This window comes from Chlorocebus sabaeus, chromosome 3 (genome assembly GCF_047675955.1).
Source record: "Chlorocebus sabaeus isolate Y175 chromosome 3, mChlSab1.0.hap1, whole genome shotgun sequence".
NCBI lineage: Eukaryota > Metazoa > Chordata > Mammalia > Primates > Cercopithecidae > Chlorocebus > Chlorocebus sabaeus.
In genome coordinates this window covers 54,709,107-55,273,098 of record NC_132906.1, presented here as the reverse complement: position 1 = coordinate 55,273,098, position 563,992 = coordinate 54,709,107, and the positions used below count along the sequence as shown (strand labels likewise).

Below are 563,992 nucleotides of genomic sequence, written 5' to 3'. Positions count from 1 at the left end.
GCAGCATGATAAGCATGGCAACTGGTTCTAAAGTCCCAGGAAAAAAACAAAACAAAACAAAACAAAAAACCTGCGTCTAAGTGGAAGAGGCCATTTGGCTCTCTTTCTAATATATACACCACTCATCCCTGCCAAAAGTGAGAAGATCTCTTCAGATTACAGAGATCAATAGCCAGTAAGCCTTCTTTCTCTAGTCAATCAATCCACTGCACAATGCCTTGTTATCACTCCCAACTACACCTATGTGGCCAAGACTTCTGCGACAATTCCCCACTCCCACCCTCTGCAAGTATGCCCATAACATCATATGCAGAAATAGTCCCCTGGGAGAGTGATGAGCCAGAACAGGGATCAGTAATCTTCCTCCCCATTCAGAAGGTTTGTACAAGTGTGTTAAGCAGATCCATCTTGCAAACTCAGAGAAAATAAAAATAAAATTCTCATTAGTTTGCATTTCAGGATTCATACTGACAGTTTCCCATTTTCCTGTTCTGATCCACAGCGCCTCACACCTCACTGGGACATGATACTTGCATCCATTTCCTAGGGCTGCCATAACAAAGGAGCACAGAGACCTGGCGCTATGGCTCATGCCTGTAATCCCAGCATGTTGGGAGGCCAAGGTGGGCTGATGGCTTGAGCCCAGGAGTTCGAGACCAGTCTGGGTAACATAGTGAGACCCCATCTCTACAAAAAAATAAAAATAAGAAATGAGCCAGACATGGTGGCATGCACTGGTAGTCCCAGCTACTCAGGAGGCTGCAGGAGGATCAAGCCTGGGAGGTCAACAGTGCAGTGAGCCCTGATTGCACTACTGCACACCAGCCTGGGAGACAGAGTAAGACCCTGTTTCAAAAAATAATAATTATAAGCAGCACAAACTCGGTCACTTTAAACAACAGACATGTATTCTTTCATAGTTCTGGAGGCCAGACAGCCACAGGTGCGGCGTCTGCAGGTCATGCTTTCCATGAAGGCTCTAGGGGAGAACCTTTTTTGGCCTCTTCCTAATTTCTGGTGGTTACCAGCAAACCCCGGTATTCCTTGGCTTATAGTTGTAGCATCATCAGTTATCAAGTGGCTGCCTCCTGTGTGTGTGTGTGTGGGTGGGGGCGAGAGGAGCTGGGGCAGAGATGGAGGCATACACCTCATCACACGATACTCTCTTTATCTGTCTAAAGTCTCTTTTCTTCAAAAGGACACCAGTCATACTGGATTTAGGGCCGACTCTACTCCAATATGATCTCTGGGTTTTTTCTTTTTTTTTCTTTCATATTTTTCAGGGACAGGTTCTCACTATGTTGTCCAGACTAGTCTTGAACTCCTGAGCTTAAGCAATCCTCCCACCTCAGCCTCACAAAGTGCTAGGATTACAGGTGTGAGCCACTGTGCCTGGCCTCCAATATGATCTCATCTTAATTTGATTACATTTTCACAGTCTTATTTCCAAATAAGGTCACAGTCACAGGTACCAGAAGTTAAAAATTAAACATACTTTTTCCACCTGTCTGGAAACTGCCAATAAACATACCTTTTAGAGGGACACAAATTCAACCCACAGCAATACTACATTAGCACAACCATGAAATTCTTTATTGGATGCAATTCTCATATCCCCTATTTCTTGATACCATTCATAGAAGACTTCAGGAACTACACACATACATATGTGCATGCACACACACACACACACACACACACACACTTTGGCCTCCACCCAAAGACTGACCACTTAGGCCTAGAATGAGGAAGGGGCTGATTTTAGAACAATGCTAACCTTAGTTTGCCAATACTAATAGCCTTGTATCCTGAAGTGGTATAGTACCTGAAGTTTAAGAATCACACCCATGACATTTGTTGAAATTTATCATGCTTGTAGTTAGAACCCATTAAATCTACTTATCTGACTTTGATAAAACTAAGCCAAGGCCAAGCGTGGTGGCTCACGCCTGTAATCCCAGCACTTTGGGAGGCCAAGGCGGGCTGATCACAAGGTCAAGAGATCGAGACCATCCTGGCCAACTTGGTGAAACCCCATCTCTACTAAAAATACAAAAATTAGCCAGGCATGGTGCTGGATGCCTGTAATTCCAGCTACTCGGGAGACAGGCAGGAGAATTGCTTGAACCGGGAGGCAGAGGTTGCAGTGAGCCGAGATCGCACCACTGCACTCCAGCCTGGCGACAGAGCAAGACTCCGTCTCAAAAAAAAGAAAGAAAGAAAGAAAAAAGAAAAGAATTTTTTCATCACTAAAGCTGTATTTGATTTGTTTTTCCAGTAGAATGATGGATTTCCACTGATCATATTCATTTTCCTGGTTGGTCTGGCTCAGGGGTGTGGTATCAGACTGTAGAACAGAGTTGACTGGCCCGTATGTGACCTCACCTGCTCCATCCTCTTACTGACTGAGCTATTTGGTCATGAATTAAGTTGTGTTCTCCTTAAGGTTACATGCAAAACTGACTTTCATTTGAAAGCACTTTCGGTATATAACACAAGTGACATATTTCCTTTAAAGGACATCACTGTGAACATTATTAATAGGAGTTGCTCTTTTGAAGCATTCCCCAGTGGTCTGTCAGGTCACTGAGTTTTCACATGCTGGTCTAAAATTCAATCAAGCCATGACATGTTTCATTTTACGGGAGAAACTAGCCAGGATGGGTGGAGTGGTTCACGCCTGTAAACCCAGCACTTTCGAAGGTCAAGGCAGGAGAATCACTTGAGCCCAGGAGTTCGAGACCAGCCTAGGCAACAGCTACTTCTTTCTATGAAATTTACTTCAGAGAGTTTGCTCTCCTCTGTAAAAAACAACCATCACAGGTAGACATTTAAAATATATCTATCGGGCCGGGCGCGGTGGCTCAAGCCTGTAATCCCAGCACTTTGGGAGGCCGAGACGGGCGGATCACGAGGTCAGGAGATCGAGACCATCCTGGCTAACACAGTGAAACCCCGTCTCTACTAAAAAATACAAGAAAATTAGCTGGGCGTGGTGGCAGGCGCCTGTAGTCCCAGCTACTCGAGAGGCTGAGGCAGGAGAATGGCGTAAACCCGGGAGGCGGAGCTCGCAGTGAGCCGAGATCGCGCCACTGCACTCCAGCCTGGGGCACAGAGCAAGACTCCGTCTCAAAAAATAAATAAATAAATAAATAAAATAAAATAAAATATATCTATCTAGCTAGTGCGTTAAATATAAACATCACAGGTACAAGAAACCAATACAATGGAAACGATAAGGCTGAAGGCAGGAACATTAGAAAAACACGAATAATGTTAACGTACGCACATAACAAACTAAGAAAGGGGCCATTTTTTAAAAGCCTCATTTCAACCTCATTGCCATTTATCATGTGTTTATGTTCAGTATGTGTTTTAGTACCACATAATGTTAAGGACCAATGAGACAATAACAGATGATTCTGAGCTTTAGTCTTATTCACAGATTAAAAATGTAATGAATACCATGTCAGTCTGATTTCTGATACAATTTTTTTATTATTTTTTAAGGCAGAATCTCACTCTGTTGCCCAGGCTGGAGTGCAGTGGCTATTCACAGACATAATCGCTACACAGTACAGATTCTGACTCCTGGGCTCAAGCAATCCTCCTGCTTCAGCCTTCCAAGTAGCTGGGACTACAGGCATGAGCCACGTACCTGGCTGTCTTTCTGATACAATCTTGATAGGTACATTATAAAATGCAAGCAAATCCATACATGGATTTTTTTTATATGAATCTTTTGACAAACCCCTAAACACAGATACCTTATTTTATTTTATTTTGTTTTATTTTTGAGACAGAGTCTTGCTCTGTCGCCCAGGCTGGAATGCAGTGGCACAATCTCTGCTCACTGCAGCCTCTGTGGCCTCCCCAGTTCAAGCAATTCTCGTGCCTCTGCCTCCCGAGGTTGTGGGACTACAGGCACGTACCACCATGATCAACTAATATTTGTATTTTTAGTAGAACTGGAGTTTCACCATGTTAGCCAGCTGGTCTCGAACTTCTGACCTCAAGTGATCCGCCTGCCTCAGCCTCCCAAAGTGCTGGTATTAGAGGTGTGAGCCACCACACCCAGCCCATAGATACCTAATTTTAAAAAGGGAGAAACGTGGCACTTAGAAGTCAAAACTTGGCCAGGCGTGGTGGCTCATGCCTGTAATCCCAGCACTTTGGGAGGCTGAGGCAGGCAGATCACTAGGTCAGGAGATTGAGACTATCCTCGCTAACACGGTGAAACCCCCGTCTCTACTAAAAATACAAAAAATTAGCCGGGCGTTGTGGCGCACGCCTGTGATCTCAGCTACTCGGAAGACTGAGGCAGGAGAATCGCTTGAACCCAGGAGGCGAAGGTTGCAGTGAGCCAAGATCGTGCCACTGCACTCCAGCATGGGTGACAAGAGGGAAACTCCGTCTCAAAATAAGAGAAGTAAGTCAAAACTTAAACAGATTGTCAAATTAGCACATGGAAATATATTCATTCATTCAGTGGATGTGTTTATTAGCAAAGATATTTCTTTTGCCTTCTACTCTGTTCCAGCCACTGAGCTAAATACAGTGGGAGAGGGAAGGCATGTCAAATAGAACACATTCTTTATCCTTAAAGTGCCAGATGCTTTTCTAAGTTCTAAAATGTATTATCTTTTTCATTCTGATACTAATTCTCATAGTAAATCAGGGGCAGGTCAGGTTTTGTGAAGCATGAAACTCATACAATTTGAGGAATACACTTCAAGGAAAAGAACAGCATTAACCACTGCAATGCAATGCATTCTGTTTATCATTTTTCCCACGGGGCTTACAGTCTGGGCAGGAAGACAGACTGAGTAAATAGCTAATACGTGCTTGGAAAGATACATTGGTTCAACCTCAAATATTTATACACACACACTATGTACAGACATTCTTTTAGGCGCTTGGGATAAACAAAGATCCCTGCCCTTGTGAAGTTTCCATTCTAGCATGAGAGATTTTTTTAATGTAGTGAATAAATAAATGATATAGTATTAGAGGTTAACAAGCGCAATTTTTTTTAAAGTACTAAAGGATAAGAGGGAGATATGGAAAACAGATTGTAGTTTTAAGTAGCATAATCAGGGGAGATCTCATTGCGAGGTGATATTTCAGCAAAGATTTGAAAGAGCCAAATGTAACCACATGGATATCTGGGGGAAGAAGGTTCCAGGCACAGGAATAGGCATGTGCTTAAGATATAGCAAGAAGGAGGTGAGCTGCTGAAGAAGTGATGAAGAGAGTGGCAGGAGATAAGTGTGAAAGTTAATGGAGTCGGGGGTTGTTGTAAAACCATGTGAAGAATTTGTTTTTTACTATGAGATAAGGAGATATTGGAGGCAAAAGAGTAACAAGATCTGACCTACAATTTCAAAATGTCATCCTGGTTACTGTGTTGAATTTCTGGTAGCTCAGACCAGAATGGCAACAATGCAGATGGTGAGAAATGCTAAGATCCTAGATATGCTTTGAAAGTAAAGCCAAGAAGATTTGTTGGGGAGGGATAATGGGGTGTGAGACAAAGGGAGGAGTCAAGAATGACTCCCAGGGTTTTGACCTGAGCCACTGGAAGGATGGAATTGCCTTTAAACAGGCAGGTTTTGAGAAGAAGCAGGAAATCATTCATCTTGGGATATGTTGTGTTTGAGATGTCTCCAAAATATCCAAATAGAAATATCAACTAGGCGCTTGAGTACATGAGTCTGGAATACAGGAGATACTGATTTGACAGAGTATCACGGAAGAGATGAAAAGGTGTGCCTGCCCTGGCCCACTCTGGAGGAATCGGTAAAAGCTGCCTGCCTTGGAGGATACTCAATCAAAGGCCTTTGGTATAAAGGTCTTCTAAAGAGAAGTTCCCTTAAATCCTCACCCTGAAAGTTTTAAGACTAGTGGTTAGTCATGAAGAATATGGTGAATACAAAGTATTACTCAAAAACGAAAGATATGAAGGAAAAGGGAAATAAAAGAGTCCTGAGGGGAGGAAAACTGAGCTGGCTGTTTTCATCCTTTACTTTGTCATCACTTGGTCAGATAGAGGTTGGATGTTTGTGTCTTTGCCACACAAACTCACCTCCCATCCTGAACTCACCACAGTCTCCCCTTACTCCTCACTAGCCAAGTCTTTCTAAGGAAGCAAAAGTTCCGCAATTCAGGACTTAGCAATGCTGACCTGCTCCCCGGGAAGGAAGATACATAAACCCCTGGTTAAGACAAGATGCAAAGTTCAAGGGCAAGAGAGGTTGTCCAATGAATAATTTCCACAGATGAGGACTACAAATCATCTTCAGTATAAGGACGGTTCTCATCGGTATTCCTTCTATGCACTCTCTCTTCAAAACCCTACACTCTCTGGCAATAAACCTGAAAAACAGGCCTTGTGACATTTGTTGCTCTATTCTTTTCCCCGTATGTTTGCTGCATGTGATCATCCTGGTATCCTTGGTTACTTCTGCAATATTCAAGAGGCTCTCAAATAGAACACAATAAGCCAAGAAGTGGGTATAGCTACAAATAAATAGCTGTTGTCCCTATAATTTTTTTCTCTGAGCGTAGGAGACAGACTCAGGGGGCTCTAAGCAAACATCCCATTTATTCAACAAACATTTATCAACCATTTCCTACGTTTGAGGGACTGTGCTAGGCCCTAGGGAGAGGATTCAAAGATGAGCAGACATATTTCTGACCCTGAGGTCCTTTCAGGGCAGAGACACCATCCTTTTTCAAGCTCCACACCTGCTGTGGTTGCCTTTTCTCAGGTCATAAATCTTCACCCTGGCCCAGCACGTTTCCAGGCATAAAGAAACCATGCATGTTACTAGGTCATGCTATCTACTATAAAGTGGCAGGTCTCAACTGGAGATGATGTTGTCCCCCATGGGGCACTCGGCAATCAATGTCTGGAGACATTTTTGGTTTTCCCAACTCGGGGTGCTGGTAGGATTGGAGGGTGGTGTTGCTATTATCTGGTTATCTAGTGGGTACTCAGTCAGGGTGATGCTAAACATCCTACAATGCGCAGAACAGTTCCCATTCTCCACAACAAAAAATATCCAGCCTAAAATGTCAATAGTGTTGAGACTGGGGCTGCTCTATAGGGTCTTCATTTTAGCTATTTTGTCCTTATAACATGTGCCACTTTATTCAGCTACTTATTATCTTAGCAACAGCAGTGCTAAGAAAGGCTCATGCCTGGCATTAAGATGTGGAAAGCAGGAAAAAATGAAGGAAGTGTATCCTCCTCCCATATCTTGCTAGTGGCCAGCTAGAGGTCTTCCCAGGATTTATTTTGTCCTCTCTAACCAGGTCTAGAAAACTGCAGGAGGCCAGGTACAGTGTCTCATGCCTATAATCCCAGCATTTTGGGAGGCTGAGACAGGTGGATCACTTGGGGTCAGGAGTTCGAGACCAGCCTGGACAACATGGTGAAACCTGTGGTGCACACTCGTAATCTCAGCTACTCAGAAGTCTAAGGCAGGAGAATCGCTTGAACCCGGGAGGCAGAGGTTGCAGTGAGCCGAGATTGTCCCACTGTACTCCAGCCTGGGTGACCAAGTGAGATTCCGTCTAAAAAAAAAAAAAAAAAAAAGAATCCTTTTTCTTTAGGCAAGGCTGAAGGAGAAAAGAAATATTCCTGCCTCTAGGCTGGTAGGTAAAGGAGTTTGGAAAAGTTTTATTTAAAATATAGGCACTTTAACTGATTTATTTAAAAGTAGGAGTGGGTTATATGAAAAACAATAGACTTTTCTGCACAGAAAAAGAAAGGATCATCTCTAACTTTAATAAAAGTAATGACTCACCATTGCTCAGATTTAGAGAAAAACAAGCTGTTTGTATAACACATATTATTTCCTGTCTATCCAGACAAGGACAGAAGCTCTTCAGTGCAGCTGAGCCAACCAAGAACATGTCAATTCCCAGCCTTATTACCAGCCCTTCTTTATCTTATCTTTGAAAAGTCAGGCCAAATCCAAAAAGATGCATCTGTTCTTCTACCCTTGCAACAATAAAGTCATGGGAGCAGGGATGTAGGAAGCCACAGCAAAGAGGGCTCCATCCAGTAGGTGGCCCGGGATGAAGGCTGTGTTGGGGTTAAACCACACTCTGGAATGCTGTGTCAGCGAATTCTTCGCTGTGTGAGCTTGAGAAAGCCATTCACGTTTCTTAAGCCATTTTCTTGGTATTTCATACAGACTCACCAAGTATTCAACGAGAACATGTAAGTGAAACCCTTCACAAAATGCCTGGTAAATAATACATGCTTAGAAAATGGTAAAGAGAGAAAACAGCAGCCTCTTCCTTTTAATGCACTTGTTTTTGCCCTCAAATCTAGATGCCATTCCTATAATTTGATAACTTTTCCTCAGACTTCCCAGAAGTAGGATTCCTTCCAGTTTGTTAACAACATCCTCTGTCTCTTATACTAAGGACATATTTGGCTTCCTTTTGATTGCATACATATTTCTTAAAAGGCACCTTGGGAGAGATGACATGTTTAAAATGCAGTGGAGTAACCTGCTCATAAACTCTGAGGCCCTGAACAAGGTGAGAACATGACGAATGAACAGGGATTATGTGCTGCATCGCACGAGAGTTCCGAAACAGGAAAATTGACTCTAATGGGTGCGGCTCTACAGTCATATAATATGGTTTACAGTTTAAAATATCGACTATAAAACGCCAACTCAGAGCAAGTTTTGGGTTGGTCATAACCACTACAAAAAAAAAAAAAAAAAGAAAATCCCATTCACACTGAGAGCGACCTTTATACCTGTTTGGGTTTCTTAGTAACTTATTTTAACAGATTGTCTATACAAGATGGAGTTTTATGACTGGTATCAGTTCAAAGGTGGAGAAAATGTGAACCAAGTGTGTTTAGCTATATTTTCCAGTGCATTTAGTTCTCATGAAATGTAACAACAGATGGACTCCTGGAGTATGGAATTTCCTTTCTTTTCAAAAGGAATAACTACCCAACAAGCAGAAACTATAAAATGAATGTCACTGTTCTTCCAATTGTCCCAATGGGGAACACACTGTTTAAAAAGCATTCACTCCAGTTAGGGAACAGAAAATAACAACCTGTACCAAGCCGTTTTCTTTCCCCCAAGCCCGTTGTCTCTGGCTGCTCATCTTTGGCCTTCAAGCCCTTTTCATAGGTGCAGAAGCATAAAATGCAGAAATGAAGTCTAGGACCATAGACTGCCAATCAGTCAACAAGAGAGATGTAAGAAATTAGATTCTGTCATAGAAACAAATAATCACATTGGGAGACTGGAAACAATGATTATTTCTTTGCTAATCATCCTCCTTAAAAAGATATCTATAAATTAATATGCATTTGATATGGATTATTTTTGACCCGTATGCATTTCAGGAAATAAAAACTGGATTCAGAAAGGCCTGTGAGACCCAGTGCGGTGGCTCACACCTGTAATCCCAGCACTTTGAGAGGCCAAGGTGGGTAGATCACCTGAGGTCAGGAGTTTGAGACCAGCCTGGCCAACATGGTGAAACCCCGTCTGGACTAAAAATACAAAAATTAGCCGAGCGTGGTGGTGGGCACCTATAGTCCCAGATACTCGGGAGGCTGAGGCAGGAGAATCACTTGAACCTGGGAGGCGAAGGTTGCAGTGAGCCGGGATCATGCCACTGCACTCCAGGCTGCGCAACAGAGCGAGACTCTGTCTGAAAAAAAAAAAAAAACAAAAAAGAAAGAAAAGCCTGTGAGTTGAGGGGAAGGGGTAGTAAATAAGGCTATTCTCAAAAGCTGTCACAGGTCCTCTGCTACAGGCTAGTCAAAAGCAACCCAAGATTGAGAGGAGAAATACCGTAACTCCTCCAAAGAACTGCTTCTCCCCACTAGCACTTGCGTGGTGGGGAGGGAGGGTGTTAAGTCAGCTCAGCTGGTGTCTTGCTCGGTTTTGCGTTTGCATGCATCTGTATCCTCTTCTGTTTCCCCTGAAGTGGAAGTTTAAGTATCACAAGAATGCTGGGTCTCACAATGTTCCTATCTGCCCTGTTCAAGGAAGTAGGCAGAATAGTACACTCGTCCCTGTTCTTGGAAAATTTGCAGCACAAAGAAAAGAAAGAAAGAAAACAAACAAACAAACCAAAAAAACAGAAAAGATGAGATAAACCCTGATTAAGCAGACAAGCTTTATAATGTTTATCCAAATTAAATCTCTTCACACTGGTGTTTACCCATTATTAATTCTTACGTAATCACATTAGAGGAAAAACGCCTTACATTAGTGGATGCTGATATTGGCCTTATGAAAGTGAGTTACCTTTTCCTGTAGCAAATCTGTAGCAAGCCAATACAGAGGCTTAAGTCAGTTTATCAAAAGTTATCGGTCAAATGGAGCCAGAGGACAGTTCTAACAGAGAATCAAGGATGAAAGAAGAAAATCTGAAAAGAATCACTTTGAAAAGCTTGAGAGCCATTAGAATTGTGAGACCCAGAGCTAGGAAGACAGCAAAAGCTAGGAAAACCTGTGATTTATTTATCTTTGTTTTGTTTTTGTTTTTGTTTTGATGGAGGACATTTCCTTTTCCTGCCTTTTGTCGGTGAAAACGACACTTTTGGCTAACAACTCCAGAACTACAGGAAGAGTGATACATGCAAATGGTTTGCTTCTCGTCCCATCTCTCTCTCATGCTTCAGTTCGGCAAAGCAACCCAAGTTTCGGCTTGAAAATAAGACAACCTAGCCTCCCACTTTGCTTGAATGATTTCCATATCCTGTAGGACAAGTTCTCCTGGGACAGGCCTGCAATCACGGGCACATGTCTCACCCTGTTGAGACGCAACAGCAGGTAAAGCAACCTGAACTCCTCACGGTAGAATCGGGTACACAAACTCACACCCACGCGCAAAAGTGAGGGAAGGCAACGTGGACAAAACTTTCCATCATTTGCTTCCAAAGCAGATATTCCTCAGGGGGAAGGGTGCGGGGAGGGCAGCTCCACGGACAGAGACGTGCCCAGACCTTTCCACTTGCTTTGTTGTTCTACCTCTGAGCATTCGAGCAGGAATCTGAACCAGATGTGGGGTTAAAAGCATCACTTTGGAAGTTTCTGGGAATGAAAAATGACCTCCTCTCAAAAGAATTTTTTTTCTACTTTGCTCTTTGTTTAGGTTTGCCTTTTATGGTACTTTCTTTTCTCCCCTCTTTCTCTTAAACCCACTGCCCTCTTCCCATTTGGAGCTATCCATTGACACGGGTCATCCCTCAATCTCTTGTTACCCACACTGAAAGTTTCTCTTCTCCTATTAGTGAATAAAACTGGTTCATTCTAGGACATCGCCATTGTCCAGTTCTGTTTGTCACATTTTAACTCTTTACTGAGTCGTGGGGCCTGGGTAGGACAGGGGACCTTGGTTAACCACTCTGTCACTAATTCAGGCAACAAACATAGAGTGTAGTAATAAACAACACGGGCTTGGGACAAAGAACAGAAATGGTTTTAGATTCCAGGTCCAACACTTCACTAGCTGTGTGACCATGGTCATGTCCATGAATATCTTTAAGCCTCAGTTTCCTCACAACATATGGACATAATATATTTTTTGTTACTTTCCACCTGGCTATTTATGAGAATTAAATAAGGTAATGTATGCAAAGCAGTTATCATAGTGCCTGGCATACAGGAAGCTGAGTAATAGAGGCCATTATCAGCACCGTCACAACCATCATTGTTACTAAGCTACACACAGTGCCATGCCAGACAATGGGAAACATGAATAAGGTTCTGCTGCCAAGAAACTCATAGTCTACTCTTAGAAGCACACATGCTCTAATCCCAGCACTTTGGGAGGCTCAGACAGGAGGATTGCTTGAGGCCAAGAGTTCAAGACCAGCCTAAGCAACATAGTGAGACCCTGTCTCTACAGAAAAAAAAGAAAAAATGGTTTCTAAAGAAACAAACACATATGTATTACAGGTCTTTTAAAATTTGTCTAGCAGGTTTTCCAATATTTATTGGAAACCCTCCCCAACCCACCACACACACACACACACACACACACACACACACACAAAGACACAGACATGTAAACAAATAATAATATAACAAACCCAATCTGACCTTCTGCCCCAATTTTTCTGAATTCCTTATATTCAAAAAGATACAGAGCCATGCCTTTGGATCAATGAACTGAAGTTAATTTTTTTTTAACTCATCACACTCCCCAAACCTCTATGAACTGAATCTATGAGTGAAACTTCATCACTCATTTTTATTCCTAATTCCCCTAAACTATTTGTTATTATTTTATTTTTCTCATGAATAGGAACCACCCATAAAAAAAATATGCTGCAGTGGAAATCATAAGAAGTTCATTCTCTGGGTTCAAATAAAACCACTAAAAATCAGAACAGCAGATTTAGAACCTCCTACCACCACCCCAATTCAAACGAACATACCCACAGTTCCATTAAACCTAGGCAGCTTCTAAAAATCTGGTATTAGTGGCTAACATGGCTGGCTCTCAGAATTGTTAATCGTGTTCATAAATGAATCATTCACTAAAAAGATCAGGGCTGGTATTCTGACACTAATTACCAAAATGCAGAATACAAAACTGAATCATATCTGCCATTTTTAGGTGATTCTGGCCATGGGCTTAGATTACCAAGCTTTGACAAAATACTGAATTTTTTCTATGTCGTGCCTTAAGTTTTTTGTCACAATAACAAGGTATGCTTTTGTTGCAATGTAGCTGGAAAAAAAACAAAAAAAAAATCTTAAAAATTTTTCCACATCTACATGCTCCAAATTTTTGTAGAAGTCTTTATGACTGTTACTTTGATGTATATGCCAAACAGGATAAACCCATGAAAGGCAACACTGCTAATGAACACAAGGAACTTTATGTAATTGTAATAGCCAGTTTGGCTAGTTTTATGGGTGTGTGTACATTTAATTTTGAGTTGAGCAATATCCAATTTGGCAATGAGATAGAATAATATAAGACTTTCTGCTTGTTTGTTTTAATTACTAACAACCAGAGAAAAACTATTCACAGCAGCCAAAAGAATTCAAATCAGAAATGAACTTTGCTACTTGCAGACTGCCATTAATATGCCTACAATGGATGTCATTTATTTGGGAATTGCAAAAGTCATAAGGGGTAAATGTGGAGATGTGATAAATGAGGAAAACATGTATAGGTAGATAATACGTTTTTTGAATAATGAAACTGCTTTCTCTCTAAGTTGTAAAGGAAGCCCCAGTAATAATCATCATTCATTCAGGAATACCTGTCGTGTGCTATTGTCCAGGAGTGTTCTAGGTGCTGGAGATAGCACAATGAACAAGTAGGCAAAATACTCCCTTTACAGAACTTACATTTTAATGAGCAATACACAAAATAAACAAGACACCAGACTGGGCAACACAGCAAAATCCCTTCTCTACAAAAAAAAAAAAAAAAAAAAAAATTGCTAGGCATGGCAGCATGTGCCTGTAGTTCCAGCTACTCAGGAGGCTGAGGTGGGAGGATCATTGGAACCCAGGAGGTTGAGGTTACAGTGAGCCGCGATTGCACCACTGCACTCGAGCTTGGGCAATAGAGCAAGACTCCGTCTCAAAAAGAAAGCAAAAAGCAAATAAATCATTAAAGTTTAATTTCAGGTAGTCGAGTGCCATCAAGACAGCTAGTTGGAGGGTGGCTCTGGAAGAGCTGACATTTGAGTAGAGATCTAAGTGGCACTGGGTGGGGGAGGGCACAGCCATGTTGGAATCTGGGAGGAGAACATTCCAAGTAGAGGAAACAGCAAGAGTAAAGGTCCAGGGGCAGGACCCCACCGAGTGTTCACGGAACAGCCAGGAGTCAGTGAGAATGCAGCACTGTGAACCGAGGAGAGAGGTAGGAGGTAAGATCAGAGGTCTTGACAGGGATGGGAACACACAGGACATTGTGGGGGTGCAGAGACATTTGGATTTTAATCTAAGTGTAATGGAAGCCATGGAAGGGTTTTATGAAGATGAGGGATGAGATCAGATTTCTGCTGTCATGACATTGTTCTGGCTTCTGTGTATGGATAGTCTCAAGAATAAAAGCCATGAGCCCAGTTAAGAGGTTATGAAAAGCATTAGGCAACAGATAATGATGGCTCAGACCAGGGGCTTTATAAGGAGCACTATAAAGGCATCAAATCCAAAAAGTTAAACATTGAGGCAATAAGAGATGCACTAGAAGTTGAGTGCAGTGGCATGCACTTATAATCCGAGCTACTTGGGAGACTGAGAAAGGAGACTCACTGGAACCCAGGAGTTTGAAGCTGCAGTGAGCTATAATCACACCACTGCACTCCAGCCTGGGCAACAGACTGAGACCCTGTATCTAAAAATAAGGCTAGGAGCGGTGGCTCATGCCTGTAATCCCAGCACTTTGGGAGGCCAAGGCAGGTGGATCACTTGAGGTCGAGATCAGCCTGGCTAACATGGCGAAACCCCATCTCTACTAAAAATACAAAAATTAGCCGGGCCTGGTGGCACACGCCCGTAGCCCCAACTACTTAGGAGGCTGAGGCAGGAGAATCGCTTGAAACCCGGAGGCGAAGGCTGCAGTGAGCCATGATTGTGCCAATGTACTCCAGCCTGGGTGATAGAGTGAGACTCTATCTCAAAAAATAAAATAAAATAAAAGTTTTCTTCCCCTGCAGGGCTCCAATTTTTGCTTACATTTTATTTAATAGGCTCCTCATTGCCTACTGAGTAGAATTCATACTCCTGGACCTGGTATTTAAAGTCTTCCATGTTCTATATACCCACCCCTCTTACTTCCAAAACTCTCACTTCGAACTCCTTACATTCCAGTCAAATTGAATTGCTCATTGTTGATGCCCTGTTTCTTTTCTGCTTCCATATCTTCGCCAATGCTGGGGATTTCCTCCTCCACCATTTTCCACTTACCTTCACAAGATCTGGTTCAATCTTCATAACTTTTTCCTCAGCAATATCCCTTTGCTTCAAATCTTTCCATCAAGATTGAACTTCTAAAACTTGACACCCTACAAACTGGAGGGGAGATCCACCCATTTGCCAGTTACCTTGTCGTGTGTGTGCTTTTAGGACAAAGAGGAGCCTTGCACAAGTCATTGGCTAACACGTGTCAGGAAAAGCCCAGACATGGGTTCGACTTCTTTTCCTGTCTCTATCATAGAAGGAAGAGTGTGGTTCCACGCTGCATTAACCTCCACTTCTAGATGCAAAAGTTGGACTGAAACAAGCTAAAAACAACCACAGACCAATGTTTCTAACCTATCTGAACTCACAGGCCATAGCATACGTCAAGAGGCACAAGTTCAGACCTAGCCACATCTCCTTTCCAACACAACAGACATCTTTATGAATTTGTAAGTTTCTTGACCTTAGTTACCTCATCCGTAAAAATCGGGAGAATCATTCCACACCTCACAAGGCTTGTTTTGCAAATTAATTTAGTTAACATAAGTAACAGTGTCTAGCATATGTGTTTGATGTTGCCATTCACATAAGGTCTTTTCTGGAGGGACAGAAGTCATATAGCTGACTACTCACAATTGTTGATATAGATGAATACCATCTTGTTGGTAGTCAGATGTTGTTCAGCCCTAGAGGAGGGTCAAAATTACTTAAATTTTGCATCTTTACCAGACCTTAAATTCCAGCCACTGATGGACCTGAACTCATACAGGCCTGTGAACCACACTACATGCCAGTCAGTCCAAATACCCACCCTATCTAAAGCTACTGCTATATAAATGGGCACTGCAAATGGGCATCCCCAGTAACTCACAGAAAACACACAAACACAATCAAAGCAGGTCACAGAAGATCAAAGGGAGAAGCTAATGCTCTATGGCTTCTGTAGGCAATTGTTCTTTTTGACCTGTGGGACTCCTGGCAGAAGACACATGACCAGAAGAATCCCACCCCACTCCTTGGAGCCCCATTGCCAGAATTTCTCTCCTCCACCATCAATAGCCATACTGTGGTGTCCTATACTGTATGCCACCTTCTAGGAGGTAAGTTTAAGCCTTAAAGTAAGAGATATAGCCCCTGCATGTGAGTCACTCATACTCTGGTAATAGGAAGTCCTTTCAGGAAAGGCAGCTCACTCTCACTGTGGAGAATATACGTTGCCTGGTTCATTGTCTTGCTTTTCCACATAACCTATTCTCACATCTCAGGCTCTGGTATTTATTTATGCTGTACATCAATTCCTAATGCCTATACTTCAAACACCTCCTGTTTTGATGATGACCATAACAATGACGAGGATGATGATGATGATGATGATGATGGTGGTGATGGTGATGATATTGAACACTTACTATGACCCAGAGACTATGCTCAGAGACTCATAAATATAACTCCTCACAGCAACCTAATGAATAAGGTATTACTATTCTCACTTAACTCATGAAGAAACTGGGGCTTAGAGAAGTTATATAACTTGACGAAGTCAGTTAGGAAGTGACAGAGCCAGAACTTAAGTTTAGAACAATCTGGTCCACAGCCCATAACCTTAACCACTTTGGTTTCCTTTCTCCTTTTTTTTTTAAATCTATAGGTTTTTTCGGTTTTTTGTTTTTGTTGTTGTTCGTTTGTTGTTTGTTTTTTGAGACGGAGTCTTCATCTTGTTGCCCAGGCAACAAGATTGCTCAATGGCACAATCTCAGTTCACTGCAACTCCTGTCTCCCGGGTTCAAGCAAATCCTGCCTCAGCCTCTGGAGTAGCTGGGATTACAGGTGCCCACCACCACGCCCAGCTAATTTTTGTATTTTTAGTAGAGGCAGGGTTTCGCCACTTCGGCCAGGCTAGTCTCAAACTCCTGACCTCACGATCCGCCTGCCTCGGCCTCCAAAAGTGCTCAGATTACAGGTGTGAGCCACTGTACCCAGCTTTTTTCCTTTTTTTTTTTTTTTTTTTTTTTTTTTTTTTTGTTGAGACGGAGTCTTGTTTTGTTGCCAGGCTGGAGTGCAGTGGCACCATCCCCACTCACGGCAACCTCTGTCTCCCGGATTCAAATAATTCTCGTGCCTCAGCCTCCTGGGTAGCTGGGATTACAGACATGCACCACTACCGCCTGGCTAATTTTTGTATTTTTTGTACATGAGCCACCACACCCGGCTTTCTTTTTTTTTTTTTTTTCTTTGAGATGGAGTCTTGCTCTGTCACCCAGGCCAGAGTACAGTGGCACGATCTTGGCTCACTACAACCTCTGCCTCCCGGGTTCAAGCGATTCTCTTGCCTCAGCCTTCCGAGTAGTTGGAATTACCGGCATCAGCCACCACGCCTGGCTAATTTTTTTGTATTTTTTGTAGAGGCGGGGTTTCACCATGTTGGCCAAGCTGGTCTCGAACTCCTGACCTTAAGTGATCCTCCTGCCTCGCACTCCTAAAGTGCTGTGAGCCACTGTACCCAGCCCTTTCTCCATTTTAGATGACCCATTTTCACCCACACCTTGATCCCAGCCTGCCTACTGACACGTCCCTCAGTTTGGACACATTTGCCACAGGCCAGTCAATTTCTTGGGTCTAACCAGAGAGAGAAGCCTACCTGTGATTTCCCCATCAGGGAAGATGGACCGGGCAATGAAACAGAATTACATAGTTCTTGTATAGGCTTATTCCTGGGAAACCTTATATTGGAGTGTAGCTAACTTAATATTTATGGCCAGCATACTTCTCTTGCTGACATCTAATATAGAGGTAGAAAAGCTATGTAACTCTTTCCAGCCCCCTTTAAGACAAGAATACCCATGTGACACACATCTAACCAATGAGAAACAAGTGGAAGTCTAAAGGGAGGGAACAAGCTTCTAAAAAAATACTTATCGTCTTCATAAAAAAGGAACAAGGTCAGGGCGAGGCGTGGTGGCTCACTCCTGTAATCCCAGCACTTTGGGAGGCCACGGTGGGCAGACTACTTGAGGTCAGAAGTTTAAGATCAGCCTGGTCAACATGGTGAAACCTCATCTCTAAAAAAATACAAAATTAGCTGGGCGTGGTGGCATGCACCTGTAATCCCAGCTACTCAGGAGGCTGAGGCAGGAGAATCATTTGAACCTGGGAGGCAGAGATTGCAGTGAACCGAGATCATGCCACTGCACTCTAGCCTGAGCAACAGAGGGAGACTCCATCTCAAAAAAAAAAAAAAAGGGAGGGGAAGAGGGTCACTAGTTCTGACCCGTTGCCCTTGTTGTTGCCTTGAATACAGACGTGATACCCAGGAACAAAGCAACCATCTTTTTTTTTCTTTTTTCTTTGACTTTTATTTCAGGTTCAGGGGTACATGTGTAGGTTTATTATATAGGTAAATTGTGTGTTGCAAAATAATCTGTATTATCAAAATCGGTATTACTATGATTATTATCCCTGGTACACTGGTAATATTAGCATAGTACTCGATAGGTAGTTGTTTTGATCCTCTCCCTCTGCCCTCACATAGCCCCAGAGATGTTCTTCCTTTCTTTATGTCCGTATGTACTGAAAGTTAAGCTCTCACTTATAAATGAGAACATGCAGTATTTGGTTTTCTGTCTCTGTATTAGTTTGTGTAGGTTAATGGCCTCCAGTTCCATCCATGTTGCTTCAAAGGCCATGATCTTATTCTTTTTTTTGTGGCTTCATAGTATTCCATGGTGTATATGTACCACATTTTTTTATCCAGTCTACCACTAATGGGCATTTAGGTTGATCCCATGTCTTCACTATTAGGAATAATGCTGCAATGAACATATGCGTGCATGTATCTTTGTAGTAGAATGATTTATATTCCTTTGGGTATATACCCAGTAATGGGATTGCTGGGTTGAATGGTAATTCTATTTTAAGTTCTTTGAGATATAGCCAAACTTCTTTCCACAATGGCTGAACTAATTTACATTCCTACCAGCAGTGTATAAGCATTCCCTTTTCTTCACAACCTTGCCAACATTGTTATTTTTTGACGTTTTAATAATAGCCATTCTGACTGGTGTGAGATGGTATCTCATTGTGGTTTTGATTTGCATTTCTCTAATGATTAGTGATGTTGAGAATTTTTTCATATGCTTATTGGCCACATGTATGTCTTCTTTTGAAAAGTGTCTGTTTATGTCCTTTGCCCACTTTTTACTGGGGTTCTTTGGGTTTTGCTAGTAAATTTGTTTACGTTCCTTATAGATTCGGATACTAGACCATTGTCAGATGCATAGTTTGCAGATATTTTCTCCCATTCCACAGGTTGTCGATTTACTCTGTTTGTAGTTTCTTTTGCTGTGCAGAAGCTCTTTAACTTACTTAGGGTCCATTCGTCAAGTTTTGTTTTTGTTGCAATTGCTTTTGGCATCCTCAGCATGAAATCTTTGCCAGGTCCAATGTCCAGAATGGTATTTCCTAGGTTATTCTCCAGGGTTTTATAGTTTTAGGTTTTATATTCAAGTCTTTAATACTTTTTGGACTGACTTTTACATATGATATAAGGAAGGGGTCCAGTTTCAATCTTCTGCATATGACCAGCCATTCCCCTGGCACCGTTGATTGAATAGGAAGTCCATTCCCCATTGCTTGTTTTGTCAGCATTGTCAAAGATCATGGTTGTAGGTGTGCAGCCTTATTTCTGTATTAACCTACACAAAGTAACACAGGGACAGAAAACCAAATTCTACGTGTCTGTTTTTGTACTTGGTACTATGCTATTTTGTTACTATAGCCCCCTACAGTACAGTTTGAAGTTGGGTAACGTGATGTCTCCAACTTTGTTCTTTTTGGTTAGAACTTAGGCTCTTTTCTGGTTCCAAATGAATCTTAAAATAGTTTTTTCTAGTTCTGTGAAAAATGTCATTGGTAGTTTGATAGAAATAGCATTGAATCTGTAAATTGCTTTGGGCAGTATGGCCATTTTAACAATATTGAGTCTTCCTATCCATGAACATAGAATGTTTTTCCAATTTTTTGTGTCATCTCTGATTTCTTTGAGCAATATTTTGTAATTCTCATTGCAGAGATCTTTTACCTCCTCCTTTAGCTGTATTTCTAGTTATTTTATTTTTCTTGTGGCTACCGTGAATGGGATTGTGTTCTTGATTTGGCTCTCAACATGGATGTTGTTAGTGTATAGAAATGCTACGGATTTTTGTACATTGATTTTGTATCCTGAAACTTTGCTAAAGTTGTTTATCAGATCAAGGAGCTTCCGCGCAGAGGCTATGGGGTTTTCTAGGTGCAGAATCATATCATCTACAAACGGAGAGTTTGACTTCCTCTCTTCCTGTTTAGAGGCCTTTTATTTCTTTCTCTTGCCTGATTGCTCCAGCTAGGACTTCCAGTACTATGTAGAATAGGAGTGGTGAGATGCGGCATTCTTCTCTTGTTCCAGTTTTCAAGGGAAACGCTTCCAGCTTTTGCCCATTCAGTATAATGTTGGTTGTGGCAACCATCTTGAGACAATGAGTCAGCATGCCAATACACTGAGGATGGTGGAGCAGAAATTTACAAAGAATCTTGGACTTTGGCCAGACTCATGCCTGCAATCCCAACACTTTGAGGAGCTGAGGCAGGAGGATCACTTGAGCCTAAGAGTTCAAGACTAGCCTCACTAGCAAAGATAGACCTGATTTCTACCAAAAAAAAAATTTTTCTTAATTAGCCAGGCAAAGTGTGATCATGCCACTGCACTCCAGTCTCAGTGACAGAATGATATCCCGTCTCAAAAAACCAAACCCAGGCCGGGTGCGGTGGCTCAAGCCTGTAATCCCAGCACTTTGGGAGGCCAAGATGGGCGGGTCACGAGGTCAGGAGATCGAGACCATCCTGGCTAACACGGTGAAACCCCGTCTCTACTTTAAAAAAATACAAAAAACTAGCCGGGCGAGGTGGCGGGTGCCTGTAGTCCCAGCTACTCGGAAGGCTGAGGCAGGAGAATGGCATAAACCCAGGAGGCGGAGCTTGCAGTGAGCTGAGATCCAGCCACTGCACTCCAGCCTGGGCAACAGAGCGAGACTCCATCTCAAAAAAAAAAACCAAACCCAAAAAACGAAATGAAATAATCTTGGACATTGAAGACATTGTTGCACTTCTGCTCACCTATTTGTTCTTTTGTCTTGTTTTATTCAGACAGAGTCTCACTTTGTTGCCCAACTTGGAGTGCAATGGCGCAATCTCGGCTCACTATAACCTCTATCTTCCAGGTTCAAGTGATTCCTGCCTCAGCCTCCCGGGTAGCTGGAACTACAGGTATACACTACCACACCCGGCTACTTTTTGTATTTTTAGTAGAGACAGGGTTTCACCATATTGGCCAGGCTGGTCTCAAACTCCTGACCTCAAGTGATCCACCCACCTCAGCCTCCCAAAGTGCTGGGATTACAGACATGAGACACCGTGCCCAGCCCTGCTCACCTATTTGTAAGTAAGATAATTAAACGTCTTTATTACTTAAACCAGTTAGGTTCGCATACTTGCAACATAAAGCATCCCTTACTGATACGAGAGTAAAAATAAATGGTTTCTATTATACATTAACAAGTCATTCTAAGAAATCCTTTGCTAGCTTCTAAATGTACTAAGTTAAAACTTCTAGCGGAGGCCATATGGATTCTGGGCTAAAGGGAGCCTAATACCCTTACTACAATGACTCCAGTGCAATCTCAGTAAAGTTCAATTGTATCAGGCCAGGTACTGTGGCTCGCACCTGTAACCCTAGCACTTTGGGATGCCGAGGCAGGCGGATCATTTGAGGCCAGAAGTTTGAGACCAGTCTGGTCAACATGGTAAAACCTTGTCTCTACTAAAAATACAAAAATTAGCAGGGGGCTGGGCATGCAGTGGCTCACGCCTGGTATCCCAGTACTCTAGGAATCCGAGGTAGGCAGATCACTTGAGGTCAGGAGTTCTAGACTAGCCTGGGCAACATGGTGAAACCCCGTCTCCACCAAAAAATACAAAAATTAGCTGAGTATGGTGGTGTGTGCCTGTAGTCCCAGCTGCTCAGGATGCTGAGGCAGGAGAATCACTTGAACCCAGGAGGTGGAGGTTGCAGTGAGCCAAGATCTTGTCACTGCACTTCAGCCTGAGTGACAGAGCAAAACCCTGTCAAAAAAAAAAAAAAAAGCTCAATTGTATCAAATTGTATATGGTACAATGATACAATGAATGAAGGGAAATATAAGTTCAAACAAACATAGCCACCTCTATGAAGTTAAGCTGGACAATACCACAGGGGGAAAAAATAGCAAGTAATACCCAGGACTCAGAGCCAGAAACCTGGGCTCTGATCCCTGTCTTGCTGTCTTAGGCATATTGTTTAAGCCTCTAGGCCTCTGAATCCTCATTTGTGAAATGAGACGGGGAACCAGAAAACTTCTTGAGGCAGAGGCAGATCTAGAACACTTCTGTTCTTTGATTCTATGTATTTTCCCACTCTAAGATAAAAACACATGACTTTGAGGTCAGTAAACTTTCCTTTACCCTACCAAGAGCATGAAAATACAACCTTATACCTCTACTTTGTGGATACATTGAGTGCAAAGGTAAATATTCCTCAGAAAATTACATGGTAAAATTGCAGCAGAAGGATCTGCTGACAGCGTATATCATTATCCAAAGTCTGACCAAATCATAAGACAGAATCAGTGTTTACTTCTTGAAAGTTCTTGGTGACATAAGGCAGCCAGGGACCTCATCTACTCCATATCAAGAGACTCACAGAGAGGACCTGTCTGAGTGAGGGGTTGCATAACTAGAATCGAAGCTGCCCCACCGTCAACTAATAGAGCGAATTTTTCCTCTGCCACCTCTGCCATACACCTGTCATCTTCCATTCTAAATCTACCTAGCCATCCCCTGCCCCAAACAAAATTAATTTCATCTCATTTCCCCTTCTAGGTCACTGTTCTCTGCTTCCAAGTTGATATAACTAGATTATCAAATAAACTAATCCCATGCCATTACATCAAAAGGAGAATTCTGGCCCCACAGAGAATGTTAAACCAAGAAAAACAAAACCAAAAAAAAAGTGTAAGATTTATCTGAGTGATAAATGCAAGAAAATCAAAAATCGTAAAATCCTGTCACTCAATTCTTCCATATTATTTCTTTATATAAAAAACATGATTGAGTTTCGTAAGTAGTTGTTGAAGCCTTTCTATATTGAAAGTTGTTTCTAGACACTTTAGGAGCTTTGGGATAGATAGGCATCTATCTAGATGAATAACATATGTTCTCTAACATCGAGGAAATTAAACTTTATTATCAGCATAATTACACAAATAGCTCTAATATATGACAATTCAGAAAACAATATGGAAATATCAGGAGGAAGGAATTAATTTCCACTAAAGACATTTTAAAAGGCTTCAAAGAAGAATTAGAACCTATGGTGAGATAGTGCATGCTGGAAGTCCCAGCTACTCAGGACTCTGAGACAGGAGGATCACTTGAGCCCAGGAGTTCGAGGCCAGCCTGGGTGACATAACAAGACCCCCATCTTGAAAAAAAGAAGAATTAATTAACTTAAAAAAATAAAACCTAGATGAATGTAGTCAACGGTTCATGTTTATGTTGTTTTCTGAAATATGTTTTCTAGCTTCTCAAAAGTACCAAACTGCCCAGAACAAAACTTAGATCAACAAGAAACTAAATTGGTATTTTGAATGAGTTCACTAGGATCTCAGTGGCACAACAAGATTCAACTCTTAAGAAAAGGCTTTGTTGCCTACCCATCACGTATGACAAAGGTAAGCAAGGAAAGAGAATGTTGAACCGAAAGCCTTTCCCTAATCCTACCAGCAAGAAGGGCCTCCCAGAAGCTCAGGTCCCGAAGACCTCGACTCAACAGTCATTTCTTTCATTGCCAGACTTTTTCCTCCCTCAACTCACACTTCCTATCACCTCCTTCATACCCTTCCTAGAGAGTATTCTGGCCTTTGCTTTTTTTTTTTTTTTTTCTTGAGATGGAGTCTCACTCTGTCACCCAGGCTGGAGTGCAGTGGCATGATCTCGGCTCACTGCAACCTCCACCTCCCAGGTTCAAGCGATTCTCATGCCTCACCCTCCCAAGTAGCTGGGATTACAGACATGCACCACCACGCCGGCTAATTTTTGTATTTTTAGTAGAAATGGGGTTTCACCATGTTGGCCAGGCTGCTCTTAAACTCCCCACCTCAGGTGATCCACCTGCCTCAGCCTCCCAAAGTGCTGGGATTACAGACCTGAGCCACTGCACCCAGCCTGGCCTTTGCTTCTGATATGCTTCTTCCCAATGCTTCCATGTGTCATGTTGATTAAAAAAAAAAAAAAAATCATGTTATAAAGGTGCTGTCCTTTATAGGAAACAAGCATGAGAAGTCAATAATCAAAATTTAAAAAAAAAAAAAAAAAAAAGAAATGGTTCTGTCTAATGCTAAAGCAGTGAGCAGTCAAGGAGCTATAAAGATCTGTTTAAAATCATGACCACTTAGCAGGAGTAAGGCCACTAGGACTTTATGACCATTAATTAGTTTATCCTCTCTGAGTCCCTCTAAGGCATCTCTTATTATCTCCATTTGACAAATAGAGCAAAACTAAAATGCAGAGAAATTGACTAATTGACTGAGTTGCAATAAGGGGAGGAAGATAGAGGAAGACTATTAAAAAGCAAGTCCTATAATGAAACTTGAAGATTCTGAATCCATGCTGGGATTTCTGCAACATATTAGCATCTAAGCTTTTTTGAAGCTGGGAGATTCTTGGAGAGTCTCTCATTTACTTACCTCCATTTTCCAAACCAGAAAATGAAGGCCTGCAGAGACGGATTAGCTGCAAGTCACACTGTGACTTAGAAGACTCCAATCCAGGCATCGTGGCCCCAGACACAGTTCTCTTTCCTCCACAACGAGGAAAGCCAGGGCTGGAGACATGAAGTCACACAAGTTGCTGATGGCAGAGCTATACAAGAGCCCCAGAAGAGACACAACAACAGATGTACACTTTCCACACTGTACAAAGATGCCTGACTAAGGACGCCAGCTATGCCTAAAATCCAACCCACATGCTCTTGGTCAAGCTATAGTCTCTGGAATAGGAATCCACCCATCTGGGATATATCCACCTGTCTGCCCACAGGGCTGCCACCAAGAGAGAAGGTACCTTCTAATATGCACTAAGGCTCTGTAAAGACTAGCAGCAGCTCTGAGCCCAAGTCTCTTGTCTCTTTTTCTAGTGCTAAATAAGAAAATAAGTTGTCTTCAGAATGTGGAAAAAGGAAAACTAAGAATGGTAGGTAGCTTCTAACTTCTACGGCACTACCATATACCAAGAAGAAGGCAATGCTACTAAATTGCCTGGCTTAAAAACTTGCATTCTTTTTTTTTTTTTTTTTTTTTTTTTTTTTTGAGATGGAGTCTCGCTCTGTCGCCCGGGCTGGAGTGGAGTGCAGTGGCGTGATATCAGCTCACTGCAACCTCCGCCTCCCAGGTTCAAGTGATTCTCCTGCCTCAGCCTCCTGAGTAGCTGGGATTACAGGTGCCTGCCACCACGTCCAGCTAATTTTTGTATTTTTAGTACAGACAGGGTTTCACCATGTTGGTCAGGCTGGTCTCAACCTCCTGACCTCGTGATCTGCCTGCCTCGGCCTCCCAAAGTGCTAGGATTACAGGCGTGAGCCACTGAGCCCGGCCCAGGATACTTCATTCTTGTTACAATATAACATACTCTAAATGTAGTACAATTGAATCAACTCTATATAATTAAATCTGTCTGGGATGTTTTTAAACACTTTTTGGAAAGTGTGTGCAATTGGTCTCAATTTTACAGAAAGAAAGATATCAGAATAACTCTTAAAAAATTGTAAGTGGGTGCAGCCTCCTCTGCACCTACCCTGCTTGATTGCAACTGATCCTTGATCTAACTAAGACCAAAGGTGGGACGAAAGGAGAGAAACCTATACCCATTTGCTCTGGAGGCACAACTGACAGAAGAGATTTTTCCACCTTGACTACAGGCCTGGTTACTCCCTCTTTTCTAGCACAGGCTGACCGTGCCACACTCCCGTGGCTACAGCCCCTATTACGGTTGTCTTGGATCTCCTGACATCCAGGCCCAACCCACTCCGGTGCAACCAGGCCAGTAAATGAACAGTATGAGAGTTTCAACACAAGTCAAAACAAATCTGAGATTTCTAACTTGAGCAAATGGGTATGGGGCAATGCCAATAACAAAAATGGAGGAAAGAGGAAGAGGAGAGTTTTGAAATGAAAGAAAATGAATTCTGCTTTGGGAAAATTCATATCCAACTGGAAATGAAAGTCTGAAGCTCAGAAAGATGCAGGAGTTATCTTGCTCCCCGAGCACAGGGGCCATGAGGGTGCCTTCCCTCTATGTTTACATTGTCCACAGGGCCCACTATCTCAGAATATTTGTTGAAAGAGAAGGAGGGAGGGAGGGAGGGAAGTAGGAAGATCACTCTCAATTGCTTCAATTATCTGTGATTATATCACAAGCAATCCTCAAACTGAGTTAATTGAAACAACAATGTATTATTTCTCATGATTTTAAGGGCTAGAGGAGGGGTTCTGTTTCACCTTGTGATGACCAGAGCACTAGAATAGCTGGAACATCCAAAATGACCTCATTCACATGCCTGGCAAAGGGTACAGATGCCAGCTGGGGGCCCAATGGGCCTGTCAGCTGGGAGACTACAGTTCTCCCCCATGGGCCTTTCTGTGTGGCAGCTTGGGCATCTTCACATCTGGTAGCACAGTTCTAAGAAATAGTCTCCCAGCCAGGACAACATAGCAAGATCCCTGGTCTCCACAAAAAAAAATTTTTAAATTAGCAAGGCGTACTGGCACATACCTGTAGTCCAGCTATTCGGGAGGCTGAGGAAGGAGAATCACTTGGGCCCAGCAATTCGAGGCTGCAGTGAGCTATGATCACACCACTGCACCCCAACCTGGGTGACACAGTGAGACCCCGTCTCAAAATAAATAAATAAAAGTCTTCTAAGGGAATAAATCCAAAAGTGTAAGTGCTTACTGTGCTTCCTCTAGCATTGTCTGCTAATGTACTATTGTTCAAGCTAGTTAAATGGCCAGGCTGCAATCAAAGTGGGAAGGAAGTACACAAGGGCATGGATACCAGGAAGCATGGTTCACTGGCGGCCACCAGAGGAATTAGGAGCTCTCCTCTGCCCATTAATAGCACATCTAGTCTTTTTTTAGAAGGGCCTCAGGCTGGATGCAATGGCTCATGCCTGTAATCCCAGCATTTTGGGAGACCAAGGCGGGAGGATCACTTGAAGTTGGGAGTTTGAGACCAGCCTGTCCAACATGGTGAAACTCCGTCTCTACTAAAAATACAAAAATTAGTCAGACTTGGTAGTGCATGCCTGTAATCCTAGCTACTCAGGAGGCTGAAGTAGGTGAATTGCTTGAACCCAAGAGGTGGTGGTTGCAGTGAGCTGAGATCATGCCACTGCATTTCAGCCTGGGTGACAGAGCGAGACCCCATCTCATAAATAAATAAATAAATAAATAAATAAATAAATCGGGGTTCAAAGTCTGATCCAACCTCATCACTCACTTTCCCACATGAGCTGTCAGCTCTGGAAGGACTAGCCTTCTTAGAATACTGGACTCTGTGACTGGAAAGAATCCCTAAATTTTCCCTGTGCATTCACACACAGGCCAGTCTCAGCCCCACCTTTGCTACTTTTCTCAGATCTTTCCCTTTGCTACTTTTCTCAGATCCTTCTTCTTAAGCCTTTAAGACCCAGCTTTTTGTTTCTTTGTATCTTCCTCCGAGATCAAAACCTTTAACTACCTTGCTCTTTAAAGAGGCTTATCATGACTTCACATAAAATGTATTTTGTACTTAAGGAATAAATAAAAGAAAGTAAGAGTTATTGAAAGGCAAGTTGTTATGTAGTGGGCTCTGGAAACAGACAGACCTAGGATTGAGTCCTGGCTCTGCCACTTAACCAGCCACGTGACTTTGCACTAACGTTGTGTTCTTGTCATTTTCCTGAGCCTCAATTTCCTCATGTGTAAAACGAGGGTTATAAGAGTAGTTACTTTGACGCTGGGTCCAGCAGCTCAAGCCTGTAATTCCAACACTTTGGGAGGCCAAGTGGAGAGGACAGTTTGAGCTCAGAAGTTTAAGACCAGTCTGGACAATATAGTGAAACCCCATCTCTACAAAAAATATATACAAAAACTAACTAGGCGTGGGGGCACACACTTGTAGTCCTAGCTACTCAGGAGGCTGGGGTGGGAGGATGGTTTGAGCCTCAGGGGTCAAAGCTGCAGTAAGCCTTGATCACACCACATGCTCCAGCCTGGGCAACAGAGTGAGACCCTGTGTCAAAACAAAAACAAAAGAGTAGATGCTTCAAACGATTATTAACAGGACTGACTGTGATAACAAATGTCAAGTCTTTATCATGATGTCTGACATAGGCAAGCACTGAATACATATTAGCTCTTAATATCCAAAGGAAATATGCACTGTAGAGTCAATCGCCTATAAACAAAGAGTTCACAACGGGACTGTCTCACTAAGAGACCAAATTCTCAATGTAAACAAACCTAAAAATAAGAGGTGTGTATGTATGTGTGTGTGTGTATGTGTGTGTGTGTGTGTGTGTGTCTACTTGGAGGACCAGGTTAGGGTTGAATGGTTCAACAAATAGAAAGTTCAGGTGCAGAACAGGCTGAAATAGTGCTCCAATGACCTCATCAAAACTTGGGTTTTGTTGGTTTGTGTTTGTGTTTGTTGTTTTCTGTTGTTTCTGTCTTTTGGCTCTTCTCTGCTTTGCCTGTGGGTGGTCCCCCAGGAGGCTCCCCATAGCAGCAAGCCAGTCTTAGTAGTATTGTTTTTATGCCCCCTTATTTGTTTTTGTTATTTGTTTGTTTGTTTGTCTTTTGAGATGGACTCTCACTCTATTGCCCAGGCTGGAGTGCAGTGGCATGATCTCGGCTTACTGCAACTTCCACCTCCCGAGTTCAAGCAGTTCTCCTGCCTCAGCCTCCCGAGTAGCTGAGACTACAGGTGCCTGCCACCACATCCGGCTAATTTTTGTATTCTTAGTAGAGATGGGGTTTCACTATGTTGGCCAGGCTGGTCTCAAACTCCCAACCTCAGGTGATCCACCTGCCTTGGCCTCCCAAAGTGCTAGTATTATAGACGTGAGCCACCACACCCAGCCAATGCCCTTTTATTTGTAAATCCTTTGAGGAAAGAGTGTGAGTTTCTCAGAAGTCTCAGTCAGAGAATTATTGCATGCAGATGGCTATGTCTGGAACACAGACCCATCACTGAGCCAGTCACTGTGGCCAGGGAAGTTTTCTGATGAGGCCTGCGTGGAACAGCGCCTGAGCCGTGTTCCGAGCACACGAGATGAGAAGGAGAGAATGTGATGGCCTGGAAAGAATCAGGTGACTACTACCAGAAGAATAACGCTTGAGTGGAGGTGAAATAACATGCTCCCCAACACTGTCTACACTGTTTTCTAAGTAATTGCTTTTTTCTGTGAGTAATTCCTAAGTTTTCACTACTAGAAATAATACTAATTATTTCTATAATTCATTTACTCTTTTGTGTAAAATGAATTATGCATGAAAAAGTAATAATGCAAACTATTATATAAGTAACACTATTATTATTTCTAATAGTGAAAACTTCAATATTCTTCACAAAAGAGTAAAATGAATTATAGAATATGAATGTAATACAAAAAGAGTAATTCTAAATAAAAATTTGAATTATGCAGGAAAACTAACACTACGTTAAGAGAAAGAAGCCAGAATATTAATACAAACACGCACACACACACACTACAATCCTAAAATATTGACAGTGAACAGAAATTATTGTGAGAGTACCAGAAACTAGCCTGGTTGAACTAGAGAAGAGAGGAAAAGAAGAAAGCTATGAGGAAAAACATAAGAACTCTATTAATTACACCAGAAAAAACACAGAGGCTGTTTAAAGGGAAGTAAGTTTTCTTTTGCCCATTTTTTTTTTTTAATCTCCTTTTTTTAAAGAGACGGAGTCTAACTATGTTGGCCAGGCTGGTCTTGAACTCCTGACCTCAAACAATCCTCCCTTCCTGGCTCAGCCTCCTGAGTGGCTGGGATTACAGGCGGGAGTCACCATGCCCAGCTTGCCCATCTATTATACATTTTTAATGTTGTCATAGTCAAAGAAGACATGCCCTAAGCCATGTGTCTGCTTCTTTTTTCCTCATCTTCCAATAAGAAATGCATGGGAGACATCAAATTCCTGTCTCAGAAATAGCCTTCAGGTTTTTTTTTTTTTTTAATTTCTTTTAGTTTTAAATTTATGTGTACATGTGGTGAGGACACTTAAGATCTACTCTCAGCAAATTTCAAGTATATAATATATTATTATTAACTACAGTCACCATGTTGTACATTAGATCTCCAGGATTCAGGGTTTTTTTTGTAGGGTTTTTTGAGACAGAGTCTTGCTGTGTCACCCAGGCTGGGACGCAGTGGTGCCATCACAGCCCACTGCATCCTGCACCTCCTGCCTCCTGTGTTCAAGCGATCCTCCTGCCTCGGCCTCCCAAAATGCGAGATTATAGGCACAAGTCCCTACACCCAACCTGAATTCAGGAGTTACTTTAAAGAGAAAATTGTTATATCCAAACATCAAGTTGCACACCTTAACTATACCATTTTTTAAATCAGAAGTGTCTCCCTTTGAAGATTGCAAAATTATTAATTAGAAATGCTAAGAAAAGGCCGGGCGCGGTGGCTCAAGCCTGTAATCCCAGCACTTTGGGAGGCCGAGACGGGCGGATCACGAGGTCAGGAGATCGAGACCATCCTGGCTAACCCGGTGAAACCTCGTCTCCACTAAAAAAATACAAAAAACTAGCTGGGCGAGATGGCGGGCGCCTGTAGTCCCAGCTACTGGGGAGGCTGAGGCAGGAGAATGGCGTAAACCCGGGAGGCGGAGCTTGCAGTGAGCTGAGATCTGGCCACTGCACTCCAGCCTGGGCCACAGAGCCAGACTCCGTCTCAAAAAAAAAAAAAAAAGAAATGCTAAGAAAAACACACCAAAGTTCTTATATTTAATAACTGAGTTTAACAATGTTACAGGACAATGGTCGGGCGCGGTGGCTCACGCCTGTAATCCCAGCACTTTGGGAGGCCGCGGCAGGCAGATCACGAGGTCAGGAGTTTGAGACCAGCCTGGCCAATATGGTGAAACCCCATCTCTACTAAAAACACAAAAATTAGCTGGGCATGTTGGCGTGCACCTGTACTCCCAGCTACTTGGGAGGCTGAGGCAGAAGAATTGCTTGAACCCAGGAGGCAGGGTTGCAGTGAGCCAAGACTGTGCCCCTGCACTCCAGCCTGGACGACAGAGCGAGACTCCGTCTCAAAAAAAAAAAAAAAAAAAAAAAAAAAACGAAAAGCAAGGTTACAGGACAATACACCAAATATCAGTTTTAATTGCATTTACCAGCAGTAAGCAATGAAAGAAATTTTAAAATTATAATAACGTCAAAAACACGAAATACATAAGATTTTTTTTTAGTAACTTCACCTTTTGTTTTCAATTCAAGGGGTACATGTTCAGGTTTGTTACCTGGGCATATTGTGTGATGTTGAGGTTTGGGGAATGAATGATCCTGTCACCCAGGGAGTGAGCAGAGTACCCAAGTGAGTTTTTCAGCCTTTCTCCACCTCCTTCCCTTCCCCTTCTAGTAGTCCCCAGTGTCTATTTTTGCCATCTTTATGTCCATGAGTGACCAGTGTTTAGCTCCCACTTATAAATGAGTACATACAGTATTGGGTTTTCTGTTCCTGCGTTAATTTGCTTAGACAAATGGCCTCCAGCTGCATCCATGTTGCTGCGAAGGACATGATTTTGTTCTTTTTTATGATTGCATATATGAAATTTTTACTTGTCATTTGTACCTCCAAATGCTAGGAAAAGGGGAGAGTATATGCCATTTCTACAGGAAGTTCAACACTATACATTGACGTGTGAAACAATGAAGACATAAGAAGGTTAATAAAGAGTTAAGGATGCCCCCTAGACCTGTGTTCATCACGCTTGCCCTTCTGAAACATTTAAGGACTCTTCCTCACACTCACGCACTAATTATCTTTTTCCTTTTTTTGAGACTGGTTTTTGCTCTATTGCCCAGGCTGGAGCGCAGTAGTGCTGTCACAGCACAGCTCATGGCAACTTTGAAGTCCTGGGCTTAAGGAAACCTCCTGCCTCAGCCCCCTGAGTAACTGGGACTACAGGCACATGCCACCATGCTGGGCTTATTTATTTATTTATTTATTGAGACGGACTCTTGCTATTTTTATTTTTTGTAGAGACAGTTTTGAATTCCTAGCCCTCAAAGGATCTTCCTACCTCAGCCTCCCAAAGGGCTGAGATTACAGGCCTCACACATGAATTATCTACTAATGTGAAGACATATTGAGAAGAACTTGTGACTTCAGTACTGCTTTGATAGCCTGTATTTTATTAATAACATCCACAATCTTTGTTCTTTTTTTTTTTTTTTTTTTTTTTTTTGAGATGGAGCCTCACTGTGTTACCCAGGCTGGAGTGCAGCGGTGCGATCTCGGCTCACTGAAACCTCCACCTCCTGGGTTCAAGCGATTCTCCCACCTCAGCCACCGAAGTAGCTGAGATTACATGATAGTACACCATCGTGTCCGGCTAATTTTTGTGTTTCTTGTAGAGATGGGGGTTCACCATGTTGGCCAGTCTGGTCTCGAACTCCTGACCTCAGGTGATCCACCCGCCTCAGCTCCCCAAAATGCTGGGATTACAGGCATGAGCCACTGCACTCAGACAGTATTGTTAGTTTTTAACAAACTCCCCCAGGACCTACGCCTTCTTATGTTCCCCCTTCTTATCTTTTCCATCCCGACCAAGGCGAAAACCAAGCAGCCTCCAACCCCCATTGGCATTGGTGTTCATGAGCCAATGAGAAAAAATTTTCAAGAATGGGGATGGGGCTAGGTCTAGTCCTTCTCTGGCCACACTGCTTTTTTAATAGTAGCATTCTAAAGGCTAGGCTTTCCTCTTCCTGACCTCTTTTGTGTAGAAACCCAAGTGATGACTCTTATGGTAGATATTTCAAACCAAGTGAAAAAGAGATTGTGACATGGAAGATGATGTCATCTGAGACTCCTCGCAGACACTAGATCTTCCACCAGGAATTCAGCCACCAGCGAGACTCCTGTCAGCCAGCAGCCCTTCCTTTTAGAGATTTATTGAATGTGTTTGTGGTTTGGGGTTTGTTTGCTTGTTTGTTTCTCCCAGCAATTTCCTTGGATGAATTTCCTTGAGACAGCCCCAAATCCCCCCCATGTATGCTGGTTGACTCTGAATCCCATTTAAACTAATATCAAGAACAACCTTCTTTCTTGGGTTGAATTGAGATTTTTTAAATCCCCTAGGGATAGTGTGATACTTCACATATTGTCCAGATCAGAATATGCTGGGACAATAGGCATAAACCAGCCCTTTCCTGAGCAAATACGGACATATTATCACTACAGTTATGAGCCTTGCCCATAATAGATGTTCAGTAAATATGATGTCACTGATTGGCCCTATATGCATTGTGTTATTTTCCTCATGTTCAGTTAATGCCACAGTACACTTTAAAGATCCTTTGTTATTGTCGTTGTTTTGCTTCTTTCTGTTTTATAACTCCAGTTACATGCAGCCAGATAGGATAGCAGTTTCTTTCCTGACCAATCTTAAACTGCCCCCGCCAAACCTTTTTCCAAAAAGGTATCTTTCTTTAAATACATCACTATCTGTGATGTTAAACTACAAGAATGCTTTCATCCAGTCGATAATCATATAGTCAGCACTTATCATACACCAAGCCATGTGCAAAGAAAGAGAATACAACTATGAACCTGATAAATGGATGGTTTGTCCCTGTCCTCCCAGAACTTGCAGTGCAGGTCTGCTGTAGGGAACACGTAGGTAAGTAGGTGATTACAATAGGGTATAGGAAGTGCTCAGATGGTAAACTATAGTGGACAATGCGATTCCCAAAACTCTTTTTCCCAAGTTCCACACACACACACACCTACCACCTTGAGCCAGAAATGTCAGCATTATCCATTACTATCACTCTTCCTTACTCTATTCTCGTCACAGAGTCCAATATGGCACTAAGTTCATTCAATTCTACCTCCTAAATATTTCTCAAATCTCTTCACTTGACTTCTTTCTACTGTCTTTTTCCCCAGGAAAGGAATTTAGCTATTAAGTATCCCCAGACTTCTAAAATCTGATTATAGGGGAGTATTACAGTAATCCATGCCCAAGATGGTATCCAGAATACGGAAGTAACAATGAGGATGAAGAGAAGTGGATAGACTCATAGAATGTTTAGGAAGCAGAATTGATAGACCATAATTATTAATTGAAAGGGATGGTGGGAAGTAGAGACAGAGGGTGAGGATGATGCCCAGATTTCCAGCTTGAATTCCTCAGTGGGTGGTAAGGAATACAGAAGAAAAATATGATCCTGAAAAAAAACAAAATGAATGTAATGAGTTCAAGCTTTTGAACTTTTCAGTTTATTTGAATGCCTTTGGTCATTCAAGTGGAGAAGATCTACACTGATCTAGGTCTCAAGAGAAAGATATCATTTGTAACTAGATTTTATTGAAGGCATAGAAATGAATGTCCAGGGAGTGAGTTGAGTTAAAAAAAAAAAGAAAAGAAAAGAAAAGAAAGAAAAAAAAACAGCATTAGAATGAATCACAAAGAAAACCAACACTAAAGAAAAATCACAAAAAAAGACTAAGAAGCAGAGTAGATTCTCAGGAAAATCAAATGAAGTATTTCCAGAAGAAGAAAGTGGTCAACAGCGTCAACATTGCCAAGAAAGCAAATAATGTAAGAGCAGAAAAGTGAACACTAGAGTCAGCAAAGTTCATTATCTGAGACTGATTTTTCAAAATCAAAGGATGGTATGCCTACTAGGTCCAGAGCCTTTCTTTGAAGGACATTGAGATTTGCAGCTCAGAGTCCCTGCTTACCAGGGACTAATCATCTAGCTTACATGCAAAACCGCAGAAACACAGGAAATTGTGGAAATTGTCCCTCCTTCCTCCTTGACAAAAAAAAAAAAATCTATAAATTCTACAGTGTACAAGCCTAATAAATGGTACAAATATCTGAAGTTCTCTAGAATTAATACTATAGATCAGGAAAGTCATTCTTTTTCTAAATCTACATTTTAAAATTATTAACACCCTGGAGTACTTCCAGTTAACATGGTCAAGTTAGAGAACAATTTACCATGTTAATGTAAGAAGTAATTTAAGAATCTGGGTTGTATGTGAGTTAGTGAAGATAGCTATGATAGTATACATCAAATATTTGAGGAGCTTTGGTATAGAAAGATGATATTTCCTTTGTATTGTTCCTGAGGACAGACCAAAAACAAAGGGGCAGAAATTATCTAAGAGAGAGAAAATGAAGGAATGGGTTTGGGGCTAGAGAAGGAAAGAAATTCTTATCAATAAGAGCTGTCTAAAAACGCAGTGAGTGACCATGTGTGTTTTCCAACTTGGAAACCATCTGGACCACTGAGGAGACAACCCCCTGACGCCCGGTAGCCACTATGACCAGGCCCTTGTAGTCTGGGTCCTTCAGTGCTTTGGCCTTATACCCTTCCCCATAACCTTGTCCTGCCCCAATCTCATGGACAGCCTGTGCAAGGGGGCTGCGCTTCATCAGGGGATGCAACGTGGAGGAAGAGGCTTTTTGTAAAAGAAATTTCTGTACTTTGAAACTGTCCTCTAAGAGAATAAGCACTTCCTGTTCTTCCAGCTCCAGGTCCACCTCCTGTCCTGTGCCAGCGCCTGGGTACCTCCTGTCCTTACCCATCTCAACATTTCTACTATCCAGCGTTGAGTGTGTATGTATGTGTGTAACTCATAAATAAACTCATAAGGGACATCTTAAAAAAAAAAAAAAAAAAAAGGGAGAGGTCAAAGGGTAAGTGGCAGGGTGAAAATTTGGGCTTGGGATCCTGCAAGATGCCTTCTAACCCCAAGATTCTGTGATTCCAGTTTAAAATGGTCCCTTTCTTCCAATGTGGTCAAAATAAGTCTTCTTGAAGAAGGGTTGGCCAGGCGTGGTGACTCACGTCTGTAATCCCAGCACTCTGAGAGACCAAAATGGGTGGATCACTTGAGGTCAGGAGTTTGAGACCAGCCTGGCCAACATAGTGAAACCCCATCTCTAGTAAAAATACAAAAGTTAGCTGGGCATGGTGGCACGTGCCTGTAATCCCAGCTACTTGAGAGACTGAGGCACAAGAATTGCTTGAACTCAGGAGGCGGAGGTTGCAGTGAGCCGAGATCATGCCACTGCACTCCAGCCTGGGCGACAGAGCAAGACTCCGTCTGAAAAAAAAGGAAGAAGAAGAAGGGTGATGTCCAATCTAGCCTTGGAAAATGGTTGGAATTTTGATGGGTGAACAAGAGGAGGAAGGGCATTTTATGTAGAAGGATAATAGGCCTGTCTGGCCAGCCAGAGCTGACTGTTCATAAGGGGCTGGGTAGTCATCAGAACCACACTGACAAAAGCTTTCTTTTCTTTTCTTTTTTTTTTTTTTTTCCTGTTTTTGTTTGTTTGTTTGTTTGTTTGAGATGGAGTCTCACTCTGTTACCCAAGCTGGAGTGCAGTGGCGTGATCTCGGCTCACTGTAACCTCCACCTCCCAAGTTCAAGCAATTCTCCTGCCTCAGCCACCCAAGTAGCTGGAATTACAGGCATGCGCCACCACGCCTGGCTAATTTTTGTATTTTTAGTAGAGACGGGGTTTCACCATGTTGGCCAGGCTGGTCTCAAACTCCTGACCTCAAGTGATCCTCCTTCCTCAGCCTCCCAAAATGGTGGGATTACAGGCATGAGCCACCATGCCCAGCCGACAAAAGCTTTCAATGCCTGGATGAGAAATCTCAGCAAAATCTTTTAGGTGACAAGGAGTTATTGAAGATGCTTGTCGAAGAAAATGTTAATACAATTGAATTATGCAGTGTTTCAAGGAAGATTGTTCTGGCATGTACTTGGGAGGGACTAGCAATAGGTGAGACTCAAAAATAGCAGGGGATTATTAGGAGGGATAAGAAAATAAGACCGGCTGAGCGTGGTGGCTCACGCCTGTAATCCCAGCACTTTGGGAGGCCGAGATGAGTGGATCACCTGAGGTCGGGAGTTCAAGACCAGCCTGACCAACATGGAGAAACCCTGTCTCTACTAAAAATATAAAATTAGCCGGGCATAGTGGTGCATGCCTGTAATCCCAGTTACTCAGGAGGCTGAGGCAGGAGAATTGCTTGAACCCAGAAGGCGGAGGTTGCAGTGAGCAGAGATCGTGCCATTGTACTCCAGCCTGGGCAACAAGAGCAAAACTCCATCTCAAAAAAAAAGAAAACAAAAAGAAAAAGAAAAGAAAAGAAGACCTCAAACTCAAGGAATGAGGAAAAATGAATAAAGCTTAAAATGAGGAAAATTTTGGGAAAGAAGAATCCACAGCACTTGGTGACTGATTATGTTGGGAAAGAGGCAGAGGGAACCATCAGATGAGCGAATGCATGAAAAGATTGGAGTCCAAGTAAAAGGCACAGAGAGAGAAGTGCCATTAAAACAACAAGGTCGGGTGTCTAACCTGAGAGGCAAGGCATGCCTCTCGATGTGGGAAGCCAGGCTAAGGAGAACCCTGGCCAAGACACCATCTCTGAATCGCACAGTGTCTGACTAGCATACAGTGGAATATTACCAGCTGCTATCTCAGAGGAAATTGGGCTCCTTGCTTTTCTAAATGAGCCAAGCTGTTGTGTTGGCAACCAACACACATGACAAGCACTTAGCCAAGCAGAAAGCAACAGGTTTAAAACATGTGAGTGTATAGATAAACCATCTCCAGCCCTTCACTCCCTGCTAAAGGGAATTCACGGAGCCAGATGAAAAAGAAATCGCCCCAAACTCCTAATGCCATCTGATAGAAAAACATGTATACATCTATGATGAGATTTACTTTCTTGCTGAGAAATAGGGCAGAGAGGAATACTTTAAAGCACAGGCTTTTTTTTTTTTTTTTTTTTTTTTGAGGTAGTACTTGAGATAATATTAGGGGAAAAACTCTTCAACAACTTAAGCACAGGCTATGTAGAAAAAGTAAATATAGATGCAGAGCAGGTGAATCTGAACAATGAAATTTGAACAATGTGGAGAACTGGACTGGATCATTCGAGCTCCTAAAGCTGCTTTTTTCTCTACGGTGGCTGGTTTCATTTTGTTTCGATTTGTTTTTGCTTGGATTATCCGGACAATTGCCTCAACTCTCCATTTCACTCTGGTTCTATAGACATAGTCCTCTAAGTGTTCTATTTTTATCATGCTCGAATAAGGAATGAATACAATGGAGCTCATTGAAATGAGCCTCACTGAAAGGATTAAGCCAGTTGAAAGGATTTGTTTCCCGCACATCCTATATTTTCCATGATGCAGAAAAATGAGCAATTCTCTGCCCTTGGTCTGCCCTCTCCATTAACAATACTTTCCTCCTCAGAGGCAAGGGTAAAGCAGAAAGCAGCATTTGGACAGATATTCATGTCGATAAGAACAAAATGAAACAACAGCAGCCTGGGAAAGCATATCTAATTGACTAAGTCATGCAACCCCAGTCCCTGGCTCTGGAAGTTCCCTGGAAGGCTGAGCAGGGCTTCCCCTGCATGGTGGCTTTTCCTAAACAATTCTGAAAATCAATGATTCCCTTCAGTTCTCTGGGTCAGCACAGACTACAGCCAGGGGTTCTGAGCTGGAAGTGTTTGCACCGTGAGCTCTGGATACAAATGGAGGTCCGTGGCTTAGACACAGCTAGAAGCTTTGGGAGGCAGTTTACTTCCTTAGCTGTCTTTTGGCTTGGTGACCTTGGGCTTTGGTTTTCCTCTCCATACAAAACCCACTCTTCCTTTTAAATAAGCTTAAGACAACCCAGGTGCTTCTTAAATATTGTTTTGCAGAAGAGAAGCATTTTTCTATTTACAGGAAGAGAAAAGGTGTCGTGAAGGGACTGAACAGCTTCCAGCTGCTGTTGAGGAAGGGAGGCAAGGTGCAGGATGCGGACTTCCCCTCTCCAGGCTCTGATTCCTGGGACTGGACTCCTCTATGGAGCTGAAAATTCCAACTCAGAGAGCATGCTCTGTCTTGGCCTTACTGCCAGAGGGTGAACTGAGACTAAACACATATGAATCACTTTAAGATCTTGGAATCCCTGTTACTTAAAGATGGGAGAGACTGAGGCACTCTGGGTTTATGACCTCCCAGTTAAAAAAATTTCTGCCACAGATTTTATATCCAGCAGCCATTTCAGAATGGATGAAAGCAGGCAATATGGTTGGGGGGTCAGGCACATGGCTTGTCCCAAAGCTGAGTTTTCACAGCAATCACACTGTTTTTATTTAGATTGGATTTTACAATCAACAAAACTTGCAAAAATCCCTAAAGATGCCTTTACTTAAAATTCATATAAGAGAATACTGCCAGGCACAGTGGCTCATGCCTGTATTCCTAACATTTTGGGAGGCCGAGGCAGGAGGATTGCTTGAGGCCAGGGGTTCGAGACCAGCCTGTCAAGCATAGTAAGACCCCATCTCTGTTTTAAAAAAGAAAAAAAGGCCTGGTACGGTGGCTCATGCCTGTAATCCCAGCACATTGGGAGGCCAAAGCGGGTGGATCATCTGAGGTCAGGAGTTCGAAACCAGCCTGACCAATATGATGAAACTCTGTCTGCACTAAAAATACAAAAATTAGCCGGGCATAGTGTCATGTGCCTGTAATCCCAGCTACTTGGGAGGCTGAGACAGGAGAATAGCTTGAACCTGGGAGGCAGAGGTTGCAGTGAGCCAAGATTGCGCCATTGCATTCCAACCTGAGCAACAAGAGCAAAACTCCATTTCAAAAAAAAAGGCCAGGCACAATGGCTGATGCCTATAATCCCAGTACTTTGGGAGGTCAGGGCAGGAGGATTAACTGGGCCCAGGAGTTCAAGACCAGCCTGGGCAACATAGTGAGACACCATCTCATTAAAAAAAAAAAAGAAAGAAAAGAAAAGAAAAAAGAAGGAAAGAAAAGAAAAGAAAAAAGATCAAGAATACACCAATAGTCCATATTAGCAATTATGAGGATTTTGTTATTATTATGATTACTATGAGGAGGGGGGTATAGAGCTGACTGAGTACAGGTTAAAGCCTTCCCAAGCCACAGGTTATTACTCAAAAATAGAACATAAAGAAAAATCCTTATGAAATGGTGCCCAAATTCCATTTAAAGACGTGTAGGCCAGGTGTGGTGGCTAATGCCTGTAATCCTAGCACTTTGGGAGGCCAAGGCAGGTGGATCACTCGAGGTCAGGAGTCTGAGACCAGCCTGGGCAACATGGTGAAGCCCGTCTCCACTAAAAATACAAAAATTAACCAGGTTTGGTGGTGCACACCTGTAATCCCAGCTACTCAAGAGGCTGAGGTAGGAGAATCGCTTGAACCCAAGAGGCAGAGGTTGCAATAAGCCAATATCACACCACTGCTCTCCAGTCTGGATGACAGAACAAGATGCCATCTCAAAAAAAAAAAAAAGAATAAAAGAAAGATGTGTAAACCTCAGAGAAATGACTAGTCTGGGAAGGAAGCAGCCTATTTATGACAGCCACATACTTTACAAAAGCTCTCAGTAGGGGATGACAGGTCAAGCAAAGAAAGAACTTTCTTAAGTAAATATCAAATCAATTAAAGGAACAGATCCCTAGAAATAAATCATTTACAGAAACAGGTCCTACCTGTGGTTTCAAACACAAAATACACTGAATGCTCTGCACTAAATGAAAATGGATTCCAAAGTAATTCAGTCTCTACACACGGTGAGTAAGAGGCGAGCTGCTAAAGCAAAGCCCTCAAAACAAAGGTTTTCAAGATATCAAATCCATAGCCTTCCTTATCACAAAAGAGGTGAATGAATATGATGGTATTCTTACAGCATGTTTGCTATAGCATTTTTCATGGAGTTATCCTGTGCAAAGGTAAGATTTGGTATGCAGTGTCATTATTTTCCCACCTACTTTTGTCACAAGGTCTACTTAAAGGGTCGTTTCTTTCTTTAGTTCTTTAAATGCTTCCAAAAAAATATCTTAAGGTCAAGAAACTCCAGCAATGTGCAAATATCTTTTGGGAGTCGTCGATTTCCCCCAGTACCATTAGGGGAAATTTTATTGTAGGCAGTCTACAAACAAGTTAATGGAAGGCCAAGTTTCTGTTTACTTTGAGACAGTATTAGTAATCGGAACCAGGAGGAAGGAGACCTGGCAGCACAGGAGCACAGCGTTCTCGGTCAGGCTGCCTTCGTTTGCTAGTTCGGATTCCAGAGTATGTTGAAATGACATTTCACATTAAATATTTGCAGAAAAAAATACATACATATATATACAAACACACACACATATATAGAGAGTATCTATTTTGCCCTCCTCTCAAGATTTTTAGCCTTTCCACATTGGCAAAGTCTGGATTATAAGATTCGGATTCATCAGTGTTGCAACACCTTAGTGAGATTTGGTAGCTGAGGATTTTTTGTGTTCTTTGCAAATTAGTCATGACAAGATGGGGTTTGATGACATTTTTCTCCTCAAACAGCCTCTTAGTAACCAAAGTTTAATAAACAGATTAATACTTCTTATCCAAACAAATTAAGCAAATTCCCCCAAGAATATTTGGCTATATACTGGTACATTTAACAAATATTTATTTGGTGCCTATCACGTACCTGGCACTAAACAGGGCACTGAGGGGACAAAAGTGAACAAGACAGACTAGTGCTTATGAAGAGACAGCAAGAGGAGTGTCTTTGTAGAGATGGAACAGTTCTGTGTCCCGATTGTGGTGGATACATGAACCTGTACAATGGGTACAGGTTCATAGAACTACACATATGTGCACACACACACTCACACATACACACAAGTGTATATAAACTGGGGAAACATCAGAAAGGTCCTGTAAGTCTAAACAATGATATTATATCAATGTCAGTTTCTGAATTTTGATAATGTACAATAGTTACACAAAAGTGTAATTCTTTGGAGAAACTAGATAAAGGGTACATGGAAGTATTTATATTATCATTTTAATTTCTTTCTTTTTTTCTTTTTTTTTTTTTTTTTTTGAGATGGAGTTTTGCTTTTGTCATCCATGCTGGAGTGCAATGGCGTGATCTCGGCTCACTGCAACCTCTGCCTCCTGGGTTCAAGCGATTCTCCTACCTCAGCCTCCCAAGTAGCTGAGATTACAGGCACCCACCACCATGCCCAGCTAATTTTTTGTATTTTTAGTAGAGACGGGGTTTTACCATGTCAGCCAGGCTGGTCTTGAACTCCTGACCTCAGTTGATCCACCCGCCTCAGCCTCCCAAAGTGCTGGGATTACAGGTGTGAGCCACCGCACCCAGCCTATCATTTCAATTTCATATGACCGTAAAGTTATTTCAAAATAAATTATTAATTTTTGAAAAGACTAGTCTTTGCTCTCATGGAGCTTGCATTCTAGTGGGAGAAGAAACGGATAACTAACAAGTAGACAAAATAATCCCCAAATTACTTTATGTGGTGTGAAGAACATTGTTTAACAAGTGCCATGATATGAAATAATAAAAGATCCCATTCTTATAAAAGGGCGATGAGAGAAGAGCTCTGTGAGGATAAGACATTCAAGCTGAGACCTAAAAAAAAAAGAAAGAGCCAGCCAGGCTTAGAGAGATGACCAGGAAACACAGAAGAACCTGTCTGGTTTAAATCATCAGAATGACCTTGAAATTGTGATTTTATTAAGACAAAGTCTTGAAGGGTAGCCAGAGTTTGATGAGATGACCTTAGATTATTCGGAGGGTTGTGGTCCTAACAGAAAGCAAGAATATAAAAAGAGTGCAAATACCTCTTGAGTACAATTGTCTTTAGATCAAATAGAGTGCAAGACATTTAAGTGTCTTAAGAGTCAAAAAAAAATGCAAAATTCTATCAAGTGCTGAAAGCAGGTGGAGTAGATGGAAGAATTAGGAAACATAGCTCTTGAAATCAGAGTTTAGGAATCTGAAACCACTCCTACTGCAAATAGGATCACAGAGTCTCAGTCTTCAAGAGTGCATTTAGCCATACACATGCAGCTATGACTGTAGAGGAAAATATATTTTGAGATATAATCTTGTCCACAGAGCATAAGCATCTTCCAGCCCTAAAAATGTTTCCAATTATGTAGAGAAATGACCAAGCACAGTGGCTCATTCCTGTAATCACAGCAATTTGGGAGGCTGAGGTCGACCGATCACTTGAGCCCAGAAGTTCAAGACCAGCCTGGCCAACATGGCAAAGCCCATCTCTACTAAAAATACAAAAATTAACAGATGTGTTCCCATGTGCCTGTAGTCCCAGTTACTTGGGAGGCTGAAGTGGGAAGATCACCTGAGCCTAGAGAGGCTGAGGCTGCAGTGAGCCATGTTTGTGCCACTGCCCTCCAGCCTGGGCACAGAGTGAGATCCTGTCTCTAAATAAATAAATAAATAAATCATGCAACTTTTAGCATTTAATAGGAAAATCACAAATATTAAATTATTTTTTATTTTTTTGTTGTTGTTGCTGTTGTTTTGTTTTTTGAGATGGAGTCTTGATCAGCTGGACTGTGCTGGGATTACAGGTGTGAGCCACCACGCCCAGTCCAAATATTAAATTATAAATGCAGTTTTAAATGTTTAAAAGTCCTCATTTAACAAGCTTCATTTAAATTTCTATAAAAGTTATATAAGGCCGGGCGCAGTGGCTCACGCCTGTAATTCCAGCACTTTGGGAAACTGAGGTGGGCGGATCAACTGAGGTCAGGAGTTCAAGACCAGCCTGGCCAACATGATGAAACCCCATCTCTGCCAAAAATGCAGAAAGGGCGTAGTGGCAGGCACCTGTAATCCCAGCTACTCAGGAGACTGAGGCAAGAGAATCACTTGAACCAGGAGGCAGAGGTTGCAGTGAACCGAGATTGCGCCACTGCACTCCAGCCTGGGCGACAAGAGTGAGACTCCATCTCAAAAAAAAAGAAAAAAAAAAAGTGATATGCTTGTCTTTTAGTAGAATAAGATTTAGAAAGTTACATTAGCAAGGTGGCCAACCAGAAGTCATTCATGCGTATTCCCATTGCAAAGCCAAAATAAAACAGCAAATAAGTAACTATATTTTGATGAAAATAACTAAAGGAGAGTACCAGAGTATATCAAAGGAGTGGCAGAAACCCTGTAGAACACAGAAACTCAGGGTAGCCACATAAAGAATGGAAGGAAAGGCTGGGCACGGTGGCTCATGCCTGTAATCCCAGCACTTTGGGAGGCCAAGGTGGACAGATCACCTGAGGTCAGGAGTTTGAGATCAGTCTGGCCAACATGGTGAAACCCTGTCTCTACTAAAAATACAAAAATTAGCCAGGTGTAGGGCACACTGCTGCAGTCCCAGCTACTCGGGAGGTTGAGGCAGGAAAATTGCTTGAACCTGGAAGGCAGAGGTTGCAGTGAGCCGAGATTGCGCCACTGCACTCCAGCCTGGGCGACAAGAGTGAGACTACATCTCAACAAAACAAACAAACAAAAAGAGTGGAAGGAAACATCTGACCTCCACCACCTCATCCATACCACTGCATCTACTTGAAACCAGAGCCACCGCACCCTTCCTAACCAGTGCACAGTGACCCATCTGCAGATGAAACTCTTTCTCTATGAAAGCTACTCTGTAACATTTGGAAGATGTGATCATTACGCCAATGCACAGACATCAAAACAGGGACATAAGAAACATGAAAAAGTAAGGAAATATGACACCACCAAAGGAATGCGAAAACTCTCCAGTAATTGACCCCAAAGTAAAAGAAATTTATGAAGTGCTTGAAAAGAAATTCAAAATAATGACCTTAAGGAAATTCATCAAGATACAAGAGAATACAAACAGACAATTCAACAAAACCAGGAAAACAACTCATAATCTGAATGAGGAATTTAACAGAGATAGATAGTATTTAAAAAAAAAAAAAAAAAAAAAAACAGAAATCTTGGAGCTAAGGAATTCAATGAACAAATGTAGGAAAACTTCATCAGCAGACTAGATCAAGCAGAAGAAAGAATCTCTGAACTTGAAGATAAATCCCTCTCCCAGTAGGAGAGGGAAAAAAAGAAAAAAGAATGATAAACAGTGAAATCAGCCTATGGAACTTATAGGACACCATTAAGTGAGCAAATATTTACATTATGGGATTTACAGGAGGAAATGAGACAAAGATAGGAACAGAATGCTTATTTAATGAGACAATTACAGAAGTTAAACTAAGCTTAAGGAAAAAACAGGTACTTATAATTAATAATTTAAATATATAGTTTATAAATTTAATTGTAATATATTGGATATTAATTTTCATATATCTAAAATGTAAATAATCTCTTCTCTGCATAAAAACCACCCTCAAAAACAAACTCTCATATTTAAAGCTTTAGTATAAAGATAATGAAAAGATTTCCACAGAGTAGCAGAGTAGCAGGCCCTATGAGTCCTGGAAAAAAATTGTGATGTGGGTCCTTTTGGAATAATAGAACCATCCAACTTTTTTCTAAGTATCAAAGGGCGTTATTTGTCCTGAGGACATCTAAGGAGCTAAAATGCCAAATTCGAGGTGTTCTCTTTTAAAAAACAATAAAAAACTTCCATAACCAGAATTTTTCCAAAGTCATCACAATTTCTTCCAAGCAAATGTTGTATACATTTGTTTCATTATATGTCTTCTTACATCAAAGTGTAAGTTTGTTTTTTTTTTTAACCTGTTTTCCCACAAAAGCAAGAGCTCCTATTCATCTTTCTATCCCAGGGACTATGACACTATGAGCATCTTAAAGTGAATAAAAAACTGCCACAGATGTCTCTCATGGACCTGAGATTAAGTCTAAGATCTCCTTCCCACCAGCCTCTTCAAAAACACAGACGCTAACCCAGCTGGCTTCATGCCTTAGCTTCCTAGATTCATCCAATCCTATTTGGATCTCTGACCTGCTTTTATATTGTTTACACTGGCCCTGACCTGGCACTCACTGCCTTAGGACACAGTTTCTGGCATTTTCCCACTGACTCCACCCATCCCAACCACAGAACCAAATGTGTCAAGGAAAAGCATCAGACAGTCAGAGATTGAAAGAATGTCTGGAAATAATAGTGGCTTAATAAGTATTTAAAGACTAAGGTCAACCGGGTGTGGTGGCTCACACATGTAATTCCAACATTTTGGGAGGCCAAGGTGGGAGGATCGCTTGAGCCCAGGAGTTTGAGAGCAGTCCAGGCAACATAGTGAGACCCTGTCTCTATAAAAAATTAAAAATCATCTGGGTGTGGTGACAAGCACCTATAACTTGAATGTCTCTAGTTCCAAGCGGTGAACTGATTTGTCTAAAAATAATCCCATCTCCTTTGCTGGTGACTGCAAGGAGCTGGTGACCTAGTGAGAATCAAGAAAAGTTTGATGGGGATTCAGACAAATTCTTCATTACTCTCTTGGAAGAACTCTTAGCAATTATACTTTTCCTTCTTCGGATGTCATCCTAGATAAATACAAAGCCTAGACTTGCTGCAGCTTTCTCTCCCTGCCAATCAGAGAAGTAGCTATAGTCCTAGCTACTTGAGAGGCTGACGCAGGAGAATTGCTTGAGCCCAGAAGTTTGAAGTTGTAGTGAGCTATGATCCCACCACTGCACTCCAGCCTGAATGACAGGGAGAACCTCTCTCTAAAAATAATAATAATAGTGACTAAAGTCATTCAATAATCATCTAACATTTCTGGAACACCTACCATGTCCAGGGTACTCTGCTGAGAAGAGGAATTTTTTTTTTTTTTTTTTTTTTTTTTGAGACAGAGTCTCACACTGTCGCCTAGTCTGGAGTGCAGTTGCAAAATCTCAGCTCACTGCAACCTCTGCCTCCAGAGTTCAGGCAATTCTCCTGCCTCAGACTCCTGAGTAGCTGGATTACAGGTGCCCACCACCACGTCTGGCTGATTTTTGTATTTTTAGTAGAGATGGGGTTTCACCATGTTGACCAGACTGATCTCGAACTCCTGACCTCAAGTGATCCGCCCACCTCAGCCTCCCAAAGTGCTGCGATTACAGGCGTGAACCACCGCAACCAGCCAGAAAAGGAATTAAAAAAAAAAAATAGTAAGATGAAATTCCTACAGTCAAGAAAATAGTGAACAATAGTAGTGCTCTTATAGGCCCAGTGTGGTGGCTCATGCCTGTAATCCCAGCACTTTGGGAGGCAGAGGCAAGCAGATCTCTTTGAGTCCAGGAGTTTGCGAACAGCCTGAGAAACATAGCAAAACCCCATCTCTACAAAACAAATTTAAAAAAACATAAAAAAGAAGTGCTCTTATAGAGGTATATATAAAGTATCATAACATCACATAACACATCCTGAATTGGGGGGACAGCATAATATAGAAAAGATTTCTCATGGACTGTAGCCTTAAGCTAAATTTTAGTGGCTAGATCCACATGGCTTTGTGACTGCTTCCATGTCAAGGAAGGAAAGAGGTCTACAACGACCTAGGGAATCGTGTTTAATGATGCCATCCACTGAGATTGGGAATATAGAAGGATGTGCTGCTGGTCTTCAGGCCATGTTGATGGATTTAGTTTGGGACGTGATGAGTTTGAGATGCATATGGGATAATCCAGTGGAGATGTTCAATATGTGATTTGATAAACAAGTCCACTGTTTAGAAAAACCCTGTGGACTGGGGTTGTTTATTTGGGAGTCATTGGCATACACAGCTTTGAGAGTGAATGAACTGTGCCAGGGATAACATGAACAATGGGAAGAGAAGAATGCAAGAGTAGTACTTGAGGGCCCATTCACACTGAAGGGCTAAGCAGAGGAAGAGGAAGCCAGTAGGGGACCAAGAAGAGCAACCAGAGATGCAAAAAAAAAAAAAAAAAAAAAAAAAATCAGAAGAATGCTGTGGAGGACACTGTCGGTTTCCTAACAAGTGTCAATTCCCTGCACTCCTTCACATAATTCCTACCCACATGAAGTCCATGGGCCTCTAAGGAAGCTGAATGTCTCTAGGTCCAAGAGGTGACCTGATTTGTCTAAAAATAATCCCATCCCCTTTGCTGGTGACTGCAAGGAGCTGGTGACCTAGTGAGATTCAAGAAAAGTTTGATGGGGATTCAGACAAATTCTTCATTACTCTTTTGGAAGAACTCTTAGTAATTATACTTCTCCTTCTTCAGATGTCATCCTAGATAAATACAAAGCCTAGACTTGCTGCAGCTTTCTCTCCCTGCCAATCAGAGAAGAAAGCCATACCAAGGAAGAAAGCCAAAACTGGAGAATCCCAGGCACCTGGAGCTGGAGCCAAGCCTGATACTTGCTCTACCTCTAGATTTCCATTTACATGAATCTATGAAGTTCCTGATTGCTTAAACCAATTTCGGTCAAGTTTTCTGTTACTTTCGTCCAAACCAGAGCTAACTGATACAGTAGTGTCACTGAAACCAAAGGAGGTGAGAGCTCCGTCAGGAAGTGATCAAGAGTGTTGAGTGGTGCCTAGAGGCCAGGTGATGAAGGGCCTGAAATGCATCCAAAGAATGTGGTAAGCAGAAGGCCTTGAAGGAGCAGTTTCAGAAGTGGAGGCTGTGGTGGGGTGTGGCCCCCATAGCAATGGGTGGAGAACTGAATGGGAAGTGAGCACTTACCTTTTTCTCTTTAGCAAAGCTTGACTGCAACGTGAAGAAAAGGAAGAAACTACAGCTATAAAGGAATATCATGTCAGGCAAGATTTTTGTTTTCTATTTGGGAAATGAGAGCTAGTCAACAAGTGGATCTCCAAGTTTCTTGCCATTACCACGTTCTCTCCTTTCCCTCAAGTTCATGGGGAATCTCAGAGAAAAGTTTACTCCTCACCCTAGATTCAGCTGGAAAACTTTGGAAAAGTCAAAAGTAGCACCTCCACATTTCATATTTCAATCTTTGCGGTCAATACCCAAGACCCCAAATATGCAGAACAAGTCTCCTAAGTAAATTCATTAAAAGAAAAGAAAGCACTTGAAGAAACGTGTACAAGAAAGTTCATTATAACATACCTTGTAGCTGAAATCTTGGAGGAGTTTCTAAATGATTTATTAATAGAGATATGATAAAACCAAAAAAAAGTGCAGTAGATAGTATTTTATTGATTACTTAATTTGCAACATTTAAAATGAATGAGCTACAGCCTGGGCAACGAAGAAAAACCCCATGTCTACAAAAAATACATGAGTGTAGTGGCGCATGCCTGTAGTACCAGCTACTTGGGAGGCTAAGGCAGGAGGATTGCTTGAGCTTGGGAGGTTGAGGCTGCAGTGAGCCAAGGTCATGCCACTGCACTCCAGTCTGGGCAACAAATAGTGAGAGACCCTGTCTCAAAAAAACTAAATAAATAAATAAATAAAAAAGAATTAGCTGGATTTCTGTACACTGTTTTGGTAAAAAAAAAAAAAAAAAAAACAAGTGAAAGCATTAAGTTATAGAAAAATATGTGTGATATAATCCCATATATGAAATTCAAAAGATAGAATTGTTTGTACTTATGCAGAGAGAAAACAGAAAATTGATCAAGAATGTAGAACAAAGTATTATCAGTGGTTACTTCTGGTGAGGAAAGTGGCATTTAAGGTACAGGGTAGACAGTGAATTTTAGGAGGCAATTCCGTAGGTGTCATATATCTTTTGTAAGTTAAATTTTTACAAAGATAATATTTTTAGTTATTTTTTTACATGAAAAATGAAAAAATAATTGCATGAAGAAAATTGAGGCAGTTGGAAAGCAGAAACTAAAGTTGTACCAACCAGGATCACATTCTTTTTTTTTTTTTTTTTTTTTTTTTTTTTTTTTTTTTTTTTGAGGCAGAGTCTCACTCTGTTGCCCAGGCTGGAGTGCAGTGGCATGATCTCTGCTCACTTGATCATCTGTCTCCCAGGTTCAAGCAATTTGGGAGTTTTTTTTTTCTTTTCCCCAGAGTTCAAGTGATTCTCCTGCCTCAGCCTACCAAGCAGCTGGGATTACAGGCATGTGCCACCACACCCGGTTAGTATTTTATAATTTTGGTAGAGACAGGGTTTCATCAGGTTAGCCAGGCTGGTCTCAAACTCCTGACCTCAAGTGATCTGCCTGCCTCAGCCTCCCAAAGTGCTGAGATTACAGGTGTGAGCCACCATGCCCGGCCACATTCTTCTTTAAATAGGAAAAAAGGAAAGACTACAAAATTGTTAATTTTTAATGTCTTTATTTTACATTAGTAATGCCAAATAGGTACAGTTTTGTATGCTATTTTTTGGAACATTTTAAAATTAATTAGTTGCTCAATATATGTAAAACTATTGGCATCAACTTGAGTTTATCTAAATTCCATACTCATCATGTGGTTAAATTTGGCATCATTTATTTTCAAATAGTAAGGCTGCTCAAATGAAACTGGTTGCTGTTTCATAAAAAGTCTTATCTAAGGCCTGGCACGGTGGCTCACACCTGTAATCCCACCATTTTGGGAGGCTGAGGCAGGTGGGTCACAAAGTCAGGAGTTTGAGACCAGCCTGGCCAACATGGCGAAACCCCCACTCTACTAAAAATACAGAAATTAGTCAGGCGTGGTGGCGGTCGCCTGTAATCCCAACTACTCGGGAGACTGAGGCAGGAGAATCGCTTGAACCTGGGAGGCGGAGGTTGCAGTGAGCCAAGATGGTGCCACTGCACTCCAGCCTGGATGACAGAGCAAAACTCCATCTCAAAGAAAAAGGAAACAGTCTTATCTGAGCACATTGGCATTTGTGAGATGTATAATGTGAGGCTGTCTGGGGGACCAAGAGGCTCAACCTAGTCCTGAAATGAATCCATCTCATCAGTAGGTCAAATGATTCAGCTGCATTCTCCTATAACTTGGTCATTCACCCAGTAAGTAAGAGTAAGTCACAATGTGGTAGGACTTTCTGTGGGGTTTTTTTAGGGGGTGGGGTGGGGGGAACAGGGTCTCCCCGTGTTACCCAGGCTGGTCTGGAACTACCAGGCTCAAGCAATCCTCCCATCTGTGCTTCCCAAGTAGCTGGGATTACTGGTGCGCCACCATATCTGGATCTGTGATTTCTTAATCAAACCTTGTCCAAATAGGCTGCGCATTGTGGCTAAAGGCTGTAATCTCAACACTTTGGGAGGCTGAGGTAGGAGGACTGCTTGAGGCCAGGCATTCAAGATCATCCTGGGCGACAAAGAGAGGCTCCATCTCTAAGAAAAGAAAAAAATAAATAAAAATTGGCTAGGCGTAGTGGCTCATGCCTGTAATTCCATCACTTTGGGAGGCCGAGGTGGGTGGATCACCTGAGGTCAGGAGTTCCAGACGAGCCTGGCCAACATGGTGAAACCCCGTCTCTACTAAAAATACAAAATGATCTGGGTGTGGTAGTGCATGCCTGTAATCCCAGCTACTTGGGAGGCTGAGGCAGGAGAATCACTTGAACCCAGGAGGCAGAGGTTGCAGTGAGTCGAGATCGTACCATTGCACTCCAGCCTTGGTAACAAGCATGAAACTCCATCTCAAAAAAAAAAAAAAAAAAAAAAAAAAATTAAAAATAAGCCAGACGTGGTGGAAAATGTTGGTAATCCCAGTTACTCAGGAGACTGAAGTAGGAAAATTGCTTGAGCCCAGGAGTTCAAGGTTACAGTGAGCTGTGATTGCACCACTGCACTCCAGCCTGGTGACAGAGTAAGGGAGATGCCGTGTCAATCAATCAATCAATCAATCAATTTTAAAAAGGGCTCAAATAGGTGGTTTCAATCAACAGAAAACCATGAAACACCTAGAGAAGTAAGACACTGAGAACCCAATGCTCAGATAAGCATTTGTGCCCCTTTTGTATAAACATACAGCCACTTTATAAATATATTGTCAAGAAACCTTCTATTTATATGCAATGAATGTATAGTGATTACTATAAATCTAACATATCTTTAAAAAGCGTATACAGGCATACTTAGAGATACTGTGGGTTTAGTTCCAGACCACTGCAATAAAGCAAGTCACATAAACTTTTTGGTTTCCCAGTGCATATAAAAATTATGTTTACATTATACTGTGGTCTATTAAGTGTGCAATAGCATTACGTCTATAAAAAACAACATACATAACTTAATTTAAAAATACTTTATTGCCAAGAAATGCTGATGATCATCTAATCTTCAGTAAGTTACACTCTTTCCTGGTGGAGGGTCTTCCCTTAATGCTTAATGATCAGGGTGCTGGTTGCTTAAGGTTGGGGTGGCTGTGGAAATTTATTAAAATAAGACACATATGAAGCTTGCTGCACCAATTGACTCTTCCTTTTATGAAGGATTTCTCTGTAACATGCAATCCTGTTTCATAGCGTTAACCACAGAAGAACTTCTTTCCAAGTTGCAGTTTATCCTCTCAAACCCTTCTGGCTGCTTTATCAACTAAGGTTATGTAATATTCTAAATCGTTTGTTGTCATTTCAAGAATGTTAACAGCATATTCACCAGGAGTAGATTTCATCTCAAGAAACCACTTTCTTTGCTCATCCATAAGAAGAAATTCCTTATCCATTCAAGTTTTACCATGAGATTTCCACAATTCAGTCAGATTTTCAGGCGCCACTTATAATTCCAGTTCTTTTGCTATTTCCATCACATCTGCAGTTCCTTCCTCCACTGAAATCTTTAACCTCCAAAGTAATTCAGGAGGATCAGGATTGATTTCTTCTGAACTCCTGTTAATGTTGATATTTTTACCTCCTCCCAAGAGTCAAGAATATTGTGACAATAATAATAATAAATATTATTTTTATATTATTTATAAAATAATAATAGTCAAACATACACTGAGTATATACCATATACAGAGCTGATCATATAACAGTAAACAGAATCAGTAAGACCGCTATCCTCTAGGAGCTTCTAAATTTTAGAAATTGACAAATATTATCTAAGAAAAATCAAGTCTCCTGTCTCAATACCAGATAGCTTTTATTTTCAATTTTTAGAGTTACTTCTACAAAGAAATAAACAAGTTGAACTTTAGGTTTTCCTATTAGAAACTAAATTGAAAAGTTTTTTTAAATCATTTTGAACATTTCCCCCAACAATTTTTTTTTTCTTTTTTTAAGACAGAGCCTTGCGCTGTCACCCAGGCTGGAGTGCAGTGGCATGATCTCGGCTCACTGCAACCTCCGCCTCCTGGGCTCAAGCGATTCTCCCACCTTAACCTCCCGAGTGGCAGAAACTACAGGCACATGCCACCACGCCTGGCTAGTTTTTGTATTTTTTGTAGAGACAGAGTTTCGCCATGTTGCCCAAGCTGGTCTCAGACTCCTGACCTCAAGTGATCTGCCCACCTCGGCCTCCCAAAGTGCTGAGATTACCTCCAATAAATTCTTTACACCCACATACACAAGGTTCAGTAAGATATTTTAAAAATTGCTCTTTAATGTCACTACAGCATCATTTTTTGATTTTGTTTTGTTTTTTGTGTTTTTTTAGAGACACGGTCTCGCTGTCACTCAGACTGGAGTGCAGTGACACGATCATAGCTCACTGCAGCCTCAAACTCCTGGGCTCAGGTGATCCTCCCGCTTCAGCCTCTGGAGTAGTTGAATTACAGGCATGCACCACCACACCCAGCTACAGCATCATATTTAAAGGAAAATATAAAATAGACATGTTCCATAAGATCAAACAGAAGCAAACTCAATTTTTTTAAATATAAAATTCACATAATAGGCCAGGCACAGTGGCTCATGCCTGTAATTCCAGCATTTTGGGAAGCCAAGGCCGGCAGATCACCTGAGGTCAGGCGTTCGAGACCAGCCTGGCCAACATGGCAAAACCCCATCTCTACTAAAAGTAAAAAATTAGCCGGGCTTGGTGGCGGGTGCCTGTAATCTCAACTACTTGGGAGGCTGAGGCAGGGAGAATCTCTTGAACCCAGGAGATGGAGGTTGCAGCAAGCTGAGATCACGTCATTGAGTTCTAGCCTGGGTGACAGAGTGAATCTCAAAAAAAATAATAATAATAAAATAAAATTCACATAATAATACCATTCAGTCTATCCAAATTCTTAATAAAATGGTTCTGTGATTTTTTTTCCACTACTGCTATTACAAACTGGATGGTATTTATATAAATTTCTTTATTACTTCAGAAGTATATGTCTTATATTTATTCACATCATCATCATTCAAATTTAAATTCTTGTCAATTTTTAAAACTAGAGAATTTTTCTTCTGATAGCTGTTAACTGCAGTACAGAACACCATCACTGGCTATAAATTAAATCTTACCCCCTTAAAACCATATTTTGTTGAAGAACTACAGGAAGAAAGACAGTGTCACATATTCTCTCCACAAGCTCTGTATTTGGTGAATTTTGCTTTAAAATATTCTAATAATGCTGAATATTAACTATAGGTTGTAATTTGATATCCATGACTTTGTAACAATTGGCATAACAGTCAGAAGCTGTCTCCAAAGAAACCAACCAATGGTCCAAGAACAGGAACACAAAAACATGGGCTGAAATTCATGCTTAAGATACTTTCTTTGTAATACTTCCAAAGATTAGCATGAAGAAGTGACCCTGGAAGAGATAAATGGACAAGGAATTTACCCCTATTTAAGAGATGAAAAATATGTGGACTACAAAATAGTCTCCTGACCAGAAAGTCACATAAATTGTTGGATACATGACTGGGATAAGAACTCAGTTCTCCATATTCCCAGCACCTGCCACAATAACGTGCAGGGAAAGGACATTAAAAAATAGAGACGGGCTCAGCTGTCACTCTCACACACCCTCCAAGAAGCCAGTTGCAGTGGCTCATACCTGTAATCCCAGCACTTTGGGAGGTGAGGCGGGCGCATCACTTGACGTCAGGAATTTGAGACCAGCCTGGCCAACATGGTGAAACCCCGTCTCTACTAACAATATAAAAATTAACTGGGCATGGTGGCAGGCACTTGTAATTCCAACTACTTGGGAGGCTGAGGCAGGAGAGTCACTTGAACCCCGGAGGTGGAGGTTGCAGTGAGCCAGAGGTTGCAGTGAGCTGAGATGGCACTGTTGCACTCCAATCTGGGTGACAAGAGTGAAACTCTGTCTCAAAAATAAAAATAAAAATAAAAAATAAAATGAAAAGAGAAAAAGACAATCAGTCAGGCATGGTGGCACAAGCCTGTGGTCCTACCCAATAGGGAGGCTGAGATGGGAGGATTTGCTTAAGCCTGGAGGTCGAGGCTGCAGTGAGCCTTGATCATGCCACTGTACTCCAGCCTGGATGACAAAGCAAGACCCTGTCTCAAAAAAAAAAAAAAAAGACATAAAGTGAACATTTTTTATTTATTCTATTTCTAATATTTATCTATATGTTTAGCCCGAATATGTTTATCTAAATCTCTGTTTGTTTTTTTTTTAAGTATGAACCTGAGAAATGCTTTTTTCATGTAAAAGTAAAAAGCAACATTAATTCCTAAATGTAGTCAATTATTTGGGGTTTTTTGATTGATTGTACTCCATATAACATAAATTCTGTGTTTTTAAAAAAGAGTAAAACTAAGCAATACTTTGTTATAACAATAAAATAACTTTAGACAAAGCAGAGGCCACAATCATAAGAATTTTTCAACCTTCTCTGTGTATTTCTTAATATAACATTTAACTAGTTTATTATTCTCAGTATTTTTTTTCATTTGTTATAATTCAGTAATGGGCTAGGCGCTAGGAAAAACAGAAAATGAAACATGGTCCTAATAAATTTAAATTTGAAATGCTAAAATGGAATGTCCCGTGAGTGCAGTTTTTATCCCCTCAAAGCAGGGCTCCTTTTGATGTCATGGGAGAGTTCAGAGAACAGGGATACACGGGCAAGGAAGAAAAGGAGAACAGACGGACAATGACTAGAAGTTGGCATCACATTTCAAAACTTGGGTGCTGAATTGCTCTTGCAGCCCTAAAATTATATTCTGAAATGCAAGAACCTACTGATTCTGAATATACTTGAAAGGAAAAAGGCTAGGACCTCCAACCCTTGAACACTTTCATTGATAATCAGTGGAAAGGGTTTAAAGGATCAAACCGAGAGGTCTTGAGATATGGGTAATATGTCGAATCACGTGAATTGAGATTTAAAAAAATGTAAGAAGCCACTTCTACATAAACAACACTCCAGAAAAACAATAGAATTAGGCAAAGAGAACACTATAATGATACAACTTTGGAAAAAAGTGCAAAGTGGCTTTTTCTAAACAAAATTTTTAGTACATCCGAAGCAGTTGTATTTTTAGCTGCAAACATACATAATAATAAACACCAGTGTTTGCTCCTCTGTCAATCAAGATAAAAAGTAGAAATTTATATTCTTGGTCTTTTGTTTCTAATTTTACAGGAAATTATACAATTTGTCCCAGATTGTCATGGAGTGTCAACGAGTGTCATGGAGCAAATTTGACGTGGCAGGCTCATGACAAAATCACCAAATCTCAGGCCGATCATCTTTCCCACAACCATGGTTCCTCTTGGTTTGTCTAGTCCTTCTCAGGAAGACTTTGTCAGGGCAGAGGGGATTTTTACTCTTGAACTGTGCCTTCCAGGCAGATCCAAGGCTTGCTCTAAAGACTACATCATCTTCTCTGCATCTCATTCCCTGCCTGGATGATTAGATTTGCTAGAGCTCAAGGTTCACAGAACCAAAACTTAGGGTGAAATATGTCCCTTGCAAGTTGAATTTAGGCTAGACCAACTCCAACTCCTGCCGGTAGGAGGTGTGTGAAAAGAACGCAGACCATAGATTCAATCCTCAGGCAGCTGGATGCAATGCCAAGAGTTTCCCAAAACACTGGGAATTCAGAAGCATTCATTGGTGTCCCATATTGATAAGAAGCCATGATAGTGACTGCATGTTAAGCTCTTGAGAGAGAATGAGTGATTAAATCACACTAAACCATTTAAATGATAGGTTAGTAACAGGACAGGTATTTCTAGGTCCTGGCTGTACTGTGTAGTCATATAGGGAAGTTACAGCAAACTAGGCCGGCATGGTATTTCCATCTCGTCTAATTTGACCATTTAAGGTCTTCCACCTTGTCACCACCTCGGGGGACGGGGCAGGAGAGAGAGGGAGAATATAAAAGAAAAAAGAGGCTGGGTGTGATGGCTCACACCTGTAATCCCAGCACTTTGGGAGGCCGAGGCGGGCAGATCACCTGAGGTCAGGAGTTCGAGACTAGCCTAACAACACAATGAAACCCTGTCTCTACTAAAAATACAAAATTAGCCGGTGTGGTGGCACATGCCTGTAATCCCAGCTACTTGGGAGGCTGAGGCAAGCGAATCACTTGAACTTGGGAGACAGAGGTTGCAGTTAGCCTGGAAACATGAGCGAAACTCCGTCTCAAAAAAAAAGGAAAAAGAAGAAAAAGAAAAAACAGAGATTGAAAGTAGAAACAAAGCAATCTAATTACATCAATCACTTTTCTCTCTTTTGAAGAAGTAAAAAAGTCAGCTTGTATATTTGTATCTATTCCAGCACCTGTTTAATGTTTTATCATGTGGTGTTTCAATACAAGTAAATACATCAGAACACCATTTGAATACCAAAGGAGATCTGAAGAGGTACAGCATAACGCAGCACCCTTCAAAATTGGTTTGGCAGCTGGGCCCGGTGGCTCATGCCTGTAATTCCAGCACTTTGGGGGGCCAAAGCCAGTGGATCACTTGAGCACAGGAGTTCAAGACCAGCCTGGGCAACATCACAAAACCTCATCTCTACAAAAAACACAAAAACTAAGCCCGGCATGGTGGCACATGCTTGTAATCCCAGCTACTCAGGAGACTGAGGCGAGAGGATCAGTTAAGCCTGCAGGTCAAAGCTGCAGTTAGATCGTACTGCTGCACTCCAGCCTGGGTTACAGAATGATACCCTGTCTAAAAAAAAAAAAAAAAAAAAAAAAATCGTTTGGCACACTGCACTAAAATTTTTTATTTTAAAAAACCCCTACATCTAACCTTAATGGATTTAATAAAGAATAACTAGAAATTTTTTTTAACAAATTGATCTTTTTTTAAGGATTGGGAGATTCTAGGGAAAACTGTATCTTTTGGGAGACTTCTTAACATCTCTCTCATAAATTAACCTCTTATGTGCTGCCAAATATATCACTACAGGTGTGACTCAAAGATCTTCTGTTGTCTAACACAAATAACTAGGAAATAATTGAACTTCTGGAATTGCAGATGACGTTAGAAACTCTATTTTGAAAGAGGGGAAGAGAGGTATGATTAATATTCCAAAACAGGCTGAGTGCAGTGGTTCATGCCTGTAATCCCAGCACTTTGGGTGGCCGAGGAGGGTGGATCACTTGAGGTCAGGACTTTGAGACCAGCCTGGCCAACATGGTGAAATCCCATCTCTGCTAAAAATACAAAAATTAGCAGGGCATAATGGTGGGTGCCTGTAATTCCAGCTACTCTGGAGGCTGAGGCAAGAAATTGCTTGAACCCAGGAGGCGGAGGCTGCAGTGAGCCGAGATCACACCACTGCATTCCAGCCTGGGTGACAGAGCAAGGCTCCATCTTGTGAAAAAAAAAAAAATATATATATATTCCCAAAACAACCACAAACAGTAAGTGTATGTCAGGCCCAGTCACCATCCTGAGTGCTTTACATACATTATCACATTTAATCTTTACAGTAACCTTTAGGGCAGGTATTACTTTCCCCCCTCTACAGGTGAGAAAACAGGAGCTTATAAAGATTAAGTATCTTATGCAAGTCAATCCCATTAGTAAGTGGACTGAACTCAAATTTATGTGGCTGTGTTCTTAGCCACTATACTTCCTCATAAATCAGGTTCCACAAAGGAAAAGCACACTCAGAGACGTGCTCTCAGACACGCAGGTTATTCACAGAATCAAGGAATCTTGGAGTGATTGTCCCTACTATATTTCGATTACCCCAATATTCCAGACATTAATTCTACTAAATATCTAGGCTCAGCTTTCTGTTAGTAAGTTTAGTGAGTAAGAAAAAGAAAGTTGCAAAAATAAGTCTATGTTATCACAGAATATCTTTTCGTGATATTCCCTGTACCTGTACACTTTTCTGGAAGAAGGCAGGGGAGAGAATAACTAAGTCAGCATCTCATAAGTAATATAAAATGAGCTCTCTGCTTCAGCTGCAAATAAATCAGTTCTATGAGGTACCTCATAGTAATGGAATTACGCCTTTAGAATTACTCCCCATACATGGAGAAAGAATAATGGTGCTTATGAGCCCCACACCAGAGGAAATATTGGAATATGGTCAATAAAATAGTGATGTTTTTCTTGTTTGCATACAGAGACTCTAGGACCATACATCAAAATTTATGAGTCTCAATTACTTAACGCTGGAGAGGCAAGTAAGTTAACCTCAACTGGGAAGCGCAGCCCCACAAACTGTGTATTGTCAAATATACTTTCAAGGACACTAGGGACAACAGTTAGAAGCAGAAATTAAAGAACAAATTAGGGGCTGGGCACAGTGGCTCATGCCTGTAATCCCAACACTTTGGGAGGCTGAGGCAGGAGGATCACTTGAGGTCAGGAGTTCAAGACCAGCCTGACCAACATGGCAAACCCTGTCTCTACTAAAAATACAAAATTAGCCAGGCGTGGTGGCGGGCGCCTATAATCCCAGCTACTCAGGAGGCTGAGGCAGGAGAACTGCTTGAACCCAGCAGGTGGAGGTTGCAGTGAGCCGAGATCGTGCCACTGCACTCCTGCCTGGGCAGCAGAGCAAGACTCCATCGCAAAATGAATAAATAAATAAAAATAAAGAGAAAACAAATTAGGGAAAATTTGCAATTAAAGATGGTAGACCAAACATATGCATTTATCTCTCTCTCTCTAGAAACTCCCTGAAATTATAGTAAAGAGACTTTTGTGAAGAGCACCATTCCCAAGGGCAAAGAGAAGAGGAGAAGAGAAAATATCAAAACTTTTTTTTTCCATTTAAAAATAGAGCTTGGATGGCTGGGCGCAGTGGCTCAAGCCTATAATCCCAGCACTTTGGGAGGCCGAGACGGGCGGATCACGAGGTCAGGAGATCAAGACCATCCTGGCTAACACAGTGAAACCCCATCTCTACTAAAAAATACAAAAAAATTGCCAGGCGAGGTGGTGGGCACCTATAGTCCCAGCTACTCGGGAGGCTGAGGCAGGAGAATGGCGTGAACCCAGGAGGTGGAGCTTGCAGTGAGCCGAGATCTGGCCACTGCACTCCAGCCTGGGTGACAGAGCAAGACTCCGTCTCAAAAAAAAAAAATAAATTAATTAATTAATTAAAAATAAAAAAATAAAAATAGAGCTTGGAAAGTAAAAAGGACTAGCCAGTCAAGGTGGCTCATGCCTATAATTCCAGCACTTTGGGAGGCCAAGGTGGGTGGATCACCTGAGGTCAGGAGTTTGAGACCAGCCTGGCCAACATGGTGAAACCCCATCTCTACTAAAAATACAAAAATTAGCCTGGCATGGTGGTGCGCGACTGTAATCCCAGCTATTCAGGAGGCTGAGGCAGGAAAATTTCTTGAACCCAGGAGGCAGAGACTGCAGTGAGCTGAAATTGTGAGATGAGGCTGCACTCCAGCCTGGGCAACAGAGTGAGACTGTCTCAAAAAAAAAAAAAAAAAAAAAAAAGATAAAAATGAAAGTAAAAAGGACAAATGCTAATAAAGTAAGAAGTCCATAAAGAAAGCTTCAAAAGAGATGTGTCCAAGAAGTTGAAACTGATAGAACTGCCTGATGAGCTTGAATATATAATATTAAGAAGGAAGTTTAAGGATAGTTAAAGAAAAAATAAAACAGAAAAAAAGGCTAATTAAAGAATGAAGAATAGGACAATTATGTACTTCAATGAATTTTTTAAATGGTTCAAGAAAGCAAAAATAATCATAGTATACCACATAGCTCAGGTGTAAATAATATTCACACAGTCATAAAGTCATAATCTGGTAAGTGCTGAAGATTTACCTAAACCAAATTATGATACTCTGTGTAGGAGGGATGGGGGATGGTGTGTGTGTGCGTGTGTATTTGAGACTAGTCAGGGGCTGGGCATGGTGGCTCATATCTGTACTCCCAGCACTTTGGGAGGACAAGGTAGGAGGATCACTTGAGCCCAGGAGCCCAAAACCAGCCTGGGCAATATAGTGAGACCTCATCTGTACAAAAAAAAAAAAAAAAAAAAAATTATAAAAAGAGAAAAAGAGAATATTACTAAAGAGCTAAATTCTCATCTTCCATATCAGGAAGTAAGTAGACAATATCTTAACTGAAAAATCTTGATATAGCACTATAAGTAATAAGCAGTTGCTTAGTGACGTGGCTATAATTCTCAAAAGCAACAACTAAAAGTTTGAAAGAAGATGCTTCTAAAGAACCTAAAAATGGAGAAAAGAGGCAGGCAGGTGAGAACTGATTTTCATACATCTTACAGGATTATTTAACTCTTTAAACCATGAGCATTAATAACTCTAATAAAAATAAAATGTTTTAAATTAAGGTGGATTTTCATCTTTTATACAAGGAAAAGTAAATGAAAGTCTAACGGTCTAAGAGGAGAAAAAAATTATCATAAAGTGGGAGGTGTCTGAAAGTGAGCAAGTAAGGGAAAGACCATTTTAACTTGAAGAATGCATGTTTCAAAGCTGGTAGACTTATCCTTTCCTCAGATATCATCCAAAGTCAACAAGAAAAACAAGAAGCAACAAAAACTTCTTCACCAGTGAAACTGATACACATCTATAGCCCCAAACAGTAAAATGCAAAGACCCAACGCTCATGGAGAAGCAGTAATTAGCACGGCCCAGAGCAGGAAGTGAAACCTAAGAGCCTAGACTAGAAGCTAGTATGTTGGTCCTCAGGCTCAAGAGTTAGAAGAATCAGATACTGAAGATGGTGACAGAGCGGGGGTTGCTGAAAAGAGAGGGCTTCACTGAAAGTCTACACAAAGAGCATTTGGACTCCAGACCCCAACTCTCCCCTCTGAAGTCAAGGGTCAACCCTCCCCACCTTCACAAGAGGCAGGAGGTTTATTCTCTGGAGCTACTGAACCAAGCTTGAGATGCCTAATCGTTAGGCAGTAGGCACTGTGTTGGGCACAGCTCAGGTGCTGAAAGCAAAGTAGAGGCATTAAGTAAAACTCTGTGTACAGAACCACATGATACTGGGCCTGGCCCAGTGGCTCGTGCCTGTAATCCCAGCACTTTGGGAGGCCGAGGTCGGGGGATCACCTCAGGCCAGAAGTTCAAGACCAGCCTGGCCAACATGGTGAAACCCCATCTTTACTAAAAATACAAAAATTAGCCAAACATGGTGGTACGTGCCTATAATCCCAGCTACTCAGGAGGCTGAGGCAGGGGAATCACTTGAATCCAGGAGGCGGAGGTTGCAGTGAGCCAAGATCACGCCACTGCACTCTGTACAACAGAGCAAGACTCAGTCTCAAAACAAAAAAAGAACCACATGATCCCAGCCCAGCTCCAAGGATGTCTGCAAACCTCTATGAAAACCTCTACTCCCTTCAAAAAGGAGCGCCCAGGAACAGTAAGCGCTGTGAACACCCTTCCTACGGAGCCCAGGAAACAGTCAACATCTCGGTGGCAACTATGATGCCCCAAAGACCAGAGGCCCATTCCCAAATATTTTAGACCGCCTACATTAGCCCCTTGTGTCCCCACCCTAACAAATGACACATTGCATTTCCTAACAAGAGGTGGGTGGGGACCCTGGCCATTTTTCATCTTGTTTAGAAAAAAACAACACAGATGTATATTTTTCTCACATCCAAGCATTGTGGCTGTCACACTTGTCTTTGTTCAAACTATTTCTTCTGCCACAACTGCCCTCCAGCCCCTCATCTTCCTGGTAAAATCTTCATTCCAAGAACATCCAGAAGGTTGTCTTCTTTCTCTAGTTTTCCTTTTTTCTCTTCCACTTGGCAGAACTAATTACTCTTGTATGTTTATTCCCATAGCTCTTTCAGCTTACCTTCAAGACAGCATTTTGTTCTACTGTACCCTTGTCATTACCTTGGGTGTGTGTATCTGTACTGGATTATGAACTCCTTGGTGAAAAAAAAACAAAAACAAAAAGCAATGTGTCCTATCCTTCATTGAATCGCCAATATCTCCAATCTCTTGGATCGAAGTCTGATAAGAATCAGCTAGTGCCATCAAAGGACTAGCTATCATCTTCAAGAATTCCACAAAGCCTGAGGAGCTGCCTATGTATTCGGAAAAATTAGCATAGTATACTCCGTGTAAGAATGCAACATGAAATATATTTATTACTTTTATGTAATAAAAAGCATGAAAGTTTCTTTTTTTTGAGACGGAGTTTTGCTCTTGTCACCCAGGCTGGAGTGATAGGGCACGATCTCAGCTCACTGCAACCTCTGCCTCCTGGGTTCAAGCGATTCTCCTGCCTCAGCCTCCCGAGTAGCTGAGACTACAGACACAAGCCGCCATGCCCGGCTAATTTTTGTACTTTTAGTAGAGACAGGGTTTCACCATGTTGGCCAGTCTGATCTCAAACTCCTGACCTCAAGTGATCCACATGCCTTGGCCTCCCAAAGTGCTGGGACTACAGGCGTGAGCCACCGTGCCCAGCCTGAAAGTTTCTTTAAGCTAGAAATAAGACCCTAGAAATATATGTACCCATGAGCTTCACTTCCATTCTTGGGGAAAAAAATCACCGCCCAATCAATTCAGTAAACACTTTCAGAAAGCTTGGTCCTGAATAATAAACAGCATGGTTCTTAATAACTAACCCATTTGGATCATCTAGCTCCCCACATCAGAGGGACAGTTTTGGGAGAATAAGAAGAAGGGGAATTTAACAAAGCCCTTGTCAGCATCTTAGAAAGTACGGGACATGCTTGTAACCACGTGCTGGTTGTCTGACTACACGAGGAAGGCCTGGAAGAAGAGATCTCTAGGACTTTCTCTATGGCCTATGCTCTAGGCCTTATTGTTAATAGCAGCAACTACTCTTAGTGTGTTTAGCCCTGGAGGATCACAGCAGACGCCAATGAGAAACATCCCACTTGATATTGCCACAGTCCAGAGCAGTTGGACCCTTTGAAACAATTGTCTTTGACAATGAGCTCACCATCAAAAATCTTCACACCAGAGGAAACCAACGCCCTTCCTGAGAGGGATGCATTAAATACACAGAAAGGAAGAATTTACAGTACAGGAAGTAGGATTAACAGAACACTCTGAAAGGGACTTTAAAATAAGTTTGGAGCTGGGCAAGGTAGCAAGAAGCTGTAGTCCCAACTACTGGGAGGCTGAGGCAAGAGGATTGCTAGAGCCCAGAAGTGCAAATTCAGCCTGGACAACATAGCAAGACCCTGTCTCAGTTTTTAAAAGAATACAAAGGCATGCAGTGAAAAGAGTATTACATCATCCTGGACAAATCACTTTAAATGATACTAATCAACTTTGTTTGAAATGTGTATACAGCTTGAGAAAGAATAGAATCTACAAGGCAAGAACAGGACATTATCTTTTTAATTATCTCCATATTTTTAAATGGGCTAAATGAAATAGTAGAGATGAAAATATTGAGGCTGGGCACAGTGGCTCACACCTATAATCCCAACACTTTGCGAGGCCAAGGTGGGAGGATCATGAGGTCTGGAGTTTGAGACCAGCCTGGCCAACATGGGGAAACCCTGTCTCTCCTAAAAATACAAACATTAGCCAAGCGTGGTAGTGCATGCCTGTAATTCCAGCTACTTGGGAAGCTGAGACAGGAGAAGCACTTGAACTCAGGAGGCAGAGGTTACAGTGAACCAAGATTGCTCCAGGCCAGGCGACAGAGTGAGACTCTGTCTCAAAAAAAAAAAAAAAAAAAAGGAAAGAAAAAAGAAAGGAAAATATAATCACTTGGATTTTCAATAGGTAGAACACTATTCTAGGGCCTGGTAGAAAGTATAGCTTTTAGACTCCATGTATATTCAGCTTATTTTATTTTATTTTTGAGACAGGTTCTTGCCCTGTCACCCAGGCTGGAGTTCAGTGGCACAATCATGGCTCACTAGAGCTTCAACCTCTTGGGCTCAAGCAATTCTCCCATCTCAGCCTCCCATGCAGCTGGGACTACAGGCACGAGCGACCGTAGTGTCATATTCAGCTAATTTTTTTTTTCTTCTGCTGAGATGAAGTCTCACTTTGTCTTGAACTCCTGGTCTTGAACTCCTGGGCTCAAGCCAACCTCCCGCCTCAGCCTCCCAAAGTGCTGGGATTACAGGCATAAGTCACCACACCTAGACCCTGCATTTACTTTCAAAGAGTCTTTAACAGAGTTCTCCAGCCTGGATTCCTCACTAGGGTTCCTTCTCATACACCATTACCAAAAAAGTGTTGCAGGCTACCATGTGACCGGCATTAAGCTGGAGAGGAGGGGAGTGGTAAGAAAAATGAAGGCCAGTCTCTGCCCTTGAAGAATTTACTGCTTAGTAAGAAAGTGATTTCTGTGAGAGACGTACGATAATAGAATATACTCTAATGATGAAACCTGTCATTGTAACAGTTACCACATGCCCAGCTCTATAGAAAATGCCCACCCTATTGCATTTTGTAATCCTCATAACACTGTAAGATCAGTATTATCATCCCCATTTTACCATGGAGAAAACAGGTGCTCAGAAAGTTACAGTAACTTTCCCAGGTCAAACGAGTAGTAAATTTTAGAGTTAGAATTTCAACCCATGTCTTCTGACCCCAGCACCACCCACCCACCTCCTCTTTTTTTGCTATACTTGGCTGCATTTGCACAAAATGCTTTCAGGGACTCACTTCAACAGCACATCTACTCAAATTGGAACAATACAGAGATTAAGCATGACCCCTGCACAAGGATGACACGCAAATTCATGAAGCGTTCCTTAAAAAGAAAACAAAAAGTAAAGATGCTTTCAGAGCTTGCAGGAAGGAGAAATGGTTTGACCTCATAAAAGTCTCCGTCTTCCTCTTAATAGGAACCATTTTTTTCTACACCATAATAAAACAATCATCACTCCGAGCATAATGTTTTGTCTAAAAAGTCAATAAATTATACATAAGTCATGGTTCCAACTTACAAGGAGCTTCTACTTTAGATAGAAAGTGAAGGGAAAACTATATCATGTGTCAATATTATAATATGTAAATAATATATGTGTAATGTATAAAAATGAATGCTAGGAAGAACAGTAAAGATAGTCAAATAGTCAAAGAAAGCAGCATGAAGGAAAGGATAAGAGAAGAAAAGCAAAGGAGTCAAAGAAGAATAGAAAGATCGTAGTGGGCTGGGGCAGTGGCTCACGCCTGTAATCCCAGCATGTTGGGAAGCAGAGGTGGGTGGATCACCTGAGGTCGGGAGTTTGAGACCAGCCTGGCTAACATGGTGAGACCCCATCTCTACTGAAAATACAAAAATTACCCGGGCATGGTGGCAGGTGCCTGTAATCTCAGCTACTCGGGAGGCTGACACAGGAAAATCACTTGAACCTGGGAAGCAGAGGTTGCAGTGAGCAGAGACTGAGCCACTGCACTCCAGCCTGGGCAACAAGAGTGAAACTCCATCTGAAAAAAAAAAAAAAAAAAAAAAAAATCGTAGGGAAGTCGACTCAAACGTTTGGGAAATTTAATCCGTGTGTTCACATGAACATTGGCAGTTTTTCAATCCTGGCTCTTCTATTTACCAACTATTTGAAAGGTATTATTAACCTCTGAACCCCAAGTGTCAATTTCTTTATCTCTCAAATGAGGCAAAGAATTCCAACTTACAAGGAGCTTCTACTTTGTATAGAGAGAAAGTGGGGGGGGGGGGGCGGGGAATTATCTCATGTGTAATTATTATATTTATATAAAATTTATGCAATATAAACATTATGCAGGCTTTTGTCAGAACTAAATGAGATAATTTATGTGACATGCTCAGTGCCCTACACATCCTCAGAAGTCAACAAATGTCAGAAATATGCATGTATATTATTCCATCGAAAGCTGAGAAATTTGAGGGAAATGTAATTACAGCCTTCTAGAACATGAAGAGTTTTGAAAGAAAAGATGATAACTGTTTTCCATGTTCACAGAGGAGATAACCAAAAAAAAAAAGGATTCAAATTAATATGATAGGAGTATCAGAGGTTGGAATACATTTCAGAGAGTTGGAAGAGGGGCAGGTTATTAAATGAGAAGAGATTGTTGTCTCTTTGGACACATTTTAGAGAAGGCCTTCATAAGGCAGGGGGGATAGATTCCTTCTAGGACTAAGATGATAGGATTTCTGTGAATATATAAGTTGGTATTTGCCAATAAAAACTTCCTCCTGTGTGGCCCTTTTTATCCAATAATGATTTCCTGCTCTACTTTGGCTGCCAAATGTATCCAAAATGTAATCAGTGTGTAGATTCCTAAGTGAAATTGCAAGCTTTAGAAATCATGGCTAATGCTCTAATCATTTGTAGTAGAGTTTTCAAGCCAGCCAGTGTTTAAGGGGTCTTGGGTTTTAAACTCAGCTGTAGTTTTATTTTAACCTTTTCTCCTTCCAAAGCCTCAGATATCAGCAAGAATCCTCTTCTTCAAGCACTTTCTTTTCTCATTAGAATTACTCCCAATTTCATCTTGAGTCAAAGTAAAATTTCACAACCTGGGCCTCCAGGGTATCAACCAAATCAAACCACTCCTCCACAACCTAATTCTCGAACACTTTTTCTAACCAGGAAAAACTACTAACCTCTGTTAAGCGCCACATCAAGAGCATCAGCTGCTCGGCCTTAACGCTTTGAGATGCTGAAGTTGAGACAGGCTGACCTGGCAGAGTCCAACCAAGTGAGGCAAGGAGGGACCCAGCAGCAGGCGCAGAAACTGGACTTCCAGGCACTAGGTTCTCTCTGGAACTAATTTGCCTGTGACCTAAACCTTCCCGCTTTGAATGCGCAAGTCCCTGAATCTAGTTTGGCAGGCTGATAGCTGCCTCCTGTGTCTGCTTCTCTTATTTCCTGCTTTTGCTTAATCCCAGTTCTAACCTCTGGCTCTCTAGCAGTCCCTGGAATACCCTCACTTCCAGTCCTGAGGGCCCCCTGGTATTCCTGATTTTGGAGCTTAGAATGGCTAGGAAGGAAGATTTCACGCCAGCATTTTCCACATGCCTTCTACACGATGCCAGTGTAGACATGCTCCTCAGACTAAATTCTCTTGCAGATTCACTATGTGCAATAGCCCCACAGAGGTCTAGGACACCCTAGAGGACACCACAGAGGTCTAGAAATAAAGGGACAGAAAATTACCTGTTTTTAACTTTGTCTAACCCAGGGTTTTCCTAACTAGACTGAATGGCTATCCTCTGGCCAAAATGTTTACTTCTCCCATATTAATCTCCTCCATCTAAACAGTGATTTAGGATTCATACTGGGCTCAAACCTTGGCTCTAAGACATACCACCTCTGGGTCCAAGTCACAAGTTCACCTCCTCAACCACAGTTTCCGTATCAGGAGATCAATGCTAACATGAGTTTATATCAGTATTACCTTGGGTTGTTGTGAGAATAAGATGCCTTTCCAGCATGTAGTAAGCTGTCATTAAAAGCTCTACTTTTACTTATTTCTTTCCATGTCCACCACAATCCTTCTAGATAAAGTTCTACCCACTCTAGATTACAGTATCCGATTCCGGCCAGCCTCCCTGCTCTGGGTGTCTTCTCTGCTCCAATGATTCCTGCATGCTGTTGCCAAAGAAGCATTACAAAATACTGCCTTTATCAGGTCCTATGTTCTTTTATCTTTTCTTTTCTTTTTGTTTTGTTTTGTTTTGAGATGGGGTCTCGCTCTGTCACCCAGGCTGGAGTGCAGTGGCACAATCTCCGCTCACTGCAACCTCTGCCTCCCAGGTTCAAGCAATTCTTGATTCCCTGGTCCAGCTATTCGGTTCTGCCTCTCGAGTAGCTGGGATGACAGGCACCCACCACTATGTCCGGCTAATTTTTGTATTTTTAGTAGACATGGGGTTTCGCCATTTTGGTCAGGCTGGTCTCAAACTCCTGACCTCAGATGATCCTCCCAGCCTCAGCCTCCCAAAATACTGGGATTACAGGCATGAGCCACCGCACCCGGCTGGGTCCCTATGTTCTGCAGTCTTTAAAAATAAGTGAGCCAGGTGCAGTGGCTCCATGCCTGTAATCCTAGCATTTTACGAGGTCAAGGCAGCAAGATTGCTTGAGCACAGAAGTTTGAGATCAGCCTGGGCAACATAGCAAGATGCCATCTCTACAAAAAAATTTAAAAATTCACCAGGCATGGCCGGGCGCGGTGGCTCAAGCCTGTAATCCCAGCACTTTGGGAGGCCGAGACGGGCGGATCACGAGGTCAGGAGATCGAGACCATCCTGGCGAACACGGTGAAACCCCGTCTCTACTAAAAATACAAAAAAAAAAACTAGCCGGGCGAGGTGGCGGGCGCCTGTAGTCCCAGCTACTCCGGAGGCTGAGGCAGGAGAATGGCGTAAACCCGGGAGGCGGAGCTTGCAGTGAGCTGAGATCTGGCCACTGCACTCCAGCCTGGGCGACAGAGCCAGACTCCGTCTCAAAAAAAAAAAAAAAAAAAAAAAAAAAATTCACCAGGCATGATGACATATGCCTGCAGTCCCTGCTACTGGGAGACTGAGGTAGAAGGATCACTTGAGCCCCAGGAGTTTGAGGTTATAGTGAGCCATGATTGCACCACTGCCCTCCAGCCTGGGTGACAAAGTGAGACCCTGTCTCGTTAAAAAAAAAAAAACAGAAGAAGAGGAAGAAGAAGAAGGAGGAGGAGGAGGAGGAGGAAAGGAGGAGGAGGAGGAGGAGGGAAGGAGGAGGAGGAGGAGGAGGGAAGGAGAAGGAGGAAAGGAGGAGGAGGAGGAGGAGGGAAGGAGGAGGAGGAGGAGGGAAGGAGGAGGAGGAGGGAAGGAGGAGGAGGAGGGAAGGAGGAGGAGGAGGGAAGGAGGAGGAGGGAAGGAGGAGGAGGAGGGAAGGAGGAGGAGGAGGGAAGGAGGAGGAGGAGGAGGGAAGGAGGAGGAGGAGGGAAGGAGGAGGAGGGAAGGAGGAGGAGGAGGGAAGGAGGAGGAGGAGGAGGGAAGGAGGAGGAGGAGGAGGGAAGGAGGAGGAGGAGGGAAGGAGGAGGAGGAGGGAAGGAGGAGGAGGAGGAGGAGGGAAGGAGGAGGAGGAGGAGGAGGGAAGGAGGAGGAGGAGGAGGGAAGGAGGAGGAGGAGGGAAGGAGGAGGAGGAGGGAAGGAGGAGGAGGAGGAGGAGGAGGGAAGGAGGAGGAGGAGGGAAGGAGGAGGAGGGAAGGAGGAGGAGGAGGGAAGGAGGAGGAGGAGGAGGAGGGAAGGAGGAGGAGGGAAGGAGGAGGAGGAGGAGGAGGGAAGGAGGAGGAGGGAAGGAGGAGGAGGGAAGGAGGAGGAGGAGGGAAGGAGGAGGAGGAGGAGGGAAGGAGGAGGAGGAGGGAAGGAGGAGGAGGGAAGGAGGAGGAGGAGGAGGGAAGGAGGAGGAGGAGGGAAGGAGGAGGAGGAGGGAAGGAGGAGGAGGAGGGAAGGAGGAGGAGGAGGAGGGAAGGAGGAGGAGGAGGGGGAAGGAGGAGGAGGAGGGAAGGAGGAGGAGGGGGAAGGAGGAGGAGGAGGGAAGGAGGAGGAGGAGGGAAGGAGGAGGAGGAGGAGGAGGGAAGGAGGAGGAGGAGGAGGAAGAAGAAGAAGAAGAAGAAAAGAGAAAAGAAAAGAAAAGAAAAAAGAAAAGGGATTAAATTAGGTCCAAACTCCTGTGTCTGACTATGAAAGTTCTCTAAGTTCCCTGTTCTTCTTCCTCCCTGCCTGGCCACCAAAGCCCGGCATTACCAGAGTCAAGTCTCCCCCTCTACCCTATCTTCCAACACAAGCACACTGTCCCTTCATATACTGGTCCTATGGAAAACATGCTTTTTTTTTTTCCTTATTTTTTTTTTGTTTGTTTGTTTTTTTAATTCTGGGCTGGGCACAGTGGATTACGCCTTTAATCCCAGCACTTTGGGAGGCCAAGGGGGACAGATCGCTTGAACTCAGGAGTTCCAGACCAGGCTGGACAAAATGGTAAAACCCTGTCTCTACAAATAATGCAAAAATTAGACAGGCGTGGTGGCAAGTGCCTGTAGTCCCAGCTATGCAGGAGGCTGAAGTGGGAGAATGGGTTGAGCCCAGGAGGTCGAGGTTGCAGTGAGATCATGCCATTGCACTCCAGCCTGGGCTGGACCCTGTCTCAAAAAAAAAAAAAAAAATTATCTGAATTGTTGTGGGTATATAGTGGGTCTATATATGTTTGGGGTACATGGAAAACGTGCTTCTTTAATTCACCTGTTTAGTGAAGCGTTCCTGAACTACACTGGTCCATATAGACCACTTCCTTCTTTCAACGTCCTGTGGTCTGTTCCACACAATTTAGCCCTTAATTACATGCTGTCTTCCATACTCCACTAATTGTTTCCTGTATCTTAGTTTCATCTTCTCAAATACATTGTAAACAACTTGAGGGCAGGTACCACATCGCACACTTTTCTTCTTAATAACCCGAAACAAGCACACGAGTCAGGTGCTTAATTCGTCTTTGTCAATTAACTGAAAGTTAGTCTAACCAGACTGCCGAGGAGACATCACAGGGCTTGTACATAATTGGTCTACACACCCTGAAAGACCCTCAGGTAACCCACGCTTCTTACATGTATGTTTTTGTTGAACCTAATTTACCTGTTGTCTAAATATTCCCATGCTTTAGCAACCTTTCAGCAAATCGATTTGGGGGTTGAAAATATTGATATTCCAAGATCCACATCCCCTGTGACTTGTTTATAAATAGTAATGAGGGATGAGAGCCCGATTCAGCTTCTCCCAGCTCTTTTGGGAGCTGCACTTCTGTCTTGGGAAGTTTATGCAAATGATTCAATGAGTTGGTGGGAGACTTAATTACTCTCTAGTGAAAACCAGACTGCTCATTACCATCTGTTTCTTCAAGGAGAGCCAGCCACCACACAGTAATCTGCTGTAAAGCTGCAATCCCAGTGGTAAAGTACTTTGCCATCCTTGGATGAAAGGAAACCTACTGGTCGAGACACTGTTATTATTGTCATAAATAATGGTGCTTTGTATTTTATCAAAGGAGCTCAGAGTGACTTGCAAACATCAGCTAATTAATCCTTTAAAAAAAAAAAGAAAAAAACCTGTGAAGTAGGTAAAAGGGAGATATTATTATCCCCATTACATGGCTAGGGAGACTGAGACACTGATGAATTCATCGACTTACCCAAAGTCACATGTCAGAGTCAGAAATAGAACCCAGGTCTCCCGACACCCTTTGAACAGACCACACTGCTTCTTGTGATGTACTAAAAAAAACAAAGTTTGATTTATGACATATAAAAATAAATCTTGAGAAATTAAACCACATCTAACCTTTCAATAACTGTCATGTAATAAAACAGTAGACATGGGAAAAACAACATCTTGAAGGAAAGATGCGTGGGTCGAACAGTTTAATAAATACAATGCTTTAATCAAAACTTTCCAAAAGGAACTAGTGACTCTTTAAGGAATCTGATATTTAATCATTGCTGTTCTAATGGTTTAAAACAAAGAGGTATAATCCACCGAGTTTTAAACAGAAACTTGTCTAACAAGTTCTATACTTTATTTTTGAACTCTATTTCCTTATTTTCCCGTGTTCTCAAGAACATTTTTAACATTTATCCATGTGATGCAAATGTCACGTGGAAGATATAAATACTACTCTTCAGATATTTTGCATTTTTCCTGATTCAAAGTCATAGTTAATATTAATGCAATTCAAAAAACTGACGAGAAACTGTGTCTCCAAGGAAACTGGTGCAGGAGGGGGAGAGAGATATGAATCTGTGATTTGATTAATAATTAGACACTCTGCCATTTTGTCACTCTCCACATCATCCACAAATATGCCATCATGTCCACTGCAGAGCCAGCAAATCTCCAAATAGCCGGAAACCTCTAGCAGGTGACTCTAGGCGAGTTTTTGTGTTTTTTTGGTTTTGTTTGTTTGTTTGTTTGTTTTGAGACAGAGTCTAACTCTGTTACCCAGGCCGGAGTGCAGTGGCCAGATCTTGGCTCCCTGTAACCTACACCTCCCGGGTTCAAGCAATTCTCCTGCCTCAACCCCCCAGGTAGATGGGATTACAGGCACCCGCCACCACACCTGGCTAATTTTTGTATTCTTAGTAGAGACTTTTTATAGAGAATTTTTAGTGACTTTTATAGAGAATTGCTTGGATTACTGTATCATCTCGTAAAAATTCTATGAAGCAAATACTTGCTTCATAGAGTGCGATCTTGGCTCACCGCAATCTCTGCCTCCGGGTTTCAAGTGATTCTCCCACCTCAGCCTCCCAACTAGTTGGGATTACAGGCATGTACCACCATGCCCGGCTAATTCTGTATTTTTAGTAGAGACTGGGGTTTCACCATGTTGATCAGGCTGGTCTTGAACTCCTGACCTCAGGTGATCCACCCACCTCAGCCTCCAAAATTGCTGGGATTACAGGTGTGAACCACTGCACCCAGCTTCAACAGAATTTTCTAGGAATGTTATTCAGTTTCCAATCAAGAAGAAACTTTCAGTCATTTCTTTTGACTAACCCATCGTGTCCATATTTAGACCTTTCTCTAGTGCTTATCACTAAAGTACCTATGTACTCAGGAAAAGATATTATAATGAAAATCACAGCCAGTTGTTAAGAAGCACTGCTGGGCCTATACACCAATGACCAGATTAAGGATGAGGACCTATGAACTTTTATCCTGTCACTCACCTATTGGATAGCCATGGGCAATTTACCTTACCCTATTGTGCTCATGTTTCCATTTAAAAGAAGGAGGAGGAGGAGGAGGAGGAGGAGGAAGAGCAGGAGGCGGGGGGAGGGAGGAGGAGGAGGAGGAGGAGAAGGAGGAGGAGAAGGATCCAAGTGCAGTGATTCAAGCCAGCAATTTGGGAGGCCAAGGCTGGCAGATCACCTGAGGTCAGGAGTTCAAAACCAACCTGGCCAACATGGTGAAACCCCGTCTCTACTAAAAATACCAAAATTAGGCCGGGCCGGGTGGCTCACACCTGTAATTCCAGTACTTTGGTAGGCTGAGGTGGGTGGATCATGAAGTCAAGTGATCAAGACCCCGGCCAACATGGTGAAATCCCATCTCTACTGAAAATACAAAAATTAACTGGGCGTGGTGGCACATGCCTGTAATCCCAGCTATTTGGGAGGCTAAGGCAGGAGAATCGCTCGAACCCGGGAGGCGGAGGTTGCAGTGAGCCGAGATCACGCCACTGCACTCCAACCTGGCAACAGAGTGAGACTCTGTCACCAAAAAAAAAAAAAATCAAAACAGTACTTTTACTAGTGAAAAATATGTTAGGCATTTGTGGGGCTAACTTAGTTCAAGTGCCTGAAAGCCTTTACAAAATGGATGTTTTATGCAAAAACATAACAGAAAGAAGAAAGAAAAAGTCAGATTAGTGCCAACTGATACTTCATCACCTTCAGCTGCTTGACAATATTCTTTATAGGATACCTTCTCCAGTCAACAATAGAAGAGCAATACCTCCAAAATACATTTAAATCTATAAAAGGGAACTGATAGAATCTACTGCTTCAAGCAAAATCAAATATAAAGAACTGACAACATTCCACTTCGAAAATAAAATTTTTGTTACTATGGGCTTATCTGTGCTAATTCCCACTCTTTGCTGATAAAAAAGTAACCCATCAGGATTTAAACATTTCTTCAAACCAAGCAACCTGCTGAACAACTTCTTAATGTGCCTATCAATCATCTGGTGATAAGAAGAGTTTGCATTTATATTAGCTAGTTGCTAAAATAAATATGAGTTACTATAACTAATTCAATCAACAATGGGACCTCAGAGGTCAGCAGAGAAATAATCAAACAATAAGTATGAATAGGTTGTAATTTTTCTGATTAACAAATGTTCTCCTTGTCATAGGATGTTAAGAGCTGCTTAAAGCACTCAGGTAAATTTAGAATGTATGTATTTACCTTGGAGGGGTCTGTGTGCACACTCCCAGTTAGAAACCCATGAGCCTATAAGTTTTGCAAACATCAGGTTTTGCTTTCGGAAAACATTTCTCTATATGGCATTTATTTTTAACAGGCTCCAGTACTGCAACTGATAGAAACCAACAGAGATCAAATAAACTCCCAACCCCACTTTTTAAAGATATTCATACTAGACTATTCCAAAAGGATTTTAGAAACCAATTGATGTGTTAAAACTTGATAATTTTGTCTTCCCAATTAGAATTACATTCTTTACCATGGAGGGGAAGAAAGATACTTGCATCCTGAGTCAGGATTTGTCCCCCTCCAAACAACCAATGTCAACTGGAGAGCTGAAGGGTAAGGTCAAAAAGTTGATCATATCTTATTGTCATCACACATTTACAATCTGACCAAAATGTAAGATCTAAGTTTCTACTGCTCCTGATTCCGCATATCTACTCCTACTTTCCCGTTTTAAACCCAGAGAAGTACAGCAGCAGTAGCAAATAACGTTCAGATGCAAAATAGAGCAGTGAGGGTAAAGGTTTGGGGGTTAGGCAGTGGAATTAACAAAAGGAAAAAATAAAGGAAGCAAACAGAAATGGGAACTGAAAGTATCAGTGATGAATAATTTCGGCCGGGCGCGGTGGCTCACGCCCGTAATCCCAGCACTTTGGGCGGCTGAAGTGGGCAGATCACGAAGTCAGGAGATCGAGACCATCCTGGCTAACACGGTGAAGCCCCGTCTCTACTAAAAATACAAAAAAATTAGCCGGGCGAGGTGGCGGGTGCCTGTAGTCCCAGCTACTTGGGAGGCTGAGGCAGGAGAATGGCGTGAACCCGGGAGGCGGAGCTTGCAGTGAGCCGAGATCACGCCACTGCACTCCAGTTTGGGCAACGGTGAGAGACTCTGTCTCAATAAATAAATAAATTAATTAATTAATTAATAATTTCTCCCTTTAGTTTAGACACATAACTTCATTGCGATCCCAAATTCTAACGTTTTTAAACAGCTGGTTGGTTTAGCCTTCTCTTGGCCATAATAATTTACCATGGATTTTTAGGGCTAAATAAAAGAATGAATGGAATGAATGAATTGGATGAATGACAGTGGTTGACTTCATGTATTGATGCTTGAGGCATCATTGTAGATTCCTGCAGAGAAATTCAGATGGACAAAATACCCCTCCTTTTAGAAACATGGGCTCATTTCAAGCATTTAAGAGTGGTTGGGATTAAGGTCTCAGAAATACAGAAAACTGAAAAATGTGCCACGTTACATGTATAAAGGAAGCAACTGACACAAAATGACTGTTAAATGCCTAGCTATGAAAGCATAAATGTCATTAGACAGTCAGCTTCTTCTCTGGAAACTAGATTTTAATAGGTTTTTGATTGTCACTTTTCTTCTTGTTTCTTTATTACTCACTCCTTGGAGGGATTTGCTTTCAAAAGGATTTGCTTAAATTTCCCCCTCAAAATCCAATTTGCAAATACACCTGCAATTGAATTTTCAATATGCACAGTCACACAGGTGCTATCTTTTGCATGCGAAAGAGTCCAAGCTAATAAGTCTGCCCAGGGCAACCCAGCTGACCCAGCCACACATCAGAGTCCAGGGGACTGATTCCTGTAGCAGGGAAAGGAATGGAAGAACTGAGGCCACTAGTTAGCTCCCCGGGGCTGAATGTCGACTTGGAGTGAATTTGGAGTTATAGACATACCTTCCTATAATTTAAGTGTTGGGCCTGAACACTGAATAAATAGATCGAATTTAGGTTTCAGTTTTACTGGAGAAAAATCTGTCCAGAAATTTTTTTCCCGATACTTGGGAAAAAAATATGAGTTGAAATGACCATGGACTATCGAATCCACATTTTTAAACTGTTTTCTGTAGCAGTTCAAAATGATAAACTCTGATTGTGCATATCCAGTCACTGTTTTCATCAGTCAACGAATATTTTTGAATGCCTAGTATGTGCCTAGCTTGCATCAAGAGCAGAAAGAAATAAAAGGAAGCACTGATTTCAATGAAGAAGGCTGAATTATATCTATTAATAACCAAATCTGTGTAGCACAGATTTAACCTAGTTGTTAGAAATGAAAAGCTATATAAAACAACTTAGGATTCCGTTGCAGTAAGAACCTTATATAATCTTAGAGGAAAACAGGGCTATCTTTTAAATTTTATTTAAAGCTAAGCATACAGTTGGCATTTACTAACTGAATTATAGTAATTTTAAGCACTGGATTTTATTCCAACTAACTTTATTATTGACTAGGCCAGATTGACTATTAATTTTCAATTAATCTAACAATTACAAGAGTAGATTATAAAAGTATAATATTCCTACCCTTGAAACGTCCTACAACACTCCTGATTCAGAAGTCCTTTTTGTTGTTTGTTTTTTTGAGACAGCGTTTCGCTGTTGTTGCCCAGGCTGGAGTGCAATGGCACGATATCGGCTCACCGCAAACTCCGCCTCTCAGGTTCAAACTAGTCTACTGCCTCAGCCTCCCAAGTAGGTGGGTACAGGCACACACCACCACTCCTTGCTAATTTTGTATTTTTAGTAGAGATGGGGTTTCTCCATGTTGGTCAGGCTGGTCGCGAACTCCCGACCTCAGGTGATCTGCCCCACTCGGCCTCCCAAAGTGCCAGGATTACAGGCGTGAGCCACCGCGCCCTGCCTAGGAGTTCCTTATTAAAAGATGAAGATATATTCTTTTTCCTTGCTAATCAATAAGATAACACACTTTGAATGTTCACTTTCCCCTGTATAGGTCTAAACTATAATGTCTGATATTTCCTAATTACAACCATTTCCATGTTTAGAATATTTTCTTTTTTTCCTTTCTCAAACTCCAAATAATTCCTACTTCCTTTCCCTGCACTATCCCTGCCCTGATACCAATAGTCTGGGGCACCTTCAGTTTTTGGTTTTTTTCTTCTCCTATCCAGTCTATCCCCGAGAAGTCTTTTGTTTTGTTTTGCTTTAGAGACGGAGTCTTACAGTGTCGCCCAGGCTGGAGAGCAATGACATGATCTCAGCTCACTGCAACCTCCACCTCCCAGGTTCAAGCAATTATCCAGCCTCAGCCTACCAAGTAGCTGGGATTACAAGTGTGCGCCACCACGCCCAGCTAACTTTTGTATTTTTAGTAGAGATGGGGTTTCCACCATGTTAGCCAGGCTGGTCTTGAACCCCTGACCTCAAGTGATTCACCCATCTTGGCCTCCCAAAGTGCTGGGATTCAGGTGTGAGCCATGCACCCAGCTCCATCCCTGGGAAATCTTAAAATCTACGTTTCACACAAACGCCATTTTATATCACAGCAGTAAAATACCTTTGGTACCTAGCATTCAACAATAGCTTTGTGATTACAAGTGAGGGTGCAGGAGGGAGAGGAAGGCAAAGTGTATTCATTTCTCACATTATCCCAAAAAGAAGTATTTACTTTTTTTTTTTTTTTTTTTTTGAGACGGAGTCTCATTCTGTCTTCCAGGCTGGAGTGCACTGGCGCGATCTCAACTCACTGCAAGCTCCGCCCCCCAGGTTCACGCCGTTCTCCTGCCTCAGCCTCCCGAGTAGCTGGGACTACAGGCGCCCGCCACCACGCCCGGCTAATTTTTTGTATTTTTAGTACAGACAGGGTTTCACTGTGTTAGCCAGGATGGTCTCGATTTCCTGACCTCGTGATCCACCGGCCTCGGCCTTCATAGTGCTGGGATTATAGGCGTAAGCCACGGCGCCTGGCCTATTTACATTTTTAAAGAAAGTTGACTATTTTCAAAAAGAGAATAAGAAAGAGGAATTTAGCAAGTTCTCATTTTAGTTCAAGGTAATTTTTCTTTCTACAGGACATTTGTCTCATGTGAATAATTCTTACATGAGATTTATTTTAATATATTATAAAATTTCTATTTCTTCATTATATCCACGATAGCCATTTCTTTTTTGTTTTGAGATAGGATGTCACTCTGTCACACAGACTGGGGTAAAGTGGTGCGATCAAGGCTCACTGCACCCTCAGTGAGGTGAGAGTGGGATTGGGAGGCTGAGGTGGGAGGTGGTCCTGGGATTACAGGCACATGGCACCATGCTCGGCTAATTTTTGTATTTTTAGTAGAGACAGGGTTTTGCCATGTTGGCCTGGCTGGTCTCAAACTCCTGACCTCAAGTGATCCACCTGCCTTGACCTCCCAAAGTGCTGGGATTACAGGCGTGAGCTATCGCACCCCGCCAATAGCCGTTTCTTCATAGCATCTGGTTCAAGTTCAGATATTACCAAAAGGTTGACTATTTTCGTTTTTTTTTTTCTTAGTTTTACTAGCAATGCTCTATTTAACACTTAAAAAGCTAAAATGGGCCAGGTGCAGTGGCTCACACCTGTAATCTCAACATTTAGGGAGGCCAAGGTCGGAGGATCACTTGAGGTCAGGAGTTAGCGACCAGCCTGGCCAACATGATGAAACCCCTGTCTCTACTAAAAATCAAAAATTAGCCGGACGTGGTAGCAGACACTTGTAATCCCAGCTACTGGGTTGGCTGAGGCAGGAGAATCACTTGAACCTGAGAGGCGGAGGTTGTGATGAGCTGAAATCGAGCCACCATACTCCAGCCTGGGCAACAGAGTGGACTGGCTGAAACAAACAAACAAAAAAGTTTAAAACAATTCTAAAAACAACTGGATATAGTCTTTCTGTTTAGCTCACGTATTTTATTTTCTATTTATTTTATTTTTTAGAGACAGGGTCTCACTCTGTTGCACAGGCTGGAGTGCAGTGGCCCGATCATAGCTCATAACTCATTGCAGCCTCAAATTTCTGGGCCCACCTCCAGCTTCCTGAGTAGCTGGGACTCGCCACCATGCCACGCTAATTTTTTTAGTTTTTCTAGAGACAGGGTCTCACTATGTTACTTAGGCTGGTCTAAAACTTTTGGGCTCAAAGGATCCTTCTCCCTCAGCACCCCAAAGTGCTGGGATTACAGGCATGAGCCACCTGTGCCTGGCTAGCTTGTGTACTTTAATGTTGCTGTTATATCCAATACTATAAATAAATTCTAAGGGCTCCACAAACCTTTGGGGCTGGTGTGTTTGCACATATTCTTACCTTACTTCTGAAGTCGGCCTCTATTGTTAGACTTATCACTCGCTATTGTCATGGGTATCTGTCTATCCCACTAGATTGAGAGCTCTTTGAGGGCAAGACCTGTGGTTAGCATCAGATCAGGTTCTAAGGAGATAACTCACAGGTGTTTGGGGAGTGAGTAAATGAATTCCTTTGTGTTTGAGTGCACTGAAAGATTGTTCTCACCCACATTCCTCTTCCACTCCCTCTTTGATCTCCATATACCATCTGATCTCCCTTCATTTTCCTGTGCGCAGCCCCCACTTCTCTCCCAGCGTAGCCCTTACTCCTGACTTTCTGATCTCTCCGCTTGCAATGCTGGAGACTTCAGGCTGGAAGCCTCAGGGAAGGCCTACCCTGGGTGGCTCACCACAATTATGTGAGTTGCTAATCTTGATGTCATTGCATGTCCTTTGGATATCTAAGGTGTCCCACCAAATAAGGTCACTAAGTGACCTTTAAGATTCCTAACAATTCCAGGATTGTAAGATAAAAGAATTCAGGTCTATTCATTTTCATAGAAATTCCTGCTTCTGACACAAATGAAGTAGCAAGTCCTTGACCTTTAGAGTCAGTCTGCAAGTCAGCCATGAAAGGCATGGAGGAAAATGTAGGCTCTAAAGAGAAGAGTAAAAATACATAGACAACATGGATGGGTAGTCAGACTCACTCCCAATCTCTGCCAAAATTTGAACTCATCCTTCTCCCTTGTCCTTTTGATTACCCTGGAAGGAATTTACACTAAATGTTTGGACTCCCTGCCCAGGTATCAGAATTGCCTGGAACACTTGTTAAAATTCAAATTCCTGAGGCTCCTGCTGTACTCTTTGGAGGTTGGGGGCAGCACACCCCAAATTCTGAGTCACCGAGGCTGGAATGGTGCCAGGAATGCAGATGTTTAACTAGTTCCTCCAATGATGACACCTGGCCAGACTTAGAAACCAGGGACCTGGGGCAAGATTCACTAAAAAAGCCGAGACCTTACCTCCTCCAAGGCTCCACAATCTGCCAGTAAGGAGATTTTGAGTAATTGAGGAGCTTTAACACTTGGCTGCTAGATTAAAGTGGGTTTTGGTAGAGTGGTCAGAAACAAATAGGAGAAGGCAAAGAGTTGAACTCAGCTGGGAAAAATCTAATGAGCTTTTTTTGTTGTTTTAAAGAATATACAATATGGCCAGGTATGGTGGCTCACGCCTGTAATCCCAGTACTTTAGGAGGCTGAGGCGGACGGATCACCTGAGATCAGGAGTTTGAGACCAGCCTGATCAATATGGTGAAACCCTGTCTCTACTAAAAATACAAAAATTAGCCAAGCGTGGTGGCAGGCTCCTGTAGTCCCAGCTATTTGGGAGGCTGAGACAGGAGAATTGCTTGAACCCGGGAGGCAGAGGTTGCAGTGAGCTGAGATCACGCCACTGCACTCCAGCCTGGGCAACCGAGCGAGACTCCATCTCAAAAACAACAACAACAACAAAAAAAAATTAGCCAAGTGTGGTGGCACATGCCTGTAATCCCAGCTACACAGGAGGCTAAGGCAGGAGAATCACTTGAACCCAGAGGCAGAGGTTCCAGTGAGCTGAGATCATGCCACTGCATGCCAGCCTGGGTGATGAGTGAAACTCTGTCTCAAAAAATATATAAAAATTAAAAAAGAAAAATAAAAAATATATAATATGATTTGGTGACACAAAGAGGCCTCCACAGGCTGGAGAAAGGACCCCATCCAAGCATAAGCATCAGAAAACGAGGCTGTGTTTGTCTGAATGAAGAGGAGAAGAGGAGTTTAAGAACATGGGAGCAATTACAGCACAGCCATCAAATCAAACATGAAAAAATTGGAAGCCATTTTTTTCAACAAAAATCTAATGAGGGGCTGAGCACGATGGCTCAAGCCTGTAATCCCAGCACTTTGGGAGGCCGAGACAGGCGGATCACGAGGTCAGGAGATCGAGACCATCCTGGCTAACATGGTGAAGCCCCGTCTCTACTAAAAAATACAAAAAACTAGCCGGGCGAGGTGGCAGGCACCTGCAGTCCCAGCTACTCGGGAGACTGAGGCAGGAGAATGGCGTAAACCCGGGAGGCGGAGCTTGCAGTGAGCTGAGATCTGGCCACTGCACTCCAGCCTGGGCGACAGAGCAAGACTCCGTCTCAAAAAAAAAAAAAAAAAAAAAAAAAAAAATCAGCACTCATCTGACATGTTCTAAGGTGCTAAGCTTAGGTGCTCAGGGTTCAAGGCTGTCCATGCATGGTCCCTGCCTTAAAGAAGCATAACTCTGTGAAAACCTCTGATATCAACCAAAAGCAATTAAAACACATAAGGCCAACTTCATTTTACAGAAGGATATCAGGAATGGAGCATCTAGGAATTTCTCATTTAAGCTCCAGGATTCTGATGAAAAGGTTAACTAAATGAAAAGTTCAGACTGGGTGCAGTGGCTCACACTTGTAATCCCAGCACTTTGGGAGGCCCAGGTGGGAGGATCGATTGAGCCTAGGAGTTCGACACCAGCCTGGGCAACTTAGTGAAAACCTGTTTGTATTTAAAAAATAAAAAATAAAAAAGTTAATTTTAAATTTAAAAATTTTATCCACTGTCTTGTCCTTTAAAAAAAAATAAATACATACATAAAAATTTTAGCTGGACATCATGGCCATGCCGATAGTCCTAGCTGCTCAGGAGGCTGAGCTGGGAGGATCCCTTGAGCCCAGGAAGTCAAGGCTGTAGTGAACTGAGTGCACTGCTGCACTCCAACCTGGGTAACAGAATGAGACCCTGTTTCAAAAAGAAAAGTTCACTTAGTTTCTCTTGGTCAAAGAGGTAAAGGGAAATATTTTTTCCACAGTGCCTCAATTCATGTTTTTTTTTCATTTTTGAGATAGGGTCTCGCTCTGTTTCTCAGGCTGGAGTGCAGTGGTGCGATCTCGGCTCACCCACAGGACTGCAACCTCTACCTCCTGGGTTCAAGCTATTCTCCTGCCTCAGCCTCCTGAGTAGCTGGGATTACAGGTGTCTGCCACCACGCCCAGCTACATATATATATATATATATATATATATATATATATATATATATATATATATATGTATATAGCATGCGTGTTTTTAGTAGAGACGGGGTTTCACCATGTTGGTCAGGCAAGTCTCGAAATCCTGACCTCAGGATCCACCCACGTCAGCCTCCCAAAGTCCTGGGATTACAGGCGTGAGACACCGCGCCCGGCCCAATTCATGTCTTTATCACCTTTCTCCCTTTATTTTTCTTTTCCTTTTGGTAGAGACAGGGTTTCCCCTTGTTGTTCCAATTGATCTCAAGGGATCCACCAGCTTGGGCCTTCCAAAATGCCAAGGGATCAGCCAGCCAGCCTGGGCCTCTCACCACACCCGACTCTCAGATGTTTTTCAATAGGCTCCTGGTTTCCCTGACTCTGGCCCTTCCTGTAAACCTAACATAGTAATCCAAGATTAATTGTCCTTGTTCAAAAACGTTCCCTTGCTACCCAGTACAGAACAACACGAAACAAGTAAAAACAACTGAAAAAATTAAACTTGTGGCCGGATGCAGTGGCTCACGCCTGTAATCCCAGCACTTTGGGAGGCCGAGGCGGGCGGATCACTTGAGGTTGGGAGTTTGAGACCAACCTGACCAACATGGAGAAACCCTGTCCCTACTAAAAATACAAAAATTAGCTGGGTGTGGTGGTGGGCGCCTGTAATCTTAGCTACTCAGGAGGCTGAGGCAGGAGAGTCGCTTGAACCCGGGAGGCGGAGGTTGCAGTGAGCGGAGATTGCACCATTGCACTCTAGCCTGGACAACAGGAGGGAATCTCATCTCAAAAAATAATAATAAAATAAATAAAATAAAAATCAAGTTTAAAGTGTTTTAATTAATAGTGTTTTAATCAAATATCTATAACATCAATGATGTTCACTGTACACAGGAAAATCCTAAATAATTAAGTAGTATTGAATAATGAAAACAATTGAGAGAGGGTCTCTCCTTATAAGTGACAATGCCATCAGTCAGATTTCCATAATAACTAACATTTTACTGGGGGCTGTGTGCAAATGATTTGAACGTAACATTTATGTCTGAAATAAAACTCTTCAATTGCTTCTTCCACCAAGGAAAAAAAAAAAAAAGCTGGGGAAAGAAAACATCTAATTTTAATGTAACACTAAATCCAAAGGCAGTACAGCTGTTTGGTTTTGGTTGTTTAGCTCAGCTGTTTTATTCTGAGAAAAGCACAGCTGCCTTTTGATGTTGTCTGTTATTCAAGACTGTACTTTAGGAGGGTTAAATGTATGAGAGCTCACAGACCACTGGTAGGTTCAGTTTCTCCTCTTGCTCTTGCTACAGTGCTATTTATTGGTCTTCCTTCTTTAAGTTTAAGTGTTAAAACATAGCCTATGTTAAAACTTAAAGGCAAACTCTTTCCCTTGAATTTTGCCTTTCTCTCCAGAATCCTGCTCCCAAGAGCAGCACTGTGGGTGGAAAGATAAGTTAGTACTTTTTTTAAGAACAATTTTCGAGAACGTATTCAGATTTAAAATGACTTTTTTTTTTTGACGTGGGGTTTCACTCTTGTTGCCCAGGCGGGAGTACAATGGCGAGATCTCAGCTCACCGCAAACTCCGCCTCCCAGGTTCAAGTAATTCTCCAGCCTCAGCCTCCCAAGTAGCTGGGATTACAGGCACGCACACCATGCCCAGCTAATTTTTTTTGTATTTTTAGTAGAGACAGGGTCTCCCCATGTTGGCTAGGCTGGTCTCAAACTCCTGACCTCAAGTGATCCACCCTCCTCGGCTCCCAATGTGCTGGGATTACAGGCGTGAGCCACCACGCATGGCTAAAATATATCATCCATATTTGGATGATATTTAAAAATTATTAGCCGGGCATGGTGGCACATGCCTGTAGTTCTAGCTACTCAGGAGGCTGAGGCAGGAGGATCCCTTGAGCCCAGGAGTTTAAGGCTGCAGTCATCTTTAAGTGGTATATACTAAAATGTATATATTATTTTCTTTTTTTTGAGATGGCTGGAGTCTCGCTTTGTCACCCAGGTTGGAGTGCAATGGTATGATATCTGCTCACTGCAACCTCTGCCTCCCGGGTTCAAGCAATTATCCTGCCTCAGCTCCTGAGAAGCTGGGATTACAGGCGCCCACCATCACCCCTGGCTTACTTTTGTATTTTTAGTGGAGGCGGGGTTTCACCATGTTGGCCAAGCTGGTTTCAAGCTCCTGACCTCAAATGACCCGCCCTCCTCGGCCTCCCAAAGTGCTGGGATTATAGGTGTGAGCCATCGCACCCGGCCTACATACTAAAATATTTACAGATGAAATTATATGGTGTCTGAGGTTTGCTTTCAAATAATCTAGGGGAAGGAAGACAGGAGTTGGGAGTACAGGTAGATTAAGGCTGTCTGAGAGTTGATCATTGTAAAAGTTGATCATTGTAAAGAGGGTGAGTATTCATCATACTCTTCTATTTTTATATTTGTTGCAAACTTTCATAATAAAGAGGTTTGGTGGTGGTGGTGGTTGTTTTGTTTTGTTTTTTAAGACACAGTTTCATTCTGTCACCCAGGCTAGAGTGTAGTGTCGTGATCTTGACTCTCCACAACCTCTGCCTCCTGGGCTCAAGTGATCCTCCCCCCTTAGCCTTCCCAGTAGCTGGGATTTATAGGCACCAAGTCACCATACCTGGCTACTTTTTGTACTTTTGTAGAGACAAGGTTTCGCCATGTGGCCCAGGGTGGTCTCCAACTCCTGGGCTCAAGGGATCTATCTGCCTTGGCCTCTCAAAGTGCTGGGATTACAGGGTGAGCCACCACGCTCAACCCATAAAAAGGTTTTAAATATGATAAATTTAAAAACATAAATGTTTATATCCCTTGATCCCTGGTTCCTCATTCAGCGATCTATCCTACAGAAATACTCAAACACAGGCCAGGCTGCAGTGGCTCACACCTATAATCCCAGCACTTGGGGAGGCCGAGGTGGGTGGATCATTTGAGCCCAGGAGTTCAAGACCAGCCTGGGCAACATGGTAAAACCCTGTCTATACAAAAATGCAAAAATTAACCAGGCACTGTGGTGTGCAACCAGCTACTCAGGAGGCTGAGGTGGGAGGATCACTTGAGCCTAGGATTTTGAGGCTGCAGTGAACTGTGATCACACCACTGCACTCCAGCCTGAGGAACAGAATGAAAGCCCGTTTCAAAAAAAAAACATATGCACACATGGATGTATAAAGATGTTTCCTTTGACATGGTCTGTAATAGTAAATAACTGGAAACTAGATTCATGTCCAACAATGGAGGAATGGTTAAAATTAACTGTAATTCATTCAACTGCGTATTTTTATGACCTCCCACCCCCAAGTTAGAGTCGGTTAATAAAGGATAATGTTAATAAAAGTTAGAAGATACTACCTGTAAGGACACCGAATGACATTCCAAGGAGGAAATCTTGAACTGAACAGAGGTCTGACAGGACACTGAGGGAAGGTGGCATGGTGCAATACCAAGCCCCTAAAAGGGGAGTAAATAATCTACTTGGAAATCTTATGGATAACTATGCCAGCAATCCCGATGACTCAGAACAGGAGAGTGCTGACAAACGCAGGGTGATGTCACCATTTCCTGCCTCAGGAAGTTGGCTAGAAGGGGAGGAGAGGCCTGTGACAGGTAAAGATCAAAGGTCTGGAAGCATTGTTCTCTCCCTTCATTCCCGCCTCTCTGTGGGTATAATCACCAGCAATGCACTTATTCCCTTCTCACAGTCGCTTGTCTTACTTGGCTTGGATGAAGGTTTTTTGAGTCAACAAAGCACTTGCCTGAGATCCTCCCAAGCTACAGGGTTTGATCTTGGCAGCTCTGATCCTCCACTATCCCTCAAGAGACAGTCAGGATTGGCGCATCGCTCTCCAGGCAGATGAACCCACTTACCGTGGTCTTACAGGGCTCACCTACTACTCTTGGCAGGCTCAGGCTGGCTGCACCCTGGAACAGATCCTGCCCTAAAGGGAGCCTGGGGAACCCTCTAGATGAGCTGAAAGTTGCCTTCACGTCCTGTTTCCTGAATTCCCAGATTCTGATGGACTTCCCTATATAGAGCATGCCTCTTGAAACAGGTATGCTACTGTGGAAAGAGTAAATGAGGGCCAGGCGCGGTGGCTCATACCTGTTATCCCAACACCTTGGGAGTCTGAGATGGGTGGATCACTAGGTCAGGAGTTCGAGACCAGCCTGGCCAACATGGTGAAACCCTGTCTCTACTAAAAATACAAAAGTTAGCTGGTCATCGTGGTGCACACCTGTAGTCCCAGCTACTCGGGAGGCTGAGGTAGGAGAATCGCTTGAACCTAGGAGGCGGAGGCAGCAGTGAGCCGAGATCTCTCGACTACACTCCAGCCTGGGTGACAGAGTGAGACTCCAACTCAAAAAAAAAAAAAAAAAAAAGAGTCAGTGAGTTCAAATCAGAACAGCCAGCTCTGTCTCTTACTAGCTATGTTTCCATGAGGAAAACGAGTTCCTTAACCTTCCTGGGCGTTATTGTTCTCATCTATAAAATTGCTACAATAAGAAGCGAATTATAGGATTATAGTAAGGGAAGTCATGTGTGCTAGGCTCAAGGGCCTGACATGGTACCCTGGCAAATCGTATGTTAGTTATGTCAGGAAAAACTCCCTGGGTTTCAGCATACTGCGACCACCGACCTTACAAGATTACATCTAGTCACCTGACTGGTGACCCCAAATTCATTTGACTACCACTTTACCCCAAAACAGCCCCTTGCTGTTCGTTACTACAGTTCTTCTCTTGGTCACTGTTTATTGTATCATCTTTGATTCATGTTGTCTATAGTCATGCTATGATGGCTACACCTCTCAAAGTAATTATAGAGGTATAGTGGCCAGGCACCGTGACTCACGCCTTGTAATCTCAGCACTTTGGAAGGCCAAGATGGGAGGATTGCTTGAGCCAAGGAGTTTAAGACCAGCCTGGGCAACATAGTGAGACCCTCATCTCTATTATTAAAAAAGAGAAAAAGAAAAAAATGAAAACAACATATAGTTATGGAAAACAAATTGTTGATTTTTTCAAAAAGAAAGACAGTATCACTTTCCTCTTTGCTAACACTCAATCCAGGAAGACCTGAGACAAGGATGCAGGCCCCCAAGTGTTCCAGCTCTTTGTTGCTTCATCTCTTACCAGTTACTGGGCCACACACATCTACTCAGGGAATAAGCCCCTTGCCAAGGTTCAGTTGCCACTGGGCCAGAGTCAGATTATCAGTAATGGCTACATACAAACTTATCTCCAGAACAATGTGTAGATCCTTGCTTTACATCTGTGTAATTAAATGTGCCATCCAGGGAAGGTGTTTTCCCCTAAAAATAATAAACAGGCACCTCCAAAAATGAACTTAGGCCTTTAACACTTAACAGAAAAAAAAATTCTACCTTTTTTTTGAGACATGGTCTTGCTCTGTGACCCAGGCTGGCATTGAGTGGTACCATCACAGCTCACTGAAGGCTCAACTTCCAGGGCTCAAGCAATCCCCCCACCTCAGCACCCTTGGTAGCTGGGACTACAGGGGTGCGCCACAATACTGGGCTAATTATTTTTACTTTTTTGTAGAGACAGGGTCTCCCTATGCTGCCCAGGCTGGTCTTAAACCCTTGAGCTCAAGGGATCATCCTAGTGTGGCCTCCCTAACTGCCAGGATTGCAGGTGTGAGCCACCACGCCCAGCCAAAAGTCTGTTTTTTTTAGCCCATTCACGTTTAATGCAACAATTGAAACGGTAGGATTTAAGTTAACCATTTTACTATTTTTTTCTCTTTTTTCCCACTGATGTTTTGTATCTCTCTTAATTCCCTGCTTTCTAAGTATTTGAATATTTCCTTAAAATTCTATTTTATCTACTTTTTAGCTGTGTCTCGTATTTTTTTACTGTTTTCTTGGAGATTACTATATATATCATATATAATTTATATTATATATAATGTAATATATATTATATAGCATATATATCATATAATATATAACGTATATTATATAACATATAATATTATATGTAATATATTATATGTTATATGATATATGTACATATTATATATACATATATGTACATATTATATAATATGTAATATTATATGTATTATATGTAATATTTTGTATTATTATATATTAATGTATTGTATGTAATATTATATATTATTATATAATACATTATAGATTATATAATTTATATATATATATTTTTTTTTTTTAACACAAAGTCACTCTGTCACCCAAGTTAGAGTGTAGTGGTGTGGTCACGTCTCACTGCAGCCTCCACCTCTGGGCTCGACGGATCCTGCCACCCCAACATCTTGAGTAGCTGGGACTACAGGCTTATGCCACCATGCCCAGCTAATTTTCTTGTTTTTTGTAGAAATGAGGTCTATGTTGCCTAGGCTGGTCTCAGACTCCTGGACTGAAGCAATCCTCCTGCCTTGGCCTCCCAAAGTGCTGGGATTACAGGTGTAAGCCACTGCATCCAGCCTATAACTTTACAGAAAGTTTACCTTTTATTTAACTTTTCACAGTGTAGAGTTAATACTGAACTACTTCATGTAAAATCTGGAAACCTTGGAACCATACAAGTCCATTCACCATCTCTCTGCTTTTTTACTATGGTTGTCAAATGTATTGTATCTATTAGAACCCGCACAGACAATGTTATCATTTTTTTCTTTAAACACTCATAAAAAGTTTAAATAAATTAGCTCAAAAAAGTAACATTTGTGAAATATCTCTAATTTTCTTAAAGGAAAATATTCTTAGTAAAATGCCTGGAAGATCTAAGTACTCACAATATTTAGTTCCTTCTTACTACCCCCGAGTAACTGGCTCTGCTTTTATTATTTTTAATTTTCAGTCTTTTAGACCTTGTTTATCTGATGCCATTCCAGGATTACACGTAGTTGAAAAAAGAAAAACAAAACAAAACATAAAATCTCTTCATTTGTTTCGCTTTTGGTCAAAACATTAGCATTGCCAGTAATGTCCTAACAATCACATTGTCAAGGCAGGAAACTAAACACGTCTTTCAACAAAGAAATACCTCACATTCTGATAGGTAAGCCTTAAGGGGAGGATCTTTAATGGTCTATTGGCCTTTTCAATTTTTATAACAATCTACTCATTCGGTGGACATTTTTATGACAACCAAGACAGCATTCAAGACATCTGGAGTACGGAATGCTACAATTGTAAAACTACTCAATTAAAATTCTTATTTATGTTTGTGTAAAATGTATGAAATATTCTGGAGAAACAGGTTGGGAAGATAACTATCTTCCCAAGCTCCTATTACAGTGATGACAAGTGTAATTTGGTACTGCAGTTCTACAAAAGCTTTGCTTCTCCACCACCTCTTACAAGTCCTGCATAAGGTGAGACAGAAAAAGGAGTCTCGTCACTCACTCTGGCTCTATCACCTGGGTTTTTACAGCTCCACAATTCACTTGAAGTCATGTAAGTTCAGGTGAATCCGGAACCCAAGAAAAATTAATAGCCAAAGAGGAATCAGTGACATTTTCAACAAAGTGTACACTCACAAAGCCTTTTGTGTTTGGGGGGAAATTATTGAGCTTGTTTTCGTTATTTGTTTCTGGTTTTGTGTCATTTTTAAGAGAGGGGGAAGGAAAACCCCATTCTCTGGAGAAATAAAGAAATTCTGGCCAGATGGGGTGGCTCATGCCTGTAATCCTAGCACTTTGGGAGGCCAAGGCAGGCAGATCACCTGAGGTTAGGAGTTTGAGACCAGCCTGGCCAATACGGTGAAACCCCGTCTCTACTAAAAACACAAAAATTAGCCAGGCGTGGTGGCGTCCACCTGTAATCCCAGCTACTCGGAAGCCTGAGGCAGGAGAATCACTTGAACCCTGGAGGCGGAGGTTGCAGTGAGCCAAGATCACGCTATTGCAGTCCAGCAAGAGTGAGACTGTGTCTCAAAAAAAACAAACAAACAAACAAGTAAAGCTCTATATCCTTGACCACACAGAAACTGGCCGGGTGCAGCGGCTCACACCTGTAATCCCAACACTTTGGGAAGCAGAGGCAGGCTGATTACAAGGTCAAGAGATCGAGACCATCCTGGCCAACATGGTGAAGCCCCATCTCTACTAAAAATACAAAAATTTAGCTGGGCGTGGTGGTGTGCGCCTGTAGTCCCAGCTACTTGGGAGGCTGAGGCAGGAGAATCACTTGAACCCAGGAGGCAGAGGTTGCAGTGAGCCGAGATTGTGCCACTGCACTCCGGTTTGGTGACAGAGTAAGACTCTGTCTCAAAAAAGAAAAAGAAAATTTGCAGTACTTACCATCTTTTTTCATTTAGTGCTTTCATGTAGATGTCTCCTCAGGTAGACACAGGGATAAGATACTAATCTAATACACAATGATATGGGGGCCAGTTAATCATTGCATTTTGTTTCAAAGAGTTGTGACTTCTTAGATAAAATATTCTATGTAAACACACAAAGTATATGATTAACTTTGCTCGTTTTAGGGTCAAAGAGGAAAAAAATCACTTTATTTCTTTTTTAAGTCTTTGTTCCTTTCAAGCATATAAGAGATTGATGTACTTAGCAAGGTATGTTCATTTAAGTCCAGAAGATCTCAGAGGTGGCCCTGAATCCTATTATACAGATCCCAGTGCAACCATTATTCAGCAAAGCAGTATTGTCAAAAACATTTTCCAATTTATTATATCTAAACTTCAAAATGCTCTCATATTGATTTTAAGGCATTTCCTCCTGCAACACAGAACAATAGATGTTCAATAGCTTCTGGTGAGAATTCATGACCAGTGTTTACATTTGTTCACTCAGACTTAGATCACCCTAATTTGCTTAGTCTAAGGTACCTAACATTATGAGATATTTTTACAGATCCCTTTATTTAGTCAACATATACTTACTGAATATTTACTGTGTGCCAAGTCCAACGTGGAAAATACAGAAACACAGAGGCAAATGATTCTTTCCTGTGCTTTTATTTCTTTTTTCTTTCTTTCTTTCTTTTTTTTTTTTTTTTTTTTTTTTTGAGACAGAGTCTCACTCTGTCACCCAGGCTGGAGTACAGTGGTGAGATCTTGGCTCACCTCCGCCCCCAAGTTGAAGTGATTCTTCTGCCTCAGACCCCTGAGTAGCTGGGATTACAGGCGCCCACCACCACAGCTGGCTAATTTTTGTATTTTTACTAGAGACGAGGTTTCACCATGTTGGTCAGGCTGGTCTCAAACTCCTGATCTTGTGATCTGCCTGCCTCTGCCTCCCAAAGTGCTGGCATTACAGGCGTGAGCCACTGCACCCGGCCCTCTGTTTTATCTCTATCTTTCATGTTAAATGGCTTATTCAGATATCTGTTATTTCTTAGTTGTCCATTAATATTTATTCATTTTTATTTTTATTTTTTTATTTTTATTTTTATTTTTATTTTATTTTTGAGACAGAATTTCGCTCTGTCGCCCAGGCTGGAGTGCAGTGGCCGGATCTCAGCTCACTGCAAGCTCCGCCTCCCGGGTTTATGTCATTCTCCTGCCTCAGCCTCCCGAGCAGCTGGGACTACAGGCGCCCGCCACCTCGCCCGGCTAGTTTTTGTATTTTTTTAGTAGAGACGGGGTTTCACTGTGTTAGCCAGGATAGTCTCAATCCCCTGACCTCGTGATCCGCCCGTCTCGGCCTCCCAAAGTGCTGGGATTACAGGCTTGAGCCACCGCACCCGGCCTTATTTTTATTTTTTAAAATTTATTTTCGAGATGGAGTTTCACTCTTGTTGCCCAGGCTGGAGTGCAATGGCACAATCTCGGCTCACTGCAACCTTGGCCTCCTAGGTTTAAGTGATTCTCCTGCCTCAGCCTCCAGAGTAGCTGGGATTACATGCGCCCACCACCACGCCCGGCTAATTTTTGTATTTTTAGTAGAGACAAGGTTTCACCATGTTGGCCAGGCTGGTCTCAAACTCCTGACCTCAGGTGATCCACCCACCTCAGCCTCCCTAAGTTCTGGGATTACAGGCGTGAGCCACTGTGGCCTGTCATCTGTTAAAATTTAACAGCGAGGAACCAAAGAGTTGATTGAAAGCTCTGGGCACATGTGTGGGTCTAGTCATCTGTAGGTTTCTCTGTGAATGATCTGGCTGGGCCATTTTATTGGAGAACTTGGGATTTTCCATATATTTAGTTATTTCTCTTGGACTGGTCCATTCCAAAGACTCTTCCAGCCTCTTGCCTTGATAAAAGAGTTGGTCTCCAGCATTCTGGGAACCAAGGGAAGAAGAGAAAAAAATCTCAGCCTCCTAAACAATTTAAAGAGCCTTACCAGTTATCTTACATTGAGTTAATGCTATAGTTTCTTTTTTGAGGTCTAACAAATACACTATATTTTACATTATCCGAATGTAATTTACATTAATTACTATGTTAATGAGTACATAAAACATTCGTTTGCATAAAAAAGCTTAGCCTCCAATATGCATACATTCATTTAATCCTTCTAATTTTCTGTTTGGCATTCCTGCCCTCAACTGGGGCTGGTTTTTTTTTTTTTTTTTTTTTGGAAGCAGAGTCTCACTCTGTTGCCCAGGCTGGAGCGGAGTGCAGTGGCGCAATTTCGGCTGGCTGCAACCTCCACACCTCCCAGGTTCAAGCGATTTCTCCTACCTCAGCCTCCTGAGTAGCTGGGACTACAGGCGCCTGATACCATGCCTGGCCAATTTTTGTATTTTTAGTAGAGACAGGGTTTCATCATGTTGGCCAGGCTGGTCTTGAACACCTGGCCTCTTATGATCTTCCTGACTTGGCCTCCCAAAGTGCTGGAATTACAGGCATGAGCCACCGTGCTAGAAACTGGGGCTTGTTTATTCAGTTTAGAAATGCTGTATCTTTCCCCTCTCCAGAAAATAAGCCTTTAAATCCTCACTCTTCCACTGGGTGGGGACTAACTGAGTATTCCCTGTTCAAAATGTATTTTTGTTGGGGTTTGAAGAGAAGTGGGGAACTAAAGAATTAATAACCTAAACTGTTAACAGTCTTTATTTTTTTTGGTTTAAGTTTATTTATTGCAGAACACCTCAGAGACTTTATTATTCCAGCATGTGTTGTGAATCTTCTAGATTTGGCAGGCCGTTGTTTAACCATAGGGCCCTTTTCCTACAAGTGTGTGAGGAATTCATTTGAAAGAAATCCTGCGTTAGATGCTTACAACGGGTGAAGGTCTCTTGAAACTTTAGATAGGAAGAGGTGCCACCATTTGACTCCATGGCATGTCTTTGGAGGTTCCTGGGACAGTACTCAGGAGTTTGGACACTGTCATCTTTATTCATCCAATTTTGTCCTGGGCAAGATCTTGCTGGTTGAAACAAAGTGATTTGGGGGTTGTTTCCTTCATGAAAGTAGCTGTTGAATAGTTCTGAAGGCTAGATCTTTACCTAGAAGTCTATACGAGTTTCTATTCAATATCTATATATTCCTACTGTTTCTTTGTAAACAAACTATAGCAATTAGACAAAAATTGGGCAGTACGCCAAGTTCCAATTGGCGAGATTCTGTGAGTGGATATATGCATATATATGTATATGCATATATATATATATATATATATATATATAGTCATTCAAATGTCTTTGGGTACCAAATAGCGTTAAGCTTTAACCTTCATATCTAAGAACATTACCATTTATATAATACCAAATGCCTTCATGGGACGACATGCACTGAAAGGGACAGATGGAATAAAGATTGCTGATTTACAAACAAAAATGAAACTTCTGAGTTTTCACGTAACAAAACTCTTCCAATCATATATAAATTTAATGGGATTTATTGTGCTTTTCTTTCTTTCTTTCTTTCTTTTAAGCTGAGGTCTTATTCTGTTGCTCAGGCTGGAGTACAGTGGTGTGAACACAGCTCACTGCAATCTCAACCTCCTGGGCTCAAGAGATCCTCCCACTCAAGTAGATCCTCCCACTCCAAGTAGCTGAGTCTACAAGCACACAGCACATGCCAGGCTCATTTTTTAGTTTTTATAGAGACAGGGTCTCCTAGGCCCAAGCAGTCCTCCTGCCTTGACTTCCCAAAGTGCTGGGATTACAGGCATGAGCCACCGTATTTTTTGTCTTAATATTCACTGTTAAAACAGTTATAAATTTCCAGGTTTTGTCACCTATCACTTCAGTGTGAGTAATTTTAAAAAAATCTCCCATTGATTAGTTTCACACTGTAGTCAAGAATCTAACCAAAGATAGAATTTGGTTAACTTCAAAGTAGGGACCAGATCTAGTAATAGAGAATAAAGCCCTTCTTTGTTACGTTACAGCCCACGAGTTAATCCAAAAAGGTCTGGTGGGCTTAGTTACAGATAGGAAAAGGAATTTAGCTAGATTTTAAAAAATATTTTTATGTAGGCAGGCCAGGTCATGTTTATCTAAGGATTCTCTAATTGGATGCCATGAAGTGACGCACTTAATGTGAGCTGCAATGTAAGAATGAAATGACAAAATGAAGCAGAACAAGATAACTTAGTAGTGGGGAGAATAAAAATTAACTGAAGATAGTTAACCCCAAAACATTACTTATTTGAAATCAAGTCACATAATTGCACTTGGAACCTGGTATATTGCTCAATTTTTGTGTAATTGCTGTAGCTTGTTTACAGATAAACAGTCAGAATATGTTTGAACCCAGATAGTCATTTAATGAGTATAACAATGATAAGCAATTAAATTATTTGCAACTTTGAAAAGTTGGTTAGGCATAGTTGCCTTTTGAAAATCATTTTCCATTGAAAACTCAATAATACTGTTTAAAAATACACAAGGCATTACATGTTTGCTTGCATTATAATCACAGTTTCATGTTCACACACCTTATCAAAAATCCAACACCAACACTGTATCAACAGTGCAATATGAGAGGAAATTTGGCAAACATTAGATGTATTCAATTGCTGCAGTGGCTTAAGTCAATTCACACAGAAATAGGAAGTAATTTTTTTGACATCTCCTTATCAATCAATTAGAGCTGAAACACAAAAAGAATCTAAGAAGTTTCAGGGCAGGGGTGGGCACTGTAGCTCACACCTGTAATCACAAGCTGGGAAGCCAAGATGGAAGGATTCCTTGATCCCAGGAGTTCAAGACCAGCCTGGGCAACATAGGGAGGCTCCCGTCTCCACACACACACAAAATTACCCAGGCATGATGGCTCACACCTGTAGTTCTAGGTACTTGGGAGGCTTAGATGGGAGGACTGCTTGAACCTGGGAGGTCAAGGCTGGAGTGAGCCATGGTCATGCCATGCACTCCAGCCTGGGTAACAGAGCAAGACTCTATCTCAAAAAGAAAAAGAAATAAAAGGGAAGAAAAGAAAAGAAAGAAAAGAGGAAGGAAGGAAGGAAGGAAGGAAGGAAGGAAGGAAGGAAGGAAGGAAGGAAGGAAGGAAGGAAGGAAGGAAGGAAAGAAGGGAGGGAGGGAGGGAGGGAGGGAAAAAGTTGTGGCAAAGTAATAAAGTGTGTAATATTCTTGAGCTAGATATTACTCCAATGATTGGGAAGATTAAGTAGTCAAATAATGAGACTGAATAAACATTTTGCCAAAATACATAACTGCAGTTTTTACTGCAGATCTGAGAACACTGGGGATCCCTCCCCCATAACATTTGTTGTGAGAATATGTAATAGTGATACTACTGATTTTTCTTCACTTTTTTTTTTTTTTTTTTTTTTTTGAGAGGAAGTCTTGCTCTTGTCCCCCAGGCTGGAGGGCAGTGGCGCGATCTCGGTTCACTGCAACCTCTGCCTCCTGCGTTCAAGTGATTCTCCTGCCTCAGCCTCCTGAGTAGCTGGGATTACAGGTGCCTGCCACCACGCCCGGCTACTTTTTGTATTTTTAGTAGAGATGGGGTTTCACCATGTTGGCCAGGCTGGTCTTGAACTCCTGACCTCAGGTGATCTGCCCACCTTGGCCTCCCAAACTGCTGGAAATACAGGCGTGAGCCACCATGCCTGGCCTTTCTTCACTTTTTTTAACTAATTTTATTTTAGTAGTTGTAGATTTACTGAAGTATTGCAGATAATAGAATTCTTCTAACCTCATCCCCAGTTTCCCCTATTAAAGCTTACATTAGTATGATACGTTTGTCACAATTAATGAATCAATCTGGGCAAACATTACAGCCAAAAAGGGTGTGGTGGCTCACACCTATAATCCCAGGATTTTAGGAGGCGAAGGTGGGCAGATCACTTGAGGGCAGGAGTTCAAGACCAGCCTGGCCAACATGGTAAAACCCTGTCTCTACGAAAAATACAAAAACTAGCCGAGTGACGCACACTTGTAGTCCCAGCTACTTGGGCGGGTGGGCAGGGAGGTGCTGAGGTGAAAGGATCACTTGAACCCACGAGGCAGAGGTTGCAGTGAGCCAAGGTCATGCCACTGCATTCCAGCCTGGGCTACAGAGCAAGACTCCATCTCAAAAAAAAAAAAAAAGGAAAGCATACATTAGTGAAATTCTATACTTTATTCAAATTTCCTCCATTCTCGCCCAGTGCCCTTTTTCTGTTCTAGAATCCCATCCACATGCCACATGACATTGTATCATCATGTCTCTTGACTTTGACAATCTGTCAGACTTTGTGTTTGATGGCCTGATCGTTTGAGGAATACTGATCAGGTATTTTGTAGAATATCCCTCAATTGTGGTTTGTCTGATGTGTTTCTCATGATCATGCTGGGGTACAGGTTTTCAGAAGGAGAAGCAAAGTTCCATTTTCATCACATCCTATCAAGGGTACACACTATCAGCGTGACTTATCACTGCTGAGGTGGACCTTGATCAACTGGTTGAGGTGGGTGTGGGCAGACTTCTCCACTGTAAAGCTGCTCTTCCTCCTCTCCTCCTTTCCACAAGGTAATCTTTGGAAGGAAGTACTATATGTAGCCCACACTGAAGAGTAGACAGTTTTCTTCCCCTCTTTGAGGATGAAGTATCTTAAAAACGTACTTGGAATCATTCTGCAAAGATCTGTCTCTTCCGTTTATGCAACCATTTATATCAGTATAGACAAAGGGATAGTTTTATACTATGTTATAATGCAATCCTGCTTTACTTCGTTGCTGACATACCCCCATTATTGTAGGGTTTTGTTTTTCTTTTTCTTTTTCTTTCTTTTTTTTTTTTTTTTTTGAGAGGAAGTCTTGCTGTTGTACCCTAGGCTGGAGTGCAGTGGCGCAATCTCGGCTCACTGCAACCTCTGCCTCCTGGGTTCAAGTGCTTCTCCTGCCTCAGCCTCCCAAGTAGCTGGGATTACAGGCGCCTGCCACCACACCCGGCTACTTTTTGTATTTTTAGTAGAGACGGGGTTTCACCATGTTGGCCAGGCTGGTCTTGAACTCCTGACCTCAGGTTATCTGCCCGCCTTGGCCTCCCAAAGTGCTAGGATTACAGGTGTGAGCCACTGTATCCAGCCGGGTTTTCTTTTTCATCGCTTCCTATATTCCTTCTGATGTATCACTCTCTTACACTACAGGATGCTCTGGACTTGCATGTTTCCCACTCCAGTCTTAGAATCAGCTGTTTCTCTAAGGAGCTCATTTTTTTTTAAATTGGACAATGGTATTAGAAACCAAGATCTAGGAAACCATCGTTCTCAGCAAACTAACACAAGAACAGAAAACCAAACACTGCATGTTCTCACTCATAAGTGGGAATTGAACAATGAGAACACATGGAGACAGGAAGGGGAACATCACACACTGGGGCCTGTCATGGGGTGGAGGTCTGGGGGAGGGAGAGCATTAGGAGAAATACCTAATGTAGATGATGGGTTGATGGGTGCAGCAAACCACCATGGCATGTGTTTATCTATGTAACAAACCTGCACATTCTGCACATGTACCCCAGAACTTAAAATATAATTGAAAGTAATAATAAAAACAAGACGTAGGCCAGGTGTAGTGGCTGAAGCCTGTAATCCCAGTGCTTTGGGAGGCCAAGGAGGGTGGATCACTTGAGGTCAGGAGTTTGGGACCAGCCTGGCCAACATGGTGAAATCCCACCTCTACAAAAAATACAAAAATTAGCTGGGCATGGTGGTACGTGCCTGTAACCCAAGCTACTCAGAACGCTGAAGCAGGACAATCCCTTGAACCCGACGTGGAGGTTGCTGTGAGCCAAGATTACGCCACTGCACTCCAGCCTGTGTGATAGTCGGGGGAAAAAAAAAAAAAAAAGAAACCAAGATGTAGGTTCTAGGTGTACTTGTTGCTGTGGAATAAAAGCAAATTATAATTTTTTTTTTTTTAAGTGTTACACCAATTCTTGCTTTGCTTTCCTCTGACGACAAAATCTCCAGACTAGGACATGCAAGTTAACTGCATGCTGTTTTCAACTAAGGATGCTGACGGTGGTCTCATGCATTATGTGGCCAGATTCGTGAATTGTGACTCCCTTTATGCCAATTATATTTAAAAAATAAATCCCCCAGCTGGGCGCAGTGGCTCATGCCTGTAATCCTAGCACTTTTTGGAGGCTGAGGCGAGTGGATCACGAGGTCAGGAGTTCACAAGACCAGACTGGCCAATATGGGGAAACCCTGTCTCTACTAAAAATACAAAAATTAGCCAGCCGTGGTGGCGTACGCCTGTAATCTCAGCTACTCGGGAGGCTGAGGCAGGAGAATCACTTGAACCTGGGAGGTGGAGGTTGCAGTGAGCGCCACCGCACTCAAGCCTGGGTGACAGAGCGAGACTCCGTCTCAAAAAATAAATCCCTGTCTTAAGTACATATGGGTTCACTGTGGCTCTTCTACAAATCTGTGGAATTGATTTCTCACTAACTGCCCTGATCAGACCCTTTATTGCAGGTAAAGAAGAAGAGCACAACATACATCTTTTAGGCACTTTTTATTTTCCAAAAAAAAATGTCGTTAATATATAAACATCTCATTCTCTCAAAAAATTCTACAACTATACAGCTGTTTGCTCCATTATTTGCATAGGAAATGACCACAATACAAAAATAAGAGGGAAAAAGAAGCAAAACAGCAACCAATTTATGCTTTTCATGTAGGTGTGTTTCCACGTATAAACATTTTGAAGCCTCTTACAAAATTATTTACATCGTTTGTCATCTATTTACATATTTTAAGAGCAACTTTTCTAACAAACAAAACTATAATTTATCAAGTTATGAAAATTGTCTTCTAAAAAAACTTACTATATTACCACAAAATAAATAAAGATAAACAATATTTTAAAAACAAAATTAAATTTTCATTTCAATTAAGACCCCTTTTGGCATTTTGCTTATTTATTCTGCCCTTTGGTTAACAGCATCAGCATCACATTACTATTTTATATTGCATATATGTAGCACTTGCTTCCTTAAGTTTTCAACATATCATTTATATTTAAAGGCAGACACTGAGTCAGTATTAAGAGATTAAACTGCACTGTAATTTAGATAAAATTACTGTGTCTCACTGTATATTACATGCAAAATCCACATAAATTGTCATTTAACCAACAGTACTGCAGGAGCAAACATCTTGATATATGAAAACTGCATCATCAATTCAACGTTTCGGTACATGAAACTGCATCGTAAATGCAACATTGTCGTATGTGAAAACGATATCGTAAGTCCTTCTTTTTAAAAATGACATTGCGTTTAGCTTATTGTAAGAGGTTGAACTTTTGTATTTTGTAACTATCTTTAAGCTCTTCAGTTTATAATTCATATAAAACACCTTTTGTATTTAAAATAATCCTATTTTAATCAGTGCATGAAATTTGCTTTTTTAAAGTTCATTTGAATGATTATTTCTTCCCTCTAAAGAAATGATTTTGGTAATGTTGAGAGGTATCTTACCACAAATTCTAACTGTAAGTGTATTTATGGTTATTTTCAAAAGAATTATGACTTTTCCCCAAAAGAATCCTAAAAAACTTGTAATAAACCTATAAAGCTGATTTGCATATTTACAAAATTTTGAATAGCAAATATAGGCAACTCATATATGTATATATTTTTTAAAAACCCACACATTTGTTCAATGGCTATTTGTGAATTGCCAGGTACACTGTATACCTCTAAGGAATTATCTACTATTGAAAAAAACTACTCAATGCCAAGTAAAATCTTGACATACAATCCATTCTTCTTCTGGTGCCTGCCAACTGATTGGTTTACTGAACACTGTCACATTAAATGACAGTGCCTAGGTAAAAATGCTGCACACACTCCCCTCCACCCCCACCCCTTACCCATGTTGAGATGTGGCTGCCTGTCATGAGATGAGATCTGCTTGAGTAAAGCCATATACATTACAGCAAGCATTCCAGATTCTTAAAATGACCAAACACTTTGGTATTAATACAATGTATTCCCTGCTTTCTCAAATATACAAAATATACATTTCCAGTTTTTGTTGTTTTCTTTTTCTTTTTTTTTTTTATATATATATATATAGGAACAGTTAGGTTTGTTGTTTGAAAGGGAGCCCGGGGACCTGGAACGGGTCGGGTGGCATGGGCGGCGCTCAGTTCTGGTGCCTCTTCATGTGCAGGGCCAGGTGGTCGGAGCGCGAGAAACTGCGGTTGCACACCCCGCACTGGAAGGGCTTGGCGCCTGTGTGCTTCCGGTAGTGGCGGGTCAGCTCATCCGATCGCGCGAACCTCCAGTCGCAGCCTTCCCAGGTGCACTTGTATGGCTTTTCACCTGCGACAACGAACAAAGGAGGTGAGGCGGCCTGCTTGTAATGCAAACATCCTAGATAACACTGGAGAAGGAATTTCAAAGAAAAAAAATCTTGGCCAAGTGAAGGAAGGAAAGCTCATGAATTCCATTATGAGTAAATACATATCAAAGCCACTCAGAGTAAGCTAGTTAAGAGTTATTTCTTATAACCTCCAAGTATTTTTTACTTTATAAAGAAAAAAGCATTTTGTGTACCTTTGAACAACTGAAGAAAAGCAATTTTAGGCAAATGCGAAATGAATCAGTGCCCTTATTTTTATGTACTCCTACACACATAAATCCAGGAAATGACTAGATGAGCCTGAGTGGCTTTATCATTATTGTGCAAATACAGTTTCTATACCAACAAACCCAAATTAAATTATTATAGGACTAATGGCTGTAAGGTGGATGAGGGAGGAAAAAATTCAGAAGCTGTTGCACGAATCACCTATACAATGAATTTCATGTACCACAATTGCTTAACCAGAAACTGGTACTAGATGTTTCTAAATTAGCCAGGTTGAAGCGTGCAGCTCATAAATCAGTTCACTTGAACACATGGCCTCCAAAATGGACTATTAGGGCATTCACTCTTTGAGATTCACACACATCTTCACACCCTCTTTTTGCAGATTGAAGCAAAACACTCTGGTACTGATAACTTCACATTGGTAAAAAGGTCAGACCATGAAACAACTGTAACAACTGTGACATTTGTTGACTTGTATTTAGTTTTCCTTTGTCAAGTGTTGCGCCCAAAATTCATTCTATAAACAATTCGCCAAGCATCTATTATAGGCCAGGAACTGTCCCAAATACTTGCGATACAACGGTTAACAAAATAAAAATGGCTGGCCTCATGGAGCTTACATGTGTAATATACCTCTAAAAGTCTGAAATTGTTCAACCTACCCATTCCATTCGTTCACAGTTCTCTTCCCTTGAGTAGTGAGTTGGTATGTTCCTCCCTCCCATCCTGTAATGTATATTATTCCTAATGCTCTCCAAAGTTTGCCAGCTGTTTAACTTTCAAAACTACTAAATATTCATAATATAGTCTTAATTCACTGTTGGTGAATGAATCCTACTGGAGATCATGTATTCCAGTAGGAATAAATACTAAAACATTCTTTCAGTGAGCATTAACTAGCAGTTCCTACATTTATGATTTTATGATTTTCTATGAATTTTATTTTTTTGATAAGAATTTGTGAGATAAATTTGTATATTAAAGTATTATTGGCTTACTGCTGAGTTTTATACAGATACCTGTTTACCTCTTAAACTCCCTTACAAAAATGTTTTCTTCTGAGAGGGAGCAACCTCAGAGTTGCTTTGAACACTTGTTTAGTTCTGATGAAACAGAAACTGCACAACCTTTCTGCCTAATTTAGCAGTATCATGTTCAGGAAGTTGTAGGATTAACCAAGTCTTTGGTTAAATTAAACTTTAAAAGACCCTGTCCTCATCAACTGAGATTTCTACAATTTGTGGTTAATATTTTCGTTGTCCTGATAACCACTCTGACTCTCAGACAAAATCCCATAGGGACAAAGAAGAAAGTGCCAAAACAGACCACATGAAAGTGGTCCCAATTTCCTTCCCTTCAGATTTCACCTGCATTTCCCATGGTATGGAACTGCTGTGCCATACTTCCTCCTCTCTTCTCTCCTCTGCCTCTGACTCAGACAGTTTTGGTTTTAATTCCCTTTCTGATTCCTATCAATCCACTTTAAAAACGCACATCTCAATTCTAGAATTTTTCCTCCCCTCATAGGAAATTCGAACCAGAAATTTAACCTAAGACATTCAAGCCTTTTATGAAACAAAGTATAAATCACGTTCTTGCACTTACAATCACATAAAATATTTGATATATAAAAATATTTTAACACCAGTAGTAAATATAGATATCACATTTATAGATGTAAATCATCACAAAAAATAATTTTGCACAGTACTATTAGTTTTTGTTCCCTGTGAAAAATAAACCACAGAAACAAACATATTGGTTAAACACTGTCATTTAATGGAAAGAAAAAGCTATTTCTGATGTCTGAGACAAGGAAAAAAATTCCTATAGTGCTCCCAATTTTAAAAGAAATCATTCTAGTCTTTTGAATTTAATAATTAAATAGCAGAACTGAATTTTCAGAGTTTATATAAGAAACAAGGGACACTAGACTCTTTTTGTTCACTATTTTTATTGGCTATGAAGCAATAAACTGCACCAGTATTTTTTAAAGTTTACTTTACTGATTGCTTGAAATACGGTAGCCATTAAAGTTTCTAAAACATTTGGGGTTTTGCTCTCAATTTATGCACATCTATAGATTATTCAGCCAAGAATACTACCAGTGTCTGGAATGTTAGTTACTGGGGCCAAATCTTACCATAAAAGTAAGGACAACTATCCCCCACTTGGGGCAGTTTCTATGGGATTTGTTCAAGTGTCAACACTGTTCAAGTAAAACATCGTAGAGGAAACTGGTACCCAATTTCTGGCCAAACAGCAGACTTGGGCCTTTCTTCCTCAGCCAGAAACACTATGCACAGTACTTCTGGGAAACCAAACTGACTTCCTTTAAGTTATATTTCAACAGGATAGAGCTTTCAAAAGTTTAATTGGATTTTTACAGAATCTCTTTCCAATACCACCAATTTAAAATATTTAGTTAAGCTCTTTCAACATCAACTGTATTTTTAAGTTCTCATGCTGTTAACGTGAAACTTTCCAAAGGCAAAAAGAAAAAGTGACAAGTTTGTACAGCACAGAAAACAAGCTCCAACTTTATCTCAAAGTATGTGTTTTCTCATTCTGTTTTTAAATTACAGGAGTATTTTGCTAGAATCTCTAATCTTTGAAAACTATGTTCAAGTTAAACATACATACTATCCATGCTGATAAAGTCATTAACATACTTTACAAAAATGTTAAGCAGAAACATTACCAGTAAAAAGAAAAGGGAGCAGGCACCAGCAGCCATGGAGCACATACTCCAGAGCGAGGCACTTCTCATTCTCTCGCTTCCTCACAATAACCCCGTGAGTTAGAAGCAAAACGATGAGCTCCACATTAAGAATCCCGGTCTGCCACTTTTCCTTAATGTCCCACTTAAATCTTCCATTAGCAAACACTAATACACTCTCTTTGAATGATTTAAGGAACACATACATATTGTTCAAATTTATTTCCATATTCTAAAGCCACTTGTGAAGGTCAGCCAAGGAATGGCTTAATGGAATCACAGCAGGCCTTGCACCCCAGATGATCTGAAACACAGGGCACAACTTGGCAGAGCCAGCCTCTGTGGGATCTGCGGGGTCCTGAGCACCGTTCAGTCAGGTATTGGCAATTCCCAGGTATCACCTAACACCTAACAATTGCTCCTTTCCCCCAGGGTAACTGAATTTCAGTGGGTTAGTGGAATATGTTTGTAAGCCATTTTAAAAATCCTCAGCAACAAACTGAAAATTGTCTTTTTTCCCCCCCTCTGAACAGATTTTAAAATGACTTCTGAACCTATCACAATGGAATGGGAAGTTTCTCTGCTCTGCTGAACACATTCAATAGACTCATACCAAGGCCTTACCCTAAAATGTTCTACATAGATTCTTCTAACGAAAGAACAAAAATCACTGATGGAAATATTTATCTTAAAAGTTATTTTAGATAATTTTTTTTTAAGTTTATTGTAGCAAATTTGCACATCGGTTTCCTTTCTGGTGACTAAAAGACAACTCAATCAATAAAAACTAAAATACCATGAGAATTAAAGTCACTGTTTATTAGTGAAGGTGTAACTTGTACTAAATGCCTTGCAAAACACAAATAAGACTTAGTTTCTGGCCTCAAAGAACTTAAAAATCTGTATCTTGTTCTGGGAACCTAAACAATGTAAACTTTTAAAGTAGAATAAATTATTTAAACCTAATCTAAACTCTTAGAACTTAAGAGTCCTTGACGCTCAAAATGAGCTCTTATTTCAAGAGAAAAATATTTTCATGCAATTCAATAATAATTAGATTTTTCCCATCATTTGAGCCTTACGAAATTTAGTCTCTGAAACAGGCTATTAGATTTGCTTCTGAAAACCAAAAGGGAAAAAAATAGGAAACACTTATTAAAGAAATTCATAGGAAAATGATTTAGATATCTAAGAAAAGAGATAAAGTAGGATGATTTTAGCTCACTAATTCATATTTTTATATGCCGGTAATTTTCCATCCAAACACCTTCTATTAAAACTCATTGTCACAGATTTCCTATACTTGGAACAGAAGGTCCATATCAAAGATTAGTATGATTAGCATTTGTAAATGCATCTAATTATTTACCAGATAACACCATCAATATTGTGCCCATTCAACCTAGGGAAGCTGACTGCCAAAAACGAAAAACAAAAAAAAAACAATGAAAGAGAAATTCCTTTTCTTTTCTCCTCAATTCATGTTTATCACTTTCTTTAAAGTCCGATATCTCACCCCTTCTAGAAAGCCTCTGAACAGGCCTGGAGAGATCATTTCACTTTTCTGTATCCCCATCACTTAAATTTCTGTTGAGCTATTGATTTGCACCTGCACATATACTGCTTTAGGAAGGCTTCGAATAGTTGTATTTTGCCTCCTTAACTAGCTTTTAAAGTTCTTCAAGGGCAGAGACTATCTTCTATTCCTGCTGTAATGCCACACTTTCCCTAATGCATCTTGAAAACAACTCAGTTATTCTGATTAATGAAAAGGAGGGAAGGCATAAAAGGTTCTTGTGAGGCTGTCAGCTTTTTCTTCTTCTGTGGACCCTCCTGCAGCAGGGCTTTGCCTGGCTTTGCCCTGCCTAGGACCACTGAGGGTAATCAGATAATATGCTTTTAGGTGAGAACCATGTTTTGAGCTTCTTCCGGAGAAAATAATCAGAATCAGTTATTGTCCATTCTGAATTTATACAGGGAAAAATAAACTCTGTATAAACAAAGTTTCCTACGTAGAACTGGACTGGACTTCAGGAAAGCCAAGACATACTAGAGCCCTAGTGCTGGTCAAAGGCAGTGAGGGGACTTCTCCCAGGGTGAGAAAGCACTGATCTGCCAAACCCAAAGAGGGAACAGGTGGGAACACGATGTCAGGGGTTACACTCACAGTCTACATCCTAGCAGATGTTTGGAATCTCTGGACTCCTGAACTACTGCTACTTCTCCTCAGGGTTCCCAATAAACATTCTGAAGACTATCCCCTGTCGTTAATAGAGTTAATGAAATGAAATACCAATTCTTCAAGTCTCCTGACAACGAGACAACACTCGGATTCACTTTCTTATTATGGGAGTTCACACTGACATTAAAAAGGGTCGAAGAATTTCACCTTTTTTTGGGAAGCAAAACAGAAAAATCCTCTATTTTCATGTTTTCCCAGTATGGAATGAGTACTAGATAACCTTCCCTTTAATTTGCACTTCACATGGTGACCCTGACTAGTAGGTCTCCTCCCAACTCGTAAAGGTTTACCTTTTCATAAAGTAGCCAAAAATAAATTTATTCTTCTGTATAGATATTTTTTGGTAAAAGTTACCTACTGTGTCCTTCTAAAACTGTAACTTATCCTTAGTAAGAGCTGTTGTTTGAGATCTTTGAATATAAATAATACTGGCTAACAGACTAGGAATGCTGCTACGGAGATACTTTTACTAAAGTAGGACATTATTTCTAATCTTTCACCAGAAACGATGTAGGTCATCAAGTAAACAGCTACTACATTCTATAGGACCAAAAATATCTGCCAAATTCTTGGGTGACTGTATTATTATTTTTTAAAAACATTACTCTCTACTTTCAAGACTAATTACTTCTATCTCCACTCCAGCAATTCTATTTAGTCTATTTATGAACGATCTTCTCCCACTAGGTTAAGAATAAAAGGGCAAGAAGAGATTATTCGTATTTGGATTCTCCACAAAACCAGTAAAAAATATTTGCTGAATCAAATTATACTTCTTAACCTTTGATAAGCTTTATCATCTCTAAACAATGTTTAATCAATTTCCTATGTAAATGTTTTTCAGATGAAAGAACAAGTCCTAAAAGCAAAGTTTAATCTTCCCAGTGAGTCATTAAAAAGAAATTGCTTCTAAGAGCTTTCATGCTCATAAATACCTTTCCTGGGGTCTGAACCAGCAAGTCTCTTAAGCTACTACTTAAAAAAAAAAAAAAAAAAAAAAAAAAATTCTCTTTGAAATTATCAATACAGAAAATAAATTTCAAAGCTGCAAATGAAAAAATTGAAAAGAATGAAAAGAATGTTTAACAAAATCTAATCTAACACAAATGTGATACTTCCCCTGAAACAGGTTTCAAATAGAGACTCAAAAAACCATTGAGTCCTAAATCTCTTCCTGAAAAAAGTTTTTGCCTGGGTTACCTCTACCAATAAAACAGGTTACACATGTAACCACTATTGATATATTTCTCGATTCACATTGTAAGATCTCCATCCATTAAGGCCCAAAGTGAAACCCTTTGTATACAGTTTTCCTAAAAAGCCTTTTACCCTGTTCCCACAGTTCCACAAAAAAAAAAAAAAAAAGAGTAACTAATGTTCAGAACATTGAATGTTCCTTTTAGTAAGTACCTACAATGAAAATATCTTTATTGTCAATATTATCGATTATTATTATTTTATTGTTTTGAGACAGAGACTCGCTCTGTTGTCCAGGCTGGAGTGTAGTGACATGATCTCAGCTCATCGCAACCTCCACCTCCTGGGTTCGAACGAGTCTACTGCATCAGCCTCCCAAGTAGCTGGGACTATAGGCATGAGACACCATGCCCAGCTAATTTTTGTATTTTTAGTCGAGACAGGGTTTCACTATGTTAGTCAGGCTGGTCTCGGAACCCCTGAACTCAGGTGATCCACCTGCCTCTGCCTCCCAAAGAGCTAGGATTACAGGTGTGAGCCACCAGGCCCAGCCAAATATTATTGAGATTTTAAAATCAAAAGCTATACTTAATATATTCCATGAAAAATGACTTTGGAGCAAAGACCTAGAAGGGAATTTTTTTTTTTTTGAAATGGAGTCTCACTCTGTAGCCCAGGCTGGAGTGCAGTGGCATGATCTCAGCTCACCGCAACCTCTACCTCCTGGGTTCAAGCGAGTATCTTGCCTCAGCCTTCTGAGTAACTGGGACTACAGGCATGTGCCACCACACCTGGCTAATTTTTGTATTTTTAGTGGAGATGGGGTTTCACCATGTTGGCCAGGCTGGTCTCGAACCCCCCCTGAACTCAGGTGATCCACCTGCCTCGGCCTCCCAAGTACTAGAATTACAGGTGTGAGCCACTGTGCCAGGCCCTAGAAAAGAAATTCATACCTAAGGATTTTTTAGTATCCAAACTGAAACTCAATATATTCAGCAGCAAACCTCAAGTAGAGATTTATATAAAGCATACCTAATAACATCTTACTACCCACGTCAGTAGGCAATAAAGTCTTCTGCAAAAGACAGTAAGGCAGAAAATGGGAATGTAACCCCTTTACAAACTGGGCTTCCACTAAAAAGTCTTTCCAGGACTTAATGTGGAACTCTTTCCTAATCAGGGAATCTTGAACACAGTGCTTTAAGAGTCCATTTTGTGAGCCAGGCAGTGGCTCACGCCTGTAATCCCAGCACTTTGGGAGGCTGAGGCGGGTGGATCACCTAGCTCAGGAGTTCAAGACCAGCCTGGCCAACATGGTGAAACCCCGTCTGTACTAAAAATACAAAAATTAGCCAGGCGTGGTGGCAGGCACCTGTAATCCCAGCTACTCAGGAGGCTGAGGCAGGAGAATCGCTTGAACCCAGGAGGTGGAGGTTGCAGTGAGCCGAGATCACACCATTGCACTCCAGCCTGGGGACAAGAGTGAGACTTCATCTCACAAAAAAAAAAAGAGTCCATTTTGTGTTCCTATGTTATTTGTACAATGTTTCCATTTTCTCTTATGGGCATGTTTCAAATTGTCCTTTTCCACTGTCAATCTCTAGTAAACCACTCTGGGATCACTTAGTATACACAGAATAGGCAGCACATGGAGTCTGGGTCTGAGGAATACTTGAGCCAAGTGTGTGCGTTGTTCAAAGACTTTCTTTGTACAAATGCTAATTTCCTGCCCTGTTCCAGATAGCTGAAACAGGGGGAAAAAAAAAATCTAGAAACGTTACCGTACCCTGATTTCCCAACAGCTTTAGCATATTCTCTAAGGTTAAGTGCATATCCACGCACATGAAGAGAACCGCTAGGACTTCAAACATTCTGTGTTGAGTTTGTGGCTTACTTTTTCAGAATGTTTTCTCCAGAAAGAACTTTTTAAATTTCTACAAATTTTTGTTTGAAGATACAGTCAATATTTTTTCCTACTGATTTTAACTTCTTTTGGCCTCAAACCTTTGCAAACTTGACATTATTTTAAATATTCATTATGATATTAAAGAAAAAGGTAAGGTATGTCACCATGTAATACTGGTTGCAATAGACAGTGCATCAGTCATGTTGATTTATAAAGACAAAACAGTATGTGACTCTTAGGTACTTGGGAGCAACTTTAGAGTGATGGCAATGTGTTCCGCCCCTTGTAGACATCATGAGGCATATAAATTTCAGTAGAAAGTTCATTTAAATGCTGTTAAAAGTACAAGTATTTTGAATTGGAAATATACCACTCATTGACATTGTTGCCTAGAAGCAGTCATAATTATTTCTCACCAAAGGCATAAATGTATACACACACATATTACAAATAACACATGCAAACATCCACATCTATAAGGGGTGCTTCTACAGGCCTTATGCTATACTATGTGTGTAGAGATGTAAATAAATATAATTATTCTCTAGAATAGAAGCAAATTATGTTCCCAGTATTGTCTAATCACACAAAGAAGACAGAACGTTGTATTATTTATATGCGATGTCCTGATAAAGAAATCAAAGTATATGAACTTAGAAGACTTGAATGCTATACTTCTGGTTTAAGAAACTGATATATCATCTACTCTGTCATCTCAGATTACTTAAAAAGTTCTGTTTTGTTAAGACTATTATTTGCTTAGGTTCAACTTGCAACCCAAGTTAAAGAAGCATTTACAATCTAAAAATCCAGAAGAAGTAATTAAACTCAGATGTAGGCTGTTTTCATTGCTTAAATTATTTTTAAAACATAAGGTAACTTGACATTTTAAAGCAATTACAATTATTTTCCAAAGAAATGCTAGGGTGCTTCACATTCTGCCTGTAAAACGGCAATCATTTAAAGAGTATTTTATGTCATCAAATACAACTGTTGTGTGGTTTTTAAAGTCCTCTGATAAATGGTCCAAGAGGGAGGAGGGGGACAGAAAGAAAACCCAAAAAAGCTATTATATAAGAGAAGTAATTTAGAAAAACTGTTCTAACTGTTCCACCTGGGCCTTAAAGGGAAGAAACAAAAAGAAAAAACACCTTTGCTGGCTTCAGATACATTAATTTAAAAACAACAGGCGGGCATGGGTGGGGAGGATGCAATGAGAGAACAGGTAATTTTAAAAGGCATTGTCTAGAAACTAGAAATGAGGAGAAAACAACCTCAATGCTCTATGATTACCCAAGAACAGGTTTAGCCAGATGAACAAGTCTGCTACAAACCCTCCCCAAGGCATTTGAAAGACTATCAAACAAAACTTTATTAAACTGGATTACATGTTCTCATTCATTAGATGTTGAAGGCCACAATGTTTATGGTCAGGTGAAAAAGCTGATGCAAGGGACCCAAACCAGGCCTTCTTTTTGGTCTGTTTTTATTAGTACAAGCACTGTTAAGACAACCCACGATTAAATGTATCTGCCAGCAGGTCAAGTTCCTGAATCGCAGGTATAAGCATTCAGGGCACTAAACCCTGACAGGGGGTGAAAGGCTATTCAGATATGGGTTTGACTACATCCCTGCAATAAGTAGTTGATTACATCGTTATATGCAATTGTGCTCTTTTATGAGGAGACTTTAACCCCATGAAAATGTGTTCCCTCCTATCTCTCGTTTCAAGGACTTCCAAGAGAAAAAAACAACAGCTCAAATGTCTTTATATTTCCATTTATATTCTGTAAAAGGACATTTTGGTATTACTATATGGAATATTTTACTGGCACTTGTCATTTGTATCTTGAAAACTTTAAGTTGGAGTTTTTATAACATGCTTAATTCATTTGTGTTTAACTATAAAAATTTCTACCTTGGGCTGCTTATGAAGGATCCTTCCTCTTATGTAATCAGTTTGTCTCTATGCAAAAACCTCAGGCCAAAACAGCCTGCTCATTTCATAGATAAATACAAAAGATGTCTTTTCCTTAAAAGCAGTTTCTCAGAAAGCCCTGGAATCTACTACACTGTCATCAGATTTTAATAAGTAGTGTTTATCACTGGGATATCAAGCAATGCTTCCTAACATGCATACAAAATGTCTGCAACCATATTCCTCTTAGGGCTCTATCTCAGCACTGACCTTTGTTCAAAGGCTTTTACTTTTTAATGCAGCAGTTAGAGATAACTACTTCATTTATCAAAACTCAATTTCCATAGTAACATCTAGCCTAGGGAGATTCAAGTCCTCACACTAATCCAACAACCCATTCAAAGGAACTGTTGAATACTTTGGTTTCCATAGCAATGATGGAATAATACATTTTGCTAGGTCATTGCTTTTATTAGCAAACTTATTCTTTGAACTTTAGGTAAGGCTCTATTTATTGAGGGAAAAAAACAATCACTTTATGTAAGTTCTTCCCTTTAGGGCTGCTCTTTCAAGAAAATCGCAATTAGTAACCATCTATATATTTGAAAATATTTGAAGTATTTGGGGGCCTTTAAAGTATGCCACCTGGTTTCATCTTAAAATGGCTTCTGATATAATTTTAAAATTTAAAAGTTCTTAAAAGTGCTGATTGGGCGCAGTGGCTCCCGCCTGTAATTCCAGCACTTTGGGAGGCCAAGGCAGAGAGGTCAGGAGTTTGAGACCAGCCTGGCCAACATGGTGAAACCCCATCTCTACTAGAAATACAAAAATCAGCTGGGCGTGGTGGTGGGGGCCTGTAATCCCAGCTACTCAGGAGGCTGAGGCAGGAGAATCGCTTGAACGTGGGAGGCAGGGGTTGCAGTGAGCTGAGATCACAACACTGCACTACAGCCTGGCGACAGAGCAACACTCAGTCTCAAAAAGTGACTGCAAATACAAAAGTAGAGCGGCTAAATTTAAAAGCACAAGTAAACAACAATGAAATGTAAGCTAGAATAAAGATGAAGTCTCTCATACATACCAAGTTTGGGCTGGGGCTTCTAACCCATTTCTGACCACCTGATTTTAACACTGCAATTTCAGCCCTACCTTTCATCAAGCACAGAAAACATACTAAACACAGATATTTTAACCTATAGGTAAAACTAAAGATAATGTTTTCACCAATTATGCTGTACACGCTCAATGGGAAAGTTTTTAAGAGTTTAAAATGGCTTTCTCAGAGCAAAATTATGTGCTATGGAAGAAAATGAGTTTTTTTTTTTCTTCAAAACACTGCCATTCCAAGTTTTAAAATCCATTAGTAAACATCGTTGTTTACGTTTTTGGGTAATCAATTCTATGAGCGGTGACAGGGCAAGAAGGCCTTAGTGAGGGAACATCACCCGCCTTCCTGGAACCAGATTTCTCATGGAACTGAATTCTGAGCCAAGCCCGTGCTGAAAAGGTAGGCTATTTATTTAAAAAAAAAAAAAAAAAAAAAAAAAAAAGTTGACAGTAGAAGAGATCAAACACGTGTTAGCTTTTAAAAGGATGAATACCACTTACACTATTTACACAACTCACAGAATTAACAAGAAAATTACATACCAGTGTGAGTCCTCAGGTGAGCTTTTAAATGAGAAGACTTTGTATAAACTTTTGTGCAACCTAAAATAAAGGAGAACAGCATGTCATTTTGGAGATCCTTTTGAAATCTTTACATTTGATGATTCAGTGTTTAAAATCTGGCTTTAAAGAAGAAATCTCTCATGCTAGATGAGATTATTTGAAGCTTCAGATTTAAAAGTTTTTTAAAGAGTCCTCCCCCATTACCCTGTTAAAGGCATAAAGTGATATGTTTTATGTATCACTTTAACAGGAAAGAATGCAGATAATCAAGCCAAACTACAAATGGAAAATTTGTGTTTATATTCCAGTAGGTGCTGTACTTCCGTAATTTAAGAGTTACTATATGTTTTTTGGAAAATTTTAATGGCTCTAGAGCTGACAATGCTAAGCCATTATCCAAGATGACTGTAATTTTCTGTACTCCCACATTTGTTTTTTCATTTAGCACGTCATGCCATATCATGTATCAAAGTCAATAAATTCTGTCATGTATTAATCATAAACTAGCTTTCCCAGTAACTTGTAGATATATTCCATGTATTGTCTTCAATTTATACTTTGGGCCACGTATCTCATTCAAAACTGAGCATATGCTCACATGCCATCAAAACCATTCTTAAATCTATCCTGTAGACAGTCTTGTACCTACCATCACGCTAGCTGCCTACAACCTCCACTTCACTACCAAACCTTATTTTCCCCTACCCTACTTTAATCTCTTTCTGGGGCACTTAATTTAGAATTAAAAACTGCAGTTTATTCAATTGCCATTTTAAAGTCACACACACACACACACACACACACACACACACACACACACACACAACCTATTGATGCTTCAACCAGGTAAGAGCACATACCAGGGTAATCACAGTAGTGGATGCGTCGTTTCTCCAAATCGGGATTACTCCTTCTATTGTATCTGACAGGTTGGATGTTTTGTGAGTTAACTGGCAGGGTGGTGGGTAAATTTGGATTGTGAATTGCCAGTTTAGAAGCAATTGTAGCAGCATAGGATGGAGGTGGGGTTAAATTCTGGAGCATCTCTGCTTGTCTATCTGGACTTCCAGGTTCTGAGCTTGGTGGTGACGGGGGAAAATAAGTGGCCTGTTGTGGAAGAAACTGACTTGGCATTGTGTATGTGCAGGGGGGCATGCCCTGGAATTGTTTCACTGCAGTCTGCGGAACAGCAGAGGTGTGTGTGTTAAGGCCTGCCATGGCAGCTGACATAGAAACATTAAGAGTGTCCATTGCTGCTGTCTGGTTTGTAGAACTGGGCATATCTAGATCCGGTGTATTCAGTAGCTGGTACAGGTGGCCCTGCTGGGGAGGGACAGAAAGATGAAGATCTGGTGTAGGAAGTTCTTGTTTGATGAAAATATTGTTCACCTCTGGAGCTGCGGTCTGGTGTGAGCTGAATATACTGGTGAACTCAGGGAGGGCCTGGGTCGGGGCCGGAGGAGGGGCAGTCGTTTCACTCTGGTGGCTGAAAATGGCAACAGGTTCTGTCTTGATGTGTGTTACGCACGGTCTCTGGGATTTGTAGAGGCCAGTTCTCAGGTGAGTGATGTCAGGGAGGAAGACGTTCATGTTGATACTGTAAGGTAACCCTTCAGTGTCAGTGAAGAACTGGTCTACGACTGAGGCACTGTCTCGTCTATACTTTTTATGCTCTGGAATTATAGGAACTGGAGGAAGCTGAGGTGTCAGATACTTCTCCATTTCACATCTCGTCTAAAAAAGAAGAGATACAAACATGCATAATCCACCTGATTCACCATCTTGGGAAGGACAAACAATCGGCGCCTACTAAAAATTCCCCCAATCCCTGTATAAGGTACTAGGGCAAACTCCTCAGTGTTGCTTATAAACATATCAGGCTTATTTTGTCAATTGTGTAATAATTGGTTGACCAAAACCTTATGAAACTGTGTAACTGGTAAAACTGCTCCCCCAATCACCCCCAAAAGTGAAAGAAGCAAATCAAGAAAAAAAAAGAAAGCAAACTGAAAACATTCCTTTCTGATGCAATAACAAGGTATCACCCCTGTACAAGCAGGATTCCCTGCCCCATTACACAGTTAAATTTGCAATTAGAGTACACTATTGAAATGTTGCCAAACTACTTCAATTCTGTTTCAGTCATAAACATTAAAAAGCGTGTTTTTTGTTTTGTTTTGTTTTGTTTTTACAGAAAAAACTATGCAAACCTTTAAAATATTGCAAAGGTTTCTTTGGCTAGACACTTCAAAAGTAATATAAAAATTATTCTTTGGCTACTTCTGTGTCTTTTCTTGTTTACAGTTCAATGAGAAATACAATGTTCTAAGCAAAACCTTGTATCCACTGAAACAAAACAATTTCACATTCAATATTTGACCTAAATGTTGATTTTAATCAGCAGATCCTGTAATTGGTTAATATGATAATGAAATGTGCCTATTCATACCCCTATCTAAAACAGATCTTTAATTACCTAGGGGAAAATCACTCCCTTGCTAGAGTGCTGCTAAGGAGCCCGTGGGTGGGGAGGCTGCTGTATCCCTAGCACAGTCATCAGCAAAACATTTATCATGTCCTCCTCAGTGGGCCAATGCTACATTCCCCCCTACTCTGTAAAAAGCTCAGTCATCCCTTATCTTCTTGTGCCTCCAGAGCAGAAAACTGACAAACTGAAATAACCAAATACTTTTCAAACGATGATCTCTTTTCTAGGCTTTTAAATCAGCTTGTAACAAGTCGCCTCAAGCCTTTTCCAGCTATCTTCTCTCCTAGTATAACTTAAGCCTACATTTTTTAACACTGAAAAAGGAAATTTCGAAAGATAAGAAAGCCAACTAGATGGAATGGCGCATAGAACTATTAGCTTGGCACCTTAATCGGTAAATAAGACAGTCATTTTCTGCTACTACTTCATTTCAAATGCGTTTCATCTCGGACCTTGGTGTGGATCCGGACGGGGTTTCCCGGATAGACACGATTTAAAAATAAAAATTAACGCTCTCGTCATGTGAGTCACATCTCTGACAAATGCCACTGCCCTCTCACAGCAGGACCCTGACAGACCCCACGGAGTAGGCGCTGGGTAGCAAATATGCGATACGCCAAAGGGCTACTAAATGAAGTGTCTTGAAATAAACTGAACTAAACCCTTTCGTGCACTGCGCTCCCGCGGCGGTTAGTGGTTTCTGATTTTAGCTCTTCCAGCTGTTTGCATGTGGGTATGTTTCCAATTTTTTTTTCCTTGGGACAGGCTAAAAGTCCCGGGAAGTTTTTTTCTGGGCTATATGACTCCCTGCGTGGGCGAAAGAAACAGGCGGTTGCTCTAATTCGGCTGCTGGGCAAGTGTAAAAGCCAACTGCCAGCTTTCAACGCGGCTCCGGGAGGAAATTTACGCGCACACGAAGAAAACAACACCCCCAGTCTTTTTTTTTTTTTTAAGGAAAAATAAGCGCTCCAACACAACCTTAGCTTTCCTAACTCTCATTTTCCAAACGCGGCCCGCGATCGCTTCTAAAGCAGGTTGAGCCACCGGCTATGAAATCTTGAGCAACCTCTCCCCAGCACCCCAATTTGCGTTTCTACTTAACCCGAGACGATGGGGATGGGGGAAGCTCCAATGCCTTGGCACTGGGGAGCGGTAAAGGTGAAGACGTAATTTAAGTAAAACTGAGGGTAAGGTACAAGGTTTCGTCCCTCAAGTGTAAGAAAAACAACTAAGGTGCGCGTGAGCACCCAATTCCCTCCCTCTGATCTCTCCCAGGCCAAGCTGCCGGGGCAGATTCCGCTCCATCCTTCCCCCCCGCGACCCCTCATTTACTCTCAGCGAAACGCGGGGCCCCGGCCAGGCGTGCAGGGCGGGGCTGCCCACCCAGCACCGGCTCCGGTGCGCCCCGACGCACGCCCCAGCCAGGAGCGGCCCCTGTCGCCCGCGCGTCGCAGCGACGGGACACGCCCGGGCCCGGGAGTGCAGCGGTGGGAGGGGAGCGGCTTTTCCTACCTGGACTAGCTCCTCTGGAGGCAGCCGCGGGCCGGCAGCGGGCGGCTGGGCCGGCTGCGGGGCCTGCGCGGGCGCGGGCTGCGCCTGCGAGCGGTGGTGCGCGTGCTTCAGCTCCTCGCCAGGGAAGAGCGCCGCGTCGCGGGCCGGATTTGCGGCACCCAGCACGGGCTTGAGCTGCGCGAACACGGGCTCGTCCTGCGGTGCCGGCGGCTGGGGCACGGGTCCCAGGCGGGCGCTCATGCTCAGCACCCGCGTAGCCATGGGCACTCGGGAGCGCGGCTCCGGGGGCGGGTCGGGCGCACTTCCCACCTCGCCCACCCTGGCTTGGGGCGGCGAGCTCGGTGCGGGGCTGCGGTCGGAGGAGGGGAGAGGTTTCGGGTGGACCCCTCAGACAGCGGCAGGCAGTTTTCGAAGGCGCACACGAAAAGCAAAACTCTTCCGCTCTTCCACACGTAAACGCCAACGTCCTACGGGCGGCCACTTTCTCCCGCCCCGCCCCACTGCGCTCTCAGGCTCTCCAGAGCCCGCTCCCGCCACCGCCGACCTCAGCGAGAGAACTGCGAGCGCGCGTACCTGCCCCACGACTACTGACACTTGACGCCCGCCTCTATTTCACCCAACTCCGGGGGGGCGGGGCCCGCTCGCCTGATTGGCAGCGCCGCCGCGAATCCCGAGGCCTCGAGGCCGGCCGGGCCTGAGAGGCCAGCCTATGAGCAGGGAGAGAGGCAACCAGGGCCCCGCCTCCGCCGGCCCGACCGCACCCCTCTCGGGCCACGAGCTTCGCGCGCAGGGCGGCCGCGCAGTTTGTACACAACTTCTCTGACAGATTGGGCTGGCGGAGCTGGGGGCGGAGGGAAGTAGCGGAGCGGGTGGAATCTGGGAAGAGGGGGAATTAGGGTGGAGACGCGGAGGGAGAGCTCTTCGCACTGTTCTCTGCCAGGATTAGGAAGAAAAAGAGTATTGCACGTCTTAGGTGTTGTGCAAGGACCTGAAACTCAAAAGCTGAAACCCAGAAGGCAGCTAGGTGGGGGCGCTGAGGCTTTTAGGGATTTGTCTAATGAGTATGTACTTTTAAATATCCGAAATATACTTCTCTTTAGCAGAAAACTAGGGGCGGTGTGATAAACAAATTTAAAACAGCTCTTGTCTCATGTATCTTTAGCAGTGACTGTATCCATTTAACAAGGCAAATTCAGAATGCCTGAATAAAAGATTTGATGGCAAGCGTTATTTTCAAATCCTCGCATAAAAGCCTGAGTTTTTCCCACTTCTTCAGGATTTTAATTGCTAAACGTTTTCCCACACATTTGTACCTCCTATCCGTGTGTGGGGAGGAGGGCTTGGGCCATATGAATTTTGAAGTTTCTAATATTTAAGCCATGTTGATTCTAGCCGAAGCATGGAATCTAATTTAAGCACGACTGGCTCAAATGTGTACTTAAATAGACATTACATCTTTGACTTATTTTTGCTAGCAACTGTATGTTCAAAAAATGGACTTTAATATTTACAAAACAGAAACCTAGCACATTTACCTCACATTGTGGCACCTTTTCCTACGAAGAGACAACCAGAAAGCCACAAACATAGACACATAGACACTGAAAACTGGGAATCCAAATTTGTTGGAAGGTAATAGCCAAATATATTACCGTCCGTTTACTATGTTGTTATAATGGGAGGGTGAATTTTTGCCAGGAATCACCTAAGGAAACCACTTCCCTTAATCCTTAATGTTCTTGTACATGATTTTATCTGGCTTATTGGGAGGACGGAACAATAAACTGCAATAAAAATGCTTGTGATATTACTACAAATGTACATATGTTGACAGCACAGTATACCATTAGACAGTTTTACATATGCGAGAGCCTACTCATCGCTTCAGAGTAAAACAGCTTTAAAAAAAAAGTCTTTGAAAAAAACGTTCACTTCAAAGAGCATATCTATCAAAGGTATGGATCTCATTTTCAATGGGTAGAAAATAAGCACATAAAGAAATGTATTTATTATTAGAACATATAAAATTATGCTGTAAACTAGGTTTTTCTCCTTTTCCTTCTCTTCCTGTTGATACATGATTCATTTCTATAACTGTGACCACTGCCTTCAGAGAATGACTGATGACTACTTTCATGTTACCAAAGTATTATTTAATAAGTGCTTTTGCAAGTTTTTCTCTAACCAAACAGCCCCACGCTGTCCACCTTCATCTTTAAAAAGCTGTCTTGCTTTTCTCTAATATCAAACCGATCATGTAATTAATTAGCTTAGAAACAGATTATAGAATTAGGATGGGATTTAATGTAACTCTTTTAAAAAATTGAGCTCTGAAAGATTTTTAGTTACTTAATTCTGATAACATCAAACCTAAATATGACGTAGATAATTCTTAATAGAACTTTTGTGCTCTTGTAACTTTAAGCTAAATCTAACTTAGATTTAATACGTTTGGTAGCTGTATCTTAATGTGCTTTTAAACCTATCTAGACCTTTCCTTTTGTCTTTCTTTTTATGAGAGCCTCAGTGGCCTGGTATTTCAATCTAAGTTTTCACTGCAATAAAATCCCTGTATTTTACTGGAAATGCTTCCATAATTTCACACCACTTTTTAACATGCTTTCATTTACAAAAGCTTTTTCATTGCAAAAAAAGAAAAAAACACACACAACTAATATTGTTTTTAATATTTTTAGTCTTGTTAATTGTTTCATATTTCCACTTTTCATAATGAATATAGATACGAAGCTAGCGTTGGGGTTCTTATAGTAACTGAATATATTCCTTTTTGCTCCAATACAGTAGCACCTTTTAAAATTTCATTTCAGGCATAAAGATTCATGAAATAGGGCTGCCACTTTTAAGTAATAGTTCCTCTGAAATGCCCTGCTCTGCAATCTCACAGAAAATAACTAGCTTAGCACTGTACAATAGTACGGAAATTGGAAAGTAATCCTTTTCGGAGACATTTGCCATGTGATTCTGAGCATATAAAGAACATGTTCAACCAAGCTTCCCTGCTGTTACTTTTAACATAAATGCTACAGCTGCAAACCTGTTTCATCGACTTAGTAAAAAGGGTTAAAACTTGATAAATATTTTTCAAATGTTCCAGGTTCTACATTGGCATGAAGCCAGACAGAGTGAATGGACAGATCCTCAATTACTTTGAACTTTCTAGTTCTTTGCATTCCTTCCCGCTTAGTAGTGCAGTACCATTAGGGAAGATGGGAGAAAACAAAAAACAAATGTCAGGTTTCAGAAATCAATTAGTGGCCTGGCAGTGGTGTGTTAAGTGAACTGTGCCAAAACAGGGGATTCTGAGGGAATGAAATAAAAATGTTGAGTACTCAAGTTAGGTAGGAGGGTAAGCATAGAAGCAGTGTGCATGCTTAAGTCCTTAGTCACTGGGCAACACAGATTTAGTCTTAGAATAAACCATAAGTGTCACTATCTTTACGGGAATAAATACGGATGAATATGCGGGGGCTGAACAGGCATTCAGTGATGGGGGAGGGGGTTTGAAGGAGGCAGTGGAAAAAAATAGATAAATAGCTTCTGAATGATGAGATGAGGGAAATATGAAGCTATCACTAGGGCAATGTTCACACAACGACACGGCAAAAGGAATATCTAAATTCAGTTGTTTGGCAAATGTAAATTCAGTTGTTTAGCAAACAACTGAAATGTCAGAGAGAGCTCGAAATTAAGAGGCATAGAGTATCACAGCTAACAAAACTGTATTCACTTCGAGTAGAACAATATTCATAGAATATTTATTTCTGCTAAATCAGTATCAAATTGCCAAGTGATCTTGGGCCACAGAAAAAAGAACAAGAATAAACATGAAAAATAAAGTTTTATACGGGAGCACACTCTTCTCTAGGGTAAGATTATTTAATTAAAGTGACTGTTTGGTAGTCATTGATTGTCCACCCCTGTTAGAATCTGTATCAGTGAAAACTTAAAACTATTGTAATTATTGTCCTCTCAAACATTTCACATCTGTAGTCTTTGTATTTTTTCATTAATGGCAACCACTTAAAGCCACATATCAGAAAAAACGTCATTAAGGAAATAGCCTGATAAATACAAGCTTCAACTGAGATTAGTTGGAATTTAAAGCATTTTGACTCAAAAGATTACGAGACGAGAAAGAAGATGCTCTGTTCATTGCTTTTGTGATGAAAAAATATGCAATTTAAATAAGACTAAATATATCTATTTATATTAATTAAAATTATGTCTTAAGACAACAACTTAATATTTTATTTTTGTAATGTCTCTTGCCTCCAGTTCTTAAGAAATTACATTTTATATTTCAGTTTGGATTTTTAAACATGTTCTTCTTAAAATATTTCATAAAACTCCCTTTATGCACTTATTCCTAAGGATACTATAATTTATCTAGCCTAATTTTAAAACTCTACTAATATCCAAAAAACAGGAGAGTTTTACCTTTTGGAGAGACTGGGATTGCTTTTTCCACCTTGTTGGTATAATAAGTAGACAAAAGTGACATAAATATAAATGCCTGGAACCAAGTTACAGGCCAAGCATATTGTAGCTTAAACTGTACAGTATTTAAATTTTGACTCGAAACATGATAGGCAAGGTTAAGAGAAAGGGCTGAGCTAAAGTGGTTACACCAAACAATCTTTTAGAACGTTAGGGAGGTCTCGTCATCAGCATCACAATGGGCAGTGTTTTGAGCCAATTGCTGTTCATGTGATGACAAAAGCTGTAATGGTACCAGGCTGTGGGGAACACCCTGTGAATGCTCAAATGAACTGTGTGTGCATGGGTCACACGGAAATACTCTTTTAGATGTTGATTTATAGATGAAGTGTGTAAAAGTTGTGCCTAAGAGCAATGCGAGTTCTTCTTGTGTAAACTTTACAACTTTGGGGAAGGGCGATTTGACAATAAGTATGAAAAAGGCTAAAATGTAAATAACTTTGAAAATGATAGATAATTTCTCTTTTAGGAAAGATGTATATGTGTGTGTGTGTATATATATCTGTATTGTGTGTATATATATACATGCCTGGCCCACCATACACACGTACAGGTATATATACACACACACACATATATCTTTATATATAATTTTGGGCCAGGCATGGTGGCTGGCCCAATTTTATATATAAAGATATATGTGTGTGTATATATATACCTGCATGTGTGTGTGTGTATATATATCTGTATTGTGTGTATATATATACATGCCTGGCCCACCATACACACATACAGGTATATATATACACACACACACAACTTTATATATAAAATTGGGCCAGGCATGGTGGCTCACACCTATAATCCCAGCCCTTTGGGAGGCTAAGGTGGGAGGATTCCTTGAGGCCAGGAGCTGGAGACCAGCTTGAGCAACATAGTGAGACCCCTATCTCCACAAAAATGTTTAAAATGAATCAGGCATGGTGATGTATGCAGGTAGTCCCAGCTACTTGGAAGGCTGAGGTAGGAGGATTACTTGAGCCCAGGAGTTCAAGGTTACTGTGAGCTATGATCACACCACTGCACTCCAGCCTGGGTGACAGAGCAAGACCCTGTCTCAAATAATAATAATTAATTTAAATAAAAATAAAATTGGAAATAACCTAGGTTAGGTGTCCAACAATAGGGGAGTAGTTAAGCAATACCTCCATACCATGGCTACTGTTATGCTACCAAAAAGTTGAGTAGTTGGAAAAAAAGGGGGAAAATTCATATTAAGGAATGTTTAGTGACACAGGAAAACATTCATGCTATGTGTAGTGAAAGAAAGGAGTTTTATCAATATGTACCCACAAAGATGAAAAGAAAATACCAAACATGGATGTATTTTTGTGGCCTTCATTGGATGGTTAAATTATAGGTCACTGCTGGGCACGGTGGCTCACGCCTGTAATCCCAAAGGGAGGCCAACGTGGGTGGATCACCTGAGGTCAAGAGTTCAAGACCAGCCTGGCCAACATGGGGAAACGCCGTCCCTACTGAAAATACAAAAATTAGCCAGGCATGGTGATGTGTGCCTGTAATCCCAGCTACTCAGGAGACTGAGACAGGAGAATCACTTGAACCCGGGAGGCAGAGGTTGCAGTGAGCCGAGATTGCGCCACTGTACTCCATCCTGGGTGACAGAGCAAGACTCCATCTAAAAAAAAAAAAAAAAAAAAAAATTATGGGTCGTTATTCTCTTCTGGATACTTTTCAGTATTTTCTAGATTTTCTACAATTGCTATGTATTCCATTTGTAATCAGAATAAATATTTTAAACGAAAACATAAATATTACTTTCCTACAGTTAAGGGTTAATTGGAACTGTAGTAGGTGATGATCAAATGATTTTCCATTTGAAGCCAGTAAAGTGTAGCTACAACTTGCCAATACTCTGTACTGGGAAAACATGTAAACTTTCTTAACCAAGCTGCTAGATTTTCAGAAATTTCACTGCAGAATGAAGAAGCTGAAGAGAGATTACAAAGGGGAGTCTGAAGTTCAAAAGGGATAATATAGGGAATGTCTGAAATGTAAATATGCTTTAATTCATTTCCTAAGTGATCAGCAAGACTTCCTCTACAATTATTTTTACTCTGTTATTTTGGGTTCTCATTTTACTTTGTTGCTCTGTTTTCTCATAATAAATAAAATAGGCTGTTTACACTATTTTGACAAAATGCATAGACTCTTAAAACCAGGTAAAGTTTATATGCATCTTTAAAGAGGTGTTTGTGTTTGGTTTTTTAAATTCTAAAATACTCACATAGAATATTTGGCATGAAATAGTTTCAAATGGGATGTTACCTTTCTCTCTCTCTCTCTTTTTTTTTTTTTTTTTTTTTTTTTTTTGAGACAGGGTCTTGCTCTGTTGCTTAGGCTGGAGTGCAGTGATGCAAACATGGCTTACTGCAGCTCCAACCTCCTGGGTTCAAATGATCCTCCCACCTCAGCTTCTCCAGTAGGTGGGGCCACAGGCCCCACCATGTCAAGCTAAATTTTTTAATTTTTTGTAGAAATGGGGTTTCTCCATGTGGCCCAGGATGGTCTCGAACTTCTGCACTCAAGCAATCCTCCTGCCTCAGCCTCTCAAAGTTCTGAGATTACAGGCTTGAGCCACCATGCCCAGCTCATACTATTGCTTCTCTAAGAGCCTTGTTCTCTTTTCTGGAACATAAAGTTGTTCAAAAGTTATTCCCAAATTTGGTTACTGAGATTTCAGAAATTAAAGTAGAGGGATGGTGGGGGTGTTTGTCTACGAACATGATATTTAAAACATATTCTAGAGGCGCAGCAAGACGGCTCACACCTGTTATCCCAATGCTTTGAAAGGCTGAAGTGGGAGGATTGCTTAAAGCCAGGAGTTCAAGACCAGCCTGGGCAACATAGCAAGACCCCAGTCTCTGCAACGAGTAAAAAGAAGAAACTAGCCAGGTGTGGCGGCACACGCCTGTAGTCCCAGCTACTTGGGAAGCTGAGGCAAGAGGATTGTTTGAACTCAGGAGTTTGAGGTTACAGTGAGCCATGATTATGCCACTGCATTCCAGCCTAGGCAACAGAGTAAGACCCTGTTTCAAAAACAAAACATTTTCTATTAAAAATTCAGTAGACAGCTGAATTTCTAAGGACACACCCCCTAGCTCCCCACTGTCGTGACTACAACTCACACATAAAACATACGTATACGCCAGTTTTATTCTAAATTATTCGGCAGATTGGTACCTGCAAATATTTTTTGAACACTCTGTGTTCAGCAGTGCTCTGTGCAGAGCACTGTTGCAGGTCTTAGAAATACAAAGATGAATAAGATATAGTCCCTGCCCTAAGAACTGTAAGCATCACCTGATAGGTAACCTCACTTCTCAGATACGTTTCACTGCTTTCCTCAGTGAGGAAGGAAGTTCAAACTCCTCAGCCTGGGACCTTGTGCTGACCCCAGCCTATCTTCCCAACTTTGTATCTCACTATCTCTCCCCTGCTCTTCTCCCATGAACCTTAGGCTCTAACCATATGGATTATTTGTAATTTCCCAAAAGCCCCTCGGGTTCCCTCCAACTCTAATGCCTTTCTTTGAGTACATATGTCATTGATATGATTTGGCTGTGTCTCCACCTTAATCTCATCTTGAATTGTAGCTCCCATAATTCCCACATGTCGCGGGAGAAACCTGGTAGGAGGTAATTGAATCATGGGAACGGGTCTTTCCCATGCTGTTTGTGTAATAGTGAATAAGTCTCGTGAGGTCCGATGGTTTTATAAAGGGGAGTTCCCTCTCACGAGTTCTCTCTTGCCCGCCACCATGTAATAAGTCCCTTTGCTCCTCCTTAATCTTCTGCCATGACTGTGAGGCCTCCCCAGCCATGTGGAATTTTGAGTCCATTAAACCTTTTTCCTTTATCAATTACCCAGTCTCAGGCTGGGCATGGTGACTCACGCCCATAATTCCAGCACTTTGGGAGGCTGAGGCGGGTGGATCACTTGAGGTCAGGGGTTTAAGACCAACCTGGCAAACTTGGCAAAACCCCATCTCTACTGAAAGTACAAAAAATAGCTTGGTGTGGTGGCATGCACCTTTGGTCCCAGCTACTCGGGAGGCTGAAGGAGGAGAATTGCTTGAGCCTGGGAGGCAGAGGCTGCAGTGAACCGAAGTCATACCACTGCATTCCAACCTGGGAGACAGAGTGAGACCATATATACCACAAGGCCTGGCTCCATCCTTTCTCCCAGGGTCACACCAGCTCCCCCAGAAAGAATTACCCTCTCTGTTGGTTTCTTCTCTTTCCCTTTGTATCCCCAGTAAAGCACTTCTCACCATCTGCCTTATGCCTGTCGCCCCCAACAAGTCAAGTGGCCCTGTAGGGAACAAATGATCTTACCTTTGTGTTCTTCCTGGTGCTTCCTAGGGTCCCATACAAAATAGGCAATCAATACTTGGTGAACCCCATCTTATTCATAATAGACATAAGAGGTAAAATTAAAAATAAAAGTTTGAGGTTAGGCACAATGGCTCATGCCTCTGATTCCAGCATTTTGGGAGGCCCAGGTGGGAGGATCGCTTGAACCCAAAAGTTCAAGACCAGCCTGGGCAATATAGTGAGACCCCCTTCTCTCCAAAATAAAAATAAATACATAAATTAGCTGGATTGGTGGCATTTGCCTATTGTCCCAGCTACTCAGGAGGCTAATGTTGGGAGGATTGCTTGAGTTCGGGAGGTCAGGGCTTCAGTGAGCTATGATGATCACACCCCTGCACTCCAGCCTGGGTGACAGAAAAAGACCCTTTTCAAAGTAAATAAATTAAAAATAAAAGTTTGATAGAATGTCAACTAGCAATGTAGAAGAAATAGTAGAGTTAGAAAAATGGCTCACGCCTGTAATCCAGCACTTTGGGAGGCTGAGGCGGGCAGATCACAAGGTCAGGCGATCGAGACCATCCTGGCCAACATGGTGACACCCTGTCTCTACTAAAAATACAAAAATTAGCTGGTCGTGGTGGCATGTGCCTGTAATCCCAGCTCATCGGGAGGCTGAGGCAGGAGAATCATTTGAACCAGGGAATCGGAGGTTGTAGTGAACCGAGATAGCACCACTGCACTCCAGCCTGGCGACAGAGCAAGACCCTGTCTCCAAAAAAAAGAAAAAAAGAAAAGAAAAGTAAAGAAAAGAAAAGAAAAGAAAAAGAAAAATCACCATTTTGCAACCATCATAGTATTAATTCAGGCAAGAATCAATGGATACCAAAATGACTGGATGAAATTCAGAAGAGGAATAGGCTATATTTACATAGTCTTAAGGTATTTCCCCCATAGATGAGGTATTAATTTCAATGGAAACAAATAGTAACAATGGAAGAGCCTGGCCTACATTACCTTAAACAAATGATCAAAATCAATATCACCATCAATAGGACAATCTGGCTGGGTGCAGTAGTTCATGCCTGTAATCTTAATGCTTTGAGAGGCTGAGGCAGGAGGATTACTTGAGCCTAGGAGTTCAAGACCAGCCTGGGCAACATGCTGAGACCTCATCTTTACAAAAAATAAACCAAAAAAAGAAATTGCCAGGCATGGTAGTGCGCACCTGTAGTCCGAGCTACTTGGGAGGCTAAGGCAGGAGGTTCGCTTAAGCCCAGAAGTTCAAGGCTGCAGTGAGCTTAGATCATACCACTGCACTCTAGCCTAAGCAACAGAGTGAAATACTATCTCTCTAATGAAAGGTTTTTTTAAACAGGACAAACTGAGTTTGTCCTTGTCACATTATGAGTTTGCCACATTATGAGTTTCCCAATGTGAACTGAGAAGGATGCAAAATCAATATCCTGATGTGAACTGAGAAATAATGAGGAATTTATGTACATAAATTTCTAAAAAAAAAATGAATCTAATCATGAGGAGAGATAAGAGAAACCCCAATTGAGGAACATTCTATGAAAGAGCGGCCTCGACCCTTCGAAAAAAATGTAGATGTTGGCCAGACACGGTGGCTCATGCCTGTAATCCCAGCACTTTGGGAGGCCAAGGCGGGTGGATCACGAGGTCAGGAGATCGAGACCACCCTGGCTAACATGGTGAAACCCCGTGTCTACTAAAAATACAAAAAATTAGCCAGGCATGGTGGCAGGCGCCTGTAGTCCCAGCTACTTGGGAGACTGAGGCAGGAGAATGGCGTGAACCCGGGAGGAGGAGCAGCTTGCAGTGAGCTGAGATTGCGCCACTGCACTCCAGCCTGGGCGACAGAGCGAGACTCCATCTCCAAAAAAAAAAAAATGAAAAAGAAAAAATGCAGATGATGTAAGAGAAAAAGAAAAGTTCAGGGACTGTTTTGTTTTGTTTTGTTTTGTTTGTTTGTTTGTTTGAGACGGAGTCTCCCTCTGTCACCCAGCCTGGAGTGCAGTGGAGCAATCTCAGTTCACTGCAACCTCTGCCTCCCACGTTCAAGTGATTCTCCTGCCTCAGCCTCCCAAGTAGTTGGGATTACAGGCATGCACCACCACACCTGGCTAATTTTTATATTTTTAGTAGAGACAGAGTTTCGCCATGTTAGTCAGGCTGGTCTTGAACTCCTGACCTCAGGTGATCCACCTGCTTTGGCCTTCCAAAGTGCTAGGATTACAGGCGTGAGCCACTGCACCCGGCCAGGCACTGTTCCTTTTTAAAGAAATAGGTGATCCCGGGTTTGGTTCTAGATGAGGGACACAATAAATATTTTGGGGTAATTAGCAAAATTTGAGTATGAACTGTATATTTGATAATAAACCAATACTACATGACTGAACTTGATAATATAACTAGTTATGTAAGAGGGTGTCTCATGCCTGTAATTCAGGCACTTTGGGAGTCTGAGATGGGTGGATCACTTGACGTCAGGAGTTGGAGATCAGCCTGGTCAACATGGTGAAACCCCATCTCTACTAAAAAATACAAAAATTGGCTGAGAGTCGGGGTGGGTGCCTGTAATCCCAGCTGCTCTAGAGGCTGATACAGGAGAATTGCTTGAACTTGGGAGGCGGAGCTTGCAGAGAGCCGAGATGGTGCCACTGTGCTCCAGCCTGGGTGACAGTGAGACTCTGTCTCAAAAAAAAAAAAAAAAAAAAAAAAATTCAACCAACCAAATAAAATAAAAATAACTAGTTCTATAAGAGAATATCCTTTCTTTTTAAGTATACACACGCTGATTATTCAAAGGAGGTAAAGGCTATAATATGAACAATTAACTGTAAATCAGGAGAAAAAAGTCTGTGTGTGTGAGTGTCTGTGAGAGTGTATTGTATACATACTGAGAGATATAAACACACACAGAAACAGAGATGCAGATGTAGCAAAATATTAATGATTGGCAAATCAGGATGAAAGTATATGGGAATTCTCAACAACAACAACAACAAAAGTTTAGCCAGATATGGTGGTGTGTGCCTGTAATCCCAGCTACTCTGGAGGCTGAGGTAGGAGAATCGCTTGAACCCGGGAGGCAGAGGTTGTAGTGAGCCGAGATCGCGCCACTGCACTCCAGCCTAGATGAAAGAGCAAGACTCCGTCTCAAAAAAAAAAAAAAAAAAAAAAAAGAATGGGAACTTTTTGTATTATTCTTGCAACTTTTCCTGTAGGTTTGAAATCATTTTGAAATAAAACTAAAAACAATAAAAGGAATAAATGTTTGGGGACTTTATTTTAACAGATGAAATTCTGCTGTCTGGGACTGGTCTTCGAGGATTTATATTTGTAGAAGGTTGAAAGTTCACTTGAAGAAAACCTAGCATTAATCCACAGAAGCAATTCCATCTCAGTTCAAACACCTCACTTTCCTCTGTCTCGTCATTTCTCTGTCATGGACTCGTCATTTCTCTGTCATGATGGCCTTGATGTCTTGGGTACCACCACAGTTACCACACTTACCAAGCTGGTTTTGTTTTTTTTGTTTTTTTTTTTTGTTTTTTTTTTGAGATGGAGTCTCGTTCTGTCGCCCAGGCTGGAGGGCAGTGGCCAGATCTCAGCCCACTGCAAGCTCCGCCTCCCGGGTTTACGCCATTCTCCTGCCTCAGCCTCCGGAGTAGCGGGGACTACAGGCGCCCGCCACCTCGCCCGGCTAGTTTTTTGTATTTTTTAGTAGAGACGGGGTTTCACTGTGTTAGCCAGGATGGTCTCGATCTCCTGACCTCGTGATCCACCCGTCTCGGCCTCTCAAAGTGCTGGGATTACAGGCTTGAGCCACCGCGCCCGGCCCCCAAACTTGTTTTTATTCTACTCCCATGGTGTGCAGTTTCTGCCATGCAGCACACTAAATGCTTTGAATGTATGTCAATGAAGACTACACACACACACACACACACACACACACACACACACACACACACACACACGAGGCTCCAGAGCTTTAAACTAAAATGTCAGAAAGAACATTACTGCCTTAATGTCTTTAAAAAATATCAGGATAGACCGGGCACAGTGACTCACGCCTGTAATCCCAGCACTTTGGGAGGCCAAGGCAGGTGGCTCACTTGAGGTCAGGAGTTCGAGACCAGCCCGGCCAACATGGTGAAACCCCATCTCTACTAAAACTACAAAAAAATTAGCTGGATGTGGTAGTGGGCACTTGTAATCCCAGCTACTAAGGAGGATGAGGCAGGGGAATCACTTGAACCCAGGAGGCGGAGGTTGCAATGAGCTGAGATCGTGCCACTGCACTCCAGCCTGGGCAACAAGAGAGATACTCTGTCTCAAAAAAAAAAAAAAAAAAAAATAGTAGAGGCAGTGGTAATAATATGCACAACTCACACAATAAAATATCAATTTTATTTTAATGTAGTTTTGATTAGTTTTTCTTATTTTTTTATTTTTTGACGAAGTCTCACTCTGTTGCCCAAGCTATAGTGCAGTGGCGTGATCTCAGCTTGCTGCAATCTCCACCTCCCGGGTTCAAGTGATTCTCCTGCCTCAGCCTCCCAAGTAGCTGGGACTACAGGCGTGTGCCACCATGCCCGGGTACTTTTTGTATCTTTAGTAGAGATGAGGTTTCACTATGTTGGCCAGGCTGGTCTTGAACTCCTGACGTCGTAATCTGCCCACCTTGGCCTCCCAAAGTGCTGGGATTACAGGTCTGAGCCACCGCCCCAGACCTGGTGTTATCTTTAATTTTGAAAAGCCAAAAAACCTGCTGTCAAGGATCATGGGATCTGATCTTAGGGGGGCCACCGTTAAATCCCGACATCGCGCACTGCAGTTGTGTTTGAGAAAGCAGATCTGAGGTAGCATGAAATATAGACCCATGCCAGGCGCCAGTTGGATTTTAAAGATACATCTTTCAAATGTGAAAAATACTAGATTCTTCTTTTTATGCCACCAGAACGTTTTGAGGAAATGGGATCCTTAACATAGTTCACAACATTATTGTTGAGGTTTGGAACCCCAGAGGTAAGGAGCAGGGTGGCCTAATGACACACCTCAACAGAAGACAGAGCACACACAAAGGATGATTGAAGAGATGCCGATGCACATTGCCCACAGCGTGTATGTATGAGGCAGAAAGGAGTCATTGAAGATTTTCCTATGACAAAGTATTTTTAAAACAACCAACAGATACGTACTGGACTCCTATGAGTAAAAACACAGAGTCCAGACAAAAGCGAAGCTGCTTCACTTGAATAGAATCCCGTCTAGTTTAAGTTACAATATATACACATGCAAAATACAAAACTTTATCATGTCCCAAACGCATGGTGAACCAGGAAGAGAGAGATCCCTGTGGACTTTGATACTTGGATTAACCCTTAAAGAAAGCACAAGACTTTGCAAGCTGCGAAATGGTAGACAGGACGAAAGCAGAGGGAATTCCGGCCAAAAACTGGCACGGTGCTTAGTGTTCAACACAGATTACATAGATTGATCAGAACAATTAGCCCATAAATGGATCAAATCAGATTTCTCCATGCTGTGTAAATAATTGATGTAATAAAGACCAGGAGAATTTCTAACATAATGAAAAGTCTTGTGAATCAGTGTGATCATAAAGTTAAAAGACATAGTGCAGTGACTCATGCCTGTAGTCCTAGCTACTTGGGAGGCTGAGGCAGGAGGATTGCTTGAGCCTAGCAGGTTGAGGCTACAGTGAACTGTGATCTCACCACTCTCTCCAGCCTGGGTGACAGAGTGAGACTCTGTTCCCTGCCAAAAAAAAAAGTTAAAAGACAAGTGACCCCTCTCCCTCAAGTTCCTAAAATAGTAAGTGACTAGGAGAAATTATTTGCAGCAAAAGATTAATATTCACAATCACAAAAGACATTCTTTAAAAAGCTATTTAAAGAAAAAGATAATCTGGCCGGGTGTGGTGGCTCAGGCCTGTAATCACAGCACTTTGGGAGGCTGAGGCAGGAGGATCACCTGAGGTCAGGAGTTGGAGACCAGCCTGCCCAACATGGAGAACCCCTATCTCTACTGAAAATACAAAAACTAGCCAGGCGCAGTGGCTCTCATCTGTAATCCCAGAACTTTGGGAAGCTGAGGCGGGCAGATCACAAGGTCAAGAGATCAAGACCATCCTGGCCAACATGGTGAAACACCATCTCTACTAAAAATACAAAAAAATTAGCTGGGCATGGTGGCACATGCCTGTAATCCCATCTTCTTGGGAGGCTGAGGCAGGAGAATGACCTAAACCCAGGAGGTGGAGGTTGCAGTGAGCTGAGATCGTGCCACTGCACTCCAGCCTGATTGATGACAGAGCGAGACTCCATCTCAAAAAAAAAATTAACCTGGTGTGGTGGTGGGTGCCTATAATCCCAGCTACTAGGCAGGCTGAGGCAGGAGAATTGCTTAAACCCGGGAGGTGGAGGTTGTGGTCAGCCAAGATCACGCCACTGCACTCCAGCCTGGGCAACAAGAGCAAAACTCCATCTCAAAAAAAAAAAAAAAAAAGATAATCCAACAAACAAAAAATTAGGCAATAGGAGTAAATAGGCAATTCACCAAAAAGACATACAAGTGGCCAATAAACATATGAAAAGATTGCCAGCCCCCTGAGTACAGGAAAATGTAAATTAAAACAGTAATGGAATAGCATTTTGTTCAACTGATGTACAAAAATGAGAAAGATTCCAGAAGGCTGTAAAGGAAACTGAAAGTCTCATAATGTTAGTAAAAATATAACTTCTTGTGGACTTTGTAAAATATGTATCTGTACAGAGGGCAATTTCATGGATCTATTAAATATAAAATTTCGGCTGGTTGTGGTGACTCACACCTGTGGTCCTAGCACTTTGGGAGGCTGAGGTGGGTGAATCACTTGAGCGTTTATATATATATATAAAATATATATATTTATGTAATATATATTTATATAGTATATATTGTATATACTATATATACTATATATTGTATATATAAATATATATTGTATTTATAAATATATAGTATATAAATATATTGTATGTATACATAAATATATATTGTATGTATATATAAATATATAGTATGTATATATAAATATATATGTATATATAAAAATATATAGTATGTATATACACACACACACATAAAAGTGTCATACACTTTGGCATTCCACTTTTAAGAATTTATTCCTTAAAATTATTCAAATGTGCACAAAGACAGGCATAGCAGAATTATTGGATCACTGTTTGTAATAATGACAAATCAGCAGCCATCTAAATATCCAACAGTAAGTATGTAAAGATGAAGTAAATGACTAAGTGAACTCTAGTACATCCACACCATCTACTACTATTCAGCAATTTTTGTTTTTGGAGATGGAGTCTTGCTCTGTCACCAGGCTGGAGTGCAGTGGCATGGTCTCGGCTCACTGCAACCTCCATCTCCTGGGTTCAAGCCATTCTCCTGCCTCAGCCTCCCAAGTAGCTGGGATTACAGGCACGTGCCACCATGCCCAGCTAATTTTTGTATTTTTAGTAGAGATAGGGTTTCACCATATTGGCCAGGCTGGTCTTGAACTCCTGATCTCGTGATCCGCCCGCCTCAGCCTCCCAAAGTGCTGGGATTACAGGCGGGAGCGAACACACCCGTCCTATTCAGCAATTTTAACATTGTAAAGTGGCTATATCTGTACTGACACAAGAAGATCTCTAGGCTGGGAACGGTGCCTCATGCCTGTAATCCCAGCACTTTGGTAGGCTGAGGCAGGCGGATCACTTGAGGTCGGGAGGCAGAGGTTGCAGTGAACCGAGATCATGCCATTGCACTTCAGCCTGGGTGACAAGATGAAGACTCCATCTTAAAAAAAAAAAAAAAAGTTTTTACATTAGACGGTGTTTGTAATAATGAGAAATCCATGTAGTCACAACTACTTATGAGGCTGAGGCAGGAGGAACTCTTGAACCCAGGAGGTTGAGGCTGCAGTAAACTCTGATCTCACCACTGCACTTGGGCTGGGTGAGAAAGCAAGATCCTGTCTGTAAAAAAGAAATCAATAAATGGGCCAGACATAGTGACTCACACTTGTAATCCCAGCAGTTTCGGTGGCTGAGGCAAGAGGGTTACTTGAGGCCACGAGTTTGAGACCAGCCAGGCCAACATAGCAAGACCTTGTCTCTATTTTAAAAAATGAATAATAAATTAAAAAACAATAATGCAAATAAAATAAAATAAAGACACAAACAGAAAGAAAGGCCTTGTGTTTACTTGTTTAAAAAATGTTAGACTCTCACAATAATTGAGTTTAGTTTCTTAATCTAGTCCACAGATGCTGCAAGATATAAAGCTACTGGCAGCAGCGCCTGAAAATAAACCAGCAGAATGATCAATGTGATGCTTGCTATGTAGCATTTTACAAAGTCAGTTTAGGAAAGGAAATCTGATCCTTTCAATTTTCCTGCCCAATTATTTTCAGTTGATATATCTCTGGAAAATCTCTATCCCTTCCACCATGAATATTTGATTAGGTATATTCATTTTTTTCCTCCATAAAGCATCCTATTTTACACTTCGCCTTGTTTGTTTGGTGAGGTGGTTAAATGTATGTGTTTGTATGACCCTGGTAATATGTCATCATTGGAATTATAATGTGCTAATTTTTCAGACATTTAGAAAAACTAAAGAGAGAATACTTAATACCAGTGCCACCTCAATTCAGTGATACCAGTATACAAACACACTGGCCATTGTGACATGTGGCAACAAAGTCCAGTATGTTTAATGTTTAAGAAGCCAAGTCAGCCGGACGCGGTGGCTCACACCTGTAATCCCAGCACTTTGGGAGGCTGAGGCAGGTAGATTACAAGGTCATGAGTTCGAGACCAGCCTGGCCAATATGGTAAAACCCTGTTTCTACTAAAACTACAAAAATTAGCCAGACGTGGTGGCGGTCTCCTGTGGTCCTGGCTACTCCAGAGGTTGAGGCAGGAGAAACGCTTGAACCTGGGAGACGGAGGTTGCAGTGAGCCAAGACTGTGCCAGTGCATTCCAGCTTGGATGACAGAGCAAGACTCTGTCAAAAAAAAAAAAAAGAAGCCAAGTCACATTTTTTTTAAGATGGGGTCTTTCTTTGGTACCTAAGCTGCCGTGCAGTGGCGCAATCATAGCTCACTGCAGCGTGGAACTCCTGGGCTCAAGCAGTCCTCTTGCCTCAGCCTCCTGAGTGTAGCAAGGACTACAGGCGCATGCCACCGCGTCTGTCTGGCTAATTTTTAAAGGTTTTTGTACAGACAAGGTCTCTCTTTGTTACCCAGGCTGGCAAGTCAATTCATAGGAACTCATGTTTTGCAAAGATACAGGCAATAACACATTTTTTATGATAGCTTGGTAAATCCCTTAAAAGGGAGAGGTTTATGGAAGAAATGATAACGCTCTAACTACATGTGTGTGGTTAACTCCGTTTCAGCCATTCAAGGTAACTTTTACCTATATTTATGGGCTTGATTGCATAATGTATGGAGTTTGCAGGAAGTACCTGGAAGATAAGGTTACACAGACAAGTTATTTAAGTGTGAATATAAACCACAGCTCATGCTGGGAAACTAGTTTGTAGACAATTTTGTAACACAAGTGAATACGTCATTCATTTTCTTTTAATATTTTTCTTATCGCATAGTTAACATTAGGAGATTAATCATTGTTTGAATGTGCAACATAGTAAGTTAACAGAAAAATGTCGCATCAGGGATTGATTAGCTGAAAAGTCAGTGAGTTACATTACAGAGGTGAAGATAAAGACTTGATATTTAAACCATCCTAAACAAATGGATGATTTGCATATATGATGATGTCCCACTAGACAATGGTTTTCTTCATGAGCGTCATTCAGTAATAAGACTCAGGTCTACTGACAAATATTGCTTCATCAACATATCATTTGCTGCAAGAAATGACCTTTTATGGTTAATGTGTAACTGATTACTGTTCTTCCTCTATAGTAGCCTACATTTTACAGTAGAGAAATACACTGTGTACACTTAGTGCCCTACAACACTAAAACATGTCAAATTGTGGTGGTATACCTTCACATATTATATTTGGCATTATGCAATGGTTATGGCACATTTGCAGTGGGTTCACCCTGTGTTTCAGCTCTTGTTGTATGCAATAAAACTTTTGCCATAATAGTTAGATACTTAGAAAAATCAAGACTATTTTTCTTGCAAATTAAGAAAAAAGGAACTAAAACCTCTCATGGAGGCAACAGAGGTTTGAAAGATAATGTACATAGAGGAGAAACTACTCCATTCTAATGAAAGCAAATTACCCTAAAATCTTTGGTGTGGAAAATTAAAACTAATGATATGTTCACATTGTAATGCAAAATTGCCTGTAACCTATTTTCCTAGTGTGAGATGCAGCTGTTTTTTAAACATAAATAACATGTCCATTTAATAATTTACTTTTCTCCATTACTGCAAAGAAAAAAAAAATACATTTACAATCGCCACCTTTCTATTCCATTAATTGTCAAGAACAATCCAAGGGAGTTCTGTTATTTTCCCTGTGATAATTTTAACAGATCGAACGATTTCTTTTTAACAAGTTTTCGTATATCTGAGGGCTCTGTCTTTTAAATGAATGTAAGTAAAATGTGCCACCTTATTAAGTTGGAAATGACCTGCTATCTGTTATTTCCTGACCTTGCAGAGGTTTACAATGACAAGTGAATTAACCAGGTGAGGGAGAGTGTTTGCTAGTGACTCGGTCACACTCTATTGTGTGGGATGGCACCTAGCAAAGCATTTAGATTAGGCTGGGGAGGGAACGAAGCTAGGTACACTCTCTCCAGCTTCAGGTAAACAAGATTATTGTTTTCCATCCCTGCTGTTTGGAGTGAATGCAATGCTGCAAAGCTAATTGCTGCCATAATTAGGAAAAAAAAAAACAAAAACAAAAAGCAAAAAACAAAACAAAACAAAACAAAAAAAAAAAAGAAGAAGAAGAAGAAGAAATGACTTGGAATGTGTTAATTCAGTATGCTTTAAACCTCAGAGATATCATTTTTCCTCATACATAGGCAAGGCTGGCTCTATTCATAGCTCTTTAAATGATAAGTTTAAGTGTTAACATAATATTGAAAAAAATGCTTGGAAGGTAGCAGTTGGTAAGTACTTGGTGTATAAAATGCTGACTGGTGGTCATTATTAGCACTGTAACCAGGTGAGTAGAAAAATCCCATTCTGGGACTTAATACCATGTACAGTAACAAATGCAATCAATTGAAAGCTTCCTCTTAGAACAGGCCTTGCTGTGTGCCCAGGCTTTGCCACATACTATTTCATAAAATATGCAACTTTCAAACCACCTCCACATAAGATTTCACTCTGCTGTTGAGAAATTCTTCCTCATATCTAACTAAATCACCCTATCTGCAGTTTAGCAATTCTGTTTCCTCACATCTTCAGCAACATCTAACATTCTGTATTAACATATATCTTTGGGCCGGGTACCGTGGCTCACACCTGTAATCCCAGCACTCTGGGGGGCTGAGGCAGGTGGATCATGAGGTCAAGAGATCGAGACTATCCTGGCCAACATGGTGAAACCCCGTCTCTACTAAAAATACAAAAATTAGCCAGGCATGGTGGCTTGTATCTGTAGTCTCAGCTACTCGGGAGGCTGAGGCAGGAGAATCACTTGAACCCAGGAGGTGGAGGTTGCAGTGAGCCGAGATCGCGCCACTACACTCCAGTCTGGTGACAGAGCAAGACTCCTTCTCAAAACAGAACAAACAAACAAAAACCACACACACAAACAAACAGACAAAATAAATACATATATCTTCTTACAACAAAAAACTCAGCCTAATACCACAAAATCACAAAATGCACATAGAAGAACTGAAAAAAAATTTTATCTCTCCATATGGTACTCATGTACTCTAACTGGACTGTTGGTTGCAAATTTAAAAATAAAATGTGGGAATTAGAGATTGTTTGAGTTGTGGATTCCCATGTGCCATTTCTAAATGTGAAGTCTTCGTAAAACAGCCTCCTGAGCTGCCAGCATAATTACGGTGAACAGATCAGCAAGGACATCTCAGTTAAGGCTCTGCATGTTGTTCTTTGCTTTATAGGGAAAAATTAAGCATTTTTAAGATTTAAATCTTATTCTTCAATAAGATAACTTTTTTGACCTACATGAACGTTAATGGAAGCACTAATAATTATAGCTTTTTGCTGCTTGGCCTAAAACAATCTTTCTACTATAATTAGATTTGAAGGGGAACTAGGAAAGACTTTCCATAAAATGCTGTCACAAATTCCCTCCAAAACTGCTTGCCTGTAATTAAGGTGCATTTACAGATCTGATATTCCTTAAAAGAAACATTAACATCACAAAGACCAATTATTCATGGTCAAACAAAGGGGATTCAGATTCTCTGATCAAAGCAGTAATCTCTTTTACAATTGTTACTTTTGAAGTATCTTCAAACAGAACAAACACACATTAACTAGGTAAACAGGTATAGCTGTGGGCTAATTTGTTGTTTCCAGGATCAGATTGTTTTCCCCCAAGACTCAAACATAGTAAGGTATAGACTGTTTTCCATTCCAAACCCTAAACTGCTGATGCTAAGGAGTAACGTTAAAAGGGAAAAATCTCAAATACGGTTTTTACTATTAAAACTGTTGTAAAGATCATCATATATATCATTTATTTATTTATTTATTTATTTATTTATTTATTTATTTATTTATTTTTATTTTTTGAGATGGAATTTTGCTCTTATTGCCCAGGCTGGAGTGCAATGGCATGATCTTGGCTCACTGTAACCTCTGCCTCCCAGCTTCAAGCGATTCTCCTGCCTCAGCCTCCCAAGTAGCTGGGATTACAGGCATAGGCCACCACACCTGGCTAATTTTGTATTTTTACTAGAGGTGGGGTTTCACTATAGTGGTCAGGCTGTCTCAAACTCCTGACCTCAGGTGAGATCCACCCACCTTGGCCTCCCAAAGTGCTGGGATTACAGGCATGAGCCACTGCGCCCAGCTGGTCACCTTATATTTTTAATATAACCTTTACTTTTTCTCAAAATTGCTTGTTTTAAAAAATGTCAGCAAGCTTTTAAAGTGATCAACGGCAGAAAATTAGACATTACAGGTGGTTAAGTGAAAGAGTACTGAATTTGGTTTGCAAAAATTTGAATTTGAGTTTCAGTTTCACCTTTCTCCAGCTGTAAGGTGTTGAGTACATTCCTTAACAACTCACACCTTTCCCTACAAATGTAAAATCGGGCTAATAGCACATCTCTAGCTAGGCTGTGGTGAAGGTCATATAATGGACACACCAGGACAGGAGTAGGCCTATTTTAAAAATTAAAGCATTATCCAAATAGTCAGTATGGAGATTTAAATAAGAATAAATGGTTTTTTTTGTTTTGTTTTTGTTGGTTGGTTGGTTGTTGCTGTTGCTGTTTTTGAGACAGGTTCTTACTCCATCCCCCAGCCTGGAGCACAGGGGTCTGGTGTGATCATGGCTCACTGCAGTCTCGACCTCCTGGGCTCAAGTGATTCTCCTGCCTCAGCCTCCCAAGTAGCTGTAACTATAGGCATGTGCCACCATGCCCAGCTATTTTTGTTTGTTTTTGGGTTTGTTTGTGTGTGTGTGTGTTTTTTCTTGTTTACCAGTTTATTATAAAGGATACTATAAAGGTATAGATGAATGGGCAGCTGAAGAGGTACATAGGGTGAGGTCCAGCAGGGTCCCGAGCATAGGAGCTTCTGTTCCCATGGAGTTGGGGTGCACCACTCTTCTAGCATGTGGATGTGTCCCCAACCTAGATGCTCACCAAATGCCTTGGCTGCTGCCCAGTGCAATGCTGTAGCCTCATAATGGTCCTTAGCATGAGGATTAGCCCTGCCTTCTAGTAACATGACAGCAATCTCATGCCTATTTTTGAAAGGTGCATAATGTAGGGGAGTGCAGCCATTTTGACTGACAGCATTCACTTGAGCACCTTTTTCCAGAAGGGTTTTTACAATCTCCTCCCGGCCAGCAGAAGCCGCAATATGAGAGGAGATCAACCTGCATCACCTTTATCATTCACTGGCACTCCAAGGTGCAACAAAAATTCAACAATTCCTGTATGTACAGCTGAGCATGCCCAGTGCATGCCGTTCCGCTGTCCTGGTCAGTGCTAGTAGTTAGGGATTTATCAGCCAGAATACTCTCCTTGAACTCTTCCAGCTTCCCACAGTAGGCCAGGTTGCAGACAATTAGGTTAGACACACACCCCTACATTTTGCTTTCCCAGGAACTCGTGTGTGTGTGTGTGTGTGTGTGTGTTTTGAGACAGGTTCTCACTCTGTCACCTAGGCTGGAGTGCAATGGCACCATCACGGCTCACCACAGCCTTGACCTCCCGGGCTCAGGTGATCCTTCCATCTCAGCTTCCTGAGTAGCTGGAACTACAGGTGTGTGCCACCACGCCTGGCTATTTTTTTTATTTTTGGTAGAGACAGGGTTTTGCCATGATGGTCTCAAACTCCTGGGCTCAAGCGATTCACCCACCTCAGTCTCCCAAAGTGCTGGGATTACAGGCATGAGCCACTGGGCCCAGCTAAGAATACACATTTTTAAATCTCATTGTTTCTCTGGATAGACATTCTTGAAGTCCCAATGAGTAAAAAGAAAAAAAAACAAAAAACAAAAAAACTTTACCATCTTGTAACAACTTATGTTAAACGTGCTTTAGGAAACTCGAGCTCTGTGACTCAAGAATATTAAACAAGTTTCTTTTCTAAAGCGCTGTACAGAGCCCTTTAAATCTCCAAAAGAATCACAATAGTATGAAACGTATGTCAAACATTTGACAGTACAGCTGTTTTATCCTGAGGCTATTGGCGGAACTAGTGTTCCTTCAAAAACACTTTGGGAATTGCTGTCTTTTAGTTGAGTAGGGAGCACTTAGATCCTCAAGCAAATCTATTTTGTTTTTTTTAATTCTAAAAAAGCAAGTCTATTTTTTAAGGCTGTACCATTTGGTATAAGATTACAGTTAATGGCCGTAGAGTGTCCTAAAGTCAATTGCAGCATAAGGAGTTTGCAAAACTTTACCGCTGTGAGTCTATATATCTAGCAGCTCCACCACTTATAATGAGTGATTTTAGGTAAGGTTTTAAATGTATCTCAGCCTCAGTATTCTCATCTGTAAAACAGGGAGAATATTTACTGCACAGATTGTGGCAAAAATAAATAAAGGTAGTTGGCACAGTGAGCTTAATAAGTGGTAGATCAAATTTTCTCATTGTTTTAAAGGAAACATCTAGGTTAAAAGAGTGACCTGGCCGGGCGCGGTGGCTCAAGCCTGTAATCCCAGCACTTTGGGAGGCCGAGACGGGCGGATCACGAGGTCAGGAGATCGAGACCATCCTGGCTAACACGGTGAAACTCCGTCTCTATTAAAAAACACAAAAAACTAGCCGGGCGAGGTGGCGGGCGCCTGTAGTCCCAGCTACTCGGGAGGCTGAGGCAGGAGAATGGTGTAAACCCGGGAGGCGGAGCTTGCAGTGAGCCGAGAGCCGGCCACTGCACTCCAGCCCTGGCGGCAGAGCCAGACACCGTCTCAAAAAAAAAAAAAAAAAAAAAAAAAAAAAAAAAAAGAGTGACCTTCCCTAGGTCACATAGCAACTCAGTGACATTGTTAGAAAGATACCAGAATTTTGGAAGCTTCTCACTATTGCTTGAATCCACCTCCATTAAGATACTAGAATAGATCATTAAACAAGTGATTTGTAAGAAGAAAAGTAATAACCACTAGAGACCAATGTTATTTCAATACGAATGAGTTGTGATAAACTAAGACAAGCACTTAGAAAGAAACAGCGCTATTAAATTGGTAGCCTGGGGGGATGCCAGAGGCATGAGAAAAAAAATCTTTGGTTATTCTTTTTCTCCTCCCATCCCCTCCAGGGGTGGGGGAGGGGATGGAGATTGCAAAAGGAAAGGGGTTTCATCTTTAGTTATGTGGAATAAGATGGTGAAAGTGAACTAGCCCACAAGCCTGTACAATTTATTTATTTTTTGTTGTTTATTATTATTATTTTTTATGGTGGTGTGGTGGGCACGAGGGATCCAAGCACCACTTTTTAAAATCTAGCTGAATGTTCCTAACAATTTATTTATAGCTCTTTGAAATAACCGACCCAGAGAGTGATTGATTTCAACTTATAAAGAAATGTTTCACTTTTGTCACAAGGCTTCCTATTGAGTTCTCCCTCGACAATTTTTTTTTTTTTTTTTTTTTTTTTTTTTTTTTTGAGATGGAGTTTCACTCTTTTTGCCCAGGCTGGAGTGCAGTGGCATGATCTCAGCTCACTGCAGCCTCTACATTCCATCTCAGCCTCCCAAATAGCTGGTGACTACATAGGGCAAACTAGAATACATCTATGTAAGGGTGGCCAAGTAGTGAGGAGTTGAGAAGCCAAAGCACACAAAAAGCAAATGATTTTGTGACATGCATTAGATAAATTCCTATTTATTTATTTTTCAGGCAGAGTTTCACTCTTGTTGCCGAGGCTGGAGAGTGCAGTGGCGCGATCTTGGCTCACCGCAACCTCTGCCTCCCAGGTTCAAGTGTTTCTCCTGCCTTAGCCTCCTGGGTAGCTGGGATTACAGGCATTCGTCACCACGCCCGGCTAATTTTGTATTTTTTGTAGAGACGGGGGTTTCTCCCTCTTGGTCAGGCCGGTCTGGAACTCCCGACCTCAGGTGATCCACCTGCCTCGGCCTCTCACAGTGCTGGGATTACAGGCATGAGCCATCATGTGCCTGGCCTTGTTTTTTCTTAATTTTTATTTATTTATTTATTTTGAGACAGAGTCTTGCTCTGTCACCTAGGCTGGAGTGCAATGGCGCCATCTCAGCTCACTGCAACCTCCACTTCCTGGCTCAAGCGATTCTCCTGCCTCAGTCTCCCGAGTAGCTGGTACTACAGGCAGGTGCCACCATGCCCAGTTAATTTTTTGTATTTTTTAGTAGAGACAGATTTAGCCAGGATGGTCTTGATCTCCTGACCTCATGATCCGCCCAGCTTGGCCTCCCAAAGTGCTGGGATTACAGGTGTGAGCCACCAAGCCAGGCTGGATAACTTCTTTTTCATGTCACTGCCTTTAATGCTCTCTATAACCTATTAGGCAGGTACAATTATTACAATTTCCACACCCCCCCACCCAAGACAGAATGGATTCTGTCACCCTGCCTGGAGTGCAGTGACTCGATCACAGCTCACACCACAGCCTCCAACCCCTAGGCTCAAGTCATTCTCTGACCTCAGCCTTCCGTGTAGCTGGGATTATAGGAGTGCACCACCACAGTGGGCTAATTTTTATTTTTTATAGAAACAGGGTCTTACTATGTTGCTCAGGCTGGTCTTCAAATCCTGGGCTCAAGGGATCCTCCTGTCTCAGCTCCGCAAGGTGTTGGAATTATAGGCATGACTCGCAAAGCCCAGCCTAATTTTTTGAATTTTAAAGATGAGCAACTACGGCTTAGTGGTCACACATGTAGTAAGAGGTGGTGCTGGAATACAACACTGGAAATATGAAGACACAGAAAAGGGATTACTTTTAATCACCATAGCTTCCAGAGACACATTAATGCCAATGGATATAGGATCAAGGAAATACTTAGCTGATGGATAGTCCACAAAATAACTGACATGTACTCCAAAAATACCAATGTTAGAAAAGACAGATTGAAGAATTATTCTAGATTAAAGAAGGTGTAAGAGACATGACCGCTGAATGCAATGAGTAATCTGAGATTGACTTCTCAACAGAGGCCATATTAGGGCAGCTGGGGAAATCTCAATAGCATCTTTAGATTAGATAATCGTATTGTATCAATGTTAATTTCCTGATTTTGATCATTGTACTATGTTTACGTAAAAGAATGTTCTTATTCTTAGGAAATGCTCATTGAAACATTATCAGTAAAGCAAAATCGTATCTGCAAAGTACTCTTAAAAGGCTCAGGGGAATAAACAAGAGACAAGGAAAAGGATAAAATGATAAAATGCAAACATTTGGAGAATCTCAGCAAAGAGCAAATGCGAATTATTTGCATGATTCTTGCAACTTTTTTGTAACTCTGATATTAAGTCAAAATAAGAAGTTTCTAGGCTGGGCTCTGTGGCTCATGCCTGTAATCCCAACACTTTGGGAGGCCAAGGTGGGAGGATTGCTTGAGCCGAGGAGTTTATTACCAGCCTGGGTGACATAGTAAGACCTCATCTCTACAAAAATCTTAAAAAATTAGCTGGCATGGTGGCATGCACCTGTGGTTTCAGCTACTCAGGAGACTGAGGTGGGAGGACTGTTTGAGCTCAGGACTTAGACCAGGCTGGGCAACTTGGTGAGACCCTGTTTTCACTAAAAAAAAAAAAAAAAAAAAAAAAAAAATTGCCAGATGTGGTGGCACACGCTTGTAGTCCCAGCTTGTTGGGAGCCTGAGGTGAGAAGATCACTTGAGCCCAGGAGGTTGAGGCTGCAGTGAGCCATGATCATGCCGCTGTACTCCAGTCTCGGCAACAGAGTAAGATCCTGTCTCAAAATAAAAAAAAGTTTTTATGAGGTCCACCTAAAGTCCAGATACTTGGAGGCTGAGGCAGGAGGATCTCTTGATCCCAGGAGTTCAAGTCCACCCTGGGAAGAATAGTGAGACTACCATCACTATTTAAAAAAAAAAAGTTGGCTGGGCATGGTGGCTCACACCTGTAATCCCAGCACTTTGGGAGGCTGAGGTGGGCAGATCACCTGAGGTCGGGAGTTCAAGACTAGCCTGGCCAACATGGTGAAACACTGTTTCTACTAAAAATACAAAAATCAGCTGGATGTGGTGGCAGGTGCTGTAATCCCAGCTACTCCGGAGGCTCAGGCAGGAGAATTGCTTCAACCCGGGAGGCGGAGCTTGCAGTGAGCCAAGATGGCGCCTCTGCACTCCAGCCTGGGTGACAGAGTGAGACTCCGTCTCAAAAAAAATAAAAATAAAAATAAAAATAAAAAATAAAAAATGTTGGCCGGGCGTGGTGACTCAAGCCTGTAATCCCAGCACTTTGGGAGGCCGAGACGGGTGGATCACGAGGTCAGGAGATCGAGAGCATCCTGGCTAATACGGTGAAACCCCGTTTCTATTAAAAAATACAAAAAACTAGCCGGGCGAGTTGGCAGGCGCCTGTAGTCCCAGCTACTCGGGAGGCTGAGGCAGGAAAATGGCGTGAATCTGGGAGGCGGAGCTTGCAGTGAGCTGAGATCTGGCCACTGCACTCCAGCCTGGGGGACAGAGCCAGACTCCGTCTCAAAAAAAAAAAAAAAAAAAAAAAAAAAGTTAAAAAGCATTTAAAAAATATGTAGGGCAGTAGAGCAATGAAAAAAAATTTAAGAGGAAATATTCTGTAAATAATTAGTAACAGGAATTGAGGTAGAAAAGACTTCAGGGATTGTAAAGGCTACAGAGGAAGATTTGGGAATCATTCATGAAAATGCATGACAGCTGGGCGCAGTGGTTCATGTCTGTAATCCCAGCACTTTGGGAGGCCAAGGTGGGTGAATCACCTGAGGTCAGGAGTTCAAGACCAGCCTGGCCAATATGGTGAAACCCCATCTCTACTAAAAATACAAAAAATTAGCTGGGTGTGGTGGCGGGCGCCTGTGATCCCAGCTACTCGGGAGGCTGAGGCAGGAGAATCGCTAGAACCTGGGAGGCGGAGGTTGTGGTGAGCCGAGATTGTGCCACTGCACTCCAGCCTGGGCAACAAGAGCAAAACGCCGCCTCAAAAGAAAAAAGAAAAGAAAATGCATGACAGTAATTGATGGATTAATCTCTAATTCATTCAGAAAAATACTTTTCAGCACTTAAATCTTAAAAAAAAAAATACAATTTAGCTTGGGCAACATGGCGAGATGCTGCCTCTACTAAAAAAAAATAGCAAAAAAATTAGCTGGGTGTGGTGGTTCATGCTTATGGGCTCAGCTCCTTGGGAGGCTGAGGCAGGAGGATCACTTGAACCCAGGAGGTGGAGGCTGTAGTGAGCCGAGATCATGTCAGTGCACTCCAGCCTGGGCAACAGAGTGAGACTCTGTCTCAAAAAAAAAAAAAAAAAAGAAAAGAAAATTAAAAAATACAGTTGTACAACAATTAGAATTTATTGATACCTGTTTTTCCAAACTGGTGGAGACTTTTTGGTTAAATAAATTAGTCTTCACTGACTCTTGGGAGGAACACTATGTTTGAACAGAGACTAGAAAGGTATCTTGAGAAGAGGAAGGGTGAAAATAACATATTACAATAAATCAAGATATGAGGCCAGGCGAGGAGGCTCATGTCTACAATCTCAGCACTTTGGGAGGCTGAGGCGGGAAGATTGCTTAAGCCTAGGAGTTCAAGACCAGCCTAGGCAACACAGTGAGACCCCAGTCCCGCAAAAAAAAAAAAAAAAAAAAAAAAAAAAAAAAATTAGCCAGGCGTGGTGGCTCATGCCTGTAGTCCCATCTACTCGGGACCCCAAAGCAGGAGAATGGCTTGAGCTGAGGAGCTGGAGGCCACAGTGAGCCATGATCACACCACTGTACTCCAGCCTGGGGGACAGAGACCCAGTATACAGATTTCATTTTTTTCAAATTATGTTTACTGTTGTGGAGATGTCAAGAGTTCAACAAATAGCACCTCTCTTTTCAGGCAGTGGAAGACAAAAGAGAGGTTTAAAACATTACTTTTAAATTTAAAATGTTGGAGGTCATAGTTTAGTGTGGAGGCCAAATGGGCTTGAAGCACCCCCACTCGCAACCCCAATGTGTCTTTGACTTACCCACTAGTCCCAGGGGATGATGAAGACCTGCAACACAGGGAGCAAAGACCTGTCCCAGGAATAGACTAGGCTGGTGGCTGGTTCCTTTTTAGAGAAAAAATGTACAGGAAAAAGAACTACAGAAGTCAGTCCTTTAAAGGATAGGTATACACGTGCATAGGTATACACCTGCCACGGTGGCTTGCTGCACCTTTTCCTTTCTTTCTTTTCTCTTTCCCCTTTCTCCTTCCCCTTCCCCTTCCCTTCCCTTCTCCTCTTATTTTCTCTTTTCTTTTCCTTTTTAGAGACAAGGTTTCCCTCTGTTGCCCAGGCTGAAGTGTTGTCACAGGATCATAGCTCGCTGCATCCTCTACCACCCAGGCTCAAGCAATCCTCTCCCCTCAGCCTCCCAAGTACCTGAGACTACATGCACACACCATCATACCTGGCTAATTTTTAAAAATTTTTGTAGAGGTAGGGTCTTGCTACATTGCCCAGGCTGGCCTCAAACTCCTGGCCTCAAAAGATCCTCCCACCTAGGCTTCCCTAAGCACTGGGATTACAGGCATGAGCCACCGTGCCTGGCTTTCCCTCTAATACTTTCTATCTCCAAGAAGGGTAGAGAAAAACAAGGCAAAACATGGGACTCACAGCTGAACATTGAAGACTGACTTGACGGGAAGGGCTGAGGGAAAAGAGTATTTACACTGGAAGAAGAGAGAGACAAAGGCTTGGCAGCTCAGTAGTGGCAGGCAGAGCCAGCGAGCTTTGGGAGAATAGTTTTGGTTCAGTAGTTGAGGAAGGAACCAGGTTGTAACAGGTAAATGAGAGTGAAGGAGGGTCTCCTTTCCCTGTTTTCCCTTGTGTCCTTTCTGTGTTTCCTCAGCTGTTGGTATCTGTTGGGATTTTGTCTTGGCCCTCCTGCTTTTCTCAATCCACACTCTTCAGGGATCATCTCATCGCTGCCCGTGCATCTCAATATAAAGAGTGCAACAAGCACAGAGGGGCTAATCTTGGAAGGAAGAAACTTGTCTTTTTCTGAGATCAGAGAAAAAAATATGTTAAGATACAGAGCTGTTTCAATATCTAGCAATAAGGAACTAGAAAATGACCTTCCTTGCTTTTCTGGGGAATGTGGGAGGAGAAAGGATTATCTAATTAGTTATTAAAATTTGTTTCCAACAAAAATTCAATACGAAAAAAATGAAAAGTAAATGTTGCTTCCCTTCTTTTCTTTCTTTCTTCCTACCATTGAACAAAATTTGACAGGGGAGTCCATTGTTCTGTGTGCTGGGGATACAGCAGCGACAGAGATAAGACTGTTGGCTTTCATGGAATGTATTATATTCTTTTTAGATAGGATAGGCAATAAGCAAATAAAAAAGAAAGAAGAAAATTACAGATATTGCTCTAAAGAAAATAAAGCAGAGAAATGGACTGCAGAGTGATGTGGGGGTATAGGGGGAGAGGCTGAACACTAAGCCTCAGAATATTAATTTAAGAAATTATATATCTACATATTGAATACATTATACAATCGAGGTATTTAAAAAGCAAATCTAGGGCCGGGCATGGTGGCTGATGCCTGTAATCTCAGCACTTTGGGAGGCCAACGCAGGCAGATCACTTGAGGTCAAGAGCTCGAGACAAGCCTGGCCAACATGGTGAAACCCCATCTCTACTAAAAATACAAAAATTGGCCAGGTCTGGTGGTATGCGCCTGTAATCCCAGCTACTCGGGAGGCTGAGGCAGGAGAATCGCTTGAACCCGGAAGGCAGAGGTTGCAGTAAGCCAAGATCGCGCCACTGCACTCCAGCCTGGGTGACAGAGCAAGACTCTGTCTCAAAAAACAAACAAACAAACAAACAAAACAACAGCAACAACAACAACAACAAAAAACCCCCAACAAATTTAAGATTATTTAGATGACAAAAAAAAATCATACCAACATTCTATAATTCTGTATATTTCTGCCTATGGCCATTTACCCCCGATTGTATAAAACCGAAATAAATAAGAATCAATTTTTTTGGCCGGGTGCTGTGGCTCACACCTGTCATCTCAGCACTTTGGGAGGCCAAGGTAGGCGGATCACGAGGTCAGGAGATTGAGACTAGCCTGGGCAACATGGTGAAACCCCGTCTCTACTAAAAATACAAAAATTAGCTGGGCGTGGTGGCATGTGCCTATAGTCCTAGCTACTTGGGAGGCTGAGGCAGGAGAATCACTTGAACCAGGGAGTCAGAGGTTGCAGTGAGCTGAGATCACAACACTGCACTCCAGCCTGGTAACAGAGTGAGATTCCATTTCAAAACAAAAAACAAAAAACAAAAAACAAAAAACAAAAAAATCAAAAAAATTTTTAAGCTCAATTCACCTATCTGTATGACTGTTTGCTAGAACACTCACATGCTAAATTTTATTACACCTTTTTCGAAAGAACAGGTCTATAAAGAATCTGTGACTAAAGACCCCACATGGGACCAGGTGTGGTGGCTCACTCCTATAATCCCAGCATTTTAGGAGGCCAAGGCAGGAGGATCCCTTGAACCCAGGAGTTCAAGAGCAGCCTGGGCAACATAGGGAGATCCTGTTTCTATTAAAAAAAAAAATCAAAAATAAAATGAAAAAAGTAAAAAAGATTCCACATGGACTGGGTGGAGTGGCTTATGCCTGTAATCCCAGCTCTTTGGGGGGGCCAAGGCAGGAGGATCCCATGAAGCCAGGAATTTGAGACCAGCCTGGGCAACACAGTGAGAGACCCATCTCTACAAAAAATGAAAAATCAGCTGGGTGTGGTGGCATGGGCCTGTAGTCCTAGCTACTTGGGAGGCCAAGGCAGGAGAGTTGCTTCAGCCCAGGAGTTCAAGGCTGCAGTGAGCCATGATCGCACTACTGCACTCCAGCCTGGGTGATGGAGTGAGACCCTGTCTCTATTTAAAAAAATAAAAATCGGCAGGGCCTGGTGGCTCACGCCTGTAATCCCAGCACTTTGGGAAGCTGAGGCAGGTGGATCATGAAGTCAGGAGATCGAGACCATTCTGGCTAACACAGTGAAACCCTGTCTCTACAAAAAAAAAAAAAAAAAAAAAAAAAAAAAAAAAAAAAAAAAATTAGCCGGGCGTGGTGTTGGGTGCCTGTAGTCCCAGCTACTCGGGAGGCTGAGGCAGGAGAATGGCATGACCCAGAAAGCGAAGCTTGCAGTGAGCCGAGATCGTGCCACTGCACTACAGCCTGGGCAACAGAGTGAGACTCCGTCTCAAAATAAATAAAGAAAAATTTTAAAAAGATCCTACATGGACAAACATTTTCTGGTGTATTTGGCCATATAATTAATTTTGGTTACCTGGATGGACACAGCAATTAATTCTATGATTAACACAAATTCATAGCTGTGGGCATCAGTGCTGCACAAGTAAAGACATGGCTGCAGTTCCTGCTTGCCCACTGATTCATTGATTTGGCCGTCTTGTAGTGTGTATTTGTTGTTCTAAGCTCTGAGGATACCAGCAGTCAATATCACAGACATGTTCTTTGCTCTCCTAGAGTTTGATCTAATGGACACAGCATTTATCTTTCTTTTAGTCACTAAAGGTAATAAGAATTAGATAAATGTTTTCATTATTTGTTCGAGGTCCCTAGCATCATAGCTTTGTTGTAGCTCCTGGTATTAATAAAAGCCTTTTTTTTTTTTTTTTTTATGATGGAGTCTCGCTCTGTCTCCTAGGCTGGATTGCAGTGGTGTGATTTTGACTCACTGCAACCTCTGCATCCAGGTTCAAGCAATTCTCCTGCCTCAGCCTCCCAAGTAGCTAGGACCATAGGTGCGTGCCACCATGCCCAGCTAATTTTTGTATTTTTAGTAGAGATGGGGTTTCACTGTGTTGGCCAGGTTGGTCTTGAACTCCTGACCTCAGGTGATCCGCCTGCCTCGGCCTCCCAAAGTGCTGGGATTACAGATGTGAGCCACTGTGCCTGGCTGAGCCTTTAGAATATATCTTTATATATAAGCATTTGAATATATATGTAAATATACTATATATATAAAATGCCAAAAGAAAGAAGTTAACATTTTATAGAATGGATAGTACATTCCTGGAAATGTGCTAGTAACAGGTAATGATAATGACCCAATCATGCTAATAATAGTAAATCAAGATGATCATACCAGAAATAAATGGCAGGAACTGAAAGTAAAAGAGACACATTACGACTCTGATTGCAGTATTACAAATAAGTGAGGACAGTAATGAGAGAGAAGTCATCACTAGTTTATAATGCCTATACATATTTTAGAGCACAATTTTAAATGTTGGTGACATTTCTGCTACATGTTTGCTACATAACATTCACAACTTGCTTAATAAAGCACTAACAGATGGCATTCAGAAAATTACATATGCTGTGAACTTTGAAAGTTTAGGGGATAGAGATTTAATTTTAGATTATCTAATTGTTCTACAGTTGTTAAAGAGAAGATAAAGCATGATTAGATATAGAAAAGATATTCAGTATTCAATAATTACATGACATAAAGTAACAAAGTTAAAGAAGAAACAAAAACAGATCCGTTTTTCTGATTCAGGTACAAATTTGTTAAAGAAATTTTAAAAAGCTTTTTCAAAAACAGAAAGCGAGAGGGAGAGAAAAGGAGAGATAGGAGAAAGAGAGAGAGAGAGAAATAGCTATCTGAAAAGTACATGGCCTTGGAGAATTTTATAGTGCTTTCTTGAAAATGATGTCAATGGAAATAAATACCAACGATATAAATAAACCCTGTTATTTAAAGACAATGTTTGTAAGGTGATTAGAATGACTTTAATGACGTTTTAAAATGGCATTTCAATTGTATTTCAATGACTTGGTTGAGATATGAGGTACATTCTTTTTAAAAATTTCTTTCATTTTTCTTTTCTTTTTCTTTTTTTTTTTTTTCTGACTAATGGATTCATGTCCTAAGTACATTCTTTTTTCAGAGGGATGTTAAAATATTTGAAGTCTGAATGATTACTGAATGATTACTGCAGATCACATTACAATAGCAACATTGGAAACAAATGAAATATAATTTGTGTTGCTGGTATGAGGCTTGAAGGTATTACATGTAACATGGAAGAACTGGGGAAAAACAATCGTCTGTGAGTGAAACTATGAAGTCATCATTTTTTGGTTTAGAGCAGAGGTATGCAGTCATGTGGAAAGCAGGTTCACCGGCTTCCAGGTCTAGAAGAAATTAGCACATGTGGGACAATGTGGTAATGACAGAGGTGGATGGGGGTTGCCAGTCTGAAATCTATAAAATGGAAGTCTGGAGGAGAATGCACATCTTGGCAGTGTCTAGGGCGGTGATCTTTAAAAACTTGTTTTTGGCCATGAACTATAATAAGACATGCTTTTATTTTATTTAATTATTTTTATAGAGATGAGGTCTTGCATGTTGTGCAGGCTGGAACTCCTGGGCTCAAGTAATTCTCCTGCCTCAGCCTCCCAAGTAGCTGGGACTACAGGTGTGCCATTGTACCTGGTTAAGAAATACATTTTAGATGGGGCTTGGTGGCTCACACCTGTTAGCCCAACACTTTGGGAGGCTGAGGTGGGAGGATCACTTGAGTCTAGGAATTCAAGACCAGCCTGGGTATCATAATGAGGCCGTGTTTCTAAAAAAACAAACAAAAACTTAGCTGGGCACGATGGCATGCACCTGTGATCCCGCTACTTGAGAGGCTGAAGTGGGAGGATCGCTTGAGACCCAGAGATTAAGATTGCAGTGTGCCATAAATGTACCATTGCACTCCAGCCTGGGCAACAGAGTGAGACCCTGTCTGAAAAACAAAACAAAACAAAACAAAAAACCCCCCAAAACCCCCAACATTTTATATCGCGATCCGATTTCTCGCTTTGTGTGTGTGTATATCAGAAACCTGAGATCTAGAGGATGAGGAAGACTTAGGCAAGGTTAGTATTCTAGGTAGGCAGTATTCTAAGTAGAGGAGGCAGAATGTGGTAAAGATCCTGAGAAAAGAAACAGTTGGAAGAGTTTAAGGAATTCAGAAAAGGCCACTGAATACCATGGAGGAGTTCAAAAGAAGTTTGGGTTTGGATTAGGCAGGGGCCGTACCCTGTGGCCTGGGCAGTGTTTGCTGGAATGGTGTAGCCCAGAGAGCTGAGTGTGAGCACCTCTTCCTAGCCCCATTTTGGTAGCTCTACGCTGGCCATAGTGGGAGTATTCATTCATTCCATCCTGCCATGAAAATCTAGGCCACACTATGAAAATCAGGATCTTTTTTTCCTGGGAGCTGATTGTTAAACATTCGTGAACACACCTTTGGGGTTATTCTACTGCTTTTTAGATTTGTTGCATTTTTCTCCAGGGTTCAGGGTTCAGGAGACAGGAACTATCCCTGCAAACTAAACAGCCCAAAGTTAATATTATGTCCCTTTGTCTTTTCGTTTTTTTCTCGCTGTATTACCCAGGCTAGAGTGCAGTGGCACCATCTTGGCTTACTGCAGCCTCCACCTTCCGGGTTCACGTGATTCTCCTGCCTCAGCCTCCCAGGTAGCTGAAACTATTTATATTTTTAGTAGAGATGGGGTTTTGCCATGTTGGCCAAGCTGGTCTCGAACTCCTGACCTCAAGTCTGTCCACTCAGACTCCCAAAGTGCTGGGATTACAGGCATGAGGCACTGCTCCCAGCTAGGTTTTTTTGGTTTTGTTTTTTGTTTTTTGTTTTTTTAATCAGCTAACATTCCTCTTCATTTATTGGAATTAAGTTTTGATTTTTTCGAATGAAAAAATGGTAATTAAAAATTTTGTTTCTCTGTTCTTGATCTCTGTATTTTATATGACTGGGCATTTTAGAAAATTAAGATAAAATTGTGCTTTTACTATATATTTGTGCTTGAAACTACTTATTAGTTTTTATGATGCTATCAATAAGGAACATAACTGCTGTATTATAAGCCATGGAACTGAATAATTTAAATGTTTAGAGCTTAAGACTTTTTTTTTTTTTTCCTTATTAAGGGATACGTATGCATTTCCATTATTAGAAGAAAAGTGCTTGGATATTTTCTATTGCTTCTGGGTTAAGAAGACAGTTATTTTTATTCTGTTCTATTCATTGCATTTCATTCAATTTGTGACATTAAAAAAATCTGGCGAACTTCTCAGCTATAGATGCCCTCCTTAAATATAAAGGAAGTGCCAGATGTGGTGACTCGCGTCCGTAATCCCAGCACTTTGGGAGGCTGAGGCGGGTGGATCACCTGAGGTCAGGAGTTTGAGACCAGCCTGGCCAATGTGGTGAAACCCCGTCTCTACTAAAAATTAGCTGCGTGTGGTGGTGGGCGCTTGTAATCCCAGCTACTCGGGAGGCTGAGGCAGGAGAATTACTTGAACCGGGGAAACGGAGGTTGCAGTGAGTGGAGATCGTGCCACTGCACTCCAGCCTGGGGGACAGAGCGAGACTCCATCTCAATAAAAAAATAAAAATAAAAATAAAAGTAAAAAAAAGGAAGCGTAGCATATATAAAATGCAAGAGCTAAAAGGATTGGCTAAATTTAAGATACCCTTTGGGAGCTATGGGCTGTGGGCAATAAAACATATGTTTTTATCCATCTATTTAGAAATATTTGTTTATCTTGATGATGTTATGCCAATACAGTAGCTTTTAAGTTATTTCTGAACTTAATAGTCTGTGAAGGCAGTAAGTGAAATATCATTCTGCAACTATTGCAAACATTCATTATGATCAAAATAGTTAATACTTTAAAAATTTGTTGGTGATATACAATGTTATGATAAAAAATTTGTGGTGATTGCATTAAGGAATAGTTTTTCTCTACCTCCCATGCAAGAAACAAATATTTTACATGGGTTTAGTAAAAAGCAAGGCTCATCTATCTGATCATTTACAATTTTTGAATTATACATATTGAAACATGACATACTGTGCTCTTATACCTCAATTGCATTTTGTTCTGTTTTCCAAAGTTCATGTCTTATAAATCTCTTGTATAAACTGTAGATTAAATTCTAATCAAAAATCACAGTGTAAAAAAAAAAAAATCCATTCTTTGCTGTAGAGAAAGGCATGAGTAGATTTAGGAAGACCAGTTAGGAGACTACCGGAGAATCCTAGGGAGGACATGATGGCTTGAGCTAAGGTGGTGACAACAATTCACACACAGGAAGTGAAACACACATATAAAATCAGAGAATTGAAATCTTTAAATTTTTAATTAGAATTGGACATATCAGTAGGAACTCATGAGTTTTTCCCTCTCTTTAAAAACATATTATTTCATAGCTCTGTCTATTAAAAATGCCTCAAAATAAGGAAGGCCTAAAAACAATTGTCCTTCCCAGTGTCCAGAATGTTCCATGTTCTGGATTTAGTCAATTGCTTCCTCCTGGTGTCTTTTACTTTGATTTTCTCTTTCTTGTTTTGCCTGTAGATTGGAAGCTGGATCTGAAGACTTGATTTGATTCAGCTACAATCTTTAAAAATTTTTTGACAAGAATACTATACAGGTATTGCTTTATACTTCACATTACATCACATCACATCAGGAGGCACACAATGTCTGGTTGTCTCATTTTAATGATGCTAAGGTTGACTAGTGATTATAGGTGGTTATGGCCTGATATAATATTCCCTATTACCCTTTTATCTAATTGTTTTAGCATTCATTGATGTTTAAGTCATTTGTTTCATCAGGGCTTTCTAGATGGTGCCTGCCTGCCCGCCCGCCCGCTCTCTTTCCTTCTTTCAAAAAACATCTTTTTTTTTTTTTTTTTTTTTTTTTTTTTTGAGACGGAGTCTCGCTCTGTCTCCCAGGCTGGAGTGGTGCAGTCTCGGCTCACTGCAAGCTCTGCCTCCCAGGTTTACACCATTCTCCTGCCCCAGCCTCCTGAGTAGCTAGGACTACAGGTGCCCGCCACCACGCCTGGCTAACTTTTTTTTCTTTTTGTAAAATTTTTAGTAGAGACAGGGTTTCACCGTGTTAGCCAGAATGGTCTCGATCTCCTGACCTCGTGATCCACCCGCCTTGGCCTCCCAAAGTGGTGGGATTACAGGAGTGGGCCACCATGCCCAGCCTCAAAAAACATCTTTACTGAGGTGCAACTGACATATAATAAACTGCACATTTTGGCTGGGTGCGGTGGCTCACACCTGTAATCTTAGCACTTTGGGAGGCTGAAGTGGATAGATCATTTAAGGCCAGGAGTTCAAGACCAGCCAGGCCAACATGGTGAAACCCTGTCTCTACCAAAAATACAAAAATTAGCCAGGTGTGGTGGCGGGTGCCCGTAATCCCAGCTACTCAGGAGGCTGAGGCAGGAGAATTGCTTGAACCTGGAAGGCGGAGTTGCAGTTAATTGAGATCATGCTATTGCACTCCAGCCTGGGTGACAGAGTGAGACTTCACCTCAAAAAAAACAAAACAAAACAGAACTGCACATTTTAAAATGTACAATTTGATAAACATTGACATAGGTATGTATCCATTAAACCATTACCTCAAGACAGTGAATATATCCTGCCTTGACTTTGTCTTTGCCGTTTTGTATATTTGAAAATTTTCTCTTATCTTTTCTTTGTTTTTGAGACAGAGTCTCACTCTGTCACCCAGTCTGGAGTCCAGTGGCACAATCTGGGCTCACAGCAGCCTCCACTTCCCGGTTTCAAGCGATTCTCCTGCCTCAGCCTCACGAGTAGCTGGGATCACAGGCATGTGCCACCACACCCGGCTAATTTTTGTTTAGCCGGGTGTATTTTGTAGGCATTTTGTATTTTGTAATGAGTAGGCATTTTCAGTAGTCTCTACATTTTCAGTAGTAGAGAAAATGAGTAGGCATTTTCAGTAGGCATTTTCAGTAGTCTCTTCATTTCAGTAGTCTCTTCATTTCAGTAGTCTCTACATTTTCAGTAGTCTCTACTGAAAATACAAAAAATGCCTACTGAAAATGCCTACTCATTTTCTAAAATGACTGGGCATTTTAGAAAATTAAGATCATTAATTTTTGTGTTAGCCGGGTGTATTTTGTATTAGTAGCTCTACTGAAAATACAAAGTGGTTTTGCCACGTGGTTTTGCCACGTTGGCCAGGCTGGTCTCAAACTCCTGACGTCAGGCTGGTCTCGAACTCCTCCCACCTTGGCCTCCTGCCTTGGCCTCCCAAAGTGCTGGGATTACAATCCTCCCGCCTTGGCCTCCCAAAGTGCTGGGATCACAGGCATGAGCCGCCACACCCAGCCAGAAATTTTCATAATCAAAAGTAAAAAAAAATTTATGAGGCAGATGAACAGGGCTTAGTAATTGAATGCTGGTAGTTAACAAGGGAAGGGTCTTGGATGACCCCTGGTTTTGTAGTATAAGTCACTGAGTAAATAAATGGTGGTACCATTTATTGAAATTGGAAACATTGGAGGAGAAAGTTGGTGAGTTCAGTTTTACACATGTTAAGTTTGAGGTCACAATAGGACATCCAAGTAGAAATGTCAAGTAGGCAGGTGGTTAAAAGGAACAATCTGAACTGCAGATGTACATTTGCAAATATTGACATTTAGTAGCTGAAACCAGGGTGTAGAAATTACCTGAGAGTAAGTACAGAATGAAATGAATAGGTTTAGGGGAAAAAAGCTCTGAAAAATTCAGTGTTTTATGACTGGGTAGAAGAAGATGAAGGAGAAAAAAATATGAGTGTATAGTACGGCAGAAGCCAGGGGGAGATACGGAGAGAAGATGCCAGGTGTGCTGATTCCAGTAAGTCATATTCTGTATATGTTTTACTTTTCTCTCAGAAGTAATACATAAACATTATGATCTATGCACCAGTAAATATGGGCACACTCCTGAAAGATGTGTCATCTTTAGTGCACTAATAAAATTAAATTTCTGAGCCTGTAAAGCTGAGGACTGGACTATGTGCTCTGTAAATCAACCAAAGTAAATGATATCATGGGATACTTTTGGTACTAGTTGGCTAGCTTTGTTTGTGACCTCTAAACCTTAGGAAGTCTTTCTTTGGAGCATTTATAGTATTTATTAATTTTTAAAATTTTTATAAAAATAAAATGTATTTCCCACTGATATTGGATAGGCTAATATCCACTGCTAGCCTATCCAATATTAGTGGGAAAGTTGCAATAACCTAAATTTTTATCCTGTAAGATTACACAAGGGAAAAGAAATTCCTGACATCAGTTTCACTTGAGGACATTTTAGATATGAGCAGCAGCTTTTTCCCCCAAGTTTTCATCCTAAGATAGGTAGATCTTATATAAATATATATATGTCTGTATAAGTATGACCTATAAATATATAGTACATTCTTCATTGGGTAGTACCTACCATGCCAGGCCACCAATACTGAATGCCACTGGAGAAGCATCTTTTTCAAACAGCAGTATTTTTAATAAAAGTGAAATGTTTTTTCAAATAATTCTTACCTTTGTTAAATCTAAGAGGCCCACAGAAGCCTACCATAAAGCTATATAATATAATAGCCTTTCTGGCCAGGCAGGTGGCTCACGTCTGTAATCCCAGCACTTTGGGAGGCTGAGGTGGATGGATCACTTGAGGTCAGGAGTTCGAGACCAGCCTGGCCAATGTGAAATCCTGTCTCTACTAAAAATACACAAAAATTAGCCAGCCATGGTGGCACACGCTGTAGTCCCAGCAACCCAGGAGGCTGAGGCAGGAGAATCACTTGAACCCAGCAGGCAGAGGTTGCAGTGAGCCGAGATCATGCCACTGCACTCCAGCCTGGGTGGCAGAGCGAGACTCCAACTCAAAAAACAAAACAAAACAACCATATATATATATATACACACATATATATACATAGAGAGAGAGAGAGAGAAATCTGGCTCATTAACAACTTCAACCTCCCCCAAGTGTGGGAATCTTCCTTAACATTCCTGATGGATGATTATCCAAATATGACTTATTGAAATCAGCACAAGTGGCATCTTCTTTATATATATATTGCATTTAGAATACTTGGGTCACTAGCTGATACTTCTTTTTAGAAATTTCTATACTGAGGATGAGAGTAAACTCCTTCCTTTGGTGTTTGTGGTATCACAGAATTCTTTTTCATTTGAGATGAAGACAAACAATCATAGTTTGAATGCCTTACACATTTTAGATTTTTCTTGTTTGTTCAGTGAAAGAATGTATGAATCAATAAAGTGAATACAAGCCATTTAGTTGGTTCTGAAAAGCTGAGTATATCCTGTTAACCTGGTAAGAACTATTATAAGAGTCATGGAGTTCTTTAGGAGTAGAGTCATCTGTCACATGGTCTTAGGATTCCTGGTTTTTCACCCAGGTGGTCTGGGTTCAACTACCAGTATGGGAATGCTAAGCTTCTGCAAAAAAAAAAAAAAAAAAAAAAAAGGTTTCAGAACCATGAACTTGTCTTGAGCAAAAACAATGCAACTATGCTAAGTCCCATAGCCCCCCTACCCACAAAGAAAAGGTGATAGAACAAACTTTTGCTGGGAGGGTGGCTCGTGCCTGCAATCCCAGCTACTCACTCTGGAGACTGAAGCGGGAGGATTGCTTGAGGACAGTAGTTTGATACCAGCCTGGGCAACAAAGTGAGACTGTCTCTAAAAAAATTAAAATAGGCCGGGCACAGTGGCTCATGCCTGTAATCCCAGCACTTTGGGAGGCCAAGGCGGGCGGATCACGAAGTCAGGCAATCAAGACCATCCTGGCTAACACGGTGAAATCCCATCTCTACTAAAAATACAAAAAATTAGCCAGGCGTGGTGGTGGGCACCTGTAGTCCCAGCTACTCGGGAAGCCGAGGCAGGAGAATGGCGTAAACCCGGGTGGTAGAGCTTGCAGTGAGCCGAGATCACACCACTGTACTCCAGCCTGGGCGACAGAGCGAGACTCTGTCTCAAAAAAATAAAATAAAATAAAATAAAGATTTCCCCCGCGCTTCTTGCTATCGAAGTGAGCGTGGGAGCCCGGCATAAGCAGCAAGCAATGAGAAGCAGCGTCGTGTACTGCAAAGGGCGTAGCCATTGTAATCAGATGGACTTGGTTCAAATCCACTTCTATTTATCATGTGTCTGATCTTGGGCCATTTAGTTACCCTTACTGAGTCTTGGTTTTTCTCATTTTAAAAATGAAGATAATGCTTACTTGGCAGAGTTACTGTGAAGATCAAATAAAGAGTAGAAAGCATGTAACAAAGCAACTGACTGATAGAATGAGCTTGATAATGGTAGCTATTATGCTTGCATTTGGGCAACATTTCATAAAACATTTATCAAGAAAAAAATAAGAATGTTATGCTTAATTTTTTTATTAAGTAAGAGCTAGGTGTGGTGACTCACACCTGTAATCTCAGCTACTGGGGTAGCTGAGGTAGTAAAATCACTTGAGGCCAGCCTGAGCAACACACTGAGACCCCTGTCTCTAAAATAAAGTTTTAAAAAAACTAGCCAGGTGTGGTGGTATGCACCTGTAGTTCCAGCTGTTTGGGAGGCTAAGGTGGGAGGATCCCTTTTGCCCAGGAGTTTGAGGCTATATTGAGCTATGATCATGCCACTGCACTCCAGCCTGGGTGACAGTGTAATCCCCTGTTTCTAGATGGATAGATAGATAAACAGATAAATAGAAAATCCATGACCAGGAGAAGATGAGGTAAGGGTTAAAAAGTAAGACAATTCACAATGGCCAAGAGATGGAAGGAACCCTAGTTTCCATCCAGGACATTTTTGGTTTGTCAAAACTGGGGGTGGGACCAGGTGAGGTGGCTCACGCCTGTCATCCCAGCGCTTTGAGAGGCCGAGGAGGGAGGACTGCTTGAGCCCATGAGTTCAAGATCAGCCTGGGCAACATAGGGAGACCCTGTCTCTAAAAGAAAAACAAAAAAAAAAGCAAAAAAATAGGGTTGTGGTGGGGATGTTACTGGCAGCTAGTGCTGAAGGTCAGGGATGCTGGTATATATTATAACATGCATAGGATTTACCCTATGTGCACCCTTAAGAAAGAATTATCTAGCCCAAAATGTCAATAGTGGACAGGGTGTGGTGGCTCATGCCTATAATCCCAGCACTTTGGGAGGCTGAGGCAGGTGAATCACCAGAGGTCAGGAGTTCCAGACCAGCCTGGCCAACATGGTGAAACCCTGTCTCTACTAAAAATACAAAAATCAGCTGAGCGTGGTAGCGGGTGCCTGTAATCCCAGCTACTCAGGAGGCTGAGACAGGAGAATTGCTTGAACCTGGAAGGTAGAGGCTGCAGTGAGCTGAGATTACGCCACTGCACTCCAGCCTGGCGACAGAGCGAGACTTCATCTCAAAAAACAAAAAAATGTCAATTGTGGTTGAAAAACCTGGACATGCATATATATGTATGTGTGTATATACATATTTCTTTCCTTTTTTTCTCTCTTGCTTCCTTCCTTTCTTTTAAAGTATACAGCTTCAATGAAAAATGGAGCATATTTTATGACAAAAGAAAATCCTATTGATTTTTTTTTTTCTCACTGACTGGAAATCTGATCCATACTGCATCTGTTACAACTGATGTAGCAACAGACTTTCCACCAAACTTACACTTTACCAATGGAATAACAGACTTTCTGCCAGATTTTATTGGTTAATGGTAGTATAAAATATAGGAAAAAAACAGAACTTCAAAAAAGAGTCAACAATCTGTATCTGACCACCATTACCGGGCATTTGAAGTGCCTTGTAGTATACTTCACAAATGATTCTTAATTTTTAAAAATGCAAAGTGCCTTGGTATTTGTGTATGACATTTAAACTCAGAATTTGTGTAGTATAGAAAAATACTCACCAAAATATTTATAAGCCACACACTTAAAATGCATTGAACATTTAAAAAAGCTCCAAAATTTAAACCATAGCATATATATTTATTTTATAAAATAGAAAAAAACAAATATAAAGTATATTATTTGTTCTTTACACATTTTGATTATACTAAATTTGTTAATTTAACACTAGTTCAAATAAACATTGTTATTTAAAAAATGCTGAGTACATGATTAAGATGAATTTTGTTTTCCATCAGAAAAAGAACTTCAGGAGTAAGTAACGGTCTACAGGCGCTTCCCATCCACAACACTAGGTCTTCATCTTTTGTTTCTTAGACCACTCAGGTGCTTCTTTTTTAGTCTGTTTTAAAAAAAGAAAATCCAATAAAATGCTTACAAGGAGGACAAGAGAGGCAATTCAGAGAACTAGATATATTGAGGTTTTTTATATGTAAACTCTACTAAAAATTGCTTTTCTTAATTCAGAAAGGATACTTAAGGGCAAAGACTTTGTCTTTTGGTGTAAATAATCTCCCACCTGGTAGGTATGTGGTAGAAAAAACATACATCTGTGTTTTCTTGCTCAAAGCCTATACTTAAAATTTTCTGGGTATGTAATTATTTTACAAATTGATTTTATTTTCAAAGAGAATTAAAAGAATCAATGACATGACTTCTTTTTAGTTGTCTCATTTATAGATAATATTCATTCACTCAATAGATATTTATTAAATAATTACTATATCCAAATTATTGTGTTTTGGATCTTATGAATTTCTAAGTATTTACCAGATTATTTCTTGCGTTTATTGCTCAATCATTTCAGCCTAAAAGGAGACAGGCTATACAGAATAGAAAGAAAAAAGTAGGGGAGGTGAATTACAGAATAAAACATTCAGAACTTCACTGTATTTTGGCTGGGCACGGTAGCTCATGCTTATAATCCCAAGACTTTGGGAGGCTGAGGTGAGAGGACTGCTTAGGCCCAGGAGTTCGAGACTAGCCTGGGCAACATAGTGGGACCCCATCTCCATGAAAAGAAAAAACAAATGAGCCAGGCATGGTGGCATGCACCTGTAGTCTCAGTTAACATGGGAAGTGGAGATGAGATCACTTGACGATGGGTACGGTGGCTCATGCCTGTAATACCAGCACTTTGGGAGGCCAAGGAAGGTGGATCACTTGAGGTCAGGAGTTTGAGACCAGCCTGGCCGACATGGTGAAACCCTATCTCTACTAAAAATACAAAAAATTAGCCAGGCATGGTAATGCACACCTATAATCCCAGCTACTCAGGAGCCTGAGACAGGATAACTGAAGCTGGGAGGTGGAGGTTGCAGTGAGCTGAGATTGTGCCACTGCACTCCAGTCTAGGTGACAGAGCAAGACATTATGTCGGGGGGGAAATAAAAAAAAAAAGGAGATCACTTGAGCCCAGGAGGTCAAGGCTGAAGTGAGCTGTGATCATGCCACTACACTCAAGCCTGGGCAACAGAGCAAGACTGTCTCAAAAAACAATTGAGAGGAAGGTACAGAGATATCCCATATACCCTCTGGCTCCACACATGGACAGCCTCCTCCATTATTAATATCCCTTAGCCCAATGGTACATTTGTTACAACTGATGAGCCTATACTGACATGTCATTATCACCCAAGGTCCACAGTTTGCATTTGGGTTCACTCTTGGTACTATGCATTTTATGGGTTTGGACAAATGTCTATAGACAGGCATCCACCATTATAGTATCATAATATATAGTATCACATAATATTTTCACTGCCCTTGAAATCCTCATAGATTTTTGTATCTACATTCATGAGAGATATTGGTCTGTAGTTTTGTTTTCCTCTAATATCTTTGTTTGATTTTGCAATTAGGGCAATGCTGGCCTTGCAAAATGAGCTGGGAGGTATTCTCTCTGCTTCTATCCAGTGAAAGAGATTGTAGAGAATAGGTACAATTTTAGCTGGGCATGGTGGCATGTGCCTGTAGTCCCAGCTACTAGGGAGGAAAAAGGGGGAGGGGAGGGGAGGGAAGGGATTCAACAGTGAACCCATCTGGGCCTAATGCTTTCCGTTTTGAAAAGTTATGGATTAAATTCTTCCAATTTTTGTTTCCCTGGGAAAGTCACTTTTCTTTCACTTCTGAAAAGAATAATTTTGCAGGGTACAGAATTTTAGGTTGGTGGTTTTGTTCTTTCATAACTTTAAATGTTTCACTCCACTCTTTTCTTGCTTGCATTGTTTCTGAGAAGTCAGATGTAATCCTTATCTTTGCTTCTCTATAGGTAAGGTATTATTTTCCTCCGGATTCTTTCAGGAATTTTTTTTTTTTTTTTTGAGGCGGAGTCTTCACTCTGTCGCCCAGGCTGGAGTGCAGTGGCGCGATCTCGGCTCACTGCAAGCTCCGCCTCCCGGGTTCGCGCCATTCTCCTGCCTCAGCCTCCCGAGTAGCTGGGACTACAGGCACCCGCCACCGCGCCCGACTAATTTTTTGTATTTTAGTAGAGACAGGGTTTCACCGTGTTAGCCAGGATGGTCTCGATCTCCTGACCTCGTGATCCGCCCGCCTCGGCCTCCCAAAGTGCTGGGATTACAGGCGTGAGCCACCGCGCACGGCCAGGATTTTTTTTCTTTTTGAGATAGGCTCTCGCTCTGTCACCCAGGCTGGTGTGGTGTGATCATGGCTAACTACAGCCTCAACCTCCCGGGCTCAAGTGATTGTCCCACCTCACCCTCCTGAGTACCTGGGAATATGGGTGCATACCATCACTCTCAGCTAATATATATATACACACACACACACACATATATACACACACACAAATATATACACACACACATATATATATATATGTATTTTTATTATTATTATTTTTTTTGGTGAGACAGAGTTTCACTCTTGTTGTCCAGGCTGGAGTGCAATGGTGTGGTCTTGGCTTACTGCAACCTCTGCTTCCCGGGTCCCAGGACAAGCAGTTCTCCTGCCTCAGCCTCCGGATTAGCTGGGATTACAGGTATGCGCTACCACACACAGCTAATTTTTGTATTTTTAGTAGAGATGGGGTTTCACCATGTTGGCCATGCTGGTCTCGAACTCCTGACCTTGTGATCCGGTGGCCTCCCAAAGTGCTAGGATTATAGGCGTGAGCCACCGCACCCGGCAATTTTTATATTTTTTATAGAGATGAGGTTTCGCCATGTTGCCCAGGCTAGGATTTTGTCTTTATCTCAATTTTCTGTAGTTTGAAAATGATATGCAAATGATATGTCTAAGTGTAGTTTTTTTTTTTTTTTTTTTTTTTTCCTTTTTGCATTTATCTCTCTTGATGTTCTCAGAGTTCTCTGGGTCTGTGGTTTGGTGTCTGACATTAGCTTGGGGGGAATTCTGTCATTATTGTTTCAAATATCTCTTCCTTTCTTTCTTCCTTCTCCTAATATTCTCATTAAATATATGCTATAGCTTTTGTAGTCATCCTTCAGTCCTTGGATATTCTCTTTTTTAGAGGTTTCTGTTACCTTTATTATTATTATTATTTTTTTGGTGGAGACAGGGTCCTGCTCTGTTGCCCAATCTAGAGTGCAGTGGCATGATCATGGCTCACTGCAGCCTTGACCTTCTGTGCTCAAGCGATCCTACTTCAGCTCTTTGAGTAGCTAGGACCACAGGTGTGCACCACAGCGCCTGGCTTTGTGTGTGTGTGTGTGTGTGTGTGTGTGTGTGTGGAGACAGGGTCTCTTATGTTGCGAAGGTTAGTCTGGAACTCGAACTCCTGGGTTCAGGTGATTCTCTCACCCTCCCAAACTGCTGGGATTACAGGCATGAGCCATTGTGCCTGGCCTGAAATAGTCTCAAGGTTAGAGATTCCTTCCTCAGCTATGTCCACTGTACTAATCAGATTATCAAAGGCATTTGTCATTTATTTGTTTTTTTGAGATGAAGTCTCACTCTGTTGTCCAGGCTGGAATGCAGTGGTGTGATCTCGACTCACTGAAACCTCAGCCTCCCAGGTTCAAGCAATTTTCCTGCCTCAGCCTCCCGATTAGCTAGAATTACAGGTGCCCTCCATCACACCTGGCTAATTTTTGTATTTTTAGTAGAGATGGAGTTTCACTATGTTGGTCAGGCTAGTCTCGACCTCCTGATCTCAGATGATCTGCCCGCCTTGGCCTCCCAAAGTACTGGGATTACAGGTGTAAGCCACCATGCCCGGCCAGCATTTGTCATTTCTGTTATAGCGGTTTTGATCTCTAGTATTTCTCCTTTTTCGGGGTTCTTTCTTAGGATTTTCATCTTTCTGCTCACAGTGCCCATCTGTTCTTGCATGTTGTCTACTTTATCTATTGCAGCCCTTGGCATTCTAATCATAGTTGTTTTAGGTTCTCTGTCTGGTAATTCCAACATTTATGGCACAATTGACTCTGGTTCTGATGCTTGCACTGTCTCTTCAAACTGTTTTTTTTGGCTTTTAGTCTACCTGGTTAAGTTTTTCCTGATAACTGGACATACTGTACTGGGTAAAACAAACTGCTATAAATGGGCCTTTGGTAATGTGGTGGTAAGGCGTGGGGGTAGGGAAGTCATCCTGTGGTCCTATGATTAGGTCTCAGTCTTTCAGTGACAGTGTGCCTCTGGAATGTGAACTTCACACATGCTTCTCAGTTTTTTCCCTTCTTAGGTGGGCCATGGTGGCTTGGTGGGCTGGATTGGGTATTGTGTTTTTCTCAGGTCAGTTAGGCTTTGATAAATCCCCAGCAGGGTAGTTTCTAGTTAAATAGTTTCTCCTGAGGGGAGACCTTGTTAAGAATTGAGAACTGAGTTCTCTAACATATTTCAAAATGTCCTCTTTTCCCTCCCACTGCTGGAAATGGAAGGGGATTTTCTCCCAATATTTACTGTAAGAACTAGGTCAAGCTTCTAAAGTTAAAACTCACAAGAGTGTGGGGATTACGTCTATGACTGGAGTTTTTAACTTTCACACTTGTCCATACCTAACTTCCAGCAGTTACATTCAGGTTTTCCTACCCCAGCACTGGTTCCCATCATGGAAGTTTTTGCTCTGATACATCATCATTCTCTGTATTGGCCTACCTGTCCACTTTTGGGGGCAGCGGTTTGCCCTGTGACCTCACTTCTATTAAGTATTTAAGAAAAGTTGGATGGGTGCGGTGACTCACGCCTGTAATCCCAGCACTCTGGGAGGCCAAGACAGGGGGATCACCTGAGGTCAGGAGTTTGAGAACAGCTTGGCCAACATGGCAAAACCCCTTCTCTACTAAAAATACAAAAATTAGCCGGGTGTGGTGGCAGGCACCTGTAATCCCAGCTACTTGGGAGGCTGAGGCAGGAGAACTGCTTGAACCCGGGAGGTGGAAGTTGCAGTGAGCCGAGATCATGCCACTGCACTCCAGCCTGGGCAACAAGAGTGAAAAACTCTTGTCTCAAAAAAAAAAAAAAAAAAAAAAAGAAAAGAAAAGGTGATTTCCTGGCTCAGCTTTTTATTTGTTGTTAAGATAAGGAAAAGTCAGAGTAAAACTAGGGAACTGTATGATTCTTAAACGATCAGATAGATTTGGGTGACTGGGAAAGGTGAGCCAGCTAAAAGTCTAGGGCTCTCACTATTCTTGGTCATAGGACATGTATGCCATTGTTCTTTATTTTGTTTATTTATTTTCAGATGACGTCTCACTCTGTTGCCCAGGCTGGAGTGCAGTTAATCTTGGCTCACTGCAACCTCTGTCTCCTGGGTTCAAGCAATTCTGCCTCAGCCTCCTGAGTAGCTGGGACTACAGGCATGCACCACCATACCCAGCTAATTTTTGTATTTTTAGTAGAGACAGGGTTTCACCATGTTGGCCAGGCTGGTCTGGAACTCCTGACCTCAGGTGATTCGCCTGCCTCGGTCTTCCAAAGTGCTGGGATTACAGGCGTAAGCCACTGCACCCGGCTGCCATTGTTCTTTAAATTGCAGGTCCCAACCCACGGGTAATGAACTCTAGTAGGTAAAAGACCAGAATTGAGAAAACAAACAAACAAACAAAACCAGCACAGAAAATACCTGAGTATTGGCCATAGTGGGGGTAAGTTCTGTTTTGAGAAACTGTGTGATCATCACTAGGTCATAATGTAAATGGTTTTCTTAACTGTGACTCCTGGACAAAAAAAGTGAAAGCAACTGCTATAGACTAAGCTACAGATCCTCAGGATTATACCAAAGCGTGCAGAATTGGTTTGTACATTTGCATTTCCTCAATCAGCTGATACTAAAATTTTTACTACTACTCTGTGTTTACAGGGAGAAGGTAAATAAAAACTTTGGCATTAAAAAAGAATCTTAATACTCAGAAAGGGCAGTATAAGAATTTCAGTGGCAGATGGTTCTTCCTTACTCTCCTTTTATGTGTGTCTGTTACATTGGAGACCATTACTCCCACCCCTAATATGTTTTCTCCCTAGATGTGTTAATGAGACAGATTTGCCACAGTCAAGTGTACCTTGTGTCGTGGGGATTAACTGCCTTGCTACTTGATAGGGTAACTTTTCAGATGTTTTATCACAACCATTTTAATTTCAAAGTCTGTTCCCCTAGGACTAAGATATGTTCCTTATTCCCAGGTTATTTTGGGTGAACTTTACCATCACTGTCATGCTCTAAGCACATTTCACTTAGAAGACCGGCCCCTTTAGGATCTGGCCCATACTTACATATCTAATCCTGTTTCTTGACACTCTCCAACATGAACTAAATTGTTTGTACTTGAGATTAGTTTAATAGCATTTATTTGACTAACTACTCTGTGCTAGTCCTTGACTTAGGTTCTGGGAATATAAAAATGAATCAAATCCTGTTACAGAGGCTGCTGGGATCACGTCTCGGCCTTTTGGCTGAGATCAAGTGCAGAGGTTGCTGGCTGTCTAGCCTGTAACTATTTCCCCCTTCTTAATAACAGAACTCTGATTTTATCAGTAAAGCAATAGATTCATCCTGTATAAAACATTTATCAGCCTTCCTTGCTGCTAGGTGTGGCCACATGACTAAGTTTTAGCCAAAGGGACATAAGTTGAAGACGTCTGGTAGGACTTACGGAAAAACTCCTTTGGAAAGAGAGACTATTTTCCTCCCGTTTTCTCATTTCCTGCTTAAAATGCAGACGTGATGGCTGCGGCCAGAGCAACCATACTGTGATTCTAAGAACAGATGCCACACTCTAAGGATGGTTGAAGAGAAAGGAAGAGGGAACCTAGGTTCCTGATGACTTCATAGGGCCACATGCTTGTCCTGAAATAGTTATCTCCAGGCCTGTATGTGAGAGACTGAACAATTTGCTAAAGCTGCTGAACTAGCAGTGGGACACAATTCCTAAAGATGCTGACTCTTATACTCTTAGTTTATACTATTTATCTTATCTCATGTTGTATCTTCAGCATGCAGGAGTGTCTCGCCAGCAGGAGGTGTTCGATGTCATGCCTCCTTTGATTTTTGTGGTTTGAGCACCATATAGTACAGTGGTTAAAGCACAGGTTCTAGCCATTTATTAACTTTGCCAAGTGGGCAAATCGAGGACTTCTTAGTTACCTCATATATTTTTCTCCATAGCATTTGTCATGTTTTCACATCCTACTCAATTTATTTATTTTTTTGTTTGTTGGTTTATAGTCTATCTCTATCCACAAATGTAAGGTCCACAGAGGCAGGAATTGTTTATATCTCTACTTTTTGGAATAGTACTTGGCACAAAGTAAGTGCTAAATAAACATTTTTCAATGAATGAATGAATGTTTGGTTCTGCTATGACAAAAGCCTTTCGGATCTATTTAAGTCTGGACATAAGGTTTCATGTGAGTCAATTCAAGCCTTTCTAGTATGCAAGACAAAAGAAAATTCTACTACAGTAATGCAATAATATGTTTCCAACTAATCAGGCAACATCACCCTTGACAAGCATCAGGGGTAGTACTTATGATTCTAAGCAACAGCCTGATTTTTGAGTGGAAATGGTAATTAACCAGTAAGGCACAGAAACAGCATATTTTGCTGTATGAACTCAAATTTACTTATATCATTCAAAGATATTTTCAATCCTTCGATTGGTGAACTTTTTCCTTCAGTTATATTATTGTCTGAAATTCAGGTTCTCTGTTAATTACATTAGCATAGAATATGTCACAGTGATTTCTCAACTACATTAGTATGTAAGTCTCACTACCAAAATTTGAACAGATTCCAAGTAGATAATACTGCTTCTGAAAAGTTTATTTCTGATTTTCATAAAATGTATAATCTTAATTTCCAGATATTTTAGTCAGTAATGTGCTAGCCATTAGTGATAGCCCTAAGTTCCAGACAATGGAAGTTTCTAAGCTTTTTATCAACTCCTGAGATACATCATGGACCAGTAAACTATGGTCCATGGTCTGTTTTTGTACGGGCTGCATGCTAAGAATGGTTTTGACATTTTTTTTTTTTTTTTCTTTGAGATGTGGTTTTACTCTTGTCACCCAGGCTGGAGCGTAATTGTGTAATCTTGGCTCACTGCAACCTCCGCCTCCTGGGTTCAAGTGATTCTCCTGCCTCAGCCTCCCGAGTAGATGGGATTACAGGCATGCGCCACCACATCTGGCTAATTTTGTATTTTTAGTAGAGACGGGATTTCTCCATGTTGGTCAGGCTGGTCTTGAACTCCTGACCTCAGGTGATCTGCTCGCCTTGGCCTCCCAAAGTGCTGGGGTTACAGGTGTGAGCCACTGCGCCTGGCCTAGTTTTGACATTTTTTAAAAAAGGTAAACAAAAAAAACAAGCAAACAAAGAATATACAATAGAGTTTGCTGGTTCGTGGTAACTGATTGTTAAAATGGGCACAGCAAAATAATTCAGATGTATAGTTAATTGATTTTTGGAGAACTGCTTGAACCCAGGAGGTGGAGGTTGCAGTGAGCCAAGATTGTGCCACTGCACTCTAGCCTGGGTGACAGAGTGAGACTCCATCTCAAAAAAAAAAAAAAAAATTAACTGCTTTTTATTTTGATAATTCCATTGTTTTAGCTGTTTGATCAGTAGTGGTTCTTTTTTCTATTTTATTAAAGATACTTCCCTTTATATCCATAAGATGGTGCTTTACATGACAAAATTTGACATTCTGCTTCAGGTATTAATGGGATTAACCATTTAACTGAGAAGGGTCCTTATTTTAAATATAAGGCTTATAGGCTTCAGAATATGAAGTGCTTTATAGATATGTATATAAATATATATGCATATATATTTTACATACACATAAAATATATATATACACACATATATATGCATACACATTAATAAAAACCTTAAATTGTTAGTAGAGTATTAACAGGCCCTAAAGTAGACTATATTCCAGATTTAGGAAAGAGAGCACAAAGTCATTGTAGAAACAAATGACAAGACTAACTGGAAATTTACCAGAAGTAATTTACTATGTTACAAGGTGATTTTGGAAACAAATAACTGATAAGATAGATACTGCTGTGTCATCCAGAATTAGCCAGTTAAAACGTTAATATATAACATGGGTATTATAACCCATTGAGAAAGTTTGTTAAAATTAGAAACAATGATGACTGACAAATGCAGACATAACAAGCCTGGTGGGTAACTCCTGTAGTCTAAAAAAAGAGCTAGGAATTAACAATCAATCTATTAGTGTTTAACCAGTACCACTTCTCTAAGGAAAAAAAGTCTATGTCTGGTTGATATAATTACTTTGTTTTCCAAAAAAGTTCTAAACTGGAAATCAAATAAATAAATATTGAGAAGTCCTCACAGGCAGGGCCCAACTTAAGTGAGTTTAAGACAGTTGATGTGGCCGGGCGCGGTGGCTCAAGCCTGTAATCCCAGCACTTTGGGAGGCCGAGGCGGGCGGATCACGAGGTCAGAAGATCGAGACCATCCTGGCTAACACGGTGAAACCCTGTCTCTACTAAAACTACAAAAAAACTAGCTGGGCGAGGTGGCGGGCGTCTGTAGTCCCAGCTACTCAGGAGGCTGAGGCAGGAGAATGGCATGAACCCGGGAGGCGGAGCTTGCAGTGAGCTGAGATCCGGCCACTGCACTCCAGCCTGGGCGACAGAGCGAGACTCCGTCTCAAAAAAAAAAAAAAAAAAAAAAAAGACAGTTGATGTGGCTTTACCACTAACAAGATGTGAAGCTGTCTGAGATCAGTCAGCTTCATTCCATGTTCACCAAAAAATTCCTGATTTTTAGTTTAGCTTACCAGCTAAATTAAATAACATCAGGAAGAGGTTACAATTAGTGTTCCTGACACTAGAAATTAAAAAATGAATATTTAAAAATGTACATGTAAACAGCTAGATATTTTGAGGTCTGGTCATACTTTGGTGAGATGAGTCTACATTCAACATAAAAGAGTGAGACCAGGCCAGGTCCAATGGCTCTTTCCTGTAATTCCAGCACTTTGGGAGGCCTAGGTGGGCAGATCACTTGAGGTCAGGAGTTCGAGACCAGCATGGCCAATATGGTGAAACCCTGCCTTCATTAAATATACAAAAATTAGCTGGGCATGGTGGTGTGTCCCTGTAATCCCAGCTACTCAGGAGGCCAAGGTGGGAGAATAGCTTGAACCCAGGAGGTGGAGGTTTTAGTGAGCTGAGTTTGTACCACTGCATTCCAGCCTGGGTGACAGAGCAAGACTCCATCTCAAAAAAAAAAAAAAAAAAAAAAAAAAGAAAAGAAAAAGAAAAAGAAAAGAAAAAAACAGTGAGACCAAAGCTTCCAAACACAACTATGACACAGAAGTGTTACAGGTATGTGGCGCTTCTGATCTTCTCAGCCCTCAGTGTCTGGGGTGGCTGGAGTCCCTTCAGTCTACCAGCAAAGTTCAGCTATCCTGTTGTGTCATATAAATATTCTAATTTTCCACACGTGTTATAAGAAATGTTGGGAGGCACAGTGTTAGGACATGACTCTGTGATGACACTACCCTAGTGTGGCATCCTTGTCACTTGTCTAAATACAACCAATTATACTCATTATATTACTATATTATAAATAACTGCTACATTCCATTTTTGATAAAATTATAAACTTTGCCTTATGAACAAATGAGAAAAACTATTTTTATAACCTATCTACTTACAACTTTTAAATTAAGTTAAAATTTTAAGTTTATTTTTTATTTTATACTATATTTCATCATTTTATATATTTTATTTTGAGACAGGGTCTTGCTCTGTCACCCAGGCTTGAGGGCAGTGGCGTGAACATGGCTCACTGGGCTCATGTGATCCTCCTGCCTCAGACTCCCAAGTAGCTTAGCACCACAGGCACATACCACCATGCCTGGCTAATTTAAAAAACATTTTTTTTTTTTTTTTTGTAGAGGCAGGGTCTCACAAAAGTTTTTGCCCAGGCTTTAAAACGTTTTTAAAAAGAAGATTCTGGTAAAATACATACAACATAACATTTATTACTTTAACTATTTTTATTTTTATTTTTCTTTGAGATGGAGTTTCACTCTTGTTGCCCAGGTTGGAGTGCAATGGTGCGGTATCGGCTCATTGCAACCTCCCACTCCTGGGTTCAAGCGATTCTCCTGCCTCAGCCTCCCGAGTAGCTGGGATTACAGGCATGCGCCACCATGCCTGGCTAATTTTTGTACTTTTAGTAGAGACGGGGCTTCTCCATGTTGGTAAGGCTGGTCTCGAACTCCTGATCTCAGGTGATCCACCTGCCTTGGCCTCCCAAAGTGCTGGGATTACAGGTGTGAGCCACCATGCCCAGCCAACGATTTTTAAATGTATAGATCAGTGGTATTACATACATTCACATTATGATGCAACTATTACTACTATCCATCCATAGAACTCTTTTCATCTTGCTTGACTGAAACTCTCTACTTGTTAAACAATAAATTCCCATAACCCCTAGCTCCTGGCAACCACCATTCTACTTTCTGTCTCTATTAATGTGACAAAGTATAAGCTATCTACTTTTATTTCCCTTTGTACTAAGGGAAAGGATGAATAGAGAGTGAATTGGCTAAAGTCAAATGTAAGAATATAGTCAGAAAGGAATAAAGTCTAGATATAGAAAAGACATATTAGACATCCTATTCTTCAACAACTAAAAAGGAGCACAAGTTAGAAAATATTTTGTGAATACCATATTTTCTTTTCTTTTTCTTCTCTTTTTTTTTTGAGACAGAATCTCATTCTGTCACCCAGGCTGGAGTGCAGTGGCACAATCTCAGCTCACTGCAACCTCCACCTCCTGGGTTCAAGCGATTCACCTGTGTCAGCCTCCTGAGTAGCTGGGATTACAGGTGCCTGCCACCACACCTGGCTAATTTTTATATTTTTAGTAGAGATGGGGTTTCACCATGTTGGCCAGGATGGTCTTGAACTCCTGACCTCAGGTGATCCGCCTGCCTCGGCCTCCCAAAGTGTTGGGATTACAGGCGTAAGCCACCATGCCTGGCCAATAAAATATTTTCTTTGCTCTTGGAATTTCTAAATAACGCTGATCTTCACTTGTCAAAATCCATGCATTCTTTAAAGCCAAGCTCAAATACTTCCTTTCTGACAGGGCAACCTAGAGTCCTCCAAAACCACAGTGTCTATTCTTTCTTTGAATTTTCATAGCAATTTGTATTTCCTTTAAAGTAGGATACCCAGGTCAGGTGCAGTGGCTCATGGCTATAATCCCAGCACTTTGAGATTATAGCCATGATGGGAGGATTGCTTGAGCCCAGGAGTTCAAGACCAGCCTGAGCAATGCAGTGAGATCGTCTCTACAAAAAATAAAAAAATTTAGCTCGGTGTGGTGGTGCGCACATGTGGTCTCAGCTATTTGGGAGGCTGAGTTGGGAGGATCACTTGAGCCTGGGAGGTTGAGGCTGCAGTTAGCCGTGTTCATGCCACTGCACTCCAGCCTGGGTGACACAGCAAGACCCTGTCCCAAAAACAAAACAAAAAAAGTAGGCTAACTGATTTTGCCTTATGTTACTGTTTAATAAGTTTGATCCTACAGGAGCAGCAGTTTTAATGCTGATGCTATCTTAATCATCATCACAGGCTCTTGCATATAGTCAGTAAACACTTCTTGAATAGACTACACTAATTTTCCTTCCAGGCAGGGTGTGGTGGCTCACATCTGTAATCCAGCAGTTTGGGAGGCTGAGGTGGGTGGATCATCTGAGGTCAGGAGTTTGGAGACCAGCTTGGCCAACATGGTAAAACCCCGTCTCTACAAAAAAAAAAAAAAAAAAAAAATACAAAAAATTAGCGGGGCATGGTGGCATGTTCCTGTAATCCCAACTACTCAGGAGGCTGAGGCAGGAGAACTACTTGAACCCAGGAGGCAGAGGTTGCAGTGAGCCAAGACTGTGCCACTGCCCTCTAGCTTGGGTGACAGCGTGAGAGTCTGTCTCAAAAAAAAAAAAAAAAAAAAATTTTCTTTCCAGATGACATGTAGCTTTCCAAAGCACTTCTATGGAATCATGTCATTCATATAACCACTTATATATCAATTATATAAACTTAATCTGCCTATCCAACATATGCTAGCCAATGAGATAAATACAAATCAAGGCCTGAACTACATCATAAACTCACCAGAAATCAGACACTTCACACACTATACACTGGAGATGCACAGTCGTACTGTTTGCTACCCTACTTAGAGTCTAAGGCTTTTTGTGTTTGTTTGTTTGAGATAGAGTCTTGCTCTGTCATCCAGGCTGGAGTGTGGAGGCATGATCTTGGCTCACTGCAACCTCCACCTCCCAGGTCCAAGCGATTCTCCTGTCTCAGCTTCCCAGGTAGCTGGGACTACAGGCATGCACCACCACACCTGGATAATTTTAGTATTTTTAGTAGAGACGGGGTTTCAGTATGTTGGCCAGGCTGGTCTCGAACTCCTGACGTCAGGTGATCTGTCTGCCTCAGCCTCTCAAAGTGCTGGGATTACAGGTGTGAGCCAATGCTCTCAAGCTATTTTTCTGTTTTAATGCTTACAATCTACTTGGTGAAAAGACTAAAAGCAGAGTTGCTAGTATCTGCATTTTAAATAAGGTTTTGAGAAAATAATGACCATGATGTGAATCCTGAGTACAAATTCTATTTTCCGAATAGGATGGCAGCAGAAAAGCAGCAAAAGAGACCCATACTGCTCAGGAAGGAAGGAGGAAAGTTGTTCTAAATCAGATTAGAATAGCTCTAGGTTTTTCTAAGAAAGAGATAAGTGAGGCTGGGAAAAAAGGGATAGCACAGCAAAAAGCTACCTTAAGAGAGAAAGTAGGTGATGAGTGGGAATGAACTGGGTGTTTCTGAATAAAGACTGAAGCTGCCTGTGGCAGAAGTAGCACTAACTAGAGTCACTGGAGGCGAAGCTTTCATTCTCCCTGTAGTTCACTTTAACATTAAAGTTCCACACCCAGTTTAGAGTTTTAACAGCTAAGAACATAACTAAACTGGGGAGACAAATAACTGCTTTTTATTCTCCTCAGCAAATATTTATTGAGTATCTGCTCTGTTCAGCTGCTATGCAAAACAAAAGGAATACAGTTTCTGTCCTTAAGGTACTTACATTCTGTGGTTCAATTAGTTTTTGTTGGTACACTAAGTGCCTGAACAACAACTCTGACACATGTGTAATTTCAAAGGCCAGAGTTCTTCTAAAAAAGGAACTTTTGAGGTTGCCTTCATATATAAATATCACATGTACACTGTAAAACATTTGTATACATACAAAAAAGCACATTAAAAAAATACCTTGTCAGGTGTGGTGGCTCACACCTGTAATCCCAACACTTTGGGAGGCCGATGTCGGCAGATCACGAGGTCAGGAGTTCGAGACCAGCCTGACCAACATGGTGAAACCTCGCCTCTACTAAAAACACAAAAATCAGCCTGGTGTGGTGGCACACGCCTGTAACCTGCAGGAGGCTGAGGCAGGAGAATCGCTTGAACCTGGGAGGTGGAGGTTGCAGTAAGCTGAGATTGTGCCACTGCACTTCAGCCTGGGCAACAGAGTGACAGACTCCATCTCAAAAAAAAAAAGTCTTCAGAGGAAGACCTAAGTGTCAAAAAAAAAAAAAAAAAAAGTCATGCTCTTATTTCTCCTCCTCTACATAATAGCACTGCTCCCACTCCATTGCCCAGTTAACAGTAGTTTTGTGTGGCTCGCCTCATACTGTCAATGCATATGGAAATGCTCATCCATCCACCCATCCATCACTGAATTTAATATCAGGTGGAAATACCTACAGTAAATACTTTCAGCCAAAGGATGTGGATTTAGAAATGTTTTCATTTTAGGTATAAAACCATGAGATTATAAAATGATTAGCTCTTACTTCAAATATTGGCATGGTAAATTCCTTATCAACAAGTTCAGAGAAAATATAAAAAAGTATTCTTAAGGAAAATTGAAAATATTCAAAAGAATAACTACAAATGATGCCTGAAGAGAATCATAGCATGCTAGAATAAAAGGAGTCCAGAACTCTTTTCATTATAACCTCCCACTTAATTTTATAGATAAGAACACACTCGGAACATGTAATGATTTGCCCCAGGTTACCTAGTCGGTTCACATTACTAAGTCTGCATTAGCTTATAGTCTTGATTTGACTTGTTTATAGTATTACCTCTTAGTTTTCATTAGGACATAGCTGAGCTTGTACCTCTTTTGAAAAAAATTTCCCTTATTATTGTTTAAAAAGAATTTTATTGTAGAATAAAATAAAAAATCCAGATAAGCAAAAATAAGGAAGGAAGAACTACCCAACTAATATTGAATCTTCTTAATTTTATCACCACTCTATAACCTTATCTGGAGGTACTGGGGAAATCTTATTGTTACTCATGTACTGATTATAGCTGGTATTCCAGGAAATCACAATCAGGTTACCAAGCTAAAGCCAGAAATGTAGAAGGTCAGGGTCAGAAGGAATAGTGCCACTGCCTGGAGCAGAGCAGGATCAGAAAGGCAGATCAGAGAGTGCTGACAGGCTTTAAGTATTCAGCTGTATCTTGTGGTTTTCATCTGACCCTATTTCCTATTAATGTCTATGTATTCAATCTACTTTCTTCCTATAGATTATAATAGATACAGCATAGTGTCTGCCATAATCTCTGCCAACTTTCTGAGCAAAACTTGCCTAGCCATAGCCCTTAATAAACAGTCCTCAGCAGCTGTATTTGGAACTGTGTGACTCCTGCTCACCATTAAGGGCAGCCATTCTGTAGGCTGGGTAATAACTTTAGGAAGTCTTGCCAAAAAGGGGTATCACCCAACAAGAATGAGCTATGGCAATTAGATTTTTAGCCTTGGAAAATACAGGGAGAACTGCATTATAAGAGAGTAGATGCAGAAAGGATGTACAGAAACCTATTTCAAGACAAAGGGCTGTGAGCAAGTTAATGAGGAAGTGGAAAATATGAGTAAGCAGAAACTAGGGGAGAAACAAAGAGAAGCTGATGTACTCCAGAGGAAAAGATGCATGGACTCAGCTGCCTTGTGTCCAGGCTAGTTAACTGAACCATCCTGTTTTCTCCCGCCTGTCAGCTTAGTCTTCATTACTGCTACACGTATCCTTAAATAATTGTCCCTATTTTATTTTATTTTTTGAGGTGGAGTTTCACTCTGTCGCCCAGGCGGGGAGTGCAGTGGTGCCACCGCACCTACGATTCTTCTGCCTCAGTCTTCCAAGTAGCTGGGACTACAGGTATGTGCTACTACACCCAGGTACTTTTTGTATTTTTAGTAGAGACAGGGTTTCACTATGTTGGCCGGCCTGGTCTTGAATTCCTGACCTCAGGTGATCCTCCCACTTCGACTTCCCAAAGTGCTGGGATTAGAGGTGTGAGCCACCATGCCTGCCCAATTGTCCCTTATTTGATCTAAACTGTAACTTTCATTTTTTAAAAAGGGGAGGTTGAATTATATAATCACTAAAAAACTCTTTCATCCTATTAATCTTGAGTAGCATTATCTGCACGTATAATAAAATGACTGAGATCAGAAGTTATCATATTTGACTGATTATTATACTCATCTCGGGAGTTAAAAAAAATGAAGATTCTGGGGACTCACTGAATCAAAATATCACAGAGAAAATCTTTCTGGTTTTGAGTCTCCATGTGTAGCAGATATAAATCATGTTTCTCCTGAGAAATGAAAGCATGATTGAGAAATCATTTGAAGTAACACGGAATATTTAATAACGTTACTCCTATTTTAATTCTCTTGCCTTTTAATCTTGATTCTTATTATTTGTTAAAATATATAGTTTTCAATATTTCCTAATTTATTTTCCCTATTTTTAAAAATTGGCACATAACTGTACATATTTATGGTATTTTACCTGCTTTTAATCCAAATTTTTCTTATTTCTTTTTCTTTAATTTCTGTGCACATACATTTTTAGCTAACAATGCATTTCAGTTAACTGATTTTACACTTTATGAGGAATTAGAGCAAAATATACTATCATCTATAAGATAGGTAATATACACATTCAGAAAATGGATTAATGCAAATCCTTCAAGGCCTTTTCATAAAACATATTTGTGGAATCTATTCACTTCATAAATTTGAAAGGAAAAAATTAAGTAAAATACATTTAGTAAGAATCGGGAATATTAAAATTATGAGTTTAAAAATTGTACTTACAAAGAGTGTTGGTTTAGGTGTAAATATATTGTCTTCATGCTCTTTAGGCACATTCAAAGTCTTTGATTTCTGATTTTCTGTCACATTTTTTGATACTGTTTTAGTGAGAAGTAAGCTGTTCTCAGAATGTTTACTATGCATCGCAACGAGAATCTGTTTCATTGCTGCCAATTCCTGTTGATATATGAAAACAGAAGAAAGTAGCAAGTGTGATTTTTAGCAAGCAGACTAATAATAATATTAAACTACTTTTAAGTAGAAGAAATAATTATACTACACACATAAATTGTGAAAATAAAATAGTAATTACAGTCATGCACATGAATCTTATAATAATTAATACTCATTTAATATGATAACTGACAATTACAACATTCTATAGTCTAGTGGTTTCCATGTTTTTCTGCACACTGGAATCACCTTTGGAGCTTCAAATATTGCCAGTGATGACTGTGTCCCAGCCCCAGAGATTGCGAGATAACTGCTGTGGAGTGTGGCCTCGGCTTTGGAATTTTTTTTTTTTTTTTTAAGATAGGATCTCACTGTCACCTAGGCTGGACTGCAGTGGCATGGTCTCAGCTCACTGCAGCCTCTACCTCCCGGGGTCAAGCCATCCTCCTGCCTCAGTGCCTGAGTAGCTGGGACTACAGGCGCACGCCACCACGCCCGGCTAATTTTTTTGTATTTTGGAATTTTTGAAGATCTCAAGTGATTCTAATAGACAAATTTGGGAACCACTGCCATAGTTACCTTCCACTGTAGATGTTCTATATATATTTACTGAGTAGATCATTTAAGCATTTAACTTGTTCTCTTCTTTCTTTTAAACTGTCCCATTTCCTTTGAAGTCTTATATAAAGATGGTAGAGAAAAAGAATCCAATCTTAGCTACTAGTCAGCAGTTGAACACTAAGTTTAATACAGATTCAGGATTTCTTTAGTTGTATTATCCCTTATCCTTTTACAAATGATAAGTGGGGTTGGTTGCAGCTGCCCTTTGAACTCAGCATTAATTGTGATGAACTTTCTGAAGATATCAAAATTTTCACCCATTCTTTCTCCCAAGTGTATCTGTCTTTCATATCCATAGACAAATCTTTAGTACATAACACTAGTTAGTGGGTATTTATGATTAATTACTAAATTGATACATCATATACAAGTAAATGGAGAGATGGCAGGCTAAACTCTCCTTTATCTTTATTTATCAGAACAGAACAGTGGTAGGCTATGTAACAGGTAATTTTTCCCTCTTATCTTATTGTATCTTCATGTCAAAACACAAAAGTTATGGTGATAGAACCATGTTCTGCTCTCTTCAACTAATCTGTTTATAGACACCAGCTCTGTGTTGGAGCAAGTTCCTACAGGCTTTTCTCCTCTGGCTGTCATTAGTTCTATTTAGAACCATCTAACTTGAGTGGGTATTTTAAAGCAGTGTTGCTGAGTTTAAGCCATATAACCTTAATAGATTTTAGGGGCATGACAGGTGTCAGAAGAAACGGTGCCAGAATCCTTTCTCCCTTCTGTAGTAGTGGGCCTGGCTTGGCCAAGGTACATGAGAATGCCTATACCTGCAGACATTGCCAATCTGATATACGATTATTTGGGCCATTTGGGGGCTCTTTTTGCTTTCTAGATTATGTTGTTTCATTTATATGCTCCTCTACGGTGAAGTATATAATTATTGATTTGATGTCAGATGGGTATGGTGTTATGGTAGATTTCAGCTCCTATTCTACTTATCAAGATAAGTAGAAGGGAAAGCCTACGAAAAGAAAAACTTTCTATCTGAAAGAACATCTCTTTATTAGCCATAACTTTTGTATCTTTGGCATGAAGATAAAATAACAGCAAAAATCCCCTCCAAAACAATCTAGCAGTATTCTACAGATAAATAAGGTAAAGGGGAGTTTAGTCTCTCATACTTGTTGGGGGAGGCAGGGAGGAAGGGCCAGGTGAGGAGGGAGAAAAGGAAGGAATCCAGAGTGTGGTAAGCAGAGGGTTTTGGCCCCCAAGTGTCCTAGAGGAGGCTATAATTCTGTTTCTCTTTGGCTTCCCTCTGTTGTTGGTATAGAAGCAGTTACAGTAAACATACCATCCCTGATGTTGGTTAGGAGATTAGAAGGGAAATTCACATCTTTGCTTTACCTAAGATCACCCCGGTTTGGGGTGCTGTCACAGTATCACTTTTGTTAAAGTGACTATACAAAAAATATTAGCAGTTTCTGAAATCCAGGTAAAGAACACTTTAAAAGCAGCAAAATTCTGTAAAATTCTTATTAGGATAACACAGCTACAGTGGGTACCAAAATAACATTTAGAACACATTTTCAATTTTATTACGTTTGGCTTACATAATGATCCAATTTATATCTATGGTAAATTTGAACAAAGAAAATCCCACTTTAATTTCTTTTTTTTAGAGACAGGGTCTTGCTCTGATATCCATGCTAGAGTGCTATGGTGTGATTACAGGTCATTCAAGCTATCCTACTGCTTCAGCCTCCTGAGTAGCTAGGACTACAGGCGCATGCCACCACACCCAGCTAATTTTTAAATTTTTGGTAGAGATGAGGTCTTACTATGTTGTTCAGGCTGGTCTGTCACTCCTGGCCTCAAGTGATTCTCCAGCCTTGGCCTCCCAAAGTGCTGGGATTATAGACATGAGCCACTGCACCTGGCCAACCACATGTAGTGGTACTATTTTAGTACAAAGCTATTAGCAAATGACACATCTATTCTTGACACTATTATTGGTTAAACTTAGGCTGCCTAATTTAATTCAATGAGCTTTAGTTTTATAATTGATAAAATGTAAGCTTCTGTTACCTTTTAGGATTTTTGCCAGTCTGGTAAGTGTTTGGGTATGTTTATTTTGCATTCCTTCTACAGCGAAGTTAAGCAGTTTTTTTTTTCCAGTTGATCACTTTGGCCCATTTTTCTACTGAGTGGTCACTTTCTTATACCTTTCAAGGAGCTCTTTATATGTTAGGGAAATTAGCCCTTTGTCTTTAATATGAGTGTCAATTTTTCCAGTTTATCTCTTACTTGACTTTGTTTATGACTCCCTTCCCCTTTTTTTGCTATGAAGAACATTTAATTGTGATGTAGCAGAATATGTCAATCTTTTCTTCTATTGTCTTCTACACGTTTTCTTCCTATATTTTCTTAAGTTACTTTTATGGTTTTTCTTTTCTTTTCTTTTTTTTGAGATGGAGTCTCAATCTGTTGCCCAGGCTGGAGTGCAGTGGCAAGATCTCAGCTCACTGCAACCTCCGCTTCCCAGGTTCAAGCAACTCTCTGCCTCAGCCTCCAGAGTAGCTGGGATTACAAGTGCCTACCACCCTGCCCGGCTAATTTTTGTCTTTTTAATAGAGACGGGGTTTCACCATCTTGGCCAGGCTGGTCTTGAACGCCTGACGTCATGATCCACCCGCCTCAGCCTCCCAAAGTGCTGGGATTACAGGCATGAGTCACCGTACCCGACCTCTTTTCTTTCTCAAACATATAGATCTTTGATCTGTTTAAAGTTTATCCTGGCTTATGGTGAAACATATGAATCCAACAACTGTCCCCTCAAGATGGCTCTCCTATAACAACATCAGGTACTGAATGCCAAATAAGGTACTAAACTGCCATAAGTATATTATTTATTCATGGACTTTAAAACTCTGTTTCCACGGTCTGTCTATTTATGCACCCAAGCCACACTATTTTAGTGTTTTACTCTTTAATGACTGAGGCATTTTTCTGGCTATATTACTGGAGATAGGCGTGGGATCATGCTAAAGGGAAAAATTAGAAACAACTTTTTTTTTTTTTTTTGAGATGGAGTCTCGTTCTGCCTCCCAGGTTGGAGTGCATTGGTGTGATCTCGGCTCACTGCAACCTCTGCCTCCCGGGTTTAGGCAATTCTCTGCTTCAGTCTCCCGAGTAGCTGGGATTACAGGTGCCCACTACCACGCCCGGCTATTTTTTTGTATTTTTAGTAGAGATGGGGTTTCACCATCTTGGCCAGGCTGGTCTTGAACTCCTGACCTCATGATCCACCCGCCTTGGCCTCCCAAAATGCTGGGATTATAGGTGTGGGCCACCGCACCTGGCCGCAAGAACTTCTTTATTATATTAAGTGTTCATAGCCATGAAAATATTCGAATATGTCTTACACTGACCTTTTTTGACGTAAATTGTCCTATCCTAATTGATGTTACTATTAACAATGAAATGATCATTATTCATGAGATCCCAATTCACAAACTGACAAAGCAAACAGGAAATAAACCAACATAACGAGCAATAATTAGAAAACATTTTTGTTACTATGAAGAGAAATCCTTTGGTAAGATGAAATCAGTTTGAAGCTCTCTGCTTTGCTTCTAACTTGGTTTGGTTCTTATCCTGTGTCTGGCTTCTGGGCATTGGCTTCATCTCCTATTTCAGATTCCGCTCTCACTGTTTGCATTTGAGTTTGGCGTCTTATTCCCTTACCTTTTGATTCTACTTTACTCTTCTATAATGATCATTTTTCTGATTGGTCTGTGGGTTTATTTGTAGCATCGTCTCATTATTTGTAAATATTGCTTACTGCAGAGAATGTGACTACAGAAAAGGAAATTGTGATGCTCAAAGCAGAATGTTTTAAGTACTAAGTTCGACTGGATTCTTTTTCTTATACTTTACTGCTCAAAAGTCATGCCATTGATTTAAGTTCCTATTTGTACTTCAACTTTCTAACAAATATTTTTTTTCTCCTCTTTTCAGAGTTTCTGCCCTTTTGTTTTCTCATTGATAGAAACAATGTATGCCTTTTTCCTTATTACCTAATATTATCCAGCCTCTTAATCGTGTTGTTTGCTGAGATCAATTCTGTACTGACTGCTTTTAAGACTGAAATTTCTTTTTATTGTACACTTTGGCAAGTTCCATTACTTCTTGCACTTCCCTCTCTTTCTCTCCCTTCTCCGCCTCCGGCTTCTACCTCCCTTTCTTCCTTTTTGTTGAGACAGGTTCTTGCTCTGTTGCTCAGGCTGTAGTGCGGTGGCGCAAATATGGCTCACTGCAGTGCCTTCCCTCCAGGGCTCAAGGGATCCTACTGCTTCAGCCTTCTGAGCCGCTGGCACCACAGGCACCTGCCACTGTCCCCAGCTAACTTTTTAACTTTCTGTAGAGACTTTGTTACCCAGGCTAGTCTTGAACTCCTTCCTCCCTCATTCTGTTTGTTATTTGATGGCATACAATTTATTAATGTTCTGAGAGGGCGCTGGTGCTGTAAAAGAAGTGTTGTACTTTCATGGTATTACTGCTCTGTCTTCTAAAATCAAATTTCTGAAAACTCTGATGCCATACTGATTCTTTATTTCCTTGTAGGTAATTTCTTTCTTGCGAGAATCTTCTATGTCCTTTGGCTTTCCATCTTTTTACCTTTTTCTAAGTTTTCGGAGGGTTTCTTAACTTTTCCTATATCCCTCTATTGGCATTTTTACTTATACTTTATTTCATGATTTTGATTTTCACGATTTTTCAAAATATCACCAACTTTTTTTATTTTTATTTTTTGGAGACAGGTTTTGCTCTGTTGCCCAGGTTGGAGTGCAGTGGCACAATCTCGGCTCACAGCTATCTCTGCCGCCTGGGCTCAAGTGATCCTCCCACTTTAGCCTCCTGAGTAGCTGGGACTACAGGCATGCACCAACCATGACCGGCTAATTATTTTTGTATTTTTTTTTTTTTTTGTAGAAACAGGGTTTTGCCATGTTGCCCAGGCTGAACTCAAGCAATCCACTTGCCTTGGCCTCTCAAAATGTGGGGATTACAGGTGTGAGCCACTGTATCTGGCCCACTGATTTTTATATTACGGAAATACTACTTTTCCAAATATTTCTGAATAAATTAATTATAATAATTTGGAAGTTCTTTTCTGATCCAGAATTTGTTTTTCCCTCTGGGAAAGGGGGTCAGTTTATCTGTTTATTGCTATTTTTTTCCTTCTATGCTTTTTCTCCAGTTTCTGATAGTTTTTGGTTGTGTGATCCCATTTACGAATAAAGGACATGTTTTCTCTCTGCTGTATGGTTTTTTTTTTTTCCTGAGACAAGTCTGGCTCTATCACCCAGGCTGCAGTGCGATGGTGCGATTTTGGCTTACTGCAACCTCTGCCTCCCAGTCTCAAGCAATCCTCCCATCTCAGCCTCCTTAGCAGCTGGAACTACAGGCATGCGCCACCATGCCTGGCTAATTTATTTTTTATTTTTGTGGAGATGGGGTTTCACCATGTTGCGTAGGCTGGTCTCAAACTTGTGATTTCAAGTCACCTGCCTGCCTCGGCCTCCCAAAGTGGGGCTATTCATCTTAATGACACTGTTGAGTACAATCTCTGTGTACATGGATGCGATCATTTGTGTAGCAGGATTTACTCAAAGGTTCTCAGGCAGAAAGTAAGCTCCCTTCTCAAAACGACAAAATGCAGTGTTCTAATCTAGAGCCTTGTTTCATTCTGGCAATTCTAGCCTATGCCTGGCAGGTGCTTCATTAATTTAGAAAGTTATCTTCAAAATATTTTTAAAATTGTTTTAAATTTATAGAAATATTACTTGTTCATTATAAAATTCAAAAACTGTAAAAGTGCCTTGCCTCAATCCTCTTTTCCTTTTACCACTTGTTTAAGACATTGATTGATTGATTGAGAGAGGGTCTCACTCTGGTGCCCAGGCTGGACTGCAGTGGTGCGACTGTAGCTCACTGCAGCCTCGAACTCCCGAGCTTAAGCTATTTTCCCATCTAGGCCTTACGAAAGCTCTGGGATTAAAAGTGTGAGCCATTGTGCCCAGCTGAGACAGTTTAAAAAAAATTGGGATATGGGGCTGGACACGGTGGCTGATGCCTGTAATCCCAGCACTTTGGGAGGCTGAGGCGGGTGGATCATGAGGTCAGGAAATCGAGACCATCCTGGCTAACATGGTGAAACCCCCTCCCTACTAAAAATACAAAAAATCAGCCTAGCGAGGTTGCGGGCACCTGTAGTCCCAGCTACTCGGGAGGCTGAGGCAGCAGAATGGCGTGAACCCGGGAGGCAGAGGTTGCAGTGAGCCGAGATCGTGCCACTGCACTCCATCCTGGGTGACAGAGTGAGACTCCGTCTCAAAGAAAAGAAAAAAAAATTGAGATGGGGGTCGTCGCCCAGGCTGGTCTTGAATTCCTGGACTCAAGTAATCCACTTGCCTCAGCCTCCCAAAGTGCTGGGATTACAGGCGTGAGCTACCAAATCTGGCCAGCTGAAACATTTCAATACTACTCTATAATGTAGTCTGATAAAATCTGATATGCTTTTATACTAACTTTCAGAAAATTAACAGTACATGTTGTAATTCCAGTATATCAAATACATAATAAAATTACCATTACCATATGAATGAACGAACTATTCATTAACATTAACAAATGAAGAACTGCATCTGTTTATACAATTGAAACTTGAAATAAAACTAAAACAAAACTAAATATCAAAAACTATGTTGCAGTGTAATAATTACTTTTCAAACTGAAGAGTTAAGGGCAAGAACGTTCTTGTGAAATTTCCAGATGATGATGATGATGATGATTGCATAAACAATCTCTATGAGAGAGATACACTGTTCTTTTGAATCCAAAAGCATGTATCTTGGATATTTAACTATTTGCATAAGCGGTAGCATATTAAAACAGCTTAGCTGTACAGCAGCTGCTTAACAGTACTGCACAGTTGATGCCAATAAATTGCTGAAAGTTGTAAACTCTGCAAAGATGTAGGCAAGGGGACACATAGATAGCATTTCTGGATGAAAATAACTTTGACAAGCATAATGCAAACTATGTGCTCCACTGGAGGTTAAATGGAAATGCTTTTATATAGGAATAAAAATGCATCGTGACTAGTAAGTCATATAACTCTGTGCATCTCTCTTGAAGTAACACAAGGTAAAACCAGCCTTCTTTTAAACCAAATACATATATATTTTGGATGTTATATATTTATTTATTTATTTGAGACGGAGTCTTGTTCTGTTGCTCAGGCTGGAGTGCAGTGGCATGATCTTGGCTCACTGCAACCTCCACCTCCCAGGTTCAAACGATTCTCCTGCCTCAGTCTCCTGAGTCGCTGGGATTACAGGCATGTGCCACCACACCCAGCTAATTTTTGTGTTTTCAGTACAGACGGGGTTTTACCATGTTGGCCAGGCTGGTCTCAAACTCTTGACCTTGGGTGATCCACCCACCCTGGCCTTCCAAAGTGCTGGTATTACAGGTGTGAGCCACTGTGCCCGGCTTTAAACTTCATTTAAAAGAGTTTTTTTCTTTTCTTTTCTTTTGAGGTGGAGTCTCGCTCTGTCACTCAGGCTGGAGTGTAGTGGCACGATCTTGGCTCACTGCAACCTCTGCCTCCCAGGTTCAAGCGATTCTCCTGCCTCAGCCTCCCAAGTAGCTGGGACTACAGGTGCACGCCAAGACGCCTGGCTAATTTTCGTATTTTTTTTTTTTTTTTTGAGACGGAGTCTCGCTCTGTCGCCCAGGCTGGAGTGCAGTGGCGCAATCTCGGCTCACTGCAAGCTCCGCCTCCCGGGTTCACGCCATTCTCCTGCCTCAGCCTCCCGAGTAGCTGGGACTACAGGCGCCCGCCACTGCGCCCGGCTAATTTTTTCTATTTTTAGTAGAGACGGGGTTTCACCGTGTTAGCCAGGATGGTCTCGATCTCCTGACCTTGTGATCCGCCCGCCTCGGCCTCCCAAAGTGCTGGGATTACAGGCGTGAGCCACCGCGCCCGGCCTAATTTTCGTATTTTTAGTAGAGACAGGGTTTCACCATGTTGGCCAGACTGGTTCGAACTCCTGGTCTCAGGTGATCCACCTGCCTCGGCCTCCCAAAGTGCTGTGATTACAGGTGTAAGCTACTGCGCCTGGCCTTTTTTTTTTTTTTGAGATGGAGTCTTGCTTGGTTGCCCAGGCTGGAATGCAGTGGTGCAATCTCTGCTCACTGCAACCTCTGTCTCCTGGGTTCAAATGATTCTCCTGCCTCAGCCTCCAGAATAGCTGGGACTACAGGTGTGTGCCACCACGCCCAGTTAATTTTTATATTTTTAGTGTACACAAGGTTTCACCATGTTGGCCAGGCTGATTTTGAACTCCTGACCCCAAGTAATACACCTGTATCAGCCTCCCAAAGTGCTGGGATTACAGGCATAAGCCACTGTGCTTGGCTGCGTATTTTTTTAATAAAGCATTTTATGATGGAAATTTTCAATGACACAAAAATGGAGGGGACAGAATACTGAGTCCCCAGTTTCCACTGCCCAACTTCAATGATCAACATTTTGTCAATATTTTCTTTTCTAAAATAGTGTTTCTGAGATATAATTCACATACCACACGGTTAATCCATTTGAAGTGTATAATTCAATAGTTTTTAGTATACTCACGGACACATGCAACAACTACCACAATTTTAAAACATTTCCATCATCTCAAAAACAAAACAAAACAAAACAAAACAAAAACAAAGCAAAACCCAAGAAACTCTGAATGCTTTAACTACACGCTTCTATCATGCCATGCCCCCACCACTCTAGCCCTAAGCTGTCACTAATCAATCTACTTTTTGTCCTTGTAGAATTTCCAGTCTAGACAGTTCACATGAATGGAATCATATACTGTCTGTTTTTTTTTTTTTTTTGTGACTGGCTTCTTTCACTTAGTATAATGCTTTTAAAGTTCATCCATGTTGTAACATCTATCCTTCCTTCCTTCTATGGCAAAATCATATTCCACTGCATGGATATACCAAATTTTGTTTACTTATCAGCTGAAGGACATTTGGGTTATTTCCACTTTTTGGTTACTATGAATAATGTTGCACTCATAAATACTGACACATTTTGAAGCAGTGAAAAGTTTTGTGTGTAAATTTTTGTGTGGATACGTTTTAATTTCATTTGTGTACATACCTGGGTGTAGAGCTGCTGGGTTATATGTAACTCTATGTTTAATCGTTTGAGAAACTACCAGGGTTGTTTTGTCAACACCGTTTTATCTATTTCCTTACCAGACTTTCCCCCTGATATATATGTACACATATTCCAGATCTCAGATAATTTTTCTTTTTCTTTTCTTTTCTTTCTTTCTTTTTTTTTTTTTTGAGATGGAGACTCACTCTGTCACCCAGGCTGGAGTGCAGGGGCATGATCTCCGCTCAGTGCAACCTTCCCTTCCTGGGTTCAAGCAATTCTCCTGCCTCAGCCTCCCAAGTAGCTGGGATTACAAGGGTGTGCCACCACTTCTGGTTAATTTTTTGTATTTTTAGTAGAGACAGGGTTTCACCATGTTGGCCAGGTTGGTCTTGAACTCCTGACCTCAAGCAATCTGCCCGCCTCAGCCTCCCAAAATGCTGGGATCGGAGGTGTGAACCACCGTGCCTGGCCTCAGATAATTTCACTTGTAAATACTTCAGTGGGAATTTTTAACAGATAAATATTTTTTAAAATAGCAAAATATCATTATCCTATTTAACACAATTAAAAATAGTTTAAAAGAAAATATAACTTTAATTCAAAGTCATCCATTCTATACTCTAAGTGCTCAACAAAAATTTTAAACTACTATTAAAGCAAATTTAATGTATTTTTTTTAAAGTTACTTTGAATGCAATACCACTGTACTCCAAATAAAGGACAAAACAGATTTTGTATGGCAAATTGTAGAAGAGTATTAATATTTGCAACTGCAAACTGCTGTTATGTACAGCCTCTCCATCTCCCTAACTACATGCTTCCACTTACAGGGTAACATCACCCTGGGATTGTCTCTTTGCCTCAAAAGAAGTATATACAAATTTTAGGTCTGGAGGGAGGAAGAGAGGGGACAGAAGTGAATGTTCATTGAGTATCTACAATGTACCAGACTTTGTGCTGAGTATCTTACATTATAATAATTTAACTCGCCCTCAAATACCAAGAGGTAGATATTACTTTAATTTTGATATTACTTTAATTTTGAAGAGAAGAAACTGAGGCTTCAAAGACTCAAGAAGGGCTGGGCACGGTGGCTTACGCCTGTAATCCCAGTACTTCGGGAGGCAGAGGCGGGCAGATCACGAGGTCAAGAGATTGAGACCATCCTGGCCAACATGGTGAAACCCCGTCTCTACTAAAAATAAAAAAATTAGCCAGGTGTGGTGGTGGGCGCCTGTAGTCCCAGCTACTTGGGAGGCTGAGGCAGGAGAATCACATGAACCCGGGAGGCGGAGGATGCAGTGAGCCGAGATCGCACCACTGTGCTCCAGCCTGGCGATAGAGCGAGACTCTGCCTCAACAAACAAACAAACAAACAAACAAACAAACAAACTCAAGAAGGCCGGGTGTGGTGGCTCAGGTCTATAATCCTCGCACTTTGGGAGGCCAAGGCAGGTGGATTGCTTGAGTCCATGAGTTTGAGACCAGCCTGGGCAACACAGCAAGACCCCTTCTCAAAAAAAAAAAAAAAAGGAAAAAAAATTCTAAATAAAAATAAACAATAAAAAGAAGGCTCAAGAAAATTAACCATGTTCATTTAGCTACTAAGAAGTGAAACAGCATTCAAATTACATAAGGTCTTTCTGGGGTCAAAGCTATCATTATATATGCAGATGCCTTCTATCAAGGTCTGTGACACACAAAATTTCAGATTTGGAAGAGATCTTCAAGTTATTTAACCCAGTCTCTCTATACAATTAAGAAATCCCCTCTATGGCCACCTAGCCCAGGCTTTAAAAATGAAGACAAATTAGTTATTAATCTAGGTTTTCCTTATTCAACTATAAAACCAAAACACTCCCATTTCAAAAAAAAAAAAAAAAGAGTAGAACAACAAAACAGGATGTGTCTCCTCATAGCATCTAGCCTGCGGTTTAATTCTGGGCTTTGGAGACATGTATAACAAGTCTCTTACTGCCTGTTTTACATGCCTACTTTGAATTTCTTATCTGTCACTAAGTCTTATCTTCTCTAAACATCCCCAGTTTCATTCATCTCTCTTATGACTGAAAAGAATTCTTTCATCATCCTGTTTTCCTTACATTGAAAATTTTTGGGCCTAAAACGGAAGAAAGAAAGAAGTACTGACTAGAGCAGAGCAGGTTTATCTACTTCTTATTCTAATACATTTAAGATGACAGAAACATTTTTGGAGCTATACCCTGTCTATGACTGAAGGCTTAGTGAGAGCTCATGCTTTTACACGAATGATAGCAAATGAGAGACAAGTGGGCTGTTACAGTTTCCGGGACATAACTAATTACCTGAAACATTCTTTCACAATCATGGATATGATCTTAGGGTAATTCTCAACAGTGATCCAGAGAGAAGCTATTATTAACATACTGAAGTAGGTTCCTGAATTAAAATCTACTGCTATTGTTGACTTAAAACAGGAGTGTGGGAACCTTGATTCTGTTCTGATTGGTTTGCTCAGACCCTTTTGCGCATCTCATTACTGATTACCCTGGACTTCTCACTACTTGGCCTGCTCTGCTTTCTGACATTCATGTTCTCTTGATGCCTGGCTTTGTGACCAAGTGCAATTGCTTTCCCTTCTATTAACAGTAGTCATCTGGTTGCTGTCTAGTTTCTGGCCTTAACTTTTTTATTAAAATTTTTTTTTTCTTTTCTGTTTTGGAGATAGGGTCTCACTCTTGCCCAGGCTGGAGTGTAGTGGTACAAGCACAGCTCACTATACCCTTGAACTCCCGGGCTCAAGTCATCCTTCCACCTCAGCCTCCCATGAAGCTGGGACTATAGGCATGAGCTACCACATTTGGCTAATTATTTATTTAAAAAAAATTTTTTTTATAGAGACGGAGTCTCATTATGTTGACCAGGCTATTATACAACTCCTGGGCTCCAAGCAATCCTCCTGCCTCGGCCTCCCAAAGTGCTGGGATTATAGGTGTGAGCCACTGTGCTGGACCCTGGCCTTTACTATTTCAGTATTATCTGATGGGTTTTGATTCATATTCTCGTTGATTTTCAGCATCAACTTCAGACTTTAAACCCTATCCTCCACTTAGAGCACTCATTTTCAGAGTATGACTCACTCCAGTGCCTGTACCTTCTCCATGCTGTATTCCAGCCTTCTCTTTAGTGTCAGCTCCTTGATATGGCATCAGTGACTAAGTTTACAGCAAGATATTGCCAATATGGTGTTTAACAGAATTATGACTATAATTATCTCATATAATTGTTAATATTGTCTCCTGGCCACCAAATATTTTCAGAGATTTATTTTACAGTTTTGTAGTTTTCTTTGTGTGTGTGTGTCTCCTTACATCTCGGAATTGTTTGGTTTGTTATAAGCTGCTACTATTCTAAGACAGTCATACAAGCACAGGGTTAGAAATGATAGCAAGAGAAGTCATTTATTTGTTCCTTACTGATAAAAAGAGGTCAGAGAAATGTACTTATAATTTAACAGAAAACATATCACAAGCTTCTAAAATGCAGTGGGAAAATACACATTTCATTCTTAAAAAAAAAAAACCTAAAAAATGCTAGGTCTATATGTTACATAATAGATGTGAAAATGTGATATAAAATGTTAAAAGGGTATATATGCACAGATAAAATATTTTTATGATGAGATACTAATATATTGGGTCACACAAGACTGAACTTTACTTGTAGTATACAACAAATATATTTATAATTTAAAAGAAGATAATGAAAAGATTAAAGAAGAAATCAAAATACTTACAAAAACCAAAACAATTAGGTTCTATACAAGTCTATATAAACATAGTGGTCCAGAGAGCACAGTCTAAAAGAAATTCAAATGTCTTTTACACAACTCAAAACTGAGGAGAATTAACATTTTACAGAATGAACAACTGTGGTTCAGCTGCTGCCTCTGTGAAATGGGTGTAAGACTGAGTTGTTGTGAGGCTTAAATAAAATAAATGAATATAAAAAAACTAGAAGGTAATATATCAATATTAAACAAACTTATTATTTCCTGAAAATTATGTATTTTGGGTAAAAAGCCTAATTCCCTCTTGAATACTAGAAAACAAAAGGCCAATTTTCAACAGAGAAGACTAATTTAAAACTTTTCCTTTCTCTGATTCCTTAATCCCAGATACACTTATTTGAAAGCAATTTGTAACTGGTTCCTAAGTAGGGCAGTATAACATAATTCATCTGAAAGCATTTTAGAGTTTGATAGAAAAATATTATAAAAATTCAAGATATATTCTTAGTGTCAGTACAATAGCTTTAGCTTTATCATACATAAAGTATGTGTGTAAATTCAACATTTGCAGTATTTTTTGCAACATTTTATTACCTAAATTTCCTCAGACCTGAATTCACACATCCTCACATGGAAAAAAAGCTTTCTAAAACTTTATAGGGAAAATATGACTTGTATCATACATGTGTGTTTTTGGTTTTCACTATAATAATTATCTTTCTTTAAAATACTTACTTATATCCAACAAATCAAAAACAATTTAACTTGAAGAGCACCACTATGATAAGAAATGTATGTATGAATCTGAGAAACAAGTATATTTTCAATTAAAGAAAAATTAATTTACCCACTCAGTAGTTTTTTTTTTCTTTTTTTTAGCATGCTGACTGTAAAATTTAACTACATAGGTACGTAAGAAAAACATGTAAAAAGATACTCTTAAGAAAATTTCAAAGCAGTTAAGTATGAACCAAAAGAGTGACACACATAAAGAAAAATGCAATTTGTTGGAACTTCTTATGAAGTGGATTGCCTAAGGGGCACTTGGGATGCTGAAATGTCCCTGAAATCTTCCGAGAAATCGCAAAGAACATATGAGTTAGAATCCGGGAACATAAATATGCCATAAGAGAATGATAATTATACTGTCATTTCACTTTCAAGAAACCTGGCTAACTGCAGGGTTTGTTTTCTTTTCATTATGTGACATATACTGCTGTAAGAAGAAAGTTATCCAGGATAATAAGAATTAGTCTAACCTTCAGGTAAGTATGGGGCCTTGCACATTCTAAGTACTTAGTAAGGAGTGGTTGATTAATTCTGGTTAAATACTAACTGAAATGACTGTGGGCCCTGAGAGATGTTATTGGCAAAACCACTGCAATGAGAGGGTAGAAGACATCCCAGGTCTCAGAAACAAATTTTTCTTTTTTCTTTGATACAGTCTCACTCTGTTGTCCAGGCTAGAGTGCAGTGGTGCAATAATGACTCACTGCAGCCTTGACTTCCTGGGCTTAAAGGATCCTCCCACAACAGCCAACCAAGTAGCTGGGTCTATAGGTTTGTGCCACCATGCTAGGGGTCTTGCTATGTTGCCCAGGCTGGTCTCAAATTCCTAGACTCAAGTAATCCTCCTACCTTGGCCTCCCAAAGTGATGGGATCAGAGGCCTGAGCTACCCTGCCCAGCCAAAACAGATGTTTTATATTCTACAAATATATATGATTCTATATAAGTGTGATAACCATAGAGGTTGCTGTGCCTATAACTACCATCTCCAAGGTTTTAGGAAGTAGCTGTACTGTAGACAAACCTTTCGGATATGACTTCCTATGGCCTACTTTCAGATAGATCTCTAAAACTGTTCTTGGATACAGGAGAGCTTCTGTGCTTTCTTCAGCTAAAATAGTATCAGTATCAGAGTGACACTTATTTTTTGATGACAGTTTCTAAAGCTTTCTATTTGACAGCTTTATATTATTGAAGATTGAGAAGAACCATTAGTTTAACAAACATTTGAATGAGTACTTATTATCTGCTAAATATTGTGCTAAAGGCTAAGACACAAAAAGGAATTTGTTAATCTAATGGGTAAGACAGATGCATAATCACAGTAATATGAACATTAAACAGAAATATTTAAAAAGTTATAGGAAAGAGGTAGAAAAGGGTATATTTTTCTTTCCTGAGTCAGGGAGGGCTTCAAAGGACAGATAATTTTTTTTATTCTTAGTGTTTTTTTTAGATAGGGTCTAGCTCTGTTACCCAGCCTGGACTGTAGTGGTGCGATCACCACTCACTGAAGCCTCAACCTCTCAAGTCCAAGCAATCCTCTCACCTCAGCTTCCTAAGTAGCTGGGATGTGTACCACTATGCCTGGCTAATTTTCATATTTTTTTGTAGAGACAGTTTCACCATGTTGCCCAGGCTGGTCTTGAACTCTTGAGCTTAAGCGATCTGCCTGTCTTGGCCTTCCTAAGTGCTGGGTACAGGTAGGAGCCACCGTGCCCAGTCTCAAATGATAGATAAATAAATAGCACTAAACCTATAAACTTATTTCTGTTTTCACATAATTCTTTTTTCTACTCTTCAAAATGGAAAAGGTAACACTGGTGGTCTAAAGCTGATTCCCATGACTTTGCTATGAATCTCCTCCTTTCCTATCACTTTTGTTCAACTGGATTATCCCTTTCTTTTTTGTACTTTTAATGTCTCTATTTTGCTTCTTCCTGTCACTATTTAAATTAGGTAATCTCTAGCTTTGAGAGGCAAAAGCTCTTTTTTTTTTTTTTTTTGAGACAGTCTTGCTCTGTCACCCAGGATGGAGTATAGTGGCATGATCACAGTTCACTGCAACCTCCACCTCCTGGGTTCAAGTGATTCTCCTGGCACAGGCTCCCGAGTAGCGGGGACTACAGGCGTCTGCCACTACGCCCGGTGAATTTTTTTGTTTTTAGTAGAGATGGGGTTTTACCATGTTGGCCAGGTTGGTCTCGAACTCCTGGCCTCAAGGGATCCACCCACCTCTGTCTCCCAAAGTGCTGGGATTACAGGCGTGAGCCACCGTGCCTGGCCTAGTAAAAGCTCTTGATCTCATGCCCCTTCCTCAATTGTCCTATCTTTTCTTCTTCAAATATTCTAAGGATTGCCTATTTTTCATGGCAATCTGCTTTTTAGCTCCAGCTCCATTGAAACTGCTTTAGCATCTTCTTTTTTTTTTTTTTTTTTTTTTTTTTGACAGGGCTCTGACTCTGCCACCCAGGCTGGAGTGCAGTGGTACAATCTTGGCTCACTGCAACCTCCACCACCTGGGCTCAAGCAATTCTCCCAGATCTTCCCACCTCAGCCTCCCAAATAGCTGAGACTACAGGTGCATGCCCTCAAGCCTGGCTAATTTATGTATCTTTTGTAGAGATGGGGTATTGCCATGTTGGCCAGGCTGGTCTTGAACTCCTGAGCTCAAGTGATCTGCCTGCCTCAGCCTCCCCAAGTGCTGGGATTATAGGCATGAGCCACCATGCCCGGCCCTTTAGCATCCTATTAAATCCAAATCACTCTTTTTAAAAAATCTTTTATGTCCTGACCTCTTGAGAGCACATGTCACTGCGGACAATGGCTCTGTTATGAATGCTTCTCCCTGGACTTTAGGGACTCTACTCTCTTCCTGATGCTCCTCATTGATGCTGGTCACTCTTCACTCTTCTTTGTGTAAGCACTTTTTCCTATGCCCTTCCCTTAAATGCTGGTAGTTATCACGATTCTGTCACAAGCCTTCTTCTGTTCTCACTCTATATAAGTCTCATTGGTTCATTTTCTCTATTTCCATGTAAAGTAACATCTTTATGTTGTGACTTTCAAATTTCTATCACCAGATGAATTCTCTTTCTTGGGCACAAGAACCTACATTTCCAACTCTCTAGTGTATATATCCACTTAGATATTTTCTTGAACTTTTCTTCCCCAAATTCATTCTTCTAGGTTCTCTGTAGCACCACTAAAGACACAAGCCAAAAACCTAGGCATCAATTCTCATTCGTCCTCTCTTAATCAGTCCCTAATGTACTCAATCACCAAGCCCTGTGATTATGCTTCTTAAAAAGCTTTCAAATCGGTCCATTTTTGTTTTACCTTGTCATCACCAATCTAGTTCAAGACACCACCATCACTCACTGAAATACTGGAATAGCTTCCTAAATGGTGTTCTTCCCACGGCCCTTATACAGCTCCAAGAGCCATGAGAAAAGGGCTTCTTACAACTGAACTCAGTATTCTATTAGGCATTTGGCTGATGAAGGATACTTTTGTTACTCTCAAAAGCTTATATTCTAAGGACACATGGATAAAACATATACAAAGAAAAGCAGAATTAGAATTTCCAAAGGTAATCAGTAAATCTTGTTTCATTAAGGCAAAGATGAATGGATAAAAACAGATGAAAACTAAATGCAATTAATGAAGACTACCGAGTGATAAGCTCAAGCTAGAAACCATTTTAAGGAGTCACATTTTTTTTTTTTTTTTTTTTTAAAGACAATCTTGCTGTCACTAAAGCTGGAGGGCCATGATGTGATTATGATTCACTGCAGCCTTAACCTCCTGGGCTCAAGCTATCTCTCTGCTTCCTTCCCTAGTAGCTGGGAACACAGACGTGCACCACCATGCCCAGCTAAATTCTGATTTTTTTGTGAAGATGGGGTCTTGCTAGGTTGTCCAGGCTGGTCTTGAACACCTAGCCTCAAGCGTTCCTCCCACCTTGGCCTTTTTGAGTGCTGGGATTACAAGTGTGAACCACTGCACTGGGCCTGAAATCACATTTCTTATACTCGAAATCTTTTCAAAATGAATGTTTTATTTGAAGTCCTGCTACTGTTATCTAAAAGTGAGATCCTATCAGTTTATCTTTTCCATTTACCTCTTTTTAATATCTAATTATTTAAGGTTTATATTTTATTTACACCTAAGAGGTCTTAATCTGAGTACAAGTAAAGATGTTTTAGAGTAAGATAGATTACAACCCACCTGAAGGAAACAGATAAAGTTATTCTGAGGTTTCAAAAGGGAAAGAGGAAAAAAAAAGATTATAACACCTGGTACAAGATATTCAGCTCTGAGTTTTCTGGCAATGAAGACAAAAAGGAAACATTAAATTACAAAGTTTTCATTTTATGAAAACAAGAAAGAGGAATATAACTTCACGCCCAGAGGAAAAAATTTTCCTGGAATATAAGCAATAATTCATCATGAGTTTTTTTTCTGTCTAAATGAGACTAAGGAAAAAGAACATTAGTTTTGTTTCGGGGAAAAAATGAATTACTTTTAGTTTTGACTATGTAATCACAGTCGAGTTATTTAACTCTTATCAGCATCAGTTTCATCTCTAACAATGAGGATAATGAAATTTATCAGTGGACTGTAGTAAAGATTAGATTATGCCATTTATGTGGATGTACTTAGTAGACTGCCTTAAATAGTTTTACAAAACCACAAGAGATCACACTTTGTTGATCTTCTACAAAAGCAGAAGACATGACATTAAATTGTTCTTTAATAAAAGAAATTCTGTGAGGAGAGATATTTTGCCCTTTTCCCCTCTGCTTTATGAACATTTTACTGAATATAGGGACAAAACCTGGAGAATTTAGAATGGAGAAGTCTGGGCAGGTATAAGCTCTCAATTCAATTTATGCACATTTTAAAGTTAGTATTTGTTGTGTAAATCCTTTAACCATTTACCCAACCCAGTTGAGCTTTGTAGTATGAAAAGTCAACCTAAAATATCCTATTTCTCTCTATACCCACCTGCTCTTCACATTGTATCATTCTGAAATTAGTAGTCTAATATATTTTCTCTCAAAGAAAGTTAAGACTAAAAACCACCAAATATACCACTCATAGTTCAAGAAATACACAATTGTAAGATATCAATACACATTTCTGGAAATTGTCACACAACATCCTAACTCTTAATATGAGAGAAGATACTTTTAAGCTAATATATTTGAGCTAACACTAATATAGAAAATAACAACTCTCTGTGGTCATGCCCCAAATGTTTTTGAATTGTCAACCTAGAATTGTTCTACTTGTTTCTTCTGTTTAATAAATATTTTGGAATTATGTAAATGAACTGGTGATCTTACTTCATATTACATGAACACATACAGCCTACTCAGAACTAAGTGACACTGCTAAAAAAAGTTAGAGCTAGGCTGGGTGCAGTGGCTCATGCCTGTAATCCCAGCACTTTGGGAGGCTGAGGCAGATAGATTGCCTGAGGTCAGGAGTTCGAGACCAGTCTAGCCAACATGGTGAAAACCCATCTCTACTAAAAATACAAAAAAATTAGCCAGGCGTGGTGGCGTGTGCCTGTTAATCCCAGCTACCTGGGGGGCTGAGGCAGGGGAATTGCTTGAACCAGGGATGTGGAGGTTGCGGTGAGCTGAGACAGTGCCACTGCACTACAGCCTGGGTGACAGAGCACGACTCCATCTCAAAACAAAACAAAACGAAACGTTAGAGCAAGAGCTGTTCCATGCAAAAAAGAAAATAAGAAATTTGAAAAGGTTCATTTGGTCTCTTTTTGAATCACTCATTTACACTGCCCAAATTTAACTGATTAAAACCATGACTGGTATCAGATAATTTTCCCAGGGTCTTGACCAGGGTGAGGCAAGCTAGTGGCCTTAGGTAGAGGCAGTGGCTCCCAGGGGCCATCCATGCTCTTTGCCCACTCTGAGAGTAGGCACCTCCTTACATCATATGTCCTAGATGCCTTGCTTGCCTCACCCTAGTCCCAGCCCTGATTTTCATTTTCAAAAAAATATCAGAATTATTTTTATCCAACTGTTTTCTATTGACTATTACGAGGACATGATCCTCCGAACAAGCAAGTGAATAAATCAATCCTATGGACCCTTTGTTTCATCAGGTTAATGTTCAAGTGAATGGCTAAGCATCTCTAGGGGGTCACACCAGCTGTTTTATTTCCATATAAGCAATTTGCAGAGGCCTTTGCATGTGCATATATGATGTAAGTTGGTAGTAAATGGTTTCTTAGAAAATGATTAATAACATCAGATTTGTTTTTACTAAGCTTTAATTTTTACTTTGCTTTAAAACAAAAAAAGTTGCTTTTAGATGTTTGGTATCATCAAAAGATATACAATGTTAAATTATTAAAATATCATTGCCAAAATAAAGATATACTGTCAAATACATAAAAACTGACAATTGTCTAAATATGCACCCAGACAAATATCAGTAATGACACGTAGTAGTAGGCAATTAATGAGTAGTTTCATCTTGCTAGTGTTTAAATTTCTCCCTCCTTCCCTCGCTTCCTTTCTTCCTCCTCCTTCTTCCTCTCCTTCTGTCTCACCCTCCCTCCCTGTTTCTCTTTCTTTGTTTTTTAAAAGATAGGGTTGCACTACGTTGTTCAGGCTGGAATGCAGTGGTTATTCACAGGTGAGATAAGAGTGCACTATAGTCTCAAACTCCTGTGCTCAAGTGATTCTCCTGCCTTAGCCTCCAGACTAACTGGGACAACAGGTGTGTGATACTGTGCCCAGCTCTGCTAGAATTTAATTTGCATGCTGACACGTATTTTCTTCTCAATCCACCAAGCAAACTTTTTTGGTCCTTATTTGGACTCATGAGTAATGTGATTCCAAGTGTTGGAACTGCTCATATATTTTTCAGTGTAGCACATCCCCTTAAAATCAAATGAGAACTGCCATTCTGAAAAAAAAAAATTAATATCTAGCTTTAAAAAAATGTAGTTGATATGGCTGGTCATCTGTAGTTACTACTCTTAAGTATTTAATTTCAAAAACACTTGTGAAAATTCCACACAGTGAAAGAATCAGGTTTCCACAGTGAAGAGACAATTACTTGAAAGCAGAATCCTAGGACATAAGTGATAGTAGCAGTGATGGATAAGGTCTAGAATGTCAGAACTCAGAAGAAAGAATAAATATCTTCAGAGAAGCTTTTCCTAGCTCTGTAACCTGTTGTTACATTGACTTATCTACCTAAATGTTATAATTACACTGTAGTCCAGGGACACTTATCCTTTTCACCCATCACATAGAAGACACCTTTAAGAAAACTCACTCCAATGCCATTTCTCAGATACAGACAATCCTGCAATTCTTCTGACACTATCTCTAGGATACATACCTTGGAACTGCTTCCAGTAATAGTTTCCAATTCCCCTCTCTTAACAATATTCTTCCAATAATTTCTTCCCAACATGTGGTATACCTCTCCCAGACTAGTATGAGGATACTCGTAAACCAATGATACGTTTTAAATGTTTCATTTTCTGGTCAGGCGTGGTGGCTCACACCTGTAATCTCAGCACTTTGGGAGGCTGAGGCGGGTGGATCACTTGAGGTCAGGAGTTTAAGATCAGCCTGGCCAACCATGTCGAAACCTAGTCTCTATTAAAAACACAAAAATTAGACGGCATGGTGGAATGCAGCTGTAATCCTGGGTACTCAGGAGGCTAAGCCAAGAGATTCGCTTGAACTCCGGAAGGCAGAGGTTCCCGTGAGCTGAGATCACACCACTGCACTCCAGCCTGGGTGACAGAGTGAGACACTGCCTCAGAAAAAAAAAAAAAAAAGTTTCTTTTTCTATTAGAATAACAAAGTGGTAAAAAGATGGCTAAGATGAGGTAGTCATAGTTCAGTTCAGTAGAAAATAGGATTAGTATTAAAAAAACCAATGGTTCGTGAGGATGCAGAGAAAATGGAACTCTCATTCATCGTAGAGGGGGAATGCAAAAATATAGTAACTTTGGAAAATTTTGACAGTTTCTTATAAACTTAAACATACACCTGCCATACAACCCAGTAATCACGTTCCTGGGTGTTTACCCAAGAGAGATGGAAACTTACGTTTATATAAACATGTATACATAATTGTTTACAGCGATGTTATTTGCAGATGTCCTCAAATGGAAACAACTCAAATGTCTATCAACTGTGAATGAATTAACAAACTGGGTTACATCCATATAATGGCTTATTACTCAGCAATAAAAAGGAAACATATGACCAATATAGATGTATATACGGCTCACACCTGTAATCCCAGCACTTTGGGAGGCTGAGGCAGGTGGTCAATATATTATACATCTATATTGCAACAATATAGATGAATTGCAAATGTATTATTATAACTGAGAAAAGCCAGACTCAAAACGCTATATACTGAAAATTTCACTTTTATAGCATTTTGTAAAAGGTAAACAATAGGTACGGAAAATAGACCAGTGGTTGATAGGGCTGGGGGTTGAGGAAAAGGGTCAGCTAAAAAGGGGTAATGAGAGAATTTTTTGGAGTAATGGAACTATTCTATATATTGATTGTGGTGGTGCTGATGCAACTGTGTGCATTTATCAAAAATCACAGACATGTCTGCTAAAAAAGGTGAATTTTATTCTTTGTAGATTATACCTCAATAAACCTTACTTAAAGGAAAAAAACAAAACAAAACAGGACTTATCTCTTAGTTACTAAAACTGCCATGGGCAAGCCACTTAAAACTCATTTCTCCATCTATAAAATAGGAATTATATTTACTCTAAAAGAATTTTGGTGGGGAACAAATGAAGAAAAGAAAATAATTTTATGAACTTTAAAGCTCCACACAAATACTCTATCTACACTATAGGCACTGGGCAACAATGATAAAGAAGACAAGAGGCACATAAGGAAATTTACTGTCTAGTTTCAGAATAAGATAAAACAGATTATTATTAAATAATATGGGGAAATTCAGTGACAGATATCAACAAAACAAGAAGGGGCATTCTAGGAATAAGAATTAACTCTAAGAAGTATATCAAAAGTTGAATAAAAAAGGACAAAATTACAGTGAGACATAAATAAGTCATTAATGAACATGCACAACTGGGATCCAATAATTTTAACCTGATAGCAGTTTTTAAAAAAGCCTAAAATGATTAAAATTATGACAAAATAGGAAAAATACCTCACGATGATTTAGAAGTTGCTCTAAATCTAATGCCATTTGATTCTTCGTCTGTAGTAAAGCTGACTTTTCTTTATTTAAGTTGCTGAAAAAAAAAACCCCAAGTTTTAAAAAGTCATTATGTTAGTGTAGAGTTAATAAATGGAAAATATTAAAAGAATAAACATGAATCTGATGGTTTGAATTAAAGATAAATTTATAGTCCATAAATATTGCAGACTAATGTTTGCATATAAAACTAATAAAATGTTTGGCCTAATGAATGGCCTATTTTGTCAGAAGATTCTTTTTCTTTTCTTTTCCTTTCTTTTCTCTTTTCTTCCTTCCCTCTCCTCTTTTCTTTCTGTCTTTCTTTCTCTCTCTCTCTCTCTTTTTTTTTTTTTTTAAAACAGACGGACTCTTGCTGTGTTGCCCAGGCTGGAGTGCAGTGGCTATTCACAGACATGGTAACAATGAACTACAGCCTCAAACTCCTGAACTCAAGCAATCTTCCTGCTTCAGCCTCCTAGTATCTGGGACTACAGGCATACATCACTGCACCCAGCTTTTCTTCTCTTAAGAATCCATTTGACAATGTAACTGACATGCTCTCTGAGAATACTTTCCTGCCTAGTATAGGCATAAAATTAATGTTGCAAAGATGACTACTTACTACTAAAATGTACAAAGATAAAGTGAAACTCACATAAAAGGTAAGGAGTAGTATATGTCAGCAAACTATTACAACACAAGATACTAGAAGTCAAATTAAAACATTTATCCTTAAAACTGAGAGTAATATTTTATAATTTACCACAAACTAAATTATCAGGTATATAATAGAGTTAAGTAAGTGAATCAGGTATTTAGTCTGTGATAAATTTGAAAAAAGAACGTTTGTTTCCAAATTACTAGTTCAATTTTCAATTTCTGGCTGGGCACGGTGGCAATTATCTAATGAATGATTACAATAAAAAAAAAAGAAAAAATTTGTGAGGGCAAAACTAACAAGAATTATTTTAATTAGGTAAAAAACTTTTTTTTTTTTTTTTTTTTTGAGTCGGAGTCTCGCTCTGTCGCCCAGGCTGGAGTGCACTGGCGTGATCTCGGCTCACTGCAACCTCTGCCTCCTGGGTTCAACTGATTTTCCTGCCTCAGCCTCCTGAGTGGCTGGGACTACAGGTGTGTGCCACCATGCCTGGCTAATTTTTGTATTTTTAGTAGAGATGGGGTTTCACCATGCTGGCCAGGCTGATCTCGAATTCCTGACCTCACATGATCCACCCACCTCGGCGTCTCAAAGTGCTGGGATTATAGGCGTGAGCCACTGCACCTGGCAGGTAAAAATATTTTTAAAGTTCTACTTAAGTTCTACTTTAAGAAAATGGAGGCAGGGAACACTGGCTCATGCCTGTAATCCTAGCGCTTTGGGAGGTCCAGGTTGGAGAACTGTATGAGTCCAGGAGTTCGAGACTAGTCTGGGCAACACAGAGAGACTCTATCTCTTAAAAAAAAAAAAGTTAGCCAGGTGTGGAGACATGCACCTTTAGTCCCAGCTACATCAAAGGATGAGGTAGGAGGATCGCTTGAGCCCAGGAGTTCGAGGCTGCAGCGAGCTATGATTCTCCACTGTATTCCAGCCTGGGAGACAGAGTGAGGCCCTCTCTAAAAAAAAAATAAATAAATAAAAGAAAGTCACTAATTTTTAGAATAATATTGGGCAGACTTTTTTTTTTTTTTAATTCAAGAAAAAATAGTAGGCATTCTGGAGCAACTGCTAATTCGAAGGATTTAAGAGGGAAAGCCCATATTCTTCTGCTTCCAAGTAATCGAGAAGGAAGCATCATAGTTTGTCCTCTGAGGAGACGGACTAGATGCAATTCTGACTTCTGTTTCCAACTGTGCCACTGACTCAGACTCAAATGTATGGTGCAAAGCATAACACATACCACCCCACTGAACCTCAGTTTTTATATCTGTAAAGTGGAACATAATACTCATGTATGTCAAAGGGCTATGTGAATGATTATATAAAGTGTTGAACTCATAAAACTCTATATAAATGTTATACAGCATTACTAATTTAGATAAAAAAATAGGCATCAGAGTAAAATAGTAATTAAATGTCAATAAAGGTAAGCAGCTCAGCTGAAAAACAAACTGACTTTTAGAGTTAGGCGCCAGAGATCCTACAAGAGCTGAGGAGTTGAAAAAGAACAAAACAGTATAAAGGAAACTGAGTGTTCTGCTAGAATCTCCAAAGCATGGTAAGGATCACATGTTTCTCTAACTCTAGAATTCTAACCTATCTTTAGCTGGAATCACTTTGAAGGTAAAATATTTTTTCAAATTTAAATATCCAGTAAATAGGACTAGGAATTTTTAAGGAACACATATGTGTCTATGTTCATATACATGTATACTTATACACTAACAACCATGGTATTTAAGCATATACTCACATTCACTGCACACACACACACACACACACACACTCACTCTCTGTCTCAAATACCAACAGGCTCTTCTAAAGAAAATGTAGTGTAATCGGAATGGAATGTCGAGGTAATTAAAGGATTTTGACTGGATAATTCTTTACAAATGCTTTTATATTGTCATGTTTAACTTTTCAAAAATAAAGTATTCTATAATTAAATAGCAAAACAACCGTATATACATGGAATAAATGGTGGGGGGATAAGTTGGCTTACAGAATAATCATGTTGTACCTTAAGACATGAGTTTATTACAAACAATGTGGACTTCCCAGACAATATTGCTGTGATTACAATATCTGGATATATATTTTGTCTTCTTTATAATATACTCAACCACAGGGAGACAACCTTCAACATGTGGGTCTCTAAAACTCAGTATGATGATTATCATATTCACTCTTCTTCTAGTACATATTTACTGAATAGAATTTTAGTCTTCATAAGACATATTTCATAACAGTGGAAACTTACCTTTGAAAGTACAAAGCTTCTACGAATGACTCATAAAACAACTACAAAACAAATCTCCTTATAAGCACATCTATCTTGAATGGTATATTACACCCATAATTGTTCAATTCACTGTTAATTATTACTTAGAAATTCATGTTTATGGCTCTGTTTCACCTGCAATATGAAAACATTCCTGATATATTGTTCCTTAACTTCCTGGATCAATATACTCTCGGGTAGCTATGTAAGAGAAGTTGACAATGTAGTCTTTTCTTTACCAGTTAAGAATAAACTAAGAACTGACAACAGGCAAAGAAAATTATGCTAATTATTCTCTTTCCAAGCTTCCTTCCTTTCTGAAGTAGAGATCAAACTGTATTACGCAGACTGTCTCTTGTGACTTGGTGGAAGAAAGTTATCAGTACTACTTTTAGAATAAAGCATTACTTTAACAATAGGGGAATTTAAAGCAGTTAATAGTGACATCTCAAATGTTAGCTTTTAATGTGTTTATAATGATTTCATTTTAGTGCATATTTACTCTAGCCTTTCTAGAAATTGAATATATTGTATACATAGTTCATTTTCAAGGGATAAGTATGGTATAGTGGTATTGTTTAATTTTCTAAGAAAAGCATACAATTATTCAGTTATTCAAAGAGTTTTTATTGAATTAGAAAACATTTAAAAGTCATAAATTGATGTAAATATTTTTTACAACTAACATCAACACTTAGCAAAGAGGAATAGGAATTTTCCTGTTTATGTCTTCTAAGGAACATAATAACTTGATAATGCTTTTGAATGGGCCATCATTAATGTTTAAATTTCAAATAAAAGACAAGGGGACGGAAGTAACATTTACTGAGATTCTCCTATGTGCCAAAGCTTTATATATGTTCCTAAATTTTCACAACTACCCCTTCAGGTTCATATTAATCTAATTTTACAGACACATTTACCATAAGGACAGAAACCAGCCTGATGTGTATTTAAAGCCCAGGATAATTCTACTCCAGGATTTGAAATGCCATCTGCTTAGAGTAGGGATGAAGGAATGTGGGTATACAGAACTGTGATCTATCCTACCATATCTGAATGACTGGCCGAGCTGACTTTTTAATGGCATTGTTACATCACAGCATTTCATTCATGCAACCAGGGTACCCCTATAGCAGCATCTCAAATGTCATAACTAAACTACTGAAAGTATTAATAACCTTTCACTTTAGAAGGTAGTTGCTTCAATTAAGAATAAGATTTCATATCCTGTGAATTATCAGTTCAGAATGTACTAAAATATTACACAATGAATTTATGCAACACAAGACGACATTAAAGGACTCATGTTTAGTACAAAATTTTTCTTGGTAATTAATTCCATAAATGACATGGCCTTTATGAAAACTGTTGCTGTTATTGGGGGAGTCTTAATTTTTGTTCAAATTCAACATATTTTGAGAAATGTTATTTCTCATTTTTAATATAATTTTCTTTTTTTTTCTTTTTTTTCTTTTTTTTTTTTTTAGACGGAGTCTCGATCTGTCGCCCAGGCTGGAGTGTAGTGGCCGGATCTCACTGCAAGCTCCGCCTCCCGGGTTTACGCCATTCTCCCGCCTCAGCCTCCCCAGTAGCTGGGACTACAGGTGCCCGCCACCTTGCCCGGCTAGTTTTTTGTATTTTTTAGTAGAGACGGGGTTTCACCGTGTTAGCCAGGATGGTCTCCTGACCTCATGATCCGCCCATCTCCGCCTCCCAAAGTGCTGGGATTACAGGCTTGAGCCACCGCGCCCGGCTTTTAATATAATTTTCAACCAAAAATTTGTTACATGTATGGTAAGTACTAAGAATGACAAACATTTATTGAACACTGTTGAATATAATGTTTAGGCACTATTTTATCTATATATATTATGAAGATTATATCATTTATTCCTCAGAACAACCCTATCAATCAGGTGCTGTTAGCACCACTCTCTTTTTTTTTTTTTTTTTTTTTTTTTTTTTTTTGAGACAGAGTTCTGCTTTGTCACCCAGGCTGGAGTGCAGTTGCTCATTGCAACCTCCACCTCCCAGGTTTAAGTCATCATCCCACCTCAGACTCCCAAGTAGCCAGGACTGCAGGAGTGTGCCATCACACCAGCTAATTTTTCCGTATTTTTTGTAGAGACAAAACCAAACGTGGTTTTGCCATATTGTCCAGGCTGATCTCGAACTCTTGGGCTCAGGCAAACTGCCTGCCTCGGCACCACTTTCATTTCACATATGAGGAAACTGGATGTACTGTGGAATACTACAGCCATTAGCCACTAGAGCAATTAAAATTATCTTCAATTTTAATAAAATAAAATTAACATTAATTTAAATTTAATCTTAATAAAATTAAGATAATATAATTTTAACAATTCAATTTTAATAGAATTAAAAATTTAGTTCCTCAGTAACAGTAGCCACATTTCAAATGCTCAGGTTGGGTGCGGTGGCTCACGCCTGTAATCCCAGAACTTTGGGAGGCCAAGGCCTGCAGATCATTTGAGGTCAGGAGTTCAAGAACACCCTGGCCAACATGGTAGAACCCCATCTTTACTAAAAATACAAAAATTAGCTGGGTGTGGTGGTGGGTGCTTGTAATCTCAGGTAAACAGGAGGCTGAGACAGGAGAATCGCTTGAACCTGGGAGGTGGAGCTTGCAGTGAGCCGAGATCGCGCCATTGCACTCTAGTCGGGTGACAGAGTGAGACTCTGTCTCAAAAAAAGGAAACAACAACAACAACAACAACAACAACACCCCAAAACAAATGGTCAACATCTACATGTGGCTAGCTAGTGGCTACCATACTGGACAGCACAGATATGGAATATTTTTATCATTATAGAAAGTTCTATTGGACAACAGAGGTACAGAGAATTTAAATTGTACTTGCCCTAACTCAAAACTAAGTACTGAGTTGAATTTGAAAACTTTCTTTTAAAATCTGTTTTTAAAAAAACTTTATAATAGAATATTTCAGAAGAGAAAATATGTAATAGCAAACCCTGATATATCTATCACCCTGCTTCAACAACGATCAACTCATTAAAGTGCTACTTTTAATCACTATGATACACTATTTTTTTGTTCTCTTCCTTAATTATTTTAGTTACAGAAATAATATCCCTTATTCAAAATAGAACATAGAGGGGCAGTATAACCTAATGGTTATGAGAATAGAATTAGCAAGCAGACAGATATAAATTTGAATTCTGACTCTATCACAATGCTGTATGTTCTGAGAGGACAAGTTGCTTAATTTATCTATGGCTGAATTTGTTCATCTTTATAATTTTCTCCTTCAGCTAGCTATTATTTTCTCTATATTAAGCATTTTAAACTACCTTAATTCTTAGTAAAATAAATCCTCAAATTTATTTGGAGATAACTGTGAAAGAAATAATTTTTTTCCTCAGGAGTTTTATATACCTCCCCATCACAAGAATATAACAGTAAAATACGACATATAAAATATTCAAATTTCAAGGCCGGGCATGGCATCTCATGCCTTTAATCCTAGAACTTTGGGAGGTCGAGGCGGGAGGATCACGAGTTCAGGAGTTAGAGACCAGCCTGACCAACATGGTGAAACCCCGTCTCTACTAAAAATACAAAAATTAGCTAGGTGTGGTGGCGTGTGCCTGTAATCCCAGCTACTCAGGAGGCTGAGGCAGGAGAATCACTTGAACACAGGAGGCGGAGGTTATAGTGAGCAGAGATCATGTCATTGCACTCCAGCCTGGGTGATGGAGTGAGACTCCGTTTCAAAAAAAAAAAAAAAAGATTCATAATTTAATTTTAATTTTAATTTTTTTGAGACAGAGTCTCACTCTGTTGCTCAAGCTGAAGTGCAGTGAAATGATCTCAGCTCACTGTAACCTCCGTCTCCCCGGTTCAAGCGATTCTCCCGTCTCAGCCTCCAGAGTGGCTGGGAGTACAGGCATGCACCACCATGCTCATTTAACTTTTGTATTTGTAGTTGAGACAGGGTTTCACTATGTTGGCTAGGATGGTCTAGAACTCCTGACCTCAGGTGATCCACCTGCCTCGGCCTCCCAAAGTGCTGGGATTGCAGGTGTGAATCACTGCTCCTGGCCATAAAAGATTCAAATTTAACAGAAATATGTAACATAGGAAGAAAAAATTCTATTTGGGGTTCTTTCTTCAGTTTCCCTAAGATAACCAGGTGCCCACTGAATTGTGAAAGACATAATTTCTATTGTCCCCAAAAACTATTTATAGAACAATTAATTTATTATTGTAGGTTGTATACAGAATTTTAACTTTAAAATTAATCTAGAAACAAACTTATTTATTTTGACATGTAAGTATAAAGGTGCTCCTAAATTATTTAAACAAATCATAAAAAAATTAAGAACAGGAATAAAGTTCTAGATCAATTATTTTGGTGAGGCAGAAATGAAAGAAGGTAATTATTATGATTCATTAAAAATAACATTTATACTTTACAATTAGTTACCATTAGTTTTATATTTTTGTTTGCATACCTTAGGAAACCTGGATTTAACAACCATCTTCTCCTTATTGTTTTCCAATTCCTTGATTTAACCATTTCTATTCCCACCTAATTCTCTGCTTTTACATTTATAATCAGTTAATAATTTACCCATAAAAATCTAAATTATTCTTATAATCTTAGAAATCTAATAACTAAGCAAACTAACCATCTATCCACAAGTAAAACTGTTTCATTTACACATATCTTCATTCTTTTATTTCAGTTTAAAAAACCAAAATGGTCATAGCAAATTTTCTTTGGATAAGATCTCATACAAAAACAATTACAAATTAAGGAAGTGAAAGAAATTTATTTATTTACACTTAAAAGTTACTTTCATGTAAAAGGTCAGAAGAAAAGCCTAAAAATTCCTTGGAAAAATCAACATAAATCTAAGTAAACGTAAATTTTATTTCTGTTTAAAAAGCCATTTTAATGACACAAATGGATCTGGTTTTATTCCTCCTCTCCCTTTGGTCAATCTATATCACACTAAAGAATTCCAGGGAAACAAGGACTAATAGTGGTTGTGTCCTCTAGGACAGATGGAATGTAATGCTCCTAAGTATAACATTGTTATTTCCATGCTAAGACATCTGATCACAGGTGGAATGTGAACACCTGATGTGATGTGACCTTAGTTTTTCTAAGAAAAGTTTAATATTCATTACATTTAAGATCACCTTCATTATTCAAATTTTCTGTTCACGATTTACAACCCAAATTCATCTACAGCAGCAGTATAGTAACAATGTCTTTATTATTCAAATGAAAGATTTGTAGATGATTTACCTGACATCTTTCTCAAGTTGTGCAATAGATTCCGTCAGTGAATCAATCTTAGAATCTCTCTGACGCACTGATTCAATGAGATACCTGTAAGGCTGTTGAGTCTGGTTTAATAGCGAATTGGCTCTGTCAAGCTAAAGAAACACAGGTTTTATTAAAATCTAGAAAATGTGACAACAAAATAAAATCATTCAAAATGCTCTAGCACAAATATAGTACAGAAATTCCTTTGACATGAATTATTCTGAAGTTTTTCCTATGTAAATTTGAAGGTTTTAAGAGTGGATCAATAAAGCTCTTCTTAATAGCAACTACAAATGAGAATTGTTTTTGTTTCTTTTTGTTTTTTTTTTAAGACAGAGTCTCGCTCTGTCACTCAGGCTAAAGTGCAGTGGTGCGATCTCGGCTCACTGCAACCTTCGCCTTCCAGGTTCAAGTGATTCTCCTATCTCAGCTTTCCGAGTAGCTGGGATTACAAGCACCTGCCACCATGCCCCACTAATTTTTATAATTTTAGTAGAGATGGGGTTTCACCATGTTGGCCAGGCTGGTCTTGAACTCCTGGCCTCAGGTGATCCGCCTGCCTCAGCTTCCCAAAGTGCTGGGATTATGGGTGTGAGCAACCTCACCTGGCTGAAAAAATTTTAAATTAAATATTAATAGCAATTTTGAGAATGCATAAACTTAAATTTTCTTAGTATTTGTCTTCGTCTGAAAAGCTATACGACAAAATATATCTTAATAAATATTTGAGCTTTATTTCTACTAAAAATATTCACACCATAATTCAGTAATTTTTTCATTTCTTCATATTCCCTTCTTTGTTTTACAAATACATAATTTAGATATCCAAACCATTAGGTATAAATTTTTGACAAATGTGGTTTAAAATATAATGTAAAATTTACCATTTTAATCCTGTGAAAAGTGTACAATTCAGTGGTATTAAGTACATTCATAATGTTGAATAGCTACCACTTCTATTTCCAGAACACTTTCATCAGCCCATACGGAAACTCTGTACCCGTTAAACAAAAACTCCCCATTTTCTCCTCCCTCCTGGCCCTAGAAACCTGTATCTTACTTTCTGTCTGTGAATCTGCCTATTCCAGATACTTCATAGAAGTGGAATAATACAATATTTGTCCTTTGCTGTCTGCTTATTTCACTTAGTGTGACATTTTCAAAGTTCATCTATGTTGTATCATGTATCAGAACTTCACTTCTCTTACTGGTAAATAATAGTCCACTGTATGTTTATAGTACATTTTATTTATCCATTGATCTCTTGATGAACACTTGTGTTGTTTCCACTTTTTGGCTATTGTGAGTAAAGCTGCTATGAACATTGGTGCACAAATACTGTATATGTTGAGTTCTTGTTTCACTTCTGTTGGGTAGCTACCTAGAAGTGGAGTAGAACTGTTAGGTCATGTGGTAATTCCACATTTAACTTTTTGAGGAACTGCAACGGCTCCACAGTGGTGATATGATTTTACATTCCTACCAGCAAGAAATTTGATTTCAATTTCTCCACATCCTGGCCAATGCACGTTATTTCATGTGCATACTGGGCATTTGTATATCTTCTTTGGAGAGAAGTCTTCCCAAGTCTTTTGCTTATATTTTAATTGTGGTTTTCCTTGTTGTTGCTGAGCTGTAGGAGTTCTTTATATATTCTTAATAATACAGTCTTATTAGATATATAATTTGAAAATATTTTCTTCCATTTTGTGGGTTGTCTTTTCACTTTCTTGATAATCTTATTTACTTCTTTACTTACTTGTTTTGAGACGGAGTCTTGCTCTGTCACCCAGGCTGGAGTGCAGTGGTGTGATCTCGGCTCACTGCAACCTCTGCCTCCTGGATTCAAGAAATCCCCTTGCCTCAGAGTCCTGAGTAGCTGGGACTACAGGCATAAGCCATTGGGCCTGGCTGATAATCTCCTTTAATAAACAAGTTTTTATAATTATGAAGTTCAATTTATCTACTTTATGTTTTTGTGCCTGTCCTTTTGGAGAAATTGCCAAATCCAAGGTCATGATTTTCTCCTATATTTTATTCTATGAATTTTATATCTTTAAGGCTTAAATTTAGGTCTTTGATCCAGTTTGAGTTAGTTTTTGAATATGGTGTAAGGTAAAGGTCCAACTTCATTCTTTTGCATGTAGATACTCAGTTTTACCAGTCCCATTTGTTGAAAAGACCGGCCTTTCTTCACTAAATAGTCCTGACACTCTTGTTGAAAACCATTGGCCATATAGGCAAGTGTTTATTTCTGGGCTCTATTCTATTAATATTCAATGGGTTTTTATGTCCATCCTTATTCTAACTGTACACTGTTTTGCTGAATGTAGCTTTACAGTAAGTTCAGAAATCTGGAAATATGAGTGCTACAACTTTGTTTTTCCTTTTAAAGATTGTTTTGGCCATTTGGGGGTTCCTTGAAATTTCACATAAATTTTAGGATGAGTTTTTCTATTTCTGTAAAAAATGTCATTGGGATTTTGATAGGGACTGCATCTAATTTGTAGAATGTTTTGGGTAGTATTATCATCCTAACAACATTAAATCTTCTAATCCATGAATATGGATGTCTTGTGTCCATTCAGTTAATTTACTCCAAAACATTTTCTTCTTCCTTTTTTTTTTTTTTTTTTTTTTTTTTTTTGAGATGGGGTCTCACTCTGTCACCTAGTCTGGAGTGCAGTGGCAAATCATGACTCACTGCAGCCTACCTCCCGGGCGCAAGTAATCCTCCCACCTCAGCCTCCCGAGTAGCTGGGACTACAAGCATGAGCCACCACGCCTGGCTAACCCGGCTAACTTTATTTTTTATTGAGACGAAGTCTCCCTGTGTTGCCCAGGATGGGCTCAAACTCCTGCGCTAAAGCAATTCTCCTGACCTTGGCCTTTCAAAGTTCAGAGTCATCATGCCTGTTTGTATTTTTTTCTTTTTGATGCTATTGTACATGGAATTGTTTTCTTAATTTCCTTTGTCAGACTGTTCATTGCTAGTGTACTATATACAATTTTATGTTGTGCCTTTTCACATAAACTATACCAGAATCATTTTTCCAGATTGTTAAGAGTATGGTATTTATATTATTAGTGTTTACAAAACTGCCTGCCAAAGCCAATGTATCATAATTTACACTATGTATAGTAACAGACATTTAGAATGTTATAAGTCAATATAAACAATATATTAAAAAATTACATAATTTATGTCAGTATAAACAATATTACAACAAACATTTTCAGTACTGTAGTTTTTTTTCTTAAGTTAGTATTTGCTTTGTTAATTTTTTTTTTCAGGATAGAAGACACACTAGGCTAAGGGGTATAACTATTTAATGCTCTTAACACACAAGACAAAAGTTTTCTCCCAAAGGATTTTTATCAATGTATATACACTCAACCACAGTTTTAAAAAATTTACTTTTCTTTTTTTTTTTTTTCCTAAGCAAATGGTAATTGCATGTCACAACAAAACTAAATAAAGCATTATCAGTGTCAGCAAGCTTCTACTTTGGTATATAACGAGTTCTTGAAAAAGGTATTCTATAGTTGGGTAATCACAACCACATGGTGGATATCTATTATTAGGGTGAAGGGGTAAGGAGGGGAGTATTTATTACACAAAACAAAATGACAGAATTCCTAACTATTCTATGACCTCTAGATACTCTTTGGCGAGAAACTTCTAGCCTTTTATATATGTTTAAACATTTTTCCATTCTTTTTGTCATAATTGCTAAAAACTTCCATTAAAGATTTACTATTTTCCTGGGACAAGAAATGATTTGTATTTTTTTCCTCAAATGAATTATGTTCATGAGAGCTGTATACTTTTAAAGTATTAAGACCTAAGAGTATACTTTAGCATTTCAATTTTTGGTTTTCCACTCATTTTAATAAAATAATGAGTGATCAGAAGTCCAGGAGCTGAAGGAGCAGGGAACAGTGTGATGGATATCGTGGAAAGTATGGTGGGAGGCAGAAAGAATCAAGGATAGTGATGAGAACATTGTTAAAATTATCGGCCATGAGGTTGGCTGGGTAAGGAGGACACTGAAGCCAAGAGGGGGCTGACCAACTGTTAGAGGATGTCTGCTTGCACATAGAGAACTATTCTGTAAAAGCATTTATTCATCTAAACTGTACAGGAAATTTTCTGATAGCTATATTAACTACAGCCCAGGAAAAAAAAAATCCTGAGAAAAAAAAAAAAAAAAAAAAAAAGAAGAAGGAAATGAATAGTGAAAGAAAAGAAGACTACTTTTTTGGGGGAACACATTTCATTATAGTGAAAGTGGAGCCATAAAGAAAAAAATACCATGAATAGTTTCTATAGTTTGGTTTTAGCACGATTTTTTTCTTTGCTTTGGTAATCATTCTTTAAAATCTATTACAATGTCACTGGAATCTTATTATTCTACCAAGTTACTTTATGAACATTCAAATATGCAGCTGGACAAAAATAAAACTAAGTGCTACTAACCTGTATAACCAGTTTCTCTAGTCAATTAAATCAAACAATTGCCTTGGCTTTGTTTTCACAGAACTGACCCTAACTGAATAAACTGAACTGACAAGTTGCTTTGTGTTTCAAAGTGCAGAATAGTCCAAGTGTGTGTGTGGGGAAAGGGTGGCAGGGAATAACTAAGAACATTTATGAATTGTAGTTAACTTCTGTCTAGAATGAGCTGTTTAAAACATACCAAATCTAATTTCAATTGTACAAAACATATAGCAGCAGTCTCAATTATTTTAGTTCAATTTTTTCACGAAAGTAGTTACATATATTAGGTTTTAATATATACATATATTTTTTGAGACAGGATCTCACTCTGTTGCCTAGGCTAGAGTGCAGTGGCGTGACCACAGCTCACTGCAGCCTCGACCTCCCAGGCTCAAGTGATCCTCCTACTTCAGCCTCTTGAGTCGCCAGGACCACAGGCATGTACCACCATGCCCGGCTAAAGGTTTTAATACAAACAAAGTTAAGGACCAGACCAGAAACCTTGCTTTCAGAAGGTATCTTTAACATAAAACCTATAACCTCCTTACTCTGGACAATAAATACTATGATACTGCTGTTAGTGTTACGGATATATTTCTTTATAAACCTGTTTGTAGGCTTCTAAATCCCCAAAGTTGATTTTCATTCGTCACGAAAAAAGCACATGTCTCTGAATAAAAAGTGATGCTAATTTCCATGTTTGAAATAAATGTAATTAGAATTTAATTCCTTCAATAGAGTTTTCAAAAATCTTTCTGTAACTATTATAATTACTATTCAAAAAGTTTTGCAATTGCTCACATTGCCTATTGTTAGTAATCTTTTCCTTATAGGAAAGCCTTAGTAATTAGTGACTCAGGAATCATATACGTAATAAGTGACTCTGGATTAAACCCATGACACAACATTTTACAGAAGTGTTATTCTTCCTTTGTTTCAATAACCTGTACAAATGATTCAGAGAAAAGTTAACACCTGATCAAAACATCACTATATCTTTTGATTCAAATACTAATTTAACTTAGATGATAATCTGAAATTACAAATTTTCTCTTAAAATTCAAATAAATAATATAAAGGTGACTACATTTTGCTGCATGTTTTTCCTACATGTGGAGTTTTTTTCCTTGGGGAGTTTACTTTCACAGAAACTAGAAATGAAGTTCTTCATTGCCAGGAATAAAATGAATACTGCTGAATGGAATTTAACATTGAGTTGCTTTCTGTCTATAAAATATATGCAAGTGATACTTTCTAGCAGTGGTGGTAGTTTGTATAGAACCAGTCACATATCCTTGCTTAATCTTTTTAATCATGCTATGAATGAAAAAATGCCTACTTGAGGTCCAATAGAGGGGCAACACTTTGGTACAACTTCTCTATGTTCTCAACTGCTGGGGAAAATGTAAAAAAAAAAAAAAAAAAACACAGCGATTTCTGGCTGGGCACAGTGGTTCTCATGCCTGTAATCCCAGCACTTTGGGAAGCCAAGGTGGGTGGATTGCTTGAGGTCAGGAATTCGAGGCCTGGCTAACATGGCAAAACCCTGTCTCTACTAAAAATACAAAAATTAGCCTGGTGTGGTGGCTCATGCCTGTAATCCCAGCTTCTTGGGAGGATGAGGGCACAATAATTGCTTGAATCCAGGAGGTGGTTGCAGTGAGCTGAGATCATGCCACTGTACTCCAGCCTGGGTGACAGAGAAAGACTGTCTCAAAAGACCCAGAAAAACAAACAAACAAACAACAACAACAAAAAAGTGATTTTTGGGTCCTACTAGTGATTCTGGTGGGCCCCACTCCTATTGAATCAAAATTTCTCAAGGTTGGGTCTCAGATTCTGATAATCAGCCAGATTTGAAGAATACAGTCCTAGTGATCTTGGACTTGATGTAGGCCAGTCCATCCAAACTAATATGTAGATCATTTTATGTCTTGAACGTATAATCCTCCTCACTAAAACCAGTTCCTTCTCTCATGTTCCAACGTGATTATATTATCATCTTTAAAAGAGGTAATATTTAACTGATACATTTCAACCAATTAGCATACTGGTGAAACTGTGTGTGTCAGGTATGACCTCCTTGTCGCTGGATTACAGGCAGCTCTCAGGACAGGGGCCAGGACAGATGAGACTGTGGTGGAATTGACAGTGGGATCTTAGTGTAGAGCTATTTACCAGTGTTTTTGCTAGTATTTTATTATTTCAATAACTAAAAGCAAGGACATGCTAGTTGATTATCGGCTCCGCTTTTGGTCTTAAGATCCACAAAATGTGGTCCAAGTAAGGAGAAATCCATGAATGGGATGTTAAAATACTTAAGAGTAACCAGCATGGAAGTGATGACTGAAGCCATTGAAGTAGATAGAACTGTAGAACATTATTACTTCAAATTGCAGCCTTGCATTACTGTTTTTTTTTTTCTTGAGCTAGGGTCTTGCTTTGTCATCCAGGTTGGAGTGCAGTGGTAGAATCATAGTTCACTGCAGAGCTTGTTAAAAATCCAGATTTCTGGGCTTCATTCTAGACTTACTTAATCACAATCTCTGAGGGCAGAATCTAGAAGCCTATGCTTTACATTTTAAATAAGAATCTCAGGTGATTTATTTATTTATTTATTTTTTTAAGAGGCAAGGTCTTACTCTGTTGCCCAGGCTGAAGTGTGGTAGCATTTCAGCCTCAAACTCCTTGGCTCAAGGGATTTTCCCACTTCAGACTCTCAGGTAGCTGAAACTATAGTGCATGCCACAACAACTGGCTAATTGTTTTTTTCTTTCTTTCTTTTTTCCCCCCACCGAGATAGGATCTCACTCTGTTGCTCAGGCTGGAGTGCTGTGGCACAATCATGGCTCACTGCAACCTCTGCCTCCCAGGTTCAAACAATCCTCCTCCCACTTTTGCCTCCCAAGTAGTTGGGACTATAGGTGTGCGCCACTGCATTCAGCTAAGTTTTGTAATGTTTTTTTTTTTTTTTTTCTTTTTTTAGAGATAGGGTCTTGCTATACTGCCCAGGCTGGCCTTGAACTCCTGGCCTCCAGTGATCCTTCCATTTTGGCCTCCCAAGTAGCTGGGCTTAGAATTTTATTATTATTTTTTAAATTTCGATAGTTTTTGGGGAACAGATGGCGTTTGGTTAGATGACTAAGTTCTTTAGTCAGGATTTCTGAGATTCTGGTGTACCCATCACCTGAGCAGTATACACTGTACCCAGTGTGTAGCCTTGTATCCCCCACCCTGCTCCCATCCTTCCCCATGAATCCCCAAAGTCCACTGTATCATTCTTACACCTTTGCATTCTCATAGCTTAGCTGCAACATGTAAGTGAGAGCATATGATGTTTGGTTTTCCATTCTTGAATTACTTCACTTAGAATAATGGTCTATCCAGGTTGTTGTGAATGCTTTTTTTTCATTCCTTTTTATGACTGAGTAATATTCCATGGTATATATACATACCACATTTTCTTTATCCACTCATTGATTGATGGGCATTTGAGCTGGTTCCATATTTTTGCAATTGCGAATTGTGCTGCTATGAACATAAGTGTGCAAGTATCTTTTTTGTATAATGACTTCTTTTTTTCTGGGCAGATACCTAGTAGTGGGATTGCTGGATCAAATGGTAGATCTACTTTTAGTTCTTCAAGGAAGCTACACACTGTTTTTCATATTGGTTGTACTAGTTTATATTCTCACCAGCAGTGAAAAAGTTTTCCCTTTTCACCACATCCATGCCAATATCTATTATTTTTTGATTTTTTCATTATGCCATTCTTGCAGGAGTGAGGTGGTATCTCATTTTGGTTTTGATTTGCATCTCCCTGATCATTAGTGATATTGAGCATTTTTTTCATGTTTACTGGCCATTTGTATATCTTCTTTTGAGAATTGCCTATTCATGTCCTTAGCCTACTTTTTGATGGGGTTATGGTTTTTTTCTTCCAGCTAGAATTTTTGATGATTCTTAAACTCACTGGGCTTGATTCTAGACTTCTTCTCATGTTTTAGAATCTCTCCTGAGGTGTAAGAACACAGAACAGGGCAGACACCCGAGGGACACCTACATTTAAGGGCTAGAAGATGAAGACATCAGCTAAATAGACTAAAGAGCCATCAGAGTTAGAGGACGAGAGGCAGGGAGAATTGTGTTGTAATGCCAAAACAGGACAGAATTTCTAGAATATCTATAATATCATGCTATAGATAGATCAAATTGTATAGGCTCTGAGAAGAAAATGCTGGCTGTTCAGAGGTCATTAATGACCACTGAGGAGAGTGTAGCTGACGTGGGAGGAGAGAAGAATATATTAAGTACAAAGATAGGGTATTAACTTTTGAAAGTAGCCTATGCCAATACCACTTCCCCCATGTATGTATGTGTGTCAGTGGTGGTTGGCATTTGGTCACACATACACACACACTTTGAAAGGGGTACTAAAAAGGAGAAAAAGGGTAAGGAGAGATACTGAAAAATCCTCAGGTGAAAATAAGTTTAGATGACCCAATTGTAGAGGAAAAGGAGACAAGTAATAGAACTGATAGCTTTGGGATTGGAAATGATCTGCGATGGAGACAGAAAAATAAAAACACTGGGCAACAGTAGTTAAGGGCCTAGTTGATAATTCAATAACATGAATTTATAATGCTTCCAAGCAGGAAGAGTCACACAGATTTCCACAAGAGGTTTTCAGTATTGTTACTGCAAAACCTAAGAATTTTCTCTTTCTGTCTCCTTTCTTCCATTAACTATTTATAGGTTAACTACCAGACCGTAAGATAATATGCTAAAGGTAGAAATTGTCAAGGAAAAGCCTGATGTATAAATTTGACCACAAAGCAATCTAGAGAGATGATGAATTCTAGTACTCAGATGGTTGATAAAGTCTAAGGATAGGTAGGAAGAAAAGTAAAACCAGGAGGGGTTTAACAGATTGGAAAAATATGGCAGGGTTTTATGAGACAGGGACTTGTAATGAGTCCAAATAAAGCACAAATTTAGTGGGAATGAAACAACTAGGAGAGCTGGAAGGACCAGAAATTAGAGTTAGAGAACAGAATTTGAGTTCAAGTGTTTGCAACTTCTTTCTCCTTCAAAGCTACCTTTGAGAAATTAATTTAATGTGGTTCAATTGTATAACATTGCTGATTGGGATGTGTGTATGTGTGTGTGTGTCTTTGTGTGTATAAAGAATTTGCATTGTGATTTTCAAATAGCTCTTAAATGAAACAATGTATAGTCACTCATGAGTTTTTAAGGAACAACTGGTAGGTAAAAAATTTAAGCAATTACCTTATTTATTTGATGTATAAACAGAATTTAATTTATTATAAGTCATTGTTTTTCCCACTTCAGCGGTGGCTGGCATTTGGTAATGTGTACACACACACACACACACACACACACACACACACACAAACACACACATTTATATGACCTGGTATTTGCACCTATACAAGCATGATTTAAACAACAAATACTAGCATACTGTCTGGATCCATGTTAACTGATTTTTTTTTCCAGAATGAACCATAACCAAGACTTCCTGGATTAAGCACTTGGCAAGGTTAGACACACAGCTATAACTACAATGAAAGTGAAATGTTTTGTCCATGTAACGAATCAGCCATTCATATGGAAGATAAATGTTATGTCCAACATAATTAAAATAAAATGTTACTTTATATGTAATTTCATATCAGAACAACCTCAAAAATAAGTAACAGAGTGATAACAATTAATAATAATTTCTGAGCATCTGCCCTCCCAACTTCAGGTCCTGTCTCCATTGCTCTGTTTCCTTCAATCCTAGAGGATCCGGGTAGCTCTGCCACAGCCTCTGTGGCTCTGTGACCTGCAGATACTGGGAGTACTGTAGGCAGGATACCCAGACATGATGGTGGACTACAGACAGTGTTAGCATACCTCTCCTACTTAGAAAAACAAAGTATGTGTAGAGATTCACACTGTGAACTTTTTTGTACAAGAAGCATCACAAGAATTTAACAGAAGAACTGAAAAACCCCCACAGATCCTTTGAAAGAAGTGGTGGCAACAGCCTATACTGTGAACCAGATGGAAAACAATCTCCAGAGCATAAGACGGGGAGACTCAGCCACCGGAACACACACTCCCACAGCGGAGTTGGGTAGCCCAGGCCACAGGGGAAGGCCTTAATCCTACTCAGTGTGGGAGCCGATTTAGCGAGCGTGGGGAATACATGAGGAGTCGCATCAGGATGTGCTTTGCATGCACTACCAGACTCCAGCGGGGATGGAGGAAAGCCATTCCTGATCCTGCCTCACAGGGGAACTCACAGAAGTCTGCCCGCTCACTCAGGCTGTAGTCACAGTTGAAAAGAACTCCTGAGATCTGCAATATGATTTTAAGTGGAGACTGACCCTGTTGGCCAGAACCAGCGGGACGGCATGAAGTGTGCTATAGTGCAGAAGCTGGAAGTCCCTGCTTCACAAGTAGATAGGCATGGCCTGAAAGCCTGGTTTTTATCACCGGCAGGAAGGCTTATTGTTTGGGGCAGTTTTGTGTTCTAAGTGTAGACTGCCTGGAACACAGCTAGTTGCTGTTAGCAGAATACTGCGGGTATGGGACTTGCTGTGCCAAGTGCATGGGAGCTGAGTGGGCCTTACTGTCTCCTGCTACTCCCCGCTGCCCCCACTCCCTGTATGGATTCTTCTGTGCACCAGAGGCAGCTCTGCTCCTCCCTGGAACATTACCCCAGTGGCCAAAAAGCTGCTCTCTGATCCCCACGGGGGACACTGCTTGTGCTTGTACCTGGGGAGCCTGAGTGAGGACTTGCCTGGTCCAGCCCTCACCGGGCTTTGCCACTGTATGAGTCCTGGTAGGATAACACAACGGACAGAGATATTTGGAGGCTCCACAGTCCCACCCATTGCCTGAGACCCCAGAGTGCCTGCCCTGGGTAATATAAGGCAAGCACAAATTCTACTACTACCATTGCACCTGGTACTCTTTTGCAAGCACCACCTCCTGGCTGGTAGCCAGGCACAGCCCATTATGACACCTGAAGGCAGCGCTCAGGAAGGAGAAAACTTCTGTGTGCCCTCAGCTGTTGCCATTGCCTGCATCACCTTGGCTAACCAGGAGGTCTTGAGTCTGTCCATGTGCCCAGTACATTACTGCTACTGTGGCATCTGAGAAAGCCAACACTAAGGAAATCTCAGAGTCTACGTCACTCTTCTCCTACCCCCATCAGAACTGGTGCTGGTACCCGCTGCTGAGAGACTAGAGGACAGGTCACATCACTGGATCCTTGGCAGATATTCTCCAGTACCATCCTGGAGTGTGGGAGCCCCACTAGGCAGCTAAACCCAGAAGAGTAGCAAGATTCACAGTAGTCTGGCCCTCTAGGTAAAGGGGAAGTGCCGCACATTACGGAGGCACCGTGTGGGACAAAAGAAACCAGTCTGCAGGCCTTGAGTCCCTGAACTTTGCACTTGTGGGAAGTTTTTTTTCAGCAGAGACACAGGTACAGTGCTGGGCTCATAGGGGAAAGTCTACATGGAACATCAGTTTTCCTGCAGATGAAAAGAGATGCTTTTCTGATTTGAACAGCTGGAACAGCGGGTCAGGAGTGTGCCTGGGAGGTGGACTACTTTCCTGTTGGCCTGGAAGGAGAGCTGTGGTGGCTCCCTCTCGTCTCCCTGAAAAGACCTCAGTGCATTTCATAGATCTTCCCCAGCTACTTCTGTCAAGGTTGGGAGCTCTGCTCACTATTAAGTGTGGCATTTTCCCACCTGCTTTAGTGGAAGCTGGTTTTTACCTATGGGCACCTCCTATTGGCCTGAAGCTTGCACTGTTCAACCATGTGAATAAAATACTGGGGATTTTTTTTTTTTTTTTCTTAAGGGCACATCACTTGGGAATGAGAGAAGCTTCATGAGACCTCTGCCATTCCAGCCCCACAGGAGACAGCAAACCTGCTCACAAATCCAGCACATCAGTACTATCACAGCATCTGAGAAAGCTATCGCACAAAGATTCTCTATAACTAAGGAACTCATACAGAGTTTTCACACTGAAAGCACTGAGTCAAAGCTAGGTAACAAACTATAAAGTCACATCCCCGATGGGTAAAAAACCAGTTGAATTAGAAATAAATAAGTTCCTTCTCATCTGGGTAGACAAAATAGTCTATGCGAATGAGAAGAAACCAGAAAAATAATTCTGGCAATATGAAAAAACAGGATTCTGTAACAACCCCAAAAGGTCACACCAACTCTCCAGCAGTGGATCCAAACCAAGATAATACTAGATAAATAATTTGAAATACTAAATAAATAATTTAAAAGGTTGACTAGTAAGTTACTCAAGGAGATATGAGAGAAAGGTGAAAACTAACATAAAGAAATTAAAGGTGGGCTGGGCATGGTGGCTCATGCTTGTAATCCCAGCACTTTGGGAGGCCAAGGCAGGTGGGTCACCTGAGGTCAGGAGTTTGAGACCAGGCTGGCCAACATGGCAAAACCCTGTCTCTACTAAAAATACAAAAATTAGCTGGGCATGGTGGTGTGTGCCTGTAATCCCAGCTAGTTGGGAGGCTGAGGTGGGATAATCGCTTGAACCTGGGAGAACTGCTTGAACCGAGGAGACAGAGGTTGCAGTGAGCCGAGATTGTGCCACTGCACTCCAGACGATGCAACAGAGCATGACTCCATCTCAAAAAAAAAAAAAAAAAAAAAAAAAAAAAAAAAAAAAAAAAAGAAAGAAAGAAAGAAAGAAATTTAAATAAATTAAAGCTGGGTGCAGTGGCTCATGCACCTGGGGAGGCCAAGGCAAGCGGCTCACTTGTGGCCTGGCCAACATGGCCAATAAGACCAGCCTGGCCAACATGGTGAAACCCCTCTCTAGTAAGAATACAAAAATTAGCCAGGTGTGGTGGTGCACGCCTGTAGTCCCAGCTACTCGGAGGGCTGATGCATGAGAATTGCTTGAGCCTGGGAGGCAGAACACAGGATTTTTAGGGCAGTGAAACTGCTCTGTGTGATAACATAATGGCAGACACATGTCATGTATCTGTCTAAACCCCATAGAAGGCACGACACCAGCCAGGCATGGTGGAGTCTTCCTAACTTTTGGCAACTGCTGTTTTACTGACTCCATAGTTTTGTCTTTTCCAGCATGTCATACAGTTGGAATCATACAGTACATAGCCCTTTCAGATTGTCTTTGCCTATTTTTAAATGTTACCTTTTCTCTTCTGTCTTGTTTTTCCACCCCTTAGATGTTACAAAACACAATCTGTTTTTAAAAAAATAAACCCCTGGATTTTCTGAGGAAATATTTCAATGAAAGTCGCTTTACTTGGAACTTAACATTTTACAAATGAGGACACCGAAACCAAAAGAAGTTAAAAAACTTTTCCAAGTTTACACAGCTAGTAATCGCCAGAGCTGAGATTTGAATCCAGTGAGTCTGCTTCCAGAATCATGTTCAGGCGATACTTTTTACTGCTTCCCAATAACAGAAAATAAAGCAATATTAAAAATAACCCAGAATGTGAACAGAAAAGAAACCCTCTCCCCTAAGACCCAAAGACAAAGAAGGTGTATTAAAGGCATGCGTGTGTGCACTGACGTCTCTGTACACATGCACACACACAAATGATAAATAAATGTGACTAATTATCCACAAAGAAATATGCTTTACAACGATTCTTCCATACTAGAGATACCCGATTACATTTTGCCTGAATGCCTACATTCATGTAGCATCTATAGGTCTAATGCCTTTTTCCTTGCTGATTTGGCCACTTTCAGAAGAAACTTAAAAACCATGGCACTCACTTTGAGTCTCCCACATCCCCACTGGGCTGGGAACTACAGGCAGTATGAACTGTTCACAATCTTCTTCATTGCTTGTTTTTCTTCATATAACCCATCAGGTTCTAAATGAGTATATATTTCACTTGACAAAAAAATCTCTGTTTCTCCCCAACTCCAGTATGAGTACCAAAGGGCAGGAATTTTTGTGTCTTATTCACTAATCATTCCCAGAACCTAGAACAAATGCCTGGCCCATAATAGGTACTCAATAAATATTTGTTGAAAGAATGAACTTGATATTAGTATTGCCTAACACTTAACAAACATTATTACTAAATATACTTTATTTCTTATGATGAGCTAAATGGCATGATGGGCTAGAACAGTATACAGTAACACTACTTTTATAAATTATTCTAAGGCAAGTGCTCTGCGTATAAAAAGCCATAAATAAACAAATTTATTTGAGAAAAAGTAACACGGTTTCTGCAATGGGAATTCTTGCTATTTACTGCAGTTCCTCGAGAACTATGTAACTGAGCGATTAAAATGTTAACACATAAATAGGAGACCTTCAAAAAAGTCAATGAAGTTCAAAATAAGATTTATTTTTCAAAGCAAATCACTATTGAATTGGAGGGGTACCTTTTTGTGAAGACGTAGTCTAAACAACTCTCTAGATAAAGAATGAAAGTATTGGGGTTCTCTGAGTCTTAGCCATATAGGTGTACTATAAATAATTTGGAGGAATACAGTACAGACTATTATTCAAATTTGTAAATGATACTAATTCCAACCAACTGAGAAAACCACAGTCAATTTGTTCAAAGAGTGCTCAAAGGGGCAGAAAAGGGACAGGCCAAAAATATGGGGATATATAACAGTTATTTCAGCAGTACACAGTATTAATTCAAAATGATATAGAGGTTGGATTAGCTTGCTCCTATACATAGTAGACAAACACATCTGGGAAGCATTCTAGATATTTATACAACAGTCACATCGGATGACTCCATATTTCTCTAGCATCCTTTATAATCATTCTTACTTTTTCACCTTTCTTTTTCAATTCCAAAACCCGTTTTTCATCAAGGTTTCCACAAGAAGAAAATATTACACATTTGTCCAAATGAATGTTTTCACACATAGGTTGCTGACAGTGTTAAAACAAAAGAGGAAATAAAAAAAAAGAAACAGAACAGAATAGCAACTAATAGAATGTATTCCACATGTTAAGGATATTGTTTCAGATACACACAAATACACAACACATATTTGGGCACTGGCTTGCTATGTAAGGTACACTTCATACTATAGGTCATGGTCAAAAAAGTATAAAAGCTATTTGTCGGCTGGGTGTGGTGGCTCACGCCTGTAATTCCAGCACTTTGGGAGGCCGAGGCGGGCGGATCACCTGAGGTCAGGAGTTTGAGACCAGCCTGGCCAACATGGTGAAACCCTGTCTCTACTAAAAATACAAAAAATTAGCCGGGCACGGTGGCACACACCTGTAATCCCAGCTACTGGGGAAGCTGAAGCAGGAGAATTGCTTGAACCCAGGAAGCGGAGGTTGCAGTGAGCTGAGATCGTGCCAATGCACTCTAGTCTGGCTGACAAAGCGAGACTCTGTCTCAAAAAAAAAAAAAAAAATTGCTATTTGTCTAGGTACTAGTTACATTTTTAATGATAAAGGATTATATTTACATTCAAATCAGGCCCAATCTTCCAAATCAGTCTTAGGTCAACTTTGTGGCCAGTTTTCCAAAAGCTTAATCACTTAGTGAAAATGTGATTTCAAGAGTGATCATACTATATATTACAGTATTCAGTATGTTCTCTGTTTTTCTTCAATATGTTAAATATAGCTAATAACACACCTATCAGGAACCTAAGAGTAGACTGATTGTATTTGAATCATTTTTGCAAATTATTTGATTCTTCTTTGATGTAATTGTTGATATGGTTAGGCTTTGTGTTCCCATCCAAAGTTCATCCTGAACTGTAGTTCCCATCAGAAGAACCCGGTGGGAGGTAATTAATCATGGGCATGGTCACAGTCATGCTGTTCTCGTGACAGTAAGTTCTCACAGGATCTGATGGTTTTTATAAGGGGCTTTTCCCCCTTTGCTCTGCACTTCTCCTTGCTGCCACCATGTGAAGAAAGACATATTTGCTTACCCTTCCACCATGACTGTAAGTTTCCTGAGGTTTCCCCAGCCCCGTGGAACTGTGAATCAATTAAACCTTTCTTTTATAGATTACGCAGTCTCAGGTATGTCTTTATTAGCAGCATGAGAACAGCTTAATACAGTAAATCAGTACTGGATAGTGGGGCGCTGATGTAAAGATACCTGAAAATGTGGAAGTGACTTTGGAACTGAATAACTGGCAGAGGTTAGAACAGTTTGGAGGGCTCAGAAGAAGATAGGAAAATGTGGGAAAGTTTGGAGCTTCCTAGAGACTGGTTGAACTTCCTAGAGCTTTGACCAAAATGCTGATGGTGATATGGACAAAAAGGTCCAGGCTGACTGAGGTAGTTTCAGATGGAGATGAGGAACTTCTTGGGAACTAGAGTAAAGGTCACTCTTGCTATGCAAAGAGACTGGTGGCATTTTGCCGCTGCCTTAGAGATCTGTAGAAATTTGAACTTGAGAGAAATGATTTAGGGTATCTGCGGTAAGAAATTTCTTTTTTTTTTTTTTTTAAATTATAAGTTTTGGGATACAGGTACAGAATGTGCAGGTATACATGTGCCATGGTGCTTTGCTGCACCCATCAACCCGTCATCTACATTAGGTATTTATCCTAATGCTGTCCCTCCCCTAGCTCCCCATCCCCAGACAGGCCCCAGTGTGTGATGTTCCCCTCCCTGTGTCCATGTATTCTCACTGTTCAATTTCCACTTATGAGTGAGAACACGTGGTGTTTGGTTTTCTGTTCCTATGTTAGTTTGCTGACAATGATGGTTTCCAGTTTTATCCATGTTCCTGCAAAGGACATGAACTTTTTTATGGCTACATAGTAGTCCATGGTGTATATGTGCCTCATTTTCTTTAACCAGCCTATTTGGGTTGGTTCCAAGTCTTTGCTATTGTGAACAGTGCCGCAATAAACATATGTGTGCACGTGTCTTTATATCAGAATGATTTATAATCCTTTGGGTATATACCCAATAATGGGATTGCTGGGTCAAATGGTATTTCTGGTTCTAGATCCTTGAGGAATCGCCACACTGTCTTCCACATGGTTGAACTAATTTACACTCTAGGGGAAGAAATTTCTAAGCGGCAAGGCATTCAAGAGGAAGTAGAGCACAAAAGTTTGGAAAATTTGCAGCCTGACAATACGATAGAAAAGAAAACCTCATTTTCTGGAGAGAAATTTGAGCCTCCTGTAGAAATTTGCCTATGTAACAAGGAGCCAAATGTTAATTGCCAAGACAATGGTGAAAATGTCTCCAGGACATGTCAGAGACCTTCACAGCAGCCCCTCCAATCACAGGCCTGGAGCCCTAGGAGATAAAAATGGTTTCCTGGGGCCAGGCCCAGGGACACCCCCCACCCCCTCTATGCAGCTTCAGGACATGGTGTCCTGCATCCCAGCTGCTTCAGCTCCAGCCATGGCTAAAAGGGCCCAATGTGCAGCTCTGGCCATTGCTTCAGATGGCGCAAACCCCAAGCTTTGGTAGCTTCCACATGGTGTTGGGCCTGTGGGTGGGTGCACAGAAGTTAAGAACTGAGGTTTGGGAACCTCTGCCTAGATTTCAGAGGATGTATGAAATCTCCTGGATGTTCAGGCAGAAGTTTGCTGCAAGGGCAGAGCCCTCACGGAGAACCTCTGCTAGGGCAGTGCGGAAGGGAAATGTGGGGTTGGAGCACCCACAAAAAGTCCACACTAGGACACTGCCTAGTGGAGCTGTGAGAAGAGGGGGCCACCGCTTTCAGACCCCATAATGGTAGCTCTACTAACAGCTTGCACTGTCTGCCTGAAAAAGTTGTAGACACTGCCAGCCCATGAAAACAGCCAGGAGGGGGGCTGAACCATGCAAAGCCACAAGGGCAGAGCTGCCCAAGACTGCGGGAGCCCACCTCTTGCATTGATGTGACCTGGATGTGAGACCTGGAGTCAAAGGAGGCCATTTTGGAGCTTTAAGATTTGACTGTCCTGTTGGATTTTGGACTTAAAATGGGGCCTGTAGCCCCTTTGTTTTGGTCAGCTTCTACCATTTGAAATGGGTGTATTTACCCAATGCCTGTACCCCCACTGTATCTAGGAAGTAACTAATTTGCTTTTAATTTTGCAGGCTCATAGGCGGAAAGGACTTGCCTTGTCTCAGATGAGACTTTGGCCTTGGACTTTTGGGTTAATGTTGGAATGAGTTAAGACTTTGGGGGACTGTTGGAAAGGCAACAGGCATGATTGTGTTTTGAAATATGAGGACATGAGATTTGGGAGGGTCCAGGTACAGAATGATATGGTTAGGCATTGTGTCCCCGTCCAGATCTCACCCTGAATTGTAGTTTCCAAAATCCCCACATGTTGTGGGAAGGACCCGGTGGGAGGTAATTAATCATGGCGGCAGTTACCCTCATGCTGTTCTCATGATAGTGAGTGAGTTCTCACAAGGTGTGATGGTTTTTGTAAGGGGCTTTTCCCCCTTTGCTTGGCACTTCTTGCTGCCACCCAGTGAAGAAGGACATGTTTGCTTCCCCTTTCACCACAACTGTAAGTTTCCTGAGGCCTCCTCAGCCCTACAGAAGTATGAGTCAATGAAACCTCTTTCCTTTATTGATTACCCAGTCTCAGGTATGTCTTTATTAGCAGTGTGAGAATTGACTAATACACTTGCCAACCTAATGGAAGCTCACTCAACTGGAGAGCTCCTTTCAGGCCTCAAGAAGTCTGGACACACTGGCCAACTCAGGGGTTTCATGTTCTGGAAAGTACAGTTAACCCAAGCAGAACTTCTGTGGTTTCATAAAGTGCTATGACTGGCATTAAGGAGGCTCTCAAAATTACTAGCTATTTTTATTTATACATATATATTCATATAATCATTTTTGTTATAATATTTACTGAAAATTGATAATAGTCTATGATATCAATACTCTTAAATGTTTATGTTCATTTTTGTCTTATGTATTATTATTGCTTAACTTTGGCTTTTTGATTCAACAAACTCATTTTGTCAGTAATTCATGTTCTCTAATTTGAATATAACAATTTTGGTTAATTTGAAGCTTTTCTTTGTTTTAAAAATACAGTTTTTCAAAAAATGCTCATCATCACTAATCATCAGAAAAATGCATATCAAAACCACAATGAGGTACCATCTCATACCAGTCAGAATAGCTTTTATTAAAAAGTCAAAACTGGTGAGGCTGAGGAGAAAAGGGAATGCCTGTATATTGCTGGTAAGAACATAAGTTAGTTCAGCCATTGTGGAAAGAAGTTTGGAGATTTCTCAAAGAACTTAAAACAGAGCTACCATTCAACCTAGCAATCACATTACTGGATATAAACCCAAAGGAACATAAATCATTCTACCAAACATATGTACTGGCATGCTCATCACAGCACTATTTACAATAATGAAGACATGCAATCATCCTTGGTGCCCATAAACAATGGATTGGATAAAGAAATTGTCATACATATACACCATGGGACACTATGCAGCAATAAAAAAGAATGAAATTGTCCTTTGCAGCAACATGGATGCAGCTGGAGGCCATTACCCTCCAGCTGATTTAATGCAGAAACAGAAAACCAAATACTCCATATTTTTACTTATTAAGTGGGAACTAAACATTGCATATATATATGGACATAAAGATGGGAACGAAGGGAACAACAGACACTGGGAACTAGCAATGGGATGAGGGACAGGGGGCCAAGGGTTGAAAAACTAACTATTAGGTACTATGCTCACTACCTGGGTGACAGTATCAATTAAACTCCAAACTTTACCATCACATAATATACCCAGAGAAATACAAAAATTAGCCAGGCACTGTAGCAGGAGTCTGTAATCCCAGCTACTTGAGAGGCTGAGGCAGGAGAATCACTTGAACCAGGGAGGCAGAGGTTGCAGTGAGCCGAGATTGTGCTACTGCGCTCCAGCCTGGGCGACAGAGTGAGACTCCGTTTCCAAAAAACCAACCAACAAAAAACCCAGATAATAAACCTGCCCATGTATCCCTGAATCTAAAATAAAAGTTGAAATAAAAAAAAAGAACATTCACTGTTTATGTTATGATTATATAAACACTATTCACCAATGAATACTTGTCTTAATTAAAAAATAAATAAAATAAAAATGCAGTTTTTCACATTTCTCCTAAAATGCTTAGTTTGTATGCAATTAAATACACTTCTATATTTGATAAGAGCAGTTGATTATTCTTCAAAATTGCAGTTTTAGTACCACATACCTCGTCACAGAAATTATTTAAATTATCATTAAAAATTTTGGTATTGTGTTAAAATTCATTTTATTGTTTATTTTGAATTTTTTTTTTTTTTTTTTTGAGACAGAGTCTTGCTGTGCCACCTAGGCTGGAGTGCTGCAGTGGTGCAATCTCGCTCACTACAACCTCCGTCTCCTGGGTTCAACCGATTCTCATGCCTCAGTCTCCCAAGTAGCTAGAATTACAGATGCCCACCACCACGCCTGGCTAATTTTTGTATTTTCAGTAGAGACAGGGTTTCACCATGTTGGCCAGGCTGGTCTTCAACTCCTGACCTCAGGTGATACCCCTGCCTCAGTCTCCCAAAGTGTTGGGATTATAGACGTGAGCCACCACGCCAGGCTTATTCTGAATACTCCTATGTAGGCAAAATCATTATTTACTCCAACTCTGGAACTGTTATTTCCTTTAAAAATGGCCAGATTTACAAGAAAAATACTTATTTTATTAATACTATGGCCAGCAAGAGAAAAATGAATGTAACTCTAGAACAGAAATAAGATCCTACATTTACCAAGTGATTAACATATGCCAGTTAGTGTGCTAAGTGCTTATCTTAGATTGAACCCTCTCTCATTTTGGGGCAAACATGCAATATTATATTATTATTGCCACTCATACTTTGGAAAATTGAGGCTTACAAAAGATAACTTGCCTAAAGTCATATAACCAGTCTGCCTAACTTCAAAGTTCTTGGTTTTTTCCCCTTGTCCCCTAAACAAACAAGACAGAACCCTGGGGCACATCAACACTTAAGACATAATCAGAGAAAAAGGAGTCAACAAATGAGACTGAGAAGTACAAAGGTAACAAAGTGGTGGGAGGAGACAGCACGTGAAGATTTGGGAAGAGGGGAGATGACAGAAGATGAGGATGAGAAGTAGATTAGAATCAAATTGGCCATCTATGCCACGCTAAAGAATCTGGACATTGTCTTGTAGGCAACAGGCATTTAAAAATAAGTCACAATTGACAGCACAGAGGACAGTTTTGGAGAGGGGAAAGACTTTTTAAAAATTATTAGTTTTTAAATTGATACATAATAATTACACATATAGGGTATATGTGATATTTTTATACATTCATATAATATATAACAATCAAATCGGGATATTTAGGACATCAATAACCTTAAACATTTGTCATTTCTTTGTATTAGGAACATTTAGAATCTTCTAGCTATTTTGAAATATACAATAAATTATTGTAAAAAAAGTCATCCTATTGTACAATTAAACACTACAACTTATTCCTTCTATCTAACTTTATATTTGTACATTAACCACCCTCTCTTCATTCCCCATCTTCACCTTCCCAGGTTCTGGTGACTGTTATTCTACTATTATTCTAGTAAGAGAAAGACTTTTGATGGGCTGATGAATCAAAGTTCACTTGCTAAATTAAAAAAATTCAGGTAATGTAGTATCTCATCTAAGTGCTATTTTTTAAGCCTGTGTTTCTAGTAATGAAATACATGCCACTGTTCTTTACTAAATGATATTTTTCTTTGAGACAGAGTCTTGCTCTATCACCTGGGCTGGAGTGCAGTGACACAATCTTGGCTCACTGCAACCTCTGCCTCCCAGGCTCAAGCGATTCTCTTGCCTCCGCCTCCCAAGTAGGTGGGACTATATGTGCATGCCACCACACCCAGATGATTTTTGTATTTTTAGTAGAGACAGGGTTTCAACATGCTGGCCAGGCAGGTCTCGAACTCCTGGCCTCAAGTTATCTACCCGCCTTGGTCTCTCAAAATGATGGGATTACAGATGTGACCCACTGCGCCCAGCCTACTAAAGGATTTTTAATAACAGACAAACATTTTGAAAGGCAAAGGAACCCTACAAATCATACTGTTTTTAATGTCTTCTAAGAAAATAAGATACATCTTATAGTTGCTGTTGATAAAGCCCATGCATGAAAAAATTGGTCTTGGCTGTTCATATTATTATTTCAATTGAGTTTGGAGTATGGTTAGTCCTTCATAGGCTGAGTACAATTGTCATTTAAGTATCTAAAAAGATTACAATGGATTCGGCATTGAAACAAGAAAAACACAGCAACAGAGTTGTGCAATATAGGATAAAAAATCACTGCCTGAAGTCTAAAAGAAAGTATGTCTAAAATGAAAAAATTAAAGTAACAACAAAGCATTGTATCATAGTTTAATTAGCAGCATCTTCCACTCTTCTTAGTGGTACAAAAAATAGTGGAGTTTTTTTTTTTTTTTTTTTTTTTTTAACGTCATTGAAGTCTTAGAAGTATGGCTGACCTTGAAATTTAATCAGATCTAGTTTGTTTAGGGCCACATGGTAGGTATGTAAGTCTCCTCCTTTAAAATGTTGAGGTGGGGTCCTATGAGTTGCATGTGCCAAAGACTCTTTCCAAGACACTGGGCTCACTGGGGATGCCGGAAGAACACTCCTAGCAGTTGTTAGAGGCAGAAGAATGGGTCAGGCAACTCAAACGGCAGAGATAAATGTTTTATTCCTTCAAGTACTTACTTTACAGCAATAAAGCTTATTTTATATTGCTAATGCATGATTAGTGGTATTTGTGTCCCCTTTGCATGACATATTTTCAGATTTTTTTCATTTTCTATGTTTAAACAGAAACACAATCCCATCCTCTCTGTATATGCTGTGTACATGCACACACATAAATATATTAAAACTCCAACAGAGAATCAGAAATTATTCTGCAATTTGTTTTTTGAAAAATCATCAATACATTATAAATTTCTTTCAAAGTTAGTACCTATAGGTCTACTTTATTTTACCTATGCATCTTGAAACCTCTTTCAAATCTAGCAATGCCTTCTAGGTACCAAATTCTGCCATGTGGTCACTGATGACTGTGCATGTCCCATTTTCTAGACAAGCTTCCTGAAATTAAGTTAGTTGTAAAAGATAAATCTCTGAGTGCTTACAGTAGAAAATAAGTCCTTTGTTAATAAGGTTGGTTATGTTAGAAGTGAAAAACCATGTCTATTTTGTCATCAGTTGTTGAATATAGCAGGAAATTGATAAATATTTACTGAATAACTAGAAGGACAGCACGTGTTTAAGGCAGTTAAGAAAGACCAATTCTTGTTGGCAATAATGTGGCACGCTTTATGATTCTGGATTTTCTACTGTTTAACAAACTCCACACCGACACCTGATTCTTAACTAACCTTGGTGGTTACTTGAGAATCAGGGGGTATGTACAAGTACACAAAAAGGAATAACTTTTTTCTCTTTTATACTGGACCAACTAATAAAACAATGGTCGAAAGACATTGGCCATCAAGCAATGAAGGACAATGATTCCTGACACATAGGAAACAAACAAGGTAAACTCTATGACTGTCTGAGTTTATTGCCTAGAGACAGCTTTCAAGCTGCGGTGCTGGGAAGGAGAATTAAGGCAGAGCCTGTCAAACTCTCTGAGTTAAGGAGCTGTTGATAGAAGTAAAAACCAAGGTGGTTACAGTTCATATGAGAGACTACTGAAGAAAAGGGAGCTCCAAAGAGACAGATCTCTGACTATTTACAGATAGTGCCCCTTAAGTATTCACCTGGCACAGAACACTGCATATGTATAAAGACAAGAGACAAAACTACAGACAAGATTGGTGGGAACAATCTCTGAAGTGAACACGGGCAAGGCATAGTGCTTATTTCCATCAGCCAAAGTAGAAAACCTTATAATTTACAGGACATGGAATACTGAAAGAGTTTTGTTACAGTAATGGGGGAGAAATTGGCCTTACGATAAACCCTTTTCTGCCTAAAAAAGCTTAAAAGCAAGATTTGGAAGAATCAAACTGTTTCCAAGAAATCTAATTATGTTCCAGAACAAAGTTAACAAAAGCATATAGGAATACAAAATATCTAGCACCAAGGTTAAATTTACAAGGTCTAGCATCCAGTACATAATTACTACGTATGCAAAGAAGCTGAACAATGTGATATATAATGAGATAAATCAACTTTATTGAAGCCAGCCATGAAATGACAAAATAATAGAATTAGTAGACAAGAATACAAAAAAAAGTTACTGAAATTATATTTCACATGTTCCAGAAAATAAAGTTTGAGAATGTTAAGGAGAGACCTAAAAGACACAAAGAAGATACAATTCGAACTCCTGGAAATGAAAACTACAACATATGAGATAAAAACTGGATTAAACTGAAAGCAGATTATATAGTGGTAAAGAAAAGACTAGTGAACTGGAAGACATAGTAAAAGAAGCTATCCAAAAGAAAAGCAGAAAAAAGACTGAAAAAAAAAAACTGAAGAGAACATCATTTGTTCTGTTGTAGAATAACTTTAAGCAGCCTAATATATGTCTAATTGAAGTCCCCAAAGGAAAATGAGAGGATAGAAGTATTTAAAAATTTAAGAAATTTATAAATTTGATAAACTCACATATGTAAGATGTTCAACAAAACCCACGCATAGAAAAAATGAAGAAAACTGCAGCAAGTCAAATGATAATCAAATTGCTTAAAGTCAGTGACTAAAAATCTCTTAAAAGCAGCTAAATAAATACACATTACCTAGAGAGGAACAAAGATAAGGATGAAAGCAATATCTTGGCAGAAACGATGCAAACTAGAAGAGAGTGAAGCAACATCTTTCAACTACTGAAAAAGAGAGAGAGGGAGAGAAAAGTCAACCTCAAATTCCTTACCCAGTGAAAATATCTTTCTAAAAAACAAAGGTGAGCCCAGCAAATCCATTCCCAGGTACACGCTTAAAAGAAATGAAAACAGGTACTCATACATTTGCTTGTATTTGTGTGTTCATAGCAGCACTTTTTATAATAGTCAAAAAGTTGGAAATAACCTAAATGTTCATCAAAGGATGAATGAATAAACAAATTAAGGTAAATATACACAACAGAATATTATTCTGCCATAATAAGGGATAAAGTACTGGCTACATGCTACAATATGGATGAACATCAAAAACAGTATGCTCAGTGAAAGAAACCAGACACAAAAGGTCACATATTGAAATAAACACAACCATACCAACAAATATATTAAATGTTAAGGGTTCTAAAAAAATCTCCAATTGAAAATCATACTTTGTCAGATGGGTAAAAAGAAGGATGGAAAAACATACACCTTGCTAATACTACTATTTTAGTACTTTTCACTGTAAAAATTTGACAATAAAAGACATCCAACAGTTGACAGTTTTTAGTTACATAGTGAAAACTAAAAAATAATAGTATTAAGATAAATTAAAGAAGATCTAAATAAGGGTAAAGATGCAGTGTGTTCATGGGTCAGAATATTCAATATTAAGATGTCAATTTTCTCTGCTTCATCTATATTTTCAACTTACATAATGTTAACCAAAATCACAGCTAGTTTTTGAAAAACATTAACAAACGGATGATAGAATTCATATAGAAATGCAAAGAAAAAACCAGCTAAACAACTTTGAAATGAACAGCATTGGAGGACCAATACTATCTGATTTCCAGATACTATAAAGCTACAGCAATCAAGACAGTGTGGTACTGACATAAAGACAGATAGATAACTGGAACAGAGTCGAGAACAGTCTCACACATAAATGATCAATTGTTTTTCAATAAATGATGCCAGAACAGTTGGGTTGCAATTATGCAAACATCAATTTCAATCTATATCTTCCACTCGATATAAAAATTAAACAAAAAATGAATCACAGACCTAAAACTATGAAACAGCTGGAAGAAAACATATACAAAACCCCTTATGACCCTAGGTTAGGCAAAGATGTTTAAAATACAACACTGAAACACAATACATAAAAGAACAAAGTGATGAACTGTACTTGATAAAAGCATCTCTTCAAAAGACACTGTTGGCTGAGTGGGATGGCTCACACCTGTAATCCCAGCAAGGTGGGAAGATTACTTGAGCCCAGGAGTTTGAGACAACCTGAGCAACATAGCAAGACTCCATCTCTACAAAACATAAAAAAAATTAGCCAGGGGTGGTTGTAGGTAACTGTAGTCCTAGTATTTGGAATGCTAAGGTTCCCAATAGTTTGAGGCTATTGAGGCCAAGAGTTAAGGCTGCAATGAGCTATGATTATACCACTGCACTCCAGCCTGGGTGACAAAGTGAGACTCTGTCTCTAAAAATAAATAAAAAAATAAAAAGACATCATTAAGAGGTGAAAAGATAAGCCACAGGGTGGGAGAAAATATTTGTAAATCATGTATCTGATAAATGACTTGTATTTAGAACACATAAATAATACTCAAAACTCAAGAATAAGAGGACAAACAATCTGATAAAACAGACAAAAAATGTGAGGAGACACTTCTCCCAAGAAGACAAACAGAGGGCAAGGAGAAACTCAAATGAGAAGATCCTCAAAATTGTTCGTCATTAGGGAAATGCAAATTAAAACCACACTAATATGCCACCACACACCCATTATAGAGAAAAAAAAACTAATCATATCAAGGCAAGGATGTAGAAAAATTGGAACTTTCATACATTATTGGTGGAAATGTAAAATGGTACAAACATCTGGGAAAACAGATTAGCAGTTTCTTAAGATGTCAAATAGACACCTACCATATGATCCAGCTAGTCTACTCCTAGATATTTACCCAAGAGAAATGAAAGCATACATCCATACAAAGACTTATATGTGAATGTTCATATGAGCTTTATTTAAAAAACTGGAAATGACCCCAATGTCCATCAACAAGTGAATGGATAAACAAACGGTGGTACAACCACACAATGAAATGTTACTCAGTAATGAAAAAAGTGAAGTACGAATAAATCTTGAAATAATTATGCAGAATGAAAGAAGACAGATTAACAAAAGTATATGCATACTGTATGATTCCTCTTATATAAAAGTCTAGGAAACACAAACTAGGCTGGGTGTGGTGGCTCACGCCTGTAATCCCAGCACTTGGAGAGGCCAAGGTAGGTGGATCACGAGGTCAGGAGTTCGAGACCAGCCTGGCCAACAGAGTGAAACCCCATCTCTACTAAAAATACAAAGCTGGGAATGGTGGCACACGCCTATAGTCCCAGCTACTTGGGAGGCTGAGGCAGGAGAATTGCTTGAACCCAGGAGGCTGAGGTTGTGGTGAGCCAAGATCGCACCACTGTACTCCATTCTGGGCAATAGAGTGAGGCTCTGTCTCAATAAAAAACAAACAAACTAATCTACAGTAACTGAAAGTAAATCAGTAGTTGCCTAGGGACTGAGATGGGGAAGACTGAGAGGGAAGAATTCCAAAGGGGCATATGGAAACTTTTGGGGAGATGTATGTGTTCATTACCTTCATTTTGGTGATAGTTTCATGGGTATATTCATGTGCCAAATGTTAAACTGCACTATACCTTAAATGTGCAATTTACTGTATATCAATTATACCTCAATAAAGCTGCGAAAAAGGGGAGTATCTGTTTTTATTTTGGGTATTACTTAGCATTGTCATTTTGTCCATTCACTTACGTATAACCTCAGGCATTTCTGAATAGCATTTAACTCAATGGTAATTCTAACATTAGTTATTTGTATTTCATCTGTGTATTATCAAAAAGGCCAAACTGATTTAAATATTTAAACTGATCCAAAGAATAGAGATCCTGAACCGGCCTAGCCAATATGGTGAAACCCTGTCTCTACTAAAAATACAAAAAATTAGGCCGGCATGGTGTTGTGCACCTGCTATACCAGCTACTCGGGAAGCTGATGCAGGAGAATCACTTGAAACTGGAAGGCAGAGTTGCAGTGAGCCAAGAATGCACCACTGCACTCTAGCCTGGGCAAGAGAGCGAGACTCTGTCTCAAAAATAAATAAACGAATAACATAAAATAAAGAATAAAGATCCTGAGATACTTCCTTCTGTATTATTTCACCATCTATTATGAATAGTCTATTGTTATAACAGCAATCTAATACTAATCATTCAGCTAGTTTATATATTTTCAGAGTAAACGATATAATTTTCATGAAGCAGAAAAAAGTAAAATCCATGGAATACTTTAAATATTTTATTTTCAATCTTAAGGGAAAAGTTATATACTGAAGTTGGTATAGATCCTTTAATACAGGATTACTGATTCTTTCTCCAAATGTCTTATGAAATATTTTCAAACATACACAAAAGTCCAGAACTGAGTACTAAACCTATACGTACATGTCATCCAACTTCAAACATTATTAACATTTTGTGATTCTTGTTTTATTTATTGAGCCCTTCCTCCTTTTCTCATGAAATATTTTAAAGCAAATTCCAGGCACCATACCATCTCATATCATAAATATTTCAGCATTTAAGTATTTTTCTCAATATAAGAAATAGATTATTTAAAAATGGTTTCATGCAAATTATACTTAATTATAGGAGCATTTAACATTTAATTTCTTACATTTTCTCCGAACAATGTATAGACGTGTGTTCACACTTAGAAATTCTTTCTTTTTATGTTTGAGACAGAGTTTCCCTCTGTTGCCCAGGCTGGAGTACAATGGCACAATCTCAGCTCATTGCAACCTCCACCTCCCAAGCTCAAGTGATTCTCGGGCCTCAGCCTCCTAGGTAGCAGGAATTACAGGCATGTGCCATCATGCCCAGCTAATTTTTGTATTTTTAGTAGAGACAGGGTTCCGCCATGTTGGCCAGGCTGGTCTTGAACTCTTGACCTCAAGTGATCCGCCTGCCTTGGCCTCCCAAAGGGCTGGAATTAAAGGCATGAGCCAGTGCACCTGGCTTCTTTACTTTTAGAGATGGCGGATCTTACTTTGTAGCCAAGGCTCTAACTCGTCAGCTCATGTGACCCTCCTGCCTTGGCCTCCGAAAGTGCTGGGATAATAGGCATGAGCCACTGCATCCAGCCCACATTTAGAAATTCTTATTTCAATTAACTGAAATGCTCAGGAAGGCATGTAATTTAATATTTTACTTTTAAAAAATATTTTTGAGAATTATTGTGAAATTAAAGCCAACATGAGGGATCTACAATATATTAGCAAACAGAGGTTCATTTGTTTCTTTAAGTTATTCATTTATTTATCTTTTCTGCTTCCAGCCAGCAGTGTGCTGGAGTTGGCTTGCAGCAGCTTGTAGGACTTCTCTATTATTTCATACAAAGACTTGTACATGGATGTTCATATGAGCTTTATTCCAAAAACTGGAAATGACCCCAATGTCCATCAACAAGCGATGGATAAACAAACTGTGGTACATCCACACAATGAAATTACTCAGCTCAGACCACAGGGCTTCCGTAGCTGATGAGGATGGGATTCGAACTGCATGGGCAAGGACTTCATGTCTAAAACACCAAAAGCAACGGCAACAAAAGCCAAAATTGACAAATCGGATCTAATTAAACTAAAGAGCTTCTGCACAGCAAAAGAAACTACCATCAGAGTGAACAGGCAACCTACAGAATGGGAGAAAATTTTTGCAATCTACTCATCCGACAAAGGGCTAATATCCAGAACCTATAAAGAACTCAAACAAATTTACAAGAAAAAAAAAACCCATCAAAAAGTGGGCAAAGGATATGAACAGACACTTCTCAAAAGAAGACATTCATACAGCCAACAGACACATGAAAAAATGCTCATCATCACTCGCCATCAGAGAAATGCAAATCAAAACCACAATGAGATACCATTTCACACCAGTTAGAATGGCAATCATTAAAAAATCAGGAAACAACAGGTGCTGGAGAGGATGTGGAGAAATAGGAACACTTCTACACTGTTGGTGGGACTGTAAACTAGTTCAACCATTGTGGAAAACAGTGTGGTGATTCCTCAGAGATCTAGAACTAGAAATACCATTTGACCCAGCCATCCCATTACTGGGGATATACCCGAAGGATTATAAGTCATGCTGCTATAAAGACACATGCACTCGTATGTTTATTGCAGCACTATTCACAATAGCAAAGACTTGGAATCAACCCAAATGTCCATCAGTGACAGGCTGGATTAAGAAAATGTGGTACATATATACACCATGGAATACTATGCAGCCATAAAAAAGGATGAGTTCAGGTCCTTTGTAGGGACATGGATGCAGCTGGAAACCATCATTCTCAGCAAACTATCGCAAGAACAGAAAACCAAATACCGCATGTTCTCACTCATAGGTGGGGATTGAACAATGAGATCACTTGGACACAGGAAGGGGAGCATCATACACTGGGTCCTACTGTGGGGAGGGGGGAGGGGGGAGGGATGGCATTAGGAGATACACCTAACGTTAATGATGCGTTAATGGGTGCAGCACACCAATATGGCACATGTATATATACGTAACAAACCTGCACGTTGTGCATATGTACCCTAGAACTTAAAGTATAAAAAAAAAAAAAAAAAAAAAAGAAATTACTCAGCAATGAAAAGAATGAAGTACAAATGAATCTTGAAAATTTTTAGGGATTTTGTGTGCTGGCTATCAAACACAACTAGCATTAAAAACTAAATTATTTAAATTTATAGTAAAATACACTTTATTAAAAACAAAGGTAAAAATAATCAAACTTGTCAATTTAAAATTATTTTACTATTATCTGTGCTCTTGAGTCTGTTGTGCTCTTGAGTCTTGAGTCTATGTCTGTTGTATCTGTATGCTGTGAACATTAAGTACTGGTATGCTGCTGACAACCTTTACTCCATCTTTAGTAACCTTAGGTTGGTAGTCTGAAGTTAGTCATGGTGGGAATATTTATACAACAGATACAAGCCAATGTTACAAATCAAGCTCTCCCTCATATCCCTCTTGGAAAGCTGGTTGTTAACATTTACCAACACACCACTGTGTCTACCCCGAGCATTAACTATGTGTCAGGCACTGCAATAAAATGAAGTATTTCTGGTCTTTTGAAATTTGACGGCCGGGCGCGGTGGCTCAAGCCTGTAATCCCAGCACTTTGGGAGGCCGAGACGGGTGGATCACGAGGTCAGGAGATCGAGACTATCCTGGCTAACACGGTGAAACCCCATCTCTACTAAAAAATACAAAAAACTAGCTGGGCGAGGTGGCGGCGCCTGTAGTCCCAGCTACTCGGGAGGCTGAGGCAGGAGAATGGCGTGAACCCGGGAGGCGGAGCTTGCAGTGAGCTGAGATCCGGCCACTGCACTCCATGCTGGGCGACAGAGCGAGACTCCGTCTCAAAAAAAAAAAAAAAAAAAAAAAGAAATTTGAGGATAAAGATCCTCCAATGTTATAGTATTAAAAGACACTGTAAAGATTATAAACAGATCCTTAAGAAAACAAGTAATACATGACATATATTAATGTTATTTGATGTATGACTTTAAAAAACCCTTTATTATAAGAGAAATAGTTTTTAAAACTTTTAAAATATTAACTTTTTGGCTGGGTGCAGTGGCACATCTCTAATCCCAGTACTTTCAGAGGCCCTACGCAGGTGGATCGCTTGAGCCCAGAAATTCAAGACTAGCCTGGGCAACATGGTGAAACCCTGACTGCACTAAAAAAATATAAAAATTAGCCAGGCATGGTAGTGCATAGCTATAGTCCCAGCTACTGGGGAGGCTGGGGTGGGAGGAGCACTTGACCCTGGGAGGCGGAGGTTGCAATGAACTGTGATCATGCCACTGAACTCCAGTCTGGGTGATAAAGCCAGACCCTGTCTCAACAACAACAACAACAACAAAAAAAAAAAAAAAAAAAAAGAAAGAAAAAAGAAAAACTTCTTATGTTGACACTCAGGAATATTAAATAAATAAAAGGAACATTAGCGAAGCAGTACCTTCGGTTTAAATTGTTTTACGACTCGAATTTCAAAAGTACGGAAAAATATAATTAGATCTTGACATCAGAAGATGATTAAAAATGCTATGTAAAATGCATACATATATATTTACATAGTTTAAATGACATAAGGCCAAGAAAAAGAAGCAATATGAACCTGATTTTCTAAGTGTAAACAAAGTTAAATTTAACACAGGAGTGATTTTTCATTAAACACAGAGGTAAAAACCTCTATTTTAAAATCCTATTTTAAAAATGATTTATTAGTAAAAAACTGAAAATGTCACCAAAGTTTGCCAAACTTGTTTTACCAGTTGATATTCTCAGAAATCAAAGCTTTGTCTGTCTAGTCTGCATTTATACTTAGTCTGGGCATTTAATCTTCCTTTTGTTTTCAGTTTTGCCATACACTGTAAGTTGTTTTACATGGCCTTAACATTCAGTTAGTTTCATAAATTGTGAAATCATTTTGTACTAGCAAACAGCTTATTTTAAAACTGCTCAGAAAAAATAAACAAAAGAGTCAAAGAATTAAAATGAATACTGTGATTCTTCATATGGGTTTCTTTTGTTTAAGTTATTTACCTCTTGTGAAAGCTGTGTTACTTGGTCCTTTCGATGTTCCAGGTCTTTTAAAATCAGCGAGTTTTGTTTTTCCAGTTGAAGCACTCTTCTTGCCAAATGAACACTAGGCAAATGAAATGAGAAAATTAATGCTTAAAAGTGAAATACTGCCCAAAATATTCAAAATGTGTTTGTGTACTTGAAAATAGACATCATTTCCTAATTATACTTAAATATTAACAGAAAGAATACAGAGTCAAATAATATTTTCAGGCACCAGTAGTGGAAGACCAATACCCCATAACTCAGAATTATGAGAGTAACAACATTAAAATCTCCATGACATAACCGTGATATACTGATTACTGCAGTAACGGTTTTTAGCCCTTGCTATAAAAGCGGAGAGTTAACATTATAATACTTGCTTGAAAAGACCACAATACAGCAATTTACAGCTTGTCACCCCTTTTATAAATATTTTCCAATTACAAATCAGAAAATTAGTTGAAATATGATAAACAATAATTAGCTTATCACTTTGAGAAGTATCAGAGTTTACTTCAAACAACATAATGCACGTTATAATATAAAACAAAAATGAGGTTTTTAATTGAAAGTAGAGATGATAAAGATATACAAAACTTAGAGAATGTCTATAGTAAAGTCTAAGCTTCTGTACTAAAAAAAAAATCACTCCCTCTGATACTCTACAGTACCATAAGTTATTGCACTGACCTTTAGTATTTAAAATTACATGTGAAACATCTCAATTCTACCTTTAAGAAACAATTATAAGAATAAAATCTATTCCTTCTAACTATGGTGGGAGGAAGTGGCATCTTTCTTTAAAGAACTGCTAATAATTTTGAGAAGACATGTTGCTCCAAAGACCCTCTCTGCATTTCCAGTAACTTAACATTTTCATATTTATTGTATTTTCATGTTTTATACTAGGTTAACCTACTAATTTGTGAATTGTGGAATTCATGGAATCCTAGATGGAATGTTTTATAATGACAAAAAGTAAAATAATGGTGGTTTAAATAAAATCATAGGGCAGAAATAATTCTATTGTATTTTAATATTTCCCAATATCAGATAAAGAAATGCAGACAACACTCTAAAAAATGTTAAGACCAGGTGCAGTGGCTCATGCCTGTAATCCCAGCACTCTGGGAGGCTGAGGCAGGAGGATCACTTGAGGCCAGGAGTTCAAGACCAGTATGGGCAACATGGTGAGACCTTGTCTCTACAAAAAATATAAAAATTAGCTGGGCATGGTGGTGCATGCCTGTGGTCCCAGCTACTTGGGAGGCTGAGATGGGGGACCACTTGAGCCCAGGAGTTTGAGGTTACAGTGAGCTAGGATTGTGCCACTGCAATCCAGCCTGGGGTGACACAGTGAGATCCTGTCTCTAAAAATAATGATAATAATAATAATAATAATAATAAAATAGTGTTAGGTATCATCCTAAACATCTATTTCTAAGAACGCATACCAAATAAAAAAGATAAGTCCTGGCAAAAGTTTATATAGTGATTTGAGTTGCTTGTTTAGATCTAAAATTCTATCCTTTCAATCGGCATTAGAGACAGAAAAAGCATACAGTCCTCATTTTTTGATAACCACTATTTTTTTTTAAATAAAAACTTTACTGACATATAATTTTACTGATATGCAACTTAAATATCATAAAGTTCACCCACTTAAAGTATACAATTCAATGTTTTTTAGTATATTTAAAGTTGTGCCACTATCACTATAATTTTAGAGTATTTTCATTATCTCAAGAAGAAATTCTGTGTCCATTACCAGTCACTCTCCATCCTCCCCACATTCCAACATCCTCCTTTGCTCCTCAAATTCAACCTTAGGGAACCACTAATCTACTTTCTCTGTTTATAAATTTTTAAGGAGTTTACAGTTTATGACAATACCGTTCTTCATTTCCCAATATAAATATACCAAGTTCTCTCTAATTTGACCCTAAAATAACAAAATTTCTACAAATAAAATAAGCCTTAATGTGAATTTTGTATTTTGAATCTGTTGATTCTATTACATGTTTGCAAGCATCGGTTTATCATTAGCTCTATTTTTATTAGGTTAATTAAAAAATCTTAAGCACTATCTTTATTCATATTTTTATTCTTTCTTACCCTTCATATATGTCAGATGTAACTTTTTTCATCTTTCTATCTCCCATAGAACTTCACACTAGGGTCACTTAAACATGGTAATTTTTCAATAAATACATGTTAAAGGTATAGAACATGTATGTGTATACTCAATATAGAACAATAAACACAATCAAATGCAATTACACAGAAATAGAGTTACAAATGAATGAAATGGAAGACAAAAAGATGTAAGAAAATAATGAGATGCAGAGGTCACATATTACCAACAATCTGAAGAAGATAATGATTTGAAGACATCAAGTTTAATAATATTAAATTGTTCATTTGGTTTGAGCGTTTTTATTTTGTTTGGGGATTGCATAATGTTCTTATACAGATATGGTGGTACCACTTACCAATAAAAATATAAGTCATAAAACACTGACTCAAGAAATTCTTGCTGGGTGAGGTGGCTTACGCCTGTAATCCCAGCACTTTGGGAGGTTGAGGTGAGGGGATCACCTGAGGTCAGGAGTTTGAGACCAGCCTGGCCAACATGGAGAAACCCCATCTCTGCTAAATACACAAAAATTAGCTGGGCATGATGGCAGGCACCTGTAATCCCAGCGACTCAGGAGACTGCGGCAGCAGAATCACTTGAACCTGGGAGGCGGAGGTTGCAATAAGCCGAGATGGCGCCATCGCACTCCAGCCTGGGGGACAAGAGTGAGACTTCGTCTCAAAAAAAAGAAATTCTTGGTATGCTAGTGCTTAAGCCTTAATACCAGGACTACTTTCTTCAAACAAGAATTTCCCCTGATTTTGACTGGGGGATTCCAAGTAAGGAAAATCAACTCTAAACAGAAGGAAAGTATCTATGGTATCTTCAGATTGCTCACAAATATGCTCTACAGTGCTTTGATTACTAGTTTATAGTACAATTTTGCTGAGAAAAATTTTCTGAGAATTCATGGTGACGGGAAGGACCATGAGTATTAGTATGACTGTTGATGTCATTTATGATGCATAATGATAATAATGTAGAAGACAACATGGTACAATTGGTCTCCAGTATATATGGGGTTTACATTTTAAAAACCACCTCTAAGTCAGTTGTAAGGACAGTAAAACACATTTCCTCATATATATATTAGAAATGGTATTAAAGTTCTCAGTTGCCCTAAAAGACCCATTTAGCCCACTAATGTAGTACAAACACACACACACAGAAAAGAATAAAAGATAATGTAAAATCTTTCATTAAAAGATTATACTCAGATTTATTAAGATTATATTAAGGATATCAGAGATTACATTAAGATTTAATGAAAAGAAATATAAACAAGATACATTTAAGCAAAAGAACACAGCAGAAACAAGAAATATAATTGTTTTCATCATTATAATACTTATAGTAAAACAAAAACGGTAAAAAAAAATTAGGCCAAGGCAGGCAGATCACTTGAGGCCAGAAGTTTGAGACCAGCCTGGCCAACATGGCAAAACCCCATCTCTACTAACAACACAAAAATTATCTGGGTGTGGTGGCACATGTCTTTAATCCCAGCTACTTGGAACGCTGAGGCACAAGAATCTATTGAACCCAGAAGGCAGTGGTTGCAGTAAGCAGTGAGCCAAGATCGTGCCACTGCACTCCAGTCTAGCAACCGAGTGAGACTCTGTTTAAAATAAATAAATAAATAAATAAATAAATAAATAAATAAAGGAAATTACTATTTTTTTTCTTGGTGATGAACATCAATGACTACAGAAAAGCAGGGTGATAATCAGAAGAAACATATTAATTCATTTGAAAAATACTCATGAACACTTCCTTTTAAGAAACATGTATTAAAAACCTATAATCTGCATAGGCACTGAGAATACCTAATATCTACTGGGAACATCTAGGCAAATTTAAAAATTACTGTAGTATGTTAAATGCTAAGAAAAGGCATACCACTAAGGAATAAAAACTAACACTAATCTGGTGAAGAAGCAGAGAAACAGAATTTTAGGTAGAGGGAAATGCATATGTAGAGGATGAAGTGCTAGGGAAAATTCTAAGTAGTATAGTATAAATCAGTAATATATGGTGCATGGTGAGGGTTGAAGCTGGAGAGATACAGGCAGAGATATGTTATGAAAAGCCTCATATGTTTGCATTTTATCCTGAAGTTGGTTAGGCATAGCATGATCTGGTCCGCACTTGAGAATGAGTACTCTATCAGCAGTGTGCAGGACGGCCTGCAGAAGGAATTAGACTACAGTCATTTAGGAGGTCATGATCATAATCTAGATCAGTGGTCTTTAAAAGTAGTTATGTGCAAAATTATTTGTTGAACTGTGGGAACTTTTACTTACATTTATTTTAATGTTAAATTATCTTAAGTTTTCATTTTCTGTGTAGGTTTTATATCATTATGTACATGCTATTCATATGATAGCACATGCATACATAATCTGTAAATATGAATACATATAGACATATTGCTGAGTGTGTACTAAAGTTTTTTCCCAATAAAGATTTGTATCAAAAAGTTTGGAGACCACTGGTCTAGGTCAGCTTTGTCCAATGGAAATATAATGCAAGCCACACATGTAATTTAAAATTTTCTAGTAGCCACATTAAAAAACAGTGCAAAGCCCTTACCTCATATGATACCAAAAAATTAACTAAAATGGATCAAAGACCTAAATACAGATGATAAAACTATAAACTTTTAGAAGAAAACATATGAGCAAATCTTCGCAAACTTAGATTTAGCAAAGGTTTCTCAGGGCAGCAAAAGCATAACTAATAAAAAAAATTGGATAAACTGGACTGCATCAAAATTTAAAAATTCTGGGCTTCAAAATGCACCATTAAGGAAGTAAAAATATCTTAACAATTTTAGTTTTGTCACGAAAAAGAAAAATAGGGCTGGGTACGGTGACTCACGCCTATAATCTATTCCAGCACTTTGGGAGGCCGAGGTGGGCAGATCACTTGAGGTCAGGAGTTTGAGACCAGCCTGGCCAACATGGTGAAACCCCGTCTCTACTAAAAATACAAAAATTAGCTGGGCGTGGTGGCAGGTGCCTGTAATCCCAGCTACTCGGGAGGCTGAGGCAGGAGAATCAATTGAACCCGGGAGGCGGAGCTTGCAGTGAGCTGAAATCGCACCACTGCACTCCAGCCTGGGTAACAGAGTGAGACTCTGTCGCAAAAAACCAAAACAAAACAAAACAAAAAAACAAAAGAGAGAAAGAAAAAAGGAAAAAAGACAGTGAAAAGACAATCTGCAGAATGGAAGAAAAAATTTCTTATCACATATCAGTTAAGAAACTTGAATCCAGAAAATATAAAAAACTGTTACAGTTCAACAATAAATACTTGGTATAAAGGAGGTATTTAGAAATTATCTATTGAATGAATGAACGTTCACTCCTACCTCCTGTTTCTTCATAATCCAACCAATATGGAGCATTGTCAATCTTTGGAAGTTTTGCTAACTTTATCAACATAAAATCCTGCTTTAAATTAAATTTCTTTATTTGTGAGGTGAAGCATTGTCTCATATGTTTGTCAGACATCTGTATTTTTTACATAGTGAACTGATGTCTATATCCTTTTCCCATCCGCTTTCAAATCTGACCTTCATGGTTAGTTTTACTCTATCTCTAAATTATTTAAAAATATCAAGGCTCTCTATAATCTCACTGGAACCAACCTTATTTGCCATTGATGTCTACTCTACTTAATGTCTCAGAAATATGGTTTCTGTGTTCCTTTCACTGCCTTTTGTTGGTCCTCCAGTCTGAAGATTTTCTTTAAAGGCTCCCTTTGAGTTCCACTTCCTCCATTTCTGACTGTGCCAGCCTTTACTGATCTCTATTCCTCTGACTGACACAGCCTAGCCCAACATACGATATGGTACTAAAGTTTATATATTCTTTCATGTATGTTAATCATTTCTCCCTAAACAGATGCAACTCATAAAATGACAGGAGTCTTATCCCCTGTGGTATCTAACTATAGAGCTGATCAGAGGGGATACTTAATAAATCATCTTCTCCTTTTTTTTTTTTTTTTGGCAGGGTCTCACTCTATTGCCCAGGCTAGAGTGCAGTGGTGCAAACAAGGCTACCGCAGCCTTGACCTCCTGGGCTCAAGTGACCCAGCTCAGCCTCCCACATAGCTGGGACCACAGGGCCATTAGGATGATTGGCTCATTTTTAAAATTTCTATAGAGGCTGTGTCTCACATTGTTACCCAGGCTAGTCTCCAACTCCTGGGTTCAGGTGATCCTCCCACCTCAGCCTCCTACCGTGCTGGGATTATAGGCATAAGACATGTGCACAGCCATAAGTACCTCTTGACTGATTTTGTTGTAAGTGCATTTTGTTCAAATGAACACATTGTTAGAAATCATATTCTGAGGTTGCAGCACCTCAACATTAAGGTACACCTATTGCTAATAATGGGCGATTAAAGAAAAACAATAAAATACAACTAATGCTCAGTATTAAGCATTGAACTAGCAATTAAAAAGTGCATAAAGTTAATAAGAAGGCAAATGTCTTAGATACCAATTCACCACTTCTATATTCAACCTCCTAAAACTTTAAGTGGGCATATTGCTTTGGTAAGTGATTTGGTGCTATAGGTGGATCCTCTTTAGAAGTCTGGGATCTTACAAGTGGGAAGAAACAAGAGTGTTTAAATGAAATTCAAAACGAGACAGATGAAGAACTGCTTAACTACAGCCGAGTTTATGCCTCCTCAACACAATGAACATACAATGAAAACAAGTCCTAAGATCTTTATCTTTTAAAATTTTTTGAGTCAGAGTTTTGCTCTTGTCACCCAGGCTGGAGTGCAATGGCATGACCTGGGCTCACTGCAACCTCTGCCTCCTGGGTTCAAGCAATTCTCCTACCTCAGCCTCCAGAGTAGCTGGGATCACAGGTACCCATCACCATGCCAGCTAATTTTTGTCTTTTTAGCAGAGATGGGGTTTCGCCATGTTGGCCAGGCTGGTCTTGAACTCCTGACCTCAGGTGATTCACCTGCCTCAGTATCCCTAAGTGCTGGGATTATAGGCGTGAGCCACCATGCCTAGCCCCACTAAGATCTTTAAGAAGAATAACTATGAATAAGTCAGGAAAAATGACTCTTGCTAAAGGCTATTTTTTTGGTGTAGAATGTACTGAATTTCTCAAGAAAGCAATGCTTTTATAAACTATCTATTGGGACACTTAAGTAGGTACCATACTTCTTTGTAATTATTAATACATTAATTGCCATATGATTTTCACTTATACCAAGATTAAGTTTGATATCATCTAGAAACTAACATCATCAGTATATTGGTTGTATACCTAAATATTAAACAAAAATTTCACCCGTTTCTTGGTCAAATTAGTATTCCCTAAGGGTTACCTTTTAGCTCTCTTAGCACTTCTTGATGCCAAATATAGGTTATTGGTCTTGGCTCTGTCCATGGTAGTCTGTATTTCTGATTACTACATACAATTTCCTAACATTTTTAGCTTGGCCAATGTGGACATGCAGAGTTTTGTTTATATCTGAGATATCGAAGCACAATGGAGGACTGATGCTCTGTTCTGGGTTCTTCATATTGGTATGGTGTCTTACTATCACCAAATCTCCAAATGAACAAGAATATGTGAGGCATGATTATTAGTTATTTGATCTTTCTCAGTTTCAGTAGATCAGAGTTCTATCTCTACTAACATGGCATGGAAGATGGTTGTAAAGAAGGGGACATGTGCCAGAAGGATCCCACTTTCAAAAAGCTTAAGGTTGGTCCTTATACTACCTGCTCAGCTGGAAATGACTGAGGACTAAATAGTGATCTCATGCTGATTATCTGTAGTTATATGAGACTTTCTCTAGTTTCTTCTATAGGCTTACACTTCCAAATTTGTCAGGAATAGAATAGCAGCAACTTTTTAAAGAACTATTCCTAAAGCCATCCCAAATGAAATGAGTACAACTTTTCCCAAGGACAAAAATGAGAACTCATATATATGAGAATAAAGGAAAGGAAAACATGTTTATCATACATAAAATTTTGTTAGTTTCCTCTGCTTTATTTTTTTTATTATGAAGCTCAGTAAACTGTGAAAGTTTTAACTTAAAGCTTTTTATAAAACTAGAGAAACTATAGTATGCAGTAAATCTTACAATTTGAAAGGTTTAAGAACGTTAGAACAGTCTCCACATTCAGATTAGCCAAAACACAGAGGCATATACAAAGACCACGTTAGTGCCTGGGTGTTACCATTTAGTGTGGCAGGTTAAAGGGCATAACCAAAACATGTAACCAGAAAATCTTGTTCGCTATTTTCAAAACAATCCCAACAGAAAGGAAAACATTACTTCAGATTTTCAAGTTTAGTCAAGGAGAGCCCATTTTATTTTAATGTACTTTAATTGTATAAGCCCTTGTAACTTTCTATAATTGTGTCCCAGAAAGTTTTAAAAAAATTGGCTGGGTATAGTGACTCAAGCCTGTAATTCCATGACTTTTGGAGGCTGAGGTGGGATGATTGCTTGAGGCCAGGAGTTCAAGAACAGCCTGGGCAACACAGCAAGACCCTGTCTCTACAAAAAATAAAAAATAAAAAAATTAGCTAGGTACAGGGTGCCTAGCTACTCAGGAGGGCAGAAAAAAGAATCGCTCCAACCCAGGAGTTTGAGATAAGAGTGAGCTATGATGGCACCACTGCATTCCAACCTGGGTAACAGAGTGAGACTCTTAAAAACGGACTAATATTAAAGAAAGTTTCATGTTTGAGGGGTATCCCTACTAATTATTTCAAGAGGCTTCTGTACAATTTTTAAAACAATATTGCCTTACATGAAAACTCAAATTGTGCCTAGTAAAAGATTTCAGAACCCTGGCTTTTCCTCTAAAATTAACTATGTAATTTACTTTAAGAACACATCAAGGTGTAACAACCTAGCACTTACTGAAGATCTACTCTGTCAGGCACTTCAAATCCATTTTCTCATTTTTAATTTTGTGGTACTGCCTGGGTTGCAGTCGACAACTAATGATAATTTTCTGTAACTATACAATTTATTAATGAAAATATAGCACTCAAAAACAGAAGTCCTAAAAATTAATGTTTTGGATAACCATTAAAAATGACCTTTCTGAAGAATACACAATGACATAAGAAAATGTTTAGAGTGGAATTCTATGATAATAAATTAAACTATTAAATTACAAGCAATAATATTCTAAATAAGTAAGAAAGTATATAAATCTGTGTGCATTTCCGAGTGGTTATTTTGGATGGTAAGATTACCAGTAACTTTCCAATTTTATAAAATAAACATGGGTGGGCATGGTGGCTCATGCCTGTAATCCTTGTACTTTGGGAGGCTGAGGTGGGCCAATTGCCTGAGTTTAGGAGTTTGAGATCACTTTAGACCAGCCTGGGCAACACGGTGAAACCCTGTCTCTACTAAAATACAAACAATTAGCCAGGCGTGGTGGTGTGCGCCTGTAGTCCCAGCTACTTGGGAGGCTGAGGCAGGAGAATTGCTTGAACCTGGGAGGCGGAGGTTGTAGTGAACCAAGATCATGTCACTGTACTCCAGCCTGGGTGACAGAGTGAGCGAGACTCCAACTTCAAAAAAATAAAAATAAAATAAAATAAAATAAACATTACTGTTATAACAAATCAGAAACCTCCTTTCAATTAAATGTTACCCTAAAATATCTAATTCTGGTTGTTCAATATATAAGATTTTAAACCAAATTTAATATGAATGGAATCTATTGTGTAGTACTTGGAAAATAAATTCTTTTGAAACTTTAATACATTTTGGTGTAGGCTGATGTACAATGAAAACTTTATTTTGCATATATTTCATTTACTATTCTGACTGAGTTGTTTTATCATTCACCTTAAGTTTCCATTGATTTTTTTCTTTTCTTTTTTTGAGAGATGGGAGTCTCTCTATGTTGCCCAGACTGGAGTGCAGTGGCTAGTCACAGGTGCAATTACAGTGTACTACAGCTTCAAACTGCTAGTCTCGAGTGATCCTTCTGCCTCAGGCTTCCCAGAGCTGGGATTACAGGTGCATGCCAGCATGTCTGGCTCCAATTCTTTAATTTCAAATGTGAAGGATTAAATATAATTCTCTCAAAGGTTATAATGTTTTTATCTTAAATAAACATAAAAAGCACAAAGCCACTGCCTTCTTCACAAATATCCATTATGATCTCAAATGTGGACTTTGCAAACTTCAGAAATGTGTCAGACCCTAACCTGGGATATTTAGTGCCACTGATCGATTTTGTGCATACAGTAAGCACTCAATAAAAGTTGTTGAATGCATGAAGGAATGCATAAATGTTCTCTTTGGATATCTAGCCTTACTTTCCCGTCATTCAGCTTAGATGACCTGAGAAGCACTTCCTCAAAATAACCCTCTGGCTCACCATGAGAAGAATGCCTGGCACCAGCTGGCAGGAGATATTAATAGCATGCCCATTAGGCACATGTTCAAGGCACATAGATAGCTCAGTGATAGAATCTTTAGGATATTTGGACAGTTAACATTATTTCGAGTATGAATCAGTTGTGGTTCCTTAAATCCTCACTTTAAATATTAAAAACCAACCTCTATTTTAAAAAATTCTTAAAAAAATAGTAAGGTGCAACAGCAATAATAGCTTGCAATTTCGAAAAAACTCAGTATTTGAGGCTAAGAAAAGTGAACTTCTAACAGTAGAATTCTTTCTTTTCTTTTATTCTTTTTGGAGACAAGGTCTCACTCTGCTATCTAAGCTGAAGTGTAGGGGGACAATCACGGTTCACTGCTGCCTCGACCTCCTGGGCTCAGGTAATCCTCTCACCTCAGCCTCCTGAGTAGGATAGCTGGGACTACAGGCACGTGTCCCCAGGCCCGGCTAAGTTTTGTATTTTTTGTAGAGATGGGGTTTCGCCATGTTGCCCAGGCTGTTTTCAAACTCCTGGACTTAAGCAATCTGCCTGTATTGGCCTCCCAAAGTGTTGGGAATACAGGTGTGAGTCACTGTACCCAGCCCCATTTATTCTTGTAATGAAGATTCTTTTGAGGGATTCAGAAGCCAAAATAGAGAAGAGAATGTGACCTTTCCCTTTAAATTTCAAGCTTTAGTATTTTACCTATCATTTACCACGGATAAGTTTCTAACCCACAAAACTATGTTCTATTCTTTCTTAGGCAACATTGGACTAAGAAACAGATATGCTGAAAATTACAAAATACCCTAGGTTACCTGTTGTGACTTTTGGAGGAAATGGGAATGGGATTGATTTTTTAAAAAATAATACATAATTCTGAAATATCTGAATCCTCACCAGACAGAATTAAACATTCCAGCTACAAATTGATACTTTCTATTCGTCTAGCCTTGATCAAAATTTGGCATATATTTAGTTTAACTGGTAAGAGCCATAAGTTCTAAGCATGGCTTAGAACTTACTTTCTTTTCTTGCTTTCTATAAAGTGGTCTTTATATCCTACATCACTTTATTTTTTTTCATTCATCACTATATTAATGAGGATACATCATTTTAGATAGCCACACAGACCTTCTATTTTCTGAGTCATTTTCTTAGTGTATAATTGTCATTTTCTTAGTGTCTCTAAATGTCTAAATCAGTTCACACAAAAAAAGCAACGTTGAATTCTCAAATGCTCTGATGAAGAAACAATTTTACTAGGTATCCTGCACTGAGCTAGATAGAGAAAGTGATAAATAAACAAGAGTAAGATGTAGCTGGCAGGGTGTGGTAGCTCATGCCTGTAATCCCAGCACTTTGGGAGGCCAAGGCGGGTGGATCACTTGAGGTCAGGAGTTTGAGACCAGCCTGGCTAATATGGTGAAACCCTGTCTTTACTAAAAATACAAAAATTAGCCACGCATGGCGACACACGCCTATAATCCCAGCTACTCGGGAGTCTAAGACAGGAGAATTGCTTGAACCCGGTAGGTGGAAGTTGCAGCGAGCTGAGATCGTGCCACTACACTCTAGCCTGGGAGACACAGTGAGACTCTGTCTCAAAACAAACAAACAAACAAACAAAAAAAAAAAACCCAACCAAAAAAAGATGTAGTTGCTAGACCAGGCGTGGTGAATCACTCCTGTGTTTCCAGCACTTTGGAAGGCTGAGGCAGTTGGATCACTTGAGGCCAAGGCCAGGAGTTCAAGACCAGCCTGGCCAACATGGTGAAACTCCGTTTCTACTAAAAATACAAAAATTAGCAGGGTGTGGTGGTGCATGCCTGTAGTCCCAGCTACTTGGGAGACTGAGGCAGGAGAATTGCTTGAACCCGGGAGGTGGAGGTTGCAGTGAGCTGAGACTGTGTTACTATAATCCAGGCCTGGGTGACAGAGTGAGACTCTGTCTCAAAAAAAAAAAAAAAATAAAATAAATAAAATAAAATAAAATAAAATAAAATAAAATAAAAAAAGTAGCTGCTGACCTTGAGGAACTTTCCATCTAGATGGGTAAATTATACAGGAAATGATAGCTAATGAGATAAGAGAAATGCTCTACTGTGTGGTACAGAGAAAACAGATGTTTTATAGGCAGAGAGATAGGTATATCCACTGCATTTTGGGTAGAGAGGCAAATAAGGCTGGAGAGGTAGAGCTACATTATGGAGGAGCTTGGAAGTCTGAAAGAAATATTTAGATTTGATGGATTTGATGTGGTAGTGAATGGGGCAGTGAGATGTTTTTGCAAAGTAGTATAAATTTTGGTGCAAGAGAGGAGTTAAGAATAAAAATCAGGCAGGTCAACTGGAAACCCGATTAATGTAGGTACAATTTTCTGTTAGTGTACAGTTGTCTGTTGCTATCCACGGGATTACTGGTTCCAGTGTACACTCCCTACCTCCTGTGGATACCAAAATCCATGAGTGCTCAAGTCCCTTACATACAATTGGTATAATATTTGCATATAACCTATGTATATCCTCTCATGTACTTTAAATTATCTCTAGATTACTTATCATACCTAACAAAATGTAAATGTTATGTGAATAACTGTATTGTGTTACAGAATAATGACAAGAAAAAAAGTCTGCACATGTTCAGCATAGATGCAATCATCCATTCTTTTCTCAAATATTTTTGATCAGCGGTTGGTTGAATTCACACATGTGAAACCCATGGATATAGAGGGCTGACTGTACTTTTAAGCAGTATCTCACAAGATAACTAGTGGATCTTCCAAATATTCTCCTGGTTTTCATAAAGCCTTTTATAGTTTCAATCACAATATATGCATTAACTCCCCTTATCACTCTCCCTAACGTGTATGTCAAGGAATGTAGGCAGGTGAATAAAAATGAGAGAAAGCAAAAAGAAGCATAATTAATTTTAATCTGAATATTGTTGATACAAAGCATTTGTAGCTGATCTGAAATTAATGTGAAAATAAAAATGAGGTCCTCATCATCAAATCTAATTCTACAGAAATTCTTATGTACACTTCTATTCTACAAACCATTAAATTTATTTAAATACATATGAAATACATGATTATTACTGTTTTATTTTGTGAGAAATTTAATATTTATGCAGAATAAGAATACAGGACTTTGTTACTGAACTCAGCACATTATCAGAAAGCACAAATGTAATTACATTCAGCTTGAGTAGAAAAATGAAATAAATATGTATCGATTTTACCTTTGCTTTAGTCGTCTTTTGGCTGTTGTGGGAACATTAGCACCATAGCCATAGGAAAAAAGAACCCTTTCAGCCTCATCTTCATTTTCAACTGGAAAATATTAAAGTATATAATGTGAGATAACTTAATTTTTCCTTTAAAAACATGGCAGAAATGAAAATAAAAGAGGTTATAATAAATTAGGGAGCATAAAAAATTAGAAAGGGCTAATATGTAATCTTAAACAGCCCATTTGTAAGTAGAAGCATATTTCTTAAAGTATATCCTTGCTTGAATTTGCTCCAATTATTTTTGCAATGTATAAGGGATTGCATCATATCATATTAGGTTTTCTTGTTAAATAGTATAATAATACATATATTATTCTGAAGGACTCAAAGGCTTTTTGCATGAAATATGCTATATAATATAACAAATAATGATAACATATCAAAGTCATCAATTCTGTTCTTGATAAAATAAATGATTTTTAAATTAGGACAAATATTATTTTATCAGAACAACTTTATTTTAATTTGCAACAATAAAATTATGTACTTATGTAGGTTACTCTATTAAAAACTGTGCAGCTCTAAGCATGTATTGATGGCCTTACTCTTTTTTAAATGTAAAAAATTCTGTGAAAATAATTTACTTTTAAATTCTGCTATTGTCGTGCAGGTTAACATCTTCTGGCTAAAAAACTTGAAATGCAATGACATTTTACTGTAAGTTGGGATTAAAAAATATATATATATACACACATATTTTTTTTTGAGATGGAGTTTCGCTCTTGTTGCCCAGGCTGGAGTGTAATGGTGTTATTTCTGCTCACGGCGACCTCCGCCTCCCAGGTTCAAGTGATTCTCCTGCCTCAGCCTCCCTAGTAGCTGGGATTACAGGTGCCCACCACCAAGCCCGGCTAATTTTTTTTTGTATTTTTAGTAGAGACAGGGTTTCGTCATGTTGGCCAGGCTGGTCTCAAACTCCCGCCCTCAGGTGATCTGCCCGCCTCAGCCTCCCAAAGTGCTGGGATTACAGGTGCAAGCCACCACACTCGATCAAAAAATATTTCATCGTAAAAAAAAAACCCCAAAACACCAAAAAAAAAATTTCATCAAAGGCTATAGTTTTAACAGCTCAAGTAAAAGCAGTCAATGACATACAAAAACTTTTATAATATTATTTATCAGCAACCATTATTTTAATGTTAAAAAGATAAACCACTTTCAGGAATATTTCAGAATTAAAACAAAGCCACATATTTTACAACCATAATGATGTTTCATCATCTGCATGCCTATCAATGTAATATGCATACATTTGTTGATTGGCCCTTCTGTAGTAAAGATTTTAGAAACATTCATTAACTGTTTTCTTTTAATTTTGTACCTATCTTTCATGGTGAATCAGGATTAGCTTTCTGAGGAAGGATTACTAGTTGGGACACATGGAAGAGATGATACACGCCATTACCAATACTATGATCAGCTATCAGATAAGTCCAGATCCAAGATGAGTTCTCCAAATCAGCTCTACTAGAACTAGAGCTAATATTTAGATATGTAACTGACTTTTGTCTCTCCTTAATAGTTCTAAATTCAGAGGACAGAAGGGTAAATTCAGTTTACATCTCAAAAACCCGTAAGTTAGATATTAATGGACATGCTAAATGTGAGTTTAATACTTAAAGGATTAATAAATCATCGGAAAACTATTCTAGCAGGGATTAATTACAAAAACAATGTATTACACAACTTGGTCAATGCTACTAAAGAGATCTGAACAACGCTATTAAAGAGATCTGAACAACATGTCTTAGAAGCAGAGCACAGAGCAACTGCATCTGAGTGCCACTATTTCCCATGCTACAAGGTATAGGGTAGATATGGGGAGACTGAGATTCAGTGAAGGAATAGGAGAGAGGTCCATGTGCAGAAGCACAGACTTGTAAGATATGTGAAGTATTAGTAATTGTGAGCAAAGTGGTTGGATTTGGTCTGGAGAACGGTGGTAGTAGAAAGGCAGACTTAGCTCCAACAGTGAACGGAACTAAAGTCTTGTTTGTTAGGCTGAGTAGTCTGGATTTTATTCTAACACCAACAAGAAACTATAATACGAGAAGGTGGCATGACCAATTGATTTTTGTTGTTGATGCAGATATCATTTTAAAAATTCCAATAATGGGGAAGAGGATGGCTTAGAATACTGGCACAGAGAATTCCTAACAAATTATAATACCAGTTGAGATCTAGTCCATAATAGCAGTGGAGAAAAGAACTTGGATTCTAGACAACTGAGCAGGTGTGAGTGAGATGAGGCACTCTAGTTAGAATGAAGGAGGAATAAAGGTTGATAAAAGCTAGTAGGATTATTAGATAAACGTTTACTAACAGATCAAAAATACAGTTGGTCATCCTTTAGTATCCCTGGGGGATTGGTTCCAGGAACTCTGAGGATACCAAAATTCACAGATGATTAAGTCCCTTATATAAAATGGCATATATCTGCATATAACATATCTACACCTTCACATACACTTTAAACCTTGTCTGCATCACTTATAATACCTACCACATTGTACATGCTATATATATAGTTATACTGTATTTTTAAAAATGTATTATTTTTTATTACTTTTTCCCCAATATTTTCAATCCACAGGTGATAAAATCTGAGATGCGGAAGCTGCTAATACAGAGAGCAACTGCACAGAAAAATTAGGAAGTTTCAGGGAAGAAAGAGGAAACGCAAATAATGTTAAATTTTCAGCTGTGCATGGTGGCTCACACCTATAAACCCAGCGTTTTGGGAGGCCAAGGCAGGAGGATCGCTTGAGGCCAGGAGTTTGAGATCACTTTGGGCAACATAGTGAGACCGTGTCTCTACAAAAAATAATTAGCTGGGCACGATGGCATGTGTCTGTCGTCCCAGCTACTTGGAAGGATGAGGCAGGGGGATCACTTGAACCCAGGAGTTTGCCACTGCAGTGAGCTACGATTGTACCACTGCACTCCAGACTGGGCAACACAGTGAGCCCCTGTCTCTAACTATAGAAATTACTAGCCTATTGATAGTAACTGAATTTGTGGAAAGGGATAAGATTATCCAGAAAGTAGCTAAGTGATGGAAAATAATCAAAGGCAGGTGATTCAAGAAGCAAAGAGAAGGGAGTTCTGAGAAATCTGACAAATGCCTAGTGGAGGTTATAAGTATGATGCGGATGCGTAGCAGGTAACTGAATTTAACAACTAGAAATCTAGGGTTTTTTTTTTTTCTTTTCTAATTTGAGTTTATTTAGCTTTTAGGCAATACTTGTACTTTTAACAACTTGATGAAATCTTTGAAAACTAAACTCAAATATCCAAATAATACTTATTTGATTACAGAAAGCAATACAGGTATAAATAAGATACTTTAATTTGCTATGGTTACACCTTAATAAATGAAGCCTAATCACCTTCATGTCAGCTGAAATTACCTGAATTAAATGGCAAGCCTTTGAAAATTGTATACAATGTAGTACTAAAACAAGTCTGTGCTCACTTGTTTGAAATTTTAGTTAATTGATAAGTATTCATTAAAAGGATAAGGTGTATTTTAATTTCCAATGTGAACTGATAGAGAACCTAGTCATTGATCTTCTAGTAAATCTATTTTATTTGAAATTGGTTTAGACACTACCATAACAAAAATTAATTTCTATATTCTGAAGATTTTAAGAAAATATTTATACACATGGACACACTGAAAAAACTGTACAGTATACATCCATATACTCAACATCTGCAATTTTTTTTTTTTCTTTTTTTGAGACAGGGTCTCACTCTGTCATCCAGACTGGAACACAGTGGCACGAACACAGTTACTACAGCCTTGACGTTCGGGGCTCAGGTGATCATTCCACCTCACCTTCCCATGTAGCTGGCACCACCATGCCTGGTTCATTTTTTATTTTTTTGTATAGATGGGGTCTTGCCATGTTGCCCAGGCTGGCCCTGAACTTCTGGGCTCAAGCAATCGTCCTGCCTTGGTCTCCTAAAGTGCTGGGATTAAGGGCGTGAGCCACTGTGCCTAGCTCCAACATCTGCATTCTAAATCAAACACACTATGTGTTTATTACACATATATCCATCCCTGTTTCCATGAATCTGTTTTTTTGATGCATTTCAAAGAAAGCTACGGACATTTGCACACTTCACTCCTCAACAGTTTAACATGCAAATCATCAATTATTGTTCAATATGTATTTAGTTATTTTCCAAAAAATAAGATTTGTAACTTTCACCATGTATAAATTTTATTTTTAAAGTCTACCATTCAACGAGTTTTGAAATGTAAAAGTTTTGAAATGTATACACACGTGTAACACAAACCCTATCAAGATATAGAACATTTGAATACCCTGGAAAGTTCCATGTCACTTTTCTCAGTTAATTCTTGGTGACAATCATCTTTAGAGACAACTACAGTTCTGATTTTTGTCTTTTTAAAAATTAAAAAAATTTTTTTTACCCCCTACCCCTTGATTTTTTTCATCATACTTTTGCCTCTTTTAGAACTTTATATAAACATACGGTATAAGCATACTATATACTATAATCATAGTATTATCATCCTATATGATTATATAAAGTATACTTTATGTTTTTCAGATTCATCCATGTTGTTAAGTCAATTGTTTCTTTTCAGCGAGGAGAAGTATTCTACTACATGAATGTATAATGGTTTGATTAACCATTTTCCTTTGAGATAAACACCTGGGTTGTTGCCAGCTTTTGACTACTATGAATAAATTTCCTATGAACATTCTAGCGGAAATATTTTAATGTGTACATGGCTTCTTCTCTCTTGGGTAAGCAGTGGAAATGCTGGATCACTGATTAGGTTGTTTGATCATTTTGTAAGAAACTGCCAGTTGCTCCACTTCTCACCAACATTTGGTATAGTCAGTCTTTCTAATTTCAGCCATCATTGTGTGTATACAGTGGTATCTCACTGGGATTTTAATCTGCTTTTCCCTCATGACTAGTAATGTTGAATACTTTTATTATGCTTACTTGTCATTCACATGTCTTCCTTTGTGAAGTGTTTAAACATTTTGCCCATGTTTTAAATAGGACTTTTTTTTTTTTATCACTGAGTTATATAAATTTTTAAATATATATCCTGGTATATTAATTTCCTACTGGTAGCGTAACAGATTGCCAGACTTTATGGTTTAAACAATACAAATTTATTATTTTATAGCTCTAGAGGTCATAAGTCCAAAAATCAGCCTCATTGACCTGAAGTCAATGCTTTGTAGGGCTGGTTCTGTCTGGAGGTTCTATGGTAAAATCTGTTTCCTTGCCTTTTCCAGCTTTCAGAGGTTCCAAAGACTAGGACATGGAGATTTTTCTTTTCTTTCCTTCCTTTCTTTTCTTTCTTTTTCTTTCCCTGTGTTTCTTTCCTTACTTTCTTCCTTATTCCTTTCTTCCCTCCCTCCCTCCCTCCCTCCCTCCCTCCCTCCCTTCCTTCCTTCCTTCCTTCCTTCCTTCCTTCCTTCCTTCCTTCCCTCCCTCCCTCCCTCCTTCCCTCCCTCCCCTTCTCGCTCTCTCTCTCTCTCTCTCTCTCCTCTCTCTCTCTCTCTCTTTCTCTCTTTCTTTTTAGAGATGGGGTCTCACCATGTCAGGCTAGTCTTGAACTCCTGAGCTCAAGACATCCACATGCCTCGGCCTCCCAAAGTGCTGGAATTACAGGCACGAGTCACTATGCCCAACAGGACATGGACATCTCTAGAAGGATGTTTTTCAGCCCACCACACTTGGATATCGTTTTTTTTTTTTGTCTAATCTATGTTTCGTGAATATTTTCTCCTCAATATTTTCTTATTTTGGATATCATTTCTTTGTCAGACATAAAATTGTGGTTATTTTCTTTGAGTCTGTGCTTGGCTATTCATTTCTTAATGGTGTCTTTTGAATAAAAGTTTTAAATTTTGATGATATCTAGTTTATCAATTTTTCTGTTATGATAATTACTTTTAAGGGCCATGTCAAAAAAGGTCTTAATGTACCCCAAGTTGTAAAGATACTCACCTATGTTTTCTGTTACATATTTATAGTTTTAGCTATTCCATTTAGGTATCGTCTCAGATTAATATTGGTGTACGGAAGTTTATTTCCATAAAGATGTCCAATTTTTTTTAGTACCATTTACTGAACAAACTTTCCTTTCTCCATTTATTTGCTTTGCTGCCTTGTTAAAAATGAAATTATTATTTAAGTATGGATCTGTTTCTGGGTTTTCTAGTCTGTTTCATTGCTGTATTTGTCTTTCCTTAAGCCAGTACTATATTAGCCTGATATTGAAGCTTTATAGTAAATCTTGAAAACAGGTAGTGCAATTCTTCCAATTTGTCCTTTTTTTTTTGTAGGGGAGAGAAGGTCGCGCTATGTTGCCCAGGCTGGAGTTCAGTGGGTATTCACAGGCACGATCATCGCACTCTACAGGCTTTAACCTCTAAGCTCAAGCAATCCTCCTGCCTCAGCCTCCCAGGTAGCTGGAACTATAGGAGTGTACCACCACACAGGGCTTCAACTTTTTTCAAGATTGCTTTGGATATGCCGGTCCTTTGCATTCGATATGAATGAAATACAAAACAGCCTGCTGCCACTGTGACTAGAACAACACTAAATTGATAGAATTCACAATATATTTCGTGATTTTGGGGGGAGTGGTTCTTTTCTCTTAGCAATGATCTGTAGGGTTTTTTGGCTTAAATTTATTCCTAAGTATTTTGTGTTTTTTGCTGCTACTTCTCCAATTGTTTACTTCTAGTATATTTTTGGGTAATGACTGTATATCCTGCTATATTCACTTACCTGTTTTAGTAGTTGTTTGGTAATCTGAAAACACATTCTTATTATTCCTTTCTGATTTTTATATATTTTATATCTTCTCTTATCCTTATCTCACAGGTTAGGAATTCAAATACAGTGCTTAATATAAATCATATAAATCATGAAAATAGGAATCCCTGTCTTACTCTCCCTCTTAATGTGGAAAGCATTTAATATTTCACCATTAAGTACAATTTTAGCTATTGGTTTTTATAAATGCCCTTTTTCAGACTGAGGAAGTTTCCTTCTATTCCTAATTTGTTTAGACAAAGGGACATATGCAAAGTAATGGAGATAAGAAAGAAAATGAAACTTTCAAGACAATAATATGACATGGAGGGGAATGGCAAGATATGAAAAGTAGAAAGGTAAACATGAGGCTAATCACAAAGTCATGTAAAGAAATTTGACTTTATTGTCTTAATGAAGACAATAAAAGTCATTAAAGCAGGCATATGATATGAAAATTTGAATGTTACAAAGACTACTTGAACTCCCGTGAAGAAACTGAAGATAAATTTAAAATCTATTGCAGTTATCAGACACTGACCTTGGAAATGGGAAATAGGACAATGATAGGAAAGAAATAAAAGTTTTTCTTACATTGGCCTACAAGTAAATACAGTCCTTATGTGAAAATGTGCCTAAAATAATTAGAACCCTACCTAGATTCAAATTCAACTTCAAGTGAAGTTTAAACCCATTTTTATAAGAATGCCACAGTTATCTGACTTTTGAACACAAATAATGTACTGTAGCAAACATCACTGCCAACGGTGAAATGTTAATTTAAAATATTAATGTTAGGGATAAGACAGGAAGATAATGTAACAAGAGGGGAAAACAAGAAAAACGGAAAATAGAAATTAAAGATTAAAGATTATAACACAATACCATCAAATGAATTTCTATTTGTAGTTCAAGACTCATACCAAGACTGGGCACGGTGGCCGTCTATAATCCCAGCATTTGGGAGGCCGAGGCGGGCGGATCACCTGAGGTCGGGAGTTTGAGACTAGCCTAACCAACATGGAGAAACCCTGTCTCTACTAAAAATACAAAATTAGGTGGGTGTGGTGGTGCATGCCTGTAATCCCAGTGACTCGGAGGCTGAGGCAGGAGAATCACTTGAAACCGGGAGGCAGAGGTTGAGGTGAGCTGAGATCGCATCATTGCACTCCAGCCTCCAGTCTGGGCAACAAGAGCGAAACTCCATCTCCAAAAAAAAAAAAGGCCTAATTCCAGTGTCATCTCCCCTCTTAGATATTCCTCGCCTCCTTTAAAGGTGGGATTAATTAATGATCTCTTTTGTATTTCCACTGAGAACTGCATATTTCTTGCTTATGGCATTTATCTTGCTACTCTAATTATTTGTTATTATGCTCATCTCTCCCAGTAGATTAGAAACCCCTTGAGATGGGAATTATTTCCATGAATTCCTAATCCCCAGTTCCTGACAGATGTAAATACTTAACAATTCCAGAATAAGTGAATTAGATAAAAAATAAAAAAGATAAAAGCTATAATATTTAACTTGTTTCTTTTTTGACTGCAATTTCTGAGATGAAGATGAACAAATATTTGAAATACAGAATTTTATTTAGAAATAGTCACCAATTATATTTTAAGAAAATATAGCAAAGTAGTTTTATTCTTTTTTTTTTTTTGAGACAGTTTTGCTCTGTTGTCTGGGCTGGAGTACAGTGGCATGATTTTGGCTCAATGCAACCTCTGCCTTCCGGGTTCAAGCAATTCTCCTGCCTCAGCCTCTGGAGTAGCTGGGATTACCCAATATCACTCCTGGGTAATTTTTTTTTTGTATTTTTAGTAGAGACGGGGTCTTGTCATGTTGGCCAGGCTGGTCTCGAACTCCTGACCTCAAGTGATTTGCCCACCTTGGCTGTCCAAAGTGCTAAGATTACACAGTGTCTGGTCCCAAAGTAGTTATAGAAATAATGTCAGGCTTCTTTTGTTGCCAGAAAAAAAAAGTTGCCCGTGTGTGTGGGGAGACTTACTTTCTGCAGTTTGCATTATTATTTCATCAAGCTCTTTTTCCAGTTTCTCATAAATGTCTAGCCTTGCTTGATGCTCCGAGTTCTGTGCTTGAAGTTCAGTAATGCGTTTTTCAGAAGAGGCTTGGAGACTATAAAATTCTTTGGTTAAAACCTAATAGTGAAAGAGAAGAATTACAAAGGCAGAATTAAATAGGTGCACAGTTAAGACAAAAACATGATGTGAAGACATACACAGGGCTTTTTTATTATTTAAATATTAAGAGAAAGTAGCTCAATTAAGATGACTAATGAGGAAATTAAATATATTTATTTCTAAGGTAAATAATTCAGTTGTTTTTAGCTGAAAATTATGAAGTACCTTATCCTTATTTTATAAGCTGGATAAAAAATGAATTTAAAATTAGGAATAATTATAGGAGTAATATTAGCATTTGCTTGTTAGAATTTAAAAAAATACAATGTCATATTTACATAGAGGTCATTTACCTGGCAATCAAAACTATCTGACAGAGGCTTACAAAGTTGTTTGTAAAAACGATATGCTGACAATAAATCCTTCAATTTTCCATCAGAGCTTACTGAATCTACCCAAACTATGATCTTAATAATATTTTTGGTTTTCTGAACAGCCATAAATTCAAAGCAGGAAATAAAAAGGCAAATGTGAAGTGCTGCTTGAGGCAGTATCAGAAAATGCCTTTGTGAACAATTAAAACACATTAAAAATGAGATGCAAAAGGCAAGGAAATTGGAGTCATTTTGTACACAAGCAAAAAATCCTACACTCCAATGGTGATTCATTGAAGGAAACACCATGATGACAACAATAAATTAACTAAAATGATGCCTCTAGTGATAAGGAAATGTTTTAATGCTTAAATTCCAATTACCTAGAACGTTTACTTACTATTACAGACTAAATTATGGAGTGGTATTACACTTGCTTCCTAATACAGCGTAAGTAATATACTGTTTCCTGAGAGGCAACAGACTACTACAGTGAAGAATATGGTTTGGAGTCAGAAAAAAATTTGGATTTCAATATGGCTTTGACACTTACTAGCTGTGATCTTGGCCAATTACTTATTCTTTATAGGCTGACCTTAAAACACTGTTGAAAGAAATTAAATGAGATGATAAATTTACAGTGCTTAGCAGAGTACCTAGAACATAGTGTTGAAAAGTACTATTGCTACTGTAAGAAATATATGACAATTCTGCATGAAATAGTTCACGCAAATAGAGTTCCACTAATTTAATTATCTTGAATTCTCTACAATTAAACACTTTTAAAGATAACTATTTTCTCTAATGACATAAAATTCACATTACAAAATGTGTATGATTATGTGTTTTCTGTGATGTGGTAAAAGGCAGAAGGAAAACCTATTTACAGTCCTCAATGAGCAGAAATTATAATTTTCCTTAATTCACTTCAGGTCATTTCCTTCGATTTTCAGCAAAACTTTCCCCTAAAGTAAACAAAACATTATCCCTCACTCTCCATATTCATTCCTTTGGAGAGTGGAGAAGGAATAAAATGGGAACAACATTTTTATGGTGATTTCCAGTGGCTCTGGTTGGGTCAGAAAAAACAAAATGTGTTTTAGATTATTTCTTCTTTATTCTTGCTTGTTGGGAATGTGTTTTCTAGAAACTTGTTAATTCATTATAAAAAAATCACCGCTCAGTGAAATTATGTGGAGCTTACGTGGAGTTCATTACATTGGGATGTAATTCATTAAGAAGCTGATGATACTAATTCCACTGTCAAAAGACAGAACCAGTAAAGGCAGTGTTAAATGACTATTCCCACAGCACAGCTGACACTTTTTCATTTGTACCCCACTTCCCCCAGCAAAAACACCACACGAAGAAAAACAGGGGAAATGATTAGGGATAAAGAATCAAAATGTTGAAGATGGGATATTTTATAAGGTATTAAGAAGAGATTTTAAAAATATTATGAGAGATATAATTTAAAAAATATCTTCATAACATGAAAAGAGAGATCCTGAGAAACTATTGATGTGGGGTATCTCCCAATACCACTAGTGCCCCATATTACAGAATTTTCTGTTTTTGTGGATTTGTCTGAGTGGTTGTTATAAGTAAACCTACTACTGCTTCTGAAAAGCCAAAGAGAACTTGACTATTGGACCCATGGTAGGCTATAATATTAAAGATTTGTTTTAGTAAAAATCAATACACGAACATTTCAGTTTAAACATGGATACCTAAAATAAGCCCATTAATTTTAGGAATCCATTAAATATAAAGTTCTCACAGTAAAATTTTCCTGCCTTTGAATAATACATGTATTAACTGAATGATAATACAAAGATTAAATAATGATAATACAAAATTATAATTTCACCTTAAACAGAGACAAATATATAAAACCAACATTTTGGGAGCCCTTGCCAATTAATAATTAAGCAAAAATAAATCATCCCCAAGTTAACAATCAATGAGAATATTGGGTAAAAGCCCAAAAAAGTCTATTATCTTTACCGTCATGAAATTACTTCTCTATAAATTAATTATAAATGAGAATTGTCTTAAAAATACTTTCAAGAACCCCACCCCCCCACAAAAGATTCAAATGATGATACTACATTATTCTTAATCAAACCATTCATTCATCAAGTATTTACTGAGAATTCATTATGAGAGAGGCACTATGTTAAGCACTGCTGACACAATGATAAATGAATAATCCCTGTCTTCCCAAGGCTTCAGTTTAATAGGGGCACACAATGTTAAGAAATTCCCTCAAGACTCAGTTTTATCAACCAGAATCTTTAGAACCATAACATGTTTTAGAAAGGTGTTTTTCCATATAAGACCTTTAAACAAAGCATAATAATTACTAGTCACCTGCATCCAGAGACCAAGTGGACAGGTCTATGAGAGTCCTTTGCAAACTGCAAGTTGAAATTTTTTGGAGGTTATAAAATCAATTTTGTTTGTAACCAGCTAAATGGAAAAAAAAGGATGTGTGGGAGAATCACCTGCAATAGATTATGACTCTGCAGCATTTTTCTGAAGTATATGAAAAAAGTTTTAAATACTGAACGTTGATTCAGATGTAGACACCATCTACACATTTTGCTTATGTCTTTTTAAACATACATATATATTTAATATATTTTTTATGTTTTTCACTAAGGCTTTATTTTCTGAGGCCCTTTAATTAGTTTCACTAATCAGAGTACTTTCCAGAAGTGTAATCTTGGAGAAATTACTGTAATAAATATTATTAAATATTGTGGTGGTTAAAAGTACGGGATTTAGGCTGGGTGTGGTGGCTCACGCCTGTAATCCCAGCACTTTGGGAGGCCAAGATGGGCAGATCATGAGGTCAGGAGTTCAAGACCAGACTAGCCAACATGGTGAAACCCTGTCTCCACTAAAAATACAAAAATTAGCCAGCCATTGTGGTGCACGCATGTAATCCCAGCTACTCAGGAGACTGAGGCAGGAGAATCACTTTAACCTGGGAGACAGAGGTTGCGGTGAGCTGAGATCACTCGATTGCACTCCAGCCTGGGTGACAGAGCGAGACTCTGTCTCAAAAAAAAAAAAAAAAGAAAAAAAAAGAAAAAAGTATGGGTTTTAAAGTGAGGTTGGTCAGGTGTTAAGGTCTAATCACAGTTCAGTCACTTACTAGTTGTGTGATATTAAACAATATTACTTCTCTAGAACAAAAAAGTAGAAATAAAACATTAAAATGAATAAGGCTGATTTCTTAGTTAACAACCCCTTAACTTTATGGTGTATTTCTTCAAAATCTCTTATTCTTACCTTATACATTAAAAAAAATCTAGTGCATATAGCTGTGTAAAGGGATATTGTCACCTAGTATTATAAGTGCATTTTCTATATTATGTGGTCTTAAAATATCAAATGAATGCCATTAAAAAAGAAATATTTTGCCAGGCATGGTGACTCACGCTTGTAATCCCAGCACGTTGCCAGGATGAGGCAAGTGGATCACCTGAGGTAAGGAGTTTGAGATCAGCATGGCCAACACCGCAAAACTCCATCTTTACTAAAAACACAAAAATCAGCTGGTTGTGGTGGTGCGCACCTGTAGTCTCAGTTATTTGAAAGGCTGAGGCACAAGAATCACTTGAACTTGGGAGATGGAGGTTGTAGTGAGCCGAGATGGCGCCACTGCACTACAGCCAGGGTGACAGAGCAGGACTCCTCCTCCTCCTTCTCAAAAAAAAAAAAAAAAAACTTTTGATATTTTGGATAAATGACAAACGGATGCAACATATGTATTTTCAAATTAAAGACAAACCAGTTGTATTTTATGATATTTATCCTGTAATTGAATTGCATTATAATTTAGGGGAAACTAATATCTGATTTTCAATTGAGAAAGGCTTCTAATTGAATAACTTTGTTTCTTTGCATTGTAGTTTCTGTTTAATGACCTATAATTTCATATTTTTATAACTATAAAATAAACCTTCATATACAGAAAGGAAAATTGGAATATTAAAATGCTTCAGTTTATTAGTGGGCACACTATTGTGGGATCTGAAAAGTGAAAAAAAAATTATCTTTTACCCAACAAATAATTATCTTTTGGGAAAAGATACTTTCATTTTCCTAGCATTTCCCAACTTAACGAAAACAAAATTCTATAGCATCAAAACAATATTTTGAGGATTTCTATGAATTGGTACTGAGCATAAATGGTTGTTTTATATGAGTCAAACAGATATAACAACATTATGAAGCAGTTGCTATTATTATTCCCAAAGAAAATGAGTAATTTATTCAGAGTGTGGTAAGTAACTGGGTTCAAATCTTAGGTCTGTCGAGCCTAAAGCCCACAGGCCAATCCCTACCCAATACCACTAGAAGAGATTCTATCTGGGCAGAAAAGACCTTCCGTTTTTCTTTTATGATAAAACTAAGGAGAAAAGTTTTCAAATTCTACCACTGCCCAACAGTAAGGATGCGGATGCTCTGGTTAATTGTCTAGAGCTTGCAGTCCAATACCAGAGCCACTAAATACATGTAGCTAATTTTAGATTTAAGATTAACTAAAGAAGCTTGATTCCTCAGTGCACTAGCCATATTTCAAGTGCTAAATGACCACACATGGCAAGTGGCTACTGAACTGGATAGTGCAGATATAGAACATTTCCATCATTACAGAAAGCTCTATTCAAAGCCCTGTTCAAAATTCTTAGTTTCTTGAAGACAGGAATCAATTCTTAAAATTTGTGTGTGTAATCGGGCCCAGCACATGCTTAGATGCTCAGTTACAAAGTACTGCATACTATCAATTCAATTAACTATATGCCAGGCTCTGGCTGAGACCTAGTAACATATTTTTAAAAAGGCCTTAGTCTAGGGGGGAGAATGAAGAAATAAAAATCACCCATAATTACACCATTTATAAATAAACTTCAGTGTCTGGATATGTTTGGCTGGGCACGGTGGCTCATGCCTGTAATCCTAGCACTTTGGGAGGCTGAGGCAGGGGGATCACTTGAGGTCAGGAGCTCAAGGCGAGCCTGGCCAACATGGTGAAATCCCATCTCTACTAAAAATATAAAAACATTAGCTGGGTGTGGTGGTGCATGCCTGCAATCTTAGCTACTCAGGAGGCTGAGGTGGGAGGATGGCTTAAACTGGGGAGGCAGAGGTCGAAGTGAGTCGAGATTGTGACACTGCATTCCAACCTGGGAGACAGAGTGAGACTGTCTCCAAAAAAAAAAAAAAAAAAGGGTTTATTTCCTTCGAATGTTTTTCTATGTATATTGATTTTTACTGAACATGTAAACCATAGTCAAGACCATACTAATTTCACAACTGCATCCTTCATTCCATGTTTTTAATTAGCCTTTTCCCCAAATCTAAAATACCCAAGAATATGCAGTGCATGGACACAGCAAAATACACTATTTATAATATGCTAATTGAAAACTTCATCTACTGTTGGACACTTAAGTTAGTTCCAATTTTTACATAATAAATAATGCTGCAACATGCATCATTTATATAAACCTATTATATAAACGTATCTCTATTTCCTTAGATAAAATTCCTTCAAGTAAAATTACTGGATCAGCTTTTTTTTCCTTTCTATTTTGGGGGTTTACTTAATATTTACAAGCTGAAGAAAGAGTAATACCACCCACTTGGTATATTGCCTACTGATGCAGAGACTACAGGCTCTGATGCCAACAATCAACTTTTTTTTTTAAAGCCACATGGCCCTTATTTATTTATTTTTCCGTAAGTTATTGGGGGTGCAGGTGGTATTTGGTTACACAAGTAAGCTCTTTAGCAGTAATTTGTGAGGTCCTAGTGCACCCATCACCCGAGCAGTATGCACTGCACCATGTATGTAGTCTTTTACCCCTTGCCCCCATTCCACTCTTCCCCCCAAGTACCCGAAGTCCATTGTATCATTCTTATGCCTTTGCATCCTTATAGCTTAGCTCCCACGTATCAGTGAGAACATGCGACATTTGGTTTTCCATTCCTGAGTTACTTCCCTTAGAATAATAGTCTCTAGTCTCATCTAGGTCATTGCAAATGCTGTTACTTCATTCATTTCTATGGCTGAGTAGTATTCCATATATTATATACATATCACAGTTTCTTTATCCACTCGATTGATGGGCATTTTGCAATTGTGAATTGTGCTGCTATAAATGTGTGTGCAAGTATCTTTTTCAAATAATGACTTATTTTCCTCTGGGTAGATGCCCAGTAGTGGGACTGCTGGATCAAATGGTAGTTCTTCTTCTAGTTCTTTAAGGAATCTCCACACTGTCTTCCATAGCAGCTGTACTAGATTAAATTCCCACCAGAAGTGTAGAAGTGTTCCCTAATCCCCGCAACCGTGCCAACATCTACTGTGTTTTTGTTTTTTTGTTTTTTTTTTTTTAGAAGGTGTCTTGCTCTTGCCACCCAGGCTGGAGTGTAGTGGCACGATCTTGGCTCACTGCAACCTCTTCCTTCCGGGTTCCAGTGATTCTCCTGCCTCAGTCCCCCGAGTAGCTGAGATTACAGGCACCCGCCACCATGCCTAGCTAATTTTTGTATTTTCAGTAGAGACAGGGTTTCACCATATTGGCCAGGCTGATCTCGAACTCCTGACCTCAGGTGATCCACCTGCCTCGCTCTCCCAAAGTGTTGGGATTACAGGTGTGAGCCACCTTGTCCAGCCTACTGTTTTTTGATTCTTTGATTATGGCCATTCTTGCAGGAGTAAGGGGGTATTACATCGTGGTTTTGTTTTGCATTTCCCCAATCATTAGTGATATTGAGCATTTTTTCATGTTTACTGGCCATTTGTATATCTTCTTTTGAGAACTCTCTATTCATGTCCTTAGCCCACTTTTTGACGGGACTGTTTTTTTTCTTACTGATTTGAGCTCACTGTAGATTCTGGATATTCGTCCTTTGTCAGATGTAGATTGTGAAGATTTTCTCCCATTTTGTGGGCTGTATGTTTACTCTGTTGGTTGTTCCTTTTGCTGTGCAAAAGCTCTTTAATCAGGTCCCAGCTATTTAGCTTTGTTTGTTTTTTGTTTTGAGACGGAGTTTTGCTCTGGTTGCCCAGGCTGCAGTGGGATGGCATGATCTCGACTCACCGCAACCTCTACCTCCCGGGTTCAAGCAATTCTCCTGCCTCAGCCTCCCGAGTAGCTGGGATTACAGGCATGTGCAACCACTCCTGGCTAATTTTGTATTTTTAGTAGAGATCAGGTTTCTCCATGTTAGTCAGGCTAGTCTTGAATTCCCAACCTCATGTGATCTGCCTGCCTTGGCCTCCCAAAGTGCTGGGATTACAGGCATGAGCCACTGCACCTGGCCAGCTTTGTTTTTATTGCAATTGCTTTTGGGTTTCTGGTCATGGAATCCTTGCCTAAGCCAATGCCTAGATGGGTTTTTCTGATATTAGCTTCTAGAATTTTTATAGTTTTGGGTCTTAGGTTTAAGTCCTTAATCCATCTTGAGTTGATTTTTGTATTAAGGTGAGAGATGAGAATCCAATTTCATTCTCCTATATGTGGCTAGCCAATTATCCCAGCACCATTTGTTGAAAAGGGTGCCCTTTCCCCACTTTATGTTTTTGTTTGCTTTGTTATAGATCAGTTGGCTGTAAGTATTTGGGTTTATTTCTGGGTTCTCTATTCTGTTCCATTGGTCTATGTGCCTATTTTTATACCAGTACCACACTGTTTTGGTGACTATGGCCTTATAGTATAGTTTGAAATCAGGTAGTGTGATGCCTCCAGATTTGTTCTTTTTGCTTAGTCTTGCTTTTGCTATGTGGGCTCTTTTTTGATTCCACATGAATTTTGGAATTGTTTTTTTCTAACTCTGTGAAGAATGATGGTGGTATTTTGATGGGGGTTTCACTGAATTTGTAGATTCTTTTGGCAGTATGGTCATTTTCACAATACTGATTCTACACATCCGTGAGCATGGGATGTGTTTCCATTTGTTTGTGTCATCTACGATTTCTTTCAGCAGTGTTTTGTAGTTTTTCTTGTAAAGGTTTTTTGACTCCTTTGTTAGGAATATTCCTAAGTATTTTATATATTTTTTGCAGCTATAGTAAAAGGAGTTGAGTTCTTGATTTGACTCTGTTTGGTCGCTGTTGGTGTATAGAAAAACTACCGATTTGTGTGCATCAATCTTGGATTCGGAAACTTTGCTGAATTGTTCTATCAGTTCTAGGAGCTTTCTGGAGTAGTCCTTAGGGTTTTCAAGGTAAACGATTATATGGTCAGCAAACAAGGACAGTTTGACTTCCTCTTTACTGATTTGGATTATTATTTCTTTCTCGTTTGATTGCTCTGGCTAGGACTTCCAGTACTATGATGAGGAGGAGTGGTGAGAATGGGCATCCTTGTCTTGTTTCAGTCCTCAGGAGGAATGCTTTCAACTTTTTCCCATTCAGTATTATGTTGGCTGTAGGTCTGTCATAGATGGCTTTTACTATGTTAAGGTATGACAATTTTGCTGAGGGTTTCAATCATAAAGCGATGCTGGGTTTTGTCTAATGCTTTTTCTGCATCTATTGAGATATAATTTTTGTTTTTAATTCTGTTTATGTGGTGTATCATATTTATTGACTTGCATACGTTAAACCATCCCAGCATCCCTGGTATGAAATCTACTTGGTCACGATGGACTATCTTTTTGATACGTTGTTAGATTCGGTTAGCTAGTATTTGTTAAGGATTTTAGCATTTATGTTCATCAAAGATATTGGTCTGTAGTTTTCTTTTTTGGTTGTATCCTTTCCTGGTTTTGGTATTAGGGTGATGCTGGTTTCATAGAATGAATTAGGGAGGGTTCCTTCTTTATCTATCTCGTGAAATAGTGTCAAAAGGATTGGTACCAATTCTTCTTTGAATGTCTGGTGGAATTCTGCTGTGAATCCATCTGGTCCTGGACTTTATTTTTGGTAATTTTTAAATTACCATTTCAATCTTGCTGCTTGTTATTGGTCTTTTCAGGGTATCTAATTCTTCTTGATTTAAGCTAGGAGGGTTGCATTTTTTCAAGGAATTTATCCATCTCTTTTAGGTTTTCTAGTTTATATGTGTAATGGTATTCACAGTAGCCTTGAATAATCTTTTGTATTTCAGTGGTGTCAGCTGTAATATCTCCTGTTTCATTTCTCAGTGAGGTTATTTGGATTTTCTTCTTTTCTTGGTTAATTTTGTTAATGGTCTATCATTTTTTTTTTTTTTTGAGATGGAGTTTCGCTTGTTGCCCTGGCTGGAGTGCAATGGTGCAGTTTCTGCTCACTGCAACCTCCGCCTCCCAAGTTCCAGCAATTCTCCTACCTCAGCCTCCTGAGTAGCTGGGATTACAGGCATGCACCACCATCCACCAATCCACCATGTCCAGTTTTTTTTTTTTTTTTTTTTTTTTTTTTTGCATTTTTAGTAGAGACGGGGTTTCTCCATGTTGGTCAGGCTGGACTCAAACTCCCAACCTCAGGTAATCTGCCTACCTCAACCTCCCAAAGTGCTGGGATTACAGGCATGAACCACCATGCCTGGAATGATCTATCAATTTTATTTATCTTTTCAAAGAACCAGCTTTTTGTTTCATTTATCTTGTGTATTTTTGTTGTTGTTGTTGTTGAAATTTCATTTAGTTCTGCTCTGATCTTGGTTATTTCCTTTCTTCTGCTGGGTTTGGTTTATTCTTGTTTCTCTAGTTTCTTCAGGTGTGACCTTACATTGTCTGTTTGTGCTCTTTCAGACTTTTTGATGTAGGTGTTTAGGGCCATGAATCTTCCTCTTAGCTTTGCCTTAGCTGTATTCCAGAGGTTTGGATAGGTTGTGTCATTATTGTCATTCAGTTCAAACAATTTTTAAATTTCCATCTTGATTTCATTTTTGACCCAATGCTCATTCAGGAACAGGTTATTTAACTTCCATGTATTTGTGTGGTTTTGAAGGTTCCTTCTAGAGTTGATTTCCAGTTTTATTCTACTGCAGTCTGACAGAGTGCTTGATATAATTTCAATTTTCTTAAATTTATTGAGGCTCATTTTATGGCCTATCATATGGTCTATCTTGGAGAAAGTTCCATGTGCTGTTGAATAGAATGTGTATTCTGCAGTTGTTGGATGAAATGTTCTGTTTGTATCTGTTATGTTCATCTATTCCAAGGTACAGTTTAAATCCAGTTAAATCCATTGTTTCTTTGTTGACTTTCTGTCTTGAAGACCTGTCTGATGCTGTCAGTGGAGTACTGAAGTCCTCCACTATTATTGTGTTGCTGTCTATCTCACTTCTTAGGTCTATTAGTAATTGTTTTATAAATGTGGGAGCTCTAGTATTAGATGCATTGTGATATTTTCCTGTTGGACAAGGCCTTTTACCATTATACAATGTTCCTCTTTGTCTCTTTCAACCACTGTTGCTTTAAAGTTTTTTTTGTGTGATACAAGAATAGCTACTCCTGCTTGCTTTTGGTGTCCATTTGCATAAAATGCCTTTTCCACCCCTTTAAGTTTATGTGAGTCCTTATTTGTTAGGTGTGTCTCCTGAAGGCAGCAGATAGTTAGTTTGTGAGTTCTCATCCATTCTGCGATTCTGTACCTTTTTTAAGTGGAGCATTTAGGCCATTTACATCCAATGCTAGCATTGAAATGCGAGGTACCATTGCATTCATCATGCTCTTTGTTGACTGTCTACTTTTTATTGTTTTGATTTTTAACTTATATTTTTGTTTTATAGGTCCTGTGTGATTTATGTTTTAAAGATATTTTGTTTTGATATGTTTCCAGGATTTGTTTCAAGATTTAGAGCTCCTTTTAGCTGTTCTTGTACTGGTGGCTTGGTAACGGTGAATTCTCTCAGCATTTGTTTATCTGAAAATGAGTGTATCTTTCCTTCATTTATGATGCTTAGTTTTGCCAGATACAAAATTATTGGCTTATAATTGTTTTGTTTGAGGAGGCTGAAGATAGGACCCTCCAATCCTTTCTAGCTTGCAGGCTTTCTGCTGAGAAATCTGCTGTCACAGCTCTTAAGATTCTTTCCTTCGTCTTAACTTTGGATAACCTGATAGCAATGTGCCTAAGTGAAAATCTTTTTGCAATGAATTCCCCAGGTGTTCTTTGTGCTTCTTGTATTTGTATATCTAGGTCTCTAGCAAGGCCAAGGAAGTTTTCGTCAATTATTCCCCCAAATACGTTTTCCAAGCTTTTAGGACTGTCTTCTTCCTCAGGAACACCGATTATTCTTAGGTTTGGTTGTTTAACATAATCCCATACTTCTTGGAGGCTTTGTTCGTATTTTCATATTCTTTTTTCTTTGTCTCTGTTGGATTGTGTTAATTCAAAGACCTTGTCTTCAAGTTCTGAATTTCTTTCTTCTACTTGTTCAATTCTATGGCTGAGACTTTCCAGAGCATTTCGCATTTCTAAAAGCATGTCCAAAGTTTACTGAATTTTTGATTGTTTTTTTTTTTCTTTTAGCTATTTCCTTGAATATTTCTCCCTTCACTACTTGTACCATTTCTTTTTGGATTTCCTTGCACTGGACTTCACCTTTCTCTGGTTCCTCCCTGATTAGCTTAATAACTAACCTCTTAAATTCTTTTTCAGGTAAATCAGGGCTTTCTTGGTTTGGATCCACTGCTGGTGAACTAGTGTGATTTTGGGGGGCGCTGAAGAGCCTCGTTTTGTTATATTACCAGGGTTGGTTTTCTGGTTCCTTCTCATTTGGGTAGGCTCTGTCAGAGGTAAAGTCAAGGGCTGAAGGTTGTTGTTCAGATTCTTTTGTCCCACGAGGTGTTCTCTTGATGTAGTACTCTCCCCGTTTTCCTGTGGATGTGGCTTCCTGTCAGCCGAACTGCAGTGATTGTTGTCGCTCTTCTGGGTCTAGCCACCCAGTAAGTCTACTCAGCTCCAGGCTGGTACTGGGGGTTTCTGCACAGTCTTGTGATGTGAACTGTCTGTGGGTCTCTCCATCATGGATACCAGCACCTATTCCGGTGGAGTGGCAGAGGGTGCAATGGACTCCATGAGGGTTCTTAGCTTTGGTGGTTTAATGCTCTATTTTTATGCTGGTTGGCCTTCTGCAAGGAGGTGGTGCTTTCCAGAAAGCATCAGCTATATGGAAAGGGACCAGGAGTGGGTGGGGCCCTGGAACTCCCAAGATTATATGTCCTTTGTCTTTTGCTACCAGGGTGGGTAGGGAAGGACCATCAGGTGGGGGCAGGGCTAGCTGTGTCAGAGCTCAGACTACCCTTAGGTCATCTTGCTGCAGCTAATATGGGGAATGGGAATGAGATTCCTAGGTCACTGGAGTTGTGTACCTAGGAGGATTATAGCTGCCTCTGCTGAGTCATGCAGGTTGTCAGGGAAGTTGGGGAAAGCCACCAGTCACAGGCCTCATCCAGCTCCCATGAAAACTGAAGGGCTGGTCTCACCCCCACTGCCCCCCACCCCCCAACAGCCCCTAGTCTGTTTCCAGGCCCAGGGCGAGTTGGGCTTGAAAACTTGCCCGAGGCTTTCCACCTCTCAGAATATTTGGGGTGTCTCTCGGGTCCTGCAGGAGGGTCTGTGGGTCCTCTTAGGATTGCTGGTTTGTTCTTGCAGTTGATCTGGAGCTAAAATTCACAATCTGGTCAACCTTCTAAGGCCTTTAACACAGATTACCATAATGTCCAGAAGGGCTGTTTCATTTTCTGACTCATGAGATTTCCCACTTAAGGGTACTCTTGCCAGCACTTTAAAAACAACACACAGACCTATCTAAAGGTTAAAAAAAAGTTTAAATTTATATTTCGTTAATTATCAGTGAGAATTCATATGTTCATTTATTTATTTGTTAGCAATTTGCATTTCATTTCTTGGAAATGGTCCATTCCTTTTTTTCCCCACTTATTTATGTAGAAGGGGAAAGTATGTCTCCTTGATAAAATATCTTTTAAAATGAAGGACATAAGCCCTCTGTCATATATAACACAAATAGTGTTTTTCAGTTTCTATTTTGCCTTTAATATTATTCATATTATTTTAAATATTAATTTTAAATACAAATTTTTACAAATTTATGAATTTTAAGAATTTATGAATTTTAAATTTTATGAATTAAAAAAATAAATTCAGCTTTTATTTTTCCTATATAATTTCTTTCCTTGCCTTCATCAGATTAACAGATTAATTCCCAAAGTAAACATAAGATATAATTTCATCTGTATTTACTTTAAAAAATTTTTTTGATGGAGTCTTGCTCTGTTGCCCAGGCCAGAGTGCAGTGATGTCGTCTCAGCTCACTGCAGCCTCGACCTCCTGGGCTTAAGCAGTCCTCCCTGCCTCAACCCCCAAGTAGCTGGGACTACAGGTGTGTGCCACCACACCTAACTTCAACAGTTTTTAAGTAGTAGATGAAGTTTCACTATGTTGGCCAGGCTGGTCTAGAACTCCTGACCTCGAGTGATCCACCAACCTCAGTCTCCAAAAGTGCTGGGATTACAGGCGTGACTCACTGCACCTGACTCATCTGTATTTACTTCTAATACTTTTATAGCTACACACACACACACACACACACTATATGTATATAATATATGTTATATATCTATATGCACCCTAGTAATCCATCTGAGTTTAAGTTTGCTATATGGTATGAGGTATTGAGTCAACTATTTTCTCTAAATATTCAAATGATTATCACAGCATCATTTATTGTTCAATCCACACTTTCCCTATTGATTTGAAATGTGACCTTTACCATGTATAAATTCTTAAATTTATGTAAATATGTTTTGGGGCTTTGCATTTTATACCATTTGTGAACTAATTTTGTGTGCAGCTTAATTATTCTTGCCTCAGAACACACTTTAAAATGTGATATATATTTCCATATTTCTTTTTAAAAAGTACTTTTAAAAATATTGACTATTCTGTATTTGTTTTTCTTTCCAGTTGTACTATACAATTATTTTCAGTTAAAAAATATGCTGGCGTCTGATTAGATAGAAACATATCATATTATTTGATGAAAACTGAAAAAAATGTATACTTCATTCCCTTCCAGAAACATGGTGTTTCATTTCACATGTCAGTGAAGTTCTATAGTTTTCTTCATATAGATTCTGCACTGCTCTTATTAAAAATATTCCAAGTCATTATATATTTTTGGTTGCTATTGTGAATGAGATTTTTCTTATTTTTGTTTCCTGACAATTCCATTCCTTTTCAGTATACATCTTTCTGAAATACATATTTCCTTTTTTTTTTTGCAGGATAGTGCCACATCCTATAGGAGAAATAAAGCTCAATATAAATCTTGCACTTAGGGACTTTACATGCCATGCTAATGTGGAAAGAAAAGCTTGTACATGTACCTCCAATTTTTTCTGATATTTTTCACATTCCAATTGACACTGTGTAAGATTTCTTGCCGTTTCCTCTTGTAGAAGTTGAACACGCTCACTTTCAAAAGATTTTAATTTACTTTGATGGAGAAATTCTGTTACTTTGCTTTCTGTACTAAGTTGTAGTTCTCTGTACCTGAAAGAAGCAGAATGGTTATGGCACTCTAAAGAAAGCAGTCTCAATGATTTATATACTCATAAACCTTACTTCTACATTTTCTACTCCCCTATATTTGTGCAGTTAATAATTTATATTTATTCAGCAAAGCTTTTATAAAGAATTTAGGTAGGTGTATGTATGAAAATATGTAATTCCAGTGAACATATCAATTAACTTTTACCATTCTACCCTCATTTTCATTCCTTCTACCCCAAAATAATTATTTCCTATTATTTTGTAAATGGCAAGAACAAATTTCAGTTACATTGCTTAGAATGATTTAATTTCTATACTTTTCATAGGCCTTCTTAAATCTATGGCATTGTTTCCCAGCTTGCTATTTCATCCTAAATCTAAATAATGTCAGATGGAGAAGAAAGCAACGAAATATGCACATTAAACTACAAATTCTTGAAACATTTGCAAAATAAACTTAGTAAATATACATATATTTTGATATTACAAGAAAAAAAATGTACAAACTGTGAAGATAAATATAGGCCTACAAGTAGGCTATTACAACTCAGATAAGGAACATTCTCCTCATTCCATAGGTATAACTAATAAAAAAAACATTTCCACTTAACATATAAATCACCACACACTATAAATTTGAAAATGCTTAAGGTTGATTGTGTTCTAACAGAAAAGTAAAATACAGATACACTATATCTTTTCAGGGAGCTATTATGAACCCAGTATAATGCTAGGTATGTTATTAAAATTCATTTATTCAAATATTTATTGAGCTAGTCAGTATGCTAGGTAATGTGTATATATTGGTAGATAAAATATTGCTTTTAAAAATAACTTACAGTTTTCTGGGGAGAACAGGCAAATAAACATAAAAATTCAATGGAGTATAGTAAGTGCTTCAATAGGGTAATCTCTAGGATCAATGGGAACATATATGAAGGAGACCTAACTTGGTTTGTGTAGAGGGTGTGTGTGTGTGTGTGTGTGTGTGTATGTAAGGTAGGAGGAGGTAAGGGGTGGGAAGCATTCTAGGGAGAAGAAATGTGAGTTACGTGCAGGGCAGTGAAGCAGAGAGCATAGTCACTTCACAGTGATAGTCTTTCTGCTATTACATAATATTCATAACTGACATTTCTGAGGTAAGATAAACTTTAAAATGCTTTTTAAAGGCTATTTCACTCCTGTCAGTGAGTCAAAATACCATTCAAAATATAATCAGAGAAGATAGGCATTAGATACACACCATGGGCTACTTCAACTCTCAGATGGGTGTGAGTTCCATACAATGCACATTTCACATTAATATACAGTAAAGCTTTAAAGTGAATGTCAGTTTTTGTGATTAACTTTTTTGGAAAATCCTGGTATTAATTATATAAAACTTTTTACAATTTTATTAAAAAATATCTTTTTATATAGAAAAACAAACACTGATAAATTATTTACTGAGACATAATTCATATATCATAAAATTCACCCTTTTAACATACACAATTCTGTGGTTTTTAGCTTATTTACAAAGTTGCACACCATTATCTAATTAAAAACATTTTATTTACCCTAAAAAATCCCCATGTTCATTAGTCACTCCCTATTCTCCTCCTCATCCAGGCCTGGCAACCACTGATCTACTTTTTGTCTCTAAAAGTTTGCTTACTCTGAACATTTCATATAAATGGATTCATATAATATGTGGCCTTCTGGTGTTTTCAAGGTTCATTCACGTTGTAGCATGAATCAACATTTCATTCCTTTTTATAACTGAATAACATTGAATTGTATAACTGTATCACATTTTGCTTATCCATCATCAGTTGATGTACATTTGGGTTGTTTCTGATTTTGGGCTACGATGAATAATGTTACCATGAACATTTATGTACAAGTTTTTGTGTAAACATGAATTCATTTCTCTTGGTTATATACCTAGGAACAGAATTGCTATGTCATATGTCACTCTATTTTTAACTTTTTGAGAAACTGCCCAACTTTTTTCCAACATGGTTGCACCATTTTACATTCCTGTCAGCAATAACAAGGGTGCCAATTTCTCCACATTCTCAACAACACTGATCTTTGTCTGCCTTTTGATTATGCATCCTAGAGTGTGTGAAGTGGTAAAAAAAATACCTTTTACTAAAAAAATTTATTAATTCAACATTTTATGACATAAAAATGTCCCTGTACTCTTTGAGGCAAGTTGTTTTATAAATATAGATGTATTAAATGTGTGAAATCAATACCTTCTTTGTATGTGAGACTAGGACATACATAGACCATATTATGAAATAAATTCTGGAAAAGTAATTTAGAATGTGATTATCTTTAAATCATTTTAAGATAATTTATCCTAAAAAGATTAAACTGCAAATTTTGCCTTTTTATGGATTCAGGATGTTGTTGCTTCGGATATCAATGCCAACTCCAAATAGGTAATTAAAGACTTAGCTTTTAGCATCACCGGTTTCTATTCATTACATGGCACCTGAAAGTTACTTTTAGCACTAATATTATTTCCTTATATTGAAAAGTTAAACAGTAAACAGTATTTAGACAATTAGAATATAGAAAATTTAACAGAAGTTAAACAAAAAACCATCTAGGTGGTAACAAGAATTATCTCCTAAAAATTTGAATATAGTAAGTTTCATAAATTGAAGTTTCGTAAAATGAAATGGTAATTCTAACGGACCAGTCTATTCCCATGTTGTTTACGTAAGTGAAAGGATCTGCCTCATATTATTAAGTCTGTGTAATTATTTTGTTAAACTGAACTCTGAAAACGTTGAACAAACATAGCTACAAAAGTAGCTCCAACAGTGAGGAATGATGATGCCCAGGAGCTAGTTTCAGGTAACTCCCACTTAACTTGTTTTGCTAATATAACCCATCACATTTTACTTTGTTGACTCAGACTTCTCATCTCATACTCTCAATGTGAACATCTTATTTGAGGTAAGTCAGTATTATTCATACATTAACAACTTCATGTTTGATATTCTAATTTATTAGCATTGTAACCTTAAGAGGTCATATTTTCCACACAGAATCTCCACCTATTCTCACAACCATCTCATCCCCAGGCCCAAAATTTGGCTTCATTTGTCTTTATGCTACATTTCTAACTGGGTTTTTAGTTTTCATAAGACCCAACCATATATCACATACTACTTTAAAAAAACAGTAAGGGCTAGAACTAATGGTTTGCTCTGAAGGAATATTCACTGCAACAGCACTTCTGGGGTTGGAAGTACAGGGAGAAAAAGTGTTAAAAGGTAAAAATCAGCTATTACACAGTGAGTTACAAAGAAAGTAATTAAACTCTCAGTAGCAGGACATGTTCTGTGACGCTGAGAAATAACCACAGGACAGACATCAATGTGACACTGGAGTCTCACAAATAGGAAAATGTATTTGTTAATAAAAATACTAGATAAAACATCAGATAACAGGTTTTCATCACAAAATTTACATTGGCAGTCTTTACATGTAGACCCTACAGGGGAAGTTTTACCTGTTAGACTTGATGTATTGAGCCACGCATGTATATGGTTTATTCCCAACTCTTATTAACAAAGTCAATATTGAGTAGAAGTAATACAGTGAAAGACCCATATTTAACCCATTTTAACTGCTTATTTAAGCTCACTTTTTTTATTTCAATGAGAAACAACTGACTTTCGAATTCTGTACACAAAATGTTCATGGCTTGTACTACATTAAAAATTCTGAACCCAGTTATCAAATCTTGTTCGGTAAACAGGCATTCTAAGGCAGAATACCTAAAAAGTAGTAAAACTCAGTGGTGAGGTTCATGTAATGACCAGGGCCAGAATATGGTACTTGCATTAAGAAATTTAACAAACGGTCCAGGTTGGAAGTAAGACAGTGCAGTAGTTGAGGCAAAGCATTTATCTGTATGTGGCAGGACAACTGTGTACAGATAAAGAGTATGGGAAGTAAGACCCTGCCCCAAGGCAGACTGGCAAAAGAAGTTAAGCAAAGTCACAAGATTTCCAGTACCAGTAAAGGTTCATGGAAAGATTTTTAGTATTCAGTTATTAGGCAAATTAATAACAAAGCGCTGAAAGATACTTTCAACTTTATGTTGAAATATGGAGAGATGGGTCAATAAAGAGAGAATATTGTAGCTTAGAAGAACACACAGAAGTAGGTAGTCAGAGATAGACTGATAAGTTTTTTGTGTGAGCAGGAAAATTTAGTTTTAAATTCCACAAGTAAGTGGGGCAGAGATTGATAAACTTTCTACACTTGAAAGAACTGTGAAACAAAGATGGGCCTGAATCTCCAGATAGATTCAGTCTTTGGTAGATTCAGTTGTAAGAAATTGGAGTTGACAAGGACAGAAGCTGATGTGTCTAGTCAACTGAGAATTCAGTCTTGCTCATAAGGATAAGCTGTTTATATTTTCATAAATTTTCTTCTCTGTACAAGTAAATATTTTCAAATTTATTTTCAATTCTATAAATAATTTATCAAATCCACTGTGAGGCTAAAAACTCCAAACATTACAAATAAAGATTACAGACTTCTTCTTCTTCTTTTTTTTCTTTTTTGTAGAGACAGGGTCTCACTATGTTGCCTAGGCTGGTCTCGAAATCCTGGGCTCAAGCCATCCTCCCATCTCAGCCTCCCAAAGTGCTGGGATTACAGGTGTGGGTCACTGCACCTGACCCAGACCTCTATCACTACTCTCAATTCCATTTCTCCTTTGAGAGATAATCACTGTTATTAGTTTTCTGTGTATCTAAGAGGTTTTTCTTTAAAACATGCATGCATATCACATATCAATTGATGTATCAGTATTTTTTTTTAAACAAATAGCATATCACACATATTCTTCTCTGTAACTTCCTTTTTTCATGTAGACTGTCCTGGGATCTGTTTTTTCCATGTCTATACCTCATTTTTTTTCATTTGCTGTATAACAGAGCACAATGTGGACATAACCATTTAATTAATTCCAAATAATTTAATTCTAAACCGATTAACATTTAGATTATTTCAAAATGCTTCAAAGCATCATATACAGAGCTTCAAAGATCATCCTAAGAATTGCCTCCCATGCACAAGTAAATGTTTAAGAAAGATACCATGAAGTGAAATTCTGTCAAAAGATTTTAAATTTTGATACTGCCATTTTTCTTCCCAAATGGCTACATCAATTTAAAATGAAACTCTAAGTGTATGAAATATGATTTCTGCATATCCTCATCAATATTTGATATTATGCTCTATAAATGTTTGCTATGCATATTACATATGAATTATGCTTTCATGTAGAATTTGCTATCCTTCCCTCAATATTATAACTTAAAAATCTTCTTATATTATTAAACCTCCTTCAAAAATAAGATTTTCAATTGGCCTCATGATTTTCCATTCTCAACAATTCTTTCATTGTTAAATAGTTAACCTCTCCGCAACTTCTCACCCATTGTTCACAACAAACAGTATACTCAGTTTATTCACCCACCAAGTGCAATGGGCTTTACTCTGAATGGCTGAATTTCCAAAAACAAAACTCATCTTTGAAGGAAGAAGACTGTTAAAATGAAAAGTTATTCCAAGAACTGTGCTGTAAAATAAGTGAACTGAGCAATACCAACACAGTTGGAAAAAGCATACGGGCTTCTACCGTATTGACCTTGGTGGAGGGTATTCTCATTTGTGTCCATATATTCTGATGTGCTTCTTTTAAAAATAAAAACTTGACTCATTACATACATATTTAGATACGAATCATGGATATATCTAAAATCACACAAGGACACTGAGTTATATAAAAAGAAAGGAAGTGTACATCCTAAAGAAATAATAAATAATATACCATATAGGTAAAGGTATCTGGGAAAAGAGAGGTGAGAGGAGAAAATTAGTTGTTTTCACATTACATGATTCAACTTAAAATTAATTTTACTGAAGGCAACTCAAAAATTTTTTTATATGAGAAATTTAAAAAATAAAAAAATTAAGTACTTTCCATTTAAATAATTTTGGCTTAGATATATCTTTTACTTCTCACAACAAAGTGTTATTAGCTAGACAGAGATGAGGTATTACCACATCAGTGTCTAGTATAGGGTATAGGTCTTTGGTTATTTTTTATATCCTGAAAACATTTGAAAGATGTCAGCATACAAAAATAAGCACACCTACCTTATTATACCCGATCTATAACTTCTAATTGACTTTAAGAAAACCAGAAGTATCCAAGTTTTATGTATTTCAAAAACTATAAAACTACATTCACACACATATATATATATATCATAACTTACAGAGAATATATCTGAAATTACTTTCATGTTATTAAAATACAAAATGTTATCTTACAGATTTTACTTTTGCGCATTACTGCTACTTACTGTTCTACCAACTGTTTTCTTTTGCTTTTTAGTTATCTGTATATTTAAAAATTTTTAAATATATACCTAGATACTGAATCAAAATTATTTTTGATGAAAATTAGGGGAGCAATTACATTAATTTAAAAATGTACATATAAAATTATAGAGCCCAAAGATGTCCAGTAAGTTGAAAAAAAAAATGAAAAACTATAGAGTAACACAGTTATCTGTACAGTTCTCTACACAGGTGTTTCCCTTCCAACTGTGAAATTTTCCAAATTGAAAAGGAAGAAGGTAGGGAAAACTAATAAAGTCAACATTAATGCTGCAACAATGATGCATAAAGAACATGAGAAAGGAATTTAAAAGGAGTTTGGGTATTTCTCCAAACGTTTCTGCCATTTAGATGATTTCTTCAACCAGTTCACTTCTCAGCTGCAATACTACATCTGTCATTTTTGGCTTAGAAGCTAATTCTTAAATGAATGTGAGAGGTCTTTTTTTGCTGAGTTAAAAACGCTGAGTATGTTTGACAACTGTACCATGGATTTATAAGAATTTCAAGCATGTATTTGGAGTAATTCAATGCATCCATCATATCACGATCAAATAAAATATGTGCCATTAATAAACAACATGTAGTAATATCTGGTCATCTTATAAAGGCAAAAAAATAGGTACTACAGGTATGTGAAGAGTACTTAACTGAAACAAATGTAAGGAAAGGAATGTTGTCATAAAATAAAAGCATGTATGAGATAAAATTAGAGTAAAACATTTTATAACAGTGTTTGATTGGGTCTGTTTTCCCTTTTGTGTCAACATGACAACAAACACTTAAAATTCAGCTTGAATTATCCTCTGAACCAAGAGTATTTATTATATTAGTGCTTCATAGCACTCAAAACTCTATTTCACGCTGCTTTTAATGTATATCTCAGTGTTAGTCTACATTAAAGAAAAAAAAATCAGAACATATAAACTGAATCTTAAAAAGTCATTAGAAAAAGCACTTTTGGAGTGATGCTTTTATGAAGAATAGCGTAAAGTATTAATAGTAGCAGGATGGAGGCTAATCATGCTTTTGTCCTATTTTTCAGTAATATATAGCTCAAGAAAAGAAATTTACTATGGTTAACATACATATTGTAAAAGGTAAAAAGGGATGTAAAAGTCATTTATTTAGATCAACTTCCTAATAACAGGCAAGCCCTATAAATGCTAATTTATCCAAATTAATGTTCTGAAATGGGTTAAGGAATACTCCAAAAAACTCCTGAATACAGCAACCAGAGTCATGGGTCTTTAAGCCTAGGTGGTCTTGTAGTAAAGCTGGATCATTAGCAACATTTTTTTCTTTTCTAAGGATGAGGATGACCCCTGAGGTTGACTTTATCTAGCCTAACCGGGAGGACCATCAGAATTACTTGTGGAACTTCAAAGAACTCTAGATGCCATGGTTCTGCCTGAGACCTTCTGAATCAAAATCCTTGGGGGAAAACTTGAGCATGTTGAGTTCTGGATGATAATGTGAGCTAACACAAGTAAAATGTTCACAACAACACATTGTACAATTAAAATATAAGTTACTTGAGTGCAGGAATCTTGTCTAATCCATATTTGGATTCCTAAGATTTCGTCTATATTCTGGCATATTATAAGCTCTTAATGAGATAATGGTATATCCAGAATATTACTAACTCTTAATGCTTACTGAGTGAATGAATGGAGTCATAGTAACCATGAGGTTTTTAGGTGTTATAAAATTAGAATGCTAAATAGGTTCAAGCCAGGATAGAAAACATTAAAATATTAAATACCAATTTGATGAGGGGCAGTCTCTTACTGAAGTATGAAAAAAACAGTGAACTAAGATTATTGTTTCCAGGTTTAGGTGTCAGTAAAAGATGAAAACAAATTACAGAGAGTGAAGAAAAGATAAACCAAAATGATTATAGGTTAGGTGTGACCAAACTACAAAAAAGTAAATTAAACTTTCAAAAAATATACAGTTTGGATAATGGCTAAGGTGGTAGAAGGAGACATGACAACATTCTAAAAACACTTACAAAAAAGAAATGCAAAAAAGGGAGCAAAAGTATTGTGATATGACAGGCTCTATATGAGTTCTGTAACAAGTTAAAATTATTACAAATTTTATATACAATTTTAGGAATCTATGTGCGACTCACTAGCCTACCTACAAGAATGTAATAAAGTCTATCATAAGGGCATATAAAACAGAAGTAAAGAAGAAAAATGTAACATAGTAAGAACTAAATCACTATTTCCCCACCTCTTATTTCTGTCTAATTAGACTTAATGGACTAAATAATTACTTATTAGTATTTCTGTTAAATTCTATCTTGGGATGTTCAAAGAAATAGAGAGTAAACATAATCTAATGTTAGGTACTCAGTAAACATATTATGTTATAATTATATTTTTATTTTCTACAACTGTTTATAAAATGAGAAAGTTTAAAAGTTTCAGAAAAAGTCTACACACTTTGGTATCTATTTAACCATCTCTAACATTTCAGGATAAAAAAGAAATAATAAAGAGCCTAATATAATCAAAGCAACTCAGTAAGCATTAATTTAATTAAACAAACTCCAATTTTTAACATCTGACATTATTATTCCGAAGAAATGTCTTCTCTCAAACATTTTCCTGGGCCTTGCTTTTCTCCCTACACTTCTCTCATGTCCTCCCCCGCAGAAAGTGTTGCTTTTCCTCTCTAGGTTGGCTGAAATTTGGTGCTTTTATTATTGCTCTGTCCCTTATTCCTCTTCTCTCGCTTTCTATTGTAACCATGACTAAGTGTGTTGTGAGAGGCTTGTGATATTAACAAAAAGCCAATGATGAACTTTAAAGGCGTTTACTATACTAAGAGGAAACTTGAATTGGCATGATGCCTATCAGGATGTATACAGACCAATACAAAAGGAAAGGAGTCTAACATTTGAGCGCTTTTATTTACTGTCATATACAGGTATAAATAGTTTTTTTCATTTAATCATCTCCAAAGCACTAACACAGAATTTAGGATTATTCTTTTCAAAAAATCTTTAATTTTTATAGGTACATAGTAGGTATATGGGATATTTTGATACAGGCATACAATGTGTAATAATTCCATCAGGGTAAATGAGGTATCCATTACTTCAAGGATTTATCCTTTGTGTTACAAACAATCTAATATACTCTTTTAGTTATTTTATGCATGTATGTATGTAAGTATGTATGTAGGTACGTATGTGTATTTTTAGTAGAGATGGGGTTTTGCAATGTTGGCCAGGCTGACCTCAAGTGATCCTCCCGCCTCAGCCTCCCAAAATGCTTGGATTACAGATGTGATCCACCACACCTGGTCTACTTATTTTAAAATGTACAATTAGGCCAGGCGCGGTGGCTCATGCTTGTAGTCCCAGAAGTTTTGGAGGCTGAGGTGGGCGACAGGAGTTTGAGACCAGCCTGGCCAAAATGGTGAAAGCCTTTCTCTACTAAGAATAGAAAAAATTAGCTGGTGTGGTGGCACATGCCTGTAATCCCAGCTACTCAGGAGGCTGAGGCAGGACAATCACTTGAACCTGGGAGGCGGCGGTTTGCAGCGGGCCAAGATCACGCCACTATACTCCAGCCAGGGCTAGAGCTACCATAAGATCCAGCAATCACTGATCCAGTATAAAGCCAGAGAGAGACTGTCTAAAAAAAAATGTACAATTAAATTGTTGCTGACTGTAGTCACCATGTTGTGCTTCCAAATACATCTTATTCCACCTTCCTATTATTTTTGTACCCATTACCCATCCGCTGTTCTCCCAACCACCCTTCCGGTAACCGTCTCTGGTTACCATCATTCTACTCTCTAACTCTGTGAGTTCAGCTGTTTTAATTTTTAGCTCCCACAAACAAGTGAGAACATGCAAAGTTTTTCTTATTGTGCCTGGCTTATTTTACTTAACATAATGACCTCCAGTTCCATTCATGTTGTTGCAAATGACAGAATTTCATCCTTTTTTATGGCTGAAGAATACTCCATTGTGTATATGTACCACATTTTCTTTATTCAGTATCTGTTGATGGACACTTGGGTTGCTTCCAAGTCTTGGCTACTGTAAATACTACTGCAATAAGTATGGAAGTGCAGATATTTGTTTGATATACTGATTTCCTTTCTTTTGGGATATACAAAAAACTAAAAATAGAGCTACCATATGATCCAGCAATCACTGATCCAGCATAAAGCTACCATATGATCCAGCATAAACCTACTTTCAGTTTTTTGAGGAACCTCTAAACTGTTCTCCATAGTGGTTGTACTAAGTTACATTCCCACCAACAGTGTATGAGGGTTCTCTTTACTCCACATCCTCGTCAGCATTTGTTATTGCTTGTCTTTTGGATAAATGCCCTTTTAACTGGGGTGAGATGATGTCTCATTGCAGTTTTGATTTGCATTTCTCTGATGATCAGTGATGTTGAGTACCTTTCCATAACCCTGTTTACCATATGTATGCCTTCTTCTGAGAAATGTCTATTTAGATCTTTTGCCCATTTAAAAATTGGATTATTAGATTTTTTTTCCTACTGAGTTGTTTGAGCTCCTTATATATTCTGGTTATTAATTCCTTGTCAGATGGATTGTTCGCAAATATTTTCTCCCATTTTGTGGGTTGTCTCTTCACTTTGTTGATTGTTTCCTTTGCTATGCAGGGGCTTTTTTTACTTGATATTATCCCGTTTGTCCATTTTTGCTTTGGCTGCCTGTGCTTATGGGGTATTACTCAAGAAAACTTTGCTCAGAACAATGTCGTAGAGAGTTTCTCCAATGTTTTAGTAGTTTTATAGTTTGAGGTCTTAGATGTAAGTCTTTGACCCATGTTGATTTTAGTCTTGTATATGGCAAGAGATAGAGGTCTAATTTTATTCTTCTGCATATGGACATCCAGTTTTCCCAGTATCATCTATTGAAGAGACTGTCCTTTCCCCCACGTATGTTCCTGGCATCTTTCTTAAATAAGTTCACTGGAGATGTATGGATTTGTTTCTGATTTCTCTATTTTTTTCCAGTGTGTCTGTTTTTACACTGGTATCACGCTGTTTTGGTTACTATAGCACTGTAGTATATTTTGAAGTCAGGCAATGTGATTCCTCCAGTTTTGTTCTTTTTGCATAGGATAGCTTTGGCTATTGTGGGTCTACTGTGGTTCCATATATATTTTAGAATTTTTTTTTTTCTACTCCTGTGAAGAATGTCATTGGTATATTGAGAGGGATTGCATTGAATCTGTAGACTGCTCTAGGTAAGTATGGACATTTTAACAACATTGATTCTTCCAATCCATGAACATGGAATAAATCTTTCCATCTTTTGTGTGTTCTCCTCAATTTCTTGCACTAGTGTTTTACAGTTTTCATTGTAAAGATCTTTTACTTCTTTTTTATTTTTTTCTTCTTTTTCAAGACGCCTAGGCTGGAGTGAAATGGCATGACCTCGGCTCACTGCAACCTCTGCCTCATGGGTTCAAGCGACTCTCCTGTCTCAGCCTCCCAAGTAGCTGAGATTACAGATGCACACCACAACGTCTGGCTAATTTTTGTATTTTTAGTAGAAACGGGGTTTCACCATGTTGGCCAGACTGGTCTCAAACTCCTGAACTCGTGATCTGCCCGCCTCAGCCTCCCAAAGTGTGGGATTACAGGCATGAGCCACTGCACCCAGCCACTTCTTTAATTCCTAGGTATTTAATTTTATTTGCAGCTTTAATTCCTAGGTAAATGGGAATACTTTCTTAGTTTCTTTTTCAGAATGTTCACTGTTGGCATATAGAAACATGGATGACATGCAAATTCCTGAAACGTTTTGCTTTGTTTAAAAAAAAAAATCCTATTATTTAATAACAAGGATAATTTGACTTCTCCCTTAACAATTTGATTGCCTTTTATTTCTTTTTCTTGTCTGGTTGCTTTAGCTGGGAATTCTCATACTACATTGAATCACAGTGGTGAAAGTGGGCAAGCAATTATTCTCTTTTTAGAGATAAAGATTCTGAGACTCAGAGAAGTTAATAACTTGCCCAAGTAAGTAGGAAAGCCGAAATCCGCACATAAGTAGTCAAATTTCTAAGATCACGAACACATCAAAAGAACAAATGGAAAAAAAATTTATCTAAATAGACATTGTGGCTAAAAATAAAAATTCAGTCACAGTATCATCTAGGGATTCAAACAGTGAAAAAATCTGAAAAGCAATGAAAATGAAGTGAAAACTACTAGATGATTCCAAAAGTACTGCATGAAACATCTCTACAATAAGAATCACTAAATACAGCTCAAAGAAATTCAGAGATAACACAAAAAAATGGAAAAACATTCCTTGCTCATAGATAGGAAGAATCAACATTGCTAAACTGGCCATACGGCCCAAAGAAAGTAAATTAAATGTTATTCCTATCAAATTACCAACATCATTTTCACAGAATGAGAAAAAACTATTCTAAAATTCATATGGAATCAAAAAAGGGTCAAAGCAATGCTAAGCAAAAACAAAAACAAGAACCAAAAAAAACAAAACAACAACAAAAACCAAAGCTAGAGACACCACAATACCTGACTTCAAAGTACAAGGCTACCATAACCAAAACAGCGTGGTACTAGTACAAAACCAGACATACAGACCAATGGAACAGGACAGAGAACGCAGACATAAAGCCAAACACGTGCAACCATCTGATCTTTGACAAAGTCAACAATAACAAGCAATGAGGAAAGAACTCCCTATTCAATAAATGTTGCTAGGGTAACTGGCTAGTCATATGCAGAAGATTGAGACCGGACCCCTTCTATATACCAAATACAAAAATCAACTCAAGATGGAATAAAGACTTAAATGTAAGACCCAGAACTACAAAATCCCTAGAAGAAAACTTTCTAGGAAATAATGTTCTTGTAAGCCTTGGACATCGGTCTTGGGAAAGAATTTATGACTAACTCCCCAAAAGCAACTACAACAAAAACATAAATTGGTAAGTGGGAGCTAATTAAACTAAGGAGCTTCTGCATAGCAAAAGAAATGATCAACAGAGTAAACAGGCAATCTATAAAATGAGAGAAAATATTCACAACATATGCATCCAACAGAGGTCTAATATCCAGAATCAATAAGGAACGTAAACAATTCAACAAGCTAAAAACAAACAATTCCGTTAAAAAAAGGCAAAGAATATGAACAGATATTTCTCAAAAGAAGACATACATGCAGCCAATAAATACATGAAAAAACTCTAGCATCACTAATTATTAGAGAAATGCAAATTAAAACCAAGAGCTACCATCTCACAATAGTCAGAATGTCTATTATTAAAAAGTCAAAAAATAGCAGATGTTGGTGAGGTGGTGGAGAAAAGGGAACACTTATACACTGCTCGTAGAAATGTCAATTAGTTCAGACACTATGGAAAGCAGTGTTGAGATTTCTCAAAGAACTTAAAGCTACCATTCAATCCAGCAATCCCATTACTGGGTATTGGAAAGGTATTCAAAGGAAGATAGATCATGCTAACAAAAAGACACATGCACTCATATGGTCATTGTGGCATTATTCACAAAAGCAAAGACATGGAATCAACCTAGATGCTCATCAATGGTGGACTGGATAAAAACAATGCAGTACATACATACCATGGAATAATATTCAACCATAAAAAAGAATGAAATCATGTCCTCTACAGCAACATGGATGCAGCTGGAGGCCATTATCCTAAGTGAACTAATGTAGAAACAAAAACCAAATACTGTATATTCTCACATGTAAGCCTGAGCTAAACACTGAATACACATAAACACAAAAATGAGAAAAATACACACTGGGAACTACTTGAGGTGGATGGGTTGAAAAACTACCTACCGGGTACTATGCTCACTACCTGGGTGATGGGATTATTTGTACAACAAACCTCAGCAACACACAATTTACCTAAGTAACAAATCTGCACATGTATCCCCTGAACCTAGAAGTCAAATACATACATATATAGTAAGGACTCTAAAACAAAAAGGGTCTCATGTAATCTTGAAGCTTCATGAGATTGAAGTTTTTTTTTTAATGTAATGTGACTTTAAATACTTATTTTTTATAGTTTCAATTTTTATTTTAAATTCAGAGGGTTAAATATTCACAAATAACTATATTAAGCAAGGGTTCTGAAGCCAGACTACATGAGTTCAAACTCCATACCACTCTTTACTACCTGTGTCTCAGCTTCCATAATTATAAAATGAGTGTAATAGTGATACTCTCATTAGGTTATTAGTACAATTAAATGAGTTAATATTGGTAAAACGCTTAAAACTGTATTGGCACAGTAAACACTATGTGTTTGTTAAATTAAATTAGACATTCAAGTTTGCCAAAGCATTTTGTTTTAAAGCTTGTCATAAGAAAAATAACAGGTGACTTTGTAAGTTTTCCTGGCTGCAGAGTTCCAATTTTTAGTCTGGTCAAGATGTTTTACCACGTTCCATGTTTTTCTATAAACCATGAGATGTTCTAATACTTTAAAATATTGGAATTTTTGAAGCACAGAATTTGATTTTTCTTCCACTCAGTGGAATGTAACATCTTATCCTTACCAAGAAACAGAGCTACGCATTCAAAGTCATAATTTTCCTACCCTGCTAAAGAGATGCATAAGAAAGAGATGCATGCTGATATCTCGAAAGCATTGATAAACGGTGACCTGTCTATTTAGACTTGTGAATGGTCTCCAAGAAACAGACAGACAATTATCAGTGCTGCTTAACTGATGCTGCTAAAAGCTAGCATGCAAACATGTTTTGTAAAAGACCAAAGAGTAAGTATTTTAGGCTTCGTGGGCCATAAAGTTTCTGTTGCAACAACTCAACTGTGCAGTTGTAGCATAAAAGCAACCACAGACAATATGTAAACAAATGAGTTTATGTTCCAATAAAACTTTATATACACTAACATCTGCATTTCATATAATTTTCATGTGTCATTAAGTGTTTATTTTTATTTTGATTTCCCCCTCATAATTAAAAAAAAAACCACACAAACCAATCTTAGCCTGCAGGCTGTCCAAAAACAGATAGTAGGCTGGGTTTGGCCTATAGGCCATAGTTCGTCGATCTCTGATTTGAATTAAGAGGAGCTGTGGAAAATCAGGGATGCCATACTAACCAAGTCCATGACCTAGCTCTTATTGCTGCTTGGAATTCTTTTATTCCAAATGTATTAGATTACTGTATTCTCTATAGTTGTCCTTCTAAAAACTGCCTTCTTTTATTAAGACTCTCAGGTCATTTGGAGCCCTCTTCATCGTCATTTGATGACTTCCTTTTCACTAAGGTCAAGATCTATCCAACAAGGGTTTATTTCAATTCCCTCCTCTCTACCTTAAAATTGCTTATATTCTAATTTTCTTTCTTTCCCTACACTCCTAACTCAGAACATTCCTTCTCTGGTTGGGAGGATTGTAGATCTCCTTGATTTCCTGATACAAAAAACACTTTAACCTTCTCAATTATCACATTTAGCTTACATTTTCAAACTTTCCTTTTTGAAGTTCTTCCTCCCAGAAAATATAACAATTCCTAACATTTATGTGCCCAACAACAAAATGCCAATTAAAACCAAAAAGGAAAAAGAATGAAAAATAAAAACAAAGAATGAGGGAAAAAATAGAAAACAGTAATAAATATGGTAGATGCAAATCTAACTACAGTATATCAATAATCACATTGTATGCAAATGTGCTAAATTCACCAATTAAGAGCTAGATTCAAAAAATCCAACTATATACTGCCTACAAGAAATGCACTTTAAATAAAAAGATACATATAGATTAAAAGTGTATGGAGAAAAATATACCATTATAATACTACTCAAAAAAAACTGGGAGTAGCTTGTATTAATTTCAGACAGAAGAGACTTCAGAGCAAGAAAAGTTATCAAGGATAAAGAGGGGCATTGATAATGACAAAGGGGTCCATTTTCCAAGGAGATATAATAATCCTTAACATTTATATGACCAAGAACAGAATGTCAAAATACATGAGTCAAAACTGATACAACTGCAAGAAGAAGTATATGAATCTACTACTATAGGTGAAGACTTCAACACGCCAGTATTAGAAATAGACATATCCAGTAGGCAGAAAATCATTAAAGACATAGTAGAATTCAACACCATCAATCAACTGGTTATAATCACAATTTATCAACAATAGCAGAATACACATTCTTTTAAAGCTCACACAAAACATATGCAGAAGACAGACTGCATCCTAGGCTATAAACACACATGAACAAAGTTAAAAGAATAAAAATCAGATACTCTCTACTCTCAAACTACAATGTAATTAAACTAGAAATCAACAATAAAAAGATAACTGGAAGATTCTAAAATATGTGGATATTAAACAATACACTTCTAAATGACACATACATCAAAGAAGAAAACGCAAGAGAAATTAGAAAATATCTTAAACTAAATAAAAATAAAAATACAACTTGTGGAATGCAGCAAAAGCAGTGCTTGGAAAATGCATAACATGAAATACATATATTAGAAAAGAAGAAAGATCTAAAATCAATCATCTAAACTTCTACCTTAGGAAACTAGAAAAAAAGAGTAAATTAAATCCAAAGTAAGCACTAAGAAAATAATTACCACAAAAATCAATAAAGAAAGCCAATGAAATCTAAAGAGGGTTCTTGGAAGAAAAAAAAAAAATCAATAAAACCAGTAAAACTTTAAGTAAAACTTTAACTACACTAAGAGAAAGAGAGGACCTAAATTACTAATAGCAGAAATGAAGGCCAGGCATGGTGACTCACACCTGTAATACCAGCATTTTGAGAGGCTGAGGTGGGCGACCACCTGAGGTTAGGAGTTCAAGACCAGCCTGACCAACATGGAGAAACCCCACTTCTACTAAAAATACAAAATTAACCAGGCATGGTGGTGCATGCCTGTAATCCCAGCTACTCGGGAGGCTGAGGCAGGAAAATTATTTGAACCCAAGAGGCAGATGTTGCGGTGAGCCAAGATTGTGCCACTGTACTCCAGCCTTTGCAACAAGAGCAAAACTCCATCTCAAAAAAAAAAAAAAAAAAAAAAAGAAAAAGAAAGAAAGAAAAAGAAATGAAACAGTGGTCATTATTACAGATCCCATGGATACTAAAAAGACAATCAAAAGAATACTATGAACAACTCTGTGCTCACGAACTTCATAAATTAGACAAAATGGACCAATTCCTTGAAAGACACAATCTGCTAAAACTGACACAAGAAGAAACAAAGAATCTGAAGAGGCCTACATGTATTTTAAAATATTTAATCAATAATTTAAACCTTCCAAAGCAGAAGGACAGGCCCAGATAGGTTCACTGGTAAATTCTACCAAATATTTAAGGAAGAAATTATACCAGCTCTCTAGAGTATCGACCAGAGGCTAAAAGCAGAAGGAATACTGTCTAATTTATTATATGAGGCCAGCATCACTCAAATACCAAAATCAGACAACAACATTACAAGAAAAAAAATCGAGACCAACATCTCTCATAAATATCGATGCAAAAGCCCTCAACAAATTATTGACAAATCAAAACAATTCATGCATAAAAAGAACTATACACCACAACCAAGTGGGATTTATCCCAGTTATGCAAGGCTGGTTCAAAATCTGAAAATCAATTAATGTGACCCATCACATCGACAAGCTGAGGAAGAAAAAAACCACATGATTCTGTCAATAGATGTAGAGAAAGCATTTGACAAAATCTAACATCTACTGATACAAACTCTCGGTAAACTAGGAATAGTGGGAAGTTCCTCAACTTGATAAAAAATAACACAAAAATCTTACAATTAACATCTTAATGGTAAGAAACTTGAAGTTGTCCAACTAAGATCAGGAACTTTTCAACATCATACTCAAACTTGATGCTAATTGCAATAAGAAAAGATAAGAAAAAGTATATTGGAAGGAAGAAATAAAAATGTCTGTGTATGCAGATGATATGACTGTTTATGTAGAAAATCTGAAAGAATTGGCCAAAAACTATTGGAACTAGCAAGTGATTATAGCAATGTTGCAGGATACGAGGGCAATATACAAAGGCCAATCACTTTTCCTGTATGTCTGCACGGAACAAGTGAAATTTCAAATTAAAACACAAAAACATTTATATTAACACCCCTTAAAATGAAATATTTAGGTATAAATTTAAAATAATACATACAAGATCTATATGAGGAAAACTTAAAACTCTGATAAAAAATCGAAGAACTAAATAATGTAAAAATACTCTACGTATATGGGTAAGAAGACTCAATATTGTGAAGATGTCAGTTCTTTCAAGAATGATTTATAGATTCAATGTAATCCCAATCAAAATCCCAGCAAGCTATTTTGTGGATACTGACAAACTGATTCTAAAGTTAATATGGAAAGGCAAAAGACCCAGAATAGCCAATATTATGTGGAAGGAGAACCAAGCTGGCAGACTGACACTATCCAACTTTGAGACTTACTATAAAGTTACAGAAACAGGACAGTGTGGTATTGGCAAAAGAACAGACAAATAGATCAATGGAATAGAGAGCCCTGTAATAGACCCGCACAGTCAACTGATGTTTGATAAAAAGACAAAGGGAATACTGGTGGAAAGACAGTCTTTTCAACATACATTGCTAGAGCAATAGGACAACCATATGCAAAAGAATCTGAACACAGACCTTACACCTTTGCAAAAATTAACTAAAAATAAATCACATACCTAAATGTGAAATGCAAAATTATGAAACTCCTAAGGATAACACGTAAGACCAATCTAGATAACCTGGTCTGCGCCATAACTTTTTAGACAAAACAACAAATGCATAATCCATGAAAAGAAGAATAAACTGGACTTCATTAAAGTTTCTGCACCATGAAAGACACCATCAAGAGAAGGAAAATAAAAACCCCAGACTGGGAGAAAATACTTGCAAAATACCTATCTCACGAAGGGTTGTTATCCAAAACATACAAAGAACTTTTAAAACTCAACAAGGAAACAAACAACCCTATTAAAAAATGGGCTAAAGACCTTAACAGCCACATCACCAAAGAAGATACACAGATGGCCAATAAACACATGAAAAGATGCTCTACATCATATGTCATCAGGGAAATATAAGTTAAAACAACAATGAGATACCACTATACATGTATTAGAATAGCGCAAATCCAGAACACTGGCAATGCCAAATGCTGGCAAAGATATGGAGTGACAGGAATTCTCATTCACTGCCGGTGGTGATGCATACCGATATAGCCACTTTGGAAAACAGTTTAGTGGTTTCTTCTTCTTTTTTTTTTCCCCCACACTACACTGACACATTTTGTGGTCTCTTAGAAAAAACTAAGCACTCTTACCATAAGATCCAACAATCATACTCTTTGAATACTTGCCCAAAAGAGTTAAACACTTATCTACACAAAAAACTGCACAAGGATGTTTATAGCAGATTTATTCATAACTGCCATAACCTGGAAGCAAACAAGATGTCCTTCAGTAGGTGAACAGATGAACTGTGATACATCTCAGCAATAGAATATTATTCGGCACTGAAAGATATGAGCTATGAAGTCATGAAAAGCCAGGGAGAAACCTTAAACACACATGACTAAGTAAAAAAAGACAGCATGAAAAGATTACAAACTGTATGATTCTGACATTTTGAAAAAGTTAAGGAGACAGTAAAATAATACAGTAATGAAACTATTCTGAATGTTACTACATTGATAGATATATGCATTACAGATTTGTCCAAACATATAGAATGTACAACCCCAAGAGTGAACTTGGACCAGAGATGAAGGAATTAAAAAGTAGTTGGACCAAGAGTGAACCCTAATGAAAACTACAGAGTTTGGGTGATAATGATTTGTCAGTGTAGATTCATCAATTGTAACAAACGTAGCACTCTGGTGGGATATGTTCATAATGGGGTAGGCTATACATATGTAGGGGTAGGGGTTATATGAGCAATCTGTACCTCCTTTCAATTTTGCAGTGAACCTAAAACTGCTCTAAAAAATAAACAGCCACTTAAGTCATTTAAAAAACCAGTTTTACTGGAACATAATTTACATACGAAATTTACCAATTTTAAGTGTGCAAGTTCGTAAGTTTCAACAAATGTTTATGGTCATGCAACCATGACTACGATCATAATATCATTCCCATCACTCCCCAAAACTTTCTGTGCTGCTACTTTTCAGTCAGTTCTCTCATTCCACCCCTGGTTCTCGGCAACTGTTGATTGGATCTGTGTCATTAGTTTTGCCTTTTCTATTATGTCATATAAATGGAATCAAACACTATGTAGTCTTTTGTGTTTGTCTTCTTTCAACATAGAGCTTTTATAATAAAAATATTTTCCATGTATAAAGAGTTTCCTCCTTCTTTATTGCTATGTAGTATTCCATGGCACGTATAAACTCAAATTTAGTTTGATGCACTAGTTGTTTCAGTTTGGGGACATTAGAAATATAGCGGCTATAAACATTTACACAGAAGTCTTTACATGTATATAGGGTTTTCATTTCTCTTGAGTAAATAACTAGAAGTAGGAATACTGGGTCTTATACTAAGTTTATGTTTAACCTTCTAAAAAACTGTCAAACTGTTTTCCAAAGTGACTATGATTCTGCATTCACATAAGCAATGTGTGGACATTCCAGTTAATTGACAACCTTACCAACACTTGGTAATATTCAGTGTTTTAAAATCTAGCCATTGTAGTGGTTGTAGCGGTAATGAATTTCAGTATAATTTCCATTTTCCTGATGATTAATAATGTTTAGCATCTTTTCCTGTGCTTATCGGTCATCTGTATTTCTACTTTCATGAAGTATCTGTTCAAATCCTTTGGCCATTTTAAAAAATTTTAAATTGAGTAGCTTGTCTCCTTAAGTTGCAAGAGTTTTGGATGTAAGCCCTTTATTATATATGTGGTTTTCAAATATTTTCCTCAAGACTATGGCTTGTCTTTCTCCTTTATTAACAGAAGAGCAATTTTTAAAAAAATTTTGAATAAGTACAATTTAACGAGTTTTTCTTTTTGTCCCCTAACTACAGCCAAGTTGAAATATCAAGTTTTTCTTAGGCCAGGTGTGGTGGCTCACACCTGTAATCCCAGCACTTTGGGAGGCCAAAGCGGGTGGATGGCCTGAGGTCAGACCAGCCTGACCAACATGGTGAAACCTCGCCTCTACTAAAAACACAAAATTAGCCGGGCATGGTGGTGCATGCCTGAAATCCCAGCTACTTGTGAGGCTGAGGCAGGAGAATCACTTGAACTGGGGAGTCGGAGGTTGCAGTGAGCAGAGATCGCGCCCACTGCCTGGGCACTCCAGCCTGGGCAACAAGAGCGAAACTCCAGCTCAAAAAAAAAAAAAAAAAAGGAAACAAGTTTTTCTTGATGGTTCATGTTCTTTATGTCCTATTTATGCAACCTTTGATAACTCAAGGTTTCTAAGGGTTTCCCTTTATTTTCTAGTTTTTGATCTTACATTTAGATATATGAATTACAAATTAATTTTTGTAGGTACGAAGTAGGGGTGGAGGTGTACTTTTTTATATATGGATATCTGAATGGTTTAGCAAGATTTGTTGAAAAGATTATCATTTCCTCACTAGGCACCTTCATCTCTCTTTTTCAAAATTGTTTTGGATATTCTGGTCCTTTCGATTTCTATGTAAATTTTAGGTTAGCTGATTAGACTACAAAAAAAGTCTGTTGAGTTTTTGATCAGAATTGCACTGAATATTTACGTCGGTTTGGGAAAATCTGACATTACAGCAAAATTAAGTGTTCAAATCTATGAACATGATATCTTGCTCCACTTATTTAGGTATTCCTTGTTTTTTTCTCAGCAATATTTGCTAGTTTTCAGTGTACAGGTCCTGTACTTGCTTCATATTTTGTTAATTTTATCCCTAAGTATTTGATATTTTTCTGCTATTGAAAAGGTTTATTTTAGAAAATTTCCAATTCTTACATGCATAGCGCTAACATACAGAAATACAATTAAATTTTTTTCATAGTAACTTGTATCCTGTAATCTTGCTAAAGTTACTTAAAGTTTTTGTAATTTATTTGTAAACTCCAGCCATGGCATTTTCAGAAAACCTCCTTGAGCCTTAATTTCCTCACACAAAGCAATTATGAGAAATAAAAATTGAGAATAAAATTAATTAAACAAACAAAACTCCTAAAACATTTAGCACAATATTGCTCCACAGCAATTATTAAATCTCTTCCCCAATTTCAGGGCACTTACTACAGGGTTCAGCATTGCTGATATACCCCAAATCTTTATTTATAGGCTTGTTATTTCTCCCAGGTTTGAGATCCTTATTCTTATTTGTCAACTCTATTTCTATACCTAAATGGTGCTTTAGCACTTCAAGTACAATTCCTAAATCAAAATTATAGCCTTCATTAACACATGAATCACTTCTGCTTCCTGAAAGTCCTATTTCTGATAATGAAATCAGTATTATCTCAAACAACCCAGAAAATTCTGTAGGAATCATTGATAAATCTCCAAGATGCTTTCAATTATTGTCAGTTACTGCATCCTGTAATAATCACAATAGCTAATATTTAACACATTATGTAACAAACACTATATCTAACACTCATTTATTCCTCACAATTCTATAAGTTACTATTATTATATTTTATACATGAGGAAATTGAGACATAGAGGTTAAGTAACTTCCCTAAAGTCATGCACCCAGGAACAATAGAGCTGGGATCATAACCTCCTAGGCTATTTACCCTCCAGAAACTGTACTCTTAAATGTAAATTATATTGCCTCTATTGTAACAGGATCCATCTGTTAGTGGTGATACAGGGACTGGGTGCTATTAAATGATATTAGGGTGAGTTAAAAAAATGTCTAAATGCTTTATTAAGACAAGCATCCCCTTACCATGAGGCTTTTGAAAAAGGGGACAGTAGCAAATTGGAAATAAAATTGTGACTACATTATTAGCTGCGCTTGTAGTAAAAACTCCAACTAAGAGTAGCAGGTTTAAGAGAGGACATTAAGCCCCAACACCATCTTAACACTGGTTGGCTCCTGGAGTCTACATACATTAGCATGTATATAATGCAGAAGACTGAGAAGTGGTACAAGTGAGCTCCACCCCGTTTTGCCAGAGCTAGGAAAAGATGACGTGGAAGGGGAAGCTCTAATCATGACTGTAATCTTTTAGAGAAAGACCACTTGAGGCTGGGTACGGAGGCTCACGCCTGTAATCCCAGCACTTTAGGAGGCCAAGGCGGGTGGATCACAAGGTCAGGAGTTCGAGACCGGCCTGGCCAACATGATGAAACCCTGTCTCTACTAAAAATACAAAAATTAGCCGGGTAAGGTGGTGGGCACCTGTAATCCCAGCTACTCGGGAGGCTGAGGTAGGAGAATCACTTGAACCCAGGAGGCGGAGGTTGCAGTGAGCTGAGATCACGCCATTGCACACAAGCCTGGGTGACAGAGCAAGACTCTGTCTCAAAAGAGAGAGAGAGAGAGAAACTAGAGAGAGAGAGAGAGAGAGAGAGAGAGAGAGACAGACAGACAGACAGACACACACCACTTGACTAGAAGCATGGCCCAAACTATATTTTGGAATATGATCTAAATGCACTAAAAATTTCTTTTCTTTGTGAGGGATGGAGGATGGCAGTGGAGAACAGGTGGAAAAATCTCTACCCCCCATCACCTCCAAGTTGTATTTCTAAAACCAATTTTCCCATCTTTATTCTCTATGCCACCATCCAATTCAGGCCATAGTTACCAATCATCTGGACTTCAGGCACTCCTATTCAGGGCATCTTGAATTACCATAAATACATATAAATATATTACTGCCAAGCTAATTCTCTAAAATGTAAATCTCATCATGTCAGCCCTCACTGCCCACTGAAGTAAATAAAAGCTCTTTATTCTGACATTCTACCAAAAAATGAAACTGTCTATCCTTATCTCTTTTCTACTTGTACACTCTGAATCAGGTGAATGAATTATCTGTTGTTTTTTGACAATTCTTTTACTTTGTTTCTTCTATATTTAGGTTTATAACATTTTTGGAATAGTCTTCTTTCATATCTGCATGTCAAATTTCACACTTCAAATGCTTGTTTCATGTACTACCTCTTTTAAAAGGCCACTCCCAAAACAGATAGGGACATTCACAGCCTACAACAGACTTCTTAACATATATAAAATTTTGCTTTAAAATATAAATATGTATATATGTATTTCAGCTCTTTCAAAACAGAAACTGTTTTAATTTTTAAAATTCTCTACAGTGTGTCATGTACAAAGGTTCAATAAATATTGACTTGAACAAGTTCTAGCCCACCATACGAAAAGTTTAAAGAGATACTTTGGCATTTTATTTCTCTTTCCATAGTCCATACTCCAACAAAGAGAAATCTGAGCACACGTACATATTTTTCTCCAGATTCTCATCTGAAACCATGGGGAGAGATATGTTTCTCTTTTGCCTTTGATGTACTCAGTTAAGTGCTGAGCTCATAATGTCGGCTCTCATTTAAAATAAAACGAAACAAGGCAAGCAACATTAAACATCTGAAATCGACAGGAAGGGAATGTTAGGTTCATCTATACATTAAAGAATTAAGGAAGGCAGATAACAGTTCATAGAATGGGCTATGGAGACTCAATTCTCACAGGAAAAAGGCAGTCATGTTAATTAATTTCCATTAGGTTCTATTATAAAATGGTAATGGAAAATGAGTTTAGCTATATGGAATTGTATGTCATGTACAATTATGTGGGAACAAATTTATAACATTTATCAGATGTTATCTGCAATTAAAAATTCATAAAAGTGCTTATACAATTAAATTATAATTTTTACAAACAAAATTCATAAAAAGAAAAAAGATAACTTTTTTCATAATCCTACCTAAATAAACTCAAAATTACTATTGCTAGTCTTTTTTATTGAAAGCTCATGAAATATTTGAGCCATTTAAGTCAATACTGCTCTAGTGGTCTCTATCATTAAAGAGAGAGAGATATATACATATATATATATATATGGTTAAGTAGCCACAACCTTTAGCTATACCTTTGTATAACTTACACTTTGTAAACACTGTCTAAAACTTGTGGAATGAAAACTCATACATAAGAATAAACAGAGGCGATCAGAGCTAATAACTTTCTTACAAGTGGAATGCTTAATATTTAGTTAGGGTACAGACAATAATGGGAAGAAGTAGTTTTGTCTTTAAAAAAATTTGTAAAAAAATTTTTGGTAGAGCTGGGGTCTCACTATGTTGCCCAGCCTGGTTTCAAACTCCTAGCCTCTAGTGATCCTCCCACCATGGCCTCCTAAAGTGTTGGGATTACAGGAATGAGTCACTGCACCCAGCCATGGAAGAGGCTGTTTCTATAACGAAGAGGTGATATTGGTTATACTGGATACCAAGTTGAAGTATCTGCTGACTTACTACTTGATCAAATGTATGGTTTAACCAACGGCAAAACATGACACAAAAGAATAGACATGTTTTGTTACACCAACATACAGAACATTCCATTCTTATAAATGATAGGTTATTTACTATACCTTGACTTTCCTGTAAACTACTTCCATAAACTATTATGAAGCTAACATTTCATTGTCATTTACAGGTACGTGAGTACCTTTACAGGTATGTGAGTTCCTTTACCGGTTTGCATATGGATAGCCTATCAGACTAGAATGATCTGGGTGCATTCTCGCCTGCAGGCAAGGAGAAATATGTTTTCTTTCTTTTTTTAAATAAAGAGACAGAGTTTTGCTCTGTTGCTCAGGCAGGAGCATAGTGGCACCATCTTAGCTCAGTGCAGCCTCAAACACCAAGGCTCAAGGGATCCTTCAACCTCAGCCTTCTGAGTAGCTGAGATTATAGGCACAAGCCACTGTGCGTGGTTAATTTTTGTGTGTGTGTGCAGAGATGGGGTCTCACTTTGTTGCCCAGGCTGTTCCTGAAACCCTGGCCTCCAGTAATCCTCCTGCCTCAGCCTCCTAACATGTTGGGATTACAGGCGTGAACCACCACGCACAGCCCGGAGATGTATTATTTTGTGCATTTGCCATCTTCATGATTTTAGACAAAAAGAATTTTAGAAATCATAGGCATCATTACATGCAGAGAATCTATGAATAATCTCGCCAAGAGAAATTCACATTTGGGGTCCAAGTGAATTAAAACATTTGAATTTTAATAATAGATATGTGATGGTCACGTAAGCTTTGCTATTTGAAGATGCATAAACTAATTTTCTACTTTTTACAAATAATATAGACACTTCCCATTTACAAAATGAAAACACACTACCTTGAAGTTTTAAAAAACATCAATTTTAAAACACATAGTTTTTTAAATAATTTACAAAAAGATGCAAGAAAAATCCCAATTGTATAAGTCGTTAACAATTAGAATATACAGTAAGTAAGGAAAGGGGACTTTTTCTTTAGAGAGCTCATTGTAATCGCGAAGTTTACTCATCTGCATGAAATATTTTTTACCAGATCTAGTCAGAGACTGCTCTACCTTTATGGTGCTGAAAAGAGAACATAGACACATCTTACTTTAAAAATCAACTAACTAGATGATGGTAATAATAATAGCTAATATTTGTTGAGTACTTAAAATTAAATAATGAATTTCATTTAATTCTATTAATAACTGTATTAGTCCATTTTCATGTTGCTGATAAAGACATACCCGAGACTGGATAATTTACAAAAGAAGAGGTTTAATGGACTTACAGTTCCACATGGCTGAGAAGGCCTCCTTGTGAAGGCAAGGAGGAGCAAGTCACATCTTTTGTGGATGGTGGTAGGCAAAGAGAGAGAGCTTGTGCAGGGAAGCTCCCATTTTTAAAACCACCAGATCTTGTTAGACTTATTTACTATCACAAGAACAGCATGGGAAAGACCCAACCCCGCCATGATTCAATTATCTCCCACCCGGTCCCTCCCACAACACATAAGAATAATGGGAGCTACAAGGTGAGATTTGGGTGGGGACACAGACCCAAACCATATCAATAACTGTAGGAAGCACAGACTTATATAATATATTGGTTGTTTTTCCTTTCATTTACAGTAATATACTTTCAATGGCTAAAATGAATTCAGCATATCTTCACATCTAGTAATAATGATTTCTACAGAAGCAGAAACTAAATGATCATACAACTGGGATATATAATACAAAGATACATATTATGCATAAACATTTATTAAAATCAGGAATGACTTGAATGAAAAAAATAAGGAATGAAAATAAAACATGAAACAGTCACCATGAAAGCATCCCAAATCTAAAGGATCTCAAATACAGTAGAGCAAAATTTAATTTTTAGCAATTAAATGGCCTAAATGAAGCTAACATAGCTTGTCAAAATGCTAGGTATTTACACTGTATCTGTTAAAAATGTATAACTACTCTGTTTCTATAATCCTAATGTCACTGTCATGATGTTCTTAAAGAATGTTATTAAAAGTCACACAGGAAGATTTTAAAGTCATAATAAATACACGTCATAGATGATATGGCAGAGTCTAGAATCTCTAAGGTATGATTTTGTTCAACAGCTAACAGTTTGGCAAATGACACATTAGTAGGTTGAAAAGACAGTCCAAAGAAATATCATAGAATTTCAGTAACTCCTAAAATTAGAAAATTCTAGTTGAATAATTTCAAAATAAAATGTTAACCTTATTGAAGAATTCAAGCAACTATAACTCACATGAATTAAAAGGTGTATGTGGTAGGTTGAATGGTGCCCCCAACTTTGCCAAAAAAGAGAAGTCCATGTCCTAACTCCCAAAAGCTGTGACTATTACCTTATTTGGAAAAAGGGTCTTTGCAGATGTGATTAAGCAGCTTGAGATGAGAGACCTGTCCTGAATTATCTGAGTGGGCCATAACATGCAATCAGATGTATCCATATACGAGGCACACAGAGGAGAAAGCCACATGAAGACAGAGGCAGAGACTAGAGTGATGTAGTTACAAGCCAAGGAAGCCAAGGAATGCCTGGGGGCCCCCCAGAAGCTGGAAGAAGCAATCAAAGGATTACCCCTAGAGTCTCAGGAGAGAGTAAAGACATGTCAACATCTTAGTTTCAGAGTTCTGGTCTCTAAAATGGAGAATAAATTTCTGTCGTTTTGCCACCAAATTTTGGCAATTTATCATTGCAACCCTATGAAATACAGTATAAATTTTGTTGTTTTTGATGTGTATATTTGAGAACAAAAATATACCTACTGATGTTCAACTTCACACATATTATGCTTCATATACTATTTACTAAGTATAACATAATGGTGTGGCAGAAAGAACAACTGGGATGGGAACAAAGAGAACAGATGTGTAATTATGGCTCCATTTCTAGTAACAGTGTAACTGAGGACAAGCTGTATTACCTCTTTAGACTTGTCTCCTCATTTGCAAAATGAATGCAAGGTTTGCAATGATCTTGAAGCAGTTTTCAAACTAAATTTTTATGAACTTTTAAAGTGTTAACAATAATAAGGCACAGTGTAAAAATTACAGTAACAAAAACCAAGAATATTTAAAAGATAACAGTAGACAGGTTGGCCAATGAAATCTGCCAGAAGATTCACAGGATTGCATACATTTATACAAGGTAATTATTAAATACTTATTCAGAGCTGGTAATACGTAAAATTCTCTATATAAATTGTAGTTTTTACAAACACTCATGAAGTTTTAGTTACACATCCAGATGTGTGCTGGGCTTCACATTTTCTAATAGAAACATGGCCTGAATGGCTTACAGAAAACACACTACTGCCTATTACGCAGGTATTAAAATAGTTAATACGTATAGAACATTTAAACAGTGCTAGGCATACTAAAAGTTTAATAAATATTAACTTTACTATTATCTAGGATACATCATATATTCTCTTCTCTAAATTAGTATCTTCTATCCATAAAAGGGCCTCACAACTGCAACTTTTTAAGATAATGTTAAGAGGGTTTATGTAGTAACAAAATTTAAAAACGGTAACCATTTTTTTGCTCCTCCAAAACATACATTTCCAATCAATCCTGTTTCCTTTTACTGAAAGAACTGTTCATGATGACTACAACACTGAAGTATAATTTAGAAGCAGTCTCTAAAACTGGAAGTAATGTTCATCTAAATATGCCTGCCAAGTTTAAAAATGTATTAGAAGTTAAACTGAAACATGTTGAAAATGACTCATTGTGGACCAGAATATACACTGTAGGAAATAAGAGCTCATTTACAAGTGGGAGAAATACACTCACACTTCATCTGTGGTAATTCTCCGGACTTTCCTTCCAGTAAACATCATATTTTAAAATAATTGTGGAAAATAATCTTACTCTTAACTTTAGTTTTTATGAGTTGATTTAGTTCACTGGCATTCCAATTTTTCATACATCTTTTTTTGGATGTGAGTATATTTACCAAATGTAAATCTATGAAAATTTCCCCCTAAAGCAACAGAGCAGCAGCCTATACAGAAAGCTGTATGAACACACACACATGCACACACATGCGCACACACACAACTTACGCTCTTACTTTCTCTGGTTTTCAGTTCACAAGCATAATGACCAACTATGACGCTAGATTTATAAGAAACATCTTAAAAAATGTGCACACATACGTTTCCTTCATCCAAATCATTTCCTTTTGATGCTATTGATGAGTAATCAGAAGAACATGTAATTGAGTTCTTTTTCTAGTAACACTTACATATTTGTATTGATTCAGTCTACTTTCTCAACGTGTAACCCCAAATTACACATTTGGGAGGCAGCTGGCTAGACTTAGAAAAGATCATGGAACACCCCATCCTCCTCACTCTCAACCAAGGTCTGTAAGATGAATGAACCTGATTTTTAAGCTAATTTATGAGTCACACACTTCAATATATATCCATAATTGTAACTTTAATGTGGCCTTAAGCAGGATTTAGTTAGTAAGTGCTTATGAATTAACAACATGATTCCAACTTGTTTATATTTTCCGAGTTTAGTTTCTTTGCTTCATCAAATAGTTTTGAAGCATAAACCATAGTAAGCAATTAACTGAAATTATCTGTTCAGCATGCTCTTTATTTAGAACTTTATCTAGACAGTATACATACCCTTAAACCATGTTTTTAAAATGTAACCATCGCCTCTGACAACAGTTGAGCTGCCTGGGCTGGGCATGGAACTCAGAATAGGAAAATAAGCACTTTCCCTCTTGGAAATTTGACATGTAAAGATTTCTGAGCATATCTTTATCGTGTACATAATGTCATTACAGAGGGATTCTCAAGGTTCTGAATTATTATTTTAAGACAATCTGTAATAAATTATTTTAGAATAGTTTAATTCTGTATTATTTTGCCTTTTTTCTATCTTTGAAAATCCTGAGTCACTTTTTTTTTTTTTTTTTTTTGGGACGGAGTCTCGCTCTGTCGCCCAGGCTGGAGTGAAGTGGCGAGCTCTCTGCTCCTTGCAAGCTGTGCTTCCCGGGTTCATGCCATTCTCCTGCCTCAGCCTCCTGAGTAGTTGGGACTACAGGCACCCGCCACCATGCCCGGCTAATTTTTTTTTTTTTTTTTTTCATTTTTAGTAGAGATGGGGTTTCACCGTGTTAGCCAGGATGGTCTCGATCTCCTGACCTTGTGATCCACCCGCCTCGGCCTCCCAACGTGCTGGGACGAGCCACCGTGCCCGGCCCTGAGTCACTTACTAATGTGGAAGAAGTTTTATTTTTGACCCCAACTGTATTTCTTTTCCTATATACACTGTGTGTTTGTCACATTTACAATTGCTATTAGAAAAGATATGTTTAGCCTTCCTCCATCTTAATTTATGGTCTCTGTTTTTTTACTTCTTTGGTGTTTGCTTTGCTATCTGTCCTTTGTTATATAGCCTGTGATTGATTTTTTTTCCCCTTCCTCCGGTAGTACGCAAAATATACAGCCTGTTCCATTTATAGTTTTAAGTGATATGTTAAAACATATATTTCTTCATAAAACTATTATTTCATGAAATTTGAGAACATTATATATAAAATACGTACAAACACTATTTCTCTTACCATCAATTCTCTAATTTTAGTTGCAAGTTTCTGCTATTTTGCCTCTACTATTATTTTTATGTTATAATTTCTTGTTAACAATTATGATTACAATGTTTTGTAACCAAAATGATAAAGGTCATTAAGATTACATTTTACACTAAATGTTCACTGCCAGTTCTTTACCTTGACATCTCAATCCATGAGTTCTTTGACTCTTTTCTTCTTTGGTGAAGTTACAATTTCCAATAGGTTTTTCAGGAAGGCCATATGTAATATGTTTCATGGGACCTCACATGACTGGTTCCTTCTCATCTTTCAGACTGCACACCTCCCTGAATCATACCCTATTTCATATATTTCAAACAATTGCTACTCTCTAAAAATTATTTTTGTTATTTGTATATTTTCTGATTTACATCACAGAAATACAAGTTCCATTAAGACAGAGAGCCTTTCATCCTGTTAAACCCTTAATCACAGTGCCTGAAAATGGTGCTTGGTGGTTAATATATATTGCTAAATGAATAAAGTATTATTATGGAAGAAAACGTTGAGCTCAAATAAATTAATTTATTTGTTTATTTGAGATGGGCATCCCACTATGTTGCTTAGGCTGGTCCTCAACTCCTGGACTTGAGCGATTCTCTTGCCTCAGCCTGCTGAGTACCTGGGTCTATAGGCACGCCACTGCATGCAGCTTAGACTTATTTTTTCCTTAGTAAATGACTTACTTATTCTGCCCAGATACTTCTAATTCTATTCCTTTAACATTCATGTTCTGTAACTTCACTTAGATTTACGACATTGCTGTTTCCCATCCTCTTCCCACTACCCAGAATGTGATGAGTTCTTCTAAATTGCAGATTCCTTATTTCAGAAAATGTTTTCTTCTATTGTATCTCTAAATGCTTTTTTTTTCCTGTTCCATTTTGTTGTTTTCTTCCCTTGGCACACTGAAGGTGAATATATACTGGCTGTCCTCCATGTCAATTACTTTTTCTCTGTTTTCATCACTTTATTCTTTTTTCTGTTTTATAAACATCCAGCCTCAAATTACCAACATGGTTTTCCAGAACTTCCCTGACCCTAAATACTATTTCTCTTTCATTCCTTTTTATTTCTGTACTATCATTTTCATATATAGTTTCTCTCATCAGTTTTTGCCATCTTATTCTATTGCCATATTTTTGGCTTCAACAATTGCTGCATTTTTTCTGATCACTTGAGGTCAGGAGTTTGAGACCTGCCTGACCAACATGGCGAAACCCCCATACCTACCAAAAATACAAAAATTAGCCGGGTGTGGTGGCACACACCTGTAGTCCCAGCTACTCAGTAGGCTGAAGCATGAGAACTGCGTGAACCCTGGGAGGTGGAGGCTGCAGTGAGCCGAGATCATGCCACTGCACTTTAGCCTGGTAGCAGATTAAAATACAAAGATAAAAGTATATAGAAATATGAAAAAAAAAACACTGAATGGAAATTCAGGACAGCTGGTTTCTTTATCAGACTTTAAACTAGCCCAATATGACATAAAAATCACTTACTCTGCTCATCTCATTTTGCATGCCTTCTTGCTTTGGCCTTGTAGCAGTATAAAATGAGGACAAAACTCCTACCATTACCAGAGAAGTTGGGATTGAAAACATAATTTCAAACAATATTCATTTAAAAATACTTACAATGAAAATTACTTTAAAATACATAATATACATGTACATAATATATATCTTATATATAATAATTATTACATTTTTTGTAGAGATTAGGTTTCACTATGTTGCCCAGGCTGGTCTGAAACTCCTGGGCTCAAGTGATCCTCTCACCTTGGCCTCCCAAAGTGCCTGGATTACAGGTGTGAGCCACTGTACCTTGCATAGAACACATTTTTTTACCTAAAACAAACCATAACTGAAAAAAGTTTACTATTAAAATTAATTTTGAATTGCAACCTTACATTTTAGATCCAAACATAGGATTCTATGTAGTAGCCCACAAATGTAACAGTGTATTCAATTTATTCTACTACAAACACTGAATTTTAAAATTTCCACTTTTTGGCAGAAACAATCTTAGGAGTGCATGCAGGGATTCAAAGCAACAGAACATGACATAATAACTGTTCATGTTCACGAAAACTGGGTATTTGTTACTTATCAAATTGTTCAGCTTGAATTGGGACATACATGGGTCTTTTATTTGCCTGAGAAAAGTACTTTCCTTTGTAGAAAAAGTAAAGTCTTTGAGTAAAAAGCCATTTTCATTCGTTTGAAAAACGGCATGCTGTTTCCACACATTTCTCTTTATAATAACACAGGTTGTTTAATCATAAAAATGTGGCATTTGACAATAAAAACTTCTAACATAAATGAAAAAGATGAGGCTAATTATACCTGACTAGAACATTATGTATAGGCATGCCAGAGGCTTTACTTAAGCATGATTCAGGGAAATCACATTCCACATAAAGATTAAAACATAGGAAGTGACAAAGGAAGCCAGCATCACATATTTGAATATTAAAAATTTAACCTCTGAAAAATACAGAATATTTTTCCTTAAGTTTCACTATATACAAAATATATACGATAGTCCCAAAATATATGAGTTTAAACACATAGGCCACATAGACACTCTATACTCAAAATAACTTCAGTAGATTCTCTGTCTCTCTGCTGTCACACACACACACACACTCCTAAAAAAACACGAGGAAAGTGAACTACAGAAATCTTTTAAATAATATTCTCATAATGAGCTTGGGTTCACCATTTCTTTTGCATGGTAACTTAATGAGCGTTATCAACTCTTTTACATGGTTGTCACATCAGGATGAAAGGGGGCTTTAAACTCATCAAGCTGCCCACTTGATGCTTCAATCTTTACAAGCACATTTCTACTGAATTTGGCTTATGCCTGAATACTACTGATAGAGAATGTGTTAGATGCTAAGGCATTCTGAAAAGTCCTACTATCTTCACACTTTCTTGCAGTGATCACCCAGTGATCCCTATTCTACTACTTTAGGTCTTGCCAAGTAAGAAATTCAGCTCTTTCATATGTGAACACCTAAAATATTTGTAGGTAGTTATAGCCTATCACTAATAGGGCACTTTTGAATCTTTTTGCAGTTATGGCGTATTCCTCTGAAAACCTTTTAGTTTAAAGCTTGGGTGCCCAGGTATCAGCATAATTCTATAGGTAAGGTAATTACAGATCACATTCTACATATAACTTCTATTACTGTAGGATAATATCTCCATATTCAAACCTTCCAGGTCATTTTCGTATTTCACGTCTAAGCCTATAAAACCAATAAATCATAGGTTTTCTAGACCCAACTGCATGATCTTACATTTATTCCTATTAAAATTCATTCAGTTCATTAATTCTCCCTGAAAAGATCTATTAGATCCTTACTTCATTATTCAATTAATTTGTTATTCTTCTCTGTTTTACATCAACTTTGTTAAATGTAGTTTTAATTTTTCCTGAAATCACTGACAAAAATGCAGAAATATAGTACTACAGGATATTACAGATGAGCATCATATACCCACTTCTTAATTAATGATTCTCTAACAACATTTGGATAAAGCCCTTCAACAGTTACTAATCCATTTACCTGGCCTTGAACTGTCCCCGTATTTTCCCCATATTGTTTAAAAGGATGTCATGGAAAGTCTTATCAAATCCCTTGTTTCCTATCTAACGCATTTCCATGCTTTACCCCTGCAATATATCTCTTAAAAATTGAAATGTAGTCTTCTTTGATTTATTCTTAGAGAACCCATCCTAACTCTTGGTGATACTTGCTTCTTTCAATAGCAATCTTAAAAACCACTGCAAGCATGGCTGCTTACCAAGCATAATCTATGCCGTACACTTAAAATATATCGTATCTGCGAGGTGGCGGGCGCCTGTAGTCCCAGCTACTCGGGAGGCTGAGGCAGGAGAATGGCGTAAACCCAGGAGGCGGAGCTTGCAGTGAGCTGAGATCCGGCCACTGCACTCCAGCCTGGGTGACAGAGCGAGACTCCATCTCCAAAAAAAAAAAAAAATATATCTATATATATACACACACATATATATATATACACACACACACACACACACACACACACATATATATATATATATATATATAGTATCTAAGGCTCAAAGCAATCCTAAATGGTTAGAATCATCACACCTATCTGAAGATGGAAAAAACAAAGGTTCATCAAAGTATTTACATCCATTATAGTTAAAAAAAAGTCAAGTAATTTGCTTAAAGTTTATATAAGATTGCATCAAATTATTTATAATTTATCAAAATATGATATGTAATGTAATCTATCAATATGTTTCTTAATAGTTGCAAGAATCTACTATATTCTTCCCTTTTATGAAAACAAGATGGCATTTGTTGACTCCCTTTAGTCACTCCCATTGTTCACCAGGAGTATTAAAAACGTAATTTCTGAAGTTTCTCGGTAACTATGATTTGAAACTTGTATGTAAGAATTCTTAATAATCACTCTTTGTTTAAATTTAATTAAAAATACACAAAAAAGAAAAAAAAAACATTGTAAGTTTCAATATGTATGAGGTACAAAGGAGGATACATATTTATGAGGTACAAAATCTCTATCTGTCCACCAACCACCCAACACCCAATTTCCTTCTCCAGAAGCAATAAATGTTAATAGATTTTTCCTGGTCCTGATATAAAGAGCCACTTACTTCCTTTTGTACAACTACACTGTTGTATTCTGTAAATGTTTTCATGAATTACAATTCTTTTAACTACTGCCTAAATGTCAACTATGCTACAGTAAATAAAGTGGTATACATAGCATTTTGAACCTAGCAAGTATACCTGCAGGATAAAGTATTAGAAATAAAATTTATTGATCAAGAGCAATGTGTGGCTGGGTGTAGTGGCTCAAGCCTGTAATCCCAGCATTTTGGGAGGCTGAGGCAGGCAGATCACTTGAGGTCATGAATTTGAGACCAGACTGGGCAACATGGCAAAACTCCGTCTTTACTAAAAATACACAAATTAGCCGGGTGTGGTGGCACGCGCCTGTAGTCCCAGCTACTCGGGGCTGAAGCACGAGAATCGCTTGAAACAGGGAGGCAGAGCTGCAGTGAGCGGAGACTGTGCCACTGCACTCCAGACTGGGCAACAGAGTGAGACTCCGTCTCACATACATACATTCCATACACACACACACACACACACACACACACACACACACACACACCAGCTATGTGCATTTGTACTTTTGATAGGTATTACTGAATTACTCTCCATATTAGTTGTACCAATTTAAAATCCCACTAACAATGTTAAGATTGCCTGTTTTTCCATACCCACGCAAACACAATGTATTATCAACCTTTTGGTTTTTAGTGGAAAACAGGCTTTTTTTTTTTTTTGAGACAGAGTTTCACTCTTGTTGCCCAGGCTGGAGTGCAATGGTGCAATCTCAGCTCACTGCAACTTCCGCCTCCCAAGTTCCGTTCAAGCAATTCTCCTGCCTCAGCCTCCCAAGTAGCTGGGATTACAGGTATGTGCCACCATGCCCGGCTAATATTTTGCATTTTTAGTAGAGACAGGGTTTTGCCATATTGGCCAGGTTGGTTCTGAACTCCGGACCTCAGGTGATTCAACTGCCTCGGCCTCCCAAAGTGCTGGGATTACAGGCATGAGCCACCATGCCCAGCTGAAAATAGGGATAGTTTTAATATGAATTTAATGACATGACTGTGACAGATATTGCAAATATTTTTTCCAAGATTGCATTTGCATTTGTTTTTTGACTTTCCTTATGGCAGTAATGCCACACCAACATTTTCCATTTGTAGGGAATCAAGCTCATCAATTTATTACTTCTATAACTCCTAAGTTGCAAAGGTCTTTTGTAATTAAAGATTATAAAAACATTCCCCTATGGCGTCTTAGGTTTTTAATGGTTTTACATTTAAATCTCTGATCCATATGAAATTTATCTCGGTGTAAGTTATGAGGTATGGATCTCAATTTTCTTTTTCCCCTAGTTGGCTACCCTAGTGACCTGTCACAATTCATTGTTCTTATCTAGAAATGCACTTACTTAATTTTTCCATATAAGCTACAAAACTTATTTGTCTGGTTTAAAAAAATATATCTTTGGGTTCTATTTGGCTTACATTAAATGTATCGTTTAACTTAAGGAAACTGATATTTTCATGAAAAATAAAATTAGTTCTCTATGTACACTACCCCAAAATTTAACCTCAGATGAAGAAAAGGCATAATGTAAAAAATATAGTTATAAATATTTATGTGGAAGAGTACATGTACAAGAATAGCCATGATAACTGTGAAAAAGAATTTTTAGTGTTGCTCTGTCAAGTTTCACAAAGTCATTTGAAAATTTTGGCATGAATTACACTTAATTTATATATTAATTAAGAAAGAATTAAATTGATGATACATCTAGAATTCTACTTTTAAAAATATCATTTATCAACATTATGATCCTGAGCAGGGATACTTTTCCCTTCATTTATTGATATTATATCTTAAAAAACAGATAAGTAACTTTAGCTATTTTAAGCATTTTGTTAAAGCCTAAGCTTATTTTGAGTTTTACATTCCCAGATATTATTCTCATTCATTTACTCATTTATCCATAAGTCTCTGGTTCTGTAAAGTCCTTTACAGTCCTGAGCATTAGCTCTATTTGCTGCTCGAGGGTTATTTTTAGTAGTATCTACAAAGACTTTTTTTCCTTGTCTTGATTTTAAAACTATCATAAATATTTAAGGTTGGCTGAAAATTAGGCTCTGAATAAGCAAGGATTTACTATGACTTCAAAGAATTATGAATAAATAAGCTTCCTCTTATCTGGCAGTTTGAAAATGAGGTCTTCCAGTTTATCTAAAATTTTAGTGGAAAATTCATTAGAAAGATATCAACTTGTGAAGAACAAAATTCAATAAAGTTTCACAACAAAACTAAATTGGACAAATTATTCTATGATAATAGTAGTTATCATAGGAAGGCACTGTTCTAAGTGCTTTACAAACATTAAGTAATTGAATCCTCTATTATTTAACAGATGCTTTTAGGTATTAGAGTACTGCATGGCCTTCAGGTGAATATCAGCTGCAAATGTATGGACAAGTAGGATCAGAAGGATTTAGGTTAAGAGTGTAGGACATAACAGAGCTTACAATAAATATAAATTGGTCAATTTTATGGTCAGATTTACTATTCTCTCCAACTTTACAAAACCACACAGTAGCTATAAAGTGAAGAATATAAGTTCTGATTTACTAGGTAATATCTTATGCTTTCTTTTAAACCTTATTAGTTTGCCCATAAATCTTATTCTAGAGTCATCCCTAAAAATATACACTCCTAAAACTACACATTAAAAACTGACATCAACACAAAGTCAAATGAATCTTTAGGGGACATCACACAGTTTTGTAAGTGGAAGGGTTACACATAATGAAATATAAAACATGAAGGCTTTATAGGAACTCTAATGAAAGGAGCTGATTTATATACCATGATCTTTTATACTATGATCTTTACTTTTTTTTAGATAAACTAAAAAAAAATTTTTTGAGACAAGAGTCTCACTCTGTTGCCCAGGCTGGAGTGCAGTGGCATGATCTCCGCTCACAGCAATCTCTGCCTCCTGGGTTCAAGTGATTCTCGTGCCTCGGCCTCCTGAGTAGCTGGGATCACAGGCATGCACCACCACACACTGCTAATTTTTGCATTTTTCGTAGAGATGGGGTTTCACCACGTTGCCCAACCTGGTCTCAAACTCCGAGCCTCAAGTTATCCACCCGCCTCAGCCTTCCAAAAGTGCTGGGATTACAGGCATGAGTCACTGATGTTGAGAGTAAGACATACTTCCACATTATAGGAATGACTTCTTCAATATAACATTTATTAAAATTCTTCCATAGGCCAAGTTTATAAAGTTGATGTGAATTCAGAAGTATCACAATTTGAGCCATTCTAAAATATTTTTTCAACAGGTTAGTTATATGAAGACTCGCCTCAAATTTTAGTTTTATGTATTGCTTATATCTCAAATTAATCTGGTCTTCATTTAACAACTAAAAGACCCATTGAACTTAATTTCAAAAGTTTATTAGTATGTGAAGGGTATGAAGAAACTTTCATACCATTTTAGCAACTCTTCTGAAATGATTTCAAAATGAAAAGTTAAAAATATAAGGTAGCCACTGTTTACGCTCTATATAGTCAAACAATTGAAAGTGTAGAATGTTTAATGAAGTAATGATATTTACCATAATGCCCATCAGTTATTTTACTTTTAACAAGGCTACTAAAAATAAATATCATTTTCTATTGGTAAATTAAAGATATATCATTCTCTCTGATACTCTCCTTCCAACACACATACTTTAGAACATACAGATTTTGAAAAAACAAACAAACAAACAAACAAACAAAAACTAGGAATTATACAATGGTACAATCACTTTGGTGTTACCACTGGCAGGTTTTTAAAAAGTAAAACATTTATCAACCCGATGATTAACAATGCCACTCCTAGGTATTTAGCCAAGATAAATAAAAACACACTTTCAAAAAATTATATGGCAGCTTTATGCATGATAGTAACAAACTGGAAACCACCAAAATGACCATTGACAAGTGAATAAAATATATTCATACTCAGCAATAATAAGGAATGAACTACTGATACAACAACAAAGTGGAATGAAAGAACCTGGACACAGAGTATTTTTAGTCTAAGAGGAGCAAAACTAATCTATGGTGACAGAAATCAGAAAGTGGTGCCTCTTGAGTAGTAGTGATTAAGAAGGACTGAAGGGCCATAAGGAAACTCTCTGGAGTAACTGAACTATTCTATACCTCATTGTCAACATATACAATAATTGCATATTGAAAAAATAAAGCATATAAATTATACCTCAACTGAAATGAAAATTATTCTCTTTAAAATACATTTTCTAAATGAATATATAACAGAACCAATAATGGTTCGAGTTTTAACATTTCTATTTTCATGATGCTTACCTGTCTAAGAGCTGATCATGTTTTTCTAAAGCATCCTTTTCAGCCATCACTGCTCGTTCCTTTTCAGTCACAGCATTATCCCTTGCTTCTCGGAGATTTCTAAAATTTAAACATGCATTTCAGTTACTTCAAATGTGTGATTTATCCATGTTCTTTCTTAAAGATGGACTATCTGACAATCTTAAGAACCCATCTGAGAAGTTGGGGACCCAAAGTGTACACTATATAAACCTGCCTGGCTTGATTGAGTGTCTTGAAGTGCGGGATACACCAGTGTAGGTACAAATATGGTCTATCTCGATATCACACCACCCTTCTCAGCATGGGTCAAAGGATAGGCTAAGCAGTTTGTATATAATTTATGTATTCCTTACCAGAAGCCATTGAGATAGGTGTAATTACTCATGTATTACCCACTAGAAAACTGAGGTTTTGGAAGGTTAATAAATGTCCCACAAAATATTTTAAGTGAAAGATATATTGTGGATAATCAAAATAAAAGTGCGGTTTGGGATATGAGCAAAAGAATCGTTGAAATGAAGAACTTTGAAGTCTCAGTTATATAGGAAGGAAAAGGAAGGAAACACAGGTTGACAGATAGGATAAAGCAGAAGGGACAAAGAATTAGAGGTCCTGATAAGATACGACAGATTAAGTCAAAGTGTAATAGTTGTACAAGCAAGATGGAAGACTGGAGAATGGTGATTTGGAGGTAGAACAGAACTTTTCAGTGGCAGAATTTTGGTGGCTAACAAGATAGGGTATGAAAATCAGTATGGCTAAATTAAGTAAAGTTGAGATGAAGGTCAATATTTATGTAGGGCTCAAGGAAGTACGAGGCTAGGGTATTGGAAAAGTCATCTATTTAACAGTTGTGAGGACAGTAGGAAAGAACTGAAATTGATAGAAAAAATACATTTAGTGTCAGTTAAAGGAAGCTGGAAGATAACAATGACTAGTTGGGAAATTACACAGCTAGCCATGAGCTTCCAAAGATCAAAATGTTTGCCTTTTAATCAATATGAAACTTTGAATCAAGAAAAACACCAACCGTAAGTTTCTTTCAGATAGTCACCTATTTTTTAAAAAATCTCCTCCTCTAGCAGTTACAACATAAATAACAAGAATGTAATACAAATGATTTTGCTCACCTAATCCCTACAAAGCCCTTAAGTTGTAGTTTATAACCTACTTTATAGCTGAGTAAACTGAAGTTTAGAGAGCTCATGTACCTAGCCCTCAAGTCACACAGTCTAAGAGGACCATAATTTGAATCCAGTTATTTCTTACTCCAAAGCCAGGGCTTTTTACATCATGCCACACTATTCTCATGAAACACGGGATTGGAAATTATTATTTTTTATTATTCATATAGAATGTGAGTAGGGAGTCGCGAAAGCCATAAAGTTTTAATAAACTTATCTACTGAATATTGGATAGAAATGCTCAGTACTTATACTTGCTGTACCAGTACTCAATCTAGTCTTTTGCGTGGTGATGTTGTCACAGGATCCTTGGGGTGTCGCTTTGTCAGCTGGAAACCTTTGTGGCCAGTGGTGCCTTTGTCCGAGTTATGCTCAGGCCCACTGGGCTTGTTCCACCCACTCGGCCTCACAGACTGTACTCGGCTTAAGCTCTACCAGCCGGGATCCCACACCTGCCGAGGGCAAGCCAAGTGCAGAGCAGCAAGGGGTGCGTGAGCAAGTGAGTGAGTGCGGGGTTCAACCACTGCGCACAGCCGGGCACACAGGCTGTAGTGGGGTAGGCAGCTCCAGGCGCTGGCTCCAGGCTCCCTGTGAGGCTGTGAACGGACAGGCATACTGAAAGTTGCTTCCACTGCTGGCACCGGGGAATGCAGTAGTGCCCGGAAGCCTGGAGATGCCAGGAACTGCAGAGCCCCAAACAGGTGTCAGAGCCCTTGCTCAGGGAGCTCCTAGGTCTAGGCTCCCCAAAGGGCTGCAGCTCTTCTCTCCTTCCCACTTCTCGTCTTGTTGCAATGTGGTAAGTGAGGGGTGTGTTTCAGCCCTGTTTGTGTTACGGCTCTTTCAGTCCCACCATTAAGTAGGTCCCAAGTTCTTGTCCTGTGTCCAGGAAGAATGAGGTACACAGACAACTGGAGCATGAGTAAGGCAAAGAGGTGCTTTATTGAGCGGCAGTACAGCTCTCAGGAGATCCAGAGTGGGTAGCTCCTATCTGCAGGCAGGCCATCCCAATGTCTGCTCAGCTCCTGACTGAGAGGAGACCCACAGTTGGTAGCTCCTCTCTGATGTCCAGACGTCTGCCAGAGCCTGAGGTTTTTGTGGGCTTCAGTGGGGAGGAAATACATAGGTGACAATAGGTAGGTCAGGGGAAAAAAGTACGTAAGTTCTCACTCTGTTCTGTGAAACTGGTGGCGCAGCTCCCATGCTCCAGGCCACCCCTGGCTTGAGGTGGGGCTTCACCGGGGACACATTCCTTTCTGTCCAGGAACCTGCCTGCCTCCTGCCGCCATCAACCAGCTGTAACCCGGCGCCTGGGCTGGAGTGCCAAAGGGCACCTGCAGGCCTGCACCAAGCCGCCCTCATCCCCCACTTTGGCTGGCCTCCCTTCCGTGCTTGTCAGTGTCCAAAGTCTGGAGGACGCCAAGGTGGCAGAGGGCTGGGGTGTCAGTACTGCCCCAAGAGCGGGCACACCTGCAACAGTTCCCAGGCTTGGCCTCAACTTTGCTCCGAAATCACAGTGGGCGCTGGGAGTAGGGAGAGGCCAGGCAGCGGGAACAGGCCTTTCTGAGCCTGCAGGGGAAGAGGGCTCCCTAGGCCGACGAGAGTGAAGGAATGCCTGGGTCCACAGCTGCGGCTGGGCCGCTGCAGCAGCGCCTGGGAGGGCTCCCGCCTCTCCAACTCGAAGGGGTCTGGGTTTCTGCCTGTTTCTGGCTCCTGCCGACTCAGTGGAGCATGCAGCCCTGGCTGCGCCTGCCCCACTGCAGCTGGCATCTTTACAGCAGTTGCTCCAGATAGGCCACTGCTGCCATCAATATTAACAACAAATTTAAAAATTTAAAAATGTCAACCATTAGAGATTTGTCAGTAAAACAGTTTATAAGCCAGAAATAAAACAGTTTCTTTAGAAATGTTGGAGTACAGGTAACTCTTATTGAAAAGAAAATAAACTACTTTTGTGGGTTATTATATAAGCAGAAGTACATTCTAAAGTAGCTGACAAAAAATGACATATTGTTATTTTCTGATGCCATCCTGATTGCAACAACCTTCAAAAATAATCTATTCTCAAACTGAAACATGAAAAATTAATGTTAAAGATAGAATAAAATTCTCAAACTATATTAAACATTTATATATTTTTCATTTCTAAATGATCTAAATATTTTAGTCAGTAAATCACCACAAACTGGTTTCAATGTTCATTTCTCAAATATAGCCTCATTATTCTATATGTTATTTTGGCAGCAGAATTATAAGTAGATCACATTTACAGGACTAATGAATCACGAATGCTCAATTGGTAGATGGAGACGCTTCAGTCCCTGACATTTCCTTTCTTGAAACAATGGACATTAGAAATGAAAACAAGACACATGGAATGAAATAAAACCTAGAACAAGCTAACATCAGGGCTTGTGAAAGGAGGTATGATTAGAGGGTACTATGTGAAGGCATGTTGAAGTATGATTAGAGGGTACTATGTGAAGTGCTATGTTAAGGCATAAACAAAATTCTATGGCCACAAAGAGGAGTTGATTATTCTTTACTGGAGTAAGAGAGGTAGGTGAATAAAGTGAAACACTTTAAAAAAGTGACATGTAAGTTGGGCCTTGAAGGACAAATAGGTAAAGCAATTCAGAAAGAGAAAACAGAAATGAACTGGGGAATGGACTAGAAGAAGCTAAGGCTTCTACCAATAGGTCCTCTCACGGGTGTTTGTGGGTAACATTTCTGTGTAATCCCAATCTCCTTATCAAGTACCACACCTTCCATATCCAGTCCATAACCTGCATTCTTTAGCAAAAAGCAGCATAATTCCTTATAACAAATACTTCCTTTAATATTACCAATTCACAGGTTTCATATAAAGTCTGAGAGAGATAAACTGAATGTATTCTTCCACTGACAATAATAGCAATAGCATACTGTTTACCATGTGCCAGAAGCCGTTCTAAGCACTTTACATATCATAACTCATTTAACTGTCACAACGATCCCACAAAGCAGTTGTATAATTACCTCCATTTTACAAATGATAAGACTAAAACACAAAGAGGTTAATTAAAGTCACACAAGAAGTATGCTACGGAGCCCAAATGTGCACCCAAACAGTTTGGCTCCAGAGTCTGTGGTGTGAATCATACTACGCTGCCTCTTAAAATTTCCTTTGCTTCACAGATGTTTTCTCCTTGAGAAATTCTGACACTGTTAGATTTATATTACATGACCACCTCAAGGCACCAATAGATGTGAAATCGAAATAAGCCTTGAAAGAATTGTGAATATATTATACATTAGCTTTTATGGCCCACAGTATGTAACATGCTTTTTAAAAAATAAACTGATAAAAAGCTAGATGTATTCCTTCCACAGGTAAGACAATAACTTTCATATAACTAATAAATAATCCATTTCTAAATGTTAAATTCATTAGAAAATATAACAGAAATATAATTATGGAACAAATTACAGGAATTCAAATGTTCTTCAAAAGAGAAACTTGAAAAATTGATAGAAGCTATCTGCAGCATGTACAAGTTAATGAAGCTCAAGTTTTAGAAGTCCAAACCAAGTGCATAATCAAATGTAATTATAACAAAGAAAATGTTTCAAAATACAAAAATCTGAATATATCATCCTTAAAATACCTATATAAAGTTAACATTAGATTCCAACACTGTGTTTTTCATCATTCTTTCATGTTGTTTCCTAGCAACTCTATGTATCTCCCATATTCACATACGTATTTCTCTCATCCACCCTATGTTGTTTTGGAGACATACTGAGAGGAAAGACTGAAGAAAAGAAATCTTAATACTGTGTGAAATGCAAAGGGAAAGTGAGTATCCTACTTTTATAACTAGAGTATTCAAATAATGTATTTTCAACCTGGGGCACTTTTTAGAATAAAAGAGGGTGCTACTAAAAATTATGCCAGAACAGGCATAAATCAGTACTTTCTTAGACAAACCAAGAGATATGGTTAATTAAATTGTAACATTCAAATGAGAAACTTAAAGAGTTAAGTTCTTAATCATTTACTTAAAGGTTTTAATATTCTAATAAAATAGACATAGTTCATACACAATATAGTGCCATTTGTACAGCAGATAATTTAATATACAGAAGTTTATTCAACAGTAGCTCATAACTGAAACTTGAAAACCTCATTATAAAACATTCATAACAGGGTAGAATGTATTTTCCTACTACTAGATGATAAATTTCACAGTACCAATAGGCTAAATCTATATTTATATCTGAAAAGTGGTAAGAAAAATGTCACGAGAAAAACTTTAGGAATCTTTGAAATTCAAACAGTATCAAATCAAAGTTTGGCAATGCGAGGAGTATGTCTCAGCCTGAATAAACATCCCTAATGCCTCAGAACTTAAAATTTACCAAACATAAATAGTGAAAAAACAAAAACAAACAAACAAACTATGGCTGTCAGAAGAGCTCAGTAGGTGTAACTAAGCAATCTGAACTCTTCCTTCTGTCTTCATGTAAAAATATTTTTGGCTAATAGAAGTAAATATATTTTTCTAGTTAGAACAACAAAGGATTAAAATAGGCTGTTTTATATGACAGGCTTATTTATAGGAAAAGTGTTTGAATTTACTGTCTCTATCTCCAGTGTCTTCCTGGACACAACATAAAACTGCTCATTTCCATATCTGATGCCTTTGATTTTAAGATGGCATAAAATAGAAGGGTTGCATGTACATTATGTTGTTTCTATTCAACGACTGGTAGTTTTACCTTTATCATAGATGACTGAAAAGTTAATAAATAGGACATAAAAATGAAATAAGCAAAGTGGAAATCTTATTTAATAAAATTTCTTGGGAGAAGCTACACATTTTAAGAGTAGAAACTTTTTGAGATCATTGTTGACTGAAAATGCTACACTTTCCTATCCTTTTATTATAGTTGGTGCCTTGGTTTAAAAGTTTGTGTCCTCCAAAACTCAAGTTGAAATTTAACTGGCATTCTAACAGTATTAAGAGGTAGGACCTGATAATGGTGATTAGGCCATGAGAGTGGGACTGGTGCCATTATAAAAGGGTGGGTTTGGCTCCCCCAGCTCTATCTCCCACCTTCTTGCCTTACGCCATGAGATAATGTAGTGAGAAAGCTCTTGCCAGATGCCAGCACGGAGATATTGCACTTACCAGCCTCCAGACCTGTGAGCCAATAAACTTCTGTTCACTATAAATTACCCAGTCTCAGGTATCCTGTTATAGCAGCATAAAATGGACTGAAGACAGTTGGTGCTCAAGCAGATTTCTGTTTGTTTGTTTCTAGATATGAAAACTTAGGCACAAAGTAAACACCAAATCCAAATTATGGTTGAAAAATTATAAAAAATTTAAGTACAAAAATGCAAAATATTTGCTTAAATCCATTAATGTGTTAAGGTTTACAAAGTAGCTGACAGGATGAGAGGTAACATATCAAAATGAAACAGAATGAATCTGGTAGATGGTTAACTGAGTGACTACTATATATCTGTCACTACACTCAGTCCTGATCAAATCCATTATAAACCTTTGAATAGGTTTTCATCTACAGCCACCTAATTTCTAAAAAGTAGTACCAATTCATTCTTTCATTCAATAAATATTATGTACACTGAGCATTTACTGCATACCAGGCACTGGTACTTGGGAGTCCAGGACTGAACGATACATGAAAACTCCTACTCTCATGGAGATCATATTGTAGTAGGAAGAAAACTGCAAAGTAAATGACTATGTAGTATTTTGATAGATTGTAACCGCTTTAAGGAAAAACAAAGCAAAGACAACATAGAACAAAGTCAGAAAAGACCACAAGAACAGGTGTATCATCAGGAGTAGATGGTTAAGCAGTGGAAACTGTGAATACAAAGGACCTGAGGTAGGAGCACGCCTACAGGTAAAAGAACAGGAGGCCAGCATGACTATGCGAGTAACCAGAAGAAAGTCCTAAATGAGGATAGGGTAACTGAATACTGATCAGGTAGTATCACAGGCCAATGTAATCATTTAAAGTTTTACTAAGTTTAACGATGGGGAGCCTTTTTATTTGAGTAGAGGAGTGATCCAACTTGATTTATCATTTAACAAGAACTGTGCTAAGAGACTGAAGAGGGCAAGGAAGAAAGCTGGGGACCGCTTAAGAGGCTACTGCAGTAATTTTTAGGGAAGAGATAATGGTGACTTGAACCAAGGTAATATGCATGAGATAGATATCATAAATCCAAAAGGATTTGTTAATAAACAGAATATGGAATGTGAAAAAAGATGACTTCAGGTTTTTGGTCTGGGCAAGTGGAAGAATAGAGCTGTCTTTAATTGAGCTGGGTGAGACTGAAGGTGGACCAGAATTGGGAGGTACAATGGAACAGAAATTTGCTTCTGAACACATTAGGATGCATATTATTAATAGATAACCAAGTGGAAATGCCATGGAGGCAGCTGCAAAAGTTGTCAAGAAGATGAGGAGGAACCAGCAAAGAGAATGAGTAGGTACAGCTAATGAGGAAGAGAAAAATTCATAGTGTGTGACACTATGGAAGCTAAAGAATGTGTTCCCAGGAGTAGGGAGTGATCAACTGTGTTACATACTGCTAGTAAGGTCAAGAACAGTAAGAAAAGACTATGACTACTGGATTTGGGCAACATGAAGATCTTAGGGGCTCTGGTAAAAACATCTTTGTTGGAGTAGTATTGGGGAGGGGGACAAAGGCTTGATAGTGGATACGAACAGACACTTCTCAAAAGAAGACATTTATGTGGCCAACAAACATGAAAAAAAGCTCATCATCACTGATCATTAGAGAAATGCAAATCAAACCCACAATGATACCATCTCATGCCAGTCAGAATGGTGATCATTAAAAAACCAAGAAACCACAGATGCTGGTGAGAAGCAGGAATGCTTCCACACTGTTGGTGGGAATGTAAATTAGTTCAGCCATTGTGGAAAACAGTGTAGCGATTCCTCAAGGATCTACAACAAGAAATACCACTTGACCCAGCAATCCCATTACTGGGAGTATACTAAAAGGAATATAAGTCACTCTACTATAAAAAGACACACGGACACGTATATTTATTGCAGCACTGTTTACAATAGCAAAGGCATGGAACCAATCCAAATGCCCATCAATGATAGACTGGATAACGAAAATGTGGTACATATACACCATGGAATACTATGCAGCCATAAAAAGGAATGAGTTCATGTCTTTTGCAGAGACATGGATATGAAGCTAGAAACCATCATCCTCAGCAAACTAATACAGGAACAGAAAACCAAACACTACATATTCTCACTCATAAATGGGAGTTGAACAATGAGAACACACAGACACAGGGAGGGGAACACCACACACTGGGGCCAATTGGGGGTTAGGGGGCAAAGGGAGGGAAAGCATTAGGACAAATAGCTAATGCATGTGGGGCTTAAAACCTAGATGACCCACTGATAGGTGTGGCAAACTACCATGGCACCTGTATACCTATGCAACAAGCCTACACATTCTGCACTTGTGTCACAGAACTTAAAGTAAAATAAACTTTAAAAAGAAAAGAAAAATAAAGGCCTCTTTGCCAACTTCAAAAATTATAAATGCTTGTCTGAGAATGGTGGCTCACACCTGTAATCCTAGCACTTTGGGAGGCTGAGGTTGGGGGGAGGATCACCTGAGCTCAGGAGTTCAAGACTCACCCTGGGCAAAACAGTGAGACTTCATATGTGTGTGTGTGTGTGTGTGTGTGTGTGTGTGTGTGTGTATGTGTATGTATATGTGTGTGTATGTGTATACATAAAATTATAAATGCTTTTATAAAGCTCTAATGATCCATACTCAGCCCTCAAGCATGGAATATGGTTTACAAATTCTCTTAAAAGACAGAGTTTCTTCACTGTTCTCAGCAAACACACACAGGAACAGAAAACCAAAACACTGCATGTTCTCACTCATAAGTGGGAGCCAAACAATGAGAACACATGGAAACAGGGAGGGGAACATCACACACTGGGGCCTGTCAGGGGGTGAAGGGCTAGGGGAGGGAGAGCATTAGGAGAAATACCTAATGTAGATGACGGGTTGATGGGTGCAGCAAACCACCATGGCATGTGTATACCTATGTAACAAACCTGCATGTTCTGCACATGTATTCTGGAACCTTAAGTATAATAATAAAAAAGACAGAATTTCTATTTTAAGTAAATTACGTTCAAAAATTATAGTTCTGATAGGAAATCTTTGATCAGTTTACATAGCCCTAACCAGTTAAATGGGAGTATGCACTGCATTGCAGTCAAATGTATCTAGTTTTTACCAACAAAACATTTGTAATATTCACAGACAAGTCACAGTTGATGTCTCAATTTCCTTACTTGTAAAATAGGGATATTAATACCTAAACTTCATAAAATGTATTTGATTCTTTTCTACAATGTATGTGAAGTGTTGAGTACAATGCTTGATGCATAATAAGTACTCAATAAATAATAGCTATGGTTAGTATGCTACCTAAATATGAAAATGTAAATTAAAATGTAATGTTCATTTAAAGGTTGATAATTACAGCAATGTTTCCTCAAATTTTTTATTATATAAAATGAAAGTGATACTATTTTTAATGGCATCCTAGTGAAAACACAGAAGACTGTCAGAGGACCTTCAGCAGCTTAGGGTTCCTTCTACTACTGTGAGGGCTAAGGGGAGTGAAATCTGGGGCACAGCAGAGAAACATCTCTAGTAAAAAGCTGTGTGATCTCAGATAAGCACTTTTGAGCTTGGTCAGGGCTGCCACATCTGTAAAAGATCAGAAATTACGCCAGGCGCGGTAGCTCATGCCTGTAATCCCAGCACTCTGGGAGGCTGAGGTGGGTGAACTCCCGAGGTCAGGAGTTCCAGACCAGCCTGACCAACATGGCGAAATCCTGTCTCTACTAAAAGTACAAAAATTAGCTCGGCGTACAAAAATTAGTGGCGCATGTCTGTAATCCCAGTTACTTGGGAGGCTGAGGCAGGAGAATCACTTGATGCCGGGAGGCAGAGGTTGCAATGAGCCGAGATCGTGCCATTGCACTCCAGCCTGGACGGAGTCCGCAATCTGGAGCTAATGGTCATGCCTTATCACCAATCACTCCGAGACTACTGAGGTAGAAAAGCTGGAGTCATTCCTGAGGTTCACTTCTTGTCAATCACCAGATCTTGCCAATTCTCCTACCTATTCTTTACATTCAACCGTCTTTCTCTTTCTATTTCTCATTTTCATCACCTAAACTGTGCAATAGCCTCCTACGTGATCTCCCTCCTTCTAGGCTTTCTTCAACTGTAATACACCCCACATTGCAACCGTAGTCATAAAAAATGAGTAAGTCATGTTTCCGTCCTACTATAAAACCTCTGCACATTCTCCACTGACACCAGAACCTTTAAAATCTGGCCCAATCTTACTTTACCAGCCTCTCCCACCACACAACGAACTACACCACAAAGGTAAATCTAAATTCCTATGCAACCTGAACTTACCTTGATTCATATCTGGAACCCTACAGAGCTTGAAAATTTTAAGTATTATTAACCAAGCAGTGAACACATGTTGTAAACATCTACAGGAGTAAAGAATATAGTTAACAATAAAAGATAATTACCAATAAAAATTAATTTAAAATATTTGAGAAGATGCTGAGAGAGTTGTCTGCAGAGTCATACACTTCAAGAATTATCTAACTGAAAAGACAAAGTAATTATTTAAATTTTTCCATAGAAGAACTTAAAACATTATAGAGATATCTGGTAAGATATGAACAAAAGAGGTTTGTTTATGTGCTTAAGCACTAATGAGGACATACACCTTTAAAATGATGAATGGAACCTCTGAACAATAGTTAAATTCACCATTGTAATATGTTACATATACTCAACGAAATAGATTCAAGATTCAAAGTTGCTTAATATCACTCTAAGATTCTACACAAATTTCAAGTTTATATCATTAAAGTTTCTTCTTGAGTACTTTTGGAAGATAAATTGTGGTCAAGATGGTTTTTATTGATATGGCAGGAAAATAAAATCACTAAAGCAATACTAATTGTTGCACTTAAAAACATCTTTTCAATCTCTTTTTCTCTACTGCCTACCCCTTTTCAAACAATTGTAAAACTATTTCAGTTTCCAGAGTCCGTACTGCACTGAGAGCATAATGAATGCCTCTAATCTTATCTTTTTTTATAGCACCACTCACAATAGCTCTTTCTGTGTTTACAGTAACAAGACCACCTTAAATAAAGCTAGTTTTACTTTATGGAAAACCTTTATCAGCTGAATTTATCTCCCTTTACCTTATTATCTCATAACCTAATTAGGAAACATAAGCTAGCCATCTTATGCAGAAATTTAGACAGAAAAGAATGGCATGTAGACCCTCTACGTCTATATCATGTCATTTAAGAAAACTTGTTAAATGCTATGGAGATAAACACTTAAGAATATGTATTTTGTATTAGTATCTTCTAATGATAAATAATCCCATAATATTATCAGTTGACTTTTATATAATGGTGATTTTCCTTAAATTGTCAACATAATAGATAAAAACATTTTCTTCAAGTATTCTACATAGGCACAAGGTACCAAAATAACTCATTTATGTCTATAATTTATAATGTACTTCTTGCATATATTATCTCATTTAGACCTCACAGGCCACCCTAAGAAGTATTATTAGTAGTTATTATTATTTTTTGAGACAGGGTCTCACTTCAGTTGCCCAGGCTGGAGTGCAAATGGCATGATCTTGGCTCAGTGCAACCTTGACCTCCCAGGCTCAGGTGATCCTCCCACCTTAACCTCCTTAGTAGAACTACAGGCCTGTGCCACCATGCCTGGCTAATTTTTTTGTATTTTCACTAGAGATGGGGTTCTGCCATTTTGCCCAGCCTGGTCTCAAACTCCTGGACTCAAGCAATCCATCTGCCTGAGCCTCCCAAAGTGTTGGTGTTACAGGTGTTAGCCACCATGCCTGGCCTATTAGCTCATTTTATAAAAGAAGAAATTAAACTTCAGGAATATTAAGTGACTTATCCGCTGAGCTAATAAGTGGTAGAATCAGGATCAAGTTCAGTCTTTTGATTCCATGGAATAATGTCTTATTTCCAAATGCGTAAGAGGGTCCATAACATTTCTGTCCCATAATACCTACTAAGCAATAAGTTATTAATATAATACATCTCAGCACTGTAGTAGTACCTTTCATTCATTTCCCACAGCTCCAAAGTGGAATTTTAGGTAACTAGAATATACAGAAAAGACAAAGAGCCTAATTTACAAACTGGACCAAAGCATTCATACATATTATAATTTCAGCTACAGTATGTTTGATATATCTAAATATCCAAGTTCCCTCTTGGTTTATAATTGCCCTTTTCTTAGTCTTTATATCTTCTACTCTCTTTCTTTTCTCTCAATACTTTAACTTCAAGAACTACTGGAATGACTGCAGGTCAGATACCAAGATTGGATAGAGTAAGTTCCATGTGCCTTTTCCATATTAAAAAAGAGAAAAGAAAAAGTATTCTTTTAACATCCTCTGATGTATAGAAAGAAAATTAAAATACATTTCACTAATCATCATTTCAGTTTCTTTAGAAAATGTTTATTGGGGCTGGGCATGGTGGCTCACGCCTGTAATCACAGCACTTTGGGAGGCCGAGGCAGGCAGACTACCTGAGATTAGGCATTTGAGATCAGCCTGGCCAATACATGGTGAAACCCCATCCACACTAAAAATATGAAAATTAGCCGGGCATGGTGGTGTGCACTTGTGATCCCAGCTACTCAGGAGGCTGAGACAGGAGAATCGCTTGAACCCGGGAGGCAAAGTTTGCAGTGAGCTGAGATCACATCACTGTACTCCAGCCTGGGTGACAGAGCAAGACTCCGTCAAAAAAAAAAAAAAAAGTTTATTGGGGGAGAGATAAGGACACCAAATATAAATATGCAAGTGTAAGTACTTCATCCATTTCAACTCATTGTAACAGCACACTTTGATAAAATACCAGTAATTAACACAATCACACATCTCAGGCCAAAGCAAAAGATTAATTTACCTAAACACACACACACACAGCCCTAAATGTGTAAAGTTATGAATTTCATGTTTTATAACAGGAAATATTAAAATTCGTTCTTTAGCCATTTTAAGTTCAACGATTTCAAAAGAAATAAATTACAATTTATTTTTTACTGTGTGGAAGATTAGAATGATACAAGCTCTAACTACAGTTAAATCTCCCGTAATGAAGAAACTATGATCCCTAAAGATTCAGTAACATAAAACAAAGGGTTGGATTACTGTGAGATTAAAACGATAAAGGCAAGCCTGTACAACTAGCTAGTTAGGTGTCTTGGGCAATTCAAATTCATCTGGGCTCAGGCTGCAATTTGGCACCACCTGGTGGCAACTGTCCACTCTAGCCTCAGTGTACATCCAATCAGTTCTGAGTCCTGTGGCTGGCTGGGGCATCCACAGGGCAGTCCCAATCCCAGGAATCCCCTGGTTAGGTAGTGTCCATTCTGATGTGGATAGGGGGCCAGAAGAACACTGGAGACAAGGACATCTGCTTTCAGTTTTCCTACTTCCAGAAACGGCTCTGTTGGTTGTTTCCCCACACAGCCTTACCAACCTACCCTTACCAACCACATTTATGTTACAATAGGATAAACTTTAAAGATTTTTTTTTTTAAAGAATAGCAAAAACCTAAAAAAATTAGGAAATTTTCAAGAAGATTACATACCAAAGTTTATATGGCTATGTGGATTGCTTAGGAATAACCATAGAAAGTTTCCATACATTTTAAAGTTATTGTATCAGTCAACAAAAGCCTATTAAATCCACAACAGAATTGAACCACAGAACCAACAGTACTTATTTGTAAAATAGAAATAATACTATCTATATCAGAGGCCTCTCTAATCCCCAGATCTTTCTCTTGAGGTTTAGATTCTTCTACAGTCAACTCTTTTATTTGTATATCCCACAGACACTTCAAGTGAAACAACTAAATTGATGTTTTCCTCTTAAAGCTTTGTATTTTCTAATGTTTTAAAAACTGTATCACTACCTATGCAGCTGTTTAATTCAGAAACCTTGCTGACATCCTTAATGAGTTCTCATCCCACCAATCCTATCTAGTCACTGAGTCCTGTTGGCTCTATCTCCTAGATAATTTTCCAACCTGGACCATTTCTCTCATCTTTACTGCTGCTAATCCAGTTCCATTATCACCCTTCATCTGCATAATGGAAATAACCTCTAAAAGTAGAGCCTCTCTAACAGGCTTATGCCATTCCAATCTATTCTCTACATTACAGTGATCTCTGGATATAAAATCAGATCATTTCATGCCTCTTCTTAAAATCTTTTAATTGTTCTCCATAGGCCTTACATAATGGTCCAAATGCATTCTTTGGGCCCATTTGCTGCTTCTCTTTCATCTCTTTTAACTCCCTGCCTCTCAGTCTATCCTTCAGCCACACGGAATTAATTTGTTCAAAAAGCTTAATTTTATCCTACTTTCAGGCTTTTATATATGCTATATATTGATTCTCCCAATTCCCTTTCCTTCCTTAATTCATAGTGTTAAAGCAAACTAAATATGGCCTTAAGAAAGATTCTGTACTTCTATGTTTGAGTCTTTATTGATGAACTGCAATCTAACTTAATAGGCAGACAAGATAGAAAACCTAACTTGGGGGTATGTTCCTGGAACAACAGCTGAATCTTGGCCAACCCCAGCAGCCATACTTCAACCATTCATACACTGCTGAGTGTTCAAATAAGTTAAACATCAACCTATAACCAACCCAGCTGTTTCTGTATCTCACTTCTGATTTCTGTATGTCACTTTACTTTTTTTGTCTACAAATTTGTTGTGACCACGAGGCACCCCTGGAGTCTCTCTGAATCTGCTGTGATTCTGGAGGCTGCCTGATTTGCAAATCATTCATTGCTCAATTAAACTTTAAATTTCATGTGTCTGAAGTTTTACTTTTAATAGTAGTTTCAGTCAAAAGGGGCAGTTCTTCATTTATGAAGTCTTCCCCAATTCCTTCCAATACTAGGTTAGATACACAGATGGTCTCATCTTTTATCCTATCATTTTGTCCACCATCATAACTTAGGATAATTGTTTCTCTATTTGTCTTTACCCTCCATTAGACTACCAGCTTTGTGAAGACAAAGGTCACCACTATCTATGATGTCTAGCATTTAGCTGGCATATGGTAGGTTTCAATAAATATTTGCAAAATACATTAATTTGTTGCTCTGGAAATTACATCAGGGTGCAAATGTAAAACTTTCCAACATAAAGCTTAGCATATAATAGGTAAATACCTCTTCTTTTAGTCTGCATTTTGAACTCTAAGAGCAAGTAAATCACAAGGTACAGGATCCTCCTTTCTAATGTAAGGCTGGGACGAAGTAAAATTTTGCCAAAGATAAAGAATGTCTTTGGAATTCTCCCTCCAATCTCTTAATAACTCTACTGCCCTAAGCATGTACATTCATAAAACTGTCATACTTTTGTTATGAACATGAAGGGACAACTAAGTGCAAAAGCAAATGAATCTTAAAATCATAAGGTTACGTGAAGAAGCCACAAAAAATATATATGTATACAGCATAATTCCATTTATATAAGATACTAATATAATATGAAAAACTAAACTATATTGTGCGGAGATGTTTATTTACTGGAAACACAGATAATAAAAGTATAAAGAGAAATAAGGAAGTTATTAGCATAACAGAATAGCAGTTATGGAAGAAAGGAGTTAAGCAGAAAGAGTCTCAAGGACATTTCTGTAGTGCTGCATTATTCTACTTCTTTATAATTATTTATTTAATGAACATTAGGAAATTTTCTCTGAACATCTTTTATTTTATACACATACATACAAACATATACGGTCAAAAAACAGAACAATCATAACACAGTAACTAAAGTAAAAAATAATGCTATTTAAAGAGTGGTCCAATATTTCTTTGAGCTACTTGGAACAATTATTTTCTCAGGATTCAACATATGAAGGCTAGCTTAGGACTTCAAAAGCCTTATTCACAGAAAAGACTATGGTGCTCCTACTAGTAATAGGATATTCAAATATTAAAATATAAACTAAGTGTAAACAAATGCAGAAGTGTTATTTTTTCCAAGATAAAAAATGTTATTTTAAAAATTAATATGTCAAAACATTTTTTAAGAACATGTATACTTTCTCCTGGTATGCGTACGTATTTGCTGGTGCCCAAAGCATATTTTTAGTTTGTCTACTGCTAAGATAGTACTGAATGATCACTTAGAATTTTCATATTTTGAAATTCTTTGCTATTTTCATTGAAAATATAATCCTAGATTATAAATGACATAATTATTTTAAAGCTCAAATAAGAGAAGAACAAGAAAAAACAGAAGAGTATAATCACAAAGTATTTGTTGAATGCACAAATGAATGATTTATTTTGCATTCAGTGAAGTTCATGTAAATTTCCTTTGGCATATACTTCTAATGCAGACTTTCAAAAAAGATCAAACAGGTAGAAAAGATCTATGCAAGCCAAATTTATGAGGAAAATAATAATCTGATTTTCAGGAAAGTCATTTTTATGACTTTCTACTAAGTCATATTTAGCAAAAATCCTTAAAAAATTCTATCATAAACTGTATATCTACTCTCTTATCATCACAAACATTTTTACCCAAGAACAAATAAACCCAAGAACAAAATCATACCCCTCAGAGGCAACAGCATAAACATCTCTACCAACCTGCTACATTAAATAACAATTTAACAGTAATTTAAAAAATATCTTTGCTAATTTATTACCAAAGGATGATTCTACATATATAGTTTTTATAGTAGTAGCCAACTTATAAATACTATAATACAGCAGCTTTTTTCTCTGGAATTGAGGGGTGGACGTACCAAATTTTCTGCTACTATATTCCTAGTAGAAATGACATGTTGCAATGCTATTACAGATTAAGTCTGATTTAAAGCCTTGCCGACAACAATCAAAATATCATATAAGCAAATCAGTGCTGATAAACTAGTATCACAAGTCAATTTCAAAATAATTTTCTTATTAAAATATAAACTTTCAAAAACCACTCTATAACAATGGCATAAAAATACCTGCCACTCAAAGGAGCGCAGCTCATCGCCAGCAACGGATCAAAGCTGGACGGAGAATGACTTTGACGAGATGAGAGAAGAAGGCTTCAGTCCATCAAATTTCTCAGAGCTAAAGGAGGAATTACGTACCCAGCGCAAAGAAACTAAAAATCTTGAAAAAAAAGTGGAAGAATTGATGGCTAGAGTAATTAATGCAGAGAAGGTCATAAACGAAATGAAAGAGATGAAAACCATGACACGAGAAATACGTGACAAATGCACAAGCTTCAGTAACCGACTCGATCAACTGGAAGAAGGAGTATCAGCGATTGAGGATCAAATGAATGAAATGAAGCGAGAAGAGAAACCAAAAGAAAAAAGAAGAAAAAGAAATGAACAAAGCCTGCAAGAAGTATGGGATTATGTAAAAAGACCAAATCTACGTCTGATTGGGGTGCCTGAAAGTGAGGGGGAAAATGGAACCAAGTTGGAAAACACTCTTCAGGATATCATCCAGGAGAACGTCCCCAACCTAGTAGGGCAGGCCAACATTCAAATCCAGGAAATACAGAGAACGCCACAAAGATACTCCTCGAGAAGAGCAACTCCAAGACACATAATTGCCAGATTCACGAAAGTTGAAATGAAGGAAAAAATCTTAAGGGCAGCCAGAGAGAAAGGTCGGGTTACCCACAAAGGGAAGCCCATCAGACTAACAGCAGATCTCTCGGCAGAAACTCTCCAAGCCAGAAGAGAGTGGGGGCCAATATTCAACATTATTAAAGAAAAGAATTTTCAACCCAGAATTTCATATCCAGCCAAACTAAGTTTCATAAGTGAAGGAGAAATAAAATCCTTTACAGATAAGCAAATGCTTAGAGATTTTGTCACCACTAGGCCTGCCTTACAAGAGACCCTGAAGGAAGCACTAAACATGGAAAGGAACAACTGGTACCAGCCATTGCAAAAACATGCCAAAATGTAAAGACCATCAAGGCTAGGAAGAAACTGCATCAACTAACAAGCAAAATAACCAGTTAATATCATAATGGCAGGATCAAGTTCACACATAACAATCTTAACCTTAAATGTAAATGGACTAAATGCTCCAATTAAAAGACACAGACTGGCAAACTGGATAAAGAGTCAAGACCCATCAGTCTGCTGTATTCAGGAGACCCATCTCACACGCAGAGACATACATAGGCTCAAAATAAAGGGATGGAGGAAGATCTACCAAGCAAATGGAGAACAAAAAAAAGCGGGGGTTGCAATACTAGTCTCTGATAAAACAGACTTTAAACCATCAAAGATCAAAAGAGACAAAGAAGGCCATTACATAATGGTAAAGGGATCAATTCAACAGGAAGAGATAACTATCCTAAATATATATGCACCCAATACAGGAGCACCCAGATTCATAAAGCAAGTCCTTAGAGACTTACAAAGAGACTTAGACTCCCATACAATAATAATGGGAGACTTCAACACTCCACTGTCAACATTAGACAGATCAACGAGACAGAAAGTTAACAAGGATATCCAGGAATTGAACTCATCTCTGCAGCAAGCAGACCTAATATACATCTATAGAACTCTCCACCCCAAATCAACAGAATATACATTCTTCTCAGCACCACATCGTACTTACTCCAAAATTGACCACGTAATTGGAAGTAAAGCACTCCTCAGCAAATGTACAAGAACAGAAATTATAACAAACTGTCTCTCAGACCACAGTGCAATCAAACTAGAACTCAGGACTAAGAAACTCAATCAAAACCGCTCAACTACATGGAAACTGAACAACCTGCTCCTGAATGACTACTGGGTACATAACGAAATGAAGGCAGAAATAAAGATGTTCTTTGAAACCACTGAGAACAAAGATACAACATACCAGAATCTCTGGGACACATTTAAAGCAGTGTGTAGAGGGAAATTTATAGCACTAAATGCCCACAAGAGAAAGCAGGAAAGATCTAAAATTGACACTTTAACATCGCAATTAAAAGAACTAGAGAAGCAAGAGCAAACACATTCGAAAGCCAGCAGAAGGCAAGAAAAAACTAAGATCAGAGCAGAACTGAAGAGGATAGAAACACAAAAAACCCTCCAAAAAATCAATGAATCCAGGAGTTGGTTTTTTGAAAAGATCAACAAAATTGACAGACCGCTAGCAAGACTAATAAAGAAGAAAAGAGAGAAGAATCAAATCGACGCAATTAAAAATGATAAAGGGGATATCACCACCGACCCCACAGAAATACAAACTACCATCAGAGAATACTATAAACACCTCTACGCAAATGAACTGGAAAATCTAGAAGAAATGGATAATTTCCTGGACACTTACACTCTTCCAAGACTAAACCAGGAAGAAGTTGAATCCCTGAACAGACCAATAACAGGCTCTGAAATTGAGGCAATAATTAATAGCCTACCAACCAAAAAAAGTCCAGGACCAGATGGATTCACAGCTGAATTCTACCAGAGGTACAAGGAGGAGCTGGTACCATTCCTTCTGAAACTATTCCAATCAATAGAAAAAGAGGGAGTCCTCCCTAACTCATTTTATGAGGCCAACATCATCCTGATACCAAAGCCTGGCAGAGACACAACAAAAAAAGAGAATTTCATACCAATATCCCTGATGAACATCGATGCAAAAATCCTCAATAAAATACTGGCAAACCGGATTCAGCAACACATCAAAAAGCTTATCCACCATGATCAAGTGGGCTTCATCCCTGGGATGCAAGGCTGGTTCAACATTCGCAAATCAATAAACATAATTCAGCATATAAACAGAACCAAAGACAAGAACCACATGATTATCTCAATAGATGCAGAAAAGGCTTTTGACAAAATTCAACAGCCCTTCATGCTAAAAATGCTCAATAAATTCGGTATTGATGGAACGTACCTCAAAATGATAAGAGCTATTTATGACAAACCCACAGCCAATATCATACTGAATGGGCAAAAACTGGAAAAATTCCCTTTGAAAACTGGCACAAGACAGGGATGCCCTCTCTCACCACTCCTATTCAACATAGTGTTGGAAGTTCTGGCTAGGGCAATTAGGCAAGAGAAAGAAATCAAGGGGATTCAGTTAGGAAAAGAAGAAGTCAAATTGTCCCTGTTTGCAGATGACATGATTGTATATTTAGAAAACCCCATTGTCTCAGCCCAAAATCTCCTTAAGCTGATAAGCAACTTCAGCAAAGTCTCAGGATACAAAATTAATGTGCAAAAATCACAAGCATTCTTATACACCAGTAACAGACAAACAGAGAGCCAAATCAGGAATGACCTTCCATTCACAATTGCTTCAAAGAGAATAAAATACCTAGGAATCCAACTTACAAGGGATGTAAAGGACCTCTTCAAGGAGAACTACAAACCACTGCTCAGTGAAATCAAAGAGGACACAAACAAATGGAAGAACATACCATGCTCATGGATAGGAAGAATCAATATCGTGAAAATGGCCATACTGCCCAAGGTAATTTATAGATTCAATGCCATCCCCATCAAGCTACCAATGACTTTCTTCACAGAATTGGAAAAAACTGCTTCAAAGTTCATATGGAACCAAAAAAGAGCCCGCATCTCCAAGACAATCCTAAGTCAAAAGAACAAAGCTGGAGGCATCACGCTACCTGACTTCAAACTATACTACAAGGCTACAGTAACCAAAACAGCATGGTACTGGTACCAAAACAGAGATATAGACCAATGGAACAGAACAGAGTCCTCAGAAATAATACCACACATCTACAGCCATCTGATCTTTGACAAATCTGAGAATAACAAGAAATGGGGAAAGGATTCCCTATTTAATAAATGGTGCTGGGAAAATTGGCTAGCCATAAGTAGAAAGCTGAAACTGGATCCTTTCCTTAATCCTTATACGAAAATTAATTCAAGATGGATTAGAGACTTAAATGTTAGACCTAAAACCATAAAAACCCTAGAAGAAAACCTAGGTAGTACCATTCAGGACATAGGCATGGGCAAAGACTTCATGTCTAAAACACCAAAAGCAACAGCAGCAAAAGCCAAAATTGACAAACGGGATCTCATTAAACTAAAGAGCTTCTGCACAGCAAAAGAAACTACCATCAGAGTGAACAGGCAACCTACAGAATGGGAGAAAATTTTTGCAATCTACTCATCTGACAAAGGGCTAATATCCAGAACCTACAAAGAACTCAAACAAATTTACAAGAAAAAAACAAACAACCCCATCAAAAAGTGGGCAAAGGATATGAACAGACAGTTCTCAAAAGAAGACATTCATACAGCCAACAGACACATGAAAAAATGCTCATCATCACTGGCCATCAGAGAAATGCAAATCAAAACCACAATGAGATACCATCTCACACCAGTTAGAATGGCGATCATTCAAAAGTCAGGAAACAACAGGTGCTGGAGAGGATGTGGAGAAATAGGAACACTTTTACACTGTTGGTGGGATTGTAAACTAGTTCAACCATTATGGAAAACAGTATGGCGATTCCTCAAGGATCTAGAACTAGATGTACCATATGACCCAGCCATCCCATTACTGGGTATATACCCAAAGGATTATAAATCATGCTGCTATAAAGACACATGCACACGTATGTTTATTGCAGCACTATTCACAATAGCAAAGACCTGGAATCAACCCAAATGTCCATCAGTGACAGATTGGATTAAGAAAATGTGGCACATATACACCATGGAATACTATGCAGCCATAAAAAAGGATGAGTTTGTGTCCTTTGTAGGGACATGGATACAGCTGGAAACCATCATTCTTAGCAAACTATCACAAGAACAGAAAACCAAACACCGCATGTTCTCACTCATAGGTGGGAACTGAACAATGAGATCACTTGGACTCGGGAAGGGGAACATCACACACCGGGGCCTATCATGGGAAGGGGGGAGGGGGGAGGGATTGCATTGGGAGTTATACCTGATGTAAATGACGAGTTGATGGGTGCAGCACACCAACATGGCACAAGTACACATATGTAACAAACCTGCACGTTATGCACATGTACCCTACCACTTAAAGTATAATAATAAATAAATAAATAAATAAATAAATAAATAAATTCTTAAAAAAAAAAAAAACAAAAAAAAAACCTGCCACTGAAATAAATAGTATTTATTTTTCCCGAATTCTGCCAATCACTAACCAGGTGAGCCTAATATTTACTGATCTAAAAGTAACTGCATGAATGAAAATGATATTACTTTAGGATTACCCAATACGACATCTTTCACAGCCAGCAGCTAAATGAGGCATGTGTATATTTCAAATTACTATTCTAGTTTTAAAAAGTTTCCAGGAGAAATTGTTGGTATAATACAGGAAGAACTGGTATCTCAGTACTCTTTACTTTTCATCTGTCTTCAATCTGAACTGAAGCAAAGGCAAAAAGAGAAGTCACTAGTCTAAAAAAAAGACATAACAGGAGGCCGAGCACGGTGGCTCATGCCTGTAATCCCAGCACTTTGGGAGGCCGAGGCAGGTGGATCACGAGGCCAGGAGATCGAGACCATCCTGACTAACACAGTGAAACCCCATCTCTACTAAAAATACAAAAAATAGCCGGGTGTGCTGGCAGGCGCCTGTAGTCCCAGCTACTCAGGAGACTGAGGCAGGAGAATGGTGTGAACCCAGGAGGCAGAGCTTGCAGTGAGCCGAGATCACGCCACTGCACTCCAGTGCAGTGAGACTCCATCTTAAAAAAAAAAAAAAAAAAAAGACATAACAGGAATAACAGAGCAAAAAGGTTAGTCTAGTAAATCTTGTTCTAAGACTTTACACGTTTCACGTTCTCATTATATTTAGATTTCTATTTATGACAAGTTTTCTTTAATGTATTCAAAAAGACATTATATAATAGAAATAGCATTTAATTTCAATAAAGCTTCTATAACCTCCCAAGATAAATAAGATACCACACAAGCATTTTGTTTTTTACCTGTTTTCTCGTTCATACATTTCCCTAGAGGCATTTCGAAGTTGATCAATTTCTTGGTTGGTTTTCAATCTGATTTGTTCTAGTTCATCATGTAGTTTATTTTCATATTCTGTTTTATAATGGTCTCTGAAGGAGACAAAAGGAACAACCATAAATTTTCTTTTGAAACAAATAGGCTTTTGTACTCTATATAAGATTTTAATACCTTTCATCGAGTATGCTCTATAAACTATGTTACCTGAAAAACCTAACTATTAAGTATAAAATTTTATAATTCCTAAAAATACTGTTCCTAACTAGTATGATCTAAGATTTCAACCTGTTAAACATTATTTTCCAAAAGACTTAATTACTATATGAAAACTTAGTAATTCATGTGGGATAACTATTCATCTTCGAAAACACTTTTCTAGTAGTTTTAATGCATATGGTTGAAACTTATTTTAAAATTGAGAATGTCCTTCATTTAAAAATAATAATCTGGTAGGATGACGTTGAGAGATGAATAATATTACAAAAATATAAAAATGAAATGACTCTGAGTCTATGAATCCTTTGCTTCCAAGCATGACAACCACAGTCACAGCAGGATCTTTTAGCCAAGTCAAAGTATTATATAGGGTATGAAAAACTACTACAGGCTAGGAAAAAATTATGAATCTGTGAACTCTTTAAAAGTAAAATTTACCTTTACCTTTAAGGTAAAATTTGTTGTGTTTTAGTATTTTTTCCTTTTTTTCTTAAAGAGATAATGCCTTGCTCTGTAACTCAGGATGAAGTACAGTGGTGCATTAATCATGTAACCCTGATCTCCTGGGCTCAAGCTATCTTCCTGCCCCAGCCTCCCGAGTAAGCAGGACTACAGGTGCTTGACATTGTGCCTTGCTAATTTAAAAACTTTTTTTTATAGAGACAGGATTTTCTATGTTGCCCAGGTTGGTCTCAAGCTTCTGGCCTTGAGCAATCCTCCGGCCTTGGCCTCACAAAGTGCTGGGATTACAGGTGTGAGCCGCTGCACCCAGCATATTTGTTTTTGGTATGTTGATAAGAATAATTCAAGGGTTATAAAAGTTATTAGTATTAAGGTACTTTAGTAACTTCTACACATCTAGTAGAAGAAAGAAGGCAGGACCAAAACATAGGGAGTCTCACTGAAGGGCATATAAGTTAAAACAGAATGTGATACTACCTCCTCATAATTCTTTTACATTTCACACAGGAAATTATTAGCATACTGAGATTTTCTTCCAAAATATACTTCTATAGAGATACTTTCATACTTTCCTTTAAAACATACTTCCATAGAGATATTAGTCATAGGAATTTTAAAAATTATGTCACAAATAAAAAAACAGTCATAGCATATATTTATCTATCTAAAAGAAACAGGCTTTTGGTATTGCTGAAAAAAGCCACAGTGTCTTTTAAAAAACCAACTAGAAAGGAATATCATATAAGAAAATAAAATAGACAGATAAAACCCCCATCTCCCTGGGACAGAGCACCTGGGGAAAGGGGTGCCTGTGGGTGCAGCTTCAGCAGACTTAAATGTCCCTGCCCAACAGTTTCTGAAGAGAGCAGTGGATGTCCTGGCACAGTGTTCGAGCTTGCTAAGGGTCAGACTGCCTCCTCAAGTGGGTCCCTGATCCCCATGTATCCCAACTGGGAGACAACTCCCAGTAGGGGCCAGCAGACACCTCATACAGGAGAGCTCTGGCTGGCATCTGGCAGGTGCCCCTCTGGGAAGAAGCTTCCAGAGGAAAGATCAGGCAACAATCTTTGCTGTTCTGCAGCCTCTGCTGGTGATACCCAGGCAAACAGGGTTGGCAGTGGACCTTCAGCTAACTCCAGCAGGTCAGCAGCAAAGGGGCCTGTCAGAAGGAAAATTAACAAACAGAAAGGAATAGCACGTCCACTCAAAGACACTCAAAGACCCATCTGAAGGTTACCAACATCAAAGACCAATGGTTGATAAATCCACAAAGATGGGGAGACACCAGTGCAAATGGCCGAAAATTCAAAAAACCAGAATGCCTCTTTTCCTCCAAAGGATAACAACTCATCGTTAACAGGGGAACAAAACTGGACAGTGAAGGAGTTTCACGAATTGACAGAAGTAGGCTTCAGAAGGTGGGTAATAACAAACTCCTCCGAGCTAAAGGAACATGTTCTAACCCAATGCAAGGAAGCTAAGGACCTTGAAAAAAAGGATAGACAAATTGCTAACTAGAATAACTAGTGTAGAGAAGAACATAAATAACCTGATGGAGCTGAAAAACACAGCATGAGAACTTCATGAAGCACACACAAGTTTCAATAGCCAAATCGATTAAGCGGAAGAAAGGATATCAGTGACTGAAGATCAACTTAATGAAATAAGAAGAGAAGACAAAATTAGAGACAAAATAATAAAAAGGAATGAACAAAGCCTCCAAGAAATATGGGACTACTTGAAAAGCCCAAATCTACGTTTGATTGGTGTACCCGAAAGTGATGGGGAGAATGGAACCAAGTTGGAAAACACTTCAGGATATTATCCAAGGGAACTTCCCCAACCTAGCAAGACAGGCCAACACTCAAATCTAGGAAATACAGAGAACATCACAAAGATATTCCTTGAGAAGAGCAACCCCAAGATACACAAAGATACTCCTTGAGAAGAGCAACCCCAACACACATAATCGTCAGATTTACCAAGGTTGAAATGAAGGAAAAAATGTTAAGAGCAGCCAGAGAGAAAGGTCGGGTTACCCACAAAGGGAAGGAAGCCATCAGACTAACAGTGGATCTCTCTGCAGAAACCCTACAAGCCAGAAGAGAGTGGGGGCCAATATTCAACATTTTTAAAGAAAATAATTTTCAGCCTAGAATTTCATATCCAGCCAAACTAAGCTTTGTAAGGGAAGGAGAAATAAAATCCTTTACAGACAAGCAAATCCTGAGAGATTCTGTCACCACCAGGCCTGCCTTATAAGAGCTCCTGGAGGAAGCACTAAACATGGAAAGTAACAACTGGTACCAGCCACTGCAACAACATAACCAAATTGTAAAGATCATCGACACTATGAAGAAACTGCATCAACTAACGGGCAATACAACCAGCTAGCATCATGACAGGATCAAATTCACACATAACAATATTAACCTTAAACGTAAACAGGCTAAATGCCCCAATTAAAAGACACAGACTGGCAAATTGGATAAAGAGTCAAGACCTATGAGTATGCTGTACTCAGGAGACACATCTCACGTGCAAAGACACATAAAGGCTCAAAATAAAGGGATGAAGGAATATCTACCAAGCAAATGGAAAGCACAAAAAAAAAAAAAAAAAAAAAGCAGGAATTGCCATTCTAATCTCTGATAAAACAGACTCTAAACCAACAAAGATCAAAAGAGACAAAGAAGGGCATTACATAATAGTAAAGAGATCAATGCAGCTAGAAGAGCTAACTATCCTAAATATATATGCACCCAATACAGGAGCACCCAGATTCATAAAGGAAGTTCTTAGAGACCTACAAACAGACCTAGATTCCCACGCAACAATGGTGGGAGACTTTAACACCCCACCATCAATATTGGACTGATCAATGAGACAGAAAATTAGCAAGGATATTCAGGACTTGAACTCAGATCTGGACCAAGCAGACCTAATAGACATCTACAGAACTCTCCACCCCAAATCAACAGAATATACATTCTTCTCAGCAGCACATCATATTTACTCTAAAATGGACCACATAATTGGAAGTAAAACACTCCTCAGCAATGCAAAAGAATGGAAATCATAACAAACTGTCTCTCAGACCACAGTGGAATCAAACTAGAACTCAGGATTAATAAACTCACTCAAAAGCGCACACATGGAAACTGAACAATCTGCTCCTGAATGACTACTGGGTAAACAACAAAATGAAGGCAAAAATAAAGATGTTCTTTAAAAGCAATGAGAACGAAGACACAATGTACCAGAATCTCTGGGCCACATGTAAAGCAGTGTGTAGAGGGAAATTTATAGCACTAAATGCCCACAAGAGAAGGCAGGAAAGATCTAAAATTGACACCCTAACATCAAAATTAAAAGGACTAGAGAAGCAAGAGCAAACAAATTCAAAATCTAGCAGAAGACAAGAAATAACTAAGATCAGAGCAGAACTGAAGGAGATAGAGACACGAAAAACCCTTCAAAAAATCAATGAATCCAGGAGCTGTTTTTTTTGTAAAGACCAACAAAATAGACAGACCGCTAGCTAGACTAATAAAGAAGAAAGGAGAGAAGAACCAAACGGACACAATAAAAAATGAAAAAGGGGAGATCACCACTGATACCATCAGAGAATACTATAAACACCACTATGCAAATAAACTAGAAAATCTAAAAGAAATGGATAAATTCCTGGACACATACACCCTCCCAAGTCTAAACCAGGAAGAAGTCGAATCCCTGAATAAACTAATAACAAGTTCCGAAATTGAGGCAACAATAGCCTACCAACCGAAAAAAAAAAACCAAAAACAAAAAAACAGGATGAGACGGATTCCCAGACGAACTCTACCAGAGGTACAAGGAGGAGCTGGTACCATTCCTTCTGAAACTATTCCAAACAACAGAAAAAGAGGGAATCTTCCCCAACTCATTCTATGAGGCCAGCATCATCCTGATACCAAAACCTGGCAGAGACACAACAAAAAAAGAAAATTTCAGGCCAATATCCCTGATGAACATCGATGCAAAAATCCTCAATAAAATACTGGCAAACCAAATCCAGCAGCATATCAAAAAGCTTATCCACCACGATCAAGTTGGCTTCACATCTGGGATGCAACGCTGGTTCAACATACACAAATCAATAAACGTAATCCATCACATAAACAGAACCAATCACAAAAACCACGATTATCTCAATAGATGCAGAAAAGGCCTTTGACAAAATTTACCACCCCTTCATGCTAAAAACTCTCAATAAACTGGGTATCGATGGAATGTATCTCAAAATAATAAGAGCTATTTATGACAAACCTACAGCCAGTATCATATCGAATGGGCAAAAACTGGAAGCATTCCCTTTGAAAACTGGCACGAGACAAGGATGCCTTCTCTCACCCCTCCTATTCAACACAGTATTGGAAGTTCTGGCCAGGGCAATCAGGAAAGAGAAAGAAAGAAAGGGTATTCAACTAGGAAGAGAGAAAGTCAAATTGTCTCTGTTTGCAGATGACATGATTGTATATTTGGAAAACCCCATCGTCTCAGTCTAAAATCTATTTATGCTGATAAGCAACTTCAGCAAAGTCTCAGGATACAAAATTAATGTGCAAAAATCACAAGCATTCCTATGCACCAATAACAGACAGCGAGCCAAATCATGAGTAAATTCCCATTCACAATTGCTACTAAGAGAATAAAATACCTAGGAATACAACTTACAAGGGATGTGAAGGACCTTTTCAAGGAGAACTACAAACCACTGCCCAAAGAAATGCAAGAGGACATAAACAAATGGAAAAACATTCCATGCTCATGGATGGGAAGAATCAATATTGTGAAAATGGCCATAACGCCCAAATTTATACATTCAATGCTATCCCCATCAAGCTACCAATGACTTTCTCCACAGAATTGGGAAAAACTACTTTAAAGTTCATATGGAACCAAAAAAGAGCCCACATGGCCAAGACAATTCTGGGCAAGAAGAACAAAGCTGGAGGCATCACGTTACCTGACTTCAAACTACACTACAAGGCTACAGTAACAAAAACAGCATGGTACTGGTACCAAAACAGATATATAGACCAATGGAACAGAACAAAGGCCTCAAAAATAACACCACACATCTATAACCATCTGATCTTTGACAAATCTGACACAAACAAGCAATGGGGAAAAGATTCCCTATTTAATAAATGTTGTTAGGAAAACTGGCTAGCCATATGCAGAAAACTGAAACTGACCCCTTCCTTACACCTTAAACAAAAATCAACTCAAGATGAATCAAAGACTTAAACATAAGACTTAGGATTATAAAAATCCTACAAGAAAACCTGGGCAATACCATTCAGGATGTAGGCATGGGCAAAGACTTCACGTCTAAAACACCAAAAGCAACAGCCCCAAAAGCCAAAATTGATAAATGGGATCTAATTAAACTAAAGAGCTTCTGCACAGCGAAAGAAACTATCATCAGAGTGAGCAGGCAAACTCCAGAACGGGAGAAAATTCTTGCAATCTATCCATCTGACAAAGGGCTAATATCCTGAATCTACAACGAACTTAAATAAATTTACAAGAAAAAAACAATCCCATCAAAAAGTGGGCAAAGGATATAGACACTTCTCAAAAGAAAACATTTATGTAGCCAACAGACATATGAACAAATGCTCATCATCACTGATCATTAAAGAAATGCAAATCTAAACTACAATGAGATACCATCTCACGCCAGTTAGAATGGCAATCATTAAAAAGTCGGGAAACAGAGATGCTGGAGAGCATGTGGAGAAACAGGAATGCTTTTACAGTGTTGGTGGGAGCGTAAATTAGTTCAACCATTGTGGAAGACAGTCTGGCAATTCCTCAAGGATCTAGAACTAGAACTATCATTTGACCCAGCGATCCCATTACTGGGTATATGTCCAAAGGATTATAAATCATTCTACTATAAAGACACATGCACACGTACGTTTATTGCAGCACTGTTCACAAAAGCAAAGACTTGGAACTGATGCAAATGTCCTTCAATAATAGACTGGATAAAGAAAATGTGGCACATATACACCATGGAATACTATACAGCCATAAAAAAGGATGAGTTCATGTCCTTTGTAGGGACATGGACGAAGCTGGAAAACATCATTCTCAGCAAACTATCACAAGAACAGAAAACCAAACACTGTCTTGTTCTCACTCATAAGTGGGAGTCGATCAATGAGAACACATGGACACAGGGAGGGGAACATCACACACTGGGGCCTGTCGGGGAGTGGGGGGCTAGGGGAGGGATAACATTAGGAGAAATACCTAACGTAGGTGACGGGTGGATGGGTGCAGCAAACCACCATGACACGTGTATACCTATGTAACAAAACTGCACATTTTGCACATGCACCCCAGAACGTAAAGTATAATTAAAAAAGAAAAAAAGCAAACATATCTCACTTCATTTTTTAAATTCTTCTGCATTATTTGCAATCCAAATTATCCTAACAGATACATCAGCTCATTACTATATTCAAGAAACGTGCCTAAAACCAAATGACAAAGTTTTAAAATAAAGGCACATGGGAAAATTACACCCCGTAAATATATGCAAACAGAAAGCAGAAATGTCAAAATCAAAAAATAAAATAAAATAAAATAAAATTAGGTCTTATCTTAATATTGTCCTATAGACCTTAAAAAAAAATCACTAATCTTCCCCAAAGCCAAGAGCTCCCTCAAAGAAAATGTGTTAACTGATATCTATTTATGTGGGAAATAATGTAAATCTTGCCTGGATGCTATGTATTTTTCATACATCTCTTCTCTAGCCTTTTTGGTTTCTTCAAGTTGAGTTTGAAGTCTTTCAAGGCGATCCTCTTCGTGAGCACAGCGAACACTAAGCTCCATATTTTGGCGATTGAGATATTCTTTATCCTTTTGTAGTAAAGTAACAGTCTGCTGTAACGTGGCTACCTACATACATGTAGAAACAAAAAGTATCCAGAGTGATACCATCTTACTCTTCAATGTTGACTGTATTAATTTATTTCCTTCATGTTTTCATTCCATGAAAATTTTCCTTTTAAAAAGGGCTAATTCTTGGCATGCAACTTTTTAAACATATAAAAATAGCTACTAAAAGTCTCTTTTTGGGGCTAGGCATGGTTGCTCATGCCTGTAATCCCAGCACTTTGGGAGGCCAAGGCAGGTAGATCATTTGAGGTCAGGAGTTCGAGACCAGCCTGGCCAACATGATGAAACCCTGTCTCTACTAAAAATGCAAAAATTAGCAGGGCATCGTGGCACATGCCTGCAATCCCAGCTACTCAGGAGGCTGAGGCAGGAGAATCGTTTGAACCTGGGAGGCAGAGGTTGCAGTGAGCCTCTTAAGATCACACCACCGTACTATAGCCTGGGCAACAGGGTAAGACTCCTGTCTCAAAAAAAAAAAGAAAAAAAAAAAAAAGTAGAAGTTAAAAAATAAAAAAAAAGTCTCTTTTTGGGAGGAACTACATAACAAAAAAAATGTCTCTGCCTCAAATCTACTCAGGGCTATTTTTTTCACTAATACTATACAATTCAATATAAGTGACTCTATTCATAAGCTTACCTCTTTTGATAATTCACTTCGTTCTTTTGTTTGAATTATGTGAGAGGCTTCAAGTATTTCATGTTTTCTCCTAAGCTCAATTACTTCCTGCTCAAGTGCATCACGTTCACTATTAAAAAATTCCAACAGACATGTAAATTTCACATCCCCTTTTACAGTTAACACTTTAAAAGGGTTGACTATGCATGAGGATGCTGAATAGAGACACTAGCAATGGGGCTTGAGTGTAATTCCATGAACTATAAAGTATCTACTTTTCAGATTTAGAAGGGACTCTGTTTCAGACCTTATTCAAATACATAAAAATCAATTTATTACCTTTAAGGAATAAATATATAAACTACATAATAATAAAACTTACTAACATACATTTGGTATTTTTTCATTAGTCCTCTTCAATCTTATCTTGAGGTCAAAACTTTTAAAGAATGTACACATAGCTCTAGGCTTTCAGTTCAGTTAAGGTAGAAAAACACAACTTATCATTCCGATTGCATAGTAGATACGTAGGCAGGCATTATTGTGACTATTTCATTCACAAACCGTTTATGATTACCTAAATTTTAATTTCCATTTTAAGACAAGTTCCCCAAAAAAGTTATACCAAGAATTGGACTAAAACCTACAACAGACATTTTTAAAAATGAGCAGAGAAATCGATTTACTAACTCTTAACTACTTCCCTGCAGTCAGAAGTAGTGCCTTTGCACTTTATTTCACTGACCCACCTGGTATTTCCAAAGAGAGGGCTGTTAGGAATTGTTTTCCTTTGCATCAGCTTTTCAAAAACGTTTAGAAAGCTTTTTTTCCCTCTAGTTAACAAAATATTATATTTATTGAAGAAAAGCTGAGCAAAGCACAAAATAACAATCACATACAAACCCAATAAGTAAAGATGACTATCAGTATTTCTATTCTGATACATATTACTACAAGTATTTCGTGCTTTATTTTTAGAATGTTTAGATTATTTTTAATTTAAAAAATTAAAATTTCATTTTGTGCTTTTACAAAGGAATTTTTAAAACTTTTTTTATACTTTTTTTTTTTTTTTTTTTTTTTTTTTAATGAGATGGGGGTCTCACTGTTGTCACCCAGGCTGGACTTGACCTACTGCACTCAAGTGATCCTCCTGCCTCAGTCTGCCAGATAGCCAGGACTACAGGTTCATGCCACCATGTGCCTGACTAATTTAATTTTTCTGTTTTTGTTTTTGGAAAGACGGTCTTGCTGTCTTGCCGTGGCTAGTCTCAAAATCCTGGGCTCAAGTGACCCTCCTGCCTGTGCTTCTGAAAGCACTAGGATTATAGACATGACACGCTGTACTCAGCCTGGTTCTTTTTAATACTTTTACTTACCAATCATTAATACTGTTGTATTTGTTTTGTAATATTAACTAAATATTACTTTGTTATATTTCTTCAATTCCTCTCTCTTGTTAATATATGTGAATATGTGCAGCTGTCTAATGGTATATGTAGAGAATGGGTTCCAGACCCACCCCCACAACCTGAATACGCAAATCTGTACACGCTGAAGTCCTGCAGTTGTTGCAGATCCCACCAAACAATCAGTCTTCTGTATATTCAGGTTTCACATCCCGTGAAAATTGTATTTTTGGTTGGTGTTACGCTGATAAAAACCTGAATATAAGTGGACCCCGTGTTTGGCCAAGGGTCATGTATCTACATGTGTATACATACCGACACACACATACTCATACATGTGCACTTGTTTCCTCAACTGAGACATTAGGTCCCTTTATCCTTTAATAAATCAGTGTGAATTTACTAAGGTTAAAGATAGCCTCTTATATAATCACAGTATAATTATCACACTCAGGAGACTTAGCCCTAAGACAATATTATTATCTAATACACAATCCATTTTCAAATTTTGTCAACTATCTCCCAAAATGCCCTTTGTGAAATATTTTTTTCCCTGAGCCAAGGATCTATCACCATAATGGAAATCCAAGGATCTATTATCATAATATTGTAATCTACTACCATGCAGCTAGATGTCACGTGGTTTTAGTCTCCTTTAACCTTTAAGAGTTCTTAGTTTTCCTGGTGTTTTATGACTTTTTATAGAGCACAGGCTAACTGCATCATAGAATGTTCCTTAATTTTCACTTGTCTGAAGTTTCTTTACTATTAGATTCAGGTTAGGCACTTGGGCAGGAATACTACAGAAATGATTCTCAGATAGAGAAATGCATTCTCAGTGTATTATATGAAGATGTACTGAGGTATGTGATGTCGGTTTATCCCATTATTGGTGATAGTAACTTTGATCACTAGGTTAAGGTAGCATCTGCCAGAGTTTAACTATAAAGGTATCCTTTTGCCCTTTAAAATTAATAATTGTGAAGAGATGCTTTGTGTAAATATCCTATTCCCTAACATACTTTTACTTGATGGTTTTATATTCCAATGATGATTCTGAATCAATATTATTATGCGGCTACAAAATGGTCATTCTTACATGCATATACATTTATTGGTTGGCATTCAACCGTAAAGATCCTCTTTCCCAAAAAGGATATACATATATTTATTACCACTGAACTGTACACTTAAAAAGTGGTAAAGATGATATATTAAAAAAAATTTTAAGATCCCCTTTCTGTATTTATTATTAGCCTGAACTTAAAAACTCTCATTCTATTCAATGGACTATAATTCATCATTGTCACTATTTATTGTGATATTCAAGTTTGCCATATTTAGCCAGTTGGCACCTCTTCAAACTGGTTGTTGCAGTGTTGAATTGGAATTAGAAGTATCAACGTGGGCTGGGTGCAGTGGCTCACGCCTGTAATATCAGCACTTTAGGAGGCCAAGGTGGGCAGATTACCTGAGGTCAGGAGTTCAAGGCCAGTCTGGCCAACCATGGCCAACATTGTGAAACCGTGTCTCTACTAACAAAAACAAACAAACAAACAAAAAATATATATATATTAGCTGGGCATGGTGGTGCACACCTGTAGTCCCAGCTACTCGGGAGGCTGAGGCAGGAGAATCACTTGAACCTGGGAGGCAGAGGTTGCAGTGAGCCAAGATCATGCCACTGCACTCCAGTCTGTCTCAAAAAAAAAAAAGTATCAGTATGATCTCATCCATAGTGTGTTAAGCCTCCTCCTCATTCTCCCTCCACTGTCTCTGCCTACTCAAAGGGCCTAGAAATAATGACCAATGTAGCCATGACCACAGCATCCAAATCTTAATTTCTAAATAGCATTCCCCACTAAAAGAGATCGACTTCTTAGAGAAAAAGCTGAGGCAATGAAATTACAAAATGAACAAACAAAAACCAAAACTAGGAACATTATGTTATGCCAGAAAATAAGGAACTGCTAGTAAAAAAAGTGATACATTCACATCTGATTTAATGATTTTAACTGCTACATAAAACTATATTGCAGAATAAATCTCAATTTATTTTCCATTCTGCTTCTGAAAAGCATTTGAATTTATTTTAATAATGACACAATTAACATCCACACACCTGTTTCTTTTGTACATTTGTGAGAATTTACCCAGGGCATAAAAGGCTTGTTTTTTCTTCCCCAGTTTATCTTATATTTCATGACCTGTCTGTTTTTAAACTCATTTCTTCTACTGAGTGAACTAAAAAGGGTCATAGTTTGAGTCCTTTCTTGTTTTACTATTAAATTTCTACCATAAAGATGTTTATCAAGCTTTTTGATCAAGGCTACATTTTTCCTTCCTAAGCTTTTATTATAGTAAATGAAAACATATGTAAAAATAGAGATGATATAATGAACACCCATGCTCCCATCACCCAAATTCAGTAATTAACAACTCATGACTCATCTTGTTTCATTGAGCATCCATGGCCCTGGTGGATTATTCTGATGACTGCGCATTTTAGTTTTCCCTTTTTGTATTGTATCAGTCATTGATAGCGGCAGTGGGGACATCAAAATACCAACTGGTATCATCTTAGCATCACAATCTATTTAATTTTTATTCTTTTTTATTTTATATTTTTAAGAGATGGGGTTTCACTCTGCCACCATGCTGGAGTGCAGTGGCATGACCATAGCTCACTGCAGCCATGAACTTCTGGGCTTAAGCAGTCCTCCCACCTCAACCTCCCAAGCAGCTGGGACTAAAGGCATGTGCCACCATGCCTCTACTTTATTTTTAAATGCTTCTTTTAAACTCCAGCTTTATTCCAGAGCCCACTGAGCAGAGCTCTCAAGGATTTAAAGCTCCAATAATTATCATATTTTGGCATAATACTACATATATAAGAAATACCATGTGTCAATCATAATGGGAGTAGAAATGCCAATCTTCTATGCACAAATCTTTGCAAATTCACATGTTATTACATAATTTATAATTTAAATTATGCAATTTAAATAATTCATTCACTCATTTAACAAATATTCACTGAGTCACTACCACATTTTAAGAATTATTTCAGGTGGAGTGAACAATTAAGGTAAGGTCATTCCATTTATATTACATACACAGTACATATATATTTAAAGGCTTTCATAAATATTTATTTGATCTTAGTTTATATAGTGCAGCTATCTGTATTAGCAACATCTCATAAAAGATGAAACTTAGGCTCAGAATGAAAAGAGATGTACCAGGGACACACAGCTAAGTAGTAGCTCATTAAATTACCGAACAAACAACAGAAAAGAATATTCGTTAAACAAAGGTATTTGTTATAGCTACCTAGTAGCAAATATTAGGAAATATATTCTCAGAAAGTGTCTTCTTTTTTTTTTTTTTTTTTTTTTTAGAGTATGTGTCTTCTGTCAGGAAGGAACAGCTGAAAAAAACTTCAGGGAAAACTGTTAAGCATTTAAATTGATTCCATTACATAAAAACAATCATCAAACAACCCTGAAAAAATATTTACACACGTGTGATTTTACTGGGTTTCTATCTTCATTTACATTTTAAGACAGCAGTGACACCTAAATAAAACAAAAACAACCAATATAAAAATACAATATAAACCCAACAAACTGCTAAAACTGCATGCACTTGTGTAAAGAAGAATAAGGTAAAAAGTAAAATTAACGATTGTTGGTAAAAACTCAGGTGACTTTGATGCACGTTAAAATGGAGAACTACTACCACAGCCATTTTAACTACTTACCTCTTGACTTTATCATAGTTCTCTTGGCGGTAGTCACCTTGCTGAATTAACTGTTTTGTGTCTGCTAATTCTAAGGCCAAACGTTGACATCTAATTTGAACTTCAGAGTAGTTTTTTCTATCTTCCTCATATGTCTATAAATCAAAAGAATAATAACACATTTCAGACTAAACACTTAAAATAGTTGATCAAATTCTGTATTGAAGTCTTCTGTCAAGCTGTGATTGTCCTTGTAATTAAACAAACAAAAAAAATTCCTCGATTTTTAAATTTAGTAATTTTTCCCTACTCAAAGGCAAGTAATCTTAAGTTCACAGTGGTCTGTAAACTCAGTTGTTTAAAACTTAAACTGTTTTTCAAATTAAAAAATACAACAACCATGTTTTAGTTACTAGGCTAAAACATAAATGACTACAAATATTAAATGGCTTTTAAAAAACATTTACTGAGTTACTACTATCAGATGCTAAAGGTACAGAAGTGAATAAAATACACTTCCTGTTCTTGAGTTTACAATTTAGAGATGAAAAGTCATATGGATATCAGTATCTACAATGAAAAATCATTACTGAAGAGATTAATCACGCAGTTCCAATTTTGGTATTCATCAAAAAAGGAATCGTGTGACCCTCGAAACACATCTTTACACTGTTCTTCCCTCTACTCTCCCCATGCCAGCAGCATGTAAGAAAGGCATTGCTGATATGGGAAGAGCAATGGAAGTAAAAACCTTAAAGTTGGTCACAAGGTTCTTTACAATCTGGTGCTGCTTACTACAAGCCCCATTTCTCACCATTCCTAATATTCGCACTTCACCTTCCAACCCTAATGAAGATCTGAAGTTCTCTGAACCCACTAATGCTTCTTTAACCTGTTCCCACTGCCTGAATACCTGCATATAATCTAAATGTTGTCTCTTCAGAGCACTGATCTCACTGTATCATTACCATCATATTAGTTTTCTCTTTATCTCACCAAAGTGTAAACATCTTAAGGGTGGGGATTTTGTCTTGCTCACTGCTGGACCTCCACCACTTTAAACATTGCCAGGTATATAATAAGAATGAAATAAAGGCCAATAAAGAAATGATTAAATATGGGAAGCTGGGAGGGGAAGGAGATGGGACTAAATTCCTACTTATTTTCCTTCTTTGAACTCATCAAATATTGCAACAAATCATCAACTCCACCTTCAGAAGCTGGCATGTTAAATGCATCCTGTGTTAAGTCATTACTGCTTAAGTAGCTGACCAGCTAAATCAGGTCCTATTCACTCCACACATACTGACTGGATCATTTCTGTGATTGGTTCTGGATGAGGCACTACAGATACAAAGATGAGTAAGACAATTCTGTCCTTTTTAAACTACTAAATATAACTTTGATATTTCAGTCCCCAAATTTCTATCGAAGGGCTATTTAAGAGAAGTAATTATGGAAAAACTATACTCAGTGTGTTTTGCTTTGGTATGGTATTATGTTCTTGTTCTACACTGAAGTTTTCCATGAGAATGGAATGTTACCATGGTACTTATTATGGGATTACAGCTGAGGATACGCTATCACCTCCTGAAGGATCATCACATACATCATTTCGGACCTAAGTCCTACAAGAATCTCTAGTTCTTCTGAAGAACGCGTTACCCTTCTAAATACCATTCATCAGGTCACTGTTTTGGAAGACAGTATAGTGTTATGGCTAGGAAGGCAAGCTCCAGAATTCAACTGTCTAAAATTGAATTCCTGCAGTGAGACTCTGCGCACGTTAGTTTACCTCTCTATTCTGGTCTCCTACCTCAGAGTTCTCGTGAGGCATATATCAAGTAATACATGTAAAGTACTTATAAAAATGCCTAACATAGTAAACGCTGATTAACTATAAATTAATATTGTTATAATGCTTCCTTTTTGCTTTGGCTTCCAAAGAGATCACAGCCAAATTAACAGTTCAACTTTAATAAGATACAAATGCCATGACAGGATTTGGAGGAAAATAAATACAAGGAATATAAACATTAAAGGATGGGCAAAAAAACAGATATCCCAAAAAACTCAAAGGAGTATTCGCAGAAACAATGGGTAAACCAAGGGTGTGTGTCAGGAAAAACAGTGGAAGACAGTGCTTTGAAGCAGTCAATAATATTGAGAAACACTACTGATTGGTACTAAGAAATACTACTGAGAACCAACAAAAAGCCTTTAGAGTATTCAGGGGTAGGGGGAGAAGGTAGAGTGTCAGGGACTAAAACAAATATATCTAAATACTCAGTATGTGCTTGTTTTGGCTATTTTATATACATTGTCTGACATAATACTTAAATTTATGATGGGATGTAAAAATTATCCCCAGCTTCACAGATGAAAAAAACTGAGGCTTGGAAAGTCTCAGAGCTCCTAAGTAGTAGAGTGAGGACTCTAACCTAAGTTTGTCAAATCCAAATCAGTAGGCAACTCTTTCTACAGTTTAACAGTAAAAGTGGAGAAAATCTAGTAGCTAGAGAAGAAAACAGGGTCAATGAAGGTTTTAAAAGATGAAACAAGCTTGACAATATTCAAATATTGATAAGAAACAACTAATAGCAAAAGATGAATTACAATATTCAAATATTGATAAGAAACAACTAATAGCAAAAGATGAATTACTGTTGGAGAAAAGGGGGCATATTCAGGGGAATGAAGCATACTCCTGAAAAAGGCTTCAGGATATGGGATCCACAGCTTAGATGTGGAGATTAGTCTTAGATCAGAGGCCATGTTCATCAAGGCAGGCTTTTTTCCAGCTGATACAGAGTATTTACAACTTGAATATTTTAGATAGTTCTTATCAACTTGCTACAGGCCACAGCCTACTCTTACCCTAAGGCTTCACAAATTTATATTATCCACCTGGTTTCTAAGGGCATACGATTTTCCCATCCCTTGAGGGCAAGACTCTTTCCATTATAAACAGTAAGAACAAACAAACCAGAATGAGTGCAGATGTGAGTAGATTTGGTGGAAGGACACTGAGGGAGTTCTCATCTGAGGATTTCCACTTTCTCTGTGAAATGAAATGCCAAGTCATCTGCTGAATCTGACAAGAAATCTGGAAAACTGGAGATGTAAGAAGAGTGGCTGGTTGCCTTAGTAACCTCTGCGAAAAATGAGAGAACTAGAAATAATAGAATTATGACCAATTGTGTGGGTCCATTTGAGGCTGATAACAATAAACTGACAGTGCTTGTTACTGCTTGTGTGATTTTTGCCAGTAGTGCTCAGCTAGAAAAATAAAGAGTTGAGAGTTTTTCAGTCTGGTTTGATAAAAAGAAAGCTGGGAGAGGAATTAGAGGATACTGGCAAAAAAAAAAAAGTTTAAGACTGATAACGTGGTGAGGGAAGAAAATAAATTTAGGAAAGGATTGATAAAGAAATAAATAATATGGATTGGAAATTCTGTTAAAGACAAGTTGAAAGCAGACAATGGGAAAACATAAAAATATAGGAAATAGGATGTTTAGTGGATCAAAGTGAATTGATAACTTCAGAAGTAACTCAGTTCTGAGTGACAAGGAACCAAATGTGGGCTATAAAACTGAGTGTTAAAGTGGAGAAAAGGCAATCACTAGAGATGAGATCAATAAAATTCAAGGCCAAGGCTATAGATGAATTAATCACATAAGTAACCTAGGTAGCAGCTGAAGTGGAAAGGAAGACTAAATCTAGAGCAAGGCTTTCATTAAACAAAGAGGAATGTCCCAGTGGTCTGCAAATGAGAAATACTGTAAGGTGGGGTATCCAGATGACGAGTTCCCAAAGAAGCAGTGTTTTCTGTGAGTGCAACTGCAAAGATCTAAAACGATAAAGATAATCTGACCCTGAAATATTCAGGATATTCAGAGAGCAGTTCCACAGGAGAATATACAGAATGTAGTATTATTCATATTATATATATAGCATATATATCATATATGTATATATTTATAAATCTTCTTTAAATATAAATACCATGTGCAAGTATAAACAGAAGCAAGTATAAGCGCAGTATAGAAATGCATATATTCGACCAGCACTTTATTTACAATTTTTCAACTGGAAAATTTCCCCTTAAATAAAATTATTACTTTTGTATTTTGAATTTAAAAATCTCCTGCACTTATTGTGAGCAATTAAAATAGAGTAAGACATAGCACTGGAAACAGGAAAACTAGCATCTTCCCTCAAAATAAACCCCATGACTATGTAGAACCATGGTTAAAGCTATGGAGAGTAGAAAAGACTATTTTGTATCCTCCTCTGCATCCTTCCGTGGCTTGAGCTTAGCATCAACATTTGTGGGAAGACTAAGCTCCAGCTCTAACCTAGAGTTTATCCTATTTTTTCACAACACCTGATTCTTACCTGTCAGAAAAATGTATCACATGTGCTGTGGGCAGCCATTACTTGTCTCCCACATCATAAGGAAAACTTTAAGGAAGTTTTCTATAATCCTAGTAACTAATACTCTGCCTATTACATAGAAGGTTTGCAATTAATGTCTGCAGAAGAGGAACAAAAGAGGACATTAAATAGACTAAAACAAAAGCAGCAAAAAAAGTAAACTTTTCAAACATAAAGAAATGGACACATAAAATTTCCAGTCATCAGCCCTTTCTAACAGAAAATTTCTATCATAGTAAATGGGCCAATAATAGTCAAGTCTCAATGTCTGTTCTCAATAAAAGGCAATTACTATGGATGTAATGAATTTCTAAACTTCATTGAAGTCTTTTGTCTCTCCCATGATGTAAACTGAGAAGAAAGCAGTAACCTATGTCTCAAAATAAATCTTTAATAAATGAAGAACTCCTGCCTGTGTGGAGGACAACTACGGAAATTGGAAATAGGATATAGTGACATTTACCTTAAGGTTCAAATCTGAAGCAGTTTACATTGGACAACAGTTCAGTGAATGGTAAGAAACAGTTGGTTAGCTATTCTGGAAAACTGAGAATTCACTTGTCAGAATTCCCTCAAGTTTCACATTATCAATAATCTAATCCAAGCAATTAAATACTCAAAAGAACAAGAAACCTAATTAAGCTTTGACTGCTATAGGCTGTCCCTTGAAGTCACAATGAAGTCTGTTTTGCTGCCAGAGACAACTCTTGTCATAGTTAAGATCTTCAAGAAATTTTTCAAAAAGAATTCTGACTTCTAATGACAGACAAAATCTGAAGTGGTAAAGTCTACTATGCGTTAAAATGAAAATCTTAACAATTTCTATTACATGCTAAAATTTCAACTATATCCATTTGAATAAATGTGAATTCAAATAAATATATAAGGCCTTTTTTTTGAGACAGTGTTGCTCTGTTGCTCAGGCTGGAGTGCGGGGGCATGATCTCGGTTCAGTGCAAGCTCCGCTTCCCGGGTTCATGCCATTCTCCTGCCTCAGCCTCCCGATTATTACAGGTGCCTGACACCACGCCCGGCTAATGTTTTCTATTTTAGTAGAGACAGGGTTTCACCGTGTTAGCCAGGATGGTCTCCTCGGTCTCCTGACCTCGTGATCCACCCGCCTCGGCCTCCCAAAGTGTTAGGATTACAAGCTTGAGCCACTGCGCCTGGCTGAGGCTTTTTTTTTTTTTTAAGAAAAAAAAAATTCCGTAATTTTTTTTTTTTTTTGAGACAGGGTCTCACTCTGTTGCCCAGGCTGGAGTGCACTGGCACAATCTCGGCTTACTGCAGCCTCAACCACCCAAGCTCAGATGATCCTCCCACCTCAGCCTCTCGAGTAGCTGGGACTACAGGCATGCCACCATGCTCGGTTAGTTTTTTGTATTTTTAGTAGAGAAAGGGTTTTGCCATGTTGTCCAGAGTCTTGAGTCTTGAACTCCTGGACTCAAGCAATCCGCCTGCCTCAGCCCTGAAAGTGCTGCGATTACAGCCTCCCAAAGTGGGATTATAGGCGTGAGCCACCACGCCCAACAAAACTCAAGAATGAAGAAAGGTAACTTTCATCACATGTGGTGGACCCTAGATTGGAATAACAAACATGGGTTCAGATTCTGTCTCTCCTACTTATCGCTCTAGCAAGTCAACTTTTCTGGACTTACCTGATGCTTCTGCAGAGTCTGTACACTGACTCACTGGCTCATTTATTTTTATGTGGTCATTATTGTATTACACACTCTATTACGAGTATTAAGACATCACCCCCTAGCTCATGGGTCTAGCAGACTCCACCACTGCAAAATACTACACTGATGTACTGGGAGGCAACTTTTATAGCCAACATTTTATTCAGCAAACTACCATAACAAATTTGAAATACTGGCTTCTCAACAGACATTGACCCAAATATGTTTGAACCAAACAAATTTAAGTCTTAATGTTAAAGAGACCAAGTTGCTAAACTATCTTAAAAGTATCACTTATTAACCCCCAAATTTATCAATGCAAGAAAAGTATGGTTTCCCATGCCTTTTGAGTAACTGAGATAAGCCTTAACAGTAGTAACAGTGTGATGGTGCATGCCTGTAGTCCCAGCTACTCAAGCGGCTGATGTGGGAGAATGGCTTAAGCCCAGTAGTTCAAGGCTGCAGTGAGGTGCAGCCTTGAATCATGCCACTGCACTCCCGCCTGAATGACAGACTGAGAGCTTGTCTGGAAATACAGATCAATAAAAATTAAAAAGTATTAACAAAGTTGATAGAAAGGATAAAGTCCTATACCACACTTCTTCCCTCCAACAACCCCTACAAATTATCAGGAAAAAAATGAGACTATAACTTAACTACATTTGATTAATATGTTAATCATAAAAATTGCTATTTTTTTTTTTTTCATTTGATAAATACTTGTTGATTTTAGTGTGTGTTTGTTCTATGGGTGAACATTTTTCTTTTGTTTTTTTTTTTAATTTATTATTATACTTTAAGTTGTAGGGTACATGTGTACAACGTGCAGGTTTGTTACATATGTATACTTGTGCCATGTTGGTGTGCTGCACCCATCAACTCGTCATTTACATCAGGTATAACTCCCAATGCCATCCCTCCCCCCACCCCCCTCCCCATGATAGGCCCCGGTGTGTGATGTTCCCCTTCCCGAGTCCAAGTGATCTCATTGTTCAGTTCCCACCTATGAGTGAGAACATGCAGTGTTTGGTTTTCTGTTCTTGTGATAGTTTGCTAAGAATGATGGTTTCCAGCTGCATCCATGTCCCTACAAAGGACACAAACTCATCCTTTTTTATGGCTGCATAGTATTCCATGGTGTATATGTGCCACATTTTCTTAATCCAATCTGTCACTGATGGACATTTGGGTTGATTCCAAGTCTTTGCTATTGTGAATAGTGCTGCAATAAACATACGTGTGCATGTGTCTTTATAGCAGCATGATTTATAATCCTTTGGGTATATACCCAGTAATGGGATGGCTGGGTCATATGGTACATCTAGTTCTAGATCCTTGAGGAATCGCCATACTGTTTTCCATAATGGTTGAACTAGTTTACAATCCCACCAACAGTGTAAAAGTGTTCCTATTTCTCCACATCCTCTCCAGCACCTGTTGTTTCCTGACTTTTGAATGATCGCCATTCTAACTGGTGTGAGATGGTATCTCATTGTGGTTTTGATTTGCATTTCTCTGATGGCCAGTGATGATGAGCATTTTTTCATGTGTCTGTTGGCTGTATGAATGTCTTCTTTTGAGAACTGTCTGTTCATATCCTTTGCCCACTTTTTGATGGGGTTGTTTGTTTTTTTCTTGTAAATTTGTTTGAGTTCTTTGTAGGTTCTGGATATTAGCCCTTTGTCAGATGAGTAGATTGCAAAAATTTTCTCCCATTCTGTAGGTTGCCTGTTCACTCTGATGGTAGTTTCTTTTGCTGTGCAGAAGCTCTTTAGTTTAATGAGATCCCATTTGTCAATTTTGGCTTTTGCTGCCGTTGCTTTTGGTGTTTTAGACATGAAGTCTTTGCCCATGCCTATGTCCTGAATGGTACTACCTAGGTTTTCCTCTAGGATTTTTATGGTGTTAGGTCTAACATTTAAGTCTCTAATCCATCTTGAATTAATTTTCATATAAGGAGTAAGGAAAGGATCCAGTTTCAGCTTTCTACTTATGGCTAGCCAATTTTCCCAGCATCATTTATTAAATAGGGAATCCTTTCCCCATTTCTTGTTTCTCTCAGGTTTGTCAAAGATCAGATGGCTGTAGATGTGTGGTATTATTTCTGAGGACTCTGTTCTGTTCCATTGGTCTATATCTCTGTTTTGGTACCAGTACCATGCTGTTTTGGTTACTGTAGCCTTGTAGTATAGTTTGAAGTCAGGTAGCGTGATGCCTCCAGCTTTGTTCTTTTGACTTAGGATTGTCTTGGAGATGCGGGCTCTTTTTTGGTTCCATATGAACTTTAAAGCAGTTTTTTCCAATTCTGTGAAGCAGCTCATTGGTAGCTTGATGGGGATGGCATTGAATCTATAAATTACCTTGGGCAGTATGGCCATTTTCATGATATTGATTCTTCCTATCCATGAGCATGGTATGTTCTTCCATTTGTTTGTGTCCTCTTTGATTTCACTGAGCAGTGGTTTGTAGTTCTCCTTGAAGAGGTCCTTTACATCCCTTGTAAGTTGGATTCCTAGGTATTTTATTCTCTTTGAAGCACTTGTGAAATGGAAAAATTGCTATTTTAATGAGCTTGTCTTACTTAAGGTATGATGCTTCCATGTTCCAAGACTTTAGTTTTCTTAATATGAATCAATTTATTTTCTTGCTAGAGATGAATGTGGGGGGAAATATTTCATTCATAAGGTAACAAACTCATATGAAGAAAGCAATAAAATCTTAAGTGTTCAACACTAATTGCTGTTGCATCTGATATGTCCATATGTTCATGAAGCTATTCCCCCTTAATTTGCTGATGCAATGGATTATGCTTTCTGTGCTGGAATATATTCTGTTTAATCATAAGTATTATTCTTTTGATACAACGGTAAAGTTCATTTGTTAACATTTTATTTCAAATTTTTACATCTGTAGTAGTACGTAAAATTGGCCTTAATGTTTTATTTTGCTTTTGTAGTCTCTTTCTCGGAAATTTCTTTTTCAATAGTTGGTAGAGTATAAGTAAGTGGAACTAGCTGTCTCTTTTTAAATCAACTGTGAACCCATTTGGGGTAATCTATCTGTGAACCTGCTGGTAATTTTATCAGTTGTACACTTTTACTCATTTTTGTAATACCTCTATGGTAACTGTTCTAATTCAAGTTCTCACTTCTGTCAATTTTAGTAAACTATATTTTGTTGGCACAATCACTTTCCTTTTTGTTTTCAAGCTTATTGCCACAGAATTGTATGTATTTTCCCTTACTTCATGTCAATTAATTCCAAACACCTTACTTCTACTTATCTTTTTCCAGCTTTCTCAAGATGAGTACTACATGTCTTTATTTTTCATCTGTTTTTAAATAATAAAGGCATTTCAAGGCTATAGATTTTCCTTTGGCATAGCTTTAAATGTGTCTAGGAATTTTGATCCAAAAATGTTCTCATTTTAATTGCTTTATTTCAGTTTTTCTTTTCTGTTTGATCCAAAAGATATGTTTCTAATTGCCATGTAAGTTTATTCCTCCTCACCTTTTATCTCTGGTTTCACTAAATTATGATAAAAAATAGAAACTATATAATCTGTACTTAAAATTTATTATATAATTTTTTTCTTAAAATTATTTAAGTAATTATTTTTCTTTTTTTTTTTTTTGAGACAGAGTCTTGCTTTGTCACCTAGGCTGGAGTGCAGTGGTGCAATCTCAGCCCAATGCAACCTCCACCTCCTGGGTTCAAGCAATTCTCCTGCCTCAGCCTCCCAAGTAGCTGGGATTACAGGTGCCTGCCACCACGCCCAGCTAATTTTTGTATTTTTAGTAGAGACGGGGTTCACCATGTTGGCCAGGTTGGTCTCGAACTCCAGACCTCAGGTGATCCATCCGTCTCAGCCTCCCAGAGTGCTGGGATTACAGGCATGAGCCACCGCACCTGGCCCATTTTTCAATCTTTATCAATTTGCATTAAACATATTTCCTATAAACAAATAGAGATGGGCTTGGTTTGAAGGTCAATGTGAGAGTCCTTCTTTTAACAGAACACTGTACATCCATTCCCTCACCTAGTGGAGGCAAAGGAGACTTTATCCACCTTATTTGGGGTGAGGAGTAAAGGGAGTAATCCACAGATTTGTATAGGCCGAGCTCTGCTGACAATCTGTTCTGCTCTTGCTTGGGGCTCTCTCACATTTTCTAGGCTTTCACTCAAGTCAGGGGAGAGAAATCTCAAATTTTGGTAGCCTATCTCCAAGACGGTCTCTATCGACTTCCTCCCTTGTATGCAGGAAGCTATTTTCTAATTAAGAAGTGCATCTATTCCTCTTAATGATCTGCTTAACCAAAAGAATGTGGGAGAAGCAATTTTCTGGGATTTTGAAGTTACATCCTAAGAAGTCTTTAAGTTTCACCTGAGTTTCTTGAATGCTTGCTTTGGAGGAGGCCAGCCGCCATGCCCTGAGACTGCCATGTTGAAGGACGCCTAAACTGATCACATGAAGAGGCCAAATGGAAAGAGAGTGATGTTTTGGTCATATCATCCCGGCTCCAAACCGGTGACTAAAGAAGACTTCAGATGACCCCAGCCTCAGTGAAGTAAGAAAAACTCAGCTGAACCTAACAACCTTCAGAGCGGTGACAAATAAATTATTTTGAGACAGCAAGTTTTAGGGTGATTTGTTATGCAGCAATATGTAACTGGAACACTAGCTTTCCCAAAGCCCAAGACTTCCACTCAGATCCAGCTGCCTGCCAGAAGACAGCTGAGAGAGGGATAATTTGAACTGGAAAAGAAAGGAAAAATGAAATGCATTCACATTTTCATCTCCTAGAATTCCTTTACTTCCTCCTTTCAACTAAGCCTAAACAGCAATCTTATTCTATTCAGTAATGTTGACTATACAATTTAACCTTAAAACAGTAAAATTAGCAGGAGTTCATTTAATTTTGAGTTTGGCAAGACTATGCTCAATAGTGTGATGACTATATTGTCATCATTTTTCTCTATTTGAACTGTGAAACTTTTATTCATAGTAATGCATGATAGCACCTGGCCTTTATCTGGCTGAAATACCTATCCTACAAATTAAGTTGATGGCTATTTCTTTCTTATTTTTCTTTTTTTCTTTTCTTTTTCTTTTTTTTGAGGTGGAGTCTCACCTTGTCACACAGGCTGGAATACAGTGGTGCAATCTTGGCTCACTGCAACCTCTGCTCCCCCACCCCTACCCCAGGCTCAAGCAATCCTCCTACCTGGGATCACAGATGTGTGCCACAACACCAGGCGAAGTTTTTGGTTTTGGGGTTTTATTTTTGGTAGTTTTTTGAGACAGGGTCTCATTCTGTCACCCAGGCTGGAGTGCAGTGGCACAATCTTGGCTCACTGCAACCTCTGCCTCCCAGGTTCAAGCAATTCTCTCACCTCATCCTCCCGAGTAGCTCGGACTACAGGCCTGCATCACCACAACCAGCTACTTTTATGTATTTTTCAATACAGATAGGGTTTCACCATGTTGGTCAGGCTGGAGATTTTGTATTTTTGGTAGAGACAGGGTTTCACCAGGTTGGCCAGGGTGGTCTAGAACTCCTGAGCTCAAGCAACCCTCCTGACTCGGCCTCCCAAAGTGCTGGGATTACAGCCGTGAGCTACTGTGCCTGGACAGTTGACTACTGTTTTTTTAAACTGTCATCTGTGGTGCTAATGCCATGACAAAATTAAATGCAAACATGGGCAATGACATCATAGTGATAGTACTCTATTATAAATTACTCATCGTGATGAACCATCATATGCATCTATTAATTTCTGAGGTCATTAAAAACATTAAATCATAAAATTAAAAATTATCAAAAAGAACTCTTAGATACTCCAAAACATATCTGTGGAATCTGGCTTGAGAAACACTATGCAGATCAAGAGAACGAAGTTATCATGGTATCTCTGGATTTAAACCAAGGTATTTGGTAAGTTTCCTCCTGAGTTTTCCCCTGCCATAACGTAGTGATACACCCTTTTGGCCACTGGGTTCAAAATTTCATCTCAAAACCCAATAAGCCCTTCAAAACTTGCCCCTAAAATTTAAAAGCTCCTAGATTTACTAAAGATTATACACACAGTAGTAAAGGAAAAAAAAAGTCTTATTACTCTTTAAAAGATTATGTCTCTTCATACGGCATGTATAAAAAAATCAGCTAAATGAAGCTTCTTCCCAATAATGTCATACTTAAAATTGCATTCATTTTAGCTTTCCCATGAATTTTTTCCCCTCATGCACTTTTATCCATAAGTCATTTGTGTTATTTGTAAAAACTTAACAGGTTTGTGAAGGAGCAATTTTTTAGAGATTTTAGAGGTATAGGCAAGAGATGGATTTTAGTAAGTCCAAGTTGTAACATAATAGTGTATGACTCCAATTATATTCTTAAATTTGTTAAATACATTAAAATATATTAATTTTATATTGGAGGCAAGAAACGGCATTAATATATACATTTCTCTCTCTCTTTTTTTTTTTGAGATGGAGTTTCGTTCTGTCACCCAGGCTGGAGAGCAATGGTGCGATCTCGGCTCACTGAATCTCCACCTCCTGGGTTCAAGTGATTCTCCTGCCTCAGCCTCCCAAGTAGCTGGGACTACAGGTGCCTGCCACCACACCCAGGTGACTTTTGTATTTTGGTAGAGACGGGGTTTCACGATGTTCAGGCTGGTCTTGAACTCCTGACCTCAGGCGATCCACCCACGTCAGGCTCCCAGAGTGCTGGGATTACAGGCATGACTCATGGTGCCCAGCCAATATATAAATTTCAAATTGTGAAATGTAATTAAAAATTTAAGGTTATTTTTAAATCTCAATAAGTTAACAAAAATAACTTAAAAAAATGATTTGTAGTCATGATCCATGAACCTGCCACATTAGAATCTTGGGTTGTTTATTAAAAATTGAGGTTCTGGCCAGAAAGCAGTGGCTCACACCTGTAATCCCAGCACTCTGGGAGGCCGAGGCAGGTGGAGCACGAGGTCAGGAGATCAATACTATCCCGGCTAACACGGTGAAACCCCGTCTCTACAAAAAAATACAAAAAATTAGCCGGGCATGGTGGCGGGCACCTGTAGTCCCAGCTAATCGAGAGGCTGAGGCAGAAGAATGGCGTGAACCCGGGAGGCGGCGCTTGCAGTGAGCTGAGATCATGCCACTGCACTCCAGCCTGGGCAACAGAACGAGACTCTGTCTCAAAAAAAAAAAAAAAAAAAATTGAGGTTTTTAGTTCCACCTCAGACCAAAATAGAACCCACGTCGGTGGCTATGAATCTAAATTTTAAGCAGTGCTTATGCACTTTAAATTTAATATAAAGAGGCAAATCTATCACCGTTTACTAATAAATCTGTTAAGCATTCTAGTATAATTATAACTGATGGGTATCTTCATAAATATGTATCTTATAAAGAAACTTTAAGCTCATCACTTGGATAAGATAAAAAGAAATCTCAGAAAACAGTTAATACCCCCTAAAATATAAAAATTTTAATAAACAAATGTTTCATCAATGAAATAACTGATTTTCACACAAATAAAATTCACCGAATTACACATGAATACTTAAGATGAACCTCAAGATAATCTTGCAGAATTTTTTAAAGAATGTAAGTTTCTAAACAAGGAAGTTATCTTGACAAAACTCTTCTTGCTTCCTAGTTACCAAAGTTCTCATAAGAGAAAAATATTTCACCATTTCCTCATGAAATGTAATAATTGTATTAAGTGTGGACTCACTAATGCCTTACACTGCATCTCTAACATGACATCTTTTTGAAATGAAAAAGCATACTGAACTAACTCTATAATGGCAAAACAGCAACACACAGCTGAGTTGCATGTGATCAACCAAAATTTTGACCTGCTAACAGAGAAAATTCATAAGTAGGAAATAAAGTTATCTATAAGCACTTTTACAAACATAAAGTACCATACACAAGATCATATACATAATATAGCTCAAAATATGCTAGAATTAAACTACATTACTGGCACTTGTAAATAAACTCCAGACTTGAAGTAAAAGATGAGCCCTATTTTCCAGTGTTATAATAGTATCTAGACGTTATTTCCAACTAACTAAAGATCTGGAAAAAATTACAAAAGGAAATCCCAGAAATCCACTAAAACTGCCACTTCAGAAAGAGTAATTTCTTTTTAAAGGTCAAGAATCACATTCTGGCCAAGCGCAGTGGCTCACGCCTGTAATCCCAATACTTAGAGAGGCCAAGGTGGGAGGATCGCTTGAGGTTAGGAGTTCAAGACCAGCCTGACCAACATGGTGAAATCCCCTCTCTACTAAAAATACAAAAATTAGCCAGGCATGGTAGCGCATGCCTGTACTCCCAGCTACTCAGGAGGCTGAGGCAGGAGAATCGCTTGAACCAGGGAGGCAGAGGTTGCAGTGAGCCAAAATCATGCCATTGCACTCCAGCCTGGACAAGAGCGAAACTCCGTCCCCCTCCAACCCCCACCCCTCCAAAAAAAAAACTTCTATTAAATTTCTTTAACAGTTTTCATCTCACACAAACAAAAGCAGAGTCAAATTAATTATGTAATTGTGTGGCTTTAATGATTTAATGTGGCTTTAACAGAATTTAAAATCCTCAATGTTTTTGGTTTAAACAGAATTTTAAATTCTCAACATTTCTGGTAGGCATAATTATGAAATTAGTGCAATAACTGAGATATCTCTGAATACCTATTATGGAACACAAATTTTTGCTTTGATACTCCATTCTCCAAGTTCTAAATATATTAAATTTTACTAGAAAAAGATACTATCTGGTTGATTGCAGGTATTTTATATGAAATAATGAATATAAATGAAAATAAGGTAACTAAATGTAAAGCTTTGGGTCTCTAGGTCAAAAATAACCAGAATTTCCAAATAGCCCCCAACAGGTTTAATTAAAAAAAAAAAAAAAAAAAAAAAAAAAAAAAAAAAAAAAAAAGATGGACATATACTGCCACCAAGTGGTGAAAAAAATTAAGACCATTTTGGATAAGAGATCCACAAAGTAAAACGGAAAGATTGAGAATAATTTTTCTTTTTCCAGATTCATGAACTCTCTGTAGAGAATAAACTTTTAAAGTAAAATGGAAAGTTTGTTTTCTTAATTGCCAGTCTCAAAACTCAGAGATATGCCTAACAAATACCTTAGTTTCTCTTAGTAAAACTATGGAATTGTCATTATTGCTATCATTTTCAGCATTTAGGTGAGTTTCCTAGTATTTTTTGTTTTTGTTTAGTAGCGCTTAGCCTGAGGCCAGTCCCACTCTGAGCCAGGTTGGATGGATCAAGGTGCATCAGAATCTTTCTAGGTTGGAGAATCAGAAGACAAGAGTTTATGGGAACTGCAGCTGCTCTAAATGAGGAGGCAATTTCAGAGACAGCCAGAGAGGGGAAACCGAATTCTTTGGGTAATTTCTGCCTGAGTATCTGGCTACCCTCTAAACAACACATGTGTAGGACAGACTCTAAGCAGCTCTACTAAGACCAAAAAAATTGAACTGAAATTTGAACTGCTGCCCAATAGACAGAGTATGTATGCTGTTTGAGTACAACGAAGTAATTTCCTGCTAAAACAAAAACATCACCACAGTTTAGAGGTACATAAAATGCAGCGTCTCAACAACGTAATAGTCACAATGTTCTCATCTACATTTACTTAATGGTCTGAACAATTTTAAGTTATTTGACATCTGAGGAAAGAGGAACATGTGACTTATTTCTCAAAGAAAAGGCAATCAACAGAGATCAACTTCAAGGTGACCCAGTGTTTGGAATTAGCAGACAAGAATTTTAAAGCTCCTATTTTAACAATTCTCAGTGGTATAAAGGAAAATATGTTCATAATAAGTAAACAAATAGCAGATAAATAAAAGCTGTAATAAATAACCAAACTGAAATTCTAGAAGTAAAAAATTCCACACTTAAGTACTTACTCAAGAGAAACAAAAACATGTCCACACAAAAAACCATACTCAAATGTTCTCAGAGCTTTGTTTGTAAAGTCTCTGAATTGGAAATAACTCAAAATGCCCATTAAACGGTAAATAACTAGAGCCATTCAATGTAACATCACTCAGTAATTAAAACGAAGAAATTACTGACAAATGGAAAAAAAGTTCAGCATTTTCTCATAAAATTAAATGTGACTGGCAGATGGCTAGATGGAGAGATATTTGATAAAACAAATATAATAAAAATGTTAATGGCAGAAATTTAGTGATAAACGTACTGGTGTCATTGTAAAATTCAAGTTATATTTGAAAATTTCTATAATAAAATGGCAAAAAAATTACACTCTGGGGCAGGTGATCAATTTTGAACATGCTAATTTAGGGAATATAAGCTGAATGATAGTTATTAAAAAGAAAACACATTCATTTATAATCAGTCCACTTACCTTTTGAGATCTTCCTCCAATTTGCCCTACTAGTCTGTTGTTCTACTGCTCAGAAAAACTTTACAAACTTGAGATTATACTTTGTGCTTCCTCATCAATAAATGTATTAAATTTTTTTTTTTTTGGAGACAGAGTCTTGCTCTGTTGCCTAGGTTGGAGTGCAGTGGCACAATCTTGGCTCACTGCAACCTCCGCCTCCTGGGATCAAGCGATTCTCCTGCCTCAGTCTCCTGAGTAGCTGGGACTACATGTGTTTGCCACCACACCTGACTAATTTATGTATTTTTAGGAGAGACGGAGTTTTACCATATTAACCAGGCTAGTCTCAAACTCTTGACATCAGGTGATCTGCCCACCTCGGCCTCTCAAAGTGCTGAGATTACAGGCGAGAGCCACTGTGCCCACCCCAATAAATGTATTAAAATGTTAAATAATGAATAAGATTGGACTTAACAGTTATATCTGAAGAATACTTCTATTTTTGTTTTTCATTTAGTTCTTTTTTATTCCTTTTTTTCTTTTTTTGGTTCTTATCCTTCAACTACTAAAGAGAAAACAATTCCCTGAGAATTCATGGTAACACTTCTTACAAAGTCTGTCCATTTCTCCCAAGAGGTAGAAACAATTCAGACATCTATTTATAGATGAATGGATAAAGCAAATGTGGTATATACACACAACGGAACATTATGCAAACTTAAAAAAGAAGAAAAAAAAAAAGAGCATAAATTAGTTCAACCTAATTGTGACAGACAATTGTGGAAGACAGTGTGGTGATTCCTCAAGGATCTAGAACTAGAAATACCACCTGACCCAGCAATTCCATTACTGGGTATATACCCAAAGGATTATAAATCATGCTACTATAAAGACACATGCACACGTATGTTTACTGCGGCACTGTTCACAATAGCAAAGACTTGGAACCAACCCAAATGTCCATCAATGATAGACTAAAGAAAATGTGGCACATATATGCCACGGAATACTATGCAGCCATAAAAAACGATGAGTTCATGTCCTTTGCAGGGACATGGATGAAGCTGGAAACCATTATTCTTAGCAAGCCATCCCAAGGACAGAAAACCAAACACCACATGTCCTTACTCATAAGTGGGAGTTGAACAATGAGAACACTTGGACACAGGGAGGGGAACATCACATACTGGGGCCTGTCAATGGGTGGGGGGCTACGAGAGGGATAGCATCAAGGGAAATACCTAATGTAGATGACGGGTTGATGGGTGCAGCAAACCACCATGGCAGGAGTACACCTACATAACAATACCTGCACGTTGTGCATATGTACCCCAGAACTTAAAGTACAATAAAAAAAAAGAAAGAAAATTCTGTCACATGCTACAACATGGATAAACCTTGAGGACATTATGCTAATTGAAACTAATCACAAAGGGGCAAACACTCTAGGATCCTACTCATATGAAGAATCTAATCAAAATCATAGAAACAAAGTTAAAAAATGGTTACCAATGACTAGGCGGAGGGGAGAGGGAGGATTAGTGTCTAGTGGGTACAGTTTTCAGTGTTGCAACATACAAAAGTACTGAAGATCTGTTGCACAACAATGTGAGTATACTTAACACTACTGAATTGTATACATGAAAATGGTTAATGTAGTAAATTTAATGTTACGTTATTCACTGTAATTTTTAAAGTCTGCCAATTTTTAAAAACTAGAATTTAAAACCCTGTCAATGGCTTTTTGAAAGTCCATGTAATTTGTTCTCTATTTTCTCTTTATATACAGGTGAAATATAATTTGTCCATTTATACTACTCTGTTGACCTTCCCCTGCAGGTTTAACTTGCCTAAGTATTCACTGATCCTAATCTTCATGCATTACACAAGCTCAGTAAGCATAAAAGTGTGCTTTATCAGTTTGTAAATGTGGAGGTCCTTAGTTTCTAGAGTCAGGCAGGCAATTTACCAGCTTTCAAGCAATTACACCTACTTCAAGTGCTATATTTGGTAACAGTATTACACATGTGCTGCAGTTTCAGGTTCATCCTTTAAGTCCCTTAGAATTCTTGGGTGAATACCATCCAGTCATGTTTTTTTCCAAAAGCGTATATTGTATCCAACTTTAAAATTACATAAAGTCATTAATAAGAATAACGTAGCTTATCTTAAGATATCCAACCTTAGATAAGTATAAGCTGAAGAATAAAATATTTGTTGAATCACTTTATGAAGATCTTTTGAATAATGTCATATGAAAAATGTGGATCATGTCTTATTAAAAATTAGCAACTTCACACCGGGCGTGTTGGCTCACACCTGTAATCCCAACACTTTGGGAAGCCGAGGCAGGCGGATCACAAGGTCAGGAGATCGAGACCATCCAGGCTAACATGGTGAAACTCCATCTCTACTAAAAATACAAAAAATTAGCCGGGCATGGTGGCTTGTGCCTGTCGTCCCAGGTACTCAGGAGGTCGAGGTAGGAGAATGGCGTGAACCTGGGAGGCAGAGTTTGCAGTGAGCCGAGATCACACCACTGTATGCCAGCCTGGGCGACAGAGCAAGACTCTATCCCAAAAAAAACAGCCGGGTGTGGTGGCGGGTGCCTGTAATCCCAGCTACTTGGGAGGCTGAGGCAGGAGAATCGCTTGAACCCGCAAAGCAAAGGTTGCAGTGAGGCGTGATTATACCACTGCACTGCAGCCTAGGTGACAAGAGCGTGAGTCTGACTCAAAAAAAAAAAAAAAAATCTAATAACTTTATAGTGGTTGCAGCTATTAATATCATGGACCTTCTCCCAAAACATACTATGGCAGTGTATCTTACCGCTTATTGAACAACGTAACACTTCCTTTTATTTGTCAAATTTAGGAAAACTTAGAATTAGTGAACACATTTTCACTGGATATATTTTTGATTTACTCACTACAAAATAAAATATTCATTCCTCTGGAAGGACTTAGAACAGACACCTTGAAACATGGCACCCTGGCATACTGAGTATTTTAACCTGAAGGAAATTAAGAAAACTGCAGAAACAGGGGGGGTCTCCCTGACCTTCTCCCAACCCATCTCTCTTGAAGTGGGCCAAAGAAATGAAAATTTCCCTTTCCCCTTTCTCCCTTGAGGCAGGTCATCAAACCTAGAAAGGTCACTCTCTTTCTCCCTCCCCTCTCCCCTAAGGTGACAGGTGTCCCGCCCTATACCCAATGGGAAGGAATGTCACACACACAGGCCAAGAAGAATGTGAACAAACAAGCCTTGCTAAATTCTCCCAGTTGATTACCATCAGATCATACTCTTTTGTCTTCCAAGCATACTTATGCATGACTATCCACAAAAATACATTTTCCCCGGGTCTTTTAATTTTCATTTCTGAAGGCTCCCATGTCACGTAAAATTTATATCAAATTATACATGTAAATTTATATATACATCTGTTATGCTTTTCTCTTGTTACTCTTTTATTATTGGGGTCTCAGCCATAAACCTCGCAATGGGTGAGGAAAATATATTACTTTTTCTCCTACTATAGTTAAAAGGAAAATTTACTCTTTTGGGTCAAGAAACTTAAAATTAATGACACCATTGGAAAAGTCGAAATTTTCTTGCTACTTCCTTTGGATATGATGGGCATTTCTGTGTTTTTATTGTCTGCTTCAGGCCAACAGTAAGTATATGTACACAGCCCACAGACTGAAGAGGAAAGAAACATGAAATACCACTGGGTAAAAAACACTCAGATAAGAACATTCCAAGTAACAAGAGAAAAAACAGAAACCTTCAACTGAAAAACTGACAATTTCATTTAGCACTTTCATAAATTAGGGGTTTGTGATTAGTTTTAAAAGTCCTAGAGACAATGGTTCTCACTGATGACAACTGAACCTCAGTAACCTGACAGTGTCCAATCACCTCTTCAATTTCCCCCAGCCCCATTTAAATAACCCAGATCTTTTTGTAAACCCTCCTCTAGTGATCATAACATTCTCTATCTTCCTTACCCACTTACAAATATATTCTTCAGTTGTTTTTTAAATTGAAACTCAACTTTTTGTGACATAATTAAAACTCTAGCTATTAAGAGATAAATTATCTCACTTTACTAAATTATTTTTTAAACCACTATCTAGATATTAAGAAAGTACCACAGAATTAATCAGGAGTAATTCAATCAACAAATACCCCTGTGTTCTAATAGTTTCCCCAAATATCATAATTACAGAAACATGTATTATAATAAAAAAACGACTCTTTATTACATGGATACTAAAGTGGGGAGCCTTAAACATAGTTATAGCTGGGTATCCAACAGTACTGCCTACATTATTGGTTAACAATTACATGAATGTCCTTCTGCTGTTGTGGACAATGAGAAAATTCTTATGGTTACAATGTGATTTTAAATACATCAATTGTGATCTCTCCTATCTTAAGGAAAAAATCAAAAAAACAAAAAAACAGGCCTTCCCTGACTCCATGTTTCCTGTAATTGCCAACTCTCTTTGTTCCTCTACACAGTAGTGTTACTCAGAAAGAGCTGTCTATACTCTATGTCCAATTCATTTCCTCCATTCACTCTCAAACACTATAATCAAACTGTTGACCCTCTCCCTCCTCCAGAACTACTCCTGACAAGGTTTTCAATGACCTTGTTAAACACAATGTCAATTCTTAGTCTTCATCTAACTGTACCTATCAACAGCATTTGAAACAGCTAGTCACTCTCTTTTCCTTGACAAACTTTTGCCCTTTGATTTCCCGGACATAAAATTCTCTTAATTTCCCTATTTCACTGGTAACTCCTCCTTCTCTCTCCCACATTGCAATGCTGAAGTGCCCTGGAGCTCAAGCTGTGGTCGTCTTCTCTTCTCTGCACTCACTCTCCTTTGGTAATCTCATCTTGGCTTTAAATGTCATCTTTATGCTGATGACTCTTGAATGTTTATCTTCTAAAGTTCACCACCTGTACATCCACATATCTTTGACTGTACATCTAACAGATCTCTCAAACTCAACATGTCTAAGATCCACACTCTTTTGCACTCAAGTCAGCCTCATTCACAATCTACCCATCTCAGCTGAACAGAAATCTATCCTTCCAGTTATTCAAACCAACATTTTTCAGAGTTAATTTGACTCCTATCTTTCTTTAACATCCTCCATCCAATTCATGACTCTACCTTTTTTCTATTGGCTCCACTTTTAATATAAATCCAGAATCCACCACTTCCCTTGCTACCACCTGGATCTGAAACACAATAATCTCTTACCTAGATTACAACAACCTCTTAACAAGTTTCTCTGTTTCCACACTTACAGCTCTACAGTCTATTCTCAGGAGAGAACTTTCTTTAAAAAACATTATCCAGGACAATAGGAATGTTTTAAAATACTCATTATAAGAAACTCAATAAATGAAACATTTGTTGACGGTCTACTATGTACCAACTAGAATGATACCTTAAACAGACTTGACTCTTGAATGATATAGGGGTTGGGGTACCAACTCCCATACAGTAAAAAATAAATCCATGCGTAACTTTTAACTCACTGAAAACTTAACTACAAATAGCCTACTGTTGACTGGAAGCCTTACTATAATATAGTCTATTAGCAAATATTTTCTATATTATATGTATTATATACTGTATTCTTACAATAAAAGCTAGAGAAAGAATATTTTTTAAAAATCCTCAGAAAATACATTTACAGAACTGTACTGTATTATGGATGCTCTAAGTTTTACATAATCTGTTTACAAGATTAATGGTCTGTCCAAAGGGCAACCCAACAGGTGCAGACCTCAATCTGCAATTTAAGCAATTTAACTTTTTCTTACAATGTCATAAATTTTCTCTGCTGCTTGAGAGCTCTTCCAGCATCACTGGTGACACTTTGTATGGTTCCCATGGTGTTATCCAAGGCTTACAGTCCTGCACTAAACATGACGAAAAATAATATGCCAGAACTGCAAGAAATCACTTTTTATTGTGATTCACATTTTACTGGAGAACTGCTCACGTGGGGATGATTAACATCATACAGTGTTTTAAGCGGATATCCCAAACCCTTGAGTCTACCAGAATAGCCAGGAGGACGCTAAGAAATTATTACAGTAGTAAAGTACGTACTACAGTTAATTTTATGCAGTTATGATTTAATACTGCATCTTTACATTTGTTACATTTGTTTCTACTGAAAATAGCACCATGTAAGGTGTGTTTGTATGCATGCTTTGATAAATTTTAACTTTTGATAATAGATCTGTGTAAATTTTATGGTAGTAAATGATAAAATATAGTACCTACATGTATTTTATGCATTCATTACATAACTTTTTCTTAATTTTTTTCTATATTTCTAGGCTACATAGTTCATATGTTTTTTCAAACTGTCACAAACCTCCAAAAAATTTTCCAGTATATCTATTGAAAAAAACAATGTGTAAATAAACCTACACAGTTCAAACCCATGTTGTTCAACAGTCAACTGTATATGTCAGATTATGTCAGACCTCTTTCCAAAATCCTGCAACTTTTCATTTCACTTAAGGTTAAAATCGAAGTCTGTATGATGACCTCAACAGACTCATTACCTCTCTGATCTTAACTACAACTATTCTCCTCCTCCCTTCAAGCATACCAGTCATATTATACTCCTCAATCTTCCACAAATACCAAAGTACCCCCTTGCCTTTGCATTGGCTGTTCCTGCCATCTAGAAGCTCTTCCCTGAGCTGTCTCAAGGAAGACAGCCTTGTTCTCTCTCTCACTTCCTCAAGGCTTTGTAAACTTCTACGCTGCTTAATGAGACCTACTAGCCAACCTTATACAATTCTGACAATGCTCTCTTCCCTGCTCTCCATATAGCACTCAATTCACCTTATCTTGAACTATTTTTTTCTTTTTTCTATTGCAGTTATCAACTTCTGTCACACTACATGATTTGCTATTGTTTGCTTTTCCTTTTAAAATACAATACACATCTCATAGATATCCTTTAAAAATATAAACTCCATGATAGCAGGGATTACTGCTTTGTTTAACGAGGTATCCCAAGTACCAAGAATAATGCATGCCATATAGTAAATGCAGGATACACATTTATTGAAAGAATTTCATTCTTTATAATAATGATGTGTGGTAGGTATTACGTGTTATCCCTATTTTACGGAGGGAGAAGCTGTTAAGATGGGAGACAGAGAGGACTGTGTTCTCTACTATTTTGACTACAGTTGAATTTTTTTTAAAATTGTTATGTTGCAGAGACGAGAAACTGTCTTTTAATTCCTCAAATAAATAGCAGTAAATAATTTAATGAACCATTTCAAAAAATAAACTCCAGAATATGTGACATTTATTTTAATATTGAGTACTACTATTTATTGTTTACTACATCCTGTTTGGCCAGGTGTGGTGCTCACACCTGTAATCTCAGCACTTTGGGAGGCCAATCTCTTGAGGTGGTAGATCTCTTGAGGCCAGGAGTTCCAGACCCGTCTGGCCAAAATGGCGAAATTCTATCTCTACTAAAAATACATAAATTAGCCAGGTGTGGTGACGCATGCCTGTAAGCCCAGCTACTTGGGAGGCTGAAGCACAAGAATCGCTTGAACCCAGGAGGTGGAGGTTGCAATGAGCAGAGATGGCACCACTGCACTCCAGCTTGGGTGACAGAGCAAGACTCCTGTTTAAATAAATAAATAAAGCTGTTTAATGATACTGGCTTTGCTTTTTATTTAAAAATATTTACTTTTTTCCTAGTGTTTGGCAAGTTGACCTGTACCAGGTCCGTGACGGAGCAGAAAAACCACAAACTCTAAGGATGGTCTGAGTTATCTGTGTTTAAGAGAAATCACGCTAAGTCCCAAATATTAAAGTTATTTTAAAAAGGGTGGCTTGATGAAAACAAGGATAGAGAGCTCCTCCAGCCCTCCTACTACACAATAAGAAGTCCTTGAGGGATGCTGAGGTACTACAAGGTGTGTAGAACCAAATCTAAAACCTCGTCTAACTGCCTCTTCCCCAATAACCCCTGTACCACCAAAACCATCCTGCAATAGAGTATAAATGATTTGCCCAAGGCTGCAAAATTAGAAAGTCGCCAAACTGAGGCCTTCTCTGTTTTCTACTATTTTGACTACAGTTGAATTTTTTTTTAAAAATTGAACTATCTTTCTAAATGTGCAACAGTTTACCTGCACAATATGACGTGCTAAGAGAAGAAAAGAAAACAACTGAAGTTTGGAGTGGGGGGCACATCTGCCCCTCTAATTGCTCCTGCTGATATCACGGCTCCTCAGAGGAGAGGAAGGAAGCTGAGCCTTCTTGTTTTGTCTGTAATATTGATTCTATGGCAAGACTTAAGTAAATTCTCTCTAGGACTAATAGTGCAGCAAAGTAGAGCATTAAAAATACAAATTAAATTATAATTATCTATTTCTGGATAATATCATTGATAAAAACTTCCCTTAAAATAGGACACAAATGTTTGTATGCAACTTTGCTAAAATCACGTTTTTACTCTGAAAGGGAAACATAGGCAATGCAATTAAATAAATGAACAAACAGTATTATTTTCTCCATTTGATAGAACAGTTAACATTACATGACCTGGTTATGGTCACACAGTAAATGAGAGTGTCAAAATATCATCTAATGTTCTAATTCTAACCTGCTAGAAAGTAAACTCTAGAAGGGCAGGCATTGCCTCTCTTGGGTTCACTGCAAGCACCTAGCACAGCACCATGCACATCACTGGGGTTAATGCTAGTATCAGTACACATGCTCAGAATAAATATTATGAGAGTTAACTGCATCTGACAAAGAAGCCACGTAGTAATAAAAGGACAGTAGCTCCATCTCATATCACAAACAAGGCTAACTTGTAATGGAGAACTACAGCAGACCCCATTTGTAAACTACAACTGTTTTCCTTTTAGAAGAATGAAATCTTTGAAGAAAAACAGCCACCCATTTCCAACTGTTACATGGTAGAATGAATCAATCTACCATTATTTTTTGTTAGCGGACTATAAATACAAGAGTAATCTAGGATATCTGGTCAATAATATAATCAAGTTAATGATTAGTCCACCCTTCTATATAAATGTTGATTTATGATGACTATATTCATTGTCTAGGCTGAGATACTTTTGAAAATAAAGGGGTGCTATTAATATTTATTCACAGGAATAATGGCAGCTGTCTTAGGCAAACCAGAACCTATGAGGCACTTTAGTTCAAAGTAAAAGTATTCTCTTTTTCTTCTTTCTTATGCCACCTGCAAGAGATCCCCTGCATACGTTGGCCTACATTTCTTGTTTCTTGCCTAAATTTCCTGACAAAGTGATGTTAAAAATAGAGACAAATTATTAAATACTTACGTGCATATGCATCATCTGAGTATATACAGCAATTTTCAGGTATAGCCCACATTAGGATTTCAAAAGCAGTTGATTATAAAAATGACTTGCAACAACAAAAGCTCAAGTATGGGATACGTCAATATCATAGACTTGTCTTGTCAATTTTTAAGATGACTACTTCCAATTTAACCTCCTTCCCATTACTTAAGAACTGTAGCAGTCACCATCCCATAGTCCCATTTTTCAATCACTGACTTTTATATTCCTTATCACAAATCTTGAGGGACTCTATTGAAAAAGTTGAAGCTTCTTCCCACTAGCAATCAAAACCATACGAACCTCTGTCAGCTGTTTCAGCTGGCTTTTGTTTGTACTTAATTCTTCTGCTAGGATATTCTTTTTCACTTGTAGTTCACAGATTTCCTTTCTTAATGGATTCACTAGTTCATAGAACCGAACCTTGAAAAAGAAATTAAATAAATAAGCAGTCTTAAATCCAAATTACGATTAAAATTTGCTAATTTGTAGTGCTCTCACTTATCAGTAATAAAGAGACATGTTTACAAAACTACAAGACAGTCATTAATGGAACCTAGCCACTAATACTTTCTATCAAGCCTTAATGTTCAATTAACTTCCCTCAAGGGCCAGATGATTTATAACTTCCTATCTTTGACAGTCCTTCCTCCCTTCTACTGACACTCCATTACTACTCATCTACTACTGCTCACTCCACACTATCTGCTGGTAAACTTCCGGAACATATCACAAATTCAGGAGTCTTGCTCTTGCTGTTTCTTCTGCTAGAGAAGTTCTTCCCCCATATAAATGCATGCCTCATGCCTTGTCTCCCTATAGGTCTCTGATCAAATATCACCTTACTATTAAAGCCCTCCCTGATTTCCCTACCAAATTTAAAGTAGCACTCCCTATTTTTCACCCATGCTCTTTTCTCTATAGCACCTTTGACAAACAGATATTCTACATATTTAACTTTTAAGTTAATGGCTGTGTTGCTCCACTTCAACATAAGCTTCATGAGGGCAGGGATTTCTGTCTGGTTTATACACCGCTCTATTTCCAGTGCCTAAAAATATGATAAGCACTCAATAAATACTTGATGAAGAGGTAAAGCGTTTTCTTTATTTTCATCCCAGGCTCTTGGCAAAGCTTTATTTACTGCTGTCCCTGCAGTGGAAGTCTAATCAGAATGGATCAAGAAGTATCTTTCACGTCACTACTTCCATTTAATTCAGGTCTCTCTTTCCACACATACTTCTCTCAGAGGAATTTTCCTGCCCTATCTCAGGAAAAAAAAGTGTTCCATCTGACAAGGTCCTATAAAACTAAGAAATCATCAGCAAATTAGGAGACAGTAATTAGGGGCTATTTCTCATATAGGCATGCAGTCCGCAACTCCTTAACATATGACTGTATTACAAGAATACCATTATTTGGTAAGAGGCAAATCTTAATATTAGCCTTCAACAAAAAGAATCTGCATATAATTAAATTAGTTAACGATAATATTGTTTGTGAAAAGAAAACATGTAAGAAGGAATATTAAGATAACAAACAGCAAAAATATGTGTAACTGCCACCAGTGTGATACTTTAGATCTACTGTAAATGAAGCCTCAAAAACAGAATTTGAGGTATTTGTTTTGGACAGTACACTTTGGATAGAAAAACTGTATTTGAGCCTTAAAAAGAAAAAAAAACAGTTGAACAAAAAAGGAACTTCATTTTATCAGACATCACTAATCTGAAAATCTTTTCCCAATGAGAACCAAGAATAGCAACCACCACTAGAGGAAAAACAATAGGTAACATTTTTATGTGTTTACTATCTTATAAGCATTATGCTCATAAACATTTAACATACACAGTCATAGTCTTTACAATTATCCCCAATAGAAAGGCACTGTTATTATTAATCCTTTTTACAGATGAAAAAATTCAAGCCTCTTAGGGTAAAATGACATCTATATATTAAAAAGCAGCAGTTCTCAATATATGGTTTTGGGACTTCCGGACTCTGGCCCGCCTGTCACTCTGAGATCCTTTCAGAATTCACAAGATCAAAACAACTTTCCTAGTAATTATTAAGATTTTTTCCCTGTTTCATTTTCATTCTCTCATGACTGTTCAGTGGAGTTTGCCAGTGGCTACATGATATATGATGACATTATCACTCTTAAGGCCAATGGAATTGCGTACTTACATATTCTTGTGTTTAAAAAATTTATTAGTTTAAAATTCTACTATGGTAAATACTAATAGACACAGCTCATATAAAAAAACACACATTGGGGTCCTCAATAATTTTTAGAGTGTAAATGAATGCTGACACCAAAATATTTGAGACCACTGCCATTGATTAATCTTAGCTGTTCCAGATTTGTGTAACCAGCTCAAGATCTTGAGCCAATCTCTCACCACAAAGTTCTTTCTCATCCTATCCCTTTATAATCACGCCAACTCCTCTCTCCCACTATCCCCAACCAACCCCTGGCAATAACTACTCTGTTGTTTATAATTTTTCATTTTGAGAATGTAAGAAACCACCAGTTCATGATAATTCATTTCTATGGACTATGCAGTCATTAACTTCAAAACCTATTTATGCTTGACTTTGGAGATCAATGGTCATGATCCTTTAAAATTTGGATCTCAAGACCATTCACCATCCATAGCCATAAAATAATGTATCAATTGGGTACTTCAAAAATAATTGCTACAACATAAATGGTAAATTTTAGTCTGAAAATATATGCTGCGGTTAAAAATGGATGATACTTACAGATACATATTCAGGAATAGAAAGCTGATCTTCAGGAAAAGCTTTTAATTTAATATATTGGTCTTCTGTCAATTCAAAGTCACGCAGGTTTCGACGAACATCTCCAGCTTTTTCTCTTAGCTGAAGATTTGTCTCTTCCAGTTGTTTCTGTCTCAATAAAATGGTTTCCATTTCTTGTTTCATTAATTCTTGATATTTGCTACATTAGAAGAGAATTTATGGCATGCTTTGAAAAAGTCTTTGAGATTTAATTTTCTCACAGTTTCCTATTTATATCAACATAAAATTAGAAAATGAGGAGCCTGACAGTATTATTTACTTACTCCAGCAAAATGCTTACTCATAGTAACCAGTTAAATATGAAATGACAATTCCATACTAATTATTAAATGTGTAGCCATATAAATTATTAAACAGAGAATTGATATTCTTAAAGAATAACTTTAGAAATTCAAATCATAAAATTATGCATTTCTTCTGCTTAAGGTTTAATGTTAAACATCAAGGACTCTACTTACTAATTTTCATTTCCCTTTTATCCTGGTACTTCGAGGATACCTCTTTAAGATGGTAACACTGAACCACCATAAAGTATTCACTCAACCAATGAGGTAATGGAAACAGTAATCTGCACATACTCATCATTCTCAAAGAATACATGTAGCAGACATTATTGTTAGTTGTCTACTGAAAGACTATGATCATGAAGGGACAATCTGATATTATTAATCTGTTCTCATGCTGCTAATAAAGACATACCCAAGACTGGGTAATTTATAAAGGAAAGAAGTTTAATGGACTCAGAGTTCCACGTGGCAGGGGAGGCCTAACAATCATGGCGGAAGGCAAAGGAGAAGCAAAGGCACGTCTTACATGGTGGCAGACAAGAGTGTTTGTGCAGGGGAACTCCCATTTATAAAACCATCAGATCTTGTGAGACTTATTCACTATCATGAGAACAGCATGGGAAAGACCACCTCCATGATTCAATTACCTCCCATCAGGTCCCTCCCATGACATGTAGGAATTATGGGAGCTATAATTCAAGATGAGATTTGGGTGGGGACACAGCCAAATCACATCACTGATTTTCCCCTTCCCTACTGTATCAATCCCATTAACAGACAAACATGCTGTTATTTCAATCTTAAAACAAATGAACAAACAAAACCACAACTCTTGACCATTGCACTTCCCCCTTTGTTAGTCACCCCTTGGAGCAAACTTGCTCAAAAGTTGTCTATACCTATTGTCTCCAAAGCCTTTCCTCTTAAACCCATGATGATCATATTTTTACTGTCTCTAATGAAATCACAATGGCATCTAAATTGCAAATGATCAGTTCTTAGCTCTTTTCATCCATGATCTAATGATAGAGTTTGACACAATTCATTTTTCTTTCCTTGATACATTTTCATCACTTGGCTTCCAAGACACCATATTGTTCATTTTTCTTCTATTTTACTCTGGTTCCTTCTCAGTCTCCTTTTCTGCTCTGTCTTAATGTTGGAGTACTTGGTCCTCTTCTCTGTCTGTATGCACTCCTCCTTGGGGAATTCATCTAGTCTCATGACTTGAATACTGTCTATACCCTAATGATCCCCAGATTTGTACCTCTAGACCAGACTTTTCATATACCTCCACATGGATTTCTAACAAGAAAACTCTAACTTAACATGTCCCAAACTGAACTCCTGCTTTTTACTCACAAAAACTTTTTCTACCATGATTTCTTCTTTCTCAGCTGACAGAAATTCCATTTTTTCATTTGTTCAGGCCAAAATTTTTGATGTAATCCTTGATTCCCCCTTTTCTCTTAAGCCCCACATTGAATCCATCAGCTCTGCCTCCAAAATATATTCAGAATCCAATCTTTTTTTTTTTTTTTAACCACCATCAGATATCTTATTACAATAGACTCCTAACTGCCCTCTCAACAGCATCACTGAATCTGATAGGTGTCTTATAGAATTAGAGTAGAAGACCTATAATCGAATACAGTGGTTCTCAAAGTATTGTTCCTAGACCAGCAGCATCCACATCACCTGGGAACCTGGTAAAAATGCAAATTCTCAGGACCCCTCCCAAATCAGAAACTCTGAGGGTGGGATCCAGTAGTCTTTTTTAACAAGCCCTCCAAGTGCTTCTGATACATGCTAAAGTTTGAGGTCCACTAATCTAATGTAATAGTGGCTGATAAAAAGGGCTGATAATTTTTTACAATATCAGTTTAGTAAAATCTTAAAAAGGGAAAATATACCTATTTTACACATTTACCTGTAACTAAAACATAGAACTAAACATTCACATTTTTACATAGGATCCAGATACTTTGAATACAGAGGTATGTTTTGATTTTGTGTAAATCCAAGTTCAATTTCTTTACAATGGCATGAGATCCTAAAAGATACTTAGGAAGAAACCAAGGAAGGTATCTTTTATGGATTTGATATTTGCTCTCAATCTTAAAACTTGTGTTGCTTATATTTAATTTCTTTTTTTTTTTTGAGAGGGAGTCTCGCTCTGTCGCCCAGGCTGGAGTGCAGTGGCGCGATCTCGGCTCACTGCAAGCTCCCCCTCCCAGGTTCACGTCATTCTGCTGCCTCAGCCTCCCGTGTAGCTGGGACTACAGGCGCCCGCCACCTCGCACGGCTAGTTTTTTGTATTTTTTAGTAGAGACAGGGTTTCACTGTGTTAGCCAGGACGGTATCGATCTCCTGACCTCGTGATCCGCCCGTCTCGGCCTCCCAAAGTGCTGAGATTACAGGCTTGAGCCACCGCGCCCAGCCATATTTAATTTCATAATTTTTTTAGTTCCTTTTATTGAACCTTTCCAAAGAATTTGATTGTTTACATAATTTTTAATTACATTACATAAGTATAATTGCCATAGGCATATTTAAGCTTGATAAGCCCACAACTGAGCTAGAGAAAGTATGCAGGAATAATAGAAAGTACTTCAAGCCAGGAAAGTCCAAAGGGCCATAAGAATCAATCCGTATGTTGAGTAAAAGAAGAAAGGTTAATGGTGGTCAGTTCAGAGAGCTTCCTTTATCATATATGGTTTATACTGACCAATTGTTAGTTGAATGAATGTTGAATTTTGACTTTCTGTATTTTATGTATTGTATCAAGTATCCTACTTTTTTTGTGGTCTAGGTGTAAAAATTATTGCTATCTCTGACTTAACATTTCTCTATTTTAGCTTACAATCACAAACATGAACAGGCAATAAAATTACTTTTAATTGCTAACTAGATATCGTTTTTTAAAAAAAACGTTTCTTACCTGGCATCTTTCTGTTGAAAAGCCAGTTGGTTGTCTAATCTCAATGTTAGTAGCTGCTTCTGGTGAAGTGCGTCATTAAGTTTCTCCTCCAACTCTTCAATCTTAATAAAGAGAAAAAGATCAATTACATGTTCAATTTTCAAATTTGTCATAAAGAAAAACTTTCAGTTTCAATAATAAACATATTTTAAAGACATTTAAAAGAAACAGGCTAAAAATGGATAAAGGGACCAGGCACAGGGGCTCAGGCCTATAATTCCAGCACTTTGGGAGGCCAAGATGAGAGGCTTACTTGAGCCCAGGAGTTCGAGACCAGCCTGGGCAACAATGTGAGACCTCATCTCTACAAAACAATTTTTTTAAATTAGCTGCACGTGGTGGTGTGTGCTTATAGTCCCAACTACTTCGGAGGCTGAGGTATGAGGATTGCTTGAGCCCAGGAGATTGAGGCTGCAGTGAGAAATAATCTTGCCACTGCACTACAGCCTGGACAACAGAGAGAGGCCCTATCTCAAAACAACAACAACAGAACACAAAATAGGGTTGAGATTTTTTTGAAATGGTTGTATCCACAAAGACTGTTATGCTATAGTTTGGAACTGCTGCCTCATAAATTTTTTTTTGGTCGAGCTGTCATTAAGACTTTTTTTTTCCTCTCTCTTAATTCATTCTCACTGAGAAGCTCACTGACCACTGGGATTTCATGTTGGTGCCTTGCTTAAGTAATTACTTCCAAGCCAGGCACTGAATTTATATTCCAGATCTATATATCTGACCACTACACATCTTCAATGGATCATCACAAAGGTGATGTTATAAACATCCAAAACAAAAGGAATAATCAACCTCACCTAATCCTGTATTCCCCGTATCTCTGGCCTCTAAAGCAACAACAACAACAACAACAAAAAAGCACAAAAAAACCTGACTCGTGTTTGATACCTTAGTTCTCCCTAATTCCTGATTCTGATCAGAAATCAGTATTTTGTTGTTGAGTTTACTTCATGAATAGCTGTCAAAACAGTATCATCCTCTTTAATACCTACTGAAAAGTCTTCAGTTAGACCCTTATCATCTCTCACCTGGACTATTCCAAGAGTTTCTTCATTGGTTTTCCTGCCTTCAGTTTTTGTGTTTGTTTTTTAAGATGGGGTCTCACTCTGTCACCCAGGCAAGAGTGCAGTGGCACAACTTTGGCTCACTGGCACCTCCTCCTGCCAGGCTCAAGATTCTCCTGCTGCAGCCTCCCCAGTAGCCGGGATTACAGCCAGGCCCCACCACACCCAGTTAATATTTGTATTTTTAGTAGAGTAGGGATTTTGCCATGTTGGCCAAGCTCGAACTCCTGACCTCAAGTGATCAGTCCACCTTACCCTCCCAAAGTGCTGGGATTACAGGCGTGAGCCACCGCGCCCGGCCTCCTGCCACCAGTTTTGTCAATCTCCAAATCTATATTCCTTTATCTCATGTTTAAAAAATGCTCAAAAATTTATTTTCTGCTGGGTGCAGTGGCTCAGGCCTGTAATCCCAGCACTTTGGGAGGCCAAGGTGGGCGGATCACTTGAGGTCAGGAGTTCAAGATCAGTCTGGCCAGCATGGTGAAACTCCATGTCTACTAAAAAAAATACAAAAATTAGCCGGGTATGGTGGTGGGCCCCTGTAGCTCCATCTACTCAGGAGGCTGAGGCAGGATCACTTGAAGCTGGGAGACGGAGGTTGCAGTGAGCCGAGATGGCACCACTGTGCTCTAGCCTGGGTGACAGAGCAAGACTCCGTTTCAAAAAAACAAATTATTTTCCTAGTTTTAAATTCTTCAGAGGATCCTGTCTTCGGAATAAATTCTAAACACTGTGGCATAATACTGTGGTATTTCTTGATCTAGTCAACCACTTTTGTCGCTAGCTTAAAAGGAAACTCCATTTCAGCCCAAATAAGTGCTTGCCATCCCCCAAGTATGCTGTGCTTTCTTAAGCACTTGGATTTTGCTCTTAGTCTATTTAGAAAATTCCTTATTCCCTTTGCGTCAAACAAGACAATTACTGTTTGCCCCTTAAAATACATGAATTTCGGGCCACGCTGCAATCCCAGCACTTTGGGAGGCTGAGATGGGCGGATCATGAGGTCAGGAGACCGAGACCATCCTGGCTAACATGATAAAACCCTGTCTCTACTAAAAATACAAAAAATTAGCCGGGCAAGGTGGAGTCCTAGCTACTCGGGAGGCTGAGGCAGGAGAATCGCTTGAACCCGGGCAGTGGAGCTTGCAGTGAGCCGAGATCGTGCCACTGCACTCCAGCCTGGGCAACAGAGAGAGACTCTGTCTAAAACAAATGAACAAACAAACAAAAATAGATGAATTTCACAGCCAACCCATAATATATGCAAGTGAACCCCTCCTCTTGCATCGTCAAGTCCCTCTTCTCTACCGAATCATTCTGTCATCAAGCAAATGCTTCCTTGATCACATCATTCTCTTTGCTACAGCACCACTTCTCTGCTGGTCTTCAGAGCAAAACTGCAATATAGTTTTTACCCTATACTATTCCAGTGAAACTATTCTTGTTAGAATCCATAATGCCCTGTCCATTGTTTTTTCCTACATATTTATCTTATTTGACAGCATGGCTTGCACTCTCTTTTAGCTTCCATGATACTCTTCTCTAATTTTATTAACTTACTAAATACTCTTAAGCTTTCTAGGCACCTATATGCTGATGTATATTTCTATCTATCTATCTATCTATCTATCTATCTATCTATCTATCTACCTACCTACCTACCTACCTACCTACCTACCTATCTACCTATCTACCTACCTACCTACCTACCTACCTACCTACCTACCTACCTAAGAGTGTGTATGTGATGGACTCCTATCTGTGGGTGTTTGTGTGTGTGTGTGTGATGGATGCCTCCTAAACTCTAACTGACAATTACATTTAGGAATCTATAAGTTACATCTTCAAAACTGAACTTATTAATGTATTTTCCCTCCCAGATCAGTTTTCTCCCAGCCTTGCATTCTTATAAATGGCCCCAGTTAAATAAGCCAAAAACAGGAATCTAACATTAGGCAACAACCTAATAACTCTTCTGCTTCTGTCTTGTCTGCCCTTAGTCTATTATTTTAGTGCCATTTTGAATACAGAAATCAGGACATGTAACTCTTAACTGCTAAAATTTGCCAATAGCTTTTCTGACTATAGTCTAAAGCAAGAGTTAAAAAATGGTGATGGGCTAAATCCAGCCCATGAGGAAAATCTGATGGAGCATAGGTAGCCTATAAAGCATAAAATATTTTCTGTCTTGGCCATAAAAAAGAGGACCTCTGTCATATTCATTGGCATACACCCAGCAACATCTCAATAAATAACTTAAATCAAAATAAAATATAAAATAAACACATTCTTCATAATTACTATTTCCCAAATCAAGGATACTGCTATATGTTGAGCATCCCAAACCCTAAAATCTGAAATTCAAAATGCTCCAAAGTCTGAAACTTTTTGAGCGTCACTATGACACTCAAAGGAAATACTCAGTGGGCCATTTTGGATTTCAGATTTTCAGATCTGGGATGCTCAACTGGTGTAACACAAATATTCCCAAATTTAAAAAAAAATTCAAAAATCTGAAATACTTCTGGTCCCAAGCATTTCAGATAAGAAGCAACCTGTATCACAAGGAAAAAAAACAAAAAACAAAACAAAACAAAAAACACATTTTTTTTAGGGTTTCAACTTTTACAATTTCAATTAACTTCTAAATTAACTCCCATACCTCAGGGACAAGCTGGGAAATGGGTCCATTTCCCAGGTAATAAGGAACCCACAGATCTCTAATGAGAGATAAACAAAAAGAGTTTGGGGCATTTAAAAAATTGAAAGAACTCAATTCTGTGGCTCCAGCTGTAAACCCAGCACTTTGGGGGGCCAAGGTGGGAGGATTGCTTGAAGCCAGGAGTTTGAGACTAGCCTGTGCAACATAGTGAGACCCTATTTCTACAAAAAATAAAAAAAATTAGCTGGGTGTGGTGGTGCATGCCTGTAGTCTCAGCTGCTCAAAAGACTGAGATGAGAGGATTGCTTGAGCCCAGGAATTTGAGGCTGCAGTTAGCTGCGATCATTCCACTGCACTCCAGCCTGGGTAACACAGTGAGACCCTGTCTAAAAATTTGAAAGGCAAGAACAGAGAAGAGGAAAGGATTAAAGAAGTACAATAAGGAAGGAAATCTAGGCAGCAATAGATGGAAATAAAAGTGCAAAGCTAACAATTCTCCAGTATCAGGAAGTTTGGCCCGAATAGCTACTCTTCTGAGTAGCTTTTTTACATTCTTTCAGTTAACAAGCAGCTGAGTGGGAAGTGCTTTTAAAGTTTTCCTGGACCTGCTTGTTCTGTTTTTAGACATGGAGAAATCAAATGAATATGGCCAAGACTATTCCCAGTACATAAAGCCATGTATCCATAAACATTTGTATTGCTGCCATAATGGAGTGGGACACGTTAGATTCAAATATTTTCTAACTAAAAAGATTTTGATGGGTGGAAGAAAAAACTTACTTGCCTCCCAACATCAAACCTTCCCTTCTTTCTAACATACTCTGGTTTTTATTAGTAACAACATGTCCAGTTAGCTTCCCATCCTGTGTAGCAAGGGATGGTCATGCTATTTAATAGTAGTCAATTGAGGCCACTGGCTTGAACTTCTGGAAGAACTCTTTAAACAGGATTGACTCATTTGGCACATGCCCCCTTTTCCACTACTTTTCTCCTTATTACTGTCTGTTACATGTACACACTATTGGAGGCAGATGAGCTATCTTATGATTTCAGGTGAAAAGCGCGTGTTAAAAATAGCTGAGGTTGAAAGGAGCCTGGGTTCCTAACGCGATCAAGGAGTAATCATATGAGGTCTACTAAATTACCTATTTTTGGATTTTTGTTATACCAAAGAAACAAAATCCTTCTCTTGCTTAAGCCGTGGTTTCTAGGTCTCTGTTACCAGCAACCACCATTTTCCAAGTCTCTGGTATTAACTGCTGAACTTAATCCCTGAAGCCCTGGGCAGTTGGTTCAATCTCTTTCCAAAATAGAAATATCTATATTATTTATTAACAGTTGACTATTCAGGATTACTTAAATGCTTCCAATGACAGGAAGCTCAGAAACTTAAGATAAGGCCATTTCAATGTTAATAGCAGTAACAGGTTTACGTTGAGCAGAAATCTACCTTTCCTGTGACTTCCAACCATTATCATGGAGTTATAGTCTAGTGAGGAAAATGTACTTTTCATATCGTTAGCAAATGATGCTCAATAAGCTTTGGTGAATGAATGACCAACTAAAAATACCATTCTTTCAAGACCTAGGCTTTAGGTTTCCTGCCCAGGCTAAAAAGTGTATGGCATGGCTGGGTGCAGTGACATCACACCTGCACTTTGGGAAGCCGAAGTGCGTGGATCACTTGAGGCCAGGAGTTCAAGACCAGCCTGGCCAACATAGTGAAACCCCCATCTCTACCAAAAATACAAAAATTAGCTGGGCGTGGTGGTGCGGGCCTGCAGTCCTAGTTACTCGGGAGGCTGAGGCACAAGAATCGCCTGAACACAGGAGGTGAAGGTTGTAGTGAGCTGCTATCATGTCACTGCACTCCAGCCTGGGCAATAGAGTGAGACTCTGGCTCAGAAAAAAAAAAAAAAAAAAAAAAAAATTAAAAGAAAAAAGTATATGGCAGCACTACCAAATTGAGCCCCTTTCTTCTTTGCTTAAAAATTCAGAGAGGATTGTGACCAGACAGATTTGAACCAAAGACCATGTGGTGTTACCAGATCCATTAGGATTTTGGGGACCCTGTTCATTTCAAAATATCCCATGAACTTTCTTTGCTTTCTTCTAGAGCTGGACCTCACTGAAACACCAAAAAACAAATAGGTCTAACACCAGGAGTCCAATATACTTCTGAGTCCTCACAATCAACCAGAGAGACAAAATTCAGTGGAGTATACTAGCTTTAGAATCAAAGCTCACAAGAAACAGTGTAGCACTTTCTGTTCATCTGGAGTGCTTCATACAGACAGACAAAAGACAAGACATAACTAAACATATAATAACACATACGAATAAAGGTGTTATTTTAAAACATAAAAAGAAATATGTCACATACTCATTTATACATAAATAAGTGAAAAATATATATGCAATGTGTGTAGTGCTGTTTGCCTGTCTAAGGTGGTATTCCCAGGGGATGTTTTTATATATATATATATATATATACACACACACACACACACACACACTCTCACATACACACACACACACACATTAATGCACATATACATATTCTTTAATATTTTTTAAATATATTCTTTCATCAACTCTAGACCTACACTTTCTCACATTGTAACATCTCTAAAATTGGAATGCATTTTACAATCTAAGGCACTTAATAATTCAACTGGCAGTTTTTAACCTTAGCAATGCATGTAATGATGAATCTTACAATAGAGGTGCTTTAGGTTCAATAAATTATGGAAGGCTAACTCTACAATAGGTATTTCTTGATATATTTGAGAGCAAACATCTTATTCCTAAGGGGTCTTCAAGCAGAAAATTCTGAGTGCTCATTTGATAGAGAAAAAACCCCACTAATATACAGCTGGATAGCTATTTTGGAGAGAACCTGGCAGTACACTTAAATGAAGCGGACGTTTATATATGTCAAAACATGCTCTCAGAGGTCCAGAAGAGAAATGTCTAACGCTACATGTGTTGGCAAGGAGCTGGAGGCAATCTGGATGCCTAGCAATGTAGGAGTAGATAGACTGGTAGATGCATGCAAAGAATTATATAGAGTTGGAAGCAAAGGACTAGATGTACACAAAGTAACAGATAATTTCAAAAACAGTGCTGAGTAGAAAAAGAGATGAGACCAAAAACAAAGCATATAATTTACATTTTTGTAAAGTTAAAATAAAAGATACACATTCTCAATAATACACGTAAACAAAACATTAAAATATTTGCATTAAGAAATGGAAGAAGGGAATGAGCTATAGTAATAAAAAGAATAAATACATTAGATAAACGGTGGCCTTTCAGAGATCAATGATGATTATGTGTCAAACTCAGGAAAATGACTAATTTAATCTTCCTCATTTTCAGTCAAACTAGAAAACCACAACAAAACTACAATAAGCACCATGGAAGTAGAAAAATAATAATATTGTGCTGAGTAAGTACAGCTACAAACAAAATAATATGTAAATAGTAAGTATATTATTAGTATATACCAGGCATCTATGAGCTTACATACATTGATAAATCCTCCCAATAATTCCATGGAATAAATACTATTATCATTTTATAGGAAATCAGGGAATAAACAAGTTAAGGAATTTAGTAAGACTGGAATTCAAAACCCAAACTGTGTGCACCTAGAACTGTAATTTGGATTTGTTACACTACAGAGCCTGTCATGAATCAGCCAACATTTCTATAATATAAAGCTTACACCTAAAAAGAAGCAAAGCCGTTGACAACAAGGCATAATGCAAGCTGAAGACAAATAATAAAAGAGGTGGCCGAATAAAATGTAAGTCTGGATATGGTATATAGGCAGCACTTAATAAAGTATTTGCTGACTGAGTGGGTGAATTAATGAGGGGGAGATAACCTCAGGTTGATTCAATGAGTTGCACCAAAGATCTGGAGAGGTGACGGTAGATGGAGTTCACGTGAAATGCAAAAAGAGTAAGGGAATACGGATGGGAAACCACTGGATGCATGGATAAATTACCAAGTGACCGAGACAAGCGAGGTGACTGTATATGGTACCTAAAAGAAAGTGTTTGGAGCTTCACTTGTGTAGAGTATAGGCTTTAGACCTCCTAAGTTTGAATCCTATCTGGCTCTATCACTTTCATCTGAATGGCCTTGGGTATGCTATTAACCACCTAGTGGTTTTGTTTTATCAGAGCAAAATGGGGTTCATTCATTCATTTAAGAAACAGCTGGGCACTTACTTTGTGTCAGGTGCTGTTCTAAGTGCTGGAAATACAACCGTGAATACAAAAACATCCCTGTCCTCACGGACCTTATAGTCTATTCACAGACAAATAACAAACAAACAAATTCAGTCTGATGGCCATAAAAGGCACAGAAAATGAAAGGGATGAAACAGATAAGGATACTATGTTAGTTGATAACAACAACGGCTAATACTTACTGTGGGCTTATTTTCTGTGTCCCCTCAAAACTCGTATATTGAAACCTAATCACCAATGTGAGTAGCAGGAAGTGGGGGGCCTTTGGGATGATTAGGTTATAAGGGTAGAACTCTCATTTTTGGGATTAGTGCCCTTATAAAAGTGATCCCAGAGAGCTAGCTTACCCTTGTGCCATAGGAGGACACACCAAGAAGTATGCAACCTGGGAGAGGGCCCCCATCAGAACCTTACCATACAAGCACCCTTATCTTGGACTGTCTTGCTTCCAGATCTGTGCAAAATAAATTTTTGTTGTTTATAAGCTACCCAGTCTATGTTATTTTGTTACAGCTGACCAAATGGACTAAGACACTAAGTAACCGGTACTATCTAACTTACTGTATGATTCATTTAATATAATGGTTCAGGGAAAGCCTCCTCCCCTAAAAGTACCTATCTTTCACAGGGTTGCTATGAGGCTTAAATGAGGCAACACGTAAAGGTTCTTAGAACAATGTCTGGCACAGCATAAGCACTCAATAAATGTTAGCCATTCGTATATTTTTTAAAAGTTTACCTAAACTGGTCCTTTACTTCATCAAGATTGAGGCTTTGGGTAACTATGAGAGGCATGGTCAAGAAATTTTTCAGTGGCAGGATACTGAAGTAAGTTGGCATACATAGTCAAGAACTAAAATAGGAGACAGACTTATCAAGTGAGATAGTCTAAGTGAAACAATAAAATGTGCAGGTAGAAAGAGCTGGACCAAGAGGAAAGATGATGGGTTTACCATGGGAAAGAAAAGATGTTCTCAGTGACAGTAGGAAAGAACTCTTCGGTCTTTCTGAAATCGCTGTAAAGTTCTCATAGCTAGTGACAACTTTATAAGTCTTACATCAAATCCTATAACCGTCGATAACCACACAAGGACAAAAAACAATGACTAGAACATCTTTAATTTGTATGGCAAACATCGTTTGCTAATGATTATGGAATCTGAATTTATGCATCTTATTATGACACAGTAACTATAAAATAGACAGACACAGTATGTAGCAAAAGAAAGGTACCAAAGAAACCAAATTTCCAGAGCAAAGATAATTATAATTTTGGCTGGTCAGGTGCGGTGGCTCACGCCTGTAATCCCAGCACTTTGGAAGGCAGAGGGAGGTGGATCACGTAAAGCCAGGAGTTCGAGATCAGCCTGGCCAACACGGCAAAAAACCCTGTCTCTATTAAAAATACAAAAATTAGCCAGGCATGGTGGCAGGCGCCTATAATCCCAGCTACTCGGGAGGCTGAGGCAGGAGAATCACTTGAATCTGGGAGGAGGAGGTTGCAGCGAGCCGAGGTCACACCACTGCACTCCAACCTGGGCAACAGAATTAGACTCCATCTCAGGAAAAAAAAATTGTAATTTTGATTCTCCCTATCAAATCAGTCATATCAATTAGTGCTAAATGAAGTAGCAAACAACATGGTGAGAAAATACATCTAAGGAAATATACTTCCACTTTGGGAGGCCAAGATGGGTGGATCACCTGAGGTCAGGAGTTCCAGAATAGCCTGGCCAACATGGTGAAACTCCATCCCTACTAAAAATACAAAAAAAATTAGCCGAGCGTGGTGGTGAGCACCTGTAATCCCAGTTATGTGGGAGGCTGAGGCAGGAGAATTGCTTGAACCCAAGAGGCAGAGGTTGCAATGAGCCAAGATTGCGCCACTGCACTCCAGCCTGGGCGACAGAGCAAGACTATCTCAAAAAAAAAAAAAAAAAAAAAAAAAAGAGAGAAAATATACCTCATATGTGCTAGATTTTTAAAACTGAGTCTACCAAAGTAATTCATCCATATCTACCTTTAAATCACTCCATATTTTAATATTCAAATTATCATCATTTTGAGCTAGGGTCTTGCTCTGTCACTCCGGCTGGAGTGCAGTGACACGACCTCAGCTCACTGCAGTCTCTGCCCCTGGATTCAAGTGATTCTCCTGCCTCAACCTCGGGAGTAGCGGGGCCCATAGGTGGAGCACCACCATGCAGGGCTACTTTATTTTATTTTATTTTATTTTTTTTAGTAGCAAGGTGGTCTCACCATGTTGCCCAGGGTAGTCTCGAACTCCTGAGCTTGACAGCAATCCACTGGCCTCAGCATCCAAAGTGCTGGGATTACTGGTGTTGGCCACTGCACCTGGCCTCCAATTATTATTATTATTATTATTATTATTTGAGATAGTCTTGCTCTGTTGCCCAGGCTGAAGTGCAGCGGCGCGATTGTGGCTCACTGCAAACTCCACCTCCTGGGTTCAAGCGATTCTCCTGCCTCAGCCTCCCGCCTCAGACTCCTGAGCAGCTGGGATTACAGGCACCTGCCATCACGGCTGGCCTTTTTTTTTTTTTTTTTTTCAGTAGAGCTGGGGTTTCACAATGTTGGCCAGGTTGGTCTCAAACTGCTGACCTCAGGTGATCCAACTGACAGATAAAACTGTATTTGTCCGGTACAACATAATGTTTTGAAATATATGTACGTTGTGAAATGGTTAACTCTAGCTAATTAACAAATGTTTTACCTCACATAGTTATTTTAGTAATGAGAACACTTAACACCTGCTGTGTTTTTCAAGATTACAATGTCATTAACTATAGTCACCATGTTGTACAATAGATCTCTTGAATGTATTCCTCCTATTCAACTGTAATAATGTATCCTTTGACCAACATCTCCCCAGTCCTCCTTTACCCCAACCACGTCAGCCCTTGGTAACCACCATTCTATTCTCTACTTCTATGAACACCAAAATTATTTAAAGGCTATACTTGTCAAGAAATATAAATGTATCATTTCAAGTTCAGATAATGTGTGTATTTAATTCTTATTTACCTGCCATTTGAAGACAATAAAGCATACAGAAAACAAAATTTAAACCTGATCTTACCTTTGTAAGATAATCCACTTTCAAATTGTCGATCATCATAGTTTTCTGGGATAGCTCAATTTTTAGTAACTGAATATTATGAAGTAGTTCTTTTCGTTCAATTAGCTGCCTGGTGATTTTGACTTTACCCTCTCGCTCTTCTGATGAGGAAATATCATCCGTAGGAACTGTTGTTTCTAAACTAATATCTTCAGATTCTAGAGAACTAGAGATGTTCACTTTTTTTGACTCCTTTGAAATTTTTCGAGACATTTTTATTATTATGGATCAGTTTTCTTCTCTAATTCGATTTTAGTATTCTGTAGGTTAAAAAACATTAATTTAAAAATTAACTGCAGAAATCATGGACCGTATTGAAGAAAGACTAACGGTTCCTTAAATAAATATTAGGCAATTTAGTGCACCCCTAATCTAGAACAGATTATTGCAGTAAGTTAGTGCTCATATCAAACACATTAATTCCTACTACGAACTCAGTCTTCGAGGAACTTTAAAGAAACGAAACAAACAAACAAACAAAAAACAACAGTTCCTGGGGGGAGGAATCTTATTTGGATGAAACAAAGAAATGTACAAGATGAAGAAAAAAGCCCATTGTAATCAAGAATGGCACTACTAAGAGCAACACATGCTCAAAGATAACAGAAATCACGACTGAGTTGGTCAGGGAAAGGTTACACGGAGGTTACACTTAGACTCTTGAAAGGCTTGGACAGGCATAGTAAAGAGGAGAAATCATGCAGTTATTAACGATACGTGAGTGGAAGTAAAAAAACAAAGCCAAGTCTTGGAATAGTTACTCCTTCCATTCCCCTCCATCCCCAAAACACACACACACACACCCTTAACGATCAAGACTGGAGGGCCTTATATGTCAGCATATGGTTGGATTTTATTCTATAGGCAATGAGTCATCACTGAAAGTTTTTTAAATAGGGAAAACAGGGAGACAAAAACATTTTTTATAGATAGCAGAATGAAAACAACAGGGTATAACAAAAGTTAAAGAAATTCTAAATATAACTTCTTACTCTTTCATAAGAATGTTAGCAACTACCTTGTTTTAATACCTCATGATATGACAAATTATGCTATTAAATATTTCAGTTTTTCTAAACTGAATGATAAGGAAAGGTGTATGGAGTGGAAACAGCGAGAACTATACTAAGATAGGCCTCCCTCCTTTTTGAAGGGAAATGAGTAAGAAAAAGTGAATTCAAAGACAAATCCTCTCCTCGATTACAAAGGACCCGAAACGGGGACTGCCTACACACTCAGCGCGAAAATTAAGCCCCAAACTTGGCAGGTCGGGGGATTCCTTGCCCCACGCGGCAAAGGGATGATAGTTGCTAGTTACCTCGAAGGAGTCAATTACTCCACACTGAACGCTTGCCCAGCGGCCAGTGCAGATACTTCGAGGGACCAAAGGCGTCTCCAGTCGGAAGCTCAAGGTTGCAGGCCCTCAACAAGGGATTTCAGGGCAGGGGGCCGTTAGGACCAGTAACCAAGACAACCATCTCCGAACCCGTAAGGAGGATAGAAGCAGCACTCCCACAAGCCGCCGGAAGTCAGCTCTCCCGGATGTTCCGAGGCGCGGAAAGCAATACACGATGGGAAGTGGAGTCCAGAAGCGAGCCCCGCCTAGGCTACGGGCGGAAATGGCTCCTCGCCTTGCTTTGCCGCCCCTCCTCACTCTCGCCCAATCCCCGCGGCCGTCAGAGAGCCAATCAACGTTTGTCTCGACATTTTCCCGCGAGAAGTGTTACTAATATCCAGGAAGGGAAAAGGGAGAACCTCTGGTTGAGGCATAGTTGTGTCCTAGCTTGAAGCCTTTTGCTGGAAGAGCACTGCTGGGGTTAGGATTCTGCGCGGCGAGGCAAGATGCTCAAGTCCAAGACGTTCTTAAAAAAGACCCGGGCGGGCGGCGTGATGAAGATCGTGCGCGAGCACTACCTGCGAGACGACATCGGCTGCGGTGCGCCCGGGTGCGCAGCGTGTGGCCGGGCGCACGAGGGGCCGGCCCTGGAGCCGCAGCCCCAGGACCCGGCGAGCAGCCTCTGCCCGCAGCCGCACTACTTGCTGCCTGACACTAATGTGTTACTGCACCAGGTGCGTGGGCGGGCGAACCGCGGACAGCGAGGCCCCACCGGGACAAGGGGATATGACACGTAGGGAAACTGAGGCTCAGGAAGGAGGGTCTTTGGCAGTGTCTCATATCTAGGGAAAGGGAAACCCCCTGGGGACCCAAGCTGCCTGTTCCCCAGGCCGAGGTTCTTTTCCTTGTGCTTTAAAAAATGTAGTTCTTGGAGTCGTATTTTAGACACGTTATTTTTCTAACTCCTGGTGTCTCTTCTGCCTTAGATTGTAAGTGCCTGGAGGCCGGGGACCTGGGCTTCTGTGGCCTCCAGCCTGCGACTCCCAGGCAGCTTGTAAGTGCCTACGAACAAAAACTATGTGGGCCAACGTATTTCTTTATTAATACCCTTAATTCTACGAAGTCTTGTGATCGGTCTGTTTAAGTGTGCTTTTTAAATAGATCCGAAGGATTTAGTGACTATTGTTTTCTATAGCCAAATAGCTGCTTGGCTTAACTTATTCAGTGTTTTTAAAACATAAAGTATTCATGCCCAACATAAAACAGGATTTTGTGTTTGACAGAAGCTGCTTACAAATGAATATAGGAAAAATTAACTTACTTTCTTTTTTTAAGATTGATGTTCTTGAGGACCCTGCCATCAGGAATGTAATTGTGCTACAAACAGTTCTTCAAGAAGTGAGAAATCGCAGTGCCCCCGTATATAAACGTATCCGAGATGTGACTAATAACCAAGAGAAGCATTTCTATACTTTCACTAATGAGCACCATAGGTAGGAGGAATATTGCTAAGTTAAATATCAGGAAACCACAGAATTAGCTAAATTGGGAAGAGGGTTCCTGTGAGTAATTTGTGACATTGTCAGTAGATAAGTGATAGATTTCATACCCTATTTGATTCTTACATCGCTGTGCAGAAGATAATGCTAAGTGAATCTCTCTAAGGTCACACAGGCATTGATGGGCTCAAGCCTAAAACCAAGGCCTGCTGACTCCTAGACTACAGTAGGTAATTTTATTTCCAAAATGTTTTCATTTTGAATTGGGTTTAGCTTGAGTTGGACCGTAGAATCTTGGAAGATGAGATTTGCCTAAGTTCCTGGAATGCCATATAATGTGAACAACAGGGTAATAAAATGTATGAGTTTGTGAAGTTTCTATTTTGTTTAAAAATAGACAGTAGATTTATTCTTAATGGTCTTTTAAAAAGTTTAATACTTTGCAGCAGATTACATTGAGCAAGATTAGGGTAAGGAGTATAATTCTTTTTTTTTTTTTTTTTTTTTGAGACACAGTCTCACTCTGCCGCCTAGGCTGGAGTGCATGGCATGATCTCGGCTCACTGCATCCTCCACCTCCCAAGTCCAAGCGTTTCTCCTTCCTCAGTCTCCTGAGTAGCTGGGATTACAGGCACGTACCACTATGCCCTGCTAATTTTTTTTTTTTTTAAGTAGAGACAGGGTTTCACCATGTTGGTCAGGCTGGTCTCAAATTCCTGACCTTGTGATCCGCCCACCTCAGCCTCCCAAAGTGCTGGGATTACGGGCATGAGCCACCATGCCTGGCCAAGAATAGAATTCTTTGTTGTGCTTATAGATTCAAGACCTTTGAACTCAGTGTGTGGTCTCAGAAAATAAGATATTGCCTATTATGTTATATTACGTAAATAATCTATGATGGGTATTTATGGTACTTTTATTGGATTGGATCAGGGCTTCTCAATCTTGGCATTATAGATATTTTGAACTGAATTTTTTTGTGTGTGGTGGGAAGGCTGTTTTATACATTGTAGGATGTTTAACAGTGTTCCTAGCCTCTTTGGCGGAATCACCACCCCTTACCCCCACCACCACCACCACTCAGTTGTAGTGATGCAGAATGCCCTGGGGGAGTGAATTCACTCAATTGAGAACCATTGGATTAGTGTGTAGGATTCTGGTAATGAAATTCCATCAGATTATGCACATTTTTAAAAACCTTAATTTCTCAACTTTCTTGATTCTTATATCTCAAACTTCAATGTCCTTGTAAAGAATACCAGTAAAGCCCTTGTAGGCTTCTTATTGTTAGTACCTCCTTGAAATCCAGAAATAGGAGCATCACTTGTTTTTCAGTGCAGAAAGACCCACGTTTAAAACCAATTCAAAAATTGATGACTCTGTCTTTCACTGATAAGCTTTAAGCATTAGCATCTGGGCGTGGTGGCTTATGTCTGTAATCCTGGCACTTTGGGAGGTTGAGATGGGCAGATCACTTGAGGCCAGGAGTTCCAGACCAGCCTAGCCAAATTAGCTGGTTGTGCTGGTACATGCCTCTAGTCCCAGCTGCTTGCGAGGCTGATTTGGGAGGATGGCTTGAACTCGGAGATAGAGGTTGCAATAAGCTGAGATCATGCCACTGCACTCCAGCCTGAGCTGTAGAGAGAGAGACTGTTTCAAAAAAAAAAAAAAAAAAAAAAGCATTAGCAAGTGCATTCAACGATAAGGAATAAAATAATTCTAAAACTATTAATATAAATCAATCAAATTATAAAATTGAATCTATAACCATTAAGTACTGGAAGCTATTGTAGTGAACTTTGCTGTTGTACTTAAACCTGGCATTGATGAACAGATTTAAAGAAATAGATGAATGTGTTGACATTTGGGAGTTTAGATAGAAGAAATATGTAATATCTATTAATATACCTGGCTTTTCAGTCTCTACATAACTTCAGCTATTAGTGTTTACCATGGATAATTTACATGCATTATTTATTAATGACTGTAGAATTCTGATTATAAATGATCTAATTATACTATTTATAGCTTTTAGGAATTGCTATTAACCTACAGTTTGAGTGAAATCTGATTATCAGACCTGTGAAATTGTATTATAATTTATCTCAACAAACTTATTTAGTGTCTCAACCTAAAGTATAAATTCTGATCTTGAATTTTTCTTTTTAGGAAAAAAAATTCTATTAGCCTTTTTCTTGTCCCATTAATAACATAATTTTCTTCTTTTCCAAGCAAATTGTTTCTTAAAAACTTAATTATAGGAATCTTAATTTCTTCTCTGAGGTGTACATCTGAATACATTCCAGAGAAAAGATATACCATTGACTTTTTCTGGTTTAGTGGTTAAGCATGTATGTGCTAAGAGTTTTCACATATCCTTGTGTCTACTGATTTCCTTTTGTTTCATTTTTTCCTTTCCTTTCCATTTAGAGAAACCTATGTAGAACAAGAGCAGGGAGAAAATGCTAATGACAGGAATGATAGAGCTATTCGAGTAGCAGCAAAATGGTACAATGAACATTTGAAGAAAATGTCAGCAGATAACCACCTGCAAGTTATCTTCATAACAAATGACAGGAAAAACAAAGAGAAAGCTGTAGAAGAAGGAATACCAGCTTTCACTTGTAAGTCTAAATGGAGAAGTACTTAGTGCATGTTTGCAAATACGTGGAAAAATAATCATCAGACCTATAGTCAGATGTTCACTTTACTATTTAGTATTTTCATAGTCCTATGTAACTTCATGTGATATTTTTGTATTTTTTTTTTTTTTTTGAGACGGAGTCTCACTCTGTCGCCCAGGATGGAGTGCAGTGGCCGGATCTCGGCTCACTGCAAGCTCCGCCTCCCGGGTTCACGCCTTTCTCCTGCCTCAGACTCCGAGTAGCTGGGACTACAGGCGCCCGCCACCTCGCCCGTTTTTTGTATTTTTGTATTTTTTAGTAGAGATGGGGTTTCACCGTGTTAGCCAGGATGGTCTCGATCTCCTGACCTCGTGATCCACCCGTCTCGGCCTCCCAAAGTGCTGGGATTACAGGCTTGAGCCACCGCGCCCGGCCTATTTTTGTATTTTTAAATTTCACATAGTTTTTAAGCTAAATATGTCGTGGTGCCCAGTGCTGTTAATTTTTGCCTCAGTATTTGCAACTGGTTTAGCGATGAAATCTCATAAATACACTGGAACGCCTGCCTCTGCTTGGACATGATCACATCAACAGATTTTTGGGTTTTGTTTCTTAAATAAATTGAGGCCAGGTGCTGTAATCCCAACACTTTGGGAGGTCAGGGCAAGAGGCTTGCTTGAGACCAGGCGTTCAAGACCAGCCTGGGCAACATAGGAAGACTATGTCTCTACAGAAAAAAAAAAAAGAGAGAGCCATGCATGGTAGTGTGTAACTATAGTCCCAGCTACTGAGGAGGCTAAGGCATGAAGATAGCTTGAGCCCAGGGATTCTAGGCTGTAGTGATGTGTCATTGCACTGCTGCACTCCAGCCTGAGAGACAGAGTGAGACTGTCTTTTAGTGAATGAAAGAATGACATGTATAGTGTCGCAAACAAGACTATCTGTCTTTTTCGTATCTAAGGAAAAAACACTGTCAAAAACAACATAAACTTATTTTTTCAGGTGAAGAATATGTAAAGAGCCTAACTGCTAACCCTGAACTCGTAGATCGTCTTGCTTGTTTGTCTGAAGAAGTGGTATGTTTTTGTTTTGATTTGTTTTTGAAAAGTAAAAATATTAAAATAGCCACTTTGGAATATTAGGCACATAGATACCAAATTTAAAAATTGGAATGTCGGTGGGTAAGCTGGATTTGGAATAGTTGTGTTATAAACAAGAGTGGATGTCATAGGCTTATTGAAATGGCATTCCTAAAAGACAACTTTCTAAAATAGATATATTTCCATTAACCTGAGTAGGGCCTGGTACATGGTAGCACTGTTTGGTTGAGGAAAAAATGAATGGAATCCATGGCTGATTTGTGAATAAAGAGTAGCTGTTGACAAATACAGAAATGACAGGCACTGCAGACAGAGAAAAGAAGAGGGAGGGGAGTGTCCAGATAGTAAAGACCTATAACTTTTTCTGTAGGTTAGTAATTTTTCAATTGATTTATAAAGATCTCTCAGAAGGGCTGCTATGAAGAGGAAAGGATTCTGAGATCCCTTTCTTATGTGTCAGGCTAAGAAAAAGCAAGGGTATATGAATGTGGATTGGTGGAGCAGGAGAGAATGATCAGAAATGGTATTTATTTGTAAGACCACTCTCGTGTCAATGTGTAAGATTATGCATTTTATCCAGGAAAGATTAGAGGCAGAGAAGTGAGTAAAGGAGTCATTGCAATGGCTGATATGAGAAGGAGTGCTAAGGGAATAATTAAATTCTGAGCGTTCATTTTCTTATATATAAATATGTAATGTTTAGCAATAATGACTTCATAATGTTGTAAGGATCAAATAAGATGATAACTGTGGCATTAATACAATTTTCATCTCAGTGCCTGGCACATAGGTATGATAAGTATAAATGGTAGCCCTTGTTATAGAAAACAGGTTTTAAGTGATAGGACATTATATGTAAATCCAATCTTTACATTTCTGTCATCCCTTCTTTCTTTTATAATACTTCATGAAACCAAAAGGAAATGAGAAGATAAAAGTTGAGTTTGATTTTTGAAATACAGGTTAAGTATTGCCCTAATATGTAGCCACTTAGTTATATGTGACTGTTTAAATTTAATATGTATTAAAAATTCAATTTCTTGGTGGTACTATCTATCTTTCAAGTGCCCAAGAGAAACTTATGTCTAGTGGCTACCATATTAGAGATCACAAAATGAATACTTCATCATAGAAAGCTGTTTTTTTTAGCACTGGCCTATGAGAAAAGCTACTATATTTTCTCCTATTCAGAGTTGTGTATACCATAATGTAGATTTCAAAAATTCTCTGATATTAATAATAGTTGTGTATTGAGTGAACAGAAGACTTATTAGCGGCATCTTTTGGTTTGCTTATTTCATAGAATGAAATAGAAAGTGGAAAAATAATATTTTCAGAGCATCTTCCCTTAAGTAAGCTACAGCAAGGCATAAAATCTGGTACATACCTTCAAGGAACATTTAGAGCCAGCAGGGAAAATTACTTAGAAGCTACAGTATGGATTCATGGTGACAATGAAGAAAATAAAGAGGCAAGTATATAAATAAATTTCTTATACACTAAAATAAAGATGCTATTTTATATACTATGACCAGTTAATGGTAAATACTATTTGCATTACATATGAGGCTTCATATACTTTAAAGCAAATGGTAACTTTTTTCTTTCTTTTTTTTTTTTTTTTTAACAGTGCTCATTATTTGTCAGGTAGTTTTTTAAATCTTTGCGCATGGCATTTCATTTAATGTTCAACCCAACCTATAAAAAACTAGGTAGCGTACTCTTATTTGACCAATCAAGACCTTGAGATTTAGAGAGCATAAATAATTTTTCCAACGTCTCTTGGTACCAGCGTAAGTTAATGATGGAGCCATGAACACAAGCTGTATATTCTGACTTACATTTTTTCTACCTGATATTGAGAAATTAAGGTTGTGAAATTAGGAACACAATAGAGAAAGAAAATCTATAAAGGAGGAATAGAGATTCCATAGAGGCATTCAGAATGTATGTAAATATCTGTTAGATGATCTTCCCTTTAATATATTGCCATTAAAAATATTTGGGCTCATGCCCTCTGTTGTTTTAAACAGATAATCTTACAGGGACTGAAACATTTAAACAGAGCTGTTCACGAAGATATTGTGGCTGTGGAGCTTCTCCCCAAGAGTCAGTGGGTAGCACCATCTTCTGTTGTTTTACAAGATGAAGGTCAAAATGAAGAAGATGTGGAGAAAGAAGAAGAGAGAGAACGAATGGTATGAATTTAAGCAGGATCTTTTTTGTCGGTGTAGCTTTGTATTATTACTATGTCAGCTTTGGAAGACAACGGGTTTCATTGCTTTCAGATTTATTGCATAAAATTATAGTTTTGTATATTTAACATGTCATATACATGTTTTTTTCTCTTCTATGTAGTTTTATTGTCTTAATTTGCTCAAATAAATAGGTTTAAATGTAAACAGACTGTTAATACGAGTATGAGTTAATACAAGTATGAAACTGAAAATTTATAACATTCAAGTATATTATTTGACTTAGTGAGGTTTAAGCAAATACAAATTTAAAATTTTCTGAAATGCTTTAAGTAATGTTTTAGGAAATGTTTTAGAAATGCTTTAGGTGAAATTCCCTTAACATAATAGATGTACTTCTGGGCCATTATATTTGGGCAACTTAGCTGGTACCATATTTATTATGAAGAGGATACTTTCAGTTATTTCTTATGATATGAGCTAAGTCTACTTGATATGACCTATTTATTTCTGTATTTTATAATTACAGTAATATAAATACTTGGAATACATATAATAGTTTTTATATTCTTCTTTTTCCATCATTTATATTCATTGCTCTGGAGTCTCATTGTATAATTATCCATGGAGAGTCCAGGCCTTTGGATAGTATTAAGAGGTGAAATACCATAGCAACTTTTGTTATTTCTAATAACAGACACTCTTTATTTGGGTTTTTATTTTGTATAAGGAAGAACCTTTAGAATGAACAAATAAAGGTCCAAAGGGAACTAGTCACCATACCACATAGCTAATTTACGCAAACTAGTACTCAAAGCCTAGTCTAATTCGCAGACCTGTGTGTCTATTTTAGTCAGTAAATCCTCATGTTAATCCTGAAAAGTGCTGAGTTCTAACATATGTATTCAGTTATATTTATTTATTTGTGTTTGCCTTTTGATTGTTTTGTAGTGCTTTATTATCAAGAGAGAATGTCTGTGGTTTGGTTTGGCATGTTCTTCTCTAGAATTTTGAAACATCAGCATTCTGTAGTCTTACGTCATAATTTACTGCCTGAATGGATTAGTATCCGTGTATGTATTTTGATTTTGAAAGGAAATTGCCTGATAATACTTAGAGGAATATAACTGAACATTATTATTTTTATATCTCAGCTTAAGACTGCTGTAAGTGAGAAAATGTTGAAGCCTACAGGCAGAGTTGTAGGAATAATAAAAAGGAATTGGAGACCATATTGTGGCATGCTTTCCAAGTCTGACATTAAGGAGGTGAGTAAAGAGCATTTACTGTGTAATAAAAAAAAAGATAAACATTTAGTAGAACTTATAGCCTTTCTTTTGCCTCCATCCTCAGATTTTTTTGTGTGTAAAATCTTTATTCCTAATTTTTGCTAGTCAAGAAGACATCTCTTTACACCTGCTGATAAGAGAATCCCTCGAATTCGCATAGAAACCAGACAGGCTTCTACATTAGAAGGACGGAGAATTATTGTTGCTATTGATGGTTGGCCCAGAAATTCCAGATATCCAAATGTAAGCTGAAAGTATTAATTTTATTTGGGGATTTTAATTAAAATTTTGTGAATAGTATTTCTGCTTTTAATAAAAATGGAATCACTTTTATGTAGGATTTGTACTGAAATTTAGAGATATTTCACAAAGTGACCTGGTAAGTAGCATATTACTTTGAAAATTAATTTTATGAAATTCCAGTGTAAATCATTTGGTTACTTTTATGTAAATTTCTTCTTTTTGAGAGAGAGTCTCACCCTGTTGCCCCAGCTGGAGTGCAGTGGCGTGATATCGGCCCACTGCACCCTCCACCTCCCAGGTTCAAGTGATTCTTGTGTCTCAGCCTCTCAAGTAGCTGGGACTACAGGTGTGCGCTACTGCGCCCAGCTAATTTTTAGGGAAGACGGGGTTTCGTGCTGTTGGCCAGGCTGGTCTTGAACTGGCCTCAAGTGATCCACCCGCCTTAGCCTCCCAGAATGCTGAGATTACAGGCGTTAGCCACTGTGCCTGGCCTCTTCTATGTAAATTTTTAAACCAATGACTTTTATTAATCATGGCTATGAAAACTGAGTTCTATACAGATTCTAATCAACAAATTTTGAAAAGATTATATTGGAAGCACATTTTAAATTTGAACGTTAATGAGAAATAGATGCTTTAGAATGTAAGAGCTGGACCCTTATGAAGTTTCCATCAAAAATCAGTTGAGAAGTCTTGTCTAATGTACCAAAGGGTCATTTTTCAGAAGTCGTTATGGGAATATTTAGGAATACTGAGATGATATGTAAATGCTGAAGAATTTAATATGATGAGATGTAAATTTACTATAAAATAGGCATTTCTAACAATGCCTCTTGGTTTCAGGGACACTTTGTGAGAAATTTAGGCGATGTTGGAGAGAAGGAGACTGAAACAGAAGTTCTGTTACTTGAACACGATGTTCCCCACCAGCCTTTTTCACAGGCTGTTCTTAGTTTTCTGCCAAAGATGCCCTGGAGCATTACTGAAAAGGTAAGTTGAAAGTAATTTGTAGTGACTTTATAAATTATTATATCCTCCCTAGTTTTGTTTAATTTCTGTATGTGTTTTTAAATATGTAGACACCACGGGCCCTCTTTCCCTGCATTTTGTTGGGTCTAGCATTTTTAGGAATTACAGAAGAAGTCATTTGTTTCTTCATTGAAAGGTAAGTTTGTCTATGGGGCAGACACTTGCATATGTTAAATGTTTCAAAGGGAAGGAAACCATTAGTTACAAATCATATGTGGCGTCTCTCTGCTCCAGTGCAGGAAAAAGAAATGTGATTGTCATCAAGAAAATACAACTAAATTGTTTTTGTATAAGTATTACTGGTTTCACAAGAGCTATTAATATGTTGTAGTTGTGCTTTGGAAATAATTTATTTGTTTATAATTTCATGTCTTCTAGGACATGAAAAACCGAGAGGACCTGAGGCATCTGTGTATTTGTAGTGTAGACCCACCAGGATGTACTGATATAGACGACGCTCTACATTGTAGAGAACTCGAAAATGGAAATTTGGAGGTATAAATATGTAATAATGTCCTTACCTAAATGTAGTTCTGTTCTGAGTTCATTTTCTTTTGACCTGGAATAGAATTTGCTTGTTAATTACTCTTGTGAAGTATAATTATAGCTGCAGACTTGGCCATGTGTCAGAAGTTGAAATGGCAGAGGTGACTGAGTCTTTTTTGAATTTAGCTAAACTTTATCTTACTGAAACTCCCATTAGGTACATTTACCCAATCAAGCATATTGACATCCTTTTATTTTTATCTTTTTAAGGTTGGTGTTCATATTGCTGATGTCAGCCATTTTATTAGGCCAGGAAATGCCTTGGATCAAGAATCAGCCAGAAGAGGAACAACTGTGTATCTTTGTGAAAAGGTAAATGTATTGAATTTAAAAATTTAGCAATCATGGACACCTAAGGATTTTTAAACAGCCATGAATTAGCTAAGAAAAATACATGGAATAAGGTGGCTTTAAATCACTAAATATATAGAAAATTTTTGTTACCAAGTGGTTCAAATAACAAGTAAAGTATCGTAAAAGTCAAGGAGAAGGTTAAACTTAGTCTCTTAGTGATTTCCATAAAAGTTTAGTTTCTCTTTTCTTTTTTTGATATTTTAAAAACACCTTGTAGTTTGTATTAAGCATTGGAGAAAGGTCCAGTCATAGAGTGTCAGTTATCAAGTATAAACTTACACAGACCAGAGATTTAAAACTTTCAGAGGACAGCTGGGTCGTTAGTATAGAGGACTTAAACTTAGATTAATTGGCATGAAGTCCAATTTTCCTTCATAGCTTTCCTTCTTTAACAATTTTGTGTAAGTACTTTTATAGAAACATTCCTTTTATTTGATCTTTTCTCAATTATCCTATTTATAAAAACCAGAACACTTTTCTTTCCTTGTTTAATTAATATTATTTGAGAATAGAACCTCAAATAAATGTATGGATACAGCTAAGTAATCTGTGGTTCTGTTTTTATCTTTTGCAGAGGATTGACATGGTTCCAGAGTTGCTTAGCTCTAACTTGTGTTCCTTAAAATGTGACGTTGACAGGTATTTCTGCATGGTTTTTTTCCTTGAAGACATTGTATTTACTACTTTAACCCAATTCCCATTAAGAAATACTCTGTATTTTCCTTCATAGGCTGGCATTTTCATGTATTTGGGAAATGAATCACAACGCTGAAATCTTAAAAACGAAGTTTACCAAAAGTGTTATTAATTCAAAGGTTCGTTTCATGGCTAATAATCTCTAATTTTTAAACTTTTTGGTACTTTTTTGAAAACTAAATAAAGTTAAATTTTTAAAAGATTCGTGTATATGTATATATACACATATGTAAAAATATATATTTGAAAAGGGATGTTATGTATAATAGTTTATATGTATATTTACTTAACCTAAAATAGAAAAAACGTATACATATAAATGCCTGTGATATAAACATGGTCTAAAAAAGTCCACAGCTGCAGGCACGTGCTTACACATGTACAGATGCACTTATATTTACACTAAAATTCATTTGGCTCTTTGCTACCTACTCTCGGAGAAGAATGCGGAACAGGCCACCAGAGTCTTATTGCCAGCTTTCTTGACCTAGCTAATACCAGGCCAAAGTAACCAGCCCCAGCCCCGGTGCCATCACCTAAATTTGAGATTGCTGCCCACTTCTTGAGAATTTTTCAATCAAGCTAGATGCTCTTTTGAACATGTAAAGTGGGTACAGATAAATGAATTTCAGTTTGAGTTGGGGGTGGGGGAGAGTCTTTCTAGGCAGAAAAACAAGTGCTAGGTCTGTGCCCTCAGGATAGAATGGGGGCATTGTTATAGCAAAATTAAGAGGGTTTTTTTTTTTTTCCAGTTATCTGCTTAATTTTTAATATGATTCAGAAACTAGTTCATGTTGCAGTTGTCCTATATTCAGAAACTTACGAAGTATATATACTTGAGAAGATCAACTGGTGGTTTTATGCCTTAAGTCAAGAACCTTAGTAATTGAAGCTGTTCCTACTTATAAATAGTTAGTGTTTTAAAAGTTAGCAGGTACACTGCTGCTTTCTTCACATTTTCTCACAGAAACGATGTTTAATTCACTGTTGGATTTCAGTAGAACTAGCCTGAGATCTTGTTTCTTCGGAATGCAGCCAGGTTGTCTTTCTTGTCCTTTTCCTTTTTTTTTTGTACTTCTCCCAAGAATCCTTTATGTTCTCTCTTATTTTGCCCTACATCTTTCTTCAAGGTTTGCCAAGCCGCTTATCTTCTAATGATCTGTTTTCCAAACTTAACCTGTTTTTTCTGGCCCTTTGGCATCCTTGCTGTTCTGCTAACTAGTGGTTGCAAAGAAAACTGTTAGACTGATAAAGAGTGATGTGTGAATTATTTAAGCCATCACAGTTTGTACTTTTAAGAATGACTTTTAGTTCTTTAAGACTTGGTCAGTATAACAAAATGATGAGAAAACAAACCTAGTGAACATACAACATAAAACCTCTTTCAGAGGGGAAACTTCTTAGTAGATGAGTTGGCTATCCCAGGAATCTGACCGGACCTGCATTATCTAACTGTGTTACGCTCTTTCTTCTTTTCACTTTTGAAGCTACTCTTTAAGCAAGAAAAAAAAAAAAAAAAAGAAAAAAATGGTGGATTTCTCTGAGAGAAATAGGAACAGAAGCAGTTATTTGTATATTTGCATTGTTTATCGTTGGGGATTTAACTCTTTTCTACTATGATTTGTCTGGTTTTTACATGCTTAATTTGGGTATTTATTAGATTTCCTGCAAAACATGATGTCTCACCTCCTGCAGTCTTAATTATTTGCGGGAGAATACTGATCATCTAGAAAGGATTTCACATTTGTTATCAGAGGAAGAATCTATCTAACCTTTATGTTTTAGCATTATCTGGGTATTTATACAGTAACTGGAATATACAAGTAAAGTTTAAAGTTTATTTGCTAACAACATTGCCATTTTACCTTTTAAAATATGTTTGTTTATGTTGTATAATGCCTCAAATAAGAATTAATGAACCAGAAATCATAAATGTGAAGTATAGTATCATAGCTAAGAATTTCTGTTTCGTTACTGATTTTAGGTTTTCTGAAATCATGGATTTTATGTAGTTAAAGTAGGAGGACATATTGAAAACCATTTTTCTATCATTTATAAGAATTATATAACATACAATTTCTTTTTTAGGCATCTCTGACATATGCTGAAGCTCAGTTGAGAATTGATTCAGCAAACATGAATGATGATATTACCACTAGTCTCCGTGGACTGAATAAACTAGCCAAAATTCTGAAGAAAAGAAGGATTGAAAAAGGGTATATTTTGTTTTTCATAGTATTAAGATAATTTTTATACTCTTTACATTGTTTGATCATAGGCAATAATGAATTATTTAAAAGGGTGACTAGAGACTCCTGTTTCTTCTAGCTTCCATTCATTCATTCATTCATTCATTCATTCATTTATTTGAAAAGAGTTTCACTCTGTCACCCACGCTGGAGTGCAGTGGCACAATCTCGGCTCACTGTAACCTCCACCTCCGGAATTCGAGTGATTCTCCTGTCTCAGCCTCCTGAGTAGCTGGGATTACAGGTGCCCATCACCACGCCCAGCTAATTTTTGTATTTTTAGTAGAGGTGGAGTTTCGCCTTGTTGGCTAGGCTGGTCTTGAACTCGTGACCTCAGGTGATCCACCCGCCTTGGCCTCCCAAAGTGTTGGGATTACAGGTGTGAGCCACTGTGCCCAGCCTCTAGCTTCCTTTTAAGTGTTAACAACTTGATTCTGGACTGATGTTTGTTCAAGAGTTCCATCCTTGTAATTTGTTGTGTTAAAAAATTGTGTTTGAGTTAAAGATACTGAAGAAAATCCAGGAAGGCAAGAACTCCCTAAGACTTCTGTAAATCGTTTCTAATTTTAATTAGAAATACGTTTCCAGATTGGACATTGGGTTTCAAAGGTTTAAATAAATGGAGATTAGGTCCTCCTTGCACTTTAAATTTTAGAAATTATTTAATTCAGCCTCCTCATTTTTTAGGCAATTAAAAGTGCATAAAAGGAGTCTTCCCAAAGGTCTGACTAGTAACAGATCTGAGTCTTTTAGCTGTTAGGTCATGGCTTTTACCTAACTACAAAAGGCATAAGGTATAGAGTATTAACTCAGGCATGTTGAAGGAAACCAGTTAAGAGAAATTTGACTCTTAAAAGACGTTGTTGATTATCAGAGGAAACCAAGTACATGACTCTTCCAGATGTTCGTCTCAGAGTTCCCAAGTCCACCTAGGATAGGGTCACAAGCAGTTACTAAAGGTGTGGTGAGTGCGGATTGTACATTTGTGTCATTTCATAAGATGCGCCTATTTAAATTCATTAAAATTAATAAAATTAACAACTTAGTTCCTTAGCCTTACTAGCCATATTTCTTTTCTTTTTTTTTTTTTATTTAAGTTCTAGAGTACATATGCACAACGTGCAGGTTTGTTACATATGTATACATGTGCCATGTTGGTGTGCTGCACCCAACTCGTCAACACCCATCAACTCGTCATTTACATTAGTTATAACTCCCAGTGCCATCCCTCCTCCCTCCCTGCTCCCCATAATAGGCCCCGGTGTGTGATGTTCCCCTTCCCATGTCCAAGTGATCTCATTGTTCAGTTCCCACCTATGAGTGAGAACATGTGGTGTTTGGTTTTCTGTTCTTAGCGAAAGTTTGCTGAGAATGATGGTTTCTAGCTGCATCCATGTCCCTACAAAGGACACGAACTCATCCTGTTTTATTACTGCATAGTATTCCATGGTGTATATGTGCCACATTTTCTTAGTCCAGTCTGTCACTGATGGACATTTGGGTTGATTCCAAGTCTTTGCTATTGTGAATAGTGCTGCAATAAACATACGTGTGCATGTGTCTTTATAGCAGCATGATTTATAATCCTTTGGGTATATACCCAGTAATGCGATGGCTGGGTCAAATGGTATTTCTAGTTCTAGATCCTTGAGGAATCGCCATACTGTTTTCCACAATGGTTGAACTAGTTTACAATCCCACCAACAGTGTAAAAGTGTTCCTATTTCTCCACATCCTCTTCAGCACCTGTTGTTTCCTGATTTTTTAATGATTGCCATTCTAACTAGTGTGAGATGGTATCTCATTGTGGTTTTGATTTGCATTTCTCTGATGGCCAGTGATGATGAGCATTTTTTCATGTGTCTGTTGGCTGTATGAAAGTCTTCTTTTGAGAAGTGTCTGTTCATATCCTTTGCCCACTTTTTGATGGGGTTGTTTGTTTTTTTCTTGTAAATTTGTTTGAGTTCTTTGTACATTCTGGATATTAGTCCTTTGTCAGATGAGTAGATTGCAAAAATTTTCTCTCATTCTGTAGGTTGCCTGTTCACTCTGATGGTAGTTTCTTTTGCTGTGCAGAAGCTTTTTAGTTTAATGAGATCCCATTTGTCAATTTTGGCTTTTGTTGCCGTTGCTTTGGGTGTTTTAGACGTGAAGTCCTTACCTATGCCTATGTCCTGAATGGTATTACCTAGGTTTTCTTCTAGGGTTTTTATGGTTTTAGGTCTAACATTTAAGTCTCTAATCCATCTTGAATTAATTTTTGTGTAAGGAGTAAGGAAAGGATCCAGTTTCAGCTTTCTACTTATGGCTAGCCAGTTTTCCCAGCACCATTTATTAAATAGGGAATCCTTTCCCCATTTCTTGTTATTCTCAGATTTGTCAAAGATCAGATGGCTGTAGATGTGTGGTGGTATTTCTGAGGACTCTGTTCTGTTCCATTTGTCTATATCTCTGTTTTGGTACCAGTACCATGCTGTTTTGGTTACTGTACCCTTGTTGTATAGTTTGAAGTCAGGTAGCGTGATGCCTCCAGCTTTGTTCTTTTGGCTTAGGATTGTCTTGGCAATGCAGGCTCTTTTTTGGTTCCATATGAACTTTGAAGCAGTTTTTTCCAATTCTGTGAAGAAAGTCATTGGTAGCTTGATGGGGGATGGCATTGAATCTATAAATTACCTTGGGCAGTATGGCCATTTTCACGATATTGATTCTTCCTATCCATGAGCATGGTATGTTCTTCCATTTGTTTGTGTCCTCTTTTATTTCACTGAGCAGTGGTTGGTAGTTCTCCTTGAAGAGGTCCTTTACATCCCTTGTAAGTTGGATTCCTAGGTCTTTTATTCTCTTTTTTTTTTTTGAGACAGAGTCTCGCTTTGTCGCCCAGGCTGGAGTGCAGTGGCGCGATCTCGGCTCACTGCAAGCTCTGCCTCCCGGGTTCACGCCATTCTCCTGCCTCAGCCTCCGAGTAGCTGGGACTACAGGCGCCCGCCACCTTGCCCGGCTAATTTTTTGTATTTTTAGTAGAGACGGGGTTTCACCGTGTTAGCCAGGATGGTCTCAATCTCCTGACCTCGTGATCCACCCGCCTCGGCCTCCCAAAGTGCTGGGATTACAGGCGTGAGCCACCGCGCCCGGCAGGTCTTTTATTCTCTTTGAAACAATTGTGAATGGAAGTTTATTCATGGTTTGGCTCTCTGTCTGTTACTGGTGTATAAGAATGCTTGTGATTTTTGCACATTAATTTTGTATCCTGAGACTTTGCTGAAGTTTTTTATGAGCTTAAGGAGATTTTGGGCTGAGACAATGGGATTTTCTAAATATACAATCATGTCATCTGTGAACAGGGACAATTTGACTTCTTTTCCTAACTGAATACCCTTGATTTATTTCTCTTGCCTGATTGCCCTAGCCAGAACTTCCAACACTATGTTGAATAGGAGTGGTGAGAGAGGGCATCCCTGTCTTGTGCCAGTTTTCAAAGGGAATTTTTCCAGTTTTTGCCCATTCAGTATGATATTGGCTGTGGGTTTGTCATAAATAGCTCTTATTATTTTGAGATACATTCCATCAATACCAAATTTATTGAGAGTTTTTAGCATGAAGGGCTGTTGAATTTTGTCAAAGGCCTTTTCTGCATCTATTGAGATAATCACGTGGTTTTTGTCTTTGGTTCTGTTTATATGCTGGATTACGTTTATTGATTTTTGTATGTTGAACCAGCCTTGCATCCCAGGGATGAAGCCCACTTGATCATGGTGGATAAGCTTCTTGATGTGCTGCTGGATTCAGTTTGCCAGTATTTTATTGAGGATTTTTGCATCGATGTTCATCAGGGATATTGGTCTAAAATTCTCTTTTTTTGTTGTATCTCTGCCAGGCTTTGGTATCAGGATGATGTTGGCCTCATAAAATGAGTTAGGGAGGATTCCCTCTTTTTCTATTGATTGGAATAGTTTCAGAAGGAATGGTACCAACTCCTCCTTGTACCTCTGGTAGAATTTGGCTATGAATCTGTCTGGTCCTGGACTTTTTATGGTTGGTAGGCTATTAATTATTGCCTCAATTTCAGAGCCTGTTATTGGTCTGTTCAGGGATTCAACTTCTTCCTGGTTTAGTCTTGGGAGAGTGTAAGTGTCCAGGACATTATCCATTTCTTCTAGGTTTTTTAGTTTATTTGTATAGAGGTGTTTATAGTATTCTCTGATGGTAGTTTGTATTTCTGTGGGGTCGGTGGTGATATCCCCTTTATCATTTTTTATTGCATCTATTTGATTCTTCTCTCTTCTTTATTAGTCTTGCTAGCGGTCTATCAATTTTGTTGATCTTTTCAAAAAACCAACTCCTGGATTCATTGATTTTTTGGAGGGTTTTTTGTGTTTCTATCTCCTTCAGTTCTGCTCTAATCTTAGTTATTTCTTGCCTTCTGCTAGCTTTTGAATGTGTTTGCTCTTGCTTCCCTAGTTCTTTCAATTGTGATGTTAGGGTGTCAATTTTAGATCTCTCCTGCTTTCTCTTGTGGACATTTGCTGCTATAAATTTCCCTCTACACACCGCTTTAAATGTGTCCCAGAGATTCTGGTATGTTGTATCTTTGTTCTCATTGGTTTCAAAGAACATCTTTATTTCTGCCTTCATTTCGTTATGTACCCAGTAGTCATTCAGGAGCAGGTTGTTCAGTTTCCATGTAGTTGAGCGGTTTTGATTGAGTTTCTTAGTCCTGAGTTCTAGTTTGATTACACTGTGGTCTGAGAGACAGTTTGTTATAATTTCTGTTCTTGTACATTTGCTGAGGAGTGCTTTACTTCCAACTATGTGGTCAATTTTGGAATAAGTGTGATGTGGTGCTGAGAAGAATGTATATTCTGTTGATTTGGGGTGGAGAGTTCTGTAGATGTCTATTAGGTCCACTTGGTGCAGAGTTGAGTTCAATTCCTGGATATCCTTGTTAACCTTCTGTCTCGTTGATCTTTCTAATGTTGACAGTGGGGTGTTAAAGTCTCCCATTATTATTGTATGGGAGTCTAAGTCTCTTTGTAAGTCTCTAAGGACTTGCTTTATGAATCTGGGTGCTCCTGTATTGGGTGCATATATATTTAGGATAGTTAGCTCTTCCTGTTGAATTGATCCCTTTACCATTATGTAATGGCCTTCTCTGTCCTTTTGATCTTTGATGGCTTGAAGTCTGTTTTATCAGAGACTAGGATTGCAACCCCTGCTTTTTTTTGTTCTCCATTTGCTTGGTAGATCTTCCTCCATCCCTTTATTTTGAGCCTATGTGTGTCTCTGCATGTAAGATGGGTCTCCTGAATACAGCAAACTGATGGGTCTTGACTCTTTATCCAATTTGCCAGTGTCTTTTAATTGGACCATTTAGTCCATTTACAATTGTTATGTGTGAACTTGATCCTGTCATTGTGATATTAGCTGGTTATTTAGCTCTTTAGTTGATGCAGTTTTTTCCTAGCATCGATGGTCTTTACATTTTGGCATGTTTTTGCAATGGCTGGTACTGGTTGTTCCTTTCCATGTTTAGTGCTTCCTTCAGGGTCTCTTGTAGGGCAGCGCTGGTGGTAACAAAATCTCTAAGCATTTGCTTATTTGTAAAGGATTTTATTTCTCCTTCACTTATGAAACTTAGTTTGGCTGAATATGAAATTCTGGGTTGAAAATTGTTTTCTTTAAGAATGTTGAATATCGGCCCCCACTCTCTTCTGGCTTGGAGAGTTTCTGCCGAGAGATCTGCTGTTAGTCTGATGGGCTCCCTTTGTGGGTAACCCGACCTTTCTCTCTGGCTGCCCTTAACATTTTTCCTTCATTTCAGCTTTGCTGAATCTGACAATTATGTGTCTTGGAGTTGCTCTTCTCGAGGAGTATCTTTGTGGCGTTCTCTGTATTTCCTGAATTTGAATGTTGACCTGCCTTACTAGGTTGGGGAAGTTCTCCTGGATGGTATCCTGAAGAGCGTTTTCCAACTTGGTTCCATTTTCCCCCTTACTTTCAGGCACACCAATCAGACGTAGATTTGGTCTTTTCACATAATCCCATATTTCTTGGAGGCTTTGTTCATTTCTTTTTCCTCTTTTTTCTCTAGACTTCTCTTCTCACTTCATTTCATTCATTTGATCTTCAATCATTAATACTCTTTCTTCCAGTTGATCAATTGGTTACTGAAGCTTGTGCATTTGTCACCTATTTCTTGTGTCATGGTATTTATCTCTGTTAGTTCGTTTATGGCCTTCTCTACATTGATTATTCTAGTTATCCATTCTTCCATTCTTTTTTCAAGATTTTTAGTTTCTTTGTGCTGGTTATGTAGTCCCTCCTTTAGCTCTGAGAAGTTTGATCGACTGAAGCCTTCTTCTCTCAACTCGTCAAAGTCATTCTCCGTCCAACTTTGATCCGTTGCTGGCAATGAGCTGCGTTCCTTTGGAGGGGGAGATGCGCTCTGATTTTTTTAATTTCCAGCTCTTATGCCCTGCTTTTTCCCCATCTTTGTGGTTTTATCTGCCTTTGGTCTTTGATGATGGTGACGAACTGATGGGGTTTTGGTGTGGGTGTCCTTTCTGTTTGTTAGTTTTCCTTCTAACAGTCAGGACCCTCAGCTGTAGGTCTGTTGGAGATTGCTTGAGGTCCACTCCAGACCCTGTTTGCCTGGGTATCAGCAGTGGAGGCTACAGAAGATAGAATATTGCTGGACAGCGAGTGTTGCTGTCTGATTCTTGCTCTGGAAGCTTTGTTTCAGGGGTGTACCCTGCCGTATGAGGTGTGAGGTGTCGGTCTGCACCTAGTGGGGGATGGCTCCTAGTTAGGCTACTCATGGGTCAGGGACCCACTTGAGCAGGCAGTCTGTCCATTCTCAAATCTCACCCTCTCTGCTGGGAGATCCACTGCTCTCTTCAAACTGTCAGACAGGGTCATTTACCTCTGCCAAGGTTACTGCTGCTTTTTGTTTAGCTATGCTCTGTCCCCAGAGATGGGGTCTACAGAGACAGGCAGGCTCCCTTGAGCTGTGGTGGGCTCTACCCAGTTTGAGCTTCCCTGTGGCCTTGTTTACCTACTTAAGCCTCAGCAATGGCAGGCTCCCCTCCCCCAGCCTTGCTGCTGCCTTGCAGTTAGATCTCAGACTGCTGTGCTAGCAACGAGGGAGGCTCTGTGGGTGTGGGACCCTCCCGTCCAGGTGTGGGATATAATTCCTGGTGTGCCGTTTGCTAAGACCTTTGGTGAAGCGCAGTATTAGGGTGGGAGTTGCCCAATTTTCCAGGTGTTGTGTGTCTCAGTTTCCCTTGGCTAGGAAAAGGGATTCCCTTCCCCCTTGTGCTTCCCAGGTGAGGTGATGGCTCGCCCTGCTTCAGCTCTCGCTGGTGGGGCTGCACCAGCTGACCAGCACCGATTTTCCAGACTCCCCAGTGAGATGAACCCAGTACCTCAGTTGAAAATGCAGAAATCACCCATCCTCTGTGTCGCTCGCGCCAGGAGCTGGAGGCTGGAGCTGCTCCTATTTGGCCATCTTGCTCTGGTCCTACCAGCCATATTTCAAGTGATTGGTAGCCACATGTGACTAATGACTATCATATTGGACAGGGCACACATAGAACATTTCCATCACTGTCGAATGTTCTGTTGGATAGTGTTTGAGGTAGTTATATACCTACGTCTACTAACACCTCCGTTTTCAGGGAATTTTTTATGTGATCTTAAATATGCAACTTGAAACTGGAAGGATCATTTGAGTGTGCTAAAACCCAGTGGACAGTATTAAATTTGAGCAAAACTTTCACACAAGCTTGTCACTTGGATACAAGAAGAAGATAATTTTTTTTGTGTGACACAAAACACCACAGAGTTTTTTTCTTAAGCCATGTAAAATGCAAATCGAAGCTATATTTAATAGTTTTAAAGTAAGAATTCGCATTTGTAACATAGCTTTTTAAAACTGGAAAGGATTTTTTAAATTTCAACAGTCTGTATTTTTAATTTGGTTAGTAGATGGTTGCCTACTGGGAAAACATCATTGAATCATTTTAGTCTTAGGGAGAATTAAAAAAAAAAAAAGAAAACTATCTTTTGCCTTCTTAAAGTATTAATACTCATGGGTAGACATAACATTTTAGGTGTTCTGTGAGGAAAAATGATCAAAATGTGATAAGTGTACCTTGCTTTTTATGTCAAAATACATTAATAAATACATATCAGACCTGATGTAGAGCCTTGTTTTAAGTGCACACTACAAGGCAAGAAAGGAATATTTTTGAGATTCTCTTTTTAGTATGTATTCCTACTATAGTTCTTTTAATACAGGTGAGGAATCGAGGAAGACAAGGACTTAGACTTAGTATTTCACTTAACTTGCTCCATCTTATTTTAATTTTTCTCCTCCCCTTCTTTTCCTTCTCCATTATTGTTCAAGGTTGCCCAGCCTCATTAAAATTTTTAGTTTAGGTTGATTTAGAGCTGACCTCATGAAAGTTGTGTCAAGGTATAAGAAACATTAGACTTGCCTTGCCATATGGGAATTTACTTTCCAAAGGAGAGCTTGCCAGCTCATTAAATGAACCATGTGTGTAAAGTCCTGAGCATGAATTGTTTATCTGACACTTAGCACTCAAATATTAATAGCCATCACAACTTGTAACATATTAGTGATAGTAGGTTATCAGTTGCTTCTCTGTTGGTGTAATCTTTGTGGAGGATACTTTTGAACTGTGGATCTCCTGGTGTTATTAAGCTACCCACAACAGCTTCCCTTTTGCCCCTCTTTATTGTCCCCTGCCCCAATAACTGTTCTCTGTAGTAAATTAAATACAGCCAATCCCCTTCTTTATATGTAAAAGTGATTAAAAACCTATGTAGCTCAATCAAAACTCATTGTTTGGATACAGAAGATACATAAGCCCTTAGAAGCACAGGGATTCAGATTTCTTTGTGTTGCTATTGTCCTCTCTTGTTAAATACATTTTAAATCTACTGAGCTGTTCATGAAAGCCCTACTGAGCTGTTCATGAAAATAGAACATGAAACAGCAGATGGTCATAAAACCTTCAGAAGAGCAACTATTACATACTTGCTGTAGTCATTGTCTTTTTTAAAAGAGTATTTCTATAATTTTGTCTTTTATTGGCTTGCTTGACTATAATTTTTCTCTTTAATTTTATTTAGGGCTTTGACTCTATCTTCTCCTGAGGTTCGATTCCACATGGACAGTGAAACTCATGATCCTATAGATCTGCAGACCAAGGAACTTAGGTTTGTAATTTTTTTTGATGGGCAGTAGATAAGATTTTTTATTTTAAATGTCATGTCTACTATAAGTACTAATAACTAAAACATTTATATACAAAGTAACGATTAGGGTCATGATTTCTACTTTATTTGGCTTACGAAGGACAGAAAAGTAAATTTAAGCTCAGTTTTTCTTCCGTAAAACTGCGTTTAGTCACGTAATATAAGAACTTTCAATTTGAATTTGTTTGCTTTGATGTGTGATGTATTAGAACTTGACTAGTAATAGTTATAGTAAGATAAAAAAAGATTACCCTGATTAATTTCTAAAGTAGAATATACTGTAGTGCAGGGGTTCCCAGCCCCTGGGGTATGAGCATTACCACCTGAGATCCGCCTTCTGTCAGATCAGTGGCAGCATTGGATTCTCATTGGAGCGCCAGCCCTATTGTGAACTGTGCATAGGAGGGATCTAGGTTGCACACTTCTTATGAGAATCTAATGCCTGATGAAACCATCCTTTCCTCCCCTCGTCGCATAGAAGAATTGTTTTCCATGAAACCAGTCCCTGGTGCCAGAAAGATGGGGGGTAGGATAGAATAATGGATAGTAGAATAGATAGTAGGGTAGAATAACGGTGAAGATCGTGGGCTCTGAAGCCAGACTCCCTAGGTTTGGATGCCTCTGCTGTTACTACTATTATATCACGAACTAAAGTAGTTATTTTACCTCTGTATGCCTCAATTTATTTGTCTGTAAATTGCCTATGACTGATAATGGCACCTACCTCATAGGGTGCTGTGAGGGTGATATTAGCTATTGTTGTTTATTGATTTAGATAAGATGTAGGAAACAAGAATTTTTTTTGTTAATTCCGAGTTTAGGCCTCTTTCCCTGCCTCTTATTTATATTAAGATAATTCTGGAATTCAACGTGCATATGCACTTTTCTAATAGATGACCAAGGGTTAAAAATGGGAATATACTCAAATTTTTTACTTAGAACCAATATGTGCTTTAGTGCTATTATAATATCTAAAAATCCCTTATAGTAGAACTTCCATGTATGTCTAATGTTAATGCTAATAATGAGCCCAGTACTAAGAGCTTTTATGAGCAAAAGGTTGACACTAGCTTTGCCAAAGTAAAACGTCAGTCATTTCTTCTTATTAAGAAGAAGAAAGAACACATTTCTAAGATGTCCCCATATGATTGGAGGTCTTTCTGATATTTTTAAAATGAATATACTTTAGAAATATTGTTAGGAAGTTACAAGATGAAACCTGAATGAAAGGTTAATACTATGTGTTCATTGACTTGCAAGACAGAAAGCACTGTATCAACAGAAGATGGATCATTTTCTAAACTAACCTGAAAATGGATGTGAATAAATATATAGAGAATGACAGCAGTATCAGATTGGTTGAGAGTTTTGAAGTCAGATTGTGTGAACTCAAATTCTCATACTGCTAATAACTCTTACCTTGAGCAAGAGAATAATGAACATATCCTCAGTTTTCTCATCTGTAAAACAGTGTGTGTGGGGGTTGTGTGTGTGTTGAGGGCGGGATGTATTTATAGCACACTGACTGACCCATTAGAAGTATCGAAATAAGCTATTATAAACATGGCCTCTTCATTTGAGTAATTTATTGTTAAAATTTTTGGTTTTTAAGCCAAAATTTGTATGATCTAAATAGCTTTTAATTCTTGTAAACTTTATTGATTTACAATTAAATAAAAATATTTTTGGACCTAGTAAAATCAAGTAAAAATGCTTGTTTTCATTTTATATATAAATAGAGTAGTAAAGCTTCTGTTTTTGAGTGCAATTTTGTTGTTGTTTTTTTGACACAGAGCCTTGCTCTGTCACCCAGGCTGGAGTGCAGTGATGCAATCTCGGCTTACTGCAACCTCCACCTCCTGGGTTCAAGTGATTCTCATGCCTCGGCCTCTTGAGTACCTGGGACTACAGGCATGTGCCACCAGACCTGGCTAATTTTTTTAATATTTTTAGTAGAGTCGGGGTTTCGCCATGTTGGCAAGACTGGTCTCGAACTCCTGGGCTCAAATAATTTGCCCGCCTCGGCCTCTCAAAGTGCTAGGATTACAGGTGTGAGCCACTGCAACTGGTTGAGTGCAATTTGTATAGTCTCCTCTAGCATGTAAGATTTGCTCTAGCATGTAAGATTTACTCATGCAGTAGTTGCATAATAAGAGATTGTTAGCAGAGTAACTGAGAGATGAAAGAATAGTAAGTTATTTAAAATACAAATGTACACAGACATATGAATGTTTACATAGGAAATGCTCTTATTCTTTGTAACAAAGGTAACCTGTGAAAAAATATGATATATAGAAGTCTCAGATTCTTTTTTTGTTTTGTTTAATGCTTTTTCCATTGGCAGGGAAACAAATTCCATGGTTGAAGAATTTATGTTACTTGCCAATATTTCTGTTGCAAAAAAAATTCATGAGGAATTTTCTGAACATGCTCTGCTTCGAAAACATCCTGCTCCACCTCCATCAAATTATGAAATTCTTGTTAAGGCAGCCAGGTCAAGGGTAAGGTCCTATAGTTTGAAAAATCGTCTATTTGTGTTTTCATCTACCTGTCATTCTAAATAATTTACATTCATATTTCCATAAAGGTTTTATTGGTTGTTAATAACAAGAATATGCCAATAGTTCTTTTTTCTTTTGTTTTTTTTTTTGAGACAGGGTCTCACTGTCACCCAGACTGCAGTACAGTGGCACGATCTCGGCTCACTGCACCCTCTATCTCCCAGTCTCAAGCCCTCCTCCTGCCTCAGCCTCTGGAGGAGCTGGGACTGCAGGCGCACACCACCATGAGTGGCTAATTTTTTGTATTTTTATGGTAGAGATAGGTTTTCACTATGTTGCCCAGGCTGTTCTCAAACTCCTGGACTCAAGTAATTGTCTCATCTCGGCCTCCCAAAGTGCTGTGCTGGGATTACAGGTATGAGCCACCGCACCCAGCCCAATGTTTTTCACCGTATGCTAAAGCCAGATGTTTAGACTAAGATATATGCAGCGTCCTGGTCATATAAAACTCTGCCATGTTTCCTTGCCTTTATGCATGTTTCATATGTCTATGTTGCTTCATGGCTCCTGTCAACTGCCTAACTTTACAAATAATGTATTTTGTTTTTGTTTTTGTTTTTTTTTTTTACTTCAACTCAGTTAAATCCTTTACATTTCATGTTCGTAAGAAAAGTATATTTATTCCATACATGGAAAAGAGGAAACTATAGAAAGAGCACATTTTTTCAGCCCTGTGTACCCACTGCCTCTTGTTAGTAGATTTTCATTTAAGGGTGCTTACCCCTTGGGTGACTATGGCTTACATTGCTTTTCCTTGGATTACCTAGTTAGGCCCTATCTTTCTCATCTAGAAGAGAGTGAGCAGTAATGTTGGACTGCAGAGCATTAGTCTAACACAATGGCATTGGTTTCTGATTTTTGGATCAGACCTTTATGGCATGCATGCCCAGCTTCTCCAGAATCATAGGAATTGAATCAGCTTCTCACTCCTCTGCTCCAAGGCTTACTCTGTAAATAGGAATTTTTTTTCCTTCATTATCTTACTTCTTCCAAAGACCTAAGAGAAGAGATGTATATTTGACTCATCTTCCTAGGGTAGAACAAGGCAGCTAAATTTGGTGAATCCCAACATTGTTCTAATGGAACTGTAGTGACCAGTACAGTTTTGTTTCTGGCTATTACTTCTAGTTTGAAGGGAAGGAAAATAATGAAAACATGATGTTTGTTCAGTCAGATCAGTTATATTTTGAAGACATAATGGTACTGACTTAGAAATGTTTAATATGGTGCTCTTCCTTTCTTTTTGTTTACAGAATTTGGAAATCAAGACTGATACAGCCAAGTCTTTGGCTGAGTCTTTGGATCGGGCCGAATCTCCTACTTTTCCATATCTAAACACTCTGTTGAGAATATTAGCCACTCGCTGTATGATGCAGGCTGTGTACTTCTGTTCTGGAATGGATAATGATTTTCATCACTATGGCTTAGCATCTCCGATATACACACATTTTACTTCACCCATCAGAAGGTATTTTTTTATGAAATTAAAGGAGATAGAAAATAGTTAATTTTGAATTTTAAAAGCACATATTAGTACTGACATACTACGGTTCTTATTTCTCCTTCATCTGTCTAGATACGCAGATGTCATCGTTCATCGGCTTTTGGCTGTGGCTGTTGGGGCTGACTGTACTTATCCAGAGTTGACAGACAAACACAAGCTTGCAGATATATGTAAAAATCTAAATTTCCGGCACAAAATGGCTCAATATGCCCAACGTGCATCAGTGGCTTTTCATACCCAGGTATTTGCCTTCTGTCGATACTGCTAGAAAAGATGAAGTTTTGTTCATTTTTAATTTAATTTCAATTTCTTTGTTAATTTCAAAATATTTTAAGACTAAATAAGTTGTATGTTATTTTACAGTTATTTTTCAAAAGCAAAGGAATAGTAAGTGAAGAAGCCTATATTTTATTTGTAAGAAAGAATGCCATTGTTGTATTAATTCCAAAGTATGGTTTAGAAGGGACAGTCTTTTTTGAAGAAAAGGACAAACCAAACCCACGGCTTATTTATGATGATGAGGTACAGTATTTCTCATGGTTTTTTTTCTTTTCTGGGGGGCACTTTTTCTTTGGGAGTTCATAAATGGTACCCATAAAGCATAAAATTATTTTTTGTACCCTGAAGAATTTATCCAGATCTCCAAATACATGCCAGGAAATCTACATTTAATTTTGCCAACTAAGCTATGGTTTTACTCACAATTTCCCACCACTGTATATCTTCTCATATGCAATTGTTGTCCTTGATTTTTTCTTTTATACCATGTAAAGTTTTGCCCTACATGCACCAATAAAGTAAAGGAATAAATGACTATTTACAACTCAGGGAAGGAACTTTTTTTTTTTTTAACTTATTTCCAGTGTTTCTTATGTGACACACATACTCCCTATTCACCTTAGGAGAACCACAGCCCTGAGAGAATATTTGAACAATAAACTGGCCAAAGTACCTTTGTGTTCCTCTACTAAACTAAAAGTTTCCTATTTATTAGTGAGTTGATAAATTAATCACCAAGATTTTAATGAACATATATATATTAGAACTATCTTAATGAAGGAGAAAGTATGCACATAAATAGGTCATATTTATGTGAGACTACTAGGTTTATGGCCTTTGTTATGTTGAACACGTAGATGCTTACTAATTTTTATATTTAAACTTTCACTATGTAAGATAAATTGTAAAGGGTTAGAACAAAGCCTCAAATGTAAGGAAGCAATTAAGAATGATAAAATGTGTTTTGTTTAGATACCTTCACTTAAAATAGAAGATACAGTGTTCCATGTATTTGATAAAGTTAAAGTGAAAATCATGTTAGACTCATCTAATCTTCAGCATCAGAAAATCCGAATGTCCCTGGTAGAACCACAGGTAAGGCCAAACTTAATATTTCCTTGTTGTGATGGAACAAACAGTACATATTTTGTCAAAGAGAGGGATATAGTTATTTCTGTTTAATGTTAGAGGTAACCCTATAAGTAGTGTAGAAACCAAATATTTGCATAGCAAATCCTGTTTTCTCATTGATTTCTTTAGGCCACGGGATTCTAGACATCTGAGATTCTGCTCAGGTCTTTGGTGGCAAAATAAAAAGATCTTCCATTCTCCTGCCTAGTCTTTTCTGTGTAGAAGTTTTGAACTCTGCACTTTGAAGATGAAGTGTAGGTTTTTCACCTAAGATACTGGTTCTTAACCTTTGTCCTTCCCCAACACACTTGAAACCTCTGATTCTGTCGATCACAGTAGCTCCCCATGGGGAAGGCTGTTTTATAGTTAAAAAGAACACTTCCTAAATGACATGCTTCTCACCTATTGAGACCATGTCTACCTTTTGCATTTTTGAACCACTGTTACTTTGTAAAATACATTCTGTGTATAAAACCTTTAATTAGCCCCCTTTCCCCTCCCTACCACTACATCCTTTTAAATTTGAAACTGGCAGTGGGGAAGGGGAAGATGAGGATGAGATGTATTTTATCCTTTAAATCACCTTATTTCCCCCCATTTGCATTATCTTAGATACCAGGAATAAGCATTCCTACTGATACTTCAAACACAGACCTTAATGGACCAGAGAAAAAGAAGATAAAGCTTGGAAAATAGCTATATTCAACAGAAATCTTCAAAGACTGGTTTTATTTTTAAAAGAAAAAACTTGAAAGAACACTTCTAAGCCTAAGTGTGTGATACAGTTTGTTACTTTTAAGTACATTTTAATAATTTCAGACATTTGCATTTTTATTGAATGGTTGACTGTATCTGTCCCATCATACTGCTTTACTTCTGGGTTGAACAGAATTATTTATGCAGAATAATTCAATTGAATATCCATCACTTAAATACAGTGACAGGATAGCAACTTCAGGGATCTGTAAAGATCATTTAAATGGAGTGCTCATCTCATTGAGGAGCAGATTAATTTTGCATAAGTACTTTGATTATTTAATATTTGTAGGAAAAAACTTTCATTTTCCTACAGAGGAAAACAGAACAATCTTAGAAGCAAGGAACAATCTTCTTTTCTAAGTCTTGGAAGCTGTCAGTGTTGAGGATGTAATCTCCTTTGCCATCTTTAATTCACCTAATTTACACTAAGTATTCTCTTACTGTCTTTAAAAGCTTCCTGTATTTTATTAGTGGTCCTTGAACAACTGTGAATGTTTGGGAATTGGTAGAAAGGCAAGAAGTAGGATATTTTGACCTGACTGGAAAGATGGTTGTTTTTATTACCAGGTAATAAGTGTGATCATCATTGTTGAACTTCAGCTCCAGTGTCTCTCCAGAATAAGACATTGGCATTCAAATGTCTATATCTTGTTACTTACAAAATAAAAAACAGATAGTGGCTTTTAAATTGTAGTTGTATCAGTGTATATACACGAGGGGAACTGTATAAAGGCATACGAAAGGGAACAGATTAAAATAAGTATTATTAATAAAATTTGGTGTGCCAGACTGACTACTTCCTTTGCTAATCACAGAGATTGGTAATGATTAAATTCATACCTTCAGGAATATTTTGGGATAGGGTTGCCTTAAAACGTTTTACTTGGCTTATTTATTCAATTTCTAAAGCACTTACGGTGTGTCAGGTTCCACTCAAACTCTGTCTTCAAGGAGCTTACAGTATAGTGAGAAAAGCCTGGCAAGTAAATCAGCAGGTATACCAAATAGGTAGTCATTTAGGCACTCAGTAAATGGTGACTAATTTTTCCAGCTTCCTATTGCTGAGGAAAACCTCCATACAGTGAGACAGAAACTTGTGTCAGTTGGAGGAAAATAGACTTGAGTAGTCTTTGGTCCAAGTAAAATGGGTCAATGACACTAAGAGTAGGAGTCAAAAAACCTTTTCTGTGAGTGCTGGAACATTTTAGACTTTGTTGGCTATGGTCTGTGTTGCAACTATAGTACACAACTCTGCCGTTGATAGTGTGTAAGGAGCCATATACAATATATAAAAAAATCAACATGACTGTGTTCCAACAAAGCCTGATTTGTTGTTTCATATATAGTCATGTGTCACTTAATGACAGGGATACATTCTGAGACATGTCACTTGGCAATTTCATCATTGCGTGAAAATCATGATGTAATTACACAAACCTAGATGGTATACCCTCTGGTATCCTATATGGGACAACCTGTGGCTCCTAACCTACAAACCTGTATGGCATATTACTGTACTGATTGCTGTAGGCAGTTGTAACACAGTGCTAAGTATTTGTATATCTAAACATATCTAAACATAGAAAAGGTACAGTAAAAAAATATATAGGTATATATAAGATATAAAATGGTACACCTATTTAGGACATTTACCATGAACAAGTTGGCAGGACTGGAAGCTGGCTCTGGGTGAGTCAGTAAGTGGTTAGTGAATGTGAAGGCCTATATTACTGTGCACTACTGTAGGCTCTCATAAACACTATACACTTAGGCTACGTAAAGTAATTTCACTATGATGTTACCATGGCTATGTCCCCAGGCAATAGGAATTTTTCAGCTCCATTGTAATCATACGGGATCATCATCATATATTTGGCCATTGTTGACCAAAAGTTATGCAGCACGTCATTATAATTTTGATGTGTCACAAAACATTACTCATTTGATTCTCTCCACCCCTGCCAACCATTTAAAAAACTTTGCCGGCTAGGTGCAGTCGCTCACGCCTGTAATCCTAGCATTTTGGGAGGCCGAGATGGGTGGATCACCTGATATCAGGAGTTTGAGACTAGCCTGGCCAACATGGTAAAACCCCATCTCTACTAAAAATACAAAAACTTAGCTGGGTGTAGTGGCAGACGCCTGTAATCCCAGCTACTTGGGAGGCTGAGGCAGGAGAATCACTTTAACCTGGGAGGCGGAGGTTGCAGTGAGCTGAGATCGCACCACTGCAGTTCAGCCTGAGCGACAAGAGTGAGACTCTTGTGGTGTTCATGGTTAGTGTGTTGAAGATGAGCCAGGTACATAACGCGACACATTTTCTGCAGGTCAGCAGTAATATTTCAGGTACAGTTGAGGAGGAAAGAAGAAAATGACACATTGATAACATAGGTCTTTATTTCCTAGGGGTACATATGAATTATTCCTTTTTGAATGAGACAGTTTTTAAAAGTTGATTTATAAATACAAAAATACATTCTCCAAAGATAGTATTTCCAAACTCTTATATACGCATCTACTCCCAACATGGATATAAGTTTTTTTTAAAAAAATAGTTGTATATAACATACATATCTGCCCCAGTGTTACTTCACAGGCCTATGCCCTACAGGAACTCCACTCTCCCAGCCCCACTTTTTCTCTTCGTTCTCCCACATTCTTATTCTCCCACATCCCTACCCACGTTTGAGCTGGAAAGGATGTCCCTACCCTAGGCATGAGGTATATTATTCTGGGCACCACACATTTGCCCCATAGATAACAGTACATGTGATGATGTCGCTAGTACTACCGTTCCAGTATTTACATATTTAAAAGTAGTAACTACAACAGTTATCACAGGAACTAAGAATTTTCCCCACAGAGGTGAACAGTTTAAGAACTAAAATTTCAGGAAACCTGTTTAATTTCCTTTTTTGTATCTTCGATAAGTTTTATATCTAAGATTTCTGGGTTATAATTCATCTGTATGTTCAAGCTTTTATGTAAAAATATATAGTGCCTTCAGTTTTAACATAGTTTCTTCACATGTTCTCAGAACTGCTAAATTCAGTGCTATCAGGAAGGCTTAATAAGTATTTCATTGACCCTGTCAGATAGGAGCACTCAGCTCTGTCACAATTTGTTGTTAAACACATCACTCAATGTTAAGTATAAAAATATTTATTGATAAAAAATAAATTTATAATTCAGCAACTTGAAGTTCCAGGAGATTTCTGTTGTTCCTATGTCAGTAAGCCCTTGATTTTTCACATTAAGGAGGGAAACCGAAAAATGTTACTTGAAGTAATTTTTTCCCCAATCACCATCACATTGATCCTGTGCACAACGATATATGTGAGGAACTCTTAAGCTTAGTCTTTGATTCTTATTCTATGGACTGCTGCACTGAAAAGGACTTGCTGTTTTCATCCAACACCTCTGTGTTGTGTGGTCTTCCTGTGAAAAAGAAGACAACACCTCGTTTTCAGTTTAAGTAGGACCACTCGAGGATGCAATTATCGGAACTGTTTTTAAAACCTAAAAGCACGTTTCTTTAGCTGAACTCTGAAGGTACAGTAAAGATGCAGTATTTTATAAATCAATATTCTGTATCAAAAAGAATTCCAACGCTTTGAGAGGCCAAGGTGGGAGGATCGCATGAGTCCAGGAGTTTGAGACTAGCCCTGGCAACATAGTGAGACCCTGTCCCTACAAAAAATTTTAAAAAGCTGGGTGTGGTGGCACATGCCTGTAGTCCCAAGCTACTCGGTAGGCTTAGGTGGTAAGACTGCTTGAGTCTGGCAGTGAGCTGTGGTCATGCCACTACACTCTAGCCTGGGTGACAGAATGAGACCCCGTCTCAAAATATAATAAAATTTTTAAAAATCCTCCATGTATCTCTACTTATGTTTAGATAGATAACTACATCTGAAACAGGATGGATTTTGTTCAGGTTAATATTGGAAGAGACCTTCTCTGATACTACTTACAACAGAAAGGCAATTTGCTCGTACTACATACAACAGAAGGGAAAACTAAGGTGGCCTCCCTATCAAACTTTGGTTGCATATTTTGCTGATACTTATAGTATTTTGTAAGAAACTGGCGTACAACAGCAGTGTGAGGTGGTTCACACCAGTAGTTCTAGCTACTCAGGAGGGTGAGGCAGGAGGATTGCTTGAACCCAGCAGTTCAAGGCTGCAGTGATCTGATTCTACGACTGCACTCCAGCCTGGGTGACTTAGAGTAAGACCCTGTCTCAAAGAAAAAAAAAAAAGAAGAAATGGCATACAAGGCTGTGCATGTTGGCTCATGCCTGTAATCCCAGCACTTTGAGAGGCTGAGGCAGGAAGACTGCTTGACACCAGGAGTTTGAGACCAGCCTGGGCAACACAGTAGGCCGTGTCTCTACAAAAAAATAAAATACAAAAGAAATTGGAATATAAAATTAAAGACTGTCCTGACTAGTGCCTGAAATTATGAGTTTCTTCAAGTAGGAATATATAACCTTCATCTGGAGGGTTCAGTGAATGCCCTCATCAAATATATGCTACCTTTGCATACTTTGTAGTATGTAAGATACTTGTGTTACTATATTCAGTGTAAACAAAATATTTCAAGGCTATTGGATTTCAAGAAAATAGGCTTTACCCTTTAGTGTTTTAAATTTCATATAGTTTATCAATAGTACTATTGTCTAATAATTGAAATTATTTTATATTTCTAATCTAAACAATATTAAGTTTTCTCTATATTTTCTCTGTACCTTCATATTAAATGCTTGAGATATACTCTCAACTTCACAGGTTTGTGCATCACTTTCTTTGCAGTAACTTTCTGCCCCAACTGTATCCGTAATATTGCTTCCACAATTCTGCGTATTATAGCCACTATCCATCTGACGGGAGAAAAAAGAAAAAATATATTGTGAGGAACTTAAAAGTCAAATATTTAAATAAGTAAACCACTATAAACTGTCACTCACTACATCTGAATGATCCTAACATGATCATGTTGAACAAAATTCAAAAGTAATGCACAACTATAAAAGGTAGTTCTGCATAGTACTGATTATTGTAGTCATTTTATAATTCCTTCCAATGGAATATATCTTGTAACTTCCTTAAGAATCAGTGAATAGTCTACTGACAAAATGCTTTCCTGTTACTTTGTGATCATACCTAGTAGACGACAATGAGTATTACAACTAACTTCACCTTCCAAGGCATTTTCCAGGCTTGTCTCTAAATGGCTTGGACGCAGCTCTAAATAAAATCTACCAAAAAGGCATGCTGCCTTTAAAAAGGTTATACTATATTCACACCTAGTTGTTCACAATAATGCCACATATATAATGGCTCTAGATGTTAGTTCAGTTTTTCATATTAATAAAAATTGTAGCATCCTAAGATAGTTTTTCAGTGCAAAAGAACAAAAAAGAAAGATTCTAGCCAATTTCCAGCTTGACATATATAAAATAACACTTATTGAGTGTCTCTAAAAAGGCCAGGCACTATCTATATATATTTAATATCTTTTTCTCCTTTCAACAACCCTATTACTTTACTAGAGAAGGAAATTAAGGCTTAGAAAGGTTAACTTTCACAGTGTCATCCAGTGATGAGGTGATGAAGATGTGAGACCTCAGTCCAGGTTCTGTTCACTGCACAACACTCCATTTACCTGTATAATGCTGAGCACCAAAGAAAGCAATCCACAAGGGAATCACTTTGCATTTAAGCCCTCCCTGCAAGTTAGGATCAGAGGGAAGGAAAAAGCTGACTCTCATTTTGTTTCCCTCACAAAGGTACAGACTAGCCGAGAAAATGCAGTCTATCAGTTATAATCCTGAAAACTGGGAAAAATGTTCCCAGTTTTCAGGGCTGGATACATATCTGCTTACTACTGGAGGTCATGTTCCATTAGAACAAAAGTCTTGTGATGTATAACATTTTTGGGGGAAAGCCTTGTTCTGCTATCATTCAATAGCTACTTGATCAAAAACATAAATGTCAGATTGTTCCCAGAGATTCTGATAATAGTTCTTCCTTCTAATATTCATCACTGCCAAATAGCTGGCTTATAATGCAATACTAATATGTAACTGGATATATATGGAAGGAAAAGTTACTCATTAGTACAGCAGAAGTAAGGCATGTAGGGAGTTTGTCCCACACTATGGGAAGAGCAGGATCCATGGGAGCCAAGTTGAGATGGTGGCTGACTTCACTGTCTCTCATCTAGACTTCTGCTAATGTCAGTGCCTAATATGTACCAACCAGGCAACAGATACCTTGTTATCCCCCACAGGCATCAAGGTAGGCATCAATCTCACTTTATAGCTAAGAAGGATGAGGGGATACAAATTAAGAAGTCGTGTTCTATTCACTGCTATGTAAATCTTGCCTTAAGATCCCACAGCCTGGAAATAAAAGAACTCGAATTCAAACTTGGTTCTCATTGCAAACTTTACATTCCAGTTGGGCAATGGTGCCTTTAAATGGTGTCTCTATGTCAGTCGTCTAACATGCACTTTGTTACTAAATTTATTTTTCTACCACATAAATCAGATGTTATTGTCTTTTAAAACAGTCAATTGGCAACAGTTGTGCCCTGTGATAACATTCCTTGACATCTGGGCCCAGCACTTTAGCCCTTCCCTCATCATTCTCAGTCCCTCTTGTTTGTTACCATTCAGAGGACCTTGCCTCCCATTACTACTTACGTTTTTGCTTTCATTATTATTTTAAACTGACACACAATTACACACATTTATGATGTACGTGATAGTTTGGTATGTTTACAATGTGTAATGATCAAATTGGGGTAATTAGCATATCCATTAACTCAAACATTTATCATTGTGTTGGGAACTTTCAAAATCTGCTCTTCAAGCTATTTGAAAATATACCATAAATTGTTAATTACACTCACCCTATAGTGTTACAGAACACTAGAATGTACTCCTATCAAGCTGTACTTTTGTATCCATTAACCAACCTCTCCCTATCCCTGCTCCCCCTACCCTTCTCATCCTCTACTACCCACCACTATTCTACACTCTTCTGTGAAATCAACCTTTTTAGCTTCCTCGTATAGAAGTGAGAACATGTGGTATTTATCTTTCTGTGCCTGGCTTATTTCACTTAATGTCCTCCAGTTCATCCGTGTTGCTGCAAATGTAAGGATTTCATTCTTTTTTATGGCTGAGTAGTATTCCATTGTGTATACCACATTTTCTTTATCCATTCACCTATTAATGGACACTTAGGTTGATTCCATATTCTGGCTATTATGAATAGTGCAGCAATAAACACTGGAGTGCAGGTATCTCTTTGACATACTAATTTCCTTTCCTTTGGATATATACCTACTAGTGGGATTGCTAGATCACATGGTAGTTCTATTTTTAGTTTTTTGAGGAACCTCCATAATAGTTGTACTAATTCATATTCCCACCAACAGTGTTCAGGCACTGTTTACTATTATATTAATCACAATGATCATGCTAATATTCTGTAATCCTATTATTATCCCCATTTAAAGAAGAGTAAACAAGCTGAAAGAAACTGTCACTTTCTGGGATTTATAAAGCTAATGGAGCTGGGCTATAAACTGAAATCTGCCACTACGGTTTCCCAAGCCCATGTTCTTTAATGCCATGCTCGCCCCTCAACTAAATACATTTGCACCCACACCCATCCTGGCACCCTGGCCTTTAAACATGGAGGAGTTACTGTGGGTACTCCTATCAAGGCTCAGATTGTACCCCCTCTTGCAGGCCTCAGTTCCCTCAATTATAAAACAGATCACCATTTGACAGATGACGATATCTATTATCTAGTAAGAGAAGTTAAAAAATGAATGGACTATCCCTGCAAGTGTAATCAAGTATAGATTGTTTGACAAGTTAGTAGTGACAATTATGGGAGAATATGCTACCCACAGCTTCCAAAGGTTAGTTGGATTGGATGATGATCAAGGTGTATTTCAACAAAAGTATTTTTGTAATTCCTCTATAAATGCTCTGCTAAAAAAGAGAAAGTGAAAAAAAGGCAGAGAGTAAAAGAAGCAAACAATGCCTTTAAGGCATATACTTTTAAGCCTGTATGTGCTTTTTTCTATTTATGAAACCAACTTCAGAGAAGCAAAAATATGTAAAAGTGATTCTAGTATAATCTTTTTTGAGCAATGAAGCTATAAGTCAGGATAGGCAACAGAAGCATAAAAATATGAGCAAAATACTATATTTAATTTTGGGTCATTTAGAATCCTTCCCGGAGTTTTAACTTCAGCATGCCAAAACTGACACCACCAAAGCCTTATAGGGTTGGTGTGAGAATTAAATGAATTAGAAGTTAGAAGAATGCCTGGTATATCAAAATACCATGTGAGTATTAGCTATTATTATGAGTCAGTATTAACTTTTGGATTAAACAACATGGACTCTAAAGCCAGACTGCCAGGATCAAATCTCAGCTCTTCCACTTACTACTTGTATAGAAACTTTAGGTAATTTACTTAACCTCTCTGACCCTCAGTTTCCTCATCTGTAAAACAGGGATAATAGTACATATACTTCACAGGATTGCTGTAAAGATTCAACAAATTAAAACATGTAAAGGTTTCAGAATAGGACTTGGCATATAGTAATGCTACATCAGTGTTAGATGTTATTGCTATCCCCTTCTGATATTTGAAGTTCCTTCAAAATTCTCAGCTCAAAGAACACAACAATAAATGGAACAAATGCCTTTCCAAAGTGCTGATTATGAAGTATATGTATCTGTCAAATGAATCAGGTTTTCCAGTTGTTGGAGACATTGCAAAATTGGAAATGTATAATTTCATGAAAAATGTTGCTATAAATCACATTTCTAAAAGAAAGGTACAAAAATGCATACATTAAAAAACTCTAAGGTCGGGCACGGTGGCTCACGCCTGTAATCCCAACTACTCAGATGGCTGAGGCAGGAGAATCCCTTGAACCCGGAAGGTGGAGGTTGCACTGAGCCAAGATCACGCCACTGCACTCCAGCCCGGGTGACAGAGTGAGACCCCATCTCAAACGCCCCCCCACAAAAAAAGGGGCTCTAAACTCTGTTTATCCCCCCTAAATCACATAAAGGAAAAACAAAAATGATTTTAGTTTTAGAATACAAATACTATACCAGACCTTGCATGTTTGGGGGACTGGATCCACATAAAACAGTTATGAATTCTGCCTGATGCTAGCAGGAATGATTTCTCTAGAGCAGGCTAATTCCTTTTCTGCCATCATCTTTTCCTACTCCATATAAATATCAGTTAATGTGAATATAAAATATGACTTATCAGTCATAATTAAAATAAATTTACTCTTCTCATATCACTTGGTATTGATATTTTTAAAAAATATTATATAATAGTCCTCATGTTTAATCCATTATCTTTCTTACACTATAATCTTAGAAAAGAAAGGATAAAGAACACCAAGGCAGTGAGGAAGGGGCTATAGAATACTAAATACCTTACCTGAATGTTACTGCTTTCACAAGGAATGACACTGCTTTCAGCAAGAGGTGACATGCACATATGAGAGTTTTCAATACTGAAGGCAATGCCACTCACAAAATCAGTCATGGGTAAACTGCCATTATCAACCGGCTCCTTAATCCAAGTGTTCTCATCTGCTATCTCTATAGGATCAACCATATCCACAGTGTTATTGTCTTTTTCCCTTTCAACATCCTGCAACAGTGCTAATTCTTTCTCGGAAGCACTGGACTGATTTTGTGTAACAGACACGGCAGTCACAACCAAATGTGTACCATGTGTAGAAGCCTCACTACTAAACTGCTGTAGGTGTATTCCCGCAGCATCCATGGCTGGTGATGGAATAGTCTCTTTATCTTCCTCATCTTCACCTTGAGTCTCAAGAGTAAAAGGTATCTGAATCAGTGAGGTCCGATACTGAGTACCACCTCTATACATCTCAAGTCTCATAGGAGACCAATTTTTAATTGGCGAGCAGCCATCTATATAAGGACTTCTGATACACGGATTAGTAATCCCATTAGAATTTGTTCCAGATGAAGCATCAGGAGAATGAACAGTAAACTTCCGTTGTTCTGAAAGGTGGGAAGGGAAAAAAATCATGTCATAAAAACATGAAAATGGAAAAGTCAGTACTAAATGGTAATCATGTTTCATGCCAGGAAAAACTATTTCTCTAACAGTTGTATTGTTTACCAAAGTGAAATTCTGATGTCAAAAACAATAGCACAAATGGATGTGTCTTAATAAGCAGGATGAGGCTCTTAAAAAATAATTTCTTTGGCACTGTCTTTTTTTTCTTCTTTTTTTAAAATATGGTCTCACTCTGTCGCCCAGGCTCACTCTGACGTGATCCTCCCACCTCAGCCCCAAGTTAGCTGGAACTACAGGCGTTCCACCATGCCTGGCTAATTTCGTTTTTTTTTTGTTTTTTTGTTTTTTTGTTTTTTTTTGTAGAGATGGGGTTTCACCATGTTGCCCAGGCTTGTCTTGAACTCCTGGGCTCAAGCAGTTCACTGGCTTCAGCCTCCCAAAGTGCTGGGACTACAGGTGTGAGCCATCGCATCTGGTCACTTTCTCTTTTTTAATTAAATTATTTTACTCACTGAGAATTATTTGCTTATGAGTATAATGCTATTGTACTAAAATTGTTCATATACAATGAAAATCCCTAGCAAATCAGCTGAAACTTACAACTTAACAGCTGTACCTGGCAAATGAAAAATGTGAAAATACATGTGTTTATGTAAAATGCCATAAGCAACATGAAAAAACAAACAAAAACTGGAAAATATCTGCAACAATAAAGAGCCTAACAATGATAATCAGAATGATAAAAATACTTTAAAACTTTAAAAAATACTTTTTGTAACTTAATTAGCTTAATAAAAAGTTTTAAAAATGGACAGAAGCACATAAACAACCTTTCCAATGGTAAACATGCAAATGAAAAGTGTTCAGCCACATAAAATAATAAAAATATGAAAGTTAAAGCAAAGGAAGGTCATTCATTTAATAGTAACATTGGTTTGAACTAACAATTCCCCCTAAAAACCATAAATGACAGTAAATATTTGGGAAGAGCTTAATGTCATTAGTGACCAAAAATACAAAATTTAAAGCAGTGAGAGATCTTTTTGTAATATGCCAAATTTGTAAACATCAAGAATCATAGCAGTGATTCTCACTGGGAAGAAATGACTTTCTTACAAACCACTGATGAAAATTTCAATTGGTACAAACTTTTATGAGGAAAATTTGGCAAGATTCATCAAAAGCCTTAAAAACATTCACCCACTTTGACCAAATAAGTTCACTTCTGAGAATTTAATCTAAGGATATAAACATGTATAATATCATGTATACATAAAGATATTAGTTTTGTGACAAAGAAAACTTAGAAAAATTTAAATGTTTATCAGTGGTTGAAAACAAATGATGCATTCATATGAAATATATAGCAATTCAAAGTTGTGCTTTGAGACAATTATAAATGACTTGAACAACCTATGAAAATACTCATAGAATGCTATGTGAAAACAGCAGGATCTAGAACCATCTATATACATGTATATACATGTATGTAACCGTATGTGTATATGCATATATATACACAAAGACAAGCAAAATAGTTTTCACTTTTCCAATTTTTTGTACTAAGAAGTTTTTAAAAACTGTGACTAGTTTTCAAAAAGTGCTATAATTTTTTCAAAGAGAAATTCATGTATTGCAAAGAGAAATGTGTAAATTTCCACACATCATGTTTACATTAAAAACCTTAATCGAATATACCTATAGAAAATGTGAATATTACCAAAGTCTAAACCTACAGGTCAGAAGGCATATGAAACCAACTTGTCTCTAAAATTGCTATATTTCTTTTGATAGTGTTTGATGTAAATATTGCTAATTAAAGTAACCGTATTTAACACTACAGTAGAAATTGGTTGAGAATTTCAGCCTTTGAAGGTAAATTGTTCTTTTATTTAAAATTCAAAGTTTCTAAATGTTAGAAGGTTAGTGATCATTTTGAGCTCTATCATTACGACAAATTAAAAGAATCTCTCTAATAACAAATATTGATAGTATAAAACTTTTAACTAGGTATTTTAGTATGAGACATACCTGAGAGTGGGGTCTTTCCTATCTGAAATTCAATTGGTGAGAAAGTGGGTGAAGAAACAGGTGAAGGACTAGTTATGCTTCCCAAGCTGTATTTTTTTGCACTAGCCTGAATAGGGCTAGAAGAAAACTGCCCCTGTAATAAAATTAAATAGAAATAAATGTGTATGGTTCTCTTCCTTAACTCTTATGCTGCATGCTATTTATCATGGTCTTCAAAACACACTTATAAACTAGGAAGAGTTCACAAGAACCACCAAAAGACACCTTGCAACAAGGACAACTAAGAAGATTGCTACAAAAATTCTGAAATAGTACTGAATATGTTAGTCAAAATATAAACACATTGTATTTGAACAAACCATTAAGTTTCACACTAAACAATCATCTGTGAAAAACGTTTAAATAATTTACTCTGTTAATGCCAAGCCAGTTGTAATATACTGTAAATCTCACATACGTTAGTAAATAACCTATGCTGAATTTCCTTGAGACTCATGATAAATCCAGTCATCCTGTACACATCTAAATACAAAATTGGAGAGTCTGACCTGAAACATCCCTATGACTAATGATAACATACGAACTAGAGTTAGTTTCTGTGAAGCATAATACTCAAAAGACAATCATCCCTCCTTCTGAAAGCAATCTGGGCAGCTCGGTCCAGCTACATCTCACAGGGGTGTCCAGGGGAGAGAATACAGTCATAAGTTCTTAGTTTCTGTTTCTGGTTGGGCCAGTAAAGGCCCTTCCTCTTCCCTCTTTTCCACTTATTACTAGAGACAGAAACCAAAAACCATGGCTTCAGGCTGCGGAAAGCCTTAGATAGAACAACAACAAAATAATGTGGGTTGGACAAGCTTGACAGCAAATTAGCCAACTGCTTTTTAGTATACTTCTCACCGAACTTGGTGTCTGCAAGGGGCTCCTACACTTTACAGGAGACAAATCTATTGAATAAAACATCTCAAGTGATGTTTGAACACCACTATGAGGACTTCTGGGAGAAGCTGAAGGTAAGGAGTCAGAGATGCTTCCGTTCCCATCTAAAAACAGCTTTCTTCTGAGGGATGAAGAACTGAGGTTTCCAGGAGATTGATCTGCAAATTCATCAGCTCTAAAATAGTCACCTATATTTAATAATAGGAGAAAAGGCAAAGCTAGTCATTTTAAAGAGCAATTATACTTCTGTTACTCAACTTTTAAGAAGCCAGCATGCACTTCATGTTTGAATTTTTTCCCCAAAAGAGGGAGTTTAATTGCGTATGTGATGTTTTACATCTTAAATTATTCCTTAGTTTTTAAGTGCTACATTGTGAGTATAATACCAATCAAATGTTTATAGTTTCTGTCTACAGTAATAAAGTTCATTATGATAATAAAGCTAATTCAAACCATGTTCAAGAAAAAGAGAAATATCAGGACAGTTTCCCCACTTCTTTAGAAAGAGGTACTGCCACATATTTCCCATGTTACCATTTACAAAAAGCCAGCCAAACGAAACCTTTGGTTCAAGTTATTAAAGGTTTAAACAAATACAGTATTTACCTAATATATTTTCTAAATTAAAATCCACAGGAAGAGACAGCAATGTCTGACAAGCAGCTGGAAACAAGCAAATAAATAAATAAATTCAAACATGGGATAAATCAATGGAAGTATACGATATGCAATTCAGCATGTGCTGCCCAGTCAACCATCTCCCCGTGATGTTCGAGCCACATGGAATTATTCCATTTCTGCATTCTATTACATACCCTGCCACACCTTTCCAGAAGAGGTTTCCCACACTCTCTGCCACTAGTGTAAACGTGTTAATAGTAAAAGTTAACTCCTGGCTCTGGTACTGGCACTTGAAAAGGAAGCCAGCCTATATCTGGGGGGAGATTTCTCACATTAACCAATTTTCAAAAGAATGCTTTCCAAGACCAGCACGTGCTTTGAACAAGAAAACAAAACACTACAGCCATTTCTAAAACACGGCTGGATGCACCTGTTCTACTATACTTTTTTGTAAAGGTCAGCTCTCATATGGTTATTATGCAGCTCATTCAAAAAATCCAAACAGGCCAGGCTTGCTGGCTCACGCCTGTAATCCTAGCACTTCGGGGAGCCAAAGCGGGTGGATCGCTTGAGCCCAGGAGTTCGAGACCAGCCTGGGCAACATGGCGAAACGCTGTCTCCTACAAAAAATACAAAAATTAGCCAGGTGTGGTAGCGGGCGCCTGTAGTCCTAGCTACTGAGGAGGCTGAGGTGGGAGGATCACTGGAGCTCGGGAGGTCAAGGTTGCAATGAGCTCTTGATTGTACCATTGCACTCCAGCCAGGGTGATAGTAAGACCCTGTCTCAAAAAAATAAAAATAAATTTTAAAAAAAAAAGGAAACAATTTCAATTCCAGACTAAAGTGTTACAACCTGAACTGGGTTTACAATCCAATTTAGCTTAATATGGAACATACTTCTTTTCAAATTGTATTCATACTCACCATTGCTTTTCTCAGAATGAATGGTCAGCTTGTTTCCAATTGGAGAGTCACTATTTACGTTAGTGCCTGTAAGACATTTTAAGTGAAAAATCCTACATTTTATACTCTTCATTTGCTTTAGCATTACTTTTTCCAGAGTAAAAAATTAAGAAAGTGGGAACTTACTTTGCAACATTAAAAAAAATCTGCATATATAAGTATATATTTTGGCATGTTTCTATTATTTTTTTACCTTTGAGGGAATACAAGGATAAAACTAAAGGATTACCACAGCAAATAAGGAGGCACCAAGCAATACTTTTTTTACATTTTTCTTTAAATAATTGTATATATTTATGGGGTACAATGTGATGTTTCAATACATGTATACACTGTGACAAGAGAAAATCAAGCTAATTAACATATCCATTGCCGCAAACATTTTTCATTTCTTTGTAGTGGGAACAATTAAAATCCAGTTTCAGCAATTTTGAAATATATGACACCTCATTAGCAGCTATAGTTACCTCCCTGTGTCAACAGATCACCAGAACTTATTCCTCCTGTCTAACTGAAACTTGGTACCCTTTGACTAACATCTCCCCCACGACCCCTCCTCCCTACTGTCTAGTAACCACCACTCTATTCTCTACTTCTAAGAGTCTGACTTTTTTAGATTCTACATATAAATGGAATCATTCAGTATTTGTCTTTCTGTGCCTGGCTTTTTTCACTTAGCATAATGCCCTCTAGATTCATATATGTTGTCACAAATGACAAAATTTCCTTTTATAAGGCTGAATAGTATTCCACTGTGTGTGTGTATATACATATATATACACACATATATATACACACATATATATATGTGTGTATATATATACATTTTTAAAAATCCATTCATCTGTTGATGGACACTTAGGTTGATTCCATATCTTGGCTGTTGTGATTAATGTGCAGCAATAAATATGAGAGTGCAGATATCTCTTTGAAATACTAATTTCAGTTCCTTTGGATATATATGCAATAGTAGGACTGATGAATCCCAAAGTAATGTATTTTTTTTAAGGAAATGATGGTTACTCTTCATGATGTCAAACTTAAAAGGTCAGGGATACCTTTTATCTATCCTCAATGTCCTCAACAGATTAAAATGCCAGATTATTTGGACAAAACCTGAAATTTCATCCATAAAACCATACAGTTTCTTTCACAGCAAGAGTTAAAAATACGGGTGCAAATTATTTTAACTCTAAAGTTTTATAAGGTGAAAAATCTCCAGATTAAAAAAACTCAAAAACTAAAACCATGTCAAAGAAAACTAATATAAGCCAGATAAAAAGGAAGAAAAAGCAAGGGGACTAAACAATCGCCCCCCACCCCCACCAAAACCAGAAACAACTCAGGAATTCTAAAATAAAACAACAAAATAGAGTACAGTAACCTAACAATCCTAAATTTTAAAATAGGTAAGTGGGTTGCTGAATAAGTTAAAGTTCCCTGTTAAATACTATCAAAATGGGTAAATAAAGAAAATTTTGGATGCAGATGACTTTGTCACCGCATGCAGAGTGACCTTCTACAAGACAGATGTAATCAATACTCTCTCTGCCCAAAACCCTGCAATAGTCTTTAGGATAAAATCTAAACGCTTCAATGGCTTACAAAGCCCTTCGAAACCATGTCTATTTCTTTAGCATGGTTGCCATCTAACTAAATATTATTTGAGTACCTAAAACAAACAAACAAGAAACAGGTATCTCTCTCATCTCTAGGTATTATCTTATGCTCTCTCCTCCCTGCCTTTTCTCCCCTGCATTTCAAGAGTCTGACTCAAATCTCAGCTTAAATTTTATCTTCTGTCAGCATGCCTTCCTTGCCCTCTTCAGACCAGAAAGACACCTACAGCAACATTATTATATCACTTTTCAACTCTATTCCAAGTGTTTTGGTTGTTTCCCCTAGAAGGGCTTAGACAAATTTAAGACCACAATCAAATGAGGAAAAAAAATCGATGGATTTGATTGCACCAAAATAAGAATTTCTGTGCAACCCAGGATATCAAGAACAAACATTAATATACATATGACAGAATGGGAGGTAACATTTGAAATGTTTAAGACCAATATAACTGCAATATATATGATCTTAGAAATTAACAGGGAAAAAAAAAAAGGTTAACAACTCCAACTGAAATATATCAATGAAATACAAATAGACATTTTCTATGAAATTTAAAAGGTCATTAGTCTATGAAGACAGAAGGAAAACTGAAACAATCATTTAGAATGTCAAATAACCTATAGGAAAGGCAAAGATGTAAAAGCTGGATAATGCCAAGGGCAGGCAGAGATGCTGGGACACAGGAACCCTAGGGACTGCTGGGGCTGTGCAGACTGTGCAGATATTCTAGAGAGCACTCTAATACTATGTAGTCAGATTAGGTAAAGATATATCCTATAACTCAGAAATCCTCTACCTGCATATATATCCCAGGGAAATTCTCACTCAAGTCCATAAAAAAAAACACATGAGGATATGCACTGAAGCACCTTGTTGCATAAATATTAATAATAGTAAATGCTACCAGCACAAGCTAACATGTATAAACAAAACCACTTTTCCCCTCATTCATCATTTTCTTTGTTAATCTTTAGGTAAATAACCAAATACTTACCATGTGCTAGGTACATGATCTTAGAGGCATCACAGTAACCATCACTTTATAGATAAGGAAACTGAGGCACAGAAAAGCTAAGTAATTCACCTAAAGTCACACAGCTAGTGAGCTTTTCTGGGTACAATTCAAACATAGATAATACTACACTAGAGTAAGGGTCAGCAAACTATGCTTCACGGTGCAAATCTGGCCTTTCACCTATTTTTGTAAATACGGTTTTACCAGTACACACATTCATTTACATATTGTCAGCAACTGCTTCTGTGGTACAGCAGTAGAGTGGAGTGGTTCCAATAGAAATTGTGTGGTCAGTAAAGGCTTAAGTATTTATTATTGAGTCCTTTACAGTTAAGGGCTGCCAACCTTGGCCCTAAAGTAGCACCCAATAGAACGTTTTCTGGGACGATGGAAATGTTCTCTATGTATAGTACTCGATATCCACATGGCTATTGAGCACCTGAAATGTGAATATTGTGAATGGGGAACTCCATTTTTAAATTTAACTTTAAATTTAAATAGTCACATGTGGCCACAACTGTCAAGAACTATGAAGGGTCTAAGATTCTACCCAACTTGCCAACTAACAGGTGAACATGTCAAAGTTCCACTGGTGCTGGCTACAGACATGAGGCTTCTGGGGGCAAAGACAAAGGACTTCATTATTTTCAGCACAGCAGGCAGCATGAACTTAACGTTCCTATTAATTCCCTTTGCCCACGAGTGCCAAGAAGGTGACATGAAACAGCCCAGTGCAGTGAATTCTTGTATTGTGCATACAAGTTGGACTGTCTCATATAAAAAGCAGGGCTCATTCACCCCTGACACAGTTTCCAGTTCTATACCTCAATGTGGTTGATCCAGATATCCGCCTTATATAAATTTCTCCTGCTAACCACCTCCCTACGGGACAGCTACATATGGTCTACCTGACTGACCCCCCGACCCTCATACCTCACATGGCCTATACAGACATGCCATAGTGACTACCTCTCCATCACTGTGTGACCTCCTCAATGCAAGACTGCTTGCTTTAAACCCACCAACTAAACCTCTGTTTGGATAATGCCCTGGACCCACTAAAGGCGTTGGCCCATGGGTCCCTTTCTCTCTCTCCCTGACCTCCGTGTGTGGTGTTCAGACATGCTGTGTACCCCTAGGACTTGTAAGTAATAAAATTTTTATTTCCATCTTGTATCTCTCCTAATCATGGGAGGGGTGCTCTCTTAAAAGATTCTAAATTAAAATACCCAAGTGGCTGGTGGACACACAGTGGGTTTTCACACACAGTGGGGTTCCTAAGGAACCCCAAGCTTAGGAAATCCCATTCTTTTATAAGAGACTGCAAACAAATCTGCTCCAGAGGGAGACATCATCTTTCTTATACTGGACAGCAAAACAAACTTACCCTCTGCCCTGGCGGGACACGGTATCTCTGCCTTCCAAGGATGTTCACAAGACAAACACCCTTGAAAAGATAGTTCGGAACAGAACCTGTCCATGCCGCCCCATGAAAGGTGTGCAGAAATGTGAGGCCTATGGAGAATTGTCTCCCAACAACACAGTAAACAGCACAGCTCTGGAGCCTATCCTATTAACCACTGCACTGTTATTTTGGGCTTGATTAGGTTTCGAAGAGTCTAAAGTATTTTTAGCATCTTCCAGATCCTGCATCACTTGAACTAAAACAGGATACTTGGAATACAAAATGTTATTTAAAAAATCACTTAAGAAGGTTGATTCATCTGTTGAAAAAATCCAGTAGTAAAGAATCTGGGGGTGAAAAACTAGTATCTATGAGAATGTCACCTTGGACACACAAATTTTAGAGCTAGGAGGGATGAAAACGGACAACTCTAGTTCAATCCTTTTATTTCACAAATAAAAGAGTGAGGTACAAAGAGATTGAATAATTTGATCAAGGTCACCTCTTTGGTTTATAAAAGTGGGAAGTTTTACAATCCAGATTTCCATCTACTACTGCATGCTACCATTAATTCATAATGGCTAAGAATACAGTATCTGATGAGAATGCCTCATTTTGAATCCAGGTTTTCTCACTTTTATCATCTCTGTAACCCTGGACAAATGCTCTCACCTTTCTAAAACTAGGTTTTCTTATCTATAAAATGGGGCCAATAACTGCACCTAGTTCATATAAGTTATAAGAAATTACTGAAAGCACTTAGCACTGTCCAGGCATAGAGAAAGTACTAACCCAGCTTACCTATTATTGTTGTATTATTATGCTGTGTTTTCTGATAAAGAATGGAACAAATATTCCCTTTTATACTGAGAGCATAATTAAGGTGTACTACAATAGACAGTGTAATTCCACTGTGATGAGGGATGCATATATACAAGTGATGCCTGAATACTGCCTCAGAACCCGAAGAGCAGTGAGAACAAATATATGACAACCATTGCCTAGAGGTAGAAAGATATTTGACAGCTTACAGGCTTCCCTTTAATTTCCTTAGTAATTTTGCAAATACTCAGCAATAATACACTGTCCCAGAGGTCATATTAAGTCTTCATCCTTTCTTTACCTTTATAAGAAATCAGCAAATTAGCAAAAGGCAACACAATTTAGGATTTTATTTAAAATATTAACCTTCAAAATACTGCTAAAGTCATTAACAACTCATCTCTATATTCAATACCAACTATTTCTTCATCTATGGATTCTCTATAACCATCATTATAACTGACATTCACAATAGTCATGAAGAAAAAGTTAAATTCAGAATAGAACAGCTAAAAAAAATTCAATAAATTTTAGTCAAATTTTTAATTTGACTAAATGGAGTTAAATTCTATGTTATCCAGAATTTTAAAGCAAGCTCCTTACAAAGCAGATATACTGGCACTTTGATTTTTATTCATATCATTTTTAGTACACTCACATTTATCGGAATGATATTGTGAAAGCTGTTTCCCTTCATGATCAGTCCAAGGAGAGGGTACGATGACATCTTTAGTGAAAAACTAGGAAAATTAAAGTCATACAATTAGGCATAAATTCCGCCCAAAATGTGAGAAAGTACCTGCGTTTTTCCAAATAACTATTAAACATGTTATATACTAACTTTATGATTGTATGCAAAAATTTTAATACTTAAAAGCACAAATGACCAAAGGGAAAATGGAAGAAATTTAAAGTATATAAAAAGAGGAATCTTAATATTTCAAATCAACCAGTTAAATTTGAAACTTGCAAACTAAACTAAGAGGATTAATCATAGACAAAGTATTTTAAATTTCTTTCCCAGGTTTTTTGATGGGGTTACAAAAAAAAGGATGAAAAGGGAAGGAATATATTAAGACAGACATATGCAAGTAGGCCAGTATGAATGGTGGCACTGAAGCTGGCTGGCTTGTTCTGGCTCTCAAGATCTGATTATTAAATTTTCAAGAATTCTGTGCACCAGTTGTTAAAACCAATATTAAAAATAAAATTACAGCATGTAAACTTTCAAGTAAATATATTAAAAATAAAGGTAACAAATATTCAAAACTCACCACTTGCTAATTATTTTATACATTTATCAACGTCTATGCTCTTGAGGTTAATAATGTCTTTTGTAGCTGTATGGTGGAATTCCTAAATATAATGGTGTGCCACACTACGCTTCCTTTTCCATTCAGTGATGTCACACCAGTAGCTTGAAATTGGCCATGGTTGGAGTACTTACACTGCAGATAGCAGCAATCGCTATAAATCATACTCCTTCCATGACCAGAGAGCCAGTTGTTAAACATTTACCAGCACACTACTGGCCAGTATATTCAAATGGAGATAGAGCATTTGGATACTTTTCTTTCCTCTTTCATTTCTAACACAGTATTTTCCCTTCCCTAGGTTTTGCAAGTAACCAAACACATTTTCTTCATATTTTGCTACACATATGACAAAAAGCCAATTTTCTTAACTAAATTACCCATGAATCTATGACGAAAAGATTTAAAAAAAAAAAAAAAAAAAAAGGTGGACCGGGGCAGACAAAGACAATTACCAGAAAAAAAATTAAAGGACAGATAAACTTACAAAGTGATGTATAAGTTAACTCAAAAGTAAAGAAATACAAACACAAAAAAAGGTCATTTTTAAAGTAATAAGAGTAGAATAAATTAAGAACTCTGATAATAATCAATATTGGAGATATGGAAAATCGAGCAGTGTCACACTGTAATCAGGAATATAAAGTGGTATAACCTTTTAGGAGGTAATATGGTAAAATCTACCGAAACTGAAAATTCACAAAGCCTCTGACTTACTAAGTCCATTTCAAGAATATAAAGATATATATTCAAATCACTGCAGCATTATTTGTGACAGAAAAATAATAAACACAATTTAAACATCTGTCAATAGGGGCTAGGTTACTATGCTGTTGCTAAGAGAATGTAAAAATCTGTATATGCTGGTTATCAAAAATTTCTAAGAAAAATCATGAAGCAAAAAAAGGATGATGCAGTATGAGAATGATAATCCTAATTGTCAAAAATATTTTAAGGACTTATGCTATTAAATACACAAAATTAATCTGAAAGTATACATAAGAAATGTTATAGTCATTACCTTCATGAAGTGGGATGGGGAAACAGGAGGCTTTTTATATTTTTTCTTTTTGTTTTTACTATAAGCATATGTTTATTCTATTTTCAAAAATATATATTGAAAAGAAACACATTTTCTTAAGTTTACCTGCTGGGTTTCCCTTTAAAATTAAGGATTCTTAAAGAAAGCATTTTTCTAAAATGTTGGAAATCTTGAGAGTCTGAGAATATTCAGGTGGGGAAGAACCAAGTGATTGAGTCAGAATGAAAACTGTGCAGTTACTAGATAGATAAATAAGTAGGTAACGTTTGGCAGGAGTAAACAGTCTTTTGGGGTACAGAAGAGCCAAGTATGGCTAAGGAATAGAGGAGGGTTGAGGGGGCTAGAGGAGCGGAAAAGGAAAAATCAGAAATGCTGCCATCACATAAAGACTTTCTGAGGAAAGAACTAGGTAAATAACCCTTGGGCCAGGCACAATGGCTCACGCCTGTAATCCCAGCACTTTGGGAGGCCAAGGCAGGCAAATCATCTGAGGTTGGAAGTTTGAGACCAGCCTGACCAAGATGCAGAAACCCCGCCCCTACTAAAAATACAAAATTAGCCAGGTGTGGTGGTGCATGCCTGTAATCCCAGCTACTCGGGAGACTGAGGCAGGAGAATCACTTGAGCCTGGGAGGCGGAGGTTGCGGTGAACCGAGATCACACCATCGCACTCCAGCATGGGTAACAAGAGTGAAACTCCATCTCAAAAACAAAAAATAATAATAATAACCCTTATTTAGATCCTAGGAGAGGCAGTTCAACAGACAGAAAAAAAGCAAAAAACTTATTTTTATTTTTTTAAAAGCCTACATATGATATACCTTTCCTGCTTAACAGTAAGAGATTTCATTTCATGAATATCTTAAAAATCCAAAGTATTAACAAAAAAAAGATAAAGCCATTCCCAATGCCAATCTAGACTCTGAAGGCCTGAGAATATTCAACTTCCTCTACGTAAACTCCAACTTGAAACAAATTTGTGCTAATCAATATTTTGAAGGCACAAGGAAGACAGATTGTGCTAGGTCCTGAGAATGAAAGGATGAAGTACAGTATTGGCCAAAAAAGATTGCATCTAGGGGAGAGAAACACTAAACTGATCATTACAATAGTATACAAGTACTATGCAAGGTACTGGGACAGCTGGAAATTATAGGTCTTAGGACAGTACAGAAGGGTGCTTTATATAGTTGGGACTGTGAAGGGCTTTGTGGGGAGATGGGACAGTGAAGGATTTGAAGAATGTCTTCCTAAAAGAAGTGATGTACATGCAGAATTGATGCTTAACTGGTTTAATGATCAGTAACAGTTTAAGTTACCTCTTCAATGGCTTTTTGTCTTTTGTCTTCCACATCTTTATCTATTCTATACAAAGATAAAGAAGAAAAATAACCATGCTATTACTTAAGCTTATGAACATTTAAAATAATAACCTTTCAAAGAAATAATCTCCCTCCACTGCAAACTGGCAAATGTTAAGCTCACTTTATAATAAATACTGGTGGTATCTTGTAACATTTAGTAAATAGCAGTATTCTGAAATTCAACAGTTAGCTATTAGGCTTACATCCCTCTTTTCCATTCAAAGTTTGAATGGAATGATGCTTTATTTCAAAAGACTTACATTGATATTAAATTGCTTTTAAAAATATAAATTTGATAAACTTTGTCCCTTAATACAAGTTAAGAAGTATTTAATTCAACATACATCTAAAAATTGTCCAAATTTTTTCTCTTCAATTATAACAAGTTTATCATGGCAATAATTTTAGAATCAACTTTTACTGTAAAATAGATGAGGATAGTTATCACAGTTCTAAACAGTCAAAAATATTAAATCTGAAATAAAACATTGACAATATAACATTTTTTCCAAATGAATTTTTTTTTTTCACTTTGATACAATCTGCAATTACTGCAACATAAACTTCTCAGCTACAAGATTTAATATAAAATTTCGGGTCCCAAGCACAAAGCATATACTTGCCAAGGACTCAGCAGTTAGCCTTCCAGGACCACTTCTTTATTCTATTACAGGAAAGAATGCTTGCCTTCCATCAATAAATTGGTAAGACATATTTTTTTTTATAATTTACAATTATTTTGTCTCAGAATTTTTTCTTTAACTTTTAAGTTCAGGGGTACAGGTTTGTTATACAGGTAAACTTGTGTCATGGGGGTCTGTTGTACAGATTATTTCATCACCCAGGTATTAAGCCTAGAATCCATCAGTTATTTTTCCTGATCTCCCTCCTCCCACCCTCCACCCTCCACCAGCCCCAGTGTGTACTGTTCCCCTCTATATGTCCACATGCTCTCGTCATTTAGCTCCCACTTCTAAGTGAGAACATGAGGTGTTTGGTTTTCTGTTCCTGTGTTAGTTTGCTAAGAATAATGGCCTCCAGCTGCATCCATGTCCATGCAAAGGACACGATCTCTTTCTTTTCGTGGCTACACGAAAAGAATTCCAGGGTGTGAATTTTTTTTTTACATATAAACTTGCTCATGGCTTAATAAAGCTCATATGAGAATGTACACATTTCAGAAATTAAGTAGATTTTTCAAGTGGGAAATTATGAGAAAATAAACTACAGTATCAACCCACACATCCCAGCTTGAACAGTAGCCATTTTGAGGATAACAAAATGGCCCTTCATCTTATGGCTCTTCATCTTATCAATGGTTCTCTTGATTTTGTCATGGTCTTAACCAGGTCAAAATGGCAGCACATAATAAGCTTAGCAAATAGCAAGTAAGCTCTGAACTAGGATTACTGCGTTCAGAAACCTTTTGCTACTTCATCAGAGGGACTTTGAGAACCTGAAATACTCAGGTGATTGCTGGAAACAGTAAAAATCACTGTGGCCAAATATTCTAGAGTCAGATCAAAGAGGATTCTAAGAAGCCATACAGGGGAGAGCACCCTGACCAGCATACCACTGAACACCAGTATGATGCATATGGGTACAGGTGTGGCCTGAATGTTGAGCCTTTGCAGGGTGGCAAAGGAGAGGGGACCTCCAGACTGGTCACCTACATGGCCAAGACTCACCGGCTTACACTGGTATGCTTTACAGTTATAATTTTCTGTGTGGATGGTGGCATGAATAGGATGGGAAAAATTGAAGTAGAGGGCTAATATGTAAGAAAAGATACTGAAAGACACTGCCTGTTTCTAAGGATGAAACAAGATGCTCTGTTAAGAATATATTGACTATCCTTGGTAGAAGCCATAACCATTCATTGAATTATATTAATAAATTAAATTAAATTAGAATATTTTCCCACTCTTTTCCCTTCCTCTTTATAATAAATCTATGTACTAAGTGACACCAAGATTATCTTTATAAACCTTTGCAGACAATATATCATTTAGTAGTAAGTACAGAAGCGTTGTGTTACAACTGTGTTCTAATTATATTTTTGACTCTTGACTCTTAACATCCTGCACTTCTTCAGTGTTTCTTACAGTCCCTCACAGTACTCAATATCTCTTGACTGATCAATATAATAATTGTCCATCATTCAAGATATTGAAAAAATGAGACAAAATAATTAAGCATAATTAAGTTCGTGTGAAACAAAAAATTAGTTACCAATTGTGACTCATTTATTTTTAGATATTCTTTCTCTTTCAAAGGTGTTATTTATTTATTTATTTATTTTATTTTTTTTGAGATGGAGTCTTGCTCTGTCCCCCAGGCTAGAGTGCAATGGCACAATCTCAGCTCACTGCAACCTTTCCCTCCCAGGTTCAAGCAATTCGCCTGCCTTAGTCTCCCGAGTAGCTGGGACTACAGGTGTGTACCACTGCACCCGGCTAAATGTTTTTGTATGTTTAGTAGAGATGGGGTTTCACCATGTTGGCCAGGCTGGTCTTGGACTCCTGACCTCAAGTGATCTGCCTGCCTCAGCCTCCCAACGTGCTGGGATTACAGATGTGAGCCACCACATCCAGCCTCAAAGGTATTATTTAAATTGAAGTTAAAATTCTTTCATGCTTTATCCTCATTCTGTTCCCTTCCTATTAACACTCTGGATGGACATTAATTTTATGAATGAATGGTCATCATGTTACCAAGCAAAAAGATGGAGGAGAAAAGCCAGTAAGTATTCACCAGAACATCTCAATATGTGTGCAACTTTGTGTGACTGAATTCTTAAGTCAAAGGGAAAAGGATTATTCTTTGTTTTGGAGTAACAACGTGTCTACCTTAGGACCGCAAATTAAAATCTGGTCATACCATGTATTTGATTTTTTTCAAATATTAAAAAATCAGACTATAAGACATATAAACAAGAGTCCCTAAAACTACAAATGAATAATATGACCTTATACTTTGTAATAAAAAACTAAATCTGCAGTACATTAGTGCCTTGAAACCTAAACAACACAGTGACAAGTAAGACTGCACTGGGTGATATGCAGAATTCTAGAAAATGTAATTCAGATTCCAAGTGAATTGTTACAGTTGGATGATGTCTAAAAACCGCTCTGTTGCTAATGGATACCCTTCCACTCAAAGCCTACTTAACTCTTTAAGGGGATTTTAGGTTTCCCCAAACATAGATAACAATGAAACAGCATTTTGCTTCACCCCAAACCATCAAAAAGACAAACTAAAACAAGTTAATGGCAGAAGCCACAACCATGTAGAAAAGTGCAAATTTCAAAATGCTCTTCTCTTTACTGAGTGCTAGGGGTATAGAGCTGTCCCCTCAGTAGCAGAGGGAAAAGGTAACCTGTAAAAGAAAAAGGTATCTACCCAGATCTCGAACTGCTGGCAAGAAAATCTTTCTGAATGTAGTTCTTTGAACTTATTCATTTAGATAGGAGAAATCTGCATCAAAATTTTTTCTCCCTGGTATCTTTACATAGAAAAATACTCAACATTTAGAATTTCCTACCTCTCTTCACTTGAGAGTGATATTACACTTAAGTGCAAGAAAGGAAAACTTACCGAGAATGACTTAAGTATAAAGCTTGACGATGAATATCTTCTGGGTCTATTTCTACAGGATTTATTACAGCTAGTTGATCAATAGACCATCTAAATTTCCCTGGAGTCTTAACAAAAGAAAGTGAGCTTATGAGTAAAGGCAAACTAAAATAGTTCATCAAAATGCTAACCAATGTGTTTATAATACAAAAATATTTTAAAGCTTGTATTTTAAAATTTGACTTTACCATGAAATTAAATGGCAAAGGGTAATCATATCATATTAGATCAACTGACTTAATTGTATCTCTCTCTCTCTTTTTTTAAGATAGAGTCTCGCTCTGTCACCCAGGTTGGAGTGCAATGGTATAATCTCAGCTCACTGTGACCTCCACCTCCCGTGTTCAAGCAATTCTCCTGCCTCAACCTCCTGAGTAGCTGTGATTACAGGCGCCCACCACCACGCCCAGCTAATTTTTGGGGTTTTTTTTTTTTCAGTAGAGACAGGATTTCACCATGTTGGCTAGGCTGGTCTCAAACTCCTGACTTCAAGTCATCAGCCCACCTTGGTAGTGCTGGGATTACAGCATGAGCCACAGCGCCCAGTCTGTATGTCTTTTAAAATAACAAAATATTCCACCTGGGTTGGAATTACATAATACTAGGAAAAAAATCACAACAGAGTAATAAGGATATAAAACTTTCATAATTAACACTCATCAGTGTGATACACTAAGCCCATGTAAAAGTAAAAATCTCTTACAGTTATCAAAAGTCTTTACTTTCACTAAGAAAGAACTGGAATTAAACAAAGTCCTTAGTCACTTTGGAGATGGCTGCAAAAGCTCATAACATAGTTGATTCTTAAAATAATTATGAATGGCAACCAGTGCTGCCTTTCTGTACTCAACCATCCAACTGAATCAAAGGTTTATCCAAATCCTAATCCGTAATTAGAAATATATTCTAGGCAATTTCAGTCCTAAAAATGCAAGATGCCATACATTCCAACTTTGAGAATTAAGCTGCTGTAAATCTATTATTTATTGTTAGTAAGAACAAGAGATAATTTTTATATGATTCAATTAGAAATCATAAGGTCAGATTGATGAAATGACTCAATATAAACTGCTCGACCTTCCACTAGTACATACCTGCTCATTGTAAAACTTATATGAAAGTGTAGCAGAAACAGCCACCCTATTTGCAGTTTTTCTAAGTAACTTGTTAGGTTGAAAGATCCAAGGTCAAAAGAACTTATCCAGTGTAGCAAGTAACAGTAAAATAAGATAAAGTGACCCGGGCACGGTGGCTCATGCCTGTAATCCCAGCACTTTGGGAGGCTGAGGTGGGTGGATCACATGAGGCCAGGAGTTCAAGATCAGCCTGGCCAACATGGTGAAATCCCATCTCTACCAAAAAAAAAAAAAAAAAAAAAGAATAAAGTGATGAAGCCTTTTCTCATATCCCAAAAAACACTTTTCCTTCATATTACTATTGTGCTAAGCACTAATCACCTATCACACTGTCCTGATATTACTCGTCTAATATTAGATGAGTAATAGTCTAGTCTAACACATTAAAATAGGGGTTAGTTTCTTTTTGTAATAGATTGCAAGCTAAGAATTATTTTGACAGTTTTAAATGGTTGGGAGAAAAAAAAAAAATCTTGTGACGTGAAAATTATATGAAATTCAAATGTGTCCATAAATAAAGCTGTATTGGAACAGAGTAACATTTATCTCTTTACACATTGCCTATGGCTGCTTTTGTGATTCAAGACAGAAGTGAGTAGTTGTGACAGAGATCAAATGATCTGTAAGGCTTAAATATTTACTGTCTGGCCCCTAACAGAAAGTTTGTGACTCCTACATTGGAGTATAACCTCCTTAAGGATTTGTGCCTAATGATCCTAACTTGTTCACAGTGTAATCCCTGCTTAGCATTGTATCTGACACAGCAACACTCAAATAATGTCTGCCAGATAAGTGAGAACAGAATATTAGATGATGCAGCTTCTTCTCTAATGTATTAGCAGCTATATCATCAACCACAGAATGCAGCTACACCCACAACTGCAGGAAGCTAACATATGTTGTTCTTGAACTTGAAAAAAAAAAAATCTTCTAGCTAACTTATTAACCTAACCACTAGATTATAACGAACACTACAATTTTAAAAAGTACATTGCAGTTATATATGCTCCATCATGTATTTCCTCCTTACCTTGTAAAGACAGATGTTTACATTTAAAATTATTTGTAATTATTTACATTTAAAATTAGTTGTAAACACTAGTCAGGAATAACTTACTGGTAATTTTGTTGATTTAAAAACAGAAGGACTGGCGAGAGTTTGTTCATGGAGATTAGAATAATCACTAGGACTTTCAAAAGGATTTAAAACAGGGATCCTTCCTGGAGTTTCTGGTGTTATTTGCATTTTTGATTCCTTGACATCTCCCATAGCACAGAGAGAAAACTAAAGAGAAATCAAGAGTACATATGTTAAAATTACAAAGTCCCATAGATACTAATTTTACCTATTAAAATGTATTCGACAAATGTGTCACAAAAACAACTCAAAACCTAACATTCTTGGGGCTATGATACAGCTTACGAAAAAAGTATCACATGTAAATGTTCTCAACTGATCCTCGAAATAACCTTGAAAGCTATAGCAGTAAGTTATTAGTGATATTATTTTGTGAAAGAATTAACAAGCTCAGAGAAGTGAAGTGGCTTATACGCAGCAATCAAATATGAATTCAGATCTAAAGGTTACAACAGGGACAAATCTCTTCTCAACTAAAGGACTTATAGCTACAATTTTTTTTTAAATTCATCATCTCAGGTCTCAACACTATGAACATTCTTCGGATACCCCATCCAACTACAGTTGCTATTAAACAATTCTTTGTAGCAAGCAGGTAAGAGATGCGGAAGCTTGTGCCTTTCTTGCACATGAGTCCTAGCCAGAGAAGTATGATTGACAGGGGCTAGGAAATTAACTGCCTTGAGTCCCCTTTCCTCCCAAAATCCTCCTTTCGCCAAGACCTCCCCCTCACCCCTCCCGGGATAGAAAGCGACTCTGCATTACTTCCAATCAAAGGAGGCTACAACTTGGCGGGGTGGGGTGGAGAAGAGTCTACTTCTGGAAGGTTGAGATGCAGCTGGCTTCTTCGGACGGAGCGCCGAGGAGGCGTCGCCCCCAACCCTACGTGGCCACTCTTTCTAGTGCCCCTGTCTTCCACATCTACTCCCTGACTGCTCCCATTCACCAGGGGCCAGCGGGCAGGCAAGTCAGGAGCTGGGAAAAGAAACCTCTCCATTTAGACAGGAGGAAAGGTCAGGGACCACAAAAAACGTACCTACCAGTGCGTACAAAACGAAGCCCCCAATACCGACTCCAGGGAGCTCCCGGGGGCCAAGCCACCTTCCACGTCAGGCAAAGACTCTTTAACTCCCCGCTTCCGCGCTGTCTTGGGCCAACCAGGGCACGGGGCTTATGAGCGACTGGCCAATCGCGTCGTCCCGCCATCCGCGAACCAACCAATTGCACGGAGGCCGCGTAGAAAATTCGAATAGCAACTCCTCGCTCCACGTTCCGCGCAGAGGAACGAGGCTCCAAATTCAAATCAACGCAGCCTCACGCCGGCGACGAGCGCGAGGGGCGGAGCCTGCCCGGCGTGAGCCGAGACGCGCCGTGTGATTGCCCAGGAGAGAGGAAGGCGCTCCAGTTCCGGGTCAGGCCCTTCTCCCGCCTCCCTCGGCCTTAGCCATGGCGAGTAGCAGCGGCGCTGGGGGGGCGGCGGCGGCCGCGGCAGCGAATCTGAATGCGGTGCGGGAGACCATGGACGGTGAGTGTCCATTGCGCTCCTTTTACCTTGCCTGCCTTCCCAGAGCCAAGGCCCCCAGGCGGAGCTGAGCCTGGGGAGGACTTCAGGTCCCCTTCGTGCCCCAAACGGCATCTTCGAAGATCTTTGGAAGGGACCTGCCAGGGCCGCAGGGCTGATGGCCCTATCCCTTGAGAGCTGTCTCCGCCGCTGCGTAGTTTGTCGCGCGCGCCAGGCGTTGCGGCCCCCTAGTCAGCCGGTTGCGCACCGCGTCCCTCTCGCGCGAATGCCGCGCCCCCTCTATCCCGCGTCCCAGGTCCGCCCTACCCGCCCGATCTCCTGCGGTGACAGCGCCACGCCCACCCCACCCAGTACACCCGTTCCCTCCTGCGCGCCGCGTCCCACCGGATTCCCGCGCGGGGCGCTTCGGGGGTCCACAAGGTTGGGATCCCTAAGGTTGGGATCCCCAAGGTCGGGATCCTGGCGGGGACAGGGGCCAGGTGTTTGGTCACCGCTATGCCTCGTGTTCTTCACACTTAAGTAGGCGGCCTTTAATATCCTGCGAATGAATAAGTTCCCCCCTTCGTCAGAATTATCCTAGTTTCCTCTTGAAGCGGGTGACGCCAGTGCCCAAGTGCTATGGGTGTCGCCTGTTTTCGGCCCCGGAGGCACGTGTGTGTGAAGCCTACACAAGCGTTGCAGAACACGAAATTAGTGTCTTGCCGGTTACCTTCTCTCCACCCTCTAATGCCACTTCATAACCCTGTGGTGAGCTTGGACTAGATACTTAAACATCATTGAGCCTGTTTGTTTGTTTAAAATAAAATCCTGCCTCCAAGAATTGTGAATATTTAAATAAGACAACCATGTAAAAATATATCAAAGATGATCAATTATTTTTATATTATTTCCGATGTCATCTCTCTTGTAGTCTCCTTTGTCTCCTTTTTACTCACATCCACCTGTATTATGAGTGTTTGATCGATGTTAAATGTCATAATGTCATTTGCAGTGGTCCTAGACGTTTTCCAGAGGCTACTTACGTCAGCTTCCCTCTCTGTTAAAAGATAACCCTATGAAATTCTCACTCCTGTATCTCTTTCTCCCTCACTGTAGGCTTTTTTTTTTTTTTGAGACGGAGTCTTGCCGTGGTTGCCCAGGCTGGAGTGCAACCTCAGCTCACTGCAACCTCCACCTCCCGTGTTCAGGCAACTCTTCCCAGTCTCAGCCTCCGGAGTAGCTGGGATTACAGGTGCCCACTACCACACCCGGCTAATTTTTTTTTATTTTTAGTAGAGACGGGGTTTCACCATTTTGGCCAGGTTGGTCTTGAACTCCTGACTTCAGGTGATCCACCCACCTGGGCTCCCAAAGTGCTAGGATTGCAGGTGTGGGCCACCACACCCGGCCTCATTTTCTTACATAGCCCCTGCAGAAGGGCTGCTGGCTTTTTCTGCACTGGCTGCTCGTTCCTTTTCAAAGAATTACATTTTTAGAGACTTTGCATCTAATTTTTCACTTGTTCAGTATCTACCTTGCTGTTTTTCTGAGAATGTTAATATTCAGCCTATTTTTCTATCCTTTTCGATGTATCAACACTTACTAGTTTTATTTTGTAAGTGAATTTATGCATGTGTATATATATATGTGTGTGTCTGTGTGTATAAAAATTTACTATCTTGTATGTTTCCTTGGAAAAAGGTAGAGTATAAGACCTCACTTCTAGCCTATTTTCTTATGTTAGCTGTACTTAGGTTCCTTATGTATATGGCCGTAGGATCCTATTTGAATGGAAAACTCACATTTTCTCTCTGGTGGAACCACTGATGTACAATTGAGAACTGATGATTTATGTTGGCTGCATCATCAAGATCTCTTTTGAGAAAACCTGGTGTAAAATGAAGATTATAGAGAGAATAAGAACATGAAAAAGTGAAGTAAAACAAAAAATGAAGGAGAGGGGATGTGGTGTTTCACAGTATTTAAATCAACCCCTGAGATCAAAAGTGAAATTTTCAAAACTTTTTGAGTACCATTTCTCCCCTCAATGGCAGGATTTGTGAACCCCCCTTTAAGTCATATGAATTGCAGAATTCTTGGCTACATTTGCATTTTGATCATGAAATGGAAGGATTTTGTTAAAGACGTGGGAGGCAGCAGGCTGACTTTGTATTAATCAATTATCTGTGTAGCTCACTCTGAAAAGAACTATCCCTGCCTATTTAGGATAAGGTCTGCATGAGATCTTTGCTTTCATCCTTATATCCTTAAAATTCTGCATTCTCTTAAAATAGTCGTGCCTTTTCAACAACACCTCCCGCCCAACCCACTGTGTATGGTTGCTTCCTTTGCTTTTCAGTTTTTTGATATGTTAAGTATTCTCTATTGATTGCTTTATACTTTAATTTTTATTTTCCTCTCAAATCATCCTATGCATCTGAATTTTAATTTTGATAGTTATTCCTTACGAGAGTCTTTATCATGACACTATTTTTTTTTTTTTTTTTTTAATGAGACCGAGTCTGGCTGGAGTGTAGTGGCGCGATCTTGGCTCACTGCAACCTCCGCCTCCCAGGTTCAAGCTGGGGATAGGACCCAATTCTCCTGCCTCAGTTTCTGGAGTAACTGGGATTATAGGCGCCTGCCACCACACCTGGCTAATTTTTGTATTTTTAGTAGAGACAGGGTTTCACCATGTTGGCCAGGCTGGTCTTGAACTCCTCACCTTGGGTGATCCACCCGCCTCGGCCTCCCAAAGTGCTGGGATTATAGCCTTGAGCCACTGTGCCTGGCCTGTAGCACTACTTTATATATATATATAAAGTAGTCCTATACTTTAGTACTATACATATATATAGTAGTGTGTGTATATATATAGTAGTGTGTATATATATATGTAGTAGTAAGCTCAGGCACCTGTATTCCCAGCTGCTTGGGAGGCTGAGGCAGGAGAATTGCTTGAACCTGGGAGGCAAAGGTTGCCGTGAGCCGAGATTGCACCACTGCACCACAGACTGGGTGACAGAGCTAGACTCCATCTCAAAAAAAAAAAAAGGAAACACATTATAGAGAAAGGAGTTAAGCGAGTCTATGGTATATATATTCCATTTGACTAGCACTGCAAGGCAGTGCCAGCAAAACAAACAGGTAGTCCATGCACAATCCAGTTGCACATTTGAGAAAGAAATCTGGAAGTCCGTCTTGCTTTCTCACCTCCTCTGCCTCCTGTTCTTTACTAAGCCCTTTCAATTCTTGACTCATTTCAGGTTGGCTAAATATCTCCTGATCATACTACCCACCAGTCTTTTATTAAAATTGTGATATAACTGGACTTTTTAAAGATTCATTTGATACTCAGCCAAAAAGTCCTTAAATTGCAAATTTGATCTATTCATGTTCCTATTTTATATCTTCCAATAGCTTTCCACAATTCTAAGATCTTCACTAGGACTTATCTCATATTTTATACCCATTCACCCCGTTAATTACATTGCCTTCACAATAGCAGTTCAGGTCTGTGAATTTACTAAGTTCCCTCTAGTGTAGGAACCATCACACAAGCTGTTTTCTTTGCTCTCACCCATCACCCTTCCTCCTGCCTCTGTATTAGTCTGGTTGATGTCTTCTCACCTTTGATGTCTAAGTATAATTGTCACTTCTTCAGACAAGTCTTTGCTAAACACTGTGTCCTTCCAAACTTGGTAAGATGCCCTTGTAATTTGTTTCAGAAGTATTCCACTCTTTTTCTTTATTTTACTTATATCTGGAATCAGTTATTACTTTAATATCTATCTCTCCTCCTGGACTAATATCTGTGAGGACCAGGAGCATATCTATCTTGTTCATAACTGTATTTGCAGCAGTAGCATAATAGGCACAAAATACATACAGTTACAGGTTGATTATCCCTCATCCAAAAACCTTGGGACCATGTTTTGGATTTCAGATTTTTTTTTTAATATTTTCACATACATAATGAGGTATCTTGGGGATGGGACCCAAGTCCAAACACAGAATTCATTTATGTTTTATATATGCCTTATACACATAGCCTGAAGGTAATTTTGTTTTTTTCCCTCAGGGATGCTGAATAAGCTGTGTATTGAGCACCTGCATTTTGACTTTGATCCATTATATGAGCTGTGGAATTTTCCACTATGGTGTTATGTCAGTACTTAAAAAGTTTTGGATTTTAGAGCATTTCACATTTCAGATTTTGGGATTAGGAGTGTTCAACCTGTACTAATCATATAGTGGGCACTAAAGAAATAGTTTTTGATTACAGGTGATTTGTGAAAATAGGAAGTAAAAATAGGTGTCCATTTGAAAAGAAGGCTTAAAGAAGAAATACCAGAGATGAGATGAACTAAGAAAACAGCATAGAGTTATATGAAGGGAGGATAACAGGCAGAGGAGAAAAGCATGAACAAAGGCGTGAAGTCAGGAATAAGCATAGCCTTTATAGGTGGGGGGTCTACCATGAAGAGAACAAACTAGACAGAGAAGGGAGAGAATCAACTGAAAAACTGTTAGAAGCATCATAGAATTCATCAAGGTGACTGGTGATTAAAAAGTGTAATATGTAATGTTCCAGTATACTGATGGTAACCACTTAGAATGTACAAGGGCTAAGTAGAATCCATTTATGAAGACAGTCAAAAATAAAGTGAAGATCCAGTATGGTAGATTGAGCAGTTGCTGAAACTCTAAGAATATAAAAATAATAGGAAATAGTAAGAAAATGTATCAGGATAGACCTGTTCAAAAGCAAGAAGGGAAGTCTCCGTTGATTAGGAAAAGAGAGGTTTCCCCCAAAAGAAAGGAGCACATGGGAACCACAACAGGGAATTGTTGGGAATAGAACCTGACAAAGCATGCTACCCTGCCTCACGGAAGCTGGGAGTCAGAAATGTGCCATTTGTCACAGCCAGAGATTGAGAGGCACCGTCCATGTGTTTTTTGGATCTGAACCAAAAATACTACAAGGCCTGATCTAGAGGCCTAAGGCTAGGGTACAGCTTCCTGTCTTAGAATGTGTCACCAGTCCAGGACACCTAAAATAAATCTATGGAAGATGAGTTTTCAGCCAAGAATGACAAAGCACGTAAGGTAGATGAAAAACATGAGCAACTAACATGGAAAATGAAAAAGAGGGAAAGGGGTAGTAACAGGGAAGTCTTTTATTGAGCCCTACCGTATGTCAAGCATCATTCCAAAGGACTGCAAGGCAGTTTCCGCAAAACAAATGGATACCATTCTCAGTGTATCCTTTAATTCTCACACTAATCCTTTAAAATAGGTACTCTTATCCTCACTTTAGAGAATGGTGAAATAAGGCACAGAGAGAGTAACTTGCCTACTAAATATTACAGCTAGAATTTGAACACAGGTAGTCTGGCTCTAGAGATCACACTCCTAACCACTATCTTTTGCTGCTTGCTTATACTTCAAGAAATAGAGATAATAGAGCAATCTCAAATACAGTTTAAGAATATAGCCTTAAATAGATGAAGGCAGGATCAACAGCTGTGAAATTAGTCACTATAAATAAGCATTTAGTTATAAAACAAGTGATTATGGGGAGAAACTGGAAATCTTAAAAGGTATTGAAATAAATTCAGCAGATAATGTGAATAACCAGCTGGATACAGCTGAAGAGCAAAGTATCAGTAAACTGGAATATCAGAACTGAAGAAATGAAAATGGAAAGGGCTGTCATCTTCCAGCCAAGATGGAGTAACAGATTAGATTTATGCTTCTGCTTGAAACAACCAAGAAAACTCATAAGCATATAGAACAATGGTTTTCAGGACACTGGACATCAGGCATCAGAGTACAGTGATCCCTTAGAGACAGGAAACAAGCAAAGTGATTTCTTGGGTTGCCCCAGCTCACTGCCTTCAGAGAGTTCCAGGCCTCAGTATAGCAGGGAGAACCCAGGCAGAACCCAGTGTACACACTGAAGTGAATTTAGAAGACAGAAGGAGTTTAGAAGACCCAGGAGACCAAGGCAGGTAGAGTTTGAATAACAGTACCTGAGAGGCGAGAACTGCACAGAAAAAAATGCTGGAGATCTGTAGAAGTGTGCCCCTTAAGTATTCAGAGCACTGATTAGCAGATGTGTGGGGAAAGTACTCAGAAAACTGGGAGGGAACCATCTAGAACGACTGGAATGAACAGTGCACCATGCTTACACAGGGCTGAGGATAGTACCTATAACTACCAGCCAGAATGGAAATATTTGTAATTCATGAGACATTAGATAGAGTACTCAGAATTCTTACCTCAGTCGTAAGGGGAATAATTAGTCCTATGCTAAACAGGGCTCTGGTCCTGCCTAACAGATCTAAGAAGTAATACCTGAAAGAATCAAACCATTTCCAGATAACGGTATCTCATTCTAAAGCTCAGGAATATAGAAATACAAAAATATCCTGTACCTAAGTAAAATTCTGAGTACGTGGCATCTAGTCAAAGATTACCAGGTATGCAAGGCAGAACAGTGTGACCCATGACGTGAAAAATTCAGTCAATTGTAATAAACATCCCCCCGATCACACAAATGTTAGAATTAGCAGACAAGGGCATCAGAACTATACTCTATATCTCCAAACAGTTAGCAGAGGCATGGAAGACATTTTTTTTAAGACTCAAATTGAACAACTTTTTTTGTTTGTTTTTCTTTTGAGACAGAGTTTTGCTCTTGTTGCCCAGGCTGGAGTGCAATGGCGCGATCTCGGCTCACTGCAGCCTTTACTTTCCAGGTTCAAGCAAGTCTCCTGCCTCAGTCTCCCAAGTAGCTGGGATTAAAGACATGTACCACCTTGCCCGGCTAATTTTGTATTTTTAGTAGAGACGGGGTTTCTCCATGTTGATCAGGCTGGTCTCAAACTCCTGACCTCAGGTGATCTGCCCACTTTGGCCTCCCAAAGTGTTGGGATTACAGACGTGAGCCACTGCGCCCGATTCAAATTGAACTTCTAGGGATCAAAGTGAATATCTGATATGAAAAAAATGGGAGGGACCTATCTCATGAACATGATAAATACTATAAGAATTTTCAGAAAGACTTAGACTTAAATTAATGGATGACTAAATACTGATAACTTGTCCGTTCTTCCCAAAATAATATGTAGTTTTTATACAGTTAATCAGAATCCAGTTGGAATTTGTTTTTAGAATTGATGAAAAATTTTAAGTTCATCCAAAGAATAAAAGGGCTTATATAAATGAAAGATGACAATGGAATGTTTACCCTACTACATGCAATATAAAGTTAGTAATTAAATGGTTGCCTTTACAAAAGATAGACATGTAACAAATTTGTAGGTATATGGGAATTTACTATGAATAAAGGTGGCATCTCAACTGGGTAGGGAAAACTTAGATCATTCAATAAATTTTACTAGGGCAACTGACTCATTTCTGGGAGGAAAAGTTAGATCCTATTTTCCACCCAAACTCCAGGGAGATAAATACTTATGGGGGGTATTGGGAAATAAACTTTCAAGTGCTGGAAGAGAATACTGGTGGATATAATCTTTGCATGAGGAATAACTTTCTAAGCATAATGCCAAGGGGAAATGATATGGGAAACAATAAATAATATGTTGACAGTTGACTTAAAATAGTCTAAATACTCTCTGGGAAGCAATCATAAAACAAAATTCAGTGGAACCGGTGTACTTACAACCTGTAATGGAAGGGATTCAGAAAATCACTTTGGAAACCAAGTTTCTCTGTTTGTGCTTGTCATGTTAAAGACAAAGAGTTCTGGCCGGGCGCGGTGGCTCAAGCCTGTAATCCCAGCACTTTGGGAGGCCGAGTCGGGTGGATCACGAGGTCAGGAGATCGAGACCATCCTGACTAATACGGTGAAATCCCGTCTGTACTAAAAAATACAAAAGCTAGCCGGGCGAGTGGCGGGCACCTGTAGTCCCAGGTTCTCGAGAGGCTGAGGCAGGAGAATGGCGTAAACCCGGGAGGCGGAGCTTGCAGTGAGCTGAGATCCGGCCACTGCACTCCAGCCTCGGCGACAGAGCAAGACTCTATCTCAAAAAAAAAAAAAGACAAAGAATTCTATCAACTACAATAAAATGTAGTACTATACAAATGACGTTTAAAAAAATATAAAGTTTCATTTTTATTAGATTCAACAGACATGATTTACACTATCAAATTGTCATAAAAGTTTCTAAACACTTTTAAAGCCTTAAATATGTACATTACTTTTTTTTTGACTATTGTACGTCAATTCAGCAAATTAAATATGTATATTACTGACTGAACAGTTGTACTTCTAGAAATGTATCCTAATGAAATAAAATTTAGTATGTACAGATTCTTATCAATATTTGAATGGGGGAAACATGAGAGCAGCCTAACTTTTAAAGTAACAGAGCAGTTAAGTGTAGCGTTTCCGTAAAATGGCACAATATGCAACTAGTTAAACTGCATTTTCAAAGAATACTAAAAAATAAGCAAGCGTTCAGAATTATCCTAAGTATGGTGGATATGTGTTAGATATTAAATGAGTGCCAGAATATATACCAAGATGTAAAAGGCAGTTATGTGAAGGGAAGTGTGAGTTTATATTTAAGTTTCTAAAACTAAGTAAAGGCAAGAAAGTATTACATGCAGATTTCCAAAATCTGAGATGCTATGCTAATTCCTTGGTATTGTGCAGTGATATATAAATTAATGAAAGTACTATGTGCATATTTTTAAATGATGTAAGCCTTTTTTTAGAAGTTTCTTTTTGTTTCTTTTTTCAGTTCTGCTTGAGATTTCAAGAATTTTGAATACTGGCTTAGATATGGAAACTCTGTCTATTTGTGTACGGCTTTGTGAACAAGGAATTAACCCAGAAGCTTTATCGTCGGTTATTAAGGAGCTTCGCAAGGCTACTGAAGCACTAAAGGTTGGAGATTCCTATTAGTTCATTCTAAATAAAGATGTTTTTATTTAGAAAAATGATTAATGGCCGGGCGCGGTGGCTCAAGCCTGTAATCCCAGCACTTTGGGAGGCCGAGACGGGCGGATCACGAGGTCAGGAGATCGAGACCATCCTGGCGAACACGGTGAAACCCCGTCTCTACTAAAAAATACAAAAAACTAGCCGGGCGAGGTGGCGGGCGCCTGTAGTCCCAGCTACTCAGGAGGCTGAGGCAAGAGAATGGCGGGAACCCGGGAGGCGGAGCTTGCAGTGAGCTGAGATCCGGCCACTGCACTCCAGCCTGGGCGACAGAGCGAGACTCCGTCTCAAAAAAAAAAAAAGAAAAATGATTAGTGATGAAGTTATGGGAAACATCCTGGCTAAACAAGGTTAAACTAACATCCAACACCACCAAGAGACCAGGAGCTTAATAGCGTATGTTCATATCATAAAAATTACTACTACCAGGCTGAACACAGTGGCTCACGCCTGTAATCCCAGCACTTTGGGAGGCTGAGGCTGGCAGATCACGAGGTCAGGAGATCAAGAACATCCTGGCTAACGTGGTGAAACCCCATCTCTACTAAAAATACAAAAAAGGCGGGCGTAGTGGTGGGCGCTTGTAGTCCCAGCTACTCAGGAGGCTGAGGCAGCAGAATGGCATGAACCTGGGAGGCGGAGCTTGCCGTGAGCTGAGATGGCACCACTGCACTCCAGCCTGGGCGACAGAGCGAGACTCCATCTCAAAAAAGAAATTACTACTACCATGAACCATGTTACATTTTCCTAGAAGTCTCTATTTTTAGAATTGTGCTATTTGTTGAGTAAAATTGTGCCTGCTCCAGAAGAGGTATATTCGAGTCCTAACCCCTGGTCCCAATGCATATGACCTTAGTTAGAAATAATGCCTTTGCAGATATAATCAAATTAAGATGAGGTCATCCTGGATTAGGGTAGATCCCAACCCAATGATTGGTAGCCTTATAAGACAAGAGAAATTTGGATACAAATAGCCAAAGAAAGTTAAGGATTTTCTGTGGCCACAAGAAGCTAGAAAGAGGCAAGGAAGGATACTCCCCTAGAACTGTCAGAGAGCATGACCCAGCTAACACCTTGATTAATTATGTATAATATGTATGCATTTCTGGCCTTCAAACTGTAAATAGATTTTTGTTGTTTTAACCCACCTAATAATGTGGTTACTTTGTTATGGCAGTCCCAGAAATCTGATACAGATTTTGGTACTGGCAAGTGGGATGTTGCTGTAACAAATACTTAAAAGTGAGGATGTGGCTTTGGAATCAGGTATTGGATAGAGACTGGAAAGTTTTAAGGTGCTTGATAGAAAAAGACTAGATTTCCTTGAAGAGGAACTGTTTGTAGAACTGGGAATGTTCAGGCAATTCTGGTGAGGGCTCAGAAAGAAGAGAAGAGAGCTGTAGAGAAAGCCTCAGAGTTTTTTTGAGACTAACATTAGGATCAGAATGTTGCTAGAAATATAAATGTTAAAAGCACTTTTAGTGAAGACCCAGATGGAAATGGGGAACATTTATTGGACACGAAAAGAAAGGTGATCTTTGTTAGAAAGTGACAGAATGGGCCAGGCATAGTGGCTTACGCCTGTAATCCTAGGACTATGGGAGGCCAGGGTGGGTGGATCACCTGATGTCAGGAGTTCAAAACCAGCCTGACCAACATAATGAAACTCCGTCTCTACTAAAAATACAAAATTAGCCAGTTGTAGTGGCACATGCCTGTAATCCCAGCTACTTGGGTGTCCAAAGCAGGAGAATCGCTTGAACCGGGAGGCAGAGGTTGCAGTGAGCCAAGATTGCAACATTGCACTCCAACCTGGGCAATAAGAGCGAAACTCCATCTCAAAAAAAAAAAGAAAGAAAGAAAGAAAGAAAGTGACAAAATGTGGCTGAATTATGTTCTACTGTTGGAAGGAAAATAGAATATGTAAACAATGAACTTGGATATTTCATTGAGGAAATTTCCAAGCAAATTGTGGAAGGTGTAGCCTGATTTCTTTTTGTTGCTTAATAATGTGACACAAATGAGCAGTTGAGTAAGGACCTGCTAAGAGAAAAGGAACTAGCATTTGAGAATTTAGAAAATTCTCAGCCTCTCTGAATAACATGTTCTGGAGACAGGGCTAAGAGTGTGGCTAGACTTTTGTGAAGAGATTAGGTATGTGATAGAGCCAGTCAGCCATCTCAGCACAAACACTACCAGCTTGGACAGGATGAAGTGAAAGAAGGCTGTCAGATTACTGGGATTCCTCAGACAGGAAACTGGCTGATAGAGCTGCTCAGCTGTGAGCCCATGTGTTATCCTTCAAGAAAAGGAAAAAGTGACTCCAAGGGACCAGGGACCAGGGGGCTGCTACTGCCACCAGGCTCCCAGAGGGCCACCTTTTTTCAAATTCAAATTAACCACCTTTTAATTGCTCAGACTGGCAACTAAAAACATATCCTATTCTCTCTTGCACAGACTTTCTGATTTAAAAGCTTGTGATTTTATTTCCCTTGTTATTTAGCACTAACTCACTTTGAATACTGAAACTTTAAGTTAGTTCATTTTAAAACTTGTCCAAAACGTGGGCTCACAGAAAGACAGTCAATGGAGGGGAAAACAAACAAACAAAGCCTTCTGATACCTGATACAAAGTGACTTCTCTTTTTTCTTACCTTCAAGAAAACAACTATTTAAAACATGTAATTTACATATCTTTCTGATTATTTTCCAATGAGTTCTTTAGGTTTGTTTTTGTGCTTTTTAAAATCTCTTGATTATTGAATCTTAACTAAAACGGGTAAACCACATTTATAGAGCTAAAATGTATCATAAAGAGAATATCTATGCAACCATCACTGCCAGCACCAGATAATCCCCCTTGTGTCCCCTCCCCAATCACTAACCTCTCCCTCTTGCTCTCCCCTCCAGTAACTACTATCCTCACTTTTATGGTAGACTCTGTATTAGTCCATTCTTGAATTGATATAAAGAAATACCTGCTGGGCTTGGTAGCTCAAGCCCGTACAGGCTTGACACCCAGTACTTTGGGAGGCTGAGGTGGGCAGAGCACTTGAGGTCAGGAGTTCAAGACCAGCCTGGCCAGCATAGTGAAACCTATGTCTACTAAAAATACAAAAATTAGCCAGGCATTATGGCAGGCACCTGTAATCCCAGCTGCTCAGAAGGCTGAGGCAAGAGAATCACTTGAACCTAAGAGGTGGAGGTGGCAGTGAGCCGAGATTTGCGCCACTGCACTCCATCCTGGGCGACCTAAGAAGACTTCGTCTTAAAATAAATAAATAAACAAACCTGAGAAGAGATAATTTGTAAAGAAAAGAAGTTTAATTGTCTCGTGGTTTTTCAGGCTGCGTAGAAAGCATAGTGGCATCTGCTTCTGGGGAGGCCTCAGGAAGGTTACAATCGTTGTGGAAGGCAAAGGGGGAGAAGGCACGTCATGTTGCAAAAGCAGGAGCGAGAGAGTGAGGTGCCACCCAGCTTTATGTAATCAGAACTCTTAAGAATTCACTCACTATAGTGAATACAGCACCAAACGAATGGTGCTAAACCATTCATGAGGGATCTGCCCCCATGAATCAGTCAACTCCCACCATGCCCCACCTCCAACATTGGGGATTACATTTCAAAGTGAAATTTGGGTGGGGACACACATCCAAACTATCATTCCTTCGCTGACCCTTCCCAGATCTCATGTGTTCTTCTCACATTGCAACATACAATCATGCCTTCCCAACAGTCCCCCAAAGTCTTAACTCATTCCAACAATAACTCAAAAGTCCAAAGTTCTGAGACAAGGCAAGTCCCTTCCACCTATGAGCCTATAAAATCTAAAACAAGTTATTTACTTCCAAGATACAATGGGATTATAGACATTGGGTAAACATTTCCATCCCCAAAGCTGGGGAAATCAGCCAAATGAAAGAGGCTACAGGCCCCAAACAAGTTCCAAACCCAGCAGGGCAATCATTAAATCTTAAAGCTCCAAAACAATCTCCTTTGACTCTGTATCTCACATGCAGGACACACTGGTGAGAGGGGTGTGCTCCCAAGGCCTTAAGCAGCTCTGCCCCTGTAGCTTTACAGGGTTAAGCCCCCACAACTGCTCTCATGGGCTGGCATTGTTGAGTGCCTACAGCTTTTCATGGCTCAGGGTACAAGCTGTCAGTGGATCTACCATTCTGGGGTTGGAGGATGGTGGCCCTCTTCTCACAGCTCCATTAGGCAGTGCCCCAGTGAGGACTTTGTTTGGGGGCTCCAGCCCCATATTTCCCCTCTGCACTACCCTAGTAGAGGTTCTCCATGAGGGCTCCACCCCTGAAGCAGACTTCTGCTTAGATAACCAGGCTTTTCCATACATCCTCTGAAATCTAGGTGGAGGCTGCCAAACCTTAGCCCTTGTACTCTGTGCACCCACAGGCTTGACACCGCATGGAAGTCACCAGGGCTTATGGCTTGGATCCTCTGAAGTAGAGTCCTGAGTTATACCTGGGCCACTTTCAGTCATGGCTGGAGCTGGAGTGGCTGGGATGCAAGGAGCGATGTCCCAAGACTGTGGAGGGCTGCGGGACCCTGAACCTGGTCCATAAAACCATTCTATCCTAGGTCTCAGGGCCTGTAATGGGAAGGGCTGCCTCTTCGATCTCAGAAATGTTGTCTAGGTCTTTTACCCATTATCTTGGCTATCAGCACTTGTCTCCTATTTAGATTCGGAAATTTCTCTAGCAAGTAGTTGCTTTGCAACCCCCTTGAATTCTCCTGAAAATGGGCTTTTCTTTTCTACCACATGGACAGGTTGCACATTTTCTAAACTTTTATGCTCTGCTTCCCCTTTAAGTATAAGTTCCAGCCTTAGGTTATTTCTTTGCTCATGCATCTGAGCATATGCTGTCAAAAGCAGCCATGCGACGTGTTGAACACTTTGCTGCTTAGAAATTTCTTCCACCAGATACCCTAAATCACTCTCAAGTCCAAACTTCCACAGAACCCTAGGACATGGACACAATGCAGCCAAGTTCTTTGCTAAAGCATAACACGCATGACCTTTGCTCTAGGTCCTGATACTAGGCCTCAGGGCCTGTCATGGGAAGGGCTGCCTCTTAGATCTCTGAAATGTCTAGGCCTTTTTCCCATTATCTTGGCTATCAGCACTTGTCTCCTATTTAGATACGGAAGTTTCTTTTTTAACTCAAACCTATGGCTTTCATATGGCAGAAAGAAAAATAACTGAATAACAAGAATAGCTAATATTTATATGAATACTTTTCTCATGCTAGACCGTATGTTTTACAGGCTTTACTGGCATTATCTCTATCATTACAATAGTGATAACTACTACAGTTTGAGCATTCCTAATCTGAAAATCCAACATGCTCCAAAATCTGACATACTTTGAGTACCAACATGACACTCAAAGGAAATCCTTATTGGAGCATTTCAGATTTTCTAATTAGGGATGCTCAGTCAACAAGTACAGTCAGTCCTCTTATATTTGTGGGTTCTGTATCCATGGATTCAACCATCTGTGGATCAAAAATATTTGGGGAACAGGGGGAAAGATGGTTATGTCTGTACTAAAAATGTACAGACTTTTTTTCTTGTCATGAGTCCCTAAACAATACAGGATAACAACTCTTTGCATAGTGTTTACATTGTATTAGGTATCACAACGAATCCAGAGATGATGTAAAGTATACGGGAGTATACGTGTGGGTTATATGCAAATGCTATGCCCTTTTATGTAAAGCATTTGAGCATCTGTGGACTTCAGTATCTATGAGGTGGGTGACATGGGGAGTCCTGGAACTAATAATTCACCATGGATACCAAGGGACAACTTTAATGCAAATTTTACAAAATTTCAGGACATCTGAAATCAGAAACAGTTCTGGTCCCAAGCATTTCCGACAAGGGATACTCATCCTATGCTACTATTAGTAGTTTACTGCTAAGGAAACTGCAGCTTATGGTGACTAATTTACTTACCTCAAGAACTTTCCAGTTAGTGATTGACTTGCGATCTTGAACTTGGGCTCTCTGACTTCAGAGCTGTTTACTTAACTACTAAGTTTTCTCCTCCAGTAAAATCTCAAGAATACCTGAGCCAGCAGTTTAGGAAAAGATGAAGTTGTTGTTAGAAACAAAACAGTCATTGAGCTTTAGCATGGGCACATTCCCTGACTTAATATTATCTAATAACCCTTTTTTTTTTTTTTTTTTTTTTTTTTGAGATGGAGTCTTGCTCTGTCGCCCGGGCTGGAGTGCAGTGGCCGGATCTCAGCTCACTGCAAGCTCCGCCTCCTGGGTTTACGCCATTCTCCTGCCTCAGCCTCCCGAGTAGCGGGGACTACAGGCGCCCGCCACCTCGCCCGGCTAGTTTTTTGTGTTTTTAGTAGAGACGGGGTTTCACTGTGTTAGCCAGGATGGTCTCGATCTCCTGACCTCGTGATCCGCCCGTCTCGGCCTCCCAAAGTGCTGGGATTACAGGCTTGAGCCACCGCGCCCGGCCTCTAATAACTCTTTTAATAAAAATAAAAAAGAGTATTATAGTATTTTATCAGTATATTTCCGAAATTTTTGAGGGAAGGATTTATTTAGTACATATCTGCCACAACTGTAAGAGTTTTAGTTTTTCTGTGCTTGAGTTTGAAAGGGAATTAACATAATAGGAAGATACTTTTGTTTTGTACTACAGTTTGAAGAGAAACAGAGTCAAATAAACCTATCTGAGGCAGGTGACTGACAAGTGCTTTGGCATAGCATTTTCTTAGGCAAAATATGAGCTGAGATATTAGGATAGGCAATTCAGAAATGCCAATTTAACATAGCTTTTTCAGCTTTTAGCATACTAGTTATTCTGCATCCAGTAGGCCATAATGAGATGTGGGAGGTAAAATCAGTAATTAAGATACACAGAATCGGAAAGTGTTGACTATTTGAATGGAAAATCTGTCTCTTATATACATGAAGCCTCTTAAAATGCATTTCTCCTATGATCTAGAAACAGTATAGCAGCATCTCAGTAAAACCAGGGTGTTTCAGCTAGGCGTGCTGGCTCACGCCTGTGATACCAGCACTTTGGGAGGCCAAAGCAGAAGGATCACTTGAAGCCAGGAGTTTAAGACTGCCTTGGGCAACATGGCCAGACTCCGTCTCTACAAAACATTTATTTTAATTAGCTGGATATGGTGGTACACACCTGTAGTTCTAGTTATTCAGGACGGCCTGAGCTCAGGCATTTGAGGCTGCAGTAAGCTGTGATTGTGCCACTGCATTCCAGCCTGGGCAACAGAGTGAAAAATAACAACAGCAACAGCTAGGGAGTTTCTAGCAAACAAGTGTTTATTAGAACTTTTTTTTTTTGAAGTAATTTACATAATCTGTATAATTTTTATGAAAGTAATGCATCCTTACAATTTTAAGATATTTAATTCAGAAAATACAAAACATAAAAAAATATCACTCAAGATTACCAAAGAGATAACCTGCAGTAATGTTTGGTGAACATCATTCCAGATAGTATCACGCTATTTTAAAAGTAAAAGTGTTATACGTGATTTCAGTGAATTGAAAAAGAATAACTCATCAGTTTGCTTCTCCCTGGATTAAAGTCTGTTCTCTCTTATTGCCATTTGGGACAGACTTGGGGAGCTGGTGGCTTTAGAGCTACACTGAGCCACGTCTGCCTTTCCTTGACCACCCTTTTATTGGCTTTACAAGCATAAGGTTCTTCTTACCTTATGTGGTTGCTGCTCATGAATTTCTCTCTCTCTCTCTCTCTCTCTCTCTTTTTTTTTTTTTTTTGGTTAATTTCTTTTGGTTTTAAAATTAAGGTAAAGAGAAATTGTCCCTGCTGTGTTCTATCTTTATCTAGAATTCCTGGTATTTAGAATTTCACTGTATGGTATTTATTGTCTCTTTTTTGGAATATGTAGAATAACAAATCAAGGGTATCTTGAAATGTTGCAAAAAAACTGTTAGTCTCAGACATTACTTTTTTCTTTTCCTCTTTGGTTGACTGTGTAGAAAATAGTAACTTTTTTGTTAATTTTTTTGCTTTTTACTTTCACAGATTTGTATATTGATGTGGTCTAAGTCATTTATGGTAAAAGTAGCTAGCTATGTATCTCCCTAATTACATAAGTTACTCAACGGCAGTAATGAGCATCTCCTTATGCGCATCTCCCACAGCATAAATAGAACTGTTAATTAAGTGCATTTTATTAGTGATTCTTTATTGACATTGAATTTTTATATTATCTCCTTAGTGCTAGGATTCATGTGTAAGCATCATCTACATATTTTAATTTGAACAGTTCTGAGCACAACCTACTTTCCTGTATCTTCTATTTTAGTACCCCATTGTCTTAAGTTATACCATTATGGTGGAGTCCTGTGGACTAAGCCTTGCCCTTTCTCTTACAGATGTCCTGGACTGCTAGTATAATACTAATACTTTAGTGTAAATCTGTGTTGTGTCCCTGTGTAGGTAGGTCTTATAAAAAGGAGTTAGAAAGGTAAATGAATTAAAAGACTAATACATATTTCTAAAATTAAACTTATTTAAAATTATATCTTTTTATAATGACATTAAGAAATTTTTTAGGTAGGATAATAGTATGGTGATTTGTTTAAGTCTCTAGAAATAACATATCAAAGCATTTATTGATAATATGATATCTTGGAATTTCTTCACAATCACCTAGGAAAGAATAGTAGTTAGGGTGTAGATGAGACAGGATTTGATAAGATGTTCATTATTCATCTTTTGCTCTTGTTCTCTCCGCCTTGTAGCATGAAAGGTCTTTTTTATTCTTAATCCCTTTTACTAAAATGAAACATACAGAAACAGACAAACTAACGAAGTCTGTGGGAACAGGTCTGCCATAGGTTAATGTTTCAAGTAGCATTATGTTTTATATGCTCTTAACCATTATTTTATTCCACTGTTAGCCTGTGGACTGTTAACTGTACATTCAAAAGGTAGTCCTGATGTATAGCAAAACATGAAAAGCACTGCATTACCATGATAAAAGTGGTTCTGTTATATGGGGAATAGTTGTTTGTTAATGACAGTGCAGTATTGACAAATTTATCTTCATGATGCCTCTTTTTGCATGGTTTTATTGTAATGAATCTTACTTTCTTGTTGTAGGCTGCTGAAAATATGACAAGCTGACTTTCTGGAGAAATTCTGATGAGATATGTCAAGCTGTGCAAGAGGATTTGAAGATGGCATTGTAGTTGAGAATGTACAATGAAATTACTGCATGCAGCAGTGTAGAAAAATTTTCCTTTTTAAAAGAATTATAAAACCATAGCTTTATAAATCAGTGGAAAGTGACTTACAGAGAGAACTATCAGATGTGTTTACATCACATCTTATTCACTTTTTTTTAACAGCTCTAATGCTTTGGCATTGCTATGTTCATATTTATATATTCCTTATTTATAGCTCTGATGGCTTTAATTTTCTAAGCAGTCTGTCTATCAGATGTGCACATCTGCTGTGCCTGGTTGAAGTATAGTGGAACCCATCAGTAGTAATGTGTAGTAGTTATGACTTGTTGACATTTCCATTATAAACTTTAATTTTGAATTGTTTATGCATTATAACTGTGGATTTATATTGTATTGGGCTGAAAGCTGACAGGATTTCAGCCACCATTCGTGAATTTTGATTTAGATTCATTATTATATCAGAATCTTGTTTTTTAAAATAAGAGCATGGAAAACATTTCTTGTAATCTGCTCTTTAACAAAGAATTTTTAGTTTTTTAAACAGTTTGTTGGGCAGCTAATAGTGTGAACCAGGTCATTTTTGTATTGAGTAAAAAATTAAACTTTGAGAAATTTGGATTTTAAAAGTAATGACAATGCTTAGGTTAGTATTATTTGTAATTTGAGTCATTTACATCTAATGAGAATGTTAGTTGAGAATGTTTTCTTAAAGTTTTATACCCTATAGAGGACTAAAAAAATAATTTGTAAAATGAAACATAGCAAACATGCAAAATTCCTATTTACTTTTATTACATAAAAGTAATTTTAGTGCTTACCTAATAAATCTTGAATGGTTATTTAATAAATTATTAGATGGGTGATGTGTTTCAAAAGATATTTGCTATTTTTTGAAGAAATAAGGATTTGCAGTCATTAAACAAAACTAAACAATCAAATGTTCTGTATTAGGAATCTTAAGTATGGCTTTTTGTTTGTCATTATTTTTGCCCTTAAAATTTTAACTCATCAAATGAAGATTCAAAAACAAATTTTAGAAAATGTAGAATAGTATTGATTCTGTTCCTGTAACAGAATCTCAGTGGAGTTTTTTTGCGAAACTAATATGGATTTAATCTGATGTTATTATTTCTTAAATTTTAAATTTTGTTGGGTACCATTTATATGATTGTACAAGCATTCACTCTTTAGTAGCATTTTTTGTTTTTCAGACAAGCTGAAGTGGTTTTATTAAGATTTAGTAATACTTAAATAGCAACCTTCTCTGCTGTTTTTTTTTTAATCTAGAATTTTGACCATTTTGACTTTTTAAATGTCTGGCATCTTTACCAAGTAAACTTGGAAGGTCTGTTACTGATGGAACAGGTTGAGGAGACAGGAGGAATTTGTAAAAAGTCATTTGATTGATAATAAACACTATAAATACTATGTATTATTTATAAAATCATAAATAATACTTTTATCAAACTCCAAAATTTGTATATACTTCCAGACCATAAGAGTTGATAGTATTATTTATGACTTTGTAGATTAAGTTATTTATGTATGAAACAAAGCAGGAAAATACATTGTGAAGGGATCGTGTTTACAGAGGACTTCTTTAATGTGTCACATTTTAAAAATGTAAACATATTTTTAATGCACACTTAAGTAATATTTAAGAAACTAAACAAAATAATGATACAATTGCAGTGTTGTGCTTGTTGTCAGTGACAAAAATAAAACCATTTTGGTGGTATTGGCCTGTACTTTTGTTTTAATATATGCTTTTGTTAATTCAACTTGTGTTTCTATAGGGCAAAAGATACAGAATATAAAATTTACCATTTTAACCTTTTTTTTTTTTTTTTGAGGAGGAGTCTCACTCTGTCGCCCAGGCTAGAGTGCAGTGGCATGATCTTGGCTCACCGCAGCCTCTGCCTCCTGGGTTCAAACTATTCTCCTGCCTCAGCCTCCCGAGTAGCTGGGATTACAGGCACCTGCCACCACACCTGGCTAATTTTTTGTGTTTTTAGTAGAGGCGGAGGAGTTTCACCATGTTGGCCAGGCTGGTCTCAAACTCCTGACCTCAGGTGATATGCCCGCTTCAACTTCCCAAAGTGCTGGGATTATAGGCATGAGCTACAATGCCCAGCCCTTTTTAACCGTTTTTAAGTTTCATAGTTCAGTGACATCCAGAATATTCATACTGTATTGTAACTGTCACTATTGTCCATCTCTAGAATGTTCTTATTATCCTAAACTGAAACTCTGTACCTATTTAGCAATAACTCCCCATTGCTTCCTCCTCCCAGCCCCTGATAAACAGTTTCCTACTTTTTTGTCAATGAATTTGACTATTCTAGATACCTCATATAAGTGGAATCATATTTGTCCTTTTGTGTTTGTCTTATTTTATACAGTATGTCTTCAAGATCTATCCATGTTATAACATGTATCCAGATTTCCTCTTTAAGGATGAATGTCTCTCATGTATATATACATGAGAGACAGGTATTCTTTTATATATATGGTGGACATTTGGGTTGTTTCTACCTTTTGTCTATTCTGAAAAGGCTATTCACAATAGCCACAATGTTATGGACATTCGTATACAAATAACTGTTCAGGTCCTTGTCAGTTCTTCAGAGTGTATACCCAGAAGTGGAATTGCCAGCTTTTAAACTTTTCTTTTAAAGTTTGACTTTAATTCCTTAGGCATTAGAGAAAGAAGGAGACATGGTCAAGCTTGTTTTGGGAGTTGTTTTGCTAGTGACATGTAGGCTTGATTTGAGCAGGGAGAGGTTAGAAGCAGAGACTAATTAGAACACTATGACAGTAACCCAGGCCTCAATACTCACATCTGAGTAGGTTCAAGAGACACTACAAAAAATAAAAAACATGGGACTTAATGGCAGGTTATGGGGAAAATAGAGAAGAAAATAAGGTGACTGAGTTTCTAAACCTGGGTAACAAAGATATCAGCAAACGGAAATCAAGAAGGGAATATAATTTTCCTGGAAAAAATGATTTTTATTTAAAGAATATTGTGTTTAACATATATATTAAATCTTAAACCTTGCCAATCTTCCAAAGACCATTGCCCATCTCCATTTTTTGTCCTACAGCATTACCACTCTCTAACATAGTATACAGTTTGCTTAGTTATATCTGTTAGTATAAGCAAATATACCGCTACCCGAAAGTCCCACAAGGGCGGGGATTTTTCTGTGTTGTTTCCATCGGTGTAGCTCAAGTATCTTGAACAATGCCTAGCACGTAATAAATGCTCAATAAATACATGTTGGCTGAATGAATGGATAGACTGGGCATCCAGGAAACAACATGTACCACGTGGTTGGAAAATAACTAACATTGAGAACTTGCTGCATGCAAGGCACTGGTTTTGGTCTTCTAATAGATCAAATTGTTTAACCTTTAGGCTTACAGCAACCACAAGGGATAGATAGCATCATCCTATTATAGGTCAGGAAGCTGAGGCACGAAGTGGTATACAACTTAAATCTCAGAAGTGGTAGAGCCAGGATTTGAACCCTGGCAAACTGAGTCTGGAGCCCACACACCTTAGTGCCTGTTACTATACATCATCTCATGGGATGAAGAGGCATAGTTGGCAAAGGAGATGAAGGAGATTGAAAATCAGATGGCCAAAGTGGTAGTTGAAGCTCTGGATGTAGATGCTGAGAATTTAATAGAAGACTAGTGACAGATGCTTCTCTTTCCCAGGATTGTCCCATTCTTACGGAATACGTCATTGATGATGGTAGGCTGGTGAAGTTTTGTAGCATCTCAGCAGATCTATATTACTGCTTTTTAATTACAACAGTGTAAAGAAATAACAGGGTAAAGTCGTTCCCTTTCCAGAGGTGCTATACTAGAGAAACCCAGTTCTAACAACAACAGCATCTCTCTTTTATGAAATTCCCTCTTAGGCTCATATATACCAGATTGGAGTATTGTAAATGTTGTAAAAAAGATGATGCATGTGACAACCCTAAATAGCAGTCTCAGGAAATCTGTTAACAAGTGACACTGTCCATAAGAATAGAGCAGATTTTTTTTTTTTTTTTAAACAGTCCAGAGGTCTTTTATTTTAACACCTATTATGCCGTGAATTCATTGGGAAGAGGTTCCAGCAGCTCAGACTCCTTCCCACTGGTTCTCACAAAGTGTGCTTCTCCGGGTGGAGCAGGCTGGTGCTTCAGTTGCACCTAGGTACCTTTCTCTTTGACTTCTTTTTCTGATAATTTTCCTTCACATGTTTCAGGAAGCTGTCTCAGCTCTTAGAGTACTTAATGTGTTCTTAGTTCTCTTGGCAAGAATCTTGCCCTTAACTTGTTTGTTGATAACACTGTCAGGAGCCTGCTGGATAACACTATAGACTCTTCCAGTTTTACCATGGTAACACCTGAAGAGTAACCATTCCCTTGATGTCTACAACATCACCTTTCTTGTAGATTTCGCATATACCTGGCCAAAGGGGCAACTCCTTGTGTTCTAAAAGGCCTGGAGAACATATATCAGGTGCCTCTCTTCTTTCCCTTTGTGTTTGTCATTTTGGCGAATTATTGAAAGATGGCGGTTCCAGCCAAAAGGCCAGAATATTGAGGAATTTTATGACTCCCCAGTAGCTGAGGGACCATTCATGCATGTTATATTGGAAGCAGTCCACACTGTGACCTCTGATTACCTAAAGCAGTAAATCACCAGATGTACACTTGGAAAGTTTTATCAAAAGCCTTTAAAGAGGTTGTTCAGATAGTTTTACTTTCACATATGTGGGAAAACTATTTCACCTGTTTTGTTAGAAGTGAATCTACCTACTCTCCTACTAGCAAACCACCTTTTTATTGTAACAGCAATACCTTTATTTTGCATGCACTTTGAGAATTAAAATGTCCATGACTACTTAAGTGGAAAACGAGCATTATTTCCCCATAGCTGTAAAAATAATTACAATTAAATATGGAATTATATCTTTGCTAGTTATTGTCTTTTAAAGCTATGATTCTAACACCTACTTTTCCTTCTATAGAAAAGCAGATGAGTACCGGGCGTGGTGGTTCATGCCTGTAATCCCATCACTTTGGGAGGCTGAGGCGGGTGGATCACCTGAGGTCAGGAGTTCGAGACCAGCCTGACCAACATGGTGAAACCCCACCTACTAAAAATACAAAAATTAGCCAGGCATCGTGGTGCACAGCTGTAATCCTGGCTACTCAGGAGGCTGAGGCAGGAGAATCACTTGAACCTGGGAGGCGGAGGTTGCAGTGATCTGAGATCATGCCACTGCACTCCAACCTGGGTGACAGAGACTCTGTCTCCAAAAAAAAAAAAAAAAGTAAAGCAGATGAGCAAGTGTCAGAACACAGAACTGCATTTCCTCCAGATGTTACCAGAAGGGTTAGAAGAGGATTGAAATCAACTTCTTCACTATGGTATTTAATGCATTTTAAATGCAATGTCCCTGTGTACCACCTCATTTCATACCCATCCCATACTTTGGAAAACCACTATCTTAGATAATCCCCAGGAATCCTGTCGACTCTAATATAATTTAGTAGGCAGCTCAGGCTTTGGTGCCAGACAGGAGGCTTGAACTTGTGCCCTCTCCAAGTCTGACAATAACAACATAACAGCTCACAGCATTGTGAAGATTAAATGGAGACGATGGATGTAAAATCCATAGTATACCACTTGGCACATAGTAGGAGCTTCATAAATGTTCAACTCCTTTTTGTTTTGTATAAATTAGACCTACCTAGTAACTTCATTTCAGGAGTGGCTTAGTGGTTGTGAAGTGACATATTTAAGATGTACTTTTTTTTTTCTTATCAATAGAATTAGACAACATTTTTTAAGTTGTCATTTTAATGTACTCATTTTTGGAAACATATAATGTATATAATGTGTTTAAATATAAGCATATACTGTGCTTATATAGGAAGGAAGATAAAGATGCCATACAATAAAAATGAAAGATTAATATGTAGCTAAATTTTAGTGTCAAGACTTGCATAGCTAATTAGAGAAAGGACCCCACAGGGATGAGAATGTGTTGGGAGAAGAAGTAAAGATTATGAATAAATTTTAAATCTCTATTTTCAACATAAAAAGAGCTCGTTCTCAGTTGCTTCTGATAAACCCAAATGGGAATATCCGTGATCTTTCTTCCTTCTGAACACTGAGAACCATCATGTAAAATAGGAGCAAACAACTGGCTAAATGAAAGCTTCCTTGGAAGTCCACCTATGGAAAACTGTAGGGAGCTAGGGGCGGTCAGAGAAAGAGCGCTGTAGGATTTAATTTAAGCCCTGGATAAACACCATTCCTGCTTTCACCAGCTTTACCTAATAGAAATGGATTTTATCAATCAAGGCCAAGTTCAGAGACAATGAGCGAGAGGGAGGGAGGGAGGGAGGCATTTTGCATAGAACAAAGACAAAAGTGTTTTAAGTTCACAAAAATACCACTCACATTAAAATGCAAGACCCTGGGAGCCCTAGGATTTTAGGGAAAACTGGTATTAACCTGACCTTTCAAGGTAGCAGACATTAGCATGACTTAGATACAAATAATTGTGAGGAATTATGATGATCCCTGCATTGTTACTTTCATCAGTTTGGAAAGGTTTGAGAATCTATGATGAGATTTAGCAGTAAATCTGGTTAACTAGGGAGCCCCTAGGGGAACTAACTTATGGGAGACAGAAGAGGCTTTTTTTTTTTTTTTTTTTTTTTTGAGAGGAGTCTTGCTCTGTCACCCAGGCTGGAGTGCAGTGGCGCAGTCTCAGCTCACTTCTACCTCTGCCTCCCAGGTTCAAGAGGTTCTTTTTTTTTTTTTTTTTTTTTTTTTGAGACAGTGTGTTACTCTGTCGCCCAGGCTGGAGTGCAATGGCACAGTCTTGGCTCACTGCAGCCTCCGCTTCCTGGGTTCAAGTTATTCTCCTGTCTCAGTCTCTCATGTAGCTGGGATTACAGATGTGAGCCACCACACCTGGCTACTTTTTGTATTTTTAGTAGAGGCGGAGTTTCAGCATGTTGGCCAGTCTGGTCTTGAACTCCTGACCTCAGGTGATCCATCTGCCTTGGCCTCCCAAGTGCTGGGATTACAGGCGTGAGGCACCGTGCCCAGCCAGAAGATGCTTTCTCACTTGGGATTTCTCAGGTCTTCTCCCACTTTCAGCACTATGTGCCAAGCTTTGTTTCTCATGAATGCAGATCAGACATACTGAGACGTTACTTCCCCTTCTGGTTAGCCCCCATCACTCTGGAGAGATGCAAGTCCCACAGGTACCATTTAACTTGAAGGAATGCAGCCCGCTAGACGGCACAGTGTAGTAGGGGAGGGGGATGAGAGCAATGGTCGGGGGTGGCGGTGCGGGGTTGGGGGTGAGGTCCTTTGAATTGTTTGCTGGTCCCATCACTCCTCTAAGCCACCTAACAAGAAGCCAGATCTTAGCATTGACTAAAGCCCATCTCATGATCCCTGAATAATAGGAACTATAGAGGAAGCACTCCTGTCTTTGGTTTAGTTTGCAGCTTGTCTTCAGCTTCCCATTTCAAAGGTTATTCACTTTCCCTCCTGGTTAGCCTCCATCACTCAGCTGTCAGGCAGCCTGTGCATTTTTCACAATCTAGCCCAGTGTGTAGATTCTAAACAAATAACGAATTAAGTCTGCACTGTGCTGGAAATGAGGTAGGAAAAGGGTGCTATTACCATAGTTCTTCTAGAAAAACCAATTAGAATTGCCTTTTCGTATCTCTTCTAATGCATCTAATTTAACACAGCAGTCATATGATCAAGTCTCACCCTCAAAGCACGGATAGTCCTTCTAACTATTTTCTGTCAGAAAAATTACAGACTGAATGGGATGGCTCATGCCTGTAATCCCAACACTTGGGAGGCCAAGATGGGATGATTGCTTGAAGCCAGTTCAAACCAGCCTGCACGACAAAGTAAGAATCCATCTCTACAAAAAGTACAAAAAAATTAGCCGGGCACAGTGGTGTGTGTCTGTCGTCCCAGCTACTTGAGAGGCTGAAGCATAAGGATCGCTTGAGCCTAGGATTTGGAGGGTACAGTGAGCTATGATCACGCCACGGCACTCCAGCCTGGGCAACAGAGCAAGAACCTGTCTTCAAAAGAAAACAAATTACTATTTTATTTCCATCAAATATTTGAAGCATAAACATAGTCTATAATAAAGCAAATAATTGTGTACCTTCTTCACAAATAAAAAATTTTAACAACTTTCCTTATTCACGGTCTAATTTAGAATCATCCCATAAGTCAATACTCTAATCATCTTGAAATCACACATCTCATTCACAGTATCTCCCAGATTCTCACACCTCTCTTCATCCATATAAAGATGAACATTGACACCAACCTGTGCAAAATCAATTCCTTATCCCTGGAGCCAGCTCACCCTCAAGGGAATTCCAGCACCTCTCACTATGCACAACATCCTTAAAAAAGAGGTACTGAGTATTCACTACAACAAAGTACAACATGTCATAATAAATATTTATCAAATGGATGGCTAAACAATCGTATATTGGTAGCAACAATGTTCACATGAACATTTCGTGCTGCAATTACTAGTATCCCTTTTCTCAGTGTGATCTGGGAAAGCATATTGTTGACTTACTATTTTAGGTTAATGCTCTCCCTATGTCTTTGTAATTCCCTAGCTTTCTATCACATGGATTGTCATAAAACTTTGGAGGTGTGCCCCCTACAAGTTTATGTGCTAGAAGCAAGACAATTCTGTCCTCCTCTATTTCTCCCACAAAGTATACGATAAGCTTCAAGAGGGCAGTCGTGATGTCTAGCCTGGCGCCTGGCACATAGTAGATGCTCAGTTAAAAAATTTGTGAAAGGTCTAGTTAAATGCCTCTCATCTCTCCCTTTTTATTAATATCAGGGAAGTCTGCAGAGTCACATTCCATATGTTCAGGTAAAAATGGAAGAGAACTAACAATTTGACATCTGCTACATTCCAGCCACCGAGCTGGATGCTATACGTACATTACACACATTACCTCATATAGTTTTCATAGCAACCTTATAAAGTAGGTATTAATATTCTAGTTTCACAGATGAAGAAATTGAGGCCCAAAGAGATCTGTCATGAAATAAATATGCGCACATAAAATTCTTCCAGCTGGGTGCAGTGGCTAACGCCTGTAATCCTAGCACTTTGGGAGGCTGAGGCTGGTGGATCATTTGAGGTCAAAAGTTCAAGACCAGCCTGGCCAACATGGTGAAACTCCATCTGTAGTAAAAATACAAAAAAATAAGCTGGGTGTGGTGGTGCATGCCTGTAGACTGAGGCAGAAGAATCGCTTGAACCTTGGAGACAAAGGTTGCAATGAGCCGAGAGCGCACCTCTACACTCCAACCTGGGCGACACAGTGAGACTCTGTTTCAAAAAAAAAAAAAGAAAAGAAAAGAAAAGAAAAATCTTCCTCTTAGAACATCTGTTCTTTTCCTATTACTTGACCAAATCAAACTCAGCCTTCAAGAACCAAATTAAAACTGTCAAGAGAAAGTTCTCCATGGATCTCTTGTATTTCTATCCATCTTCTGAGAAGATGTTGATAGCTTTTGTCCTGGGCTATCTTTTCAAGGATGTTTGTGTAGCAAACAACTTTGAAACACAGAGATAGTGTCTTTCACCAGGGCACAGGGCAGATTTGTTTTCTGACCAGGATACTGGTATAATGGCTCCCTCCAGGACAAAGATTGGACAGGTTTTCTAAAAGCTCCCTTTAGAGAACTGGGGTTTCCTTGGGTTGGGGTTCCTCTGCTGTGATACAAACTCAGCATGTGCAACATCTTGGAGGCTGCTTTTTATCACCCCATGGGACTTGGAGGACAAGGAGAAAAAATTGTGAACATGAAGCTCATGGTGCTTGTTGTGCTGTGAGTAATAAAGTCTTTTGTTTCTGACCTAGGAATCTCGCCTTCTTCGCCAGCATCTATGAAAATGTGGCAATCTAACCTTTCAGCTTACTACTGGGGTGAAATCTCAGACTTTTCCACACTTTTAGAATCTTTGTTCTTGACAAAGATCTTCCTCCTGTGGGAAGCCATTTCTAACTACACCAGTTTATGGTGGGATGTCTAATACATTGGCAGGAAACACAACATGCTGAATAATGTAAGTACTGGTGAACATTTTCATTGCTTCACACTTGATTATGCTCTTCCAGAGGATAGAGCATAAGTGTTTAGCATTCCTGGAAATAGAAGGTGACTTTCATTTCATTAATTTAACAAAAATGTATTTAATGTCTATTAACTATAGAACATTCTGGTCAGAATAGTTAAGTAATTATTTCCCTAAATGATGCCTAAGCTCCTTTAAGACAACACACTATCTAATACTTCTTTTTTTATCCTTTACAACTCTTTGTATCTTTCATGATTCTTTATTCAACAAATATTTACTGAGCCTCTGCTATATGCAGACAGTATATTAGTTGCTGAAAATACAAATGAATAAGACAGTCTTGTCATCCTCAAGGAGCTCATGGAGACAATACATACAGTACAGGAGTAAGCACCATGATAGAAGAAAGTACAGATCATTCCAGGAACATAGAGAGAAAGGCACCCATCAGGGCCTTCCTATATGAGGATGGCAGCTAGCTTTTCTACTTCTTGGAATTGTCAACAGCATATATTACCTAGTACATACTGGGGGAAAAAAGGGTTGATAAAGTGAACCAATAATCCGAGCTAGGAAGTTTAGTCAAATTCCAGCTCTGAAATCTATGTATACACGCCAGAATAGCCCATATAAGACCTGGCTGACCTGTATTAGAAATGGCTTTTAGTAGGCTCCAGTTCTATGTATTTAAAATGATATATGCAACAAGTGTGTTCATATATTCATCACCTGGAATAGTGCCACAGACTAGACAGATGAACAGCACATGTTCCCTGTCCTCAAGATGTTCACAATCAAGTGAGACAGACTCACCAAATTACAACATAGAACTTGGCAGGATGGTGTAATCGTTGAATAGGAACTGGAGTTATAGTTAGCAAGCCACGGGAGTTCATTCCACCGGGAACCAAGGGAGTTTTTTGCAAGGGAATTTCCTTTGAGCTGGTATTTAAATGGTTAAAAAAATATTTCCACAGGCAGAAAACGGAGAGTAAGGCAGCCCTTGAAAAAAGCCTGGGCAAATGCATAGTCTTTAAAAATAAACAACTCACCTCCCCACAACTAATTAACTAAAAGAGTTCTACCTTTTTCTGTATTTAGTTTATTTGGCAACACGAGGAATGCTCAAGGTGATTCACAGCTGGGCTACCTGCAGACCAAATCAGAAACAGAGAGGAAGTGCAGCATTTTGTTTTCTTTTCTTGAGATTTCCAATAAGCTGTTCCTAAATAGTTTAAGAGACAATAGAATTAAAAAGTATAAATTATGAATCCTCATAGATTTCATTTTTCCACTAGATGGCAGAAAAAGCACTTGTAATGGAAATTACATTGTCATCTATTTAATCAATTCTGCAGACTTTTTTTAATAAAGGGAGGTATATTTCATTTCAGTTTGAACAGTAGAATATGATTATAGTACAACTGATTATTCCATAACTAATTTAATCATATTAAGCTTAAAATTAAAAAGAAAACTTTAAATTAGTTTGTGTTTATGTAAGTACATCTATGTCCAAACATCTCAATTAAGATATAAATGATGGAGTTTCATTGGCTTTAGAATACTGCTATACTCTCTTTTAATGCAGGTCTTTACATAAAAGGTAGTATTTAATATACTTTAAAATTAATACAGAATTATTTTTTATGTTACACATGGACTTAACTGGGGGTACAATTGAAGTATACTTAACTATGACATATTGCAGGTAGGGATAATAATGTAAGTTTAAAAAGTGATAAAATCATGGCTGTAAACTCAAAATATTCTCTTTAAAAAAAAAAGAAAGATAAAAACTGTGAGGACTAGGTAAATATAGCACAAACTTAAATACAGTATATAGCTTTTCTTAGCATGCCAGTAATTCTATTATGTTTTTTTTTCCATTGCATTTGTGTGCCATTGTCATTTATCAACAGTCATTCTTCAGAGACATTTGTAATTACACAACTTTACTAGGAATTTGAGTAGAGCTGCATAGACAATCGTACCCTTACTCTAGTTCATTACAATCAAAGAGAAAATTATCTTTTCTCCTACAAGGAGCAAAATGGTAATAAGTTAGTTACACAAAGGAAAATGTGTTAGGAAACAGTAACATAATTTAATAATGTAATATTAGATTGTAAAATAAAAACCAGTTCAAAGAAACTAAGTCTTTTGTCTTTATTTCAGCTATTGCTTTTGCTACTATTTATCTTAGAACTGGCTTTTAAAAAAATAAAGAGCGAACCATCAGCAAAAAAAGGGGAAAAATGGAGAATGGAAAATGGGAAGTGATGAAATGGAGTAAAGTCCCATCATTCATTCGGTCCACAAACAATCGTTGAATGTTCTCTCCAGGTCAGGAATGGTGGTGGGAACACAGACATGGCTTCTTCTCTTACAATGCAAGTACAATAGAGAGAGACAGGGAGATTTAGGTGAGCAAACAGAAAGCAGTGAAAGAATTGATGAAATTTCATGATAGTTATCACGGTGGTGGTGTTACCCTGAACTCGCTTCTCTCCCACCTTTGCCTAACTGCCTCCTCCCCAGCAAAACAAAAAAGTAAAACTCGGGAGTGTGCCGGGAATGCCCACAATCTTCAGGGATCTAGGGAGGGTCTTGTGGTCTGAGAAGGGTGGATGTAAAGCACATCCATAGTGACTTCCAAGTGGCTTGCCATCTTCGAGAGTAAGTTATACACAGTCCCGGGCTCTCTAGCTTAGAAAAATCTGTGCTGCGGATGGCAAAGATACTTGATCTTATTTTGAGTCAAGGTGAGACAATAACTTTCTGGGAATAAGCTGCTCACATTTAAGCTGCGCAGTAAATTAGTTTTCAGGACAATGTAATTTCTGAGTAAATTATCTTCCTTGGCATATTGAGTGGAAGGCTATTTTTCATGCCTGTTTCTTTGTAAAGGCAACTGTGGGTTAAAAACAAATATAAATGTTAGAATGAAAGAGAATCCGATCTGGGGTACTTTGTATGAAGAAACATTACATTGGATTTGCAAGAGCATTATTTCCTTGCAGAACCAAATTTTAGAAAGTCCTACTGGTCTTACTTCCGGCACCTCAGGTCCTACTGGATGCTAAATGTGGGACCCCGGTCAGTCCGTGCTCCAGTTTCTTAAATGATATATCATCAAGGATTAGACTTTCAGCTTTAACACTGTAAAGAATGGAGGTTGCAGCAGCTCACTATTCAACTAAAACCAACTGAAAAGAACTCCGGTGCAAAGTCTCAAGGCCAACGCCCTCACCCCAATATTTTAGGTCTTCACCTCTCCTTTTGCTCTCCAAATAAAGAAATAAAAATCTGGGCTTTTTGAGTAAATTATTTCTTGTGTTCTGCCCTTCTCAATGGTGTCACTGCAAGTTTCTTTCTATATCTACAATCTGAGCCATAGAGTAACTTCTTTAGGGCTGTATGAATGGCTCTCTCGTGCTGACCCAGCTCTGAGGAGCCTCTGCCCCCAGCACACTGAGTGGTTTTTGTCTTCCTGCTGAAACCTGGGAAGAATGTGTAGCAGGGCTCCTTCGAGCACAGGACCCTGTGGATCTACACTCAGCACATCTTTAATGGGCTCAGTGCAGTGACAGCTGTGACGAATACCATGGCAATTTCCCAGATAAGATTGTATCCGAGTAAGGGCTACATTTCCTTCAGAGTTGCAGAGGCCATTATTATTCTTTGGAGAGGAATTCTGAGGAGGAAATAGCTGATTTAAATGCCTGCTGTCAGTTGCCAAAGAAATTGTTACAAAATACGGCTATAATGATGTGGAAAACTGCCCATTGCTTTGGATCCCACTTTTTTTGTGTGTTCCCCTCCATTCATCATCTGAGATTTCCCTCTTAGCCAACCAGGTGCATGAAAACTGGTGCGCTCGATGAGCCTTCTGACTTGGAGTCTCAGTTTGGGGTTCTTTTGTGGTTTTTTTGTTTTTTGTTTTTTATGGTTAGCCAGTCATTTCTCGTGACCTCTTAAACACTGTGCAGTCTTCTGAGAAACTGTGTTTAGGTCAGAAATACTAACCCTCCTTGCCTGGATTAAATTTCACTTATTCAACAAGTACTTTTTGACTGCCCATTATTTTTCCACACATGAGAGGGCAGCGTAAGGTAGTGGTTTGGAGCCAGGTTTCTGGAGTCAAACTGCCTAGATAATAGCCCTAGCTCCACCAGGATGACTAGCTGTGTGATTTTTGTTGTGTGATTTTTGTTGTGTGATGTTAACATGAATAAAAATAATAATGGCTCACAGTAGGTGTTCATTAATACATCCCCTATATCTGTAAATAAGAACATTATTACCATTGAGAAATTTAGGCCAGATGCAGTGGCTCACGCCTGTAATCTCAGCATTTTGGGAGGCTGAGGCAGGTGGATCACTTGAGACCAGGAATTTGAGACCAGCCTGGCCAACATGGTGAAACCCTGTCTTTACTAAAAATACAAAAATTAGTCGAGTACGGTAGCACACGCCTGTAATCCCAGCTTGGGAGGCTGATGCATGAGAATTGCTTGAACTCAGGAGGTGGAGGTTGCAGTGAGCTGAGATAACCCTACTTCACTTCAGACTGGGCAACAGAGGAAGACTCTGTTACAAAAAAAAAAAAAAAAAAAAGAAGAAAAAGAAAACAAAGAAAGGTATCATCTAAGGTCTAACACGGGACACATACAAGAATAATATAAAACAAGATAACATTCCCCAGGATGGCCTACAAAAACCTTGAACAAACAAACAAAAAGCTTGAAGCAAAACAAGAAAAAGTAAAGGTTGGCAAATTTGACAATATAACAGTTTCAAACTTCTGGGCAGACACAAAAGTGTCATAAAAATGTACAGAAAGCAAGACAGAAGAAAAAATACTTGTCATACCTATGGCTGACAAATGGTTAATGTTCTGCTTGTAGGACAATTAGGAAGAGGATACGTACTTGGGAGAAGTTGGAGGGAAACTTTAGAGCCCCAGAGGAAGAGGTTGATTACAAGCTTAGGTGTTTGAATTTAATTTGATGAAAAAGACTCATCAAAGTTTTCGAGAACCAGTATTGTTCCTAAGGAAGATTAATCTGGTAGCTGCATAGTGGGTTGGCTGGAGAATAAAGACTAGTAAAGACTAGGATGCTGGCAAGATCAGGTGAAAGATAGTTTCAGCCTCTCCTGGAAATGGAAAGGAGAGAAAAGTTACAAACATTCACTTGGGTCGAAAAACAGTAATGACTGAGATTTTCTGAGGTTTCGGAGCACAAGCAATTGGAAAGAATTAGCAGAGTTAAGGCAGATAGGAATAAAAACAGGTTTTGGGGGAGGCCAATGGTTTTCTTTCTGAAACCACATGAGTGTGAGGTGTTAGCTTTAAAATTAGAGAAGGAGAGTTTAACGGTTGGAAATGCAGATTTAGAGCTCTAATGTAAATGTAAATATAGAATTAGGATTCATCTTAATAGAAGTTGAGGTCAAAAACATAGATAAAATTACAGAAGTATTTTTACCGAGTGAAAATCTAGGCTTGAAGACCATAGCAGGAAAGGAAATGCTGAAAATACAGATTCCTGAACCCTATTCATATAGATTGTATTAGTCAGGGTTCTCTAGAGGGACAGAAGTAATAGGATAGATTGATATATATGGAGAGTTTATTAAGTATTAATTTACACGATCACAAGTTCCTGCAATAGGCTGTCTGCAAGCTGAGGAGCAAGGAGAGCCAGTCCAAGTTCCAAAACTGAAGAGCCTGGTGTCTGATATTTGAGGGCAGGAAGGATCCAGCACGTGAGAAAGATGTAGGCTGGAAGGCTAGGCCAGTCTAGTCTTTTCATGTTTTTCTGCCTGCTTTATATTCTAGCTACACTGGGAGTTGATTAGATGGTACCTACCCAGAGTAAGGGTGGGTCTGCCTTTCCTAGCCCACTGACTCAAATGTTAACCTCCTTTGGCAACAGCCTCACAGACACGCTCAGGATCAATACTTTACATCCTTCAATCCAATCAAGTTGACAGTATTAACCATCACATCTACTGAATCAGAGTTTTGGAATAAGGATTCTATATTAATAAGCTGCCAATATTTTTCTCATAATCATTAAAGTTTGAGACTCTCTGCCTCAGGACACAAAAGATGCTGAGGAAAACTAAAGATGGTTAAAATGTAGCAAGTAAATCTGGGTGGTGTAGCCAAGAAAGGAGTTATACAGTACAGGTATCAAATCTTTAATTGGCTCATGGAAGAAAGGAAGAGAGGCTTTTGATTTGGATATTAGGAAGCAATTAGAAGCCTTCCTTCCTGTTTTAGTCTACTCAGGATTCTATAATAGAATATCATAGACTGGTGGCTCAAAAAAAAGAAATAAAAAAAAATTTATTTCTCACACTTCTGGAGGCTACGAAGTCCAAGATCAAGGTGCCAACAGATTCTGGAGTCTGATGAGGGCCCTCTTCTCCCTGTGTCCTTACAGGATGGAGGAGTGAATGAGCTCCCTCAGGCCTGTTTTATGGGGGTACTAATTTCAATAATGAGGGCACATCCCTCATGACTTAATCACTTCCCAAAGGCCCAGCCTCTTAATACCATCATCCTGGAGGTTAGGATTTAACATATTAGTTTTGGAGAACACATTGAGATCATAGCACCAACTAACTGAGAAACGCCGAAGGAGGGGGAAGATGATCTTAACAGGCGTATGTATGATACGGGAGTCTGAGGGTGTTGGTTTACTTTCTTTTCTCCTTGTCACATTGCCTTGGTATAATCATAATTTGCCCATTTTCCATGGAAATCAGCAGCCACAGCCAGGACCACTCATACCCAGGGGTGATAATCTGTAGGTCAAAATAAAATTAGGTATGTACCGACCAGCCTTTGGTCATTCACTCCTCATTCCTCCCCTGGCACATTCTAAAGGCTTCTGGGTCTCTAATTGTGAGAATATTTGCCCCCAATTCTGCCCTGACCAGAGGAACTGCTTGGTGGGTGACATTAAGCCAGTGTGTTAAGCCATTCTTGCATTGCTATAAAGAAATACCTGAGACTGGATAATTTATTTTTAAAAAGAAGTTTAATTGCCTTATGGTTCTGCAGGCTTTACAAGCATGGTGTGGCATCTGCTCAGCTTCTGGGGAGGCCTCAGGGAGCTTTCACTCCTGGAAGAAGGTAAAGCAAGAGCTTTCATGTCATATGGTGAAAGGAGGAGCAAGAGAGAGTGCGGGGGCTCAGGGGGAGCTGTCACACACCTTTAAATGATCAGATCTCATCTCAACTCAGAGTAAGAGTTCACTGATTACCAAGGGGATGGTCCAAGCCATCCATGAGGGATCTGCCTCCATGATCCAAACACCTCCTATCAGGTCCCATATCCAATACTGGGGATTACCTTTTAACATAAGATTTGGGTAGGGACAAACACCCAAACTATATCATTCTGCCCTGAACCAACCTCAAATCTCATGATTTTCTCAAATGGCAAAATACAATCACATCCTCCAAATAATCTCCCAAAGTCTTAATTCATTTCAGCACTAACTCAGAAGTCCAAAGTCCCTTCTGAGACAAGGCAAGTCCCTTCCATCTCTGAGCCTGTAGAATCAAAAAGAAGTTATTTACTTCCAAGATATAATGGGGGTATGGGCATTGAGTAACCATTTTCATTCCAAAAGGGAGAAATCAGCCAAAAGACAAGAGATACAGGCCCCATGTAAGTATGAGACTAGCAGGTTCATCATTAAATCTTAAAGCTCCAAAATCATCTTCTTTCACTCCATGTTCCACATCCAGGGCACGCTGGTGCAAAAAGTGGGCTGTCAAGCCTTGGGCAGCTTTGCCCCTGTGGCTTTGCAGGGTTCAGCTGCTCTCACAGGTTGTTGAGTGCCTGAAGCTTTTCTGGGTGCAGGGGGCAAGCTGCCAGTGGATCTACCATTCTGGGGTCTGGAGGACAGTGGTCCCCTTCTCACATCTCCACTAAGCAGTGCCCCAGTGGGGACTCTGTGTAGGGCCTCCATTTCCCCTCCACAGTGCCCTAGTGGAGGTTCTCCATGAGGGTTGTGCCCCTGCAGCAGGCTTCTGCCTGGGCAGGTAGGCTTTTTCATACATCTTCTGAAATGTACATGGAGGCTGCTGAGCCTCATTCACTCTTGCACTGTATGCCTACAGACAACATCACACAGAAGCCATCAAGGCAAATAGCTCACACCCTCTGAAGCAGCAGCCTGAGCTGTATCTGGGAATCTTTGAGCCACGAATTGAGCCAAGGGGCCAGGATGCAGGGAGCAGTGTCCTAAGGCTTTGCAGGGCAGTGAGGCCCTGGGTCTGGCCCACAAAACCATTCTTTCCTCCTAGGCCTCAGGGCCTGTGATAGGAGGGGCTGCCATGCAAATCTCCAAAATGCCTTCCAGACGTTTTTCCCATTGTCTTGACTATTAGCACTTGGCTTCCTTTTAGCTAGCAGATTTCTCTAGCAAGTGCTTGCTTCACAGTCATCTTGAATTCCTCTCCCAAAAATGCTTTTTCTTTCTCTGCCATGTGACTAGGCTGCAAATTTTCCAAGCTTTTATGCTCTGCTTTCTGTTTAACTATAAATTCCAACTTTAAGTCATTTCTTTGCTCCCACATCTGAGTATAGGTGATTAGAAGGAGCTGGGCCCCATGTTAAATATTTTGCTGCTTGGAAATTTCTTCTGCCAGATGCTATAAATCATCACTCTTTAGTTCAAACTTTCACAGATCCCTAGGGCATGAACACAACACAACCAGGTTCTTTGCTAAGGCATAACAAGGGTGACCTTTGTTCTAGTTCCCAACAAGTTCCTCTTTTCCATTTGAGACTTCAGCAGCTTGGACTTCACTCTTGATATAACTATCAACATTTTGTTTACAATCATTTTAACCAGCCTCAGAAAGTCCAAACTTTCCCTCAATTTCCTGTCTTCTTCTAAGGCCTCCACACTCTTCCAAACTCTACTTGTTACCTGGTTCCAAAGTTGCTTCCACATTTTCAGGCATCTTCATAGCAAGGCCCCACTCCTGGGTACCAATTTTCTGTATTATGCCATTCTTGTATTGCTATAAAGAAATACCTGAGACTGGGTAATTTACAAAGAAAAGAGATTTAATTGGCTCATGGTTCTGCAGGCTTTACAGGAAGCATGGTGCTGGCATCTGCTTAGCTTCTGCAGAGGCCTCAGGAAGTTTACAATGATAGAAGAAGGTAAAAGGGAGGCAGGCACATCACATGGCCGGAGCAGGAGCAAGAGAGGTGGAAGGAAGTGCCACACACTTTTAAACAACCAGATGTCTCAAGAACTCACTCACTATCATGAGGCCAGCACCAAGGGGATAGTACTAAACCGTTTATGAGAAATCCACAGCCACGGTTCAATCACTCCCAGAAGACCCCACCTACAACACTGGGGATTACAATTCAACATGAGATTTGGGCAGGGACAAATATACAAACTACATCAACCAGTATTCTTAGCGATGGTTTTGTGGTGTGTTAGTTATTTAGTTTGGCTCTGTGTCCCCACCCAAATTTTACCTTGAATTGTAATAATTCCCACACATCAAGGGCAGGACCAGGTGGAGATAATTGAATCATAGGGGTGGTTTTCCCCATACTGTTCTCATTATAGTGAGTGAGTTCTTACAAGATCTGATGGTTTTATAAAGGGCTTCCCCCTTCACTCAGCACTTATTCTCTCTACTGCTGTCCTGTGAAGAGAGGTGCCTTCTGCCGTAATTATAAGTTTCCTGAGGACCCCACAGCCATGAGGAACTGTAAGTCAATTAAACCTCTTTCCTTTAAAATTACCCAGTCTCAGGTATTTCTTCATAGCAGAGTGAAAATGGACTAATAGAGTTAGGCTCTGCTACAGTTTGGTTTGTTTGACCCTGCCAAACCTCATGTTGAAATTTGATCCCAGTGTTGGAGATGGGGACCTTTTGGGAGGTGTTTCAATCATGGGGGCATATTTCTCATGAATGGCTGGTGCCATCCTCGTGGTAATAAGTGAGTTCTTACTCTATTAGTTCACTCAAGAACTGGTTGTTAATAAGAGCCTATTATCTCCCACCTCTCTCTACATGATGCAGACACTGGCTCCCTTCTGCTGTGAGTGAATGCAGCCTGAAGTCCTCACCAAAAGCTGAGGAGATGCCATTGCTGTGCTTCTTGTATAGCCTGCAGAACAGTGAGCCAAATAAACCTCTTTTCTTTATAAATTATGCAGCCTCAGGTATTTCTTTATAGCAGCACAAATTGACTAAGACAGGTTATCAATGCAAATGGATATGTAATATTATTTTTGAAATTTGACTTACCCATTTGTAATTAAATAATTTGAAGAAATGATTCTGAAGTTTTTGATTTTTGCTTTTTAAAGAAAAGAGCTCATAATTTAGCTCACAATTATGGGAGTCCAATACCATGGCAACAGCATCTGGTGAGGACCTTCATGTTGCATCATAACTTGTCAGAGGGCATCACATGTTGAGAGGGCAAGAGCCTGAAGTTTTTTTGATACGTGATTAATGGCTGCCATAACTGAAATAACTCACAGAGATACCAGCTAGTAACTGCAGATGTGTAGTGCTTATTTAAAATCATGGTGTATGTTTTTAAATCCCAGTAAAAAATGATGTAGAGGTTGCACTAAAATTTTGCAAGAAATATCTACTTTTTCTATTGTTAATACACTGTTTTAAAAGACATGGATCAAACTGGGCTAAAATCAAGGTGCTAACAGAGCTGCAGCTTTTCTAGAAGCTCTAGGAGAGACTGTGTTTCCCTGCCTTTTACAGCTTCTAAAGGCCACCTGTATTTCTTGGCTTGTGGCTTCTTCTTCTGTTTTTAAATGATATCACTCCAATTTCCACTTCCACTGTCACTATTCTTTCCTGATTCTGTATCCTCTTGCACTCCTTTTACAATGAATTGTGATTACATTGGGCTTACCCAAGTAATGCAGGAAAATCTCCCCATTTCAAAAATTTTAACTCAGTCATATTTCCAAAATTCCTTTTGCCATGTGTGATAGTTAATTTTATGTGCCAACTTCACTGGGACATGAGGTGCCCAGATTGAATAGTATTTCTGAGTGTTTCTATGAAAGTGTTTCCAAATAAGGTTAACACTTGAATTGGTGGACTGGGTAAAGTAGATTGTCCTCCTCAGTGTGGGTGTCATCATCCAATCTATTGAGGGCCTGGAAAGAACAAAAGGTGGAAGATCAACGAATCTGCCCCCTTTTTTATGCCTAAACACTTGAGATGGGACATCTCATTTCAACTTCTCCTGCTCTCAGACTGGTATTTCCACCATCAACTACCCTGGTTCTCGAGCCTCGGGGCTCAGACTGAATTATACCACTGGCTTTCCTGGGTCTCCAGCTTGCAGACTGCAGATCATGGAACTTCTCAGCCTCCATAATCACGTGAGCCAGTTCCTCATCATAAATGTATCTATATCTATATCTATAACCAGCTGGTTTTGTTTATCTGGAGAATTCTGAATAATATACCATATGAAGTAATATATTCACAGGCTCTAGGGATTAGGACATCAATGTCTTTGAGGGGCCATTATACAGTCTGCCACAGTGTCCTAGATAAACTTAAAAAGTAGACTCTGCCTTGAACTCCCACGTTGTTCTTATAGGACACCCTAAATGCTGATAATGACATGTAACATCTCATATGTGGACTGAGCAAAGTATTAGTGTCAATCTATGCATTAAATATTGGCGAAAATAAATTTTTTTGGATAAAAATAAATGTAAAAAGGATTTTTTTTTTCTCCATGTTATGTGATTGTCCAGAGCACCTCCCATAATACATTTATCCCACTTTAGTGATCAATGAGAATGATGGTTAATTTTATATGTCAACTTGCCTAGCCTATGGCACCCAATAATTTTTCGAACACAAGTCTAGATATTGCTGTGAAGATTCTTTTAGATGTTATTAACATTTAAATCACTACACTTTGAGTGAACGAGATTACCCTCTATAAAATGGGTAAACCTCATCCAATTAGGTGAAGGCCTTAAGAGAAAAACTGAAATACCTCAAAGAGAAAAGAATTCTACCTCCAGACTGCTTTCAGACTGAAGAATTCAACACCAACTCCTACTAGAATCCGCAACCTGCCAGCCTGATCTGAGGACTTCTGGCTTCCCAACCCCTACAATTTCTCGAGCTAATTTCTTAAAATCTCTGTCTTTCTCTCTCTCTACTTCTCTATCTCTGTCTCTGTCTCACTGTCTACACATGCGGGCGGGCACACACACACACCACACACACACGACTAATATGAGTTAGGGAGCACTTTCACCCTCTGGGAAGGTATGATTTCAGGCATTATAATAAATCCCAGGTTCATGTGTGATATTAATAAATTTAGCAGCCCAAAGTAAAATAAAATCTAGGCTCACTCATTCTTGCTCTAAAGTGCTTCTGTCTTTAATCAAGTGAAACTAAAATCTAGATTAAGCAGTAAGTCTTTCTTAGAGAAGCCTCAATCCTGGCAAAAACTATTTAAAATATCATAAGTGTTGGAACTGCAGCAGAACTAGCAGGTTTCCTAATTTGTCTCTTTTACTGATCTTACTGACTTTAAGTATTATAAAATCAGTTGATATCAATGTTATAAATACTATATTTCCTTTCATACGATTGCTTTATAATGATTAGTTAATTAAAACTCTAAAAGCCTTGGTATTAAGAAAACAGAAACCATGGCTCACTGACTTTGGAAGTGAATTAGGCATTCATAGTAATATCACATTGTTTCAAGGAAGAAAGCAAGAAGAATGACATTGAAATCGTGGGAGGAGCATAAACAGGTATGATATCATTTCTTGGCTTGGAATTTTGTCACAAGACAAGTGCTAATAATTTTTGCCATAAAAAGTGCCAAGAATGCTCTTTAATGAAAACCACTATTGTGAATTTCTGGGTCCCTATCCCATCAGAAAGTGATGTTGCTATCAAAAAGAATCCACTTACATTTGAACATTTGTAAAATACTGACTCATAAGTGGTTTTCTGGATCCTTGCAACCAGTGGAAATATGTGCGGAAGTATTCTTTAGTCCTTCAAAGTGAAAGATGAAAAAAATATGCAAAATAGTGACTCCAGGATTTTTCTAGAGCAGTGTGCTTTCCTTGGGCCAGAACCAATATATATCGGTTCTGTCCTCTCAGTGGTATTCACAGGTGCAGGTTGGGTCAGGAGGGTGGAAGAAGAGGTGTGGGTGTGAAGTCTGAGCATGGGAGGCCCTTCGTCATAGATATTATCTCCTTTCCCAAGATGCTTTTAAGGCCAGGATCTTCTCTATTCATTGTCTTGGATTAGGTTCCTTTTTACTATTAAAAATCACTTAACCTATAATCCTCAGACTTTGAAGCTATACATTTTGTGTTCAATTCCCTATTCTATCATTTTACACATAGGCAGTATCAAGCAAGATGTGAGTGCTTCTGTTTTGGTATCTGATAGATACAGTTTGCATCCCTGCTCTACAACTTACTATCTAATATCTCCTCAAAAATACTGCACCACTAGTGTTTTAGTCAGTTTGGGCTGTTATAACAAAATACTATAGACTACAGCTTAAGCAACAAAGATTTATTTCTTATGGTCCTGAAGGCTGGGACGTCCAAGATCAGGGTGTGGACCAATGTAGTTCCTGGTGAAGGCTCTCTTCTTGGTTTGCAGATAGCAGCCTTCTTGCTGCATCCTCACATGGTGGAGATAAAGAGATCACTTTACTTGTGTTATTATAAATGCACAAATCCCAGTCATGAGGGCTCCACCGTCATCACCAAGTTATCTCCAAAAGCCCCCACCTCCAAGTACCATCACATTGGAGATTAAGACTTTCACATATGAGTTTTGTGGGTAGACAAACATTCAGTTCCTAGCAACAAAATGACCCTAATTTTAACAACATCAAACAACTGACACTGATTCCCTTGCTTACGGGACTGCAAGTCAGTGGCAACTTGGCTCAGCTAGGCTCTGGTTTCTAGGCTACAGGTTTAACTCAGGTTTACACTATGAGTCTTGATACTCCTGGGATCATTGACTTCCTAGGGAATGAGTTCTGCTGTCTATATTTCGTTATGTGGGTTACAATGAAGCAGCAGCATTCACGTGAAACATGATCCTCTCATGACAGATCTTCCAGAATGAAAGAGACAAGCCAAACTCATGACGCATATTTAAGGTCTCTGCTCACATCATGTCTGCTAACATTGCATGGACCCAAGCAAATTCTATGGGCAAGTACAACATCAATAATGCAGAGATGTCTACTCTGTAACAGTGGGAAGGGAAGAGAGGATTTGCTGAACAATAATCTAAACACCCTGCCTGTGCAAACTTGAATAAATAGCTAAATCTTAGTCAGTCCTAGTGTCTTCATGTCTTACATAGGTATGATAATAATAGTAGCTCTCTTTAGGGTTACTGGGGAAAAAGATATGGTCTATAAAGAAAATAACACAGTTCCTGTAGCATAAAGAACGTAAATGCTGGCTCTTATTATGAATTTCTTTTGCATGCATGTAGGCAAGTGAGAAAATGGGAAAAGCAAGATGATGTGGAGTAGAGAAGACTAGAGGAGAAATTAAGGGTTGACATCAAAGGCAGTAAAATTAAACTATACATTCAAAAATGGAGACAGGAAAATGGACAGTCTATTTATGTGGTCTATTCATAACTATGGTCATACATGCTATTAGTTGTTGGACATTTGTTTCTACTGTTATGCTATGTGTGAGAACTGTATGTTCATCATGCTATATAAAAGGTAGGCAAAATGTTGCCAAAACCCATTTTGCTCATTAGGCAATTTGACAAACATGATAAAACTATATACGCAAAGAAAAATACATAACATAAGAAAAGTTCAGTAATTAAAACAAAAATGTGAACCTTAATGAGTATGTTTAAGTAACCAGTCATTTCTGGAAAGCCTCTGTAGTTTGCAGAAATCCTGTATTTTAAGTTAGTTTTCAGTCTTCAAGAGATTTGGCCATTTTAACTGAATTGTGTTTCCTTATGAAGTTTTAAAGGAAAACCAAATACAACAAATTTAGAATTATAACCAAAGTCACTGGATTACTACAGAGCTGACTGGATTGTTTCTAAGAGACTAAGTTGGATCAATGAACAGTTGACATGGTTGATCACTGCACAGCTTCATCATGGAAACAACAAAGCATATTGGGTTCACTCCACTTTGGCTAACTTGATTGCTGTATGTAGATATGGCCTTAGTCTTGACATTTAATCTCCTCTATTCTCCAATAATACTTCCTTCAATCTGATAAAACTGAGTTTAAAAGCTAAGAATTCCTTAGATCTATTGAGCTAGAAAATGGTCTCTTTCAGTGCATTTAACTGCTCGGCTCTGATTTCCATAAATGGAATATAGTGGTATTTGCTTATCTCTAATTCGGAAACCAACTCCTTCCATAAATATGCTGAATGACTGAAAGCTATTTTTAACAGCAATAACAATGATAACAAGGGATGGACATCTTCTCTGCCATTTTGCCTGTGTATTTTCAGACTGGTCTCACAGATTGGCCTGCTTGGCAGGCAGGAAAAGAACTTACCCAGTGGACAGCCCAGCTTTCTTTCTGCTCTAAAGATTGTTCCTTTCTTATTCCTAATTTGCCCTTATCCATTGTGGCAGTAGAGGACAGATCTTCTCTCTGTAAAAGTGAGCTTTAATTGAGTGTCCATGGTTGGAGTTTTCATTCCTCTATTTGATCTATACCTGTTCACCTGCTGTCTTAGTCTGTTTGGGCTGCTAGAACAGAATACCATAGACTTGGTGGCTTATACACAACACAAATGTATTTCTCACAGATCTAGAGGCTGGAAGTCTGAGATCAGGGTGCCAGCATGGTTGGGTTCTGCTGAGAACTCTCTTCCAGGTTGCCTGGACCAGAAGGGCTCTTTACAGCCAGCTTCGTACCATCTTTTTCTCTGGACCTAACATTAGCTCTACTTCTAAGGGACAAAGGATCAGGGTGTGCTCAGTTCCAAGTCAAAGCAAAACAAAAAGAATAAGAAAAGACTGAAGAATCATCTTTTTGCCTCCTTGAAGTCCTTGCTTTTGTTCATTCATACATTTGACCAGTATTTACTGAGTTCCTCCAGTATGTAAGGCATGAAAGATGTCAGTGCAGATACAAAGAGGAGTAGAAACTTTTATTCCGGAGGAGCTCACAAACTAGTAAAGACTAAAAATAAGCTATTCCAATTCAGTGTGTGCTATAGTTTGGATGTCTGTCCCGCAAAACCTCATGTTGAAATTTGGTCTCCAATATTGGAGGTGGGGCCTGTTGGGAGGTGGTGGAGCCATGGAGGCAGATCTTTCAGGAATGTCTTGGTGCCATCCTCATAGCAATGAGTTAAGTTCTCGCTCTATAAGTTCCTGTGAGAACTGGTTGTTAAAAAGAGCTTGGCATCCCCTTATCTCTCTCACCGCCTTTCTCGTAATGTGATCTCTGCACATACTGGGTCCCCTTTACCTTCCTCTGTGAGTGAAAGCGGCTGAAGCGCTCATCAGAAGTAGATGCCAGCACCCTGCTTCTTGTATAGTCTGCAGAACCACGAGTCAATAAACGTCTTTTTAATTACTGCCATAAGAGAAGTGAACACGTATCTATTTTGGAGGGATCTGGAAAGTTTTTTTCTGGAGCCAGTGAATTTTAAATAAGACCTGAAAATCAAGTTTGCCATATACATAGAGGCTTGGTTAGAAAAAAGGGAGAGTCCAAACAGAGGAAACAACATGTGTAAAGGTCCATATGCCTTTTCATCTTTAAACTTCATTGTATTTCCTTTTGGTCTATGAAGGCTTCTTCCTCAAAATGTTGGAGAAAAATGAAGAAGACAATAGGTACAATGTTCAGGGCACATCAACTTGTAATTAAGGGAGACAGAGTGCCAAAGCTAAAAGCTCGTTGGACTCTCCCTCCTTTTACTTCCATTTATAACACTGTTTCAAGACTTCTGTTGTCAAAACAGGTTTAACTGACTCACAGTTTTGCATGACTGGAAAGGCCTCAGGAAACTTACAATCATGGCAGAAAGTGAAGAGGAAGCAAGGCACTTCTTACATAGCAGCAGGAGAGACAGGGTGGGAGAAACTGCCACTTTTAAACCATCAGATCTCATGAGAATTCCCTCACTATCATGAAACTGCCCCCATGATCCAATCACCTCCCACCAAGTCCCTCCCTTGACATGTGGAGATTACAGTTCGAGATGAGATTTGGGTGAGGACACAGAGTAAACCCTATCAGGGGCCATGCTTCTAGTTTGTAACAAAGTGTTTTCATGTTAAATCTGCTTACGTTAATGCTTCTCATAAGTTTGATGTAAGTAATAATTATAACTATAATGTCTGACAACTATTGAGTGACAACTATATACAAGGTATTATTCTATGAGTTTTGGGTGTATTAAATAATTTAGTCCTTAAAAAAATCTTACGAGAGTATATATTGTTATTCTAATTCCCCCATGTTTATGAATGAGAAAACTGACACAGGCAGGTTAAATAACTTGCCTAAGGGAAATGACCGGGCTGGGATTTAAACTCATGCAATCTGACTCCAGAGTCTATGCTCTTAAGCACCACTTTGAACTGCCCCTCCAGAAAAGTCATTGCTGACTAAAGAATAGCACTGTGACAAAATATTATATTGATGAAAATACCAAGTATAAAGAGTAAACTCTAGTAGGCACAGGGAGGATTAGATATTAAATGTTTCTAAGTCCCCAGAAAGATGAAAACTTCTGTTTGTGTGTTGTTATATCCCTAATAATGATTGCTAATAATAACATAAATTTCTTGCAATAGTTAAAATGATTAAAAAGTCTCTCCTGAATTGATTTATTCATACACATCACTCATTACTTACTAGATGCTCATTCATCTCAATTTGCCCTGGAGTAATGAAAACTGCTAACTAAAAATATTATCAATTGAACTATTTGGGTATTACACAAAATATTTGCATCAGATTCCTTTAAATTGGTGTTGAATTTTTTTTTAATCCTGTATAAGTATATAAGTCTAGTTGACCATATAAATGCAAAGTGTTACAGACACTTTGGAAGGAAGTTTCTTACAAAACTAAACGTACGTATATCATATATACAATCAAGCAATCTTCCTCCTTGTTATTTACCCCAAAATGTTGAAAATGTATGTATACACAATAAAAACTACACACAGATGTTTATAGCAGCTTTATTTATAATTCCCAAAACTTGGAAACAACTGAGATGACCTTCAGGAGGTGAATGGACAAATAGTGGAATGTTGTTCAGTGCTGAAAAGGAATGAGTTATCAAGTCATGAAAAGACATGGAGGAAACTTAAATGCCTATTACTAAGTAAAAGTCTGGCTCTAATCTGAAAAGTCTACATACTTAGGATTCCACCTATATGGCATTCTGGAAAAGGCAAAACTATGGAGCCAGTAAAAAAGATCAGTGACTGTCAGAAATTAGGAAGAAGGGGCTGGATGCAGTGGCTCACACCTGTAATCCCAGCACTTTGGGAGGCTTAGGCGGGCAGATCACCTGAGGTCAGGAGTTTGAGACCATCCTGCCCAACATGGTGAAAACCCGTGTCTACTAAAAATACAAAAATTAGCTGGGCATGGTGGTATGCACCTGTGTTGCCCAGCTATTAGGGAGGCTGAGGCAGGAGAATCGCTTGAACCTGGGAGTCAGAGATTGCAGTGAGCCGAGATCACACCACTGCACTCCATCCTGGGTGACAGAGTGAGACTTTGCCTCAAAACAAAACAAAACAAAAAAAGAAAACAAAGAAATTAGGAAGAAGGGAAGAGGATTTTTAGGACACTGAAACTATTCTGTATGATACTGTACTGCTGGATACATGTGGTACATTTGTCCAAACCCATAAAATGTATAGCCCCAAGGGTGAAGTATAATGTAAACTATGGATTTGGGGTGATGCTGATGTGTCAATGTAGGTTCATCAGTTGTAACAAGCGTATCACTTTGGTGGGGGATGTTAAAGTGGATTCTCCTGCCTCAGCCTCCCGAGTAGCTGGGACTACATGTGTGGGGCTAATTTTTGTGTTTTCAGTAGAGACGGGGTTTTGTCATGTTTCCCAGGCTGGTCTCGAACTCCTGGCCTCAAGTTACCCGCCTGTCTTGGCATCCCAAAGTGTTGGTATTACAGACGTGAGCCACCACACCTGGGTCTCACTATGCTCTGAAGAGTCCACATGGAGAAGAGAGATCCTGGGAGATAAGGGGCCATGTGGAGAACTGAGGCAGCCCTGGGGAATGAGCTTGGAAGTAGATCTTCTGAAGCTGACCAACAGTGGGGCCTCCTCTGGGAAGGGGAGCCTTGAAGTGACCCAGCCAACACCTTGTATGCATTCTGTGAGCAACTCTGCCTCGAACCATCCAGCTACGCGACTGCCTGGTTTCTGATCCACAGAAACTGTGAGATAATAAATGTTTATTGTTTTTAGCTACAGTATTTGGGGATAATTTTTTTACAACAATCAATAACTAATGTACTCTCCAATTTCAATGCACAGAGACAATCAATGTTAACAACAGGGTGCTTATCATTCTGCCCTTTTGTCTATTCATATGCCATAATTAAATGTATGTATATACGCACAAATACACACATCATAAAATCTTCTTTTTTCTTGCAAGAATGGGATTATATGATACATATTTATTGAACAAATTGTGTTTAGTCCTGTAATAAGCCATGGACATCTCTCCATGTTAATAAGTATATATGGAACTTTTTCTTTCTGAACTGCTAAACAATATTCTATCCGCTTTGATGGACATTTAGGTTGATTATAATTTTTCTACATTCCAAATAATGGTGCATTAAATATTGTGGTAATAATACGGTTTGCAATTTTTGGTTCCAGTTTGCACATCGTTGGACTTGGCTCTTTTTCTTATGGAAACTAATAATTAGTCCTATGCTGATTTTTTTTTCCAAAGAAAATATAAACAAAAAAATTTAGAGTTTAAAGAATTAAAAACTGAACTGCACTGTATTACTTGTTTAATTCACGGACAATGATACTACTATTTGTCAATTTGTTTTTTAGTTGTGTTTGGGGTGATTCTTTTGGCTGTAGAATCTTATAGGCACTCCCATGTGGAGACTGGGAAGTCTTTAGATGAATTTGCTAATCTTTTATTTTAGAAAATCCTCTTAGAGTTCTTTGAGAGTTTCATTCTTTTTCACTTGCCACTCCTTCCTCATTCTTCATGCTGTGTTAGATTTTTTCCTTCTTATTTTTAATATTAAATTATTTTAAAAGTTCTTATAAAATTATACAATTTAGAATTTTTAAGGGATTCTTAGCTTTTTGAAAGAAGAGTAATCAGAGAAATTTAATAACGAATGTAAATATAATAAGTAGATGCTACACAAGGTTTTGGTATAACTAATGTGATTTAAAAAAATAAAGCATACCTTTTCATAGGAAAGTGGTATTTCAGAGGGAAAAAACGAGTTTGGTAGCTATGCAAATATTAAAAATACCTAATTTCTTGGATGGAAGTCTTCACACAGTTTAGACTCAAGTTAAATATGGAGGGTAAAGCCAAGGGTAAATCACAGCAACAAGTTGTCTCTGTATAATTAATACAGGAAGTCCCTGTACTGCAGAGTTGGAGACTCTTTTAAGACCTTAATACTGAAATTGTCCAAAGGGCTAGCCTATAGATAACCTGTAGTATAGGAATAGGGCTACACATGGTGAATGATATAATAGGCCTTATTTTCAAAGATCTTGAAGGGTTTCTGGGACCCGGAGAGTCACCATTTATCCTCTGGCTCTGATTCTTTACATCTTCCCCTCAGGATGCTTGGAGGAGCTGAGAAAGTGAAGACAGTAAGCAAAGCATTTTGAGACAGTAAGCAAAGCATTCAGACTCATTGAAAAGTGAGCTGTCATTTCCTTGCCTTGTGGATTTTTTTTTCTTACCTTTTATTTTGAAAAACATTACAAAGTTGCAAAGATAGTACAGAGTTGTTATAATCTGAAAGTTTGTGTTCTCCGAATTTGTATGTTGAAATCTCAACCCCTGAGATGGCATTAGCGGGTGGGGCCTTTGGGAGGTGATTAGGTCATGGGAGCAGAGCCTTCATGAATAGGATTAATGCCCTTTTAAAAGAGTCCCCAGAAAGCTTGTTCACCCCTTCTGCCACTTGAGAACACAGTAAAAGTTACCATCTACAGACCAGAAAGCAGGCCCTCACTGGACGCCAGATCTACTGTGCCTTGATTTTGGATTTGCCAGCCTCCAGAACAGTGAGAAATAAATAACTTTTGTTTATAAGCCACCCAGTTTATGATATTTTGTTATAGAAGCCCAAATGGACTAAAACAAGAGTGTTCCTATGCATCCTTCACCCAGTTTCCCCCAATGACTACATCTTATGTATCTATAGTTCAGTATCGAAACCAGGAAACTGACATTGGTACAATGTGTGTGTATAGTTCTATGTTATCTACAGATAGTCCTATAGCCATTTTATCACGTGTGTAGGTTCTTGTAACCACCACCACAATCAAGGTAAAGAACTCTTCCATCACCACAAGGACCTTCCTCTTGCTACCTCTGTAGAAACACACCCACCTTCTCCTCCATCATCTCTAATAACTTTCCTGAGATAGTCAGTGAAATATTTAGTAACTGTCATTTCCTTGCCAAGTTGAACTTTTAAAACCTTTAGGAAAAATGATCCCTCCAGGATGGTATTACAGTTTGGGGGAAAAATATTTTAGCCATCATAAATGGTGATTTTTGATGAGTGGAGAGCACAAAAAACTTCTACCGGTTCAAAATCTTTTGTGCTTTGGAATTCTAAATATTTTATATTGTAGAAAGGTAAAAAGGAATATATGCCATATATTATGAAACATCCCAGTGGGTTCCGGGGTAGCATCCTATAATCAAACGTGTTAATGTTTATGGAGCAAAGCAAATGGATATTAGCACCAAGTACAATAAAATGACATTAAGTAGACTCACTTCAATGTAGGTCATGTTTTTCAGCCAAATGAATTCAGATCAAGTCCAATTCTGCCATCAAATGAGTTCCAAAAAACAAGTCTGATTTCAGAATTTTTTAGATTTTGGAATTGTGGATAAGTAATTGTGGACTACAATTGTTTTTTATTTTTTATTTATTTATTTTTTCCCCAGGCTGGAGTGTAATGGTGTGACCTTGGCTCACCACAACCTCCGCCTCCCAGGTTCAAGTGATTCTCTTGCCTCAGCCTCCCGAGTAGCCAGGATTACAGGTGCATGCCACCATGCCTAGCTAATTCTGTATTTTTAGTAGACATGAGATTTCTCCATGTTGGTCAGGTTGGTCTCGAACTCCTGACTTCAGGTGATCCACCCGCCTCGGCCTCCTAAATTGTTGGGATTACAGGTGTGAGCCACTGTTCCTGGCCTTTAAATTTTTATTGTGGTAAAATATATACAACAAAATATTCGACTTGAATCACTTTTAAGTATACAATTCCCTGGCATTAATTACATTCACAACTCTGTGCAGTCATCATCACTAATTATTTCCAGATGTTTCCATCTTTCCAAAGAGAAATTTGGTAGCCATTAAACAATAACTCCCCATTATTGCTTATTCCAATCAATAGTCTCTGATAACTATTCTCCCATACTGCATAGTCCTTGATAACTTCTAATCTATTTTTTTGTCTCTGTGAATTTGGTTATTGTAGATATTTCAAATAAGTGGAATCATACAATATGTATCTTTTGGTGTCTGGCTTATTTTACTTAGCATAAGCTTTTCCAGGTTAGCGTGTGTCAGAACTTCATTCCTTTTTATGCTGAATAATATTGTACTTATGCATTTTTGGCCAGGTGTGGTGGCTCACACCTGTAAACCCAGCAGTTTGGGAGGCCAAGGCAGATGGATCATTTGATGTCAGGAGTTCGAGACCAGCCTGGCTAACATGGTGAAACCCCATCTCTACTAAAAATACAAAAAAATTAGTGGGGCATGGTGGCGCAACTACTGTAGTCCCAGCTACTTGAGGCTGAGACAGGAGAATCCTGTGAACCCGGGAGGCAGAGGTTGCAGTGAACTCAGATCGTGCCACTGCACTCCAGCCTGGGTGACAGAGGGAGACTCTGTCAAAAATAAATAAATAAATAAATAAATAAATAAATAAATAAATAAATAAATAAAAAACTGAATTGCAAAGATACATTACTAAGAACCAGGATTTATTTCAAAGTGGACATTATTTTACAGTTCTGAGGATGGTATAAATCACAATTGAAGTAAAAGTGGAAGTGGATACATTTACAACGGGGTAATAGCATCTGAAAACCTATCTTTTGTAAGTACTATGGCACACTGAAGTTAGTTAAATATTTCTGAGTGCTTTACTTAGAGACTTAAATAAAGAGGAAACCACCAATCTAGCCAATAATTCAGAAATGAAGCTATGTAGACTTTGTAATGGAAACAGCACTGAAATATAATTTACTTTTCCTGGATTTTTTCCCAGTTTTATTTTGTTTGAGAGGAAATGACATTTTTCTTAATACTAACAAACCATTTTTTTAAACTAGCAAAGATAATAATAAATAAATGTCAGAACTGTTTGTTGATTTAAAAATCTTGTGGATGGGAAACATGTGGATTTCTATAAGGTTACTTTGTACCCCAGATGTATGAAAACTTTTCTGTTCATGAACTTCTTCAGAGAGTTTACATATCACAATATTTCAGTTTATAAAAACAATCTTAGTTCCATCCATTAATTTTTTATTTCAAAATATTAATTTTGTTTTTGAAGTGGGGGAAAAAATCACCCATGTACTTTTAGCTGTGAATAAAAATTGTGCTTGTAAATCATGGAAACATCATAATCTCCCTGAGATTTTCTTCTGATAATATATCATTTGGAAATATTTAGGGAAAAATTAGAAATTAAAACGGATTAAAAACCCTCCTTTCACAAAGAAACAGAACAAGCGAAAACCCTGAAACTATCTCATTATTCAGCCAACGTTCCAAATTAAATTAAATATGTAATGTGAGAAAGGAGGTGGGGAAATGTACTTGGAAGATGAATGAAATGACACTGAAAAATTTAAAGATGAAGTAAAATGGAAACTGTTCTTAATTGTTGATGTTGTTTCTGAATGTTCCTCAATAAGGGGTTACATAAGTATGTCTTTCTAGCCCTCTCTTCCTTCTTCTGATCTTTGAAGTGTGTCACTCTTTCATTTTGCCATTCAACAGTCTGACATGCAAAAGCTTTGTTCAGACAGTTTAATTTAATCACTGCCACTGGTTCAACAAGATGATAAAATCCCCTGTGCTGTACAACATCCAACATCCAGCTCACTGTTATCTGATACCATTTGAAGCTTCTCTCATGAATGCATGCTGATAACACAAGAACTCCAAACATGTCATAAACAATATATTAATGCCCCAGTTGGAATTCCATTAGAATAAGAAATAGATGAAGTTTAGGCCATTCAAGTGGGCCAAGGTAATAAAATGTAATTTGGACTAATCTTCCCAAAGAATGTCCTGTGTTTGAAGCTGACAGTCTCCTATCACATGCGAAAGTAATTGCTTGTTGACTGCACTGCAGACTTTTGAATCATGGTCTTTGTACTTCACCCACCTTTCCAGGTGTCTCAGCTAGAAGACAATGTGCCTCTTTGTTGAACGGAAAGACACTAAATTATAAATAATAAAACAAGCAGTGGGTACTTTAATGAATATTGCTAATCGAGATTGGAATTTGTGGAAATCTGAGACAAAAGTAAAATCAAAACACAACAGAATACTTACTCTTTGAAGTGTTAATTTCAATAATAGTGTCTTTAAGTTTTTCTAATTTAAAATATATGAAAATACCACAAATACTTAAGCATAAAAGGCTGACTCAATTTAGAAAATTCAAAACTATTGAAGGAAAGATGCAATTGTATTTTTATAAAAAATCCTTTATAAAAGATCTATGAATTTTATTTCTTTTTTAAAACTTTAACTCTGCCAACTTTTTTTATTCTTTTAGTATTAAAAAATATCTTTATCTATGACAGGTTTGCTGGCCGGATTAACTTAAATATTACTTGTTGTAGAGACTATTGAGAGAACCAAAATCTTGCTTCTAGCCACTGCAGAGTTACACTATGTTAAAAAATAAACTATACAGTTCTTACTCTGTCCAGGTTACTGTTCTAAGTGTTTTACTTATTTAGACTCTTTAAGCCTTAAAACAACATATTTTAATTACAGATGAGGCAAAAGAAGCTGAGTAATTTGCTCCAGGTCCTATAGCTATTGGTGGAAATGGATTTAAACCCAGGCGGTCTCTTCCAGGGTGTGTACTCTGAAGAATTATGCTTCTATTGCACTCAGAAAGGGACAGGTTTACGATACCATAAAAATCATTTTAGAAATTTGATTTTGGTGAACATTGAAAGTGGGGGATGGTTAATTTACATGATTGTCAGAGTGATATAATATGCAAATATGAGCATGTTCATTCTCTGTATAAATCTAATCAATGGTTCTTGTTAACAGAGCACAGAAGGATCCTCTGCAAATCCAATTTTCCCTTCTGCCCTTATCCTGCATGCTCCTAATGCTCTGGTGACAACAATTATTTGCAGTCAATGGAATTCCTTTCTTTCTTACTTCAATGAGATTTTCATTTATTTTGAAAAAGGTGAATATTTATTATGTAACAGCCTCTGTTTCTAGAAGACATCTATGAAGAGAACAAAGATCTCTACCCTCATGGGGATTATATTCTGCTGAAGGAAGATTGACTAGCAATGAGCGTCATTGATAAGTAAATTACAGCATGTTAGAAGGAGGCTGGGTACAGTGGCTCATGCTTGTAATTCCAGCCCTTTTGGAGGCCAAGGTGGGCGGATCACCTGAGGTCAGGAGTTTGAGACCAGCCTGGCCAACATGGTGAAACCCCGTCTCTACTAAAAATACAAAAATTAGCCAGGCGTGGTGGCACACGCCTGTAAACCCAGCTACTCATGAGGTTGAGGTGGGAGAATCACTTGAACCTGGGGAGTGGAGGTTGCAGTGAGCTGAGATCATGCCACTACAGTCCAGCCTGGGTGACAGAGTGAGACTCAGTCTTTTAAAAAAAAAAAAAAAAAAAAAAAAAAAAAAAGCTAATAAGTACTATGATGAGGTTAGAGCAGGAATTGAGAATGTGAGGTGGTAGTTTGGTGATAAAGGTGAGATGCAATTTCGTATAGGGTATTTGGGGTAGGTGACATTTGAGTAAGACTTGAAGAAGGAGAGGGAATTAGCCACGTGGGTATCTGGAAGAAAAGTATTCCAGCAGAGGAACAGCCAGTGCACAGACCCTGGTATGGGAATATGCTTGTCCTGTCCTAGGAATAGCAAGGAGACCCGTGTGACTGGATAGCAAAGAGTAGGATGAAGGAGTCTAAGAGACAATGGTGGCAGGGAAGGGAGAGAGGAAGGTAGAAGGGCCTAATCTTGAAAGCCTTCTAGACCATTGTAAGGGCTTTGGCTTTTAGTCTCAGTGAAATGGGGAGTCATTGCAGAGGACCACCATGATCTGACTTACATTTTGAAGTGGTAATGCGGGATGCTGTGTTGAGAAAGGACGATAGAGGGTGGCAAAACTAGAAGCAGCAAGGCTAGGAAGGCTTCAATTCCAAATGCAAGATGATGGTATCTTTGAACAGCAGTGGTGGTGAAAAGTCGTCAGATTGTGGATAAATTTTGAAGGCAGAGACAACTGTCTTTCCTGATGGGTTGGATAAAGGTATGAGAGAAGGAGAGGAGGCAAAAATGAGTCCAAGTCTTCTGTTCTGAGCAATTGGAAAGATGAAGTTGCTGTTGACTGATGTGGGGAGGGTTTGGGGGAAAGAATAAGGGTTGTTTGGGCCATGTTAACTTTACGCATTCTGAAATGCCTCTTCAACTTTTGCTGCCTGGAAGGCTGCTCTAAGTCTTTTAAAAATTGTCGCAGGTTTTCCTTCATCATTAATTACCTCCTTTTCAAATAGAGTAATTTGTTTTATTTTGGACCCAATAGCATTCTACGTAAATCTCTATGACGGCCTTTTTCACACTATTGCACTTGATAGACTTATCTGCCTTTCTGCTAGACTCTGATGTCTCACCTCTATCCCCAGTAGCCAGCACTATTCCTGGCATATAATAAAGGGCTCAATTATTATTTACAGAATTAATAAAAGGATGAAGCCACTATACACCCAACTAGTGATATTATAATTTGTAAAAATCAGAACATTGTACAGAAAACTAGGGCTTTAAGTAAGAAAGTCGCCTATGATGCATTCTTTTCCTATAAATTTCCAGGTAGCTGGTTGATTGCAAACTCATTCTTACAGTTTTATGGATCCACAATAGGTTCTACCAGTGTTTAAGATCAGGAACCAGTTCATTGTTATAAAGCAAATCTTACAGTTTTCTCACATCCTTTGGTTCTGTTTTCTGTTACCTCTTGTTATAGGTTGAAGTATGTTCTTCCAGATAGAAATGTTGAAGTCCTAATACTCAGTAGCTCAGAATACAACCTTATTTGGAAATAGGGTCTTTGCAGAGGTAGTCAAAATGAAGTTATTAGGGTGGGTCCTAATCCTCTATGACTAAGGTCCTTAAAAAGAGGGAAATTTGGACTGGGAAAGAGATATTGCATACAGAGAAGATGATGTGAAGAGGCACAAGGAGAAGATGCCTATGTGACTGGAATAATGAGTCTACATGCCAAGGAATGTTAAGGATTGCCAGCAAACTCCAGAAAGTAGAGGAGGCAAGGAAAGATCCTCCCTAGAGTCATCAGAAACGCAGCGTGCTCTGCTAACACCTTCGCTTCAGACTTCTAGCTTCCAGAACTGTGAGACAATAAATTTCTATTGTTTTGAGGTACCTAGTTTTTCTTATTTTATTTTGGCAGATATAGGAAATTAACATTCCTTTTCTCTACTTCTTCCTAGTGGCAAATCAATGATCACATGACCACACAGTCTTGGACTACATTGAAGCAACATAACATTGGGTTTAGGCACATGCAACTCTAGTTTCTGATGACTTGAATTCAAATCCTGGCTCTAGGAACTACTGGCTATGTGACCTTGAGCAATTAACTTGTAAGTCCCAATTTCCTGTATTGTAAAATAGAAATAATAGTGATGATGTGTACTTCATGGCATTATCATGAGACTTAATTGAAATAGTGCAAATCAAACATTTAAATTAGCTTTAAAGATTAGCTTTTAAAAACTAGTTAAGATTCCTAGGTGCACAAACAAGAACTGTAAAATTCACTTGAGAATGTGAGATCAGTAATGGGAGTGCCATATGTACCAAGAAATTTGAAAGTAAGATGCTGTGAATTCAGATTCCATTAAACAGACTAAACTCAGCAGTTTATGATGAAAATATTTTCTACTTATTTGTATTTTCCTTGGTCTGAAAGATTCCAGTAAAGCAAAAAAGGAATTAGAACTTCTTTAAAAAATGGCTTTATTGGCTGGGCACGGTGGCTCACGCCTGTAATCCCAACACTTTGGGAGGCCGAGACGGGCGGATCTCCAGGTCAGGAGATGGAGACCATCCTGGTTAACATGGTGAAACCCCGTCTGTACTAAAAATACAACAAAATTAGCTGGGCATGGTGGCTGGCGCCTGTAGTCCCAGCTATTAGAGAGACTGAGGCAGGAGAATGGCGTGAACCCAGGAGGCGGAGCTTGCAGTGAGCCGAGATCACGCCACTGCACTCCAGCCTGGGCGACAGAGCCAGACTCCGTCTCAAAAAAAAAAAAAAAAAGAAAAAAAAAGAAAAAAAAGAAAAGGCTTTATTGAGATATAATTAGTATACAATATACTACATATATTTAAAGTATTCTACTGGAAAAGTTTTGACCTGTGACGTCATCATCACAATCAAGATGATGATCATGTCAATCACACCCAAATATTTCCCTATCCCCTTTTGTACTTTCTCCTCATATCTTTTCTCCCAAACTCTCTTACTGTCTTTAGCTCTGTCCCAGAAACGGCTGATCTACTTTCTGTCACTCTAGATTAGCTTGCATTTTCTGGAGTTTTATATAAATGGGATCACACAGCACATACTCTTTTTTTATCTGGGTTCTTTGACACAACATAATCATTTTGAGATTTATCCGTGTCATTCTGTGCATCGGCAGTAGATCTCTTTGTGGCAGGTTTGTATTGTATGAATATATTATCCTATTGGGGGGCATTTGGGTTGTTTTGAATTTTGAGCACTTTACTTAATCCATGTGAATTCAAGTTTCCTCTGTGGTAATATAGAAATAATAATGACATATTTGCAATTACAAATAAAACTATGAACACTCATGTACAAGTTTTTGTACAGATATAAGTTTTAATTTCTCTTTGGTAAATAGAAGGATACAATGGCTGGATCATATGGCCGGTGTCTATTTAACATTTTAACAGACTACCAAACTATATCTGAAGTGGTTGTACCATTTTCTATTCCTGTTGGCAGTGTATGAAAGTTCCAGTTACTCCATATTTTTGTTGACACTTGGTATGGTTAGTCTTTAAAATTTTAGACATTCTAATAGGTATCTAGTGGTATCTTATTGTGGTTTTAGTTTGGATTTCTCTAGCGACTAATAATAATTACCATCTTTTTATGTGCTTATTTGCAGTAAGTATATCTTCTCTGGTGAATGTCTATTCAAATCTTTTGCCTATTTAAAAACTACATTGTTTTCTATTTTCAAGAGTTTTTTATATATCTGGAAATGAGTTCTTCTTTATCAAATTATGTTTTGCAAATATTTTCTCCAGATGAATGTTGATCTGTCTTTTCTGTCTCTTTACAGCATCTTTTAAAGAGCAGAAAAATTTAATATTAATAAAGTCTGATTTATTATTTTTATTTTTCTTTTACAGATCCTACCTTTTGTGTCATATCTAAAAAGTCTTTGCTTAAGCTAGGGTCACAGAGATTTTTCCCCCTAAATTTTCTTTTGGATGTTTTATAGTTTTAGTTTTCACATTTAGTTCTATGCTCCATTTTGAGTTAAATTTTTTTTTAACATGGTAATGGAAAAGATTTACTAACTTGGATTTTGTTTTTTTTTTTGGAAGACTCCAATAAAGCAAGAAGGGGCTAGATCTTCCTTTTGCTTTTAAGTCCTAGTTTTCCATAGATGAACCAACTCTAATTTTTTTTAATTAGTATTTTTTTTTTAACCTAAGTTACTATTCTGTTTAACATTCCAGCTCTCTATACTTCATAGTTAAACTCACACTGTGGACAAACTGTATTTTCTCCAGAAAATATGTGCCTCAGAGGAATTCTCACCATCTAAGGAATTCCTGGGCTGCAAGTTTGTGGGTTTAAGTGGCACCTTAACTGTTATTTTAATGTTTCTACTATAGTCTAAATGGATTATCAGTGTCTTGAAAGGGTTAACATGCCTTTCTAAGAATTTGAATGATGACTAGAAAATAACAGACACCAGGGAGAATCAAGTTCAGATTTGTTTTCTTAAGATATGTTGTTTGTATTTTCTTGTGCAAACTAGTTACTGCAAATCTCATTGGTGTATTGAGTAAACCTAAGTCCTTGATTCATTGCATTCTCATAATGGATGAACAGCAAAATTGGATTAGATGGAAAATAGTTCTTATTTGCTCTGCGTTTTTTTTTTTTTGAATCTAAAACTTCACTTGGCTATCTCACTGTTCAATAATTTTTTTTCCCTTACAAGTGTCCCTTGAGTACAAGAAAACAGCTTTAGTGTTACTAATTTCAGCAATTTTGAGTTAATAGAATTAGTAGTGTTACATATAAAGTCATTATAATGGCACTGTTTTGCATATTTTTAGCTTCCTTGGACTTTATTTGCAACACCATCACTCTATTATCTTAGGGAACAAACAAACTACTTAATATATGTAGCTTTGGTCCTCTGAAATTCATCGCATATATCAATGGCTATAAAAACACTTTTCAGGAAGGAATTCCAAGAGATTGATTGTTTCATGTTCTCTCTTAGGAAAGTGACCCCAAAAATCAATCACAATTGTTTTATAAATATGCCTACTATGCACCAAGTTTGTGCTTCCTCTTTTAACAAAATTTATCCATCCATTAAGTCATAGACAAGTAAACAAAAATGAATTGTCATTTTCGTTATTTTATTAGTGTCATATGAAATTATGGCATATTATTGACTTCTTTAAGAATATTCTACTTGAGAGGCACAGTTTAACATGCACAATTCAAGATCAATATTGAATATGCATTAATTTTTTTCAAAAACGCTGCAAGGCAATTTTTCTCTACAAATCCCCTGTTGGTATTTATAGTTCTATAAAAAATTATCATTGTGACCAAATGATAGTTTAGCTAAGCTTTAATTATAAAAAATGGATTGTTATTTGCATTGCTGCTTTGCATCCCAAATGTATTTACTAACCATTTAATTTATTTGTTCGTCCTTTGCCAAAATAAGTCTAGAAAGTTGGAAGCATTTTTCTGACTTGATTTAACACCACCAATTTTTTTTTTTCATTAGGGATCCCTAGTAATTGAGGGATTATTACTTTTTACCTCCCATGGATATGCAAACTTCATTGACACATTCTAAAACCTAGTCAGTTGTGTGATATGAACAGTTGAACATTCATGACTAGCTTATAGACTAAATCATTTGCAGAGGATTTTACTTTAAATATAAAGATCCTAACATTCCCAAATCATATTTTAGGTTTAATGGTTCTATGCAATTTAATGTTCAGTTAGTTAATTATGTCACATACCAAGTGCCCTTGTTACAGCAGGTGGTAGGTGCTCATGCTATTGTTTTTGCTGTTAATGAGGACAATATGATAACATGGCCACTCAAGATAATGTGGCATATCTATCTTCTAAAGTTCCTTTATGCATGTTATCTATCTGGCTCAAGTTACTTTTTTTTTCTTTTTTTTTTTTTTTGAGATGGAGTCTCGCTTTGTCACCCAGGCTAGAGTGCAGTGGCATGATCTCGGCTCACTGCAACTTCCGCCTCCCGGGTTCAAGCCATTCTCCTTCCTCAGCCTCCTGAGTAGCCAGGACTACAGGTGCGTGCCTCCACACCTGGCTAATTTTTTGTATTTTTAGTGAAGACGGGGTTTCACCATGTTAGCCAGGATGGTCTTGATCTCCCGACTTCCTTATCCGCCCACCTTGGCCTCCCAAAGTGCTGGGATTACAGGTGTGAGTCACCGTGCCCTGGGGGGCCTGTTCATTTTTCTCTCAAACATGTTCTTTAATTCTGCTTGGATGATTTTGAAATTCTTAAAAAAATTTTAAGCCGGACCCGGTGGCTCATGCCTGTAATCCCAGCACTTTGGGAGGCCAAGGCGGGTGGATCACTTGAGGTTGGGAGTTTGAGACCAGCCTGACCAACATGGAGAAACCCTGTCTGTACTAAAAATACAAAATTGGCCAGGCATGGTGGCGCATGCCTGTAATCCCAACTACTTGGGAGGCTGAGGCAGGAGAATTGCTTAAACCCAGGAGGTGGAGGTTGTGGTGAGCCGAGATTGTGCCATTGCACTCTAGCCTGGGCAATAAGAGCGAAACTCCATCTCAATAATAATAATAATAATCATAATAATCATAATAATAATAATTTAAAAACTCTCTTTTCTCTTTAATTCGTTTTCTGTATTGATTTTAGTTTTCTGAATTTTATTTAAATGACTCTTATGTTTCTAACTATAAGCACATTCTTTCCCTAAATAGGTAATTAGTTCTCCAAGGACAGAGACCACTTTTTATTCTAATTTGTATTGTCTACAGTCTTACGTAGGACAACCACTCAATAAATTCCTGTTGAAGGGATAAATTTCTTATTTTCTTTTTCTTTAAAGAATAGTTCATATCAACTTCTTAGTTTTTACCTTATTTTTCTCTTTCCAGATCTTCATTTTCTTTGAGGGACATGAAATGGGAAGGAGCTCTGCAAGAGAGCTTGGATACCCAGTGCTGCCAGAAACATCGCACTTCGGTTGATTTTGTCAAGTTGAAAGTCTCTTGCAATTCACCAATTACTTGTTCAATTATAATAAGGCTGACCCTATGCCTTGGTTTGCCCAGGCAGTCCCAGATTATATCTTGTCCTCATGTTCCATCTGATCCGCACTTCATTTCACTCACATCTTCCTTATAATTCTCCCTAGATGTTTTTGCAAAATTTAACTCTCTTATGTAAACTTTCTCAAACTCCTGGGTTCAAGTGCTTTGTCCACCTCAGCCTCCCAAAGTGCTAGGATTACAGGTGTTAGCCATGGTGCCCTGTTTGCTCTTATGTAAAGTTTCTACTGCCTTGTTTTCTGTGACTCTGTTCCTTCATATTAGTCTTCTCCCTGCTGCCTGCTCTTTTTCTGGAGGCTTCTTCGTCACTTCCTTAACATTTGCGTTCTATCAGCTGCCTTTTCCTTATTGGGCATCTGTTAGGGTCTTGTGGTTTCAAGTCACTTCCTAGAAACGTATATTTTTAGCACGGACTCTCTTCTGAAGTCTGGTCCTGCCACTTAGGCATCTCCACTGGACAGTCCCTGCCCCACAGAATGTAACATGTCCAGATATGGAAGTCATCCTTCACGTGGAGCTTTTTTCTGCTGTTGTGTTTTCTATTCTGAATAAAGCCATCAATAGTCCCAAGATCAACAAGACTTGAAACTTTGAGTGTTCTCCCTCACACATGATTTGTTACAAGGCCTATAGCTTCTATTTTCACACCATCTTGTAAATTTGATTATTCTCCCCATCTCCTTTAAGTCCTTATTATCGAACAATTTGATGTATTGCAACAGCCTCATAATTTCTAGTCTCTGGCTTCTCTTTTTACTCTTCTATTAGATAGTTTTGCCAGAAAATATCTTTCTGAAACCTTCATCAACTTTCCAATTCCTAAAGAGTCTCATTAACTTCTTAGCTTCTTATTCAAGGCCCTATATAATGGGACTCAAAGATCTTCCCTTCTTGCTTTCCAGTCTTTCCCTTTACATACTCCATGTATCAGCCCATCTGTTCTCTGGCTCTCCCTCAAGTGTCTAGCCTCCACCTTATTGCCCTTGGCCAGATTTATATTCCCTATGGTTACTTGTTGAAATTTTTCTTCTACTTGAGGGTCTAACTGAAATTCTACTTGTACCCTATATCTTTTAGTGTCTTGCATTCTGATTATTTATTTTTCATGCTAGATCATAAGATCTTTAAAGACAGGATCAGAGGCAGTATTTATATACAATGCATGATCAGCAAATCACCATAATTTTGAGTGATCCACAAAATAATAAAATTAATCATAAGGTTTTAGTCCTCCTGAATCTCTGAATACGAGCTCTATCAACTCAGCCAACGAGTCAAAAGCTTCGGCAATGTGAATATTGAGGCTGGAATAAGAAAGAAATCTCTTTACAAATCTATCTTTTCATATGTGTACTGTAGGAGAGGGGAGTTCATGGAGTGCACTACACCAAGATATCATAGGATATGCAATCAGGACCAAATGCAATATGTGAGAATCTTTCATCTATCTCCCCTATAATTCTCTCATAGCTTAAATATGGGCTACTTACATTTTATCATTCTTCTTAGTTTGGAAGTATAGGCATTAACATGAAAAACTTCATCTTCCTTGGAAATACTCATCTAAGATGACTTCGAATTTGAAAATAACCTTCACATTCTGTTTTCACTAGCTGTGTGACATTAAATTAGTTACTCAATCTCAAAGTTACTCAGTTTCTTCATCTGTAAAATGGAGATAATAATAACATCAATCTTGTAGAGTTGCTATGGGGAATATATGAACTACTTAATGTGAAACATGAAAACGGAGATTGGCACATATAATAAGCTCAATACATTTAGATCACGATGATTATTGTTTTCTCAGGTGACTATTAGATCCTTTGGGAAACTACAAGAGAAATGATAAAATTGAAAATGTTACATTTCAAGATTAAGTTTTGAAATTTAAGTTTTCTAATCAAAAGTTTAGGAGAAAATTTCAGTTTAATTCTCACTATGGGGCTTTAATTTTCTGCAATATATATCTGCTCATTCATATATGAGTGAAATAAATAATGAATTAAGAAATACAACATTGAATGGAATTGTAATATAACTCACAAATGGAATCTTTCATCAGGAAGTTATTTAAAAGGGACAAAAAATGTGCTTTACTCAAAAACAAAAAGTTAACAACTTGGAAGACCAAGTTTTTAATAATGATAAAATGTGAATATTAAAATCTACATCATTCATTCATTCATTCATTCACTCAAATGCATTTATTGAGAGCTTGCTGCAAACCAGACAGGCAGGTGCTTGGGATAGAGACTAAGCATAATGTCAGCCCTCAAGTAGCTCTTTGGTGATGAGAGCAAAAGAGAAAATTGCACCAATGGTTAGGGCACAGGGTAGTCCATGCTCCAAAAGATGTGTGTAGGAAGCAGTGAGGGAGGCATTCATTCAACACGGGGAATTGAGAAGAGGGGATGAGGAAATAATATACTAAGCACGTGAATGCTTAATACAGCTAAATTACTGGGTATACGGGAGGAAAGGTAGCAAAAGAGATTAGAGGCGGTGTACTGGGCCAAGACATTTTGCATAGTGGTTAAGTGCATAAATCTGATATTCATGTATCCAACTGAGATAAGTTCTTATGCCGGTTCTATTACCTACTAGCTGTGTAAAAACATGGGTTGGCTACTCAGTCCAATCCTTAGTTTCCTCATTTGTAAAATGGGCATAATAGTAATAGCCACCTCATAGGCTTTTTGTGAGAATTAAATGGAACAATCTATGTAGAAAGTGTTTAAGTGCCTGATAAAAAGTAAGTCTTCAATAAATATTAGTTATTACTACTGTTATAGCAGAGCGATTTGCAGAGCACGAGCAGAAGGTGTGATTCATTCCACCGATTTGTGCCAACAAATGCTTTATCGTGGGAGGCTGCCAAGCTGAGAAAGGGAGAGTGAGATTGGCCATCAGTTTAGAGGGAGTAGACACTAACCAGAGAAGTGTGAAAAGTTTGGGGTGTTTGTGGAAGATGAGGAGTTTTCCATGGTGAGCACAAAAGGCAATGTTGTAGGAAATGAGGTAGAAAGGTAAACTCAGGAATGTTTTTAAGCAGGTGAATGGCTCAATTAGTTTTGAACTTTAGAAGGATAACCTAGTTGACACTTAGAGGGATTGATATGGAGGGTAATGGAGGGCAAGAGATGTCTGCAAGCAGAGAAACCAATTAGGAGGCTATTATAACAGGTCTCAGTATTATAATAGCAACTTAGAAATAAAGACAATTTCTTAAAAATTAAAATAAAGTATATTTTTTGAGACACAGTCTTTCTCTTGGAGGTCAGTGGCATGATCATAGCTCACTGCAGCCTTAAACTCCTTAGCTCAGGTGATCCTTCCACCTCAGCCTCCCAAGTAGCTAGGACTACAGGCATGCACCTCCATGCCCGGCTAATTTTTAATTATTTGTAGCAGTGGGGTCTTGCTATGTTATCCAGGTTTATAATAGCAATAGTTGAACTTAGCTCAGTAGTTAGAGAAGCTAAATGCATGTGTGGACTGATGTGATGTAGTGAGTGAACAAGAGGAAGAAATTGAAGATGGTGTTATCTAGCTTGTATGAGAGTATTGTCAAGATAAACTAGGCTTTGTAGAAGAAACAAATCTTGAACTGTTAGTGATTTCATATAACAGGGTTTATTTCTTTCTCATGCAAATTGCAGAGCAGGTCAGGTGATTCTTCTGAGCAGTTCTTTGCCATGCAGTGGCCCAGGGAACCAGAGTTCTTCCATTGGTTAGCTCTGCCATATCAACTGTGGCTTCTAAACAACTGCTGATGGGGAATGGCCACATAGGATCACATATCTGCTCTTGCTGCCTCCAATTGAAAGTAACACAGGTCTCTTGGAGCCACCCTACTCATAATATTAAAATCCAGTGACAGCAAACAGTAGCCATATAAAAATATCCTAAAAGAAGAAATACAGACAATAGCTACTGAATGATTAAAATATGATTTTGAGAAAATATCTGTTTAGAAACTGTTTTTCCAAAAGTTGGCTTTTTAATTTATTTAGCTTATTCTTTTTCATTTCTAAATTAGCAATGTTTGATGGCTCTAAAAATGTCTTTAATATGTCTGAAACTTGTAAAGTCTCCTCTCTGCTCCCTTTGGCTTGCTTAAAGTTCTATCCACGTACCTCAGAAGCTTCTCTCCCTCTGGACAGCTTTCTTATGGTTTCTTGAGTGTCAGGAAGGATGTTTGTGTGTTAGCTCTTGGCTTTAGTGGACTAAGTATTTTGAATTTTGTATTGTGCATCTTTAGGGCAATAGACAGAAAGGAATATTCAAAGATCATACAGTATAGAAATCATTTGGCAATTTAGTAAACGTATATTAATTTAGAATACATGAGAGAACAGCAAATCTGTCTTAAGGTATAGTCTTAATGCAGAATATTCTAGCTGAAATGCAGTTTTAATATCTTACAGACACAGTATATATAATAAACTGGGCTACAAATGGATAATACATAAAATCATGTAAGTTAATGAAAAAATAGGTCTTTAATGCACTATATAGTAATGTATCAAAAATATGTCTTTCAATAATTTTTGAAGTACACTAAAAGTATTATAAAATGTGTAAGCCTTTGGTTTTAAATGTCTATTGCTAAGATGTAGAGAGAAAGAAATTATTATATAAATTTTACTAAATTAGAATCATCTGCTTCGTATTAGAAACATCACGGATTACAAAGAAGTAGAAATTTTTATTATATTTGATCATTCTTTTGGTTACATTCAGGATATTAAGTTATGACTAATTTTGAGAAATCCAATGTCTAGTCCTTTTCATATTAAAATAATTCTGAAATAAGAAAGGGAAAAATCAAAACAAACAGATGAATAATGAATAACGTATATGGCACAGATATTTTATTTCAGTCTTTTAGTGTAGACCATTGATGACTGATTTTGGGGAGGGCACATAGATTACTATTAGCAAATACAAAGTGTGAAGGATTACCATGCCTTGATCCTTGTTTCCTTCATGATCAACACTGTTTACTTCTATCATTGCAATCTTGTTTTGGTGAACTGTAGAACTACTATTGCTGTCTAGAGTTTCTATGGTATGGACTTATTCAATACTATACTTTTTTCATTCTTTTCGATATATTCAAGCTCTTGCCTAAGTGACTTTTACAGTACAATATCAACAGATAGAACCTGGGGGTTTCTGTGATTCCTTTAGGAAATTAACCAACAAGGACGGTGTCTATATATACAAAATGATGGGTTATGTTGAGTTCCTACTCCAGATAATTTAAGTCAAGCATATTATTCTGAAATCTAATCTAAATGATCAAAATCAACTTCTTATAGTGATTTGATTCATCACATATTGTTCTATTCTTCTCTTAACACAAACCACCACTGTGACTTGTGAAACAGTAGTTTTTCAGTGTTGGAAAATTAAGGTGAGTCATAAGAAATTAAGGTTTTAATCATTTTAACTACAAAAATGGCAACTTCATTTGGTTGAATACAATGCTTTAAATGAACAGAACATGGTAAATTTGTCTTCTGTACTGGACCAGTCAGTACCTTGACTTGAAACTCCCCAAGGTAGAGCCAAACTGAATTTCTATTCATTATTATAACGGGACAGACAGCAATATCGGTTCCATATTTCACCAAGACAACATTACAATGATAGCAGTAAATAGTGTACAGAATTAAAGAAACAAGGATCAAGACATGGTCATCCTTCACACTTCGTATTTGCTAATAGTAACCTACGAGCCCTCCCCAACATTAATACTGAATTTAGGTAGGAGGGAATCTGTTAAGCAGACTCACTCCTCTGCTCCACAAAAGCAAGTGGGTGTTAATCAGTTGTGGGTGGTGGGTCCTAGAGCAAACCCCTCATGGCCAGTCAGAGCTCATCTAGAAAGTGAGCCCAGGCAGTTCCAGCCTGATTCCTTTTAATGTCACAGTTCATTTGCAGAACCATAACTGGAATCAAGAATTAAAAAGCCTTGTATAAAAGTCAGTAACATTAAACCTTTAAGACTCATGTTTCATGTGTCATAAAAAGTCTATGAAAGGATTTTATATTCTGTACAGTGTTTTAGCACTTTCAATCACTTTTTTTCAACATAACTTTTGTGAACACTTTTATAGCCTCTAAATGAAAAACTAAACTATGTGTCATTCAAAAAAACGTTTTATGGATCACAGAATTTAATAAAAGTTCTGCACCATAACAAGCGCCTGATAAACCTTTATTAAAATTCATTAAAAATATTGAAAAATATTTTAACAGAAATTAGACCTCACGTTTTGGTAAACATGACAAATCACTCTTCAAAGAGTCTGCTTGTTTATCACATATGCAGATCCTTTAGCAGTGAAATAATGAAATATAGGAACAATAGTCTGTATTTGATATTAGGAAAATATTTCTTTGTATCTGATAGGCATGATCCTCTTAGTTTTCTGTTTGCAAAAATCGTCAATAATTAGGAAATATGTAGTAGATTACTATATACAAATAAAAAGAAAACAATGGAAAATGTTGTGTTTTCTTATATTGGAACCACACTAGAGTGACTGTCCTATTGCGATTCTCAGCAGAGGAGACTTGATCTTGCTAATATATTTAGGAATACATGCTCTTAGATACATTTTCTTTATATAATTTTATTTTTCTGTAGGATTATATGTAGATAAAAGCTCTGAAACATTGATGAGTCAGTGTGCCTAATTTTATGATATGTATATCTATTTATACATATAGATGTATAATTAAAGTACTCAAGAATCTAGAAGTCATATGGATATATATGTCCATACATGTATCTACCTAAATATAGATATGTAGATATAGGTACAAACACACAGATACACACAGAAGAAAACATTGAAGTTTTGGGAAGGAAGGTTATTTTGGAGTGTCGGTGTTTTCAGGGTGTGTACGTGTGTGTGTTTTCTATAGATTTGGAAATCTCTAAGTGGTAGGTAATCTTTGAGCTCATCTATTCTAGCTCCTTGAATTAATTATAGATTTCCACTCCAATATCCCCAATAAAATGGCCAAGCACCCTTTATTTGTACACAGCTCTCTCCTGGATCTCTGTCTCTGAGGCCCATCATTCCAGGCAAAAACATGTCTGTTAAGAGATTCCCAGGACCAAAATTGTACCCAATTAAAAAGTTGATATGGTTGTAATTTTACCTAGCAGATGGCAGTTAAAACATCATATTTTTTAGATGTTGGATAAGTTTCCTTGGACTTTTTACAAGGTTAAAGACTTCTATTAGTGTATGTATTTATAATTGCTTTGGTTTTTTATGCAAGCTAGTTTATACTAACATCTCTTTCACTGGCCTTCAATAATTCTCATAACATATTTTAATATCAGTGTGGCATGTATCAGGAGGAGAAAAGACCTGACAAAAGGCAATATAGGGTGATTCACCCAGTTTCATTGTTTAAAAAGATGAAATAACTTTTGGGTGAGTTATCTGTAGACAAAACATTCAAGGTCCACAATGATTTCAGGTAGCATGAACCTAACCTATTTCTGCATTATGTTCTAAGTTTCAGTGTTAATGTCTGTTTTCTTGACAGCAGCCATAATTTATGCTTTTAAATATATATTTTTTCAGCTGTAAACTCATATTGTTTCTTTACAGTAATGAAGTCACTGTGCAGCAATGTCATTGTTGTAAAGTGATGAGATATAATGAGAACATGATTGGAAAGAAATCACGGGCACAGAATGATAGCATACTTAAAGGTGAATGGGAAAAGTTCTGTAAGTAAATAAAAACAATATATGGAGATGTAAAGACAAAATGTGTATATCATTAAAGCCTTACAAATACTACACATTATTTCTATACACTGTTATACCTCCTTTTTGATTTTTTTTATTGAAATCATAGCATCAAAAGAGTGGATCAACTTTGGATCAAGCCCACGCCTTCAGGTACCAAAGAAAGAGGGCTTCATCTCATTTTTAGAGAACTTCAGGAAAGAAGATTGCATGAGCTTTCTTGGTAAACCATTTATATATTTGTGGAAATCCTCTTTCTCCTTTTTCTCTGGAGATGGAGTCTCACTCTGTTGTCCAGGCTGGAGTGCAGAGGTGCGATCTCCATTCACCGCAACCTCCACCACCTGGGCTCAAGTGATTCTCCTGCCTCAGCCTCCCAGAAATTCTCTCTTAAGCCTAAAGTGCTCATGCTGTGTTTTCTCTCACTGAGCCTTTTTTCTTCTTTTCTTTGAATTGCTTAACAATGCCTGCTGATTTTACCTCCCCAATACCTCTCCAATCTGTTGTCTTTCTATTGTCCTGACTTTTCAAAATTCCACTTCAGTTTAGTCTTCATATTGCTACAAGAAAAGTCACCTTAAAATGTAACTCATACCATGTATTCCTCTGCTTGAAGTTCTCTGAAAGTAACACCTTATGCCTTTGGATAAAATTTAAACGTCTTAATACAGAGACCCCTCATAATCTGACCCCTACTACATTCCTAGCAACTTAATATTTTTTTCCTGGATTTTATTTTTCTTTATATAAGTAAAAACAGCTGGCATTTGCTGATACCTTACCATGTGCCAGGCACTCTGATAAGCAATTTTACATCTTCTGGGCTTCCCTCTGTGTGATAAGTAGTTACTGATATCCAACATAAAAGGAGACTGAGCTCATTTTTATTTTCTTTTGTCTTTGCAACATATCTTGTCTGCCTACTCTCTGTCAAGAACCGGGGGTAAAACAGTGAGCAACAGAAAACAAAATCCCTGCCCTGACGCACACACCTTTAATCCCAGCACTTTGGGAGGCTGAGGTGGGCGGATCACCTGAGGTCGGGAGTTCGAGACCAGCCTGACCAACATGGTGCTTACATTCTACTTTTGTTTCCAATCAAACACATTTGGTAATTACTGATCTGCAAATGAATACCAAAATTTTCTCTGGGAGTAGGACGAACATTAAGGAATACAAATTTGCAGTGACCTGATAGGGAGAGTAGTGGGTGGAAGGAGCGGGAAGGAAGAATCACTGTAGTTCGTTGGTTCAATCTGAAAAAGACAGATATGATTTAGCTGTGTCCCCACCTAGATCTCATCTTGAATTCCCACGTGTTGTGGCAGGGGCCTGGTGGGAGGTAATTGAATTATGGCAGCAAGTCTTTTCCATGCCGTACTCGTGATAGTGAATAAGTCTCACGAGATCTGTTGGTTTTAAAAAGAGGAGTTCCCCTGCACAAGCGCTCTCTCTCTTTGCCTGCCATCATCCACGTAAGATGTGACTTGCTTCTCTTTGCCTTCTGCCATGATTGTGAGGCTTCCCCAGCCACATGGAACTGTAAGTCCAATAAACCTCTTTCTTTTGTAAATTGTCCAGCCTCAGATATGTTTTTATCAGCAGTGTGAAAACAGACTAATACAAAAACTCAATCTGAAAAGGTCTACAAACCCAGAAAAGCAATGATTGTCACTCAACCTTCACTCCCCTGCATGTTCCATGCTCAAGTTCCCCAGAATTACATGCAGTTGTCCAAACTCCAAAGGCCTCTCAGGGCACCTTGCCTCTGCTCCACACTGTGCATGAGTTCATCAAAACAGGCATCACAGATCAGGTGTGGTAGCTCACGCCTGTAATTGCAAGGCTTTGGGAAGCTGAGATTGGTGGACTACTTGCAGCCAAGAGTTTGAGACCAGCCTGGGCAACATAGCAAGACCCTGTCTCTACAAAAAAAATAAAATAATTAGCCGAGAGTGGTGGCACACATCTGTAGTCTTGGCTACTCAGGAGGCTGACGTGGGAAGATTACTCGAGCCCAAGAGGTTGAGGCTGCAGTGAGCCATGATTATGCCACTGCACTCTAGCCTGGGTGACAGAGCAAGACCTTGACTCAAAAAAACCCAAAACCAACCAAACAAACAAAACCTCCACAACAAAACAAAATAAGACAAAACAGAAACAGGTATCACAGAGTGCTCTATCACCAACGTTTTCTAAGCCTATGTGTACTAATGGGGTGATAGGAGCACTAAACCAACCCCAAATCCCTAATAAACTCCATATAGGCTCATCAGTTGTTGTGGACATTTTCCAGGTAAGTCTGACATGTGCTCATGTTCAGTAACCTCCCATCTGATCTCAGCCACGTCTGTTGCTTAAACCCCTATTTGACACTCATTTGAGACCCCACTGGTACTACTGTGAGAATGCAGTGAGTCTTGTTTCCTAAACCTCCCTAAGCTACAAGCCCTTAAGACCTAAAAGTGGTTTAGGTCTTCGGAATCTTCACCGTGGGAGCTGAAGCAAGGGCCCCCCGGGTTCCTCTTCTGCATGACATGGACCTCTGCTCACCAAAGTGGCATGGCTGGTGCTGTGGAGGGTCATGGAATGCCTTCTGGAGACAGGGCTTTCTGCTTTTGCCTGCAGCACAAGATCAGGGATTAGATTATGGCCTCCTTGTTGCTCTTCCCAACTTCTCCTCCACCCACCATCTCCCCTCACCTCTAAGCTAAACCCTCAAGCCAATTCCCCAGGCTGCCTGTCCACCCACTGGCTACCTATACTCAGATGTGTCCACATCCCAGTTTAGAGTCACGGCATGACCCCACCTACAGCTGTACCTTTCCTGCCAGCTTGTCTGTTCCTCCTAATAGCCGGTAGACTCCTTGAGGGAAGAGGAGTATGTGTTTCTTTCCTGAATCCCACATTGCACTAACTACAGCTGTCTGCCTTTGTCCTCTTTCTTTTCTTTCCCTTTCTCTGGTTTGTTTACCCAGATGTGATGGTTACTTTTGTATAAACTTAGCTAGGTCATGGCAGGCAGATATTTGGTCAAACATCAGTGTAGGTGTTGCTGTGAAGGTGTTTTTTTTTACATGAAATTAACACATAAGTCAATAGACTTTACTAAGCAGACTACCCTGCATCATGAGGTGGGCCTTGTCCAATCAGTTGAAGGCCTTAAGAGAAAAAGGCTGAGGTCACCAGAAAAAGAAGCAATTCTGCCTCCAGACTGCTTTTGGATTCAAGCCGCATCAGCTTTTCCCTGGGTTTCCAGTCTGCTGGCCTACCCTGTAGAATTCAGACCTGACAGTCTCCATAATCGTATGAGTCAATTCCTTCATTTCTTTTCTCCCTCTCTGTATCTCTCTCTCTCTCTGTCTTTCCATACATATCCTATTGGTTATTTTTCTTTAGGGAACACTTAGCAGACTCCTTTTCGTGACTTATCTTAAAAATAGTCTGAACTGGCTGGGCGTGGTGACTTACACCTGTAATCCCAGCACTTTGGAAGGCTGAGGCGGGTGGATCAGCTGAGGTCGGGAGTTCGAGACCAGCCTGACCAACATGGAGAAACCCCGTCCCTACTAAAATACAAAATTAGCCAGGCATGGTTGTGCATGCCTGTAATCCCAACTACTTGGGAGTATGAGGCAGGAGAATCGTTTGAACCCGGGAGGCAGAGGTTGCCGTGAGCTGAGATCGCACCATTGCACTCCAGCCTGGGCAACAAGAGTGAAACTCCTTCTCACAAAAAAAAAAAAAAAAAAGAAAAAAAAAAGTCTGAACTATGAAAATTTAATCTCCTACATTCTTCCTTCTGTTCTCTCTCCCACCCACCTCTTCCCCCTTTCAGCCTCCGCAAAAGTTTTTGAACTTTAGCTATTAACTTGAGAAAACTAATTTTTACCCTAAACAAAGAACATCTTCCTTGTAAGAAAGTGATGCAAGAATTAAACAGTCACAAGGTGTAGTGTAGACTTGGCTCCAGACGACTTGGATTTGAACACTGGCTCCAATGAATGGGCATGTGTTCTGTGTCCAGGGGTGAATTATTTAACTCCCCTGTTTCTCAGTTTTCTCATCTGTGAGTAAGGATAATAATAATTTCTATCTCATAGAATTGTTATGAGGATTGGATGCGTTTACAGTTGTAAGGCATTTAGAGCAGTGCCTGAAACGTAGTAATGCTAACAACAAATGTTTGTGACATAAATGGTAATTTTATAGCCCCCATTATGAGCTATTTAACTATGGATGATGACCAAACTGGATTTGATAGTAACCATTCATTCTTTAATAGCATATTCCCAGAACAATGGAAATGAACAAAATTATTTATATACCTTTTGTTTCTGACTATAACCACCATATATTTTTATCTGCAGAACAGACAGAAAAGACAGAGACATAGGGAGGAAATTAAAATGTCTGTAATCCAAATCTACAGACCAGGGACCTGCAAGCTTTTTTTGAGGCCAGATAGTATTTTAGACTTGGTAAGTCATATGGTCTCTGCTGTAACGATTCAACTCTGTGGTTGCGCGAAAGCAGTTACATGAATGGGCTGTCTTTCAATAAAACTTTATGCACGAAAATAGACACTGGGTCAGATTTGGTGCCTTGGGCCATAGTTTGCTGACCCGTGCTTCGTAACTATTGCTCATACATTAGTGTCATTCTATTGTATCTGTTTTCCATGCACATCCGTATATGTAAAAATTGTAAATACAAATTGCAATCCTGCCTTTCCACTGAATATTTCTTTTACAGTATAAACTACTGATTAATAACTTCAAACATATTTGGTTTTGATTCCTGCTTAATTCACTAGGATAGATGAAGAGCACTAATGTGAGTTTTTTCCGAGAGCACTAGAGCCATGATAGGAAGGGTGAGGACAGGTTGCAGTCTCATGGGGATGTCATCGTGGGCAGGGCTCCCTCTGCCCAGAGGCTTACGAATGGCTATCTATGTCCTGCTGTCTGCCCTACCCCTGTGGCCTGGCTACCTGTCAGCACGGAGGACTGCTGACATCCCTGGGACAGGATGCCTGCCCCACTGAGGTGGTATTGGGTTCCCTAGTAGAGGGACATTTAAGGTAGCAGATCTGCCATATGGTCATCAGAGCAGAGAGCATGCTGGTTGGGGGTCTTCCTGACAATACTGACTAGCAATGCGCCCAGCTGATCGCGTGGACTATAGTCTAGGCAGGGTTCTGAGATCAACCATAACTGGGGCTCCTCCCCTCAATAACCCTCACTTCTTTCTAGTCTTTGCTCCGATTACACCTTTTTGGTTGATTCTACCCTTAATCATTCTATTTGAAGTAGCCAGACATCTATGCCACCTCCCCTGCAAATACAAATAATTTCTCCATACCTCTTACCAACATCTGGCATGCTGGCTATTTAATTATTTGCTTGTTAATTGTCTGCATCTCCTCATCAGAATATCAGCTCCACGAGGGCAGGAGTTTTTGCCTGTTTTCTTCACTGTCAGGCACAAATCAAGCACTTAATAATCCTTTGTTGAATGAAAGAACGAATGGCTCTTACTGACAAATTGCCTAGCAGATACCTACTACTAAATCATTCCAGAAAGGTAAAGAAATGTATACTTCTACCAGCGGAGTATGAGCATGTCCTTCTTACTACAGCTTCATGAGCATTATGTGTTATGGTCTAAAACATGTTTGGGGGGTCGATGTACTTTAAATTGCCTTCCTGTGATTACTATATGTTTCTTTTCCTTAAATTGCTCCTTTGTTCTTTGCCCATTTTGAACAAATTAATTAAAACACCGGAAGGTTCGCTCTTGATCTCTTTACTTTCTTCAGTTTGTCTAATGAGATTTACCTTGGGTTTGTTTGGAGCAAGAAAACAGGTGTTCAGCTGTTTGTTGGGGGAGTTCATGCCAACACATTTGCCCCAGCTTAGAAAGTCCGTTTTAGATTTGGCAATAAAGGTTATGAATATTTTGGCTGACTATATGTATATGCACTAAAAAGGGTGGGATTTTGGCAATTTTCCAGAACTTTCAAATACTAAAACTGCTGGTTTCATTTTTTTTTTTTTTTAACTTATGGGGTGCCTGTTAATGATCTTGACAACATTTCCACTTCATTTTGTGACTATTGACTGATACCATCTGTACATGCTAACAAAACCATTATCGAATATAATGGAAAAAATGAAACTGGTTGTTAAAGTGGTCACAGTCTTTCCTAAGCATATTTAAGTTTAAAGCACAAATATTATTTAAATTGATAAATATATTCAGTGGTTTTGCAAATACAGTTTTAATCCCTATCAAAAAACTTATTGCCAAACCAGAGGGTATATGTAAAATAATCACTTACAATGTATATTTTAAGGACATACCTTAAATAACATTAAAGGTAATATATCAGAGACCTAGCTGGGTCCACTCTAGAAATCCTAGTGGGACATTTCTGCATACACACCCATTTCACTTGTATCTTAAGTTAACAAAATACACTACTGGAGAATACAGACACGGTGTGGATGGGAATGAGAACATGAAGTGATATGAGTTTATATTTTCTTTAATCCCCAAAATCTGCTTTATTTGCAGGTAAATCTTTTTTCCTTCTCTTGATAATGGACAAGTTCTTATAATAGAGACTTGTAATTAAAGCTTGCAAATAGCATTATAAAAGAAATAAATATTTTTAATTTAATAGCAACTATCAAATTTCTATAACTCAGATAGCTATACATTTTTATAATAGCTCACTCACTCATCCATGCTTAAATTTCCATGCCTGTTAAATTTTTCCTTATGGATAATCAAATAAGGCTCTTTGCCTGTGAATTATACATTATTCTGTAACTAATTAAAACCATTTTATCGTGTATCCCAGATTGTTATTTATTTATTTTTCTTTTTGCGTATCAGGAGATAATTTTAGTTAAGTATTAATGTGTTTTTCTTTGTTTAACCACAAAACAGTCATTTGGAAAGCTATTTCTAACCTGAGCATTACTTTTAAAGTGACTTGTACACATGCCAGTTTTTCTGCATGTTTTGACAAATGACACATTTCCTTTGGTGCTTCCTTGTGGGTAACAGTGTGTGAGGATGTGGTGTTGGAAAAATTTATTACAGTTATTTTGTAGTTGATATTAAAGAATGTGATGTATTATACCAGGTGTCTGACCTTTAGAGATCTTAGGACCTAATTCATTACAACATAAAATTTACATATTATTCAACTTTGCTGCAGAGCTTTTATGAACAAGTCATGGTGTGTATGTATATTAGGGTGGAAAAGAAAAAGTCAAAGCTCAGGCGAGGAATTGAGGTCTGAACCCTAAGTTTGGATCTGTTTGTAGTGCTTCTGTGGATTTAAGTGAGAATGAGGTAAATACCTAATGGTCTGAATTGAATCAGGGAAGGAAAGGCATTGAATACAAAGTGAAAATTTTGTGAACTAGTTAGGTATGTATTTTTATATACTCCTAACCTGGTGTGCTCTAATCTATGGTGCAATGCAAACTACATCTCAGACAGACTGGAGAAAGACATGGTCCCATATTATATCTTTAAGTAGTTGAGTGTGTTTTACAGCCAACAAAATAATACTAACAGTGATTTTCATATTTAATTTAAAAATATAAGATGAGAAGTTAAAATACAAAGTTACTATGAAATGTTAAAAAAAACTGCATGTGAAATAGCATGTATGTAAATATATAAACAGTTTTTTAAAGAACTAAAATTTGCTACACACTGTAGCAAATTAGATCTGAACATTAAAAGATTATGTGCTATTGGAAATCAGACAAGACTGTTTTAATTCATTTAAATATGCTCAATATTTCCTTTTCAATAGCTGCTATAATATTCTTTTTCTCATAATTTACTTTCACCTTATTTGAGGTTGGGATAAAATAAATATCTATTAAACAAAAAAACCTACTTTAAAAATGCATAATGATATTCTACATGATGGCAGAAGAAATGTTCATTTATAAGATTTTGGTCCACTATGATTTCATATCACTCAAGGATCCACAAAGCTCTGATTGGTAATAATATCTTTCCCTGAGGAGTTCACAATATTATGGCAAAAAAACAAGTCTAAATCCTTCTTTATATAGAGACTATAAAACAATTTGAGTTAATGCAAATGGGTTATTAATATCAATATAATCCAAACACTGTTTAAAGATTCAGTTTGCTATCAAAGATAATGTTTCCTTATTCTGCAGTTTAATTAGCGAGGAGGAAGCATTTTATCTCAAATACTGATTTTCTAAATTGGTTTGCTGGAAGGTGTAGAAATATGCTTGAAGTTTTTTTTGGATTTTACTAATTTTTAATAAATGTGTGGAGGCAATTGAAACAGGACAAAAATTTAAAAGCCGTAATTATCATAAGGATAAGTTGCTGCTAGCAAGTGCAAACCAACCACTCGGACTAATGGCACACTAAGAGGAAGTGCTGTGTATTCGCAGTAGAGGGTGCTGTCTTCTAGTTCTATCACAAGCTAAAATAGAAGGTCACTCAGTCTATTGATAAATCACACTGCCGTGATTCCTAACTGACAGCTCAAACTAACATCAAGCTGGATGAGGGAGAACAAAAGGCCATCAAGCAGCCATTTTCTTGACACTTTTATTCAATCACCAGCAGATTGCTTACGACAGCAATAGCAGCTGTTTTGTCTTCATCTTTCCACATTTGATAAAAGGTGTCAACTCAAATTTTTGTAAATAATTCACTTACCCCTACTGCACACACCAGCACTGCTCAGCATATGTATTTTGTGTGAGCAGATCACTGAGGCAGGTCAGAGCTCAATGATACCAGCTGAAGGTCATCTATGATCTAAAAGGAAGCCTCGATAAAACTACACAGTCCCTCAAGGTCAGAGATAAAACTACGTGTAGATATTTGTGATGGGAACAAAAGGTTAAACAATAGGGAGAAAAAGTATGAAAATGCTTCCTTTAGTAGACGAATGCTTTTCTTTGTTTAAGAAACCTCATTCATAGCTCCTTGGTCAGTTATCGATATAGGGTGTTTGTAAACCCACCTAAGAGATTAAAAATCTAAATTGTTCTTTCAAAAGTTTGAAAAAAATATTATTTGTAGCATGCTATTCATCATGACTGTACAGCAGCCCGAGCTGCAATTCGTTTCTATGTTCTTTTTAAAAGAATCATAAAAAGAGTGTCAAAAATTAATACAGTTAGATAGAATTTCATTTATCTAGTTCATTTAAAATTCTACCCTGAAATGCATTTAGGCTTGAGAGCTGAGAAAAAAAATAGAGAAAGAAGGTGTTTTATATCATAAGAGCTTCATTTGCTTTAAGGGCTTAGAGAAACTAATAGAGAAATCCTTGAATTATTGCAATAAGATACTCTATCTGGTGTTGGCAGTAGCTAAAAGTGCTGAGATTAAAAATGATACATCCTTCAATGCTGGGTTGTTTCTTCAGTTACATTACTCACAAAATAAATCTAAACAACAAATAGTCACTATTTGGTTTATATTTTCTAATAGGAAAAGTCCATGTGCTTTTGAGATTCTGTCTTAGCTTCAACTGCTGGGGGATTTATTACCTGTAATTGATGTACGCGGAGATCAAAGAGCAGCTTCCTTACATTTTCTCCTATTCTTTCCACCTCGGAAGTCCGGGGGGGCAATAACTCTTGCAATTCCATTGGAATAGGTGTAGAAGAATGAAATGAGCCTGGGTGAAGTACTGCCACAGTAATACAGGGTATTAGAAACATTTAAAAAATCCAAATAGACAATCTTATTTCTGGTTGACAGTTAATTCCCACAAGAATAATTAATATTTTCATGATTTAAACATTAATAAAATGGAGGACAAACTAAGATTTGGAAAAATGTTTTAATCTTCCGAATTTAAAGGCACAGTGTTACCTTCTCATTTTTCAAGTTGTTATATATTTGCACCTTCCACCATTCTATTAAACATTTGCACAGGCCATTTTATGTTGTAACGTGTCTTCTTATGTACATTTCTTGTCTTCTTAACTGGATTTTTGGACCATGTCATAACAAATGCATAACACTGATACGATTATATTTTATAAAGTGTTTGAAGCACTTGTACACCTTATTTAATCTTCATAATAATAATAATCTTCATAATAATCTTGCAATGTAGTCAGATCAGAGATTATTATCTTTCTATTGTAGATGAGGAAATTGAGGTCCAGAAATGAACAAGGGAAGTCTGCATGTACGTATGTCAGAGAGGTAGTAGTTGAATTTGGTTCTTTTAGCATGTAATACAGTACTGTTTCACATAACCGGAAGACAGGCACACAAACAAGCCCCTAGCACACACAGATGGAATGCAGTGCTTGGCACATAGTAGACATTTAACATCTTGTTGAATAAATAAATGATAACCATATGTGTTTAGCCCAGAGATATGCAGAAGGCACAAAAAATTTGCTATTTGTATTGATAACAATTATTTGGGTAGGAGATCATCAGTTCCTGAGTAAATATGTCTTGTGGTCAAGAAAACGAAGAGAAATATAATGTCTTCAGTCTGGAGGAACTTTCATTCTAGGCTGGATATGTTTTCATGACAAAGAGTCAGTTTCCTTGATACTAAAGTGAGGATAATAATCACAGCTTTATTTATCCCATCAGATTATTGGGCAGATCAAAAGAGACTCTGTATGTGAAGGTGTTTTATAAGTGCCAAATACACATGTGAACTGCTACGATATTAATATGGCAGTGCATGGGGATTGCCAAATGGGGGCAATACTAAATTCAGAGGTGAGAGGAAGCTCTACCTAAAGGGATGTCGGGAGTTTGGAAAACATGATCGAAAAAGGCATTTCCAGGAGGCAGGGAGATGGAAGCCCCAAAAGCCAGAGATGGAAAAGAACAAGATGTATTTAAAGGTAAGTGAGCAACTTGATTTAGGAGCGCTTATAGAAGGCAACAAAAGGATTTATGCTTGGAAAGATGGGTTAGGGTGTATTTGGGGCTGCTTTGAGGTCTTCGTACCGGGTGAGGGCATCTGATCTCAAATGTAAACATGAGGCTTATCGTGAGATCACGATTGCTTTCCATTTAGCTAATTGCAATGAGGAAAGCAGAGAAGCTATTTAGGGAGCTAACCAAATTCCTAAAGAAAAAAAATGACTCTCATGCACAGGAGGGAAAGTTTAATTATTGTGAGAGAAAAAGTTCTCCAGATATTGCACAATACTAATAATTACTCTCCCTATTGGATGTGTGCTATATGTCTCACATTATTTTAAGGAAATTATTTACATTAACTCATTTAATCTTCATAATGGGGGAAACGATGATTATTCAACAGATGAGGTAACGGAGACCTAGAACAGTTAAATAATGTATCCTGGGTCACATCACTAGGAAATTGCTGGGCAGTATTCAACCTCAGGCATTATGGCTTCAGAGCCTGGCTCCAACCCTCTGCTACACGGTCATGGCCCCCATGCATTAAGTCCAAAAGCACATCAAAAACTAGTGATATTGGGTGTGTTCATTGTGAAAAGTCATTGCTTTATTCACTTTTTGTATGTATGTTATACTTTAATAATGAGTTAAGGTAGTGATAATAAAAAAGTAAGTACTATATGTACCTGTAGAAGAAAAGATTGGAAAGATACACCCAATCTGTTAACCTGATTATCTTTGGTTATTAGGAATATGAATAATTTAAATTTTATTCATTTTAATTATTTCTATTTTCTAGATTTCTGACAATTATCTCATAATACTTTTGTAACAGGAAACATTGTTTTAAGCAAACGAGGCAAATTTTTGGTGAGAAAGAAACTAACATTGATTTAACAATTACTGTCAGTAATATCATATTTATTATCTGATCCTCAAAATAACCCATCCAAAGAGTTTTTGTACTATTTGTGGCTATTTTAGCAGAAAGTAAGTTTCAGAGAGGTAAATAACTGGCTTATGTTCACACACGGCACCCAGGACATAACTAAAGAAGACAGGGTTTGACTCCAGGACTAGTTCTAAAAAACCAGGAAAAAATAAAGGAGAGAATTTTGGACTGGAGAAAGAACTCTAGAAGTAAGGTTCTAATTTGGTGTAGTAAGACAATTAGACAATTAGGAGTCAGAAGCAATCATTTTGAAAAATCGCTAAATAGAAAGAAAGCAAAAAATAAGATTTTCTATTGCACAGAAGCCAGTACAGTTTGAAGTTTTTTGGCTCATCACCAGAAATCTTCTCCAAACAAAGCTACATCATCAAATTTTGCATAAATCCCTGGGAAATCTGACTCAAAGATACTGTTTATTCTACAGGACTTGTTTTTTTTTTTTTTTTTTTTTTTTTTTTTTTTTTTACCAAGCATCCCCACAGCATTCCCCCCCACCGCCCGCTTTTTTTTTCTGGAAACAATGATGCCTCATTTTTGTAAACATTTTACACTGACTAAATGATATTAGATGTCAAGCAATTTGTGTTACTGCCAAATTTGGAAGAACTAAAATGACCAAAACAGTCATAGCAGTTAAGGATTTCAAGACTTCTTCTTTTTTTCTGTAAAATCAGGCAGAGAAGTAAAGAGAGAGACGATGGATTCTGGTGAGTACAATAAAAAGAAGAAACCATTAAGTTCTCCTGTTTCAAAATAGACAAAACCAGAAACTCTCGGCATATGACCTTGGCCAGATTACTTGAACTCATTGTTCCTGTGTGAACCAAGCCATAAAACGGCATAAAAAGATATCTCCCGGACAATGCAGACACTATATCTGACTTGAGGTGCTCCAGATAAATAAATTATGCCTTTACTAGTTGAGGCTGGGACAAAAAGGTGAATACAGTTCTCTGTAAAGGATGTTATAAAGGTTCAGCCTGTTTTCCTCCCACAATTTTTCTCTTCTATCCATGTGGCCATTTCACAGTTTATTGCTGAGTTTTTAGTAGATTGTGAAGCTGGCTATAATAATAATAAACACTGATATTTTTTCTTTCAGTAGGTAAGGGCATAGAAGGGCAAAACATGTTTTCTAAATGGTAACTTCCATGGTATTTTTCTGCGTTGGGAAACAAATAGTTCTGAAGTGACACTACGTTTTCTATCTATTTTTGTATGCCAGTAGTTGTGTTTTCTTACTGGCATCTCTGATATTACCACAGATGCTGAGAAAATAAAGGGCAAATTCAGGAAAGTACAAGCCAATAAGTGTGATATTAAATTCTAGAAAATTCCAGAATGTATGGCTAAACAAATGGTTTTTAGTGACTCCTCAACAAAAATTACCTAAGAGGTTAGTGCTGTCAAACACATGCTTGACGTTTTAGCAAAACACATGAGAGCCTCCAAAGATATTAAAATATCTTAATCACCCCTCTTAATGATCTTTCTTGACCACATTACTTAAAATTGTAATCTTCCCTGACACTCTGTATTCTCCTTCCCTGCTTCATTTTCTCCTTGGTGCTTACTGGTATCTGACATGTTATTTCACTTTTTTCCTTCCTTCTTTTTTTTTTTTTTTTGAGACAGAGAGTCTCACTCTGTTGCCCAGGCTGGAGTGCAGACAGAGGAGTGATCTCGGCTCACTGCAACCTCCACATCCCAGGTTCAAGCGATTCTCCTGCCTCAGCCTCCCGAGTAGCTGGGATTACAGGTGCTTGCCACCATGCCCAGCTAATTTTTGTGTTTTTAGTAGAGACGGGGATTCTCCATGTTGGTCAAGCTGTTCTCAAACTCCTGGCCTCAGGTAATCCGCCCACCTCGGCCTCAAAAAAAGTCTCAGGTAGACTAAGTACTTTAGGCTTCTGACTATTCTTAATAAATCCTGGTTGAAAATATAAAAGGCAGGCTTAGAAAAAATTTTTGATGAATCTAAGCTAGGAAGAATACCTATATAAGGACAAAACCAAGCTTTAACATGCTACTCAGGTGCTAAAGTGCTGGATTCAAGTAAAACATCTACATAAGAGAAAAAAATATAACCTTATCTATCTAATTGGAAGAGCTGAATAATACTAAATAATTTGTTTAACTTTCTCAAACATGGGTGTCTTCTAATCTGTAATAGATGGACCTGACTAGGCTTAAGTCTCTTGTAGGTAATGAGATTACTTGATCTTCTGAAGCTAAGGGATTGTGTAGTCAAATTGGCAGCCAAAATGTGGATGTTACGGCAGTGAAAAAGTGAAGTGAAAAGGGGCAGAGGTGGCGGTCATGGGAGCTGAAGGAACAGGGGCACATAAGCAGCATTTATGGAGACAAGAGAGTCAATTGTGGTTGAAGAGATGGTCGTGGCTCAGAGGGCAGAGATGGAACCAGAGGTGGAGGAGGTAGAAAAAGGAGAGAAAGAGAAGGCAATAGAGATGTCTTTTGTACTGGTCTCTGCGCGCCTATGACATTTCTCCTCCCTTCTGATCATCTATTTCTGCATTGATAGGAAGACACATATTCTGTGGAGAATAAAGCAAAACAAAACAAAAAATCCCCCAAATCTTGAATAAAAGCAGGAATGGGCTCCCACTAGCAAATCGAAACAACTGCTATCAGGGAAGTTTTGTGTGAGTGCTTCAAAATTGAAGTAACAAAACACACTTGCCAAGCAAGCCAGCACTTCTATATCACAGCCACCACCTCTCAGGTGGAACATCACCAGACTCTAGTTAGGTAGCCACTATATTGGTTATATACACTAGTAGTTCTCAGGTTTTAATGAATCAGAATTACCCAAAGGGCTTGTTAAAACACACATTGTTAGGGGTCCCACTCTCAGAGTTTCTCATCCAGTAGTTTAGAGATAGGACCCAAGAATGTGCATTTCTAACACATTCTCGTTGATGTTAATGATGCTGGTCCAGGGACCACACTTTGAGAACCATGTGTAGTCTGCGTTCAGCACCAGAGTGCTGGCTGTGGCAGTGAGAGGCGGATGAAATCCACAGACTGTTTTCCCTGCAGCCCTGCTCTGTGGGTTTAAGGCACTCTTCTGTTAAGTATGGAAAACAGTATTAAACTCACCATTGACATATCTATTCCACCCCTTTTCAAATGGAAGAAATAAGCTCATTGAGGAGAATAGGTGAGGTGAAATGGGCTTTGGTTGAAATTCTCTTTGGTAACAACAGTACTATTTCTCAGCATACAGCAAGGCAAGAATGCTGTTGGCCTTTGGTTGAGAGACGTAGATTCTAGACCCTACATTGACTCTGACAGGTTGTATGGTCTTAGACAAGTCACTTAACTCTGGATTCTGTCTTGTCATCTGTAAAACGAGAATGTCCTAGATGCTGTTTAAGATCTCTTCCTGCTCTAAAATTCATTTTGTATGGTTCTAAGTCAGCAGAAATACTTATGTAACAATGGAAAATTGACCAGTTTATCTTTGTGGCAATTGAATTGGTTTGGAGAGTTCTTGATTGGTGAAGGAAGGTCTTAATGATTCAAATTTATTCTTAAATGGAATGCAGGGTTTCCAGAGTACATAGCACATAGTATTTAATAATATTCTAGCCTTTCAGTTTCTATCCTTTATCCCTAATGTTAATAATTCTTTGACAAAATTTAAGTTGTTTCTTTTTAGCTGAAATCAGAAACTGTGTCATTTTAAAGAAATGTAATAAAGACTTAGACCCCTTCTTTGGTATCCAATCCCTTGTTGCTCTTGTTGTTTATCTGTTTTGCCACCAGATAGCAGAATTACTCTTGTTTTAATCTTTTTGTGACTTAGACGGGCTTACTTACTGGAAGCTCTCAAAGAAATGTAGGAAAGTTCTCCTTACCTCATTGTCTGAGGATGATTGAAACTGGAGAGAAAAAGTCTTCTGAAAGTTAATCCATTTAAAAGTGCTGGTTAGTCACCCACAGCAGCTCGTGTCTCTAAGGCCAACACTTTGGAAGGCCGAGGTGGGCAGATTGCTTGAGCCCAGGAGTTCGAGACCAGCCTGAGCAACATAACAAGACTCCCATCTCTACCAAAAAAAAAAAAAAAAATATTAGCCAAGTGTCATGACGTGCACCTAAAGTCCTAGCTACTAGACAGGCTGAGGTGGGAGGATCACTTGAGGCCAGGAGTTTGAGGCTACAGTGAGCTGAGATCACACCATCACACTCCAGCCTGAAAAACAAACAAACAAACCAAAAAACACATCCTGGCAAAAGTCAGATTAGGAAAAAATGACTTGAGTGAGGCTTTATCTTAAAAAAGAAAATTAAGAATTATAAAAATATGCATAATTGTTCTTATATTTAACCAAATATACATTTTATTTTCAACTAAATATCAAAAGGTGAATCAAATTTTTCCCTGTTTTGGACAGAATTCTACTTGTGCTTAGATAGCTCAGCTCTGCCCCCTGGAAGAGGAGTTGCTATCTTGGTTTATTTGCATAGTGCAATCATGAAAAAAGTCATCTTTGTAAAATTACTCAAGAGTTTCATCAGTTTTTGCAAGAGTATCCCCTAAGCCTTTGACATTTGAATGTGTCTCTTTGGAAACACTTGTGTCATCATACTTATTGATGTTTCTCCTCTCCAATTGTTGACTGGTTTAACTTTGTTTTGGTTACCGTCTTTGCATACCTGTATGAACAGTTTTATCAAAGCACTTTCCTTGACTTCATGGAATTCTGGATCTTATGTAAGATATACAGTTTTACTTTGTTGTTGATTACAAAAGTGTGTTAACTGAAATATAGAACTAGACATTAAAGAGGAAAAGGATTTTTTTTTTTTTTTAAGGAAAAGCTTTATGTTGCATTCAGTCAACCTAACATCTCTCTCTTGCTACCAAAATTATGTAAGCATTCAATATTTCTTTGTTTCATTGTTTCAAGACATTTTCAAATTTGGTTTTGGTTTCATTTATCAAAAGTATACAAAAGGATTACATGCCTGTAATCCCAGCACTTTGGGAGGCTGAGGAGGGTGGATTACCTGAGCTCAGGAGTTTGAGACCAACTTGGGCAACACGTCTCTACTAAAATACAAAAAATTAGCCGGGCGTGGCGGCATGTGCCTGTGATCCCAGCTATTCAGCAAGCTGAGGCAGGAGAATTGCTTGAACCTGGGAGGTGGAGGTTGCAGTGAGCCGAGATAGCACCACTGCACTCCAGCCTGGGTGACAGAACGAGACTCCATCTCAAAAAAAAAAAAAAAAAAAAAAAAATATATATATATATATATATGTGTATATATATACACACACACACATGCGCACACACACGTATGTATATATACACACACACAAATCCTGTATTTATGAACTGTTGCTATAAGCATACTGTAAAAGAAGCCATCCCCAAATTCAGTGGTTTTAACACAATGATCAATCATTCTAATGGATTTGCAGGTTGTCTGGGTGTTAGCTGATACACAGTGAGCCTGACTGGTGTAGAAGGGATATTTTTAAAACATTTTTTTTGTAATTCTTTAAAACATAAATTCATTAGGGAATATTTTTGTACTGTGGCATATATTCTTTCTGTGAAACAAATTTCAACACTGCCTGGATTCAAATCCTGATTCTGCTCCGTAATAAGTATGTTATCATACACACTTTACCTAGTTTTTCAGTGCCTTCATTTCTTCATCTGTCAAATGGGGATAATAACAGCATCCACTTCATTGGATTTTATGAGGACTGAATGAGATAATTAACAGATAATTGCCTGGCACATATGGAATGTTTACAAAATGTTAGCTTTTCTTTTAATTAAGACAAAAAATATCTCTGCTTGTGATTAAGAGGCTAATGAGTTGGACAAAGGGGGACAGAAAAATCATGGAGTTAGAGGAAGAGGCAATATTTGAATTTCTCTGGTCATATAAATAAAGAGAGCCAGCAGAACCAATATTTTACTTTATTTAATAAAACTTATACAGTGTCATTTATTATGTGCCAGACTCTTTCTAGGAGCTTACCAAATGTTAACTTATTTAATTATTATATCAACCCTTGGAGATAGATATGATTATTATCTCCATTTTATAGATGAGAAAATTCTGGCACAGAGAGGTTATAAAATTTCCTCAAGGTCACACAGCTAATAAATGACAGAGCTGAGGTGCAAATGCATGGTAGTCTGGAGGCAAAGTGTGTAGTTTTAGGTCATGGTGCTTTTCTATTGTAGGGAGCAGTAGAGAGGAGGCCAGGCCAAGCTGTTATATTGTCCCAAATGTACTTATTTGATTTATGTGCTGTAATTTTGAAGATTTGACTTTATTCTTCTAAACCTGAAGATTTGAAGCAATCTTCTTTTCTGTGATCATTTTGTCATGTGCTGTACCCTCTATCCATATTTCAGGATGAGAAAGAGATTCCATGAGACTTAACTACAGGCTGCTGGAGAACCACTTCATGAAGAGGTGGAAAGGGGGAGAATTGCCTTTCCTGGGCTTGCTGACTTGTCATTCTCCTTGATACAAGGAGAAAAATCAGGATCACTATATCAGTTATTTTTGCTTTTTGGTAATAGAATTTTTATTGCTGACTTAAGGAATACGGATCAGTGAAAACAAACTAAGTTTTTACATCTAACTCTATCCTGTAGAGAGAAAACACACCATGCTAATAAATCTTCTGTATTACACATATACCCACACAGGCAAAGGATGATATTTGTAAATCTAATTAAATTGAATTTCACTTTTGTACCTTTTTGGGGGCATGGTTCAGGCACAAGGTACGTGCAGTTCTGAAGTGCTCTCCTGTGGGTCAGCATTACAAGCACAGGTGATTGGAATTTTTTAGCTCTGAGATTATGACTTATAATAAACTTAGTTGAAGCTCTAAAATGCTCAGCCACATAAAACTGCAATTGTCCTGGGCAGGCTGGTCAACATGTGTGGTGATGCTCAGTATTTGAAATTATGTATTTTTATTTGGTTTTGTTTGTATCTCAGCTGAAGCAGCTTTCTTTGATCCAACAAAGATAGGGTGGTTTTTATTAAAAATTTAACACGTATCTCACAGCAATATTTACTTTAATGTGGTAAATCAAGAAATTCTTCTATTTCTGAATGAGATATGTTGGTAAGATAAACTCAATGCTGTAAAATAAATATTAACTTTGTAATGAAAACTACAGAATACCTTATCTGATACATTGTATCTGTATTTCTCTAAGGAGATGAGACATCCATGCTTCTTGCTCTACCTTGCACGAGAGGTAATGGTTTAGATTTTAATCCTTAATTATCTGTCCTAGCTCACTTTATAGTGACATCTCATCCTGTGTATTCTTCAACTTCTAATTTTAAACATATTGAATATGTTTGCTCATGCAAGAGACTAGCTGATGTGAAAGTTACAAAAGCACCACCAGGCACTTTTACATGCAATAGTCCATGGAGGAAATGCTAATGTCGGTAGGCAAAATTCATTAGTTGAAAAGGAGATTTTGAAAGTTTTCAAGTTAAAAAAAAGTCTTATAGGAACTCTGGCGAACACAACCTAAAATCCAATTAGCAAATGTCAGAGTGGAGTTCAAAGGACATCTGTGATAGTTTTGATAAAGTTACTGCTCTGGAAAGAACTGAGATATACTACTCTTTGCCACGGTGATTGTTCATGTGTGGGTACCTTCACTCAGTGGCACCAGTTATGAATCCTGTAAGTGACCTATTAATAACTGCAATACGAATGAAATGTGCTGCCTAGAAAATGAGGTTGCCTGGCTCTCATAAAATACCATTTTCTTTCCATAATTTACGGGATATGTTGTCCAAAGAGATGAAGTATTTCATGTTGGTCAGTTGTGCCTCTGCATAGGTATAATACCGTGTGGAATATTTTTAATGGTTGACTGATAAAACATTGTTTCCTGCAACTCAGCCCTTTTTTGATTACAAACATCAAGGCTACAGGCACAACTTCTTACCTGGTTTATCTCTCTAGTAGTTTCAAATACTATTAGAGACTCAAACCAACCAAGCAACTTTCAGTATGTGCAATTAATGTGTGAAAAATTCAGAATTAAAAGGTGTGGCCCTTGCTTTCAAGGGGCTGATAGTCTTGAAAGCAAAAGATGAAGTCTCTGCAATAATTGTGTTAATCAACCAATCCTATCGATTTTTACACATGTAACATATATAGGGAATCATCCTCAGAGATAAATAAGTTCCTGATTTTCCCTCAGGGTTCATGCATTTTTAGTTAGGTTGGTGCAAAAGTAACTGTGGTTTTTGCCATTACTTTTAATGGCATGAACCTCGAGTCTGATGATATGATCAAGGTTTTAACATTCTGTATAAAATAATATTGCAAAAATTCTATTTGGTATCTTCCATGTGCTTATCCTTGGTTTCCTTTGACACACACCAGGTCCTTTCTGTCTGGGATACTTGCATCTTGTTCTTGGGCAGGGCAAATACTGACAAACCTGAACCTTTTCTGTACCTGGCCTATGAGAGTTATGACAAGGGTGGTTGGAGTCTTAGTTAGAATAGGATAAAGACAAGCACAGATGAGCACATTATGTGCTCTCTTATCATGGCTGGATTTTAGGTAGGGACAGAAGGTGAAGATATTTGAGCTTGCAGATAAGGCCACAGGATAGTGGAGAGGGCTGGTGCATGCATATGGTGATATGGATGATCATCAGACTGCAAGCCCTCCTTTATTCTGGTGCTCTGTTTACGTTTCTATCTTCTCTACCATACTCTGAGTTGTTCTGGGTGAGAGGTAATACAATTGTCATCTGTAGGTCCAAAAAAGGTGGAATATCAGCGATCACAAATGATTCAAGCTGAATCTAAGGTACTGTTTGAGATCGTGACAGATTGAATTTTCCCCACCACCTTCTCCCTTCCCTAGCAGTATGACCTCAGGTAAGTCTGTTAATCTGTATGAACCTTATTTTCTATACTTGTGAAATGGGGTAAAGCATGCACTTCCTCATGGAGCTGCTGGGAATATTAAATTATTAATCAGTAATGAATATGTATTTGTGTCTGGCATACAATGAATACGCTGTAAGAAACGTCTATGACATCTCTTATTCTTTCTACTTTTGAGCCTAGCGCCCTCCCCTGCTTGTACTAGGCGCTCAATAAAAGCTTGTTGAATAAAAAACAGCCACGATGAATCCTATGGTTATGGTAAATGTCCAACAAATACTTGCTGCATGAGTGAGTGGTTCTTGTCTTAGATCAAATGGCCCAGAGAACCATCTGGGAGTTACTCATCTCAGAGTTAGCCCTGAGAATTCTAGCCTGCGGGAGCTCCACTTCAAACAGGGATTCTCATGAAAAGCAAATCAAAAGTGAATTTGAAAGAGAGGCAAAATACATTGTTTCTTATTAGGCTTGCTGTTTGATTTTCATTAGGCATCCTGCCTGATTCTTATTAGGACTGCCCTGATTTCTTTTGGTCCTGGTCACTTAGGGTCAGTGCTCATGTGCTAATAATGATGTCATTATTTGATTTTATTACATACATGATATAGGTAATGATTCAGGGTTTATTCCAGAAAATAATCCTAAGCACCTAATGCTGATTGGTTTAATGATACAAAAACTAATTTGGAAAGAATGGAAGGTTTCCTGGGGCACAGCTGATGATGTGTATGTGAAAAGGCTTCATTTCCCCCATTTAAAGAATGGAAACAACATGCAATTACATGTTCTTCGATGAGGTGTTTTCTTTGAAATGGTAGAACTTGGAAACCATCCATATGAGAAAGGTGGAAAAATTTAAGTAACTGTGCCAAGATTCGTTTTCCTTTTTTATTTCCTTTATTATTGTTATATTTATTCTTGGCTATAAACATATGCTTTCTCATTGTTCTCCTCTTTCTTTTAATATGAAAACCTAATGGGGAGACTGATGAGATTGGCCGAGTCTGTGGAATTAAAATGAACTTTGTAATTATGTTTATCAGCTTGGGGTCAATGACATAGAAATTCTGTAAGCTGTAAATGTAAATATGAACATGAATTCCATGTGCTGAATTCATTCATGCAGAAGGCGGGCCCGTTCCCACTCCCTGCCATTGCCCACCTCCCACCAGTTAACAATTAGTGAGTTAAATAAGCCACCTTGGGGTTCTTTGTGTCTGTTTTACTCGGCACCCTGTGGTGCTTACCCAGGCTCTTTAAGAGAGATTTGTGCTTGGATCTGATCCGTGTGATGCATTAAGAAAGACGAGAAACTGACCATTTCTTTCTTTTAATGCATTTCCTTATGATGGGATGGAGTAGGAGAGCACACAGATTGACCCCAGTCACTCACCGTAGGCATCATGCAAGTACTGGCTTGAGCTTAACTTGAGCCTTAATTAGGTGAGTAAATTACCCACTATCTCTGTTATTTTGATTTTCAAAATCACGTTCATATCACAATCCCTGATTTCTACCCAATCGTAAGTCCACTGCTTGTACTTACCTATTTCCGACTGTCTTGCTAGAAGTTATTTAATAATCAGGAAAATACTACCTCTTTTGACATTTATTCTCATTTCTTTCAATGGTAAAAATTTCATTTCTTAACCATCTTTGAGTTTTTTTTTTCATGGTTATTTTCTCCATCAAGGTTATTTTTGAACCTGGAAGGGGAGATCATAAATATGGCAGTCAAAAGTAAGAACATGAGCTCTGTTTCTTCTCCTTTCCAAGGAGGATCTGTCTGGATCTTCTCTCTCCTGTCCTTTGCCAAACTCCAAAATGGCCTGTTCCCCCAATTTCTTATTCCTTCCTCACTGTTTTTGAAGTTTGGCATTCTATCTCTATTTTTCATTGTCAAATATTAATTTCCCCCAATTTCTATATCTGTTTTTAAGTGCTATGAGTCAGAAAAACAAAGACCATAGTGAGCATTAGGGAAGGAAAGAAGAACAGAATCCTGGGGCTGAGCTCAACCTCTGAGCTTGTTACCAACTCGCTGGATGTTTTTGGACCAGCTGTGACCACTTATGGCTCCCAGTCCTCATGTGTAAAATGAGGGGCTCAAAGTGGAACATCTGGGGTCATTTCTATTGATGTTCAATAATTTTCTCATCTATAAAATGGCCATATGAATAGGACTTGCCTTATATCAACTTAGGACTAAATTAGATCATACACATACACACATATACATGCATACGTACATATATATGTACATACATACATATATATTTTTAATATGTCTGCAACAGGATAAGAGATAACAAATTCAACAGCAGAAAAACCCTGAGATAGAGCCAATTGGGTATATTCTTCTGTCCAGTCCTGTTCTCAACTAAAATTCTTTTCTAATAAGGGAGAAAGGGAGGGAGGGAAGGAGAGGCCTGGGTCAGGGAGGAGAGTCCTTAGACAGGTCCCTGCATCCCTAGTATTCTTCTAACCCATGCATCTTGGATCAGATCAACAAAAGTTTCCAACTAAGCAGCAGAACCCTCAAATCACTGCCACTTATCCTGTCCCCGCAATATGTAAGGGAGAGTGGACAACTCCTATCAGGGAGCAGGGAGCAGCAAGCAGCAGCTAGAAAAAGGTTGGATCTGGATTCTGCAGCCAAACCCTGGAATAGCCCAGCTAGCTCTGCAGTCTCACTCAGTCACTTGATGAACCTCAATATAACACAACTCTGCATTTGATAAATTTCAAGTTTTAGAACCCATTTATCACATTTAATTTATATCTGGGTGCCTTATTCCATTTAGTGTTGCTATAAAGGAGTACCTGAGGCTGGGCGATTTATAAAGAGAAGTTTGTTTGGCTCACAGTTCTGCAGACTGTAGAAGAAGTACGGCACCAGTATTTGCCTTTGGTGAGGGCCTCAGGCTGCCTCCACTCATGGTGGAAGGTAAAGGGGAGCCAGTATGTGCAGGGATCACAAGGGAAGCAAGAAAGAGGAGGAGGTTGTGCCAGGCAGACTTTTTTCAACAACCAGTTCTCGCGGTAACTAATAGAGAACTCACTCACTCTCTCCCACCTCAGGGAGGGCATTCATCTATTCACAAGGGATCTGCCCCCATCACCCAAACACCTCTCATTAGGCCCTATCTCCAACATTGGGGATCAAATTTCAACATGAGTTTTGGAGGGGATGAATATCCAAACTATAGTCCTTGGTGAAAGGTGAAATGAATGTATGAACAGAGAAGGTTGTTATATATTCCCTACATGAAAGACTCTAAGCTTAGATAGCCTCTTCATTATTGTTTTTGTGTCTGGTTTGTTAGATATAGTATCATTCAAGACTATTTTGGTTCCAAGTAATAGAAGTCTAACTCAAATTAGCTTAAACCTTAAAGGGAATTTGTTGGCTTAAATATTTGAAAAATCAGGCACAGCTGCATTCAGTGACTCAAAAAAGTCAAATAGAGGTTGGCCTTTTTTTCTTCTCCTTTTCCGTATCCCTTGTCCAAATCTACTCTTTTATGTTAACTGGAATTCCAGACAAAAACTTGCCTATGGTGACCCTTAGTAAATTCAGGCCTATACTCCACTAGCTTCAAATCCAGCAGATAAAGAACTTTTCTTCCAAAAGATTGTTTCTCACTGGACTGAGTAGGGTCACATGATTTTTTTCCCCCATGCAGTCAGTTCATCCAATCCAGTCACTACCCAATTCCTAGGCTGGGGTCAACCCTACCTCAGCCAAATGGGCTTAGGTAGGAGCAGGTTGGTGTTCCAAAAGGAGATGGCTCTTGTGCTATGGTCCTTGCAGAAGGGCAAATGAATCCTGAGCAGATGCCTACCACAGATCTCTTTTTTCAGAGCTTCAAAAAAATTAAAAAAAAAATGCTTTCAATTGTTCAGCTGAGTATTCAGAATAGACCCTAGTTTCTAGTTTAAAGCCTTGCAGATGACGGCATTTAAAGTGACAATTATAAACATACAGATATGTTTGTGGTATAAGTAGAAAAACGTAGAAAGAAAACTTTATGTTCACAATGGTCACAATGACCCAAATTAACTATGGAAAGGAAATTTAGATATGAAAATAGTTATTTTAGTTTAGATCAGAATGTTTATAGATGATTTTTCATTTAAAAAATATCTTGAATTTGGCCGGGTATGTTGGCTTATGCCTGTAACCCCAGCACTTTGGGAGGCCAAGGCGGGTGGATCACTTGAGGTCAGGAGTTTGAGACCAGCCTGGCCAGCAGGGTGAAATCCCGTCTTTACTAAAAATACAAAAATTAGCCAGGCATGGTGGTGGGTGCCTCTAATCCCAGCTACCTGGGAGGCTGAGGCAGGAGAATCCCTTGAACCTGGGAGGTGGAGGTTGCAGTGAGCCGAGATCATGCCGCTGCACTCCAGTCTGGGAGACAGAGCAAGACTCCATCTCAAAAAAAAAAAAAAAAAAGAAAAAATATTGAATTTATCTCTATGGTTTTCAAAAAAAAAAAAAAAAAAGAAGAAGAAGAAGAGAAAGCTCAGTGAATGAAGCTCAGTGAATGAATGAAAGTGTAGTATCTCATTAGATGGAAATGTGTTTGTGTGCAGTTCATCATGACATCATGACAGTGGCCTTCAGTGTTTTAATAGTAGCTTTGAGAGAGAATCCCGTGCCCTTCATAGCATAGTGCCTGGGTCAAATGTTCTGCTTTCTCTCTTACTGAAGACTGGCCCAGCATTTCACTGAATTTAGACATTACCAAGATATTATACTTTTATTCAATCTTATAAGATATTCGTCCTTTACATTTTCTAACCTTGATGTTCCTCTTTTTGAGTTCTGTTTTCTCCCACAGCATAGACTTAACTTACCCAATTCTTTTCTTCTGCCTTTGCCCCAGAGTTGCACTGCTCAATTGTAAGTTCTTTATTAGGGGCAGTCATGGGACAGACAAGTTAGGATCAGAATGGCACCTCAGCAATGCCACCAGGTTCCCAGGCTCTCTACATTTTCCCATTGTGCTGTCCCAACTTATGAGTTGTATTGGGAAGCCAGCCTATTAAGATTTTAAAAAGTCATTTGGCTATTTATTTCTATTTAGGTTTCCTGATATTACCCATTTTAAAGGAAAAAGAGTATGAGTCAACTAATTTCATAAAGAAGACTTTCCTCATGAGGTCAGGAGTTTGAGACCAGCTTGGGCAACATAGTGAAACCCTGTATCTACTAGAAATACAAAAAATTAGCTGGGTGTGGTGGTGGGTGCCTGTAATCCCAGCTACTCAGGAGGCTGAGGCAGGAGAATCGCTTGAACCTGGGAGGCAGAGGTTGCAGTGAGCTGAGATTGAGCCATGGCACTCCAGTCCAGGCAACAGTGTGAGACTCTGTTTAAAAAAAAAAAAAAAAAAAAAAAAATTAAATTGCTAGGATATTTTTCTTTATTTTCAAGCTAATTTTGTAATGTAATCTATTCCTTTTTCTTTCTGTTCTGTCTTGGGTGGAGAGGAAGAAGAGTGTATTTTTGTCATTCATAGAAGAGTTCTTAAGGTTTGTTATTACTTGTTGTCTCTGTGTTATCATCTTCGTGTTGGTTTTTAGCCTGTATTCTTTATTTTTCAGCTTTTATTTTAGAATCAGGAGTTACATGTGCAGATTTGTCACAAAGGTATATTGCATGATGCTGAGGCTTGGGGTATAGATTGAACCCATCACCCAGGTAGTGAGCATAGGTAGTTTTCCAGCCCTGTCCCTCCTTCCTTTCTCCTTCCTCTGGTAGTTCTCAGTGTCTATTGCTGCCATCTTTATGCCCATGAGTGCCTGATGTTTAGCTCCCACTTATTAGTGAGAACATGCAGCATTTGGTTTTCTGTTTCTACATTAGTTCTCTTAGGATAATGGCCTCCAATGGCAACTGTGTAGCTGCAAAGGACATTATTTCATTCTTTCTTATGGCTGCATAGTATTCCATGGTGTAAATGTACCACATTTTCTTTATCCCATCAACTGTCGATGGGTACCCTAGTTGATTCCATGTTTTTGCCATTGTGAATAGCACTGTGATGAACATATAGGTGCAGCGTCCTTTTGGTAGAATGATTTATTTTCCTTTATATATATACCCAGTAATGGGATTTCTGGATCAAATGGTAGTTAAACTCTTAGTTCTTTGAGAAATATTGAAACTGCTCCATACAATGGCTGGACTAATTTGCATTCCCACCAGCAATGTATGTGTCTCCTTTACTATGTAGCCTTGCCAACATCTGTTACGTTTTTATCTTTTAACAAAAGCCATTCTGACTGGTGTAAGATGGTATCTCATTGTGGTTTTGATCTGCGTTTCTCTGATGATTAGTGAAGATGAACATTTTTTCATATATTTATTGGTCACTTATATGTCTTCTTTTGAGAAGTGTCTGTTCATGCCATTTGCCCATTTTTAATAGAGTTATTTGTTTTTTCCTTGTTAATTGTTTAAGTTCCTTATAGGTTCTGGAATTAGGCCTTTGCCAGATGCATAGTTTGAATATTCTCTCCCATTCTGTAGGTTGTCTGTTTCTCTTGCTGTGCAGAAGTTCTTTAGTTTAATTAGGTCCCATTTATCAATTTTTGTTTTTATTGCAATTGCTTTTGAAGACTGAACCATAAGTTCTTTGCCAAGACCAATATTGAGAAGGGTATTTCCTAGGTTTTCTTCTAGGATTTCTATAGTTTGAGATCTTACATTGAATTCTTTAATACATCTTGAGTTAATTTTTGTACATGGTGGTAGGTAGTGGTCCAGTTTCATTTTTCAGTATATGGTTTATGTTCTTTACATATAGTTACTCTCAGGGATTTCCCTACACCCTCATCTACCTGCAAAATCTATCTTTCTAGGTTTAGGTGTGATGCTGCTGCTTTGGTAGTTATTTTAGATTTTTAGCTATTTTTTTTATTTTAAATATAAAAAATATTTTTAGTTTTTTATTTCAATAGGTTTTTGGGAAACAGGTGATATTTTGTTACATGAATAAGTTCTTTAGTTGTGATTTGCGAGATTATACCCATCACCTGGGCAATATACACTGTACCCGATGTGTAGTCTTTTATGCCTCACGACCCCACCCTTTTCCCTGAGTCCCCAAAGTCCAGTGTATCATTCTTATGCTTTTGTGTCCTCATAGCTTAGCTCCCATATATGAGTGAGAACATATGATGTCTGGTTTTCCATTCTTGAGTTACTTCACTTAGAATAACAGATTCCAGTTCCATCCAGCTTGCTGCAAATGCCATTATGTCACTCCTTTTTATGGCTGAGTGGTATTCCATTTTCTTTATTCACTTGTTGATTGATGGACATTTGGGCTGGTTCTATATTTTGCAATTGCAAATTGTGCTGCTATAAACATATGTGTGCAGTTTTTTTTTTTTTTGTACAATGACTTCCTTTGTGTTTAATGACTTCTTTTCCTCTAGGGAAGATACCTAGTAGTGAGATTGCTGGATCAAATGGTAGATCTACTTTCAGTTGTTTAAGGAAGCTCCACACTGTTTTTCATAGTGGTTGTACTAGTTTACATTTCCACTAACAATGTATAAGTGTTCCCTTTTCACCACATCTATGCCAACATGTATTATTTTTTGATTTTTTGATTATGGCCATTCTTTCAAGAGTGACGTGATATTGCATTGTGGTTTTGATTTGCATTTCCCTGATAATTAGTAATGAGCATTTTTCCATATGCTTGTTGGCCATATGCTGTGCAGAAGTCTTTTAGTTTAATTAAGTCTCCTCTATTTATCTTTGTTTTTGTTGCATTTGCTTTTGGGTTCTTGGTCATGCATTCTTTGCCTAAGCCAATGTCTAGAACGGTTTTTCTGAAGTTATCTTCTAGAATCTTTATGATTTCAGGTCTTAGGTTGAAGTCTTTGATCCATCTTGAGTTGATTTTTGTATAAGGTGAGACACGAAGATCTAGTTTCATTCTTCTACATATGGCTCGCCAATTATCCCAGCACCATCTGTTTGTTAAATAGGGTATCCTTTCCCCACTTTATCTTTTTGTTTGATTTGTTGAAGATCAGTTGGCTGTAAGTATTTGTTTTTATTTCTAGATTCTCTATTCTGTTCCATTGGTCTTTGTACCTATTTGTATACCAGTACCATACTCATGTTTTGGTGACTAAGGCCTTATAGTATAGTTTGAAGTTGGGTAATGTGATGCTTCCATATTTGTTCTTTTTGTTTAGTCTTGCTTTGGCTATGCAGGCTCTTTTTTGGTTCCATATGAATTTTGGGATTTTTTTTTGTAGTTCTGTGAAGAATGATGGTGATATTTTGATGGGAATTGCATTGAATTTGTAGATTGTTTTTGGCAGTATGGTCATTTTCACAGTATTGATTCTATTCACCCATGGACATGGGATATGTTTCCGTACTGATGTATGTGTCATCAGTAATTTCTTTCAGCAGCATTTTGTAGTTTTCCTTGTAGAGGACTTTGACTTCCTTGGTTAGTTATATTCCTAAATATTTTATATTTTTTGCAGCTATAGTGAAAGGGGTTGAGTTCTTGATTTGATTCTCAGTTTGCACACTGTTGGTGTATAGCAGAGTTACTGATTTGTCCATTAATTTTGTGTCCTGAAATTTGCTGAATTT

The 563,992-nt window shown here is 38.6% G+C and overlaps 5 protein-coding genes, 2 non-coding genes and 1 pseudogene across 15 annotated transcripts; 4 read left to right on the top strand and 4 right to left on the bottom strand.

The window, feature by feature from the left end:
• The first annotated feature begins 11,946 nt into the window (after positions 1 to 11,946).
• Positions 11,947 to 12,008, top strand: LOC119627595 (U7 small nuclear RNA). The gene has a single exon (XR_005243794.1). It is a non-coding gene; the product is annotated as a U7 small nuclear RNA (small nuclear RNA).
• A 53,990-nt stretch (positions 12,009 to 65,998) lies between these two features.
• LOC119627589 (U6 spliceosomal RNA) lies at positions 65,999 to 66,103 on the top strand. Its single transcript, XR_005243789.1, has one exon. It is a non-coding gene; the product is annotated as a U6 spliceosomal RNA (small nuclear RNA).
• Positions 66,104 to 100,346: 34,243 nt separating this feature from the next.
• On the bottom strand, positions 100,347 to 118,688 carry KLF5 (KLF transcription factor 5). Its single transcript, XM_007960571.3, has 4 exons — positions 118,103 to 118,688; positions 114,963 to 115,836; positions 114,082 to 114,141; positions 100,347 to 102,178 (listed from the first exon to the last, which is right to left on the bottom strand). Exons 1-4 carry the CDS (start codon positions 118,361 to 118,363, stop codon positions 102,000 to 102,002), a joined length of 1,374 nt encoding a protein of 457 aa, XP_007958762.1. The 5' UTR covers positions 118,364 to 118,688; the 3' UTR covers positions 100,347 to 101,999.
• A 26-nt stretch (positions 118,689 to 118,714) lies between these two features.
• On the bottom strand, positions 118,715 to 141,285 carry LOC103214868 (uncharacterized; annotated as a pseudogene).
• A 19,612-nt stretch (positions 141,286 to 160,897) lies between these two features.
• PIBF1 (progesterone immunomodulatory binding factor 1) lies at positions 160,898 to 405,350 on the bottom strand. 5 transcript variants are annotated; one of them, XM_073014384.1, is made up of 19 exons: positions 405,123 to 405,350; positions 403,766 to 404,064; positions 392,624 to 392,724; positions 389,336 to 389,534; positions 386,873 to 386,992; positions 360,664 to 360,797; positions 355,513 to 355,621; positions 354,694 to 354,875; positions 347,201 to 347,326; positions 323,825 to 323,923; positions 283,032 to 283,197; positions 268,161 to 268,311; positions 259,282 to 259,372; positions 245,470 to 245,572; positions 212,332 to 212,462; positions 204,060 to 204,144; positions 180,314 to 180,487; positions 175,788 to 175,882; positions 162,863 to 163,003 (listed from the first exon to the last, which is right to left on the bottom strand). In XM_073014384.1, exons 2-19 carry the CDS (start codon positions 404,015 to 404,017, stop codon positions 162,961 to 162,963), a joined length of 2,361 nt encoding a protein of 786 aa, XP_072870485.1. In that variant the 5' UTR covers positions 404,018 to 404,064; positions 405,123 to 405,350; the 3' UTR covers positions 162,863 to 162,960. The 5 variants fall into 5 exon arrangements, with proteins under 5 accessions (XP_007958756.3, XP_072870487.1, XP_072870485.1 ...); XM_007960565.3 differs by lacking the exon at positions 175,788 to 175,882 and having other exon boundaries at positions 160,898 to 163,003; XM_038007730.2 differs by lacking the exons at positions 204,060 to 204,144; positions 212,332 to 212,462.
• A 193-nt stretch (positions 405,351 to 405,543) lies between these two features.
• On the top strand, positions 405,544 to 435,270 carry DIS3 (DIS3 homolog, exosome endoribonuclease and 3'-5' exoribonuclease). Of its 2 annotated transcripts, none has more exons than XM_007960568.3 (21): positions 405,544 to 405,874; positions 406,476 to 406,633; positions 409,070 to 409,263; positions 410,266 to 410,339; positions 411,667 to 411,834; positions 412,397 to 412,561; positions 413,713 to 413,826; positions 413,953 to 414,090; positions 414,934 to 415,080; positions 415,498 to 415,614; positions 415,876 to 415,977; positions 416,594 to 416,658; positions 416,750 to 416,834; positions 418,804 to 418,931; positions 428,118 to 428,204; positions 430,588 to 430,744; positions 432,058 to 432,272; positions 432,381 to 432,549; positions 432,672 to 432,830; positions 433,560 to 433,682; positions 434,331 to 435,270. In XM_007960568.3, the coding sequence occupies exons 1-21, from the start codon at positions 405,647 to 405,649 to the stop codon at positions 434,412 to 434,414; spliced, it is 2,877 nt and encodes a 958-aa protein (XP_007958759.2). In that variant the 5' UTR covers positions 405,544 to 405,646; the 3' UTR covers positions 434,415 to 435,270. The 2 variants fall into 2 exon arrangements, with proteins under 2 accessions (XP_007958759.2, XP_007958760.2); XM_007960569.3 differs by lacking the exon at positions 406,476 to 406,633 and adding an exon at positions 406,127 to 406,194.
• A 1,586-nt stretch (positions 435,271 to 436,856) lies between these two features.
• Positions 436,857 to 464,778, bottom strand: BORA (BORA aurora kinase A activator). Of its 4 annotated transcripts, none has more exons than XM_007960563.3 (12): positions 464,676 to 464,778; positions 463,615 to 463,782; positions 461,323 to 461,429; positions 457,681 to 457,726; positions 454,665 to 454,746; positions 449,103 to 449,168; positions 448,164 to 448,220; positions 447,519 to 447,745; positions 446,619 to 446,751; positions 443,973 to 444,568; positions 439,225 to 439,356; positions 436,857 to 437,915 (listed from the first exon to the last, which is right to left on the bottom strand). In XM_007960563.3, exons 2-12 carry the CDS (start codon positions 463,765 to 463,767, stop codon positions 437,850 to 437,852), a joined length of 1,665 nt encoding a protein of 554 aa, XP_007958754.2. In that variant the 5' UTR covers positions 463,768 to 463,782; positions 464,676 to 464,778; the 3' UTR covers positions 436,857 to 437,849. The 4 variants fall into 4 exon arrangements, with proteins under 4 accessions (XP_007958754.2, XP_037863659.1, XP_037863661.1 ...); XM_038007731.2 differs by having other exon boundaries at positions 464,672 to 464,756; XM_038007733.2 differs by lacking the exon at positions 461,323 to 461,429 and having other exon boundaries at positions 464,676 to 464,761.
• A 221-nt stretch (positions 464,779 to 464,999) lies between these two features.
• MZT1 (mitotic spindle organizing protein 1) lies at positions 465,000 to 485,085 on the top strand. Its single transcript, XM_007960564.3, has 3 exons — positions 465,000 to 465,160; positions 473,911 to 474,056; positions 483,262 to 485,085. The coding sequence occupies exons 1-3, from the start codon at positions 465,082 to 465,084 to the stop codon at positions 483,283 to 483,285; spliced, it is 249 nt and encodes an 82-aa protein (XP_007958755.1). The 5' UTR covers positions 465,000 to 465,081; the 3' UTR covers positions 483,286 to 485,085.
• Positions 485,086 to 563,992: the final 78,907 nt, after the last annotated feature.

Bases quoted from the DNA above. Each gene is read 5' to 3' on its own strand.
- KLF5 (XM_007960571.3), bottom strand. From the start codon at position 118,363: ATGGCTACGCGGGTGCTGAGCATGAGCGCCCGCCTGGGACCCGTGCCC. The intron at 115,837-118,102 runs GTAGGAAAAGCC...CTTCTTTTTTAG, and splicing joins CTCCAGAGGAGCTAGTCCAG to ACGAGATGTGAAATGGAGAA. The intron at 114,142-114,962 runs GTATGTGCTCTT...CCTTTATTTTAG, and splicing joins CCACTACTGTGATTACCCTG to GTTGCACAAAAGTTTATACA.
- PIBF1 (XM_073014384.1), bottom strand. From the start codon at position 404,017: ATGTCTCGAAAAATTTCAAAGGAGTCAAAAAAAGTGAACATCTCTAGT. The intron at 392,725-403,765 runs GTAAGATCAGGT...CTCTTTATTAAG, and splicing joins AAGTGGATTATCTTACAAAG to ATTGAAGAGTTGGAGGAGAA. The intron at 355,622-360,663 runs GTAAGTAGTTAA...ATTTTTTAATAG, and splicing joins AACTATGATAAAGTCAAGAG to TGAACGTGATGCACTTGAGC.
- DIS3 (XM_007960568.3), top strand. From the start codon at position 405,647: ATGCTCAAGTCCAAGACGTTCTTAAAAAAGACCCGGGCGGGCGGCGTG. The intron at 412,562-413,712 runs GTATGAATTTAA...TTTATATCTCAG, and splicing joins AAGAAGAGAGAGAACGAATG to CTTAAGACTGCTGTAAGTGA. The intron at 414,091-414,933 runs GTAAGCTGAAAG...TCTTGGTTTCAG, and splicing joins GAAATTCCAGATATCCAAAT to GGACACTTTGTGAGAAATTT.
- BORA (XM_007960563.3), bottom strand. From the start codon at position 463,767: ATGGGAGATGTCAAGGAATCAAAAATGCAAATAACACCAGAAACTCCA. The intron at 447,746-448,163 runs GTAAATACTGTA...TATTAAATATAG, and splicing joins TAATTTAGAAAATATATTAG to GTGACTATTTTAGAGCTGAT. The intron at 437,916-439,224 runs GTACAGAGAAAA...TCTTTTTCACAG, and splicing joins CTCAAGCATTTAATATGAAG to GAAGACCACACAACACAGAG.
- MZT1 (XM_007960564.3), top strand. From the start codon at position 465,082: ATGGCGAGTAGCAGCGGCGCTGGGGGGGCGGCGGCGGCCGCGGCAGCG. The intron at 465,161-473,910 runs GTGAGTGTCCAT...TTCTTTTTTCAG, and splicing joins GGTGCGGGAGACCATGGACG to TTCTGCTTGAGATTTCAAGA. The intron at 474,057-483,261 runs GTTGGAGATTCC...TTCTTGTTGTAG, and splicing joins AGGCTACTGAAGCACTAAAG to GCTGCTGAAAATATGACAAG.